The 560447-nt window shown below is 48.5% G+C and overlaps 16 protein-coding genes, 4 long non-coding RNA genes and 1 pseudogene across 65 annotated transcripts; 13 read left to right on the top strand and 8 right to left on the bottom strand.

Moving 5' to 3' along the window:
* Nucleotides 1–2137: 2137 nt before the first annotated feature.
* Ap1m2 (adaptor related protein complex 1 subunit mu 2) lies at nucleotides 2138–16622 on the bottom strand. Of its 2 annotated transcripts, none has more exons than XM_034510188.3 (12): nucleotides 16467–16622; nucleotides 14237–14393; nucleotides 13880–13947; nucleotides 11598–11728; nucleotides 11361–11508; nucleotides 11149–11275; nucleotides 8343–8491; nucleotides 8174–8245; nucleotides 5725–5883; nucleotides 4663–4788; nucleotides 3117–3192; nucleotides 2138–2579 (listed from the first exon to the last, which is right to left on the bottom strand). In XM_034510188.3, exons 1-12 carry the CDS (start codon nucleotides 16506–16508, stop codon nucleotides 2557–2559), a joined length of 1278 nt encoding a protein of 425 aa, XP_034366079.1. In that variant the 5' UTR covers nucleotides 16509–16622; the 3' UTR covers nucleotides 2138–2556. The 2 variants fall into 2 exon arrangements, with proteins under 2 accessions (XP_034366079.1, XP_034366080.1); XM_034510189.2 differs by having other exon boundaries at nucleotides 8343–8485.
* Nucleotides 16623–16675: 53 nt separating this feature from the next.
* On the top strand, nucleotides 16676–21135 carry LOC143443402 (uncharacterized). Its single transcript, XR_013112359.1, has 2 exons — nucleotides 16676–16908; nucleotides 17536–21135. It is a non-coding gene; the product is annotated as an uncharacterized LOC143443402 (long non-coding RNA).
* A 7953-nt stretch (nucleotides 21136–29088) lies between these two features.
* On the top strand, nucleotides 29089–62530 carry Slc44a2 (solute carrier family 44 member 2 (CTL2 blood group)). Of its 5 annotated transcripts, none has more exons than XM_034510104.2 (23): nucleotides 29089–29219; nucleotides 46617–46665; nucleotides 49346–49419; nucleotides 49509–49593; nucleotides 49764–49848; nucleotides 49946–50056; nucleotides 50145–50205; nucleotides 50290–50413; nucleotides 50511–50594; nucleotides 50672–50784; nucleotides 52721–52852; nucleotides 53186–53285; nucleotides 53368–53460; nucleotides 53761–53845; nucleotides 54299–54561; nucleotides 54653–54747; nucleotides 55486–55589; nucleotides 55677–55750; nucleotides 55932–56002; nucleotides 56135–56223; nucleotides 59996–60080; nucleotides 60536–60707; nucleotides 61207–62530. In XM_034510104.2, exons 1-22 carry the CDS (start codon nucleotides 29189–29191, stop codon nucleotides 60658–60660), a joined length of 2133 nt encoding a protein of 710 aa, XP_034365995.1. In that variant the 5' UTR covers nucleotides 29089–29188; the 3' UTR covers nucleotides 60661–60707; nucleotides 61207–62530. The 5 variants fall into 5 exon arrangements, with proteins under 5 accessions (XP_034365995.1, XP_034365997.1, XP_034365993.1 ...); XM_034510102.2 differs by lacking the exon at nucleotides 29089–29219 and adding an exon at nucleotides 45974–46121 and having other exon boundaries at nucleotides 61207–61351; XM_034510103.2 differs by lacking the exon at nucleotides 29089–29219 and adding an exon at nucleotides 45986–46121 and having other exon boundaries at nucleotides 60536–60663; nucleotides 61207–61347.
* An 8237-nt stretch (nucleotides 62531–70767) lies between these two features.
* Ilf3 (interleukin enhancer binding factor 3) lies at nucleotides 70768–108485 on the top strand. Of its 10 annotated transcripts, none has more exons than XM_034509758.2 (21): nucleotides 70816–70992; nucleotides 91055–91152; nucleotides 91476–91514; nucleotides 91876–92105; nucleotides 92533–92710; nucleotides 95420–95567; nucleotides 96840–96931; nucleotides 97314–97409; nucleotides 97963–98074; nucleotides 98503–98600; nucleotides 99152–99263; nucleotides 99347–99457; nucleotides 100470–100669; nucleotides 100971–101138; nucleotides 102154–102276; nucleotides 102436–102612; nucleotides 102705–102861; nucleotides 102978–103031; nucleotides 106134–106499; nucleotides 107093–107221; nucleotides 107798–108485. In XM_034509758.2, exons 2-21 carry the CDS (start codon nucleotides 91150–91152, stop codon nucleotides 107932–107934), a joined length of 2730 nt encoding a protein of 909 aa, XP_034365649.1. In that variant the 5' UTR covers nucleotides 70816–70992; nucleotides 91055–91149; the 3' UTR covers nucleotides 107935–108485. The 10 variants fall into 10 exon arrangements, with proteins under 10 accessions (XP_034365652.1, XP_034365651.1, XP_076795897.1 ...); XM_034509756.2 differs by having other exon boundaries at nucleotides 102139–102276; XM_034509757.2 differs by having other exon boundaries at nucleotides 70817–70992; nucleotides 102151–102276.
* A 6984-nt stretch (nucleotides 108486–115469) lies between these two features.
* On the top strand, nucleotides 115470–123096 carry Qtrt1 (queuine tRNA-ribosyltransferase catalytic subunit 1). The gene is made up of 10 exons (XM_034509550.2): nucleotides 115470–115757; nucleotides 115910–115978; nucleotides 116072–116210; nucleotides 119903–119981; nucleotides 120091–120206; nucleotides 121065–121203; nucleotides 121546–121621; nucleotides 121699–121808; nucleotides 121885–121972; nucleotides 122283–123096. The coding sequence occupies exons 1-10, from the start codon at nucleotides 115515–115517 to the stop codon at nucleotides 122433–122435; spliced, it is 1212 nt and encodes a 403-aa protein (XP_034365441.1). The 5' UTR covers nucleotides 115470–115514; the 3' UTR covers nucleotides 122436–123096.
* Nucleotides 123097–126494: 3398 nt separating this feature from the next.
* Dnm2 (dynamin 2) lies at nucleotides 126495–209490 on the top strand. 11 transcript variants are annotated; one of them, XM_034510125.2, is made up of 21 exons: nucleotides 126524–126854; nucleotides 157093–157166; nucleotides 165280–165429; nucleotides 167215–167418; nucleotides 170422–170520; nucleotides 173466–173626; nucleotides 175580–175722; nucleotides 177797–177932; nucleotides 179351–179418; nucleotides 179970–180108; nucleotides 182532–182618; nucleotides 186872–186942; nucleotides 190342–190393; nucleotides 191252–191263; nucleotides 194682–194795; nucleotides 200530–200639; nucleotides 202760–202871; nucleotides 205266–205430; nucleotides 206131–206363; nucleotides 207156–207401; nucleotides 209114–209490. In XM_034510125.2, the coding sequence occupies exons 1-21, from the start codon at nucleotides 126694–126696 to the stop codon at nucleotides 209151–209153; spliced, it is 2577 nt and encodes an 858-aa protein (XP_034366016.1). In that variant the 5' UTR covers nucleotides 126524–126693; the 3' UTR covers nucleotides 209154–209490. The 11 variants fall into 11 exon arrangements, with proteins under 11 accessions (XP_034366014.1, XP_034366020.1, XP_034366016.1 ...); XM_034510121.2 differs by lacking the exons at nucleotides 179970–180108; nucleotides 209114–209490 and adding exons at nucleotides 181485–181623; nucleotides 208031–208842; XM_034510119.2 differs by lacking the exons at nucleotides 179970–180108; nucleotides 209114–209490 and adding exons at nucleotides 181485–181623; nucleotides 208028–208842.
* On the bottom strand, nucleotides 209250–212108 carry Tmed1 (transmembrane p24 trafficking protein 1). Of its 2 annotated transcripts, none has more exons than XM_034510130.2 (4): nucleotides 211645–212108; nucleotides 211024–211121; nucleotides 210704–210887; nucleotides 209250–210136 (listed from the first exon to the last, which is right to left on the bottom strand). In XM_034510130.2, exons 1-4 carry the CDS (start codon nucleotides 211825–211827, stop codon nucleotides 209918–209920), a joined length of 684 nt encoding a protein of 227 aa, XP_034366021.1. In that variant the 5' UTR covers nucleotides 211828–212108; the 3' UTR covers nucleotides 209250–209917. The 2 variants fall into 2 exon arrangements, with proteins under 2 accessions (XP_034366021.1, XP_034366022.1); XM_034510131.1 differs by lacking the exon at nucleotides 211645–212108 and adding an exon at nucleotides 211479–211550.
* On the top strand, nucleotides 211001–249676 carry C8H19orf38 (chromosome 8 C19orf38 homolog). 3 transcript variants are annotated; one of them, XM_076939781.1, is made up of 9 exons: nucleotides 211008–211132; nucleotides 212155–212206; nucleotides 234242–234329; nucleotides 236561–236869; nucleotides 241739–241828; nucleotides 244310–244337; nucleotides 244885–244928; nucleotides 245655–245692; nucleotides 249019–249676. In XM_076939781.1, exons 3-9 carry the CDS (start codon nucleotides 234287–234289, stop codon nucleotides 249133–249135), a joined length of 669 nt encoding a protein of 222 aa, XP_076795896.1. In that variant the 5' UTR covers nucleotides 211008–211132; nucleotides 212155–212206; nucleotides 234242–234286; the 3' UTR covers nucleotides 249136–249676. The 3 variants fall into 3 exon arrangements, with proteins under 3 accessions (XP_034366007.1, XP_034366008.1, XP_076795896.1); XM_034510116.2 differs by lacking the exon at nucleotides 212155–212206 and having other exon boundaries at nucleotides 211001–211132; XM_034510117.2 differs by lacking the exons at nucleotides 212155–212206; nucleotides 241739–241828 and having other exon boundaries at nucleotides 211001–211132.
* Nucleotides 236248–250809, bottom strand: LOC143443401 (uncharacterized). Its single transcript, XR_013112358.1, has 2 exons — nucleotides 250267–250809; nucleotides 236248–236997 (listed from the first exon to the last, which is right to left on the bottom strand). It is a non-coding gene; the product is annotated as an uncharacterized LOC143443401 (long non-coding RNA).
* Nucleotides 250810–251229: 420 nt separating this feature from the next.
* Carm1 (coactivator associated arginine methyltransferase 1) lies at nucleotides 251230–295605 on the top strand. 3 transcript variants are annotated; one of them, XM_034511139.2, is made up of 16 exons: nucleotides 251231–251548; nucleotides 274051–274176; nucleotides 279196–279302; nucleotides 280192–280296; nucleotides 283855–283965; nucleotides 284913–285090; nucleotides 287516–287606; nucleotides 287827–287908; nucleotides 292336–292421; nucleotides 292601–292690; nucleotides 293027–293164; nucleotides 293251–293340; nucleotides 293414–293526; nucleotides 293629–293706; nucleotides 293978–294046; nucleotides 294176–295605. In XM_034511139.2, exons 1-16 carry the CDS (start codon nucleotides 251326–251328, stop codon nucleotides 294313–294315), a joined length of 1827 nt encoding a protein of 608 aa, XP_034367030.1. In that variant the 5' UTR covers nucleotides 251231–251325; the 3' UTR covers nucleotides 294316–295605. The 3 variants fall into 3 exon arrangements, with proteins under 3 accessions (XP_034367029.1, XP_034367030.1, XP_034367031.1); XM_034511138.2 differs by having other exon boundaries at nucleotides 251230–251548; nucleotides 293978–295605; XM_034511140.2 differs by lacking the exon at nucleotides 293978–294046.
* On the bottom strand, nucleotides 294801–299037 carry Yipf2 (Yip1 domain family member 2). 3 transcript variants are annotated; one of them, XM_034511142.2, is made up of 10 exons: nucleotides 298956–299037; nucleotides 298750–298810; nucleotides 298266–298420; nucleotides 298107–298187; nucleotides 297585–297672; nucleotides 296490–296606; nucleotides 296245–296411; nucleotides 295982–296164; nucleotides 295773–295898; nucleotides 294801–295696 (listed from the first exon to the last, which is right to left on the bottom strand). In XM_034511142.2, exons 2-9 carry the CDS (start codon nucleotides 298778–298780, stop codon nucleotides 295785–295787), a joined length of 936 nt encoding a protein of 311 aa, XP_034367033.1. In that variant the 5' UTR covers nucleotides 298781–298810; nucleotides 298956–299037; the 3' UTR covers nucleotides 294801–295696; nucleotides 295773–295784. The 3 variants fall into 3 exon arrangements, with proteins under 3 accessions (XP_034367033.1, XP_034367035.1, XP_076795895.1); XM_034511144.2 differs by having other exon boundaries at nucleotides 295773–295883; XM_076939780.1 differs by lacking the exon at nucleotides 298956–299037 and having other exon boundaries at nucleotides 298750–298890.
* On the top strand, nucleotides 298779–302103 carry Timm29 (translocase of inner mitochondrial membrane 29). The gene is made up of 2 exons (XM_034511145.2): nucleotides 298779–299301; nucleotides 299381–302103. The coding sequence occupies exons 1-2, from the start codon at nucleotides 298779–298781 to the stop codon at nucleotides 300067–300069; spliced, it is 1212 nt and encodes a 403-aa protein (XP_034367036.2). The 3' UTR covers nucleotides 300070–302103.
* Nucleotides 302104–324302: 22199 nt separating this feature from the next.
* Smarca4 (SWI/SNF related BAF chromatin remodeling complex subunit ATPase 4) lies at nucleotides 324303–410489 on the top strand. Of its 6 annotated transcripts, none has more exons than XM_034510593.2 (35): nucleotides 324303–324610; nucleotides 338842–339091; nucleotides 340866–340998; nucleotides 341666–342070; nucleotides 342314–342412; nucleotides 343541–343799; nucleotides 345317–345443; nucleotides 345917–346090; nucleotides 348073–348246; nucleotides 349584–349751; nucleotides 349858–349908; nucleotides 355440–355570; nucleotides 355708–355765; nucleotides 363666–363787; nucleotides 366697–366847; nucleotides 368745–368908; nucleotides 372926–372992; nucleotides 374573–374683; nucleotides 376009–376251; nucleotides 377834–377947; nucleotides 378327–378434; nucleotides 379255–379341; nucleotides 380802–380848; nucleotides 381830–381996; nucleotides 383768–383931; nucleotides 386183–386410; nucleotides 386685–386783; nucleotides 387048–387125; nucleotides 387647–387865; nucleotides 394193–394455; nucleotides 406883–406991; nucleotides 407108–407209; nucleotides 407901–408033; nucleotides 408130–408272; nucleotides 410057–410240. In XM_034510593.2, the coding sequence occupies exons 2-35, from the start codon at nucleotides 338870–338872 to the stop codon at nucleotides 410087–410089; spliced, it is 4953 nt and encodes a 1650-aa protein (XP_034366484.1). In that variant the 5' UTR covers nucleotides 324303–324610; nucleotides 338842–338869; the 3' UTR covers nucleotides 410090–410240. The 6 variants fall into 6 exon arrangements, with proteins under 6 accessions (XP_034366484.1, XP_034366480.1, XP_034366478.1 ...); XM_034510589.3 differs by having other exon boundaries at nucleotides 324466–324610; nucleotides 394202–394455; XM_034510587.3 differs by having other exon boundaries at nucleotides 324466–324610; nucleotides 406886–406991.
* On the bottom strand, nucleotides 388998–389096 carry LOC117714494 (U6 spliceosomal RNA; annotated as a pseudogene).
* A 23856-nt stretch (nucleotides 410490–434345) lies between the features above and the next one.
* On the top strand, nucleotides 434346–460912 carry Ldlr (low density lipoprotein receptor). Of its 3 annotated transcripts, none has more exons than XM_034510108.2 (18): nucleotides 434368–434628; nucleotides 443028–443150; nucleotides 443758–443880; nucleotides 444738–445121; nucleotides 446465–446587; nucleotides 448411–448533; nucleotides 449077–449196; nucleotides 449956–450081; nucleotides 450443–450614; nucleotides 450706–450930; nucleotides 452869–452987; nucleotides 453332–453471; nucleotides 454143–454284; nucleotides 454685–454837; nucleotides 456373–456546; nucleotides 457029–457106; nucleotides 457943–458100; nucleotides 458895–460912. In XM_034510108.2, exons 1-18 carry the CDS (start codon nucleotides 434562–434564, stop codon nucleotides 458928–458930), a joined length of 2586 nt encoding a protein of 861 aa, XP_034365999.1. In that variant the 5' UTR covers nucleotides 434368–434561; the 3' UTR covers nucleotides 458931–460912. The 3 variants fall into 3 exon arrangements, with proteins under 3 accessions (XP_034365998.1, XP_034365999.1, XP_076795893.1); XM_076939778.1 differs by having other exon boundaries at nucleotides 434415–434628; nucleotides 443031–443150; nucleotides 458895–459071; XM_034510107.2 differs by lacking the exon at nucleotides 458895–460912 and having other exon boundaries at nucleotides 434346–434628; nucleotides 457943–458287.
* Nucleotides 460913–467518: 6606 nt separating this feature from the next.
* Spc24 (SPC24 component of NDC80 kinetochore complex) lies at nucleotides 467519–472658 on the bottom strand. Its single transcript, XM_076939777.1, has 5 exons — nucleotides 472419–472658; nucleotides 469370–469514; nucleotides 468792–468896; nucleotides 468618–468694; nucleotides 467519–467720 (listed from the first exon to the last, which is right to left on the bottom strand). The coding sequence occupies exons 1-5, from the start codon at nucleotides 472576–472578 to the stop codon at nucleotides 467641–467643; spliced, it is 567 nt and encodes a 188-aa protein (XP_076795892.1). The 5' UTR covers nucleotides 472579–472658; the 3' UTR covers nucleotides 467519–467640.
* A 5823-nt stretch (nucleotides 472659–478481) lies between these two features.
* On the bottom strand, nucleotides 478482–507750 carry Kank2 (KN motif and ankyrin repeat domains 2). Of its 2 annotated transcripts, none has more exons than XM_034510086.2 (12): nucleotides 507446–507750; nucleotides 505025–505129; nucleotides 503410–504636; nucleotides 491663–491824; nucleotides 491470–491572; nucleotides 490752–490997; nucleotides 487845–487932; nucleotides 486825–487044; nucleotides 484879–485021; nucleotides 481351–481551; nucleotides 481185–481274; nucleotides 478482–480603 (listed from the first exon to the last, which is right to left on the bottom strand). In XM_034510086.2, the coding sequence occupies exons 2-12, from the start codon at nucleotides 505059–505061 to the stop codon at nucleotides 480550–480552; spliced, it is 2571 nt and encodes an 856-aa protein (XP_034365977.1). In that variant the 5' UTR covers nucleotides 505062–505129; nucleotides 507446–507750; the 3' UTR covers nucleotides 478482–480549. The 2 variants fall into 2 exon arrangements, with proteins under 2 accessions (XP_034365977.1, XP_076795891.1); XM_076939776.1 differs by lacking the exon at nucleotides 507446–507750 and adding an exon at nucleotides 506750–507031.
* Nucleotides 482893–489775, top strand: LOC143443400 (uncharacterized). The gene is made up of 3 exons (XR_013112357.1): nucleotides 482893–483051; nucleotides 485132–485195; nucleotides 489058–489775. It is a non-coding gene; the product is annotated as an uncharacterized LOC143443400 (long non-coding RNA).
* A 1286-nt stretch (nucleotides 507751–509036) lies between the features above and the next one.
* Nucleotides 509037–559948, bottom strand: Dock6 (dedicator of cytokinesis 6). 7 transcript variants are annotated; one of them, XM_034510084.2, is made up of 50 exons: nucleotides 559786–559947; nucleotides 553689–553776; nucleotides 553023–553198; nucleotides 551881–551949; nucleotides 551545–551674; nucleotides 550345–550557; nucleotides 549211–549296; nucleotides 548181–548247; nucleotides 547860–548009; nucleotides 546123–546203; nucleotides 545871–546024; nucleotides 545628–545755; nucleotides 545414–545507; nucleotides 545007–545169; nucleotides 539750–539867; nucleotides 539592–539662; nucleotides 539243–539381; nucleotides 539057–539158; nucleotides 538071–538157; nucleotides 537623–537854; nucleotides 537234–537395; nucleotides 536581–536744; nucleotides 535831–535935; nucleotides 532007–532099; nucleotides 531668–531763; nucleotides 530570–530710; nucleotides 527937–528050; nucleotides 527654–527824; nucleotides 526436–526575; nucleotides 526177–526346; nucleotides 525556–525716; nucleotides 525062–525244; nucleotides 524226–524352; nucleotides 523818–523902; nucleotides 522747–522843; nucleotides 522478–522612; nucleotides 521433–521585; nucleotides 521046–521204; nucleotides 519810–519910; nucleotides 517873–518065; nucleotides 517650–517793; nucleotides 513610–513741; nucleotides 513506–513520; nucleotides 511833–511958; nucleotides 511654–511743; nucleotides 511171–511407; nucleotides 510550–510693; nucleotides 510355–510461; nucleotides 510012–510173; nucleotides 509037–509253 (listed from the first exon to the last, which is right to left on the bottom strand). In XM_034510084.2, exons 1-50 carry the CDS (start codon nucleotides 559827–559829, stop codon nucleotides 509211–509213), a joined length of 6342 nt encoding a protein of 2113 aa, XP_034365975.1. In that variant the 5' UTR covers nucleotides 559830–559947; the 3' UTR covers nucleotides 509037–509210. The 7 variants fall into 7 exon arrangements, 6 of the variants coding, with proteins under 6 accessions (XP_034365975.1, XP_034365971.1, XP_034365972.1 ...); XM_034510080.2 differs by lacking the exon at nucleotides 532007–532099; XM_034510081.2 differs by lacking the exon at nucleotides 535831–535935.
* On the top strand, nucleotides 513673–517642 carry LOC143443399 (uncharacterized). Its single transcript, XR_013112356.1, has 3 exons — nucleotides 513673–513762; nucleotides 515738–515862; nucleotides 517283–517642. It is a non-coding gene; the product is annotated as an uncharacterized LOC143443399 (long non-coding RNA).
* Nucleotides 541807–543864, top strand: Angptl8 (angiopoietin like 8). Its single transcript, XM_034510085.3, has 4 exons — nucleotides 541807–542134; nucleotides 542276–542437; nucleotides 543363–543472; nucleotides 543581–543864. The coding sequence occupies exons 1-4, from the start codon at nucleotides 541838–541840 to the stop codon at nucleotides 543606–543608; spliced, it is 597 nt and encodes a 198-aa protein (XP_034365976.1). The 5' UTR covers nucleotides 541807–541837; the 3' UTR covers nucleotides 543609–543864.
* Nucleotides 559949–560447: the final 499 nt, after the last annotated feature.

The raw sequence follows: 560447 nt of genomic DNA, 5'->3' as shown, positions 1-560447 counted from the left end.
GTTGAACCATCTCATCTCTCCAGCCTGACAATTTACTTTTAAAGTTTTGTTTTTTAAGAGTCTCATTTAGCACTGGGCAGTGATGGCGCACACCCTTGATCCCAGGCAGGCGGATTTCTGAGTTTGAGGCCAGCCTGGTCTACAGAGTGACTTCCAGTACAGCCAGGGCTATACAGAGAAACCCTGCCTCAAAAAACAACAAAAAAACCCAAACCCAAACTAAAGAATCTCATATAGCCCAGGCTGGCCTCCAATCCCCTATGTAGCCAAGCATAGCACCTGGGCCTCTTGAATGCCACTCCCAAGTGCTACTACAGACACAGTGCATGGAGTGCTGGACATGGAGCCCAGGACTTCATGGACGAGATGAGATCACTGTACTACCTGATCTATAAGCCACTGCCCTCGAACCTTTTATTTTTTATTTTTTAATTGAAACAAGGTGTTTTATAGTCTAGGCTGGCCTCAAATTTATTACATCTAGATTAATCTCAAACTCCTGGTCATCCTGTCTTGAGTGCTGGGATTACAGGTCTGTGCCATCATGTCTATAAACCAAAGCCCACTGGGGTGTATTGGTGCACGACCTTATTAATCCCAGCTCTAAGGAGGCGGAGGCAGGCAAATCTTTGAGTTCAGTGAAAGCCTGGTCTACAGAGTGAGTTGCAGTGCAGTCAGGGCTACACAGAGAAACCTTGTTTCAAAAACAGACAAAACCCAAAAATAATCCCCCCCCCCAAAAAAAAAAAACAGACTAGAGTTAGAAACTTAAGTTGCTGAGAAAAGAATCATGGTCTAGCTCAGGTTAAGCAGCCCCTGTTGAACAGAAAGTTGGCTGAGCAGGTCCACCATGGTTCTGGGTGGTGAGTTTTACTGAGCTCCTGAGATGGCCTGCTCTCTCAGCCCACAGACACAGCTTCTGAGGTAGCGATGCACTGAGCCCACCACGCACCCACAGTTTAGGCCAGGAGATGTCATTGAATTTTTTCGGAGTAGTAAATGATGTGGAGGTGATAAAGAAGGCCATTAAACCCTGTAATCTTGGCACTCAGGAGTCTGAGGTAGGAGGGTTAAGTTGTAGGCCAGCCTGGGCTAGATAGCCAGTTATCAAAACTCTCAAACATAATCCCAAATGTGTTGGTAGACATCTTTTATCCCAGCATTCACGAGGCAGAGGCAGGTGGGTCTCTGAGTTCAGGGTCAGTCTGGTCTACATTATAAGTTCCAGGACAGCCAGGGCTACACAGTAAGGATCTGTCTTTAAAAAACAAAACAGGACTTATTCATTAAAAGACATATGCTTTTCCATAGGATTCAAGTTTGGCTCCTAGCACCCACACCAGGCAGCTGTAAGCTGCCTGTGACTGCAGCTCCAAGAGGATCTGAATCCTCTGGCCTCTGCAGAAACCCACACAGACCTATGCACAACACATACAGGTGTTCACACACAAAATGGAAAATATTTAAAATATTTTCCTGAAACCAGAAAAAGTTGGCGATGTTGTGCATGTCAGTAATCTCGGCTCTTGGAAGCAGAGGCTTCATTGCTACTGGCAAGCCTGAAACAAGCTTAGATTACAAGAGATCTCGTCTCAAAAATAAAAGCAAACCTAGATCACAGGGTTTCATGCCTGTAATCCATCCACAGGTAGAAGTCAGAGACGAGGAACGCTGAAAGTTAGACAGCCAGGCCCTATCTTAAAAAATAAAAATCAAAACAAAAGATACTACAAAATAGGCAGTTGCTGCATATACAAAGGTCCTAAGGTTTGACCGTATCTAGTACAGTATGGAAAGGGAGCCTGGGAGGGCAGGAAGGGGTGGGAGGGGTGTGGTGGAGTGTGGGACAGACCTGGGGCTGCAGTAGCTTTTTAACAAGATGGGAAGGCCACCAGGATTAAGCAGGCCAATGACATACAGATAGATTTTACAGCAGCCACCATGGCTACAGAGGGAATCAGTCAGTGACAGGGACTGAGGGAAGATTGTGGAGGAAGCAGAACAGAAAAGATTGACAAGTAATCAGCAGATGCTCCTACCCAAGCGCCCGGTCATTCCCAGCCCCCAGCATCTTTGGAGGCTCCTACACAAGCACTTACGGTCATTCTCAGTTCCTAGCGGAAAAACCACACTCACAGCCGTTAGACTCATTTTAATGACACCCTAAAACCCAGATGGAGGACCAGTGGCCTCGGCTCAGCAGCTATAAAAGATGGGCCTTAGATCTGCCCAAGGCAGTTCATTGTAAGAAGGCACTCATAGGGGAAGGGGGTATCGTGGGTTAGGCCCTCTTATAGTTCTTCATATAAAATCAGGGTGGGACAGCTCTAAGGGTGAGGAACACAGAGAAACCACCCTAGATGGCTGAAAGAGGTAAAGGGGGTTAGGTATGGGCAGCAAGAATGTGTTAAGTCAGTGCCCTAACCCTGCACACGCGTGCATGTATGTGTGCATGCAAGCCACACACACACACACACACACACACACACACACACACACACAGCTCTTTAAAGTCTGCGGCTGGAATCTGTGAGATGGAAGCCCCACTTCTCGCTTCTAGCTGGTACGAAGTTGATAATCTGCAGGGATAAAAATGAGCAAGGACCATCTGAGAGCTGAGAAAGGGGAAAGCTTCCCAACACTCACAGAACCCATCCTGGGTCCCAACACACAGTCACCCCAGAAACACTTAACAATGCTTATCAGGGCTTATAGGCTTCGGACATGGCTCAAAAGTAGAAGCTGGATGGTAGAACTCCTACTTATCGTGTATAAAGCCCTGGTTTCTAGTCTTACTGTCACACAAAACAGTTTTTCTTAGATCAGGATGGGTTCCGTACAGACACCTCCACCTGGTAAGCCTACCCACACCCAGGCAGCATCTGGAGGTGCCAAGCGTCAACATCTTGCTGGATTTTATTGTCACCCTGGAGTGGGCCAACCACCCAATTTTAAAGATGTATATAAGCTGAAGCCCAAGGAAGCCTGATAAGGACAGGTTTGGTGCTAGACACGTTAAAATTTAGAACTGCCCCAAACACAGCATCAAAGTCCTCTGTCCCCATGCCCTCCACCCCCCCTTAACCACACTGTCCCAGAGAGCCCCGCCACCTTACCGCCACTCTGGGTGATGTAGCGGACCCAGGGCAGGGCCTGGTACCCACTTTTCTCGATGATCTTCATGTAACGGACCTGGAAGAACATAAAGTGGATTGGCCAAGGACAAGGGATGTGGTTCTGAAGTAAGCTCCCTTCCAGAGTCCCCTGGGAGTGCCTGGGGTAAACTCAGAGGCAGAGCCCATGCCTAGCACGTGCCAGTCCCTGGATTTAATCCCCAGTATTGGGGGAGGGGGGTATTGAGAGAGCGAGGTAAACAGAGTCAGAAGGAAAAGCGGTGGCTTATGTCAAGGAAGCGTACAGAACACACTTTAGGATGATGTAAACTGGGAGCCTTGGCATGATATGAGAGAGTAGGGAAAAGGAGCAGACAGGAGAATACAGAAGAGAGTTGGGGTCAAGAGAACAAGGAATACTCTGTGAGTGGGAGAAGGCAGAGGTGAATAGTGACGGGGCGGGAATGGGGTGTGTATGTAGATGTGAGAAGTGGAGAGGGAAAGCTCCAGCCTCAGAACATTAGAGGCAGCATTTCCAGGCAGAAGACAGAGATGAAATGGAGATCCTAGCACAGGGACACATGACTTTCATACCAGTGCTTGGAAATATAGACAGAAGGATGTCATAACTTCAAGTCCATCCTGGATTACAAAGTGAGTTGAGACCAGCCTGGACTTCAGAGTGAGTTCTTGGCTAGCTTGGGTTACAAAATAAAAATGCCTGGTGTGGTGGTGCACACCTCAGATCTCAGCACTTGGAAGCAGAGGCAGGCAGGTCTCTCTGAGTACAATGCTGTCTGGTCTACATAGGAGGCTCCTGATCAGCCTGATTACAGCAAGACCCTGTCTCAAAAACTAAAAGTGGGGCTTGGACTGTTTGATACTGTGTGTCAACTTGACACAAGTTCGACTCATCAGAGAGGAAGGAGCCTTGAGGAAATGCCTCCATGAGATCCAGCTGTAAGGCATCCTCTCAATTAGTGATCAATAGGGGAGGGAGGGCTGAGCCCATTGTAGGTGGTGCCACCCCTGGACTGGTCGTCCTGGGTTCTATAAGAAAGCAGCTTGAGCAAGCCACGGAATGCAAGCCGGAAAGCATCACCCGTCCATGGCCTCTGCATCAGCTCCTGCCATCAGGATCCAGCTCTGCTTGAGTTCCTGCCTGACTTCCTCCAGTGATGTGACTGTGAGTCAAATCAGTCCTCTCCTCCCCAGCTTGCTTTCTGGTCATGGTGTTTTGTCACAGTAATCCTTAGAAAGCCTAAGACAGAGCTGGAGAGATGGCTCAGAAGTTAAGAGCTCTGATTGCTCTTCCAGGGGACCTGGGTTAGAGTACAGCACCCATTCTGTGAACAGAAACCTGTAACCTCAGTTCTAGATCTGAGACCATCTCCTGACCTTCACAGGTAACGTGCACACATGGTACACAGACATATGCAAAACACTTATACACAAAATAAAAGCTCAAATGAATAAATGGGATGTGATCTGAGAGGTGACTTAGCCAAGAGGGAGGAAAGAAGAGTACCGCCCCACCCTTGGTCCTCACCTGGATACCGGAAACAGTAAAGTACGGAATCTCAAACTTGACCCCGATGGGTGGCCGGCCCTCTACCTCCTCAGTTTCCACGCTGGGGAGGCCAAAGTGGGCACGCATCAAGTACTCCTTGCCCCCCTGTGGACACACAGAGGCATCAGACTCTGAGTTATTCCCCTGTCTCTCAGACCACCCTCACTGCAGTGTATCTGTCCATTGCACAGACTTCAAACTCAAGAGTGCTGGTGGAGACCCATAGAAAAAGTCTGTGCTAGTACAAGCAAAGAAGGGTGCTAACCCTTGTTCCTCAGTCTGGAGGAAACACAGACAGACAGACAGACAGACAGACAGACACACACACACACACACGAAGTAACAATAAAATAAAACCACTAGGGCTCCAAGAATATGGGTCATATTTGGTCATTGTGACAGACACACACACACACACACACACACACACACACACACACACACCTTTATTCCCAGTACTTAGGAGGCCGAGGCAAGTAGATTTCTATGATTTCCAGACCAGCCTAGACTACATAGCAAGTTCCAGTCCAGCCATGACTACATAGTGACACCCCGTCTAAAAACCAACAACAAAAAGAATGTAGGCCAACTGTCAGTCCATTTCACAGATGAGCTGAGTCTAGGAAGGAGAAATTAGGAACCAAAGCCATATTCCTGAAGAGAGGAGGTGCTGTTACAGGAGGCCTCAGCTTCCCCACCTTTGATTGGTTTGGTTTGGATTTTTTCTTATGCAGCCTAGGCTAGATTAGAAGTAGTTGTGTAGGCAAGAACAAGTCTGAAGTCTTTATTCTCCTGCCTCCACCTCCCAAATGGGAGAAAGACAGGCATGGGCCACCACATCGAGTATACCAGTCTGGGAGCAGACAGCCTGGGCTTCCCCTTCCACAGCCCTCAAGAACAGCCGTGTGCATGCGTGCAATCCTCACACACCCTCATCATGCCGAGGTTCTCTGGGACACTCCTCTCCTGTCATGCGGCCTAGGCAAGCCCACGACCACTGAAGTCCCTCCCACCCTGGGCCCCACCTTTCCCGGTACTCACAGGAAAGGACTTGATGCTCCAGATGACAACATTCTTCTCAGGCACGTACTTGGCACTGCCCACACTGGTCTTGAAGCGTGGAGAATCTGCATCACTAGGTACGGGCACAGAGATTTCCACGCCATTGGCCACTGACTGCTTCTTAAACTGACCCTTGGCCTGCCAGGAGAGAGCAGGAGGCAAAGAATTCACTCCTGAGCAAGACTGAGTGGAGGATGCTTGTGATCCCAGCTATTTCGGAGGCTGAAGTAGGCAGATCTCAAGTTCAAGGCCAGCCTGAACTATAAACTGCATCATTCAAGGCCACATAGACAACTGAGATCCTTTTTTTTTTTTTTTTTAATTGTGGGGGAAGAGGGCAAAGGGCAAAGGTGTCGATGAAAACAAAGAGGAAACAGAGAGAGGGGAGATCCTTTTTGAAAATACAAAATAAAAAATAAAAACAGATGGGAATCTATCCTAGTGGCAGAGTAAAGGCCTAGCATACAAGAGGTCCTGGTGAGATGGCTCAGCAGGTCCCCACAGTGTAGAGAGAAACAGCTCCTGTACACTGTCCTCTTACCTCCATGCCATGTGCCTTCCCACACACATACACATGTACAAAGTAAACAAAAATAAAACATAACCTGGTGTGGTAGCACATGCCTTTAATCCCAGCATGTGGGAGGGACAGGCAGGCAGATCTCTGAGTTTGAGGACAGCATGGTCTACAGAGCAAGTTTTAGAACAGCCAGGGCTACACAGGAAAACCCTTAAAACCACCCCCCCCCCCCAATAAAATAAAATAAAATAAAATAAAATAAAATTACAATGTAATTACAAAATAAGCAGTAGCCAGGCACAGTGACACATTTCTTTAACCTCACTACTTGAGCAGCAGAGGCAGAGGCAGGCCTATCCACTGAGTTTTTCAAGGCCAGCCTGGTCTACATAGTAAGTTCCAGGATAACCAGATCTACATAGTGAGACCCTGTCTAAAAATAAATAAATAGCTGGGCAGTGGTGGCACATGTCTTTAATCCCAGCACCTGGGAGGCAGAGGCAGATGAATCTTTGAGTTCAAAGCCAGCCTGGTCTACATGGTAAGTTCCAGGACAGAACAGCAAGGGCTACACAAAGAAACCCTTTGGGGGTTGGGGGGAGGGTAAAAAACTGAAAAGATGGTTCATTGGCTAAGAGGACTTGTTACTACTGCAGGGGACGCAGTGTTGGTTGCTGGTACCCACCAGGCAGCTCACAATAATCTATAACTTAGTTCCAGGGGATAGTACAGTCTTTTCTGGCCACCAAGACACATAGGATACACAAACATCTATTCACATAAAATAAAAACAAATCTTAAAGGGCTGGAGAGGTGGCTCAGCACTTAAGAGCACTGACTGCTCTTCCAGAGGACCCAGGTTCAATTCCCAGCAACCACATGACAGCTCACAGCCATTTATAACTATAATTCAGTTCCAGGATTCTGATATCCTCACACAGACATTCATTCAGGCAAAACACAAATGCACATGAAATAAAAATAAATACATTTTTTAAATCTTAAACACATAAATAAGGGCTGAGAATCTGGATATATCTTTAGACCCATCCCTTAGGAGGCAGAGACAGGCTGAATTTGAGGTTTTCCTGGTCAGAGTTCAGACAGGATTACATAGTGAGATCTTGCTTTAAAAGAAAAACAAACAAACAAACAAACAAACAAACAAACAAAAAACCAAAAAAAAAAAAAAAAAAAAAAAAACCAGACAGGCTGGAGAGATGGCTGTGGTTAAGAGCACTGACTACTCTTCCAGAAGACCTGAGTTCAATTCCCAGCAACCACATGGTGGCTCACAACCATCTGTAATGGGATCCGATGTCCTCTTCTGGTGTGTCTGAAGACAGCTGCAGTGTACTCATATACATTAAATAAATATATTTTTAAAAAATCTGGGGCTGGGCGGTGGTGGCACATGCCTTTAATCTCAGCACTTGGGAGGCAGAGGCAGGTGGATTTCTGAGTTCGAGGTCAGCCTGGTCTACAGAGTTACAGAGTGAGTTCCAGGACAGCCAGGGATACACAGAGAAACCCTGTTTCGGACAAAAAAAAAAAAAAAAAAAAAAAAAAAAAAAAAAAAAAAAATCTGGGGAGATAGCTCAGTGAAGAACATTGGCTGTTCTTCTAGAAGATTACAGTTTGAGTCTCAGCACCCATGTGGCAATTCAGAACCAATTCAAAACCATAACTCCAGTTCCAGGGGATCCAATCCCTTCTTCTGCCCTCTGTAGATACTAGACAGGCAAGTCTTGCACATCAACATATATGCAGGCAAAACACCCACACCCACACAAAATTAAGGAAAAAAGGAATTAAAAACAAAGAGAAATCCTGAACACACAGCCAGGAGCCCAGCTAGCCAGAAGCCACCATGGAAGCTGCACTGAGAAAGCCCTCTCCTGGGCTTACCTTCACCATGATCTCCACTCGGCTGTGGGAGAATTTCTCAATGACTGACTCGATCCAGATCAGGGGTTTGACCTGAAGCAGAAGAGAAGGCGGTTCTCACAGATTCCGACATCCACTCTCGGTCTACTGCGTTACCTTCTCCTCTATGTTGGGCTGGGTCATGGCTCACCTGGGTGCTGAGACGGTAGGACATGAGTTCAAAGTCCCCATCCGGGGGTATGAAGGAGATGGTACGGTCGTTGTCAAAGCGTGAAAGCCTCACACACTGGTGGAATTTCACATCTTCCAGCTCCACAGACTTGTTCTTGCTGCCTGAAACTCGGAGTGGAGCAAGAAGAGTGACCTGGAGCTGAGAAGGGGACCCCGCCCCACCATTCCTATGGCCACTACCTTCTCTGGATTTGCAAAAGAGGCAGCCTAGGGCCTGGGCTGAGTGGGGAGATGGAACACAGCCTGGAGTCTGCATCCCACCCTAAACTTCTACTTCCTATGTTTATTTTATTGTATTTTGGGTTTATTTTTCTAAACCTTTGAGTAGGATTTTAGTTTGTTGGTTTCTTTTTTTTTTTTTTCTTTCTTTCTTTCTTTCTTTCTTTCTTTCTTTCTTTCTTTTTTTGGTTTTTCGAGACAGGGTTTCTCTGTGTAGCCCTGGCTGTCCTGGAACTCACTCTGTAGACCAGGCTGGCCTCGAACTCAGAAATCCGCCTGCCTCTGCCTCCCAAGTTCTGGGATTAAAGGTATGTGCCACCACTGCCCGGCTTGTTGGTTTCTAAAACAGTCTCTAACATAGCCTTGGCTATCCAAGAATTCCATGCGTAGACCAGGCTGGTTTCCAACTCACAGAGATCTACTTGTCTTTGGGAGCCACCACACCCAGCACAAATTTTAGTATTTTTAATTAGATGAAGTTTTGTGTGTTTCTGTGTGTATAGGCAGGTGCTGGTGCCCGCTGAGGCCAGATGTTGTCAGATCTCTTGGGGCTAAGGCTGTAAATGGTTGTGAGCCACCTGCTGTAGGTGCTGGGAACTGAACTCAGGTCCTTGGCAGGAACAACAAATGCCCTGAGCCACTGCACTGACTTTTCAGGCCCTGATGTCCCCATTGTGTGCCTGTGTATACTGTGAGTGTGTGTGTGTGTGAGTGTGTGTGTGTGTGTGTGTGTGTGTGTGTGTGTAAAATCTATGGGTTCATGTGTACCTGTGTAAACTAGAGGATGATCAGTGCCTAACTTCTCTAGACAGTGATTTATTTACTTGGTAGGTGGGGCATGCTTACCACAATGTGTTTGGTCAGCTCTCTCTTTCTGCCACCTGAGTCCTGGGGATTGAACTCAGATGGTCAGGCTTGCTGGCAAGTGTTTGCAGCCGCTGAGACACGCCTTTTATTTCAAACACTTTGCTGTGGTATGTCTGATCTGCTTCTCCCCCCACCGTGCAAGGTACCAGATCTCACACCAGACCTGCTGTGTCCTCCAACCTAGCTAGCCTATGAGCTCCGGGAGTTTCTCCTGTCTCTGCCTCCACTAAGCATAGGCGTGCTGAGACTTCATGGAAAGATGGCTCAGTGGTTAGGAGCACTGGCTACTCTTCTAGAGGATCTAGGTTCAGTTCCCAGCAACTCTATGGGGGCTGACAGCTATCTGTAACTCCATCTCAAGGGATCTGACACCACCTCTTCTGGCTTCTGTGGGCACTATGCACACATGATGCAAGTACATACATACATACAGGCAAAATACATACACATAATTAATAAACAAACAATATATATATATGGAGGAAGTGCTGAGGGCTCAGCCACATACCAGCACTCCGGCCTCCCCATGTGTTTAGGGACCTCGCTCAGGGCGCTGTGCTAACAAGCCAAGTGATTTTCTCTCTGGCCCTCTGTCTTATCTTTTGATACAAGGTGTCTCATTCAACCAGAGCTCAGCAACTGGCTAGCCTGGCTGGACAGAACATTCTGTGGCTCCCCTGCATCACTCCCCTAGTGCCACAGTTACAGATAAACGCAACCATGCCTAGCTTTTGTATTTGATTTGTTTTAGGGGACAGGGTTTCACTATGTAACTTAGGCTGTCCTTGAACTTGCTATGTAGATCAGGCTAGCCTCGATCTCACAGAGATCTACTTGCTCTGCCTCTTATGCGCAGGGACTAAAGGAGACCCTATGTCTGCTTTTTATGTGTTCTGGGCATCTGAACTCAGGGCTTCAGGTTCCAAGGACTTTACCGTGTGAATCATGTCTTCTGTTCCTTTTCTCCTCATTTCTGTTTGTACGGGTCTTGCTTTTGTTTCCTGTGTTTTGGTGTGATCTTTTCGGATAGGATCAGATATAGCACTGTTTGGCCTCCACCTGGTTTTTGTTCAGTTTGTTTCTCTCTCTCTCTCTCTCTCTCTCTCTCTCTCTGTGTGTGTGTGTGTGTGTGTGTGTGTGTGTGTGTGTGTGTGTGTACACTTGTATATATGTGTACATGTGTTACAGGACAATCTCAGGTGTCAACCACCCTGTTTTTGGTTGGTTGGTTGTTTTTGTTTCGCCTGAGATAGCATTTTTCCTTTGGCCTGGAATTTGCTGACTGGGCTGGGCTGGCCCCCTGGGAATTCCCATTTGTCTCTGTCACCCTTCTCATAAAGCTTCCACTAACCTAAGGAGAAGATGACCTTGAACTCCTAACCCTTCTGCCTCAGCCTCTAGAGTGCTGAGATGACAGGCAGGGACCACCATGCCGGCCCCTGTGAGATGTTTAAATATTATTAACCTGTCTCTCCACTAGAACGTCAAGGCCAGAGATGGGCTTGGTCTGCAGCCGGCTCATTAACAAAGAAAGCATTTGTTAGTGAACTTTGCTGCTGCCGTGTAATCATTGGAGGGAATGTGAGCACTTATCTCAGGACTGGAAGCTGTCTAGGAGGCCTCCAGTTGCTTCCTAGCCTGTTCCCAGGAAGAGGTGTCCTCCCTCCCCTCAATCTTACGGCCAGTAAGCTCAAAGAGCACTCGGTCATTGAGGCCCAGCCGCAGCTCTGGCATCCCAGACAGAAACACCTTCAGCTTGATGGTGCCCACAATCTCACTGAGCAAGACGCTTCCATTAGCATTGACCTGCAAAGGGGGTTTCCCAACATGGGGTGTCAACAGGTACACAACCCCCTTCTCCTGCCCCCAGGACACGAGGCACAGAACTCACGAGAAGGTTAACGGACTCTATGACATCAATGAAGACCTCGTTCTTTTTGTACTTGATGCCCTCGGAGCGCCACGACACAGCATTGGTGACCGTAGGTGGCACTCGAGACTTGCCCGTCTCCAGCTTGTTGCCCTGTTGTGTGATGTACCTGTTTGGAAGGAGCAGTGAGGGCCACAGCTAACTGCAGAGGCACCTCAGAGGGACTGCCGGCCTCCTGTCCCTCCACCCAGCACTCACTCCTGCAGGATCTTGCTGTCCGTGGTCTGAGGAAAGCCGAAGTCCATGAGCTCGTCCAGCAGCTCGTACACAATGACAAAGTTGTCTCGGATGCTCTCCTCCTCCAGCTCCTTAAAGTACTCGCAGAAGACCTGGGCACGGGTCCCGAGGACAGACACCACTTAAGCGGGGGACACACTCACCAGGCAATAAGCAATTATACACTGCCTACTGTGTGCCTGGACCGAAAACAAAGAGACTGGGCTTCTCTCACACAGAGCAATTTAATGAGGAAAAGAGACAGGACATGGATGTGGAGTGCAGAGTGGGGAGAGGGCAGCGGAAACCTACACCATGAAGACAGCTAGAGGGAGTGTCTAACGGCTTTTCTGGGTGTAGGTACAGCACAGGGGCTGAAGAAAACCAGCATCTCACTTGTAGTAGATCAGGACTCTACCACTGAGCCACAACCCGACCCCTCACTGGGGGATTCTAGACAGAGCCAACGGCTGCACTCCAGACTTTGTTTTTTGAGATGGTCTGGCTGAGGAACCTAGATTGGCCATGAACTTTCCATCCTCTTACTGTAACCTTCAAAGATCTAGAATAAGAGGTCTGGTCTACTTGCTCTCCCTTAAAAAAAAAATGTGTGGAGGCCAAATATGGTAGCTCACGTCTTTAGTCCAAGCACTCAGGAGGCAGATACCAGTGGGTTCAAGGTCAATCTGGTCTACATATCGAGTTCTAAGACAGTCAGGACTAAATAGAGACCTTGTCTTAACAAACAAAAATGAAATAAATGAACAGACAAATAAATAAATAAATGGCTTCTATAGATTGACTACACATGACAGCCTTCATAAAGATGGGTTTTATAAATTGACGAGCTCTTGATATTGGCCTGGGGGAGGGTCCAGTGTGGTTTTGGAGAGGTCACACAGGTAGTGCAAAGGTCACATCTTCTCCAGGCCTGCTGTGCTGATAACAAGTCATGCAGCATAGAAAAACCAACATTTTATTCTGGCCTCTGTGGACACTGCACACATGACCTGCACAGACATACATGCACACAAAACATCCATATATATAAACAAGTAAATAAATATTTAATAAAGTATATATCTTAAATTTTAAAAACAAGTGTACTGTGTATGCGTCATGAATCTTTGTACATCAGTCAGGTGACGGATAGGGCAAGTGACCAGGTACAAATGGCTAGAGTAAGACAGAGGTCACAGACACAACTCTTAAGCATAGAAAAACCAAAATCAAGACAAAATAGACCAAGCAGGTGGATCAGCACATAAAGGAACTTTTTGCCAAACCCGATGACCTAAGTATGATCCTGGGGACTCATGAGCTAAAAGGCTAGTTTCCGTCATAAAAAAATTGTAAATTATCTTCCTGCTGGGCACAGTGGTGCATGCTTTAAATTTCAGCACCTGGAAGTGAGTTCAGGGCTAACCTGGTTTATATACCAAGTTCTAGGCCAGCCAGGACTACAAAGTAAGATACTGCCCCAAAAAAAGAAAGAAAAGAAAAAGAAAAATACCTTCCAGATATATATAAGCCAGTGGTTCTCAACCTTCCTAATGCTACTACCCATTAATACAGTTTCTCCTGTTGTGGTGACCACAACTATAAAATTATTTCCTTGCTACTTTATAACTGTAATTTTGCTACTGTTATGAATTGTAATGTAATATCTGCTATGTTACCTCTGTGAGAAAGCCAATCGACCCCCCCCCAGAGGGGTCACAGCCCCCAGGTTGAGAAACACCGATTAAAGTGTTTCATGTATACCTGAAACACAAATACATTTTTTTCAAGTCTTTGGTCCTATCCCTAGAATACTTCACAATACATACGCAAAGGTTCTGACATCTGGAGCACTTCCAGTGCCAAGCACACGGATGCTTCACCTGCATCTCCTAGGAAGGGAAGATGTCCTCTCTGACATTCGAACCTTGCTCTGCTGAAACCCTTTAGCCTAGCTCTATTCACACCGTAAAGCCTTTCTGTCTCTGGTATCTTCTGTTGGGGACACTTCCTCTGTGTTACTTCAACTCTTTTTCTTCCCCTCCCTTTACAATAGCACCCTGTCACATTCACAGACACAGAAACAAGGGATTTCCTGAAGGCCACACAGCAGAGAAGAGGGATTAGACCCCAAACCCTGTAGCTCAGATCTGGGTGACAGAGGTGTGGGGAGGCTTTAATGGAGATGGTCAGAAGACAGCACCGGACAGGGGTGAACATAACAGACAGACAGACCAGCTAGCCAATGAGAGGCCAGTACCTACCTCCACAGTCTTGTACAGAAAGGAGTACACCAGAGAGGCGTTGGCATTCTTCAGCGTTGTGGCCACCACTGGTTCAGTAAGGTTAAGGAAAAGCGCCATTTTTTGAGGGAGTGGTGTCACATGCCCCCTGCTATCCATCCCCATCCCATTTCTACTGCCCCTTACCCCAGGCACAACCCCAGTTAAGTAAGGCACATGTACTGTGCAAATCGCACTCTCAGGTCACTGCCCTCTGGATCGGGTTCGTGGCACTCGTGGCACTCGTGGCACTCGTGACACTCGTGGCACTCGTGGCACTCGTGGCACTCGTGGCACTCGTGGCACTTGTGGCACACGTGACCAGCATGGGGTGGATGCGGTAGAGGTTGCTGTGTTTGATCCACAAGAAGTGCACTCGGCCGTGGCTCAGCAGTGGGGCCAGCACACCCTCCTCCTCACGCTGCATAAGCAGCGGCATGAAGTGGTCAATCTCCGTCATGGGCACATCTCCTTTGTAGTTTCGGCTAATCAGAGGCTGAGGGGAGGTAGACAGGACTCATTTACCAGGCGCAGACCTAGGGCCTCAGGGTGCTACTTCTCTTCTAGATTCCCGTTTTTCCCATACACGCTGGCCTCTTTTTTGTTTTACGGAGGGGATGATACCTCATGGATGGTAGGCTGGCCTTGAACCCAGATGTAACAGAGGACTCCTGATCCTCCTGCTTCTGCCCTGGCTAGAGCTACTATTACAAACTCTCTGCTGAGTAAGTCACCCGCCCATCTTTCCTTTTCTTATTAATTTAGGCACTTTTTCTATGAAACCCCAGCTGGTCTCAACTTCTCAATCCTCCTGCCTTAGTTTCTAGTGTGCAGAATTTCAGGTGTTTGCCACCATGTCATGCTCCGTGTGTAATTCCCAGACTTATCTGAGGAGCCTCTGTATGCCTCCGTCTTCTTGCATGTTATGTGAATACTCAATACCCACAGCTAAAAGTATTCTGAGTGCATGCTGAACCCCACCAACTTTCTGCTACTGAGTGTTATGCTGGGGATGGCCTTGGGAGATAGAGGCAGGAGGATCAGAAACCCAAGGCCATCTTCAGCCACATAGTAAGTTCAAAGCCAACCTAAACTATGAGATTCTGCCAAGACAAATAATAATAAAAATAAAATCAAAAGTAAAGAAAATGGGGCAGTAGAAGACTATCCTACCACACATGACAGCCTTCAGACATCAATCAACAAGCCTGGATGTGCCGAGCCTCACCTTACCAAGGGCCTGTCATCAGAGCTACCTGGAAGCTGAGAGCAAAGGCTAGCAAGTTCAAAGCCTAGCAAGGTTCCAGAGTGAGTCTGAAGCCAGCTTGGGTAATTCAACCAGATACCATTTCAAAATAAAAATGCAGAGGGGGGGTCCTTGAGAGAACTCAGTGGTTCTCAGTGGCTGAAGGGTCTCACTGCCAAGCCTGATAGCCTGAGGGTCAACCCTGGCGTGTGTGTGTGTGTGTGTGTGTGTGTGTGTGCGCGTGTGTGATACACACAGAGTAAATAAATAAGTGTAATTTTTAAAAAGTATGAAGAGGATTAGGATGTAACTTAGTGGCATTGTGCTGGCTTAGCTTGGGTCCAACCCCTGCTCTGAGGAGGACCATGAGGAGGCAGCTTTGCTGAGACAGGTGTCTTTGTCTCCACGTTCCAGACTGAAGAAGTTGAGGTTTTAAACTATATCCACAAAAAGCACAGAAGTGGAACTGAACCTCCCCTCCAGAGCTGTTCTTGTTCAAGGTTATTTTATATCTTTGGTTTGTCTTGCTATTGTAGCCCAGGCTGGCCTTGCCCTTCTAAGCTCAGGTCATCCCTCTGACTCAGCTTTCAGAGTAGCTAGGATGACAGACAGGTGCACGGTAGAACACCTGCCCACCTTGTCATTACTGTTCGCTTTTTACAGGCACTATCGTTTTCTGTGCCTGTGGTGTGTGGGAGTGTGTGGTCTCAGGGCAGCTGTGCAGGTTGTCTTCATTCCCCCTCACTTGGGTTTGGGGCTTACACTCAGCTCACCTGGCACACCTTGTTGAGCCTGTTCTGGTTTTGAGGCAGTGAGTGTGTCACGTAGCTCAGGCCTGATTCAAACTCCTTTGATTTCCTGATCCCTCTGCCTCTACCTCCCAAGTGCTGGAATTCTGGCTGTTTATGCAGTCCGCTGGGATCATACCTAGGTCTGTGCTAGCCCAGCAGGCTGACAACTGAGACACACGACCCGTCTGTCATTACATTACAGGGATCTTGTCATCTCTACCGCTGTGATTGCCACTGGAGAAGGGACAGGCGGTTTGCAAGGCTAGGGTGATGGCCTTCTACTCCAGAGACTTACACTTGGCGCACTTATTGAGCTCCAGGATTGCAGAAGGACTGTGCTCACTGGTTCAGGGCGCTCAGGTTGGGGGTATCTTTCTTATTCTCATTTTACAAACACGGGAAACGATGCTCAGAGGGGTGAAGCCCCTCGCCACAGACACTGGCTGGAGAGGGAGGGTCCCCAGCTCCCGGTCCTGCGCCCTAGGTGCGCGGGCTCGCCCGGTGTACCTCGATCCCTCGCCCTCTGCCTCACCTTGCCCTTGACGTCCAGAATGAAGACTGCCGAGGCCGACATGGTGGCAGCCGGTGAAGCCTGGAGGCGAGAGCGAGCTGCAGAGGCGGCAGCGCTGCTGCTTCCTTCTTCCTGCGGAAGCGCCTTCGCCCAGGTGAGTCGCCAGGTGAGCGCGTCTTAAAGGGGAGGCCGCCAGGTGAATGCGTCTTAAAGGGGAGGCCCGCCAGGTGAGCGGCACGGTCGGTCGGCAGCAAATGCCAAGGCTGCTACAGGAGCTGGAAACGGCAGAACGTGAAATGCGACTGCTGCCCGGTGTCAAGTGTCTTTGCGGGGATCAGGAATGCCTGGGTGGATAGTGAGACCCCAGGACATTTATTCATTGATCCTTCTACTCACCCGCCGCCCCAGTCGCCCACCGTTTATACGTACGTCTATTCATTCACCTTCTCATCCTCCTACCCAGGTATGCATCCGCACTCCGCCTCCACTCACCTGTCCATCCATACATCACCCCTTCCCACATACATATACACATTCACAGCAACCTATTAACCCACCCATACCTACAGGTATCCACCCACCAGGGCGTCCGTCTGTTTGTGTGTCTATGTAGCTTGTTCTGTCACCCACACATACCAGTCTCAACCTGTTTCTATGTGGGACTATGTGCCCACCACTAGATGAGAAGTAATGTTAATCCTTCTCACACTACACATTTTACTACTTTCTGTTATTATTGTTGTTGTTAACTGTTTGTTTGTTTGTTTGTTTCAAAACAAGGGTTCTCTGTGTAGCCGTAGCTGTCCTTGAACTCGCTCACTCCGTAGACCAGGCTGACTTTGAGTCCACCTGTGTCTGCCTCTCGAGTACTGGGATTGAAAGGCGCCACCACGCTTGGCCTGTGTTGTTTTTTGTTTGGTTGGTTTTGTTTATTGTTTTTTGTTTTGTTTTGTTTCAGCCTTACAAGCTCTGTGATTACTGTCACGAGCCACCATGCCTGACTTTGTTGTTTTCTAATTTCATTCATTTCTTAATAGCCCAGGCTACGCTTAAACTCAAGATCATTCTGTCTTTACTTTCCCATTGCTAGGATACCGTTTTGAGGAGGGTGGTGGAAAAATATATAACAAACCTCACCCTAGCCAGCTGCAAGGCGCTCCGCTGTGGAAGAAACGTTTTCTGCGTGTCCGCCAGGGGGCGACAGAGCACGTTTGGGCATCGGTGCCGCCTCCGACTTTTATCAGACCTGGAATCCAGATGCAGCTTTGAGAATCTGCCCACGGGAATTGTCCTTAAGCAGAGGCAGGGGACCTGCCTGTATGAAGAATTTATCAGTCACCATCCTGGAGGAAGCCCAGCACAGTCAGTCAGTCTCAGGGCCACACAGCTGGGTTATCAACCCACTATTCTCTTGTTCTGGTTGTTTTTCCGGTTCTAGGGGATGGAATGCCCACCTTTGCCGGTGCCAGGCAAGCACTGTGCCTGGTTACACTCCCAGCCCTTAATGTTTTAGTCTAGGACCTCCAAGTATAGCACAGGCTAACCTTAAATTCCCAACTCTTCCATCTAACCCTGCCTAGTAGTTGCACCATCTTGGCTTGGGCTTCCTAGAAGAAATGCTACAGATAACCAACCACACTACGCCCTTTTTAAAAGACCCATTTAGCCCAGGCTTTCATATATAGCCCTGGATAACCCTTTGAGGGAACCAGGGAGCTGCTGTTATCTTCGCTTGGCAAGATGGGGAGCCTGAAGTTTGGCTCTAACAGGTAAAGTTATCCAATAGTTTTGTTTGTCTGGTTGTTATTATTGTTATTATATAGTCCCAGACAGCCTGGAAATCGTTATCCTCCTGCCGAGTGGTAGGAGTGCTGAGGGAATCACAGGGATGCTCTATCATCCCCAGTTTGTGTGGTGCTGGAGCTAGAACCCAGGCGCTCTTGCATGGTAGACCCATGATCTACCAAGTGAGCTCCAGCCCTAAGCTTTGAGCTTGGCTCCACTGATAGGCTCATAGGAGAGGGGTCCCTCCTAAGCATCAGCAGACTCAGGGCAGCCTGGGCTCACCCTTTGGGAGTGGGATAGGCAGATCCCTGGGACTCCCCTGCTTGCAAGGACACTGTGACATACATACACAATTACGCACACGCAAACACAAGCTTGAGTTCACACACATGTCTCAAAACACAAGGTGAAGAGCCTGTGGAGCCAGGCGGGCAGCACAAGCTTTTAACCCCAGCATTCTCCAGATAGAAACAGGCAGATCGCCACAGCCAGTGCCAGGTCAGCCAGGCCTGCATACTGTCACCTTGACTAAAAACAAAACAGAACTCAAAATAAGGTGGAGGGGCCAGTGAAACTGCTCAAAGGTTCTTGCTTCAGCACCCCGACCTACTCTCCAGGTCCCTCAGGACCAATGGAAGAGAAACGACTCCTGTAGGTGGTCCTCAAACTCTTGCACACATACACAAAAAAGAAATCAAATTTAATTTTAAAGAAAGGTGGCTGGCTCCTGAGGAGGGAGTGTGTCTGGAGTCGTCCTCAGGCCTCCAGACTTGAATGTGTAGAGCACAAATCCAGCAACACTCTCCTGAGACCTGAGATGCATTCACATGGTAAATGCAACCAAGAAGCCTGGGCCCAGCACCCTGGAATCTGAAACTCAAGGCCTATTTAGCTAAAATATTCATGAGACCAAGAGACCAAGGTGGAGGCAGAGAACAGACTAGCACTGTCTTGTCTCAGCCAGCCAAGCCCAGTCTGGTTTAGCCCGGCCCACTCTGGCTCGGCAGCCACCACCATCCCCCAGAGGTGGTGGCTTTGTCCCAGTTTGTCCTAAATATCTTGTCCTCCTCCTCCCCTGTTCCCCACTTCAGCTTCTACTTTAACGGCCTCCTTCCTTCTCCTCCCTCTAAAGAAATCTGTCTAACTCAGTGGTCACGGCCCAACCTCCCTCTCACCTATGGCTCCCAACCCAGCCATCGAATTCCTGCTGACCTAACACCCAGGGTTTCACTCCAAAGGGCCCTAGGCTTTGTGATCTCCCTCCTCTTCCTGGCCCTGACCCCTCATTGCAAAACTCTCACCAAATTTACTTTCTTCCTGTCATTCTTTCTCTGTGGAGAGATCCCTCTCACTTCCCACTTTGTGCCCAGGACAGAACCCTCTTCTGGGTTTTCCTGTGCCCGCCGGCACCTTCACAACTGGCTTGTAACCTTGGTGTTTGTTTATTTGTTTTGTTTTGAGTCAAGTTTTCTCTGTGTAGCCTTGGCTTCTTACTCAGTAGACCAGGCTGGCCTTGAATTTAGAGATCCACCTGCTTCTGCGTCCTAAGTGCTGGGATTAAAGGTGCTCCTCCTAGCACTTGGGAGGCAGAGGCAGAGTTCTGAGTTCGAGGCCAGCCTGGTCTACAGAGTGAGTTCCAGGACAGCCAGGGTAACACAGAGAAACCCTGTCTCGAAAAACCAAAAAAAAAAAAAAAAAAAAAAAAAAAGGTGTGTGCTCCACCACCACCCTGCTTGTTAATGTTTTTGAGATGGGGTGCTCATACACCCCAGTCTGGCCTTGAACTGCTTGCTGATTCCCTGTTTCTACCTCCTGGAGGTTGGGAAGACAACCTGCCAGGCTATGTATGCTTGTACCGTGTATTTTAGTATCTATTTTAAAGCATTTACCTTTTTTCATTTATTTACTTATTTAGTGTGTGGGGGAGGGGAGAGAGTGTTGGGGCACCACCTGTGCCAGGGCTCAGCAGTGGAGGTCAGAGAGCAACTTGAGAGACTTGGTCCTCTCCTTCCAACTCGTGGGGCTCAGGAATCAAACTCTGGCCATCAGGTTTGGCTGCAAGTTCCTCTCTTTACTGATTGGGCCCCACCTCACCCCTATTTTAAGACTTTTACCATAAAGGAATGAGGAGAACACGTGGTGGACGGAGTGCTATCTGTGTGAGCCTGAGAGCCTGGGTTTGGATCCCTAGCACCCACAGAAAAAGACAGACAGTAGAGACATGGTGGATTCCTGGATATCTGGACAGCCAGTATAGCTAAACTGGTGAGTTCAAGTTTCAGGTAGAGACTCAAAAATCAGTGCAAGAAGCTGTTCTAAACGCTGCCCCAAAGTACTTGTTACTGTTTTAAGACAGAGTCTTTCGACTCTGGAGAGATGGCTCAGTGGTCAAGAGCACCAACTGCTCTTCCAGAGGTCTTGAGTTCAATTCCCAGCATCCACATGGTGGCTCACAACCATCTGTAATGTGGTCTGATACCCTCTTCTGTGTGTCTGAAGAGAGCAATGGTGGTGTACTTATATGCATTAAATAAGTTTTGAAAAAATAGAAAAAAAAAGACAGGATTTTCTTTATAACTCTGGCTATCCTGAAATTCATTATATAGACTAGGGTAGCCTTGAACTTACAGAGATCTGCTTACCTCTCTCTGCTGAGTGCTGGGATTAAAGTTGTACTCTTGAGGCTGGAGAGATGGCTCAGCAGGAAAGAGCACTGCCTGCTCTTCCAAAGGTCCTGAGTTCAATTCCCAGCAACCACATGGTGGCTCACAATCATCTGTGATACAATCTGATGCCCTCTTCTGGTGTGTTTTCTGACAGTGTATTCATACACATAAAATAAATAAAGAAAAATGTCTTTAAAAAAGTTGTACTCTCAACAAAAATAAAATAAATCTTTTTACAACGCCTTGTTTGCATCTGTACTACCGGGTTTCCTATCTCTCTGAAAACCATTACTTGTTCCTGTCTTTTATGTACAAGTGTATGCACACATGTGATGTCTTCCCAAGCTCAGTTCCTCCTCATCTGTCCCCTCCCTCAGTGCCATATGGGACCGAACTACTAAATGTAATTTGCTCAAAAAATATTCACCAGGAGTCTGGCAGTACAGAGAGGGTGTGGGCTTCTCGGTCCCACTTCCTGCCGTTCAAGTCTTTGTTCCTCCTGCTTACCGTGTGGCAGTGCGGAAATTGCTTAACCTCTCTGAGTACTTTCTCCACACTGGAGAGTTGTTATAAAGACTTCATTTAAAAATTTGTTATTTCTCCTGACTCTGAGTCAGCTCTATTAAAAACTCAGCTTTTATGACTGGACACATGGCTCAGAAGTCAAGGCTCTTCCAGAGGACCCAGGCTCAATTCCCAGCACCCACAACACAACCACCTGTAATCCCAGTTCCAGGGGAACAATGCCCTCTTCTGGCTTCCATGGGCAGGAGGAATACACAGGATACAAGGTGCACACATGCAGACAAATGCACACACACATAAGATTAAAAAATAATATTAGCACCACTTCCAGGCCCTTCCACTCTAAAAAGACACTATTTGTTTATCTGTATGCATGCCAAGTGTGTGTGTGAGCCTGGGGAGGCCAGGAAGAAACCTTGGATTTAGGCCCTTGGGATCCAGCTTATTTGGGTGCTGGGAACCGAACTTGGGTCCTCTGCAGGAGTAGTGTGGGAGGCACAGAGGTCTAACCCATACTAATAAATATTTTCACTACAAACAATAACGTTCCTTCTGATGCCCTTAAAGAGGCACCGTCTAAATAAAGTACATGTTAAATAGAAAGATCTAGAAACCAATGAAGGGTAAGGCTATGCTTTTATCTTTCCAGAAAATGAACTAAGTCCCAGATGGCTCCTGCTGCAACGCATCCAACCAGGACAGCATCCTGGAGACCACAAGACAAAGGAAGACTCTGAAGATAAAGGAAACCCTACCAGGAGGAAACATTCTAGTAGAAAACCTAAGCTAAAGGCTGATGGAGACAAGGGCGTGATTCACTGACCCAGAAGCGATGCTGTTACATTATAGACGACATTACATGTTAATTCCCAGCTTGCCAAAGCAAAGTCTAAATAGACGCCTTTCATCAGGGAGGATCAAAAGCGCACACCTTTAGTCCTAGCATTTGGAAGACTGAGGCAGTTGGATCTTTGCAAGTTCAAGGCCAGCCTGATCTAGAGTGAGTTCAGCCAGGGCTACACAGGGAGACCCAGTCTTCAAAAAAATAAAAGGAAAAACGAAAGGCCGCCTACGGTGGAAGACATAGGATGTTGTTTTGCTAAGGGTTGGTTTTCGGCTTTTATATTACCAGTGCCAGAAATGACGGCTGGAATACAAAGAGAGGTTTCAAAACCGGCCTGTATGATTAGTACAGCTACTGATATCACAGCGAAATCATTAGACAAACCAGAAAGGCAACCGAGAACCACAGTTTTACAAAATGGAGCTGCTGCTGTAGATTATCTGTGGCTCAGGAACAATCCTGGTGGCCAATGATTTCCTGGCGTGTGTTGCTTTAACGTGTCAGATTTCTCTCATACCACTGATGGTGAAGTGAAAGAGATCTGTCTGCATAAAGAGATAAGCAAAACTCCCTCAAATGACCTTCGAATGGCCATCATGGTTAAGATGGCTTCCTCATTCCTTGGTCGGTCTGTTAGCTATTTTTTGTTTTTTTCGAGACAGGGTTTCTCTGTGTAGTCCTGGCTGTTCTGAAACTCACTCTGTAGACCAGGCTGGCCTCGAACTCAGAAATCTGCCTGCCTCTGCCTCCCAAGTGCTGGGATTAAAGGCGTGCACCACCACCGCCCAGCTCTGTGAGCTATTCTTATAACTATCTTGTCTAATAGACTAGCCATGCAGTGACCCGTTCAACCTTGGCCTCTATTACAGACATAAATTTCCCTTTTAAAATAAGTGGGCATGTAGGACACGTGGAGATCCTTGTGCTCACAGATGAACAACTGCAGTGTTAAACAACTGTTATTCCTTCACAGAAAGGGACACAAGGGCTTCATGACTTGTTATCAGCACAGCAGGCCTGGAGAAGATGTGACCTTTGCACTACCTGTGTGACCTCTCCAAAACCACACTGGACCCTCCCCCAGGCCAATATCAAGAACTCGTCAATTATAAAACCCATCTTTATGAAGGCTGTCACCTGTAGTCAATCTATAGAAGCCATTTATTTATGTACTTTTCTTTTTTTCGAGACAGGGTTTCTCTGTGTAGCCCTGGCTGTCCTGGAACTTGCTTTGTAGACCAGGCTGGCCTCAAACTCAGAGATCTACCTGCCAGCCAGATGTCATGGGTATTTTACAAAAAGTTTCAAAAGTTACAAAAATGTAGTCACGTTTCAAGCTTTATTGTGCACACAGAACTGAGTTAATCATCACCAGGAAAGTTTTCATCCACTCGGGATTTACTTAAATATGCCTAAAATAAATTCCTCTGTTCAGACTCTGTCTCTGTCTCTCTCTCCCCCTCCCTCTTCCCCTCTCCCTCTCTCCTTTCCCTCCTTCCCACCCACACCCTGCAAAGTAGTGTATACTCAAAGTTTCTTTAACTTCAAAATACTATTTATTTTATTATAATTTTATGTGTATATGTGTTTATCCCTTTGAGTTCAGCGACCTCAGAGTCCAGAAGAGGAGGGCGTTGGATCCACGGGAGGTTGTGAGTTGCCCAACATGGGTTCAGGGATCTGAGGTGGAACCATCTGCAAGAGCACGTGCTCCATCTGGAGCCGTCTCTCTAGAAACTATTTCAACTATGGAGATTGTTCTATATGGCCCAGGCTCTCCTGAAATCAGCCATACACATAGCCAAGGATAGCCCAGAAGTCCTGTGCGCCAGGCCAGGCTCTTCTCTGCTGCCTTCCATGGCCCACAGAGCTCCCGACTAGACAGACTACCAGACACTCTTAGGACTCCACTGCTTTCCTCTCTTCCTTTTCTCTCCGTCTTTCTTTTTGGTAGCCTGGATGGACCTAGCCTTACACATGGTAAAGCCAAATGCTCTACCACAGAACCACACCCTCTTCCCTACCTCTATTTTAAGCATTTTCCATTTTAACTGTTTCTTTTACTTTTTTTTTTGGGGGGGGGGGGAGGGGAGTTATCCTGGAACTCACTCTGTAGACCAGGCTGGCCTCGAACTCAGAGATCTATTTGTCTCTATCTCTGGAGTGCTGGGAGTAAAGGCGTGTACCACCACCACACAGCTCTTCTCTGATGTGTGTGCCAGCATGTGTGTGTGTGGCTGTCAGGTGACAGCTGGCAGTTTACTCTTTCCTTTCACCCTGCCAGTCCTGGAGATGGAATTTAAGTTGTCATACTTCATGCGGCAACTGCTTTCACCTGCTGAGCCATCTTGCTGGCTCCCACTCTCCGCTCTTAAATGTGATCTGTACTAAAAAGAGGCAGAAGTTCTGTCCCCACACAATGAACCACAGCTCAGTTTCCTGCCACCTGAGTGCACTGTCATCTGAAAAGGCAGCTGGTGATGTAGCTTTCATTGAATATTAATCATTATTTTCCTCAAGATTTATTTATTTATTATACATAATAGTGTTCTGTCTGCACACATATGCCTGTGTGCCAGAAGAGGGCAGCAGATCCCATTACAGATGGTTGTGAGCTACCATGTGGTTGCTGGGGAATTGAACTCAGGACCTCTGGAAGAGCAGTCAGTATTCTTAACCACTGAGCCATCTCTCCAGCCCTAATCATTGTTCTCCTAGAACTTATTTTAGATCGTGTCTGTCAATATTTCAAACCTTCCACTGACCAAAGAAAAGTTTTGTTTATTGAGACAGAGTCTCATGTACCCCAGGCTGGCCTCAAACTCCTGTGTAGCTAAGGCTATCCTTGAACTACTGCTGGGTTGATCGGTGTGTGTCACTAAGCCTGTGTGGTGGTTTGAATATGCTTGGCCCACGGGAAGCGGCGTTATTAGGGTTCTTGGCTTTGTCTTAGTAAGTGTGGCCTTGTTAGAGGAAGTGTCACTGTGTAGGTGGGTTTAACACCTCCTATGGTCAGGCTCTGCCCAGTGCGGTAGCTAGTCCTCTCCTGGCTGCCTTTGGATCAGGATGTAGAACTCTAGGCTCCTCTAACACCATGCTGTCATGCTCCCACCATGATGATAATGGACTTGAACCTCTGTCTTAAATGTCTTCCTTTATAAGAGTTGCCTTGATCATGGTGTCTCTTCACAGCAATGGAAACCTGAACTAAGACAACCTGGCTATAATTTTTTTTTAATGAGCCTCACAGCTAGACAGTGGTGGCACATTCCAGCACTCTTAATTACAGCAATCTCAAGGCAGAGGTAGGCAGATCTATGACTTCAAGAGCAGCCTGGTCCAGGATAGCTAGAGCCACAGAAAAAACCCTATCTCAAAACAAAACAAAACAAAACAAAACAAAACAAAAGCCTCACTATGTAGCTCATGCTTCCTGGAAATCACTCTTCTTGTCTCAGACTGCACTGTTTAGTTTTGAATATGTGAAGTGGTTTCCCATTGAAACTTTACTATGTATTACCCAAGGGACGTCACTGTCACTGATTGCTTCCGTGTTAGTTGTGTGTGTGTGTGTGTGTGTGTGTGTGTAGAGGCTGGAAGGCAGTGTCCTCCTGTGTTGCTCTCCACCTTTGTAATGTTTGTTTTTAGATTTTTAGGTTTATTTGCACATATGTGAGTGGTTTTTGTGTACCTTTGTGATTAAGCCACTTGTATGTGCGGTGCCCGGGAAGGTAGAAGAGCATGTCAGAGTTCCCTGGGGCTGAGTCATGGACAATTGCAAGCTGCCATGTGGTGGCTGTGAACCGGATTTGGGTCCTCTGTGAGAGCAACCAGTGTTCTTCACAGCGGAGTCATCTCTCCAGCCCCTCCACTTTATTTTCTTAGACAAGGTTTCTCAGTGAATCTGGAGCTCTCCAGTTCAGTCAGACTGGCCAGTGAGCTCCAGGGACACAGACCTGTATTTACAGGTGGATTCTGTAACAGTGGGCTTCACACACACACACACACACACACACACACACACACACACACACACCTTTTCTCTCTTCTTCTTTTTCCTTCCTTTCTTTTTTCTTTTTTCTTTTTTCTTTTTTCTTTCTTTCTTTTTTTTTTTTTTTTTTTTTTTGGTTTTTTCGAGACAGGGTTTCTCTGTATAGCCTTGGCTGTCCTGGAACTCACTCGGTAGACCAGGCTGGCCTCGAACTCAGAAATCCGACTGCCTCTGCCTCCCAAGTGCTGGGATTAAAGGCGTGCGCCACCACCGCCCAGCCTCTTTTTTCTTTTTATTGTTTTTTATTTTTTGTTTTAATTTTTTTCTTTTATGATATTTTGAGACAGGGTCTCTCTACATAGCTATGGCTGTCCTGGAACTCACTATGTAAAACAGGCTAGCTTTGAACTCACACAGAACATCCTGCCTTTGCCTCCCAAGTGTGCAACCACACCCAGCTCTCTCCTCTTTTAGGCTGAGGCAGCCTGTTGCCCATGCTGGCTTCAGACCCACAACTCTTTGATCATCCACCTCTCTCACGACAGGTGCTCTCTGCACTTGCAGCTTTCTGCTTTTTTTCAAAGATTTATATATTGTATATATATGAGTACTCTGTGACTGTCTTCAGACACATAAGAAGAGATGATTCAATCCAGTTATAGATGGTTATGAGCCACAATGTGGTTCCTTGGAATTGAACTCACTCAGGACCTCTAGCTGAGCAGACAGTGCTCTTAACCACTGAGCAATCTCTTCAGCCCCTTGAAGTTATTTTCAAAACTTCCTTTTAAGGTTGGACATGGTGTCATACACCTTTAAGCCCAGCATTCTGAGGTAGAGGCAGGAGTATCTCTCCCAGTATGGTCTACATAGCAACTGTCAGGACAGCTAGGACCCCAGGCAGGCTCAGCCTCAAAAAAAAAAAAAAAAAAAAAAAAAAAAAAAAAATGCTGGGTGCTGGTGGCACAGTCCTTTAATCCCAGCACACAGGAGGCAGAGGCAGGGCTATCACTTTGAGCTTCAGGACAGACAAAGCTACATAGAGAAACTCTATGTAGAGAAAAAAAATTATTTTTGAAAAACCAAAAATAAATAAATACTAGTAACAACAACCACAATAAAAAAAACTTTAAAAAATGATTTATTTTGTATTGGAGAGTGAGTGTAATGACTAGTTTTACCGCTTGACATAAGCTACAGCCATCAGAGAGGAGGGAATTTCAGCTTAGAATATGTCTCCGTAAGATGGGCTGTAGGGTAGTTTCTTAGTAATTGATCTGGAAGGGCTGAGGCAGCCGTGGGTCACAAGGCAGTACCCGCCATGGCCTCTGCATCAGCTCCTGCCTCCAGGTTCCCACGGTCACTGCAGTTGATGATGGACTGATACATGGAACTCTGAGTGAAATCAACCCTTCCTTTCCTCCTTGAGTTGCTTTTGGTGTTTCATCATAACAAGAGTAACGATCTAAGACAGATAGCTAGCTCACCAATTAAGAACATTTGCTGTTTTTGTAGAGGATCTGAGTTCAAGTCTCAGCACCCACATAATGGTCCACAATTGCTTGTAACTTCAATTCCAGGAAATCCATCCCTCTCTTCTGGCCTTTGTATGAGCATGGGGTACATGCATACATGTAGCCAAACACTCTGACCCATAAAATAAAAGCAATAAAAATTTAAAAAGCAACCTTCAAGAGTGATTTATCTTCGTCTGTGTGTCTGTGTCTGTGTATGTGCATGGCTGTATGTTTTAATGATTATTATGTACAGTAATAATCAAGCCTGGCACTAAGACTTCCCATGGCTTCTCCAGGGTCAAGGCTGATGAGACCATTCCGGAATAAACATGGTTGGAATTTCATCTTTGAGCCACTTGACTATTTTCTTTCTTTTATGTTTATCTATCTGTGTGTATCTGAGTGCAACACGTGTGGATGAGAGATCCTCTGGATGCTGGAGTTACAGGTGGTGTGTGAGCTCCTGATGTGGGTCCTGAGAGCAGCCAGTGCTTTTAGCCAAGAAACCAAGAAACCATCTCTCCAGCCCTGCCTTAAAGATTTATTTATTTTATGTATATGAGTACACTATTGCTCTCTTCAGACACAACAGAAGGTTGTGAGCCACCATGTGGTTGCTGGGAATTGAACTCAGGACCTCTAGAAGAGCAGTTAACCGCTCTTAACCGCTGAGCCATCTCTCCAGCCCCGTTTTTGTTTTTGAGACAAAGTCTCACTATGTAGCCCTACCTGGTTGGCAGAGAACTAAAGGAAACCCTCAAGTTTCTGTCTCCCCAGTGCTGGGATTGGAAGACTAAAGTCGTAAACCTCTGTGCCTGGCCGCCAGGAACATTCTGCTCCTCCTCTTTTATTTCCTTCTGATTTTTGTTCAAACGCTCAAATTCTTGCCAGTCGGATAAATGAACACATGACAACGTTTTCTCCATCTGCTAGCTCACAGTCAGTGCTCGGTACCCGGACAAAGAATGACTTTCCGGATGGTGGTTAAGCACATGTTTATTCCCAGCACTCGCGAGGCAGAGGCAGACGGATCTCTGGAGTTCAGGCCAGCCTTGTCTACAGAGTGAGTTCCAGTACTATCCAGGGCAGTACAGAGAAGCCCTGTCTTAAAAAACAAAAACAAAAACACAAAAACAAAACAAAACAACAACAACAATGAAAATGACTGACAAGCAGATGCTACACACAAATTGTTTACAGAGAGGAGTCCGCAGAGACAGCGGACTGGAAACCAGAAGGTGGCTGCCCCCCAACGCCCCTCCCTGGCCACGCCCCCGAGGCGCGGGGCTGCCACAGGCGTGCGCGCTGAGGGCGGGGTCAGGCGGGGCAGGGCGGGGCCTGCAGCGCGCGGTGTCTCCCGCCCGCTTGGGTTGGGGTCGTGTTGGCTTCGGACTCAGTTCCCCTCGGTTGCGGCCATGGAGGGCGATCGTAAGGACGCAGTCTATGGTAGGAGTAGCTTCTGGCTGTAGGTCGCCTGTGCTGACTTGGGAAGGAGGGGGTTTTGAGGAAGGGCGACATCTGAGAGCCTTAAAACGCTCGTGGCTGCAGGCAGGACTAAGGCCCTTCTGTCCGCGTCCTCAGGCCTCTGCATCCCGCGCTGGGTCAGCCGGAGCGCTTGGCCCTAGCCCAGGTTGTCCCCCGTGTCTCTTTTCGGGGAATCTTCAAGCTTACTCCCTTCCTGAGCGATGGACAGGGACTTATGGCGCATGCTCCTCCCCTGGAGGTCCCGTTATCTGGGAGGATTAGATGCTGGGCGGGGGAGGGGATACGCGGCGATCTTAGCTTGGGGTGTGGGCAAGAACCCGGCCCGACCTCGCTATACGTGCCATCTCCTTAAGACCCCAATGTCCTCCACATTCTTCGCCATTTACATTCAGAAGTAGCGACCCCAAGCTTTACCACTAGATGGGGAAACTGAGGCAAGGTTGGATAGTCCCGAATAACTGGAATTAGGTGCCCAGCGCGACAGGGAAGAGCAGAAACGAGGGGACCTTTGATAAGGGGGCAGGCGGGGAGCAATGCAGAAACTTTCCCTGCCTGTGCTGATTGTTGCAGGTGCCTGTAATTTTAAGGGTTCCAGGAAACCTGGGTCTAATAAGGCCTGAGGGTGGCATCAACCACTTGGAGCTGGAGGTGGGGCCAAGATGCGGCTTTCTCACCCTACCCGACTCTCGGTTCCCACGGACCGGGTGTTGAACTCTGAGCCTCCTTCCTCTTATCTATTTTGGGTTCCCTGGGCCTAAATCTGACACAAGCCTTAGGAGGCATGGCTTGAGACTATGGCAGAGGAGCTCTATCCCTCCCCCTGATATACCACTTTGTGTGACGGGAACTTCCTGGAAACTGCTAGACTCTAGAGTCTTGGGGAGGGGGCCGGAAACGGTTCAAAAATAACTAGAGAAGTAAGTAGGCTCTCACCGAGCCTTCCTCCTCTTTCCAGGGACTGTGCCCTCAAGGGGGAGAGGAAAAAAAAAAAAGAAGAATAGACAGATCCCAGTAGCGACACACCCTTCCTGGCCTTAAGGAAGGTAGCACGACCTAGCCTTTCAGGGATCTTGAAGTTGATAGCCTCAGACCACCAGGTCTCCCTGTCTGAAGCCCCAGGCTGTCTGTCTGGTGTGGGAGTCTTGGTCTGTGAGCCAGAGTATGCTTGGGTATCACACCTGAGGGAATCTTTGGTCTTCTTGAGGTCTGTTTGGAATAAGAGCGAGGCTGAGTGAGCAAGGATATGGTTTTTCCAGATTCAGTTTGACCAAAGGATGGAACTTCTTTTTGCTGGGAGGGGCAGAGCAGAGGTGTATGTTGTGCTGGGATGGAAATTGGGGATTCTAAGCAGTGGGGTTGAAAGCTAGGACTCTAGCTTGTGTTTAGCAAGAACTGGAATCTAAATGATGCGGCTCACGCTCAGAAAGCCCTGGTGTTTGTGTGTGGGTGGGGCTGGAACCCTGCAAGCACTGAGACCGAAACTCAAGGCAACGCGCATGCTCAGCGGGTGGCAGGGACTGGACCCCAAGGCATTAGTCATGTTCAGCAAGTGGCTGGGCCTAGATCCCACTCTGCTGCTCAGACACACACCCCCCCCATTTCAGGCCCCCAAGAATTTAACGGACCTTTCACAGGCAAAGGTCTGACTGGAAACGCAGCAGTCCACCAAGCAGAGAAAGGCCTAGACCGCAAGAGGAGGACCAGAGTGAACGTGTAATTGTAGGTTGTTAAGGTTGTAGAGCAACGGACAAGATGCTGTGTGTGGAAGAGGAACTGCTAGGGTCTATTTTAAGAAACGAAGGTTGGAGTGTGCCGGCTGGCCGGGTGAGATGATTTGAGACAAGTGTGTTCCAGGCAGAAGGAAAGCTTAATATTTTTCTCTACGAGACTTGGGAGCCTGTGAGGGAGGTTCTACCTGGCTTCCAGAGCCACATCACTGCCTCCAGGTGGACCACCCTGCTTGACTACTTGCAAATGGAATTTTTTTGTTCTTTTTTTCCTTCTCTTTCCCTTCCTCCCTTCAGCCCTTCCTTCCTTCCATTCTTCCTTCCATTCTTCCTTCCTTTTCTCCCTTTCTCCTTCCCTCCCTCCTTCCCTTCCTCCCTTTCCTCATGGATACTGAGACTTGAACCTAGACCTCAAGCATGTGAATTTGTGAGGTAGGTTCTTGCGGTATAACTCAGCTTTGACTTCAGTCATTGCATCTTTGTGCCTCAGCTTTTACAAGTAGCTGGGATTACAGGCTACCAGACCTTACTATAGGAAGGACCTGGTTTCTCCTGAAACTCAGTCCACCTTACCAAAATGAAAACCCTGGACTGCACCGGCATCCCCATAACATTTCTGCAAAATAGTTTAAACTTTCTCTTTAGAAAGAGAAAGTGTGCCATTCACTATGTAGCTGGATGACTGATCCTCTGTCCTCACCTTCTAAATTCTGGGGTGGTGGTTGTGCACCTCCTTGCTCAGTTGGTGCAGCACTGGGGGGGGGGGGGAAACTCCCAAGTTTCCCTATATGTGAATAAACACTCCATAGCTCAGTGTCAGCTTCTCTTGAGCATAATGGATAATCCTGTGGTAAGTGGCTTCCCATTCTTCACTGTGACCGATGGGTATGGCCTCAGGGGATTATTAGGGGATGGCTTTAGACAGATCCAGCTTCAAATAAACGTTTTGATCGTTTTGGTTTTTGAGACATGGTTTTAGGGTTTTTCTGTGTAGAAACTGTCTGGTTGTCCTGGAACTCTATTTGTAGACCAGACTGGCCTTGAACTCAGAGATCTGCCCCTGCCCCTGCCCCTGCCCCTGCCCCTGCCCCTGCCCCTGCCCCTGCCCCTGCCCCTGCCCCTGCCCCTGCCCCTGCCCCTGCCCCTGCCCCTGCCCCTGCCCCTGCCCCTGCCCCTGCCCCTGCCCCTGCCCCTGCCCCTGCCCCTGCCCCTGCCCCTGCCCCTGCTGGGATGAAAAGCACAACCACGCCTAGCCTAGTTAAGATTCTGATCTTTACACACTGTGAGACTGGGTGAGAGTGTGACCTCTCTGAAACTGCACCATCATGTATAAGGCTAGTGGTTGTTTGGTTTTGTTTCGTTTTTTTTTTTTTTTTTTTTTTTTAAACAGGGTCATGTGTACTGCAGGCTGGACTTGAACTCACTGTCCTGCCCAGGATGACCTTCAATTTATTATCTTGCTCCACCTCCTTTAAGTGCAGGGGCTGGACTTACATTGTCAGTGATCTGTGGGAAGGCCTCCTGTGCTCGGCTCTCCCTGGGGCTGGTGGCATGGAGGATGAAGCTTTTTCATGAACTAATGGACAGGCAAACCTACGTTAGGAAATAGAGTGAGGCAGGGCAGGGCAGGGCAGGAAGCGCCTTTCCCAGTAGATAACATGTAAAGGAATATGGCAGCTCCACAGGAAAGGGAAGTGGCTCAGGGTCTGGCCAGTGTCCTTAATGGCACAGCCTTCCTCCCAGCCCAGCCTTGGCATGAGCAGGCAAAGATTCTACGACCCAAAGCAGAGCAACACACAGTGAAGCTTGGCTTTGCTGGGGACTGTTACGTTGGCACCGCGCTTGCCAGGTAAACGTGGATGCCCAGGCTCCGTCCCCAGCACCTGTGAACCAGGCGCTTCCCAGTTCTCAGGAGGCAGGGATAGGGAGATTAGAATTCATCGGTGGGTACATATGAGTTTGAGGCCAGCCTCGGCTACATGACAAGAGCCTGGTTAGGTGGCTCGGTAGTTGAGAACGTTTACTGCTCCAGTAGAGGACTGATTTGGTCCCCAGCACCCAAACTGCGGAACACAACCACTGATAACTTCAACTCTATGGGATTTCACATCCTCCTCCAAAGAAACTCAGACATACATACCACACACGTGCACATGTATGAAAATAAATAAAGCTGCGTGTGGTGGTGCACATCTTTAGTCCCAGCACTTGTAGGCAGAGGCAGGCAGATCTCTTGAGAGTTTTAGGCCAGCCTGGTCTACCTAGAGATTTCCAGAGGGCCAGGGCCCAGAAAGTGTTCTTAACTACTGAGCCTTCTCCCCAGCCCCATTAGGATATTTTTATAGCACACTTGATGCACTTAAATCATATTCCTCCATTGCCCCCTCTCACCCCTCCCTTTCCTGTTCGCTCTTTCTGCTCGTCTTAACCAATCTCCCACTTGGGGTGTCAGGCTTGTGGAGTGCAGCCTAACATGGGGCCCAGGTGAGAAACAGCACAGGCCGAGGCCTAGGCTGGTGTTCCCAACCTCCCGGGTATCCAGATGCCACTGCGGACAGAGAAGAGCTGAGAACAAGGGGCTCTCAGGGGTGAATGCTCGCTGCTTGGAAGGGGCTTCTGCAGAGTCTTAGGCGGTTTGGCTGGGTAATGAAGGTTTCCTCCCACAGAGGTTCTTGTTGAGAAAGACAGTCCTTGCATGTCCAAACTGTTCACTCATCGTGGAAACTCAGGGTTCACTCCGGGTGGAACAGAGATTCAATACCTTTTGTAGGAAGGAATGTCCAGGAAGGGAAGCTTATTGGCTGAACCCTCAGGCCCATCTAGATACCTTATTAGCATGGAGAACTCTGGGTTTCTATGCTACGTGAGCAGTTGCCACGGTCCTCATGTGGAGTGTCATGGTCATGTGCTCCAGGACAGGAACTGGGCTGGGAATAGATTCAAATGCCTACCATTCTCAATGATGAGAATTGCTGGGTTTCTTAATCTGCTCAACCTTACCAGTTTTTGTCTGGTGACACAGTTCCACATGCCCCACACGTGTGGTCATGTGTACATAATGTGGAGACCACAAGTTGACACCTGGTGTAAAGTTTCCACTTTTATAAGATTGGGGTGTTGTTGTTGGGGTTTTTTGGTTGGTTGGGGGTTTTTTGTTGTTTTTTTTATTGTTGTTTTTTATTGTTGTTTTTTTGGTTTTTTGTTTGTTTGTTTCTTGGTTTTTTGTTTTTGTTTGTTTGTTTTGTTTTTGGAGACAGGGTTTCTTTGTGTATCCCTAGCTGTCCAGGAACTAACTCTGTAGACCAGGCCAGTGGCCTCAAACTCAGAAATCCGCCTGCCTCTGCCTTCCAAGTGCTGGGATTAAAGGCGTGCGCCACCATTGCCCGGCTCTTTTGTAAGTTTTTAAAAATACATTTACTCCGGGGCTGGGGAGATGACTCAGCAGTTAAGAGCACTGGCTGCAATTCCAGAGGTCCTGAGTTCAATTCCCAGCAACCACATGGTGGCTCCCAACCATCTGTAATGGGATCCGGTGCCCTCTTTTGGTGTGGATGAAGAGAATGACAGTGCACTCGTATACATAAAATAAATTAATTTAAAAATACATTTACTCATTTATTGTGTGTGTGTGAGGACAGGCCGGGGAGTGGGGAGTGAGTTCTCTCCTTTAACAATGTGAATCTTGAGGATGGTGCTGAGGGCATCCGGCTTGGCAGCAAGTTTGCTTGTTGTACCCTCAGGCTCTATAACTTATGTTCTGAGACAGTGTCTGTGCCTAAGGCTGTTAACAGTTTTTACCCTCAGCTTTTATATGGGGACTGGGGACTGGACCTCAGCTCCTCAGGCTTCAGACCAAGGTTTTTGCCCACTAAGCCAATTTATCTGGAACTCCCACACATCTGTATCTTTTTAGACTTATGAGTTTAGTTTTATATGTATGGGTGTTTTGCCTGCATGTATGTCTGCACTGCATGGGTGCAGAGGTCAGAGGAAGGTGTCAGGTCCCCTGGAACTGGAGTTTCAGATGGTTGTGAGCCTTGGTATGGTGCTGGGAAAGGGTCCTCTGTAAGAGCTGCACTCAGTGAAATACAGTATAGCAAGACTGGGGGGGGAGGGGGTTAGTGGTTAAAAGCACTGACTGCTCTTGCAGAGGACTCTTCCTTTCCCAGAACCCAGGTGGTGGCTCACAACCATCATTAACTTCAGTCCCAGGGGACCTGGTTCTCGACCTCTGTAGGCACCGGGCTTCCCCATTGTGCATAGAGATACATGGTGGCAAGACACCCAGGTAAAATAGAACGGATAGGTCTGATTTAAACAAGCTCTAAATAGATTACTTTGTAGCTTTATCCAAGAAGGAGGCTGGCCTTTCTGGGGAGGAATGGTACACAGCTCTGTTACCCTGTGGATTAGCCAGGAGGGAAGTGTGGGCGATGAGACTAGGGGTGTGGGTGAGGCTCAAAGACGGTGAACGTTCCTGTGGTTCATCCTAGCAGCAAACACATGGAGCTTAGGAGACAGTGGGTTACAGATGTGCTGGGTCTGTGGCCTGCTGACAGCATCTGGAGAGAAAGAGGAAATACACAGAACTTGCCTGGGAGAGGAAGTGAGGGTAAAAGTGGTTCCTTCCTCACCATCTTTTGACTGTTGTTGTTTTTTAAAATCTGTATTGAAGTGTCTGCATGTACTTATGACAGGGTCTCTAGTAGCTCAGGCTGCCCTCACACTCAGGTTCAGACTCAGTTGAAAGCCCAGGCCTTGCTTAAACTCCGAATCTGCCTCCCTTCACTATCTGAAGATTGGGATAACAGGCACATACCACTCTGCTCAGTTGAGGAGATGCCTGGGAAGAGCCCAGGTTTCTCAGGTTTCATGCAAAGCCAGTGGTCTAATTTATGAACACAAAGCCAGGGCTCCACCAGTGACACCTGTGAGCTATTACTTTATTTATTTATTTATTCATTCATTCGTTCATTTTCTGTGACAGGGTGGGTCTCTCTACTTAACTCTGGGTGTCCTGGTACTCAGTATGTAATCAGGCTGGCCTCAAACTCACAGAGATCTGCTTGCCTCAGCCTCCCAAGTGCTGGGATTGAAGGTGTGTGCCCCTATGCCCAGTTTTTAACTAATTAATTTATGAATTATTTAATTTAATCCATTAATTTATTTTTAGAGGTAAACTTAGGCTGCTCTAGAATTCACTCTGTAGCCTCAACTGGCCTCAGTTTTATCATCTTTCTGGCTCTATTACTGGAGTGTTGGAATGACAGGCGCCAGCTACCAGACCCAACTCTCTCCACTCCTTCACTGCATGGGCACTGCCCCCAAATTCTTGTCAGAAGGATTTGTCTGAGCAGCCAAAATCTCTCTGGGCCAGGCCCAGACTGCTGGGAAGGCGGGGACTGTATAGGCAAGGCCTTGGACACTGGAGCCCTTGACTTAGCCAGTGTTTGGAAGTTGTGGGGGCAGGGTGCCACTTGATGTCCCAGCAAAAGCATCGTGGCATACTGCCTGTGTTGGTCTCCTTATCTCCCGCTCCCACTGTGCTTGGGTAGATGTGCCCTCATGCCCAGCTTGGCTGGACCTCCCTCCTCTGACTTCACAATCCAGCTGCCCTGCTCTTCCACACCACCACTGCCTCCTCCTGGGTCTTGGTCTGGTTGGCTTCTTTTGCTCTTAACTCCATGTCGTAGACTATGTAAGTTATCCGAAATGTAAGTTAGCTTCCAGTTTGAGCCAAAGGTCACAGGGTTTTGTCTGGTGATGATTTTTCTTGCTAGAAGACATCTGAGGGAGACAGGGGGGCTGGAAGTGAGTGAGCCCACAGGTGTGTGTGTGTGTGTGTGTGTGTGTGTGTGTGTGTGTGTGTGTGTTTCTCCATGCTAGGGATGGAACTCTGGCCACTGACCTGGGAGGTGAATGCTCTTCCTTAGAGCCTTCAGCCCCTCACTGAGGGATTCTAGGCAGGAGTTCTACCACCGAGCCACGCCCATACACCCACACTGGAGGATTGTCTTAGTTAGGATTGCCATTGCCTTAGTGAAACAGGATGCCCAAAAGCAACTTGGGGAAGAAAGAGTTTTATTTATCCTGAATCACAGTCCACTGGAGGAAGCCAAGGCAGGAACTCAAATTAGGCAGGAAACTGGCAGGAGCTGAAGCAGAGGCCATGGAGGGGTTCTCCTCAGGGCTTGCTCCTCATGGCTTGCTCAGCATGCTTTCTTATAGAACCCAGGTACACTAGCTCAGAGGTGGCACCACCCACAATGGGCCGGGCCATCCTCATCAATTACTAATCAAGAAAATACCCTCTTGGGGCTGGAGAGACGGCTCAGCGGTTAAGAGCACTGACTGCTCTTCCAGAGGTCTTGAGTTCAATTCCCAGCAACCACATGGTGGCTGACAACCATCTTCAATGCAATCTGATGCCCTCTTCTGGTGTGTCTGAAGACAGCTATACATATACATTAAATAAATAAATAAATAAATAAATAAATAAATCTAAAAAAAAGCCACTAGAAATAAGGGAATTCATGTTTGGGACGCCTGGTGATGTTCTAGCGTGTGCCCACGGTCACGTCAGTTCTGATCTTAGCCCTGGTAGCATGGTGCCCTCTCTTGGGTCCACTGGAACTAGCGCGTGCGTCTTTAAAAAAAGAAAAAAAAGAAAAAGAAAAGACCCTCTTAGCACTCAGAGGCAGTGAATCTCTGTGAGTTCAAAACAAGCCAGGGCTACACAGAGACCCTGTCTTGGGGCAGGGGGCAGGCTACAGCCAGATCTTACAGAGGCTGTATTAATCAGGATTTTCTAGAATCTAGAATAACAGGCCTTATAGAATGAATCTATCTGTCTGTCTGTCTGTCTGCCTGTCTATCAAAGGTATTGTCTTAGTCAGGGTTTCCATTGCTTTGAAGAGACAGCATGACCAAGGCAACTCTTTTTTTTTTTTTTTTTTTTCCCTGAGACAGGGTTTCTCTGTGTGGCCCTGGCTGTCCTGGAACTCACTCTGTAGACCAGGCTGGCCTCGAACTCAGAAATCCGCCTGCCTCTGCCTCCCAAGTGCTGGGATTAGAGGCGTGCGCCACCACCGCCCGGCGACCAAGGCAAGTCTTATAAAGGAAAACATTTAATTGGGGCTGCCTTACAGTTTCAGAGGGTCAGTGTATTATCATCAAGGAGGAAGCCTGGCAGCATCCAGGCAGGCATGTCACAAGAGGAACTGAAAGTTCAACACCTTGATCACAAAGCAGGCAGAAGGAGGAGGGTCTCAAAGCCCACTCCCACAGTAACACACGTCCTCCAACAAGGCCACACCTCCTAATAGTGCTGCTCCTGGGACAAGCATATTCAAACCGCCACAGGTATTTATTAGAATGATTTACAGGCTGCAGTCCAGCTAATCCAACAAGGGCTGTAAACAGAAAGTTTAAGAATATAGTAGTTGCTTGGTCCCCAAGGCTGGCTGTCTCAGTGGGTCTGCAGTATATGCTGGTATTCTGAAGAAGTAGGCTTTAATGCCAGTGAAGGAACCGACTTGCTAGCAAGGCCAGGGGGAGCAGGCCAAGTACAAAAGCTTCCTTCTTCCATGTCCTTTCATAGGCTACCAGCAGAAGGTGTGACCCAGGTTAGGTCTGAGTAAAAGATCTGGATTAAAAGAATGTCATCTGGGCTGGAGAGACGGCTCAGCGGTTAAGAGCACTGACTGCTCTTCCAGAGGTCCTGAGTTCAATTCCCAGCAACCACTTGGTGGCTCACAACCATCTGTAATGGGATCTGCTGCCCTCTTCTGGCCTGTAAGCATACACAGAGCATTCACAGCACATAAAATACCTAAATAAAATAAAAAAAGAATGTCTTCCTACTGTAAAGAACTGGATTAGAAGTGGATCTTCCTGTTTTAAATTTTGCAGAAATTCTTCACAGGTGTGCCCTACAGTTTTGGGTTTTAGATCCAGGTACAGTTAAGATGACAACCAAGAATAGCCATCTCGGAGGCAGTTCCCTCTTTGATGACCCTAGCTGTGTCAAGTTGTAAAGTTAGCTATCACAGAGATACTAGGCAAGTGCTCGACCACTGAGCCACACCCCCAACCCCTCAATAGTGGATTCTCAGCTAGCCATGCTCAAAGGCTGACCTTTGTGAACTTGGGGGGGGGGTATAAAGAGAAATGGTTTATTTTGTCCCACACTTTGAGGTACAGTCAGGTGGGAAGGGTAAGGCACCAGGAGCTTGAGGCAGGTGGTCACATGGCATCCACTATGTGGAAAGAGAATGACTGAATTAGGGGTGGCTTTGCACCCTTTCTGTGTTTGAATTTGTCATACTCTGTCCTCAGCCTCCTCGGTAGCAAGAATGGTGGCTCATGCCACAGACCCAGCTCTATTATGAGCCACCAGGGCCCAACCACAAGGCGAAAGTCTCTACTCATCTCCCAAAGGCCTCGCTGTATACAGCTAGTCATTGTCTTAATACTTCCCAGTGAGGATTGTAGCTGGGGAGGGCACAGGCTACATTCCAACTCCCACATGCAGGGGCTGCCAGAGAAATGGCCAGACGCTGCACACTGGGTTGTCAATCTACACTATTGTTATGTCGGTGTCACCAGCTGTGGGGATTAACCAAGTGGCCTCAGTCAACTTTCTGTCAAGATCCCACTTAAGTTAGCTTTTTCTTTTCAATTTTCATTTTTCCTCTCCCTCTTCCCTGTGTGTGTGTGTGTGTGTGTGCGCGTGCGTGTGCGTGTGTGTGAGACAGAGAGAGCACATACACCTCTACCTGTGCAAGTGAGCATGGTCCCAGAGGAGGTGTTTGACCCCCCTGGAGCTAGAGTTACCGGAACTCAGGTCCTCTGTAAGAACTGTTAGAGCTCTTAATGGCTGAGCCATGTCTCTGGTTCCTCAGTCCCTAGTCCCCATCTTGTTTTATTGTGACAAGTTCTCATGTAGCTCAGGCAGATTTTGAAAAAAATGTATTGTTCTAGTGTGATGGGCCAGGCCTTTAATCCCAGCACTCAGGAGACACAGAGACCGGCAGATCTCTGTGAGTTTGAGGTCAGCCTGATCTATATCGTGAGTTTCAGGACAACCAGGGCTGTGTAGAGAGATTGCTTTGAAAGCAACAGCAACAAAAAAGATTTATTTATTGTGTGTGCATGTTTGTGCCTTGAGTTTCAAGAGTAAGGCAGAGTGCACCCTGCTAGACTCTGCTCCTCTGGCCTGGCTCACTAGCTCAAGGACGGCGTTGACAACATGCTCATTTCTTTGTGTATGTGGTGTGAGCACTTGAAAGTTGAGTACTGAGGTAACCTTGTCTTCCTCTGCAACTCTCTGCCTTTGTTTGTTTGTTTGTTTGGTTGGTTTTTGACTTTTTTTTTTTTTTTTTTTTTTTTTGAGACAGGGTTTCTCTGTGTAATTCTGCCTGTCCTAGAACTCTCTCTGTAGACCAGGCTGGCCTCAAACTCATAGGGATGTGCCTGCCCCTGTCTCTCAAGTGCTGTGATTAGGGCATGAGCCACCCCCGCCCAGCTCTTCTCCACCCCTTCTCCCCTGGGTCTTACTATGCAGTCCTGGCCGACCTGGAACTCGCTGAGATTAAATGTGTGTGCCACCATGTCTGGTTTATGCCTATTGTTTGACATCATTTCCTGAGGAAATGAAACACACTTGTCCACTCACCCCAAACACGGAACCTACACAAACCAAAGTGTGACAGATACCACCAAAGTCCAAGTAGTGAACCTCTGGTTTTACTGGGGTTACTTACAGGAATAATGGGTGGGGAGTTACAGGAGAAGTGACTCAAAAACCCCGCTACATCACCAAAGCCCACCCTAGCATGGGTGACAGCTCCCAAAGCTGGGAACCTGGAGCACCTGCACAGTCTGCAGGATGCTCATTAGGTTGGAGGGTGACCTTTACAGGTGCCTCAGTTGGTCTAAACCTCTTCCAGGCAGTTATTTTTGTCTGAGAGTCTTCTTGCTGCTCAGCTTTTATTCTGTACTAAGGCAGGGAGGGTCTAGTGAATCTGCTCGGTTTCAGGTAGTCATTGAAGCTACTTTGTTGTTCTTTGCCTCCCTGCAGGATAGAATGTAGTCTCAGAGGCTGCTACACACACAGTAAGACCTCAGTTTATTGATGTTCTTCTTCTTCTACCCCCTCCCAACCCCCACCCCCAACCCAGAGTTTCTCTGTGTAGCCCCGGCTGTCCTTGAACTCTGTAATACAAGACTGGCTTTGAACTTATACAGATCCTTCTGCCCCTACCTCCCAAGTGCTGGGAATAAAGGCATGTGCCACCATGCCCAGCTGAGTGACTCACTTCTTAAACGGATTCTTGGAATTCACACCTGGGTTCTCATGACTATAGATCGAGTGCCCTTATCCATTTAGCTGAAGCCCCAGCCAATGACCTTAAACTTTCCGTTCTCCCACCTCTATTTCCAAAGGGTTGAGATGGCGAGTGGAGCACGTGTGTATTCAGCCCCAGCAGTGGAGAAGGACTTCATGCCTCCTAGATAGGGGCTTTAGCCGCTTCCCCTTCCCACTCTCGAATTCAGCTTTCTGTTCACATTGTCTGGTTTTGTGGTGGCAAAGACCCAGTCTCCCATCCTGCAGGGGGTGAATCAGCCTCTATGATCAGAAACTCTTGCAGGTTTCCCCTCCTCTCTCATCCCCAAGCAGCTGAGTTTAATGAGAGCTACTGGAACCCATCAGACTGTGCCAGGAATGTTCTCGGTTTTTTCCTGGGAGACCTCAGTGCCAGGCTGGAGCCAAGCCCATCCTGGTGCCTTTTCTACATTTAAGTAAAATTATATTTATCTATTGTGTGCGTGTGGGCTGGCAGGCAGATATGCTCACTTTGTGGCCTGCACATGGAGGTCAGAGGTCAGAGGCTAACTTGCAGGAGTCAGTCCTTTGCCTTCTGAGGCCTGGAGATGGAACTCAGGTCATCAGCCTTAGCAGCAAGGACCTGTATCTTCTGAGCCCTGTCACCACACCCCCTACCCCCACCCCCACCCCACAATCTAAATTCTGTCTGAAGGTTAATCCATGTCCTATCTTTCTGTAACTGAGAGAGCTGTTAGCTGCTAGACTGCACGGACGTTTCCTTCCCTCAACAGGTCTATGCTATTGCTCAGGCACTCTCAGTGGCTCCCACTTGCTCATCAAACCTAAACTGGGGGGTGGACGGTGTAGGAGACCTGGCAGGGATGGGCTTCCCCATGTAAAGAGGATTAAAACAATACCTGTCATCATGAGGCTATCCCCTGGGTCAGGGATCCCAGTTGACACTAGAAGCATCTAATAGTCCCTTATCTTGCTTCCCCCTCGCCCTGCCAGTCCCCCTATCAGACAGTGTCATGCTTCTGATAGTTGAGGTTTTATCTATTAGCAGGATTAATTCTTGTGGAATTTGTTGCCTCTGAGTCAGAGCAAGGTTAAATGTATTGTCTTCCAGTTACATATCAGACATACTGACTTAAAGACTTTTGCTTTATCTGTGGACTGAAAATTTGTAGCTGAGGCTGACCTTCTGTTACTATGTAGTACATCCTCAGTTTACTGTGTAGCTGAGGCCAGCTGTGTACTCTGAATCTTCCAGAGGGCACCTTCTTAATGCGGGGCCATAGGTGTGGGACATGGTTGCTGTTTTGAATGTTTTAACATCGTCTCACTGATTAGTTGGAACTCCTTAAGTGCACCAGGCTGGCCTGGAACTCATGAGGTCCACTTGCCTCTACCTCCACAGTGCTGGGATTACACAGGGGCCTGCTCAGGGTTTTTAAAATGTTTAAAACACAGCCAGGCAGTGGTGGTGCATGCCTTGAATTTTAGCACTCTGGAGGCAGAGCCAAGCAGATCTCTGAGTTCCAGGATGGCCAGGGCTACACAGAGAAACCATGCCTTGAACACTCCCCCACTCCAATAAATAAATACACACATAAAATATTTTAAAGTATTTACTTTTATGTGCATGTGTAGGTGCCTGCATATCATGTTCATCGTGTTCCTGTATGGTCCCCTTAGAGGTAGGAGGAGGGTGTCTCATCTCCTGGAACTGGAGTTACAGGTGAAGCTGCCATGTGGGTGCAGGGAACTGAACCCCCGTCCTCTGCAAGAACAGCAAGTGCTGTTAACCACCGAGCCATCTTTCCAGCCCCAAGTGTTGAATTTTTTTTTTTTTTTTTTTTTTTTTTTTCATCCAGGGTTTAGCTATGTAACTCAGGGAGGCCTCAACTCAAGGCAGTCCTCTTGCCTCAGCTTCTCAGGTAATGGGTGGCAGTTGTAGGCCACCATGCCTAGCTTTTAGGGGAGTTTACTGGGGATTGGATTGAACCTAAGGCTTGACAGAAATCAAGCTAAGCACTCTATCTCAAAGGAATTGGATACAAAGCAAGACTCTGGCCTGAGCCTTTCATGGAAGGAACAGTCATCACCCTGCTGGTTCCAGTTGAGAGAAAGAGGTTTGCATATGACCTTGACAAGGATGAGGTGAACTTGAGACCTCTGTGAAGAGTGGTAGGGTCAGGATGAGCCCATGTGAGGGAGCCTCTAGTCATTGAGGATGTGGTGGTAGGGGCGACCGCTTGGTTTGACTGTCCTCAAGGAACCGTCTAGCTGAGAACAGAAGCGGCTTGTTGCCTGGGACCAAATCTACCGTGTCCACTGCTAAATCTAGGTGAGGTGTGAGGGCAGCTAGGGGCTCCGGGAAACAGAGGGAGTTTCTTTGGGAGTTCTGGTCAGCCTCAGTCATTGGCCCCGCCTGTTTGTTGAAGCCTGTGGCTTAGGGGTCACCCAAGGCTTCCTTACAGTGAGCCAGAGGAGGGGAGGTGGCCTTTTTCTAAGGACAACTGATTAGAGAGCAGAGCCTAGCTGGGTGTGCTGGACTGGGAGGCGGCAGCTGTAGGCATAGTGTTCTTTGTGCGAGGATACTCAGTGCTTTCAGACATTAGGCGGTCAGCCCGACCGCTGAGTCACCCCCACCCCTGTCCTTCACTAGGGAATTTTAGGTAGGGTTGTACCTCTGAGCCATGCCCCAGTGTGGCTTGGTGGTTGGTTTGAGTGTGTGTAGTAGTGATGAGGGTACAGACAGTGACTCTCACCGTGCACACATTGCATGTCCTAGTGTGTACACCTATGATGTACACATTACACCAACTGCATACCTATTTTTTTCAGTATACTTCCTGGTGGATTAAATACCCTTATGGAAATGTACAATATACTTATATGTGTGTATATATACTTCTGTGCTGATTGTATAACGTCACCCCAGATGTATACCCCACACTGACACCTGCTGCCGGCCCTACATTGACTACACTGACTGTAAGCAAATGTGTTTTGCAACCTACTTTTAATAGGGGTTCAACTTTTCCTCTAGCTCCCCCCCCAGCAGAGGATGTGGGGGAAGTGAACCTGTTCAGCAACAGTTTTGTTTGTTTGTTTGTTTGTTTGTTTGTTTGAGACAGGGTTTCTCTGTGTAGCTCTGGCTGTCCTGGAACTCACTCTGTAGACCAGGCTGGCCTCAGCCTTGAACTCAGAAATCCGCCTGCCTCTGCCTCCCAAGTGCTGGGATTAGAGGCGTGCGCTACCACCGCCCGGCTTTCAGCAATAGTTCTTTGGGGGCGAGCTTGATCTTCTTTGGCAGCATTTCAGTCCTGTAGCAAACACCAAATATGAATCAGCAGCTGCACACCAGTCAGGCAGGCAGACACCAGGCAGCTATAGTTCAATCCTGAAGAAACAGCCAGGCTCGCCATCTGAGGCCACAGAAGCAGCAAGCTGCTGCAGGAACCACGTTTTTTTTTTTTTTTTTTTTTTGGTGCGTTTCTCTCATTGGTAGCATTGCCACAAGTTGAGCTTAACAATGCTATGTAAGGTGAACCAATGCATGCGTGTGTAGCAAAGAATATCAAGGCAGAGTAAACAAACCAAAGCTCAGTGCTCACTCCCACTGTCTGTGGGGATATATATATATATATATATTCCTTCATCAAGTGGCTTTTCACATGTTTGTTATATCCAAACATCCTTTCACCTGTATCTGCTTCAGGAAAACATGAGTTTTCTTTAGCATTTTTAAACTCATGAGTTTGCTTTAGCAAGACACCCTTTCACCTGTGTGCCCCAGCAAACCATCATTTGACATAACTAACTTTCCAGAGAACTAGAAGTTTCCACTTAACCTGACAGTGCATCTTTTGCAACCTTAAGCCCTAGTGCCAGCTGCTTCCCCTGTGCCTGATCTCTGAGGCAAGAATTGGTATTTCCTGTGGCTGTTGTAAGACCCATATCATTCTGCATCCCAGACTCGTCTTGAACTTGATCTCACATTTGGTCTAGCCAGATTTTTCTTGTTTTGAGAGATTGGAGAGGGTGATATATTAGGGTACCTATAGATATGTGCAAATCACCCCACTTACCCACATCCATACATACAAATAAATAGCAAATTAGCCAAGTTGGCCTGTGCCTCTCATCCTAGCACTCTGGAGGCCAAAGTGGGATGGAGACACAAGGATGAGCAGTTTAAGGTTATGCTTGGCCAAACGGTGAGTTGTACGCCAGCCTAAGCTATATGAGACTCAAAATAAATAAATAAATAAACAAACAAACAAATAAATAAGGGGCCAATCGACCCTCCATTCTATCCATTTATTTGAGTTTTAGGGCAAATGTTTTTTCTGTAGAATCTGCTGTTTTCCTTCCTCCCTGTGCTGCAGTTTCCTTCCTGCAGGGTGGAATAGTCTGGGGTGACATTTTAGGGTTGAAAACTTTCCCTGGATGCATTACCTCGTGGGTAGGTGGAAGGTGGCTGGATGGTGGCTGGAGGACAAGACGCGGGCCACCTCAGGCTCCTGGGCGGGGGCTGGGTGAAGGTGGGGGGCAGGGAGGGCTAAATCTGGCCTACCAATGAGTGGCAGTAGCAGCTGCGGGCCCCACCCGGCCCTGCCCCCTGGATCCGTCCCTCCCCTGGGTCCTTTGGCTGGGGCCTGTCTGACCGGTTTGGGCCGTCCTGGAGCAGCTGCTGCGGGTGGCTGCTGTGTTTAGGAGCGCTCCGACCGTCAGGGCGCCGTCGCTGCTGCACCGCAGGAATGGGGAATGATTCTCAGCATTACTACGGGAAGCACGGTACGCGAGCTCTCCTTAGGCACCTCAGAGACAGCAGCGGGGACTGTGGACTGACAGGGAAGGTTGCAAAAGGGAGGTGAAAGGAATTGCATTCCAGTCGCGGTCTCCCTTTGGCTCATGCTAGCTCCCATCACCCCCAGTGGTTCCCAAAGGTGCCTCAGACACCTGTCCTCTCTCCTCTACCGTCCTCTCTCTTCTACCTGGCCGGCACGAACCCCTAGAACACCTGAACCTCTCCACAGTGGGCTTTGTGTTCTTTGCTCTGGTCATTGTAAATCCTTCCAGGCATTTTCCTTGGGTGATAGCAGGCTGATGAATCAGCTGGTCACCCCCAGGGACAGTGGTCTCTGATGACCTCAGAGCTTGGGTGTAGTCCCCTGTTGGTAGGATGCAGATACAACTCAGAGCTCCTTATGGCTTAGGGGGACCCGGGTCTCCAGCTTCTTCCGATGGCTGTGTTATTTTCTCATCCTCCTTAATCCTGTTGACTTTCAGGGACGCCTCAGAAATACGACCCCACTTTCAAAGGACCCATTTACAACAGGTAAGAACACTTCCTTCCTGGGGAAGGGGGAAAGATGGGGAGACTCTCCCAGTGTGTGTTCTCCAGCAAAGCCAGATAAACCAATGCAATGTTCAGTGAGTCAAAAGCTAACTTCCTTCAGGTCCTAGACACCTCCTAGTGGAGCCTGGAATGGAATTGAGCCTTTTGTACACACTAGGCATGCACAGTGCACATATACATGGATCCTTTCCTTTTTTACATTTATTTATGCATTTGCATGTCTGCATGTACAGGTGTGGTGTGCATTTGTTACTGTGTGTGCTGGGCATTTTGCACGAGTTGGTTTTCTTCATTATGTGTCCCAAAGATCCAAAACAGTCCGCCTGAGGCATCACCAAGGCTCTCCCGCCCCCTGCCTCAGTACTGAGCAGGGCTCCCCCACTGAGTGGCATTTCCACCCCACCTTTTTGTTTGTTTGCTTGTTTCATTTTGGGGGGTTGTTTTTGAAACAGGGTCTCTCTATGTAGCCCGGGCTGTCCTGGAACTTTCTATGTAGTTCAGGTTGGCCTTTTGAACTCACAGATCCACCTGCCTAACAAGGTTTCTCTACATGGCCCTGGCTGTCCTGAAACTCATTAGTAGACCAGACTATCTTTGAACTCAGAGTACCTGTCTTTATCTCTTGAATGCTGGGATTAAAGGCGTGTACCACCACATCCAACTTGCAACAAGTGGTTTTTCACTACTGAGACAACTTTCCGGGACCTTGGATTTTTTTTAGAAATTATATATATATATATATATATATATATATATATATATATATATATATATATATATATATAAAATGTGTGCTTGCTCTGTCTGCAAGTACACTTGCATACCAGATGAGTCACCGTGGGTGCTGGGAATTGAGTTTAGGACCTCTGGAGAGCAGGGGTGCTCTTAACCACTGAGTCATCTCTCCAGCCCCAGGTTTTTGTTGTTTTAAAGCCAGGACTGGAGATATGGTTTAACTGATAGAGGGCTTACCCAGTATACAGGAAGCCCTGCATTCCACTCCATCACTGTGTGTACTCACCAGGGATAGGGAGTCAACCCAAGCACACAGAGTGGAGGCAGGAGCATCAGGACTTCAGGGTGAACTTGGCTACGTAGCAACTTTAAGGGGAGCCTTGAGTATGTGGGACCCTGTGTTAAATAAGTAACAACAACAACAAAACCAGCAGTAAGGTGGCTCAGTAAATAAAGACCATTGCCAGAAAGTCTGACGACTGATACTCAGTCCCTGGGACCTGCATGATGGGAGAGAAAATGAACTCCTCAAAGTTATGTGCGTACATTTGCAACAGAGAGAGAGAGAGAGAGAGAGACAGAGACAGAGACAGAGACAGAGACAGACAGAGACAGACAGACCAGAGAGAGAGAGAGAGAGAGAGAGAGAGAGAGAGAGAGAGAGACCAGAGAGACAGAGAGAGGGAGGGAGGAATTTGTTTTGTGTGTGGTGGATTGAGAAGTGACTGGAGAGACCGCCCAGCGGTTCAGAGCGCTTGTCCACCCATAAGGACTGGAGTTTGGATCTCAGCTCCCTCATAGCAAGCCAGGTACCTTCAAAATGCCTGTAACTCCAGTGTACTCTTCTGGCTTCTGATTGTGCACAGGTACACACACATACACATAGAAAAACTGAAGGACCAGAGAGATGGCCCAGCGGTTAAGAGTATTTGCTGCAATTCTAAAGGACCAGGATTTGTTCCCAGCACCCACACAGTACCTCACAGCCACCTGTAACTTCAGTTGTGGCCCTTATGTGAGGCACACATGTGCTGCACATACACACCTGTGATTGAACACTCCACATAAAAATAAGTCTTACAAAACATTTGAAAAAAAAAATAACCCACACAATAAAACTTAAGGCTGGAGGAAAGGTTTAGTGGGTAAAAAAAAAGGAGCCTACTACCAAGCCTGATGGTCTACCCCAGGCACCTACATGGTAGAAGAGAACCCACTCCCAAAGTTGTCCTTTAGCTTATACACACAAATGCACCTGTGTGCATGCACGCACACACACATACACACACACACACACACACACACACACACACACACACACACACAATTAGGAAATGTAGAAACAGTAAAATTCATATGACCTGGGGCTGGCGAGATGACTCCGGGTTCAGTTTCCAGCACTGCAGTTCAGGAGACCTGATGCCCTCCTCTGGAGTCCATGGACACTAGGCACACACATGGCTCAGAGACACATGCAGGTAAGACACCCGTATACTTAAAGTAAAAGTTAAAAGTTTTAAAAATGAACATAGGCCAGATGTGGTGGCACATGCCTTTAATCCCAATATTCAGGAGGCAGAAATAAATGGATTTCTAAGTTTGAGGCCAGCCTAGTCTACATAGCAGGTTTTAGGCCAGCCAAGGCTACAGGGTAAGACCCCTTTTCAAAAAATGGAAAAAAGGCCAGGTATGGTAGCACACACCTTTAATCCTAGCTTTTGGGAGGCAGAGATAGACAAGATCCCTTTGAGTTCGAGGCCAGCCTGCTCTACAGAGTGAATTTAAGGCTAGTCAAGGCTATGTATCGAAAAACCCATCTCAAACACAGGAGAGAAAAGCATGTGATTCTTGGCCCACATTTCAGATTATTCCAAAAAAGGGGGATGTATAATGCCACATGTACTGACGCTGCTCTGCTCCCCAGGGGATGCACAGATGTCATTTGCTGTGTGGTGCTCTTCCTGGCCATCGTAGGCTACGTGGCTGTGGGCATCATAGGTAAGCACCGGAAACGCAGCCTTTGAGATCCAGGGTGGCGCTTTGGCTGAGAAGTGACAGGGCCCATCTATCTCTGCATCTCTCCACAGCCTGGACCCATGGAGACCCTCGGAAGGTGATCTACCCCACTGATAGCCGGGGCGAGTTCTGTGGGCAAAAGGGAACAACAAATGCGTGAGTTTATTTATATTTGTGGGTGCTCTTAAGCTGCAACGCCCTTGTGGGGGTCTTGGCAGACCCGGGCAGGTTTAGTGTTGAGCGCCTTAACCCCTGGAGCCATCTCTGGGCCCAGTAAGTAGGAATCTTGACCAACTCTAATTCTATTCACCTTCCTCCAACCCCAGGGACAAACCGTTCTTGTTTTACTTCAACATCGTGAAGTGTGCCAACCCCCTGGTCCTGCTGGAATTTCACTGTCCCACCCCTCAGGTAACACATTCCACCTCTTCCCCTTGATCACCTGGGACCTCCATTCAGGATGGGGTCTCTGTCCTGATTCCATATTCCCTTCCTTGCGCTCCCTCAGATCTGTGTGAAGCAGTGTCCAGACCGGTATCTCACCCTTCTGAGTGCACACAACTCACCCAGCTTTGAATATTACAAGCAGTTCTGTATGCCTGGCTTCCAGAACAATAAAGTGAGCAGAAAGATCCCTTTGGTGCTTGGATAGTGAATACAGGAAGAGGCCCTCCTCAGGGATTCGCATCTTCCCATTCTCTTTGCAGGGGGTGCCTGAGGTGCTCCGAGATGGGGAGTGTCCAGCGGTTATTATCCCCAGCAAACCTCGTGAGTATTGGGGATCCCACAAGGATCAGGTGCAGACTGGGGGATCTGCAAGGTCTCCCTCTGACAGCTCCTTTTGTCCCACAGTGGCCCAGCGGTGCTTCCCGGCCATCCATGCCAGCAAAGGGGTCCTCATGGTGGGCAATGAGACAACCTATGAGGATGAACATGGCAACAGGAAGAACATTACAGATCTGGTGGAGGGAGCCAAGTGAGAGGACAGCCCTCTAGTGTGTGGCATCTGGCATCCTGGGGTGGGACTGGAGCTAACCTTCTCTGGGTATGACTTGAGTCTCTTCCAACCCTAGAAAGGCCAACAAGGTTCTAGAGGCCCGGCAGCTGGCCATGCAGATATTTGAAGATTACACTGTATCCTGGTACTGGATTGTCATGTGAGTTGGAAGGGAAGATGGCTGTCCCTGGCTAAGCCTAAGGACAGTGTCACTCATGTCCCTGTCTTAACCCCCAGAGGTCTGGTCATTGCCATGGTGCTGAGTCTCCTGTTCATCATCCTGCTGAGATTCCTGGCGGGCATTATGGTCTGGGTGATGATCGTCATGGTGATCCTGGTACTTGGCTATGGTGCGTCTCCCCCTCCCTCCTACTCTTCCCTGCAGACCTTGAGGTCTGCAAACTGCCAAATGTCTGGTGCCCTGGTGACAGCTTTCAAAAAATTCATCCTAAGCCCTCAGATGTTCCTCACTGTTTAACTGACATGTTTGTGTAGAGGTTCATGTCAGGGTTGTGGGTCCTTAGGTACCCAGAGCCTGACAAAGGGATGGATGAAGTGCAGCTTGCTGGGACTAAGCCTGTAACTCAGGCACTTGCCTGTAGCCCTCCAGTGAGGTGCTATGGTTGTGGCTCAGTGGTAGAGCTCCTTCCCAGAATCCCCCAGTGAGGGGCTGGGTTTGTGGTTCAGAGGTACAGTGCAAGGCCCTCAGTTCCTTTCCTCTAACACAGAAAGAGAAAAAAACAAACAAACAAACAAACAAACAAACAAAAAAACCCCTCTCAACTTTGAGACCCAGGGCCCAGTTTGGTCAACAACAAGACATTCTGAAGCCATCAAATTTAGCCTGGTGACTAGGCTTCTCCCCGTGGTGCTCATGGTGCCAGTTCAAATCCTAGCTTTGCTGTTTCCTAGCTCTGTCCTGGGGCACATGACTAAGCCTCCTGTTCATAATCACTTCCACCACCTAATGGGAATAATTGTTTTTCTGGGTGGGAAACTTAATGAGAAGGTAGTAATGTAGTATTGTGAATTATATCCAGAGGAGAGTCTGCGCAGGGCGGAGGCCTGGCTTGCAGATCGGTGTCTTGTATTCTGATTAAGTTTTCCATCTTCTGTGGATTTTTTTTTTTTTGGGAAGGGGGGCTGGGTGTTTGAGAGAGTTTTTCAGTGTATCCCTGGCTGTCCTGAAACTTACTCTATAGACCAGGCTGCCCTTGAACTCAGAGCTCCACCTGCTTCTGCCTTCTGCTTCTGCTTCTGCTGGGATTGAATGCATGCAGTACCACCACCACCACCCCCCCAGCTCTTCTGTATTTTATATTATGTTCATTTATTATGTGTGTTTGTGTGCATGTACATGTGTGTGAATACACATGTGCATATAGAGAGGTCAGAGGACAAATTCTAAAAGTGTTTTCGCTCCTTTTACTATGTGGGTACCAGAGAGTCAATTCAGGCTTGGCAGTGGGTGCCTTTATCCACTGAGCCATTGCTGGCCCTATTTCTGATTTTCTTCCTTTTAAATTTCCTGAAAGGAACCTTCATCTTAGGATCCAGATACCAAAACATACGTGTTAGCATGGTGGTGCAAGCCTGTCATCTTCTGCCAAGGGAAGCAGAGTCAGGAGGATCATAATTTGAGTATGGATCTTGCTACATAGTAAGACCTAATCTCAAAAACCAAAGAAAAAGTTGTTCATGTTAATCATGGTTTGAGCTGTTGTTGGCAATTTAGGTGACTTGATATTTGTTCTTGTTTTTTTGAGACAGGGCCTCAGGGTATAACCCTGGCTGTCCTAGAAGTGACTACATAGAGGCCTGCCTTTTTCTGCCACCTAAGTCCTGGCATTAAAGGGGTGTGCCTCCACACCCGGCTGGCTGGCTCAGGTTGTGATTAGACGGGAGTCCTAATACCCATTCATTCTTTCACCCACTTTTCAAGCACGAGCCTGGACTATATATTAAGTTCCAGGCCAGTCAGGGCTCCATAGTACCCGTCCCTACATACTACCCTGTCCCAAAAAACAATCAAGAGAGTTACTGTCGGGGGTTGGAGAGATGGCTCAGTGGTTAAGAAGCACTGACTGCTCTTCCAGAGGTCCTGAGTTCAATTCCCAGCAACCACATGGTGGCTCACAACCATATGTAATGGGATCCAATGCCCTCTTCTGGTGTGTCTGAAGAGAGTGCCAGTGTACTCACCTACATAAAATAAATAAATAAATAAAATCTTTTAAAAAAGAGAGAGAGAGAGAGAGTTACTGTCTACACTTGTGGCTCTGTCAGGAATATTCCACTGCTACATGGAATACTCAAGACTCCGTGGAGAGGCAGGCTCCGACGTCTCCCTGGCGGACCTTGGCTTCCAGACGGACCTCCGAGTGTACCTACACTTGAGGCAGACCTGGATGGCCTTCAGTGAGTTGGAACACCCTTCCTCCATGCTTGTATTCTGGGAAACCCTGGAGGGATTGAAGTGGGACTCCGAACCAGGTTACTCTCAGCTCTTAGAGAAATCATTTAATTATATGTTATTTTAGTTATTTTTAAATCAATTTTATTTCTTATTAACTTTCAAAAATTATATATTATATTTCCTTGTTGAGAGGGATTGTCTATAACAAGGCCCTCCTGTGTGGAGGTCAGACAGAGGAAGCTCTCCCTAATTCTCTGTTCCCACTGTGGACCCTGAGGAGTGTAAGCGTCTTTACCTGATGAGCCATCCTGATGCCTACCCACCCTTCTCCACAGTGATCATTTTAAGCATCCTGGAAGTGGTCATCATCCTGTTACTCATCTTTCTGCGAAAAAGGATATTGATCGCCATAGCCCTCATCAAAGAAGCCAGCAGGTGGGGCCTGGATAGCTGGGGGTGTGCCTAGGGGCTCAGCCTGGCCCATTTGAGCTTAATGTCTGTCTCTGTTTCTCCCCAGGGCTGTGGGACATGTCATGTGCTCCTTGTTCTACCCACTGGTGACCTTTTTTCTCTTGTGTCTCTGCATTGCCTACTGGGCAAGCACTTCTGTGTATCTACCACAGTCTGGGGTCCCTAGGGATGGATGTTCCTAAAGTACCCTGCAGTCAGGGTGGGGCTGTACCATGATGGGTGTGTGGTCTTTTTTTTTTTTTTTTTTTTTTTCCGAGACAGGACCCTTATGAGTGGGTCCTGGGGATCCAATTCAAGCCATTACGTTCGTCATCAGACGAGCAGGCCTCCTAGCTCAGCCTCTGAAGTCTCAGGATTCCAAGGGTGAGCCATACTCCTGAATTCCCCCCACACCTTGGGGTCTCAGTTCCAGCTTTTGGTTTCCTTAATTAGCCTTCAGCTTCCTGTCTACCTCTAATGCAGCTGTGTACAAGATTGTTGATGATACATCCTGCCCACTTTTGGGGAAAACCTGCAACCCAGAGGTAGGCGTCCCTGTAGGGGAGGACAGGAATGTTCTGGCAGTCTCCTCTTGAAGATGTCTGTCTGATGTCAGTTTTTGTACCTTTCTTTCTTGATTCTGATTGTGTGTGTGGTTTGTACATATGTGTTTGTGGAGGTACCATGCTTTATATTTCTCAGCCTTATTCCTTTCAGACAGCATCTCTCACTAAATACATAGCTAAGGTGGCATCTCAGCTCCCTGTGACACTGGGGCTACAGGCTAGCACGTGGCCACATACATGTATTTATGGGCACGATGGAGACTTGAACTCAAGTCCTCATTTTTGAGTTCCCTTACCTATTACGCCATCACTCCAGGCCTGCTAACACCTTTTTCTGGACTTCTGTAATGGGTAGTTTTGCTTCTCGACCTACCCTTGATCTAGCCTCAGTGTACTTTGAACTGACAGTGCGGCTCCTTACCTTTCCCCCAGACCTTCCCCTCATTGAATGAGAGCCGCCAGTGTCCCAAAGGCCGCTGCCAGTTTGCCTTCTATGGTGGCGAGTCGACCTACCACCGCGCTCTGCTGGGCCTGCAGATCTTCAATGCATTCATGTTCTTCTGGCTAGCCAACTTCGTGCTGGCCCTGGGCCAGGTGACACTGGCTGGAGCCTTTGCCTCCTATTACTGGGCCATGCGAAAACCTGACGACATGCCTGCCTTCCCCCTCTTCTCTGCTTTTGGCCGAGCACTCAGGTAAAAAGGGGTGTTGGGGTGTTGGGGTGGGAAGGTAAAGGATTCAGGGACCTCATCTGGCCGAGTCACTGATCCTCAGTTTTGATTTCAGGTACCACACGGGCTCCTTGGCTTTTGGCTCCCTTATCCTAGCCATCGTGCAGATCATCCGAGTGATGCTGGAGTACCTGGACCAGCGCCTAAAAGGTGCTGCTCTTCCTGTAGCTTCTGGACTTAGCCCCTGATTGGGTCTTGCTTGAGGGGCGGGGCCAGAGCTATGCCTCTGCGGGGTTTCCCTTTGTGGAAGAGGTGGAGCTAAGTGGCTGCGGAGAGATAAAAGAGCCAACTGAAGGCAGGCATGGTGGCCCCGGCCTTTAATCCCAGTACTCCAGAGTCAGGCAGATCTTACGTGAGAGTTCGAGGCCAGCATTGGTCTACAGAGCAAATTCTAGGACAGCCAGAGCAACAAAGTGAACCCCTGAAAAGAGCCAACAGAACTGCTTGGAACTTCTGGGTGTCTTGGGGCGGGGCGGGTCCAGAAAGAGCAGCTCTGGCTAGCAAAACTGTTTTGTTTTGAGGCAGCTTTTCACTGGGTAGTCAGTCCTAGCTGGCCTCAAACTCTGATATGAGATCCACCTGCCTCTGTTTCTGAGTGCTTGGACTGAAGGTATCACGGCCCCTGTTTTGTTTTAAAAGGCTGGCATCCAACTCACTAAATAGCCAAGGTCGACCTTAATTCCTGAACCTTGGAGATTACTTTAGTGGAGCAACACGAGGCTTGATTAATTTACTTACTCAGAGGCAGTTTCACTAAGTTGAGGCTGGCCTAGTAGTTCCGGCAAGTCTCAGATTTTGCAATCTTTAGCTGTCTTCCTGGAGTCTGGGGGTCTCACTCAAATCAGACCCGTCTCTTACCATCCCTTCACACCTTCCCTCCTCTTTTAGCTGCACAGAACAAGTTTGCCAAGTTCCTCATGGTCTGTCTCAAGTGCTGCTTTTGGTGCCTAGAGAAGTTTATCAAATTCCTGAATAGGAACGCCTACATCATGGTGAATAACAGGGCTGTGTTGCTGCCCTGGGTGGGAGGCTTCCCATCTCCATCCCAAGGGCCTCAAACCTCCTTCTGTTCACTCTAGATTGCTATCTATGGCACCAACTTCTGCACCTCAGCCAGGAACGCCTTCTTCCTCCTTATGAGAAATATCATCAGGTCAGGGGGGACACGCCTCCAGCCTCCAGCCTACCTGTCCCATCTCACCCTTCCCAAGCCCCCTCCTGCCCTAGCCCCCTTTCTCAACCAGTCTTTCACTTATTGTGCCTCCCCTCAGGCCTCCACCTTCTCCCAGGCTCTGAACCCATGGTCACACCACTCCCTTCACTCTCCCCTACAGGGTGGCCGTCCTGGACAAAGTTACAGACTTCCTCTTCCTGTTGGGCAAACTTCTGATTGTGGGTAGTGTGGGTGAGTGCCACCAGGCCTGTCCATACTAGCATGTGGGGCATTGGGAGTGACCATAAACTGATGTCAGGCTCAGGTAATCTTCTGCCAAGTCCGTCTTTGGAGACTCAGCCATCTCTCTTCATCCCACCACAGGCATTCTGGCCTTCTTCTTCTTTACCCATCGGATCAGAATCGTGCAAGATACGGCCCCACCTCTCAATTACCTCTGGGTCCCAATACTGGTGAGCACCTTTGGGGACAGATCGGGGTCTGGGTAGAAGCAGGGGTGGGAGGTAGGGGTTGGGATTTGCTTAGATTCCTTTGGTGAAGGTTAGGGGTGGGACAGTCATTGGTTAATTGGTCCCTAAATATTTACTGAATACCTGCTGTATACAAGGCATGGGGATGGAGGGACTTTTCCTTAGGCACTAGAGTTACTGTCATTAACATTTGTTTATTTTGTTGTTCTGGGTGGATGCACTTGTGGAAAGTCAAAGACACTTAGACACTTGTGGGAATTGGTTCTCTTCTCCAGCCATATGTAGGGATTGGACTCAGGTCATCTGGCTTGGTGGTGAGTGCCTTCATCCACCAAGCCATCTTGCCATCCCTATTAATAATTAATAATAATAATAATAGATCTTATTATTACTCTTACTATTATTGTAGAGAAAGGTTATTTTGTTATTTATTTAGTTTTTTTCCCCTATTTTGTTCATTTTTTGAGACAGGGTTTCTCTGTGTAGCCCTGCCTGACCTGGAACTCCTTCTGTAGACCAGGCTGGCCTCTAGTTCACAGAGATCCACCTGCCTCTGCCTCCAAAAGTGCTGGGATGAAGGTGTGGGCCCTCATGGGCATGCTCTTTTCTTGTTTCCTGAGATAGCGTCTGTCTATATAACTTTGTCTGACCTGGAGCTCGCTATGTAGACCAGGGATGGCCTCAAACTCGGTGTCTTTGTTTTTTATTTTGAGACAAAAGCCTTGGCTGACTTAAAACTCATTATGTAGACCAGGCTAGCCTCAGACTCAGAATCTGCCTGTTCCAGCCTCTTAAGTGCTGAAATTAAAGGTGCCTTTAATTGTGCCTTTAATATTTTTTAACAATTTATTAACTTTTATGTGTATTGGTGTTTTGCCTGGATGTATGTCTGTGTACCACATGCATGCATGATACCCATGGTGGCCAAAAGAGGGCATCTAATTCTCTGAACCTGGGAGGTGGGATTACAGATGGTTGTGAGCTGCCATGGGGGTCCTCTGGAAGAGCAGCCAGGGCTCCTGTGTGCTGAGCCGACACTCCAGCACTCCCCTCTTTGTCGTTTCTCTTTTGATGACACCAGGCTGGCACAGAACTTTTGATCTTTCTGCCTCCCAAACCCTGGGATTGTAGCCACATTTTGACACCGCAGACAAGGCCTTACGGTTTAGATGTATAGGGACACTATCTGACGATAATACTGATGGCACATACCTGTCATCCCCACACTGGGGAAGTACAGGTAGAAAGTCGGAAATTCAAGGTCATCCTTAGCTACATAGTGAATTCAAGGCCAGTTCTGGTTACAGAATTCCCTATCTCAAAAAAAAAAAAAAAAAAAAAAAAAGGAAAGCAAGAGCTGGGCAGTGGTGATGCACGCACACCTTTAATTCCAGCACTTGGGAGGCAGAGGCAGGCGGATTTCTGAGTTTGAGGCCAGCCTGGTCTACAGAGTGAGTTCCAGGATAGCCAGGGCTACATAGAGGAACCCTGTCTCCAAAAACCAAAAAAAAAAAAAAAAAAAAAAAAAAAAAAAAAAAAAAAAAAAAAAAAAAAGAAGGAAAGCAAGAAAGCAGGCAGTGGTAGCAGCTCGTGCCTTTAATCCTAGCATTCAAGAAACAGAGGTAGGCAGATCGCTGAGTTTGACAAAGCGAGTTCCAGGACAGTCAGGGTTATACAGAGAAACCCTGTCCCCAAAAAATCTTAAGAAAAAGGAAAGTATGGAATGTCTAGGCAGAGGGAATAGTGGAGGACCTGAGGTCTGGGTCTCTTTATTTCCTGGTAGTGTCTCCTGCTGGACCCAGGACTCCCTGGTTTTGGCTAGTCCAGGTGGCCTGCTTGCCCTCGGGATGCTATCATCAGTGTCAAGTGCTGGGCCTACAGGGGGCCACCTCACTCATCTGATGCTTGCATGGGTACTTGGGATTCGAACTCAGGTCCTCAGGTTTGCACGGCAAGTGCTCATCTACTGACCATCTTTTAGGTATCCCAGGCAGTACTGGAACTTGCTGTACAGCCCAGGCTGGCCTCAGATTCAAGCTGTCCTTGCACTTGAGCTACCAAAGTACTGAGATTATAGGCATGCACCACGTGGCCCAGTGGAATATGGGATCCAACTCCATAGTGCCCCGAACACTCATAAAATTACAGCTGGATAAAGCCTCAAGGGGACGTACTTAGTGCTAGGACAGTGTGAAGCATGGTTGGTCTAGAATCAGACATTGCTTCCAGGGAGCCTGTACCTAAGTAAGGACTTGCTGTTAGAGTTGAAAGCAAAAGGTAGGTGAGCTAGAAACAGCAGCATGTGCAAAGGCCCTGGGGATGGAAAAAGCAAGAAGCATTGTAGAGCAGGTTGGGTCCTAGGTGTGGAAGGCCAGACCTGGTGTCTTAGGCCTGTCATTCCAGCATTTGGGAGGTAGAGGCAGGAGGATAAGGAGGTCAGTTTCATCCTTGGCTACTTAGTGTTTGAGGCCAGACCAAGAGATATGTGAGACTATCTCAAAAAAAAAAAAAAAAATTCTAATTGGTCTGGGTGTGGTGGCTTATGCTGAGGCAAGAGAGATCACAAGTTCCATAAGTTTGTGCCATGACACAAACACACACCATGGTGGTGCATGTGTATACACCTCCCATACCGTTCAGATCCCAGAGCACAGTGGCCAGACTTTCTAGCCAATCACTGAGCAGCAGTTTATCTCATAAAACAAAGTCAGAGGTCCAGCAAGGTGGCTCAGAAACTTGCCAAGCCTGACACGAATGCCATCGTTGGACCCACACGGTGGGCAAACAGAATTAACTACCACAGGCTGTCTTCTGACCTCCACTAGCGTACTGCGGTGTGTGCATGGTGGGGGCTCAACACCATGAAATGTAATATAATATATATATTAAAAGAAACAAACATTTAAACTAAGGTGGAAATGGAGGATATCAGCTACTGACCTGCCTTCACATACACCAACAGCCAAGGGGACTAAGCTGTGTGCTTACCCATAACCGCAGCCCACTGAAGGCTGAGGCAGAGAGCTAGAGAAGGGGCTGTGCAGTAAAGGGTGATGCTCTCACTAAGGACTCATGTTCAAGTCCTAGCAGCTGCACTAGACTGTATGTAATCCCAGTTGCAGGTGACCTAGGTGCCTGTGCACGGACATAGAATCAAAAGTAAACACGAGGGACAGCAGGAAAGGATTTACTCATCATAGCCACGTTGCCATGATAAATAAATAAATGATGTTTTTTTGAGACTGGGTTTCACTATGTAGCTCTGGCTTGAAACTCTGTAGACCAGGCTGGTCTTGAGCTCATAGAGATCCCCCTGCCTCTGTCTTCCAAGTGCTAGGATTAAAGGTGTGAGCCACACCTGAAGCTGAAAGGCAAATTTTTTAGGACTGGAGAGACCGGCTCAGCAGTTAAGAACAGTGTAACTCTTGCAGAAGTCCTGGGTTCAGTTTCCAGCACCCATATGGTGGCCTATAGCGATTCTCAACTCCAACCTCAGGGGGTCTGGCAACTTCTCATGTTCATGGTTATCAGGCACACACATGCTACATATAAACATGCTAGCAACATACATAAATCTTTTGTAAAAGTTAAAAAGGCATTTTAAAGATGAGGCAGGAGGATTGCCATGAGTTCTATGACTACAGACAGCCTCTTGGCTCATGAGAGTGAGAGCTTTCTCAGCCTAGGAAGGACAGAGATGGGGTGGGGTTGCTTCACCTGAGCTGGCTGGAATAAGATGCTTTCTCTTAAATAGACAGTGATCATTGGCTCCTACTTGATCGCTCACGGCTTCTTCAGCGTCTATGGCATGTGCGTGGACACGCTGTTCCTCTGTTTCTGTGAGTGACCCCTTTATCTCAGCCCACCATGGGCCCTGACTTCCTTCTCCCCAGAGGACAGGAAATGCCTCCCTCCAATGAAAGCACAAAGCCACCCTCACCCCAGATTCCCCCCGGGCAGGAGCTGTCCCTTCTAGGCCCATGCATGTCTTCCTGGCTTCCTCACTCACCATGCTTCAAGCTAACTGTTCCTCACTCTTCTGTCCCCAGGATATAGCTGGAATACTCTGTCCCCTGGGTCTGTGGCTTTGAAATCTCTGGCTTTGTTGGGGACTAGCACAGGGTTCACCACGGTTGCCACTAACTCTGGTCTCCACGTGTCTTTTTCTCCCCCTCCCTTTCTTCCCCCCATGCCTGCTGGCTTCTTTTCCGTTTTCCCTCTGCCTCCCTTTTCCAACCCCCTCCTTTCCTGACCACCCCATTTTCCACCCCCTGCTGGTTCCTGGGGGGCCCAGGTGAGGACCTTGAGAGGAATGACGGCTCTCAGGAGCGACCCTACTTCATGTCGCCCGAGCTGAGAAACATCCTATTGAAGGGGAGTTCGCAGGCGGGCAAGCAGGAGGAAGTTGAGGAGGAGTAGAGAGTGAGGGAGACTGGCAAGCTGGCCAGGGGGCCTCTGGACACCGGGTTTGTGCATGTGATGGTGCTTCTTTGACTGGGAAAATGTGGGGCTCCTGTAGTCCTTCCTTACCCCTTTCTTTTCCAAAACCAGGCACTCATCCTGTCTCTGAGCCATAAGCCCATCCTCTCTGGATGGAGCGTTGAGGCAGGAGCTCAACCACTGAGCCACGCCCCCTGCCCCTCACTGGGCAGGTGCTCTACTTCTGAACTAGGCTCCTAGCCTTGTTAACTTTGTATTTTGAGACAATGTCTCTCTCAGTTGCCCAGGCTGGCCTTGGACTTAAGGTAGTGAAAGCAGGCCTTGGGGCTGGCGTTGTTCTGTTGCAGCTTCTTAAATACCTTGGGTAACAGGCTTTTGCCGCCATGGCCTATTCTCCTGTGTGTTGCTTTCTAACCCTGAGGCTTCTCTATGGCCCTCTGTCCCCTTCCCCGCTCCCCATCCACAACCCCCACGCCTGCCTGTTGACGCCCTCTCATGTTACCTGCTTTGGGGCTCTGTCCACAGTGGAGGATCTGGAGAGAAACGACGGTTCAGCTGAGAGGCCTTACTTCATGTCTTCCACTCTCAAGAAACTCTTGAATAAAACCAACAAGAAAGTAGCAGAATCCTAAAGACACCTGCCTCCCAGCCCTCTCAGGACGCTGTGACCCGGTGCTTGCTGTGCAGCTGGGTCAGAGTCCCAGCTCGTCAGACTTGCCTAACGTCACATCACTGCCTCTCTGCCACCCTTCCTGAGTTCCCATTTCCAGGGACCTAGAGGATTTGGGTCATCTCTTTCCTATGCCCAAGGGCACCTGGGAGTTTTTAGTGCAGCTCTGGAAGATGGGGCAGAATGGGTCTCTCCAGTCCTTACTGGTTCAGACGGTGCCAATATGGTGAAGTAACTTGAAGTTGATGGGAGCTGACCCATGGGTGTCTGCAGCAAGCTTCTTTGTATTTCAGTAACCCTTCCGGCCAAGAAGGAAAGACTGAATGAGAGCGGGCAAGTCAGCTCAATGAACATTAGCTCCGAGCTCCCCAGCCAGGACAGAATTGGATCTACATGGCTGATGTATCTAAGGGCCAACAAATACATGTCTCACTCTTAGTCCTTTGTAGCCTAGACAAACAGTATGGGGTCTACCTGCTTCTCTTCCATCAGGCTCCACAGCTGGATGGAGTCACCAAGAGTGCCTTCATATGTAACCCCACCTCTAGCCTGGGGTGGCTGGGGTCACAGGAAGAAGGAGTCTTCTGGATAAACAGACAGCATCTGGGAGGAGGGCCCTGTGCAAGGAACGAGAGTGGTGGTGGTTGGGAGAGGCCGTGGAAAACAGGCCTCTACTTAGATCCTACAGAGTAGCTTTGTCTAATGGCTTCCTAATGGAAAACTTGAGGCTGGAAAAGGAATGAAAGTAGGGCCTGCCTCCCCAGCCCTTTCTCTGCCAGTAATGCACACTGCTCTCTTTGTGAGAGGAAAGAAACGGAAGTTCACCCAAGGGATGGTTTCAGGGGATGAGGTGTGGGTTTGTTCTGTATTCCAAGTTAACTAGGCCTATCTGGTTTCTTTTACTTGAAACTAGAGAATCTGTTTGCCAAACTTCTTGATCTTGGGAGCCAGTAGATTGGTTCTCTACTTTACCTATCATATGCTAAGACCCTCCTTTCACCCCTACTTTGGCTATCCACAAGATACCAGGATCTTGAAAATGAGGCTCCCAGCCTGGGGTCCCAGGGTTTCCTGTGCCTGCCTTGTGTGCCATCCCACCCCACCCTCCTCTTGTTTGCCCAGCCCTGTGCTTACATAATTGCATTCCAGCCAGTTAATAAAGTGCCTCTTGTACAGATACTGACTGTGCGTTTAATAGGAGTGTGGGATGCTGCTGGAAGGGGGGGGGGGAGGATGGAAACCAACCTTGAGCTTACCTCCAAAGCGTGCCCTGTGGCTTCTGTTGGACTGTCCCATAGGACTCCGGTGAACAAAAGCTTCAGTGTGGGAACTGATTGCTAGAGTCCAGAAACAGCCACTTGCTTCTCCTCTCCTCCCCCTCAGTAAGTGCTCTGGACACAGACCCTGTACCTGCACCTGAGCCTGAGGTCTCATAGTTGAGGATAACTAATATTAGTTTAGTCTGTTTTGTAATTTCTGTGTGTATCTGAGTGAATGTGTCCCACGTGGTGGATGCAGTTCCCGTGGAGACCAGCAGCGTTGGAGCGCCTGGAGCTGCACTTACAGTGTCATGAGCCCCCTTGCCGGAGCTGGAAGTTAATTGGTTCCTCTGCAAGATCAGGATACATTTACTGTTTACATTTTAAAAATGTTTTTGGGCATTTTGTCTGCATGTGCACCTGTGCACTACCCCTGTGCCTCCTTGGTCTCAGAGACCTGAGGAGGGCTTTGGGTCCTCTGAAATTATAGGCAGTTGTGAGCCCTCCCCTCAGGGTTGTTTCTCTTTCTGTTGTTGTTTTTGCTTGTTTTTAAAGCTGTAAGATGAAGAGAGATGGTTCAGCTATTAAGAGGACTGGCTGCTCCAGGCAGTGGTGGTACACGCCTTTAATCCAACAGCACTTGGGAGGCAGAGGCAGGCGGATTTCTGAGTTCGAGGCCAGCCTGGTCTACAGAGTGAATTCCAGGACATCCAGGGCTACACAGAGAAAACCTGTCTCGAAAAACCAAAAAAATAAAAAATAAATAAAAAGGGACTGGCTGCTTCCAGAGGACCTAGGTTCAGTGCCCAGCACCTGAATGGCACCTACACATTCAAAATATCAATTGGTGATGAGAATAATACAATAATAACAACAACAATGTAGTAGTAGTGATAGCAGTACAAGGGCTGGAGAGAAAGCTCAGGGGTTCTGTGTCTTCTGCTCTAACAGAGGACTAATTGGTTCCCAGCTTCTTTGTCAGGCAAATCACAACCTCCTGTAACTTCAGCTCCAGGGGACCTGGCACACTGGTCTTCTTGGACACCATGTGCAAAGGCAGACAAACACTAGTTTTTTTTTTTTTTTTTTTCAAGGCAAGTTTGTTTTCAAGACAGGGTTTTGCTGTGTAACAGCCGTGGCTGACCTAGAAATCACTCTGTATACCTGGCTGGCCTTGAACTCACTGAGATCCACTTGCCTCTGCCTCCTGAGTTCTGGGATTAATGTAGAGCACCACCACTGCCTGGCTTAAAAGTATTTTAATTTTGTGTGTGTGGGGGGGGGGAGGGGGGAGAGGGACAGGGTTTCTGTGTGTAGCCCTGGCTGTTCTGGAACTCACTCTGTAGACCAGGCTGGCCTCAAACTCAGAAATTCACCTACCTTTGCCTCCCAAGTGCTGGGATTAAAGGCGTGCGCCACCACTGCCTGGCTTAAAAATATTTTTAATTAAAAAGAAAAAACTAAGCTAGATGTGGTGGCAAAGGCCTTTAATCCCAGCATTCCAGAGGCAGAGACAGGTAGATCTCTGTGGTTTCCAGGCCAGCCTGGTCTATAGAGTGATTTCCAGGCCAGCCAGGATTGATTATATAGAGAATCCTGTCTCAAAAAACAAGCAATAAACAACCATAGTCTCTAGGGCTAGAGAGACAGCTCAGAGGTTAAGAGCACTGGCTGCTCTTGCAGAGGACCCATGTTCAATTTCCAGCACCCCATGGCAGCTCACAACTATCTGTAACTCTCCAGTTCCAGGGGATCTGACACCCTCATATACACATACATGTGGACAAAAGAGTAATGCACATAAAGTTTTTAAAAAATATTTTTTGTGTGGGTGTTCTGTCTGCATATAATGTCTGTGTACCAAGTGCATATTTATTGCCTACAGAGGCCCGAAGAAGGCTCTGTAGCCTCTGGAACTGGAGCTACAGATGCTTGAGTCATCATATGGGTGCTGAGAATTGAACCCAGGTTCTCTGGAAGAACAGCCATCGCTCTTAACCAATGAACCAGCCATCGCTCTAGAAACTTACATTTATTCTTTTAGTGTGCATGTGTGTGTATTCAGGCAAGAACGTGCCAGTGTGTGGTGCATCCCAGGGATGGAACTCGGGTCCCCAGGTCTGGTGGCAAACCCCTTCAGCCACTAAGCCAGCTGTGCTTCTGAGAGGCTCTTTGGGTCAGTCTGGCTGTCATACTAAGGCATACTGCTGCCACCTGTTGTCTGCTTTTGTTACTGCACCTAGCCAACTATTTCTCCTGGGAAATCTCAGATTTCTCAAACTCCACATAACTCCATCTGTCTCTGTGGCTTTCCTTTGTAGTAAAAAGTGTTGTTTTGAACAGGATTTGCACATACTAGGCAATTGTCTTCTTACTCAGTCTCATCCCCATGTTTTGAGGCAGTGTCTCATGTTACCCAGGATGTCTTCTAACTCCATCTTTAGCTGAAGATAACCTTGAACTGTCCTGTTTCCATCTCTCTAGCAGTGGGATAACAGACCTGTGATACCACATTGGACTTACATGATGATGTTGGTGATAAATCCAGGACTTTGTGGGCTAAAGAGATGGCTCAGTGGTTAAGAGCACTGGCTGCTCTTCCAGAAGTCCTGAATTCAATTCCCAGCAATCACATGGTGGCTCACAACCATCTATAAGGGGATCTGATTCCCTCTTCTGGTATGCATAAAGACAGAGCATATGTATATATTATATATATAATAAATATATATTTATATATAATAAGTATATATATTTATATTTATATATAATAAATCTTTAAAACAGAAAACAAAAACCACCAGGGCTTTGTGTATGCTAGGCAAGCACTCTACCAACTGAACCAACATTCCTTTTTGAATATTTCTTTAATTTTAACTCTATTATTTTTAAAAGTTTTATATTTAAGATTATGTATGTGTCCGTGTATACACATGAGTACAGATGCCATAAGAGAGTGGTGTCGGATTCCCAGGAGCTGTAGTTATGGGCGACTGGGAGCCGCCATGTGGATACTAAGAAATAAACACAAGTCCTCTGCAGAAGAAGAATATACTCATGAGCACTGAGCCATCCCTCCAGGCTACCCTCCCCACTTTTAAAAACAAAATTGAGACAGGGTCTCACTATATAAACCAAGCTAGCCTCAAACTCACAGAGACCCACCTGCCTCTGCCTCCTGAATCCTGGAATTAAAGATGTATACCAGGACTTCCAGCCCTTGAATTGTTTTTTTGAGACAGAGCCTACCTGTGTAGCCCAAGATGACCTGCAATTTCCTAAGTACCCCAAGTTGGCCTTAAACTTACGATCTTAGTTCAGGCTCCCGAGTAGATGGTGTCCCAGGCACACTCGATCACTTTGGCTTTAGTCTCGGGAGGAAAGCTCCAGTAGTCATCTTGCTGCCTGAGGAACATGTATGGCTTTGAAGAAGGAATGCTAGAATGGATGTATGTCTATCTGTCTGTCTGTCTGTCTGTCTGTCTGTCGGAATGTCTGTGTTTCTCCAGTTCTGTCAGCAAGCAGTGGGCCCAGGAGCAGAGGCAGAGGAGGGCAGGCTGGGTGTGATCCTCAGGGGCAGAAGTGAGAAACAGAGGCCCATCCACAGAGATTCGGAAATTCCAAGGTGTCTTCTCCCTCTCCTCTCCCCTCCCTTTCTCCCCCTCCCCTCTCCTTTCCTCTGTGATGGAGATGGGAGCTAAGGGCCCAGTTATGTTGGCCACTTTGCTTCGTGACTTTGGTGCAAAAGAAACTTCAGGGCTGTTGGGGTCTGGGAATTGTCACACAAACCACTCATATACCAATCTCCACTAAGTAAGAATAGTTTATTAAACCACACCATACTACTGGACCTCCAGGTCCACAAGAATTGTGGCACCAGTCCGTCCTTAGGGCAGGCTTTCTATATTAAGAAAACCAGGTTCAAAAGTTGAAAGGCAAACAGTGAAGTGGTACATTTTTGCCTAACTAGACAAAGTATTATCAGCTAACCTTTAAGCTGGTTGGTCCTGAGTGAGGTAAGTGAGATGGTGGACAGGTGGTGAACAGGTGATTTCAAAACATTGAGACAGCATGGTACAAGTGATCCAACGGTAACTTTTTGGGTTATTAGTAACATTCTTCAATGTCAGTTAAAGTAGTAACTATGAACTCAATCTGAATACAAATGGCTACATTTATGTTACTAATTGGTTTAGGGCGGAAATAAATTGGAAAGTTTGATAAAAAGTGTTTTAATATTTGTTTATTTATTTCTAGACTGTCTTTCTCTGTATAACAGCCTTGGCTGTCCTGGAACTCATTCTATAGGCCAGGTTGGACTTGAACTCAGAGTATCTGCCTGCTTCTGCCTCCTGCGTGTAAGATCAAAACAAGAAAAATATACCCTTCAGGTTAAGAGTTCTGTTTGTAAAACAGAATTAAAGAATAAATTCCTGTTTGTTTTTTTTTTTTTTTGTGTAAGATCAAAATAAGAAAAATATACCCTTCAGGTTAAGAGTTCTGTTTGTAAAACAGAATTAAAGAATAAATTCCTGGTTTTTTTTTTTTTTTTTTTTTTGTGTGTGTGTGTGTGTGTGTGTGTGTGTGTGTGTGTGTGTGTGTTAAGTCCTTGCAGGTTAAAGATTCTATTTGTAACTAAGAATACATTGTTCCTACTTCTTAGATCTGATGTAAAAGATGTTTCTCAATCTACATAGACTAAACTTGTAACCCCATTCAGATGATCTGTATCCTTACCCTTACTTCTTCTTCTTCATTTATCTTTTGTTTGTTTGTTTGAGACAGGGTTTCTCTGCATAGCTCTAGCTGCCCTGGCTTGCTCTGTAGACCAGGCTGGCCTTGAACACAGAAATCTATCTGCCTGCCTCTGCTTCCTGAGTTTTGGGATTAAAGGCATGTGCCACTATTGCCTGGTGTATGTGTATCTTTCTAACAATGTATAATAACCAACTTTCTCTCCTGTGACGTTATCTGATTCTAAAGAATGCTCTTCTGAACAATAAAGTTTGTCATGACCTGAGTAGAGCTAGCTATGTTGAACTTGATTAATTTTGTCTGTTGAAGGAGATCTCATTGCGGTCTCCAGGGATGTTGTCAGACTCCTGGAGTGAGTGTTCTGAAACCAAGAATAGAGGAGAGACAGAGACGTCATTGATGGACCAAAGTTAGGATGCTCTTGAAGGCTTCAATGCTGAGGCCAGTTTGCGCTCTCTCTCTCTCTCTCTCTCTCTCTCTCTCTCTCTCTCTCTCTCTCTCTCTCTGCTTCCCAAGTGCTGGGATTAAAGTTGTGGGCCACCACTGCTTGGTTGCATTCTCATTTTATACTCTAAAGCAACAGGTGAGCAAGGGAGGTTCTATAAAAGACTATGTGACAGCAGGTTGCTAAGGGCAACTGCCTTTTTTTTTTTTTTTTTTTTTTTTTTTGCTATTTCTCCAGGTCATTATGTTCCATGTAGCAGATGATGTCACATTTTACAAATATGCAGTACCAGCAGTGCTTTAAAAACTGAATATGTCAATAAATCAGTGTCCACCTTTTCTATCTTATTCTGTGTCACCTGCAAGTGTATATGTATACTAGGTGCATGATGCCTGAAGAGGTCAGAAGAGGGTGTTGGATCCCCTGGATGGCATCAAAAACATTGCAAGCTGCCATGCAGCTTCTGTAATTGACATCCAGGTCTTCTTCAAGAGCAACCAGTACTCTAAGCTGCTGAAACCCTTCTCCAGCCACAAAGCGCTGTTGCTCTTGCCTTTAGACTGGGTGTCACTACAGAGCCCTGATTGGTCTTGCACTTAGAGGTTTGCCTGCCTCTGCCTCCTGAGTACCATTATTAAAGGCTTGAAGGTCCACAACCAGCTAAAAATGTATTTAATTTTTACTTTCTTTATTAATGTTGGTATGTTTGTGGGTACCTATGAGGCCAGAAGAGAACATCAGAAGAGGGCCGGAATTAAAGGAAATCGTGAGCATACTGATATAGTTGCTAGGAACCAAATTTAGGTCCAGTCCCTATTAAAGATATTTTAATATAGGCTTAAGAAAAAGAATTGGCAGGTAAGGCTCCCCAGTGAGACTTTACTACAAGCACTCAGGTGCTATGAAGAAACTGACCTAGGTTCTCTGCCACAGTAATATGTGCTCTTAACACTGATCTTTCTCCAGCCCCATTTTCAATTTTAAAAGTTGTGGCACAAGCTGGAGGTGGCAAATGGTTTTCATTTCAGTATTCCAGAGGCAGAGGGAGGAGGCTCTCTACCCTTTGCTGAGATCGAGGCTAGCTTGGGTGAGACCCTATCTTAAAAAAAGAAAAAGTTGTGGTGCAGGAGCTGGCGAGATATCTCACTGGGCAAAGGTGCTTGCTACCAGGCCTGAGGACTCCAGTTTGATCCCCCGGATCCATCGAGAAGCTGATGCAGACAAGTTTGGAGGACACAGCTTGTCACAGTGGCCTTTGCCACAATGTGTCTAGCAGCTCACAAGGTAGTGTGGCCTGCCCTGACAATGGTGCACTTTTAAAAGACTAGCTCTTGTTGTGTGCTATACATGGGTTTACATGTTCACTTGTTCACTTGGGCAGAGGTGCATGTTGGTGCATGTTGGTCTGGTTGTCTTTATCACTTCTTCAGTCTGTCTCACTAATCCCAGAGTTAGCTAATTCTGCTAGGTTGGCTGGCTAATAAGACCCAAGGGATCCAGTGTGTCTACTTCCCCAGCCCTGGGTTCCAGTCGTACACTACCATGCTTGGCTTTTTACATGGGTGCAGATAACCAGCCCGAGTTCAATCCTGAGATCTCACACAAAGTAGAAATGTCTCTGACCTTCATATAGTGTGTGGCTACACAAACACACATACACAGAGAGAAAACAGAAAGACAGACAAGACAGAGACAGACACTGAGAAAGGCTGAAAGAAAAAAATTAGTAACATTTGTCTGCAGGGGTTGAGGAGGTGCCTCAGAAGTAACTCCAGTTCCAGAAGAGTCAACTTTTCTGACTTCCTTGGGATCCTGGCACATATGTGATGCATAGACACAACGTGTTGCAGACATACATGCAGTTAAAACACTAAACACATTTAAAAAAGAAATTAAAAATCCATCCGAAAACAAACCTCAGGAAAACCCTATTAACCATGTCTACCACTTGGTGGCGCTGTTAGAATAGGCATATCATTTAGAACGTCTTCCGGTATCAGAAGCATCTTAGGTCTCCTATAAATTGATTCAGTTATACATTTTTCCTCAATTTCAGACTTCGGGTGAGGCAGATCTCTAAAACCTATTAGCTGAGTTAAGAAGAAAAAAAGCCAGATCTAAACTCTTTTATTTGTTGATAGCAACAATAAATCCGTATAAATAGACTACAGATAAGAGGGAGGGAGGGGATCTGGGTGTTTTGAGAGCTTTACTCTTTATTCTTGTCTGGAATTTGCCTGTTTTGTGTGTGTGGTACGGGGCGGGGTCTGACCCAGGGACGCCTTAACAGAGGCAATCTACTAAACCCTCAGTTGCCTAGTGACATGGCTTTATTGGTAATCTAGCTACATCTAAGTGGAGGTAGAACCTTCGCGTTAAAAGTCAGTGTGGGCAAAACAGCATCTCAAAAATACAAAAATTAGGAACGGTGAGATGGCTCAGCAGCCTGACAACGTGAGTCTGAGCCCCTTGGCCTATCGCTGAGGAGCCCGGGACCAGTGTAGACGAACGCTTGTGCACGTCTTCCAACCGGGCGTCGGTCAACGAGCGGAGGCCGACTTCGAAACACGGCGCATGCGCACGCTCACGAACTGGGCCCACCCCGGCTTCATTGCGTCACGTGATAACCGCCGCTTGGAAAAACCGCCTTTGGAAAAACCAAACGAAATAGATGGGCTCTCATCAGGTGATACGGGTCTACCAATAGTGAAAACCAGTCAAGAAACAACAACGAAAGTCCTATCACATGATGAAAGCGAGGCCAGCCACTGTCATGTGACCGACCAAACCCGTGAGCGCACCGGCCTGACGTTGACGTCACGCAATCAGACGGAGTAGTTAGGTCAACGTCACGTGATACGGCGCACCGTGCCCCGCCCAGCACATTTCGTCTCACCCGCCCACTGGGGGTTGGGCCTAGATGGATCGCCCACGTGACGCGGGGGCGGGGCGCTTCCAGTCACGTGGTGCTGCACCTCCCCGGCGCGCGCCCGCCCGCCCGCTCGCCCCCGGTCCCCGGCTCCTCCTCCTCTTCTCGCCATTGCAGTTGGGACTGAAGCAGCCCCGGCGAAAACCGCGTGGCTTTTTTTTTTTTTTTTTGAGGGGGGGGTTGTGAAGACTCCGGAAGGCTGGTGGCAGGAGGGCGGCGGCGCCTGAGGTCGAAGGACGTGAACGCCGACAAGGTAAGCAGCAATGTGGCGTCTCCCGCCTCTGCCCCTCCCCCCGCCCGTTCTCCCGCTTGTCAGCGAAGGCTGGGCTAAGAGGACGCTAGTGACAGGGCTGTTACTGTCCCGCCGACCCTCCTCTTCGCTTGGATCTTCCATCTCTCAGCGTCTCGCTCCTTCCTCCTCCGGCCTCGCTCCCGCGCTTGGCCGTTACTCTCCCCCATTGTGCCGAGGAAACAAAATGGCGGCGGCAGTGCCCCCGTGCGCGCGCATCCATTCTCCCCCTTCGTGGCCCCCTTGGCCCAGGCCTGGGCGCTGCTCCCCGGGGGTGCGCACGCACTGTGGTACCCTCCCCTCTCCCTGGGCCGCTTACTTTCCCCTAGCCGGAGCTTTTGTCTGTTGCTTTGGACCCGCGCACGCGCGCACGTGTTGGAGCACACACCCCCTCACATCCAGAGCATCCCAGCGGGCGCAGAAGGGAAAACTCTCCCTCCTTTACTCGCTTTACCTCTTTGTTCAGGTACATCCCTGGCTTCTATGAGGATGCCAGGTTCACCCCACTTCCCATGGCGGGAAACGTTTCTTTGTCCCGAACGCTGTCCTGAGCGGGGTACCTGGAAACCCTTTCCCTAGAAGATCCTTGAGCGAAGAAGCATTTATGGACTCGTCGAATTCTCGAAGCCCGGATCTGTAGATTTCCTCCAAATCCAGAGCCAAACTTAGATCGTTTGAGTTTCCCGACCTTTTAGACTAGGTGGTTTTCATTCATGGTGATTCCCAGCTATGCTTCTAATCCCCAAAACGGTGATGTGGTGTGATGGTTGGGGCCCTGTGCTCTGTAGATTGGCATGATTGAAGTCTTCTGAACGTGCGAGCTTTACATTTTATTTTTTCAAGTAGTTGAGTGGTGGGAATTCACCTTAGGTTATTCCATGATTGGGGTAAGCTACTTGGGGTGTATAACGGTCTGTTTGATTTACTCCGTTAAGGATCAAAACTGGGAAGAGTAAGCCGTCTCTTAGCGAAATTGCTGGTAAGTTGGTGTTTAGGATACGTGTTGGATCAGCAAAGAGGCCTCAGTTTCTGTGATACCCCTCGCTGTTGGGATTCAAGTATTCTCAATGTATCCTTCTGGTTTAAAATTCTGTTCTATTTAAATTGTCCAGTATGATGATGATGTCGTGTCCACAGGAAAAGGAAAGGTTTAGGACTTCTAGTGTTTTTCCCTCAGGTTTTTGTGGGTGGGATCCTCTGCTGATTGATTATAGAGTTCTACCACTATTCTCTGAGTGAGGCCCTTTGGAGTAGTTACTGCGGTCACTCAGCCTTGTGAATGAAGTGTGAGGAATAGCGGCAAAAGAGAAAGGCAGGTACTACCTACTGCTCTTGTCCAGTAGAGCTGAGGGCGTTATCCCTTAGCTGTAATGTTGTGGGTAGCTCCTGGCTGCTGAGGTTTGTGAATGGAATCTGCAGGCCCTGGGTATTTTGGGTGTAAGTCTGCAGTCCACATTGGAGGCTGGTGATTAGTGCCAGTCTGGCCTTGGCAAAGCTGGGCGCTGTATCAGGCTCTATCTGCTGATTTTGGACCAGCCTGGGATTTCCCTCCTGCTGGAGCTGAAAAAGGCGTGATTGTTTTCAGTTTTTCTGATGTAACTTAATGGATACCTGTAGGCAGAAGTTCCTTTGGCCTAATATCGTTTTCTAGGCTCATGTTACTGTGAGTAATCTGTGTGTGTTACTCTTTATTTCTCTCAACTTCTGGTCTTTGACTAACTTGGTATTGCTAAAGTTTTGCTTTTTTTTTTTTTTTTTTTTTGTCTTCTTTATTTTGAAGTAGTGTCTCACTGTGTAGGCCTTGAATTTGGAATCCTGCCTTAGCCTTCTCAGGGCTGGATTATGTTTCTATGTCAGTACACCAGGTCTTTGTCCCCCAACCCCCACTCTTTTGCTCTTTGGGCAAGGCCTCCTGGTGTGGTCAGGACTTGGCACAGGAGGATGGTATAGATGTGAGTTAGAAGAGTCTTTTTTGCACAGGACCTCACTGTGTAGCCTGGGTGGCCTCCTGACTTGGAGATCCTCTTGTCTCTGCTTCCTGAGTGCTGGGATCAAAGGAGTGTGCCACCACATCTTGCTAGAAGTTCTTTCTGAGCAGGGACAGCTTCTCTTTGCTCTCTCCCTCTCCAGATAGAGTCTCACTTTGAAGTCCTTACTGGCCCCGAAGTGCCTTAATCTGAGGCAGGGATTGCAGGCTGTGCTGGCTGTATGCCTTTTGTTTTTTGAGTTCCTTGTTACTTTTCTGGGTCTAGGGGAGTGATTCTTATGCTCAAGAAGTGTAGATACCTCTCTTAGCTGTGCGGATACATTTTATTGTAAGTGATACATTTAAGTCCTGATCAGCTACCTATTGTCAGTTCTTTGATTACTTGATCCATTCTGAAAGATGGGTAACCTCACCATCAAGTATATCAATGTGTGTGGCCCATGAACTTGCAACTTTTTTTTTCTTTCTTGAGACTGTGTAGATCAGGCTGGCCTCAAACTCAGAGATCCACCTCTTTTTGCCTCCAGACTGCTGGGATTAAAGGCATGCCACTACTGGCCACCTTTTTTTTTTTTTTTTCCTTTCTTTTTCTTTCTTTCTTTTTTTTTTTTTTTTTTAAAGAGGGACAAGTGTTGTAGTCCAGGTTAGCCTAGTTTAGACTTTCCAGTGGTGGGGCTGCCACCCTGCAGGTGATTGAGCCTTTTAGTGCATTAGGACTTATTATTCATATGTTCTATATATGGTGCTTTTTCTTTGATTATAGTAAAGTCCTCGGAGAGAAAGATTTATTTACTATTTTCAGTGGTTTAGAATTAGCAAAAGAGGCTTGATTGAAGTCTCCACAGTGAACGAAGAGGGCTGTGGTTTTTGGAGCGAGTATTGATGCAGCCTTCTGCAGCTGTGTCTGAAGCCACAGTGGCTGCCTCGTCCCAGCTTCCTTAGCAAGTTCTGGAACAGAAGGGAAGGCAAGGGTGTGAGCCTCGTCTGTCCTAAACTTTCTAAGTAAGCATTTACTAGTTTGGGTATGTTAGGTCCTTGAGATTTTTACAAGACAATATGTCTTAGGTGATCCTTTTTATAACAGTGGACAGTTGGACACTGAAGTCACTTTTTCTTTATGGATGTTTTGCCTGCATGTATGTTTGCACATCACATCTGTGCCTTAAAGTACCTGAGGAGATCAAAAGAGGGCATTGGATCCTATGAAGAAGCTGGAGTTATGGATGGCTGTGAACCAATATGTGGGTGGTGCACAAGTGCTCTAAAAGCCTCTCTTCAGCCTCTAGCTTCTCTTTGTCTTTGTTAAATGTCTTGTAGAGGGGTGTCCAGTAACTTTGTGTCTGATGTAGATATGAAAATGAAGATATAAGGGAGGGCAGGCAAGATGGCTCTGTGAGGAAAGGTACTTGCTGCCAAGCTTGACAACTTTGTTCTGTTTGTAGTTCCGCATGTAATGAGAGGGCTCCCGTTGTTGTTCTGACCTGAGCATGTTGGCCATAGTGAAATGGGTGTCCCACACCACACACACAGCAAACACATGGAGTGAAAAGTTAAAGGACAGAAACACAAGTAGTTTAATAGTTTGTTTTCTGTCTTGCTACTGTGCATGTTACGATTTTTGGGAGATGATACCCAAGGCCTTGTGCATCCAGTTCTAAACGATTAGCTATGGTCGAAGCCCTTCAAAGTATAACTGATTTGAAAAGAAATAATTGTTTGTTTGTTTGTTTGTTTGTTTTGGTTCTTTGAGATAATGGTTTCTCTGTAACACTGGCTGTCCTGGAACTCCCTTTGTAGATCAGGCTGGTCTCAAATTCAGAGATCTGCCTGTCTCTGCCTCCTGAGTGCTGACATTAAAGGTGTGAGCCACCGTCTGTTGAAAATGTACTTATTATTTAAGAGCCTTTCTTTCTTTACACTAAAAAATGTTTTAATTATGTGTCTGTGTTTGGGTATGTGCAAGTGAGCACAAATGGCCAAAGAGGACTGTGGTATTTGTTGGATTTCCTACCCATTGTGGGTTCTGGGAATCAAATGGGTCCTCTGCAAGAACAGTATGAGTTCCTAACCACCGAGCCATCTTTATCCAGTAACCCCCCCCATAAGATATTTGCCCTCTTTTTTGAGTCAAGGTTGCACTTTGTAGTCCTGGCTGGCCTGTGGTTTCTGTGCATCAACCTCAAAAGAGATATGTTCCTGAGCTTTGAGTTTGTGCTACCGTTTCTTCCTTTTTGTTGACCTAGCTGTGGCTGTTCTGGAACTTGCTTTGTAGATCAGGCTGACCTGGAACTCACATAGATCCACCTCCACCTGCAGTTATATGTATGGGTCATCACACCCAAGTTTTCTTTCTTAAATTTGTTGCAATTTTGATTGTGTGTGTTTATGCACATGCGTGAGTACAGGTACTGTCAATTGCCAGAAGAGGATGTTGGATTCCTTGGAGCTGGAATTGCATGGATGCTGGAAACAGACCTTAGGTCCTCTACAAGGGTAGCATGTATTCTTAACCATTCTGTCCCCCTTCTTCCCTTTCTTGAGACAGGGTTTCACTGTGTAGTATGAACTTGTAGCCAGTGTCTGTGTGCTGTATGTGTGTGTTTTCCCCTTCAAGACAGGGTTTCTCTGTGTAACAGCTCTGGCTGTCCTGGCACTCACTCTGTAGACCAGGCTAGCCTTGAAATCACAGATCTGCCTGCTTCTCCTGAGGGCTGGTATTAAAGGTGTGTGTCACTACTGCCTAACCCTGGTGTATGGTTTTAAGGAATGAAGTATTGCCTTAGATTTGTTTCTGGGTGGACACTTTGGGAGTTTTTGCAGGTTAATTGTTGCTCTTCATTCATAATTTATTTTAAAAAGCCCAAGCCAGAAAACTAGGGCTGTAGTCTCAGGAGGCTGTAGCAAAGGATGGTGTGACCCTGGGAATTGAGGGGAGCAGAGTTAGACCCATTTAAAAACAATACCAGAGTGTAGGTCCCAGCATTGTAGAAAAAACTGCTCAATCTCTGTACACAGGGACTTGGGCAGCCATGCAGAAAGGGGTCTCTAGTCAGTGTTCTGAGAGGTACTGCAGGATGCCTGACCACAGCTGTACCACTTAGGTGTGTATCTGCCTTGGGGAGGGGAGTTTGAATTATTTTTGGTGTCTTTGCTTGAGTCTATTATTTATTCATTTAATTTTCTTCTGCCATTAAAAATCCAGGGCCTCAGACATGCAAAGCAAAGATGTCATGTAGCCCAGGCTAGCCTTGACCTGCAGGTTACAAAAGCCTATAAAGTTAGCAGGATGGAGGCTGAGGCAGAAAGGTGTCAAGTTTGAGGTTAGCCTGAGCTACCAAGTAATACACTGTGTCAAAACAAAAGTGAGTAGACAGGGTGATTACCTTTAATGGAGGAAGCAGAGGGGAGTTGATCTTGGTGAGTTTTAAGATCAGCCTGGTTCACAGTGAGTTCCAGGTCAGGTAGGGATACATAGTGAGACTCTATCCATGCCCTCAGACCCCCACAAAAAAAATGAAAATAAAATGGGGGCTTAGTAGTGGTAAAGAACACTTTGTTTTTCCAGAAGACTCAATTTTGGTTCCAAGCACCCAGGTCTGGAGACTCACAGTTACCTGAAAGTCAGGCTCCAGGAAATCCAACACCCTCTCCTGGTTTCTACTGCATACATTTGGCATCCACATACACATAAATAAAAATAAATCTTAGTATTAAAGGGGAAAAAAAGAAAAAAGATGGAAGATGGACCTGTGAGGTAGCTCATGGCTAAAGGCGCTTGTTACATAAGCCCAAGCAACAGGGGAAGAGAAAGCTGACCCTTGCGTCACTTCTCTGACCTCCATGAACAGAATGTAGAGCATGTATGTGCACACAAAATAAAGAACAAAAATATGGAAAATTTCATTTTGGATTTTTTTTTTTTTTTTGAAACAGGGTTTCTTTTTGTAGCTCTCTGGCTGTCCAGGAACTCTATTTGTAGACCACGATGACCTTGAACTCAGAGATCTGCCTGCCTCTGACTCCTGCTGGATTAAGTGCTGGATTAATCTGGTAAGGTTCTGGGGAAACATATTTTAAGAAAAAACAACCTAGCCGGCAGTGGTGGCGCACGCCTTTAATCCCAGCACTTGGGAGGCAGAGGCAGAGGCAGGCGGATTTCTGAGTTCGAGGCCAGCCTGGTCTACAGAGTGAGTTCCAGAACAGCCAGGACTACACAGAGAAACCCTGTCTCGAAAAACAAAAACAAAAAAAACAAAAAAAAAAAAAAAAAAAAAAAAAAAAAAAAAAAAAAAAAAAAAAAGAAAGAAAGAAAGAAAAAACAACCTAGCTGGCAGATCTCTGAATTTGAGGCCAGCCAGGCAGGTATGTCAAGTTCAGGACAACTAGGCCTATCAGAGACCCTATCTTATCAGCCCTCCCCACAAACCACTACAACCAACCTTTCATAGTGTTGTTGGGGGTCTGGCCCATGTGTGTTCTGGCTAAACTTTATACCACCTGTGTATACACAGGAATGCTGTGTAGCAACAGTGGAGCACAGTATATATGAGCCATGTCGGGTTTTGTTTGTTAAGACAATATCACTGTGAGGACTTGGGTTGATCCTCACTTGTCAGTTGTGCTGCTCAGCTCAAGTGCTGTTGAGAACGCAGATTCACAGCACCATGCCCCGCATGAATGAGTGTGAGGGAGGCTGTAGCGCAGCCAGGGCAGAGAAGAATGGCAAGTTGCACATTCTACAGTAGCTTCACTTTCTTTGTGTGAGGTGTATGTTTGTGTGCACCTGTATGTGTTCACCTGTGTATGTGCCTATAGAGGTCAGAGGAGGACATTGCATATCCTGCTGGATCACTTTTTTTTTTTTTTTTTTTTTTTTTTTTTGACTTATTCCCTTGAGCCAGAGTCTCCACTAAACCCAGAGCTGGCCATTTCAGCTAGACTGATTGGTAGACCCCATGCCTGGCCATTGCTAGGGATTCAAACTCTGGGCCTTGTATTTGTGTAAAAAAGTGTTGTTTATTGCCTACTGAGCCATCACGCCAGCCCAGTAATTCTGTGTCTGATATTCTTTCTCCCTTTTTGTGGTGGTTGGATTTAAACCAGGGCCTCTTCCTTTACCACTGAGATATGCCTTCACCCTCTGACATTCTTAACATGACGGTTGGGTGAGTGGGTGCCAGTGGTTATGGGTGGTAGGGTCCTTGCCCTGGGCAGTCTTCTTTGTCTCCATGTGCTAGTATCAGAGTCTTGGTCAGGCTGTTGTTGCATTCTGGTTTTGTAAGTTGTATAGAATTGCATACTAGAGTATAGTGTGTTTTTCTGGCTTCTTAGAGCAGCATGTGTGGCTGTAGTTATTTCAGAATGAAATCTCATTCACCACACTGAACAGGGCATCTGTCCTCCCCAGGACAGGCATAGGTAACAGAGCAAGAACCCATCTTCTTCCTCTCTTTTCTCTAGTGCATGTATGTGTGGTGTCTTCCCCTTGTGGATGTTGCATGTGATGTGTAGATGCTAGTGTACGTGTGTGTACAAGTGAATGTGGAAGGCCAAAGCTGAAACCAGGTGGCTTCCCTTGCTTGCTCTCCATTTGATTGAGGCAGGGTTTCTCAGATGGACACAGAACAGATTTGCTGGCCAGCTTGTTCAAGTAGTTCTTTGCCACCGATCCACCCCCCCCCAACCCCCCATGCTGGGATTAACTGGGCTGTTGTGTGGAATCTGAGACTCCAAACTGGTTCTCAGTTGCATAGTGAGCACTTTGTCACTGAACCCTCTCCCCAGCTCAGGACTCCAGTTCTTTAACAATGTTAACATAAAGAACTGGCAGTGTGTTTGACTTGAAGAATTCTTACCAGTTTGCCTAAGACCACTTTCAGCACCTCCAGAAAAGTGAAAAGGTAACCTTTGCTATAAGAAATCACACCTGTGTGCTAGCTGCTAACATGGTTTGAGAGGTGGTCCTGTTTTCCCTCCTAACTAGAGAAAGCATATTGAGAAGAAGTAAACAGTAAATTGAACACTACGGTGTTTTTTGTTTTTTTTTTTAAAGGTCTTATCTGGGCATGGTGTACCTTTAATCAGCATTTGTGAGACCGAGGCAAGCAGATCTCTGTGAGTTACAGGCCAGCCAGGGTTATGCAGTGAGACCCTGTTTAACAAACAAGTTCTCTAAGCTTGAGAATTCCTTTTCTTGCTGCAGGCTGTCTCTGGCTTGAGCTTGGGGAGGGAAGGTTGTCTGCTGTCCCTCCCTGCCTGCCAGCACACTGGGAAAAGGGTCCTTATAGTCCCTTGGAGTTTTGTTAAATATCTTCCACAATATTGCCGTCTCTCACAGTTCAGGAACAGTTGATAATTTTGCTACATCATATTTTTAGTATTGTAGTTCTGACCGCAGAGTTGTAGGTACATTGGTTTTTTTTTCAGTTATGGGAACAAATCCCCTTAGTCTGCACATAAAAGGCTTGTGTGCTATTGCACCACTGCACTGCCCACGTTGTCCTGTTGATCCTTACAGTCACCACCCGCTCTGACCTAGAGCTGTTTGTCTGTTTGTTTGTGTTTGTTTGTTTTGGTTTTTTGAGACAGGGTTTCTCTGTGTAGCCCTGGCTGTCCTGGAACTCACTCTGTAGACCAAGGTGGCCTCGAACTCAGAAATCCGCCTGCCTTTGCCTCCCAAGTGCTGGGACTAAAGGAGTGCGCCACCACTGCCTGGCGGGTTTTTTTCTTTAAAAAAAATTTCTCTGTGTGTGTTTTGCCTGCATGTATGTATTTATGCATCATATGTTTGTAGTGCCCATCAAGCTGTATTCCCAGCACACACCCTACCTTCTTTTTTTCTGGTCTCACTGTATAACTCTAGTTAGCCTGGAACTCCTTATGCAGACCTGGCTAGTCTCAGAGATTCACCTGCCTTTGCCTCCTGAATGCTGGGATTAAAGGCTTATGCCACCACAACACCTGACAGAGTCTCCTGTAGCTAGAGATACAGGAGTTTGTAAGCCGATCAGTGTGGCTGCTGGGAACTGAACTCAACTATATATCTTTTTGAGACAAGGTCTCTTGCACCGTAGGTTTGCCTTGGTTTTGGGATTACAGGACGACATCACACCTGCTCATTAAGGATTAAGGATGTCTTTTTTTTTTTTTTTTTTTTTTTTTTAAGAATTATTTATTTTAGGTATATGAGTACAGTGTAGCTGCCTTCAGACACACCAGAAGAGGGCATCAGATCACATTACATATGTTTTGAGCCACCATGTGGTTGCTGGGAATTGAACTCAGGACCTCTGGAAGAGCAGTCAATGCTCTTAACTGTTGAGCCACCTCTCCAGCCCTCATTAAGGATGTCTTAATAACAAAGATACAGGGAAGACCTTGAAAGGGTCCAGTCCTTCACATTAATATTTGAATTGAAGGCCATTCTCGTTCATTTTTGCATGGCTGTAGAAACTGGTACAGGTGGAACAAGGGCCCCTTGAGAGAATTAGGATTGAGGTTTTCTTTTTAACTTTACAGTAAACACCTTTCTTTCCTCCCTCTCCCCTCCCTCCCTCCCCCTCTCTCTCTCTCTCTCTCTCTCTCTCTCTCTCTCTCTCTTTCTTTCTGTGTAAGGGCCCTGCATATATACACCCAATGCATGCAGTATTCTCAGAGACAAGAGGAGGAAGGAGGAGGCTATCAGATCTCCTGGAACTTCAGATCTCCTGGAACTGGAGTTAAAGATGCAGATGGTTGTGAGTTGCTGTGTGGATGCTGGGAGCTGAGCTAGCCTTGAGAATTGAGATTTGTATGAGGGCTTTTGATCTCTTGTCAAAGTTTAGATTGTTGGCAGCTGGCTGGGCTGCTTTTTGATTGCTGGAATCTGTGGTGGAATCAAAGAAGGTGAAGGAAGGAACTGCTGAGTGCTGCACAGTGCTGTCAGCCTAAAGCCACATTTAATGTAAGATGAGGATGCCCCTTACTTCAGGACCATTCCCCATAGTGTTGGGAAGGCTTGAGGATTTTCTGGTTTGTTCTTTGGCAGGGCAGTGTTGCAAACATTACCTTGTATGTAATTAGAGGTGGAAAGATGTGCAGCACACCATAGGCTTAAGGCTTTGTGTAGACTTGTAATCCTGCTTCTGTAAGAAAGGGAGAGAATGTGTTCCTTGTCCCTGACCACTTGGAAGCTCTTAATCTCCATGCCTCCCTCAGCCCTCAGCTTCTCAGAGAGACTGGTTGGTGTCTGCTGTGGGTTGTCCTGATGCTGTCTGTACTGTGATGCTGATTCTGCTTCCTCTAGAGGGGCTGCCCCTGACAAGCAGCCCAGCACATACTCAGGTGACCTCATGTGAATGTTCTCCCCATTTTAACTGCTCAGTAAAGGCTAGAACCTATCTATAATTGGCAGTGGAGTTTTGAGTGGGACTGGAAGTTTGAGAGTGGGTGCAGGAAAAGAAGCAGAAGAGTATGAGAGTGGACAGAAGAAGGGGAAGAGGAGGAAGCCATTATTAACGTGGCCAGGAAAGCAAGGGGTCTTATAGCTGGGGACCAAATTGGTATAGTGTTAGATCTGCCCAATCTAGGCTTATAGCTTATAATTAGAATAACTGGATTTTTTTTTTTATAGACTTTTGGGGTTGGAAATTCCAGCAATGGTTGTCCTGGTGCCTGAGCTTGAGTCCCAGCCCTGGAGACAGGTGTAGATTCTGTGTGGAGTGATGTGGCAGGGCCTGGGGACCTCTTGCTAATTTTGTTTCTACCTAAGAATCTTTCATTTAGGAAGAGTCTCTGCTCCTGGGAGGACTGCTGGTCAGTTCATGACATGCGTATCTGGGCTCACACAGAGACAGGGAGGCTTGCTTGGTAGATCTTTAGGGCAGCCTACCTCTGTCATTATTCACAGATAATTAGTTCTTTTGTTTGTTTTGTCCAATTGAAAGGAGAGCCATCTCTGAGAGAGGGCCCAGGGAGGGTACACTGTAGGTAGGCCAGGTGTGGTCATTGGCAGCCTTATGGATCTTCCTGAGTTCAACTTGGTGGGCCTATTGGTGGCATCAGAGGATCAAATTAGGCAGCGTCTGTTGCTAAGGCAAGTCCATGTGTTTTCTGCTCAGCACTGATGGTGGTAATCACAAGGTTAACAGGATGCTGCTATGAAGAAGACAATACTGGGGTGCTGCTCTTTTGTGATGCTGTAGCCCAAATGAATACCTCAATTCCTGTGGTTAGAGGAGTTTTGGCTTCTTTCTCCTTCTCACAGTGTCTCAACTATGTAGCCAAGGCTGGCTGTGAACCCTGCATCCTTAGGTCTTCTAAACTCTGGGATTGTGGGTTGGTGCCACCACTCTGTTTATGCAGTGCTGGGGTGGGAACCCAGGGCCCCTGCATTGGTATTCCTCACCTCTCCAGCCGAGCTCCAGCCACAGCCTCCAAGTGTTGTTAAGTCCTTCAATCACCTGGGCCAATTGTCTTCTGCCTAAAAAACGTTCAGAATAGTGTAGTGAATTGTTTTCCTCTTGTTATTTTCGTGGGCTAATAGATTTGTATTTGGCTGTGCTGAATCCCTTTTATGTATGATTTGTAACTTGTATATAAGACAAAACAGGTTCAGATTTGCAACAGAGAACTTGACAACTGTAAGCACACTGAAGTTGCTCACTGACATCACTCTGGCTGTCCTGGATTTCTTACACTGTATATGATCTGTAGGTTCTGTCCGTCCCTCAAGCATTTGAATTATCTCATTTTTGCTTTCTTAGTGTTTGTGTGTGTTTCTTCTTGTGTTTGCTCACTGATAGTGCATGGAAGGCCCGGAGGCTAGTGTAAGGTTGTCACCCTCAGTTGTTTTCCACCTTAGGTTTTGAGACAGTGTCACTCACAGAACCTGGTGTTTGTTTTTTCTGCTAGACTGGCTGGCTAGCCAACATCAGTAATCTGCCTGTCTTTCCTCCCCAGTGTTGGGGTTACAGACCAACACTAACTACAATGCTTGACTTACATGGGTGCTGATGATCCAAACTCAGGTCCTCATGCATTCACTTGACCCACTAAACCATCTTCCCAGGCCAGTTCTTCATTTAAGAAGGTAATTTATTGTGTATATTTTGGAGTGTGCTGTTTGTGTGTGCATGCCTCGAATATGAATACACAGGGCAGATAAGGATATCAATGTCCTGTTCTGTTCCTCCACTTATTTCCCCTGAAAAGGGCTTCTCTCTGGACCTGGAGGTAGACTGGTAGCTAGCAGATCCTTCTGTTTTAACCTCCTACAGCACTGGGATTTATAGGTGGGTGCAGCCATGCCTAGCACCTCCATTTTCCTTTTTTTTTTTTTTTTTTTTTTTTTTTTTTTTTTTTTTGATGCATTTAAGACCAAGGAGCAGAGTGATGCCTGCCATCTTACAAAGTTGTTTGCAGTTCAGTATTTGTTCACAGTTCTTCTAATTTGGGGTGTTTTCTTGAGTTTTGTTTTTCGTTTGTGAGACAGGGTGTCATTAATAAAACCTAATTTTTGTGTGGGTTTTTCACCTTCATGTTTGTGTACCATGTGTGTGCAGTGCCTGCAGAGGCCAGAAGAGGATGTTGGATCCCCTGGAACTGGAGTTACAGGAGATGGAGATGGTTGTGAGTCACTTTGTTTTGCTGAGAACTGAATCTAGGTCCTCTGCAAGAAGAGCAGGAAGTGCTCTAACTACTGAGCCATCTCTGCAGCCCCAGATTGTTTTTCTTATTAACACTGGTTCTGTTTTATTCCAGTGATACTTTATTATGTCTCCTAGGATGAAAAACTCTTGGCTAGACTAAATACCACATTCAAGCTTAGCATCAGTAGTTGTTAAAGGGCTTTAAGCCTTAGCCAGCACCAGGGCTACCCACTGGGAGACTGGAGCCACAACTTTTACAGGAGCAACATTGGCTCACCTCAGAAGCCCCCTTGATGTTTAATTTTAAAATACATATATATTATTTTGCATGTGTGTTCATGATATTTGGGAGGGATGTGAGTGTAGCATGGCACATGTATGACAGTCCGAGGACAGCCTGTGGTGACTCCTGCCCTCTTTGTACTTACGTAGTTTGGTCAGGTGTCAGGTTTGGTTTGTGTGGCAGGGTCCTTTACCCACTGAGCCATCTCCCTTTTCCCTTTGGCTGTCCCCCCACCCTTTTTTTTTTTTTTTTTTTTGGACAGAATGCCCAAGCTAGCTTCAAAATGATCTCCAGTTTCAGACTTGAGAGCATTGGGATTACAGACTTGTGTCAACACTCAGAGCCTACACCTCTGAGTCTAAAGTCCTACTTATGTGTGGTCTGAGTCTTATGAGAGTATATGCTACACATATGTAGGTACCTGAGGAGGCCAGAAGAGGGTGTTGGATCTCCTGGAGCTGAATTCTTAGTGATTGTGACCCACCTGATGTGGGTGCTGGCAACGGAACTCAGGTTCTTTGCAGAATCTCAGCGAATATTCTTAGCTGCTGCACCATCTCTCTAGTTCAGTTCTATCTATGTCTTTTTGAAGACACGGTCCTTAAATATGCCATGCAGTGATTTTTAACGTTGCGTGCATGCTAGCCCTGGAAAGTCCCCTTGTAGTCAGTCCTGTCCCAGGTGGTTCTTGCAACCATCCTTAACCCTGTTCCGAACTTGTCCTGCTGCATGGATGGCTGTGCACGACAGTTTTGTCTGCTGCTACCCGAGGAGGTCAGAAGAGGGTAGATTTCCCTCAAAATGGAAGTACAGAATGTTTGTAAAACACCATGAAAGTGCTGGGAATTGAATTGTGCTGGGTTTCTCTGGAAGAGCAGCACATACTCTAACTGCCAAGCCACCTCTCCAGCCTGCTTAAACACACTTGACAGAAACTTCATGATCACAGTTTGTGAGATTTTACAAAGATTTAGCTTGGTTGAGAGTAGTGTACATGGGGCTTGGGCTGACAGCCAGCCACAGCTGATGTCTGACTCTTTAGCCTTGGGTATTTTCTGTGCTTGGTAGAATTCATACTGTGGTTAGTTTTTACATCTTTGGATTTGTTTTTAGTTATTCACTACTGGCTGTGCTTTATCAAAAATACTGGGGGGGGGGGTGATAAAAAGGGCTGGAGAGATGGCTCATTGGTTAAGAACACTGACTGCTCTTTCAGAGGTCCTGAGTTCAATTCCCAGCAACCACATGGTGGTTCACAACCATATGTAATGGGATCCGGTGCTCTCTTCTGGTGTGTCTGAAGACAATTAAAGTGTATTCTTATAAAAATAATTAAACCTGTTAAAAAATACTGAAGTTTATTATGCAGTAAAAGTACACTAGTGGGGCCAATGTGTGTAAAGCCCCGTCTGCCACACCTGATGACCTGAGTTTATCCTCAGGACCCACATGGTAGAAGGAACGAGCCAACTCTTGTAAACCTGATCACCATAGGCACACCATGGCATGCATATGTGCCCACCCCACCCCCCACAGTTCCACCAAACACACAAATAATAATTACAAAACAACCAAGTAGTACACACTGTTGCTTGCCTGTAACCTCAGTGCTTTGGGAGGCTAGAGCAGGAGGGTGGCAAGTTCAGGGTTCGCCTGGGGGAACTAGGGCAAGATTTTCTTAAACCATGAGGAAGGGGCATGGCATGGCCAGAGGTAGGACATTTGTCCAGCCTGCCCATGGCTCTCGACCTAGAGGAGCTTCCCAGAGAAATGAGCCCCAGGGCATCCATCTCCTGCCCAGTGTCTTGAGTTTTACTCATCCTCTTTTATTTTCTTGCTGAAGCATTTCCGGGAAACATCAGGCATGTAGTAATTTCAGCCATGTATTTATCTGAACTAGGTATAAGCAGGTAGATCAAATTATTCCTCCCCTTCCCACTTGCTTAAGGCACCATAATGATTTTTTTCTTGCTTGCTCTTTTTTTGTTGTTGTTTTTTGTTTTTGTTTGATTTTTGAGACAGGATCTCACTCTGTAGCTCTGACTGGCCTGGACCCTGCTTTGTAGGCAAGCTGACCTGAAATTCAGAAAAATTCATCTGCCTTTGCCTCCTGCATGCTGGATTAAAGGTGTTTTCTTTCTTTCTTTCTTTCTTTTTTTTTTTAAGTTTTGTTTTGAAATTTTTATTTTTGTGTGTAAGTGTGTGTCTAGATGTGATGTATGTCCTATGTATGCCTTTGTATAGGTACCTGTGGAGTTCATAGGAGGGACATTGGATCCCCTGGACCTGGAGTTAGAGGAGATGTGAACTACCTGATGTGGGTGCTGGAACTGAACTTGAACTTCTTTTTGTTTTGTTTTTGTTTTTTTTTTTGTTTTTTTTTTGAGACAGAGTCTCTGTACATAACTCTGGCTATCTACACTATAGATCAGGCTGGCCTCAAATGCACAGAGATCTGCCTGTCTCTGCCTCCCGAGTGCTAAGATTAAAGGCATACTCCATTATACCTTACTAGCTTGGATCGTTACCACGTCTTCCAAGTAGTACATGTTTTTTAAAAAAATATTTTTATGTGTGTGTGTTTGTGTCTCTGTGTCTCTGTGTCTCCCCGTCCCCCCCACCGCCCCCCCCCCCCGTCCCTATGTTGGGTAAGTATGAGAGTACAAGTGTCTGTGTCTGGAGTTATAGGAAGGTGTAAGCTATTCAGTATGGGTGCTGGTAGTTGAACTCCAGTCCTGTAAGAACAGCTAGTGTTCTTAACCACAAAGCTACCTTTTTAGCTCTCCAGTACTGGCTTTTGAGATAAATTTTCCTTAACCTAGGCTGGCCTCAAACATGTCCTAAGTTCTGATCCTGCCTTTACCTTTCAAGTGCTGACGCTGGAGCTGTGCATAGGCATCCTTTTGCAACACAGCCTCGTATAGTTGACTCCCAGCTGAGTTCCAGTCTCTTCCTTTTTACATGGGAAGAACCCACATCATCTGGTGACAGTAACACTGTTAGGAGCAGGAACTGCTACCATCCTAAGGGTCAGAGGGACCTGGGCTTTGTGGCTTACATAGGCTGACCTGCTTAGCTTTTAAGATGTTGTGCAGGGCCCCCTCTGTGCTTCGAGAATAAGAAGGAAACCCCATAGAAAGTAGAAAGGCAGACAGGTAACTCCAAAGTCACTGGGCTGTGGCTCTTCCCATGTGTGCTTGCTTAGGAGCAGTTATAGCCTAGGCTTGGTCTCCTGTGGTCTCCTGCAGTCTCCTGCCTCTTATCCACATCTCTGCACTCTCTCCTTGCCTCTGAAGCCTTTCTCCTCTTTCCTGAGCCACTTCTGCAGCAGCACTCTGCATCTACCATGCTGTGCTGTTAGGTTGACTTTGTAACTGGGTAGTGTTGATTGCTAGGTAGTCCTGAAGCTCTTCAGGAAAGTCTCTTTGGGCAGTTTTGGTACTTTGTCCTTGAAGTTTATGCCTTTTGAGGGCTGTGCTTATAGTCTGTCTTGTAACTAGTGTAGCCGAAAGGCCTCACTGGTGTGATAGAGCAGAGAGTGGTGCTGTGGAAGGACTTAGCTGTTGGCTGGTGGACAGTTGTAGCCTATACAGGCTGTTTGTAGGGCACAGGAGTGGGGTAGGTTGTAGTTTGCATGTTTCTTAGAGAATTGTGTGTGTAGCTGCTTTTGCCTGGAAGACTTGTGTTGTACATTTGGATGTCTTAGCTTTTCCAAATATGTTCATTTGTCTCTTTAAGTACATTCATCTTTTTATTGTGTGGAGGGCGGGGGGGGGGGGGTGACGTACATGCTATAACATACCTGAGGATGTTTAGAGGACAGCTTGCATGAGGAGTTGGTTTTTGCACCCTTACCCTTGAGCCATTCTGCTGGCTGCTCCTTCTAGAAATATTTTATAAATATTTTTCAACAGTTCTGTCCATGCACATAATAGATTTTGATTATTCTTACTACCCCTTCACCATGTCACATTCCTGCTGAATCTTTTTCAACAAGTCCCATCTTGCCTCAGGGTTTTTGTTGTTGTTGTTGTTTGTTTGTTTTTTATTTTGTTGCTGTTTATAGCCCATTACCTTTAATTAAGGTTGCTTGTAAAAGTATGTTTGTGGGGTCGTGGTGGGATTGTTCCATACTTTGGTGCATGGGCAACTTACCAATGGTTGCAATATTAAAGAAAATGACTATTTTTTCCTCAGCAGCTATTAACTACCAAGAGGGCCTCAGCTAGGGTGGGCCTCCTAAAGCCACTCCTCCATCTATGCTAAAATGTTGACAGATCCTAAGCAGTGTAGGTCTTGTGCAGGTAGCCCCAGCTACTGTGAGGTTATGAGTAGCCAGGTCCTATCAGGAAGACATGCGGTGTTCCTACTAAATCCTGTGGCTCTTAGCATCCTGTCTGCCCTCTCTTCTGTGCTGATCCTAGACCTTGGAGCCATTGACTATATGTCATTTAGGGCCATGCACTTAGTAATCACTTGTCTTCAGCGCTTGGACTGGTTATGAGTCTGCATTAACCCAGGCCACTGCAAACAGAAGCTTCTCTGACCAAGGTTGAGAGTACTCACCACTTTCCATGTGACAAAGCTCCTTGTGACCTCATGATTTTCTCTATCTCTGCAGTGTCCTCAAGACTCAGAGCTCCTACCTCTTTTCCGTTTCCAACATGAAGGGTTGATATTTTGGTTGATATTATTTGTATGTGTGTTTGATTTCTTTTTGTGTGTACTGTGTATGTGTGTGTGTGTGGGGGGAGAGGATTATAATGTGTGTCCTGCTCTCACTCACCTTAGTCCTCACATGGGTGCTCTCAATGAAGCTTGAGCTAAGCAGTGAGCAGAAGGCCTTAGCCAGCCATCCTCCTGTCTCTAACCCACACAGTGTTGGGGTTACAGGCTTTCTGTTTGGTTGTTGGGAAGTCAGCTGCAGGTGTTCTGCTTGATTGGCAAGTGTTCTTATCCACTAATCTATTTCCTGCCATGCCTATTTATTAAAATAGGGTTATAGCCTAGGCTGGCCTTTACTTTTGCACCCCTTGCCTCTGCTTCCTGAGTGCAGGGAATATTACCATGCCTAATGAACACAGTTTTGTTTTCTTTTGCATTTATCTATCTATCTATCTATCTATCTATCTATCTATCTATATATTTATCTATCTATCTTTTGAGACAAGGTTTCTCTGTGTAGCTCTGGCTTTCCTGGAACTTGCTTTGTAGACCAGCCTGTCCTCAAACTCAGAGATTGCTCATGTCTCTGCCTCCTGAGTACTGGGATTAAAGATGTCCACCACCAAGTTCTGCGGTTTTCTTAATTTCTTTTTCCTTTTCTTTCCCTCCCTTTCTTCCTTTCACAGCATGGCTGGCCTGGAACTTGTTCTGCAGACCCAGTGTAGCCTCCCTCTCACAGTATTCCTGCCTCTGTCCTCATCAGGGGTTGGGAATAGCACTTGTATTTTGTTGAACATTTCTACCCACAACATATTTTGGTAGCTTGTTAATCTTATGTTGAGTTTATGTTTAATTTTTATTACATTTATTTGTTTGCATGGGGAAGAACATGTTATGTCACCCACATGGTGGTCGGGGACAGCTTGAGGAATGTAGTTGTTTGTCTCCTTCCACTGTGTGGCTCCTAGGGTTTGAAGGAAGACCATCAGGCTTTGTGTAGCTCATTCTGGCCCCTGCCTGGGTCACTTGTGTGAGCCACCATGTTCAGCTTTACATTACATTCTGAGTTTTAGTGCTGGGGATAATACCCAGTGTCTGCAGTGTGGTAAGCACATGCTCTACTACTGAGCAACCCCTGTTTCACTGCCTGCTCGAGTTTATTTATAAAGCCTGGCATATTTTGGTGTTGGAGTGCAGCCAGGGAAATGAGCATGTGCCTAGCTTATATATGTCTCTGTGTTTGAATCTATAATGCAAACTAAGTCGAAGCTTGGCTTCTGTGACAAATGCCTGTAATCTAGCACTTGAAAGATAGAGATAGCCGGGCGGTGGTGGCGCACGACTTTAATCCCAGCACTTGGGAGGCAAAGGCAGGCGGATTTCTGAGTTCGAGGCCAGCCTGGTCTACAGAGTGAGTTCCAGGACAGCCAGGGCTATACAGAGAAACCCTGTCTCAAAAAAAAAAAAAAAAAAAAAAAAAAAAAAAGAAGAAGAAAAGAAAAGAAAGAAAGAAAGATAGAGATAGAGGAGAATCAGGAACTTAAGGTCATTTTTTTTTTTCTCTGTATAGAAAAATTTAGGCCAGCCTGAGCTATAATAGAAATCCTGCCTTGAAAAACCAACCCTAGGATTGGGGAGGTGACCTAATGAATAAGTCTGAAAGCTTGCTGCACATGCATGAAAGCCTGAGGTAGAGTTCCAGTGTCCTTGGGAAAAGCTGGACCATGGCCTCATGGAGGATGTAACCCTAGTGCTGTGGTGGGACAGAGACAGGAGGATCCCTAGGACTTTCTAGGTGCTAACCTAGCTCTAGGTTTGGTGAGAGGCTCTACTATAAGGGGATAAAGTGAAAACTGATAGTGCAGAACACCCAACATCTTCTCTGTCTTCCATGTGTACCCACAGAGACTGGTGTGCATATAGTACACACTTGCAAAATAGAGCATATGCTTAGAATGTGAGTCCCTGTTTGGTTCCAGAACTGTAAGAGTCTAAGCTAGGCTTCGTGGTACATGTCTCTTGTCCTAACACTTGGGAGGTGGAAGTCAAAGGATTTGAAGTTTGGGGGCCAGAAAACCCTGACAACCTGCCTCTTATACACACTGTGTCATCTGTGTCATATACCACCACCCTACTACCCTACCACCCCACCACCCCACCACCCCACCACCCTACCACCCCACCCACCGCATTCCTGGCTCCCATTGCATGCTATATAGGAAGAAATGAAGCAAGGAACACACCTTCAGTGTGTCTGTCTTCTCAAAGCCTGCTGTGTTTGTATCACGGGAAATTAGAGTGAGTTGTTTTGGTGCCTTGGCTTGGCCACTGGGAAGACAGATGTGCCTGCTGTGAGCAGGCCCTTTGTGAGCTAGAACTTTATCCCTGCTACCAAGTGTTTTAGCTGCTGAGATCATCCATTTCTGGGGTATTGAAAACTAAAAAGGTTTTCTGATCTTATAGATAGTTGAAGTATTGGTAACACCAAGGAACTGTCACAATTTGAAAAGATAAGCCAAGACTGATTTCCAGACACTACAAGAAAAAAGGAGGGGAAAATGGTAAGACATTTTTTTTTTTTTTTGGTCATCAACACTTTTCCTTCACTTATGTACAGAGTTGCTCATAGCATGTCCCCAAAGCATTTGATGCTGTTAGCATTTTATCTTAGACATTTAATTTTCTAAAATAATTACGTGTCACGATGTGAATACAGTAGTCCCCCCTTAGCTGTGATCTCAATTCCCGCGGTTTCAGTTACCTGCGGTCCACCGCAGTCTGAAAATATTTAGTGGAAATTTCCAGAAAGAAAAAATTGATAAGTTTTAAATTTTGCGCCGTCCTGATGCCTGCGTCATTCACCTCACTTCATCTCATCACGTAGGCATTGTATCATCATCACTTCATCACAAGAAGAAGAAGGGTGAGTAGGACGATGCTACTTGGAGGGAGACAACATTCACATTCCGTCCTGTCTAAGCCCTTCCTGTGCCTGATTGACCTGTGTGCGTAGAGGTCAAACCCAGACCAGATTGGTTTTGGTGCTGTCCGCGGTTTAAGGCTTCCACTGGGGTCTTGGAATGTGTACCCCGCGGATAAGGGGGGACTACTGTAGTATAGCGATACGTAGAGTGCCCCATTCCTGCTGCGGCCTGGAGAGTCTCCTCTCAGGTCCTGGGTCACGTTCCCATAGACTGTCTTCTGCAGGATGGAATGGTGCTGAGGTGAGGGGTGGGCTGCTGCCTGTCCTTGCATCATTTTTAGCGTAGTTTTCGCATTTCCAGCGTCCCATGAGAATTTTTGTGAATGATGACCGCCATGTGATGGCGAAGCATTCTTCAGTGTACCCAACACAAGAGGAGCTGGAGGCCGTACAGAACATGGTGTCCCACACTGAGCGGGCCCTCAAGGCTGTCTCTGACTGGATTGATGAGCAGGAGAAAGGCAACAGCGAGCTCTCTGAGGCAGAAAATATGGACACGCCCCCAGATGATGAGAGCAAAGAAGGGGCTGGGTGAGTCTCAGTGCCTCTGTCTCTGCCAGTATGTATGTTTGTTTGTTTGTTTGTTTGTTTGTTTGTTTGTTGAGGAGGGCTTAGATCTTTTCAGGCAGGGTCTCATGTAGCCCAGACTTACTATCTTACTATATAGCCAAGCTTGCCCTTGAATTCCTGATGCTGCCTGCCTCTATGTTGCCTAGCTCATCTAGTGTTTTTTGGTGACAGGATCTCACTGGATAGCCTGTGCTGGCTTTAAACTTATTTTGTAGCCTAAGGTAGCATCAAAATAACAGAGGTCCTTCTGCCTCATCCCCCTGAGAGCTGGGATTACAGGTCTGTGTCACATGTGGCACAGCTAAGTTAGCATCTCTTCTAAGGTGCCAACCTCTGGGTTCTCGCTAGGTCGGTTTCCCATTGAGCCTGACTTTTGTCTGTCTCTCAGGGAACAGAAGGCGGAACACATGACTAGGACCCTGAGGGGCGTGATGCGGGTCGGCCTGGTAGCCAAGGGTCTTCTGCTCAAGGGGGACTTGGATCTGGAGCTGGTTCTGCTCTGTAAGGAGAAGCCCACAACTGCCCTTCTGGACAAGGTGGCTGACAACCTGGCCATCCAGCTCACTGTGAGTCGTCGTCACCACCACCACAACCATCATGCCAGAGGGGTGGGGTCCTAGCTCTTGGGGAGAAGAGATGGTCAGAGGAAGGGAGAGCCCATCTGCCATGTGCCAGGAGCAGGTTCCCTCTTGTACTTTCCATGTGTTCACCTTGATAACAGGCAGGACACTATGAAGCCATGAAGTGTCTGTGGGAAATCATCTGCTGTCTTTAGTGGTACCCAGACTGCTAATTATTGAAAATGTTGTGCTTCTACCAGTGAAGCATGGGTTATTGGTCTGTGTGGGATGGGGAAAGTCAGACATGGACATACTTAAAAAACTCCATCATCTGGCTGCAGCTGGAGGGAGTCCAATGGTAGAGTAGAGAAAGAGAAGGGGGTGGGGGGGAAAGACTGTGGTCATGGTGGCTCATACCTGTAATCCCAGCATTTAGGAGGCTGAGTCAGGAAGATTATATTGGGAAGTCACATCCAGCCTGGGCTATAGAGTAAGACCCTGACTCGAAAAACAAACAAACAAAAAAATCTCAGTCATTTGTCTTCTGTTACTAAAATATTGCATAAGTAATGGTCTTTCTTAATAGTTACTAAGCCAGAGCCTGAGTCAGATATATATTTAGCCTTCTCCCCCACTTTCTTTGAGAGTCTGTCTATTTTGGCCCACTTTCCCTTCCCTGACTTTTGAGAAAGAATCTCATATAGCCCAGGCTGGCCTCAACATCTCTTTTCTCTTGCCTCCAGAGTGCTAGGATTATAGGAGTGGGTCTTCCTGGCCAGTTTCGGTGGCTGACATCACACTTGTTTGAGTGATGGGGGTGATGTGACATTCAGGGGTGGAAAAGCTGATCTCAGGGCAGCTAGAGAGAGCAGAGCTTCTTCACTGCCATATTCTGCATTTTTAGAAAAGTCTTCATGTATTTCACTAAAAGTTAGCAAACAAATTTAAAATAGGTTTTAAGTCTGCTACTTTGCAAAGAAAAATATCTCTGTATGCCAATAAACATTTCCATAATATGTTGGGTACATGCTCAGGACAGTAGTGTGAGTTGAGATCTAAGTGTAGAATGTTAGAAACCTGAGAACCGCTGAAGGCTTCTTATAGCTGTGATTTCAGTTATTATTACATCTTTTTAAAGATTGTTATATAGGTACATTGGTAAATATTTTTAAAGGAGCTTTGTGAAGAGCTGTTTATTAGGGGTAGTAATGGAAGTAGTGGCTGCCTCAAAGTATACATATATTTGTGCTTGGGAAGTTTGCTCAGTTCCATCCCTAGTGCATACACAAAAGTCCATGCACATTGTGTCAGTGGATCTTGATAGCTGACATCCCCACTCTCCCTAAGGACTTTTGGACATCTGGAGATAGGGGAATTAGTACGCCTTCTCCCAGTTATTGGCGCCAGGAATGCTTTAAACACCCCATATAATATAGGACTGTCTTCTCAGCAAGAGATTACCTGGTCCAGAAGGCGAACCATGCAGATTGAGAAATCTGCCTATCAGTTTTCAGGGCACATGTCTTCTCTACAGTATATGTGCTTTAACTTTTAACAAAAATGATAAAAGAAACCTAATTTCCAGTTAGTATCAACTAGCATATTAAAGCAGGTCAGCTTGGACTGTTGAGCACCCTGTAGACCTCCTCTGCAGAAGGCACATGCCCCTGTGCTCATCGTTGGCTAGAGGCTGGGGTAGTAGATGTGTTTCTCTTCCACATTGTCTGCTGATTGCTTCTCCCAGCATGGAACTTGTTCAGGCTGAGGATCTCCTTCTGTCATGGGCACTGGGCTTCCCACACAGTGTCGAGAGTGACATGTTCTTCATTCTGCAGCCTTGACGGATTGGCATGTTAGGTGCATGCTAGAAATTAGAACCTCAAGCCTCTGAAGTTGAGGTGGGGAGGTCTATATGATAAGAAGAGCCTGCCTCAGGAAATGAAAAAGAAAACTTTTGGTTGTTGTTTTGTTTTAAATAGGTTCTCCCTTTGTTATCTGAGGCTGTCCTTGAAGTCAGTCTTCTTGCCTCAGCATCCTGAGGGTTGGGGTTATAGACATGTATCTCCCTGGCTTGATAGCTGTTTGTTAACTTACTTTACCATTGGATTCCACTGTGTAGCAGTGGCTTGCCTGGATCTTACATATGTAGACTACATTGCAAGTTTGAGAACTTGTAGTGTCCTCTTGCCTCTGTCTTCAGAGTGCTGGGATTTCAGGCATGTACCCCGATGCTGAGGTTTAAATCACATTTTTGTTTGTTTTTAAATTAAGATTCACTACTGTTGGTGTCACTCTATTGCCATGGCTGTCTCTAACCTCTTGGGCTCAAGTGATTCTTTGGCTCCAGTCTCCCAAGTCACTGGAATGGCTGCCACTGCAGTAGCTCCTTTCACTCTATGCCCTTGAGATAGTCTTGTTCAGTGGCTCATGTTAGCCTCATCATCCTGTCTTAAGTGCTGGGATTATAGGTATGAGCCAGGATTATAGGTATGAGCCACCACCCCTAGTTCTCTACACTTTTAATACTCCTAGTGGGAAATAGCTTCTTTGATTACTGGGTTGGAGACCCAAAGACCTGGCCAGCCAAGGGCAGCTCCTGACAGACCAGGTAGGGGGCCCTCCTGACATAGCCTGAGACTCAACAGAATTTGTCAGAATTGTTGATTGTCTTGCAGAGAAAGTATTTTGAAAGCTACCTTTTTTTTTCTCCTCCAGACTGTAACAGAAGACAAGTATGAAATACTCCAGTCTGTGGATGATGCTGCGATTGTGATAAAAAACACAAAAGAGCCCCCCTTGTCCTTGACCATCCATCTGACCTCCCCTGTTGTCAGAGAAGAAATGGAGAAAGTATTAGCTGGAGGTAGGGAGGCCGAGAGAGGCCAGCATAACATTGCAGACTTGGTGTTCCCTCTTGCTCAAATGTGCTATTCGGTTTTAGAGCACTCTGATTAGAGGGTATCAGTGTAGCTCTGACTGTCTTTACTCTAAATTCATGTCTCCCCTTGGCCTTGTGTTCTTGGGAGTTTGACCCAGCAGTGGCACTAAAAGTGAGTAGCACTTTGCACAGAGAGTACACCGTTTTGTTTGTCTTATTCCTCAAATGGTCTGGAATCTCCTTGTTAAACTCATTTCCCTCTTGGAAAAAAGTGTGTCCCCGGGAATCTTCTAGTGTTGGAGTGGTTAGCAGCAACCAGATGGCTTCTATACAAACGGCACGTAGGAGCAGTGATCGACTAGCCCTGCGGCACAGCCTGGGTGTTTTGTTTGGCCTCTACCTGTGGCACTCTTATGAGCTTTAGAGAGGCCAGGAGCAGCAGCAGAGTTTTGGATAAGGTTTTAAACTATTGTGCTGTCTTCCGGCTCAGTCTTTGCACTTCAGATGCTAAGCTAATGCATCATCCACAATTCACTTGTCTCCCTGGGGCCTTCCTGGGCCTGTTTTCAGGCCTTATCCAAATCCTTGGTAGCTGGCAGAGCCAAATGACAGCCTAGCTGTACCGCAGTGGAGGATGACTTGTTGATTTCCCTTTGGCACACGTATCTGATGCCAGTGAACAAAGCCCTCTTAGCTTATCCACTCAGGGACGCTGGACCTTTGACCAACAGGACTCTCTCTGTCAAGGCCTGGGGCTAGGGCAGTCCCGCCTGGTGGGTGGAGGTGGTCCCCTGTGCTACAGGTGGATGCCTGTTTGTGAGAAGCAGAGAGGGAGTTCATTTCCACTCCCCCACCTCTTTTTTTGTTTTTGTTTTTGTTTTTGTTTTTGTTTTTCCTATTGTAAATTCCAGCCTAGCTAATTCGTGGGGAGGAAGCAAGGGAATGGTCTATTAGAAGATAGGGTTAGCCTATCTTTTCCCTTCCCCACTGATTGTTCCTTTTAGAGTAACTTTTCTTTTTTGATTTTGGTTTTTGTTTCTGTGGTTTAAAACTTGGGAGAGGGCCTCCCAATTTTTCTGACTTCCTTTCAGAGCAGAGCTGATGGCACTTTAGCCTCTCCTTCCCTTGTCCAGGGTGGACACAAATTGAGATTGTGGGAGACTCAGCTGCCCTTTAGGAAGCTGCCACATCCCCTTTGTACCTGACAGAACCCCTTGGTCAAACTGTGCCTTGTCTTCTTATTCCATCCATGAATAGAAACGCTATCAGTCAACGACCCCCCGGATGTTCTGGACAGGCAGAAATGCCTTGCTGCCTTGGCGTCCCTCCGACACGCCAAGTGGTTCCAGGTTTGCATTTTGTTCTTCTCTTTGTCTTTTGGTAGAGAATGCCTAAGTTTTGCAACATGGCTAACTTTGACCATAACATTGACTGTAGCCGTGCCGATCTTGTTAGCACCTGCAGCGTGCAGCTGCTAAAGGAGCGTGCCTCAATCAATTTGACTTGACAACCCTGAGGAGGCTCATGCTGAGTGTGGTCTGCTTTGCAATAAGGGTAACAGGCTTCCACATATGCAGTGAGTGAGATGCTGGCCACATACGTGGTGGCTGTGTACCCCTGCAATCGTGTGCCCTTGGCAAAGCAGCACCGTGAGAGACTCAAGTTGTTCATGTTTGCCTGGTGTCCTCCATGGTGCCCTGAATATGAAGAGTCTGCACTTTCTTCCTCTAGGCCAGAGCCAATGGGCTGAAGTCATGTGTCATTGTCATCCGTGTCCTAAGGGACCTGTGTACTCGAGTACCCACCTGGGGTCCCCTCAGAGGATGGGTAAGACACACTTGTGACTAGGGTTGGGGGTAGTGTTTGTCCAAGCAGGCCCTTTTAGAATGTAGCCTCCACATAGCTTCCTGGCTGTTGGCTTGAGTGGCTGTTGGGATCAAGTATACCTCAGGTTGCGGGTAGAAACAAGACTAGGGCCTTCTGTGAGGGGCATAGTTCAGAGAGGAGATGGGAGCTGGCCAGGCAGTTTACTGTGACTCATCTAAGGATGAAGTGTGCAAGTATTTTGAACCTCTTGCCAACACAGCCCAAGGCCTATTCTGCCAGCTGCCTGTTTCTTAACAGCCTGCCATTAAGAACATCCTTTCTAGTGGTTACATCTCAAGCATAACTGTCCACTTAGGTCCTCAGTGTTGCTCCTGGGCCCCCACACTGCTCCTGTGAAAGTCTGCCAGCCCCTGCCTAGATGTCTTATGTTGGACTTTCACCTCACTGGCTGGCTTTGATTCTTGGGACCCCTTAGCCTCTGTCACCCGGTAATAGGGCTTCCTGGGATGTCACCTTCTGCAGCTGGAAGCTCATTGTACTTCTTGCTTTTTAGCCTCTGGAGCTGCTGTGTGAGAAGTCCATCGGCACTGCCAATAGGCCAATGGGTGCCGGTGAAGCCCTGCGGAGAGTGCTGGAGTGCCTGGCATCCGGCATCGTAATGCCAGGTTGGGGCCTTGTGATTTTCAAGGGTCAGGGAAAAGGACAGGGATGAAGGCCTTACAGCCACTGCCTCACTGGTCCACTGACTGGGTTAGGGCTACAGCAGCTCCATGTCCCCTTGCTAGGGCCAAAGCTCGTGACTACCCTCTTGCACCATCATATCCAGCCCTGTGCCGGGTCCGTAGCCATGAATCAGAGGGCGGACCCGGGGCCGGTGGTGACCCACTCCCACGTGACTTTCTTGCTCTGAGACACACATAATTTATTTCTGTCAAGGGCTGGATGCCGAGTGGGTCACCGAGCTCGGTGTGTTTTCCAGAGCTGGGTGTGGATGGGGTGCGGGGGGGTAACACACCTGGTTCCCTCAGCCAACAACTCTTATGAGACGACAAGAGATAATCCTCTGCATATCTTCCTTGTTTCCTGCCTTCAGATGGTTCTGGCATTTATGACCCTTGTGAAAAAGAAGCCACTGATGCTATTGGGCATCTAGACAGACAGCAACGGGAAGATATCACACAGAGTGCGCAGGTATAGTCGTCGCCATTGCCAATGTGAGCCCTTACCCAGTCTGCACTCACTGGCTCCCAGTTCCATTACTGGGCATTTGAAGGGCAGCCCCTGGATCATAGGCTCAGGTTGGGGACCAAGGCAAAGGCATGGTGTCTCTGATACAGGATGCTCCAATCTGGGCTGTTTGTTTGTCTGGTGCCACATGTGATTGTTGTCTGCCTTCCACCCTGCTTGTGTGCCATGTTGGCACAGCAAGGGCAGTGGGCAACAGCTTTGCAGTGGGGTTCTTCCCCTGCAGGTCTACCACCTGGCTCCATGTGGCAACCAGCCCCCAGATTGGGGTCTCCTGTACTCGTCTTGAGGGGGGTGGTCACAGGCTGGCCCTCCCCCACAGCAAGGCTGGGCCCGAGCTGTCAGGCCCTGCCCTGGCTGTCAGGGGACCCCTTGATGACCTAGGGGAGACTGTTAGTAACCCTCCAGCTCCTGCCCCATCTCAGAAGGCATTAGTAAACACACACACGATCACTATAGCATGAGGCAGCCTAGTCAGACTTTCTTCCCTTCCATAGCATGCTCTGCGGCTTGCTGCCTTTGGTCAACTCCATAAAGTATTGGGAATGGACCCACTGCCTTCCAAAATGCCCAAGAAACCAAAGAACGAGAACCCGGTGGACTACACTGGTAAGGACACACAGACATTGTTGACAGGTTCTCTCGAGTATTGTTTGCATGTCTCAGCTGCTTTCACTTGATCTCCTTTTCAGTTCAAATCCCCCCCAGCACCACCTACGCCATCACACCCATGAAACGCCCCATGGAAGAGGATGGGGAGGAGAAGTCTCCCAGCAAAAAGAAAAAGAAGATCCAGAAGAAAGGTATGATTGTGTGCCCTGGTTTGTGGGTGCTACCTTTCCTTTGTCTGTCCCAGTTACTGTGCAGCTGAAGTTATGAGTGTGCTTTTAATTTTGTTTTGCTTTTTTTAAAAAAACACATATTTAAGCCTTTATTATTTTATTTATTTATTCATTGTGGGTTTTTTGTTTAAGGCGGGGTTTCTCTGTAGCCCTGGCTGTCCTGGAACTCAGGCTGTCTCTCAGAGATCTGCCTGCCCCTGCCTCTTTGAGGGCTGGGATGAAAGAAAGGTATTACCACCACTGCTCAGCTTAATTTTTTAATTTTTTTTTTTATCTCTGTATATTTTAAAACTTTTGTATGGGTGTGAATGTGCATGTGTTATGGTGTTCTTGTGGAGGTTAGGACAATCTTGGTCTTTGCCTTCCACCTTGTTTTAGATAGGGTGTCTTTGTTGTTCACTGCTAAGACTAGCTAGGCCAGGCTAGCTGTCCCTGTGCTTCCTGGGAATTCTTTTATTTTTGTTTTCTGTCTAGCCACGGGAGTACAGAGATCAGATAGGCTGTCTGGTCTGCCTTTACATGAGCTCTCAAGATCTGAACTCTTAAGGCATTCATTCACAACAGTAGGCTCTTTGGCCTCTTAGCCATCTTCCTAGCTCTTGATTTTTTTTTAAAGAGACGTGGTCTCTGATATGTAGCTATACTTGTCCTTGACCTGACTGTGCAGACCAGGTTGCTCTTGATGTTTGAGTATTGTAAAAACCTAATGTCTTGGTCTAGTGTCCCACATCTTTAATCTCAGCACCCATGAGGCTAAGGAGAGAGAACTGCCATGTCTTCAAGTCTAAGCTGAGATACAGAGTGAGAGAGAACCTTTCTCTTCATTTCACTTCCCCCAAAACTAGTAACAGGCACAGATGCAGAGAGATGCTCCCATGAGTCCCACCTGCCACAGAGGGTTCTAGCAGTCTCTAGGCTTTGCCTTTTCTGGGCTCTTGAAGTTTAATCCCATCTTGCCTTGTTATCTTCTTAGAGGAGAAGGCTGAGCCTCCCCAAGCTATGAATGCCCTGATGAGGTTAAACCAGCTGAAGCCAGGGCTGCAGTACAAGCTGATCTCCCAGACGGGTCCTGTTCATGCTCCCATCTTCACCATGTCTGTGGAGGTAGACGGTAGTACCTTTGAGGCCTCCGGGCCATCTAAGAAGACCGCCAAGCTCCATGTGGCCGTGAAGGTGAGTGTGGTTACTCCTTTCCTAACAGAAAATGCCACATTGGCCTCAGGGTTTGCAGGCTTACAGCATGCATCTCAGAAAGGGTATAAAATAAAAATACAGGTTGTTAGACTTTTGGATCATTTGACAAGTTACATCTATCATACGTTCAAAGATAACCTGAGGAACAAAAAGAAAAAAGGTGGCTGGGATTGTGCTGCAAGCTCCCCTAGGAAGCTCTGTGGAGTATGGGAAGGACCTGTGTAGGTGGTTCCTTGCACGCCTTCCTCACCTGAGCTCCCTGGGTCTGTCTGCTCCACAGGTGTTACAGGACATGGGCTTGCCAACAGGCGCTGAAGGCCGAGACTCCAGCAAGGGGGAGGACTCTGCTGAGGAGTCAGATGGGAAGCCAGCAGTAGTGGCCCCACCCCCTGTGGTGGAAGCTGTCTCCAACCCCAGTTCTGTCTTCCCTTCAGATGCCACTACTGAGGTGAGACTCTGGTGGGTGCTAGAGATAGTGCTGAATGCATGGTGGGTACTAGAAACAAGCTATTGCCAGGACAGAACAGGCGGTCACAGCCAGGCTCATCTATCCCGTGGCCGTGTGAAATCCTGAAATCATTTCACACAGTCAGATTATTTTGCAGTTTTTGGGTTTTTGTAACCTGGGGTACCTGGTACCTGGTTCTTAGGCCTAAACTGCCTCCCCCCCTTCATTTTATCATTTATGTGTGTGTTTCTTTGTGTGTGTGTGTAACATGTGTGCAGTGCCCTCATCCCTCAGAACTGAATTTAAAAAAGGTTATGAACCACCATGTAGGTGCTGGGAACTGAATGTGAATGTGAACTGGAGAACAGCCAGTGCTTTAAAACTCTGAGTTGATCTCTGAACCTTCCCCCCCCCCCCCCCCAATACAATAAGTAAGCTCCATGGCAATTTCATTTTATTACAGTCTCTTTCTTATAGTCATTATTGTGTGTGTACATATGCGGACCTAAGCATCCACAGCACATTTAATGGCCATAACTTCTAGAAGTCTGTTTCCTCCTGTGTGGGTTCCAGAGACTGACTTGGATCCTCAGGCTTGGTGGCAAGCATCTTTACCCATTGAACTACCTTGCTTGTCCCTGTGTGAGAATTTGCTGTATAGTAATGTTTTGCAATATCAAAAGGTTGGACTTAACCTGCCAGATCTTATGTAAGTCACCTGCACAGGCAGCTGTGGGAGTCATGCAGCCCAGAACCCTGTACCCAGGGAGTCAGAACAACATAGGTGGAGGTGGTGTTTCACTGAGACCTGTCAGCTGGCTTACACATAGGGGGTCCAGATCCAGTTAGGGGTTCAAGTGAGAGGGCTTAGCTCACTCACTGACTTACTCTTCTGGGTGGTAGAGTGCTCAAATCTAATTTAATGGTTTTTTTGTTGTTTGGTTGGTTGGTTGGATTTTTGTTTATTTGTTTTTTTGTGTGTATCTGTGCTTTCCCTGAGGGCGTCAAACAGCAGGGGCCGATTTTGACTAAGCATGGCAAGAACCCTGTTATGGAGCTTAATGAGAAGAGACGTGGCCTCAAATATGAGCTCATCTCTGAGACAGGGGGCAGTCACGACAAACGGTTTGTTATGGAGGTGAGTAAGCAGGTGGCTGGCTAGAGGCACTCTGAGCTTCCTGGGAAAGAAGTGCTCTGGGGGAGGCCTGCTCCTCTGCAGAAAAACTGTTGAGCTAGGCCCTTACCCTGGCGGAGGTGTTGGGTTAGCTCAGCCCCCACACAGTGTGTTTTTCTACAGGTTGAGGTGGACGGACAGAAGTTTCAAGGTGCTGGTTCAAACAAAAAGGTGGCAAAGGCTTATGCTGCACTGGCTGCATTAGAAAAGCTTTTCCCTGATGCCCCTCTTGCTCTTGAAGCCAACAAAAAGAAAAGAACCCCTGTACCTGTCCGAGGTGGACCCAAATTTGCTGCCAAGGTGAGGATTTACCTTTGACCCTGCTGACCATGGGTGGGAATTTGCATGATCTGAGGGTGGGGTGAACCTCATTCCTCTGCATTCTCTTTCAGCCACACAACCCTGGCTTTGGCATGGGAGGCCCTATGCATAATGAAGTGCCCCCACCTCCCAACATCCGAGGTCGGGGCCGAGGAGGTAACATCCGAGGTCGAGGACGGGGGCGAGGATTTGGTGGCACCAACCATGGAGGAGGCTACATGAATGCTGGTAAGGGCCCTCCTTCATGTCACCTGCTTGCCTACTCCAGGAATTATTGTGTACCTTTCCTTGGAAGACACAGGGTGGGTACATGTCTACCCTGTAACCTGTCTGTTCTTTTGCAGGTGCTGGATATGGAAGCTATGGGTACAGCAGCAATTCGGCCACAGCAGGCTACAGTAAGTGTGCACTTTCTGTGTCTGCACTTGGGAAGCTGCGGCAGCATAGTCTGGGTCTGATTAGGGTAGGGTGCTGGCCTTAGCATCTCTGAGGCTCAGGGCCACCAGCCGTACCTTTTTGCGGTGATTAGGTTAGCTGGCCCTCAAACCCCCCACCTCCCTGTCCCCAAAGTGTGTCCTTGACAATTTTAATGCTAAGACACCCTTTGTGTACCGCTTAAGTTCCTTTGAAGTCGGCATTTTAAATTTCTCTGCTTTAAGCACCAGTCTTTGAGAATGCGCCTTCCTGCCCGTGCACCGCTCATGTCTTGAGAAGGAGCCTTCATTGGGGGGTCACACGAGCAGAGAAATCTAAAACCTGAATTTCAAATGTGGCGCTTCGTGCCCTTTTTCAAAAGAATTCTAATTTCTTCTCTCTGCTCTGTCTCCCCCTTTTGTAGGTGACTTTTTCACAGACTGCTACGGCTATCATGATTTTGGGGCTTCCTAGAGCGTCTAAAAGTATTGACACAAAATCAACTTTTTACTCCAATTTCCTCCAACTCCAAAACCCAAAGTGTCCGTGCTGTGTCCCTGTGCTTCACTGGGGTTCTCAACCGTGGCTTTCCACCGCAGCCTGGCTGAAACTGTTAGCCTGCAGACTTAAGACAATGGCAGTTTCTTTCACGAATTTGCCTTTGAACTTGGTCATTTCGAAGTTCACACTAAGTGGAAAAACCCTTTTCTCAGAGATTTTTTTTTGTTTGTGTGTGTGTGCAGCCTTGCACAGAATTCTAGAGCCAGCGTTGTTCAGCATCAAGGCAAAAGCCCATCATTGCTTTTTATGGAAAGCATTCTTTTATTTAAAGAGACAGATAATGGCACGTTTTCATCTACCTTTGTCTTAATTTACAGCAGGTTTTGTATGCATTTTTAACCTTTTCATAAATATCCACATGTGGTTGATGCCTTTGGCAGTGATGAAAACTGTTTCAGCACATCTGACTTTACAGCAGCTGGCTTTTTTCTTGCCTTTTTATGAGCATGTAAACCTCTGGGACGGCCAGGACTTGTGCACTGCGTAGAGCAGGGCCTCCCACCTTTTGTAAATGCTCTGCTGGGTCCTTGGGCTGAGGAGGTTCTATGGCTGCTTTAGTTAAGAGTGAACTTGCAAAGGCATCAAAACTGCGCATCCGTTAATTGTGTGAGAAATGGGCCAGGCTTGAGAGGAGGGAAGAACGTAAAATTTTGCAAGTCCTGATTGCAGTGTCAGTGACTAACTCCTGAATTGGGTTTGGCTTTGTATTCTTTTTCACATTGGGGCTTTTAAAATGACCTGGAAGAGCCTGACACATCCCCAGTTGTTTTTTTATTTGTTTGTTTTTTCTTCCCCCAGTAAAGAGCTGGCTTTGGCCCCACCTGGGTCTACACTGCCTGGCACACACAGTCACTGAATCTGTGTGCCTAGAAATTTGTCCCAGTGTGTAAAGTACAGGGTTCCTTCTTTTTGGTGGGGAGTGTTGTGACATTATGGTTAGGCCTCTGCTCTGCAGTCTTTGCTGCAGATCTGCCCCTGCCTTGACTTGCAAGATTTGACGTTTATACAGGCAAAAAGTGGTCAAAATGGTTACTGTGTGATTTGTTTCCCAAGGTTCGAAAAGTCAGTGAAACTTTCTAAGATTTTGCATGATGTATTTATTTTATTTTATTTTATTTTTTAGAAAGTTATTGTTGGCAAATAATGTCTTTTTATACCAGGAAATAGTTCTGAATGACGTTGAAGACCTACCCTTCCTTATTACTATTATTTTTTAAATGAATACATGTTAAAGTAATGAGCCCTCCGTACTTGAGTCTTCATTCATGCCTGGCTTCAGGCAGGCAGCTTAGTTGCTCAGCATAGGACCCTGGGGAAGCCAGGGCAGGGCCTTCAAGGAGATGCTGAGATGGGACTGGGGAGTGGGGAGTGATGGAGCCCTTGGCTTCCCAGTATCCTCACTGAGCCTCCATCTGTTTGCTTTCTTGCATTGTGGAACACTTCCTCTTGCAATGTTGTGGCTTTGTGATGGGGGTGGGAGACACCTGTCTAGGGAAGTGCTTGCACAAGGGTATTGCCTCTCGTGCTGGTAGCTGGGGGGAGCATCAGCATGGGGGTGCAGTGAACATCCACAAGGGGGTGAAGGGAAGGTGTGGTGCCCTTAGTTTTCAACCTGGGAAGCAAGGCTTTGTGGAAGTACCCTTTTTCCTTCTACCTGTCTAGGACTTGACGGGGTTCACTGGGAATCCAGGCTTCTAGGAACTCCAAGGGCCCTGATGAGCACTGGCTTCCCTTGAGCCTACCTGGAGATGGAAGCTCCCTTCTTCAGTGGGGCTGAAGTGATGCCTTAGCCCAGCCCATGTCATTCCACCCAAGTCTCCAATAGGGAACATGTTGACAACATGTTGATCAGAAGTGGGAGCCAGAGACTGTATTGGCCAGCCACAGTGCTAGCTCATCAGTCCTGCCACTGAGATCCATCAGACATTGTATCATGGCCTGTGCTTACCTTCTCATGAGGCTAGGGACCCTATCTGTGCCCCAAGTCCTGTGTTTTTCACAGGAAGGAAGGAAGCTTGGCAAGTGTCTGAGTCTTAAATCACTGTCCTTAGAGCACTTGATCTTTGAAGAACCATGGTGGTTATGGCAAGGCATCTCCTCCTGGGGTCCCCAAGACTTATGCCTGTTGAGTTCATTTCCTGCACGGAGGGGAAAGGGGGTGGCTCACTGCTTCTGGGTGCTTTGCTTTTCCTGTCACCGTTGGGGACATCTGGGTAGCCGTCAGCTAGTCCTGAATGTCATCCACGCTCGGAGCCCATCTCATTGTAATGTTGACATCTGCAAAGCTGCTGTCCTGCTGCTGCTTGGCAAAGACCCCTTGTCATCAGCTGAGGGTGAGTGGAGCTGAAGGCTGGGCTGGCTTAAGCCAGGCTGCCTCAACCAGCAGAGCCTTGTGCTCCAATCTGTTCCTCGCTGCTCTGAGCAGTAGGTTTGGGGCCATCCTTCAGGGCCCATGACTGCTGCCTTCCTCCCCTCCCAGCCCTCACCCTGGGACCATCCATCTAATCTGCTGCTTCCCTGTCTAGGTCAGTTCTACAGCAATGGAGGGCATTCTGGGAATGCCGGTGGTGGAGGCAGCGGGGGAGGTGGTGGCTCATCCAGCTACAGCTCCTACTACCAAGGAGACAGCTACAGCTCACCAGTACCCCCGAAACATGCTGGGAAGAAGCCGCTGCATGGGGGCCAGCAGAAACCCTCCTACAGCTCGGGCTACCAGTCCCACCAGGGCCAGCAGCAACCTTACAACCAGAGCCAGTACAGCAGCTACGGCACGCCACAGGGCAAGCAGAAAGGCTATGGCCATGGGCAGGGCAGCTACTCCTCCTACTCCAACTCTTACAGCTCCCCTGGTGGTGGTGGGGGCTCTGACTACAGCTACGACAGCAAATTCAGTGAGTTGACCTCCAGTGTCCACTTCCTGGTTGGGGATGGCAAGAAGCCCAGCTCTAGCCAGGAACTGTGAGGTCTTGATTTCAGACAGTCTTGGCTCTGAGAGGGTGGGAGGTAGGGAGAAACCTGGAAACGTCACCTTGGGCTGTAAGTTTCTTCCCTGTCTCCACTTCTGGCTGAGTCCTCTGTCCCTAGGCTATATCTAGTTAACCAGGGTAGAAATTATTGCAAGGTTGTTGACATCCTGGGACTTCAAGGTTATATCCAGCTCCTCGGTGTGTACCGTCCTTATGCACAGGTCTCAGGACCTTTTGTGCATTTTTACCCAGTAGGCTTGGGTAGGCATAAATTTGTCCTTATGACAGAACAGCAGCCATTAAAAGGACTGGAGACTAAATGAGCAGTGCTCATGGCAAGGAAGGTGATTCAGGGAAGAAGAGGCAGGTGGGGAGTGAGAGACAGATGGACTTCAGAGGGGGTTACAAGCCTGACCCTGACCCGGGGCAGGGTAACTGACAGGGCTTGCTGCCAAGGCTCTTGCCTACCTCAGTTCTCCTTGGCTTAGGCCCTAATCACACTGATTTCTTTCCCTCAGACTACAGTGGTAGTGGAGGCCGGAGTGGAGGGAACAGCTATGGCTCCAGCGGGTCATCCTACAACACAGGCTCACATGGGGGTTATGGCGCAGGTTCTGGAGGCAGCTCTTCCTACCAAGGCAAACAAGGTGGGCCCAGACAGAAGGGCCAACATGGGGTGGGGTGGGGGCTTTAAAGGGCACAGGACTTGATAGGAATGCACCCGACCTGAAGCTATACTGGCAACTTCTGGTGACTGCTTGGGGGCTGGGGAGCCTGGGCTCTGGCCACACCCACTTCTCAGTCTTCAGAAGCCAGAGACTTTTAAGTTGCCCAATTCTACCCTCCCATCTGTCTGTCTGTGTGTGTGTGTGTGTGTGTGTGTGTGTGTGTGTGTGTGTGTAGCGCTGTAGCTCTGTAGACCAGGCTGGCGTCATAGTCATTCATCTGCCTGCCTCTGCCTTGTGAGTGCTGAGAGTACAGGTGTCACACCTAGCTCAAAGGTCTTGAATGTTGGCACCAAACTAAAGAGCCACTTGTGTCAGATGGGACTGGACTGAGCTATAGGGCTCCTTTCTCTCTGGTCAGAAAGTCAACACTTGACATTGGCCCCTAGAAGCCTGTCCCACTTCTCAGGGTAACAGTAAGTGATGGGCCTGTATGACAAAGCAGGAGCTGCCACCTTGGTGTCCAGTTCTGTCCTCTAAGCTACTTTCATCTTGCAGGAGGCTACTCATCACAGTCAAACTACAGCTCCCCTGGGTCCAGCCAGAGCTACAGCGGCCCTGCCAGCTCCTACCAGTCCTCACAGGGTGGCTACAGTCGGAACACAGAGCACAGCATGAACTACCAGTACAGATAAAGGCCCAAGCTACCCCTCTCAACCTTCTGCACCTCTGCCTCCAACTTGTCTCGGGAGATTGAGTCTGCACATCACCAGTTGCCATGTCCACTGGGCCAGTGCCCACCCGTCCACGTTGCTGACGTTGCCACGCTGTGAGGCGTGGTGGTCCCTGGGACCCGTGCCGTGACCCCTATTTAGCTGTGTTTTGGACTCCGTGTCTTCAGTGGTTTGTTAGTTACCATTACACCTTGTCTGAGTAGTGTTCCGAGTTCTTGCCGTGCGGTATCCCTCTGTTTATGTCTGGTATGAGTTCCATCGGGCGTCTTTAAATAGCTGCAGAAGGGATACGGCCATCTGTTAATGCTTTCTGTGACGTGAGTTAAACGAGCTTTCATTATTTTAATGCTTAGTGTTTCAGTTTTATAAGTGAAAATTTTATCTTAAAAAACAGTGGGGTGTTTTTTTTTGTTTTGTTTTTGTTTTTTTGTTTTGTTTTGTATGTTTGGATCATTCAGACAGTACATTTGAATTCCGCTGAATGTAGATAAATAAAAGAAAAACAAAACAGTGCCTGTTTCAGGCCTGGGTGTCTGACCCCCAGCCATGCAAGAAGGGAGCAGGTCAAAGAAGACCGTGGTTATTAGCAAGAGTCCATCTGCAGGCCCTCCGATGTCTTCTCTTCTTGGATGGTGTTGGTTCTCCACGTCTTCATTCACTCTATGGGGCCCCAACTGGTCTCAAACTTGCAGAACTCCCTCTACCTCAGCCTCCCAAGTGCTGGCATGTCGGTGACAGGGTGCGTTACCACACCCAGGTTTGATACGGTTTTAAGTCTAATCTCATACCACAGCAGAGCAGACTGTAAACTCGGAAAACTGCATGGGAGGGCTGGATAAGGTCACCCATTTTCAGTCCTGCCTGAGGTCCTATGAAAATTTAAGAGTTTGGATTGGGACTTGTGAGTGCCCAGGGGCAGTGATTATCACTGTCAGTGGTCTTTGCGCGCCCCCCCCCCCACTCAGGTGACATTCTATACCATGGTGGGAGGGATGCTGCCAGAAGCCAGTGTTGCCTGGAGAGAGTGCCTTGGCACATCCCTCATGCTCATACACTACAGATGATGTTGCATCTTTACCAGGGAAGGCCCCACCTGTGACCCTACCTGCAGGGTCTAGAGGGCATCCAGCCTCCTATTCAACCTGTGGGAGGAGCCTTTAACAAACCCCATGTCACCTGTCTATAGTGCTGCAAGCCTGAGCACAGATGTCCCTCGACTGCTCACACAAGTAATCAGAAGATGTCTGTGGTACTCCAGGCTCCTGCATCCATGAAACAAGGCAGCCAAGAGACACAAAGGGTCCCTTAGTGAGATAATAGCCTGGGGGGAGGAGTTGTGAAGCCCAGGACCTTTAGAATTCCTTTGAAGACCAGAACAGCAACTCCACCCTCTGCCAAGCTGGCTCTCCCTTCAGCAGCTCTGGGTGAAGTTAGCTGCCTACCACACTGAAGTTTGACAGTGGACACTCAGCCAGCAGCAGTCGATTGCACATGCCCACCCCTGGTGTATTTGAGCTCATCAACCTAGGAAGTTGACTTCAGGAAGGTGTAGCTTGTCCTCTGATCTTAGAGACCTGTGCATACCTGATGGGAGGCCTTCCTGGCAGTTGCTCTCCAGCCACAGGAAGCTGACCTGGAGAGCTGCTACTCCTCCCCTACCCAGTAGTAAGTAGATAGGAGCTGGTTTATGATGGACACACTCCTTGGGTGCTATTCTCCAGGTTGCTTTGGATGGTGTCTCATGTCATCTGTTTTCCAGCAGGAAGCGGCAAGGAGTCTTGCCCCTTCCGATATCTAGATGCCCATCTGATGATAGGGTGCTTGGGGCCTGGGTTCCAGATGCAAACTGCTCCAGAGTGGTCCGAGGGGGACCGAGGGCAGGAAGCCTTCCAGGCTGGGAATGGGTGACTAAAGGTCATTCTGGACTCTTAACTGGGAGATACGCAGTCCCAGGGCTCCTGTCTACTTCAGCAGTTTGTGGCCATTCTCATCTGCCACCTTACCATAATCCACTTGATGGCCTGTGTCCAAAAGCTCACCATAATGCCTTTGACATCTGCAGCTGCACATCCAATCAGGGTGTGACCTCAAGTCTGACTGTGTGTGTACTCAACATGCTGAGAACTGGAGATAAGGCAGGTCACAATGGAGGTTTGGGTGCAGGCTCACTCCAGCCCTTCCCAGGAGAAAGACAAAGAGATGGCATCACACTTGGTTCATGGCTTGTTTTTGTTTTTTTAAACCATGTGCTTTAGCGGCAGACGTGTTCAGGATCTGTGCCACCTGTGTTGGTACTGCTCTCTCTTTACAGTCACTGAGCCTCCAGGCCTTAGTTGGGTTAGGATCAGAAGTGAGAGGAGAGTATCCTGGGATACAGAGGTTTTTGGACGAGGGTTGAAGCGTTTATGCAAAGGGAATGATGAGAAGTGTGACTGGGGGCCAGGGCTCACCGAATGCCAGGCCTAGGGTTATAACCCTTGTCCTAAGGGGAATGGAGTGGATCACTTGATTCTGACCTGGGAAGACCTGGATGGTCCTCTGAGTTATGGAGCAAGGTCAGTGGGATTTCTTTTTCTTTCTTTTTTTTTCTTTTTGGTTTTTCGAGACAGGGTTTCTCTGTATAGCCTTGGCTGTCCTGGAACTCACTCAGTAGACCAGGCTGGCCTTGAACTCAGAAATCTCCTGCCTCTGCCTCCCAAGTGCTGGGATTAAAGGTGTGCGCCACCACCGCCCGGCGTCAGTGGGATTTCAAGACAAGAAGAGAGATTGTATGCCAGGAGGTGCTGAAATTATGCGATGTTATGAAATTGAAAGTCTCCAGGACTTGAAGGAGACCTAAAGTGGTTTGAAGACCTTCGAGGTGGGCCTTTTGAAATGACAGGATCTGTATTCCCTTCTGCTGTGAGGTGGCATCTTTAGAGCTATGGCCTCTCCACTGCCCAAAAAATCGCATCCACACCCAGCTGCTGTGGCATCTAGGTATTGTAGGTTGTCTTGGGACACTTACCCTGGCTAAACAAGCTTAAAGGCTCTGGAGACTCCTACAATGCCCACCCGAATCCATGGTCCTTAAACCACCATTTTACCACTGGTTCTGAAACCCTAATTTTACATTTCTGAAAGGTCTCGGCATCTATCTGTATCCAGAATTCTATCTAGTCCTTGCCTGCCTGTCTATATAGACTCTATATAGAGAGAGTCCTCAGCTCTCTCATGCCGGCCCCAATCCCTGTTTAGAGGGTTCCATGGATGGCCACAGAACCTCTGGGTGAGAACAGTCTGAGAGCACAGACCACCTATGGCTAGCCAAAAAATCTAAGTGCACAGAAAGCTCCCGGGCACAGTTTTGGCACACAGCACTCCTTCCAACCCAGTCCCCTCTTCAGGATTTCCTAGGTAACTCCTGGACTTTGCCACACTCGGAACTCTGCCAGCTTTCTCAGTGAGTCCCCAAGCTTCTGAAGGCAGTGCACTCTCAGCCCCACCTCTTGTATGTGCAGTGGCTTCTCCAATCTCCAGGCAACTATCCTGGCGCTGTCCCTTGTGCTGAAGCGGAGTTCTCGATGACGTTAATTGCAGAGGAGGTTTCAAGACTGCCCCCGCTCTCCCACCGATGGCATTAGACCGCTATTCCTTCCATGTATATTTGCCCCAGTGGCAAAGCCCTCTCCAGTCTGCACCAACCTTCAGGTCTTTAAGCTGGGGGGCCTTCCACCAGCCCCAGTCCTTGTTTCTGTGCTTCTGAACCATTGGAGGCTTAGTAATGAGTTCACTTGAGCACAAGATTCCTTTTCTTTCTTTCTTTCTTTCTTTTTTTTTTTGTTTGTTTGTTTTTTTGTTTTTCAAGACAGGGTTTCTCTGTGTAGCCCTGGCTGTCCTGGAACTCACTCGGTAGGCCAGGCTGGCCTCGAACTCAGAAATCGCCTACCTCTGCCTCCCAAGTGCTGGGATTAAAGGTGTGCACTACCACTGCCCGGCTTTTTGTTTTGTTTTGTTTTGTTTTTTTGAGACAGGGTTTCCCTGTGTAGCCCTGGTTGTCCTGGAACTCGCTCTGTAGACCAGAGCTGGCCTCGAACTCTGGGAAGAAATCTGCCTGCCTCTGCCTCCCAAGTGCTGGCATTAAAGGCGTGCACCACCACTGCCCGGCTTGAGCACAAGAGTCTTGAGGCCAGCATAGGCTCCAAAAAACTAAAGGGAGAAGAAAAGGAAATCTAGACCCCAGAGAAGTCTACTCATCCTTAGATAGTCATCTCTATAGGGGTGGAAAGATCAGTTTGTAAAACCAACCAGTCACATGTCAGGGCATAGCAATGATGTTCCTCTTTGACCCTGATATTCCTTTGTGTTTACTTGCAAGCCAACCTAGCCTAATGGATGAATCAATAGCATAGGGTCCTGGGTATGGGGGATACAGGCCTTAATGCCAGCACCCAGGAGGCAGAGGCAGGTGGGCTTCATGTTAAAACCCTGTCAATAAACCCAGTGATGGTAGGTGGATCTCTGTGAGTTCAAGACAAGTTTGGTCTACAGAGTGAGTACTAGGACAGCTTGGAAAACAACAGAGAGAAAAAGTTGGCCGGGCGGTGGTGGCGCACGCCTTTAATCCCAGCACTTGGGAGGCAGAGGCAGGCGGATTTCTGAGTTCGAGGCCAGCCTGGTCTACAGAGTGAGTTCCAGGACAGCCAGGGCTACACAGAGAAACCCTGTCTCAAAAAACCAAAAAAAAAAAAAAAAAAAAAAAAAAAAAGAAAAAGTTGGACGTTGAAACTGGTTTTAGTAGCTTATACCTAAAATCTCAAAGCCTCAAGACTAGGCAGGGAAGTTGAGGTGAGAGGTCAGCCTGGTCTGCATCATTCCAGAACAGCATAGTCCACAGAGTAAACCTGCCGCAACCCAAAGAACCTCCGGCTACTATGGTGGTAGTCCTAGTATGTAAAGGTGGAGGCAGGTTGGGCAGTGGTGAGGCAATCCTTTAATCCCAGCACTTGGTAGGCAGAAGGATCTCTTGACTGGTCTACAGAACAAGTTCCTGAACAGTTGGGACTGACTACACAGAAAAACCCTGCCTTGACCAAAAAGCAGGAGGATCAGCCTCAGCTATATAGTGAATTTGAGGTCAGCATGAACTTTGTGAGAGCCTGTCTCAAAAAAATAACCAATACAGGACTGGAGAGATGGCTTAGCAGTTCTAGTCCCAGAATCTACATGATGGGTCACAATTGTAACTCCAGTTCCAGGATGCATTCAGTACATAGATGTTCATGTAAAACACACATGAAATTTTTAAATAGTTGGTGTGGGGTCTAGGGAGCTGGATAAATGCATAAACAGCCTGGATTTGATTTCCTGGGACCAAAGAACAGACCTCTGGAAGTTGTCCTCTGACCTCCACATGGATGATGTGGCAAGCGTGTGGGTATATCTACACTGACATTTGTACCCACACACATAAATACAAATTCTAAAGCAGGGCTGGGACCTGTAACACCAGCACTGTGTTTATGGCGGAGTGACTGCCAAGCTGCTTTCAGCTTCAGTGAGAGACTGCCTCGGGATTAAAGTGGAAAGCAACAGAACAGGATATTAGCCATCCTTTGGCCTCTGCTCACACACAAGCACAAGGGCCTTGAATATTGCAGAGAAAGTGCTGTATCACTGAGTGACACCTCAGCTTTGGGGCTTTGAGGCATTCTGACTAAGCTCACCCCTATAACTTCTGGAAATTGGTATCATTTACCCTTTATCACAGCAAGAGGCCCTCAAATTCTACCCAGTATGTCTGCTCATGGTAGCAGGTTTTGCATAGCAGCTCACTAGGAATGTTGTGGGACAATAGTGCCCTCTGCCGGCAGAGGCGACAGATAAGGTTTATTTGCAGTAAATCACTTGGCTTTATCTCTGTTCAGGGCACTGGGGGCACATGAGTGTACACACACACACACACACACACACACACACACACACTTCATTGAAAGTAATGGTGAGGGTCAAGTTTCTGGGCTTTAGGTTTCTTTTGTAATGATAGGAATCCTTTGACAAAAAATGACTGAGCACCTATATTGAGCACCTGACTACATGCTGGGTCCTTGATAAATGAACACAGAATGACGGAGACTAGTGTTAGGTACTACATGTATGAAGACACAAATTCATCCATCTTTATGCTCTGTGTGTATGTAAGTATGTGTGTAGAAGACTCAACCCTGAGCCTGTGCATGCCAGCCAGGAAGCTCTTATTTTTAAAGATTTATTTTGTGTATGTAAGTATTTTGCTGAATGTGTGTGTACCACTATCTACCTGCCTGGTCAGAGGAGGACATCAGAGTCCCTGGAACTGGAGTCACAGCCTGTGTGTGCTAGGAATGCCATGTCCTCTGGGAACGTGCTCTTACCTGCTAACTCATTAGCCCCTATTTTGATTTTTTTTTCTTTTTGGTTTTTCCAAGACAGGGTTTCTCTGTGTAGCCCTGGCTGTGCTGGAACTCACTCTGTAGACCAGGCTGGCCTCGAACTCAGAAATCTGCCTGCTTCTGCCTCCTAAGTGCTGGGATTAAAGGCGTGCGCCACCACTGCCCGGCTCTATTTTGATTTTTTAAAAAAATAATTTTATGTGCATCGGTGTTTTGCCCGCTTGTATGGCCATGTGAGGGTGTTAGATCTTGGCATTACAGACAGTTGTAAGTTGCCGTGTGGGTTCTGGGAATTGAATCCAGTTCCTCTGGAAGAGCATTCAGTGCTCTTAACTGCTGAGCCATCTCTTCAGTCAGTACACCCTAGTTTGTTTGTTTGTTTGTTTGTTTTTGAGGCTGGCCTTGAAATCACTATATGGTAGAGGATGGTTTGAACTCTTAACACTCTTGTTTTTACCTCCCAAGTGCTGGGGATTGCAGTAGTGCCCTACAATGCCTATTTTGAGGCAGCTCACAATATAGCCCTGACTGTCCTGGAGCTTGCTTTGTAAACTAGGCTAGCCTCGAACTCATAGAGCTCCACCTGCCTCCGCCTTCCCGATCTTAGTGGAGTGCAATAACAGGCTCGACTCAATTATTACTGTTTTTTTCTTTTTGTGAGATGGGATCTCTCTGTAGCCCAAGCTGGCAGGAAACTCGCTGTGCTGTGTCGATCTCCAGCTCCACACAATCCTTTTTCCCCAGCTCCCGAAATCTTGGGATTCCTGATGAGTCATCATATCGGGCTGTTGTAGTTTATACAGCAGGAAAACATGTCTTGGAGTGTTTTAAAATACATTTATTGTATGTCCGCCCATGAGAATATGAATGGCTGTCTTGTAGGTCTCAGAGACTCAGGTCATCCAGCTTGGCGCCGTGTAGCTTCACTCGCTGAGCCATGGCATTGGGCCTTAGAACCGTTTTCGTTCTAGAGGGAAAGCGGCAGCAATGGGATCTGGAAGTTGTGCACCCAAGAGTGTAGAGGGTGTAGGCGTCAGTTGCTATGGCTCCTGAGAGCTCCCCGATCATGTGACTCAGGGCAACATGGCGCCGTCCACTGAGGTCTCAGCCCACGTGGTTCCGGGACTCAAGATGGCGGCGGCAGGCAGCCCAGGCTCGCTGGAGTCCGCTCCACGAATCCTGCGGCTGGTCGCTGAGTGCAGTCGCTCCAGAGCTCGGGCGGGTGAGCTGCGGCTGCCGCATGGAACGGTAGCCACCCCTGTGTTCATGCCTGTGGGTACACAGGCCACCATGAAGGGTATCACCGCGGAGCAGCTGGACTCCCTGGGCTGCCGCATCTGCTTGGGCAACACCTACCATCTGGGGCTGAGGCCGGTGTGTGGATTCGATCCGGGAGTGGGCAGCGAGGGGGCCGCCTAACCGGGACACGCCTCTGCAAAAGTCAGTCTAGTAACGCACGGTGCTGGGGCTCGCCCAGACCTGGCCGTGGAGCTGCGGGCTACTGCCTGACTTTTTCCCCATCACAGGGTCCGGAGCTGATCCAGAAAGCCCAGGGTCTTCACGGCTTCATGAACTGGCCCCACAATCTGCTGACGGTGAGTTGGGGTTGCCGCCCTCGGGCTCTGCGTTGAGGTGAGGGGGGTCCCCAGTCGCGATCTCCTGACAGCTTCACTGCGGGGTCTCTTCAGGATAGCGGCGGCTTCCAGATGGTGTCCCTCTTCTCCCTGTCCGAGGTGACGGAGGAGGGCGTCCGCTTCCGCTCGCCCTACGACGGAGAAGAGACACTTTTGAGCCCAGAGAGGTCGGTGGAGATCCAGAACGCTCTGGGTAAGAGAGCCCTGGGGCGCCGCCCCTTCAAGTTGTCTGTAGCTTAGACAGGGCCTCGGACGCCTCGGTTTGGGACTTCGTTGAATTTGGACTCTTTCACTCAACGAAAATATGGATAGAGAATAGGTCCCGTGTTGGGCATGTGCCTCAGTTAATTAGAGTGCCTTGCCCACGTCCTGGACTAGATTCCCACCACAGCAAACAAAACGAAACAAACACATTATTTTTTTTTTTTTTTTAAATACCTGACGGTGTCTCGAAAAACCAAAAAAAAAAAAAAAAAAAAAAAAACCTGGCGGCTGCCTAGCTAGCAGAAAAATGATTGCTACTTCCAGGCTTGCTTGGGTTACGCTGTTAAGAAGCTGTCTCTATTTCCTGACAAAAAAGAGAACTAATGTCAGTAGTGTAAGCACAGTGCTGGATACCGAGTCATCCTTTTTCATTTGTTGGTTTGTTTTATGTGTGTGTTTTATTATTTACTTATTGTTTGTTATGTTTGTTATTTTGGAGAGAGTCTCACTATGTAGCTTCAGCTGGTCTAGAACTCTGTGTAGACTGGTAGACCAGACTGGCCTCAAACAGAGATAAACCTGCTTTTGCCTCTCCTCTGGAGTGCTGACATTAAAGACAGTGCCACCACATCTAGCTGTCAGTGTTCTTAGTAACAAATGGAATTTTATAAAATATTGGTGGCAACAAGATGAGATTGACATGCTTTGAACCCCTTATTTCCATCTATGTAGTTTTTATTTTGTCTTATTTTTTGAGATAGAGGCCTACATAGTCTATTCTGCCCTGGACCTCACTCCCTGTTTAACTGAGGTTGACTTTGAACCCCTGATCCTCTTCCCTCCACCTCCAGAGTGGAGGTATTACAGCCAAATGCCACGATGCCCAGTTTGATATTGAGCTGGGGCTCAGACCCAGGGCTTTTTGTATATTACATGAGCACTCTATTCATTGAGCTGCAGCTACAGTCCAGGACAGTTTATGTTGGGAGTCTTGGAACATAAGCTCCAGCCCTTCCCCACTTCTGTACATACAAGTAGGAAGATCTGTCGGGGTCATTGTGTCTGGTGCTGGGATTGGATGGGAACCAGGGTATCTCAGGTGCTGGGTATGAGCTTTATCCTAAAGCCTTCTTAGGAAACCTGTGGTGTTAGGCTAAGTGGAGCCAGAACAGCTTGTGTGACAGGAGTTGCCCTGGGTCCCTGTATCTTCTGATAGCAGGATAAGGTTGTGGTGATAATACCATGACCTAAGCCTCATGGAGGGATTTTAGGCAGGGGGTCTACCACCCAGCCATATGCTAATTTGCTAGCGCCCCGAGCCCGGGCCCTCGTTCTTACATCTAAATACAGGCTCTCCTCTGTCTGTCTAAGCTGGGTTTGTAACCCAGGTCCTCACACATGCCAAGCCAGGGTTCTGCTGCTGCATCTTGTCCTCAGGTCCCCAAGCCTTTCATTTTGTGAAGTCTTTAGGTTTCAGAATCGTTAGCAGGAAGCATTATGCTAAGGGTGGCTGTGGTTTCTTTGTATTGGTGTGTGCTCTCCAGCCGTAGAACAAGAGTGGGACACAGAGGTCAGCCTTGGTACCAGTCCTTGCTCCATCTTGTCTCAGACAGAGTCTCAGATGGCCCAGACTGCCCTCAATCTCTATGGAGCCAAGAATGATCTTGAGTTCTATCTTTGTAAAAAAATACATTTTTAAAGATTGTATTAATTTTTTTGTTGGATTTGAGACCAGTAATAGGTTTTCTCCACTGATGAAATAAGCCAATTTGCCGGGCAGTGGTGGCGCACACCTTTGATCCCAGCACTTGGGAGGCAGAGGCAGGCGGATTTCTGAGTTTGAGGCCAGCCTGGTCTACAGAGTGAGTTCCAGGACAGCCAGAGCTACACAGAGAAACCCTGTCTCCAAAAACTCAAAAAAAAAAAAAAAAAAAAAAAAAAAAAAAAAAAAAAAAAAAAAAAAAAAGAAATAAGCCAATTCAAGCTGAGTTTAAAATAGAGGCAGGTTTATTGGAGGGTAGCTCTTTGGGGCGAATGTTCTCTGACAGGGTTAGAGGGGGAGCACAGAAAGAGAGCACGCTCAAGGAAGGGAGGACTGCAGAGAGAGCCTGCTAGGGTGGCTGGGTGCTAGGTGACTGGGTGCTAGGGTGGCTGGGTGCTAGGGTGACTGTGCTAGGGTGACTGGGTGCTAGGGTGACTGGGTGCTAGGGTGGCTGGTGCTAGGGTGGCTGGGTGCTAGGTGACTGGGTGCTAGGGTGGCTGGGTGCTAGGGTGGCTGGGTGCTAGGGTGGCTGGTGCTAGGGTGACTGGGTGCTAGAGTGGCTGGTGCTAGGTGACTGGGTGCTAGGGTGACTGGGTGCTAGGGTGGCTGGGTGCTAGGGTGGCTGGGTGCTAGGGTGACTGGGTGCTAGGGTGGCTGGGTGCTAGGGTGGCTGGGTGCTAGGGTGGCTGGTGCTAGGGTGACTGGGTGCTAGAGTGGCTGGTGCTAGGTGACTGGGTGCTAGGGTGACTGGGTGCTAGGGTGGCTGGGTGCTAGGGTGACTGGGTGCTAGGGTGGCTGGGTGCTAGGGTGACTGGGTGCTAGGGTGGCTGGGTGCTAGGTGGCTGGTGCTAGGGTGACTGGGTGCTAGGTGGCTGGTGCTAGGGTGACTGGGTGCTAGGTGGCTGGCGGGTCCTTTTATCAGCAGCACACACCCTGTGCACTTGGCCTCAGCAGGTGATCACTTTAGTAATTGCTAGGTTCCTGAGAACAGGCCAGTAGAATTGTCTGTATATTAACAGGGTTAGGGTTAGGGCTCCTGGGTTGGAAATCTAACAACTGAGTCTCATTATGTACCCTTGGCTGCCCTACATCTTGCTATGTAGGCTAGATTGGCCTTGAACTCAGAGCTCCTTCTGACTCTTTTTTTTTTTTTTTTTGGTTTTTTGAGACAGGGTTTCTCTGTGGTATAGCCCTGGCTGTCCTGGAACTCACTCTGTACACTAGGTTGGCCTCGAACTCAGAATCCTTCTGACTCTTTTCAGATTAAATGTATGCACCAACCATGTTTAGCTATTTGATTTGATTTATTTTATGGAGGTGTTTTGCCTGCATGTATATCTGTGTACCACTTGTGGCATGGAGATGAGGAGAGGGCATTGGATTCTCTGATACTGGTTGTGAGTTATCGTGTGGGTTCTGGGAACTGAACCAGGTTTTCTGGAAGAGCAATCAGTACTTTTAACCAGTAACCCCCAACATTAAGCTCTTGATTCCTCTGCTTTCACCTCCTGAATGCTGGGACAGAGCCACTGCACCCACTTAATGCAGTTCTGGGGATGGAGTCTGTGGCCTTGTGTATTCTAGACCATTGCTGAACCCACTGAAGGAACATCATTTCGATAGGTCCTTGAGCAGGAGGCGTAGAGGACTGGGAGTTGGAGAACAGCCTGGGATCCATAATGACAATGTGTAGGAATCAGTTTTCCTCCGTTTTCCACCGTGGGGTCCTGGGGATTGAACCTGGGGAGTTGGGCCTGGAGGGCAGCACATTTACCTGCTGATCTATCCCACTGGCCCATGAGCTTAGTTTTACAAAAGAAAATGGGATGTTTCCAGGCTTCTGTAGCCGAATTAGCATGAATACAGAGGTGGACCCTGGGAGTGTCCTCTTTCTCACCAGAGCGCCCTCCCACCCCTAGGCTCGGACATCATTATGCAGTTGGACGACGTGGTGAGCAGCACCGTGACAGGCCCTCGAGTGGAGGAGGCCATGCACAGGTGCGTGCGGGTGTGTTCCTGTGTGTGCCCAGGGAAAGGGTTTGGGCCCTGTGGCTCCCGTCCTTCTCCCTAGCCACTTGAGGTTCTGTGACCAGGGACCGTCCTGCAGGTCAGTCCGCTGGCTGGACAGGTGCATCGCAGCCCACAAGCATCAGGACAAGCAGAACCTCTTTGCCATCATCCAGGGTGGACTGAATGCTGATCTTCGGACCACTTGCCTGAAAGGTAGAGTCAAGTACTGGCACGGCTGGGGCTGGTCCAGGCACAGAATGATGCTGTGGCTACAGCTGTCAACTGGCAAAGGTGTGAGCGAAGGAGACAAAGGCCCTGAGGCCTCGTGCAGTCTAGAAAATGGAAGGAATGGAGCCAAATGCTGAACCTAGGTTGGGCTGTGGTTTTTTAATTTGATCCTTCTCTCTCTCCCTCTCTCTCCCTCTCCCTCTCTCTCTTGCTCTTTCCTCAATCTCTCTCGCTCTTCTACCTCCCAGAGTGTGTGCGTGCGTGCGTGCACATGTGACAGTATGAATATAGGAGTCAGTTTTCTCCTTCCACCACGAAGGTTCTGGGGTGGAACTCAGATCACCAGACTTGGCACCAAGGGCCTTTGCCCTCTTGCTGGCTCTTCTAGCAGATCTGTTGGAATACTACATTGACTTGGGACAAGCTTTCATGTAGCCCAGGCTAGTCTGGACTTTCCTGTGTAGCAGAGGATGATCCTATGCTTTTGATCGGCCTGCCTCCATGTCTGAGAGCTGAGATCACTGGCATGCATCACTACACAAGGATGATGTGTCACTGAGCTGGAACCCAGGGCTTCCTGCACAATGGGACACCAGTGACCCAGTCACAGTCATGTAGTTCAGGGTGGCCTTAAATTCCTGATTCTTCTGCCTCCGCCTCCTGAGCTGTTGGGATTCCAGGGTGTGTATCTAAATCCCTGTCTTAAGGTTGTGTTTTATGAAAAATTAGTGCAATGTTGTATCGTACCAAAGGAAATTGAGCCTTGTGACAGTAGTTCATTTTAACCTTTATAATGTCACAAAATCGTAAATCCTCCTAAGCTGGGGTCATCTGTCCTTTCAGAGATGACCAAGAGGGATGTGCCAGGCTTCGCCATCGGAGGTCTGAGTGGAGGAGAGAGCAAGGCGCAGTTCTGGAAGATGGTGGCATTGAGCACCTCCATGCTGCCTAGGGGCAAGCCACGATACCTGATGGGGGTCGGGTATGTTGGGGCAGAGAAGAAAGAATCCTGAACCCTGGTGGGGGGCACAGACTCTGGGGTCCCCATTCCCTTTTGATGGATTCTTATGGAAAGAAGGGTATAGTGTTGCTGGGGAGCTAATGGAGTGGTCACATGATCCACTTCCTGGAGTAAATAATGTTCTGGGGGCATCCTCAGCTATGTAGGAGTATGAGGCCAGCCTAGGCTAAGTGAAACACAGCATCAGTACAGAAACAGACAAAAGCGAACACTTGGCTCTTCTTAGGGGGGATGGAGGGAGCCCTGGGAAGCCCTCTCTTCAGGTGGACTCTGCTTCTCTTTTTCTCCCACGGCTGCACCCAGCTATGCCACTGACCTGGTGGTTTGCGTGGCTCTTGGATGTGACATGTTCGACTGTGTATACCCCACACGGACAGCGGTGAGTCCCGAGAAGGGGACTGACTGGAAGGGCTAGGAGCCTGTGCCCCTTGTGACCTTGACTTTCCTCATCCCCAGCGCTTTGGCTCCGCCCTTGTGCCCACTGGGAACCTGCAGTTGAAGAAGAAGCAGTATGCAAAGGATTTCAGCCCCATAAACCCGGAGTGTCCCTGTCCCACCTGCCAGATGTAGGTGTTGGAGGTTGGGGATTGGAGAGGGGAGAGGGCTCAGGCAGTGTGCTGCTACCAACTGTGTGACCCACAGGCACAGCCGAGCCTTCCTGCACGCCCTGCTGCACAGCGACAACGCTGCCGCGCTGCACCACCTAACTGTACACAACATTGCCTATCAGGTGACCTGGACAAGTGGGGGGCAGGGAGAGCCTTGGCTTTCAGGGCAGAGTGGGGTGTGGCTTTGATGGGGCAGCCTGGCTCTTCTTTATGTCCGAGGCATAGTGGGGCTCCTTTGGGGGTGTAATGTGTCTATGCCCTGTTGGCAAGATTCATCTAGAGGGTGTGGTGTGGGCGGGGCCCTCTAGGGTGGCTCCTTTTGCCTTGGGCTTGTGATGTGGCGGTGACTCTTTGCCTGCCTGATGCCTTGGGGGCATTCTTGGGCCTGCTGGCGATGCTCACCCAGGCTGATGCTCGTTCCCTGCCCTGCAGCTGCAGCTCCTGAGCGAAGTGCGCAGCAGCATCTTGGAACAGCGCTTTCCTGACTTCGTCAGAAACTTCATGCGCACCATGTATGGCGACCACAGCCTCTGCCCCGCGTGGGCCACTGAAGCACTGGCCTCTGTGGGAATCACACTCACATGACCTGGCTGCTGGGGAAGGACGGACGCTGGGGTATGGGGAATGTTGAAGGATTCTTTTTTACAAAAGACTTTGTTACTACGTTTTGTTTTCATTTAAGATCTTGTGTCTTCTTGGGGAGGCCGCCTGTCTTCTTCCTCATCCCAAGCTGTACTGTAGTTGGACATCTCAGTAAGAAGTGAACTAGAGCATGGAGGTGGGCTCATAATTGGATATATGTGTAAAGAGAGGCAGAGCCAGGAAGGTCTGGGGAAGTGGCACTGAGGACTTAAGTTTGAGTCTGGTGGCTCCAGGGCCAGGCTGTAACTCTAGCTCTGGAGATTAGCTATAGGCTATACTCCTACAGGCAGGAGTCGGAGGTTAGCTGCAAGTTTAAGACCAACTTGGTTTTCATAGCCAGCTTTGGATACAGAGTAAGACCCTTTCTCAATGAAAACAAAACAAAAAAGCAGTCATAGCAACCGTGGGGGTAACCGGGAGCCACTGGGCATAGCCCAGTTTTGGAATGTAGTCTCAGACTGGGGGATCTCTCTTGAAGTCAGGATCTCCCAGCTATCCTGGAAGATATAACTCTCATTCTTCCCTGGTTGTCAGCTGCCTAGCTGGCCCGGGGAGAGGAAGCGACTTTGCCCAAGTTCACCAATAAAGAGAGAGTGCCTCTCTGTCTTTTTTTTTTTTTTTTTAAAGGATTTATTTATGTATGTGCATACACTGTAGCTGTCTTCAGACACACTAGAAGATGGCATCAGATCCCATTACAGATGGTTGTGGGAATTGAACTCAGGACCTCTGGAAGAGCAGTCAGTGCCCTTAACCACTGAGCCATCTCTCCAGCCCTCTGCTCTACTCTTAACCCTGTAGGCACATGCTTGGCTCTGCATAGCTCTCTGGACTCTCCTTAATAATAGATGTGAATTAGCAGACAGTCACTCCGCGGCATGTGACAGGGATCAAACCCAAGGCCAAGCATGCCTGACTACAAACGCTTCACCTATGGTCTATTTCCTCTGCCACTATTTGCTTTTCTTCTTGAGACAGGCTCTAACTAGCCCCAGCTGGCCTAGAACTCTCAATGTAGACCAGGTTGGTCTTGAACTCACAGAGATATGCCTGTCTCTGCTTCTTCAGTACTGGATCAAAGGCACGAACCACCCATCAGTCAGCTTGTTATATTCTTGAGGATGACCCTGAATCTCTCCTGTCATCCTGCCCCTGCTGCCCTTGGCTGGGATCATAGGTATGCACCACCACACCTGGTTCATATGCTGAGGATGAAACCCAGGGCATCCCAGACAAGCACTGGTCCCACAGAGTCACATACCCAACCCTATACCATTTTTTTTTTTTTTTTTACAGTTTCCACATAATATCTGTGTACAATTAGTGTTTCTAGATTCTTGCAGTCCTAATAAAGTTTGTAACGCCAGGCCTATCAACCATAAACCCATATATTTGGGACCTGGGACTAGGTCATGTTCCTTAAACGATGGCTTGTCAGTAGTTCTCTAAAGTTTCCCGTTGGATTAGACAAATATTTTATTGCTCTGGCCAATAAGACCAACAAGGATGGGCTTTGATGCCCTGATCCACTCACTCATTCGTCCTTTCTTTCTCTCTTCTTTCTTTCTTTCATTGTCATCTTCTCACGCACAGCTTTAACATGCCTCCTGTACTACCTCCTGTGAGCTGCTTTCCAGAGTGTTCATTCCTTCTGCCTTCTCACTGGGCTTCTATTCAAGCACATGTATGCCCAGAGGCATCAAATGATTAATTGTGCCACCCTAGCATGGTTGAAATCCCTATATTCAAAAGACTAGGGCAAGAGGATTGGGAGTTGCAGGCCAGCGTGGGATACATAGTAACTAAAGATCATCCTAAGGTACATAGACTATGTCTCAAGTAAACAAACACAACCCACAACCCTACTAAAAGGAAGCAAATACTGGACAAATGCTGGGACCCTGTCATCAAAAGAAGCTCTGTGTTCCTAAAAAACTGGGTATGGTGCCTCCTGCCTGTAATCTCAGCACTTCAGAGTTAGAGGCAGGAGGATCTAAGTTCAAGACCATCCTCAGCTATACAGCCTCAAGTTGAGGCTCTGTCAAATGAGCCTCTGCCAAGAGTAAACACCACCATTCCCCCCCAAAATACACTTCCAGAACCTCCAGTTTTGCCTGCAGAGTAGTGGCCCCTCCCATCTTGTATTAGGGAATGGATCTCTAAATTGCACTCGGCAATTGAAAAGATGTAGGATGTAGTAAAGTTGAAGAAGCCTGGAAACAACTGGAATATTGGCTCCTCTTGTCTTACAGTGGCTTGGGGGTGAGTGGCTGGGGCACTTGGAAAGATGGTGCCCCAGATCTCCAGGCCCCTCGTAAGAAGTGGTGAGCACCTGTGATTCCAGCTCGGGAAGGTTAGCCAGCAGCCAGGCCTGCTGAGCTGACCACTCTTGACTGAGAGATCCTGGTTCAAAGAAGTGACAAGGCCTAATGTCGAACTCTGACCTCCATATGCACATGCACAGGGCATCACACCACAGGCACACCAAGGAGGAGAACAGTAGGGGCTGGAGGGATGGTGTAGAGCAGTGCTGTCGGAGAGGACTACAGTTTGGTTCTCGGCACCCATAATCAGATGGCTGTCAACTGCTCTTAACTGCTTCACGGGATCCCTTGCCATCTTCATAGCTCACTGTCCTATACCACACCCAACATAAACATACACAATTAAAATAAGGGGGCTGGAATCATGGCTCAGCAGTTTAGAGCACTTGTTGCTCTTGCAGAGGAGGTAGGTTCAGTTCTGAACACTCACCGGGCGGTGGTGGTGCACGCCTTTAATCCCAGCACTTGGGGGGCAGAGGCAGGCGGATTTCTGAGTTTGAGGCCAGCCTGGTCTACAGAGTGAGTTCCAGGACAGCCAGAGCTACACAGATAAACCCTGTCTCGAAAAACAAAAATAAAATAAAATAAATCTTTAAAAAATTTAACTTATTTTATGTAAATGTAAAAAAATGTACATGGGTGTTTTTGCCTGCATGTAGGTATGTCCATCATGTATATGTCGGATCCTAGTGGAGGCCAGAAGAGGGTGTCAGATTCCTGGAATTGGAATCACTTATGGTTGTGAGCTGTCATGCCAGTGCTGGAGACCAAACTTGAGTCCTCTCCAAAGGCAGCACGTACTCTCAACAACAGAGCTCTCAGTCTAGGAGAAAAAAAAATTAAAGTAAAAATAACCCTAGAGTTGTGGCCACTAGTAAAGCACTTGCTTAGCTGCATGGAACTGTACAATCGATGCTCAGTAACACACAGAAACACGCACAAGAGGATGAGAGCACCTTTCTGTGAGGCAGAAAGTGTCGACTCATCTTCCACTGGCATTGGGATTCTTCCGGAGTTGGGATCTGTGATGCTTTCAAAAATACAAGTTTTCACTACGGCCCAAGAATTCAGGGGTGACAATCACTGAACCTCGCCACGGTTTACCCTGAGACCCTGAGTACTGTCGCCTGTTGCTTAAAAAGACTATCACAAATTGATAATAAATGCCAGGAAAGCTGGAAAAATTCTTATGACACGGTTGTCAATCCGGATTGCGATGCTAGCAGGAGGGAGGCTAAGACAGGAGAAACATCGACAGTTTGTAGCCAGCATAGAGAAACTATAGAAACTAAAGAAAAAGATTGTGGCTCTCTTTTTCTGTTACTGGAGTAGAGACGTGATATTTATATCAACCAATGAGAAATTTTTACGGAATTAACTAATGTCAAGTGACAATCCAGTGTTTAAGGATTGATTCCTTACATTATTAGCGGGTTTCCTGCCTGACGGAATCAACCTACTGAGCTGAGGCCTCAGTCTTTCCCAGAGACCCCGCCTTCCCGGCCTGACAACCCAGTTCCATTTCTATTGGCTTTCGTTTAAGAGTGACAGTTTTATTATCCAGTGAACTTGTCAGATTTGCTCTTCCTCGTGCCTTTTTTATTGGATCACGTTCTTGAGTGGCAGTGCTAGTGACCAATTGAATAAAGCATTAGGGCTGTGGGCTCCGCCCCGGAGGCCGGGAGGGGAGGTCGCTCGGGTCGGGTGTCGCCTGAGAACCGGATGAGGCGGCGACTGTGAGGCCGAGCCGGGAGCGGGCGTCGCGGCAAAGGGGAGCCCGGGCGGGCTGGCAGAGTAGAGCAGGAGGAAGCAGCGGCCACAGACGCATCGGGACCGCGAGCCGTAGTCGAGGGATCCGCGGGGCGGAGGCGGGCACCATGGGCAACCGCGGGATGGAAGAGCTCATCCCGCTGGTTAACAAGCTGCAGGACGCCTTCAGCTCCATCGGTCAGAGCTGCCACCTGGACCTGCCGCAGATCGCCGTGGTGGGCGGCCAGAGCGCCGGCAAGAGTTCGGTGCTCGAGAACTTCGTGGGCCGGTGAGCGAGCGCGCCGGCGGCGGTTCTGGGGCTCCGGCCGGGAGGGCGGGCGGCGGCCTAGGGCGCGGAGGGCGGGCGGGGAATGGCGGAACTGCGGCTCGCGGACGCCGCAGGACCGGTGGCAGTGGGCAAGGTCTGGGGCAAGAGTCTTCATGGCTTTCCACAGGGACTGGAGATGCAGATCCAGGTCTGGGGCTAGTCGATGATAGTGAGTGGTGTTTGGGGCAAGACGGTCAATGCAGACCCCTTTTGGAGCATCTAGTTCCGGCTATTGCTGAGCAACTCTGACATCGCTTTGCCTGTGATCCGGGATAGATCCACTCCTCTTTTCCCCAGCTACCTGGAAGTCTTAGTGTGTGTGCTGTTGAAGAAACACTTGCCACCCAGCCATCCATGGGGAATGATCCCTGGGGTCTGTCTGACCAGTTATTTATCTGGAGCTTTCTCTCTTGTCTGTCTGGCCAGTTATTTATCTGGAGCCTTCTCTCTTGTCTGGTTAGCTGGTTATCCGTTCTGGACAGGCTTCCTACCGGCACCATTTGGTTGTCCCATCTGTCCAGACCCACTCTGAAGTCCACCGTTGTCTGGCTAGCCGTCTAAGGTGACCTCTCATGTGCAAATGCCCATCTGTGCCCCTTATTCACTTGAGTTGGCCTCGACCATCTGACTGGCTGAACTTCGGGAACCTCTTGTTATCTGGCTCTCTTGGGCCGACTGCCTCTTGTCTTCCATTTGAATCCATCCATTAGTTTGTTCTCCATTACCACCCAGGCACTCCTGCCTGTCCATCCTCTCTGAGTGACAGAAGTTGGGTAACTTGGGAAGAAACATTCTGTAGGATTTTTTCCTGGCTCAGGATCCCCAAACCTACTAGATGGCTTCTGAGCTAAAGCTTCCCAGTTGGAATGCTCTCCAGATAGCTCTGGGAGCCTCAGCTTGTTCCATCTGTCCAGTGGGCAAATTCCACTTGCAGCTGTTTCTAGGATCCAGGAAGTGAGTGAAGGAGGGATGTTGATTTACTCCTGTCCCCTCCCCTGCCTCTCACAGCAGCACTTCTCCATTCCAGGAAGTGTTTCATGTGTGATGCTGCAGTGTGTGCCCAGTGAGGACATTTGCTTTGCTATGGACAGTATCTTCATGTGTTTGTGTGTGTGTCCAAGTGTGAACCAGCGTGCACTTATGGAAGTCACTTTCAAATTTATGTGGGTGCCGGGGATCACACTCTGGACATCAGGCTTAGATGGCAGGCCCTTGAGCCATGTCATTGTCCTTCCATCTTAAATTTTAGAGACATGTCTCTCACTGAGCATGAAGCTCACCGATCAGCTTGTCTGACTGGCCAGTGAGCTACAGTGATCCACCTCTCTCTGCCTCACCCTATCATTGGGACACACACACACAGACAGACATACACCCTCTGCTGTGTGTTATTGTTGTTATCAGTCTTTTGTGGAGGCAGGAACATCTCTAAATTTGAAGCTAGCTCACTCTACATAGAGAGTTATAGGGCAGCCAGGGCTACATAGTGAGATCCTGTTTCAAAAAAACCTTAAAAGTTGATGCAAGGCTGCAGGGACTGGGTTGTTGGGAGTGTTCAACAAATTTAGGCACAATTAGCTGTACCTGTGACCTTAGGAACTCGGGAGTCTGAGGCAGGAGATTTCTTGAGTTTGAGGTCAACCTGGGCTCCATTGTTAGTCCTTGTCTCAAAAAAAAAAAAAAAAAAAAAAAAAAAAAAGCCATGAGAGGGCTATGGGTGAAGCTCTGGCACAGAGTACTTGCCTAGCATAAAGAAGACCTTGGGGTCAGTTCCCAGCACCAAACTGATAACAGATATTATTGATATTTATGTTCTCTTTGGTTGCTTCATACTCAAAGAGACCTTTCTATGACTGTGGCTTTTAGATACTGAATAAAAATTTTATGTATATGTATATATACATATCCCTGTTTGTTTGTTTGTTTTGGTTTTTGGGTCTTTTGAGAGTGTTTCTCTGTGTAACAGAGCCCTGGCTGTCTTGAAACCCCCTTTGTAGACCAGGCTTGCCTCAAACTCAGAGATCTGCTTCTACCTCTCAAGTGATGAGATTAAAGGCATATGCCACCAAGCCCAGCTATTGATTAGTTTTTTAAATAACATCTCACATTGTAGACAGGCTGGCCTTGAACACATAGGGATGCACTTGCTTCTGCTCTCTGAGTGCTAGGATTAAAGGTGTACCGCACCATTCCTGTTTGCTTGTTTTGAAACAGTCTCCTAATGTATGCAGTCCAGGCTGACCTGGAGCTTACTGTGTAGCGCATACTGGCTCCCAGAATTGTAGCAGCAGTTTTCTGATTTTGTTTTCCAAGAGCTGGGATCACAGGTGTGCGCCACTATGTCTGGCATTGAGTTCTTTTTCTTTAGAAAGCCACAGTGTCCCTGTGCTGCCAGACCTTGCTGAGAGGGGCCCACTCAGTCCTAGTATCTATTATTTCCTGCTAGGAATTTTACTAAACAGAGTCAGAACCAAGAATTTGTTCTGACTCTTCTGCTGTTTCCTCTTTCTCTGTTCTTGACTGTCCATCCAGTGGACATCTGGCTGTTAGCCAGCAGCAGAGGAGAGAGTGCGCCAAGGGCTTGGGCCAGCCCAGCACCTAGGGCTGCTTTCTGTCAATGCTGCCTTAGATTTTTCTAAGAACATTAGTGTACTCTAGGATGCCTCAGTTGGCCCAGCCCCTTGCTGAGACTTGCATGCAGATTGCTAGCCCTGGAGGCCAAGGACTTGAAATGTAGCAGGTTTCACATGAAGTCCAGATTTCTACAGAGCCTGAAAGTACCCTCAAGGTTCTAGAGAGTAATAATGACATGGAGGCCCGAGGCCCCAAGCATGGGTCTTCCATAATTGACTCTGTGTGTCAAGGGGATTGATTGGACATTCTAGGCCCCAGGTTTCTGTGTGTGTCTATGCACAGATGTCTGAATATGAGTGTGTGCAGGTCAGAGGGCAGCCTTAGGCATGTTTCCTTGGGAGCCATAGTCTCTCACTGGAACGTGGGGCTTGTTGATTAGTATAGACTGACTGGCCAGCAAGCCCCAAGGATCTATCTGTCTGGGCCTTCACAGTGCTGGAGTGACAGGTGTGCGTTATGATTTCTGGCTTTTTACTTGAGTGCCAAGGTTTGACTCTTGGGCTGGCTTTGAAATGGCTGTGTCTGAGTTCTGGCATTGCAGGTGTGCACCACCGTGCTGGGGGTTATGTAGTCCTGGGGATGAACAGACCCCAGGTTTCTCTGCTATAAGACGGGAGCTGTATTGTAGTCTGGGCACTACAGGGCAGTGGTATGTATAATGCCTGCTGTTATGTGCTAAGGCTCCCAGAAGGAAAAAGAAAGACTGAGACCCTCACCCTGGGGTGAGCTGACTTCATGGGTAACTCACTAGGTCTTCTACCCAGGGCTGTTGGAAGCTTTAGCTTTTTTTTTTTTTTTTTTTTTTTTTGGTTTTTCAAGACAGGGTTTCTCTGTGTAGACCAAGCTGGCCTTGAACTCAGAAATCCGCCTGCCTCTGCCTCTCAAGTGCTGTGATTAAAGTCGTGCGCCACCACTGCCCTCAAGCTTTAGCATTTGAGACCTTTGGCCAGCCAGCTTTGTGCACTAGCTGTGGCTCTTAGAAGGGCTTGGTTCCTACCTAACCTTTGCTATTTAGCGGAGGGGCTGGCAAAGAGAGGCTAGCTGGGATTTTTCTTCCTTCCTCCCCACCCCCCATTTGGACAGGAGCCCAGGAAGTTGGGGCTCCAGCCTGGAAAGCTGAGGCTAGACTCCTTCCTGTGAATGTATTGCCTTTCTGAATCTGAATCTCAGTAGGAAGTTGGGTTACTGTTCCTTGAGTGTTAGACCTGCTCCTGTATAGTGTCACCTGGTGCATGTCACAGAGGCCTTTGGCAAGAGGCTGAATCCCACCTCTGTGTGACTTTCAAGCAGGCTGGCAATGGCTCAGTAGGTAAAGGGTTTGCCAGCAAGCCTGATGACCTGAGTTGATTTCTGAAATCCAGTGGTAGAAGCAGAGAAGCAATAGCTGTGTGGTGCATGCACGTGTAGACACAGACCCAAACAGAGTAAATAAATGAAATGTTTGGGAAAATTTTTTTTAAAGAAACACAAAAAGGGAGCTCAGGGCTGTAGCTCAGTTGGTGAGTACTTAGCATGAGTGGGGATCCCGCCCCCCAGTAGCATGGAAACCTGGAAAGCCAAGTGGAGATAAAAAGATGAGCAGTTCAAGGTCTGCTCAGTGGCATAGCTAGCTCTGCTCGCTTGCGCTCTGTGAGACCCTGCTTCCCTGAGAGAATAAAGTTCCAGCCTCAGGCCCAGAACCCAGGACTCAGCTGAGGCAGGAAGATTGCCAGCCTGGGTGGGCTCTGTCTGGAACCCTGCCTAAGTAAATAAATTGTGTGTGTGTGTGTGTGTGTGTGTGTGTGTCAAGTGAGTGTTCATTGGACAGTGTTTTCTAGTGCTTAGTACAACTCGGCTGTGTGTGTGTGTGTGTGTGTGTGTGTGTGTGTAGGGATATGGCCTTGAGCCAAATAACCTCCCAGCAGCGACTAAGACACTGGTGCGGCCCTAATAGCGTGAGAAATAGGCGAGCCATCAGAGCCAGTGAGTGAGGACAACAGTCAGAGGAGAAAAGACTGGGAGAAGTTGGCAAAGGCATCCTGAAGATTGGAAATGCATCCCAGGATATGAAAATAGCCAGTGTGAAGGTTCTGAGCTGACAGTATATCCAAGAGTGTCAGGAAGCTGGATTGTGGGATGAGGTTTAAAAAGAATTGTTGTGGGTCTTGACACAGGCCTCTTCTCTCCTGAAGAGCAGGGAGCAGGGAAGGAAAGTGGCTGGGAGGCACACTCCCTCCCTCTAGCTGGACGCCTGGGTGGGCTGCTCCACGTGGGCCATTTTCTCCATGTAGTTCACTTGTTTCCTGCTCCCATTTCCCCTGGATCAGGAGGCCTAGGTGGCTATGTGCACAGGTGTTCACATTTGCACATGTGTTCATATGTGTGTGGATAGCAGGCTGTGTGTGGTCCAGTTCCTGTGGAGGTCAGAGGACAGCTTGCAGGAGTTGTTTCTCTCCTTTGTGGGTCCCATAGATCCAACTCAGGTTATCAGGCTTGGCAGCAGGTGTCTTTATCCAGTGAGCATCTCACCAGTATCTTTGTTGGTTTTTTGTTGTTGTTTTGTTTTTTGAAACAGGGTTTCTCTGTGTAATCTTGGCTGTTCTGGAACTCTGTAGATCAGGCTGGCCTTGAACTCAGAGACCAGTCTGCCTCTGCCTCCTGACTGCTAGGATTAAAGGTTTGATCTGCCATCACTACCTGGCTTTTGTTCTGTTTTTAATACACAGTGGTTTTTATATGTAGCCCAGGCTGGCCCTGAGCTTGTGATTCCTGGCCACCCTTCCCCCAGTGCTGCAATGGCAGGCCTGTTCCACCACCCTGGACTCAGTTGAGCATTTTCAGAGCTGGCGGGGTAAGAGCTGGTTACCGAAGGGAACCCGCTGCTCTCACACTTGCAATTGCTCTGAGCTGCAGCTGGTCTAGGCTGTGCCAGGTTTGAATACAAATGCTGAAATGACAGGCTCCTTGGTTGCTGGGAGAAACTTGGGCATCTGCTGAACCCTAATTTACAGGGGAGGGGCCAAGTGCTAGCTGTAATTAGCCCTTATTAGAGTGTCAATGTTTTTGGAGAAAATATAGTCAGTAATGAGCTGCTCACATGGCCTCTCTGCAAGCTGAGCGAATGGAGGATGTTGTCATGCCTCCTGAACCAGAGGCTGCACTAACAAAGTCTCCTGCTTCCAGGTGTGGTTGAGGTTTTAAGATCTGCTTTTTTTTCTGTGTGTGTGTTTGTGTGTGTTTGTGTGTGTGCGTGCGTGCGTGTGTGCAGGCTTGCATTAGTTTATGTGCACCACAGATATGCAGTGCCCTTGAAGGCCAGAGGGTGTTGGACTCTAGAGCTGGAGTTGCAGACAGTTGTGAACTGCCATGTGGTACTAGGACTTGAACCCTGGAACAGTAAGTGCTCTTGAACCTCTGCAAGACAGTAAGTGCTCGTGACTGTTGAGAGTGCCTTCCTCATACCTCCTCTTGTTTCTTTTGAGACAGGGTCTCATGTAGCCCAGGCTAGCCTGGAATTTCCTAAGTAGCTAAGGATGACCTTAAACTCCCAGTCTTTCTGTATCTGTGTGTTGGAATTCCAGATGTGTACCATCATTCTGGTTTATTCCTTGTGGGATGGAACCCAGGGCTTGCTGCCTGCTAGGCAAGTGAACCAGTCCACCAGCTGAGTCCCACCAAGTCCTTGAGAGAGAGTTGCTTTGATACTGTCCTCAGTTACAGGTTGGGAAACAGACTGGAGAGGGAGGAGATGACATTTGTCATGAAGGCCAGGTTCCTTTTAGGTTGTCAGGTGTGTGTCTTCACTGTGAAGCCTTAAATTGGGCCTAATGGACCAGGTGCTGGAGACTTGACAGGGACCTGGACCTAACTAGACATAAAAATGGGTGGGCAGGTAAATAAACAAAGAACATTGTGGAAGAATGAGAATCTGGTGATAGTATGGAGTCAGAGGTGAGATTGGTTTTAGTACCCGCTGTCATGTGGATACCCCTCAGCTGGACTGGAGACTGATGAGACAGAACAGTATCCATACAGAGGGAACAGCAAGTAGAGTGCCCTGTGCACACCTGGCTAGCTAATTGCCCCATGCAGATTTGGCATAGCCTGGGATACATGGGTCAGAGTGGGAACCAGTAATAGACCCTGCCCATCCCGCTTCGTGTGGGCCACCGCTGGAGTCTGTCCTGTAGGGGCCTTTCTTAGTGCAGTTTGCCTGCTGTCCTAGGCTTGATCCCTTGTCTTCACGATAGACCACGCTGAGCACTCTGCTTATGTGGTTTGACTGCTAGTTTCCCAAGCTGAATGTGGGAGCTCACTCCTATAATCCCAGCATTTGAGAGGAGTGCTGAGGCTGGAGGATTAACCATATTTCAAGGTCAGTTTGGGGTACAGAATCAGACCTTGTCTCAGAAAACAATGAAACAAAAAACAAAAACAAGAAGAAAAGCTGCCTGTAACCCCAGCACCTGAAAGGTACAGGAGGAGGAAGAAGTTTGAGGCGAGTCTCTTCTACCCAGACAAGTGGAGGCCAGCCTGAGCTACAGAAGCTCTGTCTCAAAACCCCAAACAAACGAAGGGAAAGACTGTTGTTATACTAACAACAAAGCCCGCAAAACCAACTTCCCTTTTTCCTTTTCCTTTTTTTTTTTTTTTTCAGATGTATGTGGTGTACATATGTGTGTGTATGCATGTTTTCATGTGTGAGCATGAGTGCCCGTGGAGGCCTGTATGCATGACAGGGCCTCTCAATCAAACCCTGAGCTCACTGATACAGCTAGTCTGGCTAGACAGTTTGTTCTGGGCATCGATCCATTGTCTTGTCTTTCTAGGCTGGAATTAGAAGCAGGCTATGAAGTCCCCCTAGCATTTATGTGGGTTCTAGGGATCCAAACTCTGGATTTATTGTGTAGCAAGCACTTAGCCACTGCACCCACAGCTAGTTTGTGTTTTAATAATTTATTTTTATTTATTTTTAATGTATATTGGTGATTTGACTGCATGTATGTGTGTAAGGGTGTTGGATCCCTTGGAACTGGAGTTACGTATGGAAAGTTGTGAGCTGCCATATGGGTGCTGGCACTATCAGTGCTGGCACTCAGCCTGTGTCATTGTGCTGAGGGCAACTTCCTGGTTGCTAAAATCCTTGTGGCTTCCCAGTGAAGCCACGTGGAGATCAAGACCGGGAGCCTGTGACCAGTGTCTGGAGCCCTGCTCAGCTCAGTCTTCTGTGCTTTAGGTCCCTTGGGCATCATTTTGCAATGTTGACTTCCCACTCAACCAAGCAGAAGAAAGCCTGGCTTCTGTAGCCTTTGCCTTGGTGGCAGTGCCATGGGACACCGTCAAGGCTAGCATAGACTGTCAAGGAGTTGGGTATAAGTTGTTTTCTAGGGAACAGCCTACATGGGGTTTGCCCTGGCATGTGGTGAAAACTGAGTCTTAAACTTTTTTTTTCTTTTGAAGTTTTCTTGAGGTCTCATGTCACAATGCTAACCTCAAACTAAGTTAAATGCACAGCTGAGGCGAGGCTTGTGCTTCTCTGCTTTCTGCTGTCACCTCCCCGTGCTAAGGTTACAGACGGCACCAGGCCTAGATGCTTTTATTTTTTTCTCTCTAAATACTTGCTTGAGCCTCAAGTACTGGGATTGCAAGCCTATTCCACCACAGTTATGCCTGGATTTTAAAAAAGTTGATAGTTTCATGTAATCCAGGCTGGCCACAAACTTGTAATCTTCCTGTCTCTACCTTCTAAGTGCTCCTAAGAGGATGATGGGCATGCACCACCGTTCCTGGTTTATGTGGTGCTAGGGATGGAACCCAGGGCTTCATGTACCCACAAGCCTGTTTGCCTGGGGGTTTTTGGACAAGATCTTTCTCTGTCATTTCTGGACTCCTGATCTATCTGCCTCACCCGCTGAGTACTAGGATTGTTGACAAGTGCCATCACGGCACACTTTAAAGTCTCTCGTGACACTGGAGATTGCTCCCAGGGCTCTACCACTGACCACCTCTTCAGCTTTAAGGTCACATTAGCGTTATTAATGTATTTAGTTTGGTTGTTAAAGACAGTGTTTTCCTGTGTAGAGCAGGCTGGCTCCAGATTCAGAGATCTGTCTCCTGAGTGCTAGGAATAAAGGCGAGCCCTGGCTACAGAAGAGTTATACAGAGAGGACAGAGGGGCTGGCCAGGTGCCTCAGTGGGGGAAAGATACTTGTTGTCAAGCCTAATGACCTGAGTTTCATCCCTGAGACTCCCGTGGAGTGGAGGAAGAGAACAGACTCCTGAAAGTTGTCCTCTGACAAGGGCCATAGCAATCCCACCCAAGCAAAGAAACAAATCAGTAAGATGCAATTTAAAAATATGTAGGGCAGGCTGCCCATGTCTGCCTTCCTTAGCCTCTCCCTACTACAGGCTCTGTTAAGACTTGTCACTGTTGATGGAAGGCACCTGTCACATGGCTGCCTTTGCCCTCCTGACATCGCATGTCCAGCTGCTTGCCTTCTCGGCTCTCTAGGCTCGCAGGCCACCCTAGGTTCTCATGACCTTGGGTTTTGATAGAAAACGAACAACAGTAACTTCTCCTGGCTTATCTGGCTTTTTCTCACAGCTAACTGTGCGTTCCTTCATTTTGGGTAAGAAACAACTTAGGTCCACTTTATGCATCATGTAGGACTTCATGATGTGGGCCAGCAGGGCATTACCAGGGAGAGGGCTGTGGCCTCATGCTAGACATGGCACAGGACATTACCAGGGAGAGGGCTGTGGCCTCATGCTAGACATGGCATTTGCCATGTTTCCTTATCTGAAAGTTACTGGGTTTGTTTTTGTATATTATATCCTTTGTAAGTATCTAGGCCCTAAAGGTTTTATGTATGATGCAAGTGTATGTGTGAGTTTGCATGCATGTGTGGGTATTTGTGTGTGGAGGCCAGAGATTGGTGTCAGGTGTCTCCCTTAAGTACTGTGGAAGAATCTTTCACTTAAACAGAGCTTGTCTAAATCTGCTAATCTGGCTAGCCAGCAGATTCTGGGGATCTCCTGTCTCTTCCCTACAAACACTGGAGTTATGTTAGTACTGGGAATCTGGACCTTGGTCCTCAAGTTTGCATGTAAGTGCTTTGCCTGCTGAGCCATCTTCCCAACCTTCATTTTGATTTTCCCAGTTCTGGGGGTGCTGCTCATGGCCTCATGTATACTAGGAAAGGCCTCTACCACTGAACCAGATCCCTATCCCCTCTCCATGGAGATTCTAGTCAGGAGCTCTACCACTGAGCCACACCCTCAGTGCCTCACTGGGGGATTCTAGGCAGGAGTTCTACCATGAAATAAATACCCCTAGTTTTTCACTGATGGATTTCAGGCAAGTGCCCTCCTGCTGAGTCGGCTTTCCAGCCCCTAATTGGGGGGTAGAGGGAAACTACTGTAGGCAGAGCCTGCCTCCAGCCCCTCAGGGCGTTCTAGACAGGCTTCTTTGCTGGATCTGCTTTCCTAGCTGTCTCTTGCATTTGTATAGATTGTAAAGTATGAGTTGTAAAGTTGAAGAGTTGTTTTTTATATTTTTTTGCAAAGCATTGTACAGTCTTCTGTTGCGTTGGAGGCCTTTGTCAGATGGGCATGGTCCTTTCTGGATGCTGCTGGAGCACTGCCCAGTGGCTCCCACATCTGCACAAGCCACATCTGTTTGTGACTGCAGCTCTGCTCAGTGTTGAAATCAGGCGCTGTGAGTACGCTTTGTTCTTTTTCTCAATTGTTTTGGATGTTCTAGGTCCTTTAAACATTAATTTTGTTTCTATTTGTTTTTTTGAGAATTCTTACTTTGCTTCTCACACTGACCTGAAACTTGAGCCTCTTCTGCCTCAGCTTGGTGCATGCTGGTATTAGAGGTACAGCACCATGCCCAGCTCTGATGCCCTTTTACAATCAGCTTTGTCTGTCTGTTTGTCTGTCCATCTACCCATCATCTATCTGTCTGTCTGTCTATCTATCAATCATCTGTCTTAGACAGAGTCTCACTAAGCAATTCTGGCTATCTTGGAACTCACTCTATAGACCAGGCTGGCTTTAAACATCAGCCTCCAAGAACTGGGCTTAAAGGTGTGGGTCCCCAGCCCCAGCTATGGTGTGAATTTCTACTAAACAAAATAAAAAGCTAAGACACTATAGCTCAGTGATGGAGACCTAGTCACCAGGATTCTATCTATAGCACACACACACACACACACACACACACACACACACACACACACACAAAGGAAATAAAAGAGGCTGTTTATAAAGACCTGTTGAAGCCTATCCTGTCCCAGGTTGGCCTCATCATATCTGAAGGTGACCTTGAACTCCCGATGTTCCTGACTGTGTCTCCTAGGTGCTAACATGACAAGCATGCAACCAGCACTTGCTGTGTGATGCTGAGGACAGAGCTTAGGACTCCATATCGTATGCCAGGCAAGCCCTTGACCAAGTGAGCCTCTGTCCCAGGGCGAGCAGGGTTTTACTATACTCATTTCTGTGCTCTGTGTGCACCATTTGTGGGTGTAGGTGTTAGAGGACGTAGCTCCAGGTGTGAGTGAGGTGTAGGTTCTAACCTTCACCTTGTTTGAGACAGGGTCTCCTGTTCAGTGCTGTGAATGACAGACCAGGTGGCCCCAGTGGGGAATTCTCCTGTCTGTTCAACCCAGACTCCTGTTAGTTTTGATTGCTGTGCTGTTTCATCAGCTGTCCAGGCACCCGTATTACCTGCTGCCTCACTCTTGTCCATTTGACTCCCCCCATAGAAGGAGCCTGCTCAAAACCCAGTGGCGTGTGATGGTGCAGGCCTGTGCTCCAGCACTGATGCCAGAAATGTTGGAAATGCGTCAAATGTATTGGTCAGAAAATATCCACTCAGAAAATATCAGTACTTGTTTACTACAGACACAAGTGTATATTTTTTCAAAGACAGGGTTTCTCTGTGTAGCCCTGGCTGTCTGGAACACCTTCTGCAGACCAGGCTGGCCTCTTAACTCAAAGGCCACCTGTTTCTGCCTTCCAAGTGCTAAGAATAAAGGTGTGCTCCACCACTGCCTGGTTAAGTCCCTTTAATTGTGTCAGGTCCCTATTTATTTTTGTTGTTTTTTATTGTTGTGAGACAGGATCTCTATTAAGTGGCTCTGGTTTTTCTGGAGCTTGCTATGTAGACCAGGCTGGCCTCAAACTTCTTACAGAGATCCACCTGCCTCTGCCTTCCAACTTTTGAGATTAAAAGGTGTGTGGTATCACATCTAACCTTAAAAACTTGAGATGTGCATGAGGGGGAGTGTGTGTGTGTGTGTGTGTGTGTGTTGGGAGGACAACTTTCAAGTCTTGGTTCTCTTTGTCTTTAACACTTGACAGACAGCAAGCACCTTACTGCTGAGCCATTGCAGCCCCTACTTTATTTTCTAGTCCAGCCCCACCGAGCCTTGCTAATCCTCCGCCTGGTCAGCCGGATCCTGTCAGCACTCTCAGACCACTGTTTGTCCCTCGGGCATCTCTGCATCTCACTTCCTGCCTCCTTTAGGCTTCCAAGGAAATGTCCCCTCCCCAAGGCAATCCCAGGACCCTCAGCTACTGTGTCATTCTGTCCCCTTGTAATTTCTTTGAGAAGCATTTATACTCCCTGTTTGTTTGACCTAAGGTTCCTCTTCCTGGGTGTGCCATCTCCCTGTGTCACCTTACACCCCCACCTTTGCTTTAGTCACCAAGAGTCACTCTGCAAAGGAGACAGGTGTGCTCTTTGCCATACTGTGACCTGGGCCCCACCCAGCTTGGCCAAACCGATGTGTTTAGTGCTCTGTGGAGCTGGGTTACAGTAAGACACTGCACCTACACACAGCAAAAGGAAGGGGACAAGGCTTCAGGACAGGCAAATGGGGATTGGCAAAAGTAAGCATAGGCCAAGGCCTGCCTGGGGTTTCTGTGAACAGCAATTGGGAGTTTTGAGACAGGGTCCCATGCTGCCCAGGCAGGCCTGAAACCTAGAGGAGCCTAGCCTTAAACTTCTGATCTTTTTGCCTTTACTTTCTCAGTGCTGGGATGACCCAGCACCAACCACATCTGCTTTATGGGGTACTGAAGATGGAACCCGGGGCTCCTGTGTGCTAGGCAGAGCTCTGCCAGCTCAAGCCCAGTGCCAGCCGTAGTCCTAGAGTTTATACAGAGACATAAGTCCAGAATGTGTGTGAGGCATGAAAAACAAGCCAATACAAGTTTGGAGGCATGAGCACTAATGTGGGGGGCGGGGGGGAGGGGATGTAATCAACGTCTAATGCCCTCCAGAACATAGTATCGTGTGCAGTGAAAAGTGAAAGCCTTTTTAAAACTGTAAAAGCAAACAAACAACAACAATCTACCAAAAAACGTAATAGAAAGACAGACAGAGAAGCCAGGCACAGAAGCCACCTGAATCCACTTGGAAGAACAGGCTAGTTCCTCGAGACAGAAAATAGAGTCGTGGTTACAGGAGGTAGCAAGGGAGTAAATACTTGGTAGACATAGAGCTTGGGGAAGATTAAAATGTCCTGAAATCAGTGAAAATAGTTTCACAATCTGAATCCACAAAACCCCTAGCAGCCACTTAAAACTGGTGGATCATAAAGCCTGTGACGCACTTTCCAGAAAGACAGTTAAGCCAGAGGCAGACAGTACCTCTCCCATCCCCCTGTCATACACCTACAAAAGAAGGAATGTTTCTGCCTTGAAGACAAAACTGCTGAGGCAGGGCCACTGAGACAGGAACAATGCCAAGAGTTCAACCTGGGCCATGATGTGAGACCCTGTCTCAAAAAACAGCAGGGGCCATAGATAAGAGAAGCATAGATAGATAGATAGCTCTTCTGAGATGGACTGAGCCACTTGATGGTGAGCTGCAGCCTGCTTCAGCCTTGCAAGTGCTAGAAGTCCTGTGTGCACATACACATACCACTCCTTCCCCTGAGCTTGGGCACCTCGGCTCATCTCACAGCCAAGCTCTTGTGGTATGACGTGTGTCTGTGCATTGGTTTGGACTCCCAGGAGTGGTATGGCTGGACTTCTCAAGAGTCCACCATTCTTCCGTGTTATCCCAAGCTCCAGACCTTTTACGTTTTTTATTTATTTACATTATTTGGGGTTGGAGGCTGACCCTCACGCATGTTAGGAAGCACTGTGGCACTCAGCTCCATCCTCAGCCTGCTTTCTGTGTTTTGAGATGGGATCTTATAGTCTAGTCCAGCCTGGCATCCAAGGCTCCAGTGTCAGGTAACAAGCACTGTCATCACACCCTATTTATCTGGTGCTGGGAATAGAACCTGGGACTTCTTATATTCCAAGTAAGCACCTTACCAACTAAGCCATAGTGCCAGCCCTTAAATATCTTTTTTTTTTTTTTTTTTTTTTTTTTTTTTGGACAGAGTCTCATTGTGTAGCTGTGTTGGCCTGAGACTCAATATTTAGACCAGTTTATTTAGACCAGACTGGCCTCAGAGATTCCCCCTGCCTTTAATCCAGGCCAGGCCACACCCACTTCCTCTAATTTCTCTAGAGCCCTTTAGCACATCCCTCCAAACTCTGCTTGGTTGTTTTCTTTGTTCTGAAATGATGTAGCAGTACTAAGTGCAGGTGGTATTGCCCACATGCATGGGTGTGAGGGCCATTCACTGGAGCATGGGCAACCTAACAGTATCCACATCACTAGAGAAAAACCATCCTTCTCCTTAGGAGCCTCAATAGCCAATTGCTCCTTATTGACTAGGGGCCTCATGAGCCTTTCTATGAGGTGAGTTCTGTCTGTGTAGCCCAGGTTGTCCACAAACATGTCCTGCCTCAGCTTCCCAAGCACTTGGGAGTACTTCTGTGGCTAGCTTAGACTTTGTTTGTGAAGGTTTTTTTTTTTTTTTTAAACTTTGGCAATTTCATTCATTTTAAATATTGGATGCTTGGTCATTGTAGTGTTTGAGAATGTCCCATAGGCTCATATGCTTAAATACTTGGTCCCCATTTGGTAGAACAGTTTGGGAAGGTTTAGGAGGTGTGGCCTTGTTGTAAGAGGTGGGTCACTGAGTGTAATGAGCATAGTAAAAATGCCCTTTAGACAGGTAAAAATAGCTCAGTCAGGATCTCCACTGCACCCAAGGCTGCATCTGATAACGAGAACCCAGTGACATTACTCACTCAGGATAACAAGGCACAGTCCTTGAACCCCATGACGCCCACTGCACAGTATATAAGCAGAGACCAAGAGCAATGCTTTTCCCTGCACATCTGGAGAGATGACACCTTGATCTGTCATGTGGCTGGATAATCTCTCTCAGGAACCTGACCCTTGAATCAGATTTCTGTTCGAGATTAGACCTGACCCTCAGCTAAGTAAGATTTGTCACGAAGGTGAGCTGCCTTAGGGCGATAGGGTTGGAACATAGTTAAGAATTTAGAACCTTGTTTGATGACCCTCAGCATAATGAAATATAACTTTTGTTATACTAACTACACATCATCTACCTTCTTGCTCAGAACACTGTGGGGTGGGCTTTGAAGTTTCAAAAGCCCACACCATTCCCAGTTAGTTCTCATTCTCTGCCTCCTGCTTGCAGGTCAGATGTAAGCTCTCAGCCTACATCAGCCCAGTGCTGCGGCTGGCTGCCTGCTGCCGTGTTCCCCACCATGGTAGTCATAGCCTAAATAACCCTCTGATACTGTGAGCCCAGTTTAAATGCTTTCATTTATGAGTTGCCTTTTTCATGGTGTTTTGTCATGGTAATAGAAAGGTAGGGAAGAGCTGGGTGTGTGGTGCATGCCTTTAATACCACCCCTCCAGAGGTAGAGGCTGGCAGATCTTTATCAGTTCAAGGCCAGCCTGATCTACATGAGTTACAGGATAGCCAGGATATGAAGAGAGACTATTGGGGGCGGGGTGGGGGGAGGGGGGATTTGCCAAGGCAGTCTTTTTCACCTCGCCTTTGCCCTTACTCTCCTCTTCCCACTGACTTAGTTATGGTTGCTTGCAAAGGCATGTGTGTGTGTGGGGGAGGTGTCACTTACTCACTGCCTCCCAGAACCCTTTACAGCCTGTAGCCCCTTGGTGAGGGGGAGGGGAGGAGCCCTCACGAGCCCCCTCCTCTGAGCATAATAAAATGTTAGCAGGCTGAATCCTGTGCAGGATCAGCATGTAGCTATGAAAGGTCCGGGACTCCCCAGAAAGGGGGTCCACTTAAGTCACAGGATAGCACGCACCCAAAGGACACACAAGAGACCGTCTTGCTGTAAAGCACATGAGGTGGTTTATTAAATCAGAGCTCTGGGCCAGCCCGTATCCCCATATCTCACATAGGGGATAGAGGGACTGACCTCGTGGCTCAGTAGTCTAGCGCTTATATATGGGCGGGGTGATTGGTTGTTTTACTTTTTTTTTTTTTTTTTTTTTTTTTTGAACACTAGTAGGCCGTACCATGGGGCAGGGTGTAGTTCCTCTCTTGGCCAGTTTCTGGGATGTTCTTAACAGGCCTTTGTCCTGTAACTCCCCCTCCTCTGTAACTAATTAGATGGACCCAAACCTGCTGGCAGGTGCTTTTCTGCCCAAGGTCTAAGGCGAAAGAATTTACACATATTTCATAAAAAGGCCTTTATAATTTTTCACTCTACAGCTACAGGTGTGCCCTGTCCAGAAGATACTGTTTCTCAGCACTCCTCCTCATCCTCTGGTTCTTAAAATCTTTATTTTATTTGCCATTTATTTATTTATACCTTTTTTTTTTTTTTTTTTTTTTTTTTTTTTTGGAGACAGGGTTTCTCTGTGTAGCTCTGGCTGGCTGTCCTGGAACTCACTCTGTAGACCAGGCTGGCCTCGAACTCAGAAATCCACCTGCCTCTGCCTCCCAAGTGCTGGGATTAAAGGTGTGCGCCACCACTGCCTGGCACTATTTTAGCTTTTCAAGGCAGGGTTTCTTTGTGTACTTTTGCCTGTCCTGGAACTTGCTCTATAGATCAGATTAAAGACATGCACCACAACACATGGTGTGTGTGTGTGTGTGTGTGTTTGTTGGTGATTTTTTTAATGCACAGTCTCTATGTTGATTTGTCTGTTCTAGAACTCCCTATAGCTATACCTATACCTCACAAAGATCTACCTGCCTCTTGAGTGCTGGGATTAGAGGCATATGCCTGGCTTCTTAACGTTTTTCTATTCCTTGATTCCAAATGTTTCTTGATTGATTCGGGTATTTGGCAGTATTGATTCAGTTCTGTTCAGGTCTGTTCTGAGCACCCTGCAGACACTCTTCTGTATTGATCAGCTGCGCATGTCCACATGGAGTGCTGTTCACTGCAGAGGCTTTTCTGAGAGCACCCCGAATCAATACTTATAAAACTTTAGCGCTTAGAATCCAGTTTGTCGGTTCAACAACAGTAGTAGGTTCAGCTGGGCATGGTGGAGCATGCCTTTAATCCTCGTACTCAGGACACAGGCATGAGATCTCTGAGTTCATGGCCACCCTGATCTACAATTCCAGTTCCAGGACTACATAGAGAGACCCTGTTTAAACAACCAACTCCCTCAAAATAAAACCTGTAGTAAGTTCTCCCCCAAATCCTAGAGCTCTCTAGCACCAGCTTTTGGCCAGCTTTACAGAACCAGCGTTGAGCTTCTCCCTGTAGAGTGGACTTCTGTGATTAACTTACCCCAGTAATAGTCCTGATAACATGGCTGTACCAGTGGACCTGTCTTTCCAGACAGGTTGTTACAGTAGCTTGTGGGCCACAGCAGGGAAGGACCATTGATGGCTTTCTTTCTCGGCACCCCTAATACTTGCCACTAGTCAGCAGGGAACAGCTCTCCATCAGAATGTGGTGTCTTCAGAGGTGGACCTAACCATTTAGCCAAGGGCAGCAGCCGTAGCCTGTGATGTGCCAGGGCCCCCCTGCCGCGCATCTGTCACAGAACTTGTATTTACACTCATGGCTTCCAGGAGGAGGGGAATTGTCTGATGCTTCCATCTGACTTCCTGAGTAGTTCACAGAATGCTGGCCTTGCAGAGTGAGCTCAGAAGTGTTCCCTCCAGTCCATTCTGTGGAAGAGTCTCTGAAGAATTGAAGTTCCTTCTCTTTTCAGTGTTTCTTCACCGTGAAGTTGTTGGCTCTGGGCTTTTTTGGGGGAAGCTTTTGACCACTAAATCAGGCCCTTTCCATCTCTAGATACTTTACCACTTTCATCCATTTAGTTTCTTTGTAATTTTTCCCTCCAAGGTTTTCGATTTTTTTCCATGCTGCCCTTCTAGTCTTTTTAAGATAATATTTCTGGCCAGGCGGTGGTGGCGCACGCCTTTAATCCCAGCACTTGAGAGGCAGAGGCAGAGGCAGAGGCAGGCGGATTTCTGAGTTCAAAGCCAGCCTGGTCTACAAAGTGAGTTCCAGGATAGCCAGGACTACACAGAGAAACCCTGTCTTGAAAACAAACAAACAAACAAACAAACAAAAACAAAACAAAACAAAAAAAACCAAAGATAATATTTCTGAGACTGGAGAAATGGTTAATGTACTTGGTCTTGCAGAGGACCTGGGTCTCTTCTCACCACCATCCTCTGTAACACTAGTTCCTGGGGATCTGACACCCTCTCATCTAGCCTCTGAGGGCACTGCATACATATGGTGCATGTTCATATGTGCAGGCAAACTCTCATGTACATAAAATAAAAATAAACAGTGTTAGCTGGATGTGATGGAGTCAAGAGACAGGTGGTCTCTGTGAGTTTAAGATGAATTTCATCTACAGAGTGGGTTCCAGGCTAGCTAGGGCTATAGAGTGAGGCTCTGTCTCAAAAATAAACAAATGTCTACAGATAGTAGTTCATTCATTCATTATTTGTATGTGTGAGTGCATGTGAGAGAGTGTGAGAGTGTGTGTTTGTGAGTTTGAGAGTGTGTGTATGTGGTATGTGTGAGAGTCTGGGGGGTATGTGAGAGTGAGTGTGGTGCATGTCTAAGTGTGTGGGTGTGAGTGTGTGTGGTACGTGTAGGAGTGTATGTACATGGAGTCAGCTCTCCATCTTTACGTTGCTTCTGGCTCACACTCAGGTCTTCTGGCTAGCACAGCAAGCTTCTTCACCTGCTGAGCCATCTTGACAGCCCCTTTTCCTTTTTATTTCTTTTGGTTGGTTGTGATATTACTACATTTATTCTAAATCTTAGCAATTTGAGTCTTTTTTCTTTGGGAAATCTTGGTTCTTTCCTCTCCCTCTCCATGGCCCCCCACCCGCACTTTTTTAAAAACAAAAACCAAGTTGGCCTCAAATTCAATGTCTGCAGAGATAACCTTGAACCCCTGCTTCTCACCTCTACTCCCCAGTGCTGGGATTACAGGTGTGCACTGCTTATGTGGAGCGCGGGATGGGACCCAGGGTTTCCTGTATCCCAGGGGAGCACTCTACCTTTGGAGCCCTAGTCCTTGAGGCTTTGATCTGTTTACTTTTAGTTCCTCTGTAGACATCAGACGCAGCACATTCATTGAGATTTCCCCAGTTCCCGTCTGTCTTAAGTTCTTAGCTTTCTGCTGAAGTGGGAACATACTTCCCTCCCTTTGAGCCGTGGCTGTTCTCTGCCGTGCTGAACATGCAGTCTCTTTTAGAGAATGGTCTGTGTGCCTTTGAGGGTTGAGAAGATGGTTGAATGGGCAAGGACCAGTTTAGTGTGTGAGAGGCCCTGAGTTCTAGCCCATCTTGAAGGGAAAGGAGGAACAGTAGACAAAGCCCAGAGAGTGGGGGGCTGCTGCTGCTGCTGCTCCTGCTGCTGCTGCTGCTCCTGCTGCTGCTGCTGCTCCTGCTGCTGCTGCTGCTGCTGCTGCTGCTGGATTTGGGTACAAACCTTTCTTTCTGCCTTGTTTCTTTGGGTGGTATTCACTCTGAATACTCTTGATGTCTCCTCATCTGTCATTCATGTTTCTTTCCTTTTTAGAGGCAGGTGGTGGGAATTGGGACTGCTTCCTTCTGGCTCTCCTGGAACTTACCATGTTAATTAACCACTGGCCTTGAACTCACAGAGATCCACCTGCCTGTGTTTTTGAGTGCTTTGATAAAGGTGTGTGCCAGGGGGGCTGGAGAGACGGCTCAGCAGTTAAGAGCATTGACTCCTCTTCCAGAGGTCCTGAGTTCAATTCCCAGCACCCACATAGAGGCTCACAACCATCTGTAATGGGATCCGATGCCCTCTTCTGGTGTGTCTGAAGACAGCTACAATGTACTCATATAAAATAAATAAATAAATTAAAAAAAAAAAAAAAAAAAGGCATGTGCCAACCTGCACAGCCTCATTTGTTTCTTTAAAAGGAAAAAAAAAAAAAAAAAAAAAAAAAAAGATTTGTTAAGCTGGGCAGTGGTGGCACATGCCTTTAATCACAGCACTCGGGAGGCAGAGGCAGACAGATCTGTGAGTTTGAGGACAGCTTCATCTATAGTAAGAGTTCCAGGACAGCCAGGAATACACAGAGAAACCCTGTCTTGAAGCCCACTCCTACCAAAACAGAATTTTATGTGTATAATTTTTTGCCTGCATGTATGTATGTATAACACATGTATTCTGTCTGTGCTGGGTTCCCCTGGAACTTGAGTTACAGGTGGTTGTTGGTGCTGCGAATCAAACCTGGGTCCTCTTAACTGCTGAGCCATCTCTCCAGCTTAATCCCACCCACTTTTTTTTGACAGGCTGTCTCTATTTATATCCTAGGCTAGTCTGGAACTTCTAATATTTTTGCCATATTCCTCTGGAGTACAGGGATCCTAGGTGTGTGTTACCCTTCCTGGCCTTTTTGCAATTACTGAAAGGATTATTATTGTCTATGCAAGCCAGAGGACCAGACTTTGGGTCTCCAGAACTCACATGAATAGCTGGGTAGGTGTAGTCACCTGCTTCCATTAGGAGGCAAGAAAAGACAGGAGGTCCCTGGAAGAGGCTAACCAGTTAGACTAGCAGATCTGCATTTATAAGCGACATCGCCTCAGTAAATAAGGTGAAGGGCAGTGGAGGCAGACGCTGACATCGTCCTGAGTCCATATGCTCATGTACACACGTGCACCCTCACAAATGCACATAGGACATTACCCACACGCAAGAAAAAAAAGTGGAGTGTTGACATCCACTCCTGTTGAATTACCTAATTTCCTTGCCTAGCTCTTTTACATGTCACTTGGTATTCCTTGGCTTTGTCCTGCCCACTATCTCTAGTCACTGTCTCACTTGGACTTCTGGTTGTTTCTAGTTGTCATTCTCCCAGACAGTGCCTGAGGGTCACCAGGCTTGTGTGTGCTGAGGGATCTGAAGGAAGCAGGTGACGGTTGAGGAGGAAGTGGATATTAGATGATGTTTAGTCACCTGACAGGAAAAGTTATGCTGATGTCCTCACAGGGGTGCCAAGGAGAATGGTGCATGTTTCTTATAGTTCTTGGGGTTGACATTCCCCCCCCCCACACACACACACCATTGCCTTTGTGACAGTACCCTGCATGTGGCAGACACCTAGCTTCCTATTTGTCCTCTGCCTGCTTCTGCTGGTGTCCTCATGGCATGTCCAAGTACCTCATTTGCAGATGGAGACACTGGGGCAGAGACGTACTTGTGCTGTTCACACATGGAGAGTCTGTGACTGAACTGTCAGGCCGCAGACTCTGCCCATGGCCACCCACATTCTGATTGGTGCCAGGAGGAAGCCAAAATGGCCTTCTTGTGTTCAGCATTCATTGGTTTCATTTACCCTGGCTCCCAGATACGCTGGGGATAAGCAGACAGCGCTGGGAAGCTAAGGGCAGGATTGTAGCAGCTTAGGTGGGGCCTCAGTGCTCAGAGTGTTGCTTTGATCTAAGTTATTTTACCCCTGAAGCTTGGTTTTCATATCTGCTAGATATGAGTAGAGAAAGCATACAGTTGTAGTGCAGGACACCAAGTCCGGGCGACGAAGAGTTCAGGTCAACTAGAGCTGCATTTTGAGACTTTAAACAACCAAAAGACAAAATGGGGACAGAACAAGCTCTTGGGGTACAGCAAGAGTCCTTGTCCAGCCCAGCTCCTGTGGGATGTATGTGCCCTGCACAGGCCATTTATTAGCAGGTATTTTTCTTTGGAATGGCTTCATGTAGCCTAGGCTGGTCTCAAACTCACTATGTAGCCAAGGATGACCTTGCACTTCTGATTTTCCTGCCTCCATCTGATGGCTTGAATGAACTGCATGTGCTGCCATATTTATTTTATGAAGTTTTGGGGATGGAACTCAAGCAAACACAAGTACCAGCCAGTACTGAGACAGGGTTAGACACAGCAGACAGTCTCCCCTGTCCTGTGGAGCTGGCAGGTTGCTTCAGAACCGGGAGGCAAGAGGGACATGTGACTGCTGCTGAAGGAAACAGATCTAGAGCCACTGTGGGTCCTGGGCAGCTGTCAGAGGAGGCTGGGAGACTGGAGGCTGCCTGTCCTCCTTCCCTCCTAGGGAACAGTTGGACCCGCAGATCTGGGATCCACATCAGCCAGCCACCTCACACACAAAAGCTGCCATAGAGATGGCATCGGTCGCTCTCAGTTCCCTCACCCTGTTTTTACATAGCGCAGCACCTGGCCCGAGATACCAAAGTCTTCTGCCAAGGTCACATAACCAACACAGGGCAGGGCTAGACTTGGACACAACTCTTCCACTAGCAGATCTGAGACATTAAAGCATCCTGGAAGGGTGGAGTTGAGATCTATGGCTCCACAGTTCAAACAGCTTCCCTGTCATTTTTGAAAATGTTTTTAGCTATTTGATACAACTGGATGGTGACAGGTCAGATATTTGCCTGCTATAAAGTTATAAACCTGGAGTTCACATCACCTTGGAGACGTTTGGTTTGGTTTGGTTTGGTTTGGTTTGGTTTGGTTTGGTTGAGATAAAGTCTGTTCACAGAGCCCAGGTCATTAACTAATAGTAATCCTGCCTCCTGAGTGCAAGAAATTTCAGATATATACAACCACTCTGTTTTCTTATATATTTTTTAAGGCACGGTCTCCTGGAGCCAGGCTGGCCTTGAGCTTACTGTGTAACTGAGGATAACCTTGAACTCCAGATCTACCTGCCACCAATGAGCAGTGGGATCACATGAGGGTCACCACACCCAGGGAAGCAGATGCTGTGCTATTCTGAGTCCATGAATGACTTCCATTGAGCCAGCTGTCTCTCTGCAGAGAGATGCAAACAGATGAACCCCTGAGGCTGGGCTTAGTGGCTATCATGCTTACCTGGCATGCACAAATCTCTGAGCTCTGTCTGCCAGCCAGACACAGTGCTGCACATCTTGCTGTCTGTCATTCTTACCTCACGTAGGCAGTGACTGGTCTTGAGTGTGGGCTCTATGTCCTGTATCTGTGTGCTCGTGGGATCAGGACTCCAAGGAGCATGACCCCATCTCCTGTCTATTCTGGAGGTGTTTGTGTTCCAGCTGTAACTGATCATTTGAGAAGTAGATAAACCAGAAAGTGCAGGCTGGTGAAGACATCTCTGTGAAGAAAAATAAATCAGGTAGGACAAGGGTGGGTGTTGGTTCACCAGGAAGCAGCTAGAACTCTCTGAGGAGGGGACATCTCAGCTGAGCCCTCGGTGTACACAGGAAAGCAGAGTTGTCATAAGAAAGGTCACTGTGTGAGGATAAGCAAAGGCCCTGAGGCAGGAGTATGCTATTAATCCAGCCGGAGGGATCAAATGGAAAAGTAGGGGGTGATTGTTGAGTAATACCAAGGCCTCCAATGCTCTGGGGGAACATGTGGGATACCCTGAAAGTTACAAGCAGAGGAGTGATTACAAGTTGCTCCAAGTTGACTTTGGTTGTATAGGATGGTTGCTGTCACGGCTGTGGGTGTGCCTGCCAGAAATTGATGATAGCTTTCTCTTGCTGTATTGTCTACCATAGGTTTTTAGACTAGGGTCTTTTACTGAGCCTGGAATTCATCACTTTGGGCTAGGTTGGTTGGCTAGTAAGCCCCACAAGCCCCAGGGATCTTTCTCCATCTCCCAAATGCTGGGAGATGTGCATCACTGCTTGACTTTGTGTGGGGACTGGGAATCCACACCTAGGTCCTTCCTCACGGTTGTGTGGTAGACAGTTTAGTGACTGTGCCGTCTCCTTAGCCCCAAGAATGCTGTATTTTGGGATACTATGGCAAGAACCTTGTAATCCTAACTTCCCTTTGGGGAAGCTATCATTGTGCCTACTTAATCAACAAGGAAGCTGAGGTGGCCCAACTCACCAGGTTGTCCAGGAAGGTTCTAGAAGTAATCTAAGTTCTGGATTACATCTGGGCCTTGAGTTCTGGAACCACAGCCACCAAGTCACTCTAGCTGTTTCCTGCTCTTGCTCCCCACCCAAGCTGGCTCTCAGATGTGACCACGAGCAGGTGGCACTAGGCCTAAGTGCCAAGGGCGGGGCTGATCTAGGTCCTGCCAGATTCCTGGCTAGGGAGGGACTGCTGGGCGGAAGCTGGGTGGTAAGCAGCACCAGACCTGAGCTCACATGGCCAAGCAGGTGCCAGGTCTCCACTACCGACACCTGAGCTTCAGTGTCCTTGTCTGTGAAATGGTAGAGTCAGCCCTTCATCCCACTCTGATGTAGTACCTTTTGTGTCCCCAATAGGATCAGTAGAAGGGGAGATTGGGGAGAGAGCAGTCTTGGTCCTGCTGTGGTGCGGCTGCTGCTGGGATGAACGCATGGTTTAGGGACAGAGAGGTAGGGAGGGAATAGCTTAGCTGAGAATCATCCATCGGATTTGGCCTGTAATGGGGAAAATGGAGTCTGTGTGGGCAGGGAGGGTTGGAGTTGATCGGAGCAGGTTGTGCAGAGCTTAGCAGGCAACCAGAAGGTTTCACCTGTCACTTGAGAAGAGACACCCCCACTGTCACCTGAGGCCCTAGTCTGATTGCTTGCCAGAGATAGAAGGTGGAGCTTATGTGACATGACCTCTAATCTCATAGCTTCAGGCTCTGAGGTCTTGACAATTACAGAGATGAGGAAGGGGTCTCCACCCAGGACCTCTACCTACATCCTGCCAGGTTTCTCAAGTAATGCAACTGGTTGACTCATCCTTCCCTGCTTGTGTTTGGTTTCCTTCCCAGGAGGCCTGGAGACCCGATCTCTAGGTGTTGGTTCACATAGCTGTCCCCACCTTCTCCACTCTCTCTACAAAAATAAATAAATAATAAACACACCTGGCTTTTGGATCAGCCATTGTGCTACCTCTTTCCTGTCCCCTTCCAGGAGCCTTTTTCATCTTCCAAGGGGGCCCCAAGGAGTAGAGTCCTATAGGCTCTGAGGAGAAGCTGTTTCCAATGGTCCCTGTCGCTAGTCCTGTGGACAGGGGATGTCCTTCTATGCCATTAGTAACTGAGCCACTGCCCAGAGAGGGCCTGATAGAGCCTGATAGAGCCTGATTGATAGAGCCTGATAGAGCCTGATTGATAGAGCCCGATAGAGCCTGATAGAGCCTGATAGAGCCCACAGAGACTTTCAGCCCAAGAGCCCATATGCCTTCTGTCTTTTCAACACACATTGAATCATAGCAGCCAAAACTGATTTCTAAGGCACTGTTGAAGTTGCTGGTGACTTGACCAAATGCTGGAGCTCTGACCTGTTACAGAACCAACTTTCATCTTTCTGTCTGAGGCTAAACTGGCAGGAGTGGGAAGGAAGGATAAGCTCAAAACACAGCCTCTGACTATTACTAGGTGGGCAGTTCCCTAGGGAACGGTTGCTTATCAGAAACCCCTTCAAAGGTCAGAGGTTCAGAGAGCCAGCCACTAGGGAACCTAGATAGTCTGGAGACGCAGATTGTATTGGTCCAGCTGTGAGTGGACACAAGACCTTTGTAGAAGTTTCTGGATATCTGTTTAGGAGAGAGAGAGAGAGAGAGAGAGAGAGAGAGAGAGAGAGAGAGAGAGAGAGGTGTGTGTGTGTGTGTGTGAGAGAGATTTTTTTTTTCCGTACTGGCCTGCATTGGTGTAAAGCCTCAGGGGTTCATCGGCACCACAAACTAGACAGGTGATGTGCACCTGTAATCCTAGCACTTGGGAAATAGAAACAGGAAGATTACGAGTTCTAGACCATATACTGCTACATAGAGTTTGAGGCCAACCTGGGCTGCATGAGTCACTGCCAAAAGAGGGAAAAAAGGAAGGAAGGAAACAGAAGAGGGCAGCTCCATTTGGGAATGAGAAATGATGCAACATTTTACACTTAACTACCCACCATGTGCTATCCCTGTACCAGGCCTGGACACAGAGGGATGGCCTGGGTACCTGACCATGTGCTTTCATAAAGAGGTGTGGGTGTCTTTGAGCCAGGGTTCTCCCCATCCCCCACATAGCTGTTGCCGTCCCCCACAGTTGGCAGAGTTTTACTAACCAGGAAACCCAGACCGGAGCGAGAGTGAAGGAAGCAGACCCAAGTCACACAGCACAGAACTAGCTAAGTGGGACTAGACCGATAGGGCAGCCAGGACACACAGGAAATGTCATAGCAACAGCAGAGAAAAGTACTCACGCCTGTGGAGGCAGGTAGCCTGGAGAAGGAAGAACTAGATGAAGCTAGAGGCCATATCTGTTGCCAGCTAAGGACAGGTGGTGTTTGTAGGAAGCTGCCTGGGAGACCATAGTGTGTGCTCTGCCGCTCTGCCCAGGAAATGCTCTTTCAAAAAAAGATTTTTTTTACTTTATGTGTGTAAGTGTTTTTCCTGCATCTGTTTATGTACCATACCTGATGCTTGGGATCAGAAGTGTTGGATTCCGTAAGTCAGAGATGGCTGTTAGCCACCATGTTAGGTGCTGGGAACCTGGGTCCTCTGGAAGAGCAGCTAGTGCTCTTAACTACTGAGCCATTGCTCCAGCTACACACACACACACACACACACACACACACACACACACACACTTTTTTTAAAAAAAGATTTATTTATGTACATGTGCTATATCTACATGATGCCAGAAGGGGGCATCGGATCCCATTACAGATGGTTGTGAACCGCCATGTGGGTGCTTGGAATTGAACTCAGGACCTCTGGAAGAGCAGCCAGTGCTCTTAACCACTGAGCCATCTCTCTAGCCCCTTTTCATATATATATATATTTGAGACAGTGTCTCTCTGTAGCTCTGGCTGTCCTGAAACTTTGTAGACCAGGTTGGCCTTGAATCTGAACAGATCCACCTGCCTCTGCCTCCCAATTGCTGGGATTAAAGGTGTGTACCACCACCACCTGACTCAGACACCCATTTTTTTTTTTTAAAAAAACAGGAGAAAAAAATGTTAGATTTTTATCATATCTACCTTATTTAGATATCTATTTACTTTTAATATGTGTGTGCGAGTGCACACAAGCACGTGCAAGCACTCGTGTATGTGTGTGTGTATATGTGTGTGTATATATGTGTGTGTATATATGTGTGTGCCTGTGTGTGTATGTGTGTGTATGGTGTATGTATGTGTGGTGTATGTGTGTGTGTGTATGGTGTATGTATGTGTGGTGTGTATGTGTGGTATATGTGTGTATGTGTGTGTTTGGTGTGTGTGTATATGTGTGGGGTGTGTGTGTGTGTGTGTGTGTGTGTGTATGTGTGTAGGGTTATTTTTGGTAAGGATGCAAGTGGAGGCTAAAGGACAACTTTCCAGAGTTCTGTCCTTTTATGTGGAACTTAGGTCTTCAGATTTGGCAGCAAATGCCTTTACCCCCGTAGCCGTTTCACTGGCCCGTGGAAATTCTCTTGACCAGATCTTTCTACATCAAATCCCTGAGACATTTAAGTGGAGTAGCTTGGGAGCTGTGCACTTAGTTCCAAGATTCAGAGAAACAGCATTACGTCAGTTCTGAGCTGCTGGCTCCCAGTCTGCCCTGTGACATGACTGGTTGTCTCTTATTCAGCTTCTTCCTCCTTTGTTGCCCTCCCTTGGTCACCAAGGCCCCAGCCTTTTCTTGTGAGAGCTGGAGCTTGTTCTGGGCGTCACAGCCATCACCATTGAAACTCTCTATGTCCCTTGTCTGGGACAGAGACTGGTGATGTCTGAGGCATCACCATTGTCCTCAGAGTGTCTGTCACCTCAGAATCACTTAATGTAAAGTCACAGCAACACTATGCTTATTGGTCCTGGAGGCAGGGAGGGGTTGGCAAGCAGGATGGGGGTGGTTCAGGGACAGGTTCACCCTCTAAGAGCCTGCATTAGGCTAGGAGCTGAGATTCTGGGACCTGGTGGTCAAAGTCCTCAAGTAGACCGCCTGTGTTTCCATCTGAGTTGCTGCCGTCGCTGGTACACCACAGCCTTCGGCAGGGCCCAGTCTCCGAACCTCACTCAGTTCCCTGAGATGGAGGCAGCTGAGCTATCTGGCGGGATCTTACTGCTGTTAAATCCATGCAGAGTGCTCTGCTTCTCACTTGTCACACCATCGCGACTGCTCCACAGTGCCTATGTAGTATTTGACTAAATTAGGGATTTGATTTAGTTTAGGACTTTTGAGACAGTGTTCATAACTCAGGCTGGTCTATAACTCACTATGTAGCCAGGTATGACCTTAAACACAGGGACCATAACTATTTTTACAAAGTCCTTATGGAATCAGCAGCCTGTACCATAGCCCCAGTGATGAGAACAAGCGGTGACTCCTCCTTGTGGTGCCCAGCTCCATGGACTCTAATGTAGTTAGTTCATTTGTTTTTTCTTTAAGATCAAAACAAATCCTCCTTACTTGGTCCACCCAGGAGGAAGTTCCTTTGAGAAGATAAAAGACTCTTTTTCTTTTATGTCTCTGGCTGACCAAGCTTCTGGACTGGCTGTCAGTATTGACCTTCCACCACCCCCACCCCACATTGAGCTTTTGTTTAACAGGTTACATCTTGTTTATTTACTGTGTGTGTGCACATATGCATCTGTGTGTGCTCCTGTGCACATAGTGGTGCATGTGTGGAGGTCAGAGGACCACTTGTGGGTTGGCTCTGCCTTTCTACTGTGTCAGTCCTGGGCATTAAGCTCAGTCATCAGCCTTGCTGGCAATGGACGTCCCCTTCTCCCGTCCTTAATTCCTTCTATTGCAGGGCTGGGTGGTGCTGTCAGCTGCCGGTGCTAGGCAGGTGCTGTGCTGTTGAGCTCTAGCCCTACTTGATGTAGCTCAGGCTTACCTGGTGCCTGTTGTAGCCAAGGACAACCTTGACATTCTGAGTCTCCCGATTCTGAGCTCCCTCCCCCTCCCCCCCCACCACCCCATTCTCACACATGTCTCTGGAAGCCACTCAGCCCAAGTTCTTTTTGTGCTGTGTAAAGTCCTGAACCTGGGGCTTCACAGACACTATGAAATGTGCTGCCATTCTGTATCAATCTGCAAATTCTTTAGATCTGGCTTGTTTTGTTTTTGCAGATGGTCTCCTATAGCCCAGGTTAGCCTTGAGCTCTCTACATAGCTGAGGCTGGTCATGAATTTTTTGATCCTCCTGTCTCTAGTGGCTTGCTAGTGACCTTTCTTGAGAGATGCAGTAAAGTATGCATCTTAAATACACACCCTGATTGTTCTGATAACAAAAACAAAAAAAAAAAAAAACACGTGCTGATCACTGTTGAGATCAGCTTTGAGGCTGACTTTGCCTCCCTAGAAAGTCCATCCTGGGTCTTCCTGTCTGTCCCTCCAAGGAAAAGCCTTTGCCCTGATTCCTATCACAGAAGGTCAACTTTGCCTGGTCAGGTTCAAGTCCATCTATGTGCTAGCTTGTAGCCTGGGCCACAGGCATGAGAAGATGTGCGTTTGGTTTCCAAGCCCTGCCCTCCCCTGCCCTCCCCTTTGTCTTTCTTTTATTTCCTTTTATTTCTGTTTTTGACACAGGGTTTTTCTGTGTAGCCCTGGGTATCCTGGAACTCATTCTGTAGGCCAGGCTGGCCTCTAACTCAGAGATCCGCCTGCCTGAGTGCTGGGATGAAAGGCGTGCGCCACTACCACCCAGCAGCAGCTATACTCATTTTTACACCTAATTAGGGAGATCACACAGGAATAACTGGGCCAGCCATGCGACAGTGCTGATGGTGACCTAACATGGGACTTTTGGCCTCCCCATTTGCTGGTACAGGCATTAGCCACCATGGCCATTTGCTTCAGTGCGGGAAATCCAACCTAGGGCCTTGTGCATGCTAGGCAAGCACTCTACCCACTGAGCCACACCCCAGCCCCTGTGGTGTTTTGAGACAGCTTCTTGCTATGTAGTCCTGTCTGGCCTACCTCAGCTTTCAGCTTTCAGGGATGATTGGTGGTTGTTTGTTTTAGCTCAGGCTGACCTTGAACCTGACCCTCCCCCAGTCTTTCCTGTAACTCTTGCCATGGGCAAGATGGTCTGGAATACACTACAAGAAGGGCCTAGTGGCAGTGCTAAGGCTCCAGAACATTCTGTGTGCACAGCTCTGCTTAGTTCAGGTCTACCTCAAGCCCCAGGGCTGTAGACCCTCCATAGCCTGAGGGCTCCCTGGGGACCCAGCTAGGGTTGGTACTTTTGCTAAAGCTTACTGCCTGTGATCACACTTCCTGCCTCACTAGCAGGACTGTGAGTCACTTCTGCTGCTTTCTCTTCTCCCAGGGACTTCCTTCCACGAGGATCAGGAATTGTCACCCGGAGGCCTCTCATTCTGCAGCTCATCTTTTCCAAAACAGGTATGAGAAAGAGAAATTTCAAAACGAAAAACTAAGACAAAGTACACATTTTAAAAAAACAAAAAAGTAAGTAAAGCAGTGGACACAGCGGTAGCACAGCTCACAGACAGCTCGCCCAGCGTGCGGGAAGCCCTGCTTCATCCCCCAGTAGTGTGAACGTGGTGTGGAGGTGCATACCTGTAAGCCCAGCTCCCAGAAGGGGAGAGCAGAAGGACCAGAAGCTCAAGGCCATCCTGTGATGCATAGAGAGTTCAGGGCCATCCTGGGCTACAGAAGACCCTGTCTTCAGACAGCAGCAACAAGCAAGTACTATGAAGAAGCCATCCCTGGGTTTAGACAGGGACTTGGTACCCTGAGGATATTAGGGCCCAAGGGGAAATCAGAGCTCCTGGGTTGTTTGGGTTTAAACTGCAGGTCTCACATGTACAGGGGAGCTGAGAAACAGCCTGAAGAACACCCTTTTGCAGCCCTGAGTCCCTAAGCAGGACCAGGCTACCTGGGGCCCACAGTTACTTTCTGATTTTTTTTTTTTTTTTTTTAATTTTGAGAAGTCTTGCCTGACAACCAGAATTGCTGCCTTGTACTTTTTGTGCAGCCCAGACCAGGCCTGTTTGAAAGAACCACTGTGCCTGGTCTGTGCATCCCAGTCCATATGCTCATGCTGCCAGTCACTCCCAATCTGCCCTGTTACTGAATTTACAGGTGGGACCTGAGGCCCAGCCAGGTTACCTGCATTTTACTGGTCCACTGACCTGGGTTCCTCAGCCAATCCGGTGTGACCTGACATTCCAAGGCCCTGCAGCTTTTCTTTACCCTGGTTCTGCCAGTTTGGCATGGAGGGAGGATCCAGTGAGACCTGTGGTTTGGTGTGCCGTGCCCCTTTATGGGTTTTACCTTCTGACAGACCACAGGATGGGCTGCTGCCTCCCGGATCAGGCTTCCTGTCGACTCTACCGGCATCGGTCCTTGGCCTATTCTTGTGTTTGCTCTCATTGCCTTCAGGGGTTCCATAGCACCTTGGAAATCCCGATTTTGGACTTGTTCTTTTAGGCTTCCTGAGGCGGAGTTCCTCTGTGTAGCCCTGTCTGTCCTTGAACTCACTCTGTAGACCAGACTAGCCTCAAACTCATGGAGATCCACCTGCCTCTGCCACCAAGTACTGGCATTAGAGACATGCATCACCACTGCATGGCTTATTTCTGTACTTCTTCATGGGATGTCAGCTGGCACTGTTGCTGCTTCTGGTCCATGGCCACCCTGGGAAAACCTTCATGGATGAACAGATAAGGGAGCCAGGCTTCCCAGGTTCCTGTACCGGCTTCCCTTTGTGAGTACCCTACCTGCAGAGTGAAGAGAACTGGAAGAGCAGTTAGTCGTGTGCCAGGCTCGATAGTGCTAAGGTGACAGTGTGGTGAGCCGCCATACTTGACTCTACTGTAGTTTTATTTTGAAAATGTTTATATATTTTTAATGTATGAATGTTTTCCCTACATTTCTAACGGTTCACTGTGTGTGTGCCTGGTCCCTGTAGAGGTCAGAAGCGGGCATCAGATTCCCCAGGCCTTGCATGTGGTAGGCAAGTGCTCTGAGCTACATCCCTAGCCTGTTTGCTGGCTTGCTTGTTTGGAATTGTTAGCTCAGGCTGATCTCCACTTGTATCTGGGGATGATCTTGAGCCCCTGGTCTTCCTGTCTTCCAGGTGCTTGGGTGCTTGGTTAGTGGGGTGTTGGATGGAATCCCGGAACTCACAAAAACTAGATAAGCACTCTGCTGGCCTATAGCCCATCCCCCCAATGGCATATTTTCACTTCTTCTTTTGAGACAGAGTCTTACGTAGGCTAGGCAGGCTTTGACCTCATTGTATTCCAGATGAGCCTTGAACTTTCGATTCTCTATTTGAAGCCTCCTGAGTAGCTGGAACAGCACACCCAAGACCTGACTGGCATGTGCAGGGATCATTAGGGTGCTAGTGACCAGCAGACCTGGTATGTTCCTTGGCTGCCAAAGTCTACTGGAATCCTGAGGTTCTCTGGGTCTGGGGTACGGCTGGGGAGAAGACCATGAGAGGAACCACTGAGTTGGGGGCACCTGCCCAGAGCTGACCACATAAAGGATCAAATCAGTCCCTGACCTTTCTCCATCCTCAAGGGAACCCAACCTTCCCCACTTCTTGCCTGAGTTTACTGCTTGGCTCTTTGTCAGAACTGATCTTGGGCATGTGACCAGGCCTGTATAGCTATGGTAAGAAGGGACCTTAGACTAGTGTCAAAGTGGATCACATGGGAGGAGGCATGGCTGCTTAGGGTAAGGTGACAGTTATAGAGATGGGGACATAGCTGAATCTTTTTGGGCCGAAAGGACAGGTATGTCTCTCAGGTGTGTTCTTTCCTGTGTCCCCTAATCGTGAATGCCTCTGACCCTTTGCCTAATGGTGGCATTTCTAGTCGTCTTGCTTCAGGCAGATGCCTATATTATGCAAGGCCTTGGTTGGACATTGGAGAGGTAGTCCTTGTGTTTCTGTCATGTGTGTTATGTTGTCACCAGGTTGCCCTACTTCCCCACCCTGGCCTAGTAGATGCTGCAGACATGCATTTACCACACTCACCTGGCTGAAGAGGATGTATCTGGGCTGTGTAGAGAGCAGTAGTGTGTGCAGAGGAAGAGAGGCCAGAGAGGGAGGTATAGCTGAGCCCTACAGATCACAAGATCCTTACATTGAGGCTTGGGACCTAAGCTGCACAGTCAGGGATTTGGGCAGACAGCTGTCTACCCCTGAAAGGTTCAGGAGTCTAAAGCCAAGGCTTGTGAGGCCAGGTGTGGGTTCTCCCCTTTAGTACCTCAGATACCCAAGTGCCTTGGGTCGTCTTGTTCAGGCTGGCCTGTTGAGCCTTGACTAGTAACTGGTACTGTTTAAATATTACCTAAGACCACAGGCAGGCACCAGGAAGCCTAGTAGCTCATGAATGAACCCTGCCCTTACCCAGAATCCTCTGCTAACCTCTGGGTGCAGGAGTTTTCCCTCCTATCCCCATCCTTCACCTTGACCTTGCTTGATCTATGATCGCTGGGCCATAAAAGAGATGTCAAGTCATGGCCCATGCCTGCCAGAGCCCAGCCTCTCTCGCTGTCCAGAGATAGCCGTGCCTCCTCACTGTCCCTCAAGCTCCTCTGTTCTCCCTTCTCACTGTGTTCCACAGGGCCACTTGTTAGATGAAACTCTTCTTTCTTGAGTTGAATTTTGTTTGAAACTGAATCTCATGAAGCTCAGGCTGGCCTTGAATATGCTTATATCTGAAGCTAGCCTTGAACTCCTGATCCTCTTGCCTCTACCTCCGATGTGCTGAAATTGCAGGTGTGCTCCACCATGTCTGTGTTGCTGTGTTCTCACTGTGTCTCTTCCCCACTGGAGCAGCAAATACACCAAGGCAGGGGGATGCCAAAATACTTTGCTGTCCATTCTTGCCTGACACCCTCTTGGGGCCTTGTGTCTCTCATTAGTGCTCTGTCTGCATGGGCTAAGAACTCGAAAGTGAGTGGAGCTACCACCCTTTCTTACTCAGTAGCCCCTCCCCATGCATTTGGCCATGGCGGCCCTTTTCTAATCCTTTGTCTTCCGACCCCGAGGCCTGGATAGCCATCAGTAGCAGATAAAACCATGCTTTGGTGCACTTCTGGGTCTAAGAAAAAACTGAGCTTGGAGCAGGTGTTACTCAGTTGGGAGCTAGTCGAAATGACTTTTTTGTTGAAATTATCATAATAACAGTACATCTTAGACAAGGTGACAGCCCCTACTTAGTCTCAAATCGGAAGAAGCTGTAGCCTAAACACGACTAGTAATGTGCGCCCATGCTCCCACGTAAGGCTCGCAAAAGTCCTTCATGCACAGATCCTTCAGATGGGTTGTTTTTGTTTGTTTGTTTGTTTTATTTTTGAGACAGAGTGTCGGGTAGGCCAGCCCCCAACTCAGTGTGTATCTGACAGTGGGCTTGAGCTTCTGATCCATCCCTACCTCCTGGGTGCTGCAGTTACGTGAGCATGCCGCCACACAGGGGTTATGTGGTACTGGGATCTAAAGGTTCTCTACCAAACTGAATTTTACCCCCACTCCTATTTTTAGATCTATTATTTTAAGATGCATGGGTGTAGATACTTGTGCATTGGGTGTAGAGTGCAGAGGTATTGGATCCTCCTGAGCTGGAGTTACAGATGTCATGAGCCACCTGCCAAGGGTGCGGAGCACCACTGAGCTTTCCTCAGGAACTGTAGTCAGTTTCGACTGTGGAGCCAAGTCTCCAGTCCCCTCTTGGTTTGTTTAAGACTGGAACTACCTAGGCTGGCCTTCAATTCACGCAAACCCTCAAGGTTCACAGATCCTATTTGATTGTTGGGTATGTCCAAGGGTCTTTAACATGTGTCTGAGCACCCAGGCATTCTTGTCCAGACATGCATAGCAGTGCCAAATCTGAAGAAGGCAGACCTCGTGGTCGTGGGCATCAAGACCATGGTTTTGGCCGGGCAGTGGTGGCCTTTAATCCCAGCACTTGGGAGGTGGAGGCAGGCGGATTTCTGAGTTTAAAGCCAGCCTGGTCTACAGAGTGAGTTCCAGGACAGCCAAGGCTACACAGAGAAACCCTGTCTCGAAAAACCAAAAAACCAAAAAAAGAAAAAAAGACGATGGTTTTGCTCTTTGCCAGGCTGTGGGTAAAGTCCTGATCCTCTGCTTCCGTCTTCCAATACCTAAATACATGCTTAAGAAGCAGAAGTAGGTGATGAGGGGGGCGGTGAATCAAAGCAAGCTTGTTCACAGTCATATCTATGCAGGCAGGTAGAAGCTCTTTAGAAACCTGCTTCCCAGTTCATCTCCTGGGCACACAGTGAGGCTGCCCTTGGGAAACCTGGCAAGAAGGCTGGCTGGCCCACCAGGGTAGGCAGAATATCTGCTGACCCAGACTCACCTTTGGTTTCTTCCCTTATCCCAGGTCCTGGGCTGGGGCCTGTGTAGCCCTCTAAGAGGCCCCTGGGGAAAGCCTATTTGGTTCACTATGCAGGGAAGGGCCAGGGAGAATCCACTCTGCTGCCAGTGGGTGTGTGGCTATCAGAATTCTGCAGTACTGACCCAGGGACCAGCGGAACTGGCTTTGTCAACAGGGAACATAGGGACCTGGATGAGTAGAGCTGGCAGCGACTTAGAGGTGTGGCCTGGGCTACTGATGACCAACTGGCAGGCAGCTCAGCTTTAAAGCATCCAGCACACTTCTTTATTTAATATTTGAGCATGTGTTTTAGCAGGGAAATTTTTTGAGGCAGGGTCTCTTTCTTTCTTGGAATAGCTGATTCAAGTACGCTGACTGGCCAGTGAGCCCTCCCTGCCTCCCCAGCACTGGGTTATAAGCCTGTACTACCACATCTGTCCAAATTTTGTGAGCTCTGTAAATCAAATGCAGGTCCTTATGATTGCATAGCAAGCACCTCACTGACTGAGTCTTCAGCCTTGAGAGGTTCTTTTTAATGTAAGGCTTTGCTGTATAGCCCAGGCTGGCCTCTATATCATAATCCTGCCTTTGACTTCCAACTGCTCCTGCAGGTATCAGCTGCCCCAGGGAGCTTAAAGCAGGCATTTATGTTGGAACCTGCCAAAGGTGTTGTGTGGCTTTTATGAATGGCATGCCATCTCGGGATTCTGTCTTGTGTAAGACAGGGAGATGGCAGAGCCTTTTACCCCCAGCACTTTCCACATTGCACCTTGGGGCCCTGTGCTTGTTAATGACAGAGATGTTGGCTGCCACTCTCTGTCTTCACACAGATTTGGTTGGGATGCCTGTGCTGCTGATCAAGGTGGTTGAGGCTCAGGCTCAGGTAGGGCCCTCCAGGGCTGATTAAGCTAACAACTGTGGCAAACACTGGGTGCCCGCATGCTGCTGTGGCAGCTGCTGCTGGCAGGTTCCAGTCCCATGAACATAACGCAGGTGATAAAGGAGGCCAAGGCAGAATAAGTGGTGAGCAGGGAGAGGGAGAAGGGAAGGAGCCAGGCCAGACCAGCCCTGGCCTTCGTCCTGGCTCTGCTACCTTACCCAGCCACCATCTCACACTTGCTGACTGCCTTGATCCAGAAGAGAACTGAGGTTCTGTGGGGGCTGGGTGACTGATCCATTTTTAGTGGCAGCTGCAGGAAGAGTATTTCCGCTTGTCCCCTGGAAGGCCAGAGCACGGCTGCCCTTGGGAAGTGGGTCAGCTGATTGTGTGGGGGCTGAGGGGGAGTCCAAGAGCCTCCTGTCCACACCCTCACTGGCCCTGCTTCTGGATGGCCAGCACCCATGCTAGACACGGACCTGGTCCTGCTGAGGTCATTCGCTTTGAGAGTCACTTCTCTACGAGGCCGTCTGACCTACCCAGTCCTCGCACCACCAGCTTCAGTCAACCCCCATGTCCTCCCTGGGCCTCAGATTCTATGTCTGTGAACTGGGCATTGTGTTTGTGTGTCTGTGTGAGTATATGCTGTTTGTGCAGTGCACCTGCCTGCTGCCGAGGATGGAAGGAGGGAGGATGTCAGATGGCCTCTTCATCCCTCTCCAGGTGTTCCTTTGAGGCAGGATTTCTGGGTCTTACTGTTTCGTTTGAAACAATTTAGCCTTGGCCTGCCATGAATTCATATTGCTTCTCCTTGCCTCTACCTCCTGAGTGGTGGGATTAAAGATGTGCACCACCATACTGGACTTGTTTTGTTCTTGCTATGCTGGAAACCAGCAAGCTCCAGTGAGCCTCCTCTTCCCCGTGCCGTTTTGGGCTGAGGGTTATATGCATTTGTGGGATGCCTGGTTGTAGGTGCTGGGATCCACATTTCCATCCTCAAGTTTGCACAACAAACTTCTGAGTCATCTCTAGCCATGTGCTTTGTTTTTCTTAAGACAGGGTCTCACAATAGCCCAAACTGGTTCCTGCTGGTCTCACATTCCTAATCCCTCTGCCTCCACTTCCCTGGATCTTGGATTATAGGTCATTGTCATCACACTGCTTTATGTCATGCTGGAGTGCTCCAGACTCCCTGCATGACTGCCAAGGCTCTGTCAGCTGAACTGCTGGGCCACCTCTGCTGTGGAGAGTCTTTCCTGCCAGGCCTTCTGGTCCCAAACTCTCTGTGCTTGCTCCTCTTTGCGACAGCAGCCCTGTGGTCCTATAATTTGGGTGACCAGGTGATTGTTTCTCAGATGCTCCACACTGCATTCATCCTGCTTCTTCTCCCTGCAGGAGACCTTGCTACTTCACAGAGTGTGTTCTTGCAGCCTTTGAGACAAGAAGTGGCACCTCCCTAGCCTTTAACTTACAAATTTAAGCCTCTGGATCCCAGCCTGGCAGCTGAGGCCTGCAGTTCAAACACAAACACCTGTTCATCTTTTTGTCTTTTGTTGGACAGGATCTCCTATTCGGCTCAGTTTATCTCATTATCCTTCAGCCTCTTAAGTACCAGGTTTACAGGTGCATGCTGCAGTACTTAGACTGAGGCAGTGGGATCTCAATTGACACTCCAACCCATACTACACACACAGCCTGGGACCAAATCCCTTTATCAAAAAGAGAAAAAGGTCTGTCAATAAAGAGTTAGTCACAAAGTATGACTCAGTACAGTACTCTTGTAAAAGGTTGGATGTTGGGGAGCACATTTGTTGGGGTAGTTGAGATGGGTTGCAGCTTCATGGCCAGCCAGACTAGCCAAGCTAGTGAGCTTTAGGCTCCATTCAGAGGCACTGTCACAAAAAGCAACATCTTTTTGGATGTTGCAATAGAGGAAGGATATCTGAGGCTGACCTCTGGCCACCACAGGCCTGTGTGCATGTGTGCATGTGTGCATGAATACTTCATATACAGAAGCAGACCCAACGTTACACACTTTTAATCCTAGCAAAGACAGGCAAAGGAGTGCAAGGCCAGAACTGCATAGTGAGACTGTCTCAAAATAGAAACCAACCCAATAAAATAAGAGAAAGAATGGATGCTGTGGTCCTCAAGTTCTATAGGACAGAAATGCTTGCGTTTCTTTCTCTGCCTGGCACACTGCCTGTTCTCATGTATTCTCCTTTCCCTCTTTCTCACCTTGAACATCTTTTTCCCATGTCAGAATATGCGGAGTTTTTGCACTGCAAGTCCAAAAAGTTTACAGACTTTGATGAAGTCCGGCAGGAGATCGAAGCGGAGACTGACCGGGTCACAGGCACCAACAAAGGCATCTCCCCAGTGCCTATCAACCTTCGGGTCTACTCACCACACGGTAGGAAGCTTGTTGGGGATGGAGGGAAGCTGGTACGCTCTTCCTGCCCAGTAGGATCTTCCCGCTTCCTGAGCATCTGAGAAAGCATCCTGGACTAGGAAGGCTTGGACATGGTGGCCAAGAGTGGGTGTGGGCACATGCGTCTAATCCCAGCTCTGGGGAGGTGAAGGCCAGAGGACAGAGTAAGACTAAACAAAAAGAGTAAGATCAAACAAAAGCCAAAAAGTTAGACCCAGGCTGGGGTTCACTGGTCAGGCACTTGTGTAGCACGCATGGAGTCAATCCCCACATTTAAAATAAAAATGAGCCAGGCGTGGTACTGAGTATCGCTGTAATCCCAGCATTCAGTAGGCTAAGACTTAAAGACTGTGATTGAGGCTAACCTCAGCTAAACTTTTGTAAAATGTTCTGTTTTAATTTTTTAAAAAATTTACTTTATGTGAATGTATCTTGCCTGAATGTGTGTATACATACCATATACATGCCTGTGACTAAGGAAGTCATAGCCCTAGGGAGTCAGACCCCATGGAACTGGAGTTATCAGTGGTAATAAGCCACCATGTGGGTGCAGGGAGTCAAACCCAGGACCTCTCAAAGAATTGGTGTTGGTAACCAACCACTCAGCTGCATTTTCTTTAATGTCTTTTTTTTTTTACATTTTCTTTCCTTTGTGTGTGTATTTGGTGTCACATGTGGAGCACGTGTGGAGGTCAGAGGACAACTTGCAGAAGTCAGTTCTCTCCTTCCTCCATGTAGGTCCCAGGGATGGAACTCATGCACTGTACTACGTCCCTGACCCTATTTTCTGCCTATCTCTTTCAAAACACAGTCGTGTAGCCCAGACTAGCCTCAAGTTGATCCAGTTGACCTTGAATTCCTCATTCTCCATTCCTGCCTCCAGGAATGCAGTTACAGACATGTGCACCCAGACATGGTTTCTGCTGTGCTAGGAATGGAGACAAGGTTGTGTGGACACTAGATGAGTGAGGACTGGACCGCCTGGGCTTAGAGCCTGAGCTACATGGTGGGTTCCAGGCCAGTGTGGTCTGCACACCTAGCCCTTGCCTCGGAAATAAAAAAGGTATGAAAGGAAGACACATGGCTTGGGGAGTAAAGTGCTTGCTGCACAAGGAAAGAGACTTGCGTTCTCCTACAGCAGCCGTGGAAAGCACAGCACAGCACAGCGTCTTTAATTACGGAACTCTGCGTGTCTGGGACATGGTCCATCCCTGGTGCTCACTAGCTACTCAGTGTAGCCAAGTTAGTAGCTCTGGGCTCAATGTGGAAAGAATCCAGCAAAATAGTTCAGTGATAAAGGCGCCTGCTGGCAAGCCTGGTGACCAAGCTCAGTTCCCAGAGCCCACATGGTGGAAGGAGACAACTGACTACTATGGATTCTCTGACTTCCGCTTCTTGAGACACACGTACATGTACACACACATACACATTCATACACATTCATACACATGCATATACACACATATGCTTATACACAGACTCCTCTCTCTCTCAAAATATATTAAATTTTAAAAAGAATAAATATGGTAGAGAAAAATTATGGAAGATATATGTGTGACCTTACCTCTGCATGTGTGTACCCATGACAGTATTCACCAAACACAGAAAGTACACGGTGAAGTGTGTTCTTAGGAGTGGCCCCGAGATGTGACTCCCCTTGGGAACTTGCTGGTATCCACTGGGTCTCTGCAGGCTGTGTGTATGCTCCTATGCTCCGAACTCTTAACTGGGCTCTGACCACCTTTGCCTCTTGATTTCCCCCCTCAGTGTTGAACTTGACCCTCATCGACCTCCCAGGCATCACTAAGGTGCCAGTGGGGGACCAACCACCAGACATCGAGTATCAGATCAAGGACATGATCCTGCAGTTCATCAGCAGAGAGAGCAGCCTCATTCTTGCCGTCACACCTGCCAACATGGACTTGGCCAACTCGGATGCCCTCAAGCTGGCCAAAGAGGTGGACCCTCAAGGTAACCTCCAGCCCCGGGGCAGTAGCTGCTTCTAGTAGGTCCCCTCCCTGGTGTGCTTCCTGTCATGGGGTTGTGTTTGAAAGGCCTCCTGAGACTCAGCATCCCCTGTGTGTTGGGCATCCCTTTCAACACTTGAAATAGCTTCGCTCTTCCTTGAGTGTTGATGGGGTCTACTCTGATGGTCCTGGAGTCTGCTGTGTGGCTGTAGCTCTCAGCTTTTCATCACTGTAGCCAACCCCGTGACGGAGTCACTGTCTTTTAAAGAGCATACAGGGTTAGTTAGGCTCACAGTTTCAGAGCGTCCTCTTGTGATTGGTAGTCTGTCAATGTTGGTTCTGTGAGCAGATAACACTTTACTGTGCACATGGGGAGCAACACCGAGTCGGAAAAGGACAAGGCATCTTTAAGTGCGATGCTCCAAGTGACCCCAGTGAACTGCAAGCTTCAAAGAGACCTCACTTCACCACCTCCCAGTTGCTCTACTCTACAGACAACTTAGTACATGAGCCTTTGAGGAACATTTAAGACTCAAATTTTAGTCTGCAGATATTACCCCAGTGAAGGGTTGCCTACTGAGAGGTGCCCAGCATGAATGAGGATCTGGGTTCGGGTCTATTCAGAGCACTTTCTGCTGGGCGTGGCAGCGCATGCTTTCAATCCCAGAACTTGGAACTTGATAGGCAATGGCAGATGGATCCCCCAGAGGTCAAGTCTGACCAGGGCCGCACAGTGAAACCCTGTCTAAGAAGGGGGTCGGGGGAGAACACTTACGGCTCTTGCAAAGAACATGGGTTCAGTCCTAGCAACCACATGATTCCCACAGCAATCTGTGGTTTCAGTTCCAGGGGATCTGGTGCCCTCTTCTGACTTCTGCCGGTACCAAGCATACACGTGGTGTGCAAATACATGTGCACACCAAGCACTCGTACACGTACAGATAACAGTGTTGATCTCATAGCACATACAAATCAGCCAGACCCAGTCTTCAGCAGCGGCTCTCCCAAGACAGTTCCAGTTCCAGACGTGTCTGTCTGCAGTGTGCAGTTCTGTCTGGTGAGATGGGAGCATCTGGGCATGGAGTAGCTCAGTTGGCAGTGTTCCTGTCCAGCATGCAGGACCCCAGCACTGTATGACGCTGGTGTGGTGCCGCACGCCTGTAATCCTAAGACTCCAGAGCTGAAGCAGGGGGATCAAGAGTTCATCGTCTGCTACATAGGCGTTTAGAGGCCAGCCTGGGCTACATGAGAACCTCTCTCAAAAAAAGGGAAGAAATAAAACATGGAAAAGTAAAGAAGGGTGCACAAACCCGAGAGAGAGTCGGGGGTAGCGTTTTGAGCGGAGGAGGTCTGTGAGGCTGCAGGATGAGCTGGAAGTATCGGGCTGCATGTCCTCCCCACCCATCCAGTCATGCTGTCCGCTGTCCACACACAGATGGGCGTGCCCATGACAAACATTAGCAGGGAGTACAGAGTGGACTAAGGTGGTCACCATTTCTGAGCACACTGGTCGTCTACGGACATTTCTGTCTTTTCTTTTTTTTTTGCCTCTGAAAGTACTCATGGCTTTTCCAGAGAAGTTACCATGGAAAAATCAGGAGCCCACAAAGCTCCCCCATCCATGTAGATAGCCCTGTCTGTACTGCCTTCCAGAGGTTTCTACATGTAAACTGTTTTTTTAGGTGAACAGCCTTTCCTTATTTCCATCTGTATCTCTGTGGTCATTGCTTTTGGTGTTTGTGACTTTTATTTGTTTATTTTTCAGTTGTCGTTTCAGAATGTAGCCCTGGCTAACCTTGGCTTCACTGTGTAGACCAAGGTAGTCTCAGTATCAAATTCTACCTGCCTCTGCCTCCCAAGTGTTAGGATTACAGGTGCAAGCCACCATGTCTAGCCCTATTTTATACTAGAGGGATAGTGTGTTACTCTGTGGCAGGCCCCATTGTACAGTTATCCACCCCTCACCTTCAGTGTATCTCTTCTCTTCAACAGCTGGTGTCATTGGCATCCATGGCTGAGGCCCTGCCCCAATCATTTCTCTTCCTAGTGTAGCCTCGTCCCTATTAGCTGTATGAATTCGTATAGGTGCACCCCCTTCATAGTAGTGCCAAGTTGATCCCAGTCTTCTGTGGGCCTCCATTAGCATCTGTCTGTCTTACACACATGGACCATACAGGCAGCGCACTCACATGTGTATCCAAGCTGGTGCATGGGTTCTGATGTGACAGGTGGTTCTTGTTAGTTACGAAGGGTCTTCTATGGTCCAGATTGGCTTCAAACTCTGTTTAGCTGAAGATGACCTTAAACTTCTAATCCTCCTTACTGTACCTCCCGAGTGCAGAGGTCACAAGGGTGCACCACTGTGCAGGCTCAGGTACTTAGGAAAGAGCCCCTGCTCCTTGGCAAGTGCTCCACAGCTCAGTACAGGGCAGGGCCTAGAGTTTCTGAATGCTAAAGCAAGTCTGTCCATGGAGTGCACTGGCCTCCACCCTGGCCTGGAAGCTCAGCTTATAAACTGCTCAGGGAATAAACTGTTTGTGGTCAGGACCCCAAACTAAAACAGCTTTAGTTATGGGATTGGGGGGTAGACGGGAGGCCGAGCGGCGCAGTGGCTTTGGTGCTATGGCTTTGCTGTGGGATGTGCTGACTCTGGTTGACTTGGGAAGAACTTTGATGGGTTGGTCCTTGGAATGGTACTTGAACCAGGGAACAAGAGGCCCTGGAAACCTGGGCTCAGGTTCAAGTGTGATGTTGAGAATGGGCAGGGGAGATGCTAGTTCCCATGATGTTCATTGGTTCTGCTGGGGCCCTCATACGTTCTGGCCAGTGTTTTTTGAGAAAGCACTTGGCACTTGACAGGAGTCTTTGTGTTTATAACTGTCAGTTTACACTCTGCCAACCGGTATCTAGGCAAGAAGACACCATGGCTTGTCCCTTTTCTCTTGGCCTGTCAGAGAGCCCCAAGGCCCTTTTTTCATGATCCCTTTTGACTTCTGGACTCTTTCAGGCCTACGAACCATAGGTGTCATCACCAAGCTAGACTTGATGGATGAAGGCACGGATGCCAGGGATGTCCTGGAAAACAAACTACTGCCCTTGAGAAGAGGTACACAGGGCTGGGGGTAGGGATCATGGAGCGTGGGTATGTATTTTGTGATTCTTCTCTGGACACAGTGGTTCTACATTGCAGCTGTTTTCTGGAACACTAAGAAGCAGGTATGCAGCCATGCTCTGTGCTTGCTGTAATCCCAGAGCTCTGGCGGTGGGGGTAGGGGTCAGGTATGCAGCCATGCTTGGTGCTTGCTGTAATCCCAGAGCTCTGGAGGTGGGGTTGGGGGTCAGGAATTCCAGGTCATCTTGGGTTACATAGAAAGTTCTATGTCAGCCTGGGCTACATGAGACCTTGTTTCAAACAAATACAGAATATTTCTTCAAAAATAGATGTAGGTACTGGAAATGAATCTCAGTGGTATAGCCCTTGCCCAGCGTATGCTAGGAACCAGGTTCATTCCCCAGCTCCCTTTATAAAGCATAACAAAGAGACACACACTGCTGCTTGATTCTGCTTATTGAAGGACCCTGGGCTGTTACTTTCCTACATATAGAGTGTTGGTGTTTAGGTGTTAGAGAACAGACAGCCAGGCATGGACACACACCTGGTAATCCAACATTCAAAAGCCTGAGGTAGCAGGGTCATTGAGTTTGAAGACAGCTCAAGGTAAAGTGCTGAGATCCTGAGTTTGCCTTCTGGAATTCACAGTAACGGTGGACATGGGTACTGACTCCGTCTGTCTTCCAACCTCCATTTTTGAGAATGTTTTTGAAAACCTTTTTGACTATAAGGAGTGGGACCAAGAAGTGCCTCCCTAGCTGGTGGAAACTGAGGGATGAGATGTTAGCACTAGAGAGGGAGTGAACCCTCTGACCCTGTGTCGTTCCCCCCCCCCCCCCCCAGCTATGGCTGCAGCCGGACACTTTGGGCCTCCTCTTAGCGGAGCTCAGCAGCCATTGGATGTACTACAAATCCATCCATTTGTGCTTCAGCGCCTCATCCACCTCTTCCTCTGTGATAGCCTGGCCGCTTGTCTTCCTTTGTCTTCCCAAGAGTGACATGTGTCCCTGCCTCTCCACTCATGAGTGGTACCTTCTCATCTTGTGACCTTGGTCTCTCTTCCTCACTTCTCTCCCCTGTGGCTTAGGGTCCTTCCCACTGGGAGTTGGAGCCCTCTACTGCAAGGAACACGGGTCTGGAACAGGAGTCTTGCATGCACTGGTTCCCAGCACCACAGAAAACCTTACAGCACACAAAAGGGTCTTCCACCTCATCTCCCCTCCTTACTCTGACCACCTCAGACCCCTGCAGGAACCTCATGACCTCTCCCTTCCCCTGCTGTGTTACCTTGCCCTGAGCACTCCATCTTGTTTGTTACTGTGTATGTGGTGTGCATTTTGTTTGCTGTTGTTGGAGAGCTGGCTGGACTTGAACCCCTTGCCTCAGCCTTAGCTGGGATTCTACATATGTGCCAGCACACCTGGCTTACTTATCCACATTTGCATGTATATAATTATTTTATATCAATTTTCATTTCTGAAGCTACTCATATACATGTCTTTGTTTTTGAAGACTCTATATGCCTAGTGACTGTCATGGCCTGACCCGGGACCACCTTGAACTTGATCCATCCTCCTCCTTCTGACTCCTCAAGTGTGGCCAGCAAGCCTGACTGCAGGGGTTCTTTTACTTTATTATTTGCATGTGGGTGTGGGTTTATGCGTGATGCTTGTCGGGCGGGCTGGGAGAGTGTCACAGCCGAGGTATAGAGGTCAAAGGCAACTTTTAGTTTGTTCTCTGTCTATCGTGTGAATTCTGGAAGGTCAAACTCAGGTCATCAAGCTTAGCTGCCCATTTTTCTGCTGAGCCATTTTGCTGGCTGGAGAAGGTTTTGATAGGACAAGATAGACTCTGTCCTCTTTACCTTCATCTCCTGGGTTTGTTGTTGTACTGATGAGATGATGTTTTAGAATATTTTCTTGTACATATTTTAGGTTTATTTTTATTTGTTAATTTAATAACTTTTTAACTGACTGTGGTAGTGAGTGTGGGTGCAGTCCTCTTGGGGCCACAGGCTAAAGTCAGAGGCATTCACGAGCCACGGACATGGGTGCTGGGAACGGAGATCAGCTTCTCTGCAGGAGCAGTATTCTAGCTTGTTTTCTGTTACTATGATGGACACCGTGGCTAAAAGCAGCTTGGACAGGAAAAGCTTTATTTGGCTTACAGGTCAGAGCCCCATCATGGAAGGAAGCCAAGGCAGGAACCTGGAATCAGGAAGGAAAGAATAGGCTTCAGAGAAGCACCGAGTATTGTCTTTTTTTCTCCATGACCTGTTCAGCCTGCTTTCTTTTTTAGCAGTGGAGGGTAGGGGGATGTTTCTCTGTATAACTTTGTCCCCCTCAGACCAGGCTGGCCTCAAACTCAAGAGATCTGCCTTCCTCTGCCTCCCAAGAGCTGGGATTAAAGGCGTGCACCATGGCCAGCTTCAACCTGCTTTCTTACTCACCTAGGACCACCAGTCCAGTGGGAGCACGACCTGCCATGAGCTGAGCAGGTGCCCCCACATCACTCCTGGCCAATCTGATGGAGGCAGTTCCTCAGTTAGGGTCCTCTTCCACATGACTCTAGCTTGCAGTAATGGCAACCACCACCCAGCATGAACAGTAGCATGCTCCTAACGGCACAGCTGTCTTCCCAGCCTGTCCTGGAAGCCCGGGCTGTGTGCATGAAGCACAGGGTTGTCCCTGTCGAACTGTACCTCCATCACTCACACCTGCCCTTGAAGTTCACCTTCTTCTACATTCCACATTGCTTTCCTCAGCTACCTTCCATGCCATTCCCAGCCCTGGTGGGGCTCAGTGTGCCCTGGGCCCTCTCCTGTGTGTGATTTTTGGGCCAGTCTGTTTCTAGTTTCGACCTGGCCTGTACTGAGCCAGCTCAGTACGAAGCCATAGTGTCCTTCCTGGCGTAATGCATACCTTTGACTCTCTCCTCAGGCTACATCGGTGTGGTTAACCGCAGCCAGAAAGACATCGAGGGCAAAAAGGACATCCGGGCTGCCCTGGCAGCCGAGAGGAAGTTCTTCCTCTCCCACCCAGCCTACCGGCACATGGCTGACCGCATGGGCACCCCACACTTGCAGAAAACTCTGAACCAGGTATAGCGGGGGTTTGAGGCTACCAAGTAAATTTGTGCTGTTCTTAGTCTCCAGTGAGTAACAAGACTGTCAGCCATCTTGTTACTTGTCTGTTTGATTTATAAGTGTCACTATTGCCTTAAACATCCCTGCAGTAGTTCAGTCACTTGCCCAGAAGTCTAAAGACAATCCTGAGGTAGTAGCAGGGTTAGTCAGGGCTGGTGACTGCAGCTAGGTCACTGCATTCTGGACTCCTGGAATCTAACCCTGTGCAGACTTTGAGCACAAATCCTGGCCCAGCTTTCCCACGTCTTCTTCCTCTTGCCCCTATACTTACCCTTATACTTCCTAGGGTGGGAGGCAAGGTGAGACCATGTGTGTCCAGGACAAGGTACATACTTTGTGTGAAAGGAAACAGTATTCACTGACTGCCACATGCCTCGTGCCTCCTTACAGTGAGAAAACAGTAAGAAAACAGGTAAATGCAGGCAGGGTCAGAGAGCTTGCCTAGAATCCCTCAGTGAGGGTGTGGGGTGTGGCTCAGCGGCAGAACACCTGTCTAGAATCCCATAATGAGGGTGTGGCTCAATGGCAGAGCATCTGCCTAGAATCACCCAGTGAGGGTGTGGGGCGTGGCTCAGTGGTAGAGTGCTAGCCTAGGAAGCAGAAGCCCTGGGCTTCATCTCCAGTACCAAGTAAATCCAGTGTGGTGGTGCATCTAATCCCAGCACTCAGGAGATCAGAAAGTCATTCTCAGCTGTTTAATGTGAGGTAAATGAGAGTCTACCTGAGTCAAAAAACAACAGCAAAGAGCCTTCTTTGTGCATGGATGGGACCTGAGGCACTGTGTGCAAGGGCTGTTGTCCTTGGGGAAGGTGCCCTGGAAAGCCAGGGGGTAAATGAGCCTCCAGCTAGATTCCTCGTCCTGTACCAGCTGTAGCTGAGTCACTGCAAACTGAAGCTGAGAGTAGCTTCCCTAGAGCAGGTGGGACAGGGGTTGGGCAGTGTGTCTTGTAGGAAGGCCTAAAGCCACAGGCCACTGGGCCTGGCCAAAGTGTGGAAGGCCAGAAAGGAAAACCCTCCACAGAACCTGGGGCTGCTTGAAAACTAGAAGGTGTATAGCTTGGCTGGTCCTCTTGAATTAAGGGGTGCTCTGTTGGCCAGTGGTTGTTGGTGATCCTCCATTTTGGGAGCTCAGAGATGTCGTCCATAGGTGGCTCGGCCACCTGCTGCTCAAGCCTGAGGACCTCATTTCAGTCTCCAAACTCAAAGGTAGAAGGAGACAGCGGACTCCATGAGATTCTTCTCTGACCTCCACCCAGACACCCTAACACGTGCACTTACCGCCCCAGCACACGTACACACAATAAGTAAATAAGAATTTTAAAAGGTCCACAGAACTGTACGCATCCAGCCTGCCTTGTGAGACCTGTAGCTTCCCTTAAGAAAGGACCAAGGTTTGCACAGCAGGGCTAGGGGCCCCTGGCTCCCACAGACTTGGGGCTCAGCACAAGCCGGAGCCTTTGCCCTTCTCTTCTTTAGCATTGGTGTCTTCAGAATCTTTCTCTTTCCTGCTTGGAATCCAGCTGCTATGCAGTGGGGCTCTTGCTTTGTCCCCTCCTCTCCCTCCCATCTCCCTGCAGATACGCCCTCGAGTCCTGCTCAGGCCATACCTTTGAGTCTTAGTGTGTGCGTTGGTTTAGGGGACACCATTGGGTCTTGGAGCTGTCAGGGCCATCCCAGGCCTGCACACTGGTCCCACCATCCCCAGCCTGGGATGTCAACTGACATCTGCTGCAAGCTCTCTGCTCTGCTTGTCCCAGCTTCTGTCTCTGTCCTAATGATTTGTCTGTAGGTCTGTGACTCTCTTTGGATTGCACCCAAGACTTTAAGTATTCTGGGCTGAGGGTGGATTGTGTTCTTTCCTGGCCTCTGGACCTGTGGTACCCTGTCTGACCCTTACCTTTTCTACAGCAACTAACCAACCACATTCGAGAGTCACTGCCAACCCTGCGCAGCAAGCTGCAGAGCCAACTGCTGTCCCTGGAGAAGGAAGTGGAAGAGTACAAGAATTTCCGGCCTGATGACCCCACACGCAAGACCAAAGCCCTACTGCAGTGTGTACTCCCCTTCCCGTTACCTGGCCAAGTCATTCTGCTCTCCATTCAGGCCCTGTCCTAAGCTGCCCCTGAGATTGGGGGGGGGGGGGGGGGGGGGGGGGTGTCCAGATGTTTAACATGACACTGTCATCTGTAGGATTCATGCCCAGAAACTGTGTACTTACATTACCAAAAAAATGGGGAAAATCACATTGTTTCAATAAGTTACCATTGTGTGTTAATCACAGTGCTTTAGTAAGTTACTATTGTGTGGTACCTCGCTGTAGTCAGCTGGGGACTGTGGCACTTATGTTGGATACAGCTGAACAAGGTTTGCTACCTAAGACCATCCTGGGCCTTAGGAGGTAGAAGCAGGAAGATAAGTCAGAAGTTGCTGAGCTGACAGTGTGGATGAGCAGGTTAAAATCCGAGGGCCTAAGCTCCATCTCTAGACTTGACAGAGTGGAAGGAGAGAATCCACTTTCCCCAAGTCAGAGGCTGTGCACCTATGATCCAAGTACAGGAGTTGGGGAGACAGACTGATCCCCACTCACTAATCAGATTGTCCGTCCAAGCCACGTTCAGTGAGAAATTCAGTAGAAAGAGATTTAGGAAGACAGTGGACAGCCACCTCTTGCCTGCCTACACACACACACACACACACACACACGGGGTGGGGGGGGGTGGGGAACAAGACACACTGTTTAAATTGAAAAAAAGAGAAAGCAAGGAAATATATTGTGATCAACTGGGTGTGGTGGCATGGCGCAAACTTCAGCCACTTGGTAGGTAGGCTGAAGGTTCATTTGAGCTCAAAAGTTCAAGGCCAGCATCACCTTAAAAAACAGTCTGTGACACGAGGAATCTGAAGTGAATTGTGTTGCAGCCTTTTCTTCCTCTTGGGAGGGAGGGTTGCACATTTTATAGCCCATAGTATGGAGGTCCAAGGGTGGCATTCGGGACTCACGTCCTCCCGTGAATCATTTAGCTCAGACTGTGTCCATCAGACTCCCTCAGACTCAGTGACAAATACCTTTACACATTGAGCCATCCTAGGACCACCCCATCCCCAAAATACTTTCTTCTCTATGGTTACATGAACTATTGATGTACTGCCTGGTGGCTGCCAAGCTCTCCCATGCTCATCCTGTTAGCCTGCTCTGCATATGTGCAAACTGAGCCTCACAGTGCAGCACCACTTAATCAAGATTTTCCAGCCCGTCCATGGTGGAGCTCCTGTGCAGCCAAGGCAGAGAGGCAGCAGAGATTGCAGGTGCTCCCTGGCTGGGCTGCCTCGCAGCCATCAATCAGGCAGAGCCCTGGGGAAGGGCTGCAGAGCTGGGACCTCAGAATTCCATCTACAATTTTAACAGTGACAGATCTAAAGAGTTCTGAGAACAACCAGGATAGTGTCCAGCGCTTACCAAAGAAGCTTTGCTAGTTTACATATTGGCTGTTAAAACAGTGATATTTAAAAGGAAAGAAAACTGGCCAAACATGGTGGCATACATGCCTGTAATGCTAGCATGTTGGAGGCCTAGGCAGAAAAGTCTTTACTTCAAAGCAAGCTGGAGTTACCCAGCAAGACCCTGTCTTCAAAACAAACCATGAAAGACAAGAAAATCCGCCACAGGACTGACAAGGTGGCTCAGCAGGTAAACAAGCTTGCTGCTGAGACTGATAGCCTGAGTTTTATCCCCAAGATCCACATGGTGGAAGGAGAGGAATGATTCCCATAAGTACCCTCTGACCCCACTCATGTACTGTGGCATGCCTCCCTCCAGATAAAACCTTTGTAAGAAGGCAGAGCTTACGGGTTGGAGAGATGGCTCAGCGGTTAAGAGCACTGACTGCTCTTTCAGTGGTTGTGAGTTCAATTCCCAGCAACCACATGGTGGTTCACAAGTATCTGTAACAGGGGATCTGATGCCTTCTTCTGGTGTGTCTGAAGACAGTGACAATGTTAATTCTTTAAAAAAAAGAAAGCAAACAGAAAATAAAAAAGAAGAAGCAGAATTTATCACACGATTCATGTAATTGCAGGGCTGTGCAGAAAACTCTGTCTTGACCTTTTGCCTTTTCTTTCTTGAAGAATGGTCCAGCAGTTTGGAGTGGACTTTGAGAAGCGAATCGAAGGCTCTGGAGATCAAGTAGACACACTGGAGCTGTCTGGGGGAGCCCGCATCAATCGCATCTTTCATGAGCGCTTTCCCTTTGAGCTGGTAAAGGTAGGTGCTCAGCCCGGAGCTTGAGCAGACCCCTCATGCTCTCTGTCCTGGCCTTAAACTTTCCTCTAAAGCATGATGTCATGAGCTCCTGCATCTTGTCAGAGGCTGCGGCCAGCAGACTTGGTCTGAAGGACATGTCCCCATGGTCTCTGTCTTCCCAGAGCTCATAACTTAGAAGCTCTGGACAGAACAGTAGGAAAGTCCATGTTTCTTTCACTGGTGGAGGGGAGAAAGACATATGAGGGCCAACAAGATAGTCCAGCAGGTGAAGGTACCCTCTGCTCTGCCTGTCTACGTAAGTCTGATCTGCAGGCAGAAGCGGAGAACCAACTGCGGGTCATCCTCTGACCTCCACACACACATTCTTCATGAAACTCAGGCCTTCCTATAAATACACACTTAAAACATGCCCAAATGTAACTTTAAAACCAGGTACAATGCTGGGCTTACACCAGTAATTGCAAAGTTGTGTAAGTTGAGGCAAGAGGAGACTGAGTTTGCGGTTACATAGCCTGCAAAAGACCCTGTCTCAAAAAGTGAAACAAAATCAAAACAGAAAAGTAAAGCAAACTATTTGTCCTTTTCTTTTGAGGCCATGGCTCTCACACACATAGGTGCATGTGTGTTAGTATGCAGATCAGAGAACAGCCTCCAGTCTCCCCTCAGTTGGGTTTCTCTGAGTTAGCCCTAGTTATCCTAGAACTTACTCTATAGACCAGGCTGGCCTCAAACCTAGAGACTGCTGGGATTAAAGGCGTGCACAGCCACCATGCACTTATCTTTAAGGCAAGGTCTCATTGTAACCTAAGTTGGCTGTGTAGTCATGCTTGGTCTTGACGCTTCTGATCCTCCTAGGGTAGGGGACTATAGGCGTGTATCAGCACATCCAGCTTACTCTGTGCTGTGGATGGAGCCCACAGCTCCATACCTATGTGGCTGGTATCCAGCCAGCATGAGAACCACATCCCTGGATCAGCCTTATTTTTTGAGACAGGATGTATCACTTACCTGGAACTTAACCTGTAGGTTAGGTCTGCTGGCTGGAAAGAGTTTAGTTTATGAATATTTTGCCTGATGTGTGCTGAGTGCACCGTGTACATGCCTAATTGCCTGCGGTGACCACAAGAAGGCACCAGATCCCATGGAATTGGAGTTATGGAAGTTGTGAGTCGTTATGTGAGTTCTGGGAACTGAACCTGGGTCCTTTGCAAAAGCAACCAGTGCTCTTAACTGCTAAGCCATCTCCGCAGTCCAGTACACCCAGATGCACCCAGGTCTGCAGGCTTGGTGGCAGGTACCCTTTCTTACTGAGCTGTCTCTGTGGAATACACTCATGAATAGAAACAAGAATGTTCTACTGTTCCCGCTGTGAGGCGGCCTAGACATCGATTCCATGTATGTGGTTTGTTTCTTCTCAGATGGAGTTTGATGAGAAAGATCTACGAAGAGAGATCAGCTACGCTATTAAGAACATCCACGGAGTCAGGCAAGTTCCATGGGGTCCCCATGTTCTCTTCCTCTCCACTCCTGTGGACCACCCCCCACCCCCCCACCCCCCCACCTTCTGAGTCTCTGGCTAGTGGGGCCTGTAGAAGGTCCATGGACAGTTTTCAGAACTATGTAACTGTCTTAGTCTTCAAGGACAGAGAGAGTGTGTATGTTGTGGCTCTGGACTATCGTGGGTCTCTTGACTACTTGTGTCCCCTAGGATACATGACCTTATTCCCTGTGGAATCTGTAGTGATCAGAGGTTGGGTGGAACTAGACTTGAGTCATTCTCATTGGACCCTTTTCAAATGAGTTACTTGTGGACCTCTTGGTGTCCCCTCCTTATTGCAGTCAATGAAGTGTACCCTGTTCTCTAGCATCCCAAGATCCTTGGGTTACCCTGAGGGCTCCCCAGTTGAGGACCCCAGCTTTGATGGGATAGTCGTCCTTGTCAGGGACCTAGCCATGCATAGAAAGTGGCTGACCACACCTTTTGTTTCTCTCTGACTTATCTCTCCCTGCTTCCCCACTGGGTCTGGATGTTTTTAGAACTGGGCTCTTCACGCCGGATTTGGCGTTCGAGGCCATTGTGAAAAAGCAGGTGGTCAAGCTGAAAGAGCCCTGTCTGAAATGCGTGGACCTGGTTATCCAGGAGCTAATCAGTACAGTTAGGCAATGCACCAGCAAGGTACCGCACCTGCGGACGTGGGGCCGCAGGCTTGGTATCAGGCCCCAGGTTACCTCATTTCCAAGAATCCTACAGGGATGGGAATGTGTCAGTCTGGTCCCACTCAGGAGGGGGTCGGGGAATGCTGGGCTCCTTAGAACCAGCTAGACTGGTGACAGGTCTCCTGGGATCCTGATACCAAGCCCAGCATGCATAGGGTGGAATGGGGTGTCATCTGGCTGCATTGCTTTGCTGCTTGCTAGGGAAGCAGATTGGGGCTCCCTCTTCAGCTGGTGGAGGCCAAGGCTCCTGAGCTTCACTGTTGTCCCCCTTGATAAATGACAAATGCCTGGCTTCTTTGGAGTGGGTCACTCCTCTGTTCCCACGGCACTGGGAAGGACATAAACACTGGTGGCATACATACTGAGAGCTCAGTGTCCAGCTTCACAAAGGCTCCTTGGGTTCCACAGTGGCTCTGCCAGCTTTCGCTGTGCCCCGTGCTGTCCTTGTTCCATCCCCATCCCTCCCAGGTAACTCCACACTCAGTTCTCATGGTCGTGAAGACCTGTGTCCCACTCTTCATGGGCAACTGCCTCCATTTGGCCCAGGCCACCAGCCTCCTCTGGGAGGGCTGTATCCTGGACAGCATGCTCCTGCCAAGCAGCTGGAGTGCTTGAGGAGAAGGAGCCGGCGTCTGCCTGTACACCCTCTACATTGCCAGCTCTGAAATGGCAGAGAACTTTTGCTTAAGCTGCCTGTTCTACTGGAGCAAAGTCCCCATTTGTTTCCTCAGCTTCTCCAGTGGGAAACAGAGCAAAAGAAGCCAGCCAGGCAAGGGCTGGGGTTAGGGTTAGGGTGAGTTTGTAGAGTGCTTGTCTGGCTGCACAAAGCTTGGGTTCCATCTTCCATCCTTAGCATCCCATAGACCAGATGTGGCTCACACCTGTGATCCCAGAACTGGATCCAGGAGTCGGAAGTAGAAAGATAGAAGTTCAAGGTCATCCTCAGTCATATACTAAGTTGGAGGCTAGCCTGTGCTGCAAGACCATTTCAAAAACTGAAACTCAAAGGGGCTGCAGATTGACATCCTAGGGGCCATTGTCACAGATGTGACGATTTGAGATTTGCTCACATACATTTGGCCCTATGATGACAGTGTCCTGTAGCACTTAGCCTTGAACTGTAGACCAGCCCTGTGCTCCCCCAGGCCTTGCCGATTCCAAGCAGCTTCCAAGACAAGACGTGGGCGCAGGCTTTTCTGCGCATGCACTAACCAGCTCATTCTCCTTTCTTCTCTTTCTCTCTCCATCTCCTGGCCTGTGTGTGCATTTGTGCGTGTGGCCTGCGCTACCCCTGGGTGTCTCTCAACCTCGTCCCGCCCTCCTCCGCATGACCAGGACGGGGCTCTTCACCCCCGACATGGCCTTTGAAGCCATCGTGAAAAAACAGCTTGTAAAACTCAAAGAGCCAAGTTTGAAGTGTGTTGACCTGGTGGTGTCGGAGCTAGCCACGGTCATTAAAAAGTGTGCTGAGAAGGTAACAGGTCTTGCTCCTCCTGTCCTCATCAATTCCCACCTATCATTTCTTCATTGATGTCAGCCCTAAGCATCAGGACAATCCTGCCTCGAGGGGACCCCTGTTGGGCACAGTGGCCACCTATGCCCATCCCAACTGCCATCTGGAACTTTGCATGGCAGACTGAGTGGGGGAGGTATGCCCTACCGTCTCAGTTTTGGGGGTCCAATGGAGGCACCTTTGGCATGCCCAGTCACATTTGTGAAGCCGCTGTCACTCCTAGATCTCATCCTCCAACCATGTCCTCCTGTGTGTTTCTGCACTAGGGTGCATTTAGCAGCATCTCTCCCCTCCTGGGGAAGGTGTGGCTCCCCACATTGTGGCTGGGGTCACTCAGTACCCCAGATAGAAAGTAGGGAGTCCTCAGGTTGGCCACATGCTTGCCAAATTCACAAACATCAGGGTGCAGTTTCCAGCAAAGGGTTCCCTGAGCTCAGTGACCCAGATGCTGTTCCTGTTTCCCTGAAGCAGGGCAGCATGCGCATTTGAATGCTCAGTGAGGGTCATCAGTTTGTCCTGCCTTCATCTAGTGGGAGGGGGCGGGAGGGGGCTGCCTGGCACCTCTGGGTAGTAAGTGTGTCACTCTCTCTCTGCCACTTTCCACCTCCGATCGATCGCTGGCTTTGCAAGCGGCTCTCAGCATGCCCGGCACCCTCTCGTCTTTCCCACCCCCCATGCCCCTGACTGGCCTGCCCTTGTCTCCCAGCTGCAGGAGCTGGGAGACAAGGGCAGAGTGGGGCCCTGGGGGCCCCTCCCCTTTCCTTCCCTCTGTCTCATCCTTGTGTGTCGTCTCCCTCCGCCCCCCTACCCCCCACCCCCGGGCTGGCCATGAAGACCTTGTCAGCTCAGCCCTTCTGCTTGCTCCCCAGCTCAGCTCCTACCCGCGTCTGCGAGAAGAGACCGAGCGAATTGTCACCACCTACATCAGGGAGCGAGAAGGGAGAACCAAGGACCAGGTATTGTACCAGCTCACTAGTCTCTGCCTGAGTGGGTCTAGCAAATTTTGAGAGTTTAGTTCTGTGATAGTGCAATTTTAAAAGTAATAATATTGTTCTCTGACACAACTGCCTTCCAAACAAATTAGTCAGAGACTGTAAGATTTACTTAATCAACCTATATGGCACAATAGCTGAGTAGTTATTAATCTGTTCTAATCCTTGAAGCTAATCTAGCTGCCTCCCAGCTAAAATCTCCGAGATACTGTGTTCCTGTGGTGGCTCATCACAGAGACTCCTCCTCTGGCTGAGGTCAGAAGCCCAGCCATATACCCTCTACTGCTCAGCCGTTGGCAGGTCAGCTTTTGTTGAGAATAGACAGACAGCTATATTCACACAACTTTGAGACAGGAGATACTTAGAACAATCAACCATTGCAATGCCATGTCTGGATTGCAACCTGATATAGGGACAAAGAAATCAGCATTCAGATAATACAAGGACAACCTTTACACAGTGCACAGTAACATTCTTACAGTGGGAGGGTTGTTCTTTTTAATTACAGCTATTTATTTCACGTGTGTTTTCCAGAGCATGCGTGTGGAGGCCAGAAGACATCTCTGAGGCGTTGGTTCTCTCCTTCTCTTTATGTAGAAGTTTGGTGGGAGTAGGGGTGTCAAACTTAGTTCACCAGGCTTCCAAAGCAAGCGTTCTCATCTGCTGAGCCATCTAACTAGCCCCAAAGATCCATTCTGAGGCCTAGGGCCACGACTCGGCTAGCATAGCACTTGCCTAGCATCTGTGAAGCCCTGGTTTCCATCTCTATCACCCTGTCAGCAAGGTGTGGTGACGCACGTTTGTCATCCTAACTTGGGAGCCAGAGGCAAGAAGAACTCGGTGTCATCCCTTGACTACACAACTGAGTTCAAGGCCAGCCTGGGCTACATGAGACTTTGTGTCACCCCGACCACCACCACCCCAAAAAAAAGAGAGAAAGAAAAAACAGGATGGACTATTATTATCTCTGGCCACTATCCCCATTGCCCAGCCTATATCCTGGCCTCCCCATCATGCATTGAACAGCCTGCCACCATGATTGTTCAGGTGGCATTAGTGTCTTCGTAGAGCTAAAGATTAGATAGTTCTATGCACACAGCTAAATCTTTGTTCGTTTTCTAAAGGCTAAGGTGGCTCTCCTTTGCCAGGGCCTTTCCCCGTAGTGCTTCGGGGAGACTCCCTGTGACTCTGATTTCTGTCTGGTGTTGGCCCAGTGTTCAGGGCCATGCATCACCTGTGGTGGCAGTGACTGACTTTCTCCAGTGTTGGGACGTTTTCTACTGTGAATATACTATATCTTTTTAGAGCTGCCCTTGCCTGCTGGAGGAGTACTGGGGTATCTGGAGTCTCGCACTTCTATACCCTGGGCCGTCATTAATCCTTCAGGCGGGAGCTGGACCCATGCCTCAGTGACTATGTGGGCAGTGGACCTAGATTTTGTTCCCAGCACTCGCATGTTAACTCACAGTCATCTGTGACGCCAGTTCCAGGAGATCCCATACCTACTCCTAGTGTTGCAAGCACTAGGCATACACAGCGTGAACAGACACATATGCAGGCCTTGTGCATATAGAGTAAAAATAATAAATCTAATTATGGGGCCTCATTACTGGTACTTAAATCTAAACTACTACAAGTGTTCATATTGTGCTGGCCATGGTGAAGAAACTGGCTCCTTTGTCTTTAAGTCTTCATTTAGCTCTGGGCCTCTTAGATACTCTGTAACCCCGTAGCATCCATGGCCTGGGAGATACGGGTTTGGTGCAGGGGCCTGTCATCACAATATGGAGAGACTGAAATAGGCCAGACAGACTGGGTTCTATTATAAGTCTGTCTCAAAATAAAACAAGAGCAGAGTGCTTCCGACATACACAAAGCCCTGGGTTCTGTCCCCAACAGCCCAGGACCCTTACAGTGATAGTGCATTTGAGAGTGCTCAGGAGGTGGAGGCAAGGGGGATCCAGAGTTAAAGGTCTTTCTTTGCTGTGTGATGAGTTAGAGGCCATCCTGGGCTCTGTGAAACCCTATCCCCAGAAAACAAACAAAGTCAAAATAATACACCACCAGAAGCATGGGCACTTTTGATTGGTTTCCATCACCAGTCCTGAGGCTGCAGCTGTTCTTCCTCTGCACACAGCCGCTGATACATACCCACTGTGGACACTACCAGGTTTCAAATCAGAGCTGTGGAAAGATAGTGTTCAGGCCTTAGAGAGCCAGCTTCAGAGAGTGCACAACACCCCGCCTTCCCTAACAACCACCTAGGTCTGTGTACATTGTCTTGGTTATTACTGAGGACCTAGAGGCACAGTGACCATGGAGTGTGTGGCCTTGAGACAGAGGAAGGAAACCTTTTGAGGAAGCGGAGCCCCTCTGCCCAGGCAGCCTGGCCTGTTCTTAATAGGAAGTAGGGTGGAAAGCTGCCTGAGTCAGTGGAGTCCATGGAGCAACTTGAGCCTTTGCAAACTGGGAGCAGAAGCATCCTAGCAGACAAGGCTATGATGGGGTTGGCAGATTTGAGAATGCAACTGTCTCAGGTATGGGCATGTGCACACATGCTGAGGTGCCTGTCTCAGGTATGGGCATGTGCACACATGCTGAGGTGCCTGTCTCAGGTATGGGCATGTGCACACATGCTGAAGTGCCTGCAAATGTGACACTTGTACTTTAGATTTAAGCATCGGTAATGAGGCCCCATAACTAGATTTATTGTTTTTACTCTATATGCACAAGGCCTGCATATGTGTGTGTGTGTGTGTCTGTTCACATTGTACATGCCTAGTTCTTGCAACACTAGGAGGTTGGGCTTTTAGTGTGTGTGTGGTACTGAGTTCCATCTTTTTTTTTTTTTTTTTTTAAGACTTATTAGTCAGGCATAGTGGCGCACACCTTTGATCCCCCAGCACTCAGGAGTCAGAAACAGGAGGTGGACCTTTGAGCAGGTGGACCATATGTCTGCATATGGTCTACAGAGCAAGTTCCAGTATAGCCAGGGCTACACAAAGAAGCCTTGTGCCCATATCGGATGATTGATAGATAGATAGATAGATAGATAGATAGATAGATAGATAGATAGATTGTTTGATTTTTTATGGGATTGTTTGATTTTTTTTTTTTATGGGAATGAATATTTTGTCTGCATGTAATGTGTGTGTGCTACATACATATCAGGTGCTTGTGGAGGCCAGAGGAGGGCATCATATCCCTGGGTCCAGAGTTACAGACAGGTGGGAGCCACCATGTGTGGGCTGGGAATTGAACCTGAGTCCTCCGGATGAACAACAGATGCTTGCAACCACTGAGCTCTCTCTTCAGCTCTCAGCCATACTCTTAATTTTACATTAGTGTGTTTGAAAACAGAGCTACACATAAACCAGGATGTTGGTGCACATCATTAATCCCAGCACTTGGGAGACAGAGGCAGGCAGATCTCTGAGTTCAAGGACAGCCAGGGCTACACAGAGAAATCCTGTCTCAAAAACCAAAAAAAAAAAAGAGGAAGGAAAGAAAAGAAAGCCCCACATCACCACCCACTCTGGCTTGAACTCAGAATGCTGCAGCTGTGCAAGTATCTGTTTCTGTTCAGTATGCTATATACACATATCGTTCAGTATGCTATATACACATATCGTTCAGTATGGTACATACACATATCGTTCAGTATGGTACATACACATATTGCCATGTGGATGTGCTTGCATGCATGTGCTTGTCATGCTTGTCAGTTAGAAAGTAGCACTGATGAGATCCCGAAGGCTAGTCTGACGTCATCTGCATTGGGATTTGAAGCGGGCTCAGGGGCAGCTGGGTGGTAGAGCACTCTCCTAACATGTACAAGTCCTGTCTTCCAACCCTGGCAGTACCAATAAAAGAGAAAAAAAGAGAAGAGAGTGAATTCCAATCCACTTTAATAACTTAGTAACATTAGGCCCCAAGTCATAGGCTAGTCGGTGGCCTCGGGAAGACAGCAGTTCTGGTGATCAGTCCTCAGTGCTGCTCCCATGCCCAGCACATTGAGCTCCCAGGCACTGTCCCTTGCCCATCTTCCTGTGGGGCTCTTTTCCACCTGCCGATCTTCCCCTGTCCTACTGCACTCCCATCTGGGAAAGCTGTGGGGATGTGTGTGTGTGTGTGTGTGTGTGTGTGTGTGTGTGTGTGTACACTGTGCCTTCCTTGCTGTTCTATGCTCTATAGTCATGCACCCCTCTTTCCTCTAGATTCTTCTTCTGATTGACATTGAGCAGTCCTACATCAACACAAACCATGAAGACTTCATTGGATTTGCCAAGTACGTATATAGCCATTGTCACGGGGGCGGGGGGCAGCACCTATTCCCACCCCCAGCATCAAGACTAGAGTGGGGATCTGCTGGGGACACTGGGCAAAGAGTAGAGCCATTTGAGAGAGCCTTGAAGCTTTTCTGTGCTAACTGTGACTTCTGTCACAGTGTCCTCACCTAGCATGTTGTCTATGGACATCTCAGGGACAAAATGTGTGTTCTGTGACCATTCTCAGGGAAGTGGGAGGCCAGCCAGGTTCATTCCCTGCAGGACTTCTCAGAGCTTTTCACAGTTAGAGTACCTTGCAGGCTCTGCCTTTCACATACTATGCACAGATACATATACACTGTAGATTTAAAATCAGAACCTTGGGCTGGGCTGTCTCCATTGTTAGCGCTTGACTGGCGTGCACACGACCCTGAATTAGACCCCAGGACCAGTGCAACAGATACCACACCTGGTTGTCCTGGGTCCTGGGTCAGCCATCAGCTCTGGACCAGCTGGGCAAACTTGGGTGCCACTGGGGGTGTTTTGGTGGCTCATGCAGGTTTTCTTAGCTTTGGACAATAGGACACCACCATGAACCAAAAGACATCTCCCTGTGTCTGGCTAGACTACTGGTGTACTTTCATGCCAGGTCCACCTGCCCACAGCAAGTCCCTGTGCAAAGATAAAGATAGACTGTTAAGACACAGTCTGCTCAAGGCTCTTGGAAGTCCAGAGGGTGGCTATGACGCCTGACCTAAGGGTTTTGGAGACTTCTTAAGTGGGAGGGCCTGCTGGGCACAAGGCTTGAACTGTCTGTTGTCTCGGGCAGAAGTGATGGAACATCTGAGTGTGCACATGGCGGCTATGTGAATGATTGATTGATTGATCAGAAGCCCTCCCTGAGCACACGTAGCCTAAAGCCCTTAGCTGGGTAATTTCTTCCCTGGGGTGGACTGCATCCTGGGGCTATGGATGCAGCCTCTCTAAGCCCTGCTCTCCCAGCCGTGCATGGACAGGGAGTAGCCCCCATTGGTTGCTATCAGTTTCCTCACCTCAATGTGTCTGCTTCTCGCACTTGATCCACAGTTCCTTCTCACAATCTCTCCTGTTTTTCCTTTGACCACTCCACTTCTTTCTCTGGATTCCGGGGCCTTCCCACTTACCCAGCTGTTTCTATACTGAGGAGCTGGTCACAGGGTGGGTATTGCCTGCTGTGTGCCTTTTTCCCTGGTGTGTGACCTGGGGCGTCCTCCCTGGGGAGCCTCAAACCTGTGGGGGATGTTCCAGAAGTCCTTGAATTACAACAGCCATTTTCTCAACCAGGGCCCCAGCCAGGCCTTGTGAAGAGGACACTGGGTAAGACACCATAGAGCCTGCCCATGTAGTGCACACAGACTGGGGAGTAGTAGACAGTAGCAAGTAGTAGACAATAGTAGACAGTAGAAGCCTGAGGGGTGAGGCCTGGGGAGACCCTCCCAAAGAAATCATGCAGGGGCAGGTAGGGGACTACAGGAAGCTGGCACTGGACAGGAAGACCAAGAGGCAGGACACCAGCCAGTAAGGCAGGATGGAGGCAACAGCTGGTGACCATGCCCCTCACCAGGGAGGCCCTGAAGCCTGAGGAGAAGAGTTTAGGTCCCCTGCCATGGTACCCAGAGTCTCTCGTTAGGGCCATCACCATCTTGGCTGCTGTTTGAGGGAGCCATGAAGCACTTAGAATAGCACATCTGGGCTCTTGTCACCATACTGTGAATGATGCCTTAGCTTAGTCTCACCTTCAGTATGGATCATTACAGACAGAGCCCAGAGGAAAAGCCCCATGAGGGCTGCTGGCGCGTCATGGTTGGTAGATCACTGGCTTAAAGAGCCTGTCTCCTCCACACACACTCTGCCTACCTAGCAACTGACTGATGCTTGCTTGCTGGTCCCTAGTCTCTCTGTGTAGACTACTTGAACTCCTTAGGTAGCCCAGCCTAGGTGCAGAGTCATGCTCCTCCCCTTGCTGGGGTCCCTGGCTTGCACTCTCAATTAACTGCTGATTGAAACTCAGCTGGTTTGAGCTGTAGGCAAAACCTCAGAGCAGCCAGTGGTGACACCAAGTGTATTGCTATTTGTATCTTTCTGCAGTTTCCACTAGAGCAGTAAGATGAGCACTGGCTGCTTCTGCAGAGGACCTGGGTTCTGTTCTCAGTGGCCACATCAGGTGGCTCACAACCACCCGCAACTCCAGGGTTCCAATGCCCTCTGGCCTCCAGGCACACCTGCGCATGTGTGGTGCACATAAACTCATGCAGGCAGGCACACACAGAGACATACATACGCATGTACCCCCCCACACACACACACATACATGAACATCTTTTAAAAGAGAGAAAAGGAAAAAGGAAATGAAAGTCTAACAGAGAAGCTGCAGGACATGGTTGCTTTCAGGTAGCTGTGCTATCGTTAGAGCAGAGTATGCATCAGAACCAATAAGGAGAGTGGTGGGTAGCTACAGGGAAGTACAGTGTGGTCTGCCTAGACCGCCGCATGCAGAGTGCTTAGCTCCTGGCATACACAAGGCTCTGTGCCCCATCCCCAGCACCTCACATACTGGATATGGAGGCAACCTAGGGAACTTGAGGCCCACTCTCAAAACATCATAACCCTGATAGTGTGCAGTCCCAGCGCTTGGGAGGCTGAGGCAGGCAGAGCTCTTATCAGTAAGTGTCCAGCCTGGTCTACATTGAGATCTAGGACAGCCAGGGCCACATAGTGAGAACCTGCCTTGAGAGAGAGTGACAGAAGGAGAGGGAGCTAGAGTTGCTCTGGGTTTGTGGAGGGAGCTATCCCAGAATGCACGAGATCTTGTATGTGGAGAGAGCTAGCCCAGCATGCATGAGGCCTTGTATTTGGTCTGCTGCATCCCCTTTTAAAAGGTGAAGGTGCAGCATGGCTGCTGATGCGGAGACATGCAGGAGCCTCCATAATGGGCTTGGGTAGTCCCCAGCTTGAGTCAAGTTCTTCTAGCCAGAAGTGTAAGCCCCAGAACTATCAGGGCTGGTTATGAGAGCTACTTCTAGACTGATGAAGGGCCAGTGGTGGGAAGAGAACATAAAGAAGCCTCGGGTACATTGTGCTCAGGGTCCCCTGGAACCAGCTTCCTGTCTCATTCCCTGCATCTTACACCTCTTCTTTGAAGCTCTAACTTGGAATGACTTGTGGACAATAGCTGGTGCTTCTGGAGTGGCCATGAGAAGGTTCTAGAAGCCAGGGTTAGCCAGATACACTTTTCTTATTTCATATGCTCTAGCTGTTTTCTATGTCCTTGCTTCCACCCTTAGTGGGCCCCTAGGGAAAGAGCCTCAGCATGGGCCAAGGCCTCTCGTTACCTTCCTCCCATACCTCATCTGAACTCGCCTTCTCTGCTTCTGTTACAGTGCCCAGCAGAGGAGCACGCAGCTGAACAAGAAGAGGGCCATACCCAATCAGGTAGCTCCCCAGTCTCAGTTCTCACACCCTTCTGAAGACAGGATCATAGCATTTGATGTAGGAACCGACACCTTAGTACTAGGCCACTTGCTCTGTCAGCCTTTGGGCCAAATAGCTGTTAGAACTAAGAGTCCCACAGGACCTTGGGGCAAATTCCAAACATCCCAAGGCCTCATCTGACATCTAATGGGAAAGTTACAACTCGACCCTCAAAGCAATAGATGTGTAACAGTGACCTTGAGGTGTATGTAAACAAGTTGTGTTTTCTAACTCTTGGCCCTGGGAATGGAGGCAGGTAGGTAGAAAGCATGAATGGTGTCACAGACAACTGGGGAAGATGGAGGTCGTTTGAATTCCACGCCTGGAGAACCCCAGGTCTCCTTTACGACCCCGCCCCAGCTTCAGAGGCTTTGCATACTTACAAATGGCTTCATAAATGCCAATATTACATGACTGGTTGGGCTTTTTTTTCTGTCCAGTTTCTGCCACTGTCCCCCAATTCCCTTCCCTGTCAGGCTGGGGTGGGGTGGCGCTGTGCTATTGTTATCTTGCACGATTTAGAGCCAGATTGGGGAGAAATGTAACAAATGCATGATTTCGAGTTTTCTTTTTGTATGTGTGCTTGCCATAGGTAGTACATATGTTGTTGCTTTTTTTGTTTTGAAGAAGATAATGAATTAAATATTAACACCATGAATATAATTAATAGCATGTAATTTTTTTCTTTTGCTGTTTTTTGTTCCTCTGCTCTTCCTTCTGCCCTTGTGCTTTCCCTGCGTCCTCTCTGTCCCGTCACGTCCCTTCATCTTTCCTGCTTCCCCTTGATTGACCCACAACCTTAACTTTCCATTCTCAAAGGGGGAGATCTTGGTAAGTACCTGCTTAGTGTGGTAGCTAACTTAGAACCTAGTGGGAAAGGAGGCCTGCCTTCACCGTCTGCGCAAAACACTAAAACGTGCACTAATCGGGGAGCTACACGTCACCGCTGTCATTGGACCTCGCGTTGTCCTGGGCATCTGCTGCTCTCACAAAAATACTAACCCAGTTGCACCTTTCTGGGAGGCACACCCCTCTGGCTGGGTCCTAGCAGGTTCTCTTGGTGTCCTGTAGTTCAAAGATGGCAAATACGCAGTTCACACATTGCCTCCATCCCCACCTCAGCTTCCTAGACATGGAAGGTTTTGCTCAGGACCTGCTGGAATTCATTCTTGTTGCTGCCAGCCTTTATCCTTTCTCTTTTCCTGCAGATACCACTGACTGACCAGACCATGTGTTACCACATGGGGAGATTTGCCTTTCTGTGCCTGTGGCAGATATGACTAGATGATCCAACAGTCTTTTCTGTGATTTTCCTCCACAATGAGCCCAGGGCAGACATTGCTAATCAATCCTGGCATTCTTTCTTAATATGCATGCCATTGACTCCCCATTCTGTAGCTGTTATGACTGGCTATTTTTTTATATTTTCCATGTGATATCCTACTCCTGTACTCATGATAGGCATGAGTAATCAGATTCCCTCTAGCCTGCTGCCTTCATGGCAGCTAGAGTGATTGGTGTGGATGGTCAGTTTCACTCTCCCACTTTTCTTATCCATTGCCTGGAACAGACATTACTAAGTGATCCCAGCACCTTTTTCTGCTGTGCTCAGAATTGTTGCCATAGTCATAGGCAGCTCCCCCCAGTCAATTGGTGTATATCGTATTTGCCATCCTAACTGCGGGCAACTCATATTCCTTTTGCATAAGGACTGGGAGCTGGTGTTGTCAGAGGGTGCGAGCCCCAGCCCTGCTGAAAGCTGAGACTGTGTGGAGGTGCTCCCTTCAAGCACCTTGGCCCCAAGCCCCAACAGACCCCTTTCTCCAGAATATTCTCCTGCTGCCACCACCACTCTCTACAGAGATATTCCTGGAGTTTTGAACTTTGGCAAAGGTTGAGCCACTTCTGTGTGAGTGGTGGGTCCTTGATGTGCCTGGGTCCTGGCAAAAGTGGGCTGGGTCAGAGTCGAAACCAGGCCAATGTTAGAGAAGAGGGGCCTCAGGCCTGGAGCAAAGCAGTCAAGTACCACTTCTAAGTGGCCACTGTTACTACCTTACTCCATTCTCCTGGCCTCAAACCACGTGCAGCCTCAAGGCCATGAGCACGGCTGGCCATGGCCTCCATGTGTCCGAGCCAAATACTTGGTCCTCCAAGTCATCTTCATCCAGAGAGGAGACCATGATGGCTCCTGCTGAGCTCGCCTCACTGCTACTTGCTGCTCAAGCCACTGGGATGGGTCCTTTCTGTTCTGCATGCCTGCATGCCTATTACCGTGTACCCCAGAAATGGGAACCCTAGCTGCCTTTGTTGTTGCCACACCTCTCCCCTGGCTCCTTCTCACCCCAATTCCTTAAGACTGTGACCCTAGGTTTGCAGTCTGCCTTGGAGATAAGGAGGTCCAGCCTTCGCTGTTTCCTGGGATCAGTCTGTGTCTGTACTCATAGAGCCAGGTGTTGTCTCGGACTACACTGGGGTACCCACACAGGCAGGGGGCTGGGAGGGAAGGGTGCCTTGGGGCCTCTTGCCAGCCCATGTATCCTTAGTGGAGGCAGCTGGGCCAGACCTCCAAGGGACAGAGTGACACAGTTGTTACACAGTAGTAGAGACCCCACCCCACTGTGTGGGATTACTCTTCTTAGGGTACAGTGGTAGCTTGGACCCAAGTTTCTCTCCCTTGGTTGACATGTGGTGACTGAAGCTAAGTCCAGTCAGCTCTTACTCTGGGCTAAGACTAATTGAAAGGCCCTGCCACCTGTCCCTGGCAGGATAGAACATGGCTACAGGACCCCCAACTCACCTCGGCCTAGGTGATGCTCCAGAATTAAGCAGTCAGCCATAACAACCTCAACAGCCAGCCTAGGTGGCCTAGAATCCGTGTTCTCGGAATGCTGCAACCTCCATCGCTGAGCCCAGGTCATTCTGGAATGAATCTGTACAAATCACTCTGTTTCTAGCATGGACACTTATGTCCTCCTGGGGCTCCAGGCATCTCTGAGAGTCTGAGGTCTCTTGACATCAGAGGGATGTCAAGTGGCAGCTTACGTTGTTCTTGACCCTAAAAGGGACTTAAGTAGGCTGCATGGATTCCTGAACCTTTAGTAACTGCTGTAGCCTTCATGGCCTGTAGCCTGGAGCCCAGAGACACCCACTGTAGCAGGGTAGGTTTGGCAGCTCTGGAGCCAAACAGGATAAAGAAAGGGAGCCTCGACTTTAGACCCCAGACATGGCTCCCCAGAGACCCTGTTTTGGATTCTTCTGCCCCATCCTACCCGAGCACCAGTCTCCCCACCTGTCCATGGCTATACACAGCACATGCTCTGCAGCCTGGCCTGTTTGCTGCTGCCTTGGTCCCAGGCATCCCTGTTGCCACCTTTGCGTGCTTCCTGCTGTCCCCAGAGTCCCCAGGTTGGGGTGGGGGGGGGAGACTCAGGTCTACATGTGCCTCCATGTCCCAGGGATTATAGGAATCTGAAAACGTGGCCCCCTCAGTCTGCCTGTACCTAGCAGTCAGGTGAGTCCCCAGGCTGACCTGGCTTCTGTTCCCCATCAGATGACAGCTATGGCCCAATGAACCCTTTCTATGGATTGTCTCCCAACTGAGAGCCCTGAGTCATGGTAGAAAAGTGTGCCCACTGGGTTTCTAGCTAGCTGAAACACAGCCCCACTCTGGTGGTCCTCTCGGCAGCCCTCTGGGTGGCGCTGCCTCCCTAGCACACTGGTCTCACGTACACACAGAAAAGCTTGTGTGAGTGAGAAACCTTTGTGGGTCAGTCCCATGAAAGAAGTTACAGCTGTCCCCTGCTGTGAGCTCTCCAGTGAGCCATCTCTGCCTAGCTTGTTGGACCCAAAGAAGCGTGGATCCTTAGTGTCCTGTTCTACATGGTCTAGCCCCAGCCCTTAGCCCCGACCTCCTGGCCTAAGCCCTTTGACGCTCCTAAGACATGCATTTTTATTTCCTGTGTCACTTAGATCACTATAATCACTGAGGGCCCCTAGGGCCCCAGCTCACCATTCCATCCCTGAGCTAGAGATTTACTCTCCGACTGTATCTGCATTTATCCCCACAGCAGTCCCAGCTCCCTGTCTGATTCCTAGCTGGAAATGCTTGGGTTGACATGGAACTAGGATCCTGGCTTGGGGTGGAGGCATTCCTGCCATAGAGCCAGGCTTCTATCCTTACTGGGGAGGAGAGGGAGGACGGAGCAGCAGGGTTGCCCTCCTCCCTGCTAAGCTGAGTCCTCTCCACCAGGTGATCCGCAGGGGCTGGCTGACCATCAACAACATCAGCCTGATGAAGGGCGGCTCCAAGGAGTACTGGTTCGTGCTGACAGCTGAGTCGCTGTCTTGGTACAAGGATGAGGAGGTGAGCAGTTGGGGATAAGGCAGGAGAGGGAGGTGGTCCCCAAACTGATTCCCCCTGGCCAGCACTCATTCATTCCCTCAGTCACTTGAGAAGGGGAGTTTACAGTCAGACATGGTGACTTGCCTAGATCCCAGCACTAGGAAGGAGTACAGGGAGTTTGGAGTATGTGGTAAGTTCCAGGCTTGTCCAGGTTATGTAGGAAGTGCCTGTCTCAAACAAGGGGCCGGGGTGTCAGTCCAGCTGGTAATGAGCTTATCCCGCCACAGGAGACCTGACTATTCCCAGAACCTAAGAGAAAAGGAAGGTGCAGAGTATGCTCATATTCCCAGCAGGCAAGGCAGACACAGTGCCCGCTGGCCAGCTAGGCTTGCCTCCTTGACAAGTTCCAGGCAAATATGAGCCCTGTCTCAAAAAGAAGAGGGTAGCACCTGAGCAATGACACCTGAAGTGGTTCTCTGTCTTATAAATCCACATACATGAGTATGTGCCTACACACAAACATGAGTATATACCCCCACACACACACACACACACACAAAGAAGCAAGAAGGAGGAAGAAATGGGCCATGGGGGTGTAGCTTAGCACGCATGCATGAAGCCTTAGGTTCCATCCACACTTAACATCACATAAACCAGGCATGGCGGTGCGTGTCTACTGTACCAACACTCGGGAGGAGCAGAAGTTCCGGCCATCCTTCACTACATAGCGAATTCAAGGGTAGCCTGGATTACAGCGAAACTGTATCATGAGAACTCTTCCCTCTGAAGGACAGACCCTGGCCTAAGTTTACTCTGCCGCTGTATGGGAGCTCAGGCAGCAGCCTAGTGCCAGGCCTCACACAGGGCCAGGCTCCTAGCATGCACTCTGGTGCTTTGTACCAGCAGGTACCTCTGTAGGGTCTTCCAGCCACCATGTAGGAGCAACCCCCACCACCAGTGTACTCAGCATGGTAGCATATGTGACTGGAAGCATGTCTATGCACATTCCAGTCCCACTTCTTAGAAGCTGGCCCTAAAATGCTATAAGAACCACTCAAGGCCATACTTCTCTGGTCTAGTTTTATTGCTGCTGCTGTTGTTTTGTTTTGTTTTGTTGAAGCAGGGTTTCTCTATGTAGACCAGGCTGTCCTGGAACTGTAGATGGGGCTGGGATAAAGGTGTGAGCCACCACAGCTCAGCTTTTTGTTTTAAACTATGGATGACCCCAAACTATGATCGACCTGGTTCGTCCAGTGCTGGATGGCCGGCATGCACCGCCACGCTCTACTGGGTTCGTGAGTAAGGGTGGCACCCACATGCAAAGGAAGCACTTTATCCACTGAGCTGCAGGCCTCTCTGCTCACTGCTCTGAGGTTTTAGGGAATAAAGATGAAGGGGGCCCCACTGGAGAAGAATTGGAATAGGTGGGTCTGGGGTCAGCTGCAAAACTGAGGAGGTGGGTGGGGCTTCAGAAAGCTTACATGCCTTGCCAGGCATGGTAGTGCATGCCTCTCAGCCCAGCACTTAGGAGGAAAAGGCAGAAGGATCAAAGCCAACCTGGTCTACAAGGAATTCCAGGGTAGCCAGGGAGGGCTATGCAGAGAAACCCTGTCTCAGGGAAGAAAAAAAAAAAAAAAAAAGATGAAAGAAAACTAGCTTGCATGCATGCCCTGAGGCCTTACCCTCTGGGCTCACAGACTGGGTGTGGCCACACAGGGCTACATGCATAAAGACATGATCTTTATGGACTCTCCCTCCCTCCCCCCCCCCCGCCCCACAGGATTTCTCTGTGTAGCCCTGGCTATCCTGGACTCTCACTCTGTAGACCAGGCTGGCCTCGAACTCAGAAATCCGCCTGCCTCTGCCTCCCAAGTGCTGGGATTAAAGGCGTGCGCCACCACTGCCCAGCTCTTTATGGACTTTTAAATATGTTACATTTATGTATCTGAGTGTGTGTCCACATTTGTGCTAGAGCTCACGTGTGGAAGTGTCAACAACTTCAGGAGTCTATTCTCTCTACCACGTGGGCCTGGGGTGGAACTCAGGTCGGCAGGCTTGCCTGCTTTTTACTCATTGAGTCATCTTACAAGTCCTCGTTTCCTTCAGTAAGTCCTCAAGCCTACCTTGGGATTCTTAGTGTCATGGCTAGGTAGGGAAACTGAGGTCTTGAAAGGTGGCTGCCAGCCATGTGTGGGCATTGCCCTCCAAGGCCAGAAGAGGGCATCGGATCTCCTGGGACTTGAGTTACAAAAGGTTGTTTGCTGCCACCTGGGTGTTGGGAATTGAACCTGGATCCTCTGGAACAGTAGCCAGTGCTTTTAACTGCTAGACTGTCTCTTCACCCTCCTGTTTTCATTTTTAAAACTAAATGTTGCCGGGTGGTGGTGGCGCACGCCTTTAATTGCAGCACTTGGGAGGCAGAGGCAGGCGGATTTCTGAGTTCAAGGCCAGCCTGGTCTACAGAGTGAGTTCCAGGACAGCCAGGGCTATAAAGAGAAACCCTGTCTTGGAAAACCAAAAAAAAAAAAAAGAAAAAAAAGAAAAAGAAAACAAAACACTATTTGTTAGAATTGTGGGGATTTGCCCCTCTTTCTGTCCCTGCATCTGTGAGCCTGGTGACCCCCTTTTCAAGGATCTCTAGGCATCTGTGCTTCACAGGGTCCTGGAGAGCCCAGGATATTGGCCTGGCCATATTTTCTAGCATATCAAAGAGCCTGGGATTGTCCCACAGAGTGAGGCACCCCAGTGTTGAGTTTCTGGGTTCCAGCTCCAGCAATCTTTAAGAAAAGCAACCTGAGAGCTGGGCAGACCCGAGGTCTGTGTGTAGGGGTGTGGGTGTGTGGGTGGGTGGTTTTCCAGGGTCCCATAATGGATAGGTCATTGCAGAGGGGCACAGCTGACAACTGTTAAAAGCTTCTTTCCTTTGTGCTGGGAATGACCGTTCCATTTCCCCTCATCTGGGGACAGAAAGCAGGCACTTGGGCCTCACCATAGACAAGGCCTATAGCAGGGCCACACCACCAACAAGAGGTATGAAAGGAGCCCTCTGTGTGCCAAAGATAAAACACAGTGAGATCTAGGGCTGTGGAGACCCTAGCACCTTTAAGGGTTCTGGCAGGGACCTAAGCATCACAGGTAGCGGCCATCCCTGAGAACCAGGCCACTTCTGTAGACAAGCCTTCTATAAAGACCAGAAGGTGCCTTTTATTTATTTAGGAATAAACAAGAAGAGAACAGTACCAGTTGGAAACAAGGAGAAAGGCCCAGTTCACATGAGGACATCCCTCCCCACCCACCCCAGCCAGGGTTCTCTCAGTCCTGGGTCTACTTTTTTCACCCTCCTCCTCCTTCCAGAATCTTCCATAGGTATCTCCACCCCAGTGGAGACAGAGGTAGCACTCACCTTAGATGGTCTATTCCCATTGTCGCTGCTGGCCCAAGCCCAGCCTAACCAATGTGCAGACTACTGTACATGTCACAGCCTCCTGAACAGGTAGTCTGAACACTGGGATGGCAGGGATGGCTGTTCAGTCTTTCAGTGTAGCCACTGTGCAGGCCAGGGCGTCTCTGCTCCTCCCAAAATCCTCCATTCATCCATGGAGCACCCTGGACTCTCTGACGTGGCAAGGCCAAGGCCACTTGCTCACATCTGGAGAAAGTTGGGGTTTTCAGGAAATCCAAAAGCAGGCTGGAGGAGGGTTTGGGTGGATGGCCCATGCCGCAGAAGGAGGTCCTTGTGCAGTTGTGTACTCTGCGAGCAAGCGTGTGTGTGTGTGTGTGTGTGTGTGTGTGTGTGTGTGTGTGTATTTTCAGGCAGCCACTTGATCCCAGGCAGAATCACATATAAACAGCTCCAGATGTGGCGAGGCTGGATGTCTGTGACTCAATTACTTGGCCCTGGCCTGCTGGCAGGAAGCTGTCTCATGACACCATAGGGTGGGGGCACAGAGTTGCTTCTGGAAACTTACCCACCTATGGAAACAGTAGCTCCTTTGGGGACCCCCAAAATCCCAGCTTTGTTTCTTATAACAAGGCAGACTTCAGGCTGCCCACCCTGTCTAAGGCTCTCGGCATGCAATGAGCATGTGCAGTGTTCCAGTCTCCATGGCCACAGCCTCTCTGCCTGGGCCCCATTCAGCCAGTCAGACCCGCTGAGACTGACTGGGAGTCAGTCCAAGAATCAGTCGGAAACCTGGGGCCACAACTGTGCCACCCCCCCCCCCCCCCAAGGTTTAGACTCAGCAGGCCTCAGACAGGTGGAGAACAGGGGCTCAGAGAGGAGAAGCAACTTGTTCTAAGTTAGTAGCCTGGAAAGGCAGAGCAAAGTTAACTCATACAGTGTTCAGGCCAGATTCAGAAGTGGTATTTCAAAAAGCTGCATTTGGGGGCTTTCTGTTAGTGCAATGGCCAGAAACATGAGAAAGAGTCATGAAAGATCTCTAGTGAGCCTAGGGAGATTGCTCTGTGGGGAAGAGCATTTACACTGGCCTGCGCACCCATGGGTGCTGTGGGTGCCTGTAACCTCAGCACTGTAGTGGGCAAAGACAGGAGGAGGCTGGGGCTTGCTGACCACCAGGCTTAGTGAGAGAGCTTGTCTCACAGAAATAGACATCTCACTTCCCCATGGAGGCCTCTTTCTTCTCCCCCAGCATGTTGCAGACAGCACACACAGGAGGACATGTCCAGGTGACAGGCTGAGACTGGGCTCAGCTGTTGAGTTTTCCTAATGCTTCATGAATGGGTGTGATGAGCAGTTGAAGCTGGAATGAGTTGCCGCACTGGTGAGGCAGATGCAAGAGGATCAGTAGTTCAAGGTCCTCGTCAGCTCTGTAGAGAGTTGGATGCTAGCCTGGGCTATATGAGACTTTGTTCTTTTAAAAAAAAGAAAAAAGTCTTTATGGTACAGAAAATGCCCAGCAGGGTGTTTTCATTTACAGCTGTACTTAGGTTACAAGTGGCCCCTGCTCTGTGCTGGACAAACAGCTTCCGTCTGACCAGACATAAAAGGAGAAGCGCCATAGGCCTATCATTATGGCTCCTAGGGAGTCAGGAGGAATACAACTTCATGGAAAGCCTGTCTCAAAATGAGCAGGAAGAGGAATGCTGTCTTGCGGCCAGCCGGTGTGCTTGCCTGTGAGAGGCCCTGGGCTCCAGCCCAGCATCGGCAGAAAGAAAAAGGGAGGCTGAGGTTGCTCAGTGCTGGTCAGGCAGCATGGCCTCACAGAGCACTGGCACTTCTGTGACATTGGTGCCCAGCCACCAGCTTCCCAGTTCCCTGTGAGTGGGATTGCCACCAAAATGCAGATAATGGGGAGGGCCACCTGGGACTGAAGTTAGGACTGAGCAGTTGGAGCAACCTTTGCATGTGTGTTCTCTAAATAAAAACCAAAGGTGACAGACGGCCTTTCTTTCTGGCAACTGCTGGACCAGCCAGCTGTAGGCAGTCATCTGGGTCATTAGTCATAATACCTACAGTGGGATGGGATGGGATGGGGTCAGCCCTGAGGTACCTTCTGCACAAAGACCTTAGGAAGGCCAGGAGGGGCTGATATAAGGCGCTGAGGCAGGAACATTTTGGACAGAGGCCATACATACAAAGGTCCTGGGATAAGAGAGAATGTTTAGGGAACATTCAAGTAAACATAGGGGTGACAGAGCTCTCAGCACACCAAGTGCCAGGTATTAGCAGTGGCTGTCAGGTTGTTGTCAGCTCTGCCCTGGCAGCCCAGATGAAACTTCTGCCCTCTCTCCTCAGGAGAAAGAAAAGAAGTACATGCTGCCGCTGGACAACCTCAAAATCCGGGATGTGGAGAAGGGCTTCATGTCCAACAAGCATGTGTTTGCCATCTTCAACACGGAGCAGAGGTGAGGAGCCTGTGGGCCCAGGAGAGCTGAGTGGCCAGCAGTCCCTTCGCCAGGGTCACACCTTCTAGAAAGGGAGTGTACTTGAAAACTGTCCCAGGGGTATTTATTTCTGTGTGAGGTGAGAGTGGAGAAACATGGATGCAGAGGACAGAAATGGATGAAGTAAGTGTGAGGACCTCAGTCAGTGAGACCTCACACACACACACACAACCCTGACACACACAACCCTCACACACACACACAACCCTTACACACACATACAACCCTCACACACACACACACAACCTTCACACACACACACAACCCTCACACACACACACAACCCTCACACACACACACATAACCCTCACACACACATAACCCTGACACACACAACCCTCTCACATACACACAACCCTCACACACACATAACCCTCACACACACAACCCTCACACATAACCCTGACACACACAACCCTCTCACATACACACAACCCTCACACATAACCCTCACACACACACACAACCCTCACACACACAACCCTCACACACACACACACAACCCTCACACATACACACAACCCTTACACACACATACAACCCTGACACACACAACCCTCACACACACACACAACCCTGACACACACACACAACCCTCACACACACACACATAACCCTGACACACACACACAACCCTCTCACATAACCCTCACACACACACACACAACCCTGACACACATAACCCTCACACACACACACACAACCCTGACACACACAACCCTCTCACATACACACAACCCTCACACATAACCCTTACACACACACACAACCCTCACACATACACACAACCCTTACACACACATACAACCCTCACATACACACACAACCCTCCCCCCAATCCTCATACACATATACAAGGAAAAGCCTGGCACAGTGCTGAGGAGGCAGAAAGGGCAGGATTCTTGGTGCTCGCTGACCCACTAGCCAGTCTAGGCAAGTCTGTGAGCTTCAGATCAGTGAGACAGACCCTGTCTCAAAGAGTAAGGTACACAGAAAGTGAGGGAGACTGGTGCTGACCTCTGACCTCTACAGACATATGCACACATGCATGTACTCACTACACCACCAGACCATGGAAGTTGAATATATTTCTGCTGTTGCTGTGGTCTTCCCTGCAGACACCTCAGTGTCTCCAAGTGTCTCCTCACCTCAGTGGGAGCTCCAAAGCCAGAGCAGGGTATAATGAGATACGCCCAACATGGGGCTGGTGGGTAGCCATCCTTGCAGAACAAGGAGAGCTGGCATGGTGGCTCATGCCTGCACTCAGAGGTAGGTAGATCTCTTGAGTTTGCGTATAGCCTGGTCTACAGAGAGAATTTCAGGACAGCCAGGGCTACACAGAGAAACCCCTTCTCAAAAAAAAAAATCTGAAATAAGAAAGAGGGACAGCGAGTTGTCAGCAGGCCTGGCGTGGTAGTGTGCAGCCTTAATCAGAGCAGGCAGGTGAGTCTGTGAGTTGGAGGCCAGCCTAGTTTACATAGCAAATTCTAAGACAACAAGGGCTACATGAGGAGACCTCAGTGGTGGCAGGAGCCTTTAATCAGCTCATTCTTGCTGGTGGTTGGTTCTCTCTCCCTGTGCCTAGGGAATGCACAATGCCACTTGCACTGGGTTGAGTCTCCCACACCAGTTATTAACTTAAGACAGCCCTCCACAGGTATGCCCACAGACAGGCCCATTGCAGACAGTCCCTGTGGAGACACTCCTCCCAGGTTGTGGCATGTTGATAATTAAAGCCAAATGTCACAGAGAAGTGACTGAGTTCGTATACCAGGCTGGAAAGTCAGGCATGATGGCACATATCCCTAATCCAGCACACGGGAGGCTGAAGCAGGAAGTTCTAAGTTTAAGGCTGTCTTTGGATGTGTAGCAAGACCCTAAGCTACCACCACTTGTGTGCTAAATACTCTTGATCTTGATCTATGTATTTGTGTATACATAGACACACACACACACACACACACACACACACACACACACACACGGTACTTAGTGCTATAGTATACCTGGCAGACACACCCAGAAACCTTTGAACAAACTGGGGAAGGTACGAGACCCACCCTTGTACCCATGTACTCCAGGAATGTCTACAAGGACCTACGACAGATCGAGCTGGCTTGTGACTCCCAGGAAGATGTGGACAGCTGGAAGGCTTCGTTCCTGCGAGCTGGGGTCTACCCAGAGAAGGACCAGGTGAGGGAGGGGCCGCCTTCCTTGCTTAGATGACATACCAGACCCTGCCTGGAGGAAGGGACCCAGGATTTCTAGGCCACACCTGTTAAGTCAGCTTTTCTTTGCTCTGGTCTATGGAGATGGCTGAGGTGAGGCTTGCTACACAATCATGAGGGCCTGGATTTGAACCCTAGAATTCAAACAGTGGCCGTGTGTGGTGGTACACTCTGTCATCCTCGTGCTAGGAAGGCAGGCAGAGGAGACCCTCTGGAGCTCAGCAGCTAGCCAGCCACAGCAGAGCAGAGATTCCCCGGGTCCTAGCAAGAGGCCTTGTCTCAAAGTAAATCTAAAAGCACCTAATAAAAAAGCCAGATACAGACAGCATCTGTGCCTATAGCCACACACTTGCAGTGAAAAGGGAGTCTGGATCCCTAAAGCGCACTTATCAGGCAGCCTAGAAAAAAATCTATGAGCTCCAAATTCAGTGAGAGTCCCTGTCTCAAAAAGCTGGCCAGCAAGATGGTTAAGGGACCGGAGGTGCTTGCTACCAAGCCTGATGACGTGAGTTTGGTCCCTAAGAGCCATGTGGTGGAAAGAGAACTGGTTCCCACAAGTTCTTTTCTAACCTCCACACATGCATCATGGCACATGTGTTCACACAATTGTATACATGTACAAAACATAAATATATTGTGTTTTGTTTTTAGGCTGTCTCTGTGTGGCTCTGGCTGGCCCACAATTTAGTATGTAGACCACGCTGGCCTTAAACTCAGAGAAATCTATCTGCTTCTGCCTCCTGAATGCTAGAAGGCCTGGGCTACCATACCTGGCATAAAATGTAATTTAAAAAATTTAATAACTGGTTCTGGCATGTTGGTACACACCTTTAACCCCAGTTCAAGATCAGCTTTAACTACACACAGTGAGCTCTAGGATAGCCAGAGCTACATAGAGAGAACCTGTCATTCATTCATAGATAGATAGATAGATAGATAGATAGATAGATAGATAGATAGATAGATGATAGACAGATGATAGATAGATAGATAGATAGATAGATAGATAGATAGAAAGAATGAGTAAACATAAATAAATTTTTTGAGGGCTGGAGAGATGGCTTAGCAGTTAAGATTAAGAGCACTGACTGCTCTTCCAAAGGTCCTGAGTTCAATTCCCAACAACCACATGGTGGCTCACAACCATTTGCATTGGGGTCTGATGCCCTCTTCTGGTGTGTCTGAAGACAGGGACAGTGTACTCACATACATAAATAATTAAAAATTTGTTTTGAGGTACTAAAGATAAAGTCCATGTTGGTCCCACTGCATGCACACAGTTAAGGTGGACAGCTTAGAAGGAGAATATGCATGTAAGCTACATACATACAAACACAAGTCAGTAAATACCTGCTGCACGGCCAAGAGAAGGAAACAAGTGTTCAGTTTGGTCTCAGTCCGTAGCTGCCTGGCCCGTGTGTTTAGGCTGTCTGTCATGGCAGTCGTGTTGAGGTGCAGAGGCAAGCAGCAGAAGGGAAGGTGTGAAAGGGCTGGGGCCAAGGTATCCCTGGGGATACATACCTAGTGACCTGCTTCCCCCAGCTAAGCAGAACCTCCTGAAGAACAGTAGTGTGGCTCTAAAAGGATGACTCTGCAGACAAAGGCCATGGCGGCCCCTCCAGAGGACCCAAGTTCAGTCCCCACCACCTTCATGACAGCTGTCTGTAACTCCAGTTCTGGGGGATCTTCTGGCCTCTGGACACCTGCATACACACTGTGTATACACATACCACACCAACATACACATAAAAGTAAATCTTAAAAGTACAATACCATCAGCTGAGACTCAAGGGACCCACACCTGAGCCCTAGGGACATCACATATTCAAACCATAGCAGCACACTATGACCTCAAAGGGCACATAGCTGGTACCCTCTGAGGCAGGCAGAGCAAAGTAGGCATGGTTTGTCATTAGAGTCCAGAAAGTTCTCCAGGAGAATCCATGGCCTGGAAGGCCAGTGGACTTAGGACTCATCTACATTGTTTCTTTCTTCCTCCTGTCCTTGGGGTGAAGTCACTACAGATCTTGGCCACCCAAAGGGACACTGTGTTCTCATCCACTGGAGAAAGAGTTTAGCATGGCTCTAACCAGTGTTACCCCAGCACAGACCACAAGGTCTGAAGGGAGCCATCTGGAACACACTTAAGTGGGTCATTTATCAGCAGGGTAGGCACATAGTTCCTAAGAGCCCAAGAGTCGGGACTCAGGACAGGGTAGGCACATAGTTCCTAAGAGCCCAAGAGTCGGGACTCAGGACAGGGTAGGCACATAGTTAGTTCCTAAGAGCCCAAGAGTCGGGACTCAGGACAGAGCTGTTGAGCCACAGTGAACCCTCACTCACGCTGTGTCCCCTGCAGGCAGAGAATGAGGATGGAGCACAAGAGAACACCTTCTCCATGGACCCACAGCTAGAGCGACAGGTAGAGACCATCCGCAACCTGGTGGACTCCTACGTGGCCATCATCAACAAGTCCATCCGTGACCTCATGCCAAAGACCATCATGCACCTCATGATCAACAATGTGAGTGGCAGCTTCCAAGTCACCAGAAGTCCTAGCGAGAGGCTCAGTGGGCTGGGGTTCAGCTCCAGGTGCTTTGCAGCCAGTCAGCCCAGCACCAGGAGGAAGCAGGAGACCGTTTACCAGCGTCCTCAGATAGGTAGCCAATTTAGGGGAGCTCTCACTGGTGAGACCTCGTCTCAGAAAACAAAAGCAGGGCAAATGAGGGGGTTCAGAAGGTAAAGGCCCTTGTCCTGCAATCCCCAGCTTTGATTCCCTAGAGCCCCTCCTCAGAGCTGTCCTCTGACACGCACAGTCACACTGTCACACACACACACACCACAGTTAATACATACTGTTAGCTTAAGCTAACCTAATTTTAAAAAGGTGTGCAAAGTTAGAACAGGTTGGTTTGTTTAGTAGCTTTTTGGGTTTTTTTTTTTTTTTTTTTTTTTGGTGTGTTGTTGGTTGGTTTTGTGGTGTTGGAGATAAACCCAAGGTATGGTAGACGTTAGGCAGTCACTGGCACCTCTGCTCCGTCTCTGGGGGGTTCTAAGCAGCCGGTCTGTGCCCCTGCTTCTGACTGAGGGATGGATTTTCAGGCAGAGGTGCTACAGCTAAACTTGCCCCTCCGTCAGTCTGTGATGGACGCTTTTCCAGTCTCAGTAGGCTTCTGAGTTACTGGCTAGTACAGGGGTCTGACCTTTCCCACCACTGTCCTCAGACAAAGGCCTTCATCCACCATGAGCTGCTGGCCTACCTGTACTCCTCAGCAGACCAGAGCAGCCTCATGGAAGAGTCGGCTGAGCAGGCTCAGCGGCGGGACGACATGCTGCGCATGTACCACGCACTCAAGGAAGCGCTCAACATCATCGGGGACATCAGCACCAGCACCGTGTCCACGCCGGTGCCCCCTCCTGTCGATGACACTTGGCTCCAGAACGCCAGTAGCCACAGGTCTGGAGGGCAGTTTGTCCCCCAATGTGCATAGACAAGCCTAAGTTCCACCCTTGCTTTTCCCTCTGTCCCATTAGGAGACAGGTCACAGCTGAAGTTTGGAAAGGGACAGGAGTCTAACTGAACGGCACCACGCACAGGGCTGAGCACCTGTTCTGCTCAAAGCCACAGGGTGCCAGGCTTCCAGTGCCAACTGAGCTAGATCTTTGGAGGAGGAAACCGCACACCACAATTCCCCACCAACCCTTGCATTTTCTAGTGCTTTCTCCATGGGTTAAGTGCAAGTGAAAAACAAGAGCAAGAAGCCCAGGGGACAGTTATCACAGTCGGCCTTCTAGAACATAGAGAAGGGTACGGGACAAGTTTCAGAAGGCCCATAGAACCTAGGACTCCATTGGCCTCAAGATGAGAAAGATGGGCCAGAGACACTAAGGCAGCCACAGTCCAGGTGTCAAAGCAACAGTCAAGGGAATGTCAGTGCAGTGGACCCACTGAGGCTACAGGACCCTGTGGAGCCCTCGGGAAGAGGAAGAACCCAGGTCTGATTCAGGTCCCCAGGTCCAGTGGGGATCAGGGCAGGCAGATAAACAGAGGCAGAGAGGTGACACATGGGGCCAGGTGCATCAGAAGGCCAAGTGCAGTCTGCACCCCTGCCCCTTGGAGGTTTGTTGTCAGGTACACAGGAGCCCCAGCAGCATGGAATGTGTGGCTCAGTTTGGTGGGTGCCCACCTCAGTCTCTTGTGGATGCTTAGTCTCCTTCCTCTAGATCACAGCCTTTCCTTCCTCCACAGCCCCACCCCACAGCGCCGACCTGTGTCCAGTGTGCACCCACCAGGCCGGCCACCTGCAGTGCGGGGTCCCACACCGGGGCCTCCCCTGATTCCTATGCCTGTGGGGGCCACATCCTCCTTCTCAGCACCCCCCATCCCATCCCGGCCTGGACCTGTGTTTGCCAACAACGACCCCTTCTCTGCACCACCTCAGATACCATCTCGGCCAGCACGGATTCCCCCTGGTATCCCTCCAGGAGTGCCCAGGTAAGGCCCACAACCTGCATCCTGGGGTCTCTTTATGGTGACTTTAACCTCTCCCCTGATTCTGATGACTTCCCCTGATTCTGATGACTTCTAGTGTAGCCCCAACAGGTCATAGAACAACACAGACATCCCTGCTTGTGTCCTGAGAAACTGAGCCCGAAAGGAGCCAGCCCCTGCTTAGCCAGTGCCACATAGCAATGTATCAGCTGATACCAGGGCAGGTCACATGTCTGACTAGCTCTGGGCACCATACCACTGTTGACCCTGCTGAAGTCAGCAATGCCTGGTGAGCCAGGTCCTGGTCTCCCAAATCTGAGATCAGAGAAACAGGCAAGATGGCACATCTGGTGACTTGCTACAAAGGCTGATGGCCTGAGTTCAGTCTCCAGGACCCTCTTGGTAGAAGTAGGGGACTAGCTCTTCCCAAAGCAGAGAACTTGCCTATAAGACCCAAAGCAAGCTAGTGACATGGGGATACTAGGAAAGTATCTGGATTTGACCTAGTCCCTCCCTCGTACCCCAACTCTGGGAGCACCCTGGGGTGGGCTGGAAGGGCTGGGTCCCCATCCTCACCCTGCTTCCGGCCTCACTGCCCCCCACCTCCCGTGTCTTTACTTTCTTTGCAGCAGAAGAGCGCCCGCTGCGCCCAGCCGGCCCACCATTATCCGCCCGGCCGAGCCGTCCCTGCTCGACTAGGCTGCAGGGGGCAGTGTTCTGGGGGGGCCCTCGTGCACCCACAGTGCAGGAGAACTTTGGTGGTCTGGGCCCTGCTACTGTCCCCATGCCGGGACCAGGCTCCCCGTGGGCAAGCCCTGCCCTTTCTTCCCTGGCCCTAGTGGACATGACATGAGAAGAGGGTGGGAAGGAGGCCCTCCACAGCACATGGGACTTTGCACTTTGGGAAGATGGGACAAGGAGGAGCTCTGGTTAGCACAACAGGCCTGCATCCTTGGGACCATCTGGAAAGAAAGATCCAGGCTAGTATAGAGGGAGGCTCCAGGGGCTCCTCCAGACTGTAAGCCTTTGTTCTTTCTGGGGTACAGCAACTGTCCACCTTCCCTAAGGACTCCTCAGGAGTGAGCCCAGCCCAGCAGGCCCATTGCTGGCCACCCACCTGGCTCAAGTTGTATATATCTCTAGCTTCTTTGGCCTATTAACCTGAGCCCCACCCAGTCTCCACACCCAGAGGTGCCTTTGTGCCTTCCTCAGGCCTGGAGTGCCTCAGCTCTGGCCTGCCTCTCTCCTCAGCCCCAGTGGCTTGGGCTGTATGAAATGGGGACACATCGGGCGCCTCTTGGCTCCCAGCCAGATGTCCCCACAGGGTGGGCCCTGGGTGCCTCTGCACATTCTGCTCCAACTGCTTGGATTGACCACTGTTAAGTGCCTGCCTCTGTATATCCTATTAATAAACTAAAATAAAGGGGAGCCCTTCTGGTGGTTACGCGTGGGCCTGTGTGTGTGTCCCAGCTCAGGAGACTGAACACCCCTCACGGGGCTGCCCACACTCTCATTTACACCTGTGAGTCTGTGTCATCTGTTCTGAACCCCTCTCATTCCCCACACCACCAGGCCTTATACACAGTGCTCATGGGAAATGGGAATTCTACCCACTACTCCAAGTGATGCTGTGGCCAGGCCCACTCCCACGTCCCCCACTAGCTCTACAGGGACACAGTTCAACTTTGCTTTATGATCTTTTTCTTTCATGCCAGGCGACCACCTCCATCGGCTCCTGCCCGACCTTTCTTCTGAGCTTCGTGGGAGTGTCCCCCCCACCCCTGGCTGCCCCTGGCTTGAGGCTAGGCCTGTCCCCAGCTGACATTTCTGAGCCCCAGTCACCAGGCACTATTAACTTTTCTGACCATAATTTATTGACTCCAGTGCCCAGGACAAATGCCCTTTGTTCCTTAAGGCTCATAGGCCAGCTTTGGCAGAGCTGCACCTCAGCCTTATTTGAGGTCCTGCACCCAGAAAAGGAAGGGGTCCTCTCCTAGAGTTCTCTTACCAAACAACCAACTAGCTGGCTCCCCTCTGGGCCAAGGGGCCAGGGCTCCTTCCTTTCCAATAAAAGTGACTGTCCTGGCAAGAACTCTGCAGATGTGTCTCCTTCCCAGAACCTAGTAAAGTAGGCTTACTCCTAGGAGCAAAGCAGAGACACTGGGGTTGGGGTGTCTAGTTGGAGGGCAGGGACAGCTCCACAGCCTGACCCCATCCTGATGGCTGGAAGACTGAAGCTAAGGCACAATTTCAGGAAAAAAACCAGGGCATCCAAGGGCAATATGTCCCCACACTGCAGCACCTAACACTTGCACCTTCCAAGAAACAGGCACTGTTGCTGATCCCTCCCCCTTCCAGGGGTCTGCGAGCCAATGGCACTCCCTGGTCAGTGAGGAAGGGAGACACATAGGGCCACTGCTATGGACCCAACTATGCACTGTCTCATCTGAGTCTGGGAGGTTTCCAGCAAGTCACACACCCGCTGCTCTCCATGTTTCCTTCATGCTCTGTGGCAGGGGCTACGTGGGTACAGGGCGCTTGTCATGGAAGAAGCGCTTCAGTGTGCAGACCTGCAGGACGGCCACCAGCAGCAGCACAGCCATATTGGCAGCTGACCAGAAGTTGACGCGTTCAAGATTGTCTTCTTGAAGATTACGATCACGAGCCTCAAAGGCTCGGAGCAGAGTGAGCATCTGGATGCTCCGTTCCAGCCGGGTCCTCATGGTCTCTATGGATTCCTGCCAGGGCGCAGAGAGGAAGAAGTCAGGCTGCTTATGTCTGAATCCCCCTCCTACCATGGACTGCCTTACATCTGTCAATAGAAACCCAGCATTTTTTTCCCTTTTTTACCCCTTGGAGTTTTCTTATTTTGAGGGGGATGAGGTCTTTTTAAGGGGCATAGGGTGCACATGCTATGGGTTAATTGTGGAGGTCAAAGGTCACCTTACAAGTTCTCTCCTTCCACCATGTGGGTCCCAGGTAGTCAGGTTTGGTGCCAGTTGCCTTTGCCTACTGAGTCACTTTCACCAGTCAAAAGCTTGTCTTTATGTGCAAGCCAAGGATGACCTTGAACTTGTGATCCTGTTGACCATGAACAACCCAGTTTGTGCAGTGTTGGGTGTAGCAGCTCAGGTGTGGGAGTGCCCTAGTAAGTGCCCTGCCAACTAAATTCTCCTCGGCCCTTTCTTCTGATGTTGTGAGAGGGGACCTTGCTATGTAAATAAGGTTGGTCCTGAACTCACTGGAACCCTGCTTCAGGCTCCTCAGACCTGGGATTATAAGCGTGCACCATCACACCCACTCACCTTGATGTCGTCCATCTTGACATCAAGCATCTCCTCTGGCTCCACAGCCTCAGCCCACCCTTCTACCTCCTCCTCATCTTGGAAGCTGTCAAAGATGAGCTCAAAGAACACGAGCTTCTCTGAGATAGTGCTGAAGGAGTTGTCAAAGCACAGCCTGTAGTCTCCAGCCTCGGTCGGCTCCACCCTGGGCAGACAGATGAGACAGACATGACCCTAGAGTGACCAGCCAGCTGGTCTGTGGAACCAGCAGGATGGTAACCTGAGGCCATTGGGAGCTGCAGGGCTGTAACTGAAGCAAGGCAGGGCAGGACTTCACTCACGTGTGCACCCCATCAGCCTTCCGAGACTCGCTGACCAACAGCACACCCTGAGGGCTCTCCAAGGTGAAGTCCACGTCCAGCCCAGCACCTCCAATCACCTGAAGAGCAGGTAAGAATTGGGAAACGGGCAGCTTTGAGCCAGCCTATCTGCCACAGAAGTCCTGGGTCGAACCAAACTGAGAAAGACCCATGTAAGACCACCATGAGCCTATCTTTAAGAAGGAGGGAAAAAAAGCACACAAAGTCCCATGTATTTGCTTGGGGTGGAGGAGCAGCACCTGTGGAAATTAGAGGACAACTTGTAGGAGTCGGTTCTGCGCTTCTACCATAGAGTTAGGGAACTCTAGGTTTAGTAGCAAGCTTTCTCCTGGTGAGGTCTTTTATCAAGCCACCCGCCACCCCCTTGAGCAGCCCAAGAAGGGCGTCTACCTGGCCGCTAACTTGGGATAACCTACCCAACAGCCGCCAGGACCATGCCTAGAACCCAACCCAAAGAGCTTTGAGCAGAGCATGCCCCGTTTCTGCAAGGCCATAAGCATTCTGGCCACACCTCTGCCCCGCCCCTCCCGCCTGCTGGCCACGCCCCCAGTCGCCACTATTCGGAGCCCGGGACCCTCTAACCTGGTACTCGGTCTCAAGACTAGCATTGGCCGGTGCGGACTGATAAAAACACTGCTTCCTCCCGGCGGGAAGCAGAAATGTGAACTCGCCGTCCTGGATGGGCGGCGGCCCCGCTTCTCCCACTCTTACTGCTGGCAGGAGTAGCCACAGGGCCAGTGCTACAGCCACGCCGGCCGCCATCATCCGGCCTACATGTAGTCACCCTCTACTCACGGGGCGTGGATCCTTTAAGAATTGGTCCTGCCCACTCCTCATTTCCACAAAGCTCATTGGCTTCAGCTTCTGTTCGACCCCAAAGCCGCGGAATGCTGAGTGAAGGGCCCCAGGGAGGCGAGCTGCCCGGGTAACTGCCTAATCTGCTAGAAAGCATACTATCACTATTATGAATTTCGTGAAACTTCCCCAAGTCTGCTATTAACCACTGGATTTGGTGGGGGAAATGACAGACCTAAAAATAGTGAGGCACTTCTTTACAGGCAAAAATTAAGATGACTAAATGACCCCATTTAGTTTGCAGGTCCTTCCGTGGGACCGCCTGCTGTCTGCCTTCCCCCAATTCAAGGTGCGTGTCGTCCATTGGTCAGTCATGTGTAGGCGGAGCCAGCCGAGGACGGCTGCGGTGTCTGCGTCAGATCCTGACTTGTGTGAATTGATTGGTGCATCAAGCTTTAAGATAGGCCGGGTGCTAGTACTCCAGTATTGGGGTTCTGGCGATGTTAGTTCAGTGAGCATGGCCTCCCCAGACTGCTGTCACTTTACACGATCCCTTATAAGGGGTTTGGTCTCTTAAGGTGTCTCTTAAGTTGGGGGTGATGAGATGTTTGTTAGTGATTAGAATACTGGCTCATCCTACATATGATGTGTCTCAAACCTTTGGGTCAACAGGCCCACGTGCATCTGTGCTGACACATGCAGTAATTCCAGTACTTACAAGTAACAAAAGTTACTAATCTATTTAAAATGTAGGGGCCTATGGTTAAAAGCAAAAGTAAAATCACAAGGGGTTCAGCAAGGGAGGATTGAACCAACTCTCGAATCAACATTGCTGTGCCTCTCTATCTTGTGTAACCTTTCTCTGAATTTACTCTCTGGTCACTCTTGAATGGTCTACATAATAGTAACATTTTTTCTTAAAGCAGCACACAGACTTTCTCCTTTAAGAAACAGCAAGTCTAGTAACAACTTAACTTTGTTGCTGACTGTTCTAGGGCTCTCAAATCTACAACAGTGGCAGCTCTCAGCTGATGAAAATAATGAGGTGTCTGTATCAATGTAGTTACACCTGTCTCTATACCTATGGCCACTCCTAGTCACAATGTAACAGCTAGAGTCAAGGAAAATAGGCTCTCTGCAGAATCATCTAGGGTGTATCTCAAACTCAGTTCAAGAGTACCTGCGGGATCTAGCTGGACAAGTACACAATAATCTTTGACTGCAAGCTCACCATTTATCAATCTTAGGAACTAAGTATCTGTTAGCAGGGCTTCTTGGGCCCTATTCTATTGACTAGGGGTTTCAAAACATTTTTTTCTTTGAAAACTACTTTCAAAGTTGTCTTCTGACTTTTACACATTTTGTGACACATAGCTGTCTACATACACATAAAATCACATACATAATAAAGAGAAATTGCAAAAGGAACAAATCTATATAACTCTAGATTCACATTTCAACTTCAATCTTGTAATCACAAGCTGTCATTTAACCTTGGGTGTATACACACTAAGCCCCATCCTCTAAGGCAGCATTGCCCCCGTGCCTCTAGGGTGGGATGTCTCAGGAGTCAGGGCCTGCTCTTTGGCCTTGTAGAATAGCAGACGACCTTGAGCTAAACAGCAGGAGGTTGCTCTGGCGTCTGGATGTTCAGGCACGTGTTGGTGGATTTCAAGGAGGTCAGATGGTCAACAGCACCAGGAAGTCTCTTAGTAGCCTGAAAAATCATTTCTCACACAAAAGGGACATTCTGGGTATGGAGCAAGGACAAGGGACACTCTAGCCAGCGCCAGTTCCCAAGGGTAGTTTAATTTTAGGGTTCTGTATATTCTCTCTACCTGTCCTGAGCTTTGGAGACAGTATAAACAGTGAAGCTTCTAATATCTCTGACAATTCCTGACTTACCTTAAAACTGCTATCTGATCTAATTACCTAGGACACTTGAAACCTCGAGAAGGTCCCTATTCTAGGCTGTTTTCTCCTAGGTATTTCTTATCTACTCTAAGTCTTATTATTTCTCTGGCTCAGAACCTAAGGTCCCTTATACGCTTTAAGTCTCTTGGCTGCTTGGTTGCACTCATATCTTAAGAGTCCATCTGTGTATTTAGCCTGGTAAATCCTTTGCTTTCTGGGGAGTATAGTTCTCCCTTTTTGTGTGCACCATTGTCTCTTTTTCTCTAGATAGTATCTGGCAGGATGGCTAGCAATCTGAGTTCTTTTTCTTACTCTGTGCTTTAAGTGAGGCCATCTCTTAGGCCCACAACTGGAACAGGCTGCCGTATCAAGACACTTGATCTGTCCAGTTATTGCCTCAGGCTGGAATCTCCTCCCTTTTTGGTATCCTGGGCAACAAATATTTACAGCTTCCGGTTTCATCAGGGTTTCCTCTCTTGGCATATAGCCTTGCAGGCATGGACTGTGGCAAAAGCATACCTGTTGTCCATGCAGATGTTGGCTTTCTTGTCAGCCCCAAGTTCCAAGGTTGTTCTCTGCACTGATGATCTCAGGGGTGGGGAGTCAGTTCAGATGGCATGTGTCCACCACAGTAGTGCTGGCTTGTCTCTGACCAGCATGGAGAAAACTGCTCCTGTCTGTAAAGCAGGTTACCTTGGCTCCTGGCTGAAGTCAGTCTTCTATCCATTGAATTCTTGTCAGCTAGTTGCAGCCCAGGAAGTGTTGTATCTGGATGTCCATCCTAGGGAGTATCCCCTCAACCAGACAGGGGATAGGAGCAGCCTAGGATGACCATAAATGAATGGGATACCCAGCCCATCTCTTAGTCCACCATTTTCGGGTAGTCCATGAATACCTTTTGACCCATTGGCCTGGAGGAAGCCCCTGTGTCTATCAAAAGTTGGGTGGCTCCAAGCTGCCTCGTCTATCTCAATAGCCGTCTTCACACAGAGCTGTTATCTTCGCCACTTGGGGTGTTTTTCGAGGCCTGGGATTTTCTGGCCCTGGCTTCTATTTGTTAGGGCCCTCTTGGACCCTGAAGCTGGCTCCTTTACTTGCAATGCGCACACTGGTCTTTTTCAAAGAGTTTTATCTCTCTTTGATTGGAATCCCTTTTTTCTGCTTTCTGTAAATTCTTTCCTGTCACCTTTCTCTTTCTTCACCTCTCTCTAGTCTCCTCTATTCCTCTCTATTCCTCTGGACTCACAGCAACTTATCTCTATTCTTCTTCTCTACTCTTTTTTTCTAGACTTACACTAAACCTTCTCTATTCCTCTTCTCTATTCCTTTCTGTAAAATCTTCTCTCACTTGCTATTACCATCAATAATTTTAATATGTAGTATACTTCCTAAATCTTTCAATGACTTATCTTGTAGTCTCTGTAGCCTCTGGAGCCTTGTCTACACTGACAGAATGTCTCTATGAGCTAGTCTAGAAAGGCTGTGGGTAACTTATCTGATCTCTGCTTAACCTCATGTGTCCTGATCAAACTTAGTGGGGTCTCATATAACCCTCTCTCTCAAGATCTATCAGCGGAATCTGGCGTGGGCCTTTGGGTGTCCCTTACCTTCTGTCACATGGAGGTCTCAGTCACATCTGCTCCAAATTGACCTGCTGCTGACCACGGCCTGATCAATTGATGGGGTCCCCAATCTGAAGACCAGAACCTGCAAAGGTCTTGTGAAAGCAAGGCTTTTACCTTATTTATTGCTTTGAACTCTGTGTAGACTGATGCATTTGTGAGGCTGCATGACTGCTGTTCACATCACACTAGAGACCATAACCTAATTCAGTCTGCAAACAGTACCTTGTCCACAGGTGTAATGTGAGCTCACCTCTGAAGCTCTAAGAAAGAAACCAAATCAGAATGAATAGCCTTATCTATAGCATTTCACAGCAAGGATTATTAAGATGTTGAAGGTTCATACAGTTATTAACAATTTTTAAAAGGCAACTTGAGTTACATTTGACACTTATTTGAATTTAACTTTTAACAAAATAGAAACTTTGGTAGAAGTGATATACAACAAGAATAACAAAGTCTTCACCACTTCTTCAATTTTATCTTGTCAAAACTCTCATCTTTGAACCAAATCTTAATGAAAATCTCATATAAATAATGAAATTGACTCAAACAGTAATGGCTAGAAAATTTATCAAAACTGAAGCCTATATATATATATATATTTCTGACTCAGGGCAGCCTATAACTTTTAAGCTGTAATTTTAGAAAAAAGCACTCCTTTACTTATTAAACTGGAAAAAATCATTATCAACTTCCTTATTACAGAAGCTAAAAAACTGCTGGCCCCCTTTTTTTTCTGCTTTCTGCTGGTGCCCTTCTCCTAGCCACAGAGCAGGTTTTTCTTGTGTAAATCAAGACTGCCTCACAAGTAAGTTTTAAACCAAATTAAGTAAGCAGTTTTAACCAGTTCTTGTCTCTCTTTTTTTTAAAAAAAATAATTAACTCTCAGGTGAACAATCTTGCTGCGGCTGTTTGTCTAGCTGTCCTGGCTCCACTGCCAGGTTTTTTTCTTTTTTTATCACCTGGGTTCTCATCTATCTTCATAGGCGGCAGGTGGAAAACCGCCATTTGTTGCACTAGTGACCTCAAGGTACCCAGTACAGCCAGGAATACCAAACTAGGTAGCTGTTGCACGCTGTTGCTGTGCTGGGGAAGCACGAGTTGTCGCCCGCCAAGTGCGGGCTGGGTGAGGGCACCCTCCATGTGCTGTTACCTGAAGCATACCCTACATGCGGTAGGCGGGCTGTAGGAACACGAACCGTGAGCACGAACCGAGGTAGCTGCCCCTTATTAAAGGACCTGCCCGCCTTTCTGCAGCTGTATTCTTGTACCAGCGGCTTCATTTCTCTCTCTGCCGGCAATCATGTTACCTATTTTTAACTCAAGATGTTTAACACAGTAGATTAACAGCTAACACACAAATGATTTGCCAAGAAAAGACACACACACACATATAAAAAAACAACACAAATAGCTCACCCCTCTCACGGGTGGTACATAAAACACAGATAGCTCACCCCTGCCACGGGTGGCACAAATAACACTTAACCACATTTGGTTACGACCCCAGATGGAGAAGGATTCCGCGTCTTCTCCCCAAGTAGGAGCGCTCAGGCTCTTGAAACCCAACGGCCAGATCCCCTGACCTTCTGGAAGGCCTCTCGCCTTCCCCCTGAAATCCAACAGTCAGATCCCCTGACCTTCTGGAAGGCCTCTCGCCTTCCAAGTAAGACTCCAATAACCAGACAACGCAGTCAGTCTTCACAGATTCAGATTTAACAGATTCAGACAACTTGGTCAGCCTATGCTGGACCAAGTCTACCAGATTTCTAACACGCCAGCAATGAACAACCCAAAAATAGACACACTGCCATGAGAGCATAACAACCACGGTGGCCATTTCTGACCTTTTCTCTCTAGTTTCATTGTTAACACACAAAAAGACTAACAAATAACCCGTCTCAATCGCCAGTGCCAGCCAAGAGGGATTCCACGTCCTCTCCGGCACCTAGATGCAAACCTGTGCCAGCCTAGAGGGATTCCACGTCCTCCCCGGCACCTAGATGAACCCCCAAACGTCTCTGGGGGTGCAGCAGCTAGTGACTCTCCAGCACGTCTGCTAATCACTCATTTGTCTCCTCTGGAAACAAAAATGGTTTACTGCCCCTCACGAGACAGAAACAGCTGCCAGTCCAAACCAAAGTGCACTTTTCAGAAACCAAATAATTCAGACAGACGGGCACAAACAACTTAGAAACCAAATAACTTAAACAAACCTAGACAAAACAGCACACGATTTAGGCAACCCTAGCACACGAGAAATCAGACGATTTAGGCAAACCCGCACATGAAAAACCAGAAATCAGTACATGAAAAACCAGTCAATTTATACAAAAGATCACACAACAACCAGACAGAAAAAACCGCGGTGTCCCTTTACCTCCCAGCGTGGTTCTTGGATTAAGGTGGACGCATATCCCGGACGAGCCCCCAAATGAAGACCCCCATACTCGGGAGACCCTTCCTCAAGCCTCCGGAATGGCGACCACCCAATAATCACAAGAAACCATACCTGGATGCAATCAGCAGAGGTTTATTAGGGGAGGAGCCGGCGGTCAAAAACGACAAGCTCTTTAACTCCAAGAGCAGGGTTTTTGGCCACGTGTGGTGGGATAAAGGGTCTTTTATAGCATGGGGTGGGGGGAGGAAGGCATTTTCGCGCGCTTACACATGATTGGTTGTTTTACAAATTTTGAACATAGCACTGGGAAGACCAAGGGAGGGGTAACCAAGAACAGTGGAACATTTCAGAGAATCTAGCCCAAACGATCTAGAGTCACTTTTTCCGGCTATAGGGCTATGGCCCCACCTAGGTGATAACATCTTTATCTGTAGTCAGGAATGCCTTCCTGCCTTGGGTGAGGCTTGGGGAATGTAATCCAGCAAGTGTCCTTCACCTGGAATGTGAAGGCCTGAAATCTTATTTTCAGTTCCGAGTTCTGTAAGGCGGAAAAATCTACACATATTTCATAAAATGGCCTTTATAATTTTTCACTCTACAACACAAACTACTCTCCTGACAAATTGAGTCTCACTTGAGGGATTTCCTTCTGGGCATTTTCTTCATTGCTGATTGATGCTGGAAGGTCTAGCCCACAGTAGATGGTACCTTCCCTGGGCAGGTGGGTATGAGCTATAGAAGAAAAGCAGCTTGAACAAGCCAGCAAGTCTTAGTTCTTGCCCGGACTCCGTCACTGAGCAACTATGAGGAGACTCACGAGCTACAGAGCCTGTTTCTTCCCCAAGTCGCTTTTGGTGGTAGATTTTATCACAGCAGTGAAAACAAAACTAGAACACACACAAAATACTATATGGTAAAAAGAAATTGTGCCTTTAATCCCAGCCAGCACTCAGGAAGGAGAGGCAGGTGAATCTCTGGGTTTGAGGCCAGCCTGGTCTGCATAGTTAGTTCCAGGTTAGCCAGGGCAGAAAAACCCTGCCTTGATAAATTAAGAAAAAAAATTAAGGGGGTATAGCTTGGTGGTAGAGCACTTACACAGCACGGGGAAGGTCCTAGATTCAACTCTAGGAACAACTCTACTTCAGGGGACAAACACACAAGCATCAACAACCTCAAATGTCAGTGAGGCAACCCTGGATCGGGAAAGAACAATAGGCTTGTCAACTCAGCACACTGGAATCAGCTGCGGTGAGAGCTGCAGTCTGGGATTGCCTAGAGCAGGTTAGATTGTGGTGACTGCCATGACTGCTACCTGAGACATGCCCACTGTGGGGAGGTCCCTGGATTTGGGTCCTGAACTGTGAGCATTGTGAACATGTGTGTACTTAGAGCTCTGCTCCTGACTGTGGGTGTGATGTCACTAGCTGTCAGAAGTTTCTGTCACTCTGAGGAACTACAGCCTGGGATTGTGAGCTATAATAGCCCTGTGTCCCCTAAGTTTCTCTTGGTCGGAGTATTTTATCTCAGCAATAGAAATAAATGAGGTGGATCTGAACACATATAGACAGAGTCGGGAGAGCAGGCCTTGGAGCACACACGGATTCCTGGCTCAAGTCTCAACCTTTAACGTACTTTAAAAATCCATATTCCACCAAACTGGAAAATCTAAAATAAATGGATAATTTCTTGATATATACCACCACCAAAATTAAATACAGGAAATTTAAATAGAATGTGGTGGTTTGGTTGGGAGACTAAGCATGCAAATATGTGACCCCGTAGGCTCATATATTTGCATGTTTAGTCTCCAGTTTGATGAACTGTCTGGAAAGGACTGAGTGTGGCCTCGTTGGAGGAGCTGTGTCTCTGGTGGCTCTGAAATGTCAAACCTACCCCAGGCCCAGTCAGCAGTCTCTCTCTCTCTCTCTCTCTCTCTCCTCTTTTTCCCTCTCTCCCCCTCCCTCTGTCCCTCTCTCCCTGTGTCTGTGTGTGTGTCTATGTGTCTCTCTGTGTGTCTGTCTCTCTGTCTCCTTCCCTCTGTCTGTCTGCTGACTAAAGATGAGGATGTGAAACTCTCACCTACTGCTCCAGCTCCATGTCTGTCTGCTTTCCCGCCACACTGCTGATGGAGCACCCCTTTTGGAACTATACTAAAGCCCCCAATTGAATGCTCTCTTTGTGAGAATTGCTTGAGACTGGAGAGGGCTCAGGAGTTAAGATCACTGGCAGCTTTTCCCGAGGACCTGGGTTTACTTCCCAGAACCCACAGGGTGGCTCACAGCTGCACGTTACCCAGTTCCAGAGGATCCCGTGTTGTCTGCTAGCACCAGGCACCAGCACACATGCAACATGTGTGCACATCCAGGCAAGACACTTACATAAAGTAAACACAAATCTTTAAAAAGAAAGTGAACTCAACTTGGGCTGGAGAGATGGCTCAGTGGTTAAGAGCACTCACTGCACTTCCAAAGATCCAGAGTTCAATTCCCAGCACCCACATGGCAGCTCACAACTGTCTGATGCCATCTTATGGTATGTGAATATACATGCAGACAAAGTATCCAATGCATAAAATATAGAAATAAATCTTAAAAACAAATAAAACAAGATTGCTGTGGACATGGTGTCTGTTCACGCACAGCACAGTGACTCTGAGACACAGACCTATAGTGAAACAGAAGAATAATTAACTCTCCCAACCAAAAGAAGCCCAATGCCAGACGGGTTCAGTGCAGAATTCTACCAGACCTTCAACAAGGAATGAATGCCAATGCTACACAAATTATTTAATAAAATAAAAACAGAAAAACATTGCCTAAATAGTTCTATGAGGCTCCAATTTCCTGATGCCTAAACCATATGAAGACTCAACAAAGAAAGAGAATTACAGTCCAGTTTCCCTTATGGACATATATGTAAAAATACTTATTAAATAATTGCAAACAAAATCCAAGATCACATCAAAAACTAATCCATTCATCGTGACCAAGTAGGCTTCATCACAGAGATTCAGGGGTGGTTTAATTTATGTAAATTGATAAATCTAATCTACCATATAAACAGACTGGAAGACAAAAGCCCATGTGATCAGTAGATACAGAAAAAGCCTTTGACAAAAGCCAACATTCCTTCATGATAAAAGTCCTGGAAATACAAAAGATGCAAAGAACAAACCTCACAATAATAGAGGTGATTGACAGCAAGCGCCATCAACCTAAACAGAGCTCAGAGCATCTCCAATAATGTCAGGAACAAAACAACGTTGTCCCCTTTCACCATATCTACTTAATATAGTACTTGAAGTCCCACCCCCCACCACACCCCCCACACCCACCACACCCCACCACACCCCACACCCACCCCCCGCCCCCCACCGGGTTTCTCTTTGCAGCCCTGACTATCCTGGAACTCTAGACCAGGCTGGTCTGAACTCAAGGAAATCTGCCTCTCCCTCCCAAGTACTGGGATTAAAAGTGTGCACCATCAGCGCTCAGCAGTGCCTGAAGTCTTAACTGGAGCAGTAAGACAACAGAAGAGACCAAGTGGACACACATAGGAGAGGAAGAATCGAAGCATCTTTATTTGCAGATACTGTGATTTATACATAAAAGACTCTAAAAGCCCTACCAGGAAACTTCAGCAAAACAGCAGGGTGTGGTGGAGAACTCCTTTTACCCCAGCACTCCAGAGTCAGGCGGGCAGGAAGATCTAGGTGGGTTTGAGGCCGTCCTTTTCTGCAAAGTGAGTGCTGTGGGCCAGGGCTACACAGACAAACCCTATCTCAAAAATCAGGGGAAAAAAACCTTGCTCATTGAGGTTCACTGCTGTTCTACGCTTTCTGTGCCAGAAACAGAGAGAGCCTAGACGTAAGTCAGCAGCTGACTGGACAAGGAACATGTGGTACATTTACACAACGGAATATTACTCAGCAGTTTAAAACAATGAAATCATGAAACTCACAGGTAACTGGATGGAAGCTAAGGTGAAGTAAACTAGACCCAAAAAGATAAGTGTGGTGTGTGTGTGTGTGTGTGTGTGTCTGTGTGTGTGTGTGTGTGTGTGTGTGTGTGTCTGTGTGTGTGTGTGTGTCTGTGTGTGTGCGCGCGCGCGTGCGTGCGTGCGTGTGTGTGTGTGTGCGTGTGCGTGTGCGTGTGTGTGTGTGTGTGTGTGTGTGTGTGTGTGTGTGTGTGTGTGTGTGTGTTAGCTTTTAAGCTTGCTACAACTGTTTAACCATAGAGGTCAGGAAGAGTAGGTAGGAGGAGAGGATTTTCCAAGGAAGGGGAAATGGAAATAAAACACATAGCTTTGGAGAGATGAGGTTAAATGGAGGTGGCGAGGGCGGAGCTGAGGGAGGGGCCAACACACCATTTGAGGCTTCATATGAAAAATTACTGCAGGAGAAACCTCTTAAAATACACACATGTATGAAAGAAATCTAAATGGAATCACCAAATACTGGGAGACAAAGCACCAACCAGATGTCTTGACACAAAGTAAAACCTCCAGTGCCAGAAATCAGTTACATCTGATAGAGTTGTTAGCCAAAGGAGGCCCCGTGTGAACTCCCAAACAACCTTGGCTATTGCCAAGCGATTGGTTGCTCTTCACAAACTGATGGTGAGGCCTGGAAGACCAGGCATATCAAACTGAACATGAGAAGAAACTAAGAAATCATGCCGGTGCCCACCTGCAGCCCTTAGCCCTACTGACTGGTGCCCATGGCGTTGGATGGTACTATGCATGCTACTGGAGGAGACAGGTGAGTGCCAACTCAGCCACAAATCCTTCCATCTAAATGGTGACCTGCCTGCATGAGGCTGCTGCAGTGGTAGCACAGCATTGTGAGAGTAACCAACTACTCTATGATTGGAGTTATAGCCCACCCAGGAGATGGAACACGTGTGTCACTGCTTCGGAGGCCAAGAACTTGAGATCAGCTAGGCCATGGGCCTAAGGGGGAATCAAACACTACGTCCTGCTAACAGCATGTTGCAGAAAAAAGACATCCTTCTCTACCCAGACCACGCAGTGTCTTGTTCAGCCCTCATGAGAAGCTCCTTCTGCAGCAGATGAGAACAGATACGGCAGCCCACAGCTGGACAATGTGCAGAGAATGAGAAACCTTGGAACACTCAGTTTTAAATGGGATGTCTCCATCAAATGCTCCTCCTAGGGCTTAGAGAACTATGCAGGAGAGGAGGCAGAAAGAGTGTAAGGGTCAGAGTGTTGGAGGATGCCAAGGAAGTAACGTTTCCTAGACAAAGCAGGACAGACACACATGAGCTCACAGAGACTGTGGCAGCATGTACCCAGCCTACGCAGGTTCAAGCCAGATGTGTCTTAACACTGAGGAGGAGAAGTTGACACCAGCCTCATCCCTAACTGTGCTGGTTCGAGAATGCTTGGCCCAGGGAGCAGCACTGTTAGGAGTGTGGCCTTGTTGGAGGAAATGTGTCACTGTGGGGCAGGCTTTGGAACAAGATGTAGAACTCTTGGCATCTCCAGCACCATGTCTGCCTGCACACTGCCATGCTTCTTGCCTTGATGATAATGGACTGAACCTCTGAACCTGTAAACCAGCCCAATTAAATGCCCTTTATAAGAGTTGCCTTGGTCATGGTGTCTCTTCACAGCAATGGAAACCCTAAGACACTAACCTAGAAGCTATCTCCAAGTGTCAACGGATCACAAAGGAAAAATTAGTTTTCTCCAATGGAGTCTTACTGAGAACACAAGCGACAAGTGAGTCTAGCGGTACACGGCCAGCACGATGAATTCAGTGGTATTTGAGAGACTCTTTGTTGGCCTCATATTGATTTGTTTGCATATTTTTTCCCTTACTGTTTTTTTGTTTATATATTATGATTTTTGATGTTGTGTTTTATTGGTTTGTATTTCATCTAATTTTTTTCTTTTTTGCATGTCTGTTTTGTTTTTTGCTTGTCTGCCTGTTTGTTTTCTTTTTAAAAAAGACTTATGCATCTGACTGCTCTATCTGCATGAACATCAGATCCCATTACAGATGGGTGTGAGCTGCCTGGCAGCCATTGTGAGGTCAGAGTGTGCACACAGCTGGGTGGCTCACACAGCTCAGTCCCTCTCTTTCATCTGCAGCCACTCAGACATCCCCACACCGTCATGTGGAGACAGTGGAGATACTGCCTATTGGAATAAGCAAAATTAAAACCATTTTTTAAAAAACACTTGACTCATATTTATTATTTGAGCACAGTGAATGTGTATTGATAAAGAATTGAGAAAAACCTTGTGAGTGTGGGAAGGGTCCCAAAGAAACCTTGTTTTCTTTTTCTTTCTTTCTTTTTTTTTCCCAAAACAGGGTTTCTCTGTGTAGCCCTGGCTGTCATGGAACTACTCTGTAGACCAGGCTGGCCTCGAACTCAGAAATCCGCCTGCCTCTGCCTCCCAAGTGCTGGGATTAAAGGCTACCACTGCCCGGGCAAAATCTTGTTTTCTTTTGCTGTGTTTTGACTCATTCTCTCCCTGGGTGTGGCTGTGCTGAAACACACCTATGGGCCAGCAGGATGGATTTTGGGAGTTACCTCTGTCCTTCCACCCGTGGGTCTGGGGATCCACACCAGGTGGTCTGGCCAGTGACTTTATCCCATCAGTCCTCTCACCAGCCTCCCTCCCCTTATTATAAGAGAACCAAGAAAACATGAAAAACCGTACCCATGTGGTTCCTCAGTCTGGCCTCTGTCAGCAGGCATCACGTTCCATGGTCATCTGCACAGAGCAGTACTGAGTTCTCTATCATAGGTTACTGGGACTGTACGCAGACACCACAGCTGTCCTGAAACGGGCTCTTGTAACTGAGGCCTCCTGAACTCCATCCTAGCAAAGAATGGCAGGAACATCCTGCTCCAGCATCCCAAAGGCTGCAGTTACAGATGAAAGAGTCCATGCCTAGTTTCTGGGGTGTTGAAGATGGGACCCAGACCTCATGTCTATGCCACATAGGCTTCTACTTCTGAGATGCAGTGCCCCCCCACCCCCCCACCCCAAATTTCTGGCTGTAGGATAAAAGGCTTGCCTGCAATTCCTGTTTACCAAGGATTGCCTATCTGCTTCTTGCTCCAGAGGGGGGGTGTTGGCTTTGCTTTCCCATTCCCCACTGTGACTCTCCTCTCACCACTCTGTGACTCCCCACTCCACTACCCCCCACTGTGATTCTCCATGTGTGATGGCTATGTTTGGTGGTCAACTTTGACAACATTTGAAATTAATTAAAACCCAAACAGTTGTGAGGGATTTGTTTAATAATAAATCCTTTGAGATGGGAAGATGCACCTTTCATCTGGGCCCCATCCTCTGCAGGCAGCTGGTTTGAAGGACATGGAAGGAGGATGCTTTTGCTCTTTACCTGGTCCTCTCACTAACAGGTCCCTCCCCTCACTGGCATTAGAGCCTACTTCTGCACAATCTCAGCCTGGACTGAAGGCCAGCTGAGACATCCAGCCTGTGAAGTAAATGGACCACTGGATTCTTGGACCTTCCAGGGCAGAGAAGCATCCATTGTTTGACTAGCGGGACCACAGCTTGTAAGCCATCCTAGTAAACTTCCTCTCGTATATGGAGGTTTGCTCTCTTAAAGTTCTGTTCCTCTAGAGAACCCTGATTACCACTGTCCCCTGTCACCACTCGTGTGGAGTCTTCCTCTGTGATTAAGGAGAACTGCTGAGGCCTGGCAGTGTGTGGCCACAAGTCCCTGCATAGCTAGTTTAAGCTGCCACAGACTCTGTCTAAAAACCCAACAAATACAGGAAAGACATTCACTCAGGAGTCATTAGAGAACTAGAGAGGCCATAAAACAGAAACTGAATGTCAGTGAGCTGGTGGTAATGGGAACCTGTGGTTCCCACTAATGGGAAAGGCAACAGACGCTCTGGTAATTCCTCCAAAAGTTACGACAGACTTAACAGAACTTGCCACTTACACTCATAAATAAAACTGAAAGTAGATACTAAAATATCCAGCACTTGGGAGGCAGAGGTAGGCACATCTCTGAATTTGAGGCCAGCCTGGTCTACAGAGCAAGTTCCAGGAGAGCCAGGACTACACAGAGAAACATTGTCTGGAAAACAACCAACCCACCCCAGGTATACAATTCAAATCCATCCGAGTCACAACAATGGCGTCATAGAAGTGAAGGGCAGAATCACCGCCCTGGAGAGGTGGCTCAGTGGCTAAGTACTTACCAGCTTCTCTTACAGAGGTCCTGGAGACTGTTCGCAGCACCCACATGGCAACCACAACTAACTCTAGTCCCCTGGGACCCAAGACCTTCTCCTGAATCCTCAGGCACCACACACAGGAGCTCCACACACATGCATGCAAGCTAAATACTGTCACACATAAAATAATAGCACTCACACATGATCCTTGGGAGACAAAGACAAGCAGATCTCTGAGTTTGAGGCTAGCCTGGTCTGCCTAGTAAAACTCAGTCTAAAAACAGAAAGGGGGAAAAATTAATAAAAAAAGAAAGATGGAACCATAGTGGTGAACGAAGTTGTATTACTTACTTTTCTGTTGTTGTGAAAAAGTATCATAACCAAGGCACCTTATACAGGAAAAGCTAGTGTTCCAGAGGGTTAGAGTCCACTGCACCAGAACAAACTGCAGCAGGAACAGCTGAGAGCAGACACCTAGAAACCCAAGTAGAAAGCAGAGAGAGTGAACTGGGGATGCTGAAAGGCTTTGGAAACGCCATGATGCTTCCTCCAGGACCGCCATGGTAATCCTTCCCAAACAGTTCCACCAGTTTAGGACTACGCATGCAAATATGGGTCTATAGGATCAGTCTCGTTCAAACCACCAAAAGCTGGCAGCCACACCATAATACAGAAATGCACTCAGTCCAACTTCAAAAGTCCCCCAAAATCTATCACAGTCTTCAGACTGCTTAAAGGGGCTGGGCCTCAGCAGTTAAAAGCACTGTATGCTCTTGCAGATGATATCCCAGGCTCCCTTCCAGCACCAGTGCCAGGGAATTGTGATGCTCCAGCTCTCACTACATGCATATGATGCACAGACAGACATGCAGGCAAAACACCTACACACATGAAATAAAGGTAGGGATTTTAAAAAGACTTTAGAAGTTGAAAGTTCAACTCTCTCCTGAGACGACACAATCTCTCAACTCTAATCCCCTATAAGATAAAAAAAAAAAAATCAAATTACATACATCCAAGATATGATGGCACAGGATATGCACTACCATTCCAAAAGGGACAAAAGGAGCATGGTGAGGAAATATGGAACAAACCAACACCTAAAGCCCAGCAAAGAAAACTCCAAATTCTGTAGCCTCATGTGTGATGTCAGAGGCTTCAACGGCCCCACCCTTCCAGCTTTGATACCTCCAACATGTGCCTCTCTCTCGGGCTGGCTCCATACCCTGTATGCAGCTCTCCTTGGCAACACAAAGTTCAAGCCTCGATTTCACAGCTTTAGGAAAGGCCTCTCCGGTGCAGTTTCTTAATGTTTCAAGTGCTGGGATTACAGGCACTCAGTATGATAGAATGGGTAATTTCTTCCTCCTCACACTCCTCCCCCCTTCCTTCCCCTTCTCCTCCTTCCCCTCTTTCCCCCCTCCTCCCCTTCCTCCTCCTCTTTGGCACATTTCAAACTTGGATTGTATTTCTTTTGTTGGTGTTTAAATGTTCTTTATATGTTGCATCCCTTGCAACAAAATGCTTAGCAGAAGCAGCTTAAGGAGGAAGTGTTTGTTGTGGCTCACAGTCCAGGGCGCAGTGTCTCCAGGCAGAGAAGGCATGGTGGCAGGGGCCTGGAGTGAGGGAGAAATTTGGGCACCTCCCGTTTTCTTTGTTATGCAGCGCAGGATCCCAGCCACAGGCTGGTACTGCCCAGTTTACCCAGTCTAAACCCTACCTCACAGGTGTGCCCAGTTCTGGGTAATTCTACATCCTGTCAGTTGATGATGTTCTAGTATTTGCTTTGTTCTGTGTTACAGTACAGGGACAGCTCTTGGGAGCTGGTTCTTTCCTGCCACCTTGTGGTATCCAGGGATCAAACACAGGTCATCAGACTTGCGTGGATTTACTCTATCCACTATGCCAGCTCACTGGCCCAGACTGATTCGCTCTACACGTACATACATGCATGTATGTATGTATGTACATATAATTTTTTGAAACATAGTCTCACTATGTAACCCTGTCTGACCTGGAACTCACTATGTAGACCAGGCTGGCTTCAAACTCACAGAGATCTGCTAGGATTAGAAGCCTGTGCCACCATATTTTTTTTGTTTTTCTTTTTTTGTTTTGTTTTATTTTTCTTTTTATTTTTTAAATTTTTTTATTTTTTATTTTTTGGTTTTTCTTTTTTTTTTTTCTTTTTCTTTTTTTGTTTTGTTTTTGTTTTTTTTCGAGACAGGGTTTCTCTGTGTAGTCCTGGCTGTCCTGGAACTCACTCTGTAGACCAGGCTGGCCTCGAACTCAGAAATCCGCCTGCCTCTGCCTCCCAAGTGCTGGGACTAAAGGAGTGCGCCACCACCATGTTCTTTTTAATAGTTACTTTATTTTTATGTGTATGGACGCTTTGCCCGCATGTATGTCTGTGTAGCACGTGCATGCCTGGTGCCTGTAGAGGTCAGAGGACATTACTTTGTTATTAACAATCCCAACCATTTGATTTTAACCAATGAAGACTCAGGAGCCTGGTGCTGGGGTGAAAACCTGCTTAGCTCAGAGAGGCAGAGAAAGCACTCAGCTGACCTTAGTACTCTACTGACATACCAGAAGGAAAAAGCTTCTTCCCACTCCACCCCACCCCCATTGTCTTAAATACCATCTTGACCTAGGGTTGAGTTTATTTAGCTCTTGGATTAAAGGTGTGTGCTAGGCTGGGGCTGGGCCACACTACAACAGGGTTTTTCCAGTTCACAACTTTGGAGTTCACAGTATGATCAAATATCCTGCAACTTTAGTTCCCTGGATCTGGAGATGTAAGCCATTGTGGGTGCTGGGAATTGAACTCTGGTCTTTCAGAAGAACAGCCAGTGTTTTTAACCACTAAGCCATCTCTCCAGCCTCATGCTGACAGCATTAATTATTATATGCATTATGGTATGGAGAAGGGGCAGAAATAATTAGGAAAGTACGTCAGGCCTCCAGGAATCTCTTAGTATGTTTTGTTTTTCCTGATGGGGTCTGTTGCATAGTCCAGGCTATCTCAGAACTATCCTTTTGCCTCAGCTTCAGAGTGTTGTGTATTAGAGACTGGGATATTTGAGCGATCCAGTCAAACTGACAGCTGAGATTAATCATCACCCCTGGCTTCTGCTTTGTTGTTCTCTGTCTAGCTGCCAAAGCCTGCTGAGACAGTATTTCAACTACTACCCATACCTGCTTCCTTTTCGGGGACTCAGGCCTGGGACAGCAATAGCCTCTGACCCTGCAGTGTGTCACCACCATTTGTTAGCGTCCCTCTACCTGGTCCTCGACACCTCTCACAGTTTTGTGGAGTTGGGAAAGGCATGAATTCAGGAGTGCGCTCATGCCTGTGGAAGACAGGAGACAACCCTGAACCATACACCATGCTTTTGTGAGCCAGGGTCTTGCTGTTCAGGCTCTGCTTCCCCAACCATAGCAGTATGACTGGTCCACGGTCAGATCACAACTGGCAGATCCTAAGTGGGGAAGCAGGGAGGGAACAACCAGGAGTTGGAGAAGGCAAGGAGTCAGTGAGCCAAGGACCGTAACCTCTCCCACCCCCAAGGGGCAAAGGTTAGGGCACAGGGCTATGTGTGTGGGAACACACAGGCTCGGGCACAGGAGCAGGGGAGGAGAGATCCTGTTCCTGCCGGATTTCCGGGGTTTAGACACTCCTTGACCCGACTCTTGCTCCAGGCTTGCTTCTCCAGTCCCAGAGTTCCTCGGCCCCACAGGGTCTCTCATGGGCTTGAGTTTGGGAATAGGCTCGGCTGTCTGAGCAGCAGCCCTAGGGATCTGCCTGGCTCCTCTTCCCTACAGACCTGGGCTTACAAGCACAGAGCTCCACACCCTACTTTGTACACGCCTTATAAATAACCTCATGCACTTGTGATTGCACACTCTCGCGCACACACACACACGCACACGCACACAAAGTGTAAACTTTTTTTTTTTTTCCCCCAAAACAGGGTTTCTCTGTGTAGCCCTGGCTGTCCTAAAACTTGCTCTGTAGACCAGGTTGGCCTGGAACTCAGAGATCTGCCTGCCTCTTCCTCCCAAGTGCTGGGATTAAAGTTGTGTGCCACCACCCCATGGCGAGAATTTTTTTTTTTTTAAAGCAAACTTCAGGTATGGAGTGTCAGGTACACACCATCTCTTTGTTGTTGTTGTTGTTGTTGAATTGTATTTATTGTGGGGTGGAGAAATGGGTCGGTGTCAAGAGCACCTTTTTCTTCTGCAGAGGATCTAGGTGTTGTCCCCAGCACTCTCCCAGTGGCTCCCAGGCCTCTGTAACTCTAGTTCTAGGGGATGGGATACCCTCTTCTGACCTGTGTGAGTACTAGACACATTTATAGTGCACTTCCAAATCACTCAACCACAGGAAATAAATCTAAATATTTGTAAATATTTACTTTTATTTTATGTCTGTGCATTTGTGCACAGGACAACATTAAACGGATGCCAAGGACAAGATGTAGCCTGCTGTTTCTTTTTTGAGACAGGGTCTCATGTAGACCAGACTGGTGTCTAACTCATTATGCCAAGGATGTCCTTGAACTCCTGATCACCTGGACTCCACCCTCAGGTGCTGGGATAATGTGTGCACACCACCATGCTGAATTTATTTATACTGGGGATGGACCCAGAGCTTCATGCATGCTGAGCCAGTGTTCTACCCAGAGATGCCTCTGAAACCACCACCCCCTCCCACTCCCCACCCCACTCCCATTTTGAGACAGGGCCTTGCTATGTAGCCCTGACTGGCCTGGAACTCACAGAGATCTACCTCTGCCTCCCCAGCACCCCTCCAAGGCCTCTGCATCAGTTTCTGCTTCTTGTGCTTGTGCTGCTTGAGTTCCTGTACTGATTTTCTTTGATGATGAACAGTGTTGTAGAAAGTGTAAGAAAATGAAGCTTTTCCACTCCAAGGTGCTTTTGGTCATGGTGCTTTATCACAGCAATGGAAACCTAAAATGGTGTGTATAAAGCTGTCACCATATTATCTTTCCATGTCTATACCATTATAATGGCTTCTATTTATTTCTGGGTACATTTTTGTTCTGTTGCTTTGATTAATTAGTCTTGTTAGGGATTTAATGTTTTTTGTTCCATTTATTTTGCATGTGTGTGTATATGGGCCTATGTTGTATGACACGTATGTGCTCTAATACCCACGTGGAGGTCAGGGAATCAACCTGTGAGACTCATCCTCTCTCTCACTTTTGGCTCCATGGATGTGACTTGGATCACCTGGCTCAGTGGCATGGCAACCACCTTTGCCTACTAAGCCATCACAGCAGCCTATATATATATATATATATATATATATATATATATATATATATATGTGTGTGTGTGTGTGTGTGTGTGTGTGTGTATGTATATATATGTATATATATATATATATATATATATATATATATATATATGTGTGTTTTGCCTGCATGTACATCTATGAACAACATGCATACCTGGTACACTCAGAGGCCAGAATAGGGTATCATATCAGATCTCCTAGAACTGAAGCTACAGATGGTTAGGAGCCACTATGTGGGTGCTGGGAATTGAACCTGAGTCCTCTGGAAGAAAATACAGAACTCTTAACTACTGAGCCATCTCGCCAGCTTTTAATTTCTTTCTTTCTTTCTTTTCTTTTCTTTTCTTTAGGTTTTTCGAGACAGGGTTTCTCTGTGTAGCCCTGGCTGTCCTGGAACTCACTCTGTAGACCAGGCTGGCCTTGAACTCAGAAATCCGCCTGCCTCTGCCTCCCAGGTGCTGGGATTAAAAGCGTGCGCCAGCCACCACTGCCTGGCTTTAATTTCTTTTCATGGTTAACTTTTATTAATTTTTTTCTTTTTTTCTTTTCTTTTTTGTTGGGAGAAGGGGTTAGAGACAGGGTCTCTCTGTGTAGCCCTGGCTGTCCTGGAACTTGTTCTATAGACCAGACTGGCTTCTAACTCAGAGATCCACCTGCCTCTGCCTCCCAAGCACTAAGAATAAAGCCATGTACCATCACTGCCTAACTTGTAAATCTTTTCTAAGCACCAGTTTGGTGTTCTTTTGCCCTTTATTTGTCTTTTGTGTTTTCTAGGATTTTTTTTTAACAGAAACATCAGAGTTCAAGGTCAGCTGGGTGGTAGTAGTGTATGCCTTTATTCCCTGCACTGGGGAGGCAGAGGCAGAAGGATTTCTGAGTTTGAGAACAGCCAGGGCTACACAGAGAAACATTGTTTCAAAAAAAAAAAAAAAACACACACAACTAACAAAAAGGAGTTCAAGGTTATCTTGCCTCTATAATTAGTTCAAAGCCAGCCTGGACTGTATGAGACCCTGTCTCAAATGCAAAAGGCCTAGTTTAATGACTTTTGTGTTTGCTGGCTGCTTGCCTTTTGTTTTTCTTTCTTTTTTAAAAAAAATTAACAAATAAAAAATAATAATAAACAAAACAACAAAAACAAAAAACCAGGGTCTCACTATGTGGCTCTGGCTGTCCTTGAACTCACAGTATAGACTGGGCATCAAACAGGGATCTGCCTGCCTCTGTCTTTGGAGTGCTGGGATGTTGTTTCCTTTTGTTTTGTCTTGTTTTTCTGTGACAGAGTCTCAGCTGGACAGCCAGAGACACACAGAGAAATTCTGTATCAGAGGAAAAATTTAAAAGGCGTGTATGTGTCACTATGTAGCTCATGCTACATTGGACTGAGTCTGGGATGTGCTCCTTGTACTTTTGTTTTGGTTGTGAGCCTACCCTTTAACATCTGAGCCACTGCTCAAGCCAAGATGTACGTCTTTTTGAGGTTTACTTGTTTATGGCTGTTTTGCCTCCATGTACAACTTGTATGTAGAACCCAAGAACTCAGAAGAGGGCACTGGATCTCTGGAGCCAGAGTTATACTGATGGTTATAAGCTGCCATGTAGGTACTGGGAATCAAACCTAGATTCTTTGGAGGAACAGCCAGTGTCCCTAACTACTGTACCACCTCTCTAGCCATTTTTTCTTGATAACTGTGTTATTTACTTTCTGTTGCTCTGATAAAGACAAGGTACAGAAGGGCAGGTTTATTCCTGCTTATGGTTCCAGAGGGAGACTCCATGATGGTGGAGTGAAGGCAGCTCATGTGCTGGCTACAACAGCAGCTGAGGACAAGCTGCCTTGATCCACAGACCAGAAACAAACTGGGAAGGACAGTGGTCTGAACTCTCAGAGTCTGTAGTGTACTTCCTCCAGCAAGGCCATGCCTCTGGAACCTCACAAACAATGTCACCAACTGTCCTGTTCTTTTTTTTGGGGGGGGGAGGATTGGTTTTTTTCCGAGACAGGGTTTCTCTGTGTAGCCCTGGCTATCCTGGAACTCACTCTGTAGACCAGGCTGGCTCTGCCTCCCAAGTGCTGGGATTACAGGTGTGGGCCACCACTGCCGGGCCAACTGTCCTGTTTAAATGCCACAGCCTATAGAGACATTCTCATTTAAAACACTGTAGAGATCAAAGGCTACACTCTGGTGTAGACTTTCAGGCACACTTTACAAGACTGAATGGGAAACTAAACAAAATGTATCATTAACTTCAAAGTGTATGAATTGTATCAGAAATTTGTCCAGCCAAGCTTCTTGCCTTCTTTACCTGCTGTTCCTTCAACTGAGGAAACCTTGAAGCCTTTATCCAAAGCTGCAAACCACTAGGCATGTAGCTACTGAAGGCTAGACCAGCACTCTCCCACAGAGCCATGCCAGCAGCTCCTCACTGGAGGATTCTAGGTGAGCATTCTTAGGCTAGGAGCCAGGCCCTTTGGCTACACGATCGCATTTGCTCTCAGAGTTCCCTGATCTAATTAATATCCATTACTCTCATCCCCTCTCTAGAGCAGCTGAGATATCACAGTAGTCAGATCTTGCCTGAGGACACTCAGGTTGAGTCTTGACCCCTAGATGCCATTAGGTCATTTGGTTTTGCCTGTGTTGGTATGTATTGAGTAGAAACTCCACTCTCAACCTACTGACACTACCAAGGTTCTTGTGGTTGAAGGGAGGAAGCAAACAAACATTTTCCCCCTACAATGTACAAAACTGAAGCCAAAGGGGCTGCAGGGCACTAGTCGGGTGGCTGGTTGTGTATTTGGGGAAGGGGTGGGGACAGGAGAGAGTCTCTTTTGGTACCCAAGCATGTGTGCAACTTCCTGCTACTGAAGAAACAGTCCAAACCAACACACGCTTCTCCTTTCTCCACTGTGGTCTCGGGCTGGCAGGGAGCCCCAGATCCCCGTGGCTTCAGCCAGCTTTCCCGGCCCTACATGGGAGGAGAGATGCCCTGGACCATTCTGCTGTTTGCATCTGGTGAGTCTAAAACTTGCCTTTGGGGGAAGGACCCAGCTACCCTGTGGGGCAGAAAGCACAGTGGGGCTGTCCTTTCCAGTTATTAGATGAGATTGATCACCCCACCCCCCCCAAGATTCAACCTAGAGCCTGGGAAACTGCCTGACTACAGCCTTTTCATTTGAGCTTTCTTGTGCCCTGCGGAGACAAGTTCTGTAGAAACACCATCCTGCCAGCAGTGCCACCCCCCCCCCCCCCGGCCTCCAGGCCTGTGGCACTCAAGAGTCCAGGACTTGGGGAGTTGTGATGTTGTGACATCAGGAGAGGTGAGCTCACAAGCTCTGTGGAGGACCCTGTTCAGGAACTGGGACAAATCACAAGGGTAGAGCTTGGGATGGATTCATATTCTCTCTCTCTCTCTCTCTCTCTCTCTCTCTCTCTCTCTCTCTCTGTGTGTGTGTGTGTGTGTGTGTGTGTGTGTGTGTTGTTTGTTTCTTTAAAGAGGGGGTGGTGGCACTTGCTGTCAAGCCTAATGACCTGGGGTTTCTCCCTGGCATTCACATGGTGGGAGAAGAGAACCAATTCTTGTAAGTTGTTCTCTGATTTACACACATACCTCGGCACAAATATCCACACACCTACATAACATGTATTAACAAATTTAATTAAAAAAAAAAAAGACAAAACAGAGGGCTGGAGAGCTGCCTCAGATGGTAACAGCATTGACTGCTTTTCTAAAACCCTGGGTTCAATTCCCAGTCACCCACATGGCAGAACACAACTTTCTGTAACTTGGCTCCAAAGGCATTTAACATCTTTTTTTGGCCTCCACAGGAACCACATAATGCCTAGACATACACGCAGGCAAGTCATTCATACATGTAAAATACACTTTTTGGGGGGTGGGTGGGTTGAGACAGGGTTTCTCTGTGTATCCCTGGATGTTCTGGAACTCACTCTGTAGACCAGGCTGGCCTTGAACTCAGAAATCCACCTGCCTCTGCCTCCCAAGTGCTGGGATTAAAGGCATGCACCACCCACTGCCCGGCTTATAAAATACATTTTTAAAAAAACAAAATAGATTGCCTCTGACTTGCTGGTCAGGAAATTGTGACAGCTAGGCAAGGAACTGGTCCCACCAGAGGCTGCTTCCTACAAGACCTGCTCCACTCCCACACCCACCCTCTAGACAACACCAAAGAGTAAGTCAAATCCCTCTGCTCTCCGGTCTTACCCTCTCTCCTTTACACTCATCCCTCACTAAACAACATGAACTTACCTCCTGAATTTTTTTTTTTTCTTTTCTGGTCTTGTGGATGAATGTAGGGCCTTACACATGCTTGGCAGTAGTTCTGCCGCTGAGCCACACCCCCACCCCTCACTGGGGATTCTAGGCAGGGGCTCTGCCACTGAGCCACACCCCCAGGTCATCTGTGTGCTCTGTCCACCTTCTGGGCTTCTTCCCACAGCATTTCCTCAGGATGGAAGGTTCTTCCTCAATCTTCATAGCAGTCCTGCACTGGGGGGGGGGGAGGGGGGGAGGACAGCTTATATGTCACCTCTTCTGGGAAGTCCTCTGAGGTCACCCCAGTTCACAAGTAGCGTTCTCCATTACCCTACAGGCTGCCTGGACTTTCCTGAGGGCAGCACTTCTCATTTTCTCCCCTGTGTATGGGTGATTTGCCTGCATGTGTGTTTGGGCACGGTATGCATGCCTGGTGTCTTTGGAGGCCAGAAGAGGGCATCAAATCCCTTTGGACCTGAAGTTGCAGACTGAGTTGTGAGCTGCCCTGTGTGTGCTGGGAATCACATCCAGGTCCTCTGGAAGAGCACCACATGCTCCTAACCACTGAGCCATCTCTCCAGCCCCACTTCTGTTTATTTCTATAGAATAATATTGCCTTGTTCCTGACAACCATAGCAGAGTCTGATGATAGTATTGCCGACTGAGCATCGTGTTATTGTATAACGATTACCATCACTGTCAATGAGATGACTTAAACAATGACATGCACATGTACCAGGTACCCAATCTCCTAACAGTGGTGAGTAGTCAGGGGTCACCAGCGTCCTGATATAAACATTAAGGGTCAGAGCCTTGAGGTGCCACTCCTCAGCCGTCAGCATGGTTTGATCCCCAGCAGACACGTGTGCACATGCAGGTACACACATGTATGCCCGCAGACACTAGAGTGTAGGTGATCTGTTCCGAAGAACACATAGCCATCTCAAGTTGTCATTCTTCATTACAGGCTCCTTGGCCATCCCTGCACCGTCCATCCTCCTGGTGCCGCCCTACCCAAGCAGCCAGGACGATCCCATCTACATCTCATGCACAGCCCCAGAGGACATCCTAGGGGCCAACTTCACCCTGTTCCGAGGGGGAGAGGTGGTCCAGCTCCTACAGGCCTCCTCAGATGGGCGTGGTGTAATATTCAATGTGACTGGTGGTGGCGGTGAGCCTGCTTGGGGGAATTTCCGCTGTCAGTATGGTGTGCTGGGTGAGCACAGTCAGACCCAGCTGTCGGACTTCAGCCAGCAGGTGCAGGTCTCCTTCTCAGGTAAGACTCTGTAGAATCCTGGTCATGATGCCCTAGACCTCCCTGGGACATTTTGTAGCAAGTCCAAGTCTTCAGATAAGTAGATTGGTCTGAAGGAAGAGCAGCAGCCACCTCATAGACACCTAGGACTTACAGCAGGAAAACAGGTATGCAAAGGCCCTGGGGCTGAACTTGCCTTTGTGTGTTTGTGTGCCTTTGTGTGTTTGTGGGTGATCCTAGGAGGGTAGAAGTTCAGTGATCAAGGAAGAGCCAGAAGTATGGTAGGGAGGTGATGCAGGGACTGGCGGGTCACAGCAGACCCATCTGAGCAAGCAGGGGCCCTGGGAGTCCTTATATCTATATTCTTTCCTGGATAAAGGGATGGGTTTGCCTTATGGGTCTGGAGCCCTGGGAATGGGCCTAGGGTGAGCTGAGTGGAAAGCAAGCTTAGGCCTACACTAAGGCCTGCCTACACAAGCCTGCTTAGTGTAGCAAATGAAAGGCAAAACCAGACAAAACCAGAGAGGGTGCCATGCATGTGCGGGAGGCAGCTTGCCGCCATGCCTGACAGCTTGGCCTGAGTTCACCTTATATTCAGTAAGGAAAGAATCAACTCCCAAAAGTTGTCCTCTGATCTCTGCTCTATACACATATACACTGCCTCCCTGTGCCCAACATAAATATGTAATTACAAAATTGTTTTAAGGAGCAAGGTCAGGTAAGTGGCACAAACATGTATCCCAGTGGTCTGGAAGCTAAGGCAGAAGAGCTGCCATGAGTTGGAGGCCAGTCTGGTCCACAAGGAAGACTCTATCTCAATAAACCAGCGGGAGATCCAGGTGTTGTGGTGGCCTCTGTGATCCCAGCACTTGGGAGGTAGAGGCAGACGGATGAGCAATCCAAAGTCATCCTCCCCCCAACCCCACTACCTCAGTCCTGGGAAAGGAATCTAAGTCCTTTGCAGACAAGAACTTGTGAAATGCCCATTCTTTCCTTTTTTTTTTTTTTTAAAAAAAAAACAATTTCATGTGGCCTGGGCTGGCTTGCAACTCCCTGTGCAGCAGGGGATGAGCTTAGGCTCCTGGTCCTCCTGCTTTACCTCCCTAGTGTTGGGATGTCACATGTGTCCCACACTGCCATGGAATTCCCATCCTGAGGGATGAGTTCTTGGTGGTCTTCAGAGCCCACTGTATGGCCAGGGTGAATGCCATTGACTTTTTTTCCCCCTGAGAAAGGATTTCTCTGTATAGCCCTGTCTGTCTTAGAACTCATCCTGTAGACCAGGCTAGCCTCAAACTCAGAAAAAATCTGCCTGCCTCTGCCTCCAGAGTGCTGGGATTAAAGGCATGGGCCACCACTGCCCGACTGTCATTGTACCTAGACTGGAGCTACAAGATAACTACAGGTATATTATAAACAAAATAAGTAATCAATTAATTTATTTTTATTTTTTTTTTTTTTTTTTGGTTTTTCGAGACAGGGTTTCTCTGTGTAGCCCTGGCTGTCCTGGAACTCACTCTGTAGACCAGGCTGGCCTCGAACTCAGAAATCCGCCTGCCTCTGCCTCCCAAGTGCTGGGATTAAAGACGTGCGCCACCACCGCCCGGCTTCAATTAATTTTTTAAAGATTTATTTTTATTTATATGAGTACACTGCAGCTGTCTTCAGATACACAGAAGAGGGCATTGGATCCCATTACAGATGGTTGTGAGCCACCATGCTGGGAATTGAACTCATGACCTCTGGAAGAGCAGTCAGTGCTCTTAACCACTGAGCCATCTCTCCAGCTCAGTAATCAATCAATTAATTAAACAAACAAACAAACATGGAAAGCTGGGTGGTGGTAGCACAACCTTTAATCCCAGCACTCATGAGGCAGAGACAGGTAGGTCTCTGTGAGTTGGGCTAGCCTGGTCTACAGAGCAAGCTTCAGGACATCCAGGGCTGATACACAGAGAAATCTTGTCTCCAAAAAGCAAAAAGCAAAAGCAAAAACAAAAACAAAAAAGGGAGCAAAGAAGCTTGGCTTGGTAGTGAACACCTTTAACCCCAATGCTCAGAAGGCATAAAGGTAAGCTCAGAGCCAGCCCGGTCTACTTAGAGAGTTTCAGGCAAGTCAGAGCTACATAGTAAGACCTTGTCTCAAAATCAAAACAAACCTGGCAGGGGCATGGCTCCATTGCTCGAGCACTTGCCAGACTTTCTCAAAGCCATGGGTTTCATCCCTAGCTAGGGGCACCTGCTATCATCCTATTAGAAGCAAGGGTCTCCTGAGTTCAAGGAACATGGCAAGTTTGAGGGCTGCCTGGGGTACACGAGCTCCTATTGGAAAGGAAAGAGGGCAAAGAAAGAAATGAAAAGAAACTGGCTTCCCCACAAACGGCTTTGATGGTTCACTGAGGGCAGCTCACTGTGGATTCAGACACGGCTAGAATTAAAAGACAGACCTAGTGAGAGCCTGTCTCAAACAAACAAAAACCAAAGATGGTAGAACTTCATGTCCTTCTTTGCTTTCCTTCCTTGACTTAGTTTTCGGACACCTTGCCCTTCATGGTGATGTAATCCTGCCCCCGCACATCTAGATCTGCATCTTGGTGCTCCAATCCCAATCCTAGTCACAGAGACATAAGCCTTTAAAAACAGCTCTTCTACAATTAGTAAAGAATTGATGTATTCATTTATTTACATTTCATGGGTATGGGTAGCTTGCCTGCATGTGTTTATTGTCTTTGTACCACATATGTGCAATGTCCAAAGAGGCCAGAAGAGGGGTGGGTCTTGCCCTTTGGGTCTGGCCTTGTAGATGGTTGTGTGCTATAATGTGGGTGCTCGGAATTGAACCTGGGTCTTCTGGGAAAGCAGACAGTGCTCTTAACCACTTAGATGTCTCTACTGCCTCCAAAATTCCTTTTTAAAACTGCATTTGTGTGTGTGTGTGTGTACACACACACACACATCAGAGGACAACCTGTGAGAATCTGTTCTCTCCTTCCACCATGTGGGAACTGAACTCAGGTTAACAAGTTTAGTGGGAAGTGCCTTTAACCACTAACCCACTGCCATAGTTTCTATTGCTATGACCACACCCCATGACCAAAAGCAAGTTGGGGAGGAAAGGATTTATTCAGCTTATACTTCCACATCACTGTCCATCACTGAAGGACATCAGGACAGGAACTCAAACAGGGCAGGATTCTAGAGGGAGGAGCTGATGCACTGGCCATGGAGGAGTGATGCCTACTGCCTTGTTCCTCATAGTTTGCTCGGCCTGCTTTCTTAGAGAACCCAGGACCACCATCCCCAGGACTGCCCCACTCACAGTGGGCTGGACCACCCCAATCAATCATTAATTAAGAAAATGCCTTACAGCCTGATCTTATGGAGACATTTTCCTCAGTTAAGGTTCCCTCCTTTCAGATGACTCTACCTTGTGATAAGTTGACATAAAACTAGCCAGCATGCCATCTTGCTATCTTGCTAGCTCTAAAATATCTTTTCTTATTTTGTTTTTTGTGACAAGGACTCATACTGTAGTTCAGGCTTGTCTCAAACTCAATGTAATCCTCCTGCCTCAGACTCCTAAGGGCTATGATTATATAGAACTCTTTTTAAAAGTGTTTTCATGGAAGCTGAAGAGATGGCTCAGCATTTAAGAGCACTAGCTGTTCTTCAAAAGTTTGGTTTCCAGCACCCACATCAGTCAGTTCACAACTGCTGGTAACCCAGCTCAAGAGGAGAGGACAACCTTTTCCGGGCTCTGTGGGCATTGCAAAAGCCTCCTCTCAGCCCCTATGCATATAAATAAAATGCAAATGTATTTTGTTCATTTGAACCCTGTCACCTTCTCTTATCCAGCCCTCCTTCCCTTTATCTTTCCAACTAGTCTCCCTTCTGCTCCTTGTACTTTCATGTCTTTTCTTTAGGCAAAGTCTTGCTATACAGCCTTTGTATCAAACTCATAGCAATTCTCCTGCCTCAGCTCCCCATATGTTGGGATTATGAGTGTGACACTTGAGCCACTATATCCAGTTTCAATCTCCTTTTTAGTATATATCTATATATTAAAGTATATATACACACATATATGTATACATATATGTACACACACACACACACACACACACACACACACACACACACCATTTGTCAGGCCATCTAGATAGTTTAGTGGGAAAGGGCACTTTTCCTTAGGCATGATGACCTGACTCCAGGTCTGCAACCCATATGATGGAAGGAGAGAACCATGTCCCACAAGTTACCCTCTGCGTCCATGCACGCACTGTGGTGTGTGTGTGATGGCGCTGGGAATGGAACCTAGAGCCGTCTTTACATTAGTCACGCGTTCTCTGTTTCTCTGTCTCTCTGTCTCATTTTCTTTTTTTTTCTTTTTCTGGTTTTTTCGAGACAGGGTTTCTCTGTGTAGTCCTGGCTGTCCTGGAACTCACTCTGTAGACCAGGCTGTTCTGGAACTCAGAAATCCACCTGCCTCTGCCTCCCAAGTGCTGGGATTAAAGGCGTATGCCACCACTGCCCAGTTTTATTTTTGAGTGTGTGTGTAGGTCATTCTGTATCTTAAGCTGGCTCTGACTTCTCTAGCTCATGATAGCCTTGAACTCACAAGCATCTCCTTTACTTTCCAAATGCTTGGTAATCTGGTCTTGGGATGGGGCTACCTCCCCAGAAGGAATAAACTTTCTTACTGGTCCAGCAGAAATCTTCATTGGCTACTGATTGCCTACATGCCAGGCTTGTTAAGTTCCCAGGCCCACTTACACTGAGGTGCCTGTTGGGTAAAGGTGGGGCTCCAAAAAGGCTGCAGATGGCCCTGCCCTGCCCTGCCCTGCCCTCGCAGCTCCCTCACCTGCCCCATTCTCTTTCTTTTCTCTCTAGTCCCCACCTGGATCTTGGCGCTCTCTCTGAGCCTGGCTGGAGCTGTCCTCCTCTCAGGGCTGGTGGCCATCACAGTACTGGTGAGAAAAGGTAATGACTGGGCAGGAAGCAATCCAGCTCTCAATCTCTCATTGTTTGAGGCAGGGTCTCACAATGTAGCCCCAGCTGCCCTGAGACTCACTGTGTGGTCCAGTCTGTCTGGAAACCACAGAGATCCTCTGGCTCTGCTTCTGCCCTTGGAGTGCAGGCACTGTGCTACGACGACTGGCTCCTTTCCTCTATCTCCCCATCCTGTCATGAAGGCTGATGTTAAACTCCTGTTCATGCCTGCATTTTTTTCCTTTTTTGAAGTGTCAAAGGCCAAAACTGAATATCAAATGCCCTGGAATTGGAGTTACAGATGGCTGTAGCCTGCCATGTGTGTGAGGGATGGGGATGGGGGAGTATGGGGGTGAGGGTGTGGAGGTGGGGTGTCTGAGATCACCATGGTCAATAGAGTGATGATCTTCTGGAAGAGAGAAGGCAGTTCAGTTCAACATGACTAAGTAGCTGGTGTTGGTTCAAACTTTGGATCCTAAGTGTAGTATATTTTAGGCATATTAAGCATGGCACAATTTGGTGAATTTTTTCCTGGTGATAATCCCGTGTGCACAATAGAGCATAAGATTTGACAGAAAAACTCTTTGTAAAGTACATGTGACATCTTCTACTAAGATGGGTTCATAAATTGAGAAAAATAAGCTCATTCATGATCAGGGTCTGAGGGAAGATCTGGTATGGTCTCAGCCACAAAGCACAAAAGGTCACCAGGCTATTACCCACATCTGCTCCCAGCCTCCTGGGCTGATAACAGGTCATACATCACCTTCCTTTGAAGGAACAACCCTGTGTGTTTAACATTCCTAGTTCCCCTAGTGTTCATATGTGAGCCTGTGTAGGAGGACCTCTGTGTTTCCTGCTGGGCACTGAGCCTAAGGCTTCTGGAAAACAGCCAGAGCTCTTGTTTTTTTCTTTGTTTTTGAGACAAGCTTTCTGTGTGTAGCCCTGGCTGTCCTGGAACTCACTCTGTAGACCAGGCTGGCCTCGAACTCAGAAATTCACCTGCCTCTGCCTCCCAAGTGCTGGGATTAAAGGCGTGCGCCACCACAGCCTGGCCAGCCAGAGCTCTTAACCATGAGCTGTCACCAGGACTGGTTTGGTCATGGATGTTTGCAGGGGCACAGAGACAGTTTGGGGAATTCTTTCACCAGAACTCAGCAGTGGGGGGTGGGGCACCAGCAGAAGTGAGGTAACAAGTGGAGGGAGGGGAGACTGACTTATGGGATCCCTGGGATCCCATAAGGAGACTAGACTGTTTTTAGACCACACTCTGAGGCAGCAAGCTCTCTGGAGGTTCAGCTTTCCTGCACAGAGGCGGAGTGGGCACAGCTGTTGTCCCAGCATGTAACTAGCTGCGTGCAGGCAAAGGACTGAGTTCAATGTCAACCTCACTAGAGAGCACATTCCAGACTAGCCTGGGCTATGTGAGGTGCCATCTCAGGAACAAAGGTATATTCATTCCCATTTGTGTTCACCATCTCCTTCATCCATTTCCAGAACTTTCATTCTCTAAACCAGAGTTTCTCATAAGTCAAGCACAGAAATAAATAAGGGCCAGCAAGATTGCTCAGCAGACAAGGATGCTTACTGCCATGCATAACTACCTAACTTCAATCCCTGGGGCTCATATGGTAGGAGAGCTGACTCCACAGGATTTGCTGTAACCTCTACACATGCCCTATGGTGTGAGCACTCACAGCCGTGCAAGACCATACACACAGAGTAAAGACCGTTTACAAAGCCGAAACATGCCGGGCGGTGGTGGCGCACCCCTGTAATCCCAGCACTTGGGAGGCAGAGGCAGGAGGATTTCTGAGTTCGAGGCCAGCCTGGTCTACAAAGTGAGTTCAAGGACAGCCAGGACTACACAGAGAAACCCTGTCTCCAAAAAACAAACAAACAACAACAACAAAACAAAGCCGAAACATATTGGGTGAAGTGACCACACAGACCTTTATGCCTGCACTCAAGAGGCTGATGAAGATAAGAGGATTGTTGGTTAGAGACCAACCTGGGCTGGACCCTGCCTCAAAGAAACAGATGGCACACACCATAATTCCAGCTTTTAGGAGGCAGAAGTAGGAGGACTAGGAGTTCAAAGCCAGCCTTGACTTTGACTACATAGTGAGTTCAGGCTAGCCTGAGCTACCCAGGACTGATGGGGGACATGTTGGCAGTAAGTATCCTTGCTCCCTGTACTCAGCAGGCAGAACTGTAGCAAACAGTTCATCTAGTCTACATAGTGAGTTCTAGAACACCCAGGGCTCCACTGTGAAACCCTGCCAGGAAAAGTAAAGGACTGAGAAAGATCTGTGTGTAGCAGCTTTTGTACTTAGTGGCAGATGTACATGGATGAGCCAAAGTTGGGTCCCATAGGGTTCAAGGGAACATTTGATTTCATGGGTGTCAACATTTCTCAACTGTTATCAGATCCAGAATCATCTAACCAATGCCTGTTCATCTTTCTTCTAGCTAAAGCCAAAAACTTACAGAAGCAGAGGTGAGACCCTCCCTGGGTGATCATTGAGCATGTCACTAGCTGTGCCCTCAGTCCCACAGTGCCCTCTGGAGGGAGGGCTGATAGATACATGGAACATGGACTATTTATTGAGCATTGCTGTATACTGGATGTTATAAAACTCAGGTTCACTGCTTCCTCCCAGTAGTTCTGATGATACCCATTTTCCAGATGTAAATACTGAGGCCTGAAGCTCAGTCACATGGGGCCAGGCAGCATAGCTGCCTTACCTCTCTCCAGCTGGCTTGCACAATATTGTCCCAGAAATCTAGATATCCGCAGTGGCATTCTTTGGGACTCTTACTGGGATTGTGCAATGTTAGACTTTCCTTGGAGCTGTCCCTGGCTCCTCAAACCCAGTGTGATGGCTCTGGAAATGAGAGTTGAGTACTTCCAGTGTGCAGGTATTTGCTGTGGGCAGGGGGTGTGTGAGTGCTGAGAGCAAGCCATATTAGGTCTTGCTAGCAGGGATATTCTAGAACAAATGTCTTATTTCATGGGGCATCTTTTCTTCTGAATCCCTTTGCAGAGAGCGTGAATCCTGTTGGGCTCAGATCAACTTCACCAACACAGGTCTGTTATGTTATCCATGCCCCTTGATGCTTCCCTGGGTGAGGAAAGCTTCAAATTTCTGTTGCTACTTGGACTCTTTCTGTAGCCTCTAGTTGCTTTTGGGGTCCAAACGCGGTCCCCATTCTTCCTGTCGGGTTCCCACTTTCTGTTTTGGTTTCTCGCCTCCACACAGGCTCTATCCACTGCCTAGAACACTCTCCACCTCAGTGTATATGCTCATCCACTCCAGGAGACCTTCCTGGCTTCCCCAGACAAGCTCTGTGCTGGACTTGGACCCCAGCCATGCTATTAATACACTGCAGAGATCGGCAGCATTTGAGTATCTATTTATTTGCATATGATGTCTGTGCATGTGGAAGCCAGCATGGCATAGTGCATGTGTGTCAGAGAACAACTTGTAGGAGCCAATTATTTCCTTCTATTAAGTGGGTCCTGGGGATTGAATTAAAGGTGACAAATTTGGCTGCAAGTACCTTCAACCCGCTGAGCCATCTCACTGGCCCACCCCCCACCCCCCGCCTGTTCTACACAGTGAGACCTGTATCCCTCCCTCTAAATGTTCACAACTCACCTTGTAGAGTGATTGGAAAGAATCTGGAGAGGATGCTAGAACATGAACCCCAAGTCATTTTGCAGGGTCAATCTGTGGTTTTGAGACTGTGGGCAAGGACCAGGTGGGTGGGGGGCAGTGGCCCCACCATGTGCTGACTTTGCTCTCTGTTTCAGACATGTCCTTTGATAACTCTCTGTTTGCCATCTCCACGGTGAGTCGCTCTTTTTGTCAAGTTTCCCGATGACTGACCAGCTGAGAGGGGAAGGGAGCTGTGCCACTGGGAGCCCTCAGACTCTGAGCCTCAGAGCAGGAAGAAGCCCAGAGTCATAGGACTAGGACTTGCCCATAAGCCTGGGGTTGGCTATGAAAACTAGGGGATCATAGGGCTGCACTGTCACTGGGATGGATTCAACCCTTGAGGATAGTGAGAGAAGGTTTGGGGTGACCTGGTAGCATCTTCAGGGGCCTATGTGGAATCTTGTGACACTTTGATATGCTCTGGTCTCCTTCCAACAACAAGAAAAGCTTATTTTTAAGTTGATATAGGGATCACACTTGTAATTCTAGTACTTGGGAGGTGAAGGGAGAAGGACTGGGGGACTAGCCTGGACTACATAGTGAATTAGAGGTCACCCTGAGCTTCAGAGTCTGTCTCCCCCAACCCTCCATTTTATTTGTTTTGTGTATGTGGTGGTGGTGGTGGGGCACCACAGCATACATGTGGAGGTCAGAGGTCAACTTGGAGTTGGTTCTCTCCTTCCATGTGAGCTCCCGGAATCAAATTCAGGTAATTAGGTTTGGCAGCAAGTGCCCTGAGCTGCAGCGCCATCTTACCCCAGCCTGAGTCCTCCTATCTTAAAACAAAAACAAACACACACACACACACACACACACAAAAAAAAAAAAAAAAAAAAAAAAAAAAAAAAAAAAAAAAAAAAAAACCGAGGAGGGCACAGTGGCACACCTTCATCCTAGTGCAGACAGGTGTCTCCTTGAGTTTGAAGTTAGCTCTGGTCTACACACTGAGTTCCAGGACACCCAAGGATACATAGAGAAACACTGTTTCAAAAAGTCAAAAACCAAAACCCAAACCAAAGCTAGAGATGCAACTGCATTGGCAGAGAGCAAGCCTACTGTGTTTGAAGCACTGCATTTACATCTACTGTGGCTTCAGATGGCTTAAAGACAAATTCTAAACTATCCAGATAAACTCAGATGGCTGGGCATGGTGGCCAATGTAGGTAATTCCAACACTTGGAAGGCTGAGACATGGGGATTGCTGCAGATTTGTCCCAGCCTGGACCACCAGCCAGGACTGTCCAGCCCCTTGAGGCTTTTTTATTGCTGCTGTTGCTTGGTTTGGTTTGAATATTGTCATTTCCAGACAGGCTGGTCACAAACTCACTATGTTGCTGAGGATGTTCCGGAATACTTGTAACAACTTGTAGTCAGAATCATCTTGCAGCCACCTCCAAAGTGCTGGGGTTATAGGTGTGCACCATGACATGTGGTTTATGTGCTGCTAGGGATGGATCCCAGAGCTTCCTGCATGCTAGAGGAATATGCTGCCAAATGAGTCACGTGTTTCACTTGCTTTTTGTTTGAGACAGTCTCAATAGGTAGTAGCTATGTCCCCGGCCCAGGGCTATATAAAACACTGTAACACTAACACACACACACACACACGGACACACACACAGACACACACACAGACACAGACACACACACACACACACACACACACACACATGTATCTTGTATCTTGGGCTGGGCATGCACCCAAAGCCTCAAGCCCTGTTTCCTGCTTTTGTTGATTTGCCTATTCCCATATGAACAATACAATATAATATTTCTCCTTTTGTGACTGGCTGGTTCCACTTCACATAGTAACCTTAGGTTCACCCCATGATGTTAACTCGTGTCTGAAGTTTCTTCATTTTTGAGGCTGAATACTAGTCCAGAGTATGATATACCACATTTTGCTGATTCATGTTTCTTGACAGATACTTGGAATGCTCCCACCTTTTGGCTTTTGTGAACACAGTTATACAAATATCTCAGTTCTTGCTTTCGGTTTTAGTTGTTTTCCTTCCTTCCTTCCTTCCTTCCTTCTTGCTTTTTTAGAAATGGTCTCATTAGGCAGCCCTGGCTAGCCTGAAACTTTAAGTCTAGTTCCAGTGAATCCCTAGCTGTACCCATAGCTACATTTAAAACAGATTTAGGAAAATACTCAAACTCATATAGTAAGAAATGAAACCTTTCAAAAAAGCAAGCTTTGATGTTGGTAGTAGGTAATGACTTCAAAGTAGCTGCCAGGTGCCTGTTTACTGCCCCATCTCTCAGAGCCTGGCATCTAACAATTTGGAAAGTTCTATGGGGAGGAGGTTCACTTCATTATTTTATTGTATTCTTATCTTTCATGTTTATTGGTATTTTGATGGCAAGTATGTCTGTGAGTGTGTCAGAAGCCCTGGAACTGGGGTTATAGACAGGTGTGATCTGTCATGTAGGTGCTGGAAATGGAAACCCTGTCCTCTGGAAGAGCAGCCAGTGCTCTTAACTGTGGAGCAATCTCTCCAGACACTTTTATTGTTTGTTTAGTTTGTTTGCTTGTTTTGTGTTGAGACAAGATCCATCTATGTAATCCTAGCTGTTCTGGAACTTAATATGTAGATCAGGCTGGCCTGAAACTCACAGAGATCCTTTTACCTCCTTGTTCCAAGTGCTGGGATTAAAGCTGTGGTTATTGCACCTGGACTGCTTTTTATTGTTGTTTTTGAGACAGCTCTGGCTGTTCTGGAACTTTGTAGAGGCTGGCCTTGAACTCAGAAATCTGCTTGCCTCTGCCTCCCAAGTGCTGGTATTAAAGGCATCCACCGCCATTACTTGCTTTCCTTTCTTTTTTAGACAGGGTCTCACTGTGTAGCCCTGGCTGGCCTGAACTATGTAAATCAGGCCGGCTTCCAATTCACAGAGACCTGCCTGCCTCTGCCTCCAAGTGCTAGGATCCCTGGTGTATATGCTTTGCAAAAAGAGATACTGTGCTAGAGAGGGACCTTATGGGGGTCACTGGTTAGGGAGGATCACAGCTCTGAGGGGCCCTCAGCCCGCCTTACCAACTGGCTTCAGGTTTGGGAAGGTTTGAGGGAGTCCTGAGGGGGTGGGTACACAGGTGATCTGGCTTCTCAGGCACCAGCCACTTCCTGTGCCTCTCTTTCTCAAGCCTCACAGTGCCCCTAGGGGGTGGATACTATCATTTGAAACTGAGGCATAGATGTTTGTCACTCAAAGTAAGGTCAGGCTGCTAGGAGGTTAGGGACATGGGATTTGAACCCTGGCCTCTGGTCCCCCCTCTTCTGCAGAGCCACTGAAGGTTGGAATTTGGGGAGGTGGTGGGAAGAGGTGGGCAGGTACCTGAGAGCTTGGAACAAGAGGAACTCCCAGATCCTTCCACCAAAACCACTTAATTTTTTTGTTTGTTTTTTTTTTTTTTTTTTTTTTTTTTTTTTTTAATTTTCTTTTCTTTCATGGACAAAGAAAATGACTCAGGAAGACTCCATGGCAACCCTGGACTCAGGGCCTCGAAAGAGGCCCACTTCTGCATCATCCTCTCCAGAGCCCCCTGAGTTCAGCACTTTCCGGGCCTGCCAGTGAGGCTGAAGAATGAGGACTCCTTATCCAGTTCTTTCCCTCCGACTGCCCGGGCTGCAGAAACTGGACATCTATCTGTCCAGAGACTTGGCAGTAGGGAGGGTCAAGCTACAGCTTTCTTAGGGAAGGACTGGCCAAAGGAAGGGGACTCCTAGTGTTGTTACCTTCCTCACAGAAGTCAAGAAAATTAGTTGAGGTATCAGCCTAGAAGCTAGACAGAGAGCCGGAACTTTTTTGTAGATTCCCAGATCACCAGAGAGGTGTCAGTATTGAATCAGGACACCCAGCCAGGCCTAAGAGGTCTGTATTCTGTACCTCTTTTCCTGTATTTCCCCAACTGTAACTGATTTCCAGACTGAGTGATTTATTTTGGGGAGAGATGTGTATATTTTTGTTGCTATTGTTGTTTCTAGATAGAGTCTCAACTGTGTAGCCCTGGCTGTCCTGGAACTCACTATGTAGACCAGGCTGGCCTCAAACTCATAGAGATCACCTGCTTCTGCCTCCAGAGTGCTGGGATTAAAGTGCCTGCCACAACACCTGACTTTGGGATTTTTTTTTTTTTTTTTTTTTTTTTTTTTTTTTTTTTTGAGACAGTGTTTTTCAGTGTAGCCCTGGCTGTCACTCATGTTGTCTGGAACTCAGAGAACACCTGCCTCTGCCACCTGAGCACTGGGATTAAAGGTATGTGTCACCACTGCAGGCAGGGTATGTTTTTAAATGACAGTTTCATTTTGTGGCTCAGGTTGCCTGAGATTATGTGCCTGCACCATTAGATGGGAGGGATGACTTGGGATAAGGGTTGGGTCTTTTTAGAGTCCTGAGGAGGCCTAGGAGGATAAGTAAATTAGAGGTCTCAGAGGGCCCAGCAAAAGTGAACAGCAGTTGAACACAGTGGCTAGCCACTACTGGGGGGACCTGAGAGTTCCCTGGAGAAAAGGAGAGGTCTTAGTGGAGAAGCTGGGGAGTTTCCTTGGCGTTTGGTGGGAAGGCCAAGGTCAGGAGTGAGGCTTGAAAAGCCTTTATACTAGAGCAGCATGGGCGGGGCCACAGCTAGGTGCGAGCCTGCAAGCTTGTCCACACCTATCACGGGACCTTTTCCTACCTGTGGGACGAGAGCAAGGCGCAGCTTACCTGGGAACGTACAGGGCGGAACCTTAAATTGGGGGCGTGGCCGAATCACCTGGGTTTGGAAACGGTTCTCGTCATTCCTTAGGCTCAGGAGAGGTTGGTTGCGTGACACTGGCCAGGAAGGGCTCGCCCTCTCCCAGGGAGGGTTCGTGGATCAGAGCACGCTCCCTTCACTCAAAGACGAAGAGCACCGCCTGCATTTTGCTAATAACTGTCCCTTCAGGGGCCGGAGCCAGCCCTTCTCCGGGTGTATAAAGTAGCCGAGCGCCTCCTCCTGACGACCGCCTCACCCCCAAGCGTACTAGGGGTGTACGCTGCACGCCGGCCGAGGGGCGGAGCTCAGCCCTCGAGGGGGCGTTTCTTCTTACGTCCTCGACTCACGCCCCTCTACCTTTCTTGTGCCTCACAGTGGCACAAAGCACGGTAGTTCCCGTGCTGCCGGCCTGTGGGCGGGTCTGGCCCAAGGCGTGTCCGAGTGGCCAAGCACTGCCTCCTGAAACACCCGGTGGTACAAAGCGCTGTGGTTCACCGGTCGCCGGCCTGGGGGGGGTGGGGGGGCCGCCTGATCATTCCGGGGGCGTGCCCGAAAGGCTAAGCACCGCCCCCTGACGCATGCCCTGCCCATCTCTCCAGAGCTGTGCGCCGAGGCACAAAGCGCCTCTGTTCGCACAACGCGGCCTCAGGGTGGGGCTTAGCACCGTAGAGGCGTGTCATAGCGTCAAGCACCGCCTCCCAACGTAGGCGCCTTCACCCGGCGTGCCGGGGCGGCTAAGCCACCTCACAAAGCAGCGACCGTTCCCGCGGGGTGGGGCCGGCCCCACCCCCCGTCGTGCTTGCGCTCGCCCGGCTCCCTCAGGCGCCAGGAGGGGGCGCTGTGCCACCGAGCCGGCCCTTGGCGGCGGCTGGGGCGGCGAGGCGTCGCGTGGCCGGCAGGCGGCGCGCTGCCAGGCTCGGCCTCGGCCTGCGCGGCGGCGGCGGCGGCGGCGGCGGCGGCGGCGGCCTGGGCCCGGGTGCGGCGGTGGCGGTGGCGTGGTGGCAGCGGGGCCTGGAGCCGGACCTAAGATGGCAGCGGCGGCAGCGACGGCGGTGGGGCCGGGTGCGGGGAGCGCTGGGGTGGCGGGCCCGGGCGGCGCGGGGCCCTGCGCGACAGTGTCGGTGTTCCCCGGCGCCCGCCTCCTCACTATCGGCGACGCGAACGGCGAGATCCAGCGGCACGCGGAGCAGCAGGCGCTGCGCCTCGAGGTGCGCGCCGGACCCGACGCGGCGGGCATCGCCCTCTACAGCCGTGAGTGCTGGGGACACTCTGGGGACGGCAGCGCACGAGGCCGGCAGCGCGGGCCCCCGGGGAGGGGGCGGGCTGGGGGGGGGGAGACTCGGGCCGAGCTTGTACACGCGGCTCCCGCTGCCCGCGGGCGAGATGGCAGAGGGTGTGCGCGGGGACCTTGGAGCCCGAAGAGGGGCGCGGGAAACAAGAGTCGTGGGCCTGAGATTTGCAGCGGGTGGGGAGGGGGAGCGCGTGGCAGGAAGTGGGGCCCTGAGGATTCTGGGGGGACTGTAGAGGGGACCGGGGAGAGGGAGTGATTGGGAGGGCTCTTGAGCGGGTGTGGTTTGTGGATCTCATCTCAGGGGACATCCTCTACACACACGCACACGGACATTTGAAAAGTGGCTTTCAGTGTGTAACACCGGGAAGGCTGGGTGCCGCCCTTGTGGAGGAGGACTTGGGATTCGGGATCCCCCACCCACACACCCACCGGGGTGGGTAAACTTTAGGACTTAGGACAGAGCCCTTCCTGATAGAGATTCTCGAGCCCATCCCCCATAGAAACGTGGAAGAGAGGAAGGCCGGCTCGCTGATGGCCGGCTTTAGAAGTCAAGAGGTAACAAGCCACCTCCCTCGCCACGCGCCTTCTGTCTTTTTTAAGAACGTGAGAAGCTGGTGACATTATCAGAAGCTGCTTCAAAAACTGACATTTCAGTGGGGAAAATAAAGGGGGGGGGGATCACTGGTATGTTTTCAAAGCGCATCCCCTTCAGCTTTGTAGTTCCACCTTTTATTCTTTCTTTCTCTTGTTACTCTTTCTCTGGCGGATTCCTCAGACGCATTTGCTCTTCTGTTTCATTGGTCTTTGTCTCCCAGGGTTTCGTTCACTGATGCTCTTAAGGGGCCACCAAGGAACACTGGATCGATTTTGACCTGTGGGGATTTTTTCCTATCCTTGGTAATGGGGTGTTGGGAAGGGAAATATGTGTACTAGTCTGTTCAGAGTGGGTCACCTCTCTTTGCCTTTACTTTAAAACACAGGAGAAAGAAGTGTCTGGTTCCCAAGTGTGGGGCACCTTTGGGGGCTTGGGCAGAGCCGGGGTCTCTTTGACCACATGAGAGAAAGGGAAATTTCACAGAATAAGGAAAGAAGCTCTTAAGGACTCCAGACCCCTAAGCAAGCCAGTGTATTTGGCTAGCCAGGGTGCCAGGGCTTACCCTGAAGTGTTCTGGGAAGCTGGGTGTAGTGGAAAAACCTGTGGTCCCAATACTTTGTAGGATGAAGCAGGAGGATTCAAGGTTCGAGTATAGTTTGGGTGACATGAGCAAATCCTGTCTGAATCACCAAGAAAACGTTCTAGGTAGCTTGGATTGTTTAAATGAACTTGATAAAAAACTCCATTTTTATAGACCTTATTTACAGAATTGTTATTTCCTACATAGTTCCTAACACCCAGCTGCCTCTATTAGAGGTTGATTTTATTACAGAGGAGACTTTATAGTTTGTGTTCTTGTTTTTGCTGTAATTACCCACGTGGGCTAGGGGCTCAGCATGTGGGAGGATGTGGGCTCTATTCCCAACAGTGATATAAAAATAAAGATTTTCATGGACTGGGGATATAGCTTATGTAGAACATTTACCTAGCAAGTTTGAGACCTCAGGTTAGATCCACAGCACCAGGTGCAGTGGCACAAGCCTGTACTGCTGCCTTTGAGAGCCTGAAGCAGGTCAGTGGTTTGTTTGTTTTGTTTTGTTTTTGTGACAGGGTCTTTCCATATAGTCCTGACTGTCCTGGAGCTAGTTATTTAGACCAGGCTGGCCTCAGAGAGCTCCTCCTTCCTCTGCCTCTCAAAGGCTGGGATGAAAGGCATGTGCTACATCCAGGCCTGGATGTAGGAGTATCATGGTTTGAGAGCTGCTTGGCTACAAAGTGAAATCTTGTCCTCAGAAACGAGAGCACAAGTGAGTCCCGCAGAAGACAGAAGTTCAAGCCAGACCTTGCTACTTGAGAGTCTCTGACACTTTCCTTCCCCCAGATAATGACAATACTGAAAGTTATACAGAATTACACATACATATGTATATACGCATGTCTATACCTATGTACTATGTGTAAATGAAAGAATGTTGAAGAGAAAGTTCATGTTTCTCAAAATCCTCAGGCCCAGATAACATTTTTTTGGGAGCCAGAAAAAAATTTTACCTCTAGGCCAGTGGTTCTAAACCTTCTTAATGCTGTGACCCTTTAATACAATTCCTTATGTTGTGGTGACCCCTGGCCATAAAATTATTAAATTGCTACTTAATAACTGCAATCTTGCTGCTGTTACGAATTGTAATGTAAAATATCTGATATGCAGGATTTTTGACATGTGACTCTCAAAGGGGTATTGACCCATAGGTTGAGAACCACTGCTCTTGGCTAAAGTGACATTGGGGTGAAGATTTCCCCCCATTTTAATTATGTTTATTTATTTGTGTGTGTGTGTGTGTGCATGTGTAAGGGGTGTCTTATGCCACAGCAAGCATGTGGATGTTAGAGGACAACTTGCAGGACTCTGTCCCCTCTTTCCACCTGATGGGTCAACTCATAGAGTTGGTGGCAAATGCTTTTACCTACTGAGCCATTTTTGAGACAATCTTTCATTTTCTAAGCTGGCCTTCTACTTGCTGTGTAGCCTAAAGTAGCCTTAGACATCATGACATTTCTACTTCCCTCCTGCTGGGATAACAGACTTTTACCATCATGCCTGACTTTGGGGTGTGATTAAACTTGGGTTCTGAAGACAGGCTAAACTGGGTGTGTTGATTTCCAAGGGTCTCTCTAGCAAATGCCCACAAGTTTGGTGGCTTAGAGCTGTTGGGTTATAGTCTCTCTTATTTCCTGGCCACAACTCTGAATAAAGGTGTCTCCAAGGCCACTTTCCCTCTTGGTGTGGAGGTCAGACCACTTCCTCTCTTGAAGGTTCCAGGGGCTCCAGGTACGACTACTTGGCTTTCTGTAGCCAAACTCCAGACACCCCTCATTTCTGTGGCTTCTCATCTGTCTCTGTGTACTTGTTTCCTATTTTTGTTTTGCTCTCAGATGGTCTCATGTAGAGTCTTCTTGGGGGCCCCAGTGCTTTGGACAAAAGACACCAAATGTTTCAGCCACCTTGTTTTCAGACCCCAGGATCTGAATTTGTTCATGGGCTGTAAGGAGGGTTTGTCAGAATACCAGAAGGAATCTAGTGCCTCAGCTGTCTATCAGTCTCTGTGGGTACTATAAAGGCCCCCGAACTCAACTCAGGAGTCTTGACAGGTGGTAGTTACTCAGCTATATAGTCTTTAGCTAGCCTTATGACAAGTCTGTGCCTACCTATTTCCTTACCTGCAGCAACACTTTCCTGCCTATAGCCTGGGGTCCCTCTGGTGGGTTGAAGTGCATGAGGAAGAGAAGAGAGTCTGGAGCAGGTGATTTGTAGCAAGTGTTTGCCACAGTGCATTTCTAAAATTACATATTCTTTGGTAATTTCACATATGAATACATTGTATTTAAATCATATCCACACTGACCAGAACATTTTTACAGATGTTATTTTTATTTTGTATTACTATTGTTACTGATATTTTGAAACAATGTTTTATGTTGCTCAAACTGGCATCAAGTTTGCAGTATAGCTGATGACCTTGAATTTCTAATCCTCCTGCCTCCATCTCTCCAGGCCTGGGATTAGAGACATGCAGCACTGAGGCTAGAATCCAGGGCTTTGTGTATGGTAGTCAGACTTCTCCCACTGAGCCTCAGCCCCAGCATTCATCAGGGTAGCATAAGGAATTGCTGGTTCTCTAGGATTCCCCCTTATGTTTTATACCCTATGATGGGAGAGAGATTCCTGGGCATCCATTTCTCAGCAGCTGTGCCTTTCATTGGGAGATGTGGCAAGCAGCTGCAGAAGGCCCCATTCTAGTCCCTTTGCAGAGTACTTACCCTTTCCAACTCTCTAGCCATTCAAAGTCACTGGCTGTTTGTTAGCCATGAGATTGGCCACATGGCAGGCAGCTACCGAAACCAGGCCACTCTCCCTGGCATGGGTTTCCCCCAGCTTTAAAGAAGTATTGGCATAACCTCTACAAGAATAGAGTCTTCCACCACTGGAAGGAGGCTTCTTCTCAGAAAAGCCCAGTCTGGGCCGGCTAGGAGGAGAGCAGAGTTAACCTGCAGTTACCACCTACAGATGCCCAGGACATTTTTCTGTTTTGATCAGCAAGAATGAATTTGGTGATGTCCTGGATGCTCCCAACCCCTTAGGGAGAGATGCCTTGCACAGACCATGTCTGATAAGAAAGGCCTAATGTCATTTTGGCAAGGGACATGCAAGGTGGAAAGGCTGGAGAAGCCTCTTTGTTGGGCTGTCACTCAGTTGGTATAGTGTTTGCCTAACATGCATAAAACAGTCTTGCATAATCTCTGTATTAACTAGGGATGCTGCTGTACACCTGTAACCCCAGCACTAGGGAGGAGGATCTGGAGTTCAAGGCCTGTCTAGGCTGCATAGTGAGTTCAAAGTCAGACTTGTAGTACAGCTAGACTGTGGAGTCACAGGACCAGGGGCCATTGTGATTTTCCTTTGCATTTCCTGAGCATTTGTTATGAGCCCAGGCATTAGACTACCTTATTGTCAAGATAGGATGAAGTTTAAAAGAGTAGATAGGATGAAGTTGCGAAGTTAGTGATACCAGAAAGATCATCTTCTGTCACCTGCCTTATGTCTGCTGTCATTTATTTTGGGTTAACTTTATATCAGGCTCTGCATGAGCTCCCATTGTCCAACTCAAGTGCTTGAACAGCATAAATCTGGGCCTATTGGCAAAATGGAGCCTATGACCTATTTTTATACAGTTAGGGCTAGAAGCATTTATAGTTTGTAGGGGCTAGGAAAAAAAATCACTAGTCCACAAAAAATAGTCAGCAAAGACCATCTTGTTTTATAAAACCTGTATTATTGGCTAGTTGTAGTGGCATATGCCTTTAATCTCAGCACTTAGGAGGAAGAGGCAAGTGGATCTCTCTGAGTTTGAGGCCAGCCTGGTCTACAGAGTGAGTTCCAGGATAGCCAAGGCTATACAGAGAAATCCTGTCTCAAAAAAGGAAAACAAAAAACCCATTAAAAACAAACAAACAAAAACCCAAAACAACCAGTAGTATTGGCTTGTGGTTCTTTAACAGCAAAAGGTTGTAAGTAAGCCCTGGGATGAAAGAATGAGCAGCCCGGGGCTGGGTAAGACTCCTTTCTTGCCTAGCAGGCCTGAAGCCCTGAGTTCCTTTTATTTCTGAGAAGATTTCACATCAAAATCTGACTTTGTGCTTCTGAACAGCTGTTGTAGGTGTCAGCCCCAGTCTACAGGGTTTGAGTCCACTTAAGTGTGATGCCTTCCTTCTCTTTACAACAGCCTTAACTTCGTCGGGCTGCTCTGATCTGATTTGGTACCGCCCATAGAGTAGCTTTTTGAACTCAGATGTCCTTTCCTATGTGTGCATAATATTTCCTCATTAGGCCCAGCCCTTTCCTTCAGGCAGCTGAGTTTGAGCTCTCTGCCAATAACTGTGGCCTCCAGGTTCCTCTGCCCCTTGTCCTCTTCACCTCTACCTGGGCCATGACCAGACTCAAAGCCCTTCAGCCAGTGGTTTCAACCTACTTAATGCTGCAACCCTTTAATACAGTTCCTTCATGCTGTGGTGACCCCATCCATAAAGTTATTTTGTTGCTACTTTATAACTCTAGTTTTGCTACTGTTATGAAGCATAATGTAAATATCTGATAGGTAACCCCAAAGAGGTCATGATCACAGGTTGAGAACCGCTGCCCTCATCTTTGATTTGGACATGGACAGTATAATTTGGTTTTCCTGTTATTGGACAGTTTGCTGTGACCTGACTTGTATGTATACAGAGTTTTCCTTGAGCTGCCATGTGAAGCTCTTTATGGCCGCTACATATCCAACTCACATAGTCACTTGTTTCTCCACATAGATGCACTGAGCTTGCTTGAGTATGTCAGAGGTAGCTAGGGGATAATATACATCTCTTGCATCTGTGCCCCACCACACTCATGGTCTCAGAACCTGCTGAGATTGTGAATGGTAAGCACTGAGCCTTGGGCTTCCACATGGGTACCTGGGCAGGGGAGCAGCAGGGTGTTTTTCCCAGGATATGACTCTACCAGGAATCAGCTTGGGTTAGCAGATGGGGGTGGTTCAGGAGACCCTCTGGTAGCCCTCTGCCCAGGGCATCTACCATATACTTGGGGGTCTGCTGGAAACAGGGGGAACAAGACTTTTAGGAAATGGGTTGACTGGAAGGGCATGCCCAGCTGGGTAGAGAGTTGAGATTGTGAAGAACTTCCATCAGCTCAGGACGACCTGGCCTGCACAGAGCTTCTCAAGATTTTGTTTGTGTTCATTGCAGTGCCTGGGAATGGTGCTCAAGGCCTTGTACATACAAGTGTAGGCAAGTGCTATACAGCTGAGCCACACTCTCAGTCTGTGGGGTTCCAAGACTGAACCCAGTTTGCTGGGGTATAAGGTCTCAGACCGTCCTGTGAGCTTCACTTGCCCTCCACCTATAGAGATGGATGACAGCTGCGACTCTCAGGGCTCTTGCTCCATCACATCCGGATCCTTGTATCTGGCCTTGCTACTCCTGTGAACTCCTGAGCAGACTTGAGAAGAAATTATAAATGAGTTAGGGCTCATAGATCAGGAAAGGGCTAAAAGTTTGAAAGGCAAAAGAGGCCAGCAGCCCCAGAGCCTACTATGGAGTCCCAGGGAACTTGCATGGGCTTCTAGAGGGTAAGGTGATGGGGCTGTCTGTAGAGGTGCAGCCATATTGCTATAGTCCATATTTCATTCATTACCCCAAGGAGGACATGTGCCCGAGAGTGAGCTGCTGTTCCCAGCCCCTGCTTTCCACTAGCAAAAATCACTGCTCTGGGTATCTTGGGGGTTTGAAAACACCTGAGGTAATACTCAGATCCCACTTAAACTGGGGCTGTGGCTTGGGGGTCAGGTATGTTGGCTTTGGCTCCTGTTCCCAGCCCTGCATCAAACAAGCAAATTCAACATTGCTTGTTCCCTCAGAGGTTGGAGATCACTCAGGAATCCCTCCTTCCCTCCCTCCCTCCCTCCCTCCCTCCCTCCCTTCCTTCCTTTCTTTTTTTTTTTTTTTTTGTTTTTGTTTTTGTTTTTTGAGACAGGGTTTCTCTGTGTAGCCCTGGGTGTCCTGGAACTCACTCTGTAGACCAGGCTGGCCTTGAACTCAGAAATCCCCCTGCCTCTGCCTCCCAAGAGCTGGGATTAAAGGCATGCGCCACCACTGCCTGGCAGGACTCCCTTTCTAACATTAGAGGGAGGCTGGCCACTGGGCTGCTGCTAGATGAACTTTACAGCTGCCTGGAGTTAGACCCAGGCACAGTGGGACTCAGTGCTCGTTGTCAGGTTTTTCCTGGTCAGGATCCTCACCATTTCCTGGAGTTAGACCCTAGCACAGTGGGACTCAGTGCTCGTTGTCAGGTTTTTCCTGGTCGGGATCCTCACCATTTCTTTGACTCTACCACAGTTTTCTCTGCTGTGAAGTGGGATTTGTGCATTTTTCTTAGGATTGTTATGAGGGCAACCTGACAAGGGTCAAGTGTTAGGGTAGACCTGCACTGGGAGTCCAAGAGAGGTTGAGCATGGCCAAAGACAGCAGGGAGCGTGGGAGCTTCTATTATAAGAGTGGCCTTCCTGCGGACATGGGGTAGGGCAGGGCTCAGGTCACGGCCCCCTTGTCCTTGGATCTCTGTCTTCCTGGGGAGGGACAGCTGGCCGAAGATGGCTTTAGCAAGGGTGTACATTTGTATCTAGACTCATTGTCACACAGAGTCATGTGGACAAAACCTATCCCTCCTGCCCCTGCCAGGTACAAGGACCAAGAGGCTACTGAGGAGGATGGCAGCTAAGAGGAAAGGCTAGTCTAGCCATAGAGCTGGGAAATCAGAAGGGTGGAGGACTGGAAGGCACTCTGGAACAGGCAGCAGTGCTTCAGTTGTATAGCATGCTGGGCTCTTCTCTCTTAGGGTTCCTGTCACAACAGGAACCTCTCCTCTCTGTCCTGATACTGGGACAGAAGCTGCTGAGGACCTGAGTGACAGAGTCATGACCTTGGCTAAGTGAATGAATTCTTAAGTCCTCCAGTAATACAGAGGGGTTTTAAGGCCCCAGGTAGTACTGTTAGTACACCTGGGATAAGTGTCTGTAGCAGCCAGCCGTGGCATTTGCCAACCTTTTAAGAACTGTTTGGGGGTGGTAGGGAAGAGCACTGACTGCTCATCCAGAGGACCTGGGTTCAATTTCCAAGCACCCACATGGCAGCTCACAACTGTTTTACAACTTCAGTTTCAGGGGATCTGGTGCCCTCTTCTGCCCTTCAGGCACCAGGCTGTTTCACAGCTGTACATGTAGGCAAAATACTCATACACATAAAATAAAAATAAATATTAAAAAAACCCAATAAACTGCTCACACTGGTTTTTCCGGGTTATACTCCTTGCGTTCAGCCCAAGAATCCCTTCCTCCCATGTTTTTGTCTACCTTGTTAAAGCCGTTCATTACCATATTTAGGCAAGCTATTCTATCAAGGCTGCTTTTCTTCAGTTCTGTTGCTGTCGCTTCAGCTGATTGTGTTCCCCAAGGTGGGGCTCTTCTTCATTGTATGCATGCACCTGCAGAATGGTTTGAATTCTAGAAATGTGCTCATCAGCACAGACTGGATGAGACTGAGAGGTGTTGCCCAGATGCCTCTAGTGGAGCATCTCTTAGTATGAAAATCAAAGACAGATGTGGGTGGGTGGGAGACGATCTGTCAAGGGACTGGAAAGGAAGATGGAGGGTCCTTCTGGAACTTCTAGGTTTCTGTCATGTGCCCTTGAGGGACACTTCATACCCTCCAGCCTCAAGGCTGTGCCTGAGTCTGTGAGTAAAGATTTGTACCCCTCTTTATTAATGCACCCAGGCCCTAGCTAATGTTAAGTGTAGCCAGTGTGCCTGGCTGGCCATGTGCTTTACTGAAATCCATTGCATGTCCCCCTTTCCCCCCTTTCTTTCTTTCTTTCTTTCTTTCTTTTTTTTTTTTTTTTTTTTTTTTTTTGAGACAGAATTTCTCTGTGTAACCCTGGCTGTCCTAAAACACTGTAGATCAGGCTAGCTTAGAACTCATCAGCTGGCCTCTCCTCCCAAGTACTGGGATTAAAGGTTTGCACCACTACTGCCTGGCTCTCGCACCCTCCCTTCCTCCCTCTGTGTGTGTAGGTCAGAGAACTACCTCAGGTCTTGATCCTTACTTCCCGATTTATTTGAGGCAGGCTCTTTTATTTGTAGCTATATGTACCTTAGGCTAGTTGGCTTGTGAGCTATTGAGAATTCTTTCATACCTACCTCCCATCTCTGTTAGAAGCACTGGAATCACAGCTGGGAACACTCGTGTCAGCTTTACATGAGTTCTGAGATTTAAACCCAAGTCCTTACACTTGTGTGGATAATGCTTTACTCACTTAATCGACTTCCCAGACCTACCAACTCGTGTGTGTATGTGTTCAAATATATGTACCCGTGAGCACACCAACAGATTCCAGACCTACCAACTCGTGTGTGTATGTGTTCAAATATATGTACCCGTGAGCACACCAACAGATTCCAGACCTACCAACTCGTGTGTGTATGTGTTCAAATATATGTACCCGTGAGCACACCAACAGATTCCAGACCTACCAACTCGTGTGTGTATGTGTTCAAATATATGTACCCGTGAGCACACCAACAGATTCCAGACCTACCAACTCGTGTGTGTATGTGTTCAAATATATGTACCCGTGAGCACACCAACAGATTCCAGACCTACCAACTCGTGTGTGTATGTGTTCAAATATATGTACCCGTGAGCACACCAACAGATTCCAGACCTACCAACTCGTGTGTGTATGTGTTCAAATATATGTACCCGTGAGCACACCAACAGATTCCAGACCTACCAACTCGTGTGTGTATGTGTTCAAATATATGTACCCGTGAGCACACCAACAGATTCCAGACCTACCAACTCGTGTGTGTATGTGTTCAAATATATGTACCCGTGAGCACACCAACAGATTCCAGAGGAGAAAGAGCATCAGAGAGACTTCCTCCATTGTTCTTCACATTATTATTTGAGACAGGGCCTGCCATTTCACTTGAAGCTCATAGATTCTGTCACACAGCTAGTCAGCAAGCACCTGGAATTCACCTATCTCTGCTTGCCAGTGTTGGGGTTATAGGTATTCATGGCCATGTCCAGCTCTTCCATAGGCACTAGAGATTTGGATTCAGGTTGTCCACAAACATTGTCATCTGCCGAACCATTTCCTCAGTCCCCACTGATTGCCTTTCACTATCTGAACATCCTCCATGGTTGGCCTGACTCCCAAGGAGTTCCAGTAGATGCAGTTCTCCCCTCCTTGGTTTTATACATGGAGAAGGTGAATGGCTTTGTGTCTGATCCCACAGCTTGCAGCTCTCATGATGCTCTGTGCCCCTCTTCTTCCACTCCTCAGGTTCTGGTGACACAAGTTACTTACACCTCTGGCTTGGAGCAGGTCTCCCCTGAGATCCTCATCCTTGTTCCACATCAGTGACTGGCCAAGGCAGAGAGAGTTCCTCAAGGAAAATGCCTGTGTTGGCTGTACTGCTGTGTTCCACTGTCACTACAGGCAGCAATGGCCTGCCTCCAGCCTGCAAAATATTTGGAGCCATATCTGGAGAGACAGCCTTTGAGCCTGGGTGGGATGTGGGCCTTCTAACTCAAACATCTTGTGCTCATGGAGTCCTCAAGGGCCTAATAGGAAGCCTTTCTGGCTGCCTAGCAGCCCCAGGACATCTGTTTCTCCCAGAGACAAGGACTCTGACCTACGGCTGACAGAAATTGCTGCTCCATACCTCTGAGGTGGAGTGTAGCTCCTGCCTCTCTCTGGCAGTTTAATCTCTCAGCAGCCAATGTGGGCTATACATTGAGGTCCCTGAGGTCCCTTGTACTGCTTTCCCACATGCTTCATCTTACCCCAGTCTTTCAGGCCTCTGCAAGTATCTTGTCCACTAAAGACCTCTTGGGTGTTGTGATGTTCCTGCCAAGTGTTACAGGTGCCATTAGGGTCACCTTATGCTAATGCAGAGTCAGCCCTGGGTGCTGTATTGAATTAGCTGGTAAAACCAACTAATGGTAGTGCCTCACCTAAATTCCTCCAGGGGCTTTGCTCAGTGGTAAAGACCCTGTTTAGGAATACCCCCACTCTCACCCCAAGTGAGGAACTAGGCATGCACAAAGCCTTCTTATGTTCCATCTACACATCCCTCCCTAGAGATTACAAGTGGTGTGTGAAACTGCCTCCTATGAGCCCTTTGGCTGTGAGGGCCTTCTAGGCAAGCTGGATCGAGGAGTCACTATTTCATGGATTAGCTGGGAAGTACAGTGAGGGTTGAAGACACACGTATGCTATCTTTACCGTTGTTATACCTAGAATTTTCTCTGGAGCTCCTTCTCCCCACTCTGTCTCATCTCAACCCTGTGCTGAGTTGGGTGCTTCATGTTACCCCACCCTGCAGTTTGCCCACAGGCAGAGGGTGTGTTCATCCTCCTGACCACACTCTAGACTGTGACTGGTTTGATTTTCTAGACATTAAAGTTTTAAGTTTGCTCTGACTGACTCCAGAGCTAGTCTGGCCTTTATGGCGGGTTCCAGGAGCACTTTCCCAGGTGACAGCTACCTGGAATTCAGCCCGGAATGAGTGGGCTGCCTGGGGCAATCTGACCTGTAGCTTACCCCAACCCACCTCCTTCTCACACACTGGGCACAGGGGAGTGGGTGCTGCTGGCTCTGGGAGAACCATGTGAGGAGCAGCAGAGCTGCCATGTGCATCTCCCCAGGGTCCAGAGTCAGGTCTCACAGCAGCCAGCTGGTTATCTTCAAAGTACAGAGTAGGAAGTCTACCAACTCAGGAGGGTGTGTCATGAAAAGCCAGACCTGTCTTCCCTGTGCACTGTTCCCTTCCTTGGGTCAGTCACTCCGAACAGAGGCACACCTATGTCCCATTTGTCTTGTCTACACTTCCTGTCATGTACACTTGTCTGGGCATCCCCCAGTCCCTGGCTATGGCCAGGACTAGATTGGTGTTCGTTGTCTGCATCGAGCTCCGTGGAAGGCTGGACTGAAAGTATTCCCTTCCTGGGGCAGCCACGGTGCTGATTGGACTTGTGTTTCCATACTAACCTCCTACTCCATCCATCCCTGTCCCATGTGTACGTGTGTATGTGTGTGTGTGGGGGGGGGAGTGTATGTGTGAGAGAGAGGCCAGAGTGTGACCTCCAGTGATGTTCTTCAGGTACCACCCCCTTTTAGTTTTTTAATAATATTAATAATTATCATGTTTGTAAACTGGTGCTATGGGTGTGGTATTCTGTGCTGTGGTGTGCATGTGGAGGTCAGAGGACAACTTTGTGGCTTCATTCCCCCACCCTCAATCTCTTCACCTACTGAATCTCTGCCTCCCTAGCACTGGGATTGCACACCATCTTTTCTTTTCTTTTCTTTTCTTTTCTTTCTTTCTTTCTTTCTTTCTTTTTTTTTTTTTTTAACAATTTATGTATTTTTTACTTTATATGCATTGGTGTTTTGTCTGTGTGTTATGACCTGCAATGTGGATGCTGGGAATTGAGCCTGGGTCCTTTGGAAGAGCAGCCAGTGCACATAATTGTTGGGCCATCTCTCCAGGCTTTATTTCTGGTTTTCTAAAAAGAATTATTTTTATTTTATACGCCTAAGTGTTTTGTCTGTATATGTTTGTGTACCACATGTGTGCAATGCCCATGGAAGCCACAAGAGGGTGTCAGATATTCAGGAATTGGAGTTACAACCAGTTTCCTACTACATAGGTAGTAGGAATTGAACTCCAGTCCTCTGGAAGCACAGCCAGTGCTCTTAACAGCTGAGCATCTCTCTAGGCCACTCTTGTTTGTTTGTTTGTTTGTTTGTTTGTTTTCGAGACAGGGTTTTTTTTGTAGCCCTGGCTGTCCTGAAACTTAGTCTGTAGACCAAGCTGGCCTTGATCTCAGAGCTCTGCCTGCCTCTGTCTCCTGAGTGCAGGCATTAATGTTGAGGTTAAAGCATTAGCCACCGCCACCTGGCCCACTCTTGTTTTTTAATGTGGGTTCTGGATTTTGAACTCAGGCCTTTGTGCTTTCATGACAGACAGTGTACTGACCCATCTCCTCAGGTCAGTTTTGCTCTCTGGGTATCCCTGGCTGTCCTGGAATCCTCAACTCAGAAATCCACCTTCCTCTACCTTGGAGTTCTGGGATTAAAGGCGTGCACTGCCACAAGTCAAAACCTACTTCTTTTAGTTGGCCATTCATTTGTTCATTCATGTAGTAGGTATTAGCTTTTGTGGGGCTCTGGACCTCCCTAAACGGTATCTGAGGATATCTGTTTGCATGTTTGCTGTGTAGGATAAGGAAGGCAAGAGAAGTTCCCTGTTTCCTGCGTAGGATAAAGAAGGCAAAGGAAGTTCCCTGGTCTAAGGGCCAGAGAAGAGAGTCAGTGCTTCACCTGGCAAGGACAGAAGAGCCTAGGGTGACCTCATAGTCCTCAGATGCCCCAGGGCAGGCAGACTGGTCACAGCTGCTTCCCAGCCTCTCCTGAGACAGCAAATCATCTGCCTTAGGTTACAACAAGAGGAAGACCTGACTGAGGTCTTGGGCCAGCCTCTCCATGACAGTAGGTGTCGTGCACTGGTAGCAGACAGCCATCCTGACTACTGCATTAAGCAGTGGTGACAGTCACTTCTGCCTTCCTCACACAGTAGAGGGCTTTCATCCTGCTGCACCTGCTTGTGGACAGCTTACTTTCAACACCACCCCTCTATAGGCTGCCTGCCTTTCCTCGGGGGTTGGAGTGACTGTTTTGGAATTTCAGTTTCTTTTAAAAACACAGAAATATTATAAAAATATGTTTTCCTTTTAATCTCAGGTATGGGACATAGGGCTACCGCTGGTTGTCCACAACAGCTGACCATGTTTTGCCTCGTGCAAGATTTTGCCAGCTGCAGATAGTTTCTGTGATTGTGTGACATTTGGAATTCTGGGGACTTTTCAGAGGGTCTATGAATGCTAGGGCCCAGAGAGGCAGAGTGGGTTATTAGTTGGTTGTTGGTTGCTGTTGGTCATAGTTTGTTAAATAGTTCTGGTCAAAGAAGAAACTAGGTATCCTGAGGCAAAATCACACTTGCCCCAAGGAACTTGATACCCCTGATCAGCAGGAAGTAGTCTAATGGTAATGTCACCCGCTTTCCAACAGACAAGAAACAAAATAAGACCCAGGGTTGCGGCTGGACAGTGGTCCTCTCAGATCAGAGTTCATTTTAGCTCTTTTCTAGCTAGGTGGCCCACAATGATCTAGCCACACAAGATTGAGGACAAACCTTTGGTGGCCAGTGGTTTGGAGCCAAAGTTACTGCAGGGTTGGAGGTAGGAGTCTGTAAAACAACTTACTCCATCCCTGTAATCAGCCTACCTCCTTCCCTTCCACTGCTCATGCTTTCTTGTCTTCTCACTCTTAGTATGTGAAACAAGACCAGGCCGTTTGTTCATAACTGGATCCTGTCCCTCTTCTTGGTGCACTGGCTGAGGCTGGATGGCCTCAGAATTTCATCTTGATCTTGGGGAGAGGTTGGTGGGAGGAGTGGAATCTATAACCCCAGGAGGGGGGTTAGTTTTACCCACCCCTCCTCTCACGTGGAATGCATCTTCTGAAAGAGTAAAAGTGAAGAGCCTTGTTGTATTTAGCAATGTTAGGTGATTAAGGAAAGACTTCATACTTGGTTCTTGTGTGCCTCCTAACAAGTTCCCAAGATTGGCAGCTTTAGTTGCTCCTCCACTGTTGGCAATAACAGCCTCCTGCTGGGAAGGGAGGGTGTGAAGTGCTGTGACCTTTTGTCCCACCTGGACTAGTAGCTACTTTTTTAGTGTCACCCTGTTGTTCCCCCCTCCTTCTCCTTGTGCAGATAGAAAGTTTTACTGGCAAAGAGCTTTGTTCCAGTTCCAGGTCTTGCCTACTCCTGCTGGTTTTACTAACTGTAGCTTTGACAGCCTAAGACATCACGGAATTTCTGCTTGCTCTATTGCTTTCTAGACAAGAGGTAGGGACCACTGACCTTCAAGCAATGGGAAGATGTCCAGCCGTCCGTAGGTATGGACAGCCGTGATGTGGACCTGAGCTTCTGTGCTTCCACAAACTGAGCGCCACTGCTCTGGGGACAATCCTTCTTTGAAGTGGAGTAGATCCACGTGCCCTGCACTGAGTTAGGAGCATTAACAAGCTTCACTGTACAGTAGGAACTCATCCAGAAAATGCTAGAAAACCTCTGAAAAGAAAATGACAAGTTCACAGGGGAAAGGCAAGGTTTTTCTTGTTCAAGAACCACAGAGAACTTTTGTCTGTACTGGAAGGATGAGAGTCTAGGGAAAGCCACTGAGCCAGTGGGTTCAGTGACGCAGAGGATGCAACAGAGGGCCTTGAGCCCCACATGGAGTTGGGACGTCTTCCTGAAGACTCTAGAAACCAGGAGGCCATGAGTGGTTTTATTTTTGTTTGTTTGTTTTGTTTTTGTTTTCTTCTGTTTATTTGTTGAAGTTTTAAAAAAAATATTTATTTATTTATTTGTGTATGTGAGTACACTGTCGCTGTCTTTAGACACACAGAAGAGGGCATCCGATCTCATTACAGATGGTTGTGAGCCACCATGTGGTTGCTGGGAATTCAACTCAGGACCTTTGGAAGAGCAGTCAATGCTCTTAACCACTGAGCCATCTCTCTAGCCCTGTTGAAGTTTTTAGTGACGTTTTTGTTCATGGCACATTGTGTAGAGGTCAGAGGCCAATATTTGGGAGTTGCTTCTGACTTTATTCCTTGTTAAAGCAAAGTATCCTTGTTTCTGCCAATATACACTGAACTCCTCCTGGTCAGCTGCTTATGATCTTCTGGGTGATCCTATTTCTGCTTTCTGTCTCCCTGCAGAAATGATAGGATTATAGATACAGGCCATCTACCCAGCTTTTCATCACATGAAAAGTTCTAGGGATGGAACTCAGGCCAGTAGGCTTGTGTAACTAATGCTTTTACCCATTTAGTCATCTCCCAGTTCACTTTGTTTTTTGGATCCCTCTGTAGTCTAGGCTGACCTGTTTCTCATCATGTATCCCATATTGGCTTCAAACTCAAGGTGATCTTTAGCTTCCCAAATGCTAGGAACTCAATATGGCCTCTACACCTGGCATGTTTGTTTTGAGAAGGGTCTCATTATGCTGTTCAGGTTGATTTTGAACTCATGAGTTCAAGTGGTCTTCCGACCTGTGCCTCCTATGTATGCACAGTGGGGACGATGTTAATCGAAAAAAAGCCCTGCACTGCAGTTGGGCTGAGATGGAAGGGCATGACTAGTAGGTAGTTACAGAGGCCTGGCATGTCCCCTGGGACCATCTGCTCCCAGGCTCCTGAGCCTTAGGGTCCCTAGACCCTGCTGCTTTGGGGAGGCAGCAGGGCTAGGGCCTGTGTTAGAAGGGTTTGCTAGCAGGAAGGGAATAGGGTAGCTTGCATTCCCCACCCATCTACATCTACTTCCTTGTTTCCTTCTATGTTTCCTAGCTTAGAGGATCCTCCTGGTGATGCCCATGGCTATGGGAGCCTCTAGGTTCTGGAGCTGTATATCTGCCTAGGCATCGTCCTGCTCCTTAGCTTGGCTGCCTTCTTCCTATAGCAGTGGTTCTCAGCCTGTGGGTCTCTACCCCCTTGCCAAACTTCTGTCCCCCAAAATATTTACATTAAAATTCGCAACAGCAGCAAAATTACAGTTTTGAAGTAGCAATGAAAATAATATTATGATTGGGGTCACCATAGCATCAAGAGCTGTATTAAAGGGTTAGCATTAGAAGGTCGAGAACCATCGCTCTACAGGCCCCCTGAACTCATTGAGGGGGTTTTCCTAGTCTTCTAGCCAAGCTGGGTTTGGTGCATATTCTGGCTTGCATAGCTTAGTGTCATGAGTCCCTCATGTTTGTGATGGGAAGTTAATGTCCTCATTACTTATGTCTGCTAAGCAAATGAGGAAGTAAGTAGAAGGAGGGCTTAACAGTATACCTGTAATTCTAGACATGACAGTCCTGTGAAATAAACCTGGCTGTCTGCCTGGTTTTGTCAATAAAGTTGTATTGACACAGCCATAGTTATTTGTTTACTTATTGAAGTACTGCAAGCTGAATGAGTCATTGTGACACAGATCATCCTTACAGAAAACTAACTTACTCTTTCTGTCTGTCTGTCTGTCTTTCTGTCTGTCTTTCTTTCTTAAATAATAGTGCTGGTGATGAGGCCCAGGGCTGAGCACATGCTCAGTAAGAATTTTACCACTGAATTACACTCCTAGAATAGCTGTAATATTTCCTATCTAGCTCTTCTGTAGAGAAATGTGGTCACTTCAGGATTCTTTCAAGTCCTAGCACATTGGTCAGGAGCAGTGACTGAGGATATTCACCAGAGTCGATTTCACTGTTGAATAAGATTCTTAACCTCTCTCATCAAATTGGTGACAAGATGACTAAATGGGGCAGAAGGGGGTGCTGTAAAGTGTTAGGTGGCTGTCTCATGGCAGAAACTAGAGGCTTATGATATGGATAGATGAGGAAATTTTTTTAGGAACACAGACTGTCTTGAAGGTCTTCTTGTCATGGGGAATTTGTTTATGCCCCATTTGCCCTGTGCACAAGCTGTCTCTTGTTACCCTAGACTCTTGTTTCTTGGCCACAGAGCTTGGTCAAACTCAGATGCCCAGACTGGTGTCCTAAGCATTGTTCAAACCCCTAAACTCAGGACCCAGTCTTTGTGCTCTGTTTGAGATCCATTGGAGACCCCACCCAGACAAGGAGTGTTACCATCCATAACCTGCAGTACCTCTCAGGGACTCTGGACAAAGGAATCATAACTCTGGTCTGAGAGTGACTGATGTTAACCAGCATATCCAGCTCAACCCTGTGTGTGTGTGTGGGGGGGGGTGGGGGGTGTGTGAGAGAGACAGAGAGAGAGAGAGAGACAGAGACAGAGACAGAGAGACAGAGACAGAGAGAGAGAGAGAGAGAGAGAGAGAGAGAGAGAGAGAGAGAGAGATGCATGCATGCATGCATGTGTTACTGTTGGTGTGCATGCTTGCATGGAAACCAGAGGAGTACATGGAGCATTCGGCTCGATCACCCTGCCTACCTTACTTCCTTGACACTGAAGCTGGCCGGCTAGGGTCCTAGGCACGAGTGTGACCACATCTGACTTTTTACATGTGTGCTGGGAGTCAAGCTCAGGTCCTTGTGCTGTTGCAGCAAGTGATCTTAACCGTTGAACGTCTCACCACTCTTTCCTCCCTGTTGTTTTTGTATATGTGTTTTGGGTTTGTTTCTTTGATACATGGTCTATGTAGCCTTAGCTGACCTGGAATTCATTATGTAGACCAGACTAGCTTCAAATTTACAGAGATCCATTTACCCCCGTATCCTGAGTGCTGGGAATAAAAACACGTACTACCATGCTTAGACTCCTCCTCTCCATTTAAAAAAAAAAGTTTTTTGAGATCTTACTCTGTAGCCTGGAACTCATTTATGCAACCGAGGCTGACCTTGAATTTACCTCAGCCCTGCTGTCTTAGTTTCCCAAGTGGTGGGGGTAGAGGAGTGAGCTACCACCTTAGTCTTTTTTTTTTTTTTTTTTTTTGGTTTGGTTTGGTTTTTCGAGATAGGGTTTCTCCGTATAGCCCAGGCTGTCCTGGAACTCACTCTGTAGACCAGGCTGGCCTCAAACTCATAGAGATGTGCCTGCCTCTGCCTCCCAAGAGCTGGGATTAAAAGGTGTGCGCCATCATTGCCCAGTGTGAGTCCTTTCTTGGGTTGTCCCATTCTGTATCTCTCTGCTCCACATTCATAGCCTGAGGCAACTGTGAGAAGGCTGGGTTGGTTTGTAGCAGATCATACCCTGGAGCTTTTCTGAAACCTGTGGCTGCAAGCTTCTGCTGTAGCTCCCTTACCAATGGCTTCATTGACATTGGCAGGGGACATTTACCTGCTTGAAAGGTCCTGATCAGTAGCAGGCCTGAGGTTATGGGGACACTTTAATGCTACTGCCTCATCCAGGCTTCAGGTGGTCCTTAGAGGATCCTTGCTCTGCAGTTCCATCCTTAAGGTATGGGATGTCTTCTCTATCTAGCCACAGGCTTGTCCTGGGCCCATGCATCTCTGGAAGGTAGTTGGGAGATAGGAAGGCTAGTATGTGCAGAAGCCAGACCAGGGCCTTGCCTTTGGGTCTGGAGGGTTGGGTGTGCCATGGCAAGGCAGGATGCTGCACAAACCTGGGGCTCTGCAAAATGCTCAAAGGGAACATTTGGTTGTTTGCTTTTTTTTTTGGAGAGTTCTGGGGATGGAACCCAGGGCTTTGCATATGCCAGGCAAATACTCCACAGGCAAGTCTGTACTCCAGGCCTCTGAAAGCAGAATTTGAAAAGCAGGAGACTATGGTGTAGGTAGTTTGTTAGTTTGCATGGGTGTGTCAGAAAGGTTCCTGGTGCTTCTTTTGCTCAGAGAAAAGGCCCAAAGGGCCAGCTGTGATGCTCAGAAAATGCAGACTCCTTCATCTGTGCTCCAGCCCTGCCTCTGTTGCCACCACCACAGGTGCTAGTGCTATAGTTACCTGCTTGGTGCCAGGCTGCAGAGGAGCACATAGGGCATCTGGGCATCCCAGGGTATTATCCTCATCCAGACCTAGCCCAAAGATCACCTTTACCTTCTACTCCAGAAGGGGGACAGTCCCAGGTACCCTCAGGCAGACCCTGCTCCTAGGAGGTGAAATCTGCTCCCAGAACCTGGCTCTTCCGTGGGCTAGACAGAACAACAGAGTAGCCATGGCCTCTGAATACTGCAGGTCCCCCATGCACTGTACTGTCAGATAGGGCTCAATTTTCTTTACTGAAGTGACAGCCCTTAAACTAACATGAACCATTTTAAAGTACAATTCAGGACCATTGAGCTTATTTGGTGTTATATAACTGTGATCTTTAGCTATCTTCAAAACCCTGTCATCACCCCAAAGGAAACCCCACACTAGGAAGCTCTTGCTCCCCTACAGCCTTCTCGGAGCCCTGGCAACTAACTGAAAGTCTATCCCAGATACTTCATGTACACCCTTCCTGCTGTTTGATTGAATGCAGTATTTATTGCACAACCTTTGTGGCTGTCCCCTTCTTTTGATACAGTATTTCTGGTAGTGTTCCAGGTTGTAACAAGTCTTGACTTTGTTTCTCTCTGTGCTTAAATAATACGGTTATCTGATTTTATCTGTTGATCAGTTGATGAAATTTGAGTTGAGTCTAGTTTTGACTATTAGGAATAAATAGTCCTTTGTCTCTGTCTGTCTGTCTCTCTGTGTGTGTGTATGTATGTATGTATGTATGTATGTGTATTTCCTTCTAACTCTGATCTTCTTGCCTCCACCTCCCAAAGGCTTTTTGCATGTGTGCAGCACTCCCACTGTCTTGTGTGTATGCTGTCCTGGAATGTAGTCTTTTTACATGTGTGCAGCACTCCCACTGTCTTGTGTGTATGCTGTCCTGGAATGTAGTCTAGGGCTTCCTGCATTCTCCCAACTAAGTCCCAGCACCAGCATGTTCTTTTCCTTCTTTGAGATCTTGCTGTGTCGTCCAGTTTAGCGAGGATACCGCAAGCCTCTTGGCTTCGGCCTCCTGATTGACTGGATTGCTTATAACAGCCCCTGAACCTGACGGTTTGCATACAAGTGTTTGTTTGAAGCCCTGCCTGGCGTGCTTTGTGGGGATACACCTGGGTGTGGAGTCGCTGTGTTCACTTGGCCACATCTCTCTGGAGATGTTTGCTGGGCTTCATCCCCCCACACCTCTCCATTCACTTGCTTCATGTGACTGTTGCTAATTTGTGGACATTTGTAGACCCTGAGCAGTGACATCTCAGAGAGAGTTGTTGGTTATTTATTTTCATTTTTATTTTGTTGTTGTGTTTTGTTTGTTTATTTCTGTGATAGACACCAGGGCTTTGTGCTTGCCAGGTAAGTGCTCTACCAACTTTTTTTTTTTTTTTTTTTTTTAAATCAGGGTCTCAATGTGTAGCTTAGGCTGGCCTGCAATTTAAAATTGTCCTAATTTCAGGTGTTAGAGTTCTAAGGGACAAGCATGTACCTGGGTCATTTTGTTTATTTTGTTTTTGAGTTGGGACCTTGTTATGTGGCTTAGGCTAATCCCAAATTTCTAGGTCCAAGTGGACATGCTTCAGTCTATGAACTTATAATTTTTAAATTATAATTATGTTTAAAGATTTATTTATTATATGAGTTCACTATAGTTGTCTTCAGACACAGCAGAACTGGGCATCAGTTCCCATTACAGATGGTTGTGAGCCACCATGTGGTTGCTGGAAATTGAACTCAGGACCTCTGGGAAAACAGTCAGTGCTCTTAACCGCTGAGCCATCTCTCCAGCCCTGCTTCTTCCTTCCTTTCTTTCTTTTACCCTATTTTGGCTACTCAGGGTGCTTGGAAACATATCTTGAGCCACATTTTTACCAGCATTTTGTTTTGCTACTTATTTGGTGAGCCATATAGAAGCAGTCATGCTGGTATAGTGAGCTCACTGACTGCTGCATTCATGTTGTAGGAATATGGGTCTTCTGGGGTGTAGCTGTAGCTCAGTTGGTGGACACGCACCTAACACCCACAAAGTCCTGGGCTCTATCCCAGCACCACATAAACCAGACACACAGGTATACACCTGTGATCCCAGCAATGGTGGGGTGAAAGGCCAGAGTTCAAAGTCATCCTCAGCTGCATAGTTACAGGTTAGCCTGTCTCAAAAAGGGGTGGGGCAGTATTCTTGGAAAAGCCCACAGAGCCGGTGTCTCATTTCATACGCCCCATGTGGTGTAATGGATCTAGGCTCCACTGGGCACTTAACAGCTGCCTTTCCTGTTATCTCCTTCATTCTACCATAGCTGTCAGCAGTTCTCTCACCTGATACTGACCATTCCTAAGGATGGCTCTGCCCATGTTCTCAGCATCTGTCTTAGTTCATACTGGGACAGGATGACTCTGGGTGCCCATGCCTTCCCCTGGAAACATGTTTTCTTCATCTACTTACTAAACACTGAGCTCCTGAGGACCCTGGCTGTGTCCCTGCTGCACAGGAGTCCCTTAGCTCCCCTTTACTAAAGAGACATGGGCAGGCACAGCACCCACAGCACTTCAAAGTGGTTCTGAGGTATTTCAGAAGAATCTAGAGATTCCAAAAGGATGGGGGACAGGGACACCTCTCAAGCAAAGCAGTCACCAGGAATCCATCACTCATGCCAGCATCCCACTCTCTCTTGCAGATGAAGATGTGTGTGTGTTCAAGTGCTCAGTGTCCCGAGAGACAGAGTGCAGCCGTGTGGGCAGACAGTCCTTCATCATCACACTGGGCTGCAACAGCGTCCTCATCCAGTTCGCCACACCCCACGGTATGTGTCTTAGCTCCATGGTGGGGCCAGGAGATGGAGGCATGGCCAGTTAATAGAAGTGTTGCCATACAAATATGAGGACCTGAGCTCAATCCTCAGTACCACATGAAAAGTTAGGCTTAGTAGTACACACTTGTAATCTCAGAGTGAGGGAGATGGAGACAGATGAACCCCTGCAGCTCACTAACCAGCAGGCCTTGCCTTTATCAGAGCTCCAAGCTAGAGAGAGAAAGAGATTGCCTCAAAAAACAAGGTGGGAGCCGGGCGGTGGTGGCGCACGACTTTAATCCTAGCACTTGGGAGGCAGAGGCAGGCGGATTTCTGAGTTCGAGGCCAGCCTGATCTACAGAGTGAGTTCCAGGACAGCCAGGGCTACACAGAGAAACCCTGTCTTGAAAAACAAAACAAACAAAAAACCAAAAACAAACAAACAAACAAAAAAAAAAAACCAAGATGGGAGATTCCTAAGGAACGACACCTGACACCTAGAGCTGACATCTTGCCTCCACGCACAAGCAACACACACACTCACACAGAGTGCACTCGTATATGCCCAGTGCCTTGGCATACACTTGTAGCCCCAGCTGCTGGGGAGTTTGAGACAGATAGAAGGATCCCTGCTTAAAGATAAAAGTTATAGTCGTGACCAGATTTGGTGACACGTGCTCATTGTCTCAGCTTCTCAGAAAGCTAGGATATGAGGCTCACTTGAGGCAGCTTTATCTCGAGACTCTTGCTCCAAAAAAAGAAGGAAAAACAGGCCCCGTGAAGAGACATGTCTCAGTAAGCTGTGCTTTAAACACATGCCCTGCTCTGGTACCTCATTAGCTGCTGTGGATCCTGTGGATCCTCTGGATCTCAGTCTTTTTCTCCAAAAGGGCCAACCTGACACTCTTGCCATACCCAAACCTTTCAGAAATCTGGTTGAATTAGGCCTGAGACCAGCTTTTCCAGCTGTGTCTGGTCTTGGGGAGGCTGTGGGTTGGACCCTTAGGGGAGGGAGATGGGCCCAAGGGATAGCTAGAGTTTCACTCTCATTAGAGAAGCTGCTCGGGGCTCTGAGCAGACCTGTCATCGGGCATGAGAGGGATACTTGAGGTTGCTCATGATGGCTTGTTGAAACCCAGCTGAGCAAAGCTCTGGGGCCTTGAGGTTTGGAAGCAATGGCCAGGCCTGTGACTATCTGTGACAGGTCTTAGTCAGCGGAGTGCTTGGTGAACCTGGTAGCTGTTGCAGCGGAGTATCTGGTTTCCCCAAAGCCCTTCATGTCTGAACAAGAAGTCACTTGTGCCTCTAGTAGAGCTGTTGCAATATGGAGGTCAGGGTGCCCTGTTGCCTTGTCACCTCCTGCACAAGCATCCTCAGACTTCCTGTCCCCATTCCCTTCCTCTCCTCTTTCCTTCCCTTCCTTGTAATCCTAACACTTAGGGAGTTGAGGTGGAAATATCAGGAGCAAAGGTCAACTTTATCTGTTAAAAATCTGAAAAGAAGCCTGTGGTGCATGAGATACCATCCAAGAAAATTGAAAAGAATTGTTTTAAATTTGAGGAACTAGAATGTAGTTCTGTGGGCTAGCCCTTCCCTGACATGCATGAAGTCCTAGCTCCGTTTTCAGCCACCACAGGCCTGCAATCCTAGTGCTCAGGAGGTGGAGGCAGGAAGACCAAGAGTTTAAATCATCCTCGGCTTCATAGCAAGTTCATGGCCAGCCTGGGTTACATGTCTGTTGATTTAAAAAAATCTTTTTATTGGACACACGAGTTCTATACATGTGTGGCCTGAGCTAAATACACACAGTTCTCCATGCATAGGACAGCATAGCTCATGGCAGGGGCACGCAGGGCACTTCAGTTATTTAGGAACATTTTAGAGTGTATTCCTAAAAGAGAAGGGTCTGCCAGAATCCCAATTCATTTTTGACTTGTTTAATTTGCATGCGTGGGTGTGAATGTAGGTGTGCTTGTGCCATGGTACACATGTGGTGATGAGGAAGCCCCACAGGTGTCAGTGCTCACCTTCTGCCTTATTGTTTACCACCAAGCACACCGGGTTAGCTGACCCACAAGTTTTTGGGGGATTTTCTTATCTCTACATTTAGAGTAAGAGACAGTATTATTACATCATGTGGCTTTTGGGGTTCTGAGCTTAGGTCTTCATTCTTGCATGGCTTGCATAGCCCACCGAGCAGTACTCCCAGTCCCCAAATTCATTGTTTAAAAAGGAGTATTTGGGTCTGGAGAGATGTTTTTTTTTTTTTTTTTTTTTTTTTTTTTTTTTTTTTTTTTTTTATTACTTATTTATTTTATGTATATGAGTACACTGTTGCTATCTTCAGACACACCAGAAGAGGGCATCAGATCCCATTATAGATGGTTGTGAGCCACCATGTGGTTGCTGGGAATTGAACTCAGAACCTCTGGAAGAGCAGTCAGTGCTCTTAACCACTGAGCCATCTCTCCAGCCCTGGAGAGATGGTTTAACCAATAGTTACAGCACAACCTGATGACCTGAATTCAATCCCTAGAAACCACACAAAAGTGGAAGGAAAGGACCACCTCTATAAACTGTCCTCTGATCTCCACATTTGCCCCATATGTCTTCTCATACAGAACATACACAGTAGCAAGGAAGAACTTTGGGTTTGGGGTTTTGTGTATGTGTGTGTGTGGGGGGTGTTTTGATGTGGCTTTTTTTTTTTTTTTTTTTTTTTTTTTTTTTTTTAAGACAGGCTTTCTCTATGTAGCCCTAGCTATCCTGGAACATGGCCCTGGCTGTGTAGCCCAGGCTGGCCTCAAACTGGATCTCAGTTTGCCTTTGCCTCCAGAGTGCTTGGTTTAAAGGACTGTGCCTCCCAGCTAAAGATGTGTTGACAACATTTCAACCAGGGATTACCATCCACAGATTATAAATCTGGAGACAAGGGCAAAAGATGGCTCAGCAAGTAAGAGCACTGGGCTGCTCTTACAGGGGACTGCAGTTCTCGTCCCCACAGCAGCTCAGAACTATGTGTAACTCCGCTTTGAGAGGATTTGAAACCTGTTTCTGGCTTCTATGCGCACCAGTCATGCAAATGGTGCAGACACATATATGCAGGCAAAACACACATGCACATAAACTGGGAGGAGAACATTTGGAGAGAGGAAGGGCTCCTAGTTAAGAGTTCTTCCTGAGGACCCAAGTTCAATTCCCATTGCCTACATAGCATCTCACAACTGTCTTATTCCAGTCCCAAAGGATTCAAAGCCCTCTCAAGGGACTCCTCAACTGAGGAGTACAGAGATATAGGTAGCCAAACCAACCCATGGACAGATAAGTAAGTAAGTAAGTAAATAAATAAATAAATAGGTAAGTATATAAATAATCCTGGAGGTAATGTGATAATGTGGCCTGTGTATTTGGCCCAGGAGCTAGTGAGTACACAATCTCAGGGAGTCTTAACTCATCATGTCAAGGAAGGCTTTATTACAGGAGTGGTCCAACTTTTTTTGAGGAGGTATGGTTGAGATAGCATGTCACTGTAGTTCAGTTCAGGATAGCCTTGAAATTGCAATCCTCCTGCGGCAGCCTCAGTGCTAGGGCTTCAATCAGGCCTAGCTGGCTGGTTTTTGTTTGTTTGTTTGTTTTTTTGTTTTAAGATTTATTATTTTATGTATATGAGTACACTGTCGCTCTTTTCAAACACACCAGAGAGGACATCGGATCCCATTACAGATGGTTGTGAGCCACCATGTGGTTGCTGGGAATTGAACTCAGGACCTCTGGCAGATTAGTCAGTGCTCTTAACTGCTGAGCCATCTCTCCAGCCTACCTAGCTGGCTTTTAATTAGTTATTAGTTAATTTGCATGAGTTGGTGTATATGCTGTGTGTAGATGTATGTGTTTCTAAGTATGGGAGTACACACATTAAGGTGCCATGTGCATGTATGTTCATATGAGTCTGGAGGCCAGAAACCTCATTTACTGAGAGAGGGCCTCTTGCTTGACCCAGAGCTCATCAGCTGTGCTGGGCCAGCTGGCCAGCGTGCTCCAAGGATTCCGTCCTCATCTCTTGTGCACTGGGATTATACCTTGGCCAACAGAGCGAGAGTTACTGTGAGTTCTAGAGATCTGGGCTTGGCCCTGACACTTGTCTAGCAAGGACTTTACCCATCGAGCCAGTTCTCTGATTTTTTTTTTTTCTTAGTCTATAAATTGGTGTCCATTTTTCTAAGTTCCTCAGTGACTTTTTTTTAAAATGTATTTTTATTTTTTGAGAATTTCACATTCTTACAGTGTATTTTTACATATCCACCCCTAACTCCTCCCAGAGCCATCCTCTTTCCCACTGCCTCCTCCCCTCTCCCGTCCCCCTTCAGTATATTAATCCACCCAGTGCAGTTTGTGTCCAAAATATATTTATGGCTGGGGTCATTCACCACAGCATGGTCTACCTACAATACCCTTAGAAAATACTGATTCTCTCTCCCCCTGCAGCCATCAACTGTTTAAAGTTCCTCAACTCGGGGTGGGGTCATTGAGCCCTGCTCTGCTTCCTGCCTTCAAGTAACTTTCGTGTGAATCAGTTCCAAGAACTTCATAGCACTGTGCCCTGGGGAAGGGTGGTGAACAGCCTCTCCACATGCTTTTCTGCGTCCACAGGACTCTCCTGCTGTCTTCAACCTTGAGGTGGTGACCCTTGTGTCCAGTGCTATCCCCAGAGGCTACTGTAAGCTCCTGGCAGATATGGAGCTGGTTCCTAAGGGTTGATAACCTATGCTCCCCACACTTCATGGGATGTTGCCTGGGAGGAATGCCCAGGCCTGTCCTCACTCATGCCACCTGCGGTCATGCCCTCCTGTCAGTCACGGTGCCTGGCAGCTCAATTTCTTTCCTTCTTCATTGGAACATTGTATTGGGGAATAAGAAGTTGGTAGACAAAGTCAGGGAAGGCAGACAGGAAGAACAAATGCCCAGGCCCAATGGATTCTCCTAGAGGGGTAGAGCACTGGCCTCCCCAGTGATATGGCTCCCCCTTTCCAGATTTCTGTTCTTTCTACAACATCCTGAAAACCTGTCGGGGCCACACCCTGGAGCGCTCTGTGTTCAGCGAGCGGACAGAGGAATCCTCAGCTGTGCAGTACTTCCAGGTGAGTTGGCACCTACCCTAGGCCAGACAACCACCTGGTGTTACCCTCCCCCACCTTCCCACAGGAGGTCACGCAGCATTGGGTAGGCCCACATGGGTGCTCATCCTGGCTCTGTCCCTTACTAGCTGCGTAACCTCAGCAGGTGTCTACCACTTGCTAGGCCTCAGTTTCCTCATCTGTGAAGCCCAGGTCCTCAGGTGTTTAGAGTAATGACTGAACTGTAGACATGTCCTAAACCCTTGGTGAGTGTAAGGCTCTGTGTAAGCAATCTCACATGCCAAGAAGCACTTGGACGTTCCCAACAACTGTTATTGTCCCCATTTTACAGATGAGAAAACTGAGGCTCAGAGAGGTTAAGTGACTTTGCTCCAAGTCACACAGCTCTTATGCAACAGAGCCACGATGGGAAAGCCAGGTCTGCCTGATGCCCAAGCCTGTGGCCCTGCCAGGTGCCACGCTGCCTCCTGATCGCCTGTTGTCTTACAGAGAGACACCGCACATCACCTGCCTGGCGCTCTGAGCTCTAGGGTTTTGTTCCATCCATTCCTCTTCTTTGGGCCCCTAAGATGGGAGAGTTGGCTCCCAGATGCTAGAATCCCACCCATGACAATGTTTGTGATCTCTTGGGTGGCCTCCAAGTCCAGGTGGCATCCAGCTGTGTCCTTCAGCCATGATGATAGTGGAAGTGTCCCTCTTGGGCACTGTTCCTCAGGCCCCTGCTCCCTTCTGGAGCAGCTGGCTCTTGTCAGTTGGGTACAGACTGGCAAAGGGTACATGACCTCCCAAGGGAGGTTTATGCTTTCAGCCCCTCCCTCCATGTTAGGGCAGCCAGGGATGTGGCAATCTGTCATGCCATGTGTTGTGTGCTATTGGTGTGTCTCTGTTCCAGTTTTATGGCTACCTGTCCCAGCAGCAGAACATGATGCAGGACTATGTGCGAACAGGCACCTACCAGCGTGCAATCCTGCAGAACCACACTGATTTCAAGGACAAGGTGAGCCCGCTGAACAGTCTGCAGGGCACCTGAGGGGTCGGGCGGGCAGGGCCTTCTTCCCACTTCTGTTACCTCCTTTGTATCTATTGTTCCCTCTCTTTCTTTTTTTGGGGGGTGGGGTCATGACAGGGTTTTCCTGTGTAGTTCTGGCTGTCTTGGGGCTCTCCCTGTAGATCAGGCTGGCCTCAAACTCACAGAGATCTGTCTGCCTCTGCCTCTGCCTCTGCCTCCTGAGACCTGGATTAAAGGTGTGTGCCAGCATCCCCTCACCCCTTTCCATTTTCTTTTAGTTACAATCATGTTGCTTCTTCCCCTTCCTACAGAGAATACTTTTGCTCCTTCTAACATGACTTTGGTCATGCTGTTTTCTGCCTCAGCTATATTGCAGCATCCTAGAAAAATACAGGTTTTACATGGACCATAGCTCTAATCTCACCATGCAGGAGATGTTGCCAAGAAGGTCCCCAACTATAAACTTGGGAGAGCTTACCTAGCATGAGGAAGACTCTGACTTCCATTGTAGCATTGCAGAAAAATAAGACAGCTTTAGATAAGGAGGTTGATGTTTGAATGTGTGTGTTCTAAAACTGGTTGCAGCATCGTGCACCTTTGATCTAGGAGGAGGCAGGCATAGCTCTAAATTGGAAATCAGAGCTACACAGTGAATCCTTTTCTCAAGAAAAGGGAAGGAGGAAGCTGAAAATAATGAAGCCACACCCTCCTCATAGACAGATGGCATCTTTGGGGAGCAGTTAAGCTCTGCAATAGGAGTGGACCCAAGCCTCTCAGCCATTTCAGTTCTCATTTCATCTATCTAGAGCAAGAGCAGAGAGCCCACAGGACGGGGTCTTCAATTCATAAGGCTCTATCCTCAACTTTAAATGTTGTGGGCCAGCTAGCCCCAACTGCCTTTCCAAAGTCTTCTGACAGATGGCTGAGTTAGCTATTTACCCAAGCAGCTCACAAGAATTCAGGGAAGCATGCTTGCCAGCTGCTCACAAAGATTCCAAAGATGGGATGAAGACACTGGGAACAGTACGAGAGGGGAGTGGCCTCACTGCTTCCTGTAGCTTATAGCTCCTGCTCTGTTCCATCCTGAACTCAAAACCCAGGCCTTTTCTGCCACCCTTGTTGGTGTGTTTAATTGGCTTGGTGAGAAAATCCAGCAAGACCTGTCCACATGTTCTTGACCTTTTTAGCACCCCTCTTCCAAACACAAGATAGGCTAGGACCCTTCTGAGTGGCTTTGTGTGTGTGTGTGGGGGGGGGAGGTGAGCAGGGGAGGAGGGTCTGGTGTGTGTGTGTGGGGGTATTGTAATATAATGCCCTATTGTGTTGTCCAATGCTTTAAACTTAGTCTTCCTCCTGTGGCCTGTTACACCTTACCCCCAATACCACCTACTCCCCATACTTTATTGCTCTTCAGCCCAGGTCAGTGGTGCTTACCTACAGTCCAGCACGTGAGAGGCTAAAGTAGGAGGAAGTTAAGTCAAGGCCGTACTGAACTATGTGAGACTCAAAAAACTTGAGGTTTGGGTAGCTGCTGCTATTCCCAGGGAATGTGCAGTCTTTTTGGTCTTTATAGTAAATTGTGTGAGGTAGTCAGGCTTTCTGTTGAATGATTTGGCCCAGCTGTGGGTGTATAGGTGTTTTGAACATGTGTCCCACCAGCCAGGCAAGGCTGAGATGTTAAGTCAGGCAGATTGAATGCAGTTTTGCCTCATAAGGATATGATCCCATTGTAAACGAAGGGACATCTTTAGGGTCCTTTTTAATTTTTTTCTTCTTTTTTATGGTGTAGAGGGTAAATTAAGACAGAGTTGTCTGAGATAGCCCAGGTTTGCCTTGACCTCACTATTTCTACTTGCCAAGTGCTTGAATTACAGACAGTCAGCACCATGTTCCATCTAGGGCCTCTGTGTTCCACACAGGAAACAGCTCACTTCTCATCCGGTGGCTTTGTTTATCCTTTTGCAGCAATTGGAAACTTGTGTTTTTGTTCTATCCTTTTGAAACTACCTCTCACTGTGATCTCGGGCTATCCTTTAACTCCCAGCCCTCCTTGTATGAGCCCACTCAGCACTGAGAACATGGGTGTGCACCTCTATACCTAACTTCTGATCAGCATGTATGGGGGTAGTGGCTGTTGGGGTTGGGGGGCAGTCCTCTCTGTGGATTTATCTCTTCCAGGCTTTAGTTAGGTTTTACCCCAGGGCCTCTAGGCCCTAGAGAAGTTATCTCCATGGAGCATTCTCACAGGACTCTTGGCCAAATTCACTTGCCACTACTGGTTTCTTCTCGTCTGAGCCCAGGCAGGGCTTGGGGCCTTCAAAGCATATGCTTTTTTGGTGACATTTTAGCTCTCCCAGGGATGGGGCCTGTTTCTACTTTTAAGGTTTCCAGCTTAAGAAGACCTAAGGTCCCGGCAGCAGTGCTGCCTCTCTGCTGGCTGCTATACCCAGGCCATTTCTTCTTAGAAAGCCTACATACACCACCCTGAAACATCTGTCCTTGTTGTGCTCGAGTGGAAGCAACTCCAAACATCCAGAGCATGAAGCATTCTGCCAAACTCCTGTCTTATCTCAGTTGTCCCTCAGACCTGGGCCATTCACCTGCCCCAGCCAAGGAAGGCTGCTTCTGGGGGCTGGAGTTAGCACAGTGCCTGCAGAAGCCTCTACCCCACATTCTCTTGAAAGCCTGTGTCCCAAGTGTTCCACCCACCTTCAGGCTGTAGGATTGGGACTGAGCAGAAAACCCAGGCTCTTCTTCCTAGAAGCCTGGCCCATGGCTTTATTTCCATGTTGATCCCAAGCCTGTAAGGGGCAGCTCCTGAAAATGAGGACCAAACCTGGCTTTGTGTCTCAGCTTCTCAGCAGGTGGGCAGGCAAGGACAGTGAGTTTCTGGCACTGTGGACATTTCTTTCAGTACCTCCCTGGCTTTCACTTCTCTATGCTTCCCAGGTCAGCCATGTTTTAATCTTCAGACAGGATCTCACTGTGTTAATCCAAGCTGGTCTTGAATTCATGGTCCTCCTGCCCCGGCCTTCTCAGTGCTGGGTTAAAGGCATCTGCCACTATACAGGCATGATTGTTGTTTTCTTTTTTCTTTTCTTTTTGTAGTAATTAAAACTTTAAAAATGTTTTCAAAGTACATGTATTTATTTGAGTATGTGTGTATAGAAATGAGAAGACAGCACCATTTGGGTCCCAGAGTTGGGAGCTCAAGTTATTGGACTTAACAGCAAGTGCAGTTTCCCATTTAAGATTTATTTTTATTGTACTTATTTTATTATGTGTATGAGTGCTTGTGTGTATGTGTATCATGTGCATTCAGTGCCTGTGGAGGCCAGAAGAGGGCATCGATCTCCTGGAACTGCAGTTATAGATGCTTGTTAAGCTGTGAGTGCCAGGAATTAATCCTGGGTCCTCTGCAAGAGTAACCATCTCTCCAGCCCTCTTGTTAATACATAGTAGTTCTGCTGTCACTTATTGTCTTGATGAACAGTGTGGTGATTGGCTTATCTGTAGCCTCATATACCATTTCCTCCATTTCCTCAGATCGTTCTAGATGTGGGCTGTGGCTCTGGAATCCTGTCATTTTTTGCTGCTCAAGCAGGAGCCAGGAAAATTTACGCAGTGGAAGCCAGCACCATGGCTCAGCATGCAGAGGTCAGTGTTCTGCGAGAGTTCAAGCCCTTCCTTCTCATTTGTATCCATTGAGAGCCCCCAGGAAACCTGGGGACATCACTGCTGTTCTTTGTCTCTAGAACCTAGTGGTCACTGGTGGGGTGGGGCTGGGGGCTGCACTAAGACTATGGTAGCAAATCAACAATGACTAGCCAGGCGTCTAGAAGGATACACTAAGGGCCAAAGTGGCAACAGAACAGTCCCCTGGTGGGAATTCTGGTCATACACCTAAACTGTCCTGAGAATTAGCCTGTCTGAGCACCATAACATCCTGTGTAGGTGACAACAGGATTTTGTTTTGTCATCTTGCCACTCCACCTCCCTTTTTTTTTTTCATGGAAAACTTCATTTTCAAGTTGAGAATTGAAAAGCTGCAGAGGAATGGACACTGTGCTTTCTTATCCCTAGCTCTCTACCAGTCGGTCCTTTACCAGACAAAGAGTCTCCTAGGTCCTTCCTGCTGATCTGTGGATACACACACGAGCTTGGCTTTCATAGCCTACGTGTCATAGAAACGGGCACTACCGGCTTGCTCTTATGTATTTCCTGGAGCTATGCACCTTACTGCAGTTCCCTCACAGAGCTTCAGTGCTAGTTCAGTCTCTTCTGAGACTGCCTCTTCTTTCTTGTAACATGTCAGCCCCACACGTCATTCCTACTAGGCCCATTATATGTGAAAAACAAGTTGTCAGAACTAGGCTCCAGCTCTAGGGGTCAGCACTTCCCCCAGCAGGAGAGACACTGGTGCCTGAGAGAGCTGGGCCTCAGGAGCTCTTCCCCCATAGTTATGAGGTCCACATACTGGTAAGGCAGAGCGGAGGGTGGGGGTACAACTCACACCAGGTATGAGCAGAGACCATTGGTGAGCTGAAGGGTTGTGAAGGGCCTGTGCCAAGCAAGCACAGGGAGCCTTCTCCCACCTCCTACAGGTCCTGGTGAAGAGTAACAATCTGACAGACCGCATCGTGGTCATCCCTGGCAAAGTAGAGGAGGTCTCACTGCCTGAGCAAGTGGACATTATCATCTCAGAGCCCATGGGCTACATGCTCTTCAACGAACGTATGCTTGAGAGCTACCTCCATGCCAAAAAGTACCTGAAGCCCAGTGGTGAGTGTCCCATGCTCAGGAACATTAAACAGTGGATCTAAGACTTTCAACCAGAGCCATTGGCCCCCATGGGCAAGGCCCCACTGCTACCAGCAGCCAATGGGTGGCTTTGTGTCCTATTTATCTGTCGGTGATCTCTATCCAGAGAGTTAGGGGTTTTCCCTGCTTCGTGTCCCAACCCTACCTGTTGGCTATGGCTTCTAGAGCCCCAGATACCAAACAAGAGTCCACTCACCCCACCAGGCATTGACAAGCCCACTGTAGACCCAGAGAAAGCATCTGACACCTCTTGTGTATGCTTGCCATAGAGCTGCCTCTAAAAGGACAGAAATGGGAGTCCAGGGATGGGCTGGAACTCAGGTCTGTCACTGGTGCTATCCCAAGGGTTGTTAATCCCCAAACTGGAAACCTTGTCCATAGCAGTGTGGCAAGCCTGCTTCCCTAAGAGCTAGAAAGTGGGCAAGTGGGGGTGTGTATAAGCCTGAGGGTACACACATACATAATGATGTGTGTACATCTGTGTGTGGTGGTCACATGGAGGTGTATGCTTATGGGTGTGTGTTCTTGTGTGAGGGTTTGTGGATGGTGAGAGTCTATAGGTAGTCTAGGTATGTTTGTGTATATTTGAGGGTGTAGGGTATATGATGGTTTACAGGTGTTTCAGGATGTGTTTACCGTGTTAACGGTCTGAGGGTGGTAGGTGTGTGTATGAAGGTATGGGATCTCAGGGTAAATGGGCAGGTAGGAGTGCACTGAAGATGTGATGTGTGTGTGTGTGTGTGTGTGTGTGTGTGTGTGTGTGTGTGTGTGGTATATACCTGTGTGTAGGTGTATGTACATGTATCGAGGCACATAGATATGTGTCATTTCCCTGTCCATGTTTCTGGCTAACCTGTCCATACCTCTGTTTGTGTGCCTGCACAAGTGGCATGTTTACACCTACCAATCCATATTGGATCTGTACTCTGCTCTGAACATAGTAGCACACTCATTTTTCTGATGAGGTCTGGAATGTGTCTGTCATTTTTTTCAGGTATGGATGTGTGTGTGTGTGTGTGTGTGTGAGAGAGAGAGAGAGAGAGAGAGAGAGAGAGAGAGAGAGAGCGAGAGCTCAGTGACCCTGCTCTAGCAGTAGTTTCGGGTAGAGCAGGTGGTGTTGGCAGTCTTAGTGAATATATGACTCCATGACTTCCCTGCCTTGGAACCAACGTTGGCTCAGTTTCGTTAGCTAGGAGGTGGCCACAATTCTCCATGTCAGTGTGCGACTCAGGCTGCGCAGCAGCTGTCTTGGGTCTTCTTTTTCTCCCCTTTGGCTCTATGACGTCAAAGCCTTGAGGTGGCTTTCAAACCCTCAGAAGCCCCTGTGAGGATTAAAGGTAGCATTCTGACACACAGGAGCCAGAAACGGGTTCCTTACATGCTGTCCCATCTACCTCTGACATACCGTTGGCCACATTTGAGTATTCTCATCTAATGTGAATTGGGAGGACCTCTAGACCATGCCAACTCCCTGAAAAGCTGGGGAGGGAGGCCCATCTGTAGGCCATGTTTTCATTTATATCTACTTCTTATTGCTGCTAACTTAGTCCCATTTGCTTGCTCATGAATCTCAGAGGAGGACCCTCTACTTATATTTCAGTCACTTACTAAACCTGGTGTTTGATCCAGAACCTGAACAGCCCTGGCTGAGGTGATACAGCTAAACCCCCAAACAGCCTAGGGTTTCCTCTCACTCTGTTTGGAGCAGACCAGGCATGCTGGACACCAAGAGGCTCTAGTAGGCTCCTTCTTGCTTCTCAGTGTTGGCGCTGGAACGTAGGATTAGGCCCACTCACTTCCTGGAATGGATGAGGACCAGTGTGATGCAAGCAAATATACTGATGACCATGGGAACTGGTAGTAGATGAATGAACCCTAGTGAACTGAGCCAGGTGCCTTGTTTCTAAATAGGGAAATTTTGAACTGATATGTGAATCATGGCTGAAAATCAAAAGCACTACAGAAAAAAGCCTCTGCCCTATCAGAAATAGGTGGAAGCTGGCTGAGTCAGGAGTTGAAGGCCTGCCTGGGATACATGAGACCTTATTCTCCCTTCTTTCTACCACCTTCCCCCAAAGCCACTGCAGAGGGAAAAAAAGGATTATATTTGATAGATTAACTCAAAGTTACCAAGTTGCATCCCCAGCACCACAAAACAAAGCAATGAGCCATCTTTGGTTGTATTCTGGCTATGCTACACTTCACATACTTTAAGAGGCCATGGACAAACAATGCTGTTCACTGTAGCATGCATGCATGTGTGTGAGTGGATGGGTGGCTGGCTGGGTGGGTCCATGATTGGAGATCTCAAGGTCCTGGAAGCTCTACACAGCCTTACAGGATGGATTGTCCTGACAACAGCACTCTTCCCTGCTCCCAATTCTAGGAAACATGTTCCCCACCATTGGTGACGTCCACCTCGCACCCTTCACCGATGAACAGCTCTACATGGAGCAGTTCACCAAAGCCAACTTCTGGTGAGTGTGTGTCCCAGGTATGGCCAGGCCATGGAGCCTGCCTGCTTAGGGATGGGCCCAAACCTCTGCTGGGCCCTGTCGTTCCTCTTTTTTCTCCTCGGCCTCAGTAGGATCTGAAGGACATGGGCTAGACAAGGGCCAGCTAATAAAGAAAGCAAGTAGTTCCACCTGTTTTTCTTACTGCTAGTGACCTTGTGGGTGGGGTTGGGGATCTCCACAGGTACCAGCCATCTTTCCATGGAGTGGACCTGTCGGCCCTCCGAGGCGCCGCTGTGGATGAGTACTTCCGGCAACCTGTGGTGGTGAGTAGCGTGTACAGGGCACTGCTGGACTGAGGAGGTTCAGGCTTCACCATGGCCTCATGCAAGCTCTGGAATCTGGAAACCCCTGCTTCTCTCAGGACTCACTCACTGTATAAAGCACATGCAACTGCAGGCTGGCTTTGTAGCGAACACGCTTGATTGGATTGAGACATAGACCCATGGTTCAATATCAAGAACAAGAATCTACAAAAGCGGCTGTGCGGTGGTGGCGCACACCTTTAATCCCAGCACTTGGGAGGCAGAGGCAGGTGGATTTCTGAGTTCGAGGCTAGCCTGGTCTACAGAGTGAGTTCCAGGACAGTCAGGGCTACACAGAGAAACCCTGTCTCAAAAAACCAAAAACCAAAAAAAAAAAAAAAATCTACAAAAGCTTTGTGGTCCACACTTATAACCTCTGAATGTAGATGGAGGCATGGGATCAGGAGATCAAAGATGGATGAGGAATGGTTCAGCAATTACAAGCACCTACTGCTCTTGCAGAGGACCTGATACTGGATCCCATCACCCACATCAGATTGCTCACAGTGGCCTGTAACTCCAGCTCCATGGGCCTCTGAGTGCACCTGCACTCAAGTGAGCACACACACACACACACACACACACACACACACACACAGAGAGAAATGAGATTAAGGAGAAAAAAAAATTGTTTTAGGGAGATGTCTCTGGTAAAAGGCACTGGCTGTTCTTCCAGAAGACACCAGCAGATGTTGGTTCAATTCCTAGCATTAATGGCAGCTCACAGCCATTTGGAATGGGGATCCATAATGGGGCACCAGACACTTATGTGGTGTATAGACATTGTCCAGATAAAATACCCACAAATATAAGAGTAAGTATTGCCTGCGTTTATGTCTATGTGCTACATGTATGCGGTGCTCACAGAGGCTAGGAGACGGCGTGGGATCCCCTGGGACTGGAGTTCTAGGGGTTGTGAGTCTCCATGTGAGTGCTAAGAATTGAACCCAAGTCCTCTGAGAACAGCCACTGAGCTACCTCTCCAGACCTATAAAAGAGTTTTGATAGTGATTGATTTTAAAGAATAAAAGTAAAGAGTGCTAGTGGTCTTGTAGAGGACATGCTTTGTTGCCAGCATCCATATGGCGGTTCCAATTCCTGGGGATCAGATGCTTGCCTCTGGCATCCCCAGGCACTGAATGTACATCATATACTTATGTGCAGGGAAAACACGAAATAAAAAGAAGTAAATTGGAGGCTAGAGAGATGACTTATCAGTTATGAGCACATTTTGCTCTTACAAAGGATCTAGGTTCAGTTCCTAGCACCCCCATGGTGGCTCACAGTCATCTGAAACTCCAGCTCTAGGGATTTGAATTACATACTCATACATAAATATATCTAAAACAAATAAAAGTTCAAAAGTTAAATGATATTAATAAATTTAAGAAAAATAACAAATTGTATTTATTTGAGACAAGCTCTCAGCCCTAGCCGACCTGAAACTCAGAAATTTACCTGCACCAAGAAAAACAAACGTTAAACAGCAAGAGCCCCTGGTGGCACAGCACCCTCCTGTAGAAGCACTGATTGTTTTTCAAAAAGCCTGACACCAGGGGCTGGAGAGTTGGCTCAATGGATAAAATCACTGGTTGCTCTTCCAGATGACCCAGATTCAATTCCTAGTACCCACGTGACAGCTTATAACTGACTATGACTCCATTCTAGGGGGTTGTACACCTTTTTCTGGTCTCCAAGGTTACCAGACAGGAAAAACAACCATACTCATAAAACAACAGGAATTCTATAAAGTCCACACTCAAATGTGTGCTTACAGGTGCATATTTTTAAACTTTACCTCAGTATAGCATAATTGGTATACTACTGTGCCTTCATTTGTCATCAAAGAACATGTACTGATAATACTTCAGACCTTGCTCAAAGTCTAGTGTGTGGTCTTTGAATGGATTTCAGTTGGGTGTGGTGGAATATACCTTTAACCCAGTACTTGGGAAGACAGGCAGGAGGATCTGAGTTCATAGCCTGGTCTACATAATGAATCGCAGGGCAACCAGACTACATAATGAAATCCTATCTTTTAAAAGAAAGAAAGAAACAAACAAACAAACAAACAAACAAACAAGAAAAAGAAGTCAGTCCAGAGCCGGGCAGTGATGATGCACGCCTTTAATCCCAGCACTCGGGAGGCAGAGGCAGGCTGATTTCTGAGTTCAGTTCTTAGTACAGCCATATGTCCATGTCAATTAGGTTATATTTGTTAATTACCTTGATCAGGAGTCATCGTCTCCTTTGAGGCTGAGTCTCACTCTGAAGACCTCAGTTGTCCTTGAAATCATAAAGATCTGTCCACATGCCTGACCTCACTACTAATTCTTCCTAATGTGTAACTGATTGTGAATCTTAGTTTTTTGTTGTTTTGGCATTATTTTGATGAGGATATTTTTTTTCATTTCAGCCTGATCGTTTGTTTCATATATTTTAAAACTGTTGTATTACATGCACACAGGTGTAGAATCAAAATATCCTGTTGGGTTACTCTTTTTCTTACTATGGAACCTTTGTATTATCATTTGCCTTAAAGTCTGCTTTTACCCAGTAAGAGTTGTGCCTCTTCTATTCTACTGTGAACCCACTGTGGCCTTACTACTTAAGGAAACAACATACATACATACATACATACATACATACATACATACATACATACATACAAAGTAAGTTTCTGTGGGTTTGGGTTTTTTTTTTTTTCCCAAAGCAGGGTTTTTCTTTGTAGCCCTGGCTGTTCTAGAACTTGTTCTGTAGACCAGGCCTTGAACTCAGAGATCTACCTGCCTCTGCCTCCTGAGTGCATGAAAGTCTTTTCATTCCAGTGCTTAGCCATTTAAAGATTATTCAGGCTCCCTGGCCCCTTAATGTCTTCCCTTCTATTTCACTAGTCTGAGAAACTCTAGTCGGAATGCAACTTCTGATTCTCTTCTAGGATCTAGTTGTATGTGCAGTAGTCAGTCAGTCACCTCCCACTGCACTCTAGCCTCCAGGTCCCGTTACCCGTGTGTGTCACCACATCTGGAAGATGAGTCTCCAACTCTATCTTCCATTTATTCCCCATTTTAATATTTTCAAGTGCTCAGTCTTCCAGTTCCCTTCTCTTCACTGTTCTATTTGCTCTTTAGCTTTCTCTTCTATTGTTTTAAATGGGAGTCTCACTAACTTTGACCTGGAACTCACTCTGTGTAGCCCAGACTGGCCTTAAACTTTCACCTCGGAATCCCAAATGTCAGAGTACGCACATGTGTCACTGACGCTGAATTCATCTTTTACTTAGGCTTTTTAAATTTTTGTGTGTTGCTTGGCAACATGTATATGCATTCCAAGGATTAAACTTAAGTAGCAGGCCTCTGTATGCAGCAGGTGCCGTTACCTGCTGAACCAGCTGAGTGGCCCTTTTGGTTCTTTGAAACAGGGTTTCACTGTGTAGCCCTGTCTGGCTTAGAACTCACTATAAAGTCAAGGCTGGCCTCAAACTCAAAAATGGACATGGCTCTGCTTCCAGAGTGCTAGGATTAAAGGTACTGAGACACTGGGCCAGGCTCCTAGTTTTGTTCTCTAAATGAGATCTTCACATATTGCTTAACCTAGGTCCAGATGAGTATGTGCCACCACTTGCTGAGTAGGTAGGAACTTATGTGTTGCCACTCTGGTTTTACCACCATCCTAAAGTTGCTAAGGCTCAGTGTAGAGTGCATGTCTCGATGTATGAGGCCCAGGGTTCAGTCTCTTTAACAGTAAAAAAAGACGACTACCCTGTCTTACTGCACATACCTGGAATCCCAGTACTCAGGACACTGTGGCAAGGTAACCAAGAGGATGAGGCCTGAGTGGGAAGACAGTTCAGTTGCTAAAGTGCTTATTGCTATGCAAACTTGAGGACCTGTGCACAGCTCCCAGAACCTCTTTATATGTATGGGTGTTTGCTTCTATCACTATTATGCCTAGAGTCCAAGAAGGTCATAAGAAGGTCATCAGTTCCCCTGGAACTGGAGTTACAGAAGCTGTGAGCTGCCATGTGGACACTGAGGATTGAACCTGGGTCCTCTAGAAGAGCAGCCAGTGATTTTAACTACTGAGCTGTATCTTCAGCACTGCCAGTCAGCCTCCTGTTTCTCTGTAGCCCTGGCTGGCCTGGAACTCACTATATAGACCAGGTGGACTTCAACCTGCCTGTTAGTATGACATTTTGAGGAGTGTAGTTTAATTTACTGTTCTTGGTGTTTGTACCTAATGAGAATGGCAAACAGGTTATAGCAAGATAGCAGAAGTTAGTGCCATTGTCAGGCCTGGGGGATGGGGAAGGGCATTGAGTCTCTCCCCTTCTTCTGTGGCATTTGCAACATAATGGTCATATCTGGGTCATATCTGTCATCTTACAGGACACATTTGACATCCGGATCCTGATGGCCAAATCTGTCAAGTATACGGTGAACTTCTTAGAAGCCAAAGAAGGCGATTTGCACAGGTAGCCTTCATCCCCTGAGCACCACGGCCACTGCTACCCACCCCCGCACACCATTCTCTTCACAGTCATGTACTGTCAACTCCCTGGTCACTCATGGTCAGCTGCTGTCCTCCTGCCACCCCTCCCACTTTCCTGTTAGGTTGGCCTTCTACAGCAAGCCCATGCCCTTTGCCTTGCAGGATAGAAATCCCATTCAAATTCCACATGCTGCATTCAGGGCTGGTCCATGGCTTGGCCTTCTGGTTCGATGTTGCATTCATTGGCTCCATGTAAGTATGGCACTGCTGGGACTCCTTGTACCTATGGCCTCTAGGCTTGGCTATGTCATAACTCCTTAAGTTCTTCTCATCTAAAACCCAGGAAGAACATGGTGGGAGGGGGTTGTTGCCATTTCCTCAGCAGCTACCTGTTCCTTAAGTGCGTTTGTCTCAGTATATGGGTGTCAGGGTGAGTAGGGACCATGCACCTAGAGTACAGCCAGTCTTAGCCCTGAGACCCCAGAGGACCATTCAGGGAAGGCCCTTGGGGATGGTGTCAAGGTGTGTGGGGTAGTAGCACAAGTGGTCATGCCAACTCAATGAAATGTATTCATCTCTTCTTGACAGAATGACCGTGTGGCTATCCACAGCCCCAACAGAGCCCCTGACCCACTGGTACCAGGTCCGGTGCCTCTTCCAGTCACCGTTGTTTGCCAAGGCCGGGGACACGCTCTCAGGGACATGTCTGCTTATTGCCAACAAAAGGTGCACCCTGCCACCCATCTAGGGCTGGGCAGGCACAGGGGTCTACCAGCCCAGCTGCCTCACAGCCACCCTCTCTATTCCCCCAGACAGAGCTATGACATCAGTATTGTGGCACAGGTGGACCAGACAGGCTCCAAATCCAGTAACCTGCTGGATCTAAAGAACCCCTTCTTCAGGTAGTGCAGTGTTTTTGTGGGGAGAGGGCACCGGGAGTCCCACAGCCCTGCCCACAGTTAATCTCTGCCATAGGTACACAGGTACAACCCCATCACCCCCACCTGGTTCACACTACACGTCTCCCTCCGAGAACATGTGGAACACGGGAAGCACCTACAATCTCAGCAGCGGGGTGGCTGTGGCTGGTGAGTCTGAATATTTCCAGACATGGCTAGAGGCCCTTGGTGGCAGCATGGACCCCAAGTCCCCAGAGCCTGCCCCACCCCTAACACCTACTTTCTGGTTAGGAATGCCTACTGCCTATGACCTGAGCAGTGTTATTGCCGGCGGCTCCAGTGTGGGTCACAACAACCTGATTCCCTTAGGTGAGTGTCCCCTGGGGTCTATGGCATGGCAGGGGAGGATTGGGATGTGCCAGTGGCCAGTTAAACCAGTGCTTGGTTCTTTGCCACCACTGTCGCTGTCGTGGTCACTTCTTCCTCTTCCTTGGGGACTCTAGCCCTGTGTGTCTCTTTACTTTCACCTATCACCACTCCACCTGCCCTTCCCACACCATCCATGAAAGTGGAGTGGGCCAGGCAGGCTGGGGGCGGTGACATCTCCCTCCCTCCCTCTTTCCTCCCTGTCGCTGCGCAGCCAACACAGGGATTGTCAATCACACCCACTCCCGGATGGGCTCCATAATGAGCACGGGCATTGTCCAAGGTAACAGGGTAGCGGGGCCGTGGGCGGGGGACTTCCCGCCTGGCCTGCGCACACGTTCAAGCTTCCAGTGGGGGCCAGGCAGGCTCAGGGGTCATGCTGGCTCCTCAGTGCCCATGACCTGCCCCACAGGCTCCTCAGGTGCCCAGGGAGGCGGCGGTAGCTCCAGTGCTCACTATGCAGTCAACAACCAGTTCACCATGGGTGGCCCTGCCATCTCTATGGCCTCGCCCATGTCCATCCCGACCAACACCATGCACTATGGGAGTTAGGTGCCTCCAGCCTCGACAGCACTGCGCACTGACAGCACCAGGAAACCAAATGAAGTCCAGGCCCGGCACAGCCAGTGGCTGTCCCCCTTGTTCTGGAGAAGCGTGAACACCCGGTCACAGCCCTCTTTGCTATGGGAACTTGGACATTTTTTTACACGATGTCGCCGCTGCCCTCAAGTACCCCCAGCCCAACCTCTGGTCCCAAGCGCGTGTTGCTGCCATACTTTACATGAGATCCTGGGGCAGCCCTCATCCTGTTCTGTACTCTCCACTCTGACCTGGCTTTGACATCTGCTGGAAGAGGCAAGTCCTCCCCCCACCCTTACAGCTGCACCTGACCAGGCAGGAGGAGGCCAGCAGCTGCCACCACAGATCTGGCAGCACCCAATCCCACAACCCGTCCTTGCACCTCCCCTCACCTGGGGTAGCAGCACAGCCAGCTGGACCTCTCCTTCAACTACAAGGCCACATGGTCACCATGGGCGTGACATGCTGCTTTTTTTAATTTTATTTTTTTACGAAAAGAACCAGTGTCAACCCACAGACCCTCTGAGAAACCCGGCTGGCCGGGCCAAGCCAGCAGCCCCTGTCCCTAGGCCCAGAGGTTCTAGGTGAGGGGTGGCCCTGCCGAGCCTTCAGGGCAGGCGCAGCCCCCTCCCACCAAAGGGTTCACCTCAAACTTGAATGTACAAACCACCCAGCTGTCCAAAGGCCTAGCCCCTGCTTTCTGCTACTGTCCTGTCCTGAGCCCTGAAGGTCCCTCCTCCATCAAAAGCTGGAACAGGCAGCCCAGAGTGAGTCACTGTGGGCTACTGGGGCAGACAAGAAACCTCAAAGATCTGTCACAGAAGGAAGGCATCCTCTCCTGATAGCTAACATAGGCCTGTGTGTTCCCTCCACATTCATGTTCCAATTACTCCTCTCTCAAGACAGCATCCCTGGGAAGGGGCCTAGTAGGGACCTCCCCAGACAAAAAGGAAAGCAAACAAGGAAGGATGATTAATAAGCACAGGCAGTTTCCCCTGTTCCCTCACCCTAGAGTCCCCACCTCAATGGCCACAGCTCAGGCTGGGCCTTTGCCTGCCACAGGTACCCCTTGGCAAAGGCTGGAGCTGCTCTGTGCCACCCCCCTGACCTTTCAGGGAATCAGAGGGTCCTCAGGTGGCTGGGAAAACAGGCTCTCTCCTGTCCATCAGTAATATTCCCTGCTCGGCTGCCCCTCCCCACCTTTATATAAATTCTCTGGATCACCTTTGCATAGAAAATAAAAGTGTTTGCTTTGTAAGAAAAGCCTGCAAAACAGCAGGGTAGTCTCCAGGGTCCAAGAATCCTCCAGTCTTCATACAGAGGGCAGGACAAGTAGTTTTCCCGTGAGTTTGGCCTGAAAAAGAGAGACTCCTAGGAATGGTCCCAGGAGGAAGGGGCACCCTCAGCCAAAACAGAGACTGGTCCCTCACCTGTGAGCCTTCCTAGAAAGTCGTCATGGGCTTCACTGAACTGGGCAGCAGGACATTGGGAGATACAGGTGTGGCTTGGGGTGCTGGTACCACATGGTCCAGAGGCAGTGGCTGGAAGAAGTACAGCTGCAGAGAGATCTCAGAATGAAAGTACAGTTGGGTGGCAGAACCCCACTCCACAGCTCTGGTGAAGACCACCTGGAACCTACCTTACAGCCTAGAGCCAAGAGAGCATGAAGCAGCACCACAGTAGACAGTAGTGCAGCAGCCACCAGCCGTGTGTCCTCTCGGACAATAGGCCACAGTGTGAACACCAGCCCGGCAGCGGACAGGGACAGGGACAGGGCTCCAAAGAGCCACTGTAGCCACTGCACTGGGATAAGCCACAGGACCTAATGTGACAAGTATAGCTGGTGACCATATTGGTGGGCCATGTAGCTCCCAGCAGTCCCCAGGGCCAAGCCACACTCACCACAGTGGGGATGAAGACAAAGAGTGAATAGCCATAGACACAGACAGTCTCCAAGAAGGTGTACAGCCCCATGCGCTCTCTCATGCCCTGGCGCCACCGGAGGAAGCCCCACAGTGCCAGCGGCACTAGCCACGCATAGCAGTAGATGGTGATGCCTGCTATAGTCACTAGGGATGCAATGTGGGCAGTCAATGCATACCCTTGAACCCTGGCATCCGGGAACTGAGCCCACCCACCCTGCTTACCCTTGTGGAACTGGGGACTGTAGTGAATGGAGGGATCTCGTCTCTGTGCAAGCACCAAAGTGAGATTGCCAGTAACTGCCAGGACAAAGGCCAGGGTAGCACAGATCCAGAAGGGGCCTGCAAAGTGAGACATGGAGTTCCAGGTACGCTCCTTCTGGAAAAGCTACCTATGTGCTAAATCAAGTATCCTAAGACCCCTAGACTCCATTTGACTCTCCAGGTCACTGCTGACAAGTGCTGTACCTGGGCTCATCCTGTCTTTCTGGAAATATCTTCCAAATGCCTCTTTTCTCTGACAAAATTTTCTACAGGTAGAACAGGCTTGGTGGTTCTCCACTGTGGGCAGGATCTTGTCCAGAGGCTTCATGCATTCCACCTTTATGTGTCCACTCCAAAATTGCCCCAGGGCCCTGGATTCACATGCTTTTTTTCTGAACTTGACATGTGTGACCTGGGCCTCAAAACACTTGGTCTGCTCCTCATACCTGTCCAGCTTTTCTAGTCCACCCATGGCAATTCTGTTAGTGGACTGTGTAGAAAGCTACCCTGGCCTTTCTCACTCCTCTAGGCTGTAGGGCAGACTAAAACCAAGCAATCCTCACAGCCTCCATTGTAATGTCTGTGCCCTGCCTGCTCTTGTTGTCTTCTACCCTCACTTTCCAGTGACAGAGGAGATCCTGAAAATACTTCAGTAAGATCCCTTCGCACCACTCTATGGGACCTGTGCATTCATCCCCCACTCATGACTTCCCAGCTCCTCCTTCCACTGCAATGACATTTGCCACCATGCAGCTCAGTTGTTTCCACCATGGCACCTAGAAGCTTTCCGGGTCCTCTTCTAAGCCTTTCACCACCAATGCCAGCATGATTCATTTGCTTACCCTACTCAAGGACCTTCCTGACTTCCCTATACCAGACAACAGTGCCATTCTTCCTGAGTTAGCCAGAGCTACCACTTTCTGCTTCCCATCTTTGTGTCTCCTCGACTAAACACAAGTTTTGCTCTTTGTGCATGACTGTCCTCTCAGGGCCTGGCACAGTCCCATGTTGAGTGAATACACCACTGATTCAAACACACACACACACCCCACTTACCATATAGGTCAGGATGATTTCTAAGGTGGTGCCGCACAAAATTGTGGCCAGGATGGGGCAGCAGAGAGCCTTTGATCCTGTCCAAGACCTGGAGAGCAAAGCCCAAGGTCCAGAATGAGATTCCTGGCATTCTGAGAGGCATTCACTATCTTGCCAGCACATCCTACCTGAACAAGCTTGGACATGTCACCACTATGAAGGTGGATTTCAGGCCTGCCACCTTGCTCTCAGCTTCTTGCAGCCTCTCCTCCCAGTCAAAGTAAGGACAGTCCCTAAGTTCTGGATGGTCTCCCTCTTACATCTCCAGGATGTACCCTCTCAGTGGACCTGGTTTATTATTAGAGGCTGGCCTGATTGGGAAACATACTGGCTTTAAGACACACACCCATCTACATCTACTTTGTAACCCAGCTTTTGCCTTTCAGCCCCACCATACCCATCCCATCCAAATTCAGTTCCCAAGTATAGTGGCTGAGCCCCAAGAAATTCTCAAGTTCTCACCATCAATGTCCCATGGCTCACCTGGGAGGTGTCCACATCAAAAAAGCTCTGATAGTAGTCAAACGTCCAGAATCTGGGCTGTGGCTTTTCTTCCCGTAGAAGCTATAAGACAAAGACTTTCAGACCCTGACTCAGCCAGGGTAAGGACAGAGGCAGAGCCTTGGGGTTTAGGAGACTCACTGATGTCTTGTCATCTTCTTCCTCCCCTACTTCTGCTCCATAGCCAATGTCTGAACCTACAGTCACAGCCACGTGATCTCGGGAGGTCAGCCCAGCACTTTGACTAGTGGTAGCTGCATCTGGCATCTCTGCCAGATTTGTGGCTTCCTCGAACTCTACGGAGAGGGAATATGGGCATAGGTGTTTGGAGTCTGAAATTTTCTTTGGCCCAGTGTTTATTCATCTACTGGGACTATGGCTGCTTCACCGCCCTCCCCTAATGGCTGAGTTTCTTCAGTTTTGATACATAGGTAGGTTTATTCGTCTACTAAGATGGGGTTCAATTTAGGTCCTGTGCAGAGTTGGAGGCTGTGACGTGCCTTTTGAGTTCATGGAAGGAGCAGGAGTTGAGCGCAAGGATGAACCTGAGGTCTGGGACCCAGCAGCCTGAGGTTCTAGCCTAGGACAGGAGTAGGAGCTCTGATTACTTCCGGGCTCTACTCACCTTGGAAGACCAGTTCGTCAGCCGCTGCCATGATTCTTTGGAGGTATCACCGCATCGCACTCTGTGGACAGAACCGCATCAGTCCCACAGCCCTCCCCAAGACTGACACTTCCGTCTGGACTCCTAAATGGAGCCTAACACACGAAGTGCGAAATGAAGCTTCAGCTCCAAGCCAGGTCCCTGCAGATGCACCCCACCTTCCTCACCTGAGGCTACCTAAGCTGGCGTGGCTCTTGCTCCGTGCGCGTGCGCGTCGCCCGCCTACCCGTCAGAGCCCACCCTTCTCGACGCAACGGCAACATCCGGCACTAGGTCCGTCTCCTACTGTCTTCCAGTGGGAAACTACTTCCTGTATCTTGCGCTTGCGCAGGATCTCCTCTCCGTACTTTTACTTTCCGACACTGTATATTTCCACTCGGCTGAGGAGCCGCCCGAAAACGATGGTGACAGCAGCTCTTAAGAGATTCTGGTCCCGTGGGCGCAGTGAAGCGGGAGGAGAGGCAAGTGGTGCCACGACCGCGGTGGTTAAGCCAGGGGTGTGGACGCGACTGGGTGAGTAGTGGCAGAAGGCTGCAAGGTGGGTGGCCCGAGTGGCTGAATCATTGTCACCGCGGCGCTTCTTTCCCCTCAGGCACCTGGGCCGGCGCACTGCTTCGGGATTACGCCGAGGCGTGCGGAGACGCAGCGGCTGCGGCGCGAGCTCGACCGGGCCGCGCGGCGGTGTACATGGGACTGCTGGGCGGTGCTGCTGCATGTTGCGCCTTGGCACCCAGCGAGGCGGCATTCGAGGAGGCTTTGCTTGATGCATCGGGTTCTCTCTTGCTGTTGGCGCCGGCCACACGCAACCGCCACTCGGAAGCGTTCTTGCAGCGCCTGCTGTGGCTGAGGGGCCGCGGGCGGCTGCGTCACGTGAACCTGGGGTTCTGCTCGCTGATTTACGAAGCGCCCTTCGACTCACAGGCCAGCCTCTACCAGGCCCGCTGCCGCTACCTGCAGCCACGCTGGGTCGACTTTCCCGGCCGGGTCCTCGACGTGGGGTTCGTGGGCCGCTGGTGGATCCTGGAGAATCGCATGCATGATTGCGACATCAATGACGACGAGTTTCTCCACCTGCCTGCGCACCTCCGCGTCGTCGGGCCTCACCAGTTGCACTCTGAGGCCAATGAGAGGCTGTTTGAGGAGAAGTACAAGCCGATCATACTCACCGACGATCAAGTGGACCAGGCGCTGTGGGAGGAGCAGGTGCTACAGAAGGAGAAAAAGGATAGGCTAGCTTTGAGCGAAGCTGATTCACTGGTTCAGTCCGATGTTTCCAGATGAAACCGAAGGCTGCCCCCAGGTCACCAGGCGCAGGCAAACTGTTGGCCACGGATGGTGCAGTTGGTGAGATGTATAGAGAGAAAATACCTTCATTGTGATTTTGTGCGAAGTCCTAACTTTTTCCTGTTAGCCGAAGCAATTGGGAGCCTTGCTGGTCTTAGAGGTACAGAAAAGCTGAAGAACTGCTCTTGAATATGGAGAAGAGTTGAAGCATTTGACCTTATTATGCTTATCGCCCCCGGAACCACTAGTAAGGAACCTGTGCTGTTGTAGCTATTGCACCTGGGGATGTATTTCAAGGGTAGAGCATTTGTCTAGCATGCCTGGGTTCCTGGCTTGCATTTCCAGCACTGCAAAAACAGAACAAAAAATGGGCTTTTGGTTTTGGGGTTTTTGTTTATTTGGTTGGTTTTTGAGAATGTGACTCCCATATGCCCAGTCTGGCCCTGACTCCTGCATCAGCTCTAGTGCACCACAGTGTACTCTGCCCATGCATTTGTCCTGTTCATGGATGGGGCTACAAAGACGTCCTGATTGCCAGTGACTCCCAAGATCCTAAGACCAATCCCCCAAACCCTCTTTTAGTAGTGTATATCTGTGAATTTTTTTGAGGAAGGTCTGGCTGTATTGCCCAGGCTAGTCTAAGAGTACTGACTGTTCCTCCCTTTAGAGAACCTTGATTCAGTTCTCAACAGCCTGATCTGTAACTCTAGTTCAGGAAATCTAACGTTCTCTTTTGGATTCCTTGGGTACTCGGCAGTCACATGGTGGTGCACAGACAAAAACACCCACGCACGTATTTTCACGTATTTTAAAAATCCTCCTAAATCGCCTCCCAAGATTGGGACTAGTCATGTGCCAGTGTGCCTAACCTCAGATTTTTCTTTTTCAGTTGTAGCTGAAATCTATGTGTTTGAAGTTTGTTTTTGTTGTAGGTTTTTTTGGTTTGTTTGTTACACTGGCTTTCCCAGAACTGGCTATGAAGAACAATCTGCCCTTAAACTCAGATTTGTCTGCTTCTCAAATTGGATGTTTTTGGTTTGGTTTGTTTCTGAGAAGTGGTCTCACAGCCCAGACCAACCTCAAACTCACTGCATAGCAAAGGATGACTGAATAATGGATCCTCTTGCCTGCATTCCACAAGTGAAGTGAAATGTTTCTGTTGTGTGGTTTTTATTGTTGTTGGGTACTTGGGCTAGACATTAAATCCAGGAGCTTGTGCATACTCAGCAAGCACTGTCCCCCAGTCCTTGGGGTGTTTTGTTTTGCCTGATGGTCTCCTTATGTAGTCCTTGAGGACCTCTGACCTCGTTTGTCTTAACTAGTAATATTGTATATTACTGTCAGTGCAGAAGACAGACACAGAGGCCTTGTCTTAACTAGTAACGTTGTATATTACCTTACCATCAGTGCAGAAGACAGACACAGAGGCCTTGTCTTAACTAGTAACGTTGTATATTACCTTACCATCAGTGCAGAAGACACACAGAGGCCTTGTCTTAACTAGTAACATTGTATATTACCATCAGTGCAGAAGACAGTCTTAACTAGTAACATTGTATATTACCATCAGTGCAGAAGACAGACACAGAGGCCTTGTCTTAACTAGTGACTTTGTATATTACTGTCAGTGCAGAAGACAGACACAGAGGCAAACAGATTTTACTGTATATGCGTGTTGCAGCAATTGCAAGTGTGGTAGAAGGCTGGACCATGTTCTCATCTGAGAGCTTCCGTGGAGTCATATATCATTATACTGCAGGGAGCCTGGAAACGGTTGGAAAGGAACAGGGTGGGGCACATGGGTTGGACCTTTCAAGCTAAAATCTTAGGGAAGCAAAACTACCCATGTCAGGTGGACTGTGACTCGTCATTAAAAGCAGGAGATGAAGTAGTCATCTTGGTCACGAGTTTGTTTATGGTGGGAGGGCTTCACACAGACTAAGGATGTGCTGTACACTGCGCTATTTCCCGTCCTGGTGGTGTGATTCTGTGTTTTGCCTCTTTCATTCATTATCAGATATATTGAAAGTACACTGGTTGTTTTTATTTGTTTGGTTTTTCAACACTGGCTTTTTGGAGACCTGGCTATCCAAGAGCTCAAGAGACCCCCCCTAGTCTTAGCTCCCTAAGTGGGAGGATTAAGGGCATGTGCCACCACCTCCTGCGTACAGTAGGTCTTTAGTCCAAGTATTCTGGCCAGATGATGATGTTAATTCATGTCTTCTGGATTGGTCAAGTGGCTCAGCAGGGGAAGACATTCAGCCAAGCCAACCACCAGAGTGGAACTCAGGAACTCAGGTGAAAAAGAAAGAACTAACTCCTCTAAGTTGTCCTGTGAACTTCACACACACAAAATAAGAGGTAATACGGGTTCCAAAAAAAAAAAAAAAAATCCACATCTGAATTACATTTTAATTAATGTATATTAGTAGTGGCTCATAATAAGATTCACTAAAGTATTTTCTTATGTGTACATAAAATATTTTTATTCACTCTTTATTACCATTTCTTGCAATCCACTCCCATTTATATGCTTCCTCTTTTCCCAGTTAGCACCAGTGTGTGTGTGTGTGTGTGTGTGTGTGTGTGTGTGTGTGTGTGTGAGAGAGAGAGAGAGAGAGAGAGAGAGTGTGAGAGAGAGAGAGTCTGTCTGTCTGTCTGTCTGTCTGTCTCTATGTAATCCTGGCTGGCCTAGAATGATATAGATCAGGCTGGCTCTGAGCTAACCTAGAACTAGCCTTTACCTTCCTAGAGTCAGCATTTACTTCTATTTGTATGGTTTTGTGTGTGGATTACAGCCTCATGGAAACTTTTCCAGTGACTGGAAATATACCACTGAGGGAATTTCTTTCCCTCCCTCCCTCCCTCCCTCCCTCCCTCCCTCCCTCCGTCCCTCCCTCCCTCCCTCCCTTTCTCCCTTCCTCTTTCCTTCTCTTCTTTCCTCCCTCCCTTCCTTTAGCAACTGTTACTGACATACAAATCCCAATAGAGGGGAGGGCCCTTCCAGTCTTGTGGAGATCTTGTACAGGCGATCACAAACACTGTTGTGAGTTCAAGAGTACAACAGCTAGGGCCTGTAAGAAGGTTCTGTTCAAAAGGCACTTCAATGCCGTAAACCTTGATGGCCCAAGTCTGACCCTCAAGACCCACTTGATGGGTGGGAAGAGAAAATTCCACCAGATTATTTAAGTACAACAGCAGGATCATGCTTGAGAGTTAGTGTTTCGTACCACTCTCCATTTCTTCCAGCTCTTCTGTTTGTCTGTCCTTTCTTCCAGTGTTCCCTCAGCCTTGTAGGGGATAACCAAGATGTCATGCATCTCAATTTTAAAGAGAGGGAGAAAAACCAACGTTCAGGTAAGGAAGATGGCTTAGCGGGTGAACTATAAGCATGTGGCCCTGAATTGAGGTAGCCATACCCACATGCAGAACAGGGCATGCCTTCACACAGTCAAGCCCAACACTGAGGGCACCAAGACAGGTAAACATGAAGAGCTTCCTGCCAACCGGTCCAGCTCAAGTCAAGTTCAGTGAGAGATCCTGTCTCCAAGAAAGAGGTTTGGGGACAGACTGGACAGATACCTTTGATCCCAGCATTCCTGGAGGCTGATATAAGTGGGCTTATATCTGAGTTGAAGGCCAGCTGGTCTACATAGTGAGACCTTCTCTTTGAGAGGGAGAGGGGTTATGGGGAGAAAACAGGAAAATGCTTCTGTGAGCCTCTTCAAGGCTATGACAGTCACTCGAACTCCGGCTCACATCCCTGTGACTTAGTTTGCAGACTGATGCCCAGAAGTTGTCCTCTAACCTTGACAAGCATGCCCTGGCAGAAGTGTGCCTATTGTCTTTGATCCTAACCTGTCTAGCCATACTTTATTTGGGGGGGAGGGCAATCCCTCCCCCCCCCAAATAGTATGGAATATAAGGCAAGTACTCTGTCGGCCACATTCCGCCACCTCCTTGCTAAAAGGTGTTAAATAATGTCATCCTTGCCATAAATAAACCTTGTTTGAAAGGACTTGGAGATTCAACTCAGTGGGTAAGAGCACTTACTGTTGTTGCAGAGGACCTGGGTTCAGTTCCCAATAGTCACATGGTGGCTTCCAACCATCTATTAATTCCAGTTCCAGGTGATACTGTACCCTCGTCTGTGAGCTGAAAGCATAAGGCCTGTGTATGTACAAGCAAAACAGATCTAAATTGCCAGGTGTGGTGATGCACCTCTTTAATCTCAGACTTGGAAGGCAGAGGCAGATGGATCTCTTGAGTTCCCAGGACAGCTAGAGCTACATTGTAAGACCCTGTCTCAAACAGCAACAAAAAAGGCTGATCCCCAGTTCTCCTGTAACCTCGACAAGCGTGACCCGTGGGGGTGTGCCTACTCTCACACATCATACACAACTTTAAGTTTCATTTTATGTCTTTGATTGTTTTGCCTATATTAATGCATATGTACCACCTAAGTGCAGTGCTCAACAAGGTCAGAAGAGGGCATCACATCGCCTGTTGGAAATTACAGGGCATTGTGAGCTGCCATATGGCTGCTATGCCTGAACCCAGGCCCTCTGCAAGAGCAGCAAGTCATGTCCACTGAGCCATTTCCCCAGCTCTGTATAATTTTTATAAACTTTTTTTTTTTAAAGCTAGCAAGCAAAATGATTCAGTGGGTAGACATGCTTGCCATTTGAGCCTGATAATCAGAGTTTGGTCCCCAGAATTGAAAGAGTTGTCCTCTGACCTTAGCTGTGCATACATGTTCCAGCACCCACATACAAGATACACAGCATGCACAATTGAAAAGGGAAAAAAACCCTCGATTCTGATGCTACTCAGCAACTTACCTAAAACTCTGGTCCAAAATCCAGCTCCCTTTTGTCATGAGACAAAATTTCCTGTAGCCCTGTATAGTCTAGAACTTGTATGTAGCCAAGGATGACCTTGAACTCCTTACTCTGTCTCTGCCTCCTGAGTCCTGGGATAACAGGCATGTCCTGTGCACAGTTTTTCATCCTTTTGTTACATTAGCTGTAATAGCTCTTCTTGGCTTTCAACTTGACTACATCTGGAATTAACTGAATCCTAAGGGGCTAGGTACACCCCTGAGAAATGATGGGACTACAGCCTGGAACACTGGTATTTCCAGCTTCTCAGGTGGTCCCAGAGGTACTGCTCCATATCTCCAGCCCTTTGTTTCTTTTTACCAAAAAATATATGCCACTGCCTGCATATCCCATGGCTAGCATTTGGTCACACTACAATAGAAGAGGTGGGCTTTGGGGTGGTTGTGCATGTGCTTGTTCTGGTGAAAGGACACCAGAGGGCGCTAGAGCCCCCCACATGCCCAGCTAGGGCTTCTCTGTTTTGCCCTAAGCAAGGCTCAGCCGAGCAGGTGAGGGGCTTAAGGTAGACTAGCTTCTTTGATAATAAAACAAAAAACAATTTCAAAGGGAATGAGGCTCACTTGAGACAATGTTTGCCTAGCTTCCATTCACGTCCAGTACCTCAAACTAGGCATGGTTTTGGCTCACACCTGTAATCTTTGCATACAGGAGGTTTAGGCAGGAGGATCAGTTCAAGACTAGTGAATTACAGGCTATCCTGAGATGCTGAGAGCCTATCTTGAAAAAAAAAAAAAAAAAAAAAAACTTGAGAGGTAGAGTCTGAGAAGCAGAGGCAAGTGGGTTTCTGTGATTTTAATGCTACACCATGAGACCCTGTTTCAAAAAAAGAAATAAGGAAAAGAAAACCCCACTAACCACTAACCAGTGGCTCAAGGCTTAAGTTGCAATGATCTGGGTTGAGCACTGTTGGAGGGTGCTTCAGTTTGTGGCAGCTGGGGCCATGAGGACCTAAAGAGCACTTACAGGGAATGATCTGGATTATTGACTACACACTCCAATAATCACAAAACCCAAGTCCGACACAGAAGCACAAACCTTTGATCCTAGCACTCAGGAGGCTGAGGCAGATGAATCTGTGTGAGTTTGAAACCAGCCTCGTCTACAGAGTGAGGTCTAGGACAGCCAGGACCACATAGTGAGACCCAGTCTTAAAAAAGAAAGACAAGGAGTTGGGGATTTAGCTCAGTGGTAGAGCCCTTGCCCAGTAAGTGCAAGGCCTTGGGTTCAGTCCTCAGCTCTGGAGGAAAAAAAAAGACACATACACACACAAAGAAAGACAAGAGAAAACAAAGTAAAATTTAAGTTTTTAAAATTTTTTCTTGGGGCTGGAGAGATGGCTCAGCAGTTAAGAGCACTGGCTGCTCTTCCAGAGGTCCTGAGTTCAATTCCCAGCAACCACATGGTGGCTCATAACCATCTGTAATGGGATCCAGTGCCCTCCTCTCACCAGAGGAGAATGACAGCATACTAACATACATAAAATAAATATTTTTTTTCTTTTTAAGCAGAGGCTTATGTAGCTGAGACTAAAATATGCCCAGTACTCAAGGCTGACCTTGAACATGTATGTGTTTCTATCTGTGTGTGTGTGTGTCTGTCTGTCTGTCCCTCTATCCCACCCTCTCTCCAACCCAGTATGTATGTGTGCATCTATGTATATGTGAATGTCTCTGTGTGTGTATGTGTATATCTCTGTGTTCTCTGTATTCATCTGTGTGAGTTTAGGTATATCAGGGTCAGAAGATAACCTTGGTGTTGGTTCTTTCTACCTTATTTGAGACAGGGTCTCTTTTTAACTTTTTTTTTTTTTTTTTTTTTTTTTTTTTTTAAGCAGGGTTACTCTTTGTAGCCCTGGCTGTCCTGGAACCTACTGTTTAGACCAGGTTGGCCTCAAACTCAGAGATCCACCTGTTTCTCCCTCCAGAGAGGGGCCTGAAGAGAGGAAGGTTAAAAAATGGTTTTGTTTTTGTTTTTTAAGTGGAAGGAGCCAGGCAATGGTGGCATACACTTTTGATCCCAGCAACTCAAGAGGCTGAGAAAGGTGGATCTCTGTGAATTTGAGGCCAGCGTGATCTACAGAGATAGTTTCAGGACAGCCAAGACAAACCCTGTCTGGAAAAACACAAAAACAATAGAAAGATGGAAGGAGAGAACTCCACGGTTATCCTCTGGCCTCACACACAGACCATGATGCGTCTGAGTACACACATGTACACAACACACCGGGGGAAGGCGGATAATTATTTGAAGATTTTAGATTAGTTTATGGATGTTTGCCTGTGAAACACGTGTGTAGTGCTATTGGATGTCTAAAGAGGATGTCTCCTTGGAGCTGGGGTTACAGGTGGTTGTGAGCCACGATATAGAGTTGGGAACTGAATCTGGGTCCCTTATAAGCACACTTGCTATCTATCTAACCCCAACATGGGTACTGGGAACGAAATCTGGGTCCTTTCCAAGAGCAGCCAGGTGTTTGATGTGCTGGATGGTTTTATAGCAACTTGGCACAGGCTAGCATTATTTGAGAGGAGATAAGATTGCACTGTAGGTAGGCAGGCCTGTAGGGGACTTTCTATATTAGTGATCAATGAGAGAGGGCCCAGCCCACTGTGTATGGTTCTGTTCCTGAGCTGGTGGTCCTGAGTTCTGTAAGAAAGCAGGCTGAGCAAACTTCTCCCTCCTGAGTGCTAGGATTAAATGTGTAAGCCACCACTGCCCAGCTTAAATTTCTTATACATTTATGAATTATATATTTATGTGTGTGTGTAAATGCCAGGGTATTTGTCTGGAGATCAGAGGGCACTTTTCAGAAGTGTATTCTCTCCTTCCACATGTGGGTTCTGGGATTGAACTCAGGTTGTCAGATGTGGCAGCAAGTGCCTTTAACCCTGAGACAGGGCCTCTCAATGACACACACACTTCTGTGTGTCAGTCAAGCTAGCTGGCACACAGACTGTTGGGAATTTTCCTGTATTCTGTCTTCCATGTCCCCTTCAGTGTGCTGTACACACCCACTGTACTACTGTGTCCAGGGTTACTTGAGTTCTAGGTATCTGAATTCATGTTGTCAGGCCTACCCAGTGTCTTAGTTACATCATGACCAAGAGAACTTATAAAAGAAAGCATTGAATATGAGCTCACAGTTCCAGAGGGTAGAGTCTACAGCCATCATGGTGCAAAACAGGCAGCAGGCAAGCACAGCACTGAAGCAGAAGCTGAGAGCCACTAACAGGGAATGATGTGGGTGTGAGTTTTTGAAACTTCAAAGCCTACTCCCAGTGATACCTATTTCAACAAGGCCACACCTACCTCTTAATCCTCACCAAAAAGTTCCATCAAACAAGGACAAATCATTCAAACATAAACCTATGAGGGATGCTCTCATTCAAACTCCATATTCTACCCCCTAGTCTCCATAGACATAATGCACAATGTATTTAGTCCAACTTCAAAAGCCCATCCCTTCCTAGTTTCTCACTCTGTTGTGTCTTTTGCACTTCCTGAGGGGTCCCTCTTTGCTGCAGAAGGGATATTTCAACAATATTTATGTGTGTGGTCACATGTGTGCAGGTTGGAGGAATTAGTTATTTTTCCACCATGTGGCTCCTAGGGACCACACACAGGTCCTCTGCCTTGGCAGGATGATGTTAGCCCTGACGTAGCTATCCAGCTGAGACAACCCTGGGGGCACAGCTTCAGGCAGGGGACACAACTGCAGCCCTGGGTGTGATACTTAGGTCACTAGAAACTGTCCCAGCTGCAGCTAGTGCATTGCCACCCTCTAGGCTGAGAACTCTCTGCAATAAGCCAAGAGAAGCCAGGCAGTGGTGGCGCACGCCTATAATCCCAGCGCTTAGGAGGCAGAGGCAGGTGGATTTCTGAGTTCGAGGCCAGCCTGGTCTACAGAGTGAGTTCTGGGACAGCCAGGCTATACAGAGAAACCCTGTCTCAAAAAAAAAAAAAAAAGCCAAGAGAAGGCTTGGCCCTTGTCCTTTGACACCACATTTGTCAGGCATTGCTGATTGGTTTTTTGTTTTACACCTCATTTACTACACAGATGTGACCAATTAGGATCACAAGGTACAGAGACTGTGAGCCTGACTACACTTGGGGATTGAGTTCTACTAGACAGGGGTGGCTTGCTCCTTCCTGCCCCATGAGACAGGAAGACCTGCCCTTGGTTACCACTGATGGCTTACTGGATACCTAGCTGCAGCACATGTTGCCCATCCTGGGTTAGTATCCCAAGCTGATCAGGAAGTTCTGGTCTTCTGTTTTGTCTGGGCTGTTATGGCTGTATACTGACTGATCCTATCCAGTGTGAGCTGTTACTCCCAAGTAAATAAAGTTCCCATGTGTTCACTCTTCCCTGCCTGCCTACACCGTTCTTGAAGCAGGTATGGCAAGCACACATTTGGACACAGGAAGATCAGCTAGCTCCTTAAATATGGAGTCGGGCCCATTGTAGATGCCATTGGCAAGTTTAGGGACAGAAAGGAGCAAGCTACCCCCTGGTCCAGCAGGAGAGAATCCCCATCTGTAGTCAGGCTCAGAGGTCAGATCTGAAATGTGTGGTGGTAGTTGGTTAATCCACTCTAAGTTCCCGCCCTGGTGGATGTGCACACTTCTCACTCCTGCTCCAATGTTGTAGGTTCGCAAATGAAAGACACACCCACACATACACACACACACATATGCACACATACGCACACACACGTACACACACATACATGTACACACACACACACCCTTATTTTTAATATGCCCTAAGCGGCTCAATGGCTGGGCCACTCCCAAACTTCCATGTTGCTAATGCCTCCCCTCTGATACTCCGGAGTTATTACTTACTAAAATCTATATTCCATTTCTGCTACCCCAGACCCAATCGAGGAGAGGCCCCTTGGGGATGCTCTTCCCCGGCTCTTCCATGATTGTCACTCTGTCTTCTGCAGCTCTCCTGTCTGATCCTCCTGCTTCCTTGTCATGGCAGTACTAAATCATCCTCCTTCCCGTGGTTCCCTTGCCCTGGAAATCTAAAGTCCTGTCTCTGTCTCTCTGCCCAGCCATTGGCCACCAGCAAATTTATTCACCAATCAAAGCCACCTGGGGGCAGGGACCCTCAGCATCTTGCAGGCAGATGTGTGGTTCCCATGTAATTTGGGAAGCCAAATTAAAACAAATACCATTAGAACCAATCAGCAACAGAAAAGTCTGAAAGTTCAGAGGCTCTGCACCTTGGGATCTAGACCAAGTAGATCCTGATTGTTTACATGTGTGTATGCAAATAAGGTGTGGAACAAAGACCAATCAGGAAAGACCTGTCAAATGTGGCATTAGAGGGCAAGGGCCAAGCCCCCTCTTGTCCTTCTTATGACAGCAGTACATCAGCATGTTGGGGGAAATAAAGGAGGCTACTGAAATGGCTCAGCTTGTAAAGGCTCTTGCTTCTAAGCCTGAGGACCAAAGTTGGATTCCTGGAACCCACATGTAGAAGGAAAGAACTAATTTTTGCCTTGTCAGGATTGTTGGCAAGTTGTTCTCTGACCTCCACATAAAAATGCTGTATCAGGGGCTGATGAGATGGCTGAGCAGTTAAGAACACTGGCTACTTTTCCAGAGGTCCTGAGTTCAATTCCCAGTAACCACATGGTAGCTCACAACCATCTGTAATAGGATCCAATGCTCTCTTCTAGTGTGTGTCTGAAGACAGCTGCAGTGTACTCATATAAATAAAAAATAAATAAATCTTTTTAAAAAGAGATTATATCAATCACATTGCACTCATCCCCACAATAATAAGTAAATAAATAAGAAATAATTTTTTTGAGACAGAGTTTCTCTGTAACAGCCCCGGCTGTCCTGGAACTCACTCTGTAGACCAGGGTGGCCTTGAACTCACAGAGATTCACTTGTCTCTGCCTCCACAATACTGAGATTAAAGGCATGTGCCACCACCACCCAGCTTTGAAAATAATTTTAGAAATATATATATTTTTTAAAGAAGCAGCCACTGCACACACCTTTAATCCTTTAATCCCAGCACTTAGGAGGCAGAGGCAGGTGGATCTCTGTGAGCTCTAGGCCAGCATGGTCTACAGAGTGGGTTCCAGGACAGCCAGGGAATCATAGAAAGACTTTGTCTCAAAGAGGAGGAGCAGGTAGGTGGGGAAGAAGAGGAGGAGAAGCAGAAACAGGAGAGAAGAAATGGAGGAAGCCATGGCAGTTGTGACTACTTACAACCTACTTTCCGTTGCTCCCACAGGAGGTGCTGAGGCAAGTCATTGGTTCCTACTATGAGATTTCAGCCACTCTCTTTTTCTGTACCTCCCAGATAGCAGTATATAATTCTGTCCCACCTGCATATGGGCTCATAGTTTTGGGAGGGTCTGGGAGATACAGACTATGGTAGGGTAGTTGTAGTGAGGCTCTGTCTATGCAGCTATGAAGTGGTAGTCATCCATGGTGGGGATATTGTGGAGTCACTCACATTCCTGTAAGTAACTCCTCACCTACACTGTATAAGTCCGATCAACTTGATTTCCCAACTGGGACTTCAGGGGAACTACATTGTGATCTGTCATTTATGTTCTGTCCTGGGGAAGACCAGGTCTGTCTTTATATTTCACCTAGAAAAAGATTGGGTGTGTGGTGACGTGCATCTTCTATCTCAGTACTCAGGAAGCAAAGGCAGGTTGATCACTGTGAGTTTGGGGCCAATGTGGCCTAAATAGTAAGTTCTAAGCCAGCCAGGTCTACAGAAACACTGTATCAAAACAACAGCAACATTAATCATCCAATGAATCATCCATCAGGAGTAAAGAAAGTCAGCAAAATGTGCTAGAAGTCAGTGGATGGAAAGATCAGTACTCTCCACTGGTAGGACCTGGGGCAACAGAAAGAGCATGCTCCGGAAGGCCTGAGCTCTCTGATGTGGGGGTAAAGTATAGACACATAGAAAGGGCCAGAGTCTGGAACCTTGAGGTGTGTGTGTGTCTGTGAATTATGTGTGGTGTATGGACACTGGTAGAGTCCAGTAGAAGACATCAGTTTCTCTGCTCTGTCACTCCACTTTCTTTCTTTTTTTAAGATTTATGTATGTATGTGAGTACACTGCTGCTCTCTTCAGACACACCAGAAGAGGGCATCGGATCCCATTACAGATGGTTGTGAGCCACCTTGTGGTTGCTGGGAATTGAACTCAGGACCTTTGGAAGAGCAGTCAGTGCTCTTAACTGCTGAACCATCTCTCCAGCCCTCCACTTTATTTCTTGAAACAGGGTCTCTCTGAACTTAGGTCTAGGCTGGGAGCCAGTAAGCTCCTGAAATTCTCTTGTAAGTTGCCCCCAACAATAAAGACGTTACATGCTTCTGTGTGGCGGGCAGGCGACATCCTGCACTTTGTGTGGTGCTTGGGTCTTTATACTTGTATAAGTCTTCTTACACCTGAGCCTTCTGTACAGTTCCTGTCTCTATGGTTGTTACTTTTCATTTATCCTTGATCCAGTTCCTTGTTTGTGGACATCAAATGTGGCAGTCTAGGTAGGTGTCCTCTGGACTCAGGTCTGCATCCATAACAGTGGAAAATTGGACAGTGTCTTAGGGCTTCTTTCTTTCTTTTTTTCTTTCTTTTTTCTACTCGAAACGTTTCTCTGTGTAGTCCTGGATATCCTGGAACTCACTGGAACTCACTCTGTAGACAGATCCGCCTGCCTCTGCCTCCTGAGTGCTGGGATTAAAGGCATGCACCACCACTGTCGAGCTGTCTTATGGTTTTTATTACTCTGAGGAAACACCATGAACAAAAGCAAGTTGGGAAGGAAAGGGTTTATTTGGCTTACAATTCCAGATAGTAGTTCATCATTGGAGGAAGCATAGACAGGCACTCAAACAGGGCAGGAACTTGGAAGCAGTAGCTGAAGTAGAAGCTGTGGTGGAGTGTGGCTTACTGGCTTGCTCCCAGTAGCTTCCTGATTCCTTATAGAATCCAGGACCACCAGTCCAAAGATGGAACCACCCACAATGGAATGGGCCTTACCCCATCAATAACTAATTAAGAAAATGTTCTACAGCCAGGTCTTATGGAGGCATTCCTCAATTAAGAGTCCTTCCTTTCAGGTAAGTCTAGATTGTATGTCAAATTGACATAAGACTAGCCAGCACCAACAGTCTCCTGGGTCCACCCCAGAAAGTTTTCACAACCACCTAATACTTGCAGTGGCTGGGGACAAAATGTTCAACACAGGAGACTATAGAGAATATTTCTGTTTTCTTCATACTTAGATTTGAACCCAGGGCTTCAGACATGCTAGGCAGATGTTTTCACTGGGAAAATCCCAGGCCTTTGTGGGACATATTAAACCTATAAGATGGGGCATGTCAGAATTTCCACTCTTCTAAGGAAGAATGGATCATACTCCATTGTATGGATAACATTTTATTCATGGTATTTCATGCCGGTGAGAAGCCAAGGCAGAGGGTTGCTGAGAGAGAGCCTGATCTGCTTTACAGATGATGCAAATCTCTGTTTCAAAATGCCCTCCTTGCAGGGTGGTGGTGGCACACAACTTCAGTCCCAGCACCGATTTGAGTTTGAGGCCAGCCTGGTCTACAAAGCAAGTTCCAGGACAACCAGGGTTATACAGAAATGTCCTGTTTTGAAGGCATAAAGAAACCAAACCAAAACAGCAACATCAACAACAACAACAAAACACCTTCCTCCAAAAAAATTAGAAAAAAGAAAAAGGTGAGTGAAAAGAAGGAAGGGGGAAAAGCAAGAGGTGGGGAGGAAGGAGACAGAAAGAAAGACAAGAGAAAGTCACAAATTCATGAGGCCTGGCTCTCATCACCCTTCTGATAGGACAGATCTACCAATGTAGCTCCAGCTGGCCTTGAACTCACTCTGTAGATCATGCTGGCCTGGAACTCAGAGATGCCCCTGCCTCTGTCTACAAGGTGCTGGGAGTAAAGGCAAACACTACTACTGCCTGGCTCAAGATTTATTTATATATTTCTTTGAACATGGGTGTTTTGTCTGCATGTTCATCTGCACATCAGATCCTATAGGACTACAGTTATAGATGGTTGGGAGCTTCCATGTGGGTGCTAGTAACTGAACTGTTCTGGAAGAACAGCCAGCGCTCTTAACCACTGAGCCATCTCTCCAACCCTGTCAGTGACTTTAGTGAGTCATGGTTTCAGATGGTGTTAGCTCAGGGTTACATAACCTATTTAACTGAGTCTCACAGGCCCCACCCACTAGACTTCACACTGGATACTTCACCTTGGTGCCAGAGGCTGTGGTTCAGTGACCTAGCATGCAGAAAGCTGAAGGTTTGGTTATCAGAACTGAATAAACTAGGCATGGTGGTATGCACCTATAATCTCAGCACTTAAGAGAGTCAGAAGTTCAAGGTCATTTTTGGCTAGTTGTTCAATGCCATTTTAGGTTATACAAGATTCCATCTCTAACCAACAAACAAAAAAATGGGTGAGGGCAAAAGGCCCAGTGGATAAAGATACTTGCCACCAAGCCTAATGGACCTAATTTGGATTCCCAGATGGTAAAATACTATAGAAGGAAAACATTGACTCCCCTAACTTGTCCCCTGATCTCCATGTGTGATGAATGTGCATTTTCCTCCCCAAAGCAGGAAAAAGGATGGAGAACGTACAAGAAAAGGCAGAAGAGACAGAATAAGGGTAGACAGTATTGTTGGCGAGTTCCATCACATCTGGGCCACATTCCAGGGTCTGCTTACCATGAGCATGGGAATCCATAAAAGTTTCCATCTGGTAGTGGTAGGGCTCGGCAGTGTAATTCCAGTGCTCAGGAGCTGAGACAGGGTCATGAGTTTGAGTTCAACCTAAAGAAAGTGCAAAGCATTTCTCTAAAATCAACCATGACTAAGAAACTTCAGTCAGTCAACAGGTTCTCTAGCACAGCAGTGAGGATTAAAAAGAAAAAAGACAATTAACATTGTAGCATGACGCTAGCCAGTTCTGAGGCTGAGGCAGGTTTATTTTTTCCCAATCTGCTTTTATACCATTTTAATTACATGCAATTAGTAAGGTCAGTTCTAGGTTGAAGAATAAGCAAGACAATAGATGCAAATAGTCAAGGAACAAGCAAAGCAATAAACACAAATAGTCAAAGAACAAGTAAGGCAATAAACAAAGTACCATGTTCACTATTTCTAAAGGTTTATCAGGATGACTAAAATATCTGAGCCTTCTTCCCTGTCCTAGCCCAAAGTCATTTTCATGCCTGAAGCCTATTTCTTTGTTCTAGCCTAAGATTTAGATTCCTGCCTGAAATTACTTCCTTGCCATGGCCCAATGTCAGATTCCTTCCTGAAGCCCATTTCCTTGTCCTTGACCAGGACTTCAGATTCCTCCTGCCAGGCAGCCCCCAAAGCTCTCCACATCTCTCCCTTTTTTATTTCATAAAGGAAGACTGAGTCTGTCTTAGGTTGTTCTGACAACAATGCCTTCCTTACCCATGGTGGAATACACATTATCAAAAGCAATGCATTTCTGTCTTAGATTGGTAAGGCTCTGTGCAGAATCTTACTCATCCTTGGCTTGCCAGCCTGTTAAATTAATAACTCTGTTTGGGGGTCCATTTTCAGTTTCAAGCTTTTTTTTTTTTTCATGTACTTTGGCCACCAACATGTTGATGTTGTTAAAGACAAGCTTTAACATGATTGGCAGGAATAAAAGTATTCCCAGGACCAAAAGGGCTAGCATTATCAAACTATATATACCATTCTTGAAGCTTGACCAAGATGGAAATACTGACCTCAGGCCATGAATAATTTTATCAGCAGTATCTATAGCATCAAAGCTCAACAGAGTGGCATTCTTTAAATTCATCTCACTATGTAAAGTTAAAACATCCAGAGAGGTGTTAGAATTATGCCAAATACCCTGCAAGAGTCTTTGAACTTTTTCCTAATTATAATGACTATCATTGTAAATTTTATAAGTGACACAAATCCATTGGTATTTAGCATGACACTCGAGATGGCTCCTTACTCTTAAACTCTGAACCTCCTCTCCAATAATTTGAATAGTATCATAAAGAGCATCGATTCGTTGTTCCAACACCTATCCAAATCCTCTTGAATACTCAGAACATTAGTAACATTTTTTGCTAAATGATTAACAAAAGTAGCTGTCTTAACTTCTTGTGTCAATTGCAGAAGCGGTGGTGCTAGAGCTACTAATGTAATTAAAGCTGCTGTACCAGCAATAATCAAGCCCACTACCCTCTTGCTTCTGCTTAAAGCCTGACTCACTTCTTCCAGTATTTACAAGCTTTTTTCAGAATACCAAGTTTCTGTAATACTCACAGACAATAAAACAAAAGCTGATTGATAGACCACCATAACAGACATGCAAGGTTTCAACACACTAACACAATTAGAAACTGTACAATCAATACAACTTATATTAAATACTGTAGAAGAAACAAAAGTAATTTTAACACTACCAATTAATAAAAGATTAAGAGCCTTAACACATGCACTAACACTTGTCTGATGTCAAGATCCTGTCCCAATTTTATCTATTGCTAACATATCTTAAAAAAGAACTGCAGCTAACTTCCAAATATGTCTCTGAAAATGTCCAGAACCAGTCTTCCAAATGAAGACTGTTATTTCCAATATTGTATTTATTTTTATACTAGTCTATGATTGTGTCAGAATAACTGGTCACATTAAAGGAGAAAGAAAAGTCATTATAACTTCTTTATTTGATTAATTTTTTGAAGGCAGTTTCCACAGTCTTCATGTTCTCTGTCCCAAAAAGTCTAAAAACTTGAGGCAAGGCAGTTTGTCCAATCTGGGATATAGGCAAGCAAAGGTGGGTCGGGAACATATGTCCAATACAACTTCCCAATCACCATTGTCAGGTCACTCAGCAAGCTCACAGGTCAGCATCATTCTTTTTCTGGGCATCAGCATGTCTCACCTGTCGCTCTGGCAGCCACCAGCTCCTTCAGCATCCTGAGGAAAAAACACAAACATGCTCTCTTTCCCATATTAAATACCTGATCAGGACCATGCCATATGCCAGTAAGTGGAGCCTTTCATTTCACTTAGGCATAAATAAGTATGCCTAGTTGTAGGGTGCCATAGACACTCAGCAGAGAGTTCCTTGATATCCAAATTTTAAAATTTTAAAATAAAAAGAACATGATTTAAATAATTTGTGGTGTATGGGGATATAACTCCCCCTTTTTTATTTTTAAGATATTGTTTTTAAGTTTCATGGGCCTGTTCCACAATACCTTGTCCTTGAGGATTATAAGGAATCCCAGTAATATGGGTAATATTAAATTGTCAACAGAAAGTTTCAAATTCTTGACTGCAATAGCCAATTCCATTATCTGTTTTAATCTGATTGGGAACACATAGTATAGAAAAACAACGCAGACAATGACTAATTACATTTTTAGTTGCTTCTCCTGTTTTTTTTTTTTTTTTGTTTTTGTTTTTGTTTTTGTTTTTTTAATGGTTTTTGGAGACAGGGTTTCTCTGTGTAGCCCTGGCTGTCCTGGAGCTCACTCTGTAGACCAGGCTGGCCTCGAACTCAGAAATCAGCCTGCTTCTGCCTCCCAAGTGCTGGGATTAAAAGCATGCGCCACCACCGCCTGGCTAGTACTTTCTCCTAAATTGAGTTGTATTTGCATAAATAATTGCAAAACTTGAGAATTAGCAGTATCTAAAAAAGGAACAGTTTCTTTCTTTTTTATTTATTTATTTATTTATTTATTTATTTATTTTATGTATATGAGTACACCATTGCTTTCTTCAGACACATCAGAAAAGGGTATCGGATCTCATTACAGATGGTTCTGAGCCACCATGTGGTTGCTGGGAATTGAACTCAGGACCTCTGGAAGAGCAGTCAGTGCTCTTAACTGCTGAGCCATCTCTCCAGCCCAAAGGAACAGTTTCAAGTAATTGTCAACCATGAGCTATGTATTGACTATCAGTATACAAATTAAAAGCTTGGTTTTTCAGTATTTCAAAAACAGTGGCTACAGCACATAGTTTAATTATTTGTGCGGAAGCAAGGGAAACTCAAGAGAATGAACATGTGATCCAATTACATATGCTGCCTTTCCATTAGATGAGCCCTCTGTAAATACAGTAAGTGCATTTTCTATGGGCTGCACCCTTAGAGGAAAATTGTAACACCTTGCCTTTTGGATAATGATTATCAATTTTGCCTGAAAAATTTGCACATGCAATAAGCCAGATATCAGTATTCTGCAATAACCAATTTAATTGCTGTTTGGAATAAGGAATAAATATTTTATCAGTTTTTTTCACAAAATATTTCTGTGATTCTATCCACAATTCTGTATTAACATAGCAACAGCTTCATAATAGGATGTTAAAACTTTACTTGGAGATGAAGAAAGATGAATCCACATTAATGGTCCCTTTTGCCAAAGGATTGCTGTGGGCGCTTGAGTTGTAGCAAGGATGCAAGGAGCCAACAATTGATAAGTCTATATAATGTATCTGTTGTTGGCTAATAGCTTCCTCTACTTTCTGCAAAGCTCTTCATCCCTCATCAGTTAATTGTCCAGGGGAACCAGGGTTTGCATCCCCCTTGAGAATATCAAACAGAGCTTAAGATGAGGTCTTAGCCAATGAATACCTCCTAACAACTTTTAAAAAATAATTTAAAGTAAGTAAATTATCTTTTTTTTTACTTGAATTTTCTATGCCATAATTTTTTGGGGATATAACTAACTGATGTCCCAAATATTGAAAAAGATATTGCCTTTGAATCTTTTCTGGAGCAACAAAATTTTAAAGCTTGTTGTGTAAGAGTAAAGGCTCGCTCGTAGTAAAACTTCAGAGGAATCAGCTAATAAAATGTCCATATAATGAATAATATACACTAAAAGATTCAAAGTCCTAATTTCTTGTATTGAAGCAGCAACAAATTTTTGACATAAAGTAGGGCTATTAGCCATTTTTTGAGGCAAAACTTTCCAGTGATATCACTTCATGAATTATTTAAAATTACAAGCAGGCACACTAGATGTAAACCCCCCCCCCCCACACACACACACAGTCACCAGGATGCAAAAGAACAGTAGAAAACAACCCTCCAAATCCATAGTAATTCTATATGCATTTCCTGGAATGGCAGCGGGAGTGGCAGCCAGGCTGCAATGCCCCCACAAGTTTCATAGCCTCATCAACCCTTTGCAAACCCTGCAACAATCTCCACCTGCTTGATTTTTTCTTAATTTTCAAATATGTGTAAATTAAAATCCTGAGCCTGTGATCGAACTGCAAACTGCAGACTCTGCTCCCAACCACTGAGCCATTTCTCTGACCCCATAAAAAGTATTTTTAAAAATTTTCAAGATGAGGGCTGGAGAGATGACTCAGCAGTTAAGAGCACTGAATGCTCTGCCAGAGGTCCTGAGTTCAATTCCCAGTAACTACATGGTGGTTCACAACCACCTGTAACGAGATCTGATGCCCTCTTCTGGTGTGTCTGAATTGACAGTGTATCCACATATTTAAAATAAATAAAAAAAATTTTTTTAAAGAATTTCAAAGTGAACCAGGCAGTGGTGGTGCATGCCTTTAATCCCAGCAGTTGAGAGCCAGACACAGGCTGATGATCTCTGAGATTGTGGCCAGGTTGATCTACATGGAGAGTTCTAGGACAGCCAGGACTGCATAATGAGACCCTGTTTCCAAACGCCCACAACCAATGTGGTGGCAAATGCATTTAGTTCCAGTACTTAGGAGGCAGAGGCAGGTGGAGCTCTGAGTTCCAGGACAGCCTCATTTAATGATCAAGTTCCAGGACAGACAGGGCTATGAAAAGAAACTCTGTGGCGCACGCCTTTAGTCCCAGCACTTGGAGGCAGAGGCAGGCGGATTTCTGAGTTCAAGGCCAGCCTAGTCTACAGAGTGAGTTCCAGGACAGCCAAGAGAAACCCTTTCTTGAAAAAAACCAAACCCCCCCCCAAAAAAAAAACCAAAAAACAAAAAACAAACAAAAAAACAACAACAACAACAAAAAACCACACACCCCCCCAAAAAAACAAAAAACAAAACAAAACAAAAAAAAACCAGACAAACAGTAACAAAACCAAACTTCCTGCTCTTGCAGAGAACCAGGGTTCAATTTCCAGTGACCACATCAGGCTGACAGTTGTCTATAATTCCAGCTGCAGTAGGAATCAACTTTTCTAGCCTCTGTGGGCACCTGCACTCATGTGCATATACCTACACACACAGGCTGGTCCCAAACTCACAAATATCTGCTTGTGGGCTGGAGAGATGGCTCAGTGGTTAAGAGCACTCGCTCATGAGTTCAATTCCCAGCAATCACGTGGTGGCTCACAAGCATCTGTAATGGGATCCAACGCCCTCTTCTGGTGTGTCTGAAGAGAGTGACAGCCTACTGAGTACTCAACATACATAAAATAAATCTTAAAATAAAAAACAAATATCTGCTTGCCTCTCGAGTGCTAGGAGATTAAAAGTGTGTGCCCATAATACAATTTTTTTAAACCCATTTTACCTTGGACGTGGTGCCACATGCCTTTAATCCCAGCAATGGGAGGCAGAGTCAGGTGGATGTCTGTGAGTTCCAGGACAGCCTGGTCTACAGAGCCATTTCCAGGACAGTGGGGCTACACACACACACACACAAAACCTTTCTCAATAAATAAAATAAAAAAAAAAAAGGTTAAGCGGAAAAGGAAACAGTGTATTTATTACTTTTCTGTAGCTGTGATAGACCAAAAGCAACTTGGAGAGGAAAGACTTTATTTCAGCTTATACTTCCATCATTGAGAGAAGTCAGTGCAGGAACTAAAGGCAGGAGTATAGAGGCAGAAACCATGGAGAAATGTTGCTTACTGCTTTGCTCACTGGTTTATGCTCAGCTGGCTTTCTTACACAGCTGAGGCCCATCTGCATAGGGATTGTGCTGCCCACAGTGGGTTGATGGTTCCACATCAATCATTCGTTAGTCAAGGCAATCATTCACACACATTACCACAGTCCAGTCTAATGGAGGCAGTTTGTCAACTGAGATTCATTTTCCATGGTGATTCAAGTGTGTTTCAAGTTGACAAAACTAACCAGGACAATAAAGAGGTCCAGACCCTACTTGTCCACTTCCTCAACAATAAGGTTTAGAAAGCTGTCAGTTGGCTTGGTCCTGAGAGTTCCTAGTAGAAGTTACTGCTTCCGTTTTACAGATGGAGAAGACAAGACCTGATGTTGCATCCAGCATACTTGTGTGCTAACAATGAAGTCTGGTTTATATCTGGCCCAGCTTCTGTATATATTTGTACTCTTGTTCATGATTTTCTTGGTATGTACCTATCTGGAATGGAAAAGACCTAATTTGTTGATGCAGGTTAAGTGTTTCACAGAGCTGCCCACTTGATAGCCAAGCAGCCTGGTCCCTGTTTATCACCACCCACCTCCCACCCACTTTCTCTTTTTTTGCCCTTTGAAGAAGTCTCATATAGCCCAGCTGGTCTCAAATTCACTTTGTAGCTGAGGATGACTTTGCATTACAGATCTTCGTGCCTCTACATTTCTTTCTGAGACAACAGGTATGTATCTCTATGCCTATATGCCTAGTTTACTCTGTTGGTGATGGAACCCAGGGTTTCATGCATGCTAGTCACACACTACAAGCAAGAATTATACATTAAGTATAAGATGATACTTAAAAAAAGAAATCTAGCCAGGTGGTGATGGTGCACACCTTTAGTCCCAGCACTCAGGAGGCAACAGCAAGCAAATCTCCAAATTTGAGGCCAGCCAATGAAGAGCTACACAGAGAAACCCTGTGTTGAAAAACAAAAACAACAACAACAACAACAAAAAAAAAAACCAAAATGCAAAAACAATTTTTTAAATATATATATAATAAAAAATTAAAAATCTAGTATGGATAGTAATGTAGCAAATACCTTTAATCACAGCACTCTGGAGACCAAAAAAAAAAAAAAAATTCTAGTATGTAATTTGGACATGGTGTTGTCTGTAATCCTAGTACTCAGGAGAAAGCTTTGGTGGCTCCTAAGTTGAAAGCAGTTCTGGCTGCATAGGTAGCCCCGCCCCCCAGAGGTGTTGGGAAATGAACGTGGGTCCTTTGTAAGAGCAAGTGCTCTTAACTGCTGTGCCATCTTACCAGCCACCAAAATTTATTTTTTGGAGAAAATCTCATTATGTAACCTTGGCTGGCCTGAACTCACTATGTGGATAAAGTTGGCCACAAGGAAAGATCAGCTTGCTTTGATTAAGGACAAATGCCACAAAACCATGTCTGAAAACAAACCTTAAAACCAAAAGTGAGCTGGATGTGGTGGTGCATGTCTTTTGTCCCAGACTTGGGGGGTAGAGGCAGGTAGATCTCAGTTCGAGGTCACCCTGGTTTCAAGATCCAGTTCCAGGTCAGCCAGAGCTACACAGAGAAACTCTGTCCTCAAAAAAAAAAAACAAAACAAAACAAAACAAAAAAGCAGCCAACCAAAAATACCATGAGTCGACCAGTCTTGGTAGCTTGGGTCTGTAATCCTAGCGTTTAGGAGGCAGTAGCAGGGGGATCACTGCCAGTGATTTAATGGCCTGAAACATTTTTTGTTCTACTTTGTGACAGAAAACAACCTTTTTTGTTTGTTTATTTAGAGAAGGTCTCATTTTATATCCATGGCTGCCCTGGAACCTCACTATGTAGAAGAAAGATCAAGCTGTATTCTGACATGCATGCAGCACTCAGGAAGGAAGACACAGAGCAAGTGCCAGGACAGTCAGGGCTACACAAAGAAACGTGGTCTTAAAAACCACATCAAGCCAGCCTGGTCTACAGAGTGAGTTCCAGGACAGCCAGGGCTACACAGAGAAACCCTGTCTCAAAAAACAAAAAACCAAAACAAAACAAAAACAAAAAACAAAAAAACCAAGGGGGCTGGAGAGAGAAGGCGCAGAGGTTAAGAGCACTGACTGCTCTTCTAGAGGTCCTGAGTTCAATTCCCAGCAACCACATGGTGGCTCACAACCATTTGTAGTGGGATCTGATTCCCTCTTCTGGTGTGTCTGAAGATAGCTACAGTGTACTTATATTCATAAAATAAATAAATCTTTAATAAAAAAAAAAACAAAACCAAAGACAAGCAACAAAAACAAGAAACAAGTTGGTAACAAACTCAGAGATCCACCTGCCTCTGCCTCCCAAAACCTGCCTGGCCAACACCAAATATTTTTAAAACCCAACCAGAGGCCTGGAAATCCCCACATCTGTACAGAGTTCTCCACTCAGTCATCCTTCCAAGGATAATGGCTTTCTTCGAAATTGTTAGCATTCTGTCTAAACTCCAACCCCACAGTTACCTGGCTATAGCCAGGAAGGCCTGACCCACTATAAAAGGGATCGCTTGCTCTTTTGATCCCTCTGTCCCCCTCGCCCCTTCCCTTCCCAATCTCTCCATGCGCCCATGGACAGCCTCTACTCTTCTGCTTCTCTCTCTCTCCTTTCTCCCTTTGCCTGGCTTTACTACCCTCCTGGCTCCCCTCCCTATACCAGGAATAACCTACGCTCTACTATACCGGGTGTGGCTGGTCCCTCAGGAAGAAGAGATGCATGGGGCCGCTCAGACATCCCCTTCCCCCATACCTCATCACACACCCACAGAACATACTGTTTATCTCTTTATCTTTTTATAAACACATCAGAAATCGTAAGGAAAATTGTGACCACGGCTATTTCTACCTTACACCCTGTGCATTTTACTTATTCATCCGGCTCCCCACAGATTGTGAACCAGAGGGCGGCTCATAGCCGATTGCAACTCAATAAATATTTGGGAAGCTAATTACTGGGCCTTAGCAGGTTCTGCAGGAAATGTGGTCAGGGCAGAGCCTTGCAGAGCAGGCAGGGCCGCTCCAGGATCAAAGCGTTTCCCAGGCCTGCCCTTAGCTCAGCGTCTGCTCTGCCCTGTCCTTGGACAGTCTGGCCATCTGTGGGCTTCACTTTCCCCCCCCTTAGGTGCTCATTTCCGAGCCTAAGGATTCCCCTTTCATCATTACTATCTCCCATCTAGACCACCCAGCCCCCTCCGCCAACATTAAGCGTCGCTGCAGTGCTACCCCCTCTGCGCATGCTTCTCGGTTGGAGGCCCAATTTCGTGCCTTGGATATAGGTGTGCGCTTGCGCAGAGCCGCCCAGAGCCCCACAGGGGCGGTGCAGCAGAATCTTGTGCGGCTTCTGGACCCGCCCACCATCTCGCTGCCTCAAAGGACCGGTGCTCATGCGCACAGCGAATGGCTGAGCATGCGCACAGGGAGCGGAAGGGTGGGCTGGCGCGCGCACGAAGCCGGACGGGCAGCGGAAGCAGAAGTAGAAAGGAAGGCGGGGGCGCGCGTAGCGGGCGCGCGGGCTGCGTGTATGCTGGGGGGGGCGGCCTGCCGAAGCTGAGCGGGCACGCGCGCGAGGCTTTCCCACTAGCTTGGCAGCGGCGGCGACAGCTTCTTTGTTTCCTGAGGAGAAGCGAGACGCCCACTCTGTCTCCGACCCCTCGTGGAGGGTTGGGGGCGGCGCCAGGAAGGTTACGGCGCCGGTACCTCCAGGTAAGGAATGGAGACTCCCGGGCGGAACGAGGCTCCCGGGGCCAGGGGAAGACGGTTTGAATGAAGCCGAGGCGCCGGGAGGGGGAGGGGGCAGCCGGGCGATCAGAGCGGGGTCGGGGTACGGCGGCGCCTGAGGGTCAAGAAGCCTTGCGCGCGCGGCTCAGGCCGCAGTGTAGCGAGACCGCGGTGTCTTCCAGGCTCTGTGGCCGGCGAGGCTGGTGGCTCTGGGCCGCGTGAAGGCCGCACGCGCGTTCTCGTGGGGTCTTGGGACAAAGCTCCTTCCCATTGACGTTCCAGAGGTCCAGATTCCCCACTTTAATTTCTGTGCACCCCAACTTTCAACAGTGGCTAGGTGTCGTGGGCTTTTCTGGCCTCGTTTGTAACGGGTGTGATGCCTCATGGTCGGGCGTTGGGAGCAACATTTTACCTCAGATATTGATGCCCAGTGTAGCTTGGACGCAGTCGTGAACCCTCTTCGGTCTCTAGACCTCACTTTTTCTATTTTTATTTTCGATAAATTCCATTATTGCAGATTTTGAAGGAAAAGTAAAGAATTTCTCCCGTGGCTTCAAAATATTTGCCTAAAAAGTGAAAGCTGCCTGGAAACGTTTGCTCACGGCGGCATTGTTTTTCTTTTGAGTCCCTTGGCTCGTCCCATTTTCAGATAGGGCTTTTTATTTTAAAACATCGAAGGCAAGTGTTTGTGCGGGTCCGAAGGCATCGGCTTTTACCTCCAATGACTTCTCAGGAACTGGAAACAAGTTTTTTGTTTGAATTGACAGACAGGCTTTGAGTTTGATGCCCAGCGCCGGCTGTCAGCAAGCTGTGTGACCTTAGGCGAAATGGCCAATCTCTCCAAACCTCTTGGTTTCCTCCTTTGTACTAGGGAATTACTTTTTACCGATAGGATTGGGGAAAACTAGGCAAATAGTTCCTGCATCATCATTATTCTGATTTTGAAGACAGGATCTTATAACCAAGGCTGACCTCCACCTCCTCATGTAGACCAGGCTAGTCTTAAATTCCTCATGCTCGTCTTCCTCCCCCTCCCAAGTGCTGGATAACATATTCAGCCAGGCTTCCTGCACTGTTATTGACTGGTCCAGCAGATAGTTGAATCCCTACTTTGTGTTAACATGTTTGGTAGGGGAATGGGCTGTAAATATGGGGACATTTCTCCTTGGCCTGAATGTGTATTAGTTCATTAAGGATTGGGTTTGTTTTGACTCCTCCCATGCCCTTCTGGCTGTCCTGAGACTCGGTTATCAGGCTGGCCTCAAACTCACACAGATCTGCCCACCTCTGCCCTCTGAGTGCTGGAATTAAACTCTTGCAAAGCCAAGCCCCTTGGGCCCCCTTGTGTTTGTTTTCTTTTTTAATTAAATCGGTTTTATTTGTTTGGTTTTTGAGGCAGGGTCTCTCTGTGCAGCCCTGGCTGTCCTGGAACTTGCTTTGTAGACCAGGCTGGCTTCTAGCTGAACTGAGAGATCTGCCTGCCTCTGCCTCCAGAGCGCTGGGATTCAAGCTGTGAGCCACCAGTGCCAAGCTAGTTTAAGTGTTGCAATTCCTTATTTATTTGTGTATGGAAGTCAGTTTTCCCCTTCATCACGTGGGTTCCTGGGATTAAACTCAGGTCGTCAGTTTTCAGTGCAATTGCTTTACCTGTTGAGTCATTTCTCCTGTTCCTAAGCCGCTAAGTGTGTTGAATTTTTGTGTTGTTGACCCTGTACATGCTAGGGAAGTGTTGTACCACCAAGCTAGTACCCAGCAAGCATTGTTTTGATTTTGTTATTTTTTTATGAATGTGGGTTTTTTTTTTTTGTTGTTGGTGTTGTTTGTTCATTTTGGGCCTGGAACCCATGGCCTTGTGCATTGCTAGACATGATATATATATATGATATATACATATATTGCTATATATATATATATCTCCAACCCTTTGGTCTGCCATTGAAGCCTCACAGCCTATCTTGTGAAGGAACAGAGTGGTTGCCCAAGGGAGCAGTGGTGGGTATAAGTCTAGAAGGGTGCATAGAGGAGGAACCTTCATTCAAAATTAGGGACGATGTGTCTCCCCCACCCCATAGCTGGGAATGGAGTGGTGCCAGCAGAGCTACTGCTCTGTCTGGTCTCCAGCAGTGCAGTTGGAAGCTGGCAGTAGTGGGACAGGAGAGGAGGGGCCTTGGGAGGGATGAACTTGGGTGAGTGGTACAAGATCCAAAGCAATAAATATTTGTTGCTGCTGTTTGGCTTTGAACTTTCCAGACCTTCTAGCCTCTTCTAGCCTCAGATGCCACTGTTTTGAAAGTGATGAAGTCACTGGTGAAGTCTGGGGTCCTGGTTTGGTGGTTTGTTTGTAGGTGTGTGTGAAAGGTGTTAGTTCTTTTTTTGAACTTAGAAGTTTTTGTTTGTGAGTGATATTTTGGGTGATATATGGAGGTCAGAGGACAACTTTCAGGAGTGGATTTTCTCCTACCATATGGGTCCTGGGAATTGAATTTCAGGTCATCATATTGGTAGCAAGTGTTTTTACCTGCTGATCCGTCTTGCTGTCAAGGGTGCTAGTTCTTCAGTGTTCTCTAATTCATAGGCAGCCCCTGAGTCCTGGCACTCACCTGTCAAACAGGTACCATTGGCTGTCACTGAACCTGATGATAGGCTTGAATGAAATGACAGGCGAATCTGCTAACTATAGTGAATACCATTTGATTTTTGTTTGTTTGTTGAGACAGGGTTTTTCTGTGTAGCCCAGGCTGTCCTTCATCTGCCTGCCTCTGCCTCCAGAGTTCTGGGATTAAAGGTGTGAGCCACTACCGCCTGGCATGGACATTATTTGTTAAAGTTACTGTTCTAGTTTCATTTCTATTAATTCTTTTTTGTGGTGCTGGGGACAACCCAGAGTTTACATATGATAGGTGTGGTGGTTTGAATGAGAATAGCCCTCATAGGCTCATATATTTGAAAGCCTGGCAGAACTGGTTTTAGGAAGGATTAAGATATGTGTCTTTGTTAAAGGAGGTGTTTCAGTGGGGGTGAGCTTGAGAATCTCTCTGCTCCTTCCTTGTATATCAAACGTAAGTTCTCAGCTACCGCTGCAGGACCACGCTTGCCTGGAGCCATGCTCCCCTCTGCAGTGGTCGTGGACTCAGCAGCCCACATACAAGCCTTGGCTGCTGATGTCTTCACAGCAGTAGGAAAGTGCTTTGCCATTAGGCTATGCTCTCTGTTTTTTTGTGGTAGGTATGGGTGTTGGGAGCTGAACTTGGGTCTTTTTGCAAGAGCAGCAAGTGTTCTTAACCTTTGAATCTTCTTCCCAGATCTCATGTTGAACACTTAAAATATTTACTGTCCATTCCTAGTTCTAGAAAGAATCTTGTTTTTATCTTATTAGCTCATTCATTGATTGTTAGTCTTTTCTAGTGCATATTTAATTTTTGCAAATTTATTTTGTGCGTGCACATGCAAAAGGGAGAAGAGCTCATTACTCTGTCTTTCCACTGTGGGAAACAGATCCTTGCTCTGTCAAAGCAAGAAATTACTGGAAGTGAGACATTTTGTAATACACTGCTTTTGCAGAAAGGGATGCCAGCATAGAGAATAGGAAAAAAATGGCTGTTGTTTTTTTTTTGTTTGTTTGTTTGTTTGGGTGTTGTGTTTTTTTTTTTTTTGTTTTGTTGTTTGTTTCCCGAGACAGGGTTTCTCTATGTAGCCCTGGCTGTCCTGGAACTTCCTCTGTAGACCAGGCTGGCCTCGAACTCAGAAATCCGCCTGCACCAAGTGCTGGGATTAAAGGTGTGTGCCACCACTGCCCGGCTTTACTTTGTTTGTTTGTTTGTTTGTTTGTTTGTTTTTCAAGACAGGGTTTCTCTGTGTAGCCCTGGCTGTCCTGGAGCTCACTCTGTAGACCAGGCTAGCCTTGAACTCAGAAATCCACCTGCCTCTGCCTCCCAAGTGCTGGGATTAAAGGCGTGCGCCACCACCGCCCGGCTGGCTGGCTTTTTTTAAAAAAAACAAAACAAAACATGGTCTCATTGTGTAGCAGGGCTGACTTGGAACTCATTACTTAGACCAGGCTGGCCTCAAACTCACAGTTCCACCTGCCTCTGCCTCCCGAGTGCTCCACCACACCCAGCACTCAAGACTGCTTTGTTTTACAGCGTGTGTGTGTGTGTGTGTGTGTGTGTGTGTGTGTGTGTGTGTAAAAAATAGTCAGGAGGTCAGAGGTCAACTTTCACGAACTAGTTCTTCAGTGAAGTGAGTTATAAGGTTCAAACTCAGATCTTTGGGCAAGTGGCAAATGCCCTGGGTTTTTATTGCTGCATTGAAACCAAAAGCAAGTTGGGGGAAAAAGGGTTTATTTGGCTTACACTTCAATATTGCTGGTCATCAGAAGTCAGTACTGGAACTCTAACAGGGCAGAAATGTGGCTGGATGCAGGAGCTGATGTAGAAGGTATGGAGGGGTGCTGCTTACTGGCTTGCTCAGTCTGCTTTTCTTATAAAACCCAAGACCACCAGCCTAAGGATGGTCCCACCCAGGGTGGGTTGGATCCTCCCCATCAATCCGTAATTAAGAAAATGCCTTACAGCCAGATCATACAGAATCATTTTCTCAGTTGAGGTTTCCTCCTTTCAGATAACTTTAGTTGATGTGTCAAGTTGACATAAAACCAGCCAGCACATGCCTTTACCCTGCTGAGCCATCTTGATTGCTCTGAACTTTTTGTTTGTTTTGTTTTTTTAAGACAGTGTTTCTCTGTATAGCCCTGACTATCCTAGAACTTGATCTGTAGACCAGGCTGGTTTTGAACTCAAGAGATCCTCCTGCCTTTGACTTCCAAGTGCTGGAATTAAAGGCATGTACTAATTATTTTTTTGAGACAGTGTCTTGCATAGCCTAGGTTGGCCTGGAGTTTGCTACATAGTTGAAGGTGACCTTTTACTGTTTGTTTGTTTGTTTGTTTTCCTTTTTGATAGGGTCTTACCACATATTTCAGGCTGGCCTCAAACTAATGGCGATCCTCTTATCTCAGCCTTACAAGGACTGGGTTTATAGGCTTGGATACTACACTTGGCTTAAGGCATTGGTGTTTCATTTTTCTGACTTCATTGTAAGGCGTACCATAGCATCTCACTGAGTGGCTAGCAAGGGTTCTGTGCTTTTATAAGTTGTAGTAGCATTGAAAAATACTTGAGAGTTCAGTGATTTTGATTTGTTTTGTTTTTAACCAAGAATTTGGGGCTGTGATCTAGCTTAGTAGTAGCCTACTATGCACTAGGCCCTAGAGTCTATCTCCAGTCAACACAAGCACAGACACAGTCTATAGAAAACATGGATCTGGAGGGATGGAAAGATGATAGCTCAGTGGTTAAGAGTACTGGCAGCTCAGCTGGGTGGTGGTGCCTTTGATCACAGCTCTCAGGAGGCAGAGGCAGGTGAATCTCTATGAGCTGGAGGACAGCCTGGTCTACTGATTGAGTTTTAGAATAGCCAGAGCTACACAGAGAAACCTTGTCTCAAAAAATTAAAAGGTTTTTTTTTTTTTTTTTTTTTTAAAGTACTGGCAGCTCTTTCAGAGGATCCAGGTTCCATTCCTAAGAGGCACACGGTGGTTCACAGCAGTCTGTAACTCCATTCCTAGGAGATCCTATGCTTTCTTCTGGCCTCTTTGGGTACTGTACAGGGAATTATACAGACATCCATGCAAGCAAAACACCCCCATGCGTGAAATAATAAAACACACTGTATAGACCAACAACAGAAAAACAAGCAATATGTCCATTTTTAACAGTGGTGACTGTCAGTGTTAAGTTGCTTTGCCAGCTGATATGCCTCACTGGCTCTGGATGCAGGTGGCTACATGACAGTTGTTCCAGCACCCGTGACAGTGGAGATGTCCATCAGGGACATCTGAGGTGCTTCTTGTGTGTTCTAAAAGTCTCAGGAGAATGGCAGTGTGGGCCATCTCACTGTGCCCTTGGAATTTAATCTGGAATCCAGGCAGACCTGTATGATGCCCATGGTAGCCATTGCTGTTGACTTCCCAGTACGTCCTCTGCCTGTAAGAGGTTCAGTGACCTCTGGAGGTCCTGTCGCTCCCTGCTTCTCTGTCATTCATCGTCTTTTGTGCCCCAGGTGGGAGCTTCTCCCACCTACATTATTTGTGTATACAGCAAGCTAGTGGGAGCTAGTGAGAGGCCTTAGTGGTGGTGAAACCAACCTTAAACAAGAGAAAGGATATGGACAGAACAGATTTGTGTAACCTTACTTCAGATGTGGGGACTGGGAACAGCCTAGCCTGTAGTGAAAAGCTCATCCAAGGGGTGGAAAGGCTAAGTGTGCTATATCCTTGTAGCCCCCCAAATCACTGTTGAATTCATAAAAATCTCTTAGGATGATGAGGCCAACCTGGCTCTCTCAGGGCCTGTGATACTGAGGTGTTTTTTGTTTGTTTGTTTGTTTGTTTTTGGGGTTTTGTTTTGTTTTGTTTTTTTTTTTTTTTTTTTTTTGTTGTTGTTGTTTTATATTGGTGTTCTGCCTCCAAGTATGTCTGTGTGAGGATGTCAGATCCTGTGGAACCTGGAATTACGGACAGTTGTGGTTGTATGATTGTAGGTGCTGGGATTTGAACCTGGGTCCTAAGAGCAGCCCTTGCTCTTAGCCACAGAGCCATCTGAGAGCCAGTGCCCCAGTGCTGAGATCTTAAGTGGTTTTCAAGTGAATGAAAATAGAATGCAGGATCCCAGATACCATACACAGTTTCTTCTCCCTCCCTCGCCCCTCCCTCCCTTCCACTTTCTCTCCCTCTCTTTCTTTCCAACAGGGTTTCTTTGTGTAGCCCTGGCTGTCCTAGAACTATCTCTGTAGACAGGCTGGCCTCAAACTCAAAGAGTTTGTCTCTGCCTCTGTCTCTGCCTGTGCTGAGATTAAAAGTATGCTTCACCACCGCTCAGCACCATACACAATTTCTAAGACTAATTTCTTTTTATGATTGACAATTGAATTTTCTGTATTGAGTTTTTGCATGTGAATGCAAGTGCCCTGGAGGCCAGAAGAGGATATTGGATCCCATGGAGCTAGAGTTACGGGTGGTCCCACAGGTGCTGGGAATTTAATTCAGGTCCTCTGCAAGAGCAGCAAGTGTTTTTGTTTGGTTTGTTTTTTGTTTTATTTTTTGGTTTGTTTTTTAAATTTGTTTTTGTGTCCTTGGCTCACATTATTTTTTATATATATATTTTTGTTCTTTTGGGTCTGTACACTTTGACCAAGCAATAATATTATTTATTTATTTTTTTATTTACAGCAACTGTTCTTAGTCATTGATCTATCCTCTCCAGCCCCTAATCTTGTCTCACTGAACCTGGAGTATGCTCATTTTCTCATTTAGATTGGCTAGTGAGCCCCAAGGTCTTCCTGTCACCTCCTTAGTGCTGGAATTAGGCTCATGCAACCATCACGTGTGTGGTGGCTCAGAGGTGATAATGAACATCTGCCTTAATTTATAAGTACTTTGTATTTTGAGCTTTTGAAACCATAGTGCATTGTTTGGTCTAGTCTACAAACCGGTTGCTGTGGTGGCTACAAGCAGTTAGTATTTACATGGGTGCTGGAACTCAACCATGATGGTTTCAGAGGAAGTGCTGTGCTCACTGAACCCTCTTCCCAACCCTTATTGTTTTGTTAGTGAAGCTTGATGCACTCGTCTTCTGGTCCCTGTGCAAAGGTCCCTTGTTCTTTCCCAGTATTTGTAGGCTGCTTAGCTGATGGTGGCTTTGAACATTTTCTGGCTTTTCTGCAGCCTGGTGTTTCAGAGGCAGCAACTAGAGGAGCAAGTGCTGTTTTTCTTTTGATTTTTATTTGTATGTGGATGCATATGTCACGTGTGTAAGTACCCAAGGAAGCCAGGAGGGTGTCAAAGCTCTTGGAACACTGGATTTGTATGCATTGGGAACTGAACTCTGGCCTCCTTAAAGAGCTGTTGCTTCAGCCCCCAAGTGACACTTGCAAGAGCCTCTTGTACTTTATGTGGTGGTTTACATGGTCATGGTTCTCATAATCTCAAGCATTTGAGCCCCAGTTGGTGGTGCTGTCTGGGAAGGCTTAGTAGACCTTGCTAGAGGAAGTAGCTCAGTTAGGAAGGGAATTAAGAGTGTATAGCCTTACCCTACTTTCACAGCTCCCTCTTGCTGCCATGCCTGCCACTTGCTGCCATACTTCCACAGAGACATGATGGACTCTTAGTCCTTTGGAACCATAAACCAGACTACAGTCTCTTTTCCTTAAGTTGTCCTTTAGTCACGGTGTCTTATCACAACAGTAAGTAACTAATAAACCTTCAAAAGTTCATCTTTTTCCTTTTTCTTTTTTTTTTTTCTTTTCTTTTTTCTTTGCTTTTTTTCTTTTTGAGACAGGGTCTGTGCTACATTTGCTTTCCTGGATATGTCTCTATGTAGATCAAGACTGGCCTGGCTTCTTAATTCGAGGTCTGCCTACTGCTGCCTCAAGTGTTGTGATTAAAGGCCTGTGAGAACAGGTCTGGTCCTCAAACGGTGATATTAAGCTGGGTGCTCAGGCACCTGTGTAACCCTGTCGGTGGGAAATTAAGGTCTGCAGAATCTAGAGATCCAGCTTGGGCTACCCAATGAGATTTCTTAGAAAACAAAATGAAGTCAGTTCAGGAATATTGTTGAGCAGAGGCCATAGCAGTCATGTGCCCTTGCTTACAGCTCATTGACAAAGGGGAAGTTGGCTTGTACTAGGTTTGGGGTTGTAAGGAGATGATGAACTGGAGTTTTCTGGTGCTGCTTGTAGTCTGCTTCAGCTTTACCATGCTCCTCTAGCTGCCTAGGAAGTGGGGGAGCCAATAGGATTAATGCTTTCTTCAGGTAGCAAGCGCCTGTAGCTTTGTTTATTGGACCTAGGTTCCTAGCAGTCAGGATTTATTTATTTATTTATTTATTTATTTATTTATTTATTTGATCAGTTCTTTATTTATTGAAACTGGGTTTCTTTGAGTAGCCCTGGCTATCCTAGAACTAGCTCTGTAGACTAAACTGGCCTTGAAATCAGATCTACCTGCCCTCCTCCCACCTACCTACTCTACTTTTTCTTCTGATTAGCTTTAAAACTGAATGGAAACAGTTTAGACTTTTAAAAAAATGTTTGTAGCGAACCGCCAGTGGCTCGGCCCTTAAGGCTCCCACCCGCAGAGGGCGCCCCGTCTCTTGGTGCGCCGGTTCGAGTCCCGCCGCCGTCTCTCCCGTCTTCCCGTGTCATCTCGTGGGAAAAAAAATAAAAATAAAAAAATAAAAAAATAAAAAAAATGTTTGTAAGTGTTTTGTCTGCATGGTGTATTAGTGCACCACTTTTGTTACTGGTTCTGGTACCAGAAGATACATATTGGATTGCCCAGAACTGGAGTTACACCATTGCTCCCTGCTGTGTGGGTGCTGGGAATTGAACCTAGTTCCTTTGGAAGAGCAGCCAGTGCTCTTGCTCTTATCCCTGAGCCATCTCTCCAGCCCCAGAAGCAGTTTGGATTTTTAACCTTCTATCTAGAAAATTGTCGTCTCCTTTCAATTTTTGTGTTGGTTTTGTGTTTTCATTGAAGACAGTTTCCCAGGCTAATATCAAATTGGTTGTGAAACCTCAAGAACTCCTGATTTTCTTTATTTTCAGGGTCTCTTCCTGAACCTGAAGCTTGTTCTAGCTGAAGAATTTGTCTTCATCTCCCAGTACTGGGATTATAGGCATATATAACCATGTAAAGCTTTGTACATGGGTGCTGAGGAATTGAACTCAGGGCCTCATGCTTGTACAGCCAGTGGGGTTTTTGTTTGGTTTTGAGAGAAAGTCTCACCGTGTAGCCCTGGCTGGCCTAGCAGGGTTTTCACACTCCTGTTTTGGAGACTTAATTGATAAAATCAGCCATAGAGAAAAACCGTAGAAGAGCTGGCCAGTTAAGTGCTGAGAAAGACTGTTTTGAAGGGCACTGCAGGAAGCCCAGGCGCCCTGAGGAACCACCAGCCCCTTCCCCTACCCGAGGTCAACCCTTGGAAGTGCACCACCATACCCTGATCTGCTTTCTCTGCCTGAGATACAGTGTTTTCTTCAACCAAATGAAGGCAAGTTTTGGGACTTCACAAATGACTTCTGATTTCTGTTTCTGTATCTCTTAGTGATAAGAATGTATTATGGCATCACCAGGAAAGGCAATTTAGATAAAAGGGAGTTGTATCTCAGACCCTGTCTCAGGCTACAGAGTTGTTACAATGCTTTTGGTTTGGGTAGCTATAAAGAAATAACTTTCCCATGGTTTAATTTTGTTGTTGTTGTTGTTAAATATACATATGTTTGTGGTATGTATATGAGTGTGAGCCATCTCATGAGCCCTCACAGTTCTTTTTATTGTGTTGCACAAGGGCATGTATTTGCATGTGGAGGCCAGAGGATAATCTTGGGTGTCATTAGAAATGCCATTCACCTTTGAGAGAAGGTCTATTATTGTCCTGGGGTAAACCTAAGACTTCTTCATGTACACTATTCATGTGCTGTTTCACTCAATTACACCTGAGCCCTGAGTGAGTGACTTAGTTTGTTTCTCTCTCTCTCTCTTTCTTCCTGCCTTTCTTTCTTTCTTCCTTCCTTCCTTCCTTCCTTCCTTCCTTCCTTCCTTCCTTCCTTCCTTCCATTATATAGGATGGGTATCATCACAAATGATTTTAATCCAGGTGGATCTCTTGAGTTCCAGGCTGGTCTGATCTATATAGTAAGACCTTGTCTCAAAAAAATTACAAGAAACCACTGTGTGTGTGTGTGTGTGTGTGTGTGTGTGTGTGTGCATATATAAATACATATATATTTATTTTTCATTGTATGTGTGTGTGCACTTGAGTTGAATGCCCATGAAAGCCAGAAGATTCTCTAGAGCTGGAATTACAGGGGCTGTCAGCCACCTGGTGTGGGTGCTGGGAACTAAACTCAGGTCTATCTTTTTTTTAAGGATATTTATTTATTTTATATGCATACACTGTAGCTGTATTCAGATACAACAGAAGAGGGCATCAGATCCTACTGTTGTGAGCCACCATGTGGTTGCTGGGAATTGAACTCAGGATCTCTGGAAGAGTGGTCAGTGCTCTTAACTGCTGAGCTGTCTCTCCAGCCCCTAAACTCGGGTCTTACAGAAGAGCAACAAGCACTTTTTTTTTTCTTTTCTAAAGATTTATTTATTATATATACAGTGTTCTGCCTACAGCCAGAAGAGAGCACCAGATCTCATTATAGATGGTTATGGACCACAATGTTGTTACTGGGAATTGAACTCAGGACCTCTGGAAGAGCAGCCACAGCTCTTAACCTCAGAGCCATATCTCTAGCCAGTCCACCCCCTCCCTTTCTTTATTTCTTCTTCTTCTTCTTCTTTTTTTTTTTTTTTGAGACTGAGTCTCTATTATGTACTTCTGGCTATCCTGGAACCTGCTGTGTAGACCAGGCTGATCTTGAGCTCATGGAGATCCACCTGCCTGTGCCACCTGAGTGCCGAGATTAGGAACGTGAGCTGCCACTCCCACTTGAGCAGCAAACATTCCTAACCACTGAGCTATTTCTTGAGCCCTTTATATTCTGTTTTATTTTTGTGTTTTTGTATCTGTGTATTTTGTATGTAGATCCTGTCTCAAATGTGAGAGACCCAAGGTTATCCTCTGGCCTCCATACATGCCTTTATTTGAGTATGTGCTAGTCCCAGGGCTTGTGTGTTGTCGTGGCACACGTCTTAAAGAAGACAGTCTATAAAACTCAGTTCTCTTCTTTTACCATGTGGGTCCTAGAGTTTGAACTCAGATTAGGTTTGACAGCAAATGCCTTTACTAGCTGAATCATCTTGCCAGTACCCTCACCCCAAACCCCATTTTTGAGATAGGCTGTAGCTCTCTGTGCCCAGTGTCCTGAATAATGGAATTTCAGGTGTGTAATACCATGCCTGTCCCTGAATTTGTCTTTTAAATGTTAATACATTTATTTCTTCTTTTAGTGTGTGTCTGGATGTGTGTGTGAATGAGTGTATACGTTTGTGTATGCATGTAGAGGTGAGGTCGGTGTTTTCCTTAGTTGTTCTTCACCTTATTCTTTGACCTTATTCTTAACTGAATCTGGAACATGTGATCCAGCTAGACTAACCAGCCAGAAGGCCCGTAGGATCGTGCTCCTGTTGTTAGGGTTACAGATGGGCACTGTTGTGTTCAGCTTTTACAAGAGTGCTGAGGATTAAAACTTGGGTTCCGTGTTTATATGACAGGTACCTTACCCATTAAGCTGCTCCCAGCCCCAAATTGTAATGTATCTTCATATTATGGCCTTTTCTAGAAAGGCTGTGCCATTTGCTAAGAGTTTACTTCTGTTGAATTTATGGAGTAGAGTTTCATGTTGTTTGAGTCTTGGTCTTTCTCTTTCCTTGCTAAATGGGAAGGTCAGTAAGCCTTAAGAGGTTTGAAGGGCAGACTAACACTCTTTACCCCTCAGCCCTTTGTATTGTTTATCAGAAAGATGGCTCATCTATGTCCCACTCTCTGGGAGTTCACTCTGATCCAATTGATTGACTGATTGAGCTTTCTCTTCTTTTCTCTTTCCTTCTTTTTTGTTTTGATTTGTTTACTTGTTTTGAGATGGGGTCTCTGTGTCCTCCTGGCTGTTCTAAAACTCTCTATGTAGACCAGCTGGCTTTGAACTCTGCCTGTTTACCTTCTGAGTGTTAGGATTAAGGATATGAGCCACCACACCAAACTTGTTTTTGTTTTTGAGATACTGTAGCCCAGGATGGATCTGGAGTTCACTATGTAGCCAAAGTTAACCTTGAACTTCTAGTCCCTTACTTTCACCTTGTTAAATAATCTCTCCTGCTCCCCGTTAGAATTTTTTGTTGGGCTCATAATAGCCTTACCATCTATTGGCTCCTGGTTTTTCTGTGGTCCCTGAGGTGATCTCTAGAGTGATGAACTCAAGATAGGCTTTCAGGGACTTTGATAGCTGTGGAGGGGCTGGAACCCCTCTAGATTACTTCTAGAGTGAGAGAGGTAAGTAGTTTAGTGATCATTTAACATGTCTCTCTTGGCTGTAAGTAGGTGCTTCAGTGAATCAAGGTCTGAAGTCTTTTATGTGGACAGTGTTTTTCTCTTTGCCCTCGTTGTTTTTGTTGTTGTTCTTTTTGTTGTTGTTCTTTTGTTTGTTGTTTGAGACAGGGTCTGTATGGTCTAGAAGTAAGTCTGTGTAGACCAGGTGGTTTCAAACTCACAAAGATCTACCTGCCTCTGCCTTCCTCTGCTGAAATTAAAAGTGTGTGCCACCATGCCTGGACTCATTTTCTTTCTTAACTGACAAGATGAGTTAAGGATTTGGTTCTCAAGGATCATGGGCCCTGGGGAGAACCTCTGGCTCCTCCAGCCTTCCTTTACCAGTTGCTCATCTCTATAAGGACATGTTAAAGGCCTTTACTGTGGCTTTGCTTGGAAGTATGGAGGGAATTTTCTCTCTGTGTTGACCTTTTTTCTTTGTGGATTGGATGCTGATCAGAGCTCACTAATTGTGTGTGTGTGTGTGTGTGTGTGTGTGTCTGTCTGTCTGTCTGTCTGTCTGTCTATGACCTTTATGAGCAAGAGAACAGATGATGCCACAGTTAAAGGACAATTTGAGAGTTGCCCCACAGTCCCCTAAGGACCTAGTTGATCTTGGAGGTAAGGGGAGGACATTCTCCCTCTGACCACATCAGTGTAGCTTCCTATTGTGGTTATTTAACATACCCAAAAAGTCGGTTTCACCAGTCTGTTACTTTAACTACCATATGATATTTAGATAAGGCTGGGGCAATACCTAGAAGTAATTGGTGGTTGTAGGGGGGAGTGAGACAGGGTCTCACTGTGCAGTCCTGGTTGGCCTGGAACTTGTGTAGGCCAGGCTAAACTCAAATTAAGAGACCCTCTGCCTCCCTATTACTGGGATCATGGACCTGTACTTTTATTTCCTGCTTTCTGAGCTGATTTTCCTGAGATAACATTGTTTTCTTCAAAAAGAATAAAAGAAAAGTTTGGAACAAAGGTTTGTGTAAGACCTGCAAGATGGGGCACTGTGTGCTGGGTGAATATGACTGACCTTTGGGCCCTTCTTTGCTGTTCTTGACATAACTGAACCCATGTCCCAGATTCTAGGATGACCAGAAATTTTTTTTTTGCCAACAGGAGATCACTGCCTGTAGCTCTTGTAAAGATGTCTACTCCAGACCCACCCCTGGGTGGAACTCCTCGGCCTGGCCCTTCCCCAGGTCCTGGCCCTTCACCTGGTGCAATGCTGGGCCCTAGCCCTGGCCCCTCACCAGGTTCTGCTCACAGCATGATGGGGCCAAGCCCAGGACCTCCTTCAGCAGGACATCCCATGCCCACCCAGGGGCCTGGAGGGTACCCCCAGGACAACATGCATCAGATGCACAAGGTAAGAGGGCGATTCAGAGCACTAGCCACACCTGTGGTCTCATTCCTGTACTCTGTTCCTGAGACTCACCTTGGTGTCTTATACAAAGCTGCAGGAGCCTCTCTACGTTAGAGGAGAGGTCTTTGTGGAGGTGACTTGGCTTGGTTCAGATTTTTATCCTAAGGTGTGCTTCTCTGGATCAGGCTGTTCTGAGCCAGAAGGCTGAGCAGCCATTCCACTCTGTGTTTTCTATACTCCTTGTGCTTTCTTTTGTTATAAGGAATTCCCAAATTCCTCCAAGACTGCTCCTCTGGCTGCACTGGTGGTCTATGTATTTGAAGCCGTGGAGAGTACTCAGTCTGCTCCTGAGCTTGCACTCCAGACTGCCATCTTCTTTTGTTAAATGTGTCAGCATTGCTTTTCCCAGCAAGGCTGCCAAGCAGCTCTCCTGTCCTGAGGCCTTGGTCTTCTTCTTCCTCTTAGGACTGACTGGGAGTAATGTCAGCATTTGTCTGGGCCCATAGAGGCTGGGGTATAAGAAGATGGAGCAGGAGGGTTCACCATAGTGGCATTGTTGGCATTGTCAGTTGCTCCTCTTCCCTGCAGGGTTGTCCCTGTGTTTGCCTCCTACCCCTGCAGGTTTCCAAGTATAGGTTGTGTTCCCTAACCACAAATGAGGAAGGCCCTCACACGCCTGTCTCGTTCTCATTGTATTCTGCTTTTGAGACATCTCCATTTCTGGTTCCTGGACTGTTCTGTCAGCTTAGTAGAGCTCTTTTTCCCCTATGAAAGAGGCTCTGGGTCACATGTATGAGCCCACCATCCAGTTTACAGAGTCTTCCTTGTGCTGTAAGCTGCATCTCCTTTACCTGTACTCCTTCTAACATTGCTCACGAATTCTAATGCCTCTGACAGGTGCCCGCTGGACACCTACCATTTATCTAGAAATCTGTGTATTGGAGTCCTGGCTGACAACACCTTACTGAGCCCCTTCTATGCTGTAGGCAACACTGTTGCTCAGCATACACAGTCTTGAGGAGCCTGCACACACTGGTGGCCCCACAGGAAGCTGTCTCCATGTCCCTGTCTCAGTTTCCTTTGTTACAGCTATACTGAGTGTGTGGCTTTGGTGTCACTCTGCTTTATCACATGCTGCCTGTGAGTTTTTGCAAAGCAGAATGCTTGATAATCAGTCCTAGTTCACAGAAGGGTCTTAGGCAATCTCTCTCAATAGCCACTCTAGCCATTGCCCTGGGAGGCATACCTACTCCCAAAGCACCATGTGTCACCTTCCCTCCACATGCCAGCATCCTGCTAACATTGTGCTCTGTCTCAGTGGTGGGACGGTTCTGTAATAGCCTTTTCTTAGCTGACAGCTGCTGAGGCCTTGAGGACAGTGAGGTATATCTCACTGCTGTTCAGTCTTTGATATGCAGCAGACCTTTTTTCATGTCTGCTTGATTTATAGTCTCCAAGGGTGAGGGCTTCAGGCCTTCATTTGCAACCAGTCTCCTTGGCACAAAATGCAAGGAACCAGGGCATCTTTCTTTTTGGTTCTTCTCACTGGCTTGAAAGGCAGCTCCAGGTCTCCACTGCCTAAGTAGTCAACTTTTCCAGTAGCTTGATTCTGTGTCTGTCCTGACACCCACAAGGTGTGGTGAGTGTGCCTCAGAGCTAGCCCTCTGGCACCCTTGGGTGGACCGCTGTGTGGTCTTCTTTCTCAGCTTTACTCTTCCTGAGCTTTGTTCAGCTGCCTCTTGTCCTTAGCTGACCTGTGTCTTTGTACATCTCACAGCCTATGGAGTCCATGCACGAGAAGGGCATGCCTGATGACCCACGGTACAACCAGATGAAAGGGATGGGCATGAGGTCGGGGGCCCACACAGGTATGGGACCTCCGCCTAGTCCCATGGACCAGCATTCTCAAGGTACAGTCTGGGTCATTTTTTGTTTCATGTTCATGTGCCTGGAGCTTAGAATCTGCTTTCCTCAGTGGGGATTTCAGGGGCAGCTTGGACAGCTGAGCTGTGGGGAGGCCTCCCTGATGAGGTGTGGCTAGTGCTCTGAATAGCCCTCTTGCCTTGGAGTAGTCTCAAGTACTGAGCAGGTGGGACAGAGGTGATTGATTCGCAAGGTGTTTGAGGTCAAGGCTTAGCATGGTGGAACCTGGGGGCTAACAACTCTAGTGGTGCCTTAGAACACTGCTTTAGGCAAGTTGACTTTTCTACGTGGGGATGATTGATATTATAGATGACTTGTTGAGTCCTCTCTGTCACCAGGGGCCAGTAAGAAAGGTCCTGGGATTCACAGGAATGACAGTGGAAAAGCTGGCCTGGCCAGAGGGCAGGCTTGATGGAGCCTGGTTTGCAGTTTTCACCTTTTGCATTGATTATCTGTACCCCACTGAAACATGTACCCAAGCTTGTGACCACATTAGCTGCTGGGCTGAGCCACCTCCCTCTTGGTGCTTCTTGTTTGACTCAGGAGAATGATGTTGCCTAGTTACCTCTTAAGGGATGCCAGGTGGTGTGGATGTGATTTAGCCATCATAGATGCATGCTGCTGAGTGACCACTGAACCTGTCTTTCCCTGCAGGTTACCCCTCACCCCTAGGAGGCTCTGAACATGCTTCCAGTCCTGTCCCTGCCAGCGGCCCATCTTCAGGCCCCCAGATGTCCTCTGGGCCAGGAGGGGCCCCACTAGATGGTTCTGACCCCCAGGCCTTGGGGCAGCAAAACAGAGGCCCAACCCCATTTAACCAGAACCAGCTGCATCAACTCAGAGCGCAGATAATGGCCTACAAGATGTTGGCCAGGGGCCAGCCATTGCCTGATCACCTGCAGATGGCCGTGCAAGGCAAGCGACCAATGCCTGGAATGCAGCAGCAGATGCCAACACTACCTCCACCCTCAGTGTCCAACACAGGACCCGGACCTGGCCCTGGCCCTGGTCCTGGCCCTGGTCCAGGACCAGCCCCTCCAAATTACAGTAGACCCCATGGTAAGGCCCTGCCCCTGGAGTGGAGAGAATGCTCAATGTGGATGATAATGGCAGGCAACCATGGCACCCAGCTAGTGGTACCTAGGACTGTTGTGATGGTGGGGTTGTGTCTAGATAAATGTCATTTATCCATCTTTCTGGCCTTATTGTGGTGGGTGGGTATGTTCCCTGAGCAGATAAGAACGTATGCTAGCAGGTTTGACCACAATTGCATTTATGGTGCTTGGCTTTCCTTCAATGTAGGTATGGGAGGGCCCAACATGCCTCCCCCAGGACCTTCAGGTGTGCCCCCCGGGATGCCTGGTCAGCCCCCTGGAGGGCCTCCCAAGCCATGGCCTGAAGGTAAGTTTCTTTTCTGTTGGTGACATGTCCTACCTCCTGTCATGAACCTGAGCTATGCAGGACTCCAGATATTAGGCTACAGTTTTTCACCCCAGAGACCTCGGGGTTCATCTGGGGTCTGCAGGGTAATTATTTTCCTTATCCTGTGGGTAGGGGTTTGTTCTGCAGTCTCCTGCAGGGGATGTGTCTGCTATGGGCTTCAAGGAGATAGCTTGTTACAGCTATGACCACAGACAAGCTTACTCAGGATAAGGGGCTTCTAAGCTTGGAGGAGGGGGGTCTAGCATGATTTCTTTGTCTCTAGAGAACACCCCCAGTGGAGGGTAGATAGAGGGCAAAAGGCAAAATAGTTCAGTGTTCTGTCAATTTGCTGACTACATGTGGTCTTAGCCCTGTCTTCTCAGAAGTGACTCTGGAAAGTTTAGTTGGATATTTCAGTGTCTTCATTTGGGTTGGGACAGTGGACCTTGACTGTCTTCTTGGGGTCTGAGGTGAATCATTGTGTACTGAAATCTGGTTTGTTTGGACATGAACTAGACTCATTCTCTCCATCTGAGAGAGAAGCTATTCAAGACGCTCAGTAGATACCTTACATGCAGAAAGCAGCAAACCTGTGCATCCCGTTTGTTTTCTTCATACACTGCCTATTTATCAATCAGAGTAACAAGAACTAATGATAAAACACATCTGCCAAGATAGACTAAGCAGAAGTGGTCCCAGGACAGTGTGCTCTGAACCGTCACTTGTGATGCTGCTGTGAGGAAGCGGTTAGTGATGCAGACGTAGAATTTGGTGTAGCTATTCAGAACAGCATACAATTGAAACTTAGTAATCACTTGTTGCTGGAATTTTCCATTTAATATTTTTAGACTGCCATTGACCAAGGTAATTGAAATGGCAGAGAGGAAGCTGCTGCTAAAGGGGAGGTGAGCTTCTCTAGAGGACAGACAGGCCTGCTGTCGCTGTGAAGCCAGGCACAGAAAAACCAAGCACTGGGGTTAGAGCTGAGCTGTGGGAGAACTGAGCTGGAGGGGAGGAGTGTCTCCGTTCTGGCCTATGTGAGAGGTGGCTGGAACGGCAGTCCTGGGGGCCCAGATATCAAGCAGCATATTCCACTTGCGTCTCCAGGACCCATGGCCAATGCTGCTGCCCCCACAAGCACCCCACAGAAGCTGATTCCCCCGCAACCAACAGGCCGCCCTTCACCTGCACCTCCTGCTGTCCCGCCTGCTGCCTCACCTGTAATGCCACCACAAACACAGTCCCCAGGGCAGCCAGCCCAGCCTGCTCCATTGGTGCCACTGCACCAGAAGCAGAGCCGCATCACCCCCATCCAGAAGCCCCGGGGCCTGGACCCTGTGGAGATCCTACAGGAACGGGAGTACAGGTAAGCACCTAGGTGCTACACTGCCAGTGTTGATTGCCAGGTACAAGGGAATGCTCTCTCGTCTTCTTAGGCTCATTTTTGTCTAGATCCTTTGCACAGACTGGCCATCAAGTGAGGTGGTGGCCACTTGTGTGGTGCCTGATCCCACTCCCTTTCTGCCAAGCACTTGTGCTCTGGCATTGCTGCCAGTGCTTACTGCTTTATCCTTTCTAATGGGACTGTGAGCCACAAGAAAACAGGCAACTTTTCTGGTCCCTATTCATATGGTTTTTTTTTGTTTTTTTTTTTCTCGAGACAGGGTTTCTCTGTGTAGCCCTGGCTGTCCTGGAACTCACTCTGTAGACCAGGCTAGCCTCGAACTCAGAAATCCGCCTGCCTCTGCCTCCCAAGTGCTGGGATTAAAGGTGAGTGCCACCACCACCACCACCACCACCACCACCGCCGCCAGGCCCCTATTCATATGCTAAGGCTCCATATGAGAAGTTGCCTTGGCATACAGTAGGTGCTTTATAAATAACTATAGGAAGATCAAGTTCGGAACCTTTTCCACATAGGGTTACTGGTAGAGTTAACCTGTAGACAAAACATTGATGCCCATAGGCTTTGCAGATTTCTACAGCCAGGTGTCTCATGCTGAAGCTGGGCTGCCTAATGCCACAGGCCAACTCACATTCCCCTTATGGGATTAGCACCTATCTAAGTCACTGTTCTAGAGTGCTTTTCTGTTGCTGTGATAAAACACCAAAGCAACTTAGAGAGGAGAGGGTTTATTTCACCATAGCTTTCCAGGTAACAGTCCATTACTAAGGGAAGTAACTCCAGCAGGACCTGAAGCAGAGTCTGTGGAGGAACACTGCATACTGTCTTGTTCTTCAGCTCATGCTCAGCCAGCTTCCTCACATAGTTCAGACCTGCTTCCTAAGAATCATGCTAGGGCAGGACATGGTGATGTATGGTTTGTTTTTTTTTGTTTTTTTTTTTTTTTTTTGGTTTTTCGAGACAGAGTTTCTCTGTATAGCGTGGTGTATGTTTTTGACCCAGCTCTCAGGAAGCATAGGCAGGTGGATCTTCATGAGTTTGAGGCCAGCTGATATTCTGAGCAAGTTCCAGGACAGCCAGGGCTACATAGAGAAATCCTGTCTCAAAAAAGACAAAAAAAAAATGTTTTCCTGCTTCCACTCTGGATATCTATCTGATCAAGGCAGTTTTGCAGTTGAGGTTCCCTCTTTCCAGGGGCTGTATCATCTTGACAATAAAAGCTAACAAAGACAGTTGTCAAGTCTTGGCCTTGCTGTGGTCCCAGCAGGCCTGTTTTCAAGAGCACTCTGAGGCTACTTGCCTCTGTTCTATGTGGTAACTGGAGTCCTTTTCCGAAGAGTCCTCTCTCTTTCATCTGGGCTGGGTCTGCCTCCTTTGAGGGACAGATTCTTTATAGACTCTAGCTTTAAAGATAGGGACCAAGTGACTTCTTATAGACAAATAGTCCTCACCACCTTTCTTTCCCTATCTCTGCCCAGGCTGCAGGCTCGGATTGCACACAGAATTCAGGAACTTGAAAACCTCCCTGGGTCCCTGGCTGGGGACCTTCGAACCAAAGCAACCATCGAACTCAAGGCCCTTAGGTTGCTGAACTTCCAGAGGCAGGTGGGTCTGTGGGCTCAGGCTTTTGTGTCCGTGGGGATGCTGGGTTCCAAGAGTGCTTTGAGTTATCTGGGGTTCCTGCATGGTGTGAGCAGTCAGGACTTCAGGAGAGTTAGTTCACTATCATGGCCCATGCTGTGTCAAGACCTGGCCATGTATAGCCTGTGCATACCTGGGTATGGGCTCCTGAGGTTGAAGTTGGCAGCTGAAAGGCTGGGGTCCTGGTGAGTCTCTTCCTGAGGGTACTGTGCTTTTACACATCCGCTCAGGAACTGTAGGTGTGGGTGTAAAAAAGTCCTGATCTCTTATGTTCTGTTCTTTGCTTGTCCTACCTGCTGCCTCCCAAGCGTCCTTTGCATTCCAGGCAGTTTGTTGTAGGATCATCTACTCAGCATGTGGTCATCACTTGTGAACATATCTTCAGACAGTACAAACCCATCATGCCTAATGCCAGTGTCTTACTTTCCACCCTAAAGCTGCGTCAGGAGGTGGTAGTGTGCATGAGAAGAGACACGGCCCTAGAGACAGCCCTCAATGCCAAGGCCTACAAGCGCAGCAAGCGGCAGTCACTGCGGGAGGCCCGCATCACCGAGAAGCTGGAGAAGCAGCAGAAGATTGAACAGGAACGCAAGCGCCGCCAGAAGCACCAGGTGCGTTTGCCTTGTAGGGTGTGCTCTGCTAATGGCTTAGCCAGAGTGTCCTGGGCACAGCAGTGTGTCAGTACACAGACCAGACAGTAAGAGAAGATGAGCAGTGATCATACCTGGCAGGTTCAAAAGGTGGGAGGAGAGGAGCAGGGACTTTAAAGAAGAATCCACCTCAGACAGAAGAGGCTCAGTGAGATTTCCATGAAGAGGCAGAGTAGAGAAACTCAAGCAAGGATGCCATGCTGAGGAGGGGCAGTGGCCCGGGGGCTGGAACATGCTCTCATGGTTCATCTAGAAACGAGGATGGGGTAATTGGCAAAGTGAGCCACAGGGAAGGTTTGGGCTTTGGCTCTGAGCAAGGAGAAACCACAAGAGACTGACTTACAAAGTCCACCAAGGAAATGAAAATCTGTTGTCAGATAGATAGGCTTGTTAATGAATCAGTCTGCTCATGTGTTCATTTGTTTTATTTTTGTTAAGATTTGTTTAGCTTTATGCATATTTATTTTACTTGCACATCACATGCATGCCTGGTACCCAAGGAGATCAAAAGAGAACACATCATATTCTCTAGAATTGGAGTTAAAGATGGTGGTTAGCTACTATGTAGATGCTGGGAAGTGAATCCATGTTTTCTGCAGGAACAAGGAATTCTCTTAACCACTCAGGCATCTTCCAACCTTGGTTCTTTTGTTTGTTTGTTTTCCGAAATAGAGTCTTGCTAAGTAGCCCTGATTGACTCTGTATAACCCAGACTGGCAGTCAGACTCAGTAATCCTTGTACCTCAACTTCCTGCAGGCTAGGATTACAGCTATCACCATGATAGGCTTGGTTGCTTATTTATAGTTTATATGTTTAAAACAATGACTGTTCCAGGATGTAGTGTAGTTATTTACAGACCGAGGCAGAAATAGTATAGATTTAAGAGCAGCCTGAGCCTAAGATGGAGTTCATTGATAGAATACTCGCCCATCACACACCACATAATCATAGGTTCAATTTCTAGCTTCACACGTAAGAAAATACAAAAAGTTAATGCTCTATGTTAATTATGGTTAACATTTTGGTAGTTATCATTCCATTTTCTTTGTGTGTGTATATATTAGTGAGATGTTAAGTTGCGGAACTGTTAGGATGATTCAGTGGGTAAAAGTTAACTGCTTACCATTTTAGTAAAATTCAGATACATTGATCTATGATTCATCTGTACAGTATTTCTCAGTTTTCTATCAATTTTGTCACTGTACCCCTATTTGGGACACACCATAACTTCTTTGCTTTCTTGAGGCAGGTTCTCAGTCTTAGGATGGCTTGGAATTCAGATCCTCCTGCCTCTACCTCCCAAGTGCTGGGAGTATGGGTGTGTACCACCTTACTCCCAACTTTGGGGCTAGTTTTTTACATTTCATAATTGAAAATTGCCCTGGGAGTCCTGGAGTCACTGATGTGTCAGAGTAAGTTCCTCAAAGAGACAGAGCTGAGCAAAGGGTGGGAATAGAAAGCATGCTTAGAACTTGACTTAATAGGGTCAAGTTGCCTCTGGCATGAGGTTCACTTGAGCCAGGTGCAGGGGTGTACATCTTTGATCCCAGCACCTAGGAGACAAAGGCGGGTGGATCTCTGAGTTTGAGGCTGGTCTGGTCCACATAGTGAGTTCCAGGAGAGTCAGAGTTATATAGTGAGACCTTGTCTCTAATCCTTCCTCAACAAAAAAGGACAAGTTCACTTGGTACTCCCAACTGTTGGATCCCAGGGACCTTGTCATTGCACAGGAGTTAGCAGCAGTTTGTCATGAGCAGAGCTGATACAGTGGCCTTATTCTGTGGACAGTACCCTTTTTCCTTGAGGTGCTAACGATGGAACCAGAGCTCCATGTATGCTGGAGAAGTGCATTGCCACTGAGCCAGTTCCCAGTGCTCATTTGTCTTTAAACAAGCTGTGGGTATAGTTTTGCCTCACAGCCCTCAACATTGTCTCTCTGCAGGAGTACCTCAACAGCATTCTGCAGCATGCCAAGGACTTCAGGGAGTATCACAGATCAGTCACAGGCAAACTCCAGAAACTCACCAAGGCTGTGGCCACCTACCATGCCAACACTGAGCGGGAGCAGAAGAAGGAAAATGAGCGCATTGAGAAGGAGCGAATGCGGAGGCTTATGGTACACACCAGTCTTCTTGCTCTTGATCCCCGTGTGTGCTGGGTGTGGCAAATGCTGTTATATGTAGATGCTCTATGGCTTGGCTTAGAAGTGGAGCTGAAGGAAGAGTCAGGTGGATTTGGGAGGCAGAGGTCTGGGCCTTCACCTTTATTCCTTTGGCTGTAAGTGCAGGCTAGTTCTGACTCCCTTCTGCTCTGGGCCTTCTGTGAGTCACAGAAGGTACAATGAAGACTATCCAGATGAATCCCACTGACACTTCATCATGGTGTAGTTGCTAACTGGACAGTTAATGTTACCAGCTCTGGGCTTGTCCCAGCATGTATACTGGGGTCACAGAAGGGAGCAGAATAATCCCTGTCTTCAAAGGGCTCCTGTTGCCCTTGAAGGGACAAAGCAGACGTAGTATAATTGGTAGAGACGGTGAGGCAGGCCTAGGGCTGGGCAGCTGTCACACTGACTGGGAGTAGAAGCTGTGGGGTGGGTTCATTGCACAGTGCAGAGCTTGGTAGGGGAGAAGAAAGGGCCCAAGAAGGAGAGAAGGGCAAGGAAGCGGGACACCAAACACAAGGTACACAGGGCGCCCTCTGGGCCCTTAGAACCTCATGGTGCTGGACAGCAGGACACTGGATCCAGGAGCCTGCAAAGCTGGATGGGATGGGGGGCGGTGCTTTGCAGGCCGCCAGCAGGGGACTGGATTCCTGGGAGAGTGCCCAGGGGGCTTCTTTGCTGTGTGGTGCTTTTTGTTTAAGCAGCAGGTTGTGCTCAGACTCAGATTCGCCTGCTGCTGCTGCTAACCAAGTGCTGGGATTACAGGCATACATCATGAGGCCCAGCTCCAGCTTTGATTTGTTGGAAAAAGAATATAAGGAAGAAAAGGCTGAGATTTGTAGAGATGGGCACAGATCAGGTAGAAAGAAGGGGGTTGAGATTCTTGGTGATAGAGCGCAGATCAGGTACGATGGTTGGGATTTGTGATACATTTTTTTGGAGAGAGAGTCTAGAATTCTCTTTGTGGTATGTGTGTGTTCGTTTGTTTTTTGAGACAGGGTTTCTCTCTGTAGCTCTGGCTGTCCTGAAACTCTGTAGACCAGGCTGGCCTTGAACTCACAAAGATCTGCCTCTTGAGTGCTAGTAGTAAAGGCCCGTGCCACTGCTGCCCTGCTAGAACTCAGTTATGCCCTATGTGAATGGCTCATGTGAAGACCTATATTGTGTGGCTGTGTCCTTGAGATTCAGCATGGGGCTGGGCAGTGGTTATAGTAGTCCTCATGAGTGAGCTTCTACAGCCCTCCGGGGTGCACTCCACAAGGCTGTCTCACCCTGCCTTGGGTTTACAGGCTGAAGATGAGGAGGGCTACAGAAAGCTCATTGACCAGAAGAAGGACAAGCGCCTGGCCTACCTCCTGCAGCAGACAGATGAGTATGTGGCCAACCTCACAGAGCTGGTGCGGCAGCACAAAGCTGCCCAGGTTGCCAAGGAGAAGAAGAAGAAAAAGAAAAAGAAGGTTCGCTGGGCTTAACTAAGCACGGGCACCCCTTGGAATTGGCTTGGCTGTATGCTTAGTGGCCTGGGCCTGTAGGGTCAAGCTTACCTTGTCTTTCTATTTGCAGAAGGCAGAAAATGCTGAAGGACAGACACCTGCCATTGGACCTGATGGTGAGGTGAGAAATGCAGCATTTCTTACAGAATACTGGCTGGCCCGATGATACGTGTTTCTTTCAGTTTGTTTCTTTAAAAATATTTTAAATCACTTTTTTTTTTTAAGTGGGGGCAGTGATAAAGGTTTTGTCTTTTCTCCTGGGGTGGTAGTCACATACATTTACTTACTAAGCCATTTTGCCAGTCCGGGGCTGACCTTGAACTTCTGATTGTCTTGCTTTTATAAAACTCCCATACTGGACTTACAGGTGTGGGTACTGTGCCTAGCTGCTTCCACTTAGTTGGGTTTTTGTTGTTGTTGTTTTTTAATTATATTTTTGTGTGTTTGTGCATACGTCTGTACTCAAATGTGCATAGGACATTTCCTAGGCAGCTTGGACTGCAGGCATGTGCTGTTATACCCAGATGATGCTTATTTCTGACCCAATTCTCCTTCTGTCTATTTCTAAAATCAGTAGTCTCACTTCTATCAGCCGTCATGGATTTATATATTTGTTTAGTTGTAGAACATAGAGGCCATCCATTCTGAGTACCCGTCCAGTGCTCTTGTTGGAAGTCTCAACTAGATCTCAGCCTTTGTTTTCATATCTTTGGTTGGGAGTGTGTTTTAAAGTTTCTTGTCTTGACCTCTCCCCTTGTGCCTTCCTTCTGATTTCCGTCATTCAGTCAGTTGACTTATGTACTTAGTATGTTGTTCCAGAAAGTCACCAGGCTGTGTTGTTGACTTTGAGAAGAGACTCTGTACACATCTTTTTTCAGTTCCTCAAGACTGACAGTCTCATTCAGTGCACCTGTTGTGTGAGTGTTAGGGAAATGGTATTGGCTGGCTGTGAGTAAAACCCATCACCTTCTGTGTAGTAGGCACCTGTCTACCAGTGTACTACATGCATTCCAGCACTCAGTGACAAAAGAAACAGCAGAAGGCAGATGTGGTGGCTGGCACTGCCTGGGAGTCTAGCATGTGAAGGCAAAAGTGAAAGTTCACCCTAAACTAAGTTCAAAGACAACTAGGGTCATATAGCAGTATCCTGTTTTACAAAAGACAATTACAAAAGTATAAAAATTGTTTGAAAGGAATCATGACGTTTTTCCCAGATAGGAACCCTGCCTCACAATTAGGTTGTTGCCTCCTGTTGTTTTCTCTGCAGGCCCCAGGCGCTCTGCTAGTTCCTACCTGGCCTTTCAAATCAGATTACATACACTCTTATTGTTCTGTCTCCTGAGAAGTTGCTACTCCCCACTGATTTGAAAGGCATGTGTTTGGTAGAAAAACTCAAAATACTCTGTAGGCAAGCACATATAGACATGCAGGGCTCTCTGTGACCTTCACAGCAAGCATGGTGATGAGCTCGGTTGGGGGCCGGGGTAGTGGTGGAGGGAAGGGGAGAAGGCAGTTTACCTCTCAATTTGACTGAGTAGTCAGTGTTGGTTCAAACTTCAGGAGTCTGACCTCAGTGGTTTATTTTAGGCGTATTTAAGCACAGCACAGATTGGTGAAAGCTATTCTGGGGATAATTTAATTCAGTCCCACATGTACAAAAAAGCACATGTAAGTCTCCCTGAGGACAGATCAGATGTGACTACATCCGGACTACTTGTAAAGTCCATAAAGATAGGTTCTATAGATTGACTGAGAAAAATAAATTAATAAGGGTCTGGAGCTGGAAAAGTCTCTGGTCACTCAGATAGTGCAAAGATCACCAGGCTAGAAAGAGTATTTGTGTCAGCCTTCTGTGCGGATTAGGTTTTTTAGAAACATTCTAGGTTTCTCTAGTAAGTTCTCAACCTTCCTAATGAATGCTGTGACCCTTTAATACAGTTCTTTATGTTGTAATTGCCCGCCAACCATAAAATTATTTTTGTTGCTACATTTTAAGTGTAATTTTGCAACTGTTTAATTGTGATGTAAATATCTCTTTTCAGTGGTCTTGGGCAGCCCTGTGAAAGGGTCATTTGACCCCAGGTTGAGAACAGCTGTTCTGGGCCTTGGTCCCTCCAATACAAACACATTTGGATGCTTTTCATTCCTGTGTATTTGGGCAAACTCTCTATGAAAATGTAATAGAACCTTTTGTTTCACTGTGTTTGGATGTTTGGACTGGTGATATTAGGCTAATTTCAGGTCCTTTGTTTCTTGCAGCTATTAGGAAAATGCCTCACTGAGGAGCTGTGTATAATGTTCATTTTTGGATTCTTTTGTTTGGCTTTTCTGTTTCATGCGTATGTATCTGTTTGCAGGTGTATGTACATGTGTAGGCTAAAAGGCAACTTTGAGAGTCATCCTAAGAAATCCTATCCACTTCCTTTGAGACAATGTATTTTATCGAGCTAGAACACAACTTGTCTGGAGTTGGGCCAGCAAGTCCCTGAGATCCTCCTGTGTCTTCCACCCAGTGCTGACATTACTAGTGGCCTGCCTTTTGTTGTGCATTCTGGGGCTCAAACTTAGGTGCTTATGCTTGTGAAGCAAGCGCTCTACCATTATCTTCTGTTGAAGTTGGGTCTTGTGTAGCCCAGGCTCACCTTGCAATCTCTATTTGGCCAAAGATGACCTTAAGTATCTGATCTTCTTGTCTTCCACTCCAGTGTTACGGCAGTACAGGTGTGGATGGACTACTGTATTGCTCTTCCCTTTTTAAACTAACAATTGTAATTAACCAATTAATTAGTCCTTTTGAAACAGGATCTCACTGAGTAACCATGCCTGGCCTAGATGAAACTCATTATGTAGCCTGGCAGTGGTGGCGCACGCCTTTAATCCCAGCACTTGGGAGGCAGAGACAGGCGGATTTCTGAGTTCGAGGCCAGCCTGGTCTACAAGAGTGAGTTCCAGGACAGCCAGGGCTACTCAGAGAAACCCTGTCATTATGTAGACAGACTAAGCTGGCCTTAGTCTTACAGAAATCTGCCTGCTTCTGCCTCCTGGGTGTTAGGGCACCATGCCTAACAAACCTTTTCTTTTTTTTTTTTTTTTTTAAATATTTTTGAGTGTTTTGCCTGTACATATATTTGTGTATCTTGTGGATACCTGGTTCTCCAGAGTCCAGAGAAGATATCATGTTCTTAGAATAATGAATGGTTGTGATCTGCCATGTGGGTGCTGAGAACTGAACCTGGGTTCTCCACAAGAATAGCAAGTACTCTTAACTGCTGAGCCATCTCTTTGGCCCCCCGAGCAGCTTCTTGTTTGTTTGATTGTTTATTTGTTTATTTATAATCTAGTTATTTAGTGTGTGTTGTTTTGCGTGCCTGTATGTCTATGTTAGATTGTTAAATCCCTGGAACTAGAGTTGTAGGCAGTTGTGAGCTGCCATGTGGGTGCTGGGAATTGAACCCAGGTCCTCTGGAAGAGCAGCCAGTTCTCGCCAGTTCTCTTAACTATTGAACCATCTCTCCAAGCCCCTTTGCCCCTCCCCTTTAAGGTATGGTTTTTCTGTGTAGACTGGACTATTTCAGAACTCTATGGAGATCAGACTGACCTCAATTCACAGAGATCCACCTGCCTCTGCCTCCTAAGTACTGGGATGAAGGACATGTATCCCTGTGTCTGGCTTTGTCTTTAATATAAGATTCTTGTTATATAGTCCAGGCTGGCCTTGAACTTACTGTATAGCCAAAGCTGTCCCTGAGCTCACAGACCTCCTGCCTTCCTCAGCCTCCTGAGTGCTAGGATGATAGGATACCCCATGTCTACATCCACTCTACATGACCTTTGATATCCAAGTTGACCTTTTTCTATCCAAGTCCTTTCGGTGTCTCTTGCCCTGTCCTCTGTTATGAGTGTATTGTTCCCTACATATTTGATGTCTTGCTCAGCTCAGGCTGCAGTAGCCAATACTACTGACTGGGGACATGAACAGCATTCTGTATAGTTCTAGAGATAGAAACAGCAAAATCAAGGTGCCCGCATGGTGGGTTCTTGGGAGAGAACTCTCTTCCTGAGCTTGGAGCCCTCCCACATGCTGTCTGTTCTCATGGCAGGGAAAAGGAGGAAGCGTGAAAAGTTACTGTCTACTTTCCCTAGCTCTTAGGTTTCTGCCAGGAATGAAGCTGGAGCTTTGTGTACTCTTAAGCACATGCTGTACAGCTGAGTGCAGCTAACCCCCAGGCATCATCAGTCTTCCATATGGCCCCAGGGGGCTTGTTTTAGTTCTAGTCTCTGAGGCAACTGCTTCCTCCCAAGCATTTCAGGAAGGCCTCAGCAGTGGCAGACTTGTATCTTAGGCTGGCCTCTCAAATACTCAAATTCTGGAACTAGCCATTCTGGGGGATTTATATGGCATATTGTCTTAAGGTTTCAATTGCTTTGATAAAACACCACAACCAAAAGCAAGTTGCAGAGGGAAATGTTTCACGTCAGGTTACACATAACCGAGAGAACTCAGGACAGGAATTTAAGGCAGGAACTTGGGTGAAGTAAGTGATACCATGACTGGAGGAAGCCTACGTGTCCAAGACTATTTATTTGCCAAGATTACATCAGTCATCAATGATGATAATGCCCCATAGGCTTGCCCATAGTACATTCTTAGGGAGGCATTTTCTCATTGAGTTCTCTTCTCAGATGACTATAGCTTCTGTCGTATTGACAAAACACTAGCCAGCATAGATGTTCTATTGAATTATTGTAAAAGAATGTGGGTTGCCATATTACAGCACAAAATCACTTGTGGGGGCTATAGTATTTTGTTTTATTATCTGAGACAAAGTCTTACTGTCTAGCTGAGGCTGTCAACCTTTTTTAGCCATTGTGCCTGAAGCACAGAGCCACTTTTCTAAGCCACGTGGGGGTCCGAAGGCAGCAGACTCGCCTTAGAAAAGTGAGCTCTGTAGCCGGGCAGTGGTGGCGCATGCCTTTAATCCCAGCACTTGGGAGACAGAGACAGGCGGATTTCTAAGTTCAAGGACAGCCAGGGTTACACAGAGAAACCCTGCCTCGAAAAACCAAAAAGAAAGAAAAAAGAAAAGAAAAGTGAGCTTTAGGGGATGGTGCTGAGTTGGCACTGTAGCATTGACTCTTCCAAGTTCCTGGTGCCAGCATTACTGGGTGCTTGTCCCCAGCCTCACACGCTTTTTAGTTACAGTTGTATGGCTGTGGAAAATTGAGGTGAGAGGCTAGAGGGATGGCTTAGCAGTTGAGAGCATTGACTGGTCTTACAGAGGACTTGGGTTTAATTCCCAGTGTGCACATGGCAGCTCCTGACTGTCTAGAACTCAAATTTTAGGGGATCTGAACCCTCTTCTGGGGTTCCTCTTCGGGCACCAGGTACATATGCAGTGAACAGAAATATATACAAGCAAAAAAAAAAAAAAAAAAAAAAAAAAAAACAATTTAAATTAAATATAAGTTAACTGAGACTCAGCCTGAGCATTTTAATCCAAATTTTAGGGTAGGGAAAGTACCAGGCCTTAGCCCGTTTTACCTTTCTAAGGTGATGTGCTGCATCTCCTCCTCTCTGCTGCTTCTCTGATGCTGTAACTCAGAGCAGTGGACATTGGGGAGTCTTAGCTCATGACAGTCACTTTCTTTCAGCCTCTGGATGAGACCAGCCAGATGAGTGACCTCCCTGTGAAGGTGATCCATGTGGAGAGTGGCAAGATCCTCACTGGCACAGATGCCCCCAAAGCTGGGCAGCTGGAAGCCTGGCTTGAGATGAACCCAGGGTGAGTTAAATGCTTCCTTCATGGGACTTGGCAGCTGGGGCAATGGTACTTGCATTTGGGGACCACACCAGGTTCTAGAGAAAGTAAATCTGCTACTTGCAGGCAGAGCTGCATCCAAATACTGCTGTTTTTCCTAGGTATGAAGTAGCTCCCAGGTCAGATAGTGAAGAAAGTGGCTCCGAAGAGGAGGAGGAGGTAAGAGGCTACTTTATCTTAACTGTTGTTGGGGTTTCCACCTTGTTTGTGGCTGTCATCCTGTAGGCTGTGCCCTTGTGCCCTGTGTGCTGGCCAGGCATGGCGTGGCAGGGGCAGCCAAGGCCCTGGGCTTGCCTGAAAGTGGTGCTTCAGAGCTTTGCTGACTTGTGGACTGTTTCCATTCAGGACAATCCAGTTTCAGTCATTTCCTCAGTTGCACTGGCCACATTCCAAGCGCTCAGCATCACTCCTCTGAACGCTCTGCTGCTTTTGCCCATTCTTCATCAGTGCTGTGATTTAACAGTCATGAGTGCAGGCCTCATATATGCGGCTGCCACCCAGTGTTCTCTTGCTCATGCCTCTTGATGGTTCCTGCCTGCATCCCTTTCTCCCTGGGCTTTGTGTTCCCCTTCTTCTCTCCACATCATTAGGCCGATGGAATGCCATCTACTCAAGCCTTCCCTGTTGAGTTGCTACGTTAGAAATAAGACTTGTGGTTTTTATGTCCACTGGAGTCTTGAGGGCCATCTGTCTACTTAAGAGTCAGTTTTAGTTGCATACATATATAAGCTGTTTGTTTGTTTGTTTCAGATAGGGTCTTGCTACTTTGCACATTCTAGCTTGAAGCTCAGACATGCATCTTCCTGACTTTCTGAATGCTAGCGTTATACCTGTTCACTACCATGCCCTGCAGAGAACACTTTGTTCTAATTTAAACAGCTTCATTGAGATCTAATTTATATAAATTAGTCATTTATGTAGATTATATCTCAGTGAAGCTATAGTAGTGTAGTTATTTCTTAGTTAACATAGGGACTGTAGATGAGCTCCTCACACCAGTGTTAGAATGTCTCAGTCAATCAGAAAGCAACCTTTAGGCTGTCTCCTGTCTGCTGTCCCTCCCCTTTACGCCCAGGAAGCCACAGAACTGGTTTGTTTGTTTGTTTTTTATTTCTTGTTGGATGAGTCTTCTTGTATAGCCCAGGCTAGCTTCAAACTTAGTATCCTCTAACTTGAGTCTCACGAATACTAGGATTACATCCATGTACCCCCACACCCAGCTCACCACTCTGCTTTCCATCTCCAGATTAGCCATTTGTAGACGTGCTGCAAATGGAGTCGAAATACCAGTGTGTGGCATGTTATTGAGGTTCATTCATGTGTCGTGTGTAGTGAGAACTTGTTCTTTTTTATTGGCTGCGTTGTGTTCCATTGTATAAATACACCACGTTTTGTTTACTTGTATACCATTGGTTGATACTTGTATTTCTGTTTTTGCTATGAATACTTATGTTGTGAACATTTGCAAACATGGTTTGTGTGGACATATGTTTTCATTTTTCTTGGGTAGATGCCTAGGCGTGGAATTGCTGGGTCACATGGTAAGTTTATGTTTACTTTCTAAGACTGCCCAACTGTTCTTCAAAGTGGCTGTGCCATTTCACAGGTTCCAGTTTCTTCATGTCCTCACCAACACTTGGTATTGTCTGTCCTTTTGCCTGTGGTCATTTTAGTGGGTGTGTGATGGCATCTCATCTGGTTTTCATTTGCATTACCCTAGTAAGTAGTGATGCTAAGCATCTTCATGTGCACATGTGGGCCATCCAGCCATCTTCCTCAGTAGAGTCTGTTCAAGTCTTGCCTGGTCTTAACTGGGCTGCCATCCTAATGAGCTCTCTGCTCTTACTTATTCTAGACTTACATCTCTGAGCCAGTGTATAATTTGCAAATATCTTCTCCAATAGGCTTGGTTTCTCTCTCTCTCTCTCTCTCTCTCTCTCTCTCTCTCTCTCTCTCTCTCTCTCTCTCTCTGTGTGTGTGTGTGTGTGTGTATACAGTGTACTTCTACAATGTATATGTAGAAGTCAGAGGACAGCCTAAGATGTCAATCCTTACCTCTGTCTTGAGCCTGGGGCTCTGTTTACTCCTATGTTTTCAGGTAAGCTTCTAGGGATTCTTCTTTTGATGCCTCCCGTCTCACCATAAGAGCACTGGGATTACAGACATACAATATTGTACCTGGCGTATGTTGCTTCTGGGGTTTGAACTCATGTTCTCACACTTGTGTGCAAGCGGTTCACTCCTGTAGCTGTCTCCCCAGCTCCCAGCATGTGTTTTATGGTTTCTTATTGCCTTTATCTTCTGTAGGGTCAGAGTGATCACTCCTGTATTATTGATTTTGGTACTTTAGTGATTTGTTTCACTTCGTTGATTGATCTAGGCTTAAATTATTGAAGTAAGGCTTTGGGTTTTAGATATAAATAATGTTTAAGTCTATATGATTTTGGTTTTAAAGTTACTAATTTTATTCATGTATGTATATTCATGTCTTGTGTCTGCTGCTGTCAACAGGGGCCAGAAAAGGGTATTGGATCTCCTGAAGCTGTAGTTGCAGGTAGTTATGAGCTCCTGACAGAGATACCGGGATTTGTACTCAAATCCTTTGGAAGAGCAACCTGTGCTCTTAACAGATGAGCCATCTCCTCAGCCCCTAAACCTGTGTGTTAGCACTATTCACTATTTATGAAATGGGCTACATCTCATAAACTTTGGTTTTAAGATTTTTTCTTACTGTGTATCACTCAGGCTTACCTTGAACTGTTAGGCCAAATCTCCCTGCTTTAGCTGCCCCCCAAGCATTGGTAATTATAGTTGCATGCCATGACACCTGGCTTTATAAATGTTACTTTTTTAACTCCCCCCCCCCCCCAACTTCAAAAACCTTAAGCATTGCACTTGCTAGATAATGAGTTTGGCTTGTTGTTTGTTTATTTGTCTGGGAGGTTTTGTTTTGGTATTTTTAAGATAAGTTCTCTTTATTACGTAGCTCTCACTGCCTTAGAACTGGCTTTGTAGCCCAGTCTGGTCTTAAACTCAGAAGTCCACCTGCCTTTGCCTTCTCCAGTGTTTTTATTTTTACTTTTGATACTAGGGTTGAAATAGGGCCTCCCATAATTGAGTGAAGTACTCTATACCCCTGAGCTCAGGCTTTAGCCACTGTTTATGCTTATCTGGTTTTGCACTCTGGAAAGTTTTATTGAAAGCAAAAGTATGCATACATACACATGATGCACAAAGGGGATTCCCAACCCAGAATCCTAATATTTTAATTTTACTTTGTTGTCATCCGATCTGAAATACTCTTTAAAACTTCTTCTAAAATCTGTTATCACGTGTGTATGTGCGTGAGTGTACGCATGTGTGCTTGTGTGTATGTGGAGTTGGGAGGACATCTTTCAGGAGTCAGGTCTAGATCTCTTTTATGCGGGCTCCAGAAATAATACTTGGATTATAGGATAGTGTAGCATTTGCATTGTGTTATTGGTTACTACTTTGTTTTCTTTCTGAGTTTTCCTTCTTTTCTCTGTGCATGAATGTATGCAGAGATGGGCTTTTGAGGCAGTTTTGCTCGGTAATCCAGGCTGCCCTGACCTCATGGTGATCCTCCAGCCAGAAGTGTGGCTTTACCTTCCCTCCCTCCCTTTCTTCCTTCCTTTTCCCCTCCCTTTTCCCTTTTTTTCCTTTTCTATATTTAGTCTTTTTCTGTTAAAATGATTTTTGCTGTGTTTGGGTTGGTGTGGTGGGTTTTGTTTTTAAGTTTGCTGACTTACCTTTTCTGTAAATTTTGTTGGCGTTATATACATTTATTTAGTAATTTCTTTGTAATCACACAGATACAGTAGCATCTTACTCCATTACTTTTTTTTTTTTTTTTTTTTTTTTTTTGGTTTTTCGAGACAGGGTTTCTCTGTGTAGCCCTGGCTGTCCTGGAACTCACTCTGTAGACCAGGCTGGCTTCGAACTCAGAAATCCGCCTGCCTCTGCCTCCCAAGTGCTGGGATTAAAGGCATGAGCCACCACTGCCTGGCTCCATCACATTTTTTTAATATATATAGTATACAATAGAGTTTATGTAGGGCATGGGGGAGGGAGTTAAGAGGGTGAAGGGAAAAGAGCGAGAGCCCAAGTGCGCACGAGCATGCGTGCACATGCACAGAGGAGTAGAGAAGTAGATGCTGGCCATGAGCACAAGGGGAGAGAGAGATGGAGGGGAGTGGGGAGAGAAGGGGAAGGGGGGAGAGGACAGAGCGGGAGCAAGAAGGCAAGAGCAAGAGCTCCATTACATATTTTTAAGTTGCTTTTGTTTGCTCGTTTGTTTTTCAAGACAGGGTTTCTCTCTGCAGTTCTAGCTGTCCTCACTCTGTAGATCATGTCTTGAGATCTCCCTGCCTCTGCTTCCTAAGTGCTGGCATTAAAGGTGTGTGCCAGCTCAGTTGGATTTTTGAGATAGGAATTGTTCAGCCACAGGGAATATGACACTCCCAATGATAATGAACTCATGATTCTCCTGCCTCAACTTCCTGTGTGCTGAGATTGAGATTCTTGAAGTTAATGCATTATGCATTCTCAACCCTTCAGAAGATGTTAGTATAGAAATAGTAAGAGAAAGTATTTTTATAGTGGTTTACATTAATGTGTATATGTACCATTTCTGGTGCTCTTTTGGAGTTCTCCAAAAATTTGTATTGCATGTCTGTATGAATGTATGCATGTGTGAGCTTGCAGAGTCCTGAAGAGGGTAGCAGATTCCAAGAGTTGTAGGGTTTGCGTGTCAAACTCTCATGAGAGTGCAGCAGGCTGTAGTCTCTTCAGGTGATATTTCCCTCCATGGATTTAAATTGTCTGCTAGTATGTCCTTTTGGTTTTGTGTGTTGTGTGGTAGTTGTTTGTTTGATTGTTTTTCACAGTTTTGCTGGGAATTGGCCCCAGGTGTTTATGCAGACAGGCAAGTGCTCTACTGCTGAACCACACCCCAGCCTTCTTAGAAAAATTTCATAAAGTCTGTCTGCAAGCAACAGGTGCTCCTCAGTCTGTTTGTCTCTATGTTCAGGCATGAGTGCAGATGTCTGCAGAAGCCGAGAGGATGGCTCATCCCCTGGTGCTGAAGTTACAGGCCATTGTGTGCTGCCTGGCATGGGTGCTAAGAACCAAACTTGGTTCTTCTGCAAGGGCAGAAGTATGTTCTCAACTACTCAGAACGTTTTGCAGCTTCCCTGTTGGCCACTTGTTTCAGATGAGATCTCAGCTACCTAGTACCACTTTCTTTGTTACCTGATAGTTTTGTTTGTCTCTTTTGCCTTGTAGATTATCTGTCTGTCTTTGGTTTTTTAGTAGACTCCACACAAAGCTGTCTTGATATTTATCCTTCTGGATATGAGTCACGCTTGTCTGTGGATTCTTTTCATTTTGTCAGAGTAGGAAGTGGATAGATAATCTAGTTGTGCTTTGTGGTTCTGTGTTCATTGACTTGAGCAGAAGCCCAGCTCCTCAGCTCTGAACACACACTATAGATAGCCTGCTTGGAACACCCGCAACATCTGTGAAGAGGCAGGGACAGCTTAGTGCCTTATTTATTTATCTCTTTGTTTATTTTTTGTTTTGTTTTTTTTTGAGACAAGGTCTCATTATGGCCCTGGCTGTCTTAGAACTGAGTGTTTCGACCAGACTGGCCTCAAACTCAGAGATCTCCCAGTTAGCTCTTTTGAAGGGTTATGAGCCCTGCTCCTCCTGGGCTATAGCTGTCTCAGGAGTCTTTGTTGCTGTAGCAAACAGCATGGCCTAAAGCAAGTTGGGGAAGAAAGGGTTTATTTGATCTTACAACTCCCAGACCATTCCCCATCACCGAGGGAATTTGGGGTGGGAGCTCTAGAGGATGGAGGTGGGACCACAGAAGATCCCTGTTTACTGGCTTGCTTCCAGGCACACATTCAGAGCCACCTCATGCCACCTGTCCTCGGTGGCATGACTCACAGTGGCCGAGCCCTCCCACATCAGTCAGTAATCAAGAACACCAGTCTATCTCTCCAGTAGATAGCTTTTCCCGCCATGACCCTGATTGTTGTCAGGTTGTCCCAAGCTAAGTAGCAGTGTCAGGTAGGATCCCTGATTTCATTCTAGAAACTCTTACTTTCCGCATGGTGGTACTGCCGCTTTTGACTTGGCTCACTTTATTTTCCTAGTTCAATTCCTGATTCCCTATGAAAAGACCCTATTTCTCTGCCACTTAGGAGTGATGGATTCTGTAATTATGTGGCAGAAATTATATGCAAACAATGGAACCAGTGAACAGTTTGTGTCCTTTCGTGGCTCTGTGTACAAGGGAGTGCATTCCAGATAAAGGCTGTTTTGATGTCTGCCTAAGATTGTCACATGCACATGCACATCTTCACTAGTAGTAGTGTAGCATGTACCAGCACACCACTACTGCCAAATGTTAGAAATGTTCTCAAACTTGGGCTCATAACCTGTGCCTCAAGTTAAGTCTGGCCACCCATCCACAATATGCAAATTAAAAGAACCATGTTAAAACTGAAAATCAGAAAAGGATTTATTCAATGTGACCACATTTGGAAGAGGGATAAGAGAACCAGGAACCCCCTCAACTCTTATCTTCAGGATCCTGATGTGAGATCAGAGTTTAAAGGACCAAAGTTATGCGTATCGATCAGTGTCTATCAAGGTGTGGTTCCACCCACCACTGACCCATCATTGTCTGGTTTCAGTCTCATCCTGTCAGGTGGTCTGGCAATGATTAGAATTGTTTCAGATCTCTTTCTGAGAGATATGTTGCTCTTGTGGCTGGTGGTGTTTCCTTCTAGCATGAGATTTCTGGGAAAATTCACATTTCTTTGGAATCTATTGTTTCAGTAGTCAAATAGATTAGACACAGTGTTTTGTCTTGCGAATATCTTTATTTCTACCAGACTGGTTACAGAACCTGTCACCCTTGTCTGCCTCCATGGCTCCCAACCACAACAGGCTTCATACAGTAGGTGGGCTAGATTGAAGTGCAATAGGATGCAATCTCCTACCTTTTTCCCATAAGTTGTTACCAGCATTTCCAAGATGAGTGTGCTGTGCCCTGCCTAATAGTCACTTTTTCCAAACTTTTCAGTTTGTATCTCCTGACCTTCCTTATTCCTTAGCGTGCAGTTTGACTCACCCTGTCTACTTCTAGCCATGTTCTTCTTCATTAGACAGCTGTTGGTTTTCTGCATTTGTTGATGAGCGTGACCTCCTTGTTCCCAATGTTCTGGAATTGTGTTGCATGGTGCAGGGAAAACTTTGTCAGAGTTTGATAAGAACTGTTTCACAGTTATTTAAAAACACATTTTGTACCATTGGGGTTGAACCTTGCCATATGCTAGGCAAGTACTTTCTCACTAAGCTATACCCCTGGTTGTTTATTTTTATTTGAGACAAGATCTAACTACATTGCCCAAGTTACTCAAATTATAATCTGTATTCCTCAGGTTCCTGACAAGTCAGGGTTAGAGCCATGTGGCAGTTACATTCAGGATTTAAAAATCTCTCTATCAATTCTATGATAGTTGAGAAGAACCTATGGTGAACCTGTAAGGTTCATATAGGAGAACAAGAGTGCTCAGTACTGGGAAATACATTATGTATTTGTTGAACATGATCTTCAGAATTCAATGTCACCTGCTCAATAAATGCAGGGAGGCCCTTTAAGGAATAACCTTCAGTCATCTTACTGGAAAGGCTGTGTAAGCTAAGATGCCCATTGTCTCTAGGTAAGCAAAAACTGGAGGTAAAGCACAGGCATTTTTAGGAAAGTCAGCTGTGAAAACGGAAAGCTGTTTAAGTTGACAGAATGTAAACGTGTGTGTGCTTTAGAGAGCAGCAGCTACAGAGATGCCCAAGATACCCTTGCAAAGAACGTGCAGTCTGCTGGGGAAACTCGAGGCATTTACTCAGCAGTTCAACTGGAAAAGCAGTGAGAGGCAGACACCATACACTGGGAGGGAGCATCTCTTCTTCTGGAATTGCTAGGAAACAACACTAGGGAACCAAGATGACATGGTACCTCTCTTGGTAGGAGGAAGAAGAGGAGCAGCCTCAGCCCGCACAGCCCCCTACACTGCCTGTGGAAGAAAAGAAGAAGATTCCAGACCCAGACAGCGATGATGTCTCTGAGGTGGACGCTCGGCACATTATTGAGTAAGAGGTCCCCATGTGTCCTCATCTGCAAGCTCTCTTTAAACAAGTGGCCGGAGTGCCAGCCTTTCCCTTTTCGTTGTGCCTTGTGTCTGTCTTACTGTATAGCCCCGAATGGCCTCAGACTTGAGATTGTCCTCTTTCTAGGTGGCATTCCCAGTCCTGACAGAGCCACTGAAGGGCCACATTTGTTTCCTACAGACTTCATTAGTCTCTGTAGTGATTGACAGAAAATGATTCCTTGCACATCATAAGCTTTTGAAGTGCAACTGGGCAACAACACAGGCCTGTCTGTCTAGCCTCCCCGTTTCCTCCAAGAAACCTGTGTCTGGTCCTATGTCCACTTCCAGAGAGGGTAGCTCCATTCTCTTCCTTTTTCTTTTGTTTGCACACATACATCCAGGCTTTGTGGTGTGTGTGACTTCTCAGCAAGCATCTGTCAGGAGATGGCCTCATATCTGCAGGTGTAGAGAGCTGCTCCCGTCTTATAGAACAGTATTACAGCCTCATGCTCTGCTCTCTGGTCTCTGCTCACCCTGGGTGCTGTGCATGCAGGTTCTCTCTTACATTTTGCTCTTGAAACCACAGCTAAAAATTAATGTGTTGATTTAATGTTTGTGGTAAGAAGTTGATGGGAGACCATTGTAGAGAAGTAAGATAAAGACTTGAGTTACTCAAATGTGAAAATCCAAAATCTGGAATGCTCCAAATTCCAAAGTTTCCATCTTCACAACAGTTTTTATTTTTTGATTGGGAATTGTGAAATTAAGGATCTCTATAGATACTCCACCAACTAAAATCTCCAACATCTTAAACACACACACACGAATTTCAGATAAGAATGTTCAGCTTGGTGGTAGCCCATGCCTTTAATCCCAGCAATCCAATGTCAGCATGGTCTTCAGAGTTCCAGGATATCCAGAGCTACACAGAAAAACCCTCTCTCAAAAAAGAAAGAAAGAAAGAAAGAAAGAAAGAAAGAAAGAAAGAAAGAAAGAAAGAAAGACAGACAGACAGACAGACAGACAGACAGACAGACTGATTCAACCTTGGGGGCTAGAGAGATAGTTTAATAAGGTTAAGATCACTTGCTGCCTTAGATCAGAGGCCCTGGAGGCCCTGGAGGCCCTGGAGGCCCTGGATTCAGTTCCCAGCACCTACTTGATGACTCCAACCATCTGTAACTCTAGCTCCAGGAAATCCTGTGACTTCCATGTGTGTTCCAGACACACACATAGTACACACATGCATACATACATACACACTGACAAATATTTGTACATATAAAATAAGTGCATCTTTAAAAAAAAGAAAAAAGAAATTTTGAGTGCTGAATCAAAGACTCAACGCCCCATGCCTAACTTTGTTTTATTTTATATTTTTAAATTTTAAGATTGAATCTCATCCTCCAGCCTAGGCTGGTTTGAGTCCTTTACTTCCTGAATGCTGGAGTTATGTGCGAATGTAACCATGTCACACAGTTTAAATGACTTTTTAAATGGGAAATAAACAGCCATTGAGATGGCTTCTCTGGTAAAGGCATTGCCAGTCCTTAACAACCTGAGTTCAATTCCCTAAAACCCATATATTCAGTGACACATACATTTATCCCCTATACACCATTAAGTTTATAATTGTTAGAAAAAGAGAGGCTTTGCTGGGCAGTAATTGTGCACACCTTTAATCCCAGCACTTGGGAGTCAGAGGCAGGCAGATTTCTGAGTTTTAGGCTAGCTTGGTCTACAGAGCAAGTTTCAGGACATCCAGAGGTACACAGAAACCCTGTCTAGAAAAGAAAGAAAGGGAAGGAGGGAGGGAGGGAGGGAGGGCGGGCGGGCTGGCTGGTTGGTCTAGAAAGATGGCTCAGCATGTACCACTCTTGTAGAGGACCTGGTTTTTGTTCCTAGTACCAGTGCTGACTGGTTCACAATTGTCTGTAACTTTAGCTCCAGGGGATCCAATACTACCTTTTGGCCTTTGAGGGCACCTTTACTCATGAACACAGTACCCCTCTGCCACATAAACACATAATTAATTAAAAATCAAATCCTTTTTAAAAAAGAAAAACAATTATTGAACCAGGAATGAATAAGATTCCTGTGATTCTAACGCTTAGTAGGTAGAGGCAGGATTCAAGGCCAGCATGGTCTTTGTAGCTACTTTTAGACCATTCAGGGCTATAATAGCGAGACCCTGGCTTTTCTTTTTTCTTTTCTTTTCTTTTTTTTTAGTAGGAAGTGAAGGGCCAGTGAGCTGGCTCTGCTGGCAGTGGTGGTTAATGCCAAGCCTGACAACCTGAATTTGGTCCCCAAAGCCCTCATGGTATAAACAAAGAACCAACTTTGACTCCCACATATCTGTGGTGGCGTGTGTATACTCCTACATACACACAAATAAATGGTGTTTTAAAACCTCAGAAAGTTAAAATGAAGAAAAAATTCTTGAGCCAGGTCTTGAAATGCGTGGCCTAGGCAGGAGAATGGTAGATTCAAAGTTAACCAGGGCTACCTACATATTGAGACCCTGTCTCAAGTTTAGGATAATCCTAAAAACCAGCAGCAGACTGAGCTTAGATTGTGTCTCAGAAGCGTCCAGTTGCAGACAGTGCTGGTGTCTGCAACTCAGTGTGCTTGGTGAGCAACTGCTCATTTATTTAACACCAGTGCATTCTTCCATGGATCCGGAGTAACAGGACCCACGCTTGCCCTTCGTGTTGGGCTTGGGACCTATGTTGTCTCAGGGATGATCATCTTATCCTTCTTGGGTTAGAATCAGTTGCTACTTATACTGTGGTTCCCACCTCTGTCCCCTGCAGTTTCTAAGCACAAGCAGAGGCAACTGCTGCAAGCTAGTGGCAGTTGATTGTCCCAGACAGGAGCCTGTGTCCCTCATACAGCATGTGCTCCCTCTAGGAACGCCAAGCAAGATGTGGATGATGAATACGGCGTGTCCCAGGCCCTTGCTCGTGGCCTGCAGTCCTACTATGCTGTGGCCCATGCAGTCACAGAGAGAGTAGATAAGCAGTCAGCCCTCATGGTCAACGGTGTCCTGAAACAGTACCAGGTAAGACAAGAGGCAGCTGGGAGGCCGGGTGGCTGGTGGTTGGACTTAGGTAACATTTTCTTTTCCTGAAGAGCCACAATTTTCCCACCTGGTTTTGGTTTTAGTTTTGTCTACTCTGAGACAGGGTCTCGCTGTGTATTATTCCAGGATGGCTTTGAACTAGCTATATAAACCAAACTGGCCTCAAACTCAGCAGAGATTTATCTGTCTCTGCCTGATAAAAGGTTGATAACACTACATCCAGGTCGTTTCCTCATGAAAAGCAGCTGTGGTCAAGCATGCTGGCTGCCAGAAGGCATTAAAACTTGAGTAAGCTGCCAAGTGCCAGCATGGGAGCGTTGTATGCACAAAGGACTTAGGCAACCTCAGAGAGCCTCTCTGTCCAGGCATGGTCCTTGTATAGATGCTCTGCAATATGAGTCAGATCTGAAGTTACATGGAACTCTGACTTTCTTCAAGGAGCAGAGGAATGGTTCTTCCTGTGGGAGGGTTTTCTGTGAGAGTGAAAAGACCATGGCTCTGCGGCTGGGAAATTTCCTTTTTCCATGTACTTAGGAGGCAGAGCCAGGGAGATCTCTTGAGTTCCAGTATAGCCTAGTCTATAGATCGAGTTTCAGGACAACTAGGGCTATACAGAGTCAGCTCTACAGATGTTATATATAACCCTGTCTCAGATAGATAGATAGATAGATAGATAGATAGATAGATAGATAGATAGATAGATAGGAAAAATAAATTAGAATTCAGATCTCTAGAACTGACGTGAAAGTGAGGCAGGTAGTGTGACTTCCTGTAATCCCAGCACTCGAGGTAGAGACAGCATCTCCAAGCAATCTGGCTGGCTAGACTTAATAGATTATAGAGCTCTGGGTTCAGTAAATATTGAGGAAATTGGGAGTAATCAAGGAACATTGATAAACAACATCTAGCGTCCACATACATATGTACATGCATACATGGCCTATACATCATACACATTAAAAACAGAAGTTTTAGGTGACCCCTGCCTATACTTGAGAGCCATTCGGGTCTCCTTGCCCAGCACATCTGTCTTCTGCGCTCTTCTTTTTCTCCTAATCCATGCACTTAAGCCTATCTTAAGCCTGGGTTTGATTCTGCACACCCACTGTTGTGGCTCAAATCTGTAAGTACAGTCTTAGGATATCCTAGCTAATGACTTCTTACATCCTCCATGGGCACCAGACACACCTGTGGCACCTGCAGACAAAATTTTCACATAGAATAATGAAATAAGTAAGTCCAAAATGTTAATATATATTTTGTAAAAAATAGTCAATTTCTGAGGTGGCATCTCATTTGTGTGGTTTCTGTGACTTCCACCATGTTGTGCTTTGGTCGGGAACAGCATGTAATAGTGATGCTACCCACCTCATCTTCAGACATTGGTAAAAGACCTGGAGTTCAGAGTACTGTGAGTGACTGAATGTACAGTGAGGATTGGGCTTGTGGTTTGGATGAGTACAGTACAGTGCAGAAGAGATACAGTCTATAGCAAAGGCAAGAAAACAGGAGAGCCATTGTCTCTGCTGCAGCGTGTTCCAGCTAACAGAGATGGAGAAGTGGGGCGTGGAGAAGGATGCAGTAGTTTAAAGGTGTTTCTGCTGAGAACATATGGTAAAACATGTAGTTACATTCTTTTGATAGCTCTTACATTATTGTCAGGTGATAGTGAATGCAATTACATTGCTTTCATTAAAAAATAAGCAAATAAAGCAAAAATACTATATAGAGTCATTCTTAGACAGTCTCCTGTGATTTTACAGTAGGTATGGCTGGAGTAAGCATACCAGAAAAAATGGGGTAGGGGCAGGGGTAAGGTAGCCACAGGTAGCGTATTTGTTATGTGAACTCGGTGCTTACATCTTTGCCCTTTCAGATCAAGGGTTTGGAGTGGCTGGTGTCCCTGTATAACAACAACCTGAATGGCATCCTGGCTGATGAGATGGGTCTGGGGAAGACTATCCAAACCATCGCGCTCATCACATACCTCATGGAGCACAAGCGTATCAATGGGCCCTTCCTCATCATCGTGCCTCTCTCGTATGTATGAGCCCAGCTCTATTCGCAGCCTGGTTGCTGCGTGGGTTTCTTTTTCCTGCAGGGCGGAAGTGGATTGTCTGTAGTGTATGGCACAGGGTTGGTCTAGAGCCTCTCTGTGACCACCTTCTATTTGTCTTCATATAATCTTTGCATCATGGCTACCTTCTGTCTGTCTGTACTTGGTTGTTTCCCAAGTACAGAATAGGAGGAGACATTTCTTCAGTCATGTCTGCATTTGGAGACGCATTCACCCATTGCTCTCTGCCTCGAGCTTTAGAAGAGATGTGTGGAGCCCACCCATATTCCGTGAGGTCCCTTACTCCTACTGGGAGAATTGCTAGGGCTGCTTGTGGCTCTGTTGAGCAAAGACTGTTGTAGTCCCTTGTAGCTATTGTGCCCTGCATAGGGCCCAATGTCCTCTTGTGTCATATTTCAGCTGGGTATGCACAGCACAGATGCCCACAGGTGCTTGCATGTGTGTGACCTCTCACAGAGTATCCTACTCACCACTTCTTGGTTCCAGTGGCTTCTTGCTTTCAGCAGTTCTGGAAATCTGTTGGATTTAAAAAAAAAAAAAAAAAGATCACCTGCTTCAGCCCTCCCTTATGTTGGCTCTCACTGGCTCTTTCTGTCCCTGAATCAGTTTTTGTATTCATTATTCTGTCCAGGCTCAGTAGTTGTTAGGGCTCCTTCATGGCCTATCATGGTTCCTCCATATTTCCATAATTTTGATTTTACACATTTTGATTATTATTTATATTTTAAGACAGACTTTCGGGCGGTGGTGGCACACGCCTTTAATCCCAGCACTTGGGAGGCAGAGGCAGGCGGATTTCTGAGTTTGAGGACAGCCTGGTCTACAGAGTGAGTTCCAGGATAGCCAGGGCTATACAGAGAAACCCTGTCTCAAAAAACCAAAAAAAAAAAAAAAAAAAAAAGAGACAGACTCTCACTATCTGTCCCTGGCTGGCCTTGAGTTCAAGATTCTGCTTTAACTTTCTGAAAGCCTCCTCACTATTTTTTGTTGGACATATTGGGTATGGAGCCAGGGTTTTAGGATCCTAGGCAAGTGCCCCAGGCCAGTGCTGCCGTGTATTTCCCAAGTTCCTGCTCCATCCATCCTCACTGTGAGTACCATGGGGTTTCCTCATGGCTAGGTGGTCCCTGTGGCTGTGGAAGTGAAGTACCCTCTTTCTCCTTGTTGTCTGCACAGTGCCCATAGCAGCCCTTACCATGCTACTCAGCAGGTTCACTGTGGTTTTTTTTTCTACTGTGTTGTTGTATTGAGTGCTCAGGGCTATGGATGTGGATGCTGCAAGCAGCCTCTGGAATCCTTCCCTTTTGACATTCCGTATTATCAGTAGGTGTGTGTGTATTGTATGCTTTAGCCTATCGTTTACATTGGTTTTATTTCTTTTGTTTTCCCGTTGTTCTAATCTGGCCTCTTAGCTGCCATCCCTATCCCTGTAGCAAGTTCCATCTGAGGCTGAACACTTCTTACTTTTTGTCCAGCTGATTTTCCCTGGTACCTCTTCCCATTTCCTGCCCCAATTCTGGATCAGCTTCCCTGGATCCTAGCTTCCCTAGGGAGCCCCAATTTAGCAACTATACTGTGTACTCATGAGGCTGAGGCAGAAGGATTTTTACAAGATTGAGGCCAACCTCGGCAGCATGATGTTCCAAGCTTGTCTGGGATATAGAATGAGGCCCTGTTTCAAGAAACACAGAAGAGGATAGAGAGATGGCTCAGGGGACCAGAGTTCAGTTCCCAATAACTAAATGAGACTACTTACATCGTCATGGAACTGTAGTATAGGAGCTCAGGCGCCTTCCTCCGGTCTTGCTGTCTGTCTCCTGGTGTCCTTAGCAGCAGTCTCTGCGAGTCACAACAAGCAACTGATTCCCAGGCTAACTGCTTTGTCCGAAGCTCACAGCTTGTAGTGAGAACCTGTCTTAGTTACATTATTGTTGCTGTGACAAAACACCATGACCAAGGCAACTTATAAAAGAAAGCATTTAGTTTGGCTTACAATTTCAGAGGGTTAGAGTGGCAGAACAACAGCATGGTGGAAGGAACACCTGAGAACTCAAATACTAATCCACAAGCACAGGGCATAGAAAGACACTGGAAATAATGTAGACTTTTGAAATCTCAGAGCTCACACCCCTAGAGGTGTGAGAGTGACACCTCTTACAACAGATGACACCTCCTAGTCCTTCCCAAACAGTTCAAATATTCAAATAGATGAGCCTATGGGGCCTTGCTCGTTCAAACCACCACAGCATTCTCTTGCCAAGGTTCGAGAGCTCCTTGCTGCCTCCTCAGTGGGTATGATACTGGACTGACCTACGGCCTCTTCTTAGGATTCCTGTCCAGACGTGTTCATGCTCTTCATCCCACCCTTCTGGCTAGAAGCACTCCCTGTGCCCTAGGGAGTGTCTTAGTGTTCAGTTTTCAGCTGTCCCATCCTGCCTGTGCACTGCTGTTCCCATGTGAGTTCTTTGCCTGCCTTATATTCTTGTATTTGTCCTGATCCTCAGGCTTAACATGGCATGCTGGCTTGCTGCAAGTCTCCATATCCCTCAAGCCTTCCTTCTCCTCATGCCTCTCTTGGGCTTCCATCATGCTCTGCAATAGCAGTTATACCAGGTAGCTCAGCCAGGGCGTCTGGCTGGTACTCCCTAAGAGCTAGGCATGGGGTGGGCCCAGGAGCTCCCAGTGCTTTCAAGCACCCAAGCTCCTGAAGTGTTCTGTTTTCTTTCTTTCTTTCTTTCTTTCTTTCTTTCTTTCTTTCTTGTTTTTTTTTTTTTTTTTTTTTTTTTTTTTTTTTTTTTTAAGACAGGATTTTTCTGTGTGGCTCTGGCGGTTCTGAAACTCACTCTATAGACCAGGCTGGCCTTGAACTCAGATCTGCCTGTGTCTGCCCCTTGAATGCTGGGATTAAAGGCATGTGCCACCGCCACCTTTAAAAAAAAATTTATTTATTTATTTAATGTATATGAGTACACTGTCTCTGTCTTCAGACACAGCAGAGAAGGCATCAGATCCCATTACAGATGTTTGTGAACCACCATATGGTTGCTGGGAATTGAACTCAGGACCTCTAGAAGAGCAGCAGTCCTCTTAAACACTGAGCCATCTCTCCAGCCCCCACCATCATCATCTTTAAATGTTGTTCTTGTTTACTCTTACTTAGTGACAGCCATCTGTAGGTTACTTGCCTATGGGTACAAAGTGATTATACCATTTCTATCATCTCACCTGGGTTGCTAAAAGGATGACAGAGTAAAGGGTGTAAGTTAACCTTTTGCCAGTGTGATGTCAGCAGCTTGAACTGTCATTAGATGGAATTCTGTTAAGTAGTAGCCAGAAAGTCTAGGAGTGGAGTTTTGGGGAAGAAAACCAAGAGTGGGGAGAAGGTTCTCTCTTGAGCTATAGCCAGCTTCTCTCCCCTGCTCAGCCTCCTAGGATTCTCCAAGGGGGAAGACTCTGTGGTCCTCAAGACCTGTCCTGAGAAAGGTCTTAGTTCTGGCACTCCCCTGTGCTCCTGGTCTCTGCTTACCTTCTGCTCACTCTCTTCTATTCCTTCTGGGTCATTTATAGCTTCCATTTTCAGTCTAAGGTAGTCGTAGGATCACCATGTCTCATGCCCCATTTGTTACAACAAAGTCCCATTTGTTAAACCCTTCGCTGGCCCTGGGAGGCAAGCCACATATGCTGCAGTACATCTTTAGCATATTATATATTCACTCACCAAGGAGCCTGTGAATCCCCACTAGGGCTGGCTTCCTAAGACCCACTCCTGGCTCTGCCCTGGGCCAGCTGTACCAGTACCATATCTTTCCTACCTGGAGCAGGGTGTCTTTCCTCTTTGGCTGCTGCCAGTCGCACCCTCCCCACTCCTGTGCACAAAGTTCCCATTGGACACAGAGTTTACTACGGCAGTTTAAAGACCAGGCCTGTTGGCTTCACTTTTGCCTAGCATAGAACTTGACCGTCTCTTCCTTTCCCTTCAGGACGCTGTCAAACTGGGCGTATGAATTTGACAAGTGGGCCCCCTCTGTGGTGAAGGTTTCCTACAAGGTATGTCACAGGTGTCCTCTAACTTGTTAGGTCTTGACCTAAGAGGGTGAAGGTATTCAAAGAGAGAAGCCAATGTGTGTTAGAGGCACAAGGCTCCTAGGCCTGGTGCTTATTTGATGCACAGGTAGTCTTAGTGGTAGCGTAGAACAGGTAGTTTCTTATTTTGAGGCTTACTTTTTTAAAGTCAAAATCAAATGTTTCATTTGTGGAACATTGTTTCAACAGTATATATCTTAGTATACATAACAGACTAGAAGATTGTCTTCACTAGAATTCTGGTTTAAACCCATTTCTATATGAGGACAGAATGAACGTAGACCATTGGTGTGGCATGTTGGGGGCCAACTTTTAGCAGAAAGCGGCTATCAGCTTTGCAGCCATCTTGAGCCATATACCCTGACATGAGACTTGGATTACAATAGCCTACAACAGCTGAGCACTCTCCGATAATCTTGGTTTAGATACCTTGAGATTAAAGGTGTGTGAGATTAAAGGTGTGTGAGATTAAAGGTGTGTGACTTAAGAGTATGACTTAGAAGTATAGAGATCAGAGTTAGAGACAAGACCTAAGGGCATGATTAAAGGTGTAACTTAGAGGCGTGGCTTAGAAGTAAGGCATAAAAGGCAGAGGCAGACAGTAGGATTCAGACATTAGGGAGACTATAGAGAGAGATTCATACACATCAGACATTAGGTAGAGTCTGCCGTCACCCTCGCTCTTGCTGAACCCCGACCTGCAGACCGGAGCGGCAACTTTGGCTGGGATACAGTGGCTGCCCAAACGTGGGTCGGCCCAGGCCTCAACATTTTGCCTGGGCTGCAACATTTATTTTGGCCACCCCAACTTGGGGCTAGTGCGGTCCCCAACAGATTGTCTTCACTAGAATTCTGGTTTAAACCCATTTCTATATGAGGACAGAATGAACGTAGACCATTCTGGTTTAAACCCATTTCTATATGAGGACAGAATGAACGTAGACCATTGGTGTGGCATGATGCTGGGTGTCCTGGGTACCTAGCCAGACTTGTGCCAAGCATCAGGCCCAACTTAGATAAATGCTCAATGCATTAGGAAGGAGCTTGCAGCCGTCGGATGTGGACATCAGAAACTGAGGTGGAAAGGATACCAGTCCACCAAGGCATACCACTGTTTACTTCTGCCTCAGACTCTTTATCCTGTGCCTGTGGTGTAAGGATGTTGTTGCTGTGTGCAAAAGTTTGATGTGTCTAGAAAGTAGTCATGGAGGAGACTGAAGAATAGACATGCGTAAGGACCAGGCAGTGAGGAGAAGGCCAAAGTTGGCTTTTGCCAGGTGAAGGAAGGGCCCTGTCTCCCAGGATAGAGGTTCAAGTTTGGGACTAGGAAGAGGGAAGTTGGTCAGACCCTAGAAGTGGCTGAGGATGGTGCTGGCAGCACAGTTCCCAGGATCCTCTGCGTCCACTACTCTGCTGCAGCTGGTGTTCTGCATGGCTTGTCAGAGCATACTGGCAACCTTGCCCAGCATCATCCCAGGCTGCCCAGCTTTATTCTTCAGGAACACTATTCATAAGTCAAAACTGTTTACATCCTGTCTCTACAGGGCTCTCCAGCAGCAAGACGAGCTTTCGTCCCCCAGCTTCGCAGCGGGAAGTTCAATGTCTTACTGACCACCTATGAATACATCATCAAAGACAAACATATCCTGGCCAAGGTAGCGTGTCCTCATGTAAAACACAGCAGGCCAGGGGCTCGGACTGTCTAAGGATCTTGATGCCTGATATCATACCTATGTCATATCCCCTAGCAAGTTAGCCCTCAGCACTTAGAACATAACACAGCTGGTATGTACTTGTATAAGGAAGGCTTGCCCTGGCTCCCTCAGCATCCAGACCGGGCCCTAGTTCAGGTTAGGATCCCCCATAGAACCTTAATAAGTGCCTCTCACCCATCTTCTAGGACCTCTGTGCAGAGAGACTTTTCTTCACAGTGTCTCCCGATCATGAGTGACCTTTCAGGTTGAGACAAGGCCTTGTATGTGGTCCTGGTGGGCCTCTCCTTGGGGCTTGGGCTCAGGGAACATTGACTGTGGGTTTTGGAGGACTCTGGGGGAAGCAATTGAGTATGAGCAGTGAGTGCGTGCTGGGGCTGGAATGGGTCCTTGTCCATGGAGGCTATGGCCTTGCCTGATATTATTGAGAGCTGTAAGTAGCATGAAGTTACCCAATAGCTCTGCCCATGTGTATGGTCTTAGTGTGGACTGGGATGGAATCTGAGGGGCAGGACTGGGCCCCCTGGGCTGGTTTTCCAACAATGTGTTAAAGAGCTCACTTCAGGATGGGGGCCTTCTCCCATAGTCACATTTTCCTGCACAGTGCCTAGCAGTGTGTGCATTCACTGCAGGTCCCTAGGCTGACAGGTGAGTATACCTAGATCCCAGGAGTTGGCCCACTGTAGTGTATCCATCCATAGGCCACCACTTGTAGTGCAGTTCAAAACCACACCCACCTCGAGCCACCCATGGGGCCCTGATAACAGCCTTGCTTGCTAGCAGTGGTTCACGTTGACATAAATAAATGCTGAGCTTTTGTATCTTCAAATGGACAGGCCTGTTCTGAGTGATGGAAGTCCTTATGGTCACAGGAGACCTAACTGGGAATTTTCCTGTGGTTCCTACCTGAAGCCTAACATTCTCTGTTCTTGTCCTTGGGGTCACTAGCAGACTCTGGGGAGGAAAGGCCTGGCACTGCCCCTTCCTGGAAGCCACATTCAGATTGCTTGTATGCCACGTGCTCCACAAGCAGTGTGGCTGCTTGTGGCCAGTGTTCCAGGTGCCTTCCTGGGGGCAGCGTGCTGGGCACTATTCCCTGTTGTTGTTTGGAAAGCCAGAGTACTTTTAACCCTGTACCTCTGACAGCGTGGCCTTGGTTCAGCTGCACTTCATGCATTGGAGAGTTTGTGTCTGGTGGCTCCTCCTAGACGTGCTGGTCACTTTGCAGCCCTGCTGCCTCCTCTCACCACCTCTTCTTGGCCTTGCAGATCCGCTGGAAGTACATGATCGTGGATGAAGGCCATCGCATGAAGAATCACCATTGCAAGTTGACGCAGGTCCTTAACACACACTATGTGGCCCCTCGGCGCCTGCTTCTCACAGGCACACCACTGCAGAACAAGCTGCCCGAGCTCTGGGCACTGCTTAACTTCCTGCTCCCCACTATCTTCAAGAGCTGCAGCACCTTCGAACAGTGGTTCAATGCACCCTTTGCCATGACTGGAGAGAAGGTACGATTGTTTGGGGTGGAAAGTGGCCTCTGAGGAGCCATCCCTGCTCAGCCACCCTGGGACTGACCATGTGTGCTCACTGGCCACATAGCAGAGTCTGTGCTGCCAGAGCAAGCAGCCCCCACGTCTTCAGCAGGGCAGAAACCAGATGTCCCAGTAGCAACTATGGATCCTTCACAAGGATCAAGTCTTGCCATTGAGAGTATTGGAGAGATGAGAAAGTTTAGTTAAGACATCTGTGGGGCCAGGCTTTGACATTGTTTATAAAGAACTCTACAGTTACCATCTTGTACACATGCTATATGGTGGGACTAAGTCCAAAAGCCATGTTGTCCATATTGTGTGAGGGCAGGTCTCTCCGGTGAAGAATCTGAGGCTTCTAGTCCACAGTACTGGTGTTGGTGGGTTTTGAAGCAAGCCATATGCATTGGGAAGGGTTAAACAACTAGTCTGTGAATCTGGGCAGAACCCAGAGGCTGATGACAGCTGGTATTTGTTCCCCTTCACCATCCTCAGGTCTTAGGAAGGTATCCATTGCTCTCATCCACAAGTCCCCCATCCTCCCTGGAGGCATGCTGAGGCAAACAGCCCCTGTGAAAGGGACACTGATTTTTTTTTTTTTTCAATCCATGTAACAAAGGAGGTTTTTCTCTAAGGCTCCATTCCCAGAGGCAGGGCCCAATGCTATTATTTGTGTTTCTCTTCCTCCAAGCCAAAGCTCTAAAAGGGATGATCAGAGCACAACAGAAAAGCTCAGGCCCATGCCATCTTAGTTGCCTCTCCTTCCTGGTTTTCACTTCAGTGGAGCTCTAGGAGCTGGGCTTGATGGCACAGGGGCAGGCAGATCTCTGAGTTTGAGGCCAGCCAGGGCTACACATACAGAGAAACTCTGCATGGAAAAACCAATCACTCGATCAGTCAAATACAAATAAGTGGATCTCTAGCTAACAAGACAGCTCAGCAAGTAAAAGCACTTGCTACCAATCCTGATGGTTTGAGTTTAAGGCCCAGGACCCACAAAGTGGAATCTGAACCAACTGTGACCTCCTCAGGGTGTGTCTACCCCCAAACACACACAAATAAGTAAAGAGAAAAAAAAAACATTTTAAATGCTAAACAGTGTAGCCTTGAAGCAGAAGAGCAGTGCCCTGGATAAGCACTGTTTCTTAGGCAATAATTCCTCTGAGGTCAAGAGAGGAAGATGTGTCCCTTGATGTCAGTGCAACCTTTGTCATGATCAGACCATCTCATAATTCCCCAAGTTGCCTGACTTTAGTCAGCTGATGCTGTGGTTGTAAACACTGAATTGATAATGCCTAAGGGAGACCTAGCAGCCAACTGTCATATGTGTTCTTGGTATGAGGTTCAGTCATAAGTTTAGCATGGTACCTGGCCATAAGTCTTTTTATAAATTACACAAAAGGCAGCAGATTTTCAATTTCCCCGAGGATGAGGGTCTTCCTCTTCTCCCAGAGGGCACACAGGTACCAAGTGACCATTGCTGTCTGTGACACAGCTGCCCTTCCCTTGCCCTGCCTCCCTCTTTTGGAGGCAGTGTTATAATTTACTGTCTGGCTCCCAGGTGGACCTGAATGAGGAGGAGACCATCCTCATTATTCGTCGCCTACACAAGGTACTGCGGCCCTTCCTGCTGCGGCGGCTCAAGAAGGAAGTTGAAGCCCAGCTCCCTGAGAAGGTTGGTGTTGGCAGAAGCCTTGGGTGCCATTTGCAGGGCTGTTTCCAGAGTGAGGGCAGTCAGGTGATCCTTCCCTGGATCTGCTCCACAGAATTGGAGTGGTGACTGATACCACTGTGCAGCAAAGCCAGGGCCTGTGTCAGACCCGAGCCCTGTCACTCATGTTTGCTGTGTTCTTGCCCAGACTCATGTCCACAGATACAGGCTAGGGCTCAGGTTGGATCTACTGAATATCCTCTTCTTCCCAGATCTCCCCATTTTGAGGGCTCTTCCCTCTTACCCCATGTCCTAATCAGAGTGCTTGTCACAAGACTCCACTTGGTGGCACAAGCAGCCCAGTCTAAGCCTGTATGGCCTGAGAGTGTTCTTTGCTCCACAGGTAGAGTATGTCATCAAATGCGACATGTCAGCCTTGCAGCGTGTGCTCTACCGTCACATGCAGGCCAAAGGTGTGCTGCTGACAGATGGCTCTGAGAAGGACAAGAAGGTTTGTTCCAGGTCCCTGTTTCCCCATTTCATGATTGTCTAAAAGGTAGATCAAGAGCACCATGGAATTGGAGATTGAGCACTCTGCCCAGGAGCCTTCACCTGGCTCTGGTCCCTCGGCATTCACACGGCCACACAGTAATGCTGGTTATCGGTTGAGGATGCTTACCAGGCTGCTTTTTGGAGTTCCCCTTGTCTAAAACACTGCCTTCCTCGTGACAGCAGGAAACACAGGGCTAACTAATCCAGAGTTGGAATATTACTAGGGAGCTTTACTTACCGAGCAGCTGAAGAGCCGCCTTATCCATCATGGCTTCTGCACCCTTCCTCTTGTTATTATTACTGAGGGTATCCAGATGTTGGAAAGAGTAGGACGCGGAAGCCACGGCTCTCTTGGGAGCATTCAAGAGTGTCATCCTCCACCTCCTCTAAGCAGGCCTGGGCTTATCCCCCAGGGAAGTACCCGTTTCTGCAGTCTGTACCCAGCACCCCAACCATAGCCTTAGGTGTATTTCTGTTGTTCAGCCCCTTTCTTACTGTGTGTTGAAGCATTGTGCCCTTGCTCCCCTTCCTAGTACAGATCACCACGTCCCTCTTTGTGTAGCTGTACAGTGAGTTTGCCACGCTTGCTTCCATTCATCCCTTGTGCCAGTTAGTCTCTTAGGACTTCTCAGAGACATCCCCCTCCCCCAATACTGCCACAAAAATAACCACCAGCTTGCTCTGGGCCCTTCTACTACCACCCTGCCCAATCCCCTGCCCACCTCCATCTTGCCCCAAAGGCAGGACTCCATTTTGGACCATCTCATGTGCCTCTGCAGGGCAAAGGTGGCACCAAGACACTGATGAACACTATCATGCAGCTGCGCAAGATCTGCAACCACCCCTACATGTTCCAGCACATCGAGGTATGGCCACAGCCCCGTGACCTGGCTCTTGGAGGTGGAGCTGGGCCGCTTGTTCCTGATGCCTGTGGCATGTGCATGCATATATGTGTAGGCCAGAGGTTGGTGCCCTCTACTAACCTCTGCCTACATTTTCAATGAAAGATAGTGTCTTTCATTGAACTCGGAGCTCATTAACTTTTTAGACGTGGCTAATGAGCTCCACAGATCTGTTTTTCTCCACATAGTTCTGGGGTTGCTCACTTCAGCCAGCAAGACTGGCTTCTACTAAGTGCCAGGGATCTGACTCAGGTCACCATGAGTACAGCAGGGCGTTAAGGGACAAAGGTATCTGTCTCCTCAGTCCTTAAGCTGTTCTTAAGAACAGCTAAGGAGCTGGGCATAATGGGCTACTTCTTTAGTCCCAGCACTTGGGAGGCAGACCTGAGTAGATGTGTGTGAGTTCCAGGACAGCCAGGGCTAAGTAGGGAGACGCTGTATCAAACAAAACAACAAAAAAGGCAGCCAGGCATGGTGCACTCAGGAGGCAGAGACAGGTGAATCTCTGAGTTAAAGGCCAACCTGGCCAGGCGGTGGTGGCACACGCCTTTAATCCCAGCACTTGGGAGGCAGAGGCAGGCGGATTTCTGAGTTCGAGGCCAGCCTGGTCTACAGAGTGAGTTCCAGGACAGCCAGGGCTACACAGAGAAACCCTGTCTTGAAAAAAACAAAACACAAAACCTCTGTTCTTGGGGCTGGAGGAATGGCTCAGCAGTTAAGAGCACGGACTGATCTTCTGAAGGTCCTGAGTTCAGTTCCCAGCAACCACATGGTGGCTCATGACCATCTGTAATGACCTTTGGCCTACAGACACACATGTAGACAGAACACTGTATATATAATATATAAATCTTTTTTAAAAAGTTACTGAATTTATTTTGTATTTAAAATTATTTATTTTGTATTTAAAAAATACAAAAGGTATTTTTTGTGGGTTTGGGACTCCTTCCTTGGGAAGTGTTCTCACTCCTGAGGTTACACATGTCTGTGTCATGTCTTCCTACCCCCAGTTTATGAAGTGCTGCCATGGACAACATAGTCAAGTCTGTGACCACAGTCATCAGAGTAACTGCTTTTGGAGAATCTGTACTCTTCCTCCCAAAATGCAAGCATGTGTTTGTATTCTTAGTGTACAGTTTCAGAGTCGCTCAAGACCTCTGATGCCTTAGCGTTCCTGTTTCAGGGTAGTCTGAGGTGTCTAATGTCACACAGTCTTCTTCCCACCCTTCACAGTAAAAGCACGAGGGTTGGCATTGGTGCACTGAGTCCAAGCTGGACATTCACATCTGGACTCTCTGCAACTGCTGGCTGCAAATAACTACCAGTGTGACCTTTTAGTCCTCTGCAGTAGTTGCCTGGACCATGGGCTTGACTGGACATTCCCTTCCTGCCTTGACACTGATCCATCTCTTGTCCTGTTGCAGGAGTCCTTTTCTGAGCACTTGGGGTTCACTGGCGGCATCGTGCAAGGGTGAGAAGCTTTCCAGCTCTGAGAGTGGGTAGCAGTCTGTCGGGGGTAGGGGGTATAGTCTTGTTCAGTGTCTTCATTGCTGTGGTTAGCATTTATCTGCTATCTGGGGCCTCCAGACCTTAGCTCCACTGCCCGCAATTTCTGTTACTCCTGAGCCTCCATTTACCTATTCTACCTTTTGATACCCTGTGAGCACCTTTCCTACAGCTTCAAGTTCAGGCTCCACTTCTTTCTCTTGGGTGGTTGGGTCACAGATTCAATGTGTGAACTAGGCTATAATTGGAGTCCTTGTGCTTCAGCCTTCCACGTGCTAGGACCATAGGTGTGTGATACCATGTTTGGTTCCAGATCTCACTTCTATAAGCCCATGGTGTTGGCCTTGCATGCCATCTCTAGAATATCACCATGTGCCTTTTTCAGACATTCTTGAGGCCACATTTCCAGCCCTGCAGTGTTTACCTATAAGGGCATGGCATGTGATTAGGAAAGTGATAGTGCTTTTTCTGCACTGGAGACTGGGCCCAGGCCCTCACTGTCCTAGACAAGTGCTTCACTATCATATGCAGGATTCTTTAGTCTATAGTTCGTTCCTATTATGAGCTGTTCTAATGTTACGGTGTTGGACCCACCAACCTCGGAGCAGCTCAAGCTTGGCCCTGGAGCTTCATATAGGTTCTAGGGCTGAACTCAAGTCAGCAAGTTTACAGGACAAATACTTTACTCCTGAGCCAACTCCCCAGCCCACTGGGCATCATGTCTGATCTTTTTTATTCTACTTGTGACCTGGTGAAATGGCATGTACATATGTGGTCACTGGTAATATACCCTGTCTAAGAGTGACCTGAGTTTAGCTGTAGCTATGGGTGGGCCTGCTTGGGAAGCCACTTCTTTCCTTGAATCTGCCCAGCAGCCACATCTCTGTGAGCTCACAGGTGTGTGACTGAGGAACTGAGTGTTTCCCTTCTTCCCTCCATGGACTAGATTGGACCTGTACCGTGCCTCAGGGAAATTTGAACTGCTTGATAGAATTCTACCCAAACTCCGTGCAACGAACCATAAAGTGCTACTCTTCTGCCAAATGACCTCCCTCATGACCATCATGGAAGACTACTTTGCATACCGTGGCTTCAAATACCTCAGGCTTGATGGTGAGTAGATGACAGTTCCAGCAGGAGATATTCATTCCTGACCTCGTTAGATGGACTTGAAGTCCAGTGTATACACTGAACCTGAACATCCTAGCTGCTTGGAACAAGGAGAGCCTGAAGGAGGGCCCGAAGATGTTCAGTCTCCTTTTTGCTGGTGTCTTTACTGTCACTGCAGTGCTGTATTCTGTCGTGTGGGTTCTCACAGTCCCATTTCAGCTTAAATTACACAAGTTGTTGTCACGTGTGCATGAACATAAGAGTCCTGCAAACATGGAACCTTGAGAGTTCTCTGGCTCCAGTAGAGCTGCACCTACATGCAGCTCTCCTCCATTCTTGGCCTCATCCTTAGATAGGCTCTAGTACTGCTGTGTTAGGAACAGAAACACCAAGCTTTCCCCCCAGCTCCCAGCCAGCTGTCTTACCCTGAACTACTTTGCCATGGCCTCTTAACTGGCCTGCTCCAGAGCTGAATGATGCTCTCTTGCAACAGGACCCTGGCCTGCTTGCAGCCAAGGTCCCGCACTGCCCAAGAGGCTCTGTGTACCAGTTGCCACAGTATGTCTTTCCACCTTCCCTGATCTCTGCAAGATGCTTCAGGGAGCAAGAGGCCAGCATTGTTATCAGAACAAGTGATCGGGGAAGCCCTGAACTCAGTGTCCCACATTGTTATCCTGGGAAGACAGACTTGAGGACCTCAGAACCAGCAAGATTTAGCAGCTTTCTGTTTCCCTCACAGAGCCTTTACTGGGCTCGGGAGCTGGATGTGCCTTACTCAAGACCTCTGCCTCCCCTGTCCCATCTCCCTACTCCATCTTAAAGATGTTTCAGGGACTACCAACCTGGGCTTGGTTGCTTCATCTTTTTGTCTGATTCTGTGGAGCATCATCTAGAACATGCTGACCAGAACTCCCATAACATCCATCTGGCCTCAGCCCCTCCTTAGAATGCTCCAGGGCCACCTTTCTACATCCTGTTCTATATGTTCACATATCTCAGTGGTGACCAAACATAGCTGAGGTCCAAATGGCTGGACCTCTTTCACTGCCTCTCCTGTCTGTGTGAGCACCAGGTCCTACTTTATGCAGTCCCTGTCTGCTCAAAAAGGAGCCTAAGGACTTTTGTCTGTTTGGTTGCCACTGTGTGTGTTGCATGTGGTGTTAAGGTGACTGATAGCATAGCTGCTTAGGGAGCAAGGCAGAAGGTTAAGGACACAGTGTGACAAGTGTGAGGTGTGGGCCTATTAGCCCTCTGTGAGCTGGAAGCCCAAGAAAGGCTACGTGGTTACAGCTCGTATGCATAGATTTTTCTCTAAGCTAGCCACACTTACTGCAAGAGAGTTAAGGGTGCATGCCAGCCCTGTGGCTAGTGGTTCATCTCATCACACTGGGCCACTAATGCAATCCTCATCAGAGTATTGCTTCAGCCTTGTAAACTATGTGGTATCTCTCTTCATATAGGACAGAGTAAACAAGTGTCAGGAAGCATTGTACCTAGAGATGGCAGCCCAGGAGCCTGCCAGCATCTTCTTCTTCCAGTGCCTTGTGTTTTTCAGGAGACAGCTGATCTGTAGCCCCCCCCCCCCCCCCCCCCCGTTTTTATCTCCTGAGTGTGGTAGCATTTAGTAATGATGAGCTGTACCTCCAAGTCACTGTCTATAGAATACGTCTGTGGCTTCTGTGACCTGCAATACCATCCCTGATGCCAGTGCACAAGCTCTGTTGGATCTCCCACTCCTGTCACCCTCATAACCCTCTTCTCCTGTGCCTATCAGGAACCACAAAAGCAGAAGACCGAGGCATGCTGTTGAAAACCTTTAATGAGCCTGGCTCTGAGTATTTTATTTTCCTGCTCAGTACCCGTGCTGGGGGGCTGGGCCTGAATCTGCAGTCAGCTGACACTGTGATCATCTTTGACAGTGACTGGAATCCCCACCAGGTAAATGCACTGGCAGAGGAGAGAGGCTATCTCCTATCTTAGTGTCCACTGCCTCCCTGATGTTCTCCCTGTCCCGGGAGCAGTGACAAGTACGTTCATTAATCCACAATGGTCATGTTTCCTTTCTGCTTTTCAAAGTGGAAATGACCTCACACCCTGACTTGAGGAGAGCTCTTTCCAATGATCATATTTTTATTCCTAGGTATATATGGGCAATGGACAACTCAGGGATAGTTGTCTGTACGTCTCACCCACATACGTCTCCAGGCTCCATCCTTAACATTACAGTAACCATATGGTTCTTGGATTCATAGCTGAGGAAAATGTAGGAAACAGGCTAGTGTACGTTACTGATGATTACCTGTCATGGGGATGCAGCCCTTCCAGACCTGTCCTGTATTCCACACACAGTCCTGCTTAGTGAAGCCAGACTCTGGCGACTCTGCTCATGACCTCTTCTTGCTCCCTTCCCATATTGGCCCTGTGGCCTCTGCCAGAAGGTATAATGGGGTGCTGATGTGTGCATTGAACAGCTGGAAGATGGGTAGCAAACTCGCCCTGTCTCCTCATACACTTACGCCATATGGGTTCAGTTTGTGATGCACATGCTAGTGTACCAGGTGAACCGGTGTCCCCATTTCTATCATCACTCTCCATCTGCCGGGCACACACCCCGATGTTGTGTTTGGTGTGTACTGCTATGTTCCTGTGCCATTTAGCAGTCATTCATTGCCTACCACCTCTCCAGAGGAGATAGTAATAAAGACAGCTATTTGACTGTTGCCTCTGCTTCAAGGTGTTCCAGAATCTAGCAGCTCTGAGACATTTTTCCTCCAGCCTAATGGGCAAGTGTCTATTTTCTGTTTATTCAATGACCATTAGCCCCAAAGAAACTTTGTTGTTGCTCTTGGGACACTTTTGCAAGGACCCTGTAGTCCCAACAGTTTCTCCCCCTATGGGTTGTGACACCTTGGGGGCCACTTAAGACCATCAGAAAACACAGGTATTTACATTATGATTCATAATGGTAGCAAAATGCTCTGAAGTAGCAACAAAAAATTGTATGGTTGGGGGTCCATATGACCCCCAACATGAAGAACTGTATTACAGGGTCACATCGTTAGGAAGGCTGAGAGCCGCTGCCCTAGTCCTATCAGCTTACATAAAACAAGTGATTGCCAGTGATAAGGCATTGCCTTCACAGGCTGGCCATGCACACTGATAACCTCTGGTATGCCCTTGCCCCAGCCTGCCAGATCTAGTGGTAATTATCCATCTGATGGCTAAATGGCCTAGGTGGTCACTGTGTCAATCCTGTGATAAATCAGTGTAGTTTCTGCCCAGATGCTGATGGGCTATTTCCTAAAGGGTAGTTAGGTAACAACAGTCGAGCAGAAGCCAGTGCAGAGCCAGCAGGAACACATCATCAGTGCCAGCCTTGACAGCAAGCATCCTGATGTACCTGGGGACCAACTGTCAAACAGTCCCTTCTGTTCCTATGATCACACATGAGTCTCAAATTGAGAAACATTGTTGACACTCAGCCTGCCTACACAGCTCATGGCCCAAAGAGAATTTCAGACACTTTGCTAGAAATGGCAGAAATACTGTTGGCAGCTTCACTGCCACGCTATTAGGAGCTAACTGCTCTATTCCTTATACCATCCTCCTCACACCCATCTGTGCAATCTATACTGAAGCTGAGAGAGCTCCTGTGATCACCATAGCCCCATAAATGTTTGGCTTGGGCCCAGGATTCAAAGAAGTGCCAGAGCCCACAGCTATGACTGACACAGCCATACTGTGGAGCTGTGACAAGGGCTGCCCAGAGTGTTGCCCTAAGAGTTAGAAGTATCCAGGGGCTGGAGAGGTAGTTCAGCAGTTAAGAGAATATACACACAGAGACCAAGTTTGGTACCCAGCATCCAGCATCTCCAATTCCAGATTCTTGGACACCCTCTTCTGTGCCCAGTGGGTACTTACATGCACACACACACTTGAACTTACACATAAAAATACATGTTTTTTTTGTTTTGTTTTGTTTTGTTTTTTTTTTGGTGGAGGGAGGAGCATGTGTATGGAGTATTAATAGGGTCCCAGGACAGCAGGCATCTGCTATGGGTACAAGGCCCTTTCATTCTCCCAGGGACAGGTCACAGGTCCATTCTTGGGTTCCTGGCTTATGAAGCTGCAGGCCAAGGCTAAGCTTGATGTCTAGAATTCCCCAGACTGACCCACCTCCTCTCCCAAGGACCTGCAAGCACAGGATCGTGCCCATCGCATTGGGCAGCAGAATGAGGTTCGTGTGCTTCGCCTGTGTACCGTCAACAGTGTGGAGGAGAAGATACTGGCTGCTGCCAAATACAAACTCAATGTGGATCAGAAGGTGATCCAGGCAGGCATGTTCGACCAGAAGTCATCTAGCCATGAGAGGCGTGCCTTCCTGCAGGCCATCCTGGAGCACGAGGAACAGGACGAGGTGAGCATGGTGCCAGCCTGGCCCAGCGTGAGTGGTGGATGCATGAGGCTTTCGTTTTCGGTTTTGTACCTTTTTTGCACTCTTCGTTTTTGTTTTTGGTTTTTTGGTTTTTTATTTTTATTTTTTTGCGTCCCTTTGGAGTAAAGGGAGTGTGGGCTGAGCAGAAAGAGGATGCGCACTTGCTTTCCCTTTGAAGTGGGTTTTTTTCTAAACTGCTGGTGACAGACGGCCGCATTGACAGCCCTGGAGACTGAAGTCCTGTATTTATCCACAGAGCAGACACTGCAGCACGGGCAGCGGCAGTGCCAGCTTCGCCCACACTGCCCCTCCGCCAGCGGGCGTCAACCCCGACTTGGAGGAGCCACCTCTAAAGGTGAGAGGGGTAGTTCAGTCTCCACGCCCACTCAACTCAGCGTCTTGCTGAGACTGGCCAGCAAGGGCCTGACCCCACAAAGCGTGCGTGTGCTTGTGCGAATGTGTGTGCCTCTTGCTGACGCGTGGGATCCCCCACCGCAGCCAGCCTGGGACCTCCAGCTCATCAGCTCATCTTCGGACGGATTCCGCCGCTCACCTCCGAGCCTGGCCTCCAGCCATCCCAGCCCCACCACAGTCAGACTAAAGCTTTGCAATCTTGTAGGAGGAAGATGAGGTGCCTGATGATGAGACCGTCAACCAGATGATTGCCCGGCATGAAGAAGAGTTTGACCTCTTCATGGTGAGCACCTGGACTGGGACCACATAGACACAGTGATGATAGTGGCATCCTTGTGGCTATTGGAGCTGCTATATGCCTCTTTACAGTTTCCTAATGCCTCCAGCTGACCCTCATGTTATAGAGACAGTGCAGGACACCTCACTGCCATTTCTGTAGAATCTGGGCTGCTTGCCCAAAGGCCCCCTCCTTTACAGAGGAGTTGAATGGACACTGGAGTCCTGAGGGTCGATCTAGGGCCTGAGCTACAGATTCCCCCATGCTGCTAGGTGCTAGTATGAAGTTTAGATGGAATGCTTTCAGTTCCATCTGGATTCAGTAGGCCTGGTATTTTTCCTCTAAGGCTGCCCTGTGGACATACCTGTGTTCCAACTGAGGTCTGCTATAGCAACCAGGTTGAGACAGTCCCTAAACTGAAGCACTGTTAACTCTTCATCACCTAGTGTGCCTGTGAGGCCCATTCTGAAGGCTATTGCTTATTGTGCTAACTGTCTTCTACCTTCTGCCCACCACCCACATCATAGCGCATGGACTTGGACCGCCGGCGTGAAGAAGCCCGCAACCCCAAACGGAAGCCACGCCTGATGGAAGAGGATGAGCTCCCATCCTGGATCATCAAGGATGATGCAGAAGTGGAGCGGCTGACATGTGAAGAGGAAGAGGAGAAGATGTTTGGCCGTGGTTCTCGACACCGCAAGGAGGTAGACTACAGCGATTCACTGACAGAGAAGCAGTGGCTCAAGGTACATGCCTGAGAGGGCTGTGCGCCGCAGACCATGCCAGGCAGGGTTGGGATCAGAGGCCGACCTTCTTGGGTCATCCAAACTGAACCTTCCCTCATTGTTGGCTGCATTGTTGGCTTTCAACACGAGGACGTAGGGACATTTAGTTTCTACCTTTATAGCTGTCACAAGAAAAGAGCCAGCAACTAGTTAGCATGCTACTAGCTCTTGTGAGCTCTCTGAAGTATAGGCGCGCTTACTTTTTTATGAGGTTGACTGATGAGAGAGCCTTATAAACAATCAGCAAATTCCTCTGGAGGTGGCAAGGAGCTAGGCTCCCAGCCTAGCTTTGGAGAAGGCTGAGGTTTCAGGTCCCTGCCTGCAGCTGAGCTGACTGCCTGTCGGCACACAGAGGGGAAGAACACATAGCAGCTGGCCAAACAGCTATAGCTGCACATGGTGAGTGAGGTCATAGCTGAAGAATACCACAGGTCTGACATCAGGACCTGCTTGTTGTTAGCCTTCCACAATCTAGCTCGAAAGTCATGTTGTAAGCACAGCCCAGAACTAGCTATTACAGGAAGGCAGGTGGCAATCCAAGATGATCTGTGTGGTCCTCCTGTGTGGCCAGGTAACCCTGGGAGCTCAAAAGAGCCTCGTCTAGAGCACACCAGGGAAGCCAGTGTGATGGTCGAGGCTCTAATTCTGAGGTTGAGGCAGGAGTTGAAGGGCAACCTGGGTTACATGGCAAGCCCTTGTCAAAGAAAAGAACCTGCCAAGAAGTCAGACAGACTTTGGAATGGGCACTCCTCAGACTCCTCTAGAACCTAGGACAGGAACTCCAGAAGATAGTCCTTTGTGTAGGAAGGCCATCCCACTAAAGGACTTGTCATCTGTTTCACATTTACAAAGCACTAGGAGGCTTTAATTCAAGTCATCACATTTGCCAAGTTTTGTGCACAGGTTTTTGAGGTGGGATTTACATGTCACACATAGCTCCTTTTGAAGGTCCATTGCTAGAGTCAGGCCATCTTCCTGTCATCATTAGAGGAGCCTCACCGTCCCCACAAAGCCCCACTCTTTCTGCTTGCTTCTGTTAACTCCTTTGTTGTCTTACATTGGCAGCCACTAGTGCCCTTGGCAGTTTTTGTTTTTAAATATGGAATATTTCACAGATTTGTGTGTCATCCTTGGCAGGGGCCATACTAAGCTTCTCTATTCCAGTTTCAGTGTATGTGCTGCCAGTGAGCACTACTTAGCATAGTTTTAATTGATGGGTTGGTATACTTTTCGTGTTTTATGTAACGCAGGCTGGCCTTGCACTCTTATCTTCCTGTGTTCTCCCTATCCCACCAAGTGCTCTTATAACAGGCAAGCACCACACTATTCTTCAAGTTATGTAACTGTTGTGAGCATAGCACCTTAATGCTGCATTCTTCAGAGTACTTCATTATTTCTGTCCACCAGTCGGTGGGTCTTGAGGTTGCATTCCTTGAGGGACTGTTGAGGATGATATACGGTGAGCATGTGGCCTGCCTTGCCATCTCTCATAAGTACCTGGGAGTGGTGTCACTAGAACAGATAGCCAGCCACACAGGCCAGTCCTCACTAACACCTGTCAAATCCAGCTTTGGTTGTGTGGTTTTTGTGTTTCTTGCCCATTCCTGTATCTTCTAGAGAAGTTTGTTTGTTTGTGTCCCTTGCCACACACCCCTGCCCTTTTGAGAAGATATTCTTACTGTGTTGCCTGTTTTGGTTTCCAACTCATGGGCTCAAATAGTCCTCCTGCCTCAGCCTCATGAGTAGCTGGAGTTGTAGATAGACACAATGTCTACTTTCTCTTTTTAAAAAATTTATATTATGTTTCTATTTATTTGATATGTACATTTGTGGGGTTGTGGGGTGGGGGTTGTACCCAAGCCATGGCATATGTGGAGGTCAAAGGACAACTTGGTAAGAGGCAAGTCTGACCTATTATTACGTGGATCCTGGGGACCAAACTCAGGTCATTAGATTGGCGACAAGCTACTTTTACTTAGCCATTTTGCCAGCCCCAGTAGATCTTTAAAGTTTCTTATCGTAGATAGATTTTGAGGTAGATTCCCTTTTCTTTTTTCCTTTTAATCTCCTCTTCCCTTTTCTTCTTAATATTTATTTTGTTTTTATTTGTGTGCGTTTGTACATGCTGACAGCCAATGAGTTTAGAAAAGGGCATCTGATCCCCTGAAGATGACGTTGCAGGGGGAGGGGAGAGGGGAGAGGTTGTGAGCCATCTGACACACATTGGATTCTCTGCAAAAGTAGTCTGAGCTATTAACGCCTGAGCCACCTCTCCTGACCTCCCCTTAAAGTTATTTATCAATGTTTATATGTACATGATATCTGGATATGAGTTTGAGCACACATACCATGCCACATGGAAGGCAGAGGATTTGCAGGAGTCTGTTTTCTTCTATCGTATGATCTGCCGTGTGGTGGCAAGCTCTTGTGAACCATCTTAGTGGTACTATTTATGCTCCAATAAAGGAACCTAAAGATTTGGGGGGAAGGGGGGGCTTGCCAGATTCAAGGTACAAAGATTGATCTCCATTTTCTGTCTTGTTTTTCTTTATACTTCCTGGGGTGGTCTGCTGTTTCAGCCCTAGCTGGCTGGGTAGTTATGTTCCCAAGGCTCTCTTCAAGCTCATGGTGATCTTCTTGCCTTAGTCTCCCGTGCATTGAGACTATAGGTGTGCACCACCAGACCTGGCTTTTGACTTTTGTTTTGAGAGTTTTGTATTTTTACTTCTTTTAAAAATAGAAGACTTAGGGGCTGAAGAATTGGCTCAGTGATTAGAGTGCTTGTTGTTACAAAGGACCTGAGTTCAATTTCCTGCACCAATATCGAGGCTTCGGTACCAGGCACACATGTGGTTCACAGGTGTGTATGCAGCCAAAATACTCATAAAATAATAAAAATACATTGTTTTTTAAAATATTATTTCATAAGTGTCTCGATTATTTTTTCCCTAGACACTTATTTTAGATATATAGGTGTTTTGCCTGCATGTATGTCTGTGCCTGTGGAGGCCAGAAGAGGGTATCAGACATCCTGAAACTGGAGTTAGAGATGGTTGTGTGGGGAATAGAACCCAGGTCCTCTAGAAGAGCAGTGTGTGCTTTCAACCACTGAGCCTTCTCCCTGGCCCCTTTTGGTGTTAACTATTGGCTAAACTAGCTGGACATTAAACTCAAGGACATCCTGTCTCCTTATACCCCACACATACCAGAGCTAAGGATGCATGCCACCATTCCTGGCTTTTATGTGGAGTATTACAGATGTAAACTCGGGTCCTCAGCTTCCACAACAGATGCTTTCCCGTTGAGCTGTCTCCTAGCTCTCATACTTTTATCTCATACATTAAGTTCTGTGATTTGTTTTAAGTTTTCTATAGTATGAGAATGGGGTCTAATGTGAATGTTGTATGTGTTCATCCTGCTGTTCTGGCAGCATTTGCTGAAGAGAATGTTTCTCACAGGGAGCATATCTTAAATTATAATAAATTTACAGTTACAAAGTCAGATATGGTGCCACATGCCTGTTACGCTACTAACATTTGGGTGGTACGAGAATCAGAAATTCAAGGTTGCCTTGCTTCAAAAACTCCAGTTTACATTTAATGAAACCTCTAAAACTGGTCCTCTACCATGCTGCTAGTGGGCATGTGATTAGTGACACTCTTCAGGCTGGTTGCTCTGAGTGCCCAGATCTTCCAGCTCATCTGACTACTACTCAGGCCTGTATTCTCTTTCTGGGACTGCTTAAATAAAGAACTGTAATTGGGCCACTCAACATAATTTTAATTCTTTTGAGGAGAACCAGGACACTGAAGGCAATTTGCTGGCAGGGTCATGTTCCCTCAAGGGCCTGGGCAATACTCTTAGCTCTCTCAGCTTCTAGGGCTCCAACAGCTCTTAGCTAATGGCCACACACACTCACAGACAGACAGACAAACATACACACACACACACACACACACACACACACACACACACACACAGACATACAATCTCACAAGAGGCTGGAGGGCATGAGAAATGGCTCAGTGGTTAAGAGCATATCCCGCTCTTACAGGGGACCCAAGTTCAGTTGTTAGCACCCACATCAGGTGGCCCACAACCACCTCTGTCCCCAGCTCCAGGAGATCTGATTCCAACATGTAATTAAAAATTATAAAAAGAGCCGGGCGGTGGTGGCGCACGCCTTTAACCCCAGCACTTGGGAGGCAGAGGCAGGCGGATTTCTGAGTTCGAGGCCAGCCTGGTCTACTGAGTGAGTTTCAGGACAGCCAAGGCTATACAGAGAAACCCTGTCTCAAAAAACAAACAAACAAACAAACAAAAAAAATTATAAAAAGAAACCTAGACCTGCTTCTCTGCTAGGACAGCATGTTTGAGTCCAGAATCCAATCAGTACTGCTCCCTGCAATACAGAATCATCAGCTGATTACAAGGACTTCATTTCTATATAAGGTCACCCACTTCCTGAACTTCTGGGTAGATATGAATTTGGGGAATAGTTGCTCACTTCTCCATGTGTAGTGAAGCCCCCCCACAGTTTTGCTGCCACATGCCCTGGATGCCACTTTCTTGATCCAGATGATTTCTCCTCTCTACCCTGCTTCAGCTTGAAGCTTGGTTGTCATTTTCTGATGAATTTGGCCAGACCGTACTGTGTTGTGTGACTGTCTTGAGAGCCTTAGGTGTGAAACAGTGACGTGGTATGTGTTTTGGATCTCCTCCCCGATCCCAAGCCCCCTTAGAGGAGTCTTTTAAGTTAGCTGTTGTTATTTAGCATGTCCTTCACCTTAGAACTTTTACCCTGAGGAAACAGATTGAAGGAGAGTCTGCTGAGAGTCTCCCCTTACCTCTAGCTCCATGGAAGAGTGTGACCTACGCAGCTCAGGGGCCAGGGCCTTGGCAAGCCCGTGTGAGGTGTTGTCTTATCCACAACACTGCACCAAGATGAGGCTTGAGAAGTGAGTGGCTCAGTGATACGGGCACTTAATGGCTCTTCCAGATGACCTAACTACAGTTCCCAGTACCCACATCACAACTACTATTAACTCCAGCTCTAGAGAATTTAATATTTCTTTTTCTTTCAATGTGCATTGGTGTTTGGCCTCTATATGTCTGTGTGAGGATATCAGGTCCTCTGGAATTGAGATTACAGACTGCTGGGAGCTGCCATGTAGATGCTAGGAATTAAACCCAGCTCTTCTGGGAGAGGAGCCAGTGCTCTTAACTACTGAACCATCGCCCCAGCCCCCATAAAATAAATCTTACACACACAAAAACACTTTAAAGTGTCGAAGGACTGGTTGGAATTAAATTAATGCAGCTAGCTAATGCACTGAAATATTGAGCAGGCAGACAGGCTGTGCATCAGGACACTGCTAAGCTGGTACCTGAGGCCTGAATCCCATCCTCAGCACCACACAGAGTGAGAAAAGGAAGACAGTGGCACTGTAGAGAAGGACAAGAATTGACATGATGCCTTACCCAGAAGTGAGAACATTGAGGCAGGGGATCAGATGTTCAAGACCTGCCTGAGCTACATGAATCCCTGAATCAAAACAAGTAACTAAGCAACGATAATACTAATAGTAAAAGTGACAGGAGCTGTGCGTGCAGCCCAGGGGCCTGAGCTGTGAGCTGCAGCCACACACAGCTGCACCGAGGCTCACATACTGGCCTGAGAAAGGGCTCTGAGAGTGATGGCTGCTGGCCACTGTGGGCACTTGATTCTGCTCTCCATTCTAACCATCAGCTAAAACAGCTTATCAATTTCAAAGAGTAGACAGGGCACTAGTGAGGTACCTTAGCAGGTAAAGGCTGTTATCACCATGTCTGACCTCAGTTCAGTCCCTAGGGGCCACATAATAGAACCAGTTTCCAAAGCTTGTCCTCTGACCTCCATTTCCACTGCCACGTGTGTATGCACGCATACACACATACACACACACACACAATCCATGAATGTAAATGAATTTTAGATGGTGACAGAGCCTAGAGCAAGGTCTTCTGGGTGTCTGTATCGATGTTGCTAGGCTTTTGCCTGGCCCATTTATGGTCCTGTGTGGTCAGTCTTCTGAATGGGAACTAAGTGGAGAATCAATGTAAAGGAGCACTAGCCTTTCCTACCTTCAGGAAACTGTTGGGGTTCCCAGTAGATATTGTGCCCTAGCCAGCCATGCTGGAAGGATGTCAGTATGGGGGCTTCCTCCCTCCCCAGCCGGGCCCCAGGAGTGCGCATCGCGGCCTCTCTGTGTCGACCTGGGTGCTGGCTGTCCTATTTTACCACTATTGACCCTGAAGGCTATCGAGGAGGGCACGCTGGAGGAGATCGAAGAGGAGGTCCGGCAGAAGAAATCCTCACGTAAGCGTAAGCGAGACAGCGAGGCCGGCTCCTCCACCCCGACCACCAGCACCCGCAGCCGTGACAAGGATGAGGAAAGCAAGAAGCAGAAGAAACGCGGGCGGCCACCTGCAGAGAAGCTGTCCCCAAACCCACCTAACCTCACCAAGAAGATGAAGAAGATCGTGGATGCTGTGATCAAGTACAAAGACAGGTAAGCTGAGGCAGTGGTGGAGGGGTTCCTGGGAGTGGTAGTGAAGTGTAGAGAGCAGAGCCTGGTACACAGCCACACTGAAGGCCTGTGTCTTCTTGTCTGCCCTAGGACGGTTTGTGGGCTGAAGCAGGGATGCACACAAGTATCTTCCACCATGACAGGTGGCAGAATAGAGGGGCACTATGGGTGTCAGCAAAGATGGCATGTGACAGTTGCTCTGTCTGAAGGAGCACACGCTGCAGTAGCAGCAGCAGCAGATGCAACTGCTGGTATGGTGATGAATACTTGGGTTGTGGCTGTGTAGACAATGACTGCAGGAACAACTCTGTTGTTCCTGCTGCATGTCTGTAGTTCTTCTTCTCCCTGTGTCAGGGGTCGTTTAGATGTTGACAGTTTTGGGATCTTGTCTTGTTCCATGCCAGGGTCCACTCACCCTTGGAGTGGAGATCTGGCCACGTGTGAGGCAGCGCATGTTTTCAGCTATAGCGAAGCTGCATCAGGCTGCGCTGCTCCTCTATGGTGATGCTATGGCTCCCACGCAGGCCTTGACTAGCCTAAGGTGGGAAGCAGGAAGCTGGGGATTTGCTCATCTTTCCGTTGCTTGGTGTCTTAATTTTACCTTTCCAACACACACTGGCTGAGGCTTAATGTATATGAGTAAACCATTGCTCTCTTCAGACACACCAGAAGAGGGCATCAGACCACATTGCAGGTTGTTGTGAGCCATGTGGTTGCTGGGAATTGAACTCAGGACCTCTGGAAGAACAGTCAGTGCTCTTAAACACTGGGCCATCTCTCCAGCCCAAGGAACTTGTTCAATACCTGTTTTAGATACAGAGTTGTAAAAGTCCAATGAAAATAACTGGCCTCTGGCTTATTTGTTCTTTGTGTGTATGATCGTGCACCTTCACATGCTTGCCTGCTCTACACTGTTGATAGAAGGAAACTTAAAGTGAAGGAGACTTGAAGGTCAGAGGGAAGAAAGGATGGCTCCTGAGGTTTTGGATAGCCACTTGAGAAGACAACCCTTGACCCTCTTACATATCGTGAGCATCTTTTCCTTTGAAATAAGATTATGGTTGTGAAACTCTGAAGGGTAAAACAGTATTTTAGAAGAAACCACCAGCAAAGACCATCCATGTTCCATCGTTCCTTCAGTGGGATGTAGAAGCCATCTATCATTAATGGCTGAGAAACTGGAGTTCAGAAAATCAGGTCACCACAGGATGATCCCCTTACAATAATGCAGATTCTTGACATACTGTGAGAAGGTGGGTTGATATACACATGGATAAGCGGGGTGAAGACATACCTCTTCAAAGGGTTTCTTGGTGATTCAGTCAGCATGGAAAGGAGTGCCAGGATTCCTGCAGACATCAGAACATCAGGAAATGCACATTAAAACCAGAGGTCTTCTGTGTGCTGGTGCCCAACCTTGGAGCTGAGGTTAAGGCTGAGGCAGGATGATCACAAGTTTGAGGCCAGTCTGAACTACATATTGAAAACCTATCTCAGAAAACAACAGAAATGAGCAACCATGATGCCTTAGTGGTTAAAGGCACTTGCCACCAAGCCCAGTGGCCTGAATTTGATCCCTGCGACCCACATGGTAGACAAGGATTGACAAGTTGTCTTCTGACTTCCATGTGTGTGCTTGTGGTATAAACTCCCACATATACACACAACAGTACTTTTTCTTAAAAAAATATACTGAGCCGTTAAATTAATTTTTTTAATTAAAGAGTTGAGAGACATCCAAGGTATCCAAAATTTTGGCAGTTGATGGCAAAATCACAAAGCAACTAAACTTTATCCTCTGAGCTGAGCTTGGCATGCATTCTCCTCTGTGCTAGTTGTTCTGTCTCGGGAGCCCAGCCCATGTCCATAGCAGCAGGGTTTCAGTTTTCTAGACAGGAAGGAATCCACAGGGCATGAAGCCTTGGCAGCTGTAATATCCTCTGTCTGAAAGCTCTGGGCACAGATATTGCCCCTGTCTAGAGGGCCGATATCCACAGAGCACTGTGTACTTAAACATGGGTGACGTTCCAAACTGATCCATTGTGCTAGACAGTGAGCAGAAGTACCCTCCACGTGGGCCCGAGTGGTGATCTGCCCAAGAGAGACTCTAGCTATGAATGTTGAATTTCTAGATGTGAGCATGGCCATAGTAAGGTCACTGATAGTGTGTGCACTTCGCTGGATTTTAGTGTATCTGGAGCAGATTTGTTGGTTTCACCATGTAGAACCAAGTGCCAAGGCCTTGGTTACTTTCAGAGGAACCAGTTTGTCATTTGTGCATTCTGTACCCTACTGAAAATGCTTCCTTCACCTCATGTCATTGTCCATGATATAACAGATGACTCACCCAGCAGTAGAACAGAGCAGTCTCCAGAGCACAGATGTTAGTTACCATAGTGCAGTTAGTAAGACTCTCTCTGAGTTGGTTTATCAAGATGGCTCTGTTGCAGGGCCCAGCCTCCTTATATGTAGTAACAGACCTGATCTGTGTACCTAGTGGGCCAGTGACTGCTCACATAGGACGGGGGGGGGGGGGGGGGGGGAGGAGGACACAAGATGTCTTGGGGCTTGATACTTGGTTTTCTGTGTGACCTTAGACTGGACAGTATCAAGGAACCCAGACCCACAGAGTGCAGGAAGCCTCTGAGGGGGACGGTGAGCTCTGGTTTCGACGGAAGCAGGTCCCTTCATCCTAGCATGGGTTTCTGATAGCCACAGTCCCATGTCACCTGAGGAAAGACAGCTTTGCATCATTTTTCTGGTCAGATACCTAACTTGCTTTGTTAAGAAATTTTCAAAAATGATGTTTAGGTACAACAGTGACTGATTCTGTGGATACTTTTGACGTTTAGCTAAATTTGCTACTAGGAAGGCAAGCAAAGCTGTGAAACTTCACACTGTTAGCTTAAGCAGAGTCTGGATCCATCCTAGTAGAAAGGCGGCGATGAAAATGGCCAAGGGAAGTAGCTAACAGAACACCCTCAATTCTGGTACTAAGTGGAAGGTCATGGAGCAATGGTACCTTGTCCTCAGTTGCAGCAGCTTCCAGGAGACTCCTGTTTGCAGTTTCTGAAGAGGTGTCTTCTCTGTCTCCCCCTTCCTGGTGTTTCCATGCAAGTGTTGGTGATACAGCCAAGGATTCCTGGGTACCCAGGGGTTTGGTTGGGACTTGCATGTGTGCTCACAACTGGCCATTCACATGGCTGACCTCTGTATCTACCACCTCTGCTAGTCAGCCTGACCCAGACTTAACAGCTTTAATCATAGCCCTACCTCCTGCCCAGAATGGCATTTCAAGGGCTCAGAGGTCACCTTGCAGCACCTGAGGACAGAGACCACAGTTTCTGCATTACATAGCTGTCATCCAGAAGGTTGAGCCAGCACTGGCTTCTGGAATGGCAGGCAGTATTCACAAGTCAGGTCCAATGACCCTTACCCTGTTTCAGGATATGCTAGAGAGAGTATGGGGAAAATAACATTGTAGCATCAAACTTCAGTTTTGCTTCTTATTTTAGACAGGAGCCCACTGTGTAACCTTGGCAAACATCAAACTGTATTTTGTTGTTGTTTTGCTTTTTATCTTTTAGTGTATGTGACTGGTTGCCTGCATGTATGTCTGTGCACATGTGTGTGCCTCGTGGCAAAGACCAGAAGAATGTATAGGATCCTCTAGAACTGGAGTTATAGGTGATTGTGAGCCACCATGTAGGTGCTGGGAATTTTGAACCTGGATCTTCTCCCAAAGTACTCCGGACCATCAAGAAAAACATTTGGACCTTTTGGAGTTTTTTTGGTTTTTTTGGTTTTTTTAGATGTATTTATTATGTATATAGTCTTCTGCCTGTATATAGTCCTGCAGGCCAGAAGAGGGCACCAGATCACATCATAGGTGGTAATGAGCCACCATGTGGTTGCTGGAGAGTAAACTCAGGACCTCTGGAAGAGTAGCTAGTGCTCTTAACCTCTTCAGTTCCTTCCCTCAATCCCCTTTATTGTTTTTGAGGCAAACACTTGCTTTATTTATAGTTTAAGCTGGCCTCAGCTTTAAGGCAATCCAAGTGCTTCAGCCTTCTGGGCATTTGGGTTACAGATTGGGATCTCTTCAGATTGCTTCCTAAAGCCCTCTACTCAGATATGCAGCAAGCCAAGTTAAATATGGAACCTGAAGGACCTGAATTACCACAGTGCTTCTCTCCTCTCCAGTCACACTCCACAGAGTTTCTCTGCATAGCCCTGGCTGTCCTGGAGCTCACTCTGTAGACCAGGCTGGCCTCAAACCCACAGAGATCTTGTAAGGGTCCTGGCTACCCAGCTACTTGTAGCAGAGCTGCTCTCCTTGCAGTCTCGGTCTTCTGTCTGTGTTAGAGAACTACCAGGCCAAGAGTAAAGCTGTGCCTGGCACGCGTAGGCATGAGCACCATCCCCAGCTGTCACACACAACCAGCCAAAGGTTGGTTGGAGAAATGAGGTGGGAAACAGGTTTTACTTTGAAATCAAAACATGGATGAAGATTAAGAATGGATAAGTTGGGATATAACTTGTCCTGGACTGTGGAAAAATAAGGGCACCACGCAGAACCTTTCAAGTGCTTAAAGACAGCCTTCTGAGCACTAGACAGCACCATCACGGCCAACTGGTGCATGGTAACAACTGCCTTGGACCCCTCAGCTGTTCCCAGGCTGCAGGCTTCCCAGAGCCCTTGTTGCCCTGTGCTCAGGTTGTGGTGACCCCAGGTTGTATGCTGTGGGTTGTAGGACAGAGGGGGTAGTGTGTATACTTGGCATTCCAAGGTAGCAGACACACTGCCACACTGCTAGGCTGAGCAGATCTGGCTCCGTCTTTTTTCTGGAAGGTTGAAAATTGTAAATTTTACAATTGTGCTCTATCCCTATGCCTCAGTTTCCAAATGAAGAACAGCATGAGTTCAGGCCACTGGGTGGGGTGAAGTTTCAGGCCCAGAGATAAACCTGGGATTACAGTACTGCCTAGGCCTTCTCAGCAGGCCACACTATCTTCTTCCAGCCCCTGCTCAGTGTACAGAGGAGAGGCAGTGCTAGGGGAAGAGAGAAGACGCCTGCTGACAAGCTGTGGATCTTTGCCTGAGGTACTTCTGCAATTAAATCTGTTCTCCCAAGTGGCGGGGCCATGCTGCAGTCCTCAGGGAAGATGGGGCAGATTAGCCCCCCAGGCTTTTCACTTTCTCAACCTTTGAATGACATCTGGGCTTGCTGCCTGGTGGTTCCAGGTCTGTGGCCAAAACCATTTGCTTAGCACCTGGCCCAGAAGCTGCCAGCAGACTTTGGCCAGAGTAAGGCCAAGTGAGCCGCAGGCCAGGCCACAGGCAGAGCTTACTCTGCAACTCAGTTAGGGCAGCCTTGGCCTTGTCCAGCCACCTAAGGCTCTGAGCTCACCTTAGAGTCTACTTGAAAAAGCTCCACCTGTTCTGGTTAAGAGACAGATTTCATCTTGGGCTTCATGCCCTGGGTCAAACACACCAAGGAAAGCAGACAGCAGATGATGAGACGAGTGATCAGTCCATAGCTCACAGGCAGACAGGCAGGACTGATGGGGTGCTGTGTGGAGTCTGGAGTGCTGGATCCCTGGCCTCTTGTTCTCTGTCCCCCTGGAGTCAGCAGCACTCTGTGTCCCTGGGAAGGCCTTTCATTCAACAGAGTTTCCAGGTCTCACTTACTAAGCCTCTGCATGTGGTGTGTAAGCCACCCTTCTGAGGTGTGATCTCCACATCCTGTTACCCCAAATCCCCCATCCCATTTGTTCTACTAGACCAAAATCCCCGTTGCCCCTTGGCTCCCAGGTTCCTGATGGCCTCAAAAAGAAGATTAAGGTGTCCTTTGACACTGAGGTTGCTACAGATGGATTGCTGACAAATTCAGCCTGGGCTATGGCCAGCCAGTGTTGCAGACAGACCTTGGCCCTCCCCCATTTGCCTCTAGCTTCAGTCGGCTTCTGTCCCATCTGCATCTACTCCCTAGTCCCCAGATGATACCTTGTCATTACTGTGGACCTGTAGTCACATGTTCCATTTTCCGCCTGACTTCCACTAGTGCCATATTCACAATCTCTACACCAAATGGAGGTGTTGGATATTGTTTCCCTTACAGTACTGGGCTCCACAGAAGGTCTTCCAGGCTTCTTAAACCTTAGGCTCAGATTCCATTGTTGACCAACATGAGACCATAAGAATTTTGTTTCCAGGACTGGTCTATGCGTCTTGATGCCAGAATGTTTGCCTAGTATATAAAAGACCCTGGGTTCCATCCCAGCATCGTGGAAGTGCACTCCCATAGCCCCCAGCATCCAGGAAGTGGATGCAGAGGCATCAGAAGTGAATTCAAGGCTACTCTGGGACACATGCGATTCTGTCTTTAAAAAAATTGATGATTTGGTGGTGGTGCATGCCTTTCATTCCAGCACTCAGGAGGCAGGAGTAGTAGATGGATCTCTTTAATTTGGGGGCAGCCTGGTCTACAGAGAGTGAGTTCGGGAACAGCCAGGACCACACAGAGAAACCTTGTCCTCAAAGTAAGAACAAAGCAGGGCGGTGGTGGCACACACCTTTAATCCCAGCACTTGGGAGGCAGAGGCAGGTGGATTTCTGAGTTCGAGGCCAGCCTGGTCTACAGAGTTGAGTTCCAGGACAGCCAGGGCTACACAAAGAAACCCTGTCTCGAAAAAGAAAATAAATAAATAAATAAATAAGAACAAACTTTGACAGTAGCTATTTCTAAATAGCTGAGCTGGTGTGGAGGAAGACCCTGTCCATGTGAAGGGTCCCACCCAGGCTGCTGACTCCCAAGGGGGCTTGTAAACCAATTCAGGGACTTCCCTGGTGGGGCCTCAGTAATTGAACCCTGATGTCTAGATTGTGTCCTTTTCTGTAGTGATGAAACAGGACAGGAATGAAGTAAAGGCAGTCTCTGCTCTAGGAGATGGCATGAGGAAGCAGCAGTGGCCGTGTCCCCGACTGTTACCCTCACATCATTGGCTGTGGCTAAAGCACGGAACCCTGACCAGGCAGCCACGGCCATGCTCACTCCTGTGTCCAGAGTAAGGTTCTCGGAGCTCGGTCATACCATCCAGGCCTCAGTTCTCAGAGCTCGTCTACAGAGACAAGGGTAGGCACACAGTGTCTGCAGGGAGCTCTACGGTACATCTTCCTTGTTAGAAGTTGGTTTGCAAGGGACAGGGCAGGCCCCTCAGCAGCCTGTGTACATCTGTGTTCCTTTGTGCCTCTCATCAGACTTCGTTCACATGCCAGTAAGTTGTGAACAGCAGTGCATAGTGTGTGACTCGAGGCCTGCTGTCTGTGAGGAGACAGGCAGCCCCACAGGGTGGGAATGCTGACAACTGGAGAGAACATCTTGTCTGGGTGACCAGGTTTTTTTGTTTGTTTTGTTTTGTTTTGTTTTTCGGTTTTTCGAGACAGGGTTTCTCTGTGTAGTCCTGGCTGTCCTGTAACTCACAAACAATCCCCTCCCCATTGTGTCAAACAATCCCAAAGCCAGGCTCTGACTGTGACTGAGAAAGGTTGTAGGGTGCTTCACTGTGCACCCAGAAAACACGGCTCATACCAGACATGCTAGGTTGTAGCCTCTGCAGAATAGCTCAGAAGAGCTGCAGCGGATACCATAGCCCCAGTCAGCCATCTGTTGCCAACTTAATGCCTGGGTGACCATCCTGTATCCAAGGTTTCCTATTATGTGTCATCCTCATGTTGTCTCTGTTGGTCTGATAAAGTATCCTGAAGATACAGCTTGAGAGAGAAAAGGGTTTTTAGCTTGTAGTTCCAGGTTGCAGTTCACCAGAATAGGGAAGTCACTGCCAGAACTCCTGGCAACTAGCCACGTCACACCCAGTCGGCAGCAGCCATGAGTGAGCGCATGCTCAGCCATCACAGTGTTGCAGGGAGCCAGGCCCCTAAACCCAAGTGTCCACGGCTGCTGCCTTTTTGTTCTTTCGAGATAGGGTTTCTTTATATGGCCCTGACTGTCCTAAACTCTCATAGTAGACCAGGCTGGTCTCAAACTCAGAGACCAGAGTGCTGGAATTAAAGGCGTGTGTCACCACTATCTGGCAGTTTGGTTTGTTTGTTTGTTTTTGAGACAAGCTTTCACTAGGAGACCAAGCTCAGCAAATCCCATTACCCAGAGCCACTCAAGGACGACAGGATTATACGACAGGATTATACGACGGGTGTGGCTCTGTGGCTGAGCATTGATTTATATGTGTAAGGAGCATTCTAGTCCAGCGGTCTCAGGGCAGTTACATTTGAATGAAGGTGCAGCAGTTGTGTGGTAGGCTTTGCTGAAGGACGGTGCTCAGTGCTGATGTCAGTGGACAGGCTTGAAGAGCTTGGGAGGCTATTGAAGTGTGTGACAGGCTATGGTGTGTTCACCTCTCACTGGGTGACACTTGGCAGATAGATGGGCCTGAGGACTGGGAGGAACGTAGTAGGTCATCATAGTGTGAAGGTTTAGCCCCAAAGTATGATGGCACTGACTGTCCCTGAGCTCCTTACAGTCTCAGCACCTTAACTGAGTGGCTTGACTTTCTCAAAGCAGACTTTTTTATCCAAACACAGCTGTCGGCGGCAGCCTTCCCTGCTCATCACAGGAGGGAAGGTTTGAGCTTGTGCCAGGTACCATGTGATAGCACTGACATGAACAGCCCAGCATGCACTGTCAGGATGTGAGCTCCGGCTGCTGCTCTGGAGCTTTCTAGAAGAAATGGCTTCATGGGCAGAGAGAGCTCTGTGATTTTGAGGTCAGCTTGGGCTACATAGTGAGTTACAAGCCAGACAGGGATATGTAGAGGAAAGGATCCTGTCTCAGAAACAAACAAAATTTTTAGAAGACCCAGAACTCAGTCAGCATTGCTCCTGTGTGTAGCCCAAGACTCCAGGATCAGATTGGAGCTAGATGGCAATAAATATCAGGTTGACACACAACTTAGACAGGAAAGATGTCTCCAGGTGCTGGGCTGAGCATAGTAAGCAACTCAGAAGACAGTCAGTTTTCTCTAGATCAGTGGTTCTCAACCTGTGGGTTGAGACCCTTTGGGGAAATCACATACCAAACATTTGCATTGCAATTCATAATAGTAGCAAAATTACAGTTCTGAAGTAGCAATGACATGATTTTACAGTCTGGGTTACCACAGCATGAGGAGAACTATATTAAAGGGTTGCAGCATTGGGAAGGTTGAGACCCGTTTAGGTGGACAGCCACTCCCATGGAATTCTGGGAGAATCTCTGCAGCAGCTTTTGTCACCACCTGGCCTAGTTTGATTTCTGTCGGTGTGATGGAATGCCCTGCCAAGAAGTAGCTAAGAGGCCAGGCACATCTTGAAAAAACAAAAAAAAAGAAAAGAAAAGAAAAAAAAGGTAGCTGATGAAGAAAAGGTTTACCTTACCTCATAGTTCAGGGACTGTCCTTGTAGAGAGGAAAGTCAAGACAGGAACTAGTCCTGTCCCATCCACAGTCAAGAACAGAGTGATGACTGTACAAGTCCCCTGCTCAGCTGGCCTTCTCCACTCCTGCTCAGGCCAGGGCTCTAGCTCGGGGAATGAGGCTTGCCCATATTAGGCTGTTCCTTCCCATGTCAGCATGCCCATGGGTCAGCATCCAAACTGCCCAGACATCCTGAGAAACTTGAGACAAAGTGGCACTGAACAGAGCTGAGGGGAAAAGGAAATATTTGGACACACTCAGGGGTCTTCCTTCTGCATTTGAGTTGCCTGAATTTAAGGGCTTTGCATAGATCTTAAGCCTGTCATGTTGGGGACATCTTGTTATTGAGGCAGGGCTTGCTGAGCTGTCCAGGCTGTCCTCGAACTCCTGGGTGGGTCCCACCAGCTTGGGAAGTCCTGCTCGTGCCTGTGCCAGCTGTCTGCAGTTAGTGTGAACCAGGTCTTGCCAAGGCTCAGTGTTGAAGAGATTGCTGCTGCGATCAGGAGGACTCTGCGAAGAAGATTCCACAGCAGGAGCTACACTGGGGGACCAGGCCAGTGCTCTTCAATAGATAAAAGAAGATCCACTGCAGGCATATGCATCATCAGCCTGGGCACGGGAAGTAGGTCTGTCTTGGCTGGAAGGACTGTGCCATAGCCTCTGTTGCCCACATACAGGACTAGTATTGAAGATGTAGCCCTGAAGTGGACAGAGGACACTGGCTCCTGTATGCGGGCCAGGCATGTCCACATGCCCCCGTGCTGAGGAGGCAAGGAGAGGCAAGGCTGGAACTTCTCAAGAACACTTGCTTCCTCAGCAGGGCGATAGGAACGGAGTGTGCGCTGATGCTGTGGTGCAATGGCGGCGGCTGTGAGGGTGCGTGCCAGGCTGGAACACCGTTTCCTGCCTGCCCATCTGTATCCAAGGGTCTACACCAGGGCATTGGGACCTACATAAACTGAGATGAGGACAGAGTCGGGAACAGCCTCTAGCAGGCACTTAGCTGGCCTGTTCCTGATGGCTTCAGGAGTCAGAGCCTCCATGACAAGCCTGCAAAACTCCCATGTCACAGTTTCCAGAATCAAGGACCATCCAGTTGTGTTGAGAGGATACCAGGATGAGGCCTGGTGAATGGCCTGCTAAGTCTTTTTTTTTTTTTTTTTTTTTTTTTTTTTTTTTTTTTTTTTTTTTTTCTCCCCTTTTTTTGTGGTGCTAGGATGGAACCCAGGGTCTTGTACGTGTTAGGAACTCTACTGATGAGTTCCATCAAGTCCAGCCATTTAGAATTTTCCTTGAAAGTGTATATATACTTTTCTGTATTTTGATCATATTCACTGCCTACTTCTCACACTGAACTCATTGTCTACTCCACTACTAACTTTTTTTTTCCATTTTCTTTTTCTTTTACAATCCACCAAGACCATTTTGTGCTGACCATAGACCAATAGGTATGGAATCCACTGGAACATGGCACTTGGTTGGTTGGGGTTTTTGAGATAAGGTGTCACTATATAGCGCTGGCTGGCTAGCTTGAAACTGGCTATGTAGACCAGGCTAGCCTCAAAACTCACAGAAATCCTTCTGTCTGTGCCTCTTGAGCATTAAAATTTAGGGTGTACACCACCACCTCAGCCTATTTTGAATTTAGGGAAATACTTTGTTCTGTTTCTGTGGTTGGTTTGGTTTTAGAGGACAGGCTTTGGATAACTCTGGGTTCTGGAGCTCACTCTGTAGACTAGGCTGACCTCAAGCTCAGCTGTCTCTACCTCCTAAGTGCTAAATTACAGGTGTGTGCCACCATTGCCCAGATGATTTTAGGATTTTAAAGAACAGAAAGAATGAGAGTCAAGGTCATTCTTGACTCACAACAGGAGTCCAGCCTAGGCTACGCGAGAACAAATGATAATCAGGAATGCCAAGGGTGGTAGCAGGCCCCGGTGCCGCAGGACCCCTCTTGCCTACAGATCCCAGCCTCTTGGCCCCAGGGCATGGCTTCCCCTACCCCACTCACTTGTTTGTGCTGCGGTTTGGGAACTTTGAGGGGCTGGACAATTGTAGGTCAGGTGATTGACCAGGGGACAGGTACATCCTGGCCCCTTGCACCAGCCACTCAAAGAGCCTAGGAAGCCTGGTTTTCTTGCTCTGCAGGTGGTTGTGGCTTCACCTGCTCCTTAGGTGCAAAGCCTGCTTACCCACAGGGGCCATTAAGGTGAGTACTCCAGAAACGGGCACAGCATAGCTGCCAGGGTAGCCCTGTCCCCATTCCATCCTTGTAGGAAGTAGACACAGCTGTGTTCATTCTCTTCCGTATGGGATCTGTGCCAAATGCCCTGGCTCCGTGCCACCTGCAGGACAGTTGACTATGCAGATTATGACCTCAGGAGGGCACCTGTCCTGCTCTTGATGTTCAAGCAAGTGCGGTTTGCACAAAGTAGGAAGTGGGAACAAAGAGGAGAAGCAGTGGGTGTGGTGGCTACGCCTTTTATCCCAGCACTCAGGAGGCAGAGGCAGGTGAATCTCTGTGAGCTTAAGGCCAGCCTGGGCTACAGAGTGAAGCTCTACAGTGCGATGGAAAGCGGCCTGGATGTGTGTGCCCTCCTGAGGGTGGCAGTGTGACACTCCTTCCAGAGCTGGGGACTTAGAGATGTCACTAGACTTTACACACATGCAATGGTCATTATCTATCAGAAATGTACTAGCAGTTAAGAGACCTCACTTAAATAACTCCCGGAGCAAACCTAAAGAGATGCTCACCTTCAGTCCCAGCAGTCGGGCGGAGACAGGCTGATCTCTTGAGTTTGAGCCCAGTCTGTTCTGCATAGGTGAGACACTCTCTCAAAAAGACGAAAGAACTACTAGGTCCTTACACTCTAATCCTCTGTCCTTGTGTGGTGGCACAATGTTTCTCTGGGGTGACACACACCGTATCACCTTGCAGCAGCAGTGGACGACAGCTCAGTGAGGTGTTCATTCAGCTCCCCTCTCGCAAGGAACTTCCTGAGTACTATGAGCTCATCCGCAAACCTGTGGACTTCAAGAAGATCAAGGTGCGCGGGTGCCGACAGTCTGGGGCTGTGGGAGGATGGCACGGTCAGAGGGACAGCATGGGCAGGCAGGAGGTCATGGTGCCCAGAGTTAGGCCTCTCTCCCTCCCTCTCCACAGGAGCGCATCCGAAACCACAAGTACCGAAGTCTCAATGACCTGGAGAAGGACGTGATGCTGCTCTGCCAGAATGCTCAGACGTTCAACCTCGAGGGTTCCTTGGTGAGCAACTTGGCAACACGACTATCCTGCCACCTGCCCTTTGTCCCTCTGCCACTAATGGGATTTTGTTTGTTTAACTTGGACAATTTGGGCTGCTCCACTATTGCTGAGAGCAATGTCCCCTTCCCTAGTAGTATAAGGGCCACATACCTGCCTACCAGCCAGGGTGTCCGTGCACTACATGTGGGACTGGTGCCTTCAGAGGCAGAAGAGGGAATTGGATCCAGTGCAATGTTGCACGTAGTTGTGAACCACAGAGTGGGTTCTGGGACTAGAGCCTGGGGCCTCCGTTGCAGTTTTGTCTTTTGTTCTGTATCAACGCTCTTGAAAGGCGCTCTGTATGGACTAGGTGGCCTTTTCTGTGACTAACTAGCTAACAGTGCTCCCCATCCAGCCTCTGGCAGATTCCTCTCACATCTGGGAGGGGTGGGTTCCAAGAGATGGGTTTTGCTTTGTCAGGTCAAGGAAACACCATACCCACAAGATTTCATGTTTTTAACACCCTTTGTCTTTGTAGACATCAGGGTCCTAAAAAATAGGCTCAATAAGGAAGGAACTGGCCAGTGCACAGACCTCCCAGCCCCTCACCCCCACCCCCAGGGCGTTTTGTCATCCAGGGAAGGGATGTAGGGTGGCCTTGCAGAGCAGCAGGGCTCCAGTAGAGAGTCACACAGGCCCTGTGTTCTTGCAGATCTATGAGGACTCCATCGTCCTGCAGTCTGTCTTCACCAGTGTGCGCCAGAAGATTGAGAAGGAGGACGACAGTGACGGCGAGGAGAGCGAGGAAGAGGAGGAGGGCGAGGAGGAAGGCTCCGAGTCTGAGTGTGAGTAAGAGAAAGGGCAGACACTTGAACAGCTCACCACTGACCACCAGCGAGCGGGTGCCTTACTTAACAGTTTGCTTCCTTGCTGCCCCACAGCCCGCTCCGTCAAGGTAAAGATCAAGCTGGGCCGCAAAGAGAAGGCCCAGGACCGACTCAAGGGGGGCCGAAGGCGGCCAAGCCGGGGATCCCGGGCCAAGCCGGTTGTGAGTGACGATGACAGTGAGGAGGAGCAGGAGGAGGTAAGAATGCTGCAGCCATCCTGGCCCCAGCCAGTCCCATGTCGAGGCCACTCTGAAGATGGGTAAACTGAGGCTCAGCATTATGTAACCTAGCCTGTTCACATACAGTTTCTGGAGTGGGCGGCTTTGGGTTCCTAGTGCGCCCTGCAGGGCAGCTAGGCAGGACAGGACAGGTCTGTGTCTGAGGAAATCAGGGCCACCAGACAGGTGCCCACACACTGGAAGCCTTCCTGCTTATACGTTGCCATGGGACACAGGCTGGGTCCTCAGGCTTCTGCTCTGGCTTTTATGGGACAGTTTCCACAAAAAACCAGTGACTTAAATTTAAAGAGGGCTGCAGAAATGGCTCAGGGCTTCATGGCACTGGCTGCTCTTCCAGAGATCTCAGGTTCAATTCCCAGCACACATGTAGAGACTCACAACCAACTATAATTCCAGTTCCAGGAATCCAGTCCCCTCTTAAGGCTTCTGTGCGTACCAGGCACACATGATACACAAACATATATGCAGGCAAAACACTCATACACATAAAAATAATTTTACAAAGATGGGAAGGGGAGATGGCTCAGTCCTTAAGAGCATTACTGCTTTTGTGGAAGACCAGAGTTTGGCTCCCAGTGCTCACATGGGTGGCTCACAACTGCCTGTAACTCAAGCACCAGGACAGCCCAGGCTCCGACCTCCATGGGCACTGCATGCGCATGCTCATACCCACACGCGGACATACATCCATGGACTACATATAAAACTACAAGTAAGCCCGGTGTGATGACGCACACCTTCATTCATAGCAGTGAAGAGCAGAGGCAGGCGGCTCTCTGAGTTCTAGGCCAGCCTGGTACACATAGCAAGTTCTAGGCCAGCCTGGGCTATATACACACCCTAATTTTTTTCTTAAAGGGGTTTTTTGTTTATTTATTTTGGGTTTTTTTCTTTTCTTTTTCCAAAATATTATTTATTTAATGTATATGAGTACACCATAGCTGTCTTTCAGACACACCAGAAGGCATCAGATTCCATTAGAGTTGGTTGTGAGCCACCGTGTGGTTGCTGGAATTGAACTCAGGACCTCTAGAGGGGCAGTCAGTGCCCTTAACTGCTGAGCCATTTCTCCAGCCCCCCCCCCCTTTTTTAGCTGTTGTTTTGTATATCGATACTTTGCCTACATATATGGATATGTGCCACTTGTGTGCCTGGTGATCATGAGGCTGGAAGAGAGCATTGGATCCCCTGGAACTGGAGTTCCAGGGTGTTGTGAGCCACTATGTGGGTTCTCAGGGATGAACTCGTGTCCAGTTCTCTTAGCTACTGAGCCATCTGGCCAGCCCTAAAAATAACTCTTAATAAAATAATGGCTGTAGACGTAGTGGTAAATACTCATGATCCCAGAACTTGGGAGGTAGAAGCAGGAAGTTCATGACCATCCTTGGTTGTCTAGCAAGCTTGAGACAGTCTGAGCTCTATTAGACAAATACCAAAATGGCAATCAGAAGACATGTTCATACTCAAGAATGGCTCTAATGAACTGGCTCCCTTTTGTGGGTTCAGGCTCCATGGTGGCCTGAACTGCACCCTCAAGCCCATTTCTCCCATACAACAGGCCCACTGGTAACAAGGCTACCATGATGCAGGGCAGGGTCCAAGTTTTGATGCAGTTTTCTTTTTGGCACATTAAGATCATTTATCCCTTAAGATCCAAGGCCTTCCACAGCATTGAAAACACCATGGGATTGGGAGAATGCCTAGGCAGCAGCCTACTCACAAGCTATCCCCTGTTCTTTCAGGACCGCTCAGGAAGTGGCAGCGAGGAGGACTGAACCAGACATTCCTGCGTCCTGACCCCGAGGCGCTCGTCCCAGCCGAGATGGAGTAGCCCTTAGCAGTGATGGGTAGCACCAGATGTAGTTTCGAACTTGGAGAACTGTACACATGCAATCTTTCACATTTTAGGCAGAGAAGTATAGGCCTGTCTGTCGGCCCTGGCCTGGCCTCGAGTCTCTACCAGCATTAACTGTCTAGAGAGGGGACCTCCTGGGCGTACCATCCACCTCCCCAGGCCCCAGTCACTGTAGCTCAGCGTGGATGCATGCGCGTGCCGTCCACTCCTTGTACTGTATCTTACTGGACAGGGCCGACTCTCCGGGAGGCTCACAGGCCCCGCGGGTATGTCAGTGTCACTGGAGTCAGACAGTAATAAATTAAACCAATGACAAACCACCACGGGCTCCCTGGACTCCTTCTGTCAGCAGTAGCGTCTGGGGCCACAGCGAAGAAAGACCTTAGGAACTGGGTCTAGCTTATGGGCAAAGCAGTGGCCTTGCCAGGGGTACCGGCTGGGGTTTGCGTCCCCAGCACCCACATTCCAAGCAAGCCAAGTCAGCGAGCTGTGGGTTCAAGTGCACCTCCACCTCAGTGTGTACAGTGGGAAGTAACCAAAGAGGACGCCTCCCATCCACCTCTGGCCTTCATGTGCAAGTGTACACACTGAATAGACACACACAGACACTCAACAGCCACATGGAGGCAGTCCATCGCTTGGGCTGGGGAGATGGCACCATAGACAGAAGTGCCTGTAGAACAAAGCCGCAGGCACAGGGCCAGGCTCACCAACTAGCATGCCAGGCAGTAACGAGACCCTACTTCAAATGAACCAGAGCCCACACCCAGTATTGCCTTCTTACCCCATGCACATGCCTTCACATATGAACACGTGTGTACACATACAGAAAGTCATTATTTTTTAAATTATTAGGTATTTTATGTAAACATTTTTCCTGCATGTATATATGTGCACCAAGTACATTTCTAGAGCCTATAGAGATGAAGGGGGAGCATTGGATCTGGAACAGGAGTCACATGTGAGCTACCCCAAGGAAAGTGTTAGACTCCACTCCAGTGGAAAGTTTTTCCCAAGGTCTTACAGCTCTGAAGGGAAAGGTATCCTGGAAGTCTAGAGCCAAAGAATACCACAGAGCCAAACTGCACAACAAACCTGACACGAGACTTCCAGGAGGGAAAGATTCAAGGAGGTGGCTGCAGAAACAAACATCTCTGTGATTTCAAGGCCTGCATAGTAAATTCCAGGATTCATAGGGTTTGTAGGCCCTGCCTCCAAAAAATTAATGAAAAAGTTGTTCTGGGATCAGGCATGGTAGTGTGCACGCTTAATCTCAAGAGGCAAAGGCAGGTGGATTTATTCATTTATATTTAGCTTTTCAAGATAGGGTTTCTCTGTGTAGCCCTGACTGTCCTGGAACTCTTTGTAGACCAGGGTGGCCTCGAACTCACAGGAATCACCTGCCCCTGCCTCCCAAGTGCTGGGATTAAAGGTGCTTTCTACCACGGCCTGGCTGCTTAATATAGTTCTTCGGCTGTTTCATATAGCGCAGGGTAACCTTGAGCTTAGTATGTAGCTGCAGCTGCCTGTTAATTCATGGTGATCCCAAATGCTGAGGTTACAGGCCTGTATCACACCTGGCTAGTGTTGACTTTAATGCTCTTGGATTTATCTTGAATAATTATCTTGAATGTTTAGAGAACCAAAATAAAGAGTTCTAGAGACTGGAGAGATGGCTCAGCAGTTAAGGGCACTGGGTGCTCTTCCAGAGGATCCAGGTTCAATTCCCAGCACCCACACAGAGGCTTACAACCATTTGTTACTCCAGTCCCAGAAGATAGAGTGCCCACTCTGGCGTCTGGGCACTGCGTGCATGCAGTACACAAGATATACATGGCAAAGCACAGAAACTAAACATGAGTTATAGAGCCAGGCGTCGTGATGCATGCTTTCAGTCGCTGCAAAGGTGGGAGGATGTCTGCATTCAACAGTAGCTTACTGTACATAGCAAGTTTCTGGACATCCAGTTCTAACTACATGGTGAGAACTTGTCTCCATAAGGGGGAAAAAAAAAATGTCCTGGTGACCAGAGAGCCAGCCTAGCAAGTACATGCTTGCTGCGAAGCCTGTTTGATTGCAGAGCCCAGGTAGAGGAAGGAGAGATTCGACTCCCTCAGGTTGAATCTGGTGCCGGGTGTGCTGGGCCTTTATGCCAGCTTGTTAGAGCACCACAATTCAAAAAATACCTATTCATTTATATTTTCTGTGTATGAATTAGCCTAGGTGTTCTTGAACTATAAACACAATTTGTCGTGGCCCTCTCCACTCCACGCTTGGCGGCCACTGTTTCCAGGCCCAAGCTACCGCTCCGGTCTTCAGGTCAGGGTCTAATGAGAGAGAGAGAGAGAGAGAGAGAGAGAGAGAGAGAGAGAGAATAAAGGGGAAGAGACTCGAAGAATGGAGACAAGACAGAGGTTCTAATCAAGTCTCAAGTCTCGTTTATTGAAGGGAAATCTGGGGTATTTATACGCTTTTGCCACGTGCCTTGTAGGTGTTGATATGACTTAAGCCTTACAGGCTTGGATACCACGTGCACCTTACAGGCATGTATGGCATGGATAGCACGTGGATAGCACGTGACCTGCATGCCTTGCAGGCGTGGCTACCACATGCGCCTTGCAGCTGGGGGCAGTAAACAGCAAAACAAAATATGTTGGATATCAGAGTGTGCTTCAGCTGTTGTAGGCTGTTGAAAAACAAGTCTCACGTCAGGGTATATGGCTCAAGATGGCTGCAAAGCTGATAGCCGCTTTCTGCTAAAAGTCGGCTCCCAACAAGAATTTTTTTTAGTGGAATGTAAAATACGGGTCTTGGGTTGGATAGATGGCTCAGTAGCTTAGAGCGTATCCATCAGAGGACCCAGATTTAATTTGCAGAGCCCACACAGCAGCTCACAACTGCCTGTAACTTTGAGTTTCATGGGGTCTGAAACCTCTGGCCTTGGGCACCAGGCACGCACAGGGTCATATGCAGGGCAACTCATACACAGAGTAAAAGTGAGCAAACAGTTTTGAATTGTGGTGGTCTGGCAAGCTGCCGTAAAGGCATAGCACACTGGCACCAGAGTTTGGTCCCCAGGGCCTGCCCAGTTAGTGAGGGGACAATCGATCCTGTAATCAACCCTTCACTTGTGCGCCGCCTACATACATTAAATACATACATGCATTATATGTGCATACATGTAGATGTGACCTTTACGGGGAAGGTAAAACAGACCAAAGGGTGGTTATGATAATATACTTCATTATAAACACAGCAAAGTCCAAAATTACCCTAACAGGTTCTATGTGACCTTTCATCTCTCCTGTCAGAAGTATAGAGCTGGTAGAACTGGTGGTGCAGGCCTTTAATCCCATCGCTCAGGAGGCAGACACAGGCAGATCTCGGAGTCTGGGGCTAGCCTGGTCTGCAGAGCAAGTACCAGGACAGCCAGGGCTGCACAGAGAAACCCTGTCTAGTAAAACCGAAAAGAAAGAAAGGAAGGAAGGCAGGCTGGAGTTGCTGCTTCAGTGTCAGAAAGCAGCTGTCTTTTTATTTCACTATAAACACCCATACATCCAGCTGCGCTGTTGACTGCACAACCAAATGCCCAGTTCGTGATGCCAGGACCTGTGTTCTTTCTCATGAGAGGCAAGAAGCTAGGGTTGGGTTTAGACAAATGAAGTGACCCAACACAGGCACCAGACATACTTTGGATTGAGCGTTCCGTGCACAGCCAGGTGTCACAGGGCCATGGGCCATGTGGGATAACAGGTCAGGGTAGCAGTCCTAAGCTGCCCTTTGCCTGAAGTTAATGACAGCCCCTTCCGGCCCCACCCTGCTGCCCTATGGCAGCCTTTTCCTCCTCCCTGCTGGCCCCACTCAGTGCCTGAGCCTGTCAGATTCCAGAGTCTGAGGGATTCTGCCCATCTCATTACACTCCAAACTGGAGGGAAGCCTCCAGTTCCTTCTTCCCTTGAATCCCAGCAGGCTTCAGCACTGTGTCCCAGAAGTGACACAAACTACTACTCACTGCAGATCAGCGCCACCCAGTGTGTGGGGCACTCACCTTTCCTTCATGAAAACCCAGGATCCACTCCAGCCTTACATAGCCTGACCTCTGATACCCACGGGCACCCAACAAAAATCTTTGTTTACAGCAAAATTCTCAGCCCAGCAGTGGTGACACACGCCTTTAATCCCAGCACTTGGGAGGCAGAGGCAAGTGAATCTCTGAGTTTTTGAGGTCAGCCCGGTCAACAGAGTAACCAAGTTCAGGACAGCCAGGGCTACACAGAGAAACTCTGCAGACATCCATGTAGACAAAACATCCATACACATTATTAAGAAAGAAAGAAAGAAAGAAAGAAAGAGAGAGAGAGAGAGAGAGAGAGAGAGAGAGAGAGAGAGAGAGGGAGGAAGAAAAGAAAGGAAGGAAGGAAGGAAGGAAGGAAGGAAGGAAGGAAGGAAGGAAGAAAGATTATTATTAAAAAGAAAAACACTCTGGATCTGGCAAGGTGACATGTGCCTCTAAATTCATCACTCAGGAGGCAGAGGCAAGTGGATCTCTGTGTTTGAGGCTAGCCTGGGTTACATAGTCAATTCTAAGCCAGCCAGGACTACATAGTGAGACCTTGTCTCAAAGACAAAGAAAAGTTGGGCTGGCAAGATAGCTAAGGCAGATAAAGAAGCTTACTGCCAACTTTGACCACCTGAGGTCAATCTCCAGGATTTTTCCACATGGTGGAAAAAGAAGACTGACTCCCACACTGTACTCTGATCTCTGCCTTGGCCCATGTGAGCAGAGAAGGGTAGGGAAGGCTAAGACACCAAAGTATATTTTCTTTAAAATATATATATTTCTTAATAAAAGGGTGGGGCCAGAAGTAGTAAAAGTTGGGGCTGGAGAGATGGCTCAGTGGTTAAGAGCACTGCTGCTCTTCCAGAGGTCCTGAGTTCAATTCCCAGCAACCACATGGTGGTTCACAACCATCTGTAATGGGATCTGAGGTCCTCTTCTGGTGTATCTGAAGACAGCTGCAGTGTACTCAAATAAATAAATCTTTTCTAAAAAATTAAAAATATAAACAAATAAAAAAGTAGTAAAAATTGGTTTAACAGTCACCCTGAGCCAGGCAGTGGTGGCGCACGCCTTTAATCCCAGCACTTGGGAGGCAGAGGCAGGTGGATTTCTGAGTTCGAGGCCAGCCTGGTCTACAGAGTGAGTTCCAGGACAGCCAAGACTACACAGAGAAACCCTGTCTCGAAAAAAAGAAAAGAAAACAAAACAAACAAACAAACAAACAAACAAAAAAACCCAGAAAAACAGTCACCCTGAGACAAGCAGATACCTACCCATCCCCATGGCTGTACACCACAGTTCCAGCGTGGTAGATTCCAGAACTGAGGAGCTGAACCCCTGGCAGTGAGGATCACCTAGGCTCCTGTATGCACATCAAGAGATGAGGCCCTGACAAGCTGGCAACTGAGGCTTATTCTCTTTGGTTTCCTGTGGTTTTCAGGCCCATCAGGGTTGACCAGATAGCTCAGGCTGTGTCTCCTTTGATCATGAGCTCCCAGGTTCTTTATAGTTGATGAAGGAAAATACCAACAAGGATAGCCAGGTGGCTTAGAGCACCTAATACATCTTTTCTCTCCCTCCTTCCTTCTTACACTAATTATGAACAAATACAACCTGAAATTATTCCTGTTTTAAAGATTGTTTTAATTTTTATTTGTCTGGGGTGGGGATTGTGCCCATGGGAGCCAGAAGAGGGCCTGAATCCCCTGGTGTTAGAAGTACAGGTAATTATTGTGGGGTGCTCACCAGAGACGACTATTTAAGCCAATGGGAAGTCTTTATGGGCTAGTTGGGTGTTCAGGATCTCAGTGTAACCCCAGGCCTTTCTCAGGATGGGCTTTTTAAAAAGCACAGAAACCATATCCTGTTTGACTTACTTCAGTTAACAATAACAGCCAGTAAGCAAGGTTAGTAAGTGCATTTAGAGACTTTCCCAGAACCATGGACACTGATGAGTTAGGTCTTTGGTTTTGTTTTGACTGGCGTTACACCCATGTGCTGAGTTTTATGGCCTGAATGGTACTTACATCATGGAGTCAGTTATGCTAAGGCCTGGGGGCCAGTTACCATGTGGGTGCTAGAAATGTTGGACTCCAGGAGTTGCTCCACAAACCACATGGACACCAATGTCAATCAAAGAGGGGTACTTTGTTGAACACACACCTTGGGGTTGATTGTTCGGAGATGCAGCTCAGAGTTGGGAGCCAAGACTGTGACCCCCAGCCAGAATGCCACACAGCTTTTAAGCCTGGAATCCACAAACATCTGTGACAAATTATCCTGCCAATCATGAGTCGGGGATAGTGGCCTTGCTCAGGACCTTGTCTTTCTGGTGCGTTTATCCTGCTTCCATCGGCTGGGTTATTCAACTGTGGCATTCAGCTTATCTCACATTCCTGTCTCAACATGCCAACCAAGATGTCAGTTACCTATGTGCATGTCTCCTTCTGCCAAGTAGGATGCAGTTACCCAGTGAAGTCATGGGAACTTAAACTTTATTTAACCCCTATTCAAAATAGAAGTTTCATTCAAAATGACTACAGAAAGTCAGAAAGGCAGTGGTTATCTAGGCTTTCACAGAACCAAACTTGGGTCCTCCATAGAGCAGCATACCCTCTTACTGCTGAGCTATCTCTCTACCCTCCCTCAAAGACCTTTGTGTCTTTTTATTCTTGCTATTCTTTTGGTGTGTGAGGCTTTTTCACACACCAAATCCTCTGATGTATGTCTGGTGATTTGGATTGAATGTCCTGGACTTGGAATTACAAGTGGTTGTGAGCTATCACATATTGCTGGGAATTGAGTGTAGGTCTTCTTCAAGAACAACAAGTTGGGGCTGGAGAGATGGCTCAGCAGTTAAGAGCACTGACTGTTCTTCCAGAGGACCTGAGTTCAGTTCCCAGGAACTACACGGTGGCTCACAACCATCTGTAATGGGATCTGATGCCCTCTTCTGGTGTGTCTGAAGACAGCAACAGTGTACTCATATACATAAAATAAGTAAATAAATCTTTAAAAAAAAAAAAAAAAGAGCAAGTGTTCTTAACTACTGAGCTGCCTCTCCTATTTCTCTTTTATTTTTGAGACAAGGTAGCCCAAGCTGGTTACAAGCTAGTTCTGAAGTCTTATTTTTGTTTGATTTTTCGTTTTGGGGGGTCTTTTGTTTGTTTGCTTGCTTGCTTTTGTTTTTTCGAGACACTGTTTCTCTGTGTAGCCCTGGCTGTCCTGGAACTAGCTCAGGCTAGCCTCAAACTCAGAGATATGTCTACCCCTGCCTCCTGAGTGCTGGGAGTAAAAGCACATCAACTGGCTGGGTTTGTTGATGTTGTTTGGGTTTTTATTATTGTTGTTGTTGTTTTGGTCTTGTTTTGTTTTGATTTGTTTTGTTTTGTTTTGTTTTGAGACAGGTTCACTCTACATAAACCTGGCTGTCTGAGAACTCACTATGTAGACCAGGCTGGCCTCAAACTCAGCTTTGCCTGCCTCTGCCTCCCAAGTGCTGGGTTAAAGGCATGTGCCACCACACCCTGCTTAACCCCAAACCCTAGGTCTTCCTGCCTCCACGCCTTGAGTACTGGGATTAGACTTGCATCCATACTCAGTTTGTGAGGGGTAGGCATGGAACTGGGCCTGGTGACATGCTGAGCAAGCACCGTACCGACTGAATCCAAGCCCCTGCGCCTCTCCTGAATGCTTCCTAGAACCTCTTTCTCCTATGTACCCCAAATGAAGTTCTGTTTGTTCTCATGAAGCCCCACGTCCTCCAGTCCCTGGCACCCTTGTTCCACTCCCTGTCAGTGTGTCAGACCATCCTGGGTGAGGCCGGGGGGTCAATGAGACCCTCACCTGGCTCCTGGGAAAGCCACATGTGGGTGGTGTGCTCACTGAAAGCTCATGGTCTCCCCTGGGGTAGCCCTCTACAAAGCAGGGTCTCACTGTTCTGTCCTGGAACTCTGTAGCCCAGGCTGGCCTCAAGTCCAAAGAGATCCTCTTGCCTCTCCCTCCCGAGTGCCACCATGACCAGCTTAGTTTTAATTAATTAATTAATTAATTTGTTAGTTAATTAATTTTGTGCTGGACAGCAGTGGGGCAAACCTTTAATCCCAGCACTTGGGAGGCAAGGAAGGAGGGTCTCCATGGGTTCGAGGTTAGCCTGGTCTACAGAGTTAAATCTAAGACAACCAAGGCAATACAATAAAACCCTGTCTGGAAAAAAAATGTTTTAATTACAATTATTTTTGTGGGGTGGGGAAACATGTGCACACACGAGAGTCAACAAACAGCTTGTGAAAATTGGCTCCTTCCTTCTACCACGTGGATCCTTCAGATCGGACTCAGGTTGTCACGGGTTGGGGCAAATGCCTTTACCAACAGAGTTAGCTCATGTGCTTCAAAGCCCTTTACTAAAATCCCAATCCAAGGGCTGGAGGGTTATCTCAGCAGTCAAGAGAATTTGCTGTTCCTCCAGATGGCCAGAGTTCAGTTTCCAGGGCCACATCCTCTGGGTAGCTCCAACTTCAAAGAATTAGATGCCCTATTCTGTCTGGATTCCACAAGCACGTGTTCAAGGATACACACACACACACACTCACACACACGAGAGAAAGAGAGAAAGACAGAGAGACAGAGACAGAGACACCAAAATAAGTTTTTGAAAACTCCAACAAGCTGGGCAGTGGTGGCACTTGGGAAGCAGAGGCAGGCAGATCTCTGAGTTCGAGGCCAGCCTGGTCTACAGAGTGAGTTCCAGGACAGCCAGGACTACACAGAGAAACCCTGTCTCAGGAAAAAAAAAAAAAAAAAAAAAAAAAAAACCTCCAACAAGCCAGGTGGTAGTGGCTCACCCCTTTAATCCCAGCACTTGGGAGGCAGAGGTAAGAGGATCTGAGTTTGAGGCCAGCCTGGTCCTCAGAGTGAATTATTCCAAAGACAGCCAGAGAAACCCTATCTCGGGGAGAACAAAACCAGATAAAATAGAAAACCACCCATGGGACTTCGTTGCATAGGCTCTGGTGACCCTTGACTTTCATGTGCTTCCCAGGACTAATTGATCCCTCTCCTCCTCCCCCTCCCCTCCCTCCCCTCCCTCTGCTTTTGCACTCACACCTCTTTTTATCCATGGGACTCTAAGATAAGAACCGAGCGTTGGTCTCTAGTGTTAGAACATCCGGTGGGCACCAGCACCATTGTACTCCAGGGGATCAACCCCAAGCTAACAAGGTGGGTGAGGGCAATTGCTGCCAAGACTGAGAACCAGAGTTCTATCCCTGAGAACTGAATGATGAAGGGCAAGGACAGATGCTCTAGAGTTGTTCTCTGACATCCATACAGAAATATGGCAGGGACTTTCACCCACCCCCCCACACATAACCATTCTCATGTCCTCTGAGACTGGCTAGCGTCAATCTTCTCAGTCATGCTGGCCATGTGTGGCCGTAGACAGCCCTGTATAGAACTAACTATACACACCCAGCCTGACATCCTCCTGGTCCCCTAGCCAACATGGCTTCCATGCCCTTCGCCAGTCTGTGACAGATGGACATCCATTTCTAGGGCTTCAAAATCTCCCAGCCCATGGCACTCATAGACCATGTGGACAGTCAATAAAGCAATATCTGACTTGGCCTGATCACACCCACTGGTGTCTGAGTTCTTATCCTGTCCACTTCCTACTCTAGCACAGACTTCTACCCCAGCACCCCCACCTAGTCAGCCATTCACCTCTTCCTTAGACTCCCACTCCTACTGTGTTCCCCAGAGACCACAGGAGGCACCAAGTCAGTACCTTGTCATTTTCTCTTCTTCTCAGGACCCTCCATGGCTCCCACCTTAGTCTGGATTGAAGCCAACATCCTCCCTGTGGCTGGGCTTGGGTAGGATCTTTTCTTTGATCTGTTGTCAGCAATGTTGGGGGCTGAGGCTTGGCGTTTGTTCACCTCTTCCCAGCAAGGTATGTGTCAGGGCTAAGGACACAGGACGTTGGGTAGGGCATTTTAGGATAGAGGAAAAGCAGAAGTCTTGTCTTCCCTTCAGTCTTCTGTACTGAAGCAGATAATTTGGCAATCTAAATATCACCTTGGAGACAAATTTCTGGATATGCCCATGAGGGAGTTTCTAGATTAGGTTCACTGAGGTAAAACATCCTAATGTGGGTGGCACCATCTCATAATATGGGGTCCTGGGCTGACAGAAAGAAAAAAACAACTAAGGAGCAGCATTTACCTCACATTCCCACCATCTGGGCCTTTCATCTCTCCCTCTCAACGGTGAGCCAGGATAAACCTTTCTTTCCTTAAGTCACCTTTGTCTGTATCCAGGCAGAAAAAGTCCTCTCAGCTTTCCCTCCAGCTAAAGCTCCTTAACGTCAAAGGTCTCAGGAGGACCCACTGGTTCCCTCCCCTGCCCTATACCCTGAGGGGGAAATATCCTTATCTCCACAGAGGCATAAATGCAGAAGAAAGCCAGGACCTAAGGGCCTGGCCTGGCCTGCCTCTGAGTCATCCTCTCACATGACATGACCTCTGTGAGACTAGGCCCTCCTTCATTAGCTCACAGTCCCATTTGTCTATGTTCCACAGATAGAGGCACTGCCATAGCCACACAAGCCTTGGGCTGTAGGGAGCCGCGGTTAGCGGTGATAACATCCGCCATTACAAGATGGCGCGGGCATCCTGTGCTCTCACAAGTAAACAACTAACTGCGCAGGTGCAAAAGGCAAAAGCGCACCAAGTCACTGCCCATCCTGAGGCGTAACAAGGGGTGATGAGTGAACAGCCAATCAGAAGTGAACACGCCACTCTAGGGTACATATAGCAGTGCCTCTTCCGGGTTCGGGGTCTTCCACTTCAACTGGTACGAGAATAAAGCCTCTCTGTGGTAACTACCCGAACACTGCCTCTCTTGTCTCTTTCTCGGGCAAAGGGGACTCGGGGCGGCGTGCAATATCTGGTGCCGAAACCCGGGAAGGAACGAACCATCTGGCGCCGTGGAGACCCCCGAGACTCGGGGCAGGTTAAAAAACTACAGGATCGAGGTACGTCTCTGAGAGATATGTTTGGGGTGGAAGCCTTCATTGCGAGCGGATTTTCACCCATTGCCGCTGCTGCAGTAGTTGGCCTCTTGCTTGTGTTGCTTTTGCTTTTAGCTTATTTGTGTTGTGGGGATCCAGCTCACAGCACAGCTATTAGGGCAAGTCAAGAGGTTTCAGGAGAGGTCCACTCCAGGGTATCAGAAACAGAGCGTGTTAGCCGGCATCAGGCCAAGGAGCCTGGGGAAAAAAGATCAGGCCAAAGAGCCTGGGGAAAAAAGATCAGGCCAAAGAGCCTGGAAAGGAGAGGCAGGCAAAAAAGCCTGGGCAGCAGAGACAGGCCAAGGAGCCTGGTCAAAGAAAAGAGTACTCAAAAGGAACAGGGGCCACTGCAGGGCCTGTTAAGGTTAAGGACCCTTCACCGGCTGGTGAAGAGAGAGTGGAGGTCAAAAGGACCCCCCTATATCCCATTAAGGAGCTTGCCTCCATAGACCCTGGCAGCTCCGAGGAGGAGAGCCTAGAGGAGGAGGCAGCCGCCTGTGCAAAGGATAGCGGTTCTGGGATAAGACTAAGAAAGACCTTGAATCCCTTGGCCCCGCTCTTGCCTCCAGCTTATGCCCCGGGCAGTGCCTCTAATTCATTTCTCAGCCCAGGAGATCAGAGACAGCTACAGCTTCCATTTCCGGTCTTTGAAGCGGCAGAAGGAGCACGTGTTCATGCCCAAATACAGTATAGCCAGGTCAAAGAATTAGCTGAGACAGTACGTTCACATGGAATTGGAGCTAATTTTACTGTATCCCAAGTGGAGAGATTAAGTACAGCTGCTATGATGCCAGGAGACTGGCAGGACACAGTGAAGGCGGTACTTAACAATATGGGCCAATACCTAGAGTGGAAGGCCTTGAGGCACGAGGCACTGCAAGCACAAGCCAGGATTAATGCAAACACTGAGGGACAGCAATTATGGACTTTTGACATGCTGGCTGGAGTTGGCGTACAGGAGAAAGACCAGACCGCTCACCCTTGGCAGGTCTACGCACAGATAGCATCAGCTGCAATAAAGGCATGGAAGTCTCTCCCTAGGAAAGAAGGCAGTAACCTTTATTTGTCCAAGGTAGTTCAGACATCTAATGAGTCTTTTTCTGATTTTGTGGCCGGAATGACCGAGGCAGCGGGTAGGATTTTTGGTGAACCAGAGCAAGCAATGCCACTGATTGAACAGATGATCTTTGAAAATGCCACAGCTGAATGCCGTGCAGCCATTGCTCCTCGGAGAGCCAAAAGGCTACAAGACTGGTTAAGAGTCTGCCGCGGCTTGGGAGGTCCCCTTACTAATGCCAGACTTGCAGCAGCTAACTTAGAAATGGCTGCAGTCCTCCTTAAGGGTCAGAATCGTGGAAAATTCCCTTCAAAACATTTGGCCTGATGCTTTGCCTGTGGGAAGGCGGGACATATGAAGAAAGAGTGCCCAAATAATCAAATACCATCAAAGCTGTGCACTAGGTGTGGAAAGGGCTATCATCTGGCTCAGGATTGCCGCTCTGTTAGAGATATAAGAGGTCAGATCCTCCCTCCAAATCTCTCAGCCATTAAGGAAGGAAATTTTTCAAAACACGGATATACGGGCCCAAGATCCCAGGGCCCCAAAAGATATGGGACACTGCTGAACACTCAGGGGACTCTTTTCGCTGCAGAGCCACAAGGGGTTCCGCAGGAGTGGACCTCCGTTCCACCTCCCGAGTCCTACTAATGCCACACGGGGGTGCAGCCGATCCTGGTTGATTATAGAGGCCCCCTGCCAGGGGGAAGTGTTGGCCTTATTTTAGGCCACTCCTCTCTTACTTTAAAAGGACTCGTGGTACACCCCGGTGTAATAGATCAGGATTATACCAGAGAACTTCACGTTCTCTGTTCTAGCCCACAAGGCGTATTCTCCATCTCCCCTGGGGACAGGATTGCTCAATTGGTTGTCCTTCCAAGCTTACATGATTGTTTTCCATCCACCGAGAAGCTAAGAGGTGCTCACAGGCTTGGTTCCTCAGGAACTGACTTCACTCATCTGGTTGTTGATTTTAAAACTAGACCCACCTTACAGATAGCAATAGAGGGGAAGAACTTTACTGGAATTCTGGACTCAGGAGCGGATAAAAGTATTATTTCTGCTAATTGGTGGCCTAAGGCATGGCCTGTAAAGAGATCGTCCCACTCCCTACAAGGATTGGGATACGAGGCCAGTCCCGCAGTCAGTTCTCGATCGTTGGCTTTGCAGGCACCAGAGGGTCAAACAGGAAGTTTTATACCTTATGTGCTTCCTCTCCCTGTCAATCTCTGGGGAAGAGACATCTTACAAGACCTAGGGCTAGTTCTGACTAGTGAATACTCCCCACAAGCTATAAACATTATAAAGAGAATGGGATTTAAAGAAGGGAAGGGTCTTGGCAGGAACAAACAAGGAAGGTTAGATCCTGTCACACAAGAATCAAACACAGGAAGACAAGGCCTGGGTTTTCCCTAGTTGCCATTGAGGGTTCTATGCCCATACCCTGGCTCACAGAGGAGGCTGTATGGGTTCCTCAGTGGTCCCTATCCTCTGAAAAATTAGAAGCTGCTACAAGACTAATTAAAGAACAAGTGCAGCTCGGTCATTTAGAACCTTCTACCTCTCCCTGGAATACACCCATATTTGTCATTAAAAAGAAATCCAGAAAGTGGAGACTTTTACATGATTTAAGAGCCATCAATGCACAGATGTGATTATTTGGCTCTGTGCAACGAGACTTGCCTTTACTCTCTGCCTTGCCTAAGCAGTGGAAAATCATAATTATAGATATTAAAGATTGTTTTTTCTCAATTCCTTTGTGTTCACAAGATAGACCAAGATTTACATTTACACTACCTGCTACGAATCATTTTGAACCTGATAAAAGATATCAGTGGAAGGTTCTGCCTCAGGACATGGCCAACAGCCCCCACTATATGTCAGCTGTATGTATTAATGGCCCTCGAGCCAATTAAGAAACAATTCCCCTCTCTGCTGCTGGCCCATTACACAGATGACATTATTATGTGTCATAAGGATTTAATTACTTTACAGACCTCATACCCCTTATTATTAAACACCTTAGAACAGTGGGGTCTGCATGTTGCTACTGAGAAAGTTCAATTTTCAGAAATTGGCTCCTTTTTAGGGACGGTTATCTATCCAGAAAAGATAATTCCTCAGAAATTAGAAATTCGTAGAGACCATTTACATACTTTGAATGATTTTCAGAAATTATTAGGTGATATAAATTGGTTAAGACCATTTTTAAAAATTCCCTCTGCTGAGCTGAAACCTTTATTTGATATTTTGGAAGGGGATGCTCATATTTCCTCACCGAGGGCCTTAACACCAGCTGCGAGCCGTGCTCTACAAGCAGTAGAAAATGCTTTACAAGATGCCCAGTTGAAACGCATAGATGAAACCAAAACCTTTGATTTATGTGTTTTCAAAACTAGATGCTTACCCACCGCTGTATTATGGCAAGAGGGGCCTTTGTTATGGATTCATCCCAATGCTTCTCCCGCAAAGATTATTGAAAGGTATCCAGATTCAGTCGCTCAGCTTGCCCTTCGTGGACTAAAAGCAGCCATTACCCATTTTGGAAGGGAGCCTAAGGTTTTGATAGTGCCTTATACTGCCCATCAAGTCCAAATATTAACGGCGACCTCTGATGTTTGGGCAATGCTGGTTACTTCCTTCAATGATCAAATAGATAATCATTATCCTAAGCACCCCATTTTACAATTCGCCCTAACTCAAGCTATCATATTTCCACATATTGTGTCTCAGGAGCCACTCCCAGATGGAATGGTAGTTTATACAGATGGGTCTAAAACAGGAGTGGGTGCCTATGTGGTTAATGATAAGGTTACATCCAACCAATACCATGAAACCTCACCTCAAATTGTGGAATGCTTAGTGGTGTCAGAGGTTCTGGAAATCTTTCCAGGTCCCTTAAATATTGTTTCAGATTCCTTCTATGTGGTTAATGCAGTAAAAGCATTAGAAGTTGCTGGGTTAATTAAGACATCTAGCAGACTTGTAGAAGTTTTTCAAAAGATTCAGCTTACCCTGGCTAAGGGAAGATTCCCTGTCTTTATAACTCATATTAGGGCTCACTCAGGCTTACCGGGACCTATGTCCCGTGGAAATGACCTGGCAGATCAAGCCACAAAGTTGATTGCAATTGCCCTTTCGCCAAAATTAGATTTGGCTAAAGCCTTTCATAAAAGGTTTCATGTGACAGCTGAGACGCTACGAGGTTGATTTAACATTATTAGAAAGGAGGCTAGAGATATCGTGATTCAATGCCAAAACTGCTGTCAATTCCTACCTGTTCCCCATACAGGAATTAACCCTCGGGGAATTAGGCCATTACAGATCTGGCAAATGGATGTTACTCACATCCCATCCTTTGGCAAATTAAAATATTTGCATGTCTCCATTGATACCTGTTCTGGAGTTATGTTCGCCTCTCCATTGACCAGAGACAAGGTGGCCCATGTTATTCAACATTGTCTCGAGGCTTGGAGTGCCTGGGGAAAGCCTAAAATCCTTAAAACTGACAATGGACCAGCCTACACTTCTCAAAAATTTCAACAATTTTGTTGCCAAATGGAGGTGACACACCTGACAGGTCTTCCTTACAACCCTCAGGGACAGGACATCATTGAGCATGCTCATCGTACCCTTAAAACTTATTTGATAAAACAAAAAGGAGAAGTTGAGGAAGCTCTGCCCACGGTGCCACGGGTTACTGTTTCTCTGGCACTTTTTACTCTCAACTTTTTGAATTTGGACAGTCAGGGCAATACAGCGGCTGATCGCCATTGCCTGGAACCAACTAGGCCAAAAGAAATGATAAAATGGAAAGATGTTTTGACTGGTCAATGGAAAGGCCCAGATCCTATTTTAATAAGATCCAGGGGAGCGGTTTGTGTTTTTCCACAGGAAGAAGACAACCCATTTTGGCTGCCAGAGCGACTGACGCGGCGGCTCGTGGTTTCTGAAAATGACCCCCACCCCCGAAGGATTCATCTGCAGACGCTCTCAGTTCTCACTTGGACTCTCCTAAATTGGGTTCCTAGTATATATAGTGAATTTAGATGGCTATCCTATCTGCTTTTCCAAAACCCATGCCCTTGCCTTCTTAAAAGGCGCCGCTTCTGCTAAACAGAATTTCTCCTATACCCTTAACTGTAATGCCTCACTCCAGTTTGTGTGTATCCTCCATTTCTTTTCATCCTATCCAACAACTCCTTTAATACTTCTACTATGTAACTTGCTTTATGTCCCAGTGCCGGTCTGCTCTTGTCTATAAGCAGGCCCTAATAGCCAGTATACCACTTGGATCCCTATTCCCGTTCAGACGTCTGGGACCTTGACCTTATTTCGACAGAAGAGAGATTTTGATATAACTGCAGCCATTATCACTGCTGTTGCCATCTCTGCAGCTGCAGCTGTGACAGCCGGCATGGCCTCGGCTGATCAGGTTAGAGCAGCTACTGTTGTTAATCAAATTTCAGAAAAGACCTCTGAGGCTTTGACCACTCTACAGAAAGTGGATGCACACTTGGCATCAGGCATCCTGTTGGTCAATCAAAGAGTTGATTTGCTCCAAGCCCATGTGGAGCAGCTCACGGATGTGGTTCAAATGAGCTGTGTGTCAGCAACCCCACATCTATGTATTACACCTCTGAGATTTGTGAATGATGCATTTGTTCAAAGCCATAATCTTTCTGCTTATTTACAAGGGAGTTGGACTGGGGAGCTGGACCAGATGCAGCAGCAATTGCAGATCCGGATCCTGAGCCTTGATGGAGCGTGGGTGGACCCTGTTATCCTTGGCGATTTTACTTTTTGAATTTCTTCTGCCTTTTTCTTTCTTTAAGGAATGGGCGGGGATAGGCCTGTTTGGTGCAGCCCTATGTTGTGGATTAGTGTTCATGTTATGGTTGGTCTGTAAACTCAGAGCCCAACAGAAACGTAACAAGGCCGCTATCGCCCAAGCACTTGCAGCCTTGAAGCAAGGATCTCCCCCTGAAATTTGGCTATTTATGTTAAGAAAGTAACTGATGACTGAGACCCTCAGTCGATGCACCCCAAGGGTTCAGCCCATTGCACTGGGTCGATGAGAGGTCTAAGTCCAGCCAGCCCTTGCCTGAATAACTGTGGTACCTGAATATTTAGAGGTGTTTCCAAGTGGGTACTCGACAGGGAATGTTCCATGAGTGTGGATAGATTTCCCAAGAGTATGCCTGATTGCACAAAGGTTTGATGCCAAAACCTCCTCTCCGTGCAAGGACGGCCGCCAGGTGCTCCAGAGTGGAGGCTCCCTTTCCCCGTCAAAAGGCATTGAGATGGGTATGAGAAGTATTACTCATTGCACGATGACAAGAGAAGAAACCCATTACAATATCTCATTTTGCACAGGGGATCAGGCCTCTGCTTTCCCTCACTGAGTTGGTGCCGCGCTTGATAGCTTGATAGGCAAAAGGCTGTTCCATCTTAATAATATAGATAGGGGGAGATGTAGGGAGCTGCGGTTAGCAGTGATAACATCTGCCATTACAAGATGGTGCTGGCATCCTGTGCTCTCACAAGTAAACAACTAACTGCGCAGGTGCAAGAGGCGAAAGCTCACCAAAGTCACTGCCCATCCCGGGGCGTAACAAGGGGTGATGAGTGAACAGCCAATCAGAAGTGAACACGCCACTCTAGGGTACATATAGCAGTGCCTCTTCCGGGTTCGGGGTCTTCCACTTCAACTGGTACAAGAATAAAGCCTCTCTGTGGTAACTACCCGAACACTGCCTCTCGTGTCTCTTTTGCGGGCGAAGGGGACTCGGGGCGGCGTGGAATATTGGGCCATGAGTTTGGTCCCTGGAACCCACATAAAAATGGAAGGAGAGAAGGCACCAACTGCATAAAGTTGTCCCCTGGCCACCAGACGCAGGCTGTGGAGTTTGCTTCCTCACACACCGTAACAAAGGTGAGCAGCTTGTCACATTGTCATCCTTGGTGAGCATGCACGGTACAACTAGTTCATCAGCTCAGAGGCCTGAAGCTGGTGCATTGCTTCAGCCTAGGAGGTCAAAGCCAGGCTGGGGTACATAGTAATAAAGCCCACTAAAAAAAAGGCTGGCGACCCGACATAGCAGTTAAGAGCGCTGGCTGCTCTTCTGGAGGACCCAGGTTCAATACCCAGCACCCACAATGGCAGCTCTCACCTGTCTACAACTCCAGCTCCAGGAGACCGACTACCTTCCTCTGACCTCCGAGTGTACCAGGCACATACCCAGCACACACACCTACATTCAGCCCAGATAATCATACACATAAAATATTTTTATTTATTTTATCAGTATTGGTGTTTTGCCTGCATGTCTATCTGTGTGGGAGTGTTGGATTCTATGGAACTTTGGTTACAGGGAGTTGTGAGCTGCCATATGGGCGGTGGGAATTGGACCTGGGTTCTCTGGAAGAGCAGGCAGTGCTCCTAACTGCTGAGGCATCTCTCCAGGCCAAAAAAAAAAAAAAAAAAAAAAAAAAAAAAAAAAAAAAAGAATCATAGCTGGGTGCAGTGGAACAAGACTTTAATCCCATCACTTAGAATCAAAAAAGTGTTTACTTTTTTATTTTTGTTTTGAGTCAGTGTTTTCCTATGTAGCCCTGGCTTTCCCAGAACTCACTCTGTAGATCAGGCTTGCTTCCAACTCAGGTCCTCTTGCTTCTGCATGTGCCACCACACCTAGCCCAAGAAGAATTTTAAAACAGAGCTGAGGGCTGGAGAGATGGCTCAGAGGTCAAGAGCTCTGACTGTTCTTCCAAAGGTCCTGAGTTTAATTCCCAGCAACCACATGGTGGCCAACCATCTGTAATGAGATCTGCTGCCCTCTTCTGGCCCGCAGGCATACATTCAGGCAGAACACTGTATACATGATAGATAAATAAATAAATCAAAACAAAACAGAGCTGAACATAGTAGCACACAGCTGTTACCCTAGTACTGGGCAGGATGAGGCAGGAGGATTATGGATTTTGAGGCCACCCAGGCCCATATTTTGAGGCTGTACATAACCCATATACCCACAGAATCCAAACAAAGCTATTAAGTATTCTGTTCTGGCCGGGCAGTGGTGGCGCATGCCTTTAATCCCAGCACCTGGGAGGCAGAAATACACAGAGAAACCCTGTCTCGAAAACCAAAAAAAAAAAAAAAAAAAAAAAAAAGTATTCTCGCTGGGCGGTGGTGGCGCACGTCTTTAATCCCAGCACTTGGGAGGTAGAGACAGGTGGATTTCTGAGTTCAAGGCCAGCTTGGTCTACAGAGTGAGTTCCAGGACAGCCAGGGCTACACAGAGAAACCGTCTCAAAAAAAAAAAAAAAAAAAAAAAAAAAAAAAAAAGTATTCTGTTCTGTCTGGTCTGCTGAGAGAGTTCCAATACAGCACTAGCTGTAAGATCAAGACAGATCTTAACTGAACTTGGAGCTAGTTTTCAGCCAGCAAGTCTCAGCAATTCTCCTGCCTCGGCCGCCATATTGTGCAGTAACTGGTATGTGTGTGTGTAGCTGGCTTTCCATGTGTGTGGGGGGATTTGAACTCAGATCCTAATGATTCCACAGCATGTGCTCTGCCCCACTGAGACATCTACCTAGCTCAAGACAGGTTCTTTCTAAGTAGCTCAAGGTTTGAACACACGGATTGTGCTTTTTTTTTTTTTTTTTTTTTTAATAAACCAAAACCAAGACATAAAAAGCAGACAGACTGGGGCTGGGACTCAGTGGCTAGCGGCTTGGGTAGCCTGCTGGAAGCTGGGGTGTCATCCCTAACTCCCCCACCCCCCACCCCCCACCCCCCACCCCCCCACCCCCGAGTTACTGCAAAAGCCTGGGACCCTGGCTCCCTGGAGGTGGGAACAGGAGCACCAGGAATTTAAGGTTAGCTTTGGATACATAGTTTGAGGCTAGACTAGGTTACATTGTAATTCCTGTCTTAAAAAAAACCCAAAATTTAACCCTGCAGTGGTGGCACACGCCTTTAATCCCAGCACTTGGGAGGCAGAGGCAGATGGATTTCTGAGTTCAAGGCCAGCCTGGTCTACAGAGTGAGTTCCAGGACAGCCAAGACTACACAGAGAAACCCTGTCTCAAAAAACAAAAAACAAAAATCCAGTTTTGGAGAGACAGGTTTTTTTTTTTTCCGACTTACATGTCCCCACTCACAAGGCACTGGGGGAAGCCAAAGCAGGAACTCAAACTGGGTAGGAACCCAGCAGGAGCTGATGCAAGAGCTGATGGGGGGGGGGGGGGGGGCACTCGCTGGCTGGCTTGCTCTTCATGGCTCACTTAGAGCTTAGCCTGCTTTCTTATAGAGCCCAGAACCTCAGCCGGGGAGGGGGTGGACCTCCCCTATCAATCACTAATTCAGAAAATGCTTTATAGCTGCATCTTATGGAGGCATCTTCTCAGTTAATGTTCCCTTCTCTCAGATGGTTTTAGCTTGTGTCAACTGACAAGAGTAGCCAGCAAAGATGACTCTGTTGGTTGGTAGAGTGTCTGTTGTGCAAGCAGAGGGACCTGAACTGGACACTCAGCGCCCAGGGGGAAAAGCCAGGTGGGGGTGGGGGTGGGAGGTGTGCACCTGCAAGAGTGTGTGCACGCAGCTGCAGGGAGACCTGGGCATTCCTGTGGCTTGCTAGCCAGCCATGTAGTCTATCCAGTCGGTGAGTCCTGGGTTCATAACAACTTTAAAGATGGCCGGGCAGTGGTGGCGCACCCCTTTAATCCCAGCACTTAGGAGGCAGAGGCAAGCAGATTTCTGAGTTTGAGGCCAGCCTGGTCTACAGAGTGAGTTCCAGGATAGCCAGGCTACACAGAGAAACCCTGTCTCGAAAACAAAACAACAACAACAACAAAACCAAAAAACAACAACAACAACAAAAACAACTTTAAAGATAAGGTGGACAGATAAGAAAGTACTTAGTGTAGAATTCTGGCTGCCTTGTGCACAAGCACGGGCAGACACACAAACCAACACACCACACACATACACACACCACACACACCACACATACACACCACACACATACACACACACAAATTTCTTTTTTTTTTTTTTTTTTTTTTTTTTTTTGGTTTTTCGAGACAGGGTTTCTCTGAACTCACTCTGTAGACCAGGCTAGCCTCGAACTCAGAAATCCGCCTGCCTCTGCCTCCCAAGTGCTGGGATTAAAGTCGTGAGCCACCACCGCCCGGCCACACACAAATTTCAAACCAAACAATTTAAATCCAAGTAACTTGCATTTCTTGCTCTGGGCAGAAAACGGCAGGTGTTTTCTAGAGTTGGGAAGGAGGGAGGAAGGAGGAAGGGGAAGAGGAGGGAGGAGGGAGGAAGGAGAGAGGAATGGGTGGAGGGGAGAAGGAAGACCTCAGAGAGTATGATTGTTGGATCCATCCCTGGTGTGGCTTCTGAGTGGAGAGCGGAACCAAACACATTTCTGGTCAAGTTCCAGAATTCTCTCAACCTGGTGATGGGAAAACAAACGGAAGGAAAAGAAGCAGAAGCAAAAACTTTCTGGAACAAATTTTGTGGCCCAGGGCAGTTCAGGAGACAGCACAGGTGGCAGGTGAAGGAGAAATGAGTCAGAGAAGCAGACTCCACCCCCAACAGGCTGAGACTGCTTTATTTCAACAGTGGGTACATGTGGATGGTCTGGGACACACACATACACCACACACACACATACACACATATACCATACAATACACACATACACACATACACACACATAAACCAAGTACACTACACACACCATACACATACACACACATCATACAACACACACACACCATACACACATATAGTGTACACACATACCACACACATATACACATAATATGCACAACACGCACACACACACCATAGCCACCAGGAAGTTACAGCTATTTTAACTGGGAACTGCGTGGGTAGTTTTCAGTATCTGGCATATTATATTATCTCTGTAGGTGAATAGTAACGTGGTTAAGCCACTCTTTATGGCTAGGTGCTATAGTACAGACTGATTCAAGTTCTCATGACCTGAGGCCATTACCCAACCGCAGTGATAGGCAGAGGCTTGGAGATATCGCAGGTGTGGATCTGGGAAAACTGGCCAGGACCAGCTGGCCAGAGCGCTGCAGAGAAGCTGCACATCCAAGATTCATGGATGGTACTGACCACTATGACCAGTCCAGCACACAGCTTGACTTTTGGGAAGAGATTCTTTCCTGGTGACTCTAAGGGGGCCCAGTGGGGAGGGCAAAGCAGGGGTGGGGGAGTCCCAAATTGCTCCATGCCACAGTCCCAGCTGCTCAGAAGTCTGAGAAAGGAGATCACTGAACCCAGGAGTTGCGGGTTATTAATAGTGAGTCTCCTGTTGCCAAGAAAGGGAACTGTCATGTGTAGCCATGTGTGGCAGGCTGGGACTGAGACCTACGAGGAAGGAGAAAATTGACTTCTGTGAGTTGTTAGCTGACCTCCAGCATGCATGAGCACATGTGTGTACACCACAAAATACAATGATACAATTATTTTTAAGTAGGTGAAAGGCAACTGAGGGGGACACCTGACATTGACCTACATATTCATGTGAACACACACAAGCACCCCAAAACTCACAAGAGAAAAAGACACAAACTGGGCGGGTGGTGGTAGCACATGCCTTTGACAGGCAGATGGATATCTCTGTATTTGAGACCAGCCTGACCTACATAGTGGATTCCAGGACAGCCAGAGCCGTATAATAGAGAGACCCTGTCTCAAAAATAAAAAAATGAGAGAAATCAACTCACAAAAGAAGCTTCTTACATCTTTTTGGTTTCTGTCTTCAACTATCTGGGTAGCCAAGGCTAGCCTCATGTTCCTTCTGCCTCTGTCCCGGAGAGAGACTTATGTGATGCAGGGGATGAAACCCAGAAAGGAACTCTACCCACCCAGTCCTATGTGTCTTGTTCTCTTTCCTGTCTCACCTTTCAGCCTCTTGTAGCTTATTTTGTATTATCTGTTTAGTTTTTTATTTCTGCGTGTGACACAGCACGGTATGAATGTGCAGGTCACAGAAATGAGTTCTCTCTATTCATGTGGGTCCTCAGGTTTGAACTCAGGTCCTAGGGCTTGGCTGCATACACTAAGCCAACTCACTAGCCATGGTTTGTTCTTTTGCTGGGAGCTAGGCGAGGAATCTGAGGCCCTTTTAACAAATCCCAAGAGCCTTTTATTCTTCAAAGCTTCTTGGTGGCAGCCTGATAGTTTAGTCATCCAGTGTCAATAGAGGAGAAGCCGCATTGGCTCGTCTTTGCTTCAAATAATTGTTCTAACTACTGGGTCCTACCCCCCCCCCCAAGCTAAGTAATGTTTCTTTTTTTCTAACTAATTAATTAATTAGTGCAGAAGGGTGCATGTGGAAGTTAGAGGACAGTTTGCTGGACCTGGTTCTCTCTCCTTCTAGTATGTGGATCCCAGAAATCAAACTCAGGTCTCACCCACTGAGCCAACTTGCCCACCCGTAGTCACGGTTCGGCAGCACTTCTGGTTGACTTTATTTACATTCCTCGATGCGCACTGTTTATGGACGGATCCGGATAACCATCCAAAACCTGCAACTGTACTTGGGTCAGAAATCTATGTGTCCATTCTTAGGAGAGCAAACGCTGCAGAAAGTGTGTGTGTGTGTGTGTGTGTGTGTGTGTGTGTGTGTGTGTGTGTGTATGGGGGTGGGGGCTTCCCATACTTCTGTTTTCCTTTGACGGTGAAAAGGAAAGCGTCAGAAGGCGACCCAGGGTGTGGAAGGACGTGGGTCGCCCCTGGAACACTGAGACAGCAACATCCGCAGCTAAGCGTCAGGGAAGCTGGTGAAATTCTCTGGGAGGAACTTGAGGAACTTCCCCCTGCTGCGGGAGCTTCAGGGGTTAAAGAGCCGATGTCACATCGGCCGTTCCAAGCTCCTCCCCGCGCAGTGAGGTGAAGATTTTTGAAAATCACCCCACTGCAGACTCCTCCCCCGCCTGGAAACCTCGCCCCTAGTGCTGGGAATGACTCTGGCTGCGCGCGGGTAGTCACTGCCGACCAAGCGCGGCGTAGATTTGCAACCGGGACACCGTGGGGCTTGAGACCCGGAGTTCGCAGCAGAGACACCGTGGGGCCCGTGATCCTGTGTTTGCAACGGCAGCGGGAACATTTCGGGGTTTGTGATCTCAGTGGGGACGCGATACAGAGTCTGAGGATGAGCACTGCGGATCTGATGCTGCGCTGGGCCATCGCCCTGCTCTTGGCTGCTGCTGGAGTTGCAGGTAAGGCTTGCTCCAGGAGCCTGCCCACGGTCAGGGGGAGACGCCCTGAACTTGGGGAACCCCGAGTGGTTTTCTTTTTGAACGAGAAATAGAATCACTCGTGCGAACTTGGGATGATGTCCTTCCCACGTGGCTGGAGAAAGTTGCTTTGGAAATACGGTGCCAGAGTTGCAGGGAGTCAGAGTGGGTTTGGGGGAGACGGGTGGGTGCTCTCCCGAGTCAGCGGTGTTCTTCAGAGATATGTGTGAGGGAGTCCAAAAGGAGGGCTCCCATCATTCATTTTAAGGACTGGGGAGACCCAGGCCCAGCTGCTCAACTTTGGGGTCGCTAGTCGTTGGTACAGGACTTAGGGGGTCTCCACGGCAGCACTCAAACCCGGCTACCGCCGCGTGCCCGAAAACTCTGCCCTAACCCCACCTCCCACCGCACCCCCGAGCTCTTATTGGGTGCAGCCGGAACAGGCGAGCCTCGAGCCACTCCCCTCGCCCAATGGAAGAAGAGGACTAGGTGCAGGGGCGGGGCTTGCGCCTGCCTCCAGGGTTGGGTGGCACTACACATCCTGGCCCGCCGGTCCCCCTGTGTGAGTCTCTGCCTTGTCTCCACTTCCCTGGTCAGGTTTTCAGGTGTGCCTCTGGCAACCCAGACCCTGGTAGCCGAGACCATCGGCCTAGGAGGGCCAGGGACCTGGCAAGGACTCTTGCTGGCCTGGTTTGTCTCCACTCTCTGAATGTGTTGGAATAGGCTACCCTGTAAAGTGGACTTTCGTTTTAGGAGAGGTGTTGGAATTTGGACAGGAAGTTAGATGGTGTTACAGTCTCATCCACAACTTCTTTGCCGCACTGGAGATTGAACTCAGAACCTGGGACAAATGCTCCTCCTCTCCCTCACTTTATAGACCGGGTCTCATGTAGCCTAGGCTGGCCTATAAGTCACTAGATAGTCTAGAATGACTTTAAGATCCTAATTCTCCTTACTCAGCTCGAGAGTGCTGGGATGAAAAGCATGTACCACCATGCCTGGATTTGGGGATACCATGGATAGAACCTGGGGCCATGTGTGGGATGCAGGATGTGTTACTGCTTTTCTTGCAGTCAGCCTGGCTGGCACAAGAACATTTTAATCACTGCTTTTTCCTCCTCAAAACCAGCTTAGGTTGTGACCCTGCAGGAGCTTGGAAGGAGTCCCCTTCAGTTAGCCTTGAGTGGCTATCAACTATGCAATCCCTGGGGGTGCTTCCTTGAGACAGCCTGGCCGATGGGCATCCTGGGGCACACCTTTAATCTTAGCACTGGGAAGGCAGAGGCAGGTGGATCCCTGTGAGTTCCAGGACAGTCAGGACTATACTGTGAACCCCTGACTCACAGACACAGAGAGGGGTGGGCTGGGGAGGAGAGTGTGAGAGCTCCAGGTTGAACACTGAGGCAAACACTCAGCCATCCTGTTATAATTGCTGACAAGGCTAGACCAGATACCCTGATTGCTGAACAGGCTAGACCAGATACCCTGCTCAACTTGCATTTTACCCATCATTGCCTTTTATAACAAAAAGAAAGAAAAAGAATCATTTTCCAAAGTCTTGAGCAAGAGCTGAAGCTTTCCCATCTCACAGGAAGGCCAGAGGCCCTGCACTGGCTTTTCTGATTCTGGCATCTCTGTCACTCTAGTGCTCACAGCAACTACGATGACTAAGGCTTGCTCTAGGTTAAGCTTCAGTGCTTTGACTGGACGATTTGCCTATTTTAAGATCTGCTGTGCGGGTTGCTCGAGAGCAGATGTGGAGGCTGGGGTGATTGCTGAGTTGGTGACACAGCCAGATGTGGGGCAGCCTGAAATGACCACACTGGGAGGATCCCTAGGCTTGAGGGTGAGATCTGGGTGCAGAGAGGAGGAGGAGGAACACTGAGGAAGCCCCTCAGCTCGGACACACGGACACACACACACACACACACACACACACACACACACGAAGCCAGCAGTCGATGTGAGGGGTGTCAGATATGCCAGAGGTCTGTCTAACACGAGGAGAGTACAGGCCTGCAAACACTGTTAGCATGCCGTGGGCACATTCATTTGTCTCTCACATTTCTTGCTGAGTAAAATTGGTAAGACTGGATAAGGTTGGATTTTTTTTTTCTCTTGTTCTTTTCATTTGTTAATTTTTGGGGAGACAGTATCTCACTCTGTAGCCCAGGCTGTCCTGGAATTCACTATGTAGTCCAGGCTGGCCTTGTGGCAGTTCATCTGTGCTAGCTTCTCTCTCTCTCTCTCTCTCTCTCTCTCTCTCTCTCTCTCTCTCTCTCTCTCTCTCCCCTTCCCCCCATTCTCTTTCTGTTTTTTTGTTTTGTTTTGTTTTTAAGTAGGATCTCACTATACAGCTCAGGCTAACCCTGCCTTTGACTCCTGAGCTCTCTCTGGGAGCCTTTCACCTGAGCACCCCTCAGATTACAAAGCTGGAGGGCAATGCTCCTGGCTCTGGCTTGCTCTGGCTCTGGTTCTTATCTCCCTGGTTCCTCCTGATAAGGCTCTAGCCACCTCTGCTTGGCTCTTGGGCCAGGCTTTCGATGCTCCTCTGCTTTCTGCAATAATTACATCAGCAACATCTGCACCCTCTGGGCATGGGGAGCAGATCAGCTTTGGTTGCTAAGAGTGGAGTTGACCAACCCGATGGAGAAGGCAGGAGTTGGCTGTCCCTAGATGGAACTCATCTTAGGCTTGCTGGTCAGGCTGACAAACACTTTCTCTCCTGAGCCACCTCGGTGCCTGCCGGAGAACCTTGAAGTAGTGAAACAGATGCTACGGAGGATTTACTAACAAAGCTGTTTAGGCAATGTTTGTTACCCACGGTGACTGGGTGCCGTGACTGGGGGTGAAAGCATACTGACCAGTCTGCTTAGAAATGTTGCTGCGGTCCCCGGTGTTTAGGGTTACTGTGAAAACACTTTTGTCAATGTTTGTTCACCGGGATTGACCTCCAATTGGGCCTCGTTCCCATAACAACAGGAGACAGCCCTGACTTAGAACCAGCCATTAGGCCCCTCCCCGCATCATCAAAAGACATGCTTCTAATGGACAGCTCAAAGGAGGGCTCAGGGTGACAACTATCATTAAGTCTTGGTCCACCATTCAGTCTTTATCAGGAGAAGGATAATTTTGACAGGTGGACAAGATGACCCAGGTTGACAATCTTCAGAAGAGAACACTGTATTTAAAAATAATTCTGGCCGGGCAGTGGTGGCACACGCCTTTAATCCCAGCACTTGGGAGGCAGAGGCAGGCGGATTTCTGAGTTCGAGGCCAGCCTGGTCTACAAAGTGAGAGTTCCAGGACAGCCAGGACTACACAGAGAAACCCTGTCTCTAAAAACAAAACAAAAACAAAAAAATAAAAATAATTCTGGCAACATCTTTGTAACTGTCATCTGCCCAAGGGACTCGATCTGCAGTCCCCTGCCTCTGTTTAAATTGTTTGAAGTGTAACCTAGGGTCAAGACCTAAGAGAGATTTAAGGATGACAGTGTGTGGAACCTATGAGCCTAAGGTCTACACAGACATAACATTCTGTTTGAGGCTGGTTCCCTTTTGTGCGTTAGCCAGACAGTCACTGCCTAGTAGCAGAGGGTTTTCCCTGCATTAATCTCTACATAAAGTAACTTCTCACTAGGAAGGATGCCCAGCACGATCCACTTTTATGTTTTAGAAAGTAAACTTATATCACCCAGCTGGCATGGAAGTTACCATGTAGCCCAGGCTGGTCTTGATTGAACTCACTGTAACCCTCCTGCCTCAGTATCTGGAATGCTGGGACTACAGGTGAAAGCTAACACACCTGACTATGGGCTTGCTTTTGTTGGTATAGATGGAGCCTGAAATACCCTGTGTGCCAGGCAAGCCTTCCACTGACAGCAGGAGCCCGAAATACCCTGTGTGCCAGGCAGACCTTCCACTGACAGCAGGAGCCCGAAATACCCTGTGTGCCAGGCAGGCCTTCCACTGACAGCAGGAGCCTGAAATACCCTGTGTGCCAGGCAGGCCTTCCACTGACAGCAGGAGCCCGAATTACCCTGTGTGCCAGGCAGACCTTCCACTGACAGATTCTTAACCTCCTTTATTTTGGTTTATTATCTTTTTGTTTTGTTTTGTTTTTTGAAACAGAGATTCTTTGTGTAGCCCTGGCTGTCCTGGAACTCACTTTGTAGACCAAGCTGGCCTCAAACTCATGGAGATCCTCCTGCCTCTAAGTGCTAAGATTAAAAGTATGTGCCACCAGTCATGGCTTATTTTGGTTTCTTTGTATGCCATCTGTCCTCAGTTTGGGAAAGAAAACAGTGGCTGTTTGGCACACTCCTGTCATTCCATCAGGGGAGAGAGAGAGACAGAGAGAGAGAGAGAGAGAGAGAGAGAGAGAGAGAGAGAGAGAGAGAGAGAGAGAGAGAGAAACACTTAGAAAGCACTGACCATCTTATTTGTGCATGGGAAACAGGACTGAGTAATTCCTTGTAGCTAGCATTGATACTTAGTGGGTTCCTCCTTCTTCCACCATCCTCCACCCTTAAAACCCCCTAACACTATATAGGAGAGAAAAGGGGACGGGTGGTGTGGGGGGCGACATTATTCCTAGGCTACTTCCTGCTGATTAGGGGCATCCAGTTCCTTGGGGCAAGTTCTATTCTTGCTGTTAGGATATCTTATTTCTTGTTTTGTTGTTGTTGTTTTTTGTTTTTCGAGACAGGGTTTCTCTGTGTAGCCCTGGCTGTCCTGGAACTCACTCTGTAGACCAGGCTGGCCTCGAACTCAGAAATCCGCCTGCCTCTGCCTTCTAAGTGCTGGGATTAAAGGTGTGCGCCATCACCACCCGGCGATATCTAATTTCTTGTTTCTTCTTTGCTTACTACTTAATGAAGCAACCATGTCAACTGCCCACCCTGCCTCTCTAGCATTATGCCCTCTGAAAAGTCTCCAGAATTCCAAATTTCACACAATCACAGAAAATACCTGCCACTGGCAAGCTCATGAGCCTGCTAGAGCAGGAAGCAAACCCTAGTCAGCTGCTGTGGGCTATCTGAAGCAGCCCCATATCCTACACCTAGGATTAAAATGAAAACATATTCATAGAATATTTCTGTGTTTTTCAAGGAAACCACAACTCCAGAATTGTCACCACCCTTTCCTCTTTTCAGTTTCTGTGGCCTTGTTCATGACTCGTCATTCGTGACGTTCAAGATCTGAGGGCCAAGGCTGCAGAGGTGTGTGTGTGTGCTGACTGGCTTTTTATTTGATTTTATTTGTCCATTGCCCTGGCTGTCCTGGAACTCACTTTGTAGATCAGGCTGGCCACGAACTCACAGAGATCACCTGGCTCCCAAGTGTTGGGGTTCAATTCAAGGTGTACACACCACCCTTGGCTTGCTTTTACATTTTTACAATGATATCTATTTGTTTGTTTTGTGTATGTGTGGGCTTCAGGGGACATGGAGAAGGCTCCATCCTTCAGTCATCAAGCTCAGACAGGTGGTGGCCAGTCCTTTACCCCTGAGCCATCCTGCCAGACTTCTTTATTTCTTCTGTTTGCTTGAGACAGGGTCTCCCCTTGTGTAATCCAGGCTGACCTGGAATATGTCATATGCTTAGGTTATGATCAAACTTGTAGTAGACTTCTTGGCTCTGCCAAGGGGTCCCTGGGATAACAGGTGTGCACCCCCAATCATTACTACTTTTTTGTTTGTTTGGTTTTTGTTCTTGAGACAGGATCTTGCCATGGAACCCTGGCTGCCTCCAGCGCCTGAGTGACAGGCATGTCAGGCTTGTACCATCTTGCCTGGTTGATGCCCTGCTGGGGATGTACCCTGGCTTCGTGCTTGCTGGGCAGATGCTCTGCTACCTGAGGCCCACTGGCTTTGGGTGTGGCTGGTATTTCCACACCTACATCCTGATTTGTGTGTCATTCAAGTGAAAGTGTGAATCAGTGACCTGTCACCAAGCTTCTGGCGATGGGGTGACACTCCCTTGCTCTTCTCTGCCTCTGCCCCTCTGAACTTCCTTCTGTAACAACCCAGCCACTCCTGGAATTCTAGTGGCCTCACCCTCCGCCATCAGAGAGAAGCTGATGAGTCATTTCCTTTGCTGGCCAGATGCTGCGTGAGTGAGTCACCTGGTCAGGTCTGCAGCTGGGCCAGAGAGTATTGTAGGCCTCATGAATGTGGTGGTACCGGCCTTTAATCCGAATCCTTGAGAGTTCCAGGCCAGCCAGAGTTACTCAGTGCCACGCTGTTTAAGAAAACAAACAAACAAACCCCCCCCCCCCAAACAAAACAGAAAGAATTACAGTGTAGCTTAGCAGGGTGCTGGGATATAAGAGGGGTCAAGGGAACAGCAGAGGGGACCTCTGGGGTGTGGAATTTCAGTTACTGAAGCTTCCGCTTCATGAAGCTGGACAGTGCTGGGTGGCACACTGGAAGCAGAGGCAGGTGGACCTCTGAGTTCAAGACCAGTCTGATCAGTTGCAGAACAGTCAAAGAGCTACACAAAGAAACTCTGTTTCAGCCGGCAGGTGGTGGCGCACGCCTTTAATCCCAGCACTTGGGAGGCAGAGGCAGGCGGATTTCTGAGTTCGAGGCCAGCCTGGTCTACAGAGTGAGTTCCAGGACAGCTACGCAGAGAAACCCTGTCTCGAAAAACAAAAACAAAAAAACCCAAACAAACAAACAAAAAGAAACAAAAAAACAAAAGCAGGAAAGGATGTTCCTAATCCTTCAGAGAATTCATGCACCAGGGGAGTGGTGGGGGGATACTGAGGGTGGCACCCCACCCCCTCAGAGGAAGGGGAAAGGGGGTGGAGGGAGGGACTCTGAGAGGAGGAACTGGGAGGGGTAGCATTTGGGGTGTAAATAAATAGCATTAAAAATAAAAAATAAAAATAAAAAACTTTAAAAATTGGCCAGGCGTGGTGACCATACATACTGATTTCTTTTTTTAATTGGAAATCATTTTTTTCCCCATGCAGTGTGTTCTAATCGTGGTTTCCTCTCCTTCATGCCTCGCCAACCCGAATGATTGAACTTACCAATGATTGAACTTACCATTCTCTCACTTCACTTCTCTCTCTTTTTAGAAACCAAACAGGCAAAAAAATAAATAATCAAATGAGAATAAAACAAAATGAACAGAAAAAAGGAAAGAGCAAAGGAAACATGCATGCGCCAGACACACATACACGCAAAGTCTATAAAAACACATAATTAACGGGAAGCCGTAAAACACAAGCAAAAGACCAGTAAGATTAAGGGGGGAAAAGAAGAAAAACCTAAAGGAAACGTGACTAAATCTCTCCCAAACCACGGCCAAATTCCATTTACTGCTATGGGGCCTGCGCTTCGGGACGGTTTGTGTCCTCAGTCAGACTACATTGGAGAAAACTAATTTCTCTTTTGTAAGCAGTTGACGGTTGGAGATAGTGTCTGAGTTAGGGCTGGGGTCTCATGTCTGGTTCCCCGCTCAGGGCTGAGACCCCGTCTGGCTTGGACCTGTATAGATCCTGTGCGTGCTGCCACGGTGTCTGCGAGTTCACGTGTGTCGGTCCAGTTGTGTCCAGAGGCCTTGCTTTACTGGCCTCTTCCATCCTCTAGCTCTTACAACTGTTCTGCCTCCTCATTCGGAGGATGGGCTCCCTAAGCCCTGAGTGATTTAGTCCTATTTAGTACTGAATGTTCCAAGGCCAGCAGTTAAACAGTTAACAACACAGGGACATACTTTTTCATAGCCAGTAAATACAATAGTTGTGGGTCGTCCCAGCACAGCTGTGAGTCTCTGTGTGTGTTTTCATCTGCTGCAGGAGGAAGCTTCTCTGGTGATGACTGAGCAGGGAACTGATCTATGAATGTCGCAGAATGTCATTAGGTCCATGCCCTTTCTAGTTTCAGGCTCTTGGCCGTGGTAACAGTGTCAGACACGGGTTCCATCTCATGAGGATCTGATAGCTGTTGGTTACTTGGTACAATTTCTGTGCCAATATTATACCAGCATATCAGGGGATCAGGTGACCTGCACTTTAATCTCAATACCCAGGAGGCAGAGGCAAGCAGATCTCTGCGAGACCAAAGCCATGCTGTTCTATATAAAGTTCAAGGCCAGCCAAAGCTACTTGGAGGGACCCCCGTCTCAAAATAAATTTTAAGAATAATTAACAAATTAAATTCGATACTTCTTTTTATACTTTTTATTCAACAGCCCAGATGTCAGTACTAACATCTGACAGACTTCCACTTTGTATTTGTTGGTCCTCAGCTGTCCTCTCCGGTGTCCTCTTCCCTAGCTACGCCATCTCTGTTGCCTTCTCCGGTTAGGTGATGCGTCCATCTTTGCATTCTGCTGTTGACACACCTTCCTTTCCTTCTGCTCTTGCAGCAGAAGACTCATGTAGCAGGAAGGAGTTCCAGTGTAGAAATGGACAATGCATTGCCAGCAAGTGGGTGTGTGACGGCGTCCCCGAGTGCACGGATGGCTCCGACGAGTCCCCCGAGACATGCAGTAAGTCCCCTTTATTTGTTGATGGTGTAGGAGAACCCATGGCCTTGCACATTCTAGACAGGGGCCCTTCCATTGAGACAAGTCCCCAACCCTCTAGGCTCTAGGGTGGCTCCAGGCAAGGGTCTCTACTGCTGTGCTGAGACCCAGTGTACTTGACCAGGCTTGGACCCTGCCAGAGTAGCCCAGGAATTCTAAGTTCAGTCATAAATGTGAAGCCTCAGGGTGACCATCCCTCATCCACATATCCAAAACCCAAAGTATTCTGTGTACTGTGATGGTGGATTTGGAAGGTTTCACACCTGACCTCACGCTGTGACTTACAGTCACGGCACTAGTTCACTAAAAGTGCTCTGTGTAATTCTCTTACGGGCTGTCGAGATGACTAAGCAGGCATGGGTGCTGTGGCCAGCCTTCATGACATGAGTTTGATCCCTGGAACCCATAGGGTAGAAGGTGAGAATGGGCTCCTGCATGTTGTCCTGTGACCACCACGTATGCCGTGGGCGCACGCACGCACGCACGCACGCACGCACGCACGCACAAGGAAGATGGAACCGGTGGAACCAAATCATATTCCTTTTGAGTGACGGCCCCTCTTTAACCCTAGTGTCTGTCACCTGTCAATCCAATGAATTCAGCTGTGGAGGCCGTGTCAGCCGATGCATTCCTGACTCCTGGAGATGTGACGGACGGGGGGACTGTGAAAATGACTCAGACGAACAAGGCTGTCGTAAGTGTTGCTCAGACCCTGGGGGGTGCGCGCGCACTCGTGCGTGCATGTGTGTGTGTGTGCTCACATGCCTGTGTTTCCACACGTGTGCATGTGTGTGAGCATGTGTGTATGTGTGCGTGTGCATGTGTACTGGCCCGTCTTACATTAAAGAGTCCACCAGGGGCCCTGGGGTGTAACAGCCATGAGGCTCCGTCCCTGAGTGACTCCACTTGAGTTCTGGTGTGTGGTTACTCCTATGACTTAAATCCCACCTTGAGAGATGATGCCTCCTTTCATGAACATCAGAAGCATTTCTTGAGGTGGGAAGCCCCGATGGCTGTTGCTAGGTCTCGTGTGTAGGTTGTCTCCCTGCCTTAAGTGCCCACATTGGCCAGGAAGGCTGAGCTGTGCTAGGAATCGAATCAGGGCTGACTCACTAGATGCCAATGTGCTTGTCAGCTGTGTGTGATGTCACACCACTCATGTGCAGATCCATTCTTAAGGCCCACAGTGGATACTCGGGACACGTGACTATTATCTGTGCATAATGTGGGTTTCCCCATACCTACATAGGCTCAACAGAGTGTAATTTATACATTTAGCAAGGTAAGCAATTGACAACACAACCTAAAGCCTCCAGCCCAATGAGTGGCCCACTGGTACAGAACTGGCTTAATACTTGACCATATGAACGAGGCAGCTGAGGCCGAGAAGGGTGTGTTGTGGCTTCCTTGCTACTACCACCAGGCTCTGCAAGGCTCTGCTAAGTGGGTTGTGTGTTTCTGAAGCACAGGATCCTGTCTGTGAATAGGCTGGTGTGTGGTGGTGTGAGCCGTGGCATGACAGGGTGCTCTCCTCCCTGTGCACTCCTGTAGCCCCCAAGACGTGCTCCCTGGATGAATTCCACTGCCAGGATGGCAAGTGCATTTCTCAGCAGTTTGTGTGTGATGGAGACCGAGATTGCCTGGACGGCTCTGACGAGGCCCACTGCGAGGCCTCCACTTGTGGCCCTGCCCACTTCCGTTGCAACTCATCCACATGCATCCCCAGCCTGTGGGCCTGCGACTCGGATGCGGATTGTGAAGATGGTTCCGACGAGTGGCCACAGAACTGCGGGGGCCGAGACACAGCTTCCGAACGAGTTAGTGGCCCCTGCTCCTCCCTCGAGTTCCACTGTGGCAGTAGTGAGTGTATCCATCGCAACTGGGTCTGTGACGGCACGGCCGACTGCAAGGACAAGTCGGATGAGGAAAACTGCGGTAAGGCCCTGGGGAGGAGGGATGGATAAAAGGCTCCCCAGGCGCTGCTTGGGAGCTTTGGGGCTTAGCAATAACCGGACTGCCCAGAAAGGAAGTTGATTTGTTTTAGGTGAGGGCCTGGTTGGTGGGTAGAGCACCTGCTACCAGAGCATGAAGTCCTGAGTTCAAATCTCCAGCAGTACAGCCATGCTCAAGCTTGTAACTCCCGTGCTGTGGGATGTGGAGACAGGAGGACATACTTGAATGTACACACATACTGCATACATGCTGTGTAATAAAGTTTTAAAATTTTACCAAAGATAAGGGCTAGGTATGATGGCACACACCTTTGGAAGCAGGTAAATCTCTGTGAGTTGAAGGATGGCCTAGTCTACGTAGTGAATTCCTGGAAAACCAGGGCTTTGTAGAGAGAACCTGGCTCAAAAACCAAAGGAAATTATTTTTTTAAAAAAATCAACCAAAGGGCTGGAGAGATGGCTCAGTGGTTAAGATCACCGACTGCTCTTCCAGAGATCCTGAGTTCAATTCCCAGCAACCACATGGTGGCTCACAACCATCTGTAATGGGATCTGATGCCCTCTTCTGTGTGTCTGAAGACAGCTACAGTGTACTCACATAAATAAATAAATAAATAAATAAATAAATAAATAAATAAATAAAAAAAATAAACCCAAGATGGGTTAGAAAATATTTTTTCTTTCTTTGGAAGAATGAATTTTTAAGAGGGTCAAGTCTGTGGTTCACTTCCTAAGTGTCTAAGTTTTCTGTTGCTGTGGGCTGTGACCAAGGCCACTTATAGAAGAGAGAGTTCAGTGAGGTTTACAGTTTTAGGGGTGAGTCCATGACCATCAGGGCAGGAAGTGTGGCAGCAGGCAGCCAAGCGTGGTGCTATAGCTGAGAGCTTATATCTGACCCACAAACGTGAGGCAGAGAGAGTGTTAACTGGGAAGGGTGAGAATCCTTTCAAACCTCAAAGTCTCCTCCAATGAGGCCACACCTCCTAATCCTTCCGGAATAGTTCTACCAACTGGGGGCCAACTCGTGAGCCGCTTGGGGCTGTTCTCATTCAAACCACCACACCACACATGCATGAGTCCCAGGTTCCAATCCCCTGCGTGATTTATTTAAAAGCAAAATCATTGGTGTACGTGACATAGGTGTGTGGAAACCTACCCAGAGGGCAGAGGGCAGCTTCCAACAGTGAGTTCTCACCAGCCACTATGAAGATTTTAGGGACTGTGCTCAGACTTTAGTCTTGCAGCGCCATCTTGCCAGCCCTCTAATTGTAGTTAAGCAGAGTGGTTTATTGGTGCTTCTTGTGACCGTCATCCTGTCCTCTCCAGCGGCGGTCACCTGCCGACCTGATGAATTCCAGTGTACGGATGGCTCCTGCATTCACGGTAGCCGCCAGTGTGACGGTGAACATGACTGCAAGGACATGAGCGACGAGCTCGGCTGCATCAACGGTAACTGTTGTTCCTCACAGGTTCTTGTTCTGCCTTTTCAGTGCCTTACTGTTTATAAGCATTTCTGTAAAGTTGGGGTACTGCTGGTCTGGGGGGAGTCGGGCCCCTAGGAGACATATTTTCTTTTTGTTTGTTTGTACGTTTTTTGAGATAGGGTTTCTCTGTGTAGTCCTGGCTGTCCTGGAACTTGCTCTGTAGACCAGGCTGGCCTCAAACTCAGAGATCCATCACCCAGGATCAGCTGTGCTTTTTTTTTTTTTTTTTTTTATAAGAGTTACTTGCCCCCTCTGAAGCTCCTTCCACTTAGCTGATTGTAAAATGGAGTCCTCTGCTTCGGCACTGGCACTTTGATTTATTTATTTCTGAGATGGGTTCTCATGTAGTCCAGGCTGGTCTCAAACTCCTTATGTAGCTGAGGCTGCCCCAGCTCCCAAATGGTGAGATCATGGACGCGCACCGCTATGCTCAGTTTATGCTGGGAATCAAACCCAGAGCTTCATGCTTGACACGTGAGAGCCGTAGTCCTGGTGGAACTGAGACCCTAGTGATACATATACAATCCAGTTCCAGGAAAAGAACATTCTAGAGCCGATGAGAGCTGTTTCCTTCCTACTACCGTGAGTGTCCTGAGATCAAACTCACTTCATCTGGCCTGGTGACACTTTCCATCTCACTGACCTGCAAGTTGGAAAAAATCACATAACATAAAATGATGTGGTCTGGGCTGGGCCATAGGTAGAACGCTCCCCTCGGATGCACCTGTGTGGTGACACCGCCTGTAACCCTAGCGTTTAGAAGGTGCAGGCAGGAGGTCAAGGCCAGCCTTGTTTACACGCTGAATTTGAGAGCCGCTCTCACAGAAAAAGAAAAAAAAAAAAAAAGAGAGAGAGAGAGAGAGAGAAAGAAAAAACCCTCCTTTTTCTTTTTTAAATATTATATTTTGCTGCTTTTTTTTTAAAAAAAAGATTTATTTATTTATTTCATATATATGACTACACCCCAGAAAAGGGCATTGGATCCCATTACAGATGGTTTGAGCCATCATGCGGTTGCTGGGAATTGAACTCAGGACCTCTGAAAAAGCAATCAGTGCTCTTAACCACTGAGCCATCTCTCCAGCCCCTGCTGTTTGTTCTTTTGTGTTGAACACGGGAACAGGGCTTTCCATTGCTAGGGTAAGAGTTACTTGTTGCTTTTAACTGCACAGTGCCATGCTGGGCGTGGTGGTACAGGCCCATAATTCTAGCAATCCAGAGCCTGAGGTAGAAAACACACAAACCTGCAGCCATCCTGGACCATACTGAGACCTCTATCTAAGAAGCCCAGTTCAACCAAAAATTCACATCTCTGCAGCCGTCGCCTAACTCTCTCTCTCCAAGTCTTGTTTGATCATGCAGAGTCTAAACAAACTCTGTTCCTGTTAAACATTAACTTTTTATCTGCCTGCCAGCTCCCAGCAACATGAACCCAGGGGCTCAGCAACTGCGCAGTTGTTTATCCACACAAGGCCCTGGGTCTCCTGCACAGAGAAACAAACAACCACCACCAGGAAAGTCTTTACAGCAGGCATGGTGGGACAACCCTGTAATCCCAGTATTTGGGAGCCGAGGCAGGAGGGTCTCCTTAAATTCCAGTGTCCTGAACTACAGTTCAAGGCCAGTAGGCTACGAAGTGAGACTGCGGGCAGAGCTACCCCCAGCCCCTCACTGGGGAACTGTAGGCAGGGGTTCTAACACTGAGACACATACTCCAGCTCCAGAGGGTCATTTTAGGCAAACCCCTGCAACTGGGGCCCTCCTGACTATTCTCTTTGCTTCTCTCAGTGACGCGGTGCGATGGCCCCAGCAAGTTCAGGTGCCACAGCGGGGAGTGCATCAGTTTGGACAAGGTGTGCGACTCCACCCGGGACTGCCGAGACTGGTCAGATGAGCCCCTCAAGGAGTGCAGTGAGTGTTGGGGAGCTGGGCAGAGTGTGCTGTGTGGGGAGCCAGGCCTGACATCAGCATGTAGTCACTGTGGGGCTGTGAGCCCAGCTAGCACCCCCCACCCCCGGCATTCAGACATGACACGACATGACAGACATGACAGAGCTTTGGCTCCAGGGCAGGACGGGCATGAGGTGCTGGGAGGTGAGGCCCTGGCACTTACAGATAAATATATATTCTTGGGCTGGAGATGGCTTAGCAATTAAGAGCACTGGCTGTTCTCCCAGAGGACTCAAGTTCGGTTCCCAGCACCTAAGTCAGGTGGCTCAGAATCTCCTGTAACCCCAGCTACAGGGGATCGGTCTCCTGGCCTCCACTACCTCTGGCTTCTGATGGAGGACATCTGATTCATGATCTCACTTGTAGACACACTCATACACATGATTAAAAATAGCAAAACCGAACGATCGTCGAAGGGTTTTTGTAGACAGTGCCGTGTGTGCTGTTTCCAGTGGAAAGTCTAAGGCCCTAGAACAGCCAGTCTGCTTTCTCCACCCCACGCAGAGACCAACGAGTGTTTGGACAACAATGGTGGCTGTTCCCACATCTGCAAGGACCTCAAGATTGGCTCTGAGTGCCTGTGTCCCAGCGGCTTCCGGCTGGTGGACGACCACCGGTGTGAAGGTGGGTCTGCAGCACAGCCAGCCAGCCATTGAACCTGTGCCTCAGTTTCCCCATGTGCTCAATGGGCAGGAGCGCAGGCCCCACTTCTTAGGGCTATTAGGAGAGTTCCAGGGGTGAATACTGAGCACTGTTAGGAACTAAGTGGATCACTGGCAGTCCTGCCTTTTGTGGTCCTCATCAAGATCAGGGTCCTGGCTAGAGCTCAGTTGCTGGACTGTTCGCCTCACAGGCTGCCAGCTCTGGGCTCTGTCCCAGCACATCACAAACCTAACTGGTGGCCCACACAGGTAATCTTACGCTTGGGATGTGACAGCAATAGGATCAGTAGTTCAAGGTCTTCTGTGTAGCAAGTTCAAGGCCAGCCTGGGCTGTGTGAGATGTCTCAGAAAAAAAAGAGTTCACATGTGTTCACATGTAGTGTGAAACACCTTTAATCCCAGCGCTTGAGAGACAGAGACAAGCAGATTTCTGAGTTCAAGGCCAGGGTGGTCTCCATAGCGAGTTCTGGGCCCACCAGGGCTACATACAAAGATCAACAATAAATAAATAACAGAAAAACAACCAAAAATGGAAGAAAATAAAGAAGGGCAGGCTAGGTGGGTGGAAGAGCGAGCTGCTCACTGGAGGTGAATGATAGGGTCAGGGTCCTGTGAGGGTGGCATCCCTCAGCCTCTGGAGGATACATGTTTTGTTCTCCTGTCGCCCTGTAGAAAGGGTTTCTCTCCCCTAGACAAAACCCTTTCTTTGTCACACACACAGATATTGACGAGTGTCAGGAGCCGGACACCTGCAGCCAACTCTGTGTGAACCTGGAAGGCAGCTACAAGTGCGAGTGCCGGGCTGGCTTCCACATGGACCCTCACACCAGGGTCTGCAAAGCTGTGGGTGAGTGCGGGGAGGCTGTGGGGATTTGGGTGGCTCCTCTTTGGGGCTCAGAACTGTTAAGCTTTTCCCTAGTTGGGTATGGCAGCTCTCTAGGATTCTGGCTGGTGGGCAAGCTGTACACTGGGGACCTGGAGACACTGCCGTCCCCCATATCCATCCTTCCTAGAACCCTTATCTGTCCCGCCTCACATCCGGACAGGGTGGGAGATGGGAGAGGTACAAAGTGTGACCTGAGCCTCTGTTACCTCCCTAGTTACTCTTACTAGAGACATGGGTTTCAGGGACTCGGTAGGCAGAGTTCTTGCCTGGCATACATGAAGCCCTGGCTTCAGTTCCCTCACCACCCTGCATGGTGTTCCAGGCTCCGTAGGCTATCTGCTCTTCACTAACCGCCATGAGGTACGGAAGATGACCCTGGACCGCAGCGAGTATACCAGCCTGATCTCCAACCTAAAGAATGTGGTGGCCTTGGACACTGAGGTAGCCAACAACAGAATCTATTGGTCCGACTTGTCCCAAAAAAAAATATACAGGTAAGCTGCAGCCCCGTCACCCTTCTGACCGCCTGAGCCTGAGTGAGGCCCAGACCCCAGGCTCTAATGAGATCCCATTCTTCTGCCTCAGTGCCCCGATGGACCAGGCCCCTAGCTTGTCCTATGACACCATCATCAGTGGGGACCTGCATGCCCCTGACGGGCTGGCTGTAGACTGGATACATGGTAATATCTACTGGACGGATTCAGTCCCAGGGAGTGTTTCTGTGGCTGACACCAAGGGCATAAAGCGGAAGACGCTGTTCCAAGAGACAGGGTCCAGACCCAGAGCCATCGTAGTGGACCCTGTGCATGGGTGAGTGTCCTCAGAGCTGAACAAGAGGATAAACAAGGTGGGGGATCCAGAGCTGGGCTCAGGAGAATGTGAGGTTGTCCCCAAGCTGCAGGGATGACAGTGAAGTAGAGGCAGGCTGGGGGTGTCAGTGAAAGACCAAGGAAGCAGAACAGTGGCTCGAACCTGAAATCCCAGCCCTAGGGAGGTTGAGTTACAGGCTAGCTCAGGTTGCAAAGTGAGCACCTATCTATCTACCCCCCGCCCCCCAAAAAAATCAAAATAGAGCTTTAGCAAAGGTTCAGGGGTTCTGGTGCCTTTAGCCTCATCTGGCATGGCACACAGGTACACACATACAGAAACATAATTTAAAATTAGAAGGTTTTTTTTTGGGGGGGGGGGGGAGTTGCTGGACATGGTGGCTACACAGAGACAGGGTTTTTCTGTGTAGCCCTGGCTGTCCTGAAACTTTCTTTGTAGACCATGCTGGCCTTGAACTCAAGAGATCTGCCTGCCTCTGTCTCCCAAGTGCTGGGATAAAAGGTGTTAACCACTGTTGCCTGGCAAAATAAAACCTTAAAAAGAAACAAAACCAAACCCGACTCAGTGAATAAAGCCTTCAAGGCTGTCAACCCATGTTTAATCCCAGGGACACATACAGTCAAAGGGGAGAACCAACCCCCCCTCCAAATGTTGCATGAGTACCTACATACGTGTGTTCATGCAGTGGGTAAATAAAGGCTCTGGGGATGTGGTGCGTTTGCAACTGCATGAAGCCTGGGTTCTGCCTCAGGACCACATAAAATGTGTGGTCATGCATTCTGATGACAGTTAACATGTGCTGGAAGCCAACTACCTAGTGAGTTAACACTCTGTCAAAAACAAACCGTGTCCTAGCCTGGGGATGTGGCACAGTGGTGCAGTAACTTCCCAGCATGCAGGAGGCTCTGGGTTCTATCTCCAGTACAAAAAGGAAAGAAACAAACTGGGCTTAGTGGTATACGGCTTTTGAGGCTAACTACTTAATTTTGTACCCAAATCTCCCAGGCTAAGACAGGCTTCTATGGGAGGCAGAGGCAGGTGGATTTCTGAGTTTGAGGCCAGCCTGGTCTACAGAGTGAGTTCCAGGATAGCCAGGGCTACACAGAGAAACCCTATCTAGGGGAAAAAGAAAAAAAGAAAAAAAAAAAGACAGGCTTCTAAAGGACTTTCAGGAATCAGTTCTCTCCTTTCTCCATGTAAATTCTAGAGATTGAACTCAGGTCATCAGGCTTGGCAGCAAGTACCTTTGCTGGTTTAGCCATCTTGCTGGCCCACAAAAGGTATTTCTAAGACCATGTTCTACTGTCCACTTATGTCACATACATGCACACAACAGTATACAAGATCCCTCTTGCTCCCTGTGTCCGTGGAGATCAGACAGGCCTATAAAATCTCTGTGCTGACTCGTCAGGGCCCAACATACAGAGCAACTCCTGAACATTATCCGTTGGGAAGCAAACCCCACCCACCACCTGCTTCTGCCTCGTATGTTCTGTCCCTGGAGGGCCACATCCATGTCCACATAGGAGTAGTTTCATAGTGTCTGCCTGCTTCAGGCATACCTTGCACTTCGAATGCCCCCCCCCCAGCACCTCTGAAAGCCTGGGGGTCACTGATGTGCATTTCCACGCCAGGCTTAACTCTAAACTTCCAGAGAGGGGCTGACCATCCAGGGTAGCAGCCCTTGACTAGGAGAACCCTGCAGAAACTGGAGTTGGTGTTGGTGGAAGGGCGGAGCTTTGAAGGGAAGGAAGATGTAATAGCCTTGCAAGCATGAGGCCCTGAGTTCGCTCCTCATTGATCAAAGAGATGGGTGTGGCTCCAAATAGAGAACTGTTTAAGCTGACTCTTGTCGATATTAGTGGGAGCCTGCCATCTGAGAAGCCTCATCTCTTCTGTTTGGTCTGTTGTCTTTCCCAGCTTCATGTACTGGACAGATTGGGGAACACCTGCCAAGATCAAGAAAGGGGGTTTGAATGGTGTGGACATCTACTCACTGGTGACCGAGGACATCCAGTGGCCAAATGGCATCACACTAGGTATATCTGAGGGGTGGTCTAGCCTGCTGGGGTTGGGCACAATGAAGAGGACAGAGCACATAGCTGAGGTTATGTGATTGGCGTTACCCCCTTCCTCTGCAGCTGGAAGGGTTACTGGATCAAGGCAGAAGCTACAATGTAGCCTCCTTCAGGTTCATATGCAGCTCCCCAGAGCTGCACCTTTTACCTTAATCTGGTGCCCTGAAAATTTTCTGGCATGTTTTGAAACTTTCTGTTTTGAATGTTTTAGAATCTCTGAGAACATGCTGGAATACTTAGGCAGGTTGAATAATCTCTTTCTCACCTCTGGCCTCTCCATCGCTCCTTATGTTTGTGTGTTTTAGATCTTCTAAGTGGCCGTCTCTATTGGGTTGATTCCAAACTCCACTCTATCTCCAGCATCGATGTCAGCGGGGGCAACCGGAAAACTGTTTTGGAGGATGAGAACCGGCTGGCCCATCCCTTCTCCTTGGCCATCTATGAGGTGAACCCCGGGAATGGGCGGGAGTTTGGTCCCGCCATAGGTTTGTCTTGTCCATTCGAGCCAAGACTGGGTAAAAGCTCTTGTCTAGAGATTTAGAGAGAAGTATTAGAATTACAGCTATTTCATGGAGCTGGTTTGTTTGTTTGTTTGTTTGTTTGTGTTTATGGTAGGAGTGGAACCCAGAGTTCATGAAGAGACAGGAATATGCCTGGGGCTCACCAGCAAGCCAGTGTAACCTCAGTGAGCTCCAGGTTCAGTGAGAGACTGTCTCAAAACTTAAGATGGAGGGCTTGCCAGTGGTGGCACACGCCTTCAATCCCAGCACTCTGAGAAGCAGGTGCAGGCAGAGCTCTGAATTTGAGGCCAGCCTGGTCTGCAGAGCTACTTCCAGGGCTGTTATCCAAAGAAAATCTGCCTCAAAAAAAGAAAAAAAAAATTAAGGTGGAAATTGATTGAAAAGACAGCTGACATCAATCTGTGGCCTCCACACGCACCCTACACACATGTGCAAAGCACACGAACACGTGTATATACATACAGCATACAAAGAGAAAACGGTCAGGATGGAGACTTTGTGTCTGTTTTGCCGCATTTGGGGGTGGTGGACGGTGGTCTGTGCTGCACAGTGGCTAACAGGCTCCGTCCTCTTCTGTACATTACCACCCGTGTAGGACAAAGTGTATTGGACAGATGTCATAAACGAAGCCATTTTCAGTGCCAATCGCCTCACGGGTGCAGATGTGAATTTGATAGCTGAAAACCTCTTGTCCCCGGAGGACATTGTCCTGTTTCACAACATCACGCAGCCTAGAGGTAAGCTCTGCCCCTGCACTCAAATAAGTCTCTCTGTCATTGTCCCAGAACTTTTTAGATTCTTCTGGCTTATTTGAAGATGGGTTCAAGCCGGGCAGTGGTGGCGCATGCCTTTAATCCCAGCACCTGGGAGGCAGAGGCAGGTGGATTTCTGAGTTCGAGGCCAGCCTGGTCTACAGAGTGAGTCCAGGGCAGCCAGGACTACACAGAGAAACCCTGTCTGGAAAAAAAACCAAAAAAAAAAAAAAAAAAAAAAAAAAGAAGAAGATGGGGTTCAGTTCCCTTCCTGTACCCAATAATAAAAATGTCAGCCATTGCTCTAAAATTTTTCTAGTCTCTCCCAGTCATCAGATGTTATTATCACTTTATTCTCTATGAACATCTCTCTTCTTCCTCACAGGGGTGAACTGGTGTGAGATAACAGCCCTCCCCAATGGTGGTTGCCAGTACCTGTGCCTGCCTGCCCCACAGATAAGTGCCCACTCACCCAAGTTCACCTGTGCCTGCCCAGACGGCACACTGCTGGCCAAGGACATGAGGACCTGCCTCACAGGTAGGGGCACAAGTCCGGAGAGGTGCACCCACAGGAGCCTGCTGACTGACCAGACATCCAACTGTCTGGGGACTCATGAATGACGTTCTCTGTCTGTCTCAAATGAAAGTACACTTAGGGGTCTCATTGTCTCTGAGCTCCGCATGGAAGCAGTCTGACTTCAGACCAGGGTATCAAGTAAAAAGACCCCTTTTTGCTGATGCCATCCGAGAAAGGCTCAGTTGGGAGTTGTCTCTATCTGTTTTCTGTTGCTAAAACAGATTGCCTGAGACTGGGTAATTTATAAAGCATAGTTAACGTACCTTCTGGTTTTGGATAGGAGAGGTCTCAGGGCATGATTTCAGCATCCAGCATGGGGAGGGTGTCACACAGTGACTCAAAGTTCTTATTTTATTTATTCATTTATTTAAAGGACAATCTTTTTTTTTTTTTTTTTGGTAGGAGGGCAAGTGCCACAGTATATGTGTGTGGGGGCGTCGTCAGAGAGCAACTCGTAGAAGTCAGTTCTCTCCCTCTGTCATGTGGGTTCTAAGGATCAAACTCAGGCCCTCTCTTGTCCTTCTGAGTCAGGGTCTCATGTAGCCCAGGCTGGCCTTAAATACTATGTAGCCTGAGGAAGATCTGTTCTGATCACCTGAGTGCTAGAATTGCAGAGTTGCTCACTGTCCTTGGTTTGTGCATTGCTGTGAGGGGACCCAGGGCATAAGGCCTGCTGAGCCCCCACACTCCCAGACCTCTGTCTTACAATGCCACCAGTCTGCATTGTCATGGGGCCCACTGTCACCATCTCGTCTACTTTTTTTGTCCTTGTTTTTAAGACAAGGTTCCTCTTTGTAACCCTGGCTATCCTGGAACTTGCTCTGTAGACCAGGCTGGCCTCGAACTCAAGCGATCCTCTGAAGTTCTGGGACTAAAGGAGTGTGTCAACACGGCCCAGTGCACCTCAGTCTTAAATCACCTCTGTAAGGTTTCACTGCCAAGCAGCATACCCACTGAGACGGCTCTGGGAATAAAGGTGCTTACCTACACTGATCCCTTAGAACCCACTTGGTGGAAGGAGAGAACTGACTAGCAGGCTGTGTTCTGACTGCCATGTGACCTTAAATCCCAGCACTCAGGAGGCAGAGGCAGGCAGATCTCTGTGAGTTTGAGGCCAGCCAGAGCTACGTGGTGTGGCCGTATCTCAAAAACAAACAAAAAAATAAAATAAAGTCTATCATCAGTAAGAATCTGGTTTCAAATATGTGGATTTTTGGGCCACTCTCACCATCTCAGGGACCAAAGTGTATTCAACATTTACAGATCAGATCTCTCATAAGAACAAGATAGCCAATACTCTGGAGACTGAGGCAGAGGGATCACAAGTTTGAGGTCCTCCTGGAATAATCCTCAGGAACAGTGTCACCAGCTACTTACCCATTTCTTTCACTCAATTTCTGATGCCGTGGAACTTGGTGACCTGCGTTCCACCCAGAGCAGAGGTGTCAGTGGCACACCGGCCCCTGGCACTCAGGACATGTTTATTGCCCCATTAGAAGTCGACACTGTACTGACCACCCAGGGGACATCCGCCATCGGGTCTGCAGTCACCGCATCAGCTGCTGGGCTGCCAAAGCACAAGGAGGATCCCTCAGCTACCAGCACTTCTGGGCAGCCTGTGGACACCCCAGGGCTCAGCACAGTGGAGTCGGTGACAATGTCCCACCAAGGTAATGGCCAGGCCCACCCTTCATTTCATAAGTACTACATTTTTTAAAATTACAGTGATGTATTTAGTGAGGCTGAGGAATTGGCCACTATGCCTGTGGGGTCAAAGCAGCTTGTGGGCAGTCTATTCTGTCCTTCTTCCATGTGGGTCTTGGGATCAAACTCAGGTTAGCAAGCTTGGCAGCAAGCTCCTTTACTCACTAAGCCATCTTGCTGGTCTCACTGTGTTAAGTTTTTGTGCAAATGTCTAGCATCTGGGGATCTTGGAACTGTCCCCTGTGGACTCTGGAGGACAGCTGCCTACAGACTAAGTCCACATGACTTTGTCGGAATCTCGATAACAGCCTCAGGTTTCCCTGAACTTTAACAGGGTGATAGACATATCAGGCACTCTACCTGTGTGACACGTCCCGGTCCGTCCCCTCTCTGATGTCTGTCTTCTGCTGATGTGAGCGTCCTCATCTTATCATTTTCCTTACTGCAGTCCAGGGTGACATGGCTGGCAGAGGGAACGAGGAGCAGCCGCATGGCGTGGGGTTCTTGTCCATCTTCCTCCCCATTGGTAAGTGTTGCCTGTGATGCTGACATTGTGGGCTCCTAAGACTCCATGCTTAGCCAACTGGGCCACGTCACCGTTCTGACCCCAAATGGAATACCCCTGCCTGAGGGATGCCCCTGCCTGTCTTGCCTATCTCAATCACTGCCCCTTCTCATTCATTACAAATAAGATCGAGGGGCTGGAGAGATGGCTCAGTAGTTAAGAGCACTGGCTGCTCTTCCAAAGGTCCTGAGTTCAAGTCCCAGCAACCACATGGTGGCTCACAACCATCTGTAATGGGACCCGATGCCCTCTTCTGGTGTGCCTGGAGGTAGTGACAATATAAATAAAATAAATAAATAAATAAATAAATAAATAAATAAATAAATAAATAAATAAAACAGACTTTCAGACCAGCAAGGGGGTGTAGACAGTGGGGTTTGGCTCAAAAAATGATTATGATTCTGTGTGAAAATAAAAATCATGGTGGTTCATGCCTTAAATCTCAGCGCTCAGGAGGCAGAGCCAAGAGTTTGAGGCCAGTCTGGTCTACAGAGTAAGTTTCAGGGCAGCCAGTGAGACCTTGTCTCAAAAAATAAAACAAACAGAGCCAAGATGACAGAGAATCTCAAAAGACAGAAACAGGGTCAGGCTATGGAGCCCAAGCTGGTTTAGAAGTCAACATCCTCCTGCCTCATCCCCTGAGGTGCTAGGCGCCCAGGTGAATGCTATACCACCCCTGTCCCTTGGCTTTTTTCTTTGTGTGATAGGTGAGTATAGTTGTACATTCAGAACACATCGCTGTCACATAAAAGGCCAGGACCCTGGGCACCCCCCTGACCAAGCCCCTCTCCCCTCAGCACTGGTCGTCCTCCTTGTCTTCGGGGCCGTCCTACTGTGGAGGCACTGGCGGCTGAGGAACATCAACAGCATAAACTTTGACAACCCGGTGTACCAGAAGACCACGGAGGACGAACTCCACATTTGCCGAAGCCAGGACGGCTATACCTACCCCTCAGTGAGTGTGCACTTTTGTGGGGGAGAGGAGACATCGAACAAGCTGAAGGACAGAAGTTAGTTAGGTGGGGTGAAAGAAAGGGAAGCCCAAACCAGGGCCGTGCACAGCTCAGTGGTAGAACTTGCCTCGGACTCCCCAGTGAAGGCTTAGGGTATGATCACATTAGCAATAACATGCTGGAGTCCATTCTCCATCCTTTGTGTGGCCGTGGAACAGGGAGAAGGTCTCCTCTGGGTGGTGGTTGGATAGTATATAGAGGAAAGATTTCAAATTGTGGTAAGATTGGGCATAATGTGCTTATTAAGAAGCATGAGGGAAGGCTGGAGAGATGGCTCAGTGGTTAAGAGCACTGGCTGTTCTTCCAGAGGACCTGGGTTCAATTCCCAGCACCCACATGGAGGTTCACAATTGTCTATAACTCCAGTTCCAGAGGATCTGATACTTTCTGGCCTTCACAGGTGTCAGGTGCACATGTGACTTTAATGGGGACAAAATGCATGTGTGTGTGTGCGTGTGTGTGTGTGTGCGCACACACACACACACGAGAAAATTAAAAAGAAATGTGAGGGAGATACATGTGGCAAGATCAGAGAGCCTGCCTGAAGTGAGAGAGGAGGGCATTGTGAGCCTTAGGCAAGTTCTTCACAAGAGGATTTATCCAGTCTTAGGTGTTCTGGCCGCCTCTGGTGGCTGTGCAGGGGACAGAAGGGACCCCGAGGCAGGAGGGGGGTGATTTCCGGCCATTCCTTTTCCTGTTCGCCTGATTGTTTCCTGTGTTTCCGGTTTGCTGACAGAGACAGATGGTCAGCCTGGAAGATGATGTGGCATGAACAGCTGTGAGAGCCATCTCCTTCCAGACCCGTTGGCGGGCACGGGTAAGCAGGAAAGACGCTTCCTGCACAACTCCCCACCCAGCCCTCACCCTGCCACCTCAGTGGGCTCTGTGTTGCTCAAAGCAAGATAAGAGCAAATCTGGGCTGGGGGCCAAGCTCAGCGGCCTGTCTGCCCCAGGTTCTGTTTTATATATTTATTGTCTGGGGACAGAAGAGGCTGCTGGCTGTACTGGAGGTGGGGATTCTGCCTGGGATTTTTTTTTTTTTTTTTCCATCTTTCTTTCCTTGGAAGACAAAGAGGCTGCTCCAGAAGCTTCTGAATTCTACTCTTTTCAACATTAACACAGAAGAGGAAGAGACCTACCCAGGTAGAGAGAAGCCTGTTGTTCTGAACATGAGCCAGCAGGTACTACTGAGAAGGTCCAGGTACCACGGCCAACCCCTAAACTCAGGACTACCTGCACTGACCATCACCCCAAGGGCCTTCCCACCTGACTCTGCTGTCCCCATCAGAAGCCAGGAAAGAGACTTGTGACATACAGTACTGATCTTGCTGGATCTTGGGGCCAGCAGCTGCCAGTGACTGATGCCTGCTCATGCCTTTGCCAAAACCTCACCTGTTCCTGGAGGGACAAGCCTGAGTCTCCATTCCCCCCCCTAATATTTATGAAGTGCCTGAGACATCTGGTTGCCTTGCTCAGGAGTCCTGGCCTGTGCTGCCCAACATCCTGCTGCTCAGGGGTGGCCATGAAGACCTCCGTCCCGTGCCCAGCCCCCAATTTTCCATGTGAGGCTTGCACTTCTCTCTGCGCACTTTTCCCGTTCCGGGTTGGGCACCCACGTGGTCCACGTTTGTACTCTTAGGTTGCACTGTTTGGTGGTGTGTTGGATGGAACCTCAGGCCAGAAGTGGCCCTGAATCACTCACTACAGAAGATGATTGCCAGGCTCCGAGCATCCATTCATTGCCTTCCTCAGTACTAGGTGAAACTCAGGGCCTCTGTTTGTTTTGTTTGTTTGTTTGTTTGTTTACTTTAAACCTCTGCCTGGTAGTTTCTGATTCTGCACAGCATTTGTTCAGCTCCTCTGGTATCAATAACTGAACATGTGTTTCTCACAGAGCCTTCCAGCTTGGGCTATACAGTAAGACACTGCTTCAGAATAGAAAAATGGGAGGTGGGTGTGGGGAGGGATACATGCATGGTTTTTTAGCCCTTAATCAATCGGTCAGGTGTGGTGGCACTTGGCTTTAATCCTATGACTTAAGAGGCTGAGGTGGACACGGAGGTGAATGTTCGCCTGTCACCGCCAGTCAAAGGTAGTTGGTATATCTAGGTTGGGTATTGGGTCACACTTCTGATTGTGTGGGCATCTTGTTATTGAGCATTACCAAACTTATAAAGCCTTTGATTAACATTTAAAAAAAAAAAAAAAAAAGGCTGAGGTAGGCACATGTCTGAGGTCCAAGCAGCCTGGGCTACTTAAAAACCAAAAGAAATCCCATAATCCAGGCTATTTAGGGAAACTTGGAAGAATAGAAATTGCCACAGATTTGTCACATGGGTAACCTAAGACAGTGGCAGCCTGGCTTGGATTCCTGGGTAGCTCCACCTGTCCGCTGCTCAGGACATGAGGCCGCACTCCCCAGCCCACTAGGACACTTGTAAAGGAGTTTTGTGCCGTGCTAATGGCACCTGGCTTGGTTTTTCACTCTGTATATCCGAGGATATCACACATATGTATTAAATCTATTTATTTTTGCAAACCCTGATTGCTGCACTTGTTGCTGACGTTTTTCCAGGTTAGGCTGGGATACTCTGGGATGCTCTGTATACAAAGATTATTTGAATGGACTGATCTCAGGCCTGTCCTGTGTGTTGCTTTGAGTGGGTGGGAACTGCTTTGAAACCCTTGTTCAGATGTTTTTATAGGCTGAAAATGACTTACTATGATGGATTAAATTCTTTTTTGGGAACTTTGTCATGTGTGTGCACGTGTGAGATATGGGGTCCAGAGGAAGCATTTGGAAGCTCGGAGGACAGCTGTGTGACGATACTTCTCTACATTTGCCCAGGCTCAGAGACTGAACATTTTTGTTCGTGTGTGTAAGCATATGTGCACATACATATGCAGGTCATACACCTCTGTGTGGAGATGTCCTGAGACTTTCAACTATTCCTTTGAGGCAGGGTCTTTCCCAGAACCTGGGGCTCCTTCAGCTGTGTCTAATGCCAACATGGTCCAGCGTGTCTCTGTTGTGCTCAGAGTTGGGGTTGCAAGTGTTCAGAGAAGCCCCGTCTTGGTAAGCGGGTGCTGGAGTGTGCAGCGTGCCCCCGGTTGCAGAGGGAGCATCCTTAGCTACCGAGCCCATCACTTGGTCCATGCTGCTGAGCTTTCTGCTCCAGTTCTGTGTTTGGTAGTTTTTGAGCCAGGATCTCACAATGTAGCCCATGTTGGGTTTCAGACCCAGGACAAGTGGCTGAGGTGCGGTGCCTATTTTACATACCAAAGCAGACCTGGCTTCCAGGTTCTCCCAGCATCCCTCAGTCCCTACCTGGTACAAGACACTCTAGGTATACCCCACAGTCTACCCAGAGCTTTCCAGCCCAAAGCTAGGCTTCCTCTCCCCGAGAGGCTCTTTAATATATTCTAGACATTCTGGTTCTGTCTCCTCTGCTTGTGCCCTTTCTGTCTGCACAAAGACTGACCTCCTGGGACATGATTGAACCCACCTGAGAACAGCACCCAGTAACCTGCCATTATAAACTTTAATTAGGCTTTAGGCTTGAATTGGCTAACTTCATCAGAAGAGAAAACCCAGACTAAACTCCCCTGCCTCTGCCTTCCCAGGGTTAGTGTTGAAGGTGTGTGTCTCGCCATCTATCTTAGCATAGAGACTAAGTATGTCTCACATCTATGAGGGATGATGGTGAGCACATTAGCCAAAAAGCAAATGATAATGTCTTCATTTTGACATTTTTATTACACGCATGTATTTTGATTATATTAACCCCCCCCACACACACACATGCACGCGTGTGCAAACATCTATCTCATCCCTTCCCACTCCCGCTGACCCCTCCCTCTTCCTAACCAGCAGCCCTCTACCCTCATATCTAGTTTCTTCCTTGGTGATCCCGTGAACTGCATGGCTCCTTATAGAGTGAGGTTGAAGGGCTGGTTACAGAGCTGTGCACTCCTTACCTGTGTGAACTCTGGGATTTACAAGATCTGCCAGCTTCTGCCTCCTGAGTGCTGAGATTATGGGCCATGCCTGGCTGAAATTAAACGTTTTAAAAGAAAAAAAAAATTGAAAAATAAATGGGAGCCATGAGGCCACCCAGAGGTGACTGAAGGCCTGTCCCTAGGACTGGGAGCCCTGGGAGAAGAGCCCAGACGCTGGGAGAGGGGGGAAGAGGAGTCCCCGGGACTTAAGGAGGATGGTAGAGCCATGGGAGTCTGAGGGGTTATTGAGGAGTGAGTGTCAGCACCAATGTTGTGTTTTATGATAGAGAAAAGGGAACATGTTTGGTGGAGGCGAGGTATGGTGTGGGGAAAGGGGAAGCATCTTCAGACCATGCTGAAGCATCCCTTCCCCGTGAGGGACCAGCCACGTGATGGTAGAGTATAGAGTAGTTTATTCAGGGCATGGGAAGGGGAGTTAAGAGAAAGAGAGGGGTGGGGGAGAGAAAGAAAGAGAAGTAGAGGCTGACCATGAGCATGTGAAGAGAGAGGGGGGGAGGGAATTGGGAAGAGAGGGGAAAGAGGGCAAGAGGAGAGAGTGAGGAGGGGGGCCAAGCAGTCCCTTTTTATAGTGAGTCAGGCTCACCTGACTGTTGCCAGGTAACTGTGGGGCAGAGCTTAGACTAAATGCCAAAACCCGGAAGGAGTTGCTTCAAGGAAACACCTTTAGGAAGTCTTGCTGGAGCAGATTGCAGGAGGAAAAGGACCTCTACTCATCTCCCACCTGAGTCCCATTGTTGAGCCCACTAAGAGAAACTCAGGGAAAGAATCTGGGAAATGAAACCGCAATGGAGACACACTAGATCAGCAACCTGGCTCAGATCCTGGCTCTGCTGTAGTTTTCGTGGGACCCTGTGAACTTCAGAGCTTCAGTTCAGCCCAGTAATCCTACCTTCTGCCAGATTGTGGTAGGACCTCTGCCCAGGCCTGTCATCTCCTCCGCATCCACAGGGTGGCACATCCGTCCTTCCTTCTGCCCTTTGTTTGGGGCAAGAGCCAAACCGCCTCCGGGAGAGAAAGCTGAGAAGCGGCCTGGAAAGCCTCTGACTGCACAGGCCTTCAAGGACTGCTTCTGAGTCATGTTGCTGGCATGTGTGGCAAACAGCATGATGGAGCTTACACGGCCTGGGACTTAACGGACTGGAGAGCAGGTGTGGGGCTCCCACAGGGCATCGTGCATGGAAGGTGATGGGCTGATTTTCTTCCCAAGACAGGGTTTTTCTGTGTGGCTCTGGTAGAACTTGCTCTGTAGACCAGGCTGGCCTTGAACTGGAGATCTGCCTACCTCTGCCTCCAGAGTGTGGGATCAAAGTCCAGTACCACCACCCATTGGTGAAAGAGTTTCTGATCCTTGGCTTCAGCTTTTTTTTTTTTTTTCCCAAAGCCAAGTGTGCTGACTCATACCTGACACCCTACCAGTGGGGAGGTGAAGGCAGGAAGAACAGGAGTTCAAGGACATCCTCCACTACATAGTGAGTTTCAGACCAACCTGGGGTCCATGACTGTCTCAGAAACAAACACCTTACTTACCAACATGCACTGAAGGGCTGAGGTTTAACTCTGTACAGAGTGCCTACCTAACAAGAAAGGCACTTGGCTCAGAGTTCCCTTTATCTGCTTTCCTGTCTTCTTTGCCTGCAGTTCTCTGGGCTCAGAATGGCACTCAGTGAAAGACCTGGATGTGTACCCCAGTGTGTGTAGTATCTGACCCAGGGTGGGTAAGTGATGATGGTCTTGCCTGTCTCCTCTCTGTGGACTCAGTTCTGTCCAAGACAAGAATGCCAGGCAGCAGTTGATTTCTGACACACGAACTGCTGTTCCCCGCTGACCACCAGCCTCCAGGCTGTGGTCCCTTCCCACTCATAGTATCTCAGACCACAGCTGTCTGTGGTGAGCCAGCTTGGAGCCCGAGACTGCAGGAGGGAGGCAGTGGGAGTGGGAGGGGTGCTCTACTCTCTCTGCAGCAAGCATTCCCTGAGCTGCCCCCACCTCCCCACTGTGGTTTTCTGAGATTAAGTTCTCAGGAAAATCACCCCCAGTCAGCCTGCAGCCTGCCTGGGGAAAGTTTCTCTAGACTTCCCATGTCTTGTCTGACAACCCTACTCAAGCTGCTTCTTCCCCTGGAGAAGCTCCCTCCTTGCCTTGACCCTCCCTTTAGCCTGGCTGTCTTAGGGAGTGTGCTTAATTAGATCAGTCTCTTACTCAGACAAGCCACTGGTGATCTGGAAAATCTTACAGCTACACTGTGGACTGCAGGCCCAGATTGATCAAGGTGCCTTGTGAGTTTTTTTTGGTGGCAGTCCTTAACCTTCTCCCAGCTTAGATGCATTATTCTGTGTCACCATCTCTACCCTCCCACCCTTGTCCCCTGTGCTCTAAGGACACCCCCTCCTGAGGCCCTCTAGACACCTCCCTCCCACAGCCTTTTTTCCCCTTCACTTCCTTATCACCAGCTGTGATGACCTCCTTTCTAGCAGCCGATTAAAGGTACCCCACCCCCACCCGGGAGCTCAGACACCTACCAGGTGTGAAATCTGAGACAAATCTCCAGCCTAGGTTTAGTTTCATTTTCCAGATAATGTGCAGCCAAGCATACTTTGATAGCTCCACTCACTTACAAGTATGGCTGCTACAGAACCACCAGGGGGGTTCAGCCATGGGGGGACTGGGCTGGACTGTGGCTCCGAGAGGCGGTAAGGGTGCCTGTCAGACAAACCTGGTGATCAGAGTTTGATCCTGGAATCCTTGTAAAGGTGACAAAAACGGACCCTCCACATGTATGCATGCACTCTGTGGCTGGCACTTACCTCCCTCCATGCTGTGTCTCTCCAGACACAGTAAAAAGGGCTCTATTAGGAGGTCCTGAGACCTAGGTGAGAGTAACCCCGACAGAAGTCACAGGTGGAAGTGAGTCACCATTAGGCTTCAGTCTCTAAGTGTGGTCGTGTTCATAACTGACAACAGATCCTCTGTCCCCCACACCAGCCCAGCTCTTGAGTCCTGAGGAGACAAGAGCCTTCAAATTTGACTGCCCTGGCTCCTCCTGCTCACTTCCTAGGCCTATGCAGCCTTGGAAACAGCTCTAACCACAGCTAACCCCAGAGAGGAGAGAGAGAGAGAGAGAGAGAGAGAGAGAGAGAGAGAGAGAGAGAGAGAGAGAGAGAGAGAGAGAGAGAGAGAGAGAGAGAGAGAGAAAAGACTGGAGAAAGGGGCTGGCCACCCGACAGGTGCTCTCACCACCGTCCTGACAAACCACCTTGTCCAGGTGACACCTCAGAGGAAGATACTATGTGCACCTCTGGTTGTAGGAGCCACTGCCCATCGGTGGCATTAGAGCACAGGTGAATGGGTCAACCCCTGGACTTCATGTCTTGGGACTTAAGAGAAATGGCCAGCCGGATAGTGGTGGCACATGCCTTTAATCTCAGCACAGAGGCAGGTGGATTTCTGAGTTCAAGGCCAGCCTGGTCTACAGAGTGAGTTCCAGGACAACACGAGAAACCCTGTCTTGAAAGAAAAACAAAAACAAACAAACAAAAAAAGGGAGAAATGGCCAGATAGAATGGTCCCTCAGTTTACCTCATCTGTAAATTATACTCAGGATTACTCCTCCTTCTGGCTGCTCTTAAAAATGAGAGTTACTGGCCTCTGGGGTGGCTGGTTCTCTTAGAAACAGCAAGCCAGGCTGTGGTTAGGAACTTGGGCAGGAGGTTGTGGTCTGGCCCCAGGATGTCCTGGGCAGCCAGCCAGTGCTGGGCAGTGACTCAGGACCTAGGCATGCAGAGAGCTGGGGGTTCTCCAAGGCGTTGGGCCACAATCCTCACTCACTGGACCCTGGAGTCAGCCCCTGATGTTCCTCCAGTGAAGATATATGCAGACCCTCCTGCTACCAGAGGGTCAGGAGTTTGAGCAGCCGGGCACTCACCCTTCCTGTACAAAGCAAGGTAGTTCCTTTCCACAGGGGCCAGATCGAAGGCCCTCATGGTTCCTACTGCTCTGCTTTCTTTCTTTTAAAAGATTTATGTATTTTGAGTGTTTTGCTTGCATATATGTCTGTGCACAATGTGTATGCCCAGTGCCCAATGAAGTCAGAAGGCATCTAATCCCCTGAACTATAGAGTTAGACATTTAACTCTATGGGTCGTGGGAATTGAACACAGATCCCCTTGAAGAGCAGCAGGTGCTGTTTAGGTGAGGGCAAATATAGGCCCAAGAGTCCTAAGAGGCCTCAGGCCATCAGACTTGGTGGCAAGCACGTTTTCTCCTAGCCTGCTGGCCATTTGGCAGCCTTGAACCGCACAGCTACTTTCTTCACTAGGCACCAGGTCTGCAGGTCAGCATGTTCAAGCAGAGGAAAGAAAGCCTAGGCTGGGTACGCTCTCTAGCCTGCACTGTCTCACACTGGTATGAAAAGACAAGTCTACATCAGTGCCTCAGCAGTGTGGACTAATGTTAACCCAGCATATTAGCTGTGTGTGACCTTCCCCCAGGGCTCAGACACTTCCTGTTGTCAGGACACTACTGGGAATCCAGTGAGGTCAGGGATGGTGTCCCCAAAAGCTAAGACATCATACAGCTGTCACTAGGTGAGGTGGAGTGACCTGACTCTGGATGTGGCTCAGGAGTTGAGCACAACTTGAGGGTCTTCAGGTGATGAGCTTGGGCATCAGGACCTCAGATAAAGGGGGAGGGAGGGAGGGCTGAGATGGCTGCTAGCAACTGCTTACAACTGAAGCAGGAGGACCTGAGGTCAAACCCTAAACGCGGGTAAATTGGGGGGGTGGGGGGGTGGAGAAAGCATATCCTTGGAGTTTAAACCCTGCCTCAGGGGCTGGAGAGACAGTTACAGCTGTTAGAGCACTGGCTGCTGTGACAGAGTTCGGTTTCCAGTGCCCACACGGCAGCTTATGACCATCTGTAGCTTCAGTTCCAGAACACCAGACACCTCCGGCCCCCTCAGGCACCAAGCACACTCATGTACATACCCACACATCAGAACCAACTCCAGCAAGCTGTTACACACACACACACTTTAAAACTGTAATTAAGGGGATGGAGAGACAGCTCAACAATTAAGAGCACTGGCTGCTGTTGGTGAGGACCCAGGTTTGATTCCCAGCATCCACATGGCAGCTCACAACCACCCATAACTCCAGTTTCAGTGGATCTGATGCCCTCTTCTGACCTCTACTGGAACACATAGCTAACAGACATACATGCAGGCAAAACATTCATACAGTAAAAATCGTGATATTTTTTTAATTAAAAAAAAAAAAAAAAAGTTCCAGGCCAGCCTGGGCGCCTTAAGACACTGTCTCAAAGCGAGTAGATAAATCAATAAACTCATTTACACACAGACATTTAATTTTAGAGCAAGTCCCTTCTTGGCTCCCCAAACCCCAATTCTATGCAAGGTAGGTCAAGGCTCTGGCTACCATGTGGTGTCCACCAGGCTCCAGAGGTAGTCACTGATGAACTTCTGTGAGAGCTGCGCACTGTCCAAGTGGATAGGCTGGGACACAGTGGGGCCGTGGTGAACTGAGGGCAAGATGAAAGGAAAGTATATCCGGTCCTCCCAGGTCCAGTCACTAACCTTGAACTGTGGTGACCCCTCCTGTCTCAGCTTCTCAAGGTCTGGAAAGCCACCAGGCTAATTTCTTTTTGTTTATTTATTTCTGTGGGTGTGTGAGTGCAAACATGCCAGTGTCCCTATGGACTCAGATGACAACGTGGAGCTGTTCTTCCACCAGTAGGTCCCAGGGATTGAACTCCAGTCACTAGGCTCAGTGGCACGCGCCCCTACTCACTGATCCATCTGGCTAGCTCCCTCATTTCTTTTTAATTGAAAATGCTATTTACTGGATGTGATGGTGTACACCTACAGTCCCAGCACTTAAGAGACAGAAATAAGAGGTTCACCAAGGATTTGTGGCTGGCCTGAAGAGTCTGTAGGTTCCAGGTCACCCATATGCTGAGCAAATGTTCTACCTACTACATTTGTATCTTCTGTCTAAATGTCCCCTAAAAGCTGAACATGATTCTAGCGCAGATAAACTGTGTTCCCTTTACCCACCATCGGTAGAGACACTGTCTGCATTTGGATGTGGAGAATGACACCCATGAACATAACGTATTGCCATCTCCTCCAGGGCCAACCTTCTACGCTTGGGCACAGATCACCAGGAGCGTCTTTACTGTTTTTCTCTTTCTTTCTTATTCCTTTTTTTTTTTTTTTTTTTTTTTTTTTTTTTGATTTCTCTGTGTAGCCCTGGCTGTCCTGAAATTTACTCTAGCTAGTTGACCAGGCTAGCCTCAAACTCCAGTGAGATCCACCTGCCTGTGCCTTCACAGTGCCACCATGCCTGGCTGTTTCCAGTGTGAAGATGTACCCATCTTCCCCAGGCACTTCCTCCCACCCCAACACCAATCTCTCAAAGGATACTGCCCTTGATCGTTCCCGGCTCGCATTCATAATCCCATTCTATTTTACTAATTTGGTGATAGAGCTGAGCCATATACCTAGACAGAATGAGGGGAAAAGGAGAGAAGAGTTACCACAGCATCAATGGCAACCATGCCACAGGGCAGGGCTCCAGGCCCAGGCTGCAGAACCTACACTGCAGAGGGGATGGTGACGGTGTTATCCTCATCCACCTCTCTCTCCTGTTGCTCCAGATCTTTCTCCATCTCCCTGAGCTCCTGCAGCTCTGTGGTGAGCTGAGTGCAGTCAGTTAAGGCCAAGGCTCAGAGAATAAGGACAATCATCTCACTCCACACCAGGCCAGAGCACCAAGTGCTCAAGCACTGTCTTTCTATTTTTGTCCCTCAGTGTTAGGGACAAAAGCCAAGACCTGATACATGCTTAGGCAGGCTCTACCTGCACACATCCCAGCCCCTCACTGGGGGATTCTAGGCAGGGCTCTAGCACTGACCCACACTCCACCTCTCACTGGGGGATTCTAGGCAGGGCTCTAGCACTGACCCACACTCCACCTCTCACTGGGGGAGTCTAGGCAGGGCTCTAGCACTGACCCACACTCCACCTCTCACTGGGGGACTCTAGGCAGGGGCTCTAGCACTGACCCACACTCCACCTCTCACTGGGGGAGTCTAGGCAGGGCTCTAGCACTGAGGTGCAGCCTAATCCAATCCAAGTACACTCTGACAGAGGATGCTGAGCACAGTTAAGGATATCACAGCCTGGCCTGCAGACAGGTATCCTCCTTGCTGGCCTTCTGGAGCTCGACTTCCAGCTGCTGGAGCTCGGTGCCTCCCAGGCGCGTATATTCTTTCAAGTCAAGAAGGCTCTGAGCCACTTCCTCCTCCACAGCCAGAGTCTCTGCAATGAGACAGAAGCAGGTGTCCTCGTTCTGTCAGCATCTGGGCCTTGCCCCTGCTCTGCCAGAACACAGGCAATACTGAGAATGGCAGTGATTATCTGTAATCACTCAGGAGAATGCAGAGTTCTACACCAGCTTAGGTTAAACTCAGACCCTATGCCAAAACCACAAAAATCAGTAACAGCCGGATGAGATGCTAACGAGCTTGATGGACTGAGTTCCATTTCTGGGACCCATTTGGTAGAGGGACAGGAGTGGCGTCCCTAAGTTGTCCACTATGCCCATCCTGTGTGGTGCTGGGGTGGAAGTCAAGACTTTCTGTGTGCTAGGCAGGCATTTTACCCAGTGAAGCAGCACTTGGTATCTTTTATTTGAGAAGTAGTCTTACATAGCTCAGGTTGGCGTCTTATCTCCAAGCGCTGGAAGGGTCAGTGTGCAGCTCTCTCACCAGCTTCTGTTATAATCTTTATGGTTTTGGGGGGAGAGGATGTTGAATGATAGGTTGAGGGTCTCACTATGATGTCCAGGTTAGCAATCTCCTGGGTTCTAAGAACCCTTCTGTCTTATCCTCCAAGTTGCTCTACATAAGCAGGTCACAACATATCGCCATTGAATTAATTTTAATTATTTTATGGTACTGGGTTTGAATTTAGAGCCCCACTCACAAATGCCAGGCAAGCCCTGTACTACCTACAAAGGAATCCTGCTCAAACAAATCGTGTGGGGTAGAACCTGGGTGAGGGTTTCTCTGTAGCTGATACTGACTAGAAATCCTATGTAACTGAGGTTAGCCTTGAATTCTCAGCAGCCTCTGGCTCCGGTCTCTCAAATTTTAAGATTACATGTTCAAGCCACTAATGACTCATTCAAATAAGAAATAGCATGTTTGCATGTGGAGGTCAGAGGACAAGCTGCAGGAGTCGGCTCTATCACCATGTGGCTCGCAAGAAACAACGTAAGATCGTCAGGTGGGCAGCACGTGTCTCTACCCACTGAGCCATCAACGGCCCTCAGGTTTTTCTTCATTATTACTGCTTGCTCCAAGGCCTCATACAGCCACGCGGTCTGAGCTACAGTCCTAGCACTTTGTTTTACGTTTCGTCTTCTGACACAGGCCTTGTGACTATCGGGCTGCTTTGAATTCCTTTCAGTCTTTTATTCCTGACCCTCCTGCTCGTCTCTGGTTTGACAGGCCCAAACTGCCATGCCTGTTTAATGCAACTCTGGGCATGGAACCCAGGGCCTCATGCACGCCAATCAAGTGCTCCACCAAATGAACCGCAGCCACTGTCCCTCCTGCCTGGGTTTTAAAGGTTTAATTTGTATTCTTTACTGCATGCATACGTGTGCCTGATGCCCATAGAGACCACAGTGTCAGATCTCTGAAAATGAAGTTCTGGAGGTTATGAACTGCCTGACGTGGGTGCTGGGAACTGAACTCAGGTTCTCTTAACTGCTGAGTCTCCAGCCCTCATGCTGGTGCTCAAAGCACTCAGGCACTTGGCCCTCTCGGCTGTTTTCTCCGGCACTGGCGAAACGCTTCACTTATGCCCTGTTCCTGGCAGTTTCTTTGGAGCAGGATTGAGGAAGGACCTCCAGTGCGGACAGGACCTCCCAGCCCTTCTCTGACCACCATTTTCCAGCTCTCTCGCTTGGCTGTTCTTCATAAGGTATGTATGAGTGACAATCACCAAGTATCCTGGATAAACCACGGGTTCCCATCACTCGCTTGCAGGTGAGACTTGTGTGCAGTCCTACATGGCCTGGAGTTTGCTACAGAGACTAGAACTGTATGTACTCTTTACTGCTGAGCCGTCACCTTCTAGCCCTTCACATGACATCTGTCTGTCTGTCTGTCTATTTGAAACACAGTTCTTTTGTCTGTCCTGGCTATCCAGGAATTCACTCTGTACACCAGGCTAGCCTCACACTCAGAGATCCGCCTGTCTTTGCCTTCCAAGTGCTGGGATTAAAGAGGAATATGCCTGGCAGCACATCATGTTTTAAAACACCATGTCCCTGCTCCCTCAACTCCTCCAGGTTTCCCCCAACATCTTTGCAGAAAGCCCTCCCCAGTCCCCACCCACATCATCACTCCGAATGACAGAAGACTTATCTCCTCAGCTCATCACTGCAGTACAAGTGTTTATCCGTCTCTTCTCAGTAGGATGCCAGCCTCTAAGGGGCCTTTTCCCTGCAGTCACCCAGGGCCCAGCTCACAGCAGGCTCTGTTCACCACAGTCTAATGGGAAGGCACACACTTTAGAATGCTCACACCTGTAACCATGGCACTGAAGAGCCGACAGGAAAAGATTCTTGGAATTTTCGCCACCCTCGGCTATAGAGTTCTATACTAGCCAGAGATACATTTAAGACCGAGGGCTGGAGAAATGGCTCATTAATTAAGAACACTGACTGCTCTTCCAGAGGTCCCCAGTTCAATTCCCAGCACCCACATGATGGTTCACAACCACCTGTAATGGGATCCAATGTCCTCTTCTGGTGTGTCTGAAGACAGGGACAGTGTACTCACATACACAAATAAAGAATTCTTTGGGGGAAAAAAAAAAAAAGACTTGAGTCTTGGAAAGCTTATAAATGGCCAGGCCCTGCCAAGTCCTATATTTACTTCTAAGTCCCTAGATGACAACGGTTTCACGAGTGGAGAAACCGAGTCTCCGGGGTGACGGCTCCCCCTCGGAAAACCCTCAAGAGCAGGGGTGGGGCTGGATCCAAGCCCGAGCTACGGAGTAAGATCACGTAGAGTCGCGCATTGTGAGCTCCGACACTTATCCGGGCGCCTCTGGGCGATGGCTATTGTCAGATGGGGAAAGTGAGGCCCAGGGGTGCCAGCTCCCACCGAGAAGTCTCCAGGGGCTGGAGCGCAGGGGCCCGGCCCTCACCCCGAAGCTGCCTGTCGGCGTCGTCCTGCATCTCCAGCAGCCGCTCCACCATCTGCTCGTGACGCCCGAGCAGCCGCCGCTGCTGCGCCTCGGCGCGGTTAGCCCTCAGCAGGCTCAGTAGCCCGTGGCTCACCTCCTCCATGTCCCGGAACGCCGCCATGACTGACTGCGGTGAGGGAACCCGCGCAAATTTGTCTCCCGATGGTCCCCGCCCCCTTCCCAGTGCGCCTGAAGTTTCATTGGATCGCGCCTACGTCCGTCTTCTGCAGGACTCAATCAGCGAGGGGCCAGAGCGCTTCGGAAGGAGCGGCCATTTTGTAGCGAACCTGTGAGAAATTTCTTCCGTCACTCAGGTGTGAGGACCAATCATCGTAGGGAGGGGCGTGTCACGAGCGGCCCGTCCGCGTTTGGCCTAGTACGCGTGCGTCAATTCTCCGGTTATGAGCCCGGGGAGAGGCCATTTCCTTGGGATTCTGTTGCGCATGCGTAGACTGCAAAGTTGCCTGACCCTTAAATTTGCAGGTATCAGGCACTGTTTTAGGGGCGAAGCAGAGGATAGCTTATTATTTTTGCTTGAGGTTTTTTTTTTTAAGTTTACTTTAGAAACTATATTATATTAATATATTATATATTATATATATAATATAATATATATATTATATATAATATAACTATATTATATTAATATTATATATTAACTATACATAAAAACGGGATTTATTAGTTTTTGTTTTGTTTTGTTTTGTTTTGTTTTTTGTGGGAGTTCTGGGGGAGGTTGGGATGTGTGTGAGCTGTTGAGATTTGTGTAGGCCTGGCTGTCCTGGAGCTCGTTGTGTATACCAGGCTGGTCTCGCACTTAGAGATCAATCTAACTCTGCCTCCTAGTGGTTAGATTACATGTATGAGCCACCATAATTGTCCATGTTTTTATATATATCTTTATTTTATGGGTAAACGTTTTGCCTATATGTATGTATGTGTACCGTGTATTTGCCAGAGGTCATAAAAGGGCGTCTGACCACTTGGAACTAGATATGGATGGTTGTGAGCCATCAGGTGGGTGCTGGGAACCAAACCCTGGTCCTCTACAAGAACAGCCAATGCTCTTTATCACGGATACATTTCTCAGGCTCTGTGTTTTTGAAATGTTTCAGTGGGGGCCTGGTGTGGTAGTGTGTGCTTTTAATCCCAGCACTGGGAAGGCAGAGGCAGGCAGATCTCTGAGTTTGAGGCCAGCCTGGTCTACAATTAGAGCTCCAGGAGAGCCAGGATTATATAGAGACCTTGTCTCAAAAAACAAAAACAAAACAAAACAAAACAAAAAAATAATAAAGTAAAATCTTTAAGTAAGAGTCTAGCATGTATCCCAGAACTCAGGTGGTAAGAGCCTGAGGTTGGAGGTGAATTCCAGGCCAGCCTGGGCAACAGGCTGAAGCTATGTCCCAACAACAGCAGTGAACCCCAAAGTTGGGCATGGTGGCTCATACCTGGCATTTCAGGACTCTGGAGGTTAAGAAAGAGGAATTTCCATTCATGGGATTCCAACCTCCAGAGTTCAGAATGAGTTCCAGACCATCCTGAACTACAAAGTGAACCCTGTCTCCTTAAATAACCATACCCCAGACAGACACAGGCCCTGACTCCCATAATCTGTTCTCTGACCTGCATATGCCTGCAGTGGCAATGAGTATTTTGGAAAATCTGAAACCATCAAATAGACAAAAATAGCAAGCAAAAATGAAAACTGGGGCATGATGGTAGAGGGGCAGGCAGGGAGGGCTGTTGGCAATCCGATTGTCTGGATGTGATCTGGACCCCTGAGCTCTCACAGTAGAAAGTCCCTGTCTCCACCTGGCAGCTGTGCTGTGTGGCTGTTAGGCCAACCCTCCTTTGGCCTAACTCAGTAAATTGCATAACAGTGTAACTTTAAAAGAAAGCCCAGACCTTGGGGCAGTGAGAGAATGCTTGCTTAGCACACACTGGCCTGAGTCAAGGCACTGGGGGTGGGGACCCAGGGTTCAGTTTCTAGCTGTGCAACTTGTGCCAGTGACCTTGGCAGGTTCCTACCAGATCTTTCTAAACACCCTGGAGCTAAAGATAGCCAGTTCTTATCAGCAGGAGAGGGTCAGGAGGTAACTACTGAGATTGAGCAAGAGAGAACCCAGCAGACATAAGTGCCCCGGGCCCAAAGTGCCATCTAAGAGCAAAGGGTGTGCCACCTCACAGTCCTGGACAAAGCTTTTGTCCAAAAAGAGGCATACACCTGAAAAGACCTGGAAAGAAAAGTGCTGATTACCGGGGACACAGGAGGGCTGGTACCGCTGAGGCTGCAAAGTGTCCAGGCAGGACTGGAGATAGTGCAGGTGCTTTAACAGAAATAGGAGCACAGCTGAGGTGTGGGAAACAGCAGAGCACTTGCCTAGCACCCAGGGAGCACTAGGCTCAGTCCCTAGCTCTAAGTGAAATCAGGTTCAGGGCTATTGGTAACCCCAGCTCTTGCCTGTGCAAGTACAGGTAACAGACTCTCAAGATCAGCCTGAGCTAGGAATTGAGTTGAAAACAACCTGAGCTATAGGAGATCCTGTCTCAAAACAGGAGGTGTGGGGTGGTTCATAAAGAGCTTGCCTGGCATGCAGGACACTCTGGGTCTATCCCTAGTACTGTGTGATTTGGGAGTGGTGGCACAGACAGGTCTGCAGTCCCAACACTTAGGAGGTAGAGGCAGGAATATCAAGACTTCAAGGTCATCCTTGGCTGTGAATAAGTTTGGTGTTAACTTGGGCTACACAAGACCCAGTCTCAAAAACCAAACAGAATAAACAGCCAGCCACCTTGATAGATACACCTTTATTTAATCTCGGCTAAGAGGCACAGGCAGGCAGATCTCTGAGTTCAAGGTCAGCTTGGTTTTCTTTGGGAGTTTGAGGCCAGGCAGGATTACATAGTGAGACCCTGTCCCAAAACAAAAACAAAACTAATAAAACAAGAAACAGAACAAAAAATGCTGGACAGATGGCTCAGTGGTTAAGAGCACTTTTTGCTCAACCAGAAAGCATCGGGCTCAAATCCTGGTTCCCTTGTTGTGGTTCACAAACACTTGTAACTCCAGCTCCAAAGGACCCCATGCCTCTTCTGGTCTCCAAGGAGACCTGGCCTTCAGGGGTACCAGGCATGCACGTGGTGCACAAACACATAGAAAGACAAAACATTTATACACATAAGATAAAATATTTAAAAGGTCTATCTATGTACATGGTTCTTTTGCCTGGATTTATGTCTGTGCAATACATGCCTGCCTGGTACCCAGGAAGTCAGAGGCACCTGGAGTACATGGTAAAGTTTGAGGCCATCCGCAGCCACCTATCACTGTCTAAAAATGAATAGGGCTCTGGGTGAGGACGAATTGTGCAAGCATAAGGACCTGAGTTCAAATCTTCAGGATGTATGAGGGAGCCAGACATGGTCGTACCAGTGCCTGTGTAGCCTGTTACCCCTGCACCATATAGAGTGTAGATACAGAGGAAAGAGTCTCACTGGCTCTTGCTGGCTGCCAGCCTAGCTCCAAGGTTCAGTGAGAAATCATATCCCAAAGGAATAAGGTGACCAAGTAGGATCTCTCATGCCTTCTTCTGTGAGAACCTACTAATATACATTCATATGCAAAATTTTAAAAAAATCAGAAATTAAAACATACAGAGTAGTGGCCCATGCCTTTGGTCCCAACAGACAGAGGCAGGGAGATCTCTTTGAGTTCAAGGACTACTGAGTTCTGGACTACAGAGTTACAGAGTGAGTTCCAGGACAGCCAGGGCTACACAGAGAAACCCTGTCTCGAAAAACAAAATGAAACAAAACCTTAAAACAATAATCAGCATGAACCAGGAATCCTCACCTGGTGGTGCAGGCGTGCCTGTAATCCCCATGCTTGAGTCTGAGGCAGGAGGGTCAGCAGTTCCAGGCTAGCCTAGACTACATGGGACTCCCTTTAGAGTAACCAAAATAAATGAATCAACAGAGTGGAGCGGAGATACGGCTCAGTGGTTAACACTATGTAGCATGCTGTTCTTTTGGAGGGCCTGAAGTCTGTTCCCAGAATTCTGTGGAGCTGGTAGAAGTTCTTGCTGCTTAGAGAAGGCTGGACAGTGGGTCATGAGAGGCGTCCTGCCAGATGCGTGGCTCTGTTCCCTTGTGCACGCAATGGCTGCACTAAAGTAGGAATTATGCAGCCAGAGACACAGGCTGAGTCTGGTGGCAGTGAGCTAGCGGGGTGCTTGCCTATCTTGCCCAAGGCCAGGCTTTCATCCTCAGAGGGAAGAAAACCTGGTGAGGAGCCTGTCTTGGGAGATGGAAGCAGGAAGACCAGGAGTTCAAGGTCATCCTTGGGTTTGTAGTGAGTGTGGGGCAAAGTGGGTTACATGAGACCTTGCCTCAAAACCAAAACACCATCACCACCATAGCAACCGCAAGAGTGGCATGGAAACCAGTGTTATGAGCTTCAATTTTTTTTTCAAATATTGGAATATTTTTACATAAATATTTTGGGGGTAACACTAACACAGAATTTATTTACATTTCTGTTGTCCTTGTTTATTCTGTTTGTTGAGACAGGGTTTCCTATGGACCAGGCTTGCCTGGGACTCAGAATTGAATTTCTAACACTCCTGACTTTACCTCCAGTATTGGGACCACATCTGCACGCCACTGTGTCCGGCTCAGAGCTGGCTTTGTCTTTATCATTTTACCTGTGGGTGTGTACATGTGTGTGTGTACATATGTGTGCAACAGGAGGCTAGAGGAGAACCTCAGGAGTCATTCTTAGGAAAGCTGTCCACCTTCCTTCAGACAGAATCTCTTACTGGCCTGGAACTTGCCAATAGACTCTGCCTGCAGGCTTGGGGATGCTCCTGTCTCTGTCTCCTGGTGCTGGAGATGGAACTCAGGCCCTCAGACTTGTGAAGCAAGCGCGTTACTGAATGAGCACTCTCCAGTCCTTGGAGTTAATTTCTATTTTAGTTATTATCCTTTTTCCCCCTTCTTCCTTCCTTCCTTCCTTCTTTCCTTCCTTTCCAGACAGGGCTTCCTCTTTGTAGCCTCAGCTGTCCTGCAACTCACTCTGTAACCAGGCTGGTCTCAAACTTAAGAGATCCACCAGCCTCTGCCTCCCAAGTGCAAGTGCTGGGATTAAAGGCCTGTGCCACCACACCTGGCTATTACTGTTTTTTTTTTGAGACAGGATTTCTCCGCGTAGCCCTGGTTGTCCTGAAACTCATTCTGTAGACAAGGCTAGTGTCAAGCTCAGAGATCTGCCTGCCTCTGCCTCTGGAGCGCTGGTATTAAAGCTGTGTACATCCACTGCTCCTAGAAGATTTAATTTTTTTTTTTTTTCTGTATGGCTGTTTCTTCTGCACGTCTGTCTGTCTATGCATCATTGCATGCATGGTGCCTGCAGAGGCCATAAGAGAACATCAGATCTCTAGAAACTAGAGTTATAGGTGGTTGTGAGCCACCATGTGGTTGCTGGGAATTGAAACCAGGTGCTCTGGAAGAGCAGTCAGTGTTCTTAACTGCTGAGCCGCCTCTCCAGCTCCTCTGGTCTATTTTTAAAAGCTTAAATACTACAAAACAGGTGGCTCTGCCCTGTCTCCCTGCCGCCCTGTCTCCCTGCCGCCCTGTCTCCCTGCCGCCCTGTCTCCCTGCCTGCCTCCTGTCCACTAGACACCTCTACCTCTTTTCCCAGGTCCACCTCACTCCTCTCCCTTCCTCCAATAAACACCCTTTATAACAGAAGAAAAAAAAAATGATCTGGGGTGTGGCTCAGTGGCACAGAACGTGCCTGGTGCCTGGTGCGTACAAGGCCTGGGTTCAATCCCCAGAGCTGCAACACACAAAGTATGCCAAGAGACAAGACGATGAGAGGCTGGGGCTACGGCTCAGTAGAGCCTAGCGTGCACAACACATTGGGTTACATCGCCACCATCAAATACACCAGATGGTAAGGGAAAGCAGAAAGATCAGAAGTTCAAGGCTTGCCTAAAAGGAAGGGGAACAAAGAGACACACGGCATTGGCTTTGTTTGTAGCTTTATTAAGTCCTTTTACTTTCTAAAACATGATTACAAGAAAATAATACTTCATTTACGTGTAACACTGTCTTCATGGACGTACCGTGGTCACAAAGTAGAAATAAAAGTTGGGTATACAGGAAAGGAGAGGAGAGACCGGTGTTTGGCCCTGGTGAACCCCACACACAGAGGCACAAAAAGCAGCGGCAGAAACAGACGGGCTTTTCTGAGGAGCATGTGCTTTGGGGTCATAGCTGACGCGTTCAAAACCTTAAATTCCCTGGCTGGCTACAAGGCTGGAACCCAAGCCTCAGCTCAGAGCTTGGCCTTTCAAATGTGCCCTAGGCTATGAGCATCCGGAGACACTAGGAGCTGTCCAGCTGTCCGGCAGTTTGGTTTTCTGTTTTATACACGTGCAAAAACTCCTTCATGACATCCATGCACCAGCCCACCCAGCTTCTCATCTATCGCTCATTTATTCATCCATCCACCCCACACTCATCCATCTGTCCATGGACTCATCTACTCATGTATCCACCCACCCACCCACCCACCCATCCACTCATTCATCTATCCATCTACCCACCCACCCATCCACTCACCCATCCATCCATCTGTCCATCCATCCATCTGTCCGTCTTATTTTCTCATGCCAACCAAGCCTCTAGCCTTAGACAAACCCCTTCTACAAAACTCAAGCGGAGTAAGACTCCATCAAACCAAGAGACCTGCTTGTCTGGAAGAGAAGGGAACAACTCTGCCCTGCTGAGGTTTGGCTCCAAGGCCCAGTGGGTCCAGCTGTGACCTGGATAACGCAGGGAAACGTGAAAGGACATGTTCTCTATTGCAAGGCACATCTACAAGTTGTTTCCTTTTTCTTCTTTATGAAGAAAAGAAACAAAGAAAAAAAAAAAAACCAACAAAATCCCTCTCCACAAAACACACTGAGATTCTGAGGACAGAAAGGAAACCCAGTAAGAGAACAGTGCCGCCTGTCTGTATTCTGTCACCAGCAGAAGCTCTAGGGCATTAAAAACAAACACACAAACATAGAGCTACTCATTTGTCCCTTTGGATTTCAGCAAAGCCTGTCACTTTAAGCTAGTTCTGGGAGTGTTCTGAGGCCAGCCAGCTCTTAATCAGGAACACATGGGCTTCCGAGTGAGTGCGCCTGTACTTGGTCAGTATCACATCCCCTGTTTACTCTCCTTCCAGGAGGGAGGTTTTGGGCTGTGATGCTGGGAGCCACTCTGGAATGGCCTTTTTTGTTTTTTTTCTCTGTAGGTCTGAAAGTTTTTCTAGCAGTATTCTCTGGTCCCAAGCCCTCCTTGTGGAGAACAGGGAGGTCTGCATAACTTCTCCTTGTAAGTTGGATATTTGCAAGTCACAGGACCCACCAGAACATCAGCTGCTGGGTGACAAGCTGTGTGTGTGTGTGTGTGTGTGTGTGTGTGTGTGTGTGTGTGCAGGAGGGGGGGGAACGGACAAAAGAAAAAAAAAAAAACCCTGCTTTCTGGCTAGAGGCAATCACAAGAGACACCCCTGTCCCTAAAGAAACTGGAGGTGGAGGGCTGTGGACAAAACCCTATTGTACACTAGACAAAGGAACGAGGTGAGAAAGGGTGTCAGCAGGCTTTGTGGAGACCTGCTGGAGTGATGAGGGGACAAAGGACATTGTAACATTCCAGTGACATTCAAATTTAGCAACTGAATTCTGACTCCTCCCACCCCCTAACAATGACTCAAGAATACAGTATTTCCCTCTAGCCCCCACTCCTCCCATAATTGCCGGCTGATTGTTCTCTATGTTCTTCATAAGAAACCCACACCCTGAGACGTCTACTGGCGCCAACAGGGAGGAGAATGTAGCTTGGCTTTCTGGCTTTGAATGTGGCTTTGAACCCAGGGTGCTGGGAAAGGCCTCCTGGAGCTGGAGTCTGGTAGATGTCAGAGCTCCCTCAGGGAAGTGCAGGGGGTTTGCCTTGGTGAGCAGGGACAGAGGGCTGGACGGTTTGCAGTGTTGGCTTGTGGCTGATGGGTCCTGGAGGACTCACTGACTCCCCCCTGTATTCACTCCTCAGCTGAAGACGAAGCCGGACTCTCGTAGTCTGACATGGGAGCGAACTGTAAGGAGAGGCAGAATTCTTTCTTGGCATATTTGCAAATCCCTCTGAGGAGATTTGCTGCGGATGCAAGAGAGAAGGTATTTGGGAAGGAATCAAAGCGGAGCCCCGGGACAAGAGAGAGAGACCCTTGCACCAGGTCAAGGAGGGTGCCCGGGAGAAGGGTGATCCAAGCTGGGGAGGGGCAAGGGCAGAGGCTCTGGAGATAGGACTGGAGGGACCTGAGAAAGTCTGTTATGTGATCCCAGCTACATAGTTTACTGAGGCAGTGTCCCACTCCCCCCTCCATACGCAAACGAAACCAAAAATAATGTTTTAGGCAATCAAATGTTAATGCAGAGGGTTCAAGAGAAGACGCTGGTCCTGCTGCTAAGTTGTACCTCCGGCCCTCACTGGTGGACTCTAGGTAGGGGTCTACCCTGAGCTCCAGCCCTCCTTTTCCTTTTGACATAAGTCTTACTTAGTTGCCCAGGCTGGCCTTAAACTTAACTCTTTAGTCCTGGCTGGAGTGGACCCTGCCTAGCTCATCTGAGCCCAAAGCTCCTCTGAGTCCCACCCCCTGGTGCCGGGATCTGGACTCACCGAGCACTTGATGTTCATGCGTGAGTACAGCATAGACGCAATCTCACTCTGCCCGGCGTCCAGGGCCACCATTAGTGCTGTGCTCCCGTCCTGTAAAGAATGCACAGCTCTAACCGTGCCCTGTGTGCAGCCCGCCTTCCCTTGGGAGCATGGGGTGGGGACTCACACGGTCGGTGAGTGAGATGTCACAGTCAGGCACAGCCAGCAGGAGCCCGGTGATCTCCTTGTGTCCGTGCTCACACGCGCACATCAGGGCTGTGGAGCCATCATCATCCTGAATGTTCACGTCCACCTCACAGGCCAACAACGCTTTCACCACGTCCACCCGCCCGTGGCTGACAGCCAGCATCAGGGCTGTCTGTCCTGCCTGTGACGACAGAATAGGGCTGTAGTATAGTGGCCCGGTGGCCTCATACCCCTGCTTTCGGACATTCCATGGCTCCCGAGTGCTCTGATATTGAGTGGGTGCACGTGTTCCCACCTTCCTTTGGCTCCTTCTCTTCCCTCAGTATAAACCGGTCTTCTTCAGAAAGGGCTAGCCTGGTTCTGTCCAGAAGGTCTATCCTGGATCTATCCACCTACCATGAGCTCCAAAGTCATAGGTGGACAATTATGTAAAAAACTTATCAAAACTAAGTAAAAAAGAAACAAAAACATATCCAACTAAGATCTACATACATTCCTCTATACTAGTTCCACACAAATAAAGAGTTAAAGACTGATGCCCACCAGAGGACACACAGACAACGCAAACCACGTCAAGTCACACAACAAGATACTACTCAGCCACGTAAAGAAACGTTACTCAGAATACTGATGGACACTCTGATTTGTAAAAACTTTGAGTGGAAAGCCACACACACACAGACGGTGTGTGTGTGTGTGTGTGTGTGTGTGTGTGTGTGTGTGTATTTTGGTGTATTAGAGCCTCACTGCAGCGCCTCCAAAATGGATGGGAATCTGTGACCCTTTTGTCTTAGTCTGCTGACTGTTAAGAGGTTTCTTGAACACTTTGATTCACATTTAGAGGGACTGTAACTCCATTTATAAGACATGTCCAGTAAGTCCAGAGTCAGCAGGGCCCTGGGAGAGTGTACCAGTGGGTGCAGGGGTTTCTTCATGATTATTGTTATTATTATTACTTAACAGGCAGGTTTCACTTAGCCCAGGCTGGCCCAGAACCTGCTATGGCTGAAGATGACACTCATCCCTGTATTACTGCCTCTGTCTCCTAAGTTCTGGGATTACAGGCATGTGTCACCTCTGTAGACAGAAGGGACATTGTAAGACCGTGAAAGACAGCCTGGTTTCTGGTCGAGCACCAACTAGAAACTGACAGAGACCCCCGTAGGGTCCCCTGCAAGGGACAGCAGGCATGTCACCTCGCTCCCAGACTCTAGTTTCCTGACTCGAGGCCACGGCCCTCCATAGATTTGTGTCCTTTGGTCACACAGGGCAACACCCCCTAGCCCCTCCACAGGTACAAGGCCTGACCATAGCCTCAAGACAGATTTCTGTATTAATGAGGCACCTGAAGGCCAGAGGGCCATAGCCAATTAGGCCTTCCTTCCCAGACCCTCCTTCCTGCAAAAGGTATTTAATCTTAGGCCCACCCTAAAAAAACTAGGGTACAGATTTTTCATCTACTTTCCACCATGACAATAAAAACATCGTAAAACCACGGACCCTTTCTTTTTCATCAGGATCTGCAGTGGGGAACAGAGGAGCAGGTTTTCACCCACAGAAGCCCTCTCTGCACCAACCCAAGTGAGCCTAGCAAGCTGCTGTGACCAAGCGAGACTCTCATCCCCCTGGTATCACAGGGCCTCATGTTCAGGGTCTGTTGGGACAGTTCAGGCCAGCCCAGGTAATTCAGTGAGATCCTATCAAATTATATGTAAGAAGAGCTGTGGGCTAGAGAGGTGGCTCAGTGGTATAGAACACCCGTTGCTCTTGCAGAGGTTTGGTTCCCTGCACCCACACTGTGGCTCTCAGTCACCTGCTGCTTCAGTCCCTGGGGATCTGATGCCTCCTCTTATGGACACATACAAGCAGGCAAAACACAGCCAGTGTCTCTGTACAGGTCTTTAATTCCAGCACAGGGGCAGAGGGCAGAGGGCAGAGGGCAGAGGGCAGAGGGCAGAGGGCAGAGGGCAGAGGGCAGAGGCAGGTGGATCTCTGAATTGCTGGCCAGCCTGATCTACATAGCAGCTAGGACTACATAAACAAACAAAACAAAAAATAATAAACAAATCTTTAAAAGGGGGGGGGGGGATGGCACTTACCTAGCAGGTGTGGGGCCCCAGGCTCAATCATTAGTCTTCCAACAGTAATAAATAATAAAGCTTAGCAGAATGTGGTAACTTACGCCTATACTCTCAGCTCTCAAAAGACAGAGGCAGCTGGATCTCTGTGAGTTTAAGGCCAGCCTGGATTACATAGTGAGTTCCAGGACAGAGAGAGCTACACAGAGAAACTGTTTCAAAAAAGCCAAACCAAACAGCCAAATAAATAAACAGGGGTGAGGCATGATGGTGCACGCCTTTAATCCCAGCACTCAAGAGACAGACGGATTTCTGGGGTACACTGTAAGGCACTGTCTCAAAAAAAAAAAAAAAAAAAAAAAAAAAAAAAAAAGGTGAAGGGATCTTGTAGTAAGTAGGTAAAGGGCCCGAGTTCCATCCAGAGAAAGAGCCCATGTATAACCAGATTGGGATGTAGCTTGTGATCCCAGCACTGGGGAGGCAGAGGAGGAAGCTCCTAGGTAGCCAGGCTATGTGAGCCCTAGATTTAGTGAGAAACATGTCTTAACATGCTGGTCCTCTGGCCTACACACACACACACACACACACACACACACACACACACACACACACACGCACACGCACACACACACACACACGCTCTCTGGAGCCCTTGCTCTAAGGCTGATTCACTCAGGTTCAGAAATGGCTCCTTGCCTTGAGTCTTTTTTATTTGTCCACCCCTTCTCTTCTCCCTCTAGCTCAGGCCCCACTCGCTCAGGCCAAAGATTTTTATTTATTTATTAACTGAACTACACTGCAGCTGTCTTCAGACACCCCATTAAGAGGGCATCAGATCATATTACATGATGGTTGGGAGCCACCACATGACCTTCAGAACTCATGATCTTCAGAAGAGCAGTCAGTGCTCTTAACCGCTGAGCCATCTCACCAGCCCCTTGCCTTGAGTTTTGAAGAAATAATCCTGCTGCTTTGAGTCTCAATACCCAGCCATTGAGTGGTGGCTGTTCTCATGGACATAGAATGTTATCACGACCTGGCTTGGCCCACAGTCTGGAATTAACAAAGGTTAGGGAGCAGGTGAGGTGGCTCAGTGGCTAAAGGAACTTGCCACCAAACCTGATGACCTGAGTTTAATCCCTGGGGCCCACATGTCAGTAAGAGTAAACTGAGTCTCAAAAAGTATCCCTAGGCCTTCATACCCATTCTAGTAAATGAATTAGATAACTAAGCCAGGCAGTGGTGGCGCACGCCTTTAATCCCAGCACTTGGGAGGCAGAGGCAGGCGGATTTCTGAGTTCGAGGCCAGCCTGGTCTACAGAGTGAGTTCCAGGACAGCCAGGGCTACACAGAGAAACCCTGTCTCAAAAAACCAAAAAAAAAAAAAAAAAAAAGAATTAGATAAGTAAAGGCACACTGCAGCACTGTACCTGGCTGGCTTTGGCATTGACATTCCCAAGCCGGAAGAGCTGAAGGATGGTCTCAATGTCATCCTGGGTCTTCAGGGTGGCCAGAGCAGTGAGCATAATAGGGCTGTAGCCAGCACGGTTCAGCTTGTCCACCTGACAGACACCTGTGTGGGGAGGGGAGGGATGGGGTGAGTGGGAGCCTCTGCCATCAGACTAAAGGCTGGCCCACCACAGTGAGCACTGAACATTGCACCCCTCCTTCTGTTTGGCATAGTGGAGAAGGTCTCTGTGTACTTGTTCATGCGCTGTGGAGTCCAGAGAGTGTCTTCAGGAGCCAGGTACCTTGGTTTGTGTTTCCTTTTGTTTGTCTGTTTTCTCTTTAAAAAATATTACTTTAGCCGGGCAGTGGTGGCGCACGCCTTTAATCCTAGCACTTGGGGAGGCAGAGACAGGCAGATTTTTGAGTTTGAGGCCAGCCTGGTCTACCAAGTGAGTTCCAGGACAGCCAAGGCTATACAGAGAAACCCTGTCTCAAAAAACCAAAAACCAAAAAAAAAAAAAAAAAAAAAAACTTAAAAATATTAGTTTAAAAAGATATTTCTTATGTTTTAACTTGTGTGTCTGTGTATGTGCACATGTGCACATATATGTACATGAGAGTCCAAGTGTTGCTAGAGTCCCTACAAGGGTGTTATAGGTAGATTACAGGCAGTTGTGGGTGCTGGGAACTACCCCATGAGAGCAGTACCCACTTCTAACCACTGCCTAAACTACCTTCTCCATCTATTTAGTCAGTTGGGGTAGGAGTAGCTGCCCTGGCATCTTGTGGAAATCAGAGAACAGCTTGCAGCAGCTGGTTCTCTCCAGCCATCATGTGGGCTGCAGGATCGAACTCAGGTTGTCAGGCTTGGCGACAAGCATTATTACCCACTGAGCCATCTTGATGCCTTCTTAAGAAACGCTGCTGTGTAAGTATGTTTAGTCTGCTGTGTGTATACATGGAGGTCAGAGGTCAGTGCCAAGCATCTTAACCGCTCTCCACCTTATTCTTGACATGAGATCTGTCACTGAGTTGTCGATGGCAGCCAGCAAACTTCAGGACTCTCCTGTCTCCAACCCCTCACTCTCAAGGGCCAGGGTTATAGGCACGTGACTTCACCCATGCCTAGATTTGGTTTTGTTTTCTTTTCTCTTCTCTTCTTTTCTTTTCATCTTGGGTGTTGGAGACCTGAGCCCCGGTCACGCTGGCAGGAAGAGCACGTTATCCATCGCACCGTCTCCCCAGCTACCAGGTTTTCCTTTTCTTTCTTTTTGTAGCCAATCTTTTCTTATCCTGGTGCTTGCTAAGCAGGCTCTGCTTCCCTCACTCACAGACTGCGAGTCTGTCTACTTCATCAGACCAGGGAAGACACCTTTCTTCTTGCCTGACTGAAAACCATGTCCACTGTCCAATCCCCAGCTCCAGGCCACGGCCTTCCCTCACACAGGGCTTTGGAAACAGAGCATCCATAACACAGTGAAAGTATCCATCACACAGGTACCATGACTATAGCAGTGCCCTGGTGTCTAGTCAGAATTCATTACACTGCTAAGGAGAAGACTGAGTCTTCCCAGCACACTGTAAGGGCACACACAGTCTTACAGTTCTGTTCTACCAGACTGGCTACATTGCTCCATCAGACTAGGAGACAGAGCTTCCTCCATCAGACAAAGCCTACTTCATCTGTCAATGAAGGGCACATCTCTCCTAGACAACTTAGAAGGTGTATTGCCTCTATTACATCAAGAGTGGAAGCTCCCTCAGACAGTGCCTCCCCCATCAGAATGGAAAGCTATAATCCCCGTCCACCAACCCTCCATCAGATTGTGAAGGGAGCTTTAGACCAGGAAGGCAGAAACTCTCTCCTGAGCTTGAGAAGACATGCCTCCCCATCAGACCATCAAGCTGGTCCTGCCTGGAGGCTTACCACTGTCCAGCAACTGCCGCACCACAGGGAAGTTGGCATGTGACACCGAGTAGTGCAGGGCAGTGTTACCATTGCTGTCAGCAATGTTGACCACGTAGTCCAGCAGGCGGGCAGACATGGCCCTGAAGGTGACCAGATGTCGCCGCACAAGTTCAGGGTGTGCGTCACTGCGGCAGGCCAGGCGCAGCCACTCCTGAAGAACTGTAGTATATGCCACTTTCTATAGAGACAGCAGGGGTGGGGAGTGAGGACTGGGACCCCCACCCTGTAGCTCCTGTGACTGGCCAAGGTAGCACTGGTCTGATCTTAGCACTCAGAAGCCCAGGGAAAGAAAATTCAGAGTTCAAGTCAAAACTGGGTTACAGACTGAAAACGTGTCTGAAAACAAACACAGGAGGCAGGAGGATCTCTACGAGTTCAAGGCCAGCCTGATCTACGTAGTAGTTTCAGGCCAGCCAGGCTATAGCTACATAGTTAGACCCCGTCTCAGAAAACAAACAAATCCATTGAGGTGGGGGAAGCCTGTAATCCTAGCTCTTGGGGGATGGAGGCAGGATCAGGAGGAGTTCAGGGTCATCCTCAGCCACAATGTAGTTTAAGGCTAGCCTGGGCTACACGAGACCTCAAAATGAACAAAATGAAAACAAACAAAACAGTGCTGTCCTTGATTCAGCCACAGTGACAATGATAGGCTATAGGGTAGGACCCTTGGAATGTTGTGTATGCTTGCCTACATTCTAAAACGATTATAAATAACCCCTAAAATGTTCACTTGCCCCCACAGACTCTAACACAATTATAGACAGCTCCTAAAATGAAAGTATAGTATCCCCTGAACATCCCAAAGATAAAAACATGAAGCCAGGGTGTCTCCAGGTAGCAGTGGACCCCACCACAATCCTAGGGCGCATGCCCCACCCACCACCAAGCTGCACCCATGGTGTCTGGGTTGGCACTAAGTAGGTGCAGAGACACCCTGAGGGGGCTGTGGTTGAGAATGTGCCCAGGGGTCCTCCGTACCAGTTCTCGCTCTGTGAGGGCATTTGGGTTCTCCAAGTATTTCTCCAGGGCCAAGCAGGCTGATATGAGGTCAGGACTCAGGTCCATCCTGCAGGAAACAGACAGAAGTGAGATTATGTTGCTTTACTTTCTAAACATTTACTAATGTATTAAAATTTTGCTGGGCAGTGGTGGCGCACGCCATTAATCCCAGCACTTGGGAGGCAGAGGCAGGCCGATTTCTGAGTTCGAGGCCAGCATGGTCAACAGAGTGAGTTCCAGGACAGCCAGGGTTACACAGAGAAACCCTGTCTCGAAAAACCAAAAAAAAAAAAAAAGACTTGCCTTGGTCATGGTGTCTGATTACAGCAGCAAAACCCTAACTAAGACAAAAATCTAAAAAGTTTACGTTAATATATATGTGTGTCTGTGCCCCGGACTGCAGGTTCCTGCGGAGGAGATCGGTTAGGAGTCCCTGGAGCTGCAGTCACAGGCAGTTCTGAGCCACCCGACACGGGTGTTCTTCATTTTATCCTCTCCAGCTCCGTCACCACCATCATTTTGGATTTAAAACAAAACAAAACAAAAACAACAGAGTTTTTCTATGTAGTCCTGGCTGTCCTGGAACTCATTCTGTAGACCAGGCTGGCCTTGAATTCAGAGATCTCTATCTGCCTCTGCCTCCCAAGCACTGAGATTAAGATTAAAAGGTACGCCACCACCTCCTGTTTTCATTATCTTTTTAAAGATTAATTTATTTTTGGTCAACCCTGAAAATAAACATACAGGCAGCATTAAAAAGACTGAACATGTTATATTGAGGAATATATAGGTATATGCATACATGCATGCAGTAACAATTAGTAAAAAAAATAGAAGCCAAGAATTTGAAAGAGAGCAGAATATGGGAAGAGAAAGGGAGAAATGTTATCAGATGGTAAACTAAAAAAAGATTTATTCATTGTTATTTTATGTGTATGGGTGTTTTGCCTGCATGTCTGTCTGTCTGTCCGTGTACCATGTGTGCCCTATTGAAGAGGCCAGAGAGGGTGTTGGATCCCCTGGAACTGGAGTTACACATGATTGTGAGCAGTCACACTGTTGTTTAATAGTTTCCTCTAAGACTGAAACATTCCATTCTGCAGGACACTCCTTAAGCAGAAAGTAAACAACTCAAAGAAGCTTCAGGAAGTCTCTGAAACCAATCAGATTCACTATGTCTCTTCTTCCACAGTAAACAATGAAAGCTGAGAGTCCCCACAGAGGAAGGGAAGCTGAGCTGTGGAGAAGACTCTTAAAGCAGCCAAGCTGCCTGGAAAAGGTTTAGACCAGAGTCCCTCAGAAAGGACACCCTCCAGCAGTTAAGCTGTCTGCAGGGTGTGCAGTGCGCTCCGGGTTCCCAGCTTTGTGAGTTGTAGTTCATGTTGGGGTTTGCCTTAGTGATGCAGCTGTGTGTGAGTCACTTCGGATTCTTTAAGTAACCCCCCACATTCCTGTAAATAACCCCAATAAAACTCACTGGTTGACCAAATTGGACTTTGATGGTATCTGTACTTTGATCTGTCATGGGCTTCCTAGCTGGAGTTTAATGTGTCTTCCCAGAAAACGTTTTATCTCACAACACATATGGGTGCTGAAAATCAAACCTAGGTCCTCGAACCTAGGAAGAGCAGTTCATGCTTTTAACCTATGAGCCACCATCTGAGCCCTCTCCCAATTTTTTGAGACATTGTCTCATGTGTCCCAGGGTAGCTTCAAATCCACTAGGGCACATTCATTGCCAGGGCTGGTGGACTTGACTGGGACTCCCAACTACTTGAAGGTAGAGGCAAGAGGATTGCAGGTTCAAGGCTAGCCTGGCTTACAACGAGTCGAAGGCTAGCATGGGCAACTTGGCAGCTCTACAGAGAAAGTACAGAGAGTGGGCTGGAGATGGGCACGAGGTTCAGTTGTTAGACCGCCTAATAGACATGAGGCCCTGGGTTCCAGCCCCAGAACCCTGTAAACTAGGCTGGTTGCACCTGTCTGGAATCCTAACACGCAGGAGCTAGAGGTAGTAGGATTGCATTTTCAAGGTAGCCTATGCTATAGAGTGAGCTCAAGGTTAGCCTGGGCAACTTAATAAGACCTTATCTCAAAATAAAAAGGGAGGGGGTGGGAAGATGGCTCAGTAGACAGGGACTTGCTGTGCCAGAGTGAGGGCAGGAATCCACATTCTCAGAACCCACAGAAATACCAGGTGGGTATGTGGACGGGAGCTGCAAACCCAGCATGTGGGTGGAAGACACAGGCGATCTGCAGAACAAGCCAGCAAGCTAAACTGCATGGCGCAGTCACCTGGGGTCAGGGAGAGATGCTGACTGAATAGATACAGTGCACAGTGATGGTCAAAGACACTGGATGCCAGTCTTGGGCTTTTCCATGTACACATATGTGCACATATACCTACACAAACACATGTGCCCACATCACAAACATGGACACAAAAAACATGGTCCCATGTGCACACACACAGCACACACATCCACACCTCACATACACAAACATAAAAAGATAAGGAAACAACACAGACTTCCCATGCACACATACGCATATGCATCCACAAACACATGTGCATACATATAACATGTACCCACGAGCCAGAGGCAGGCAGAGCTCTGATTTTGAAGCTATCCTGGTCTACTTAGTGAGTTCCAGGCCAGTCAGGGCTCAAAGTGAGACCCTATCTCAAAAGATAAGAAAACACTCAGAAGATCAGGTGAGATGCTCAAAACTCAAGTGCTCCTTGTCCATAGAGAAAGTGACTGACAGGAACTCCCAGCTGACTAAACTGAGTGACTGACAGGAAGCCTGCATGGCCGGATCCCAGGCAGCAGGTGATAAGCTACCCTTCACCCTGTCCGATGCCATCCCACCCAGAGAACTGACCGAATTTCCTCCTCAGGCTCGGGTCCTGATGCCACCTCAGCTGCAGGCATGCCCTGGGATTCCTGGGATTCCTGGGAGAGCTGGCGCCCCTCCAGACCGGTCTTGGCCACTGCAGCCCCTGGAGGCCTGAGCTGAGAGTGGACAGCTGGACTCAGAACCCTTGCCGGTGGCTCTGGGCCCTCGTTCTCTGTGCTCTCGTGTTCGGAGTTTTCTGCTGTGCTGGAGTCTTCTGAGGAGGACTCATACCTAAGGGGACCAGGGAAGGACACTGATGAGGTTGTGTGTAGGAGGGATTGGTATGACCTCTCGTCCTTACATTGTATACTGAGGATGAAGCACATCACATGTTAGGTAAGTGGGTGTCTGATATCCACACCCAGCCCCTCACTGGGGGAATCAACAGCCCACGGACCCCCATTTCTACCCATGCCACACTGCAACCGTCACAGCTCCCACTGGACCTGCAGTCAGTGCTGTTTGAGGGCACGGTCAGCCTATGAAGGCTCCAGAGCCACTGAACAGGTCTCAGCAAGGTGCACATGTTCCTTTACTTCAGTTTCTGTATCCTGTACTTCTTATGCTTTGATGCAAGGGATTGATTGTGAGGGCCTGGCTGATCGTGGCTCTCAGTAGCAAGGTAACCTCAGGCCCCCTGTTCATAACAGTCAGTATTACAGTATGAAGGACTTAAGAGTCACCGGGGGCTGGAGTCACTCACCCGCCATTGACTCCCACAAACTGGAGGTTCCTCTGGTGAACTTTAGGGTCTATAGGGTCCTCTTTCCTCTTCATGATAGACTGGACCCCCACGGAGGCTCTGCCTAAGAGAGACCATGTGGTGTAAGTGACTTGTGATTATGAGTCCACTGTGGATAACTGGGGTCCTGTGTCCTTCACAGATGTCTGCTTACCTGCTCCCTCAGCTGCTTGTGAGTCCTGCGATGCTGCTGGCCTGGTGGGCTTCCTGTCAGTGGTGTCCTGGGTAGCTGAGGCAGGGTTCTCAGGCTGTATTGTGGAGTCTACAGCAGGGTGTGGGCTAGAGGAGGAAGGCTCTGCAGGAGATTGCGGAACACCTAGGATGACAAGAACCCCATACACATAGAGGCACACCTTCATTCACTAAATACATACATGCAACTAAAAACTTTGGCCCCAGTTGAGCACTGGTGGCATACAGTTTTAATCCCAGAACTTGGGAGGCAGAGGCAGGAGCATCTCTGTAAGTTTAAGGTCAGCCTGCTTGTTCTACTAAGCAAGTTCCAGGACAGCCAGGGCTAAAAAAAAACAAAAAAAAAAACCTGTCTCAAAAAAAAAAAAAAAAACCCAAACAAAACAGTTTTGGCCAGGTGTGGTGGCACACACCTTTTTTTCCCAGAACTTGGGAGGCAGAGGCAGGAAGGTCTCTCTGAGTTTCAGGCCAGCCAGGGCTTCACAGTGTAGCCCTGTCTCAGACAGACAGGAAAGAATTTGTGCAAAGAAAATGGCTTTCTGGGACAGGGCTTGCTTTGGCAGCGGGGCGGGTAGGGGTGGGAACCTGAGCTAGCCCTGGAATCCACGGATAAGCACTTGTCAAATACATCCTCCTAGAGCCGGGGTTGACTGCAGCCTAGCCTATTTGGTAAATTCCAGGTCTGCGGGAGACCTTGACTCAAAAAAAGAAAAAAAACAAAAAACAAAAAACAAAAAAAAAAAACAAAAAAAACAAAAACATGTTGAGGGCTAGAGAGACGGCTCAGCAGTTAAGAGCACTGGGTGCTCTTCCAGAGGTCCTGAGTTCAATTTGCAGCACCCACATGGTGGCTCACAACCATCTATAATGAGATCTGGTCCCCTCTTTGGTGTGCAGAGAGAACACTGTATAAATAAATAAACAAGTAAATAAATAAATAAATAAATCTTAAAAAAACAAAACAAGTTAGATGCACCGGAGGACAAACAGAGGCGTCCTCTGACTCCCACAAATCACCTGAGAGTCATAATGGCCATGTGCCATGTGGTCTTTTCTGACAGATGACCTAGTCCTTACACCACACCTCCAAACTTTCACCCCCGCCAAGGGCTCTGATTACAGAGGGAGGAAACGGAAGCCCAGTGAACGGAAGTCCTAGGCAAGTGAGCAAGTGAGCAAGTGAGCCTTGCTGTAAAACAGTCATCCCGAGGCAGCCCGCCGATGACGGAGCTTGCCGATGCCTCACGTCCCAGCTTCGGACTCAATTCTCACTCTGTGTCACCCCGGGTATTTTCTAGAGAAAAAATACAATTGCTGCAAGAGTGTGGTGGCTAGAAGAGAGATGTGAACTTCATTTGTAGGAGCTGTGTGCCCCTAAGGCAACAGGCTTAAACATCTCTGTGACAACCCCCCCCCCCAAAAAAAAAACCCATCTTTTAACTCATGGCTTTATATGTACCCTAGGCTGGTCTGGAACTTGAAGCAATTCTTCTGTCTCCATTGCCTAAGTGTAGGGCTCACAGGTGTGCAAACCCACTCCTTCCTGGTGTTTCGTCTTCTTTATCTGTGTGTGTGTGTGTGAATGTGAGCATGTGTGGTTGTGGGCATATGATTGGATCTGTGAGTGTAACTGTGTGTGTTTGTGTCTGTGTGCACGCACACACATGCATGTAAGACTGTGAGTGTGTGAGACTGTATGTGTGGATGTGTGTGTGCACGTGGGCATGTGTGAAGGATTATGCGCCACTATACACAGCTTTTACTAGGTTCTTTAAAGAACACACACATGCTGGGCAGTGGTGGGGCACGCCTCTAATCCCAGCACTGGAAAGGCAGAGGTAGAGGCTCTCTTGAGACTGACATCAGGTTGGTCTACACAGCAAGCTCCGGGCCAGTCAAGGCTCTGTAGCCAGACTCTGTCTCAATGAAAAAGAAAGAAAAGTCTGGAGATGGTCAACTGCAGATCATTGTCAACACGAGATTCCTGCTGCCTCGGTGGCCACCAAGACGGCGTTCCCAGCGAGGAGAAAGGCGTTTGCTGTACAGGCAGACAACCTGGCTTACGTGACTGAGCACGCCTCTCTCCATGCAGCCCCCCCCCCCCGCCCCCACGACACACAGGTAAGAGGGCGCTTTTACTTCACACATCATTTATTCTAAGTTTTAACATTTTTTTAGTGCGTGCATGTGTGTGTTGCCCGAATGTCTGTCTGTGCATGTCTGTCTGTCTATGCACCATGTGCATCCTGGTGCCTACATAGAAGAGAAAGAGCGGCCATTAGTTTCTTTGGAAGTGGATGGTGTGAGCCATCTTCTGGGTGCTGGGAATTGAACCTGGGCCTCTGCAAGAGCAGCCAGTGCTCTTAACTGCTGTCCCCATCTCTCAGCCCTTTATTTATTTATTTATTTATTTATTTATTTATTTATTTATTGTTGTTATTTTTTTTTTCAGACAAGGTTGCATGGTGTAACCTGGGTGGCCTAGAACTCACTACGTGACCAGGATAGTACCAAAATCAGAGAGTGTCTGGCCTCTGTCTCAGGAGTGTTGGGATCAAAGGCGTGTACTACCACACTCAACACACGTGACTTCTGGGGCCCAGTTTCCAAGGACGTGCAGTACCCGAGCCTCAAGTGTGGTCTCAATGCAACTCCACTTCACTTTGCTGCCCATGGCCGCCGCCGTCTCCTGCTGAAGCTCTGTCCCTCCTTCCTTACAGCGCCCACTTCCTGCTATGGGAACAGCTCCACTGAGGGCCCAGGAGTGGACATTCTCTTTAATTGTTACATTTTTTAAAAAAATAGCCAATGTTTTGTTTTTGGAGAGAAGTCTCACTGTGTAACCCTGGCTGGCCTGAAACTCAGGGGTGGCCTGACTCAGTTTCCTCACCACTAGAATTAAAGGCAGGAGCTACTGCCACTAACTTTTGTTTTTTGGTTTTTTGGTTTTTTTTTTTCCCCTCTTTTTTTTTTGTAACAGAAGCAATTCACTGCTTCCTGAAGCTCCTCAAGTTCTGCCAGGAGCTTAAAGTGCTTTCTCTACACAGGCTGAGTGTGGACAGGACAGGGTGAGACACTTGGTTACAAACGTGTCCAAAAGCAGTCCAGTCCAGGGTGTGGTGACCCCAGCTGACAGAGACCTGAATTTACTTTGTAAGCCAGGAGCCAGTGCTGGGTGTGTCATGCTTCTCATTTACTCATTGTTATTGTTTTGCAGTCCTGAGGATGGGACCCAGGTTGTGTACACTACTGCATTATTCTTAACTGAGCTATGGCTCTGGCTTGCTCACTGTCTTTTTGGAGACCGAGTCTCATATAGCCCAGGCTGGCCTTGAACTCACTGCCTCTACTTCCCAAGTTCTAGGATAGACCTCAGCACTTCCAGCATTCTGAGCCTGTATCCTACCAACCGAGTTATATCCTCAGGCTTTTGCTGTTGTTTTGTGGGTCTTTATAGCTCAGGCTGGGCTTGTGCAGGAGAGCCTCCTGCCTCAGTCATGGGCACTAGAATAGCAGGCGTTCCCCACTGTGCCTGGCTTAGACCTCCAGACTTTAAATGCTAGAGGCTGGAGGGCTGGCAGGACAGCTCAGTAGGTATGGGAACTTGCCTAATGACCTGAGTTCATCTGTGTGTCAGCTGGACATAGTGGTAGAAGCCTGCAATTCCAGGGATCCTATGGCAAGATAGGGAAACCACTGAAAGCCCTTAGGCTAGCCTGGGGAACCAGCAGCAAACGAGAGAAGCAGAAGGTGAGAACCAGCGTCTGACATTGGCATTCCTTTGGTAACAACATGCATGCCTCCCTCAAACACACCATGCACTTCAAGAATAAAGACAGGAATAGCAATAAACCTGTTATAGTCTGTGTGTTGGCTCATCCCTCTAATCCCAGGCTCCAGGATAAGAGTCTGAGGCAAGAGGAACACAGGCGAGTCCAGCCTACATGTAAATGTGTATGTGTGTGTATATATATGTATGTATATATGGGTATATATACATATTATACACACATACATACATATGTATGTATATGTACAAGAGCCCATGTGAAACAGAGAAAGAAGACAAACAAACAAATAAATAAACTAGGCTTAAAAGGTTCCTTCCAACCCCAGCAGGGTGTTGAAATAGCATCAGGTGGTGGCGCATGCCTTTGTCCAAATACTCAGGAGGCAGAGGCAGGTGGATCTCTGAGTTCAATGCCAGCCTGGGCTACACACTGACTTCCAGGACAGCCAGGGCTACACAGAGAAACACTGTTTTGGAAAAAAAACAAAGCAAAGCAAACCAAAAACAAAGCAGCAACAGCAGCCCTACAGTGGCCGGGGGCTTGGCACTCTGCATCCATGCATTCAAAAAGCTTCAGGTCAAAAATAACAGTAGGAAAAAAATCTTTTCTAGGGCCAGCAAGAGGGCTCATAAGGTAAAGGTGCTTGCTGCCAAGCCTGACTCCTCAAAGTCAGCCTCTGACACTCCCCTTCCCCCAGTAAATAAAAATGTAACAATTAAAAAAAAAAAAAAAATCCCTTGTGCTTTGGTGAGCATAGCACCTGCAGTGCAAGCCTCAGGATCTGAGTTCAAATCCCCAAACCCTGGCATGTTTGTCTGTGATCCCAGGGCAGCATGGGGAGATGAGTGCACAACTAGCTGTGGACTTCCCAGACCCCTAGGTCGGCCAGCAGGGGAGCGGAAGGAGCAAACAGAACACTCTATCTCAAACCAGTCTCTGTGGGTGCACTGACTGCCACACGTGATGCTCAGCACCCCCACCCCCCACCCCTTTCTCCAGGCCTGTCTCCCAGCCACCTGGGAGGTTGTCCAGGAGAATCACAGGTCAAAGGCCTGCCCAGCTAAGGTGAGTTTGAAGCCTGCACAAGACTTTATCTAAAGGCAAAACAAGGGGGCTGGCGTGATGACTCAGCAGATTAGCCACAAAAGCGGAGCCTGAATTCAGATTCTCAGACCCATGGAGAAACAGCTAGATGCAGGTCAGGCAAGGTGGCTCAGCCAGTAAAGGAGCTTGCTGCCAAGCCTGGTGACCTGAGTTTGATCCTTAGGACCCACAATGTGGGAGAACAAATCCCCCCAAACGGCCTTCTAACCGCCACACACATACCCCCCCCCCCGCCACCCCCCCTTCCTCCCTCCCCGTCCCCCTTCCCCTGCAAAGGTAATAGACGTAATAAAATACAGGAGTGGGCACTCAGCAGCATGGCTCTTGCCTGGATTGCAAGATGTCCACAGCCCTGTCCCAGCACTGGAGGGAAAAAAAAAATTAAAGTGGAAAAAACAAGAAACAGAAAGAGAATCTTGTTTTTCTGAAACACAAGACCATTTAAGGAAATCAGGCAGGCACAGGGCATGTTTTTCAAGGATACAGAATATCTAAATTAGCTGCTGAAGGTGGGGTGTCACTAAAAGGATGGGAAGGCCTGGGGCGGTGGCACATGCCTGAGGGCCCAGGGAATGGAGAGGGTGAGACAGGAGGATTGCTTGGTAGCTAGCCAGGGAAGCACAGAGAAACATCATCTTCAAAAAGCAAAACACAGGCCAGGCGAGACGGTCAGTGAAGAAAGGGGCTTGCTGCTAAGTGGCTAGCTTGAGTTTGATTGCTGGGACTCACACGGTGGGAGACAGATGCGTCCCCAAAGCTGTGCTCCAACATCCACACGTGCCCGTATACACACCCAGAACAAATAAATACATTTGTAAGTAATACAAAAGGGGATAAAGTATGCTGTCCAAGCACGGCAGTGTGCATCTGTGACCCCGGCGGTGTGCATCTGTGACCCCAGCATGCTAGGGAGGCAGACAAGGAAGATCAGGAGTTTGAGGCTGAGGGTAGCTTGCAGTACAAGAGAAAGTCTGTTTCAGAAAACTAAAAAGCACAACAGAAGAAAAGTAAAAAAACATATATAATGATTGGACTGAGATGAAAGCTGTAATTAAAAAAACGGACTCAGCCGGACTGAGTGAGACTACACACACCATGCTGTTGGACAACTGTGTCGATATGTTTTCTAAGATTTATTTTTAATCAAGAGTGTGCCTGGGGAGGTTCCAAGGGACTAGGAGTCACAGGTAGTTGTGAGCTTCCTGATGCCGCTGCTGAGGCAAACAGGTCCTCTGCAGGAGCTGTAGGGCTCTTAACTGCCATTTCTCCAGACCTTGGTTTTAGTTTATTTGCATTTTTGAGGCAGGGTCTTATGTACCCCAGGCTGCCCTTTAGTTCTCTCTTAAAGTACAGTAAACACAGGAAAAGTGAAAAGAACTTCCTCTCTTCCCCCCCCCCCCCCCAAACCCCTTTTTCCTTTCTGTGTTTTCTGCAAGACAGGGTTTTTCTGTCTAGCCCTGGCTATCCTGGAACTCACTCTGTAGACCAGCTGGCTCAAACTCAAGATATCCGCCTGCCTCTGCCTCCCGAGTGCTGGGATTAAAGGCGTGCACCACCACCGCCCGGCTTTTCCTTTTTTATGTTTTGCATCCTTAACCGGTGATGCTTCTGCTTCCAACTCCACAAGCATTCTCCAGTCAAGACGGCCCAAGCCTGTGTTTACTCTAAATTCTTTCTTTTCCTTTCCGCTCTCTCTTTATCCAGATGGTATCTTGCTATGCAGCCCTAGAACTAACTACCTAGGACTCAAAACAATCCCCCTGCCTCCGTCTCCCAAGTGCAGGAATGTGCTTGGTAGGCTACATGGGCTACCATGCTCAGTGCCTTTGAATTTTTATGTAGCTGGAGAAAATCAAAAGGAAAACATGAAAAGCACAGGGTGAGGGCCCAGCCCCAGAGCAGATTGCTTGCCTACGATGCACGAGGCCCTGGGTTCCACTGCAGCTGAAAAAATAAACAAAATCAACTAAAACAGTAATTTCCACCAGCTTTGTGGTGCCAGATATTAAAAACACACTTTTCTTTTATGCATCTGAAAAATTCAGGCTGGCTATGGTGGTTCAAGCCTGAGGGCCCAGTGTGGGCAAGTCAGATGGAGGAAAGGCAACAAGAGCAGCCTGGGTTACAAAATGAACAGAGGACTGAAGCCGGGGCAAGAGAACACATGTGAGCTGCTCCAGGCCCTGGTACCATCCTCAGCACCCTATAAACCAGGCACGGTGGCTCGCTCCTGTACTCAAGGGGAAGAGTACTAGGGATTAGGAGTTCAAGGTTATCCTGGGCTACCTGAAACACTAAATTTATTAATTAAACAATTTGGAAATGGGGCTGCAGCATGGACCAAGGTGGAATGCTGGCCTAGCGTGCATGAGGCATGGACGCCAAGGGCAGGAGCTCTCCTGGTTATGTACCCCTGCAATCCCAACACTCACAGAAGCTGAGGCTGCAGCATGACCATGAGTTCCAGGCTAGCCTGGACTAGAGTGGGACCCTATCTCAGCAAAACAGAACAAAAATCTAGAAAGCATCTATACCTAGGCTTCTGGTATTCTAGATTTTTCTGTACTTTCCAGTTCTACAAAGACAAATTACTTTTTTGTTGCTTGAGTCTGGGTCTTGCTTGAGCCACAGCCTTGGCTGTCCTGGAGCTCACTACGTAGACCAGGCTAGCCTCAAACTTAAAGACCTAATTGTCTCTGCCTTCAGAATGCTGGGATTAAAGGAGTGTTGAGTGTTACAACTATACTTGGCTGTGTGTGTGTGTGTGTGTGTGTGTGTGTGTGTGTGTGTGTGTGTAGGGCTACAGGTCTTTCAGTCCATCTTGCCTATCTCTCTCAAGCCTGGGCATGTGTGTGTTTGTGGAGGTGGGGGCTTCCCCAACTCTTCAGCTGCAGAAAGTAAATTCCTGCTCTGCTTAGAAACACAGCTCTCACAAGATGCTAAAGAGGTCACCTCCCCCTGCCTCTTCCTCCAGGGAGTGCTCCATGATTTATCATCAGGCCTACCAACCTCAGCAGACACGATGTGGTGACATCGGCTGAACACTATCACATTTTATTTCTGACATTGCACTGCCCCAGCGCAGGAGTCTGTGGCACCCACCCTTGGATGCTTAGATTCCCCCAGCACCTCACTCCATGCCCTCTCTACCTTATAGATCATTCATCAGCCCAAGTTCTTCTTGGTCCCAGGGCCTTGATCCTGGGCTGTGCCCTGGTCTGGAGCCTCTCATTGCTTCTCTGCCCAGGGCTTTATCATCTCCATCACCTCCTGTTTTACATTTGTTGTTTTGAGACTCTCTCTGAAGCCCAGGCTGGCCTTGAAGCTGAGGAGATCCCCTGTTTCAGCTTCCTGGGTGCCAGGCTTGTAAGCTTATGCTACGTAACACCTGAATATATTCAGTCAACGAACAGTACAGGGCCTAGAGCTGACTGGGATCGTCCAGGGCCAGACTACACAACGGGATTCACAGTGCTAGGGCCAGAACCAGGCCTTCACAGCACCAGGCAGCTGCTCCACAACTGTGACACCCTCAGCCACTCACTGGGGGAGTCGAGGCAGGGGCTCTACCAAGAGGGCCACACTCCAGCACAATGATCCATCAGGGCCCCCAATTTACAGATGGAGAGTGTTGCAGTCTGAGGAGGTCTGGGTGGTATGGGAGTAGACCACACAGAATTTGAAAAGCATACTAAAGATTACAGACTCGAGCACAGGGCAGCCATGTCCCCAGGGAACTGTCACCAACCCTGCCCCGTTCCACTCAGAACACATATTTCTCATGCGGATACTTTTTCTCTAGTATATTTTCTGAAGTTTTTTTTTTTTTTTTTCTTTTAATTACATTTATTTCTGGGCATGCTGGCTTACACATCTTTAATTCCAATACTCCAGAGACAGATGGATCTCTGTAAACCTGAGGGTAGCCTGGTCTACATAATGAGATTCTGTCTCTAAAAATAAAGTACATTTATGTATGTATTTATTTACTTGGTGGGGGGAAGGGTGTGTGCCGTGGCTTAGTGCCTGTGTGAAGATCAGAGGACAGCTTGTGTGTGGGGTTGCTTCTTTCCAATATGTGAATCTCTGGGAAAGGCATGGTGGTGTACACCTTCAATCCCAGAATTTGGGAGTCAGAGGCAGGTTAACTGGAGGCCAGCCTGGTATCCTTGGCAAGCTCCAGGCCAACCAGTGATATACAGTGAGACAGGTCTCAAAAAATAAACCAACAAAATGTGATCTCGGCCATCTCACAGGCCCTGAGCAGGGACATTGGTAAGGATGATCTCTTGTGTGTTCTCAGTACCTGTGACAATAAACACTAAGCATCCGTTGAATGAGATGAAACAAATGAATATACTCCAGCTCCATTTAAGTGAGGCTAAGATGCAGCAACAGGGAGTGCAGTGAGACATGAGGGAGGACTTTCACAGACAGTAACTATAGCTTTGCCTCTATGTCCTGAGAGCAGAAGGCCCCATGACTGCCCTGGGAGGCATGTCTGGAATGGAGGGTGCTTCTCAAAGATTCCAAGGCTGTGTGCTGGGCGGGCCCCTGGCTAGGGGCCAGAACCTCAGGGCTGGGTGTTTGGATGGACATGGAACAGAGGGGTGGTTTCCGTAGCTGGCAGGGAGCAGGGAAGCAAGGAAACACAGCTGGGCCCTCGCCCTGCAGCCGGCGTTAGAGTCAGCAGGGCTCTGGCCAGCGTGACCCGGATCTGGGGGTGAGATGCAGGGGTCCTAGGTACAGACTCTGGCACAGTGATTCCTGATCCTATACCTCAGTTTTCTCAACTATAAGCAGGGTTGAAGTCAGTCATGGATTAAGCACTCTGTAATCCCAGCTACTCGGGATGAAGCAGGAGGATTGAGGGTTCAAGGCTAAGCCATCGGAGGTCTCCTGATACACATCACTCGGCAGAAAGATGGAGAGAAAAGGGAAGGGAAGGGCTCAAGGCTGGACCTCATGACACAGCAAGACTGTCTCAAACGCCACATATCCCAAAAAGAAAAGAAAACTCAAACCAAGTAACCTAAAGGAAACAAATCAGGTCAGCCTGCTAACTATAAGCAGAAGCAGCAAGCAGCACTGTTTGAGCGCTTACTGTATGCATTCACTCCAGAACTGTATGTTCTGGAAGGGTGTATTTGTTTTAGAGCAAGTCACAGGGAAGAAAACTGAGGCCCAGAGAGGTGGTGTCATTCAGCTGAGGTCACACAGTGATGGAAACCAAGGTACCTGGCTGTGGGCCCATCTTCCTCAGGCCCCCTTGGTGACACACTTAGTGCAGCAGCTGGCACCCCTTGGCCTGTGCCAAGACAGAGCAGCTGTCACTAATCTTATGAATCATTCTGGCAGCTTGTGGGCAGCTGGCGATGTGTATACAGCCCTTCCTGGCATGAGGACTCAGCACTTCCTCTGGATACACCCCCTTCCTCTTCTGAAGGCCACAGGGCTTGGGTAGGGTCTCTTTCACCCTCAAGGGTCAATGGTTGGGTCTGCCAGCAAGGGGCACTCCCACCAAGGGATTTTTATCTGGTGCCACATAAACTAAGCAGGTCTGTGGAGAGGAGAGAACACCTGACTTCCAGATTCATTCATCTGAGTCCCACTGCACAATGAGTTAGAGATGCCACATAACGCCTGAGCGCCTGAATCCAGCCATGCCTGAGGCTGGCCCTCAGTAACACGAACAAGACACTCTATCTAGTGTCTTGATCTCTGCCATTTCTTTTCCTTTTTGGTTTTTTTTTCTTTTTTTCTTTGTTTCTCTCTCTCTCTCTCTCTCTTTTTTTTTTTTTTTTTTGTTTTTCGAGACAGGGTTTCTCTGTGTAGCCCTGGCTGTCCTGGAACTCACTCTGTAGACCAGGCTGGCCTCAAACTCAGAAATCCGCCTAGTGCTGGGATTAAAGGTGTGCGCCACCACCGCCCGGCTGATCTCTGCCAGTTCTTAATTCAAAAGAGGGAACTTACTATGAAACCAACAACCTCGAAGAACCTCCTCTAAACAACTCATGTTTTCTGGATTTTTATAACTCATCACAACAAGGCAGTGTGCTACGTGTTCAATTTCTTTGTGCATGTGTGTATGAGTGTGCATGCATGTGCACGGATGCGTACGGCACGCATGTATGTATGTATGTGCACACATGAGTGTGAATGTGTTTGTATGCATGTGTGTGTACATGTGTGTGTGTGTGTGTGTACTATGTGCATATGTGTTTAGGCCAGAGGTAAACAGATGGTGGTGTTCCTCAGGTACTGTCTACCTTTTAAAATTGTATGATTTGTTTATGTGGCCAGGGCACACGAGCCCCGGCACAGCTGTGGAGCTCGGAGTACAGCCTGCAGGAGTGAGTTTTGTTCTCCCACCATGTGGACTCCAGGGACAGAACACAGCTCATCTGGCCGGGCTGCAAGGTGCCCTGGCCCACCGAGCCATCTCACTGGACTGCTCTGTTGTCTTAGACAAGGTCCATCACAGGCTAGAACTCACCAAATAACCTAGTCTATCTGGCCACCATTATCTTCCTGCCTCTGTCTCCCCATGATGCGTTTACAAGTGGGGATGAATCCACTTGGCTTTTTTTTTCACATGGGTGCTGGAGATCAGAATTCAGGTTCTTATACAGCAAGCACTATATCAATTGGGCCATCTTCCGAAGCCCAAAACAACAAATTTCTCTGCCCAATGCCTACAACTCCAAGGTCTATCTTGGAATCCTCTCACTTTGATAGGCTGGGGCCGCCTGTTTGGCTGAAGGTTAGGATGAGGAAGGAGTTCTATTGGGCCTCCCCTGATCACATCACTCACCTGCCATCCTGGCTGCACCAACGCACCTCCGTTCTGTAATACTGATCTTCTTGGCTGTGTGCACGTTGCTGGTGGTAGCTGTGGGCAGCGGGCACATGGTCTCCACCACCTCATGACTGCGGAACACGTGGGTGTTCTCTGTCCCCCCAGATGTGGCCAGGGCCTTCAGCCCTGTTCCGTAGGGTTCCAGACTCTGAGCTCGCTGTGCAGGGGCTCCTGCTGCTGTGCTGGCTGCCACCTCCACTTCCCGGGGACCCTCCACTACTCGCACAGTGTCCACGCGGACCTGGGTATCTGGTGGCGGCCAGGCCTGGGGCTGGAGGTCGACCTGTTGGGTCTGAGCCACCTGCAGCTCCTGAAGCGCTTTTTTGAGCTGGGTCTCCAACACGGCCACCTTAGCCACCAAGGCAGCTTCACCATCTGGAATGCCCAAGTCCCGTTCTCGAACCCAGGTGCCCACCGAGCGGGTCTCTGGAGCAGCAGGGTCGTCGGGGGCCTCTGGAAGGTCCAGGCAGAGCTCGCTCCGGCTCCGTGTCCCTGAGGGGTGGCCTAGAAACTTCTGGCTCTTGAGCTGCACCGTGAGCTGTCTTTTCTCCTCCTGGAGCACCGAAAGCTTGACCTGGAGCACAGGAATCAGCTTGACCTGCTCCTCCAGCTGGCGCAGCTTGCGAAGGGCCCCGGCCATCTGTTCACGCACGTGGGCCAGGTGACCAGCGCTGGGTGCCACCGGGGTGGACAGGCCGGAGCTGCGAGGCGTGGGGGGCAGCAGGCCCACGCCTGCCAGGGAGCTGGTGGAGCCTGCGGCGCTGGGCGTCAAGGAGCCCAGGCCACCGGATGATGGGGCAGCCGCCTGGTCCTCCAGCCGGCGCCGCGCATCCAGCAGCGTGCGCTCCACGCGCGGGTTGGAGCCGCTGCAGGTCTCCAAGGCTCCGTACTGTGGGTAGAAGCCGCGGCCACAGTAGGAGTAGGCCGAGTGCCGGCTGTCCCCACTGGCGTCAGAGCACAGCGACTCTGTGGATGTCCACCAGGAGCCCGGGCCCCGTGGCAGGGAGCCCAGGCGCGGCCGGCGCTGCACCACCACCCTGCGCAATGTGTGGCCCTTCTCAATGTCATCCACATACTTAAGAAAGTCCAGGTCCAGGCGGTAGCCATAGGGCGTCTCCACTGAGTATGGTGGGTCAGGCTCCTTGCTGGGGAAGGCTGCTGGGGTGGCCTGGCCAGGGGTTCCTGGAGTTGGGGAAAGCCAAGGCCTTTAAGTATGCCCCTTTCTGCCCAGCTGATAGCCTAGGGACACAGGCGGCTTTTGCCAGCGTTGGTGGCCCACCGTTGATCAACAAGGTCTTGTCTGGTCACGTCACCCATCGATGCCAAGGACAGAGGTGTCCTTTCCTCACTCAGACCTCACATTAGGGCTGTCCTCCCACTCCAACCCTCGCATTAGGGTCGTCCCCTCCTTCAGACTGTCACAGAGCTGTCCTTCCCTGTCAGGCCCACACAGTCAGAGCTGTTCACCCACGTCAGGCCCTCATATTATGGCTGCCTCCCCCCAGCCCCAGACCGTCTGGGCGTCCTCCCCATTCAAGCCCCGTCCCTTTCCCACCCATCAGCCCCTGACCTGGGAATGGGGCGGGCACATGTAGGACCTGGGCCATCCTTTCTCTGTGGTTGCTCCTCAGATGTCACTCAGGGAACCGAGTCTCCCCAACAGCCTGAGACTGACCTGCAGAGAGAGGGGTTGGCAGGGCAATCTTCAGGGAGAAGGAAAGAGATGCGGCCACCCACCCTCCATGGATGGCCCCGTACCCCATCCAGGTCAGGCACCTCACATATACTTGAACATTCAAGCTCCGCTCCCACCCTCGTCTGGCTGTAGAAAGCCCTAGAACAAAGAAACCAAACCTCCCCGACTGTGTGCACATCTGTCCAGCCCTGGACAGGCTCCAGCTGTTCCCACAGCCTCCACATAGCCCCCAGGGCAGGTGGCCCCACCCTTCCTGTACCCCCTCCCCTTGGCCCAGCATAGAAAATGCACAGGGAGAGCAAGCAGGGTAGGGCCGGATGGAGGGTTGGGGTGCTAATGGGGACACTCCAGTGGGGACCACAGAGGAGAGCAAGAGACAGAACATGGAGGTGGGACCTCTTGGCGACCTCAAAGCAGAGAGCCAGCCAGGCCGGTGGAGGGTCGGGAAAGTAGTAAGGATACAAGTTCTGAAAAGCCTTCCTCTTTATGGAAACAATTTTCTCTAAAAATAAACAGTTTCACTGCCCAGCTACATAGAACTTCCTGCCCCCTCAGGATGTGTCCGGGTTGGGGGGGTGGGGGTGGGTATAGTAGGGCTAAAGTGGGGTGGAAGACTGGAACAAAGTCATAGAGGTGGAAGTAAAGGGGGGGTGCCTACAGGCTGCAGGGGGTGGGGTGGAATCAAGACTTCTTGCTAAGCCCACTTCAGTCCTGGAGATTAGTCAGGGTGGGTCCTTTCTGGTTTTTTTTTTTTTTTTTTTTTTTTTCCGGTCAGTCCTTTCTGTTGTCCGCCCTGCAGCTACTTTGCTGCAGACACCTCCACTCATCTCACCCTCCAGAGTGGACCATTCTAGGCTGTGCATGTCGGGCAGTGGGTACCTGGGAGGGGGAATCGGGTGGGGCACCTGCTGGGCATGAAGGCAGGCCTAGGATGCCCCTCCCCTTTGGCTTAGTTCCCCTCTGTATCTCTGTCCCTCCAGCTTGTGTCTCTCCAGTCCCTGCCCTTGCTTCGCTGGCTTGAACACCTGAAATGCAGTTCTCACTGTAGTTAAAATTGGCTCTGCATCTGTCCAGAGTCTCAGTCCCTCCACGGACAGGAAGTCCAAAATGTTTTCTGAGGACTTAAGAGAAACACAGAAGTAGGGAGCAGAACTGGAGTAGCCTGGGGTAGGGCACTGAGGTGGAATGAATAAAACTGAACCACACAGTTTTGTTATTTGAAGCAGAGTCTTCTGCAGCCCAGGTTGGTCTCAAACTCACTATGTAGCTGGGGATGACCTTGAAATCCTGATCCTTCTGCCTCCCATTCCCAAGTACTGGGATGGCTGGCTGCACCACCACACGGTTATACATTCTGGGGTGAAACCCCAGGTTTCACCACGCTAGGTCCACGTTCTCCATTCCCAGCGCTGCTTATGTTTTTTGGGAAAAGATCCTGCAAGGTGGGTGTAGTATCACCCCGGCACTTGGGAGGCAGAGGCAGGCAGATCTCTGTGACTTGAACCTAAAACGGGGCAGATTCGCCCAAGACACCCCTAGACTCCACACCTTATCCTCTAGACGGAGCCATTGTGGTTTAAGGGTCTTCAGTTATCTAACCTCAGGCTGGTAACTCCGTGGCGGGAGTCGGAGGAGGCCCCTCTCTCCACAAGATCCCTGAATGAGAGGCGGTAGGAGGCTGGAAGACTCAACAGGTGGGAGTTTGCAGAGAAGGGCCACAGGGTCTCCCCAGAGTGCACCTCCACACCAGCCTGGGTGAAACTGGGGGTTTTCTTGCCTCGCTCTCTCCGCCCCCAAAGTTGGGGGTGAGAAGGACCCCGCCCCGGGCGGGGAGGGGCGGGGCCTGCGGGGTCCCAGTCTAATGGCAAACATCTGCTGATCCCCACACCCGCCCAGCAAGCCAGGCCCAGCCCGGCCGGACGCCCGGATGCCTTCCCGCCGCTGAGGGGCCTGGTCCGGCCACCAGAAGCTGCGGGAGCGGGGACCGGGGCAGGGAAGGGGACAGAGCTAGACCAGAGAGGCGGAGCAGAGGAACAGAGGCAGGGAATGATAAAGGGATAGAGGTGGGTTAGGGGCCAGGGAAGCAGGGCCCAGGTCAGGGCTGGGGAGGGGACAGGAGCGCGGGGACCCAGACGGTCCGGTCTGCAAAGTTTGGGAGCAGATGGTAAGAGGGACCAGCTAAGACAGAGTGAGCGAGCTTGTAGCCTCGGGTTGGAGGTGGGTTAGAAATCCTGATAGTCCCCCTAGAGTAGCCCGGACCCCACGCCACCCCGATCAGCCCTCTGTCCCACTCGCCTGGCGCGCTCGAGCCTCCGCCGTCCCAGGCGTCCTGCCGCTCCGCCTCAGTCGCCGCGAGCCTGCGGAGCCAGCGCGGTAGTCACGCCCCCACCAGAAAGCCACGCCCCTCCAGCCTCCCGGGCGCCTGGGCCGCGGGGGCTGGGGGCGAAGTTGAAGGGTGGTCGTGGGGGTACAACGCGCTCTCGCTGCGGCCTGAGCGCGTCCTAGGGGCTCGGTCGGCTCCTGGCCACCGGCCTTCGGGACAGGGTCCCCCCTTGTCCAAGCCTGGTGCCCGCCCTTCGCAGCTGGGCGCTGCAGGGGGCGGAGCTGGCAGCGACCCAGCTTCAGGGCGGGTGCGGGTGGCGGGACTGGAGGTCACCCCTCCCCCGTTGGCCGCCGGCAGCTGGAAGTCTTCCAGCTGCAGGCCGGGAGCATCATGGCGTGACCGCCGGCCCAAGCTCCGAGATTGCAGCCCACTTCACCCCCCACATCTCCTGAAAATGAAGCTGGGCCTCAGTTTCCCCATCAGCAAAATGGGGTCGATTAACCTACCTGATAGTGTGTTCAGAAAATTCCCTTCATACCACTCAAGCTGACACAAATCACAGGGCGTGGCTTATTGATTTTGCGGGTTGGGGATGGACCCCAGGACTCTTTGAATGCTAATCATTCTGCGCTGAGCTACACCCTAGCCCAAATTTGCACTTCTGTTTGCTCAGGACTTTCTGAAGCCACTCTCACAGCGGGACTGCACACCTGTCGTCCCAGCACATCAAAGACGTGGAGCTAAGACGATCAAGTAAGTACTAGAAAGGCCACTTTCAACTACAGTGATTGTGGGCCAGGAGAGACTGTCTCAAAAAACAAAAGACAAAACAGTAAGAGCTTCCTGGAAGCCGCTTTGCACTGGTGACCGGGAAGATGTCTCAGTGGGTAAATTGCTTGCCGGTGTGAACCAGGGCCTGAGTTCGAATTCCAGCATAAGAGTTGGGCCCAGTGTTTGTTTATCTGTAAGCCTGATTCTGGGAGCTGGACAGATCTCTACCTCTGGAGCTTACTGGCCAGTGAAAGGGCCACCAACAAAAAGTAAGCGGAGGCTCAGGGAGAGGCTCATCTGATAAAGGTGGCTGCTGCCAAGCCCGAGTTCAATCCCTGAGATCCATCCACACAGTGGAAGGAGAGAACTGAGTTCTGCAAACTGTCCTCTGACACGTGTGTGCCGTGCACATATGCATCCACAAACATATAGGCACAAATAAATAAATGTAAGAAAAAAATACAATAAAAATGAGGTGAGGGGCCCAGCACACCTCATAAATCCCAGCACTTAGTAAGAAAAGGCCAAGGTGGATGGATCTTTGTGAGTTCAAGGCCAGCCTGGGAAGTGAAGTAAACACAAAACAAAACGTGGAGAACGAGGAATACATGTGCATCACACACTTCCTCGTGGGAAGCCTCACCACAAGTGTACACACATGACCACACACACACACACACACAACACTCTATCCCATGGATGTGTTACATTGTGTGTGTTCTCTTCTTCAACTGAATAGACGCCAGTGCCCCCGGGGAAGAAACCCTGCCAACTGTCAGCACACCACACAGGTTGTATATAAAACTCACTTTAAATTAAAAAACTAACAAACAAAAACAAAACTTAGAATCCATCAGTGCAGACAGAAAAGGGCCCAGCTCCATGAGGGGCAGGTAAGACTCCAGAAAGGCACAGGCAGTTGAGGTGCGGGTGCTGGTCTTCTGGGTGTAGCTTTTAGCCTTGTTGTCAGAGGTCAGCCTTTCTGAAACTCGATCTGTTCATGGAGTTCCTGAGGGCAGAAGGCAGGTTAGCAGGGCCATGGGACCCCAAGCTCCTCTTCCCCAGCTTCCTCAGCCGGCATCAAGCAACCCTTCCAAAGAACCTGTGTTAACTCTCTTCTGTCTAGCCTGATATGACCAAAGAATTTTTTTTTAATTTTAAATAAATCACGTTTGTTTTTGTGCTCTCTGTGTGTGTACTTGAGCGTGCATGCGAGCAAGTATAAACATCGGAAGATAACTTACTAGAACCGGGTCTTTCCTTCTACCGTGTGGTTTCTGGGGACTCAAACCCAGATATTCAAGCTTGGGTGCAAGCACCTTTCACCACTTAGCCGTCTTACTTTCCCTGACCAGCAGATTCAGATTGTTGGGATCATGTCTATTTCACAGGTATAGAAACTGAGGCTCAGATGGCCAGCTGAAAGCTGGGGACATGGCTTAGTGGTGGGGCACTAACTTAGCGTAAAGCCTAGGGGTCAATTTCTATCATAGAAATGGGTGGGGAGAGTAGGCAAGATGGTTCAGTGGGGCAAGGCACTTGCTACTAAGCCTGCTGACCTGAGTTCAAAGCCTGGGACCCACTTAGTAGAAGGGAAGTAATGGCTGCAACCTGTCCTGTGATCTCCACACATGCATTGACACAGACACTCCACTAAATCAAACGCAGTAATACAAAGGCAGGCTGGATGAAGTCTCACGACCCAGTCTGGACACCACACAGTGCACATTGTGTGTAGATATTCATGGTGGCCCCCACAGTGGGCACCTGAGGCTGCTGGAACTTGGTGCCAGCAGCTGAGGCAGACGCTGGGTAAGCAGAGGCTGCAGAGCTTCCCGCAGGCGGCTGTAGTGCCTTTCCAATTCCCGGTGGTACTCCTTCTGGTCTGGGCCAATCAGGGCCTTGTTCTTTCTTAGTGCATCCTCACACCTGAGGAGTGAAGAGGAGGCCACTGGGAATTGGCTCTCAAGAGAGAGCAAGAAGAGGGGCCAGGGAATCCTTCAGGGTGTGCAGGTGTGAGGGGTCTGGGGGCAATCATGCACAGGCCTACAACGGGGTCTGTGAATTTAAACAGGGAGTCAGGATGGCAGGGTTATAATAGCCAGTGTACTTTTTGCAGAAATCCTTGAAGCACAGCCGTAGTTTGTTGTGATGGCGGAAGAGCTTAGGATCTTCTGGGATCTCTGACAAAAATACCTGGGCCACTTCCAAGGGACCCTACTGGGTGAGAAGATTCATGAGGGTCCAGAATGGCAACTGGAGGCCCACGGTAGCTAGCACTCCCCCCACGAAATGCCAGCCATGCCTGGTTCACAGTGGGTCCCACAGAGCCCTGCAGAACCATCTGCAGCATCTTGGCATCTGGAGGGTCCTGCTCGGTGGCAAAGGCCAGCTCCCGTGTCTTCTTCTGCATGTCCTCAATGGCCACCTCCACTGGTGTCAGCACTGTCTGTGGGGTGAGTGGGGTGTGTTTTGAGTACATGTATCAGCATGTCTGGGCACACCTGCCGGGGCCTGTGCTGTCCTATTCCAAGCCAGCCCAAAGTAGTTGACACTACTACTGTCCCAGGCTATGAACCATGCTAGGGGATCTGTGCTCCCTGTGAGCCCTGACTCAGCTGGGTTTTTGGTCTGGTTCGCTTGTAGTTTGCCCTTGAACCTAGGGACTCTACTGTGGAGATTTCCACATTTCTCCAGGCTAGGTGCTAGAGCTTGCATCTGGAGCTTACAGTCTGGGGTCCTTCTACTTTTCAAACCCAATTTCCTATGTCCCTATCTCTTTCTTCCCAAATCCAGAGTCCCTGAAATGCATTGTTTGTGGGGTCCCTTTGCCTTTTCCTCCCTGGAACAGTCTCCCCCTGGACCTTGAGTCCCGGAATCTCCCTCCCCATTATCCCTCCTGAAGCCGGCGGTCCCACCTCCTGACCTCCTCACGGTGGCACACTCGGATGCGTGTCTTGATGTAGGGAAAGGCATGCTCTGTGCTTAGCAGTGTCTTGCGTTTGTGCTGCTCGGCCAACTCTCCATGTGCGCGCCCGTCCGGCGTGAAGGGTGTGCAGAAGAGGAAGGCCCGCAGCCCATAGTTCCGGTCGAAGTAGGTCACCCGGTCCTTGAGCTCATAAGTATCAAAATGTGGCTCCACATAGGTTATCTGAATGTAGGCCTGGAGCACCAGGTCCATGCATGAGGCTGGGAGTGGTGCGGGTGCGGGCTCTACCTGACACCATAGCTCCAGCCAGAGGCCCTGGGTCCCTGCAGGCCCGAAGGCTTTCAATCTAGAGGCCCAGATCTTCCTGTAACTGGATGTACAGGACTCTCACAAGAAACAGGACTCTCCCCCACCCTGCAAACAGTATCTGCAAACTCCTTCACTAAAGGATCTTGGGGGCAGGATGATCAGAAGACCCACCTTCTGTGGGTCCAGCTTGGACTTGTCCACTGGGTTAGAATCTTTGATGATCTCTACGACATCATCCCCGAACCTCTCCGTATAGAACTCCTAGAGACATGGGGTTAACGCTGGGTCGGCCGGGGCAGCCCCCACTGTAACCCTCATGGCCTGTCCCACCACCCAGAGCCAGGACATGCCTCCAGCCGGTGTGAGATCTCTGCCAGCTTTGTGATTGACGGTTCCTTGTACACAAACTCTTGTTCATCCAGGTCACCAAATCGTGCACCGTAGAAGCCCACACGGAAATAAGTCCCAAATACACGCTGGGCTGAGAGAAGCCAGTGGTGTGGGCAGAAAGGCATCTCTGCGGATGGCCTCCATCCCAGACACACTCAGGGTGGGATGTAGAAGGATCCAAGGTGGGGATGGGGAACCCCAAGAACCTCCGGAGCCTGTCTGGGGATCTCAGACACAGTGAGGCAAAGGAACATGCCAGGGACCCGGCCCACAGAGGCTGGTCGCCATCTTTTCATATGTCTATGTGTGTTGAATATTGAACCCAGACTCCCTCACGTGTTAGGTGAGCATTCCCTGGCTGAGCAACACCCCTCACCCCCACCCCCACCCCCGCCCCGGCTTCTCACTGCAAGATTCCAGCTTGGGATTCTATGGCTGTGCTAGACCACAGCCATTTTCTTCTTTTTACTTAAAAAACAATTTGTTCGCTTGTTTATTTATTTGAGACAGGACCTTTCTACATAACCCTGGCTGACCTGGAACTCACTATGTAGACCAGGCCTATCCTCCTGTCTCAGCATTCTGAGCTCCACCAGTTCTGTCAACTTCCTTGCGTAAGATAAACCTGAGGTTCTGTAGCTCCGGCTGGGCCCGACGGCAGCATCCAACACCAAATTAGGGCAGGGCTGCTCCCAGTCACACCTCGGTACCCATGGGACCCAGGCCCAGCAGGCCCCTAGTGACTGAGTGACTAAGGGACATTCTGAGCTGTCTCCTGTCCTGGGATGCTGGGCTCTAGGTCTAGAACATTCTCCTCTCTATGTCTAGCCCCATATGTGGAAGGAAGACCTTTCACCCCTAGAAACCATCCCTCAGCCCAAGGGGGAGGAGGTGGGATCATTCCAAATTCACTCACCAAGGCCGATCCAGACAGGGTGGGGCAGACATTGTGTGGCCAAAAAAACAAGAATGGAGGGATGGTAGACAGAGAGATGCAGTCATTGGAGAGGTCAGAGGTCAGAGGTCAGAGTTACCCCTCCCAGGGTCCTGCTTATACCCCGCTATGAGAATCGTTCAATAGAGGGAGAGGGAGATCTAAGACGCAAAAAAGGCGGGGACCTACCCACTTGCCCCCACCCAGCCTGCCTAGGGCTCTGGGTTCCTGCCATCTTTGGCCAGAAAAATCCTCCCTCAACTGAGAAATGCCTAAAAATAGAAAGGAGACAAAGGGATTGGTGGGGAGCACCCTAACAGAGATGAGGAGCAGTTGTCCTGGGCGAAGCTGGGAGCTGGGGAGACTGGGATGGAGAGAGAGTGAGTGAGGGAGCCCTAAGACAGATGGAGAAAAGGAGTGAGACAGAAAGGGAGAGAGCCCCATTCTTCCTCCACCCCCATTCCTGGTGGTGACTGAGCTGGGCCTACCCGAGGGAGGGGTGTCTCTGGAGAGTTCCCAGCTGGGTGACTCACAGGCTGCCCTTGAGATGAGGGGGCACTTGGGGGAAGGGAGTAATAGGGGGCTTTGCGTCATCACCCGCTGAGCCCAGGTCCCTGTGGAGGGGAGCCATGCTGTTCGGGCGCCCCCTAGTGTTCGCTGACCACTGTTCACCAGAGATCAAGATCCTCTCAGACTCACCTCCCAGCCAGAACTCTGTGGGAAAAGAGAAGGCAAGATTAGGGGGGCGTGGGTCAAGAAGAGGCTGGAGAGAGCCTATCTGGGAAAGGCAGCCTAGGGCCCACCTGGTGCATAATCTTGGTGAAGGCATCCTGCAGTTTCCCGTGCACTGCGGCCAGCTTCTTGTAGTCTCTATGGGCCTCAAGGATGGGGATGAGGTTTTTGTAGACTTCGTTCACTGCTTCATACAGACCACCCTGGGGAACAGGAAAAGTGAGGTAAGGCTTCCCGAAACCTTCTGTGCTACCTTGAACCCCAGGCTGCCCCCTCCCCACCACCGTCCACTACCCTGACAACCCCTACCCCAGAAAAGACAAGTCTTCTTGGTTAGGCCCCCATCTCTGGTTTCCACACCTTCTCACAAACATCTACCAAGGCCCAAGAGCTGTGGCTTCTGTACTGGTTCCTCCATGGTGGGAAGAGAGGCCAGGTTTTGTGGTGGTGAGACTATGGAAGAAGCCCAGAGCTTCTGAATATGCTAGGCAAACACTTGATCCACCACTGAGCCACAACCCCTCCAAACAGTTTGCTTTAAGAAAGTACAAAATAAGCCGGGCAGTGGTGGCGCACACCTTTAATCCCAGCACTTGGGAGGCAGAGGCAGGCGGATTTCTGAGTTCGAGGCCAGCCTGGTCTACAGAGTGAGTTCCAGGACAGACAGGGCTATGTAGAGAGATGGCACACAACCCACCCTCCCCCCAAAAAACATCACCACCACCAACAACAACAACAAAAAGAAAAGAAAGGAAAAGAAAAGGAAAGAAGAAAAAAGATCCAGGCCAGCTTGCTTGGGTTATGTACTGAGACACTGTCACAGAAATGACAGACATCCAAGGTGGTGTGTGGCTTAGGTCTGGCCCTCACCTTGATACAGCTAAGGTGATCTGAAGAGGAACCTCGGGCTGAGAAAATGCCTCCTTGGGACACTTTTGACTTCTGTGGGAGCCCCACTGGGTAGGTGTTGTGGGGGGGGGGCTTAGCTCCCATCTCCAGGTTCCTGCCCTGAGGTCCCTCAGAGATGCACTGTTCCCTGGAAGTGTAAGGTAAAATAAACCCTTTCCTCCCCAGGGTGTTTTTGGTCCTGGTGCTTATCACAGCAACAGAAAGGAAAGTAGGCCCTCAGGAAAAGGCACTTGCCACTAAGTCTGAAGACCTGACTTCAATCCCAGGAATTCACATGGTAGATGGCGAGAACTAACTCCTGCTGGTTATCCTCTGACCACACACACACACACACACACACACACACACACACACGCACGCACACACACACACACGTGTGTGTGTGTGTGTGTGTGTGTGTGTGTGTGTGCGGGGCACTGAGGATGGAGATCAGTTTGTACTTTGGCAGCACGTATGAAACCCTGGGTTTTGTCCTACCACTACACTGAGGAGGGGGAGGGGAGGGAGAAGGAGGGGGAGGGGAGGGGAGGGGAGGGAAAGGCAGAGGAAGAAGAGGAAGAGGAAGAGAAGGGAGAGGAGGAGAAAGCGGAGTCTTCATTCCAGGAAGGAGGAAAGTGGTAACTGATTTTCCTGGTTTGAGCCTTTTTAGACTGAGAGACTCAGGAAGTGGCCTCTGGACAATCGTACAGTGGGGTGTGTGGGGTCTGTGGAGTCACATGTGTGTTAAAGCCTTCAGACTATGTATATAACCCAGACTGACGCTGGCCGTGACCTCTGGACTGCGGGGGTTGCGGGGGTAGGGGGAGACAATATTGTGTCTGTCAATGGAGCTTTATTGATTGGAACCAACATACAAGCCAGCGTGGGGTGTTGACCATGGGGGAGGCTGTGTATACTGGGGAAAGAGGATGTGCATGCAAACTAGGTCTGCAAGCCTTGTAGTCTGGAGGTGGAGGCGTGGGGACCAAGAGTTCAAGGGTATCCTCCACTGAAAAGGGGACCTGAGGAATGCCTGGGCTGTTGTAAGCCTTTCTCTCAAAAAACGGAAAGGGGAAAAATGGGAGAATATAGACTCAATGTGCATTATGGGTTGGCATGACAACCTGGTAAGAAAACTTAAAAAAAAGCACCCCTTCCTCAACAAGATACACAGACAGTTTTTTACTTCCCACTCAGCTTGACTGTGGACTGAAAACTGTACTAAAAATAAACTTTATTAGCTGAGTGCGGTGGTGCATACAACATCGGGATTTCTATAAAATATATGGTATTTCTATAAATTATTATCAGATACACAGGACAACACGCTCAGTGGGTGAAGGTGCTGGCCAAGCCTGATGACCTGAGTTCAAGTCCCAGAACCTACATGGGAAGAGGGGACAACCAACGTGGGCAGGTTGTCTGTGACCGCCACAGTGAGTATTCCACCCCCACCTAAATAAATAAAAGTTTAAAAGGAAAAACAAATAAGTGTGCGCATCCATCTTGGGGAATGAGTCATCACCCCACATGCTACTGGGATGTGCTCCACCTCTAGACGCAACCCTGCCCCCACACAGCAGGGCCAGCGTGCCAAGTTTCCATGTAGGCTTTCGGAGGTGGGGGTGCTGAGAGGCACCTGTGAGGCTCAAGGTTGACAGCTGGGACCGGCATGAAGCTGGAGCTTCTTAGATTTCATCAAGAAAGGGGATCTTTGAGATCTGTTAAGCACGGGGCCCCCGAGTTGCCATTTTGGTTTTCTGCTGGATTGAGCCCACTCTAGGCAAGTGCTCTGCCTCTGTGCTGCACCATGAGACTCTTTGGTTTTTCCTGTTTGAAACAGAGGTCTCATGTAGCTCAGGCTGGCCTCAAACTCACTACTCAGCCTCAGGATGACCTAGACTCCTGAGACTTCCTCAGTTTCCCACATTGCTGGGACGTCAGGTGTGAACCACCTCACCCAGGTTATGTGATATCTGGTGTAGTACCCAGAGCTTCCCTTGGCTAACCTGGTATTCTACTGGGCTGACCCCAGCTCCTGTCTTAACTGGCCAACACAGCATTCTCAAAACCAGTAACTGTATAAAATGGCCCGGCAGTGAGGCTGGAGGCTGGCTTCATAGCTAGAGTAAGGCTGAAAAAGCAAGCAGAAACAAACCTCTGTCTTCTTTTACATACACTTGAAAGTTCTATAAATTAAAAAAAAAAAAAAAAAAAAAAGCAAGTGCACACAGGCCTACGTGAGGGTTATGAAGAGAAAGGAAGCAGTGGTTGGCCCAATTCTCTGATTTCCCCTCATTTTGAAATAGGGATGGCTTTTGTAAGCCCAGGCTGACCTTGAACTTCTGATCCTCCTGCCTCTGCCTCCTGAGTGTGGGCAGGAAAGGTGTATAGCACTGTGCCAGGTTTATGAGGTACTAGGGCTGGAACCTAGGGCTTCATGCCTGCTGCACTCCACATTATTTTCTGAGACGGGGCCCTCACTGAGCCTGGAGGTTGCCGACGGAGGGAGACTAGCTGGCCAGCAAGCCCTTCAAACCCTCAGGCTCTGGCTCCGAAAGCTTTCACCATCATCCCTGGCTTTTTCTGGGGGTCCAAACTCATGCTTGACTGACAAGCATATTATCAACTGAGCCACCTCCTAGCCCCACATTTTCAAGGCAACCACAGGCCAATTGGTTCTGTTCCCTACCCTACCCCATGGTGGTACTGGGGACTGAGCCTAGGCCCCCATGTTAGGCAAGTATTCTACCATACCAGTGCCACCGAGCTAAAGCCCCCAGGTGTTGGTTTTGGTTTTTCTTCTCATTTTGTTTCTTTTCCTTCTTTCCTCCCTCCTTCCCTTTCTTTTGTCAGGAACTCCCATCACCCAGAGTGGCCTAGAACTTGCTATGTAGTGGAGAATGTCCTGGAACTTCTGATGCTCCTGCCTCTGCCTAGTGAGTCCCGGGATCGTAGGTATGCAACATTCAGGTTTATGGGGCGCTGGGGACAGAACCCAGGGCTGTGTGCATGCCAGCCCCAGCCCTCGGCCCCAGCCTCAGCCAACTTTGTTTTCTTTGGGGGAAAATGGCTCTGTAGCCCAGGCTGGCCTCCACTCCAATCCTACTGCCTCAGTGTCCTGAGGGTCTATCATGCCTGCCTCTTACTCCCCATTCTAAATCTCTGGCCAGGAAAATGTTTAGTGAGCTGTCTGACAGTGCCACATTGTCCCGGGCCTCACCATGGTGAAGTAGGCGGCCGCCTGCTCCAGCAGTCCCACCAGACCCAGTTCTGTGAAGTTCTTCCCAGAGCAGAAGCCCTCCTCATCTGGCGAAAGGATGTCATCAGAGATGGCAGACTCCTCCAGCACGTTGGATGAGACATTCTGGGGGGAGGAGGTGGCATTGGACCCAGCTTTCGCTCAAACAGGCCTTCTCTACTTCCCAGGCACCCTGAACACTCACCTGGAAGGACACACAGCCCACAGGCAGGTGGCGACTGTCCTCAAGGAGGGCAAGGTATTCGGCCACCAGGGCGGCGGCGTGGACCATGCACTGGGCAGCCTCTGCGTGATTGCCCAGCTCTGCATGCTTGCCAGCCATGTTCTGCAGCCATGTCAGCCGCAGGTCTGGAGAGCCTTGGTATCCACGGGCAATTCTGGGGTCCAGGACAGCAGGGGATGAGCACCTGTCTCTGCTTGTCCAGCCCAACCTTCCCTTGCACCCACATACCTGTCTGTCTATCTAACCATCTCCTATTGCCTCACCATGGCCCCACCCAAGGCCTGCCCCCGTGGTCCTGCCCCAGTCACGGCCCTTCATGCAACCCGTCGTCGCCATCCTTTTACTCATGCTCACTGCATTGTCTAACTCACTTTTCTTTTCTTCCTTATTTATTTATTTATTTATTTATTTATTTATTTGCGCCTGGACCATGAGCCTTTGCCTTCGGACCCCCCGACCCCTCTTTTTTTTTTTAAATCTTTTGAGACAAAGTCTCACACAGCCCAGGACTGCCTGCAACTTGCTATGCAGTTCAGGATTACTCTGAATTTCTGAACCTCCTGTTTTTCCCTCCTGAGGGCTAGGATTACAGGTGTGTGCCACTCGCCCAGTTTGTGTGGTGCTGGGATAAGTATCTTTATGTCTTTTACCCCAGCTAGCCGCTTGTCCTGCTTAGGGTTTTTTGCTTTGTTTTGTTTTTGTTAACTTGGCACCAGGTAGAGTCATCTAAAAAGCTTAAGAAGATGTGTCCATAAGACTGTCCTGCAGCCAGGTCTGTGGGGTGCTGTCCTAATTAATGATTAATGGTCCGGCCCACATTAGGTGGTGACACCCGTGAACAGGTGGTCCTGGTTGTCTAAGAAAACTGTCTGAGCAAGCCAGTAAACAGTGTCCTCTCTGGCCACTGCTTTCGCTCCTGGTCTGTCCTGCCCTGACTTCCTGTTCCTGTGACAGAATGCGATTAGGACGTATGTGCCAAATAAAACCTTTCTCCCCAAATTGCTAGCCATAGTGTCTGTCATGGCAATAGAAAGCTGGCCTGGTACTGCACACCTTTAATTCCAGCACTTGGGAAGCAGAGGAAGGTCAATCTCTGAGTTCAAGGCTAGCCTGGTCTACAGAGTGAATTCCAGGACAGCCAGGACTACACAGAGAAAACCTGTCTACAAAAAACAAAAACTAACCAATCAAACAAACACCAAACTAGAACCCTGGCCCCAACTCTCTATGTAGCCAAGCATGACCTCGAACCTCTCCTGTCCCTGTTCCTGCTCCTGCTAGGGTGGCCAGCAAAGATGAACCCGGGCCACGGGTGCACTGGGCAGAGTCATGGCTGCTATGTACTTTCTTCACTTTCACTTACTGTGGGACCCAGTCTCTCCCTGCCGGCTGCTTAGCTTCCTCATCATCAGGTGAGAGGCTTCAGTGGGCCACAAGCTCCTGCCGCAGTATGGAGCCCTCTCACAGGCCCAAAGAAACTATGGGCCAGCTGCTATAGATCACCATCTCCAGGGCCATGAGCTTAAATGAACCGTTCCCTCCACTCTCTCTCTTTCTGGTTTCTACACTTGTTCTATTTCCTACGTATGTATAATATATGTGTGGAGAGGAAGGCACCAGGGCATGTATAATGCACGTATGGAGGCTTAAGGACAACCTGAGGGAACTGGCTCTCTCCTTCCCCCACGGGCTTGAATTCAGGTCATCAATCAGCCTTGGTGGCAAGTGTCTTTACCGAGCCAACTTGCTGGCCCAAACTTTTCTCTTTTCAAGTTGATTGTCCTGGGTGTGTGTTCTAGTGTTGGAGAACTGACACACTCGTCCGGCTGTCTGTTCTCCTGTGCCCCTCAGCTGCCTGCTCACCTGGCGCTCCTCCGTTTCCCCGACTCCTGCCTCACCTGTACATGAGATCCACGAGCATCTCGGGGTCCTCCTGGTGCTCCTTCATCTTCACCGTGTCTGTCAGGATCATGTGCAGGTTGAACATGAGGTCCTGAACCTGGAGCATGAGGATGTCCAGGGTCAGCCAGGACAACAGGGTCAGGGGTGGATGGGAGAGTGGGGCAAAGTGCTTCCCATGCAGGCATAGTGACCTGAGTTTGATCCCCAGCATCCAGGTAAAAAACCAAGCATGGTGAGGCTAGGCCACGGTCCCAGTGCTGAGGAGGGGGAGGGGCAGAGTGGAGGGGGAGGGACAGAGCGGAGGGGGAGGGGCAGAGCGGGCACTGCTGAGCAGCCTACTAGCTGAACCAGTGAGCTCCAGGTTCAATGGAACTGTGAATGAGGGTACATGCTTTAACCTGGAAGCAGGGAAGCCCATCTGTGTCAGTCTGAGGCTAGCCTGGTCTATATAGTAAGATCTAAGACAGCCAGATGTACACAGTGGAACCCATCTGAAAAAACGCCCCTTACCCCCTGCCCAAAACACTGCTACAACAAAATAAGGTGGAGAGAGCCTGAGGAAGATACCCCTTGTTGCCCTCTGCCCTCCATATGTATGTACATACAAGTATACATGTATAGGCACAGTGTGTGTTGGGGAAAGATCAACAGGGCACGCTGGGTGTGCACACGAGTACAACATGCAGTCCCAACCCTGGAGAGGCAGAGCCAGGATCACCGCCACAAGTCGGAAGTCATCCACGCCCCAGAATGAGTTCCAGGTCAGCCTTGGCTAAGACTGAGACATCCACAAGAAGACAAAGAAGTTGGAGGGGTAGAGATTCCAGTTACCTCAGAGCACAGAAGGCAGGGGCAGGAGAGTCACAGGTTCAAGGCCAGCCTCAGCTACATAATGAGATCTGGGCCTCCTTGACTGGTGGTGGGGAAAGGGGAGGGAGAAAACTTCTCTCTCTCTCTCTCTCTCTCTCTCTCTCTCTCTCTCTCTCTCTCTCTCTCTTACACACACACACACACACACACACACATATAAAATCTCAGCACTCACATAACAGAGGCAGGAGGATGGACTGCTGTGAGTCTGGGACCAACCTGGGCTATAGCGTGAGACCTTGTCCCATAATACCAAAGTTTTAAATACAAATACTAATAACCAAACAAACAGACACACAGACAAATAAAAGGACACAAAACCGGCACGCTGTCGACAGCAGGAAGGACTGTCACAGCATCACCTGCTCAGCGAAGGTGCTGTCCCTCAGCCCTAAGTCCTCCTCTGCATAGGTCAGGATGGTCTTGAGGGACCTTCTCAAATGCTCTTCGCTAAAGTTCTGAGTTGTCCCCACGAGGGAAGACAGGGACATGGTCACCAGCATCTTCACACGGGCAAAGTTCTGATGGAACAGGGAGGTGGCGTTACTCTGAGAGCCTCAGGGTCCAGGCTCCCACGGGATCCTTTAAACCTGCTGACCTGTTGGCTGCCATGGCCACCCCTCCCCATCCACCTGTCCATGCTGTGCTTCCCACGCTCTGACTCCTTTTCCTGGCCTATGATACTGGGTGATACCCCGCCCCCAAAGCTGGAGCCCTGCGTGAGCTTTGTGGAGATGGTGCCCCCATACATGGCCGATCTCGAAGTTCTGGCGCATGAGCAGGTAGAGCGAGGCGCTGGCGTGCGTGCGGATGGTACTGATGCGGCTGCCACAGTGTCGCAGAAGCCTTAGGCAGAGGTCAGCACAAAGCTCCGTGTCTTCCTCAAACAGCAGCTCTGGAAACTGTCCCCAGGACCCAGAGAGATGCTGTTCAGCCCTCCAGGTGGGTCTAGGAGCTCCCTAAGGGAGCCTGGGCAGGGCAAGCTCCCACTCTGATTTGGGCAATGATTAAGATTTGGGTTTGGATCTTTGTTTTGACCCTGTCAAGTGACTTGGTCATTTTAACCTAATGTCTATAGTTTCATTTTAATCACTTTATTATTTGTGTGTGTGTGTGTATGAGTGCATATGTGTGAGTGTGTATGTGTATGTACACATGCATGTGACAGCCAGGAGTTGTCACCTAGTGTTTTGTTTGTAGGCCACCATCTGTCTGTGAGGTCAGAAGGATGACTTTTGAGAAGTTCTCTCCTAAAGTGGCTTCCAGATCTCCAGTTGTCAGACTTGCACGGCAAGGGATTTTATCTGCTGTGCTCCCTTGCTGGCCCATCTTGTTTTTTGAGACCTGGTCTCTTATATTGCTTAGGCGACTTTACACTCCCTGAAGAACCAAGAATGTCCCTGAACTCCTGATTCTACCTTCCAAAGCCAGGATCACTATTTATATTTTTGCAAGGGACTTTCTTTCTCTCTCTCTCTCTCTCTCTCTCTCTCTCTCTCTCTCTCTCTCTCTCTTTCTTTTTGGTTGTTCTTATTTTGAAATAGTATCTTAAGCAGTCTGGGCTGGTCTTAAACTTGCTATGTAGCCAGGGATGACCTGAAACTTCAGGTCCTCTTGCCTCCACTTCCCAAGTCTGAGATGACAGGTGTGAGCCACCATGCCATGCTCACATCTCAGTTCAAAACTGCAGTTGTGATGTCCCTGTGTCACAAACCTGTCCAGCACATAGTAGGTGGTCAATAAACAAGCTACTGTCATCTCTGTGAAGCATGGCTGTAGTTTGGGAGTGCTCACCTTGGAGACCAGGGCCCGCTGGGTGGCCAGGCCATGCTGCAGGAAGAGGGCACTCTGGGCGCTCCCGAGGCTGTAGAGAACGACTTTCAGCACAGCACCCAGGATACTCTCACGGGCCTCGGACAGCATCACTGTCTTCATGTGTCAGAAAGCCATGTGTTAAGAGATTAGGGAGGCATGAGGTCTGGGAAGCTGAGGGATTATGGGGTCAGAGACCCTAGGCCTCCATGAGGGAGGAGAGGTCAGGACAGATACTGGACAAGCTGTACCTGCACAATGATCTCCAGCATATCCAGAACTACCAGGCTGGCCTCTGTCGCCAGGTTTCCGTCCACCAGAGCTTCATGTTCCATTTCATCCTTGGTCCTGGAGGGCAGGAGAGAGCTTGTGATGTCACCTGAGTCAGATCCAGTGACATGGAAGAAATGCTCTCCCACCCTCAGCTGTCCCTGGAGGGAGTAGCTTCATAGAAACTGGTCTAAATCAAGGAATTTCTTGCCCACGTCACAGTCAGAGTGTGTTCCCAATGGGTCTTGTGTTGGAGGGCTGGTTCCCAGCTTGCAGAAATTAAGAGATGAAGAGTGGGGGCAATGTGGCTCAGTAGTAGAGCCTCTCCCTCCCTGCCTGCCTAGAATCCCCCAGTGAGGGGCTGGCAGCATGGTTCAGTGGTAGTGAGGTCTGTGGTTTGATAGCCCTAAACCCATCTAAAGAGATAAAAAAGAGGTAGGGACTAGGTAGATATTCTTCGGTTTTTGGTTATTAGGAGCGTGACCTAGGAAGGGATTAAAGTAGTTCTTCTTTCTTTTCTTCCTTTTTTTTTCGGGGGGGGGGGGGGCAGATAGGTTTTCTCTGTGTAGCTCTGTATGTCCTTGAGCTCACTATGTGCACGGGATTACAGGTCTGCAACCCCCACCCCCACCCCTTCAAGAAACCCCTTTTTTGTTTTAAAGTGGCCTGCCTCAGTGTGGTGGTTTGAATAATAATGCCCCCCCCCTCAGATTTATGTGTGAATGCTAGTTCCTTAGGGAGTGGCACTATTAGGAAGTGTGGCCTTGCTGGAGAAAGTGTGGGGGCAGGCTTTGAGGTCTCCTTTGTTCCCGGGGATCAGATGAAGAAGGCTCAGCTCTTCCTGCACCATGCCTGCCTGGATGCGGCCATGTTTCCCACCATGATGATAACGGACTGAACCTCTGAACCTGTGAGCCAGCCCTGATAAAATGTCTTCCTTTCTGAGAGTGGCCTTGGTCACGGTGTCTCTTCACAGCATAGAAACCCTAACTAAGACACTCTGGCAGCTCCTCGCAGCAGCAAGCAACAGACTCCTCTACTATTCAACCTACTTGTCCACACGGTCTGAGGTCTGTCTCCAGTGTGTGACACTCTTACGCCAGCGAACATTTTCTTGGTTTCCAAATGGACTTCTCTCTGCCGCACACCAATGTATGTTCATAGATAGGTAGAGACAGAAAAACACACGTAAACACTAGGAAAACACCCCCAGGCAGGAAGACACCCATGTAGGGTTAAGCAGAGTGGGACTAAGTACAGATAGACTTGCTCAGCAGGAACCACCGATAGACACAAACTGTCCTGTGAGGTCAGGTGGGAGTCACATGCATCCATGTACAGGACAGTGAGATAGGAACTTTTTCTCTCCTAGAGCTGGCCTTAAACTGATCTCCTGCCTCCATCTCCCAAGTGCTGGGGTTACAGTGTACCACCACACTGGTTCTCCACTGTCATCTCACCCCGACTCCGCCGCACCATCTCCTGCCGTGCCCCGATGGTGCCCAGGATGGCCTCCTCCAGCCGGGCTTTCATGTCCAGTGACTTCTTGAACGTGAGGCTGTTGATCCGCTCAAAGGCTTTTTTCCCCTGGGAAAGCAGAGAACTGGGTCTGCTAAAACCCGAGGTAGCCTAGTTCCCCTGCTCAGGCAAGTCCTATTTCCGGGGCCTTTTGCCAGAAGCACAGGTCAGCCTTTCTCTCCAAAATCTCACATCTTACCACCTCTAAATTCTCTTCTTCTTTCCTCCCTCCCTCCCTCCCTCCCTTCCTCCCTTCTTTCCTTCCTTCCTTCTCTTCCTACTACACTTCCTCCAGTGCCCACAAAGCCAAAAACTACGCTGCCAGACCCCTTGCAGCTTGCCTTCCTTTGTTCCTTCTTTCCCTCTCCAACTTCCTCATTTTTAAGACAGAGCCTCAAGGCGTCCAGGATGGCCTTGAACTTGCTATGTAGCAGAGAATGATCTTGAACTCCTGTTTCTGCTCTTCAACCCAAGTGCTAGGGACCACAGGACATGTGTCTCCCTCCCCCCTTCTCATTCTCTTTTCTTCCATGTTGGGGATGGATGGACGCTGCATATGCTAGTCCAACACTCTACAACTGAGCACATCTCCAGGGAAACATTCTGGTGAAGTCATGTGACACTTTACCTGAGAGCTGAGGACAAACCCAGGCCACCCTTCAGCCTCAGTTCACAGAAGCCCATGTCCAGTCTGCCCCTTCCCACCAGGCTCCTGCTGCAGGGGGCTCGAGAGGAATGCTGAGCCCAACCCACCGCAGGCTCACCCACCCAGTCCCACCTTGTACTCGAAGGCAGCCAGACAGAGGTAGAGTAAGTCGAGGAGGCGTCCCAGCTGGGGCAGGGCCAGGTCAGCAGCCCAGCGCTGCAGGAGTGCCGGCTCTGCATTTTTCAAGACCCACAGCACACACACCAGTAAGGTCCGGCTGGACTCAGCAGAGAGAGGACAGCCTGAGCGAGCTGCCTGGGTGCAGAGGGAACAGAATCTATTTCTAGTTCCTTATAGAAGGTGAATGGTGGCCAACTGTATCTCATGATTCCTTTCTCTTTGTTTTGTTTGGGACATGGGCTGGCATCAAACTCCTGACATAGTCTGAAGGCAACTTTAAGCTTCAGATCCTCCATCTCCCCAGGGCTGAGATCACAAGTGTGCACCATTCCATGTGCTCCAGGACTTCATGCATGCGAGGTAAGCACCCGAGTCCGAGCCCCAGCCCCAGCCAGCAATGCGGCCATTGTTCCAAAGGTGTCTATGGGGATGAGCCTCAGACTTACTGTTGAAGGTCCCTGGGAAATGCTGGTGCGAGAGCCAGGAGCCAGAGGCCCCCCAGCGATAGCCATGGCCACAGATGGGTTGATGGTGCCTCCGATGTCCCCTTCACCTTCTGTATCTGAATCCAGCATAGAAGCCAGTCTTGACCGCTGCCCTGAGCCCTCTGCAGAAGAGATGGCAAGAGTGAGACATTGGTGAGCACCTCACTTCAGGTGAGAGCAGTGGCACAGGCTTTCTTCCCAGCCCTCAGGAAGCAGAGGCAGGGGGATTTCTGAGTTCGAGGCCTGCCTGGTCTACAGAGTGAGTTTCAGGACAGCCAGGGCTACTCAGAGAAACCCTGTCTTGAAAAACAACAACAAAATTTCCCAGTGAGGGCCTGGGAATGTGTCTCGGCCTCCCGAATGCTGGTTATGTGTGTGTGCCATGACACACCTGGCTGCCCAGGACAGTTCTCCACATGCGTGTTTCTTTACCATAATGGATACCAACAGTGTTTGACGTCCAGGTGAGACCGGCTTGATGTGGACACTGTATTAAGTCTGACCCGAGCTGCTCACCCTGAGGCTGACCCCACATGATCAAGTGTCTGGTCCATGAAACCGCATCTTCCCCAGCCCTCTAACCGGCAAAGCTGTACAGCCGTGGCAGTGTGTCCCTTGCAAGGGAGAGCAGGGGCAGGTACAGCTCGGCCACCTTGGCCTTCACGGTAGCTTCTGTGTAGCGGTAGTCAACATCATGGCTGCACAGCAGGCTGTGCACGGCGCTAATGGCCTTCTTGTGCAAAAGGGATGCCCTGTGGAGTGATGGGGTGTTTAGCATCGTGCAGACATGGCTCCTGGCCCATGCCACTGTCCCTGGGCCACACCCATGTCCCATGCTCACCCCTCAGCTTCTGGATCCAGGGCCAAAGCCAGTTCTGTCAGCAGGAGTCCGGACAGAAAATGCTGCTGCCTGAATGGCCCACTCAGCTCGAACATGCTGGTCACCTTTGGGTCAGGGGCCTGGCTGGAGAAGGTGGAGCTCTGCAGACAGTACAATGGATGCCCAGGTCAAGGATCAGAGGTGAAAGGTCACCACCATGGCTACCATGGAAATAACTGAAGTTAGTTAGCACCAAGAGCTGGAGATGACTGATTGGGGCAGGAGAGACATACATAGATCCAAAATCTGGGTATTTCCCGTTTTCTACTCCTAAAAGTGCCTCAGAAGGGCCAACAAGAGGGCTCAGCCAGGAAAGGCTGTCTCCATCCAGCCTAGCGGCCTGAATCTGAGCCCCAGGGCACACATGGCCAACAAGAGGGCTCAGCCAGGAAGGGCTGTCTCCATCCAGACTAGCGGCCTGAATCTGAGCCCCAGGGCACACATGGCGGATGGAGAGAATCAATCCCGAGAGTTGTTCTCTGACTGCGACACCATCACACAGAACACATGCTCCTCCCATGAAATAAATACAAGTGTAAATTAAAAGTATCTCATGACAAAGTGTCATCACGACACTATTCTGCTCACATGTTGCATGCTGACCATGTCAGTGCGACAGTACTGTTGGTGAGCATAGGGTTAAAGGTCAGAGGTGAGGCACCAGAGAGATGGAGGGCTCTGCAGCTGAGAGCATCGGCCGCCCTTCCAGAGCAGCTGGGTCATTTCCCAGTATTCACGTGGTGGTGACAACCATCTGTAAGGCCAGTTTGATGGGATCCAGTGCCCTCTATGGCCTCTGCTGGTACCAGGCATATATGTGATGCTAGTCATACACATAAAATAAAAATTAATAAATACTCAAAGGTCAGAGGTGAGAGGTCAGGGTAACCCATCCGTCAAGTAGGAGGGTGTGGAGCCAAAATTCAAAAACTAAGGAACAGCCGATTGAGTGCAAGTCCAAGAACTGAGTTTAGGGGCCAGATGGGGCTATTTTTCCTAGGAAATCTCTGGGAAGTCACGGGTGACTTCTGAGTCACAGCTGGTCATGAGAATCAGAGGCGAAAAGTCAAAGATCAAGAGTTAGCCAGGGTTAGCCCACAAGGAACAGAGATAGAGATAGTGGGTTGAAGGTGTGTCACCTAAGGTGAAAGGAAGGAGGCTGGGGAGAGGCCCACCTACCTGTGAGGTAGTGGAGGACACAGAGGGGGAGGGGGAGGCTGGGGGCGACAGGGGGCAACAGGGGAGGTTAAGGGTCACATAGTGCTCGTGGCTACACAGGATGCGGGTGAAGTCCATTCGTAGTGTGAGCAGTGCAGCTGGGTTGGGGGCAGACTGGAGCCGAGTGGCCACCTGCAAGGAAGGCAATCACCCGGTGACATCAGCATCGCTGTGCTCACACACTCTGCAGGTCTGAAGGCATGTCATCCGCCGCACCCCCACACCCTCTGCCATGCACACCTACCTGCTTGTAGTGGGCGCGCACAAGGCTGAAGATGTAGCCTCGGTCCGCGATGGACAGGAGGTCACTGAGGAAGAAGGCCAGGCTAGCGTTGAGGCGTTCAGCTAGCTCCATGTCCTGGGAACACAGGGACCTTTAGTCCATATTCACAGTGTCCAGCCTGGCTGGACACCTCTGCAGGAATTCCTTACGCCCTGGCTCTGTGACCCAGGTCCTCCTTGCTGACTTCATCCTCCCCGTTCACGACCTGCTCACAGTACTTTCATTCCAGAGTCTCACTGTGCAGCCTTAGCTGTCCTAGAACTGTGTAAACCAGGCTGTTTTCAAACTCAGAGATCTGCCTCTGCCTCTCCAGGGCTAGGATCAAAGGCCTGCACCACTACGTCACGCCCAGCCCCACAGTACAGTTTTCTTTCTTCTCCCACTCACAGCTGAGTGACTCACCCTCTACATCCAGACTTCAGAGGTCAACACGATAGATTTCACAGGCTCCCTTACAGCTGAGAGCTAGTTGATCACATTCTGGCCAATGAAATCAGAGAGGAGGTGCAAAGCCCTTTCTGAAATCCCTGGTGATCTGAGAGAGCCTGGGCCAAACTCTGGAAGCTCCACAGCCCACTTGTGTACAGAGAAACACTTGGGTTCTATTTAAATGCCTATCATGTCTTCCTATCACAAATTAATGTGCTCCACTGGTACACTGTCATCAATTCTTTAATGTGCATCTACTGAGCACCTACTGTGTGCCAAAGCTGTGAAAAAAACATTGTTCTAGCTGCTTGTCCAAGAAAAAGTCTTAGGAGAGACAAGTGATAAATTAACATTACATAGATAGTCCAGGCTATCCTCAGACTTGTGATTGTCTTGATCTCCCAAGTGCAGGGGTCACAGGTGTGCACCACCAGACACAGGTGGTGCTCATCATATGTCAAAGGAATGAATTAAAGTGCAGTGCCCATCCCAGTGACACTAATGTCAGTGCTTGGGACTACTCCAAGGACACCAAGATTGGGACCTGTGGACCAGCCGGGAAGTCGATAGGATTGTGTAACTTGGGCATGATTTTCCAAATCTGAAATATTCCTAGCAAATCTCCAAGTGACATTTCTCTTTAAAGACCAGGAGAGTTGCTGGGCAGTGGTGGCTAATGTTTTTAATCCCACACTCAGGAGGCAGGGTCAGAGGCAGATGGAATGAGGCCAGCCTGGTCTACAGAGCAAGCTCCAGGACAGCCAGGGCTCCACAGAGAAACCCTGTGGTAGTTGGGGTCGGGGAATCAGGTACTTCCTGTTCTTCCAGAGGATTTGGGTTTGATTCTCAGCACCCACAAGGCAGCTCACAACCATTTGTAACTCTACTTCCAGGGGATCTGACACATTCCTGACCTTCAAGGGCACAACGCACACGGTGCACAGGCCAAACACCCATTCACATCAAGAGAATTTTTTTTTTTTAGTTAGAAGAAGAAGAAGGAGAAGGAGAAGGAGAAGGAGAAGGAGAAGGAGAAGGAGAAGGAGAAGGAGAAGGAGAAGGAGAAGGAGAAGGAGAAGGAGAAGGAGAAGGAGAAGGAGAAGCAGCAGCAGCAGCACCAGCACCAGCACCAGCAGCAGCAGCCAGGCCGTGGTGGTGCATGCCCTTAATCCCAGCACTCAAGAGGCAGACAGAGGTGGTTCTCTGAGTTCAAGGCCAGCCTGGTCTACAGAGCAAGACAACCAGGGCTACACAGAGAGACTCTGCCTCAATAAATAAATAAATAAATAAATAAATAAATAAATAAATAAATAAAACAGACAAAAAGAAAAAAGAAAGGGAAGAAATTAGGAGAGCCATCTCTGCAGGGCCTGGTTCAGACAGAGCAGTGCAGTGGGTGTTTCTATCTGAGGAAAAGTTACTTTCTGGCTCCATACAGCCCCACAGAAGAGGGTGACTGGGATTCAAATCCTTTTGCTTTTTCCTCCCCCATGGTATGGCACCAAGCCAAGCCATTCTGCCACTCTGCCTCAGTTTCCCTCTCAGTAAAGTGGAGATAACATTAATACTTTGTGGAGAACTGGTGATATTTAAACGATCCAGCTGGAAGCATAATGCTTCCCTAAGAATAATTTCAATAAATTTCAATAAATGCTTCCCTAAGAATACTCTGATCTTGACTGCTGCTTATCTAATCCTGGTGGGGACTAGAATTGGTAATCCTAGAGCCTCAGTGAGCATCGGGGTCTCAGAAATGCAACATCCATTTACTATGTTCTACTGGATACTGGTACTATGCTAAGGGCCAAGGATGTGCTCCCCACACCCACAAGTCCTCGCTACCTTTTATTTGTCCCTGATTGTTCCACTTCAGCCATGCTCACTTGCTATCTGCCCAGCTGCAAACCTGCCTCAGGACCTTTGCGATTGCTATTCCTCTAGCCTCTACCAGCCTCACCCATTTCACCTTTCAGTTCTCTCTAAAACCGCTTTGTGAAGGCAAGAACTTGATCTGTTTTATTTACGGCTGTGTTTCTACATCCAGCCAGGGCCATGTAAGCCATAGGTGCTCAAGAAAGAGACCGTGAACAGACCCACGTGGCACATTCCATTCTTGACCACGGCATTGGTCATGTTCCTCTGAGAGGCCCTGAGTCCCCCCTCACCTTATGGACTCGGGTGATGACTTCCAGGCCCACAGAAGCCACCAGGGCTGCGATGTCATCCAGGAAGCGCCCAGGGAAGCGCAGCTTGCGGGGAGTGTCCAATCGCTGGCCCAGGAGCAGGTGTAGCTCCATGCTTTTTACCTGGGAGTGAGGCAAGTGGGCAGGGCTGTTACATGGGCGGTGCTTGAGGGCTGTGGGAGGAGCTTATGATACACTGATGGGGTCTGAGGGAAACTGGATGCTGACAGGCAGGATTCTACAGGCATGGAAGGGGGGCAAGGGTGGCTCTGAGCTAAGAGGTTGTAGCTGAAGGGTGACCTGGATTTGACAGGAAGGGCAGAACTTTAGCATGGAGAACGGTGGGCTTAAGGGGTCCTGACCCCAATGGGTGCAGCCAGAGGGCTGTGGCCAGGACTTGAGAAGGAGCCAGGGCTGTAGTCTCCGTGGGGAGCAGCAGTGTGAGGGACATGAGCAGGTGGGGCCATGGTGGAGCCTTAGGACCCAGAGGTTTGTGGGTGTGTGAGGAGGCCAAGGCCCACCTCTTGTTTGAGACAGGACTCACTGTGGCTGGCTGGTCAGCATGTACCAGGGCCCTCATTTCCTCCTCCCTAGGGCTGGGACTGCAGGCCTGCATCAGGTCCAGCCCTTTCCTTTTTACCTGTGTGCTGGAGACCTAACTCCGGTCTTCATGTGTGTGTGGCAACCACTTCACTGACTGAACCTTCTCCCTAGCCCTGGGGGGCTGAATTTGAGAAATTCTGGGCTCTGTCTTGGAGGACTATGGGGGATGGGCTGGTGGGGACAGGACCAACAGGCACTGGGGAAAAGGACATGAAGGCATACCTGAAGGAATGTAGGAGCTCTCCAAGACTGACCTCTCAGTGCTTGGGGTCTCTTGGAGGAGGTAGGCCCCGGAGGTAGGCCCCATCCCTGGGTTGAGGGTGGGAAGGGGGGCATGGGTGCTCTAGAGAGGGCGTGTTCACTGTCAAGGTACCCCCCTTCTCCTCACAGAAGAGCCTCAAGGCCATTTTTAGGGTTTCTAGCTGCAGTTTCAAGGCACTTTTTCTCAAGGGTCTTCTGGGATGGGGAAGTCCTCACCATGAGCTGGAAGAAGAACCAGGCGTGCTGCAGGACCAGCTCACGCACCGCACTGCCGCTCACCACCCACTGTAGAGCCAGCTCCTCATGCAGCAGCTGCAGGCAAGGCCAGGGTCACAGAGAGCCAGGAGCCACCCCACCCACACACCCCTTAGGAAGGCATCCCTTGGGGGATGTAGCCCGAAGCCTGGTTGGGGGTCAGAGCAGCAGGCCATGCAGGACGGGGATGAGGGCGGATCCAGTCCCTGCTGGGCTCTGGATGTGGGGAGGAGCGCTGGACCCCTTTCTCATGGGGCAGTGGGGCAGACATCAGGTCAGCCACCCTACTGTCCCCTCTACCTTCTGCACAGTGTGTCTCGGCTGAGGGGCTGGCAGGGCCGAGGAGGAGGCCTCTAGGTAAGAGGATGCCCGGCTAGAGCTGCGGTCGGTGGCCTGGGGAGGATGGGGTGGAGAGCATGGAATGGAGGGGTGAATCAGTGATGTGGACGAGACACGGAGGAGGAACGTGGATGGAGGAAGGGTGGGTCCACATGGGAAAGAGCAGCGATGGGTCTGGATCAGCATGAACATGGAAGGAAGCTGCTATGGTTTGAATAGATCCCCAGAAACCTCCGTCATGGATTAGAGATTTTTTGTTTGGGTTTTTTTTTTTTTTTTGAGACAGAGCCTCATGTAGCCCAGGCTGGCCATGTTGATGGCATTTGGTGGTAGGGCCTCTGTAGGAGACCAGCATTAGGTGAGGCTATGAGAGTGGGACCTCTGTGGTGGTTAATGGCTTTAGAAGAAGAGGAAGAGAGAGGCAAGCAAGGTGGAACGCACCTGTAATCCTCTGAGGATGCTGAGGCAGGAGGACTGTGAGTTCCAAGTCAAGGGAGACTTCGTCTCACAATAAAGCAAAGAGAAAGGAAGGAAGAGAGGGAGGCAGAGGATGAGGGAGGAAGAAGAAAGTGGGGAGGGGGAGAAGAGGGATTGAGTTAGTTGACTGCCTGCCACCATGGGCCATCCTTCACTACATGTACAGCAAGGAAGGCCTGTGCTGGGGCTTCCCTTACCCTCTGGAGCCACGGATTAAATAGTTATTTTTTTTTTACGGCCCCACCTTGAGTACATTGTTCTAGCAATAGAAAACCAACTGAGACGATGGACGGGGGCCACGTGGGTGGTGAGTGCAGATGGTAGGAGACGCCTTGGGTCTCTGTGAAGGGGTGTATAGATGGAAGGGAACACCGGCGGGCACGGAGGGAGGACACAGACAGGGTGGTGTAGATGAGGCACAGAGGCATTGAAATCAGTTGTGTTGAGAAAAGAGGGAGCTGGACATGGTGGGGTCCACCTGTCACCTCGGGCGCTCAGGAGACTGAGGTAGAAGAGTGTAACTTCCAGGCCACCATGGGCTACATAGCAAGGCTTTGTCTCAAAGCACAACAACCAAACCAAACCAACAATGAAAATAAGGGCCAGGCGGAGAGCACTTGTCTTCCCGTGTGTGAGGCCCTGGGCGCCACCCCCAGCACTGGGCGGGGGGAGTAAAGGGGGTGCAGGTGGGAGAGATGGAGTGGAGACTAACAATGAAGATGGTGATGGAGTGGGGTGAGCACAGAGGGCACAGCAGAGCGGGGGAGGGGTGGTGGGCCTGGCTGTGGCCAAAAATCAGAGCACCACTGCCGACAGGGAAGGCAGGCACGGTGAGTGGAACACAGATGAGCTCAAGGGTTCAACTGGGGAGTTGACCACAGGCGATGTGAACATGGAGGGACACCAGACACACAGGAAGGTAAGACAGCAAAGATGGTATGGGGATGACAGGCCTGGCCTCCTGCTCCAGCCTTGCTAGGGCCTCACGGGGCCTTCGCACCCTCCTCTATGAAACAGATAAAGGGGTGGCCCAAGCTTCACAACTTGCCTGGCTTCCTGGTCAAAAGAGACTCAATGGTGGAGCTGGCTCAGCCACTGGCACTTGAGTGCCCTGTAGGCTCCCGGGCCCAGCATACACTGGCTACTCAGCATGTCTGAGCCTGGCCACAGGCTACAAAGACCACTTCCTGCCTGGGACAGCACCTTGCTTCTACCTTGGCACCTCCTCTTGGCTCTCCAAGTCCTAACTAACCCTTCAGGAAATTAAGGGCGACCCTGATTAAAAATGGTAGGGGTTGGAGCTGGACACATGGCTCCAGTTAAGAGCACTGGCTGTTCTTGCAGAGGACCTGAGTTCAATTCCCACCATCTACATGGTGACTTAACCTGTTCCAGGGGATCTAATGCCCTCGTGTGACTTTAGAGGGCACCAGGCAAGTGCAACGTAGATACACTGGAAGGTAAAATAAAATAAACACATAAAATAAATCTAACAAGCAGACTTAAGTGCTGGGGGTGGGCTGGGCTTGGATCTGAGCTGGGTGAGCATTCGCCTAGCTTACTCCAAGTTCTGGGTCCCATCGGCAGCCCGGTATGGACCAGCCATGAAGGTGAAGCAAGGGATTTACCGCTGAACTTCATCCCTATCCTTTTTTTCTTTGGGGATAGGATCTCACGTTCTCTAGGCTGACCTCACACTCCCTATGTGGCCAAGGATGACTTTGAACTCCTGATCCTCCTGCCCCCAGCTCCAAGGTCTAAGTTTACAGGCATGTACCACCATGCTTAGTGTATGTGGTGCTAGAGATAGACCCCAGGGCTGTGTGCGCTAGGCCAGGGCTTTACCTGCTCAGTTCCAGCTCCAGCCTGTTGAAGGCAGCTCCACCAGCCCTTCTGAGCCTGCTCCCTGACTGACGGATGTGTACTGCAGCTCAGGGGTTCTTCTTCCCAAGGAGACCCCACTGAGAACCTACCCTATGCCTAGGCTTCAGACCACAGTGTTGAGCATTGTACTGACATTCTTTTTGTTTGGTTTGTTTTGACAAGATACAATGTAGCCTGGGATTCCTGGAAACTTCTATGTAGCCCAGGATGACCTTGAACTCATGTCTCCACCTCCCATGAATTGAGATGACAGGCAGCTGAAGTTTTGGTGTGCTACCTAACTTCATCTTAGAAACTGAGAGATTCAAAGGCAGCTAATCACCTGGGCCACAGGGCAAGGCCTAAACCAAGGGGGGCTGGAGCCCAGGCCCACTGCAGGCAAAGCCCCTCCCCATACCAGGTCCCTGGAAAGGGGCAAAGTTGGGGAACCTCCTATGTGTAAACAGATGGGGAGCTACAGGGGTCCAGGGCTATGTCACCCTTCTAAGGGTTCTGTATGCCAAGGGGATAGTTAGAAGTCCCCTAAAACAGAGATGGGTTAGAGTGCGGAACAGCCATGCAGGGCAGTGAAGTTATAGGTAGGTAGATTTATATAGGACATATCCACTTATATACCACCCCAGAATCTTCTCTGTCGGGGGCTATGGTCTATGTTTTTTTTTCTTACTGTCTTTTGTCTGTTAAGACGGGGTGTCGCCGGGCGGTGGTGGCGCACGCCTTTAATCCCAGCACTTGGGAGGCAGAGGTAGGCGGATTTCTGAGTTCGAGGCCAGCCTGGTCTACAGAGTGAGTTCCAGGACAGCCAGGGCTACACAAAGAAAGCCTGTCTCGAAAAAACAAACAAACAAAAAAGACAGGGTATCACTGTGAAGCCCTGAATGGCCTCCAACTCACCGTGTAGACCAGGTTAGCCTTAAATTCAGGGCTCTGCCTGCCTCTGACTTCCAGGTGCTGGGATTAAAGGTGTGTGCCACCACACTAGGCTTTGCTTCTTAATTTTTTTTTTTGTTTGTTTGTTTTTGTTTTTTCGAGACAGGGTTTCTCTGTGTAGTCCTGGCTGTCCTGGAACTCACTCTGTAGATCAGGCTGGCCTCGAACTCAGAAATCCGCCTGTCTCTGCCTCCCAAGTGCTGGGATTAAAGGCGTGTACCACCACCGCCCGGCTTTGCTTCTTAATTTTAATTTTACTTCTTGGTGGTGCTGGGGATAGAACCCAGAACCTCATGCCCACTGTGGAGGAGCTCTGCCACTGAGCCCAACCTCCAACCATGCCCACAACACAGACCTCCACAGCCCCAAACAGTCATGTGGGGCCTTGCTGTCCCTCAGGCAGCCCCCAGGGATTAGTTCACTGCAGCCAAGAGGGTGGGAAGAACTCATGCAAAGATGGCGGACACACGTGTGGAGGCGGGTCATGAGAGCACCTGTCTGGGATCAGCCCCACAGTACGGGGGCACCCGCCGCAGCACAGCCTTGCTGCCTCCCGGAGCATAAGCAGAATTCACCCAGGAGTGTGAGCGATCGACGCCCTGAAGATACAGAGAGAAGGGATGACGTCCTGGACCAAGCACAGGGAAGGAGGTATGGGAGACCAAGTGTGGACACTGCCCCAAAGCACATATGTGCCGTGCACATACTTGGGCAAGTGAGGTGTGCTTATGTGTGTATAACTGCCTGGACTGCACATGCATTTAAACCCATGTAGATCTACGCACGGAGAGCATGTACGTATGTATTCATATATGTATGTGCATATGAGGCCTGTCCGTATGCACTTATTTGTGCATGGGGTAAGCGCATACATGTGTGTGCATGGGGTATATGTGTATGTGCAGTGTGTGCATACGTCAACATATACGTACACATAAGCTACACATGTACATGCATCTGTGTAATCTGTGCAAGGGACATGTATACACCCCTCCATATTACTGTGCACAGGTCACACGTGTCCATCTACACCTGCTGAATCATGTACATTATACTGTTGCCGGTCCCGCCATTCTCCAGTCAGCTGAACAGTACAGAATGCCCAACCAGCCCTGGAGCTATGAGAGCCTCAGCCTGGCCACGCAGCTGGGATGCGACCTTCTTTTGAACAGTGACTTCCAGGTGGTCCTTCCTCCATCAGCACCGAGCCTGCAGCCAGGCCTGTGAGGCTGGGCTTGTCCTACCTTGTTGGCTAGGATGCGGGACACCTCATCGTCCACAGAGCCGGGGACCACGGCCAGGTCAGGGTTGCTGCTGCTGATGCTCTTAGACCGTGCCAGGTAGAGGCTGGCAGGGCGGCCGGAGCCACGGGCCAGTGTGGCAGCCTGTACAGTTGCTGGAGGAACCTCTGCGGAGAGAGGGAACCTGTTAGCTCAACACCTGCCATGAGGACGCCAGTCCCTTCGCAAAGAGCAGCCCTACGTGAAATCACTTTCCTTCTCTGAGTTTCCATATTCTCAGTGTAAAATGGAGCTGAACATGGTTACTGCTTCATATGACTTGGGGCAGACAGTAGACATTGGGACAGAGCCTGGGGTCTGTGTTCACAGCTGTTATCCCTTGTGTGCAAACACTTTAGCTACCAGGAGCTTCACCCCAGCCCAAGTTCCTCTCCCCACCTTCTTTCTGTTCCTCTTCTATCCTTCCCTCTAGTTCTTTCTGGTGCTGGGATTTAAACCCTGTGCCTCGGGCATGTCACTGAGCCAACCCCGATGCAGTGACTGCTCACTGTGTAGAACTCTGGAGAGCACTATCTATCATGGCTCTCTGTCCTCATGAGGTGAATGCTGCTGCCACCAAGATTTCCTGTGGCCCAGTGTTCTCCATCAACACTCACCGCCTGGCAGGCCGAGGTCACCTCCAGGGAGGCGAAAGGCGTAGTGGACATAGGCAGCCAGCAGTGGGCAGTGACCACGGGAATCCTGGCTGGCCTCCAGGTTCCGGTGCACAAGGCTGGCTACATGAGCCATGGCTTCAAAGGCCCCTCGACCCAGGTTCACTGTCGGACAGAACGAAGGTCACATTCCACAGACTGAGGCCTCTCAGGTCCCCATTCATTTTCCAGAGGAGGGAAGGGAACATAAGAACTCACACTCTGTTCATCTAGGATCTTAAAGAACCTGCACAGGGGTCACCATCATATGGGGGAAACTCAGGCCAGAGAAGCAGTGAACTATGGGAAGAAACTCCTGATGGGGGGAAGAGACTGAGACTGCAGTGACTCACCCATCTGGCCACAAATGATCGGTGGCCGCACAACCAAGCGGACAAGCTTGTCTAGAACATGGTGGGAAAAGGCCACAAGGGGCTCTGGGCTGGCAAGGCGCAGGGCTGCCAGGCTGGCTCGCAACTCCTGCTCCATAGTGCCTTCACTCAACACTGTCTCCTTGAGCCGGAATGGAAAGATTCCTTCCTCTAGAACATGTACCAGGGTGAAGAACTTATCCAAGTGGGGGTCCTAAGTAGAGAGGAGGGCAGGAAGTGAGCAGAGAGCTGAGGGCAGAATGGAGTGTCCCCCTCCCCTAGTCAGCAGTCTGGGTCAGATGGACTAAAGTCACATCTAGTGGCTGGAGGCCAGACCTTTTCCAGCCAGCTGCAAGTAAGTCTTGCTCAATCCCAGGGTAAGCAGGAGGGGAACAGGCCAGGGAGCATGGGTTCTCATCCCATCTTGTACCTGCGGGTGCACGGACGACACAGCTGTGAGCTCCACACTGAACACGCCCTTGTGACCGTCCACCCAGCGCATGCCGGGCAGCGCTACCTGTGGGAGGAAGAGGTGGGGTGGGCACAGGCTGACCCTCCCCCATGCATCAGGCCACCAAGCCAGGCCGTGGCCGTGGCCCTAGTCATTGCAACATCATGGCCAGGAGAGGAGCCTGGCCTGAGGGAGCAGCAAGGTACCCTGTCCGTAAATCCATTCCCAGTGGATGAAGGGAAAACCCTAGGGGTGGGATGGAGACCCCCAGAAAACAGGGTATGTTCACAGAGTGAACGTTAACTAGAAAAGCCAATGGCATAAGAATAGCATTCAAAGGGGGGGGCCTGGAACCACAGGACTTGTTCATTGGCTGGTAGAGAGAAAGAGGGATAGTGGCAGCCTTGTAATGGGGTGGATGGAGGGGACAAAATGGCAGCAGGAGAGCCAGGTGTGGTGGTACACACCTGCCATGCCAACACTCAAGAGACAGGCAAGGATCAGGAGGTCAAGGTCACCCTTGACTATACAGAATTCCAGGCCTGCCTGGGCTATGTGCGACCTTGTCAAGATGTTTCAGTGAGCAAAAGCTTTCGGCTGAGTCTAAGCGGGGACTTGCACAGCAGGCAGAGAGGACTGACTCCACAAAACTAGTCTCTGACTTACACACAGTTCCCGTGGCACACGAGGCCCACCCCAAAAATAACAAAAAATAAAATCACAAAGGGAAGGGACAGAGAGGCCGGGGGTCCTTGGCGGGAGGACAGCAAGAGCGGAGATGGATATCCGGAGTATGGAGAGACACACGGGATGCAGTAGCCCGCCGACAGAGACATTCTTTTTGGGGGTGGCAGGAGGCACAGGGAACCCACAGGTACCCATCCAGGCCAGCAAGGCTCTCAGGGGCATAGAAGGAAGGCAGGCAGAAGGCAATGAAGGCATCAGTTGAGGGCACAAGCACGTACATCCGGGGTCAGGACTGAGTAGCTGGGTGGAGGCTGGTCCACAGACACAGGCAGGCAGAAGGGACCAGTTCTCAGGCGGCCATGTTGTAACAGAGGGATCCACTGGGAAGACAAGGAATGGATGAAGGTCAGGTGTGGCTGAAGGGGGACCAGGCAGGGGGGAAGCTCGGGGTAACTGTGGCTCACAGTGAAGCCCACAGGCGTCTCCAGGGCTGTTCCTGGCCGGGGCTGGCAGCTGACATGGTAGAAGGTAAAAAAGAGGTGATGGTTCTCGGTCACGCAGGCAGGAAGTCGTAGTTTGAATTCCTCGTAGAATTCAGGAGACCTGGTAAGACAAGGCCAGGGGCCAGGGGCCAGCTATGGAGTGGGCATCTATTTTACGAGATGAATCCCTGCCTCAACTTATCTCATCTGCATACTGAAACATAAGCCTCTGATCTTCCTGCTCCATGCATACCCTCCCTACACTTGGCTACCCTGACCCCTCAGAGTCTCCGAGGGTCAGCCCATGTCTCCGGCACCCAACGCTGCATACTTGTTATGATAGACCACTGGTGTGAAGGCCTCTCGGGTGAATTCGCTGCAGCTAGATTTCCCAAAGATGACCTGTGGGAATGGGGACATGAGGGACCCACTGAGGAAAACAGTGCCTGTTCCATCCCCTTTCCCCCAGGGCAGGGTCACTGCACTGACCGGCAAGGCCTGGCTCTGGTCTTCACCTGCCATGTACTGGATCCGCACAGCCAGGTTCCGCACAGAGCCCTGGCGACTGCTGAAATTGAGGCTGTGTGGGTACACGAAGAGCAGGTTTCTGGAAAAGGAGGGATTGGAGGGGTGGAGGACCCTTCAGAGGGCTGGGGACAATCACGGGAGAGGCGGACATAAAGCATGTGCATGTAAAACAGGGCGGGCTGTGACCCCAGGTAACACAAACAGTCATCGGTAGGTGAAACATCTGGATGCACACATTAGATTCAGGGAGGTACAAGGCCAGGCTCAGATGGGTACTGAGAGTCAGAGTTTTTCTAATTCAAGGTCATCCTGGTCTACATAGCAAGTTCCAGGCCAGCCAGAGCTACATAGGAAAATCTTTTCTCTAAGAAAAAACAAAAACCAAACAACAACTAACATTCAAGATAGGGTCTTGTCTTGCCCAGGGCAGATCTGAATTTGCTATTTAGCTAAGGAGGACATTAAAGTCTTGATTTCCTGTCTCCACCTCCAAAGTGCTGGGGTGACAGGCAAGTGCCACTATTCCTGGCATATCAGGGACTGGGGGTGGAGCCCAGGGCTTTGTGCACACTAAGCAAGTACTCTACCAAGCCCCGGCTCCAGCCCTGAGGGCCTGAAGTCTGAAAATGTGGCTCAGCAGTTTAGGGCATGTAGTGCCCTTTGAGAGGATCTAAATTCCATTCACAGTACCCACATCAGGCAGCTCCAGGGGGATCTGACGCCTCTGGCCTCTTTGGACAACCCTGTCCCCAAACAATAAATAAATAATTAAAACAGTAAAATAAACCTTTACAAAAGGTGGTCTCACCAGTAACCAGGTGGCATGACTGGCCTCCCCAGCCCACACTACCACCTTATTGGCCCACTGGAGTTATAGATAGAGTCTGTCTCTCAGATACAGAGAGAACCAGAACCTTGGGCCGGAGTCCTGGTCCTGCCTCTTTACCCCAAACTGCAATTGCACAAACCCCAGCTCTGTAGGCCTCCATGCTTGAGCTGTAGGCCTGCTAGCTCAGCCTTTGAAACACAGTACCCACAACCAATACCAATGACAGTCACCACAGGACACCTACATGGCACCCTCTGGGTGTCAAGCTCCATTCCAAACACTCAACACAGATAACTAACTCCACGGCCATTTTCCGTGGTGCTAGGGATAGAATGCTGAGTGCCCAGCAAGCCTTCTCTACTTGGGAGCTCCACCTCAGCCCTTGTTTTCTTAGAAGAGAGGATCTAGTTTCAGGCTGGCCTTGAACTAAAGTTCCTTCTGCCTCAGACTCAGAGTGTAACGTTCCATTTGCAAGGAGAGCAATGGCTGTTCCTTTGGAGTGCCCACAGTGGGTGTCCAACAAATGCTTAGTACTACCTGTGGGATTCCCCCAAGTAGGGAAAATGGGGTGCAGTACTCGCCCTATGTCTTCTAGGAAGTTAAATCAAAGTTAGCATGGATCATAGACCGACCGTGCTGGGAGTCAGGCTCCATGACCTTGGAAGGAGGCTGTCATGTCATTTTTGCAGCCCTCCCCCACAGCCATCAGCTATACCCAGTGGCCCCTGCAGTAGCTGTTTGCAGGAAGGAGACAAGAAGAGCAGATGACACAGTGCCTGAAGTCCATTTGAATGGCAGTCGCGAGACCCGAGCTGTGGTGGGGCTGGGGCCCCTGGACAGCCCTCTGGATGTTTCAGCAGCACTGGATCTGCTGTGGCAGCTGTGAAGGGAGCCATGGCTCACGGAGGCCATGTCTGCACTTAGATGGGAAACTGAGGCTCAAAGCAATGCTATATATAGTCATAGAGACCCTGTCGCTGAGCTCTCTCCGGTCTGAGCTAACCCACTACCCCTCACCCACACACACAGCTGGCCCTGTGTTCTAGCGGCGTGATATCAGCATGGCCTGCTTAGCCATCAGCCTGATGCAACGGCTGAGCCTCTGCCAGGCCCTTGTGCAACAGTGGCTGGTTAACCATTGACCGGGGGGTTAATGGAAGCCTGTGGAAATAAAAGGTGGCCACAGCGGCACAGGATCCACAACCCCAGGACTATCAGCCATGGCTGTGCTTGCTCTCTGCCTCCTGTGGGCCTTAGCAGCAGCAGTGCGATCTGCCCCGGTGGCCCCTCTGGGTGGTCCAGAGCCAGCTCAATATGAAGAGCTGACCCTGCTCTTTCACGGGGCCCTGCAGCTAAGCCAGGCCCTCAACAGCGTGTACAGAGCCACAGAGGCTCGCCTGACAGAAGCTGGGCACAGCCTAGGCCTGTTTGACCAAGCACTGAAATTTCTGGGAACAGAGGTCAGTCAGGGCCGGGATGCGACACAGGAGCTTCGCACCAGCTTATCGGAGATTCAGGTGAGCACTAGAGCTGGGGTATTGTTGGGTGGATAAGAGTCTGGGGAAAAGTTAAGCCCAGAACAGAGGAAGAGTGATAAAGTGTGGGGTGACCAAAGCTGACCGAGTAACCTTGCTGATGCCACACCATCCATTGAGCAGGTGGAAGAGGACGCTTTACATCTTCGAGCAGAAGCCACAGCCCGATCGCTGGGGGAAGTGGCCCGAGCCCAGCAGGCTCTGCGGGCCACTGTACGGAGACTACAAGTGCAGCTGAGAGGCGCCTGGCTGGGCCAAGCACACCAAGAATTTGAGACCTTAAAGGTAAGGGGCTCTCAGGCTCTGCTCCCCAGGAAGAGCCACCACTGAACCCTGGGCTAGAGGACCCTTCAGTTACATGTGGGGTTCCAGCCTCAGTGACCTTCTAGAAGTGGCCTTTGCAAGCAAGGGCAAGAACCAGGCACAGCGGTGCTCGCCTGTTGTTCTAGAAAGAACTCCAGAGGCAGGGGCAGGAGAAATAGAAGATTAAACCCAGCCTTGGCTACAAAGTTAGGCCAGCTAACTTACATGGTGATACCCTGTCTCAAAAAGAAGAAGAGAAAGATAACTGGGTATGGTAGCGTATACCCGCAACCCCAGCACTTGGGAGTAAAGGTTGGGGCTTAGGAGTCCAAGGTGACTTCTGGCTAGATAGACAGCTGAGTTAAGACTGTGGTACATGAGACCCTGTCTCAAAATAAATGAATGAATGAATGAGGGATCGACAAGGTAGTTCCGCAAGTAGAGGCTGCCAAGCCCGATGACCTGAGATTGATCCCCAGGATCCACGTGGTGGGAGGAGAGAACCCACTTCCAACAGCTGTCCTTTGACTTCCAACATTTGTGCTGTGGCATGTGCATGCATTAGATATAATAAACTTTAAAATACAGTAAGAGTAGTGACCATCATTTCAGAGCAAAGGTAGAGTCTCAAAATGCAGGGGGAATGGATACGGTAAGTGCTCAAAAATGCTTATTACTATGGCATCTGGTGACATGTATTAAGAACCCAATCAGTACTGTTTGATGTGCATCTATACACTATACAGAGCAAGTCTTACCTTAGTAGATACCTTACAAACAGGGAAACTGAGGCCAGAGGGTCTTGGATATTTGCTGGGCCACATGGGTTGTAATAGAGAAACCTGCAGTAGTCAGGAGATGGGAGGTACCCAGACCTCCCAGCTAAGGTCTATATGCTACCCCACAGGCTCTGGCAGACAAACAGAGCCACCTCTTATGGGCTCTCACTGGCCATGTGCAGCGACAGCAGCGGGAGATGGCAGAGCAGCAACAGTGGCTGCAACAGATCCAGCAGAGGTGAGCCTGGTGGATTTACTCTGGGGTAGTGAGTGGATGTTGCCTAGGTCCACTGAAGGGCACCCCCACCCAGCACTGGCCTTGACTGAGCTCTGTCTCCCTCCCTAGACTCCACACGGCAGCCCTCCCAGCCTGAGACTGCCTGGATGCCACTGAGAACCAGTTGTGCTGCAAGGAACACTGAACACGCTCCACCAGGCCCAGAGCGGGGCCGACAGAGCTGGCTGCCCATCAGCTGGACCTGGCCAGTGCACCCCGCTTCTAGGCAGAGCAGAGACAGAAGCGAGCAGGCGGAAGGCAGAAGACAGAGCCCTGTGGAGGAGGACTGGAAAAGGACATGAGCTCCTTTAATGCCCACACACCCCACAATAAAACAGAACAGAGGCAATCTATGAACATAGTGTTCATGCCTGTTTCTGCAAACATGGGGGCTTAGTCGACCTTGCATTAGCCAGCCTTGGCAAGTTAACCACTGAGAATTTAAAACATCGGGAGCTGGAGAGAAGAAGGCTCTAGTTAAAAGCACACAGTGCTCTTCTAGAGGACTCATACTTGATTCCCATCTCTCCTATCAGGTGGCCTGCAACTCCAACTCCTGGGAATCCAAAGCCTCTGGTCTGCTCAACACCTCACACAGGTGCATGTACCCTACACAGGTGTGTGTACTCACACACAGGTGTGTGTACTCACACACAGGTGTATGCACCCTACACAGGTGCATGTACCCTACACAGGTGTACTCACACACAGGTGTGTGTACTCACACACAGGTGTATGCACCCTACACAGGTGTATGCACCCTACACAGGTGTGTGTACTCACACACAGGTGTATGCACCCTACACAGGTGTGTGTACTCACACACAGGTGTGTGTACTCACACACAGGTGTGTGTACTCACACACAGGTGTATGCACCCTACACAGGTGTGTGTACGCACACACAGGTGCATGTACTCAGACACAGGTGCACATTCCCACATGCAGGTGCACGTACCTGCACAGACACACAGACAATTAAAAATAATAAAAGCCAGGCATGGCAGTGACCTTTAATCCCAAGTCTTGAGAGGCATAGGTAATGAGTCTGAGGCCAGCCTGGTCTACCCAGTGAGTTCTAGGACAGCCAGAGCTACATGGTGAGACCCTGTCTCAACAAATAATAGTAGTAACAGTACATATAAAAGAAAAAGGGTAGGGATCCTGAGATAATTCAGAGGGCAAAGGTCGTCACAAGCTTGGCACCATGAGTTCCATTCCCAAACCCACATGGTAGAAAAGAATTGATTCTGCAAGTTATCCTGACTGTGTGCTGTACCCCTCCCCCAAATAAAACAAAGAAACATGATAAAAAGGTTTTTAAGACCAGGTGGACAGCACCTGAGGCACAGCACCCAAGGCGGTTCTCTGGCTTCCATACACACTTAGACACTCACTCATGTACCCTTAGCACACCCCGCAAGAACACACAATCATAAACATGCACATATGCACACACAGGAAGAATGGGGCCCTGTCCAACCCACAGGCTGTACCTGTAACAGGTATGGGGGGCGTAGACCTCACGGGCAGGAAACTCCAGGATCTCCTTGGTCGGCCGTCCCCTGGGGTCAGGGTAGGGCTTGACGTGAAGTAACTCAGGGGACAGGCAGAAGTGCATGTTCTCAGGTGCAGGGGAGATGTCAATCTTGAGCTGAGCTGGGGAGAAGGGACTCAGTTTTCACCTGCCCCAGCCTCCTAGCTGGGCACTTCTGCTGGGGCTCTGCCTGTCTCCTGATGCCCTCTGGGGTCTGGACCCATCACGAACTAAATCCCACTAGCTGCCCTGTTCCTTCCACTGCCTATCCATGCCCCTGGGTTGGGTCCCTAGTACCATTATCCTCAGCACAATTGCTAAATGATTATGTAAGCAACAGGGTGCTTTATAAGGTGTGCCACACACCGGTCACAGGTCGCAATCGCCTCAGCAGGGACGATGGTCGCCGCATGTCCGCCAGAAACTTGAAAAGGTCTTCATCACTGAGCCGTTCTGCCTCCTGCCAGATACAGGTTCCCCAAAGTAAGGGGGCTGAAAGTCCCCAGGATAGATGGGGCCCCAAGGGGAAAAGTCCTTGTGCTCCTTTCCGCCCAAGACCCGTGTCCTATACCAAGGTCACCTGTTTAAAAAAGTTGGTGACAGTTAACGTGGCCGGGCGGAAGCTGGAGAAGCTGCAGGCATCATCCCCACTATAACCTCGATCCTGGGGCCCCCGACGTCGGCGTTCGGCCCAGGTGGGTCTGCGTTCTAAGAGACACGGTGGCGTGGCAGGGCAGGACAGGGGTTAGAGACAAGTGGTGATAGCAGAGGGAGGACGATGGGTGCATGCCCAGGTGAGCCAGCAAGCGGCGCGGGTCCTCACCGCCCTCGGAGTCGGAGTCCCGGTCCTGTGGCCCGACGCTGCTGACGATGTTGGCCAGGTGCACAGCCGTCCAGGCGAAGGGCATGCGGTAGCGGCCCAGCCTGGTGCAGAACTGCTCTGCGGCCAGGCGCAGCTTCTCCAGCTTCTCTTTGTTCTGTGGGGAGACGCACCCACCCCCAGCTCAGCGGCCTTCCCTTGAGCGACACCCTCAGGACCTGCGCTCCCAACCCCGTCCGGCTCACCCTCACACACCTTCACTGTGTCCGCCTCCTTCATCACCATGTAGGGTTCGCAGCACTCGCTGATGTCCCCCTGCTGCAGCACCTTTTCCAGCTGCAGGGCAAAGGGCCCAGAGAGGGACTCCTTTAGCCCCATTTCTGTCTTCTGGACCCTCCTCGACCCACCATACTTCATTCAAGACTAAAGATGAACCCAGGACTCCTGCTCTCACTACGAAGCTCTGGTTGTTCTGAAACTCTCTGCATAGACCAGGCTGGCCTCAAACTCAGAGGGCTACCTGCCTCTGCCATCTCAGTGCTGGGACTGAAGGTGTTTGTCATTACACCCAGCTCTTTTTCTTTAACAGATTTTTGTTTTTAATTATGCATACATGTAAGTGCAGTGCCCACGGTGGCCAGAAGAGGGCACTGGATCCTCCCAGCATGGGTGCTAGGTTGTGAACACAGGGTGATTTCAAAAGGCATCTCTTCAGTTTCTCCCTTCCTCCCTCCTTTACCCTCCCCTTCCCCCTACTTCTTGTTATTCTGAGACACGTCCACACTGTGTAGCCCTGGCTGGCCTTAGGCTTGCTTTGTAAAACCAGGAAGGCCTCAAACTCACTAAGTTCTGCCTGCCTCAGCCTCCCAAGTGTGTGTCCCTACCACCTGGCCTCTTTCTTTCTTACACTGGGGATAGAAACCAGGCCTCTGAATGCTGGCTAAGCACTTTGCCACTGAGCCACACCCCCAGGCCCTTACTGGTGGATTCTAGGAAGGTCCTCTACTGCTGAGCCATGCTGGGTTCCATTTTTGTTTTGAAATTGAGTCTCATGGGATTCTGGCTTTGCTCTGCTTGGCTTTTTGTCAACCTGACATCAGCCAGGGTTATCTGGAAAGAGGTAACTTCAATGGAGAAAACACCTCTCCTCAGACTGGGCCTATAATCCGGTCTGTGAGGCATTTTCTTGACTGATGTGGGAGGCATCATGGTGAGTGGTGTCTTCCTGGGCAGGTGGTCCTGGGCTTTGCAAGAAGGCAGGCTGACACACGGAGAGGAGTGAGTCAATAAGCGCCTCCTCCATGGCCTCTGCTTCAGGTTTGGCTCCAGGTTCCTGCCCTGTGTTCCTGCTCTGACTTCCCCTCAGGATGGAGTACAACCTGAGAGGTATAAGCTGAAACACATCCTTTTCTCCCCTTGGTGTTCGTCCGAGCAGCAGAGGCTTTCTGTGGCCTCCTTGTCAGCTGGGCTGAGATGCATGGGGCCATGGTACTTGCTACATTTTTGTCAGTCCACAATGAAGCCATGACCCGGAACACAGGGCCGGGACTCCAGTTCTGAACATCTCAGCAGTTGTGGGACCAGACAAGGTTCTTATGTGTTCTGTGCCTCGGTTTCCCCATCTATAAAATGATGACCATTGCAACCTTCACCTTGAGGAGCTAGACCTCAAGGATCTTTTCCTTTTGGGACAGGGTCTGGTTTAGCTGCTCAGTACAGCAGGCTGGCCTGAAAGTACTTGAGTTGCTCCATTGTTGAAACCTAACCACGACTGAAGAGATCCCAGAATGCACCAGCTCACCTTTCCTGCCCCATCCACAGAGGGAGACTCAATTGTTCCTGTTTGCTTTTTAAAAAAAAATTTCTATAAGCAGCCCAAGCTATCTGAAACTCACAATCCCCCTGACTCAGACTTCAAATGCTGGAATCACAGTCTATCTCACTGAACCTCTGGCTCTAATCATCACCCCCTTGCAGGGCCCCAGTAGGCACCTTGACAACCAGGAAGATGTCAGGAGAGGGGTAGGTCACGGAGAAGATGGCAGAGCGTGCCAAGGTGGAGATGGCCGGGTGGGTGCCATGGGCCCGGAGTAGTCCCTTAATGGAGTCCGAGTTTAGGTCAAAGTAGAAGTTTTCTGAAATCTGGGGATATGAGAGGAAGCTAGTTGAGAGACACCGCTCCACAGCCACCTCATCAGGGAATACGAGCGAAAGACTGAGAGGAGGAGGGAGGGAGGAGGAGGGAGAGGGAAGAAGGGAAGAGGGAGGGAGAGGGAGGGAGGAGGAGGGAGAGAGAGGAAGAGGGGCACCTACCTTCTTCTTCTCCCGCACATCATACAGGGCCAATGTGCCAAAGATGGGCTCAATTTCAATCTCAAACCTGCGGATAAATGGGAGCCAGCTCTTTGAGAGGTGTCACCCACACATTCTGTGCCTGCCTACCCAATGTTCCCCCCCTACCTTTCTCTCTCTCCCTCTGGCTTCCTTTTGGGACAGGGTCTGATTTAGCCCAGGCTGGCTTCCAACTCCTTTTGCACCCAAGAATGACCTCAAATTCACAATTCTCCTGCCGATGTCTCTCAAGTGCTGGACCACACCCTGTCTCCACAGTGCTGTGGATGGACCCAGGGCTTCCTGCATGCAATCATCCTACACTGAAAATGGAAGCGTCCTGAACTACATCCCGGCCCCCACTGCTTTAGGCAGCCCCGTGCCTAGACTAACTTCTAACTTCCCCCTCCCGTCTGGTGAGTGTATGTGGGAAAACTAAGGCACAGAACAGCACAGGTTTCCTGCTTGAAAGCATGACACTTACAAAAACCAGAGTCTGGCTCTGGCCTGCCCACCCTCCTGCTGAGACAGGGTGGATGAAAGGGTGGAGCCTGGCTCCCACCCGCCAGCCCAAGGCTCGTCAGTATCAGTCCCCAGGAGCAGCCAGAGGAGCGTGGGAATGGAACTGTACAGGAAGTGCACTCTGAGCCTGGCCCTGCCCCTCCTGGACCCTGTTTTTTGTCTAGATCAGAGCAGGAAACAGAACTCCATTCTGGCCCTCAGCCCCAATCTCAGAAGTTGGGAAAGCTGTGGGCTCACACAGTCATTCAGCAATGCTCACAAGACACAGGACCAGGGAGTGAATCACACTGGAGAAGGTCTTGGGACCCAGGGAGGCGAAGGCCTATCTTGGAGGACCAGACTGATAGTGAGGGGGCTGGCTGGGGGGGGGGGGTCAGCAAGTGCTGCTGCAGAGGCAGCATGTGTAAGCGCCTGTGCCTTCTGAGAGGGGAAGGAAAAGCCCATGGTGCCCTGGCAGTGGGGAAACCCACAGGGCTGCCTTCTGACTCACTTGAGTGACAGGCATTTCACCAGGATCCTCTGTCCAAAGTGCTCTCGGGGCGGCTCGGGGCGGCTGCAGCGTTCTACAGCTTCATCCTGCAAGGGAGATGGGAGGTTCTAGGATGTATCCTTTGGCTGTACCCAGCCCCCAGCTCCAGCTCCCCATGTCCCAAGCGTTGCTATATGTTGTTCCCCAGCCTAGAATGCCTTCTCTCCTCCTTGCTCAGCTGTAATCCCAACATCCACCATCTAGCACTGCTGGGCCAATTCAGGCGTATGCAGTAAGTGCCGACAGATTTTATTCGGATAAATATCAGCGTTTAAAGCAAGCATTCGCTAAATGCTGCATGCACACAAAGTCTCAGATTTAGCAGTTAGGTTCCCAGGCATGTTACCTCGTGAGGATGGTGTGTAACCAAGCAACCACACCTCACGTCAGCACAGTGTCCACACACCACACCCGATAGTCAAGGCTTCAGCTCCCACCTCATGCTTTTGCCCAACTGCAGGCTAATGCAGGAATTCCAGACACATCTAAGGTAGGTTAAACTACGACACTCAAAAGATATCTATCTGCATTACACATTTTTCTTTGTTTTTTGTTTTGTTTTCTTTCAGAGACATGGTCTCATGTAGTTCTGGTTGGCCTCAAATTCACTATATTTCCAAAGTTGACTTTGAACGTCTGGTCTTCTTACCTCCATCTCCTAAGTGCTGGGATTATAAGCACGAGGCACCATGCAAGCTTGAACGTATTTCTGACTTATGTACTTTGATCTTCAAGTAGGTTTACTGGGGTATAACTTCATCATAGCCAAGGAATATCTCCATTTACTATGTACCCAGCAAGTAGTGACTAAATAAACATACATGTATACAGCCAGCACTCAATAAATGGTTAAACAAAACATAATGGTATGTACTAGATGCCAAATAAACGGCTAGATAAATAGGCATATATGGTAGGTGGTCAGCACACTGGCTGATTGAATACAGGTGTACAGTACGTGTACAGTGGGGGTACGGCTAAATAACTATAGAGATAAGCATTTGGTGTTCAATAAATGAGGGTCAGACAACCGAGCATCCAAATAATGTCACTAGCTGAAGACGGGTATACAGTAGGCAGCCAATGGGCACCCACCTCATCAGGCGCCGGGTACAAGGTAAGCAGGGCAGGGGCCCGGTGCTGCCGTCTGAGGGCTTCATTGCGCCGGTCCACATCCTCGGGGGCCGCCCTCTCCAGCAGTGTGGGCAGTAGTGAGTCCGCAGCCAGGTTCCTCAGGCTGAAGATGCCTGAAGCTCCACTGCTTCGAGGGGTGTCCTCGGGGGAGCCTGAACAGTGCTGGGAGTCATCCTGCAGGAGAGAGCATGCAGGTACTGAGTGCCAACTGCCGGCACCAGTTCTCCCGAGTCTGTCCCTATAGACATCTGGTCTACATGGAACAGAAGCTGAGGGGCAAGCCAGGTGGGGTACCCACTACAGGGGTCATCTGGGGGCCTGGCTGGCTTCTCCAGAAACTTCTGGAAATATTTCTATGCAGGGAGCTCTTGACCTCTGCTGTGGGAGGTCACCCCACCCACAGGAGACTCTCCCTTGGCTAATCAGAACACTCCTAATACTTCTCTGTCTTTAGGCTAAGCTCAAAATGGCCCCACTGGCCAGACCCAAGGATTAACTCCAAGTAAGGCCCAGGGCTGGACCAATCACAGCCTTCTCTGAGCCTCGGTTCACCATTACCAGGAAGAGGAGAATTCTCGCCTCCAAGTGTGTGGCTGACCTAGGAGCACCTACAGTTAGCTGTGCTCACAGCCCTGACTCAAATCTAGTTCAGCTCTGTGATTTTGAGTTTATGACCTGACTACCAGCCTCGGTTTCCCCCCCTGCATCTTGTTTCCTTATTTATTCTTCATCTCCCTCCAGGCCCCTACCCCAACCGAGGATGGAACCTGTGCCTAGCATCTGCACAAACACTTTCCCACTGAGCTAAGCCATACCTCCTGAAATACATCCTACAGCAAAGGAATTCACACTGGTAGTAACAGATGACTTTTGGTATACAGTTAAGTGTTCAGTAAATGCTGACTAAGAAAAAATAAGCATTAGAGTAACTTTGTTGTGCCTCAGTTTCTCTGCCTGTGAAGGACAATGGTTGTGGTCCCACTCACAGGATGAAAGGAGCACAAGCAGAAAGCCATCAGTATACACTAAGCACTCAATAAATGTGCGTGATTGTGACTCTTTCCACTCCTGAACGGGGCTTACTTCACTCACTGGGATCAAGGCTAACCGGGCCACTTTCCTGAGTCTGACCCCTCAATGACCCCAGCTAGGGCCCCTTACCACATCCTCAGGACCCGTCCTCTCATCTCCAGGGGCATCCTGCTCGAAGACCTGGCAGGTAAGGCCTTTCTGTCTCTCCCGCTGAGTCTCTGTAGTGATGGGGCTGTATGCTGTACTCAGGTGCTGGTACCTAGCAAGAAAGTGGGTGGGGCTAAGCAGAAGGCGGAGCTGGGGACTCTGACTTGTGATGAGCCCACATTGACACCTACCTTTAACTAAAGAAGTTCAACTGCTCATAAAAGGAATAGTGGGTGGATAAGCAGAGGAACCAACCACAAACAGTACAGCTCTTTGACCCTCCTTCCCCTCCCATGAGCTGCTCTGGGTAAGACCCACCTTCTGCGCACAATGACCCAGTCCTCTGAGTACATCTCCACCGCAGCCCTCACCTGGGTGTCCAATTTTCTACAGCAAAATACAAGCAGGGTAAACACAGGTGGGGTGAACATTTCCAAAGGCCCAAGAGAAAAGGACTATAGATACTAGTGCTCAGGACACTGAGGCAGGAGGATTTCTATGAGTTACAGATCAGGCTGGGAACACAGTGCGAGACTGTGAAGATGCAGCTCAGGGGCTGGCTTTATGTGCCCCAAGCCTTGGGTTCCAGTCTCCGCACTGCATAAACCAGGAGGCGGCACGCTGACCTCTCAGCGGTGGGGAGACAGAGGCAGGAGAACCGGATGTTCAAGACCTAGTCTGGGCTATATGAGACCCTGCCTCAAAACACACAAACAATGGGGTCCAGAGATGGCTCATTGGTTAAAAGTACTGGCTGCTCTTTCAGAGGACTCTAGTTCAGTTTCCAGCATCAACATGGTGGCTCACAATCACTGGTAACTCCAGTTCCAGAGGATCCAATGCCTTCTAGCTCCCATGGGCTAGCACCAGGTACATAGGTGATACCCAGAATTACATCGGGTAAATCACCCATATGTGTAAAATAAAATAAATCTTTAAAAAGTAAAAAGTTGTTGCTGGAGAGGCATGAGGCCAATGGGGTGCTTGCCACGCCGCCACACAGGCATGAAGACTGCCGTTCAGACCTCAGCAAAGCAGGTGGGCACGGTGGCCCGCCCCTGGTCTCAAACTCAGAAAGCAGAAGCAGGGGATCCCTAGAGCGAGCTGGCCAGCAAGACTAGCCAACTTGACAAGCTCTGGGTTCAAGTGAGAAACTCTGTCTCAATATGTTAGAAAACACAAGAAAGAGGAAAATTCCTGAAGCATGAGCCTGCACACTTATCAACTGAGTGCATACACATACACACAGACAGACACACAGACAGACACATGCACACACACAGTATATACACATATATCCACAAGCAACAACAAAATACTTTTAGTCAAAGATGTAACAAATGAAGGCTCAGAGGGACAGTGATTTGCCCAAGGCCACACAGGTGTCCAGAGCCTGAAGGTGGCCCTGGGAGTGCGAGACTCTGGGAGAGGGTGTGGGGTTGTGTGTGTGCAGAACGCACCCATCCTCGGGCACCCCAGACTCTGTGGTCCGACATTCTCGGGGCTGCTTCAGTACTTCTAAGTCATCAGCTGGAAACTCCATCAAGTCCCTGAGGGGACCGGGCTCTACTTCAGGTGGCCGGCTCAGAAGCACATCCTCGAAGTCCAGGGGTTCGATGACCTCCGTCAGAGGAACCTGATTGGAGTACAGGGGCCATGATGCCCTGGTGAGAGGCTGACTTCAGCCTGCAATAGGGGGTGGTAGGAGCCCCCAGGCTGCTGGGGCAGCAGAGGGAGCCAGTGAGCTCAGACTTTCCACAGCAGCCAGGCTAGGGGCCTGCCCCCTCCCTCCAGGGACTCCAGGAAGGAAATCACACCCTGGTGTCTGGAAAGACTCTAATGGTAAAGGAATGGCCAGAGACAATTCCTGAGGCCCCACCCCTTCCCCCTGCAGCAGGAAGTCTCTTCCAGCCCCCAGCCTGGGGGCCCATCTGGGTGGTCCAGGAAGCTGGTGTCACCCCCTGACCACCCTTGGAACACACACACACACACACACACACACACACACACCCCTGCATCTGTGCAGACGGGTGAAGGACAAGGACTCCCTCCTCCCTGGCCACTGGTCCAAGCAGCATCAGAGCAGCGTGTACCCCTCCGATGCCAGCCACTGGGCAGGGACTCACCCCCAGGGAACTACTGGAGCGACGGCTGGAGTGGGGTGAGCCGCTGCGTTCCCGGGACACCTGCTTCCGGACCTCAGCAGCCACAGTCCTGGGAAGACAGGAAGGGGGTGTGGGAAACAAGGAAACTCAGGCTGGTGTGGTGCAGGAATGGGGGTAGTTTTATTTATAGGAGAGACCTCAGTGATAAAAGGAAAAATAAAAACAAGGGCTTAAAAACAAAAACAAAAAAACAACAAAAGAGGCGTATGAGATGGCCCAGCAGGTAAAGAGCACTGCCTTGTCCCTGAGCATGAACACCTGATCCCAGTCCCCCACCCCAGACTCACAGGGTAGAGAGAACTGAGTCCCCAAAGGGGTCCCTTTACGTCGGGTGCCACACATGTAAACAAACTAAGAACAACAATGAGCTAGGGTGTAGCACAGTGGCAGCGGGCTGGCCCTGCAAGTGAGCCACAGGCCCTGTGTGCCAGCACCACAAAACTAAACAGATGATACAGGATTCTCTGCACCCCAGTCCCTCCCTACACCAAACACAGACAGGGAATATCACTGTGCCAGACTTGAGGGAGTGACAGGCTCCTCCTCCACAGCCCCCCTCCTAGACCCATCAAGGTCTAGAGGGAGACATGCTGCCTCCATCTTTCCTGGGTATTCTAAACACACCAATCCAGCACCCCCAGCTCTGGCACAACACTCCTGCCTCCCAGCCTCAGTTTACCCACTCACAGATGCCCTGACCTCAGAGGTCAGAGGAGACCAGAGGACCTATCTACTGACATTCTGTAAGTGTGTGCTCTCAGGGAGTCCAAGAGGACCCTGGGTTCAGAGAAAGAATGTCACTGATGCACTCACTCCTGGAGTCCCTCCCGGTCCTGAAGGTGGTGGTTCTAGGTAGTCAGTAACAGTTGCATTGTTTTGCAGTGCTAGGATGACCTCTGGCCTGCTGTGGCTGAGGCACACCCTTAGCCCCTCACCAGAGGATTCACTGCAGGGACTCCAGCAGAAGCCTCGCCCCAACCCTGCCCTCCATCTCTTAACTACAGCCTTTCAGCACAAGAACCCAGTGGAAACACGCAGACTTGGCTAGTGGGAGAGAAATAGCCTCAGTTCACACCAGGTTCTAGGGAGCTGCTCCCTCCAGGACAGCTGAGGGTGGGAGAGGGCTCCTCGGTGGCACAGGATGGAATTAATGAGAGCCCACCCCAGGCTTCCCCGTGGTCTGACCTGCCCATGTGAGCGGAACTGGAAAGGCAACCTGATCACTGTGTGCCTTTGAGCAGGGAGGACATCTTTTGGGATCCTGGGGATCCCTCCTCACACTTACAAATCAAGAGCTCTGGCAATGAGCACTCCAGCCCCAGTCTGTCATAAAAATCAAATCGCCAAAAACCTGAATTTGTGGACCCATTCCTTTCCACTACCCACTGTGCCTCCCTGCCCCCACAGGCATGTCATTGCATGCCCTTTCCACTAGCAAAAGGTAGCACTGTGCTACTGCGGCAGCTCCCAGGCAGGCGCTTGCTTTGCATGCCTGAAGCCCCTGGCTTACCAGAGCAAAACCAAAACCAAGGAAAAGACAATTGATGGGAGGTGTTTTCCTCCTCCCACGATTGGGTCTTGGGAATCAAACTCAGAATGTCAGGCTTAGTGGCAAGCCCCTTACCTGCTGGGCCCTCTCACTGACCCTAGCAACAAAGTAAACTTCGATGTATTATTTTATGTGTTTGAGTGTTTTGCCTGCTTGTATGTACATATGTATGTACGTATGTATGTACGTATGTATGTACATATGTATGTACGTACGTATGTATGTACGTATGTATGTACGTATGTATGTATGTACGTATGTATGTATGTATGTACGTACGTATGTATGTATGTATATATGTATGTATGTACGTATGTATGTATGTATGTATATACGTATGTATGTACGTATGTATGTGTGTATGTATGCATGTACGTACGTATGTGTGTATGTACGTATGTATGTGCGTGCGTATGTATGTATGTATGTATGTACGTATGTGTGTATGTACGTATGTATGTGCGTGCGTATGTATGTATGTATGTACGTATGTACGTATGTATGTACGTATGTATGTATGTACGTATATACGTATGTATGTATGTACGTATGTATGTATGTACGTATATACGTATGTATGTATGTACGTATGTATGTATGCATGCATGCATGTGCACCATGTGCATACCTTGTGCCCTTGAGCTTAGAAGACTGTAGTTTCTGATCTCCTGGAACTGGAGTTATGGGTGACTGTGAGCTACCATGTGGGTGCTGGGAACCGAACTGGAGTCAGCTTACCTAACCCTGAGCCATCTCTTCAGCTCCAGTGAAATTAAAGTGAAAATGAACTCAAATTTGTACTCAAATTCAAACTTCCAAGCAGACTCCCCTGAAGCCAGAGGCACTCAGAGCCTGTGGGATTATTGTTTTTTAAAAGATGTCAGGACTGAGGCTGTGGCTGCAGAAAAGGAATGGGGGGGGGGGACACTGCTGTTGGCCTTTGAAAACAGTGATGGATCTGCAGCCTCCCATGGGGGCCACTGAGCACGAGTTCTACGTTCCCGTGATGGCCTTATGCCCCATTACCAGGGAGTAACCGGGTAGAAGTGCATGCAATGTATGTGTGTGTGTGGCCAGCATTTGCACCTATGTACAGATGGAAGTCAGAGGTCAACTTCATGTGTCCTCAGGAACCATCCATCTGTGACTGGCCTGAGGCTCTCCATCAGGACAGGCTGGCGGACAGTGAGCTCCCGGAAGTCACCATTCCCCATCCAGAGCTCCCAGAAGCCACGATTCTCCAGCCTTGGCTCCCAGAAGCCACACCATTTACTATGCTCCCAGAGCTCAGGGGTTACAGCTAGTCCCAGCTGGCTCGTACTCAGATGTCATCCACTGAACTCAGGGCCTCATGCTTGCATGGCTGTTTGCTGACTTCCTAACCCCAAACATCTTTTGCGACAGGGCCTTGTACAGTCTAGGCTGGCCCCAATTTCATTACGCTCACAACCCTCCTTCCTTCCATGGCCCCCATGCTAGGATAACAGGCATGTACCATTATGCTGGGCCTCCTCCATATTTCTCCCCAAATCTGACTGGCTTAGGTTACGTGTCCTGGTAGAAGACTTCCCCTCCTCAGGAGGGTTCTCTGAGTAGCCCTGGCCATCCTGGAACATGACCTATAGACCAGGCTTACCTCAAACTCAGATCTACCTGCCTCTGAGTGCTGTGATTAAAGGCGGGTGCCACCATTGTTGGCAGAAGACATTTCCTTTTTTTTTTTTTTTAAGGTTTATTTATTATATGTGATTACACTATTGCTATCTTCAGACACATCAGAAGAGGGCATTGGATCCCATTACAAATGGTTATGAGCCACCATGTGGTTGCTAGGAATTGAACTCAGGACCTCTGGAAGAGCAGTCAGTGCTCTTAGCTGCTGAGCCACCTCTCCAGCCCGGCAGAAAACATTTTTAAGAACAGAGATGGTCTGCAAATGGCTCAGCAGGTAAGGGCACTAAGTGTGATGACCTAAGTTTGACCTATGCAAAGAGGGAGAGACCAAGACATCCTCAAGTTGACCTCTGATCTCTCACCTGTGCTGTGACACCTGTACACACACACACACACACACACACACACACACATCATGCAGTAAGAGTATTTTTTTTTAAAGAGGCAACACACTAAGTTGAATTGACTGGGTTTCTACAAATCAGGTCGCAAGTGCAACAAGAGATATTGTAGCAACATCTCAGGCTGGCAAGGTTTACAGGGCCTATCCTTAAAATGGGAAGGATGACAAGCCAGAAACACTGGCTCAGTGGTTAAGAGCACTGAATGCTCTTCCAGAGGTCCTGAGTTCAATTCCCAGCAACCACATGGTGGCTCACAACCATCTGTAATGGGACACGATGCCCTCTTCTGAAGACAGCTACAGTGTACTCACATAAATAAAATAAATAAAACTTTAAAAAAGGCCGGGCAGTGGTGGCACACGCCTTTAATCCCAGCACTTGGGAGGCAGAGGCAGGCAGATTTCTGAGTTTGAGGCCAGCCTGGTCTACAGAGTGAGTTCCAGGACAGCCAGGGCTACACAAGAGAAACCCTGTCTCGAAAAACCAAAAAGCAAACAAACAAACAAAAAAAAACCCGTCTTAAACACGTTCCCACTTCTGTCAAATGACTCCACAGAAAACCACACAAATCTTTGGGCATATATTCTTAACGACATAACACCCAGAAAACTCTCTTAAAACTCTCTTACCACAGAGAAACAACTCAGAACCCATGTCCAGATCTCCCAACACTGGGGGAGCAGAGACAAGAGGATCCCCAGGGCTCCCTGGCCAGTTCACGGGACCAGTTTAGATCACAGTGAATGGCCCTGCCTCAAAAAACAAGATGGAGGGAGGCTGGCAAGATGGCTCAGTAGTATCTTGCTGCCCGAGCCTGGTGACCCAAGTGTAATCCCAGGAAATCACAAGTAGAAAGAAAAGGCTCCTAAAAGCATCCTGTTGCATGCACACACACAGAAAGGGAGACAGAGAGGGAGGGAGGGGGCATACGTGTACACAATAAGTAAATGCAAAAGATATGTATTTTAAATATTAACCGTACACAATGCCTCATGTGGTCATCCTGGCACCCAGCAAGCTGAGATAGAATTGCAGGGATTTCAAAGCCAGTTTGGGCCACACAGTTCCAGGCACCTAGGATACGGTAAGACCCTTTCTCAAAACAAAATAAAGCAGACACAAAAGCAAGGTGCTACAGACGTGGCTACCATTGAAACTGAGTGTGACAGCTCACGCCTGTTCGCCCAGCACTGGGGTTGGGGGCCCAGGAGTTCACGGCCGCTCTTGGCTACATAGTGCATCTGAGGTCAGCGTGGGCTATGTGACCTAGTCCCAGACTAACAAAACATAACAAAGTAGAACCAAGACTCAATTCAGCCCACTGATGTTTGGTTCATCTGGGATTAGTGGGTGAACTCAATGGATAGGTGAGGTCTGTGTGCAGAAACATCGGTTTAATCTACCAGGCAGCTTGGGAAGTCCTGGGCTTCCTCACTGCATCAAGTGCCAGGATCATTCTTACCCTGGGCTCTGCAGCTACGCTCCTGCACAAGACCCATCTCTCCCACTTGAGCCAGGACTTAGGAGACAAGAAAACACATGGTAAGATGAGGAAACAGAAAACTGCTCTGCCCCAGGTCACAACCCTCCTCTATCCAGAATGCTCCATGGTTCTCAAAGTCCCCCTTCTGGTACAGGGCCTTATAAAATCTACTCCTATTGGTCCCTCTGTGGCCCCAGGACCTTTGCACTTGCTTCTTCCCTGGATGATGGGCAGATCTCCTCCTTCCCTTCTTCAGGTCTGTGCTTAACTATAACCTAGTGGACCACTGAGACCCTACCTCCCTTTCCTGACTTTAGATTCCCACCACAACACTGACACATTTATGCTTGTCCCGCCATAGCAAAATCCAAGAATGGGGCTACTTTCTTGGATCTCCAACAGGGTGGGATACACAGAGTGGCTTCTCTCACTTAAGGGTGGCCAGACAGGTCTCCAGTGGATCGGATCTCACTTAGCCTACCCCAGATTTGAGCCGCTCTCACAATCCAGTGGCCACGGAAAGGGATCCCCCAGCATCTGTCGCCTGTCCCCTCCCCTGTCTGCTCACCAGCTGGTTCGGTCCCCAGCCCCCTTGGCCCCCTCCCACGCCCAGCCGGTGCTGAGAGAGGCTGAGGCAGGAGACTGAGGGGCTGTCCCCAGCTGTCCCCCAGCTCCAGCAGCTCTCTCTTCTTCGCAGACAGCTGGGTCCCGGGACCCTGGGCGGGGGAGGGGTGCGAATTTCCCCAGGCCAGCGAAAGGAAGGACAGCAAAAGGGTCGGAGCGCAGCCTAGCACTCTCGGAACCCGGCCCGCACCGACCCGGGATGCGCTTCCTCCTCCGGGAAGTCCTCGGGGAGGCCGGCACGCCCCCGCTGCCCGCCAGCCCTCAGCACTCGCCCTCAGCACTCGTCCAGCCCAGGACGGCAGTGACCGCGGCCGCTCTCACTACCTGTTGATCTTGTGAGCGAAGGCGCGGCGCTCCGAGGCCGCCATGACGCCCCGCGTCCCGCCGCAGCCTCCCGAGTCTGGGCAGCCGGGCTGGGCGGGGCCGGAGCGCGGGAAAGGCGGAGCCTGCGCGGATGGGGCGGGGCCTGCGCTTCGACCCTCCTCAGCCTCGGAGCGAGGACTGGGATGACGCGGGGTCTTCTCGGGGCGTGGTGGAGAGGCAGGGCCAACTCTAGGATGGGGAGGAGCCTTCTCTGGAAGGGGCGGGGCTTTCCTTAGGAGAGGGCGGAGCCTTTTCTGGGATGGCGCGGGGCCAGCACTGAGAGTGGAACAGAAACGCTGGGGATGGGGAGGAGACAGCGCTGACGGGAGGATGGAGCCAGGTTGGGATCCGGGACGTCGCTGCTCGGAGATGAGGACCGGGATAAGGCTGGAGAGGCGAGAATCTTTTGTGGGCGTGGCTTGTGAGGGGCGGTCCTTGATGGGCGGGACGTTGTGAGTGGCTCATCTCTGAGATGGGCTGGGAATTGGCAGTTGGGGACCAGGTAGAGCAGGGTATGGGTGGGTGTGGAGCAGGGGCGGGGCATGGAAAGGACGGTTCCCTTCTGCTGGGGTCAAGGTGGGGAAACAATCTTCAGGGGAGAAAAACACTGAACATCAAAACCT

This window comes from Arvicanthis niloticus, chromosome 8, assembly GCF_011762505.2.
Source record: "Arvicanthis niloticus isolate mArvNil1 chromosome 8, mArvNil1.pat.X, whole genome shotgun sequence".
In the NCBI taxonomy this organism is placed as follows: Eukaryota; Metazoa; Chordata; class Mammalia; order Rodentia; family Muridae; genus Arvicanthis; species Arvicanthis niloticus.
This window is presented reverse-complemented; position numbering and strand designations above follow the sequence as displayed.

What these genes read in the sequence shown, in the direction of transcription:
- Ap1m2 (XM_034510188.3), bottom strand. Translation starts at nt 16,508, where the DNA reads ATGTCGGCCTCGGCAGTCTTCATTCTGGACGTCAAGGGCAAG. An exon ending in TTCTGGACGTCAAGGGCAAG is followed by an intron (nt 14,394 to 16,466) that starts GTGAGGCAGAGG and finishes ACCTCCCCTCAG; the next exon opens with CCTCTGATTAGCCGAAACTA. An exon ending in GGAGCATCAAGTCCTTTCCT is followed by an intron (nt 4,789 to 5,724) that starts GTGAGTACCGGG and finishes GTGTGTCCACAG; the next exon opens with GGGGGCAAGGAGTACTTGAT.
- Slc44a2 (XM_034510102.2), top strand. Translation starts at nt 46,085, where the DNA reads ATGGGGAATGATTCTCAGCATTACTACGGGAAGCACG. An exon ending in CGTGGCTGTGGGCATCATAG is followed by an intron (nt 49,420 to 49,508) that starts GTAAGCACCGGA and finishes ATCTCTCCACAG; the next exon opens with CCTGGACCCATGGAGACCCT. An exon ending in ACCTCTGGGTCCCAATACTG is followed by an intron (nt 56,224 to 59,995) that starts GTGAGCACCTTT and finishes TCTCTTAAATAG; the next exon opens with ACAGTGATCATTGGCTCCTA.
- Ilf3 (XM_034509756.2), top strand. An exon ending in CTTCAGATGCCACTACTGAG is followed by an intron (nt 101,139 to 102,138) that starts GTGAGACTCTGG and finishes GCTTTCCCTGAG; the next exon opens with GGCGTCAAACAGCAGGGGCC. An exon ending in AGGAGGCTACATGAATGCTG is followed by an intron (nt 102,862 to 102,977) that starts GTAAGGGCCCTC and finishes GTTCTTTTGCAG; the next exon opens with GTGCTGGATATGGAAGCTAT.
- Qtrt1 (XM_034509550.2), top strand. Translation starts at nt 115,515, where the DNA reads ATGGCGGCGGCAGGCAGCCCAGGCTCGCTGGAGTCCGCTCCACGAATC. An exon ending in ACCATCTGGGGCTGAGGCCG is followed by an intron (nt 115,758 to 115,909) that starts GTGTGTGGATTC and finishes TCCCCATCACAG; the next exon opens with GGTCCGGAGCTGATCCAGAA. An exon ending in CCCTGTCCCACCTGCCAGAT is followed by an intron (nt 121,809 to 121,884) that starts GTAGGTGTTGGA and finishes TGTGACCCACAG; the next exon opens with GCACAGCCGAGCCTTCCTGC.
- Dnm2 (XM_034510119.2), top strand. Translation starts at nt 126,694, where the DNA reads ATGGGCAACCGCGGGATGGAAGAGCTCATCCCGCTGGTTAACAAGCTG. An exon ending in TTAAAAAGTGTGCTGAGAAG is followed by an intron (nt 181,624 to 182,531) that starts GTAACAGGTCTT and finishes CTTGCTCCCCAG; the next exon opens with CTCAGCTCCTACCCGCGTCT. An exon ending in GACTTCATTGGATTTGCCAA is followed by an intron (nt 186,943 to 190,341) that starts GTACGTATATAG and finishes CTTCTGTTACAG; the next exon opens with TGCCCAGCAGAGGAGCACGC.
- Tmed1 (XM_034510130.2), bottom strand. Translation starts at nt 211,827, where the DNA reads ATGATGGCGGCCGGCGTGGCTGTAGCACTGGCCCTGTGGCTACTCCTG. An exon ending in GTCTTGAGACCGAGTACCAG is followed by an intron (nt 211,122 to 211,644) that starts GTTAGAGGGTCC and finishes CCTGCTCTTCAG; the next exon opens with GTGATTGGAGGTGCTGGGCT. An exon ending in TCAAGATGGACGACATCAAG is followed by an intron (nt 210,137 to 210,703) that starts GTGAGTGGGTGT and finishes GCGCCCTGGCAG; the next exon opens with GAATCCATAGAGACCATGAG.
- C8H19orf38 (XM_034510116.2), top strand. Translation starts at nt 234,287, where the DNA reads ATGGGAGGAGAGATGCCCTGGACCATTCTGCTGTTTGCATCTG. An exon ending in CATTCTGCTGTTTGCATCTG is followed by an intron (nt 234,330 to 236,560) that starts GTGAGTCTAAAA and finishes TCTTCATTACAG; the next exon opens with GCTCCTTGGCCATCCCTGCA. An exon ending in AAAAACTTACAGAAGCAGAG is followed by an intron (nt 244,338 to 244,884) that starts GTGAGACCCTCC and finishes ATCCCTTTGCAG; the next exon opens with AGAGCGTGAATCCTGTTGGG.
- Carm1 (XM_034511138.2), top strand. Translation starts at nt 251,326, where the DNA reads ATGGCAGCGGCGGCAGCGACGGCGGTGGGGCCGGGTGCGGGGAGCGCT. An exon ending in AAAGAAGGCGATTTGCACAG is followed by an intron (nt 292,422 to 292,600) that starts GTAGCCTTCATC and finishes TTTGCCTTGCAG; the next exon opens with GATAGAAATCCCATTCAAAT. An exon ending in CAGCGGGGTGGCTGTGGCTG is followed by an intron (nt 293,527 to 293,628) that starts GTGAGTCTGAAT and finishes CTTTCTGGTTAG; the next exon opens with GAATGCCTACTGCCTATGAC.
- Timm29 (XM_034511145.2), top strand. Translation starts at nt 298,779, where the DNA reads ATGATTCTTTGGAGGTATCACCGCATCGCACTCTGTGGACAGAACCGC. An exon ending in AGGGGTGTGGACGCGACTGG is followed by an intron (nt 299,302 to 299,380) that starts GTGAGTAGTGGC and finishes CTTTCCCCTCAG; the next exon opens with GCACCTGGGCCGGCGCACTG.
- Yipf2 (XM_034511142.2), bottom strand. Translation starts at nt 298,780, where the DNA reads ATGGCAGCGGCTGACGAACTGGTCTTCCAAG. An exon ending in TGACGAACTGGTCTTCCAAG is followed by an intron (nt 298,421 to 298,749) that starts GTGAGTAGAGCC and finishes CCCTCTCCGTAG; the next exon opens with AGTTCGAGGAAGCCACAAAT. An exon ending in AAATCATCCTGACCTATATG is followed by an intron (nt 296,607 to 297,584) that starts GTAAGTGGGGTG and finishes CTCACTTTGCAG; the next exon opens with GCCCCTTCTGGATCTGTGCT.
- Smarca4 (XM_034510593.2), top strand. Translation starts at nt 338,870, where the DNA reads ATGTCTACTCCAGACCCACCCCTGGGTGGAACTCCTCGGCCTGGCCCT. An exon ending in GCTCCGAAGAGGAGGAGGAG is followed by an intron (nt 355,766 to 363,665) that starts GTAAGAGGCTAC and finishes CTCTCTTGGTAG; the next exon opens with GAGGAAGAAGAGGAGCAGCC. An exon ending in TCAACCTCGAGGGTTCCTTG is followed by an intron (nt 407,210 to 407,900) that starts GTGAGCAACTTG and finishes GTGTTCTTGCAG; the next exon opens with ATCTATGAGGACTCCATCGT.
- Ldlr (XM_034510107.2), top strand. Translation starts at nt 434,562, where the DNA reads ATGAGCACTGCGGATCTGATGCTGCGCTGGGCCATCGCCCTGCTCTTG. An exon ending in GGCTGCTGCTGGAGTTGCAG is followed by an intron (nt 434,629 to 443,027) that starts GTAAGGCTTGCT and finishes CTGCTCTTGCAG; the next exon opens with CAGAAGACTCATGTAGCAGG. An exon ending in TCCCAAAAAAAAATATACAG is followed by an intron (nt 450,615 to 450,705) that starts GTAAGCTGCAGC and finishes CTTCTGCCTCAG; the next exon opens with TGCCCCGATGGACCAGGCCC.
- Spc24 (XM_076939777.1), bottom strand. Translation starts at nt 472,578, where the DNA reads ATGGCGGCGTTCCGGGACATGGAGGAGGTGAGCCACGGGCTACTGAGC. An exon ending in TGTCTGCAGGCCAGGCTGTG is followed by an intron (nt 468,897 to 469,369) that starts ATATCCTTAACT and finishes AACTGACTGCAC; the next exon opens with TCAGCTCACCACAGAGCTGC. An exon ending in GTCACCATCCCCTCTGCAGT is followed by an intron (nt 468,695 to 468,791) that starts GTAGGTTCTGCA and finishes CATTCTGTCTAG; the next exon opens with GTATATGGCTCAGCTCTATC.
- Kank2 (XM_034510086.2), bottom strand. Translation starts at nt 505,061, where the DNA reads ATGGCCCAGGTCCTACATGTGCCCGCCCCATTCCCAG. An exon ending in GCGGCAGTTGCTGGACAGTG is followed by an intron (nt 485,022 to 486,824) that starts GTAAGCCTCCAG and finishes CTCCCCACACAG; the next exon opens with GTGTCTGTCAGGTGGACAAG. An exon ending in GCATGAACATCAAGTGCTCG is followed by an intron (nt 480,604 to 481,184) that starts GTGAGTCCAGAT and finishes CTCTCCTTACAG; the next exon opens with TTCGCTCCCATGTCAGACTA.
- Angptl8 (XM_034510085.3), top strand. Translation starts at nt 541,838, where the DNA reads ATGGCTGTGCTTGCTCTCTGCCTCCTGTGGGCCTTAGCAGCAGCAGTG. An exon ending in AAGAATTTGAGACCTTAAAG is followed by an intron (nt 542,438 to 543,362) that starts GTAAGGGGCTCT and finishes GCTACCCCACAG; the next exon opens with GCTCTGGCAGACAAACAGAG. An exon ending in CTGCAACAGATCCAGCAGAG is followed by an intron (nt 543,473 to 543,580) that starts GTGAGCCTGGTG and finishes CTCCCTCCCTAG; the next exon opens with ACTCCACACGGCAGCCCTCC.
- Dock6 (XM_034510084.2), bottom strand. Translation starts at nt 559,829, where the DNA reads ATGGCGGCCTCGGAGCGCCGCGCCTTCGCTCACAAGATCAACAG. An exon ending in GGACGGGTCCTGAGGATGTG is followed by an intron (nt 550,558 to 551,544) that starts GTAAGGGGCCCT and finishes TCTCTCCTGCAG; the next exon opens with GATGACTCCCAGCACTGTTC. An exon ending in GAGTGTGCCACCGTGAGGAG is followed by an intron (nt 510,694 to 511,170) that starts GTCAGGAGGTGG and finishes CTCACCCCACAG; the next exon opens with ACAGTGCTGACACCAGTGGA.